The following is a 495,026-nucleotide window of genomic DNA, read 5'->3' as shown; positions in this document are numbered from 1 at the left end:
CACACACACACACACACACACACACACACACACACACACACACACACACACACACACACACACACACACAGATGGCAGGGTCATGAAAACAAAATTTGGAATAATATTTACCCACGCTAACTGCACTGGAAGGCAGACTTTGCATTTGAGGCAACTTCTTAGGTCCAATTCAGTGGACTCTGCAGTGTTTGGATCCGTGGAATCAACTGTGATGAGCCATTACAATCCAGCTCAGGCCTGGAAACCATGAACCAACGCAGCTTTCATCAAGGTCATTGCCCTACCCCAAAGTCTAGTCAAGGTGAACTTGTAGACCCAACAGCACCATCCAAGTGATAGAAAACAACGCCAAAGCCACCAGAGGTCACTGGGGGATCTACTGAAGGCCTTGTTAAACCCAACTGCTGGGTCACCCAAACCTTCCTTCCCACTCCTTCTTTTTTTTTTTTTTTTTTTTGGGTCCGGTCGTGGGGCCTTGAACTCTGGGCCTGGGCGCTGTCCCTGAGCTCTTCAGCTCAAGGCTAGCGCTCTACCACTTGAGCCACAGCGCCACTTCCGGCTTTTTCTTTTTGCTTACGTGGTGCTGAGGAATCGAACCCAGGGCCTTGAGCATGCAAGGCAAGCGCTCTACCACTGAGCCACCTTCCCAGCCCCCCCACTCCTTCTTCACATGCTTATCCTGAGAACACACCCAGACACCTGCGTGCTCCTCCCAACCTATTCTGCTCCCCAGACAACCCAACCTGCAGCAGATACATCTGATAGAGAAATCTCACACTTCACTTCCCTGACCTGTCTGGGTTTAGGAGGAAGAGGGCTTCAATTTAAAAATAAATTCAATCTCCAATATGAGTATGTACTTAATACTATTTAAAATGCTTTCTCAGGGGGTGCCGGTGGCTTCTGTGTATGTAGATTTCCAGAACAGGTTGGAATGTGGGTGAACAAGAACAAAATAACTATTGTTAACCACATACTTCATTTGGGCTACTCAAAAAACTACCTACAGAATGTCCTAACAGAGAAAGGTCAGATTTTTATGAAACAGAAGGCAAGCATTTGAATTAATACAAAGCACAAACAAGCTCAAATGACACATTTATTGTACAGTTTAGTTACAAAGGAACAGAGTATAAACATAGTAATGATCACAGGAAACAAAGGTCAGGAATATATATTTACATAGCAAATATGGGCAAAACAAAATTCTACTTCCATTTTGTAGCACTTAATGGTCAGAATGTACTTCTAAGAATTATGTCAGGAAGAAGTTCAAACCTATATGATTAAAATGAATGCTATCTTAATGAAAAATATTACAACTGCATTTTCTTTGACAATCTCCAGGTTACTGGAAACCAAGTAAACCAGATTGCTGACAATTTTTAAAAGATTCAAAGGCACTTAAATTAGGAAATCACAGTTGGTTTAAAATACTGAGGTATATATTCTACTATCAATTATATTAGTACACAGAAAAAAAAAATTCATAGATCTAACTCTCTTCAGTAGCCAGTTAACTCTGGATCTTCCTTCTGAACTCCAGAAGCACATAATTTGCAGCCTTCCACAGGCCTCACCAACAGAGGATGTGCGCCTTGGAAAGGCAGAGGAAGACATGTGGCACATTCCTCCACCTCTCTTCCCAGGAATCATACCTATTTTTTTCCCCTTAGATCACTGTCCAAACTGAAAGAAAGCAAACATAGAACGTACTCAGATGTCAAGGAAGATGGCAAGACAAGCAGCAGATAAACCTTTAAGATTTCATTCACTCAACAGCATGTAGTGATCTGAGAGTGGGCCGTGGGCACAGTCAATACTGTACTCCAAACTGAGGACACAGAAGTGAACAGAAAATTAAACTATGTATTAGTCAACTTTGTGGTACTGTAATTAAATACCGAAGGCAATTAGCTTATATTGAGAAAAGGCTTATTTTGGCTCATGGTTCTGGAGATTCCAGTGCAACCTTAACAGCTTCATGGATATGGGCCTCAGGCCACTCAGATCTTGTCAAGGTCAAGCTACTATATATAAATGGGCACTTGTATTTTTCATATCCAGTGCTTTATGTTATAAGCTAACTGTGAAAACAAACATGTGAAAGTAACAAGAATGGGAATATTAACAGCCAAAAAGCTTACATGCAAAGGTTCTAGCATAAAGAGCACAACTTGAGAAAAACTTAAAAGATAATGTTAGATTGTTATAGCTCACCCTTGAAGTTTCTGGACTAGAAAATGGAGAAGCTTCCCAAGATCTATCTCCTGTGTCAAAGGAATCATCTTGTTGAAATGCAAACTTCTGCTTCAGTGCATGTGATATTAGAGATACTGGATCCCACTGGGAACTTCGTCTTTGCTTCTTATGAATGGGCCTACCACCTGGTGACCTGGTTTTTAAAAACATTGACTAATTTAAATTTTTTTAGCTTCTTGTTGACAATCACATTAGGAAAATAAGCATTGTAATTATAACCTAATTAGTCTTCAAGAACGTGGTGTCATAAAATAAGAACTCTGAAGGAAAGTATGAATTGAGAATCAGAAAAACTAAGAATCCACGTGGGTTAAGACTGTACCACAACCTTGCTACAGCCTGGCATTCTTTACTATCACTGTCCTGAAAAGCTTAACTTTAATTTTCTAATTTTCCAGTGGGAGGAAAAGTTTAAATATTTAAGAACTTTTTCAATTTTTTTCATGAAAATGTTTTGGCTAACCACTCATAACCATTCAGTCCTCACTGAATACTTACTATTGCAGGATGCTACTCAAAAGAGCATACAGTTTAAAACTGATGAATTATTTATTTCTGGAATTTCCCATTTAATAGTTTCAGACCATAATTGACCATGGGTGACTGAAACAATGGAAAGGAAAACAGTAGATAAGGGGCCCTACTATATTCCTGATACTCTACATAGTAAGGTATCAAAAAAAAAAAAAAAAAACAGAATTATAAGGCCATAGAAGAAATAGTCAAAAAGGAGTATTTCAGTGAGGAGCAATCAGAAGTGATAAGGCGTAAGAAATGAGAAAAACATCGACATGATTTCCTTAAAGCATTGTTGACAGCATTTCAGCACCTTTCCCTGATTATAACTTACCGTTCAACAGCACGAAGCTTCACCTTATCCATGTCCTTTAGAACATCCAACATGTTTGGAACATCAGCATTTCTTTGGTCTGGGGAATGGTTATAAATGTTCTTCCTCATACTTGAGTGCTGCCTTTTCACTTCAGTTACTGGAATATCTGAGTCACCAACATGGGTAGATCCAGATTGTATGGGGGGGCTCCATGGAGGCTGGAGAGAAGGACAGTGAGGAGGAAGTGGCAGTGGAGGAGGAGGAACCGCTGATTTTGGAAATGGATCTGGTTCTGCTCTCAGTTGAGCTGATGATGGGGTCCCTCCTACGCCACTGTCTTCATTCAAGTCACAGGAACCTAAAACCAAGGCAGTGTGTTCAAGAACTCATGCAACATTCTCTGTCACACAAAATACATAAGTAACACGAGAATCAGAACAGGAACCCTTTGTAAGAGTCCAGCCAAACTGTACATTCATTTTTAATCCAATTAGGGATTATCAGCATGTATTTTAAAGAGAAAGCAAAGTGGTTTCACAAGTGTTCCTACAGAATCTGAGCTCCATTCTCCATTTAAAAAGCTAAAACATGATCAACAACTTGTGGTTAGGAACACTAAGCTGACACATACACTCTATCAACATAGTGAGAAACTAGCACCTTCTTCTCTAGGCATGAGCCTGAAAGGAATACACAGAGCATTTAACTAGTTTCACCAACACAATTACTCCTAACAAGACAGTGAGTAAGCTGATAATTGTGTATTTATATATCATTATAATCCTTTTTTGTATCTAAACTATCATAAATTATGACTTATTTCTATAATAAATCATGTTATAAATATATGCTATATACATATACTATACAAATGATATGTGTATATATTATGTATGCATGCACATACCTTTCAATGCTGTCTTTTTTGGGGTTTTTTTTTTGGGAGGTCCGGTCGTGGGGCCTGAACTCTGGGATTGGGCACTGTCCCTCAGCTCTTCAGCTCAAGGCTAGCACTCTACCACTTAAGCCACAGTGCCACTTCCGGATTTTTTCGTTTTGCTTATGTGGTGCTGAGGAATCGAACCCATGGCCTCATGCATGCAAGGCAAGCGCTCTACCACTGAGCCACCTTCCCAACCCTGCTGTCTTGTTCTTTAAACTCCAATTCTTTTCCTTACTCTCCATTTCTTTTCTAAAGAACTAGAAAGGCTTACTTAGAAGATGTGTTACACCAAAGCCTTCCCCTCATTACACATGTCTCAATGTATTCTAAATAAACTTCAGATATGATGTTATATACCCAACCTCCTGCCACATATTTGATACTGGCTACAGTTCCTATTCTAAACTAAACTAACTTAAATCCCAAAGAAGAATCGTGTAGCTGAGACACAAGTCCAGTGTTAATTACCAGAATTTCTACCACCACTCAGTTGCTTCATCGCCACAATCGCAGCAATCTGAGAGCGAAGAAAAGTTAGCTCATCTTCAAGGGCAGCCAGCTTTTCAATCGCAGCTTTGCTTACAGGTACATCATTTTCCATGCACATGTTCTGCCCAGGTGACAGGTGAAGCCGAGCTGGTTGCAAAGGAGGAAAAAATTCAAATTCTTCGTCTTCCTTTTCCCATGTGCTTTTTCTGTAAGTATAAAGAAAGAACAGAAGGAGATTTTCAAGGAAAATTTTCATCAAAAAAAGAAAAAGAAAAAGAAACTCTCATAAAAATCAAAAGACAACAAAGCAGGGACAGGGATTGTAATTCAGTGTTACACTACTTGCATAGAATGTACAAAAGTTTGTCTCCAGTACCCCCCCCCACACACACACACAAAACTGGGTGTGGTGGTACACACCAGTATCCTAGCTACTTGAAAGGCATAAGAGGATCACAAATTCAAGGCCAGCCTGGGAGGAGGTAAGGAGACTTTGTCTCAAAATTACACACACACACACACACACACTCTCTCTCTCTCTCTCTCTCTCTCTCTCTCTCTCTCTCTGCTGGATTCTATAAATCACATTTATAATCCCAAGTACACAGAAGGCTGAGATCAGGATTGAAGTTCAAGGCCAACCTAGTCAGAACATTAACAAGATTCCACCTCAGAAAATAAGCCTGTAATCCTAGCTACTCAGAAGGCTGAAATCTGAGGATCATGGTTTGAAGCCAGCCCAGAAAGGAAAGTCTGTGAGACTCTTATCTCCACAAACTAACCAACAAAACCAGAAGCAGAGCTGTGGCTCAAGTAGTAGATAGCAACCAAATCCTAAATTCAAACTGCACCCCCCCAAAAAAAAACAAAAACAAAAGCAGAATATCTTGGTTTATACCTGTCATCCCAACCACAGTAGAAGCATATTTTGGAGAATCAGAGTCTAAGTCCAGCCCAAGAAAAAAATGTGGGATACTATCTGAAAAAATAAATTAAGAAGCAAAAGGTAGGGGAGTAGAAAAATCCCAAGTTCAAAGTAAGCCCCTAGGGAGGTAGAAAAATCCCAAGTTCAAAGTAAGCCCAGGCAAACGTAGCAAGATCCTATCTCAAACTTAAAAAAAAAAAAAAAAAAAAAAGACTGTGGACACACCTGAAGTAGAACACTAGCAAACAAAAGGCCTTATCTGAATGTACTAATATGTAAGTTAGTACTCTCTAGGAGTAATACATCCTAATTTTGTAATAATCTGTAATATCATGGGAGATTCATTCCAGGATCCCTTGCAGACACCAAAATCTATAGATGCGCAGGTCCTTGTATTAAATGGTATCATAATCTGTAAGTAAGCAATGAACATTTCCTTCATACTTGAAATCAGTTCTACTTATTAATCGTATACAATGCTGATCGATCACTTCATTCTCATGGATTAATGCAGTAACAGGAGCACAGAAAATTCAGTTTTTCTTTGGAGAATTTTCAAGAATTTTTCTTCAAGTAGTTTTAATCCAGGGTTGTCTGAATCCACATATATGGAGCGCAAATACAGAATCCATATGGAACCCTTGTATACAGAGGGTAGAATGCTTTCTTAACACCACTGTCTAGTACACAATAGTGAGTCCCATATAAATTTTGGTTCAGCATATAAAAATAAATCTAGCATTTATTTTATAGAAATAAAAATGTTTTGTTTCTACTATACAAAACAATGAACATCCATCATGATTCTAATACTTTGTAATAATCATACTTTTCTAGATTTGATGTCAGATTGAGTATACTAAAAGAAATTGGTTAGGGTACCAATAGCTCAGGCCTATAATCCTACTTACAGTTCCTGACCAGGCCATGCAAAAGAAAAAAACAAAAACAAAAACAAAACAAACAGAAAAAAGGAACTTACTAGGTCATTTTTCATCACAAAAAAGCTGGGCATGATAGCATATACCTATCATCCTAGCTACCACAGGAAGCATAAATGGGAGAGAATTAAGAGCCCAGGATGGCCCAGGCAAAAAGCAAGACCCTATCTCAAACAAAATCAGAGAAAAAGGACTAGAGGTATGGTTCAAGCCTAGCAGACACAAAGTCCTGAGTTCAAATCCCTCTCCCTCCCCCCCCCCCCCAAAAAAAACCTCTAAAAAATGGAAGATATTAGTAGGATTCAGCAGAGACAGAGAAGGAGAAAAAAGATGATCATTGCAAATTTCAGCACATGCAAGAATTCAGATCATAGCTATATTCCACTTCCCAAGAGAAGCATATGAAATTACCGATATCTGAGGTGACCAGCTTCTTCATCATTTGCCACACACAAAATATCAGCAAAAGATGGAACCACAGATCCACAATTATTAGATTCCACAGAGTTCAAGTGTGGGATCAACTAAAATAAAAAAATGAAAAAAGTCAGAGCTCTCTGAAAGGCATTAATACATTAACAATCCAAAGGAAACAAAAAAGGGGAAAGGATATACAAAAGAAAAGCATGTGATCTGTGAACAAGAGAAAATATTGCAAGGAATCTTATACTATAGCCTCAGTGTGTAGCAATATTGTCTTCCTTGGTTAATAAAATAGTACATATATATGTATCTATAGTATATATAGATATATAGTCCATAAAAATAAGTAAAATAAGATCTCAGGTGTTCTTTGCCCCTATTCGTGTTTGAATGTAATGGTAAAGAAACAAAAATATTCAGGGTGGGTGCAGGAAACTGGTGGCTGGCTGTAGTCCTCGCAACTCAGGAAGCTGAAATCTGAGGATAGCAGTTCAAAGCTAGCCTGGGCAGACAAATCTACAACACTCTTATCTCCAAATAACCACCAAAAAAAAAAAAAACCCACACAGAAGTGGATATGTGGCTCAGATGATTGAGCAAAAAAGTTAAGAAAGAGTTAGAAGCCCTGAATGAAAGCCCAAAGATGTGCACCAAAAAAAATTTTAATCAGGAAATGACTTGTTTCCAGAGACAGACTGTTAGCTTCTTGCTAACAGTATCTAGGATTTGTCCATAGGAGCCCATCAACACCTTACTTACCTCAAAATTAGGTCTTTGACAAGGTTCTAAAGGAAGTATTTTCCCAATAATACGAACAATACTCCGAGCTGATCCATATTTATTTTTATTTTTCCAAGTTAGCAAAACCTATTTAAAAATAAAGCTTAGTTTAAAACACACTAATTACACTTGTTTAAACATCCAAGAAATAAAGGAAATGCACAAGATGTAATAACATTTATTTTCTAAAAAGAAAATATAGTATGGCATGCTCTTAAAATATCTTCAAAGAACGATTACATATATTTTTAAATAATCTGGTTTTTAAAATATTAAAGTGAAGAAAACTCTTTTTAAATAGGAAAAAAAGAGAGGAAAGGGGAAGCAAATAGCAAGGGAGAGATAGAAGAGGGGAAGATACATCAGATTTGTTCTCTCTTTTCAATACTGTCCTAATACCTTGGAGAAGGATTTTCTTCAGAAAAATTTATCCCCTCTCCCAGCAACTAAAAATCTCACCTTTTGGTCTAAGCAAACTAATAATTGTTGGGAATGGTAATACACATCTATAATGCCAGGATTCAGGAGGCTATGGAAGTAGGACTCCAAGCTTTTTCACTCAAAGCTGGCACTCTACCACTTGAGCCACACCTCTACTTCTTGCTTTTTGCTGATTAGTTGGAGATTAGAGTCTCACAGACTTTTCTGCCCAGGCTAGCTTTGAACTATTAGATCTCAGCTTCCTGAGTAGCTAGGATTACAGGATTACCTGTAATTACCAGAGAGAGAGGATACTCTCTCTCAAATTCATTCTAGATTTGGTGAGGTTTTAAGTTGCCATCTTATATACGCCCAAACATCAAACTTGCTCATAAGCTACCTGAATTAGAAGTTTTATTTATCTATAACCAATCTAACTCTGTGAAGGTCATGTCATATATTTTATTCCTTTTGTATTTTCTATTGACATTTAACTTAAGAGGGAAATAGGTCCTGAAAAATATTAGCACCCTTCTTTTCCATTTCAACTATTGCTATTGCAAACTCATCTTTATTCCACCTAAGTGGAAAAAAAATTTTGCCTAAAAATATTTACATATAGCCCATTTTCAAAACAAGACACAAAAACAAAGACAGTAGATTCATTCTAAACCATTAAAGGACATTTACCTGGTCTATGGGAACACCAAAATATGCCAGAATCTCTCTTAAGATATTCAAGATCAGAGACATTGATGAAAAAATTCAAGGTAACATCATCAATTTCTCGGTACCTTCAGGGGGAAAAAATTAAGCAAATATTACTTTTGACAAGTACACTAAGCTGTATGAAGTCGTCTAGAAGAAATCTTTCATTATACCAATTCTGGCCATCATTATTTTGACGAAAATCAGAAAGTCGAGGAGAGGGGGATTTTAACTAAAATTTCAACTCATCTGCTAATACATTAAAACTCTATGGGATGTTTGAGTCTTTCTAAACCGGCTACGAGCTGGTTTGAGACTGTGGCTGGATCTGTCCCGACAGCTCTCAGCCCTCAGGACCCGACAGCCCTGGGCACTTGGGACAGCTGACAGCACTGGGCACTCGTTGGGACCCATCACAGCGGGCAGGGCCTGACTCAGAATGAAAACCACCTCTTCACACAAACGTAGTGGATACCACTCATCCCCCGCGCTCATTTTAAAGATAAGAGAAGTGATGGCGGCAGGCGACTCGACTCAACCACCTAACCAGCACCTGGCGACCATCCGAGTCCAGCCTCGCGGCTGGCTCTCGGCGACCCTCCCCACACCCGGCCGGGTGGCCTCGCTCACCTATCCCGAGACTGAGCCTCAGCAGCCTGCGCACGGGACGTGGGGCGTTATGGAAGCTCCTCTGAACCATCCACAGAGCGTTGATGCGAGTCCAAGGCGCTCAGGTTACAGGACCCAGCAGTGCGAGCACACGTGGAGGCCGGGCGGTGGAGAGTGGCAGGCAGGGAGAGAGGGCCAGGCGGGAGAGAGCCCGCACTCGGACAGTAGAGCTCCGCCTGGACAGCAACTAAGCAGCGGCTTCCTCCCCACTTCCGCGTCCCGGAACCTTAAAGTCAAACTCCGCGGGCCTGGGCCGCAGCACGATCTCATTGGACCAAGATGAAGACCGCGGCTTCTGATTGGCCCGCGGATGTGACCTTTTTAGAAGGGCTTAAAACCAAACCGGGCGCTGGTGGCTCACGCCTGTAATCCTAGCTACTCAGGAGGCTGAGGTCTGAGGATCACGGTTCAAAGCCAGCCCGGGCAGGAAAGTCCATGAGACTCCTATCTCCAATAAACCACCAGAAAACCGGAAGTGGCGCTGTAGTTCAAGTGGTGGAGCGCTCGCCTTGAGCTGAAAAGCTGAGGGACAGCGCCCAGGCCCAGAGTTCAAGCCCCATGACCGACAAAAAAAAAAAAAAAAAAAGCGGGGGGGCTTAAAACCGTGGATCCTTTCCTTCTTCTTTAAGGGGGCGGGCCTTCCCGCAAGGCAGCCAATAGCAGCGGACAGGAAGTTGATAGGCGGGACAAGTTTCCCGGGAAAGTGACACACACGGGACCAAAGGTAGTTTCAACACCGCTTAGAGCTGTTTTTAGAGAAGCCGTGTGACCCAAAGGGACGTGCCCTCCCACGTTCGAGGACCACCGAGTCGGTGTCGGGGCCTGAAGGCCTGGGCACTGACCTTGGGACCTTTTTTCCCCAGGGGTAGCACTCTACCACTTGCGCCACAGCACCACTTCCGGCTTTTTCTGTTGACTGGTATTGAAGAATAGACCCCAGCGCCTCCCGCTCGCTAGCACCCCTCCACGAAGCCACACTCGCAGCCCGAGTCAAATAACTTTTTGAACATCTGTTGAATCCCTCCCGGATTAATGTAAGCTAAGCATTACTCTTAAACTTTTGCAATATTTAAATTAATTCGTTCGTGCACTAAAGGCTTCTGGTTATCCAGGATACCAATAGGGGGCTGGCCATTCCCTTAGCCTAACCAAGGATCCGCAGTGATGACATACGTTTTTAGTCAACTGGAGCCGACTAGCTTCATGAGGGACAACACAAATTCCTCTCCTTGGGAAAGCAGGAGTGGCATTGGAGTGGGCTAATCTGTGCCTACATCCTGACCTACATCTGAGGGAAATTTTGTAATTTTTAACTTCTCTGAAGATTATTTATTCACTCAACTAATGCTGGGTGTCTTACTATGTGTCAGGCACCATTCTAAGCTGACCAGGTCCCTGCCCTCCTACAGCTTATATTATAGTGAAAGGATCAGTATATAGTACTAATACACTCTGTCAACTGGTGTCTAGTAGGCACCCAATCCACTTGTTGAATAACTGGACAGGAAAAGATTTGGAAGTAAATAAATGCAGAGCAGTGATTGATCACTTTCCCAGGTATTTGAAGGAGGGAAGGGCTAAAGTAGCCAGAGAGCGCTGATTGACAATGTAAAAAGCAACTGGATTCCTACATGGAATTAAGCCAGACAAAATTTCCCCCAATTCTGTCATCCTTGGTTCTCCTAAGTGAATAAATCACGACTTTATAATCCCAACTTCAAAAAAGCTAATAATCTGTGTAGAGTACCCTTCAAATAGTATTCACAAATAGGGTACATTTGTTTTTTGAGACTTTCGTGTACACTTCTCTTAACTTGATACAAGCCCCGTGGACCTGATTGCACTTCTATCCTTTCCTCACTGTAAAGATCTGGTCCCAGACCTAGTAGGTCAGCTGAGTTTGGTAGAGAAAACTGTCCTAGCCATTCCAGCCTATACTGTGGGTACTTCAAATTATCAAAGGTATCAGACTCACGACTATCAGCTACTGCCCAGTGAATAAATAGCTGGTGGCTGACGGTCGAGAGACAATTCTTTACTCTCACATCTTCAATTCATATTTAGAGAATCATGGAAATATTTATCATCCAGTTTTATAACAAATGTTATTAGCATTTGGTTTTGCTACCTAGCTGCCAACATTTTCCAGAATCACTAATAATTTTCTTACAGCTAACTTTATGGTTTATTCTGGTTTCCCAATGCCAGATGTGTATTATTCATACTAGTACATTCAAGGCCAGGAAGTTTCTCAATGAATGGAACTAGGCCAAACAATAGTTTAAGCAAAAAAAAAAAAAAAGCTAAATGTTTATTTTCCCAACTTCCCAGAAGAGAAGCTCTGTGACCCCGTACTGATAGTAAAGCAAACTCAAATTACTACACTGTGATAGGTTAAACTATTCTATCAAAAACCAAGTAATTGCCTGTCCAATCTTCCCAAGTGTCATAAAAGGGTAATACAAATTGGGATGAACATGACCAGAAAACTCAAACTTTTAATTCCTATATGTGTGTGTGCCTTTTTCTTTCTGCATTGCCAAAATCCATATATTATGCTCATAAATAAGAATACTTTTGTTCACTATGTAGTAAGGGTTGGCTAAAACCTCATCAGAAAGTTTTGTTTTCCCAGTTGGATCTTCAGACCGTCCAGCTATGTATCAATCCTCCACTGTTTCTGTATAATCCTCCACCCTTTAGTGATAATAAACCCAAATAATTTTCAGTATTGTTGTGGTCTAAACAACCCAAATTTAAAATCCTCCTTCATAAAAATTCAATAGCTCGTTTTGATTGCCTTATAACTAATTAATGGCAAATTGTCACCCACATAAACAAATAAACATGGCATAAAACCTTGAAAATCTTAAAAATACATTTTTCTATCTTGTGTTGAAATGTTTCCTTAAGTAATCACTAAAAAATTCAGTTGTTGGATGAGTATGTAGGCACACACCCTAGCACTCAAGAGGATTGCCATTTTGAGGCCAGCATGGGCTACACAGTAAGTTCTAAACCCAGGTAGACACATTTTCTTCCTGTCTCAAAAAGGGTTCAGGAAAAACGTTTTAGTTTTTCACTCCCACTTAGGAGTGAGAACAATGTTTAATCTTGATTTACATCATCCAACCTTTTTTTTTGGGGGGGGGGTTCAGCATTAAGTAACAAAGGCATTCCTGACAAGCTATCCACTGAGATAATTTCTGCAGAAAACTTGCTATCGCAGATTAACTGGGGGGTTTTGTTTTTGTCAGTCATAGGGCTTGAACCAAGGGCCTGGGTGCTATCCCTGAGCCTTTGTGCACAGGCTAGTGCATCACATTGAGCCACAGGAGCCTCTTCCTGTTTTCTGGTGGTTAACCGGAGGTAAGAGTTTCACAGACTTTCCTGCCCAAACTGGCTTTGAATTGGATCCTTACATCTGAGCCTCCTGAGTCAACAGGATTACAGGAGTGAGCTCCCAGATTGTTTTGTTTTGTTGGTCCTGGGGCTTGAACTCAGCCTGGACACTGCCCCTGAGCTCTTCAGCTCAAACCTAACACTCTACCACTTGAGCCACAGCGCTACTTCCAGTTTTCAGATGGTTAATTGGAGATAAAGAGTCTCAGACTTTCCTGCTTGGCAAATATTCATGTACCTGTTTTTCAAGCGGCTTCCAGTTCTGCATATTAAAATGAAGGTGATATGGAATGTTTTTCCTGGTTTGCACATGATTTGAATTTGTTTACTTCTACTCTGGAAAACTCCTTTTTAAGTACTAGAAACTTGAAGTACTGGACACATAACCTATTCCAACTATTCACATGACCCTATTTTAGGCCTCAAACTTCTAGTTTGAATATACCAAACATTAGACAACTTACTACAACCCAACTTTCCTGGTTCACAGAAATCTGTACTTGCTCAGAATATTTTTACTATGGAAATAGGAAATGAGACGTAAGTAAAATTAAGTGACAACCTGGAAACAATGTGCTAAAATTCAATCACACTCAGACAAGAATTTGTTGGGCTGGGAAGATGGCTCAGTGGTAGAGCACTTGCCTGGCATGCCTGAGGCCCTGGGTTCGATTCCTCAGCACCACATAAGCAAAATGAAAAGAGCCGGAAGTGGCGCTATGGCTAAAGTGGTAGAGTGCTAGCCTTGAGCTGAAGAGCTGAGGGACAGCGCCCAATCCCAGAGTTCAGGCCCCACAACCGGACCCCCCCCAAAAAAAAAAATTAAAAAAAAAAAAGAATTTGTAATTTTTTGCTAGGGGTAAGGCATAGGACAAGGCAAGAATGCAAGCTGTTCCAACAACCGGAAGCCATTGAAGCATTTTTAGCTTTTAAAATGACATTGTGCACTTAAAAAACCTTCCAGAAGTGGAAATATAAAAGATAAAATAGATGAGTCAAAAACAACCATTGAAACTAAAAAATGCTGGAAAAAGGCATCATAATATACTTACTGCTGGTGGGAATGGTAAACTAGTATAGCCACATGTAACCACTATGGAAAAAAAAGTACCAATTTCTCAAAAAACTAAACATGGTTACCTTATATCCATGAAACTACTTTTGAGCATTTATATGAGACTGCTTATCAAGATACAAGTAAGTCAAACATCAGTGGCTCACACAGGTCCAAGGACCTCACAATTTGAAGCCAGCCTTGGCAAGAAAGTCTGAGACTCTTATCTCCAATTAACTTCAAAAAAGGCCAGAAGTGGTTCAAGAGAGCACTAGTTTGAGCACAAAAGATCAGGGGTAGCACCCAGGCCATGAGTTCAAGCTCCAAAACCAGCACCAAAGATAAAGATACATGGAAAACACCTGCAAATCCATGTTCATCACAGCACAGTTTACAATAGTCAAGTGTCCCACAATGGATCAAAAAATGAGTATTATATATACAATAGAATTTTATACAGCCATCTAACAATGAAATGATTTTATTTGGAAGTAAATGAAGCAGAAAAATACACTGAGCCAGCTAAGCACTAACGGCTCACTAAAGGCCTATAATCCAAGCTACTCAGGAAGCTGAGACTGGAGGATAACAGTTTAAATCAAGCCCAGGTAGAAAAGTCCAGGAGTCTCATCTCCAACCAGCAAAAAGCCAGAACTGGAGGCATGGCTCACATGGTTGAAATCTAGCCTTAAACAAAAAAGTTTAGCAAGGAATACAAGGACTGGCAACAGGAGAAAGCAAAACCAAAAATTAATGTATGACTAACTTTACACGGACTAACCAGAAATCTGTAGAAGTATAGTACAGTATGTCAGTCAGGAGCTACAGGAGGAGAAATAAGAAACAGCTGCTTAATAAAAACAGGTTTCTTTGAGGTCCTGAAAGTATTTCAGAACTGTAAGTGGCACATTATGAATGTACTAAATTGCTAATGCATTGTTTTCAAATGGGTAAATTTATTTTATGTAAATTTCATCTCAATTAAAAACTTTTAAAACTTCACAAATGTTTATATAGATGCAACATTTGCAATGATCACAAAACTGGAAAACAAGGTATTCTTCAGAAGTGAATGACAGAGCAGACCACTGTGGGTCATGTTCAACACTATTTAGCAGTAAAATGGAGTGGACTCTTGAAACACACACCAAGCAGATGAATCCCCAGAGAATCATGTTGACTGAGAAAAGCCAATCCCAGCTTACATGTCTGTTTCTCTGTATGTATCGAACTTTCTTGAACCAACACTAGAGAAGCAGAGAGTAGATCAATGGCACTGAAGGTAAAGGAGGTGGTTAGAATGTGATACTTACAGTACTGGAAGTGTACTTCACTTTACCAAGTATCAATTCACCACTGGGTGGAATACAATCTGCAGTAACTTTCAATTGCATAAGAACTTGTGATCTCAAAATAAAAAGGTTAAGTTAAAAGTTTAAAATTGTCAATCTGTCCTAGCACACAAAGTTCTGTGAAAATGTTTCCAGTTGAAAAGGAGGCACATTTTATGTTTCAAAATAATCTGTCAGTGTGGTAAGAACTGCACAAGATCTTACTAAAGGAAACAATCCTTTAGTTATTAACTAGAGGAGAATTTAAAGGAAGGCCCTGTATTTAACACAGGAATAAACTACAAAGCTAGAATGCCTGTTTTTTAGTAATGATTCACTTATGAGTTACAATTTCTCATTTTCCCAGGGAAAGATAATAATAGTTGAGGAATTTTATCAACATATACCAAGTTACTTATATAACTCATATAAATGAGTTAATATTCTGGGTTCTAGAAATAAGCAATAGAAATCCATAAGGAAGAATACATAATGATTTCAAAATTAGGTAAACAAACAGCAGCTGTTACCACTTATGACATTTTATTGGCATATGACAATTTACAAGAGTCCCTGTTTATACATCACATTGAGTAAAAATCGTTTAGCCATCTACATTCATCCTTATTGGGTAATATTTTTTTCTCAAATTATAATTCCCAACAATGATTTCAACGGTGACAAAAAAAGGGAACAACAGCAATTCCTTGAAGTAGAATGCAATTGGGGGAAACATATTTTGCTTTTTGTTATTAAAATTCCTAGGATGGTGAAAAGCATACACACCCAAGAATTGAGTCATGGCCTTCTTAAACATCTTATTTTTTCTGGAAAAATCCTTTGGTTCATTTTTATTTCTTTGCTCTAGGCAAAAGAAAGTATGTTAATGCAGCTATCCAAGTTATTTTCTGGCACTTGTAATCTAGTAACTTACCAAAGGAACTAACTCAGCTTTAAAACATGTCACAGTGTAGAATTAAAATTGTGGCTTAAAAAAATAACACATACTACTTGTTTATATGCTTAGCTCTAAAAAGGTAACAATCATAATGGTATTATACTGTGGAATTCTCATAATTACCCTACTCTACAATGTCTGGTAGGATATTCTTTTCTCAACTTAAAGATAATAAAAGTAACTAAAAGTTATAGCACTGTATTTATATAACTTGCCAACTTCCTATAAATAATTTCTCAGCAAATTCCATTCTGTCTTAAATACAAAAGCAAAACCTGCACATTTATAAACACGCATAGATTCGGTGTCTAACCAATTAGTAACTTTTAAAATAAGTTTATCTGTATACTTGTAAATAGAATGGTCATGAGAATTGTGTGAGGGGTCAAATCCATGTTGTTTTAATATTAGTATCACTCCAAATGCAGTATTATGTCCAGAATAATGCAACACATACTTGGCTTTGGTGGATATTCATTCTGATTTACTAATTTCAGAAACAATTGTAAAAAATAATACAACACTAAGAATCTTAAGCCAAAGAAAGTGTATGCTAACTTTGGTGTAGTTTTGTTTCTAATACCTCCTAGCTAAAATCCCCGGCTATAATCAAGATGAAAGACACACTGCAAAATCATCAAAACTGAAAATTAAAGAGCCTTAAAAGCTTACATTAATAGTGAGCATTTTTAAATGCAAAAATATACAAGTCATCCAGCTGAATCCAATGAATCTGACTTCCTTTACATATTAAAACAAAACACAAACACTGAAGTTTACTATTTTTACTCCTTTACATTTAAAAAAAAACTGACATTTAAGATTAGCTACCTGAACAATAGAAAACAAAAAGGCCATTTTACAAATTACAACTGAAATGAGGGGGAGTGGAGAATCAAGTTAAATCAATACTACAATTTTCCTGACAAAATCTTTTATTGGTGACATTAGAACATGTTACTTAAAATATTATACTAGTGAACAGTTATGTTGTCTGCCACTTCTTGTGATTACACTACAAACTAATCTTCAGCTGTTCAGAAGCTCAAATAAGTAAGCTATCAAATCATATATTGCATCAAATTACTCTGCAGGATAAACCTCATCCACACCAATACCAGAAGTACAGGTTTTGTTCTTTGAATACTAACATGGTTCTGTGGAACAAGGATTTTTGTTTTCAATGTCACTACAAACCAGTTTCCCTGTCTCAAACAGCTGATACTAAAGACCATGACTCAAGCTATCAAAAGAATGTAAAGAGAATACTCAATTTTGAACTCAAATAGTGATGAAAGACTCCTAAAAAGGATTGTTTTGTAGGCCACGGCTTGCTTTCATTAAAAATAATATTTTCTCAACTTAATAATTTTTACTTTTATAGCTGTTGGCAAAGCTTGTTTTTCCTTAATATTTGCAGAAATGTTAAGCTGGTTTGACCAAAGTAACAACTTCATGGTATGTTTCAAACACCAGTCACCCTACAATGTAGTGTTCAAATTAAGGATATGGAGTTAAAATTATTAGTGTGGTCACTACAATTTCTCTTCAAGGATTTGTGTAGAGCTAACGTTTACTTCAGAATAAAACAGTAACAAACAGGGAGGAGAGAATCAGAACTTTCACAGAGCTGTACTTGACCATATCATATAGACAAAGCAGAATTACAATGCATGTAACAAAAACAGTAAAAGTTCTTTTTTAAAAGTTGATAGTTACAAATATGGTACGTAACAATTTTCTACTTTTTATCAGTACGATTTTCAACATACAGTCTACTGTTTCTTCAAGGTATTTGAAGACTTTAAAACAAATTTCTAGACTACTTGCAAACAGTAAATTTTAAGTAAAATGCTTACATTCTTATATGAAAACAAAAATCAGGTTAAAAAAAATGGTGGGTGCAAGTTCTGCTCTCTGTTGCAATCTTACTTCAGAATCACTATTCCTAAGAGAAAAACATAAATAAAGATTAATAAGGATGTGAAAAATGGAAGCAATCCATAACAATATGTTTACCATGAACCCATGCTAAATTAGAATGTCAGAATAACAAGGAATACAATTTTTACCTTTTCTTCTTTGCGTCTGTCCTTCTTTTCTTCATTATTTTCCATGGTCTCTTCTTCATCTTCAACAATCCCATCCCCTTGGTATTTGTCATGAGTCCATTTTGGACTACTACCTGATTTTTTGAAATTAAAGCGCCCTCTGCCACGTTGAAAAGTACCACGACCTCTTCCTCTTTTGGCCCAATAATCCACACCATCATCTCTATCATCATGCTACAGAAAGGTTAAAAAAAGAAAAATCAATGAATCTTTCTTGTAAAGATGATTGCTTCTTCAATCATAAATCATGTAATTATTCGTCTGGAGATTAGTAATGTTCTAAAGCATAGTAAAACAAACAATATAACTGATTTGTCTTTCAAGAAAAAAATTTTTTTTCAACAAAAAAGTTCCATTCTCAAAGAACGATTACAGCCTACTACTTAATAACCCAAACACCAAGGGTGGCCCAGAGAACTATTTGGGGACTCTCAACTGCTAAATTATTACTTTCAGTATTTTATTTTAGTTTCCATATTAGCCTGTCTAGTCATACTCCACCAGTATAATAACTCTACTAGTTATTCATCATTACAGTAAAATAAAACCACCAATGTGTCCACAAAAATACCAGTCATAAGGTTGTGGCAAAGGATGTAGCAAAAAGCCACACAAGTGCCACTGCAATGCTGTAACATTCATTAAATATGTGGCAAGAAAATTACATCTTACATATAAAAACATTTTAAAATCTCATCAAGAAGTATACATACATTCTTCTGGGCTAGACTGTCAATATCAAATCACAATGGCATAGTTTCTAGTGTAATATATTTCAGCTACTTCTATACTGTAGTTCCTAATGTAATATGCCTCAGTTATCTTCTTTTGTTCTATAGCTATTTCATTTGAACCTTTTGTCACAATTAGCTTTATAAATACATATTCTCTAACTTGCAAATTATTCACAAAACCATCTACAAAACTGAAAAGTACTGGACTTTGTAGATGAGTAAAAAATTATCACATTCCAAACATGCCTTTCTGTGTATCCAATTAATGCAGCTTACACTCTTACAAGACAAATACTGAGATAGTACAAGACAGTAAAAGACTACAAGGAAGAAAGGACTTCCTATTAATCTTTTCCAAGTTAATGAAAGGGAATATGGATGACTCTCTGAATAATTTCTGGAATTAAAAAGGTACAAATTTAAGGATATCAGGAAAACCTTCATTTCAAAATACACTATTTTAAAAGTCTGTCACTTAAAAAAACTGCCTACTCAATTATGTTGTATCATGCTCCCTATGGCGTTAATATCCAACTTTACTGCCTTCAGTATTCCTATTATTCATTAAGTCTGGAAGTAACAGTATGGTTTTAAATATTACAGAAACCACAACTATATATGTAACTTCTGAGAATTTATCTACTCACATAAACACTTGGAAATCAAAAGAAAACAAAAAAGGAATCAGAAAAGGTACCTGGCTAAGCTCTGAATGGAAGATGATAATTATTTCTAAAGTTCTTTCTATGGGTATGCCGTTATTCTACATCATTTACATGTATTTACTTACCTAATCCTCTAAACACTTATGTAAAATACTGTTAGTATCCCTCATTTACAGATTTTAAAAAATTAAGGCACATTAAGCACAGAATCAATTTCCCAGATATGCTATTATTAGGTATCTTAGAGTTAGCAGAAAAAGGAAAAGCAATGGCAAAACTAGATGCCAGAGTTAAACTAGCAATTATTTTTAGATACTTTTTTTTAACCTAAGTTTCAGATGATAATGTAATAGCTAAATATACACTAAGCTGGGGATCTAAGGGAATCCTAATAGCTATTTAAATTTTTTGATGCTCTTAATACTCAAATTCTTACATCCAAAATTTCTACCTCAATATTAAGATTTCATAGATGGCAAACAATCAGAAGTTAGATAGTTACACACAGGTAAAAAATAATTTATAAAAAAAAGTCCATGTTAGAATGAAACTTTCTGGATCCTCTTCTTTCCTTTACATAAAAGAATCAACTTTCAAGGGACTTATTCATCCTCTGAAGAAACCTATCAACTCAAAACTGGGAACTTGTCCACTTCAGTGCTGTCCTGCTTATTTCATTCAATTCTTCATACTCACCCCATCAAGACTGTTCTACCTAATACTAGTTAGCATCTCCCCTGGAATTCCAATTATTGAAAACATTACCATGCTCTTTCATAAACTCAGTTTTGACATGGGAAGTTTCAAAAGACAATACAACCAAATGCTACTGTAGTTTTACAGTACTTTCACAAATCTAGCTCAGGAGGTTCGATGCATGTGCTCAAATTCTAACTCCAATCTTACAAGCCATATAATGGTCACGCTATTCAATGCCTGTTTCTTTTTTCTGTAAAAACACTTCACTTTAGGAACATTGTGAGTCAGTACATGTGAAACATTTAAACTCCTATTACACTATGTAATACTAATATTTCATTGAAGGGAACAACATTTTTATGTCACCCAGTTATGCGGAAAGAACCTAAGGGAGGATATAGGTATAAATATCAATTTTTTCTGACTTGCAAACCGTTTTAGTTTAGTTTCATCAACACTAACTTTCTTTTTTTTTTTGTGGATCATGGGGCTTGAACTCTGGGCTTGGGCGCTGTCCCTCAGCTCTTCAGCTCAAGGCAAGCGCTCTACCACTTGAGCTACAGCGCCACTTCCGGTTTTCTAGTGGTTTACTGGAGATAGGAGTCTCACGGTCTTTCCTGCCCGGGCTGGCTTTGAATGGAGATTCTCAGATCTCAGCCTCCTGAGTAGCTAGGATTACAGGCGTGAGCCACCGGCGCCCGGCCAACACTAACTTTCTAAACAAGTCACAATATCTTTACCTAGGATGCAAATTATTTAAATTCAATATCTATATAAAACCGAAAGTTATCATTTCATTATATATTAAGAATAAAAATAACTATGGGAATTATTTATGAAGAAAATTAAGGTCTTCTACTTGATATTTTACTCAATATCAACATGATACATAAATACACTTTATACACAGACCAAAATTTCGAAGTATAGTTCAAAATAGCAATGTATAAAGTATTAATTTTACAGGTAAGTTGCTGAATTCTTTAACACCCTGGTATTATCAATAAAACTACCACCAACCTAAAATGATTATATTTCCATTTAGATAAAAATCTATTATAGCAGAATCTGAATGATTAACAGCAGGTAGATTTTCATAATTACAATCTACTGGCTCACTATTCACTTTCTCTTATTCCATTTTTCATACTTGGTCCACTTGTCTGGCTTTTATTATCATTACTCCAGTCCCACATTTGAGACAATGATCTTTCAATCCTCTTCTAAATACAAGATCTTATCATACCTGTAATGGTGAACTCTAAAATGATGCTTCTGATCTACATTACTGGATATATTTGCACTTGACTACCTTCAGTCACTTCAAATTAAGAACAGAGTAAGTTTCTCCTTAATGTAGTTACCTGTTCTCTAGAATTTCCTCTTCCTACCAACATCCAATTAAGGTTGTCACACAGTTCCCACAAATGTTTTCTCATATTTTCTAAAATATAGTACCCTACTACTTCACTCAATAACTCTCAAATCTTGTAACTATCCTAATCATTATCCCTTTTCTAAATCTTACTTAGAACGTAAATTTACAGCCAGGGAATCACAGTATCAGAGTACAATGGCATATGCCTGTCAGTTGGGCAACAAGAAAACACAAATTAAGGATCACAGTCCAGGCCTGCCTGGGAATAAAGTGAGACCCTATCTTGGAAATAACCAATGAGGAATAATAGAAGAGGTAACTCTGATGAAGATTCATTCATAATATATGTAAATTGATATGTTAAACTGAAAGCCCTTTACAACTCTTTATAAAGATATTTAGAAAAGGGAAAGGGGCAGCAGAGTAGCTCTAGTGGTAGAGCACCTGCCTTACAAGCACAAGACCCTGAGTTCAAACTGTACTAAATAACATTTTTAAAAAATGTTTTAGGGTTCTGGTGTCTGACACTTGTAATCCTAGCTACTCAAGAGGCTGAGATCTGAGGATGCATGTCCAAATCCAATTTTGTCTGAAAACTCTGAGACTCTATTTTCAATTTTTTCATAAAAATCCAGAAGTGAATGGAGGGGCAAAAATCTAAGGGAGAACACCCTGGCATTAAGTTCAACTCCCTGTTAAAAAAAAAAAACACACAAAAACATAATGTTTATATGTAAATTCTGAATACAAAAAATAGATGAACCTTTTGAAGTTATCTTTTTCATTTTTGAATATCAACTCAAAAACAACATACCCTGAGTTTCTCGGCAGTAAAAGCAAGTATTATACATCATACACAAAAAAAAGGTGGGGCTGGGAAGGTGGCTCAGTGGTAGAGTGCTTGCCTTGCATGCATGAGGCCCTGGTTCGATTCCTCAAGCACCACATAAGCAGAAAAAAGCTGGAAGTGGTGCTGTGGCTCAAATGGTAGAGCACTAGCCTTGAGCTGAAGAGCTGAGGGACAGCGCACAGGCCCAGAGTTCAGGCCCCACGACTGGCAAAAACAAAAAACAAAAAAGGTAACTCTTTCAATTTCCAAAAGAGGCAAATGAAAGTTAACTTTTAAGTATTGTCAATTTTCTACAAATTCACTTCAGAATATCATTTACACTCAACAAAGAAAGTGTGTCATAATTGTTTTAATCATAAAAAGTCAAATTAAGAAAGCATGCTCTAAAACCCTTACCATTTTTTCTTTGCTTCCTCCAAACAACTTACATTTCACAACTAGCCTTAGAAATATAACTTCACTGATACTTTAAACATTTCTCTTCCTTTTAATGCAAGACAGTTTTTCCCCTTGACAAACTGCAAAAAATTGTAATCTAGAGATACCAAAGAAGCCACAACCTCAAGCTCTATCCTTCGAAATCTACTTCAGAGGCAAAAGCATTCCACCAAAAGATCAAAATCAGTGTATCCAGTGATTGCATTTTCTAGAATGTGATTTTTTTAATTTTCCTTCTTTTTTTTTTTGGTCAGTCATGGAGCTTGAACTCTGGGCCTGGGCACTGTCCCTGAGCTCTTCAGCTCAAGGCAAGCACTCTACCACTTGAGGCGCAGGTGATTGAAGAGTCTCACAGACTTTCCTGCCCCGGCTGGCTTTGAACTCAGATCCTCAGATCTCGGCCTCCTGAGTAGCCTGGATTACAGGTGTGAGCCACTAGCACCAGGAATATTTTCCTTTTATTCCAATAAATTTGACAACATTCCTAAGACCCTAAATCTTTTCCTGACTTTCATTTAAAGAAATAGCTGTGATGAAAGAGGATATAAGAAGTCTCAAATATCTCCATCTTATAGACAAATATGAAAAGTATGTTAAGCTCAACTACAAATTATGTTCTCTGAATATTGCTTATGTTTAGTTTATCCTGATCAGCCAGGATATGTGTTTTTCAATGTTATGTTTTTCAAGGAAAACATAAACGGAAGTAAGGGACCCACATTTTCAGCTTTTAATAGTGATATTTTTAATGGTTTCCCAAGTTATGGTGAATTCTCCTCGTGAATATCTGTACTCAAATGTATTCGTCTATTATGTTCTGAAAATTAATGCAAACCAAATAAATATAGATTTCTAACACCCACCAAGAAGTACTTCTTGCTCTTTGGGGTATATTCTGGATCCCATTCCTCTTCCTTCGGTCTCTTTTGAAAAGTAGTATTTGAGTTGTTTGGACCAGTATTTGTCCCAGCAAAAACTCCTCTGGCTCTTCCTCTGCCTCTAATTCGAAACTGATTAACATTAACAAAATTGTTTAGTAATGCAATCGAAGGTATTTAGTTACATGCAAACTCTAACTTTATTGCAGTAACAATAAAAAACATATCCTAATTTCCTACCTAAATATCTCTCTCAGCTCCACTGAGGATTGAAAAGTAGCTGATGTATAACATAGGCTAAAAAAAAAAATTTAAATAGAAAACTAAAACCCTTTGGTACTCAAAATTAAGTAGGTTAAGAAAAACAAGCTGTGTTAGAAGGCTGCCCAAACTAGTATTTTAAAATACAGAATATTTCCCCTTTTCTAGTCAAACATTATCTAATTCTTCTGAATTACCCAAAAGTAGGAGTCCAAAGTGCTCAACCACTTCCTTAACAATGTGAAAGCTCTTCTCTTTCCCAATAATCTAATTAATGAACAATTACTAATACCCAACTCAACAGAGCTCAAAGTAGAAAACAATCTAGAAATTAAAAAGTTAAGAAGATATGCTACTTTTGAGGACATTTATTATAGCAAGTTTACATGGAGATAATTTCTGCTACGTAGAATAAAAGGGAAAGTTACATGATTTTCTATAATACACAAATAAGCAAGGATTTGAAGAAAAAAGGCAAAAATGAAATAATTCCAAAAAAAGGCAAAAATGAAGTAATTTCAATATAGCGATGAACACAGTAGTGTTTTTAGCTTTTTTAAACAGCCTTTTGACCTGTAAGCAACTGTGGAATTGAAGCTAAAACATAACTCTCCTGAATCTTGAGTCTTTAAGGACTGTTTATACTTACAAAATATCTATACTTACAAAGCACAGAGACTTCAAGTTCTCAAAGTGGCATTTCATCTTAAAGAGGATACTTAAAATGCCACTGCATTTTCTAAGACTAAGTCTAAGATTAAAAATAATGCCTCATAAAACAATCCCTAGATCATCTACTTGATTTTCCCTGTGTATACTATTCTAAAGTTAAAACAAATGATCAAAGGTAACTTTCATTACTTACAAAGGTTCCTCGTGGTCTGCTTACTCCTGCAAAGCCTGAGTATTCTTTCAGTTCATGGTGAGTTTTAAAGTCTTCTTCTCTTTCCTTCTTACTCTCCTTTTCTTCTCTAGAACTGGGAGATGAAGGTGATGCTGAAGATGATGATGATCGAGAATGATCTTGCTCTCTACTTTTATGTTTACTATAAAACAAAGGGAAAAATGGGACTATTTTTAAAAACAATCAAGAACCCTGTTGGTATTATAATAAGAGGAATATTTTAAGTCAAACTATCCCCTATTAAAAATATTACATAAGTAAAATAATTGGGTGTTAAATTTTGACACAGTCTACTTCCATTCTCCTTCAGTGTTTGTTTTCTGTCACTAATAACAAGCATAGTATAGCCTGCCAGTTAGAAACTAGTAAATAGTTGTAAAATTCAAGAATAAAGTTCAGTTCAATATTTTAAGTTAATTTATAAAATCTTTTTAAGGAAAGGAAAAAGAAGAGTGGGAAAAACAATGTTCTAAAGGCCAAGTTTCAAAATAACTGCAGTTTATATACCCTGAATGAGAACAGTTTGTATGGTTTGGGCCATAACATCAATATAGAAATAAAATGCATATGATATTACAAATACCAGTCATAAATTTAAAAACACGAGTAAAATTCACGATGTACCTAATGAACAGCAAGAAAAACAATTATCTATAATACTTTGTATTCCTATAATTCAACTCTATGATGATCAAATTTACATGAGTCTAATAATGCAACACCCGAAAAGGTCATACCTGGGTAACTCTTACCACTGCTAACAGTATCCATGGAAATATTATTTTGAAAAACTAATACACATCACTATTTCTAGTCCTTCCTCCCCCCCAATTTTTCCCATGTTAAAACCACTAGAAATCAGTTTAAAATTCTTGTACTCTGGGTGTTATGAGTTGAAAAAGTGCGGAATCAAGCATAACGAACCAAAGTTCTTACACAAACTGTTTCTAGAAATGCACTGCATTGAAGTCCAACCTCCTGATGTAGCCTGGATAATAGGACACATTAATTTGTCATTTTTTTTTTCAGTGTTAGCTTGCTATTCCAAAGTTTTTGTCCTCATCCACCATAAGCCGTGTAAAAGACAAATACATTTTTGCTGTAAAACAAATAATTTTAATTGTTTAAATTTAAACATTCGATTACACAATCAAAATTGAAAGCAATTAAGCTGACAATTATTAAAGGCTAATTAGAAGCTAAAACCTAACTCAGACAATTTTAACAATTACCTGTCGTCTTTGTAAGATTTGTATTCCTTGTAATCTTTTGAAGTTTTTTCCTGCTTTCTTGATCCACTGGATTCCCTGGAGCCCTTGGAATCCCCCCGTTCTTTACTTCTTTCTTTTCTACGACGATCAATGTCATGCCGAAGATCAGCAGAATCACACCTTAATTTTTTATCTCCCTACAAAAGACAGACATAAAATATAGATTTCAGGAAGAAATGGAAATATATGTGTATATATAGATATAGATGCACATATGTAGCTAAGATTATGTCAGGTTCTAAATTGGCATTTTTAATGTAAAAAAATAATGGATCATATATATACTAACATCATCCTCAGCTTTTCTTAAAATGTACCTATTGTTTTTACTAAACATTTGTTTAAAAAGCAGTGGGTTTAGAAAAATAACTAAAAACTGTATTACACTTTATAGGATTTATTCAACAAAGCAATTTATAATAAACTTTGGTAAATGCGAAGTAAACATTTTTCCACTCAGTATACATCCTCATCCTTCCAAATGGCTTCTTAAAAGTAGTTTAACAATAATATAGTTTGTTATGATGAAGCCTTCTGCTTATAAAGGTCAAAGTATCCTAAAATAATGGTTTTCATTAACTACACCAATTATCATCAAGCTTTTCCCAGATCAATTGACAAACCCAATTAAAAAACACTTCAAAAATAAGATTTCTAATTTCCATAACATGCAAGAATATAATTAATGAAACTAATTGAGGTTGAACAAAGTTCAAAACAAATCAAAAAGATATTATTCGCAATCCTGTACTTAGTATCTTGGGCCATATACTGCCCTTTTTCAATTCAGGTATTGCAACGGACATTAGTTTAACTGGGTCACAGTTCACCTCCTTCTTGTTCCATTGCTTTTTCAAATACTATATAATTTAGGAAGATGAAAAGAAGCATCTAGGAATGAAGAGAAATTATACATCAGTAAGATGCTAAGCAATGTGGATATCCTTGCTAGTATTCAACAATTAAAAGTATTTACCAAGGGAAGTTTAGCTTTAATATTTGTAAGCATTCATAATACTCAAAGTGTATATACAGATACACATATATACACGACTTGGAAGATATATCAAGTTGTAAGAACTACTCACCTATTTGCTCCTAGGATAACAAGGGAAAAAAATCTAAGCACAAGCAAACCCATTTCCTATTCACCTAGATGTGACCAAGTCCACAGAACAGCAAGATAAGCAAACTACTTTGCAAACTGCAAAGTATATAATACATGTTAATTATTTATTTAAAAAGATGAGCCAGGCACCAGTGGCTCATGCCTGTAATCCTAACTACTCAGGAGGCTGAGATTTGAGGATCATGGTTCAAAGCCAGCCCAGGCAGGAAAGTCCGTGAGACTTTTATCTCCAATTAACCACCAAAAAAACAGAAGTAGAGCTATGGCTCAAATGGTAGAGTGCTAGCCTTGAACTGAAGAGCTCAGGGACGGCGCCCAGGTCCAGAGTTCAAAGCCCCATGATCGACAAAAAAAAAAAGTAAAAAATGTCATTTCCACTTGTCCATCTATCAGTTAGCACTGCTCTCTCTCTTCTACATAGAAATCAGGTCTGAGTAATGAAAAGAGAAAATATTGTCAGAGCATGAGGACAGAAAAGATTGTTGGAAAAATGTAATTAAGGAATACTGAACCCAAGGTATTGAAGTTAAAAGGAAAAAAGTATTCACGTTTTAAAGTCTGTTTTTCCAAAATCAATGTCCTGTACACAAAGAAATTACTTTCTTTGTAAGCTCTAGATTCCACATTCAGTAAATTAATGACACACACCACTGAAAGACCTGTACACTGTTACTGTAAAGAACAGCTTCTATAAAAATGCCAGTATTTCAAAACAGCTAAATTATTCCAACTCTGCAGCAGATACTTTTTTTAACTCTTTTTTAACTTTTTTTAACCTCAAGAATCATTGTTCATAAAGTAATTATTTTCAAAATATAAATACTGATGACCATAACTAGAAGTAAGCAGTACTCCAAAAGATCACTCATCTTCTCAAAACAGGTATGGGATCCCTTCGCAACTTTTCTGTAAATTTTTACTACTAGACGTTTTATGACCTCTTCCATTAGCTAGTCTCCTTAGTAAATGTCAAACAAATTATTAGAGTACCCATAACCATTGAATTCCATTCTCACCAAGGCTCTTAAGCATCCCACCCAGCCTATCCCAGTGCTTAATCTTTCAGAAGCTCCTTTCTCAAGTGTAAAGCTATTCCTCAAATAGACAAAGTACTCACATAGTGAGTTTTTGTTCCAAACGTTCACTTGTCAACAAGTTCCTGTATACTTAACCCACATTAAAAATCCTAAAAACAAGATGATAACTTCTTGATATCCATATTATTTTATGAATAAGTTTTGGATACTCTTACCTTAAAACATTACAGAAACCATAATTTATAACATATAAATTGCTTTTATACCCTACCTATTCTTTTTTAGTATATGTGCTGCCGAAGCGAGCACCCTACCTATTCTTTACCGTTTCTCAGGCCTAATATTTTTCTTCAATTAGCATTTTTTAAATTATTCTTGATTTAAGATACTCTAATGTCAGTTTAATTTCCCCAACAAACACAACCATAAATATGATGCATTTAAGTTAAAAGTCAACATTCTAAAGTCCTAAAAAAATATTTAATATATTAATTCCAACTTCATAAAAAGGGAGGGAAAAGAATTAAAAGGCATACCTTCTGATTTTCTTCTTTAAAAACTCTCTCTTCCCCTGCTAAACGCGTATGCTTCCTCAGGGCACTTGGAGAGATGTCAATTCTCCTTAATGTAAAATAAAGTGTATTTGTAACAATTTTCTGCTTCAAAAAAATACACAGCACTTCCCACTGTCATGAGAAAATAATGATTTCTCTAATTTATTATAGTAAGTCTATTAATTTCTTCACTTCTGTGCCAGTCCTAGGGTTTGAACTTAGGGCCTCAGTCCTTGTTCCTCAAATTTTTTGTCCATGGTTACTACTGTTCTACCACCTAAGCCATCCTCCACTTCCAGCTTTTTGGTGTTTAACTAGAGATAGGAATCGCATGCCTTGGTTAGCTTTGAACTGCGATCCTCAGATTTCAGCCTCCACAGTAGCTAGGATTACAGGCCACCAGTGCCTGGCTAGTCTATTAATTTCTAAAACAAGAAATAAAAATGAGGTAGAGGCATGGCTCAAGTAGTACAGCATATACCTATCAAGCCAAGGCAAAGTTCAAATTCTAATTTCACACACAAAAAAAGGAAAAAGAAAAATATCAATTAAAACGCTTCAGCTAGATTTTTATATATAAATGTAGGTTATTCTTAAAAACATCTAATTTTGTTTTTTTATTTATTTTTTTGGGGGGGGGGTCCGGTTGTGGGGCCTGAACTCTAGGCCTGGGCGCTGTCCCTCAGTTCTTCAGCTCAAGGCTAGCTCTCTACCACTTGAGCCACAGCGCCACTTCCGGCTTTTTTTCTTTCTGCTTATGTGGTGCTGAGGAATCGAACCCAGGGCCTCATGCATGCAAAGCAAGCGCTTCTACCACTGAGCCACCTTCCCAGCCCCTAATTTTGTTTTTTTAGTAGCGCATAAATTAAGTTGTACAAGAGAGGGGAGTTGTCACATTCCTAAACATATAAACAATGTATCCATATCAATCCTGACCCTCCTCCTCCATCACTCTTCCTTATCTCACACCCCTACTTAAAACAATTTCAACAGACTTCACTGTTCTATTCCTACTTTCGCACATGGACCATGGTCATCATCTATCACCATCTCAATTAGCACCCTCCCATTGATACCTCCCAAAATAGTCTATTACTTTCAAAACAAACATTTCTAACACAAAATTGAAATATACTTTTTCTAATAAACATTACCATTTAAGTATTAATTTTCCTGAAATTTTACCCCAATAATCCCAGTGAACACACATGATTGGTGGCTTCTAAGAGCCCCTATATTTTTACACACAGTTGATCTTTAGTCTCATTCTGTGCCTTTTTTTTGGGTCGGTTGTGGGGTCTACAGTCTGGGCCTAGGCACTGTCCCTCAGCTCTTCAGCTCAAGGGTAGTACTCTACCACCTGAGCCACAGCACCACTTCCAGCTTTATCTGCTTTTGTGGTGCTGAGGAATCAAACCCAGGGTATCATGCATACAAGGCAAGCACTCTACCACTGAGACACCTTCTTAGCCCTGTGACTTTCATTTTTAAGCTAGGTCAACTGAAATTTCCAGTGCTTCTTTAGCAGTTACCACCAAAACCTCATCAAGTAGTACAGTGTGTTACTTCAAACCCAGCATCACTAATTATGACAACCAACCAAATGGAAATTCTTATTCTGCAGATGAACACTCAGATTAAATAACTTGATCTCACTACAGAGCACAATCATCTGACTTAAAATTTTATGAAAATATCTTCTACCTCTCACCAGGTAGTTTAATAAGCTTACTAGGAATAAATTCAAGCATTACTTTTTAAGCATCCACTCCCCAAAACACCGCAGTCCTCCCTCTTCCCAAAAAACTGATAACTAAATTCTATACTGCATGATTGTTAGTATTTTAAGTTCTAAAAACTTTTAACCAAGAAAAATGAAAATGTCATGACTTTGAAATACATTTAACATAAAAATTTATTCAATACATACATTCCAACAAAAGCTGGAATGTATCATAGTAGTATACTTCCTTCCTATATGATCTTATTTAAAAGTGCCTTCCTTGCAAATCATTCTTAAATGCAAATTCAATACCACATGTACCTGTGTATCTCAGGGCTCTTTTGCCGGGCACTATGCTCTTCAGTGGCTTTCTGATATGAAGTGAAACGCTCGTTCAGGGTCATTGCAGGTGATTTGAAGTATTGCTCTGTTGATTTAGGAGAAATACTGGAGGATTAGGCATCTTTCAAAATAATATTTCATTTGTGACAGAAGGACATGTAGCAGGTGAAAAGAAAAATATTCTCAAGAAACCTAGCAGAAGAGAATCCAATGTTCCAAAAACCTCTTACTTTCCTTTTTAACTTCCTTAGTAAAGATCTTCACAATTCCCTTTCAATACTATTCATAATCCAACAGTAATTGGTAAATTAAGTCAAGAATAGAGCTCCACTTTTAACACACTACTTCTTCAAACAAAAAAGTTACAGTAATGTGATATCCTCACACCTTGCTAACTCATGAATCAATGAACCTATTTCAAGTAACCATTTACAGAGAATACAAAAAAAGCACAAAGATAGTTTGAGTAAATCAATGAAATTATTTTAAGCACTATGCTAAGATCAACATAAATGATTTTACAAAAACCAAAACCTGAACACTGCCATTCAATTGGATTTTAATCAATTCACGTTCACTAATTACTCCAAAAATCTGGCGTCTTGGCAACCTGACATCTCATGATATCCTATCTTTCTTTAAACAATTTTTAAATTAGTAATATATCAGTGATGATTAGTTTTTAACCAGTTCAAAATATGCTGTAAATGTAAAATAGTCAGACGTATACATGAAATGTTATATTATGAAGTAAGCTATCTGCTTTACAGGTCAATGTACATCTGTGTCAACTTACCGCCCAATATCCAGCACATGTCTCATAACCAATCATTAAAACTTGAAATGGCCACTACAAGGGTAGTGCCTCAATAATTCCATGAAACCCAGGAATTTGAGCTAGCAACTCAGTTTTTATGCCATTTTTGCCAGGAAGACAGAAGATTCAACTTTGCCTGTATCTTTCAACAGCTATTTTACTTTGAAACATGGATTTTTGCCATTTCAAAACATATTCCAGGACCTAGTTACAATGAAAAAGAAAACATCACTGGGCATTTTCAGCTCTATATAAATAAAGAGCTGTTCAGATCGGTTGCACAACACCAATTATGAAATGTAACTACAGTTCTTTTTTTTAAAAGTTAAAAAAAAGAAAGGAAAAAGGAAAAAATTATCAAAATCTGATCTCAAAATTCAGTAAATTGTAAAGTCAGGGCAAAAAAAGGCAAAAAAAGGCAAAATGTTAATGTTTCATATTTAAGGTACCACAGTAATATGGTCATAAGCTGGTTCACAAATTATAAATAGCAAAATAGCAAAGTCTTTTGATACCATGTTTTAAGTAATTACAGCCAAAAAAGAAACTCAGTAACTATTTAAATACTGTTTGAAACATCAAGGACATAAGTAATTCCTAGTGACAAGTTTCAACTATGTGTTACTGTCATGACACACTTTTTTAAAAACACTTTTAAATACCAACAGTCCATAGAGTATGTCCTGAGAACCTACTAAGCATAAAAAACAAACCTTAACCTAATTGTCCAAAAAAGTGATATTCAAAAAACTTTAAAACTAGAGCATATTGATGAATATATAAAATCATTACTTTAGTTGACGTGCACACACTTAAGACTTTATGTAACATGCTCACAGATTCCTTGAAATTACACCCCTTAAAAAGCCCTAGTAAACTTTCTCTGGTTTATCATTCTTAAAAAACTAAGAGTTATAAAAACAAATTAAGTAGCACAGAAGAGAGGAAGTAATACTATGTTTCCTGTATTTTCAGATTTCTTCAGTTAAACAGAAAATGTTTATGAAATTGCTATAAATCTATGCCAACAGTACATTATTACCACAAGTCACAGGCATATAATAAAGATGATCTTTATAAATATATATAAAGATGATCCTCAGTTCATTTTAAAAAGATTTTCAGCAGTACAAATATTTTCTAGTACTTTGGTCAGTTTCTCTTAAATATCTTCAGGAGTTTCAATACCTGTGCCACATAATTTTCCCCCAAAATTTAATAGTACTGATGGATACCCACTAGCTTTGAAACACATTAGTAAACCTGCTTATTTTTTTATTTGCATGCAGGTGATGTTTAATTTATGACACTAAACATACTATGCATACCTTTAACATGATGAACCAAGGACACAATGTGCTGTATAAAAGACTCTGAAGTGCTTTTGCTGGCCTGAGGCAACTTAATGTGGTCAAAGATGGATCGGAATTCTTGCTCCTTCTTGACAGAATGGACAAGCGTACTAGCAAGTAGCCTGTCTTTAGTCAAGGAGGCAGGCCTGGAACATATCAATAACAAACACACACACAAACAAAATACACCATTGGTTTTAATGCAAAAACTAGCTGTTCAGAAAATAAGGTAACTGTAATACCAATTACCCATAGATTACTTACAGGGCACCAATGTGGAATTACCTGTTAGAATCATCAAGAGGAACAGGTGCCATTTTGAGTTTGACTTCAGGACGATGAGAATCACTGGCTATCATTTTGATCCTAAGTGGACTCTCCTCCCTGAAGGTAGATTTTTCTCTTGCATCCAGATTCTTATGGAGAGGGGGACTGTAATCAAAGAGGTCTTTGAGCTTTTCAGACTTTACCTGCTCAGGTGACTGAGTTTCTTTTTTTACTGTTATTCTTTCAGAACTTTTGTCTTCTTCCTTGTGTTTATCTTTTGCAGTGCTAGGCCTTTCCACTACATATCCAGTCTCTTTAAGTTTGTAGCTTTTTTCTTCTCTAAATCCATCACTTTCTCTATTGCCTTTCAGTGAAACTTTGGACTTGTACTTGGGTCCTTCCTCCTCAGTATTCCGGTGAGATGCAGTAGCAAAACTTTTACCCTGATCTGCAAGGACTGATTTCCTAAACTGTCTATAATCCTCTGTTTCCTCTGTGTCATCCCCTTCTGAATCATTAAACTTTTGTTTTCCAGACTCTTTATCACTGAAGTAATCTAGGACTTCCTGATCTTCCCACTCTCCCTCTGTCCTCCCTTTCTCTGATCCTTTCTCCTTTGGAGCTTCTTTATCCCTAGTATTACCCCTATCAAGCAGGAATACTCTAGATTCTTCATCTGTGAACCTGTGAATAAACAAAGAAGAGGATAGTAACTCTGGACTGCATTTTTTGTAGATCACTTACATATACTTTAATGTGTTGTCCTAGTATCAAAGGATCAGCAATCAGAGAAAATAGATAATCTTAACTTCTGAGGCATAGAGTAGACCATACATGTTATCTATAACATTTCTACTTGTAATTATACTGATTTCACTTATCTGTCACTATAAATAAGAGCTCATAAGGATAATGTTATAACTCCGAATGAATCACAAAATGGTTCATACAAATTGATACAGAAAATGATTTCTGGCAATATTTAATAAAAGCCGAAATAAATCCAATAAAAAAATTGAGGTTCCAGACTTCACAGTGCCAATTTTTCTAAGTTCCTTACTTTTAGCAACCAATTTTCATTATGCCTTGTTAGCAACTCTGTCTACAATACTTGAGAGAATCTGCATAAACTATAAATTTCATTAGAGTAAGAATTAGCATCATCTTTTCTAAAGCCAAGTAAAATTTATTAAACACTGACAGGTAGGCAATGTATATAGTACTACAAAAGAACATGTAAATGTAACACATACTCTTCCCCTCCCCCCCCCAGTAGGTTGTGGGGCTTGAACTCTCTGGGCTTGGGCGCTGTCCCTGCGCTCCTCAGCTCAAGGCAAGCGCTCTACCACTTGAGCCACAGCACCACTTCTGGTTTTCGAGCGGTTTATTGAAGATAAGAGTCTCACAGACTGTCCTGCCCAGGCTGGCTTTGAACTATGGTCCTCAGATCTCAGCCTAAGTAGCTAGGATTTCAGGGGTGAGCCACCAGCGCACATACTCTTTATGTAGGTCATATGCTAGTGAAGGAAAAGCTTTCAATAATCTAGCACAAAAAAAATTCTGGAACTGATTGTGCTCTATACTACTCAATTTCTTCTTGTTTCTGTTAATTCTGGACTAAAAATGGTTAAGATTAAAATGGATGTTATTAAAACACTTAACCTCTCAAAATTTTCTGATTAAAAATAGTTGTGGAATCCTGCCATAAAGTAGGAAAACAGCTAAATACTATGATTAAATTTTACTATTATAATCTCAACTCCTCCTTTAGTTATTACCTTTTTAAGAACTTTCCAGTCTTTGCAGTTTCCTGATCTCCATCAGGATAAAATGAAGAACGTCCTCTAGACTCATCTCTTGGAGCATTCTGTGGTGTGATTGTCTTTGCAGGGCTTCTTCGTGAAGGGATATGATGAATTGGACTATTCTGGGAAGGACTGTATCGACTAGATCCATTTCCAACAGAACCAGACCCAGATCTTTCAGGACTATGCTGAATGGAATGTGAATGCTGAGAGGGGGTATTTTTTGCAGAGTGGACTGTACTAAGCATGGGGGCATCTGAGCAAGATGAACTTTGACTAGGTGGTGTAGGAATAGGTGAAGGACTATGAGGTGACCTGGGACTATTATCATAAGCTGAAAGGCCGGGCCAAATATCACCAGATGTGGCCGATTTGTTAAACTCATCAATAGATTCAGATGGATCATGTTCAAATGTATCCTTCGGTTCCTCCTGTGATTTACTTTTCATTGGACTCTCTTCTTGAGGTTCCCCTTCAGCTTTTTTGGTTTGTTTTTCCTGAGACCCTCGTCTTTTAGAGACTGGAGATTTGCTATATGGGGATGAAGAACGAGATGATGATGATCTTGGAGACCTAGAGGATCTATATGACCGACGAGATCTGCTTCGAGATCTTTGAGAAGATACAGATCTTCTTTTTGGACTCCTGGACCGTGAACGACCTCGTCGAGGACTCCTTGAGTGCCTTCTATTCCAAACAGGTCTATAACCACCACGATGATATCTACCTCCTCCTCCTTGATAATACCCTCTACCCCTTCCTCTGTACCCATAAGGTCGTCTCATTCCTCTATTGTTTCTGTAATCTCGACGATAATCTCTAGAATATATACGATCTCTACTACGAGATCTTGAATATGTCCTGGAACGAGACCTAGAACTAAAAATGAAATAAATATCAATGTGAGAAAAATGAAGCATTTTCTAAAGCCTCATTTATTTACTGCTTCTAGTTTCTAATTTTTTTAAGTAATACACTTCTGAGAACTAAGGTCTAAGAAATGAACATACAAAAAACTGGGCAAAAACCAAGTAACATGTATCAGCAAATTACATCTAGGTTGGCCCTTAAAGAGATAATGTAAAAAAAAAAAAAAAACTATAATGATATGACATGTATTATAAAAGGAGAAAAGGATTACACACTATTATATATAGTGAAACACCACTGGTATTCAGCAAAATTAGGCCTAGAAAATGAATATGAAAACAATATTTTTTAATGGCTGGCCACTCTTTATTTTCAACATGTGGCTTCTACTTGCTGTGCTATGTATGCAATACTATTTGAAGAAAACCAGTTATATTTTTTAGTAAAATAAAAATCAAGAATAGAATATAAAACAATACAGTACCAAGTAATTCTTACATTTTGCTATCTTTTAATTGTATGGAACATACAAAGAAATCCATTCTATACTAACATAGTACAAAATAAGGATTTGGGATCTGGATTCAAACCCAAACACGGCTACTTACTAAATTGTAATTGGGGAAATTATCAATCTTTTAAATTGAGTACAACAGATTTATGTCACAGAATGAAGTAATTTTTAATTGGCTTACTGGCCTTCTAGATGAATAAAGCACTGAAGTTATTATCATCAATTAAAAAATTCAAGGCACATCAAATTCACGATCAAATTCACCTGTATCTCTTCTTTCTAGAGTGTGATCTTGATCTTGACCGAGAACTAGACTGTGATCTAGATTTTGATCTTGAAGAATGTGATCTAGAATTGGAGCGACCCATTTCGTTTCTCCTAATCAAACAAAAGAGTAAAAAAGATTTTTAAAAAAATCACAATATGCACCAAGAAGTTTCACTTTAGCATTTACTTTATGTACAGATAACAAGTAGATTTAGTCCAATTTGATCCACTGTCCCTGAGTAAATTTTTTACACCTCATGACAAGTATTGTATATTGATGATTTAACAGAAGATTTCTATGGACTGAACACCTATAATATATCGCAACCTATTAGGGTAGTCATAGAAGCCAGAAAAAGCAGTATGACTGCAGCAGCACAATCCATGCTCAAAACAACTACTTCCTATATAATCAGGGGAAATTATATGACAGTATCACAGACAGGAAACTGAAATAAAATTCAAAAATATAGTCATCAGTCATCACAGTGCTTTACTGCTTTGAAATGGGACTGACATATATATAAAATATTATACATATATATGCATATATTATATACTATTACATATTACATTATATATACTGTATTCAGTATATGTACTAAAACAAAATACAAAAATAAACATAAGTCATTATAGTGCTTGACTGCTTTGAAATGGGACTAACCACTCATTTTATACTTATATTAATATATTGTTATACAATTATTATATATATAAAATATTGCCTTAAACGGTACTCATTAGAATAGTCCCCTAAATAAAACAATAGTCTCTGAACAGCTGGAACTTACATGACAATGTCTATCCCTATAACTTGCAAGAAATTCAAAAGGTATTAAACAAAAACATACTAGAGCTACCAAAAGAGAAAGAGAGAGACAGAGAGAGACAGAGAGAGACAGAGAGAGACAGAGAGAGAGAGAGAGAGAGAGAGAGAGAGAGAGAGAGAGAGAGAGAGAGAGGAGACTCTTGTGTCCATTAAACTAGCAAAAAAGCCAAAAGTGGAGCTCTGACCAAGTGCTCATCTTAAGGAAAAACTCAAGTACAGTTCCTAGTCCCTCAATTCAAATCCTTGTACTGGTGCAAAGAAAAAGAGAGAAGGGGAAGGGAGAGAGAGGGAGGAAAGGAAGGGAGGGGAGAAAAAAAGAAAACTAGCAAGCAAAGAGTTGAAGGTCAAGAGATAGTGTCTTCCTAGCAAATTCACATTTGCTAGTTCAAACAGTACCAGTACCAAAGAATACAGGTAAAACTCACATATATACCAAATGCTGTATTTAACTATATTTTTTAAGTTTTTCAATGAACTAGACGAGAACAAGGGAAGGGGTGACATTGTCCAAAAAGAAATATAGTCTTTACTTGATTTATGTAACTGTAACCCCTCTGTAACTTCACCTTTATAATAATAAAATTTTTAATGCCTCTTTTTAAGTCTATACATTCTTTTTTAAATTAATTTATTTTTTGCCAGTCCTGGGGTTTGAACTCTGGTCTCTGTCCCTGAGCTGCTTCTGTGCAAGGCTAGTGCCACTTCTGGCTTTTTCTGAGTAGCTTATTATTGGAGATAAGAGTTTCACAGACTTTCCTGCCTGGACTGGCTTATAACAACCATCCTTAGATCTCAGTCTCCTGAGTGGCTAGGATTACGGTCATGAGCTACCAGCTCCCAGCTTGTACATTCTTTCTTAGCCTCTTAAACTTAATTCATGCCATATACTATTGACCCTTCAAACTATTCAGGGGAATTGAGGTGAGATTCAAGTCGTAGAGCACCAGAGATGAAAAAAAAGCCAAGTGAAAACACCCTGAGTTCAAATCCCAAATTAGAAGTTCAAATCTCAAATTAGAAGTACTGACACTCATGGAATCAAAAATCCAGATATTAACCTAAAACTTCACCAATAAACTGTTGTTGACAAAAGCCTTACCAATAAAGAAAATTAACACATTCTATAATTTAGAGTGTTATATACTATAAAAAAAATAAAGCAACACAAAATTTACTGGAGAAACAAAATATTCAGAGATGACCAGCAATCACAGGGCCAACAATTTTAAGTGGATACAATACTTAGTATTACCACTATAATATGAACAGGTGATTATGAAATTATTACAGCATAAGTGAACTTTTTCTACTTATGAATGCTACATCTTTACATTTGTTTACATTTCTCAACTGCAGATGTAGCCATATAACACCTGTATATGTATGTGGATAAATTTTAACATTTTGTAAGAAATATATTTTTATATTAGCAAAGGCCAATTTCATAAATATATTTTATGTATTCCTTAAAATATCGCTTCCCATAACCCTTCTATTTCTTCTAGACTACATGATTCATCTCCAAGTTTTTCAAATTCACAAATCTCTAAAACCATCCATGTTAAATAAAGTAGACCCACCAAAATTCAAACTTGCATTATTCACAAGTCAATTATGTATTTCCAATCTTCTACTAATTTACTATTTAAAATAAGTCATCATTTCCTTAAAAATCAACTTACTGAACTAACTGCCTGTATTCTCATATACTTAAGTCACAGTTAAGGCCTCACACTTGCTAAGCCAGTGCTTCCAAGGCCTGAGCCAGGCTCCCAGCCCAAAACCAAACATTTCTATAGGCATTTATTTTACAAGCCTAGTTTTTTGCTCAGTATTATAAAAACATTTAGAGATAAAATTTGTGTGTATTTACTCAAAGAACAAATGAAAATTTCATAATTTAAGAGAAATATTTCAAAATGGGTATAAATGTTCTTTTAATAACAAGACAGACAAAATATATAGCTTCAAGGCTCAAAAAGGCAGAATAAAAATTCTTCTAAACATGAAGTAAATTCAACATTACCAGGGAATCTTCTACCAGTAGAGTACCAGGCAAATTTGGTTTGACAAATTATGTGGGGCTTTTTTTGTTTGTTTTTGTCGGTCATAGGACTTGAACTCTGGGCCTGGTCGCTGTCCCTGAGCTCTTTAGCTTGGCTAATGCTTTACCATTTGAGCCACAGTACCACTTCTGGTTTTCTGGTGGTTAATTAAAGAGTCTCAAAGACAATCCTGCTCTGGCTGGCACTGAACTGTGATCCTCAGATCTCAGCCTCCTGAGTAGTTAGGATTACAGGCGTGAGCCACTGGCACCCAGCAAATTATCTGATTTTTTAACAACACATTAAAATGGGTTTAAAAAAAACACATTTAAGCCAGATGTGGTAGTAACCACTTTTATCCTAGCAATTAGGAAACAGGAAGGTCACAAGTTCAGTGCTAGACCATAGTAAGATCCTGGTCTTAAAAGGGAAAGAGGAGACCACATTCACAGTTTCTAAAATAGGGATTCTACACAGTCCTATGTTGTGACACTATTGCTACTTGATTTCAAAATATTACACTTCTCAAACTTTAAAGAATATACCTGTGTAATTTATGTCACTGTAATTAGGGGTCAAGAAATGGCTAGGTTCCTGTATCTCACACCTGTAAATCCTAGCAATTTTGCAAACTGAGATAGGAAGGCTCAAGGTTCTAGGACAGCCCAGGCTGAAAAACCCATGAGATTTTTCTGCTCCCAGTGTATTTTTAAGGTTTGGCTTTTTATCATGTCAGTTTTGGTCATTTGTTTTTTTATGTGGTACTGAGCTCATCAAACGAGCTTTGAACATATGACGCAAATGCTCTACCACCAATTTTTATTTCCAATTTTTGCTCCTTTTAAATATATACCTAAAATTCAAAATAAGTAGAAAACAAACTTACCAAGCAGTTACCAGTCCAAAAGAAATTTGGATTAACATTTCTTTCTGTCCTCTACAAAAATATTCATGGCTAAAGCAAGCTAAGCTCTCACTTAAGACTGCCTGCATTCAAATCCACACTAAGACATGTTCTGAGGCAACCTTTGGCAAATTCCTGATTTCTAAACCTGTGTCCTCAATTTATAAAATTAAGAAAATTATACCAACCAATTTCATAGTTATAGTCAACTAAATGAGCTAAACATTTTTGTTAAGATAATGTTTTGCACATAAACAATTTTAATGAGCTTAACACCAAAATAAAGATGCTATTAGAAAATATTTCATTTGCTTGAAGAAGTTGGGTTAAGTAGCAAGATCCTGAACCAGGAATGATGGCAACAGATGTAATTCTAGCACTGTGAAGACTGAAGCAAAGGGGGGAAGAGAGGATGTAGTTGTGGAGGTGGAAGAGAAAGGATGGTAGGAGAAAAACAAAGGAGGCAACAATGTTTGATAAGAAATGTACTCATTACCTTGCTCATGTTAACTGTAACCCCTCTGTACAGTATTTTCACATTAAAAAACATTTTAAAAAACTGAAGCAAGAAAATGGTCAGTAAATAGTACAAAGACAACTTAGGCTGTCAAACTAAAAGTCATCAAGCAGCAGGGCCCTTTTGTCTTCTTTTGTTATAATTTGTATGCTCTCAGTTATTTAGATGTGTGACACATGAAAAAAGTATATATATACCACTTACAGGCAAGATAAAAAACTTCTCCTAAATCTTAATTAAAATTTGACTTCATATTGTTACACATACATAAACCTTTCCCTAATCTTTTTTAGGGGACAATACTGGGTTTGAACTCAGGGCCTTACGCTTGCTAGACAGGTGCTCTACCACCTGAGCCACTCTCCCAGCCCTATTTGCTTTATTTGTGAAGTGGAGGATCTGAATTTTGCCAGCCTCAGACTTTGATCTTCTGATGTTTGTCTACCCAGACCACACCATCTCAATCATCTGTTCACCATCAATTTTTCTCCAATAAATCAAAACTACAAACTAGGAAAATAAATAGTACTTACCTTGAACTTTATGCAGGATCCAAATGTAAGTGCAGTCTTCAATACTGTAAAATTCTGGTATAAATGTTCTTGGAAATTAACTGTAAGTTCAAACTCCTGGCAAAGACAAAAAATAAATTTGGTTTATGATAAATTGAAAATAAACTAGTTAGGATTTGAAGAGAAGAAAAATGAATTTTGTAAATTTTAGTAAACAGTGAGTTTTTAACCATAAAAACTTTTAAGTAAGCTTGGTATGCTGGCACATTACTACAACCCCAGCACTTTCAAGGCTGAAGCAAGAGGAACAAGAATTCAACATCAGTCTGAACACTAGGTAAAACACTACCAAAACCAATTTTTAAAATAAACTTTCAAATCTCTTAATCACACTGTAGCAGTGCATCATGTAATAACAGCAACTTAACCTTATTTAAAAACCTGAATTCCAATTATAACTATTTGGCCTTTGGAAAACACAAGACATGCTGTCTTTCAATCAAAAAATTCCCAAAGTATTTAACAATGCCATCATGGCATAGGAAAACATACCATGTAGGCTGCATTTAATATTTTATGTCCCAGACTTTGTAACATCTGACAGCTGAATTTCCACTGAGAGCCATCACAGTAACAATATTCTTGCATTTCAAGCTGGGTGCTGTTGGCTCATACTTGTAATCCTAGCTTCTCAGAAGACTGATATCTGAGGATCATGGTTTGCAGCCAGCCAGAGCAGGAAAGTCCATGAGATTTTTGTGCACATGCATGCACACACACCTGCATACCAAATTGGGGCTTAAACTCAACCTTACTCAGGGGCTTAGGGCACTGCCCCTGAGCTTTTTTCCTCAAGGCTAGTGTTCTACCACTTGAGCCACAGCTCCATTTCCAGCTTTCTTCTAGCGATTGAAAATGAGAGTCTCAACAACGTTCTTGTACGGGCTAGCTTCAAACTGTGATTACATGTTTGTAATGCCCAGCTCTGAAACTCTTATCTCCAATGAACCACGAGAGTCTCAACAACGTTCTTGTACGGGCTAGCTTCAAACTGTGATTACATGTTTGTAATGCCCAGCTCTGAAACTCTTATCTCCAATGAACCACCAAAAAGCAGGAAATGGACCTGTGGCTCAAGTGGCAGAGTGCTAGCCTTGAACAATAAAACTCAGGGAGCTAGGCACTCACTGGTGGCTCACACCTGTAATAGTCCCTCCTGGAGTTTCCTGTCAGGGCTGGCTTCAAACTGTGATCTTCAGAGCTCTCAGCCTTGAGAGTTAATCATGTGAGCCCAGACCACAGATTAGTTGTTCTTAAAAAAAAAAAAAAAAAAGCAAAACTCCAAGTGAGACAAGAAAAAAAAAAAAAAACTAATCTTCTAAATTAGTGTACTGTAAACATTTTTTTTTTTGCCAGTCCTAGGGCTTGAACTCAGGGCTGGGCACTGTCACTGAGCTTCTTTTGCTCCAGGCTAGCATTCTACCACTTGAGTCACAGCACCACATCTGGCCTTTTCTGTTTATGTGGTACTGAGGACTCAAACCCAGGGCTTCATAAATGCTTTAGACAAGCACTCTACCACTAGGCTACATTCCCAGCCTGTCAACAGAATTTTATTCTCATCTACAAGTCATAATCATCTATTTCAGGAATATAACAAAATCATTTTAGCTAACACATCCCCTAACCTTTTTCAAAAAAGCTACTTTAATTTCTACTAGTCAAAGACAAATCAACTGCCAAATCTGTCTCCTATTTCCAGTCACGGGTTTTTGATGTTTCAAAAAAAGTACACTAGAAATAGAAATAGAAAAGTACACTAGAAATAGAGGTCAGAAGAATTGTAGGACTCTAATGACCAGTGGCTACATACTCTAATTCACAATCTATAAATATATCCAAGTATCTATACAAACAATTCAAAGATGTTATACAACCATCAGCAAAGACTATCAGCAACTTAATTTTTCTTCAGTGACTATGCTAGCTAGATATAATTATGAGACATAACTATGTAAATGGTTCCTACCTTCCAAAAACCAAGAAGGACCAGATTATCAGCAAAAAAATCACAGTACTGAGTCAAGCATAAAGGTCAGATAAGTTGATGTTAGGGAAATGAACCCTAAGATATGTTTTCAAATGTTTTTTTCTTACAGGTGATTGTTTCTAACACATTTATAAGATTATTTCTTTGTTGCTTTGTATGGCCCTCCCCCATGGTATAACCCCTGCTTTCACTGTATTTGATGTTGTTATAATTTGTGGAGGGGAAGGGAAAAAACAAATGGTTTAAATAGGGATACAGGTGGATCCATTGCAACAATGAGATATACAAGTTGTCATGTCGAAAAACGAAGTTTACAACTTTGGTGGGGGGGGGAGGATTGGGGGGGGGGCAGGGGGAAGATGGGAAGGGATGGGAAGGGGAAACAAAGGAGGAGGCTACAATGCTTGATAAGAAATGTACTCATTATCTTGCCCATGTAACTGTTACCCCTCTGTACAGTATTTTCACAATAAAAAGAAAAAAAGTCAAAAAAAATCATAATAAACATCTAAATATCACATACCAAAAACTGTGCTAGATCACCTCAAATTAAAGCACTTTATTTAACCCTGGCAATCTTATGCTCCATCCCCTCTTTTAAGAGACTAGAATTCTCAACTTTCAGAAGACTTTGAACCTACTGCATGCCTATTATATACCAGGCACTATTATCTCATTGTTGGGAATACAGCATTTTGAATGAGACTTAAATTTTCTACTGTTTTTGGACCTTTAGAGAGGGTAAGGAGGGAAAACACCAGACAGCAGCAAGTAACACACTGGCAAAATAAAAACACAGTGTTAGGAGGAATGACAAGGACAACGCAGTCCATGGGTCTTCTTTAAGGGATAAGGAAGAACATTGCAAAGATCCAGAGCATTGTCAAGCATTTATTAAGAAATGCTCTTAAGGCCAAGTGCTGATGCTCATGCTTGTAATCCTAGCTACTTAGGAGGCTTAGATCTGAGGACTGAGTTTGGAAGCCAGCCTGGGCAGGAAAGTCAAGGAGACTTTCATCTCCAATGAACTTCCAAAAACTCAGAAGAGCTGTGGCTCAAAGTGGTAGTGCCCCTGAGTTCAAGCCCCATGACTGACCCCCTCCCCCGCAAAAAAAAAAAAAAAAACCACTGGAATTTTAAATACTCCATGGAAATGGTAAGCAAATATTAAGCAAGATGATAAGTTCTGGTGATGATTAAATCTATCTGATGCTCTATTTTACTTTTAAACTTGAAACTTTAAAAGAGTAAGCACACAACTGAGACTACCAGCACTCTAAACCAGGTCTTGCCAACCTCTGGCCTATGTGATCTTAAGTTTGACCTTTTTGATCTCCATGTAGAATATGGAGAAATACTAAATTCAGTAAAACTAATGTATCTGAAATCTCCAAAACATTACACAAATACTGGTTAGTTCTGTTATTACCGACATGGCATTAGTTTGCTTGTTGTTCATTCTAAATGCTTTTAATGGTGATATTGACAACCACTTTAAGCTTGATCTGTAGAATGAACAAAATTCACATACAACTACAGTAACAAACTACTGAAAATTACACAGCAGAATTTAGCTAAATGTTCCAAGTGGTGGTTTCTGAGAACTCTCAAGTGGAAAACCCTATGTAGAGCTAAAAAGTCTCCATTTCTACAAATCTCATCAGCTATCTAGTATAGCTTGCTGTCCACAAAGTTGTTCAATAAATTCAAAAGTGAGCAGTTCCTTTGATGTCTGTCACAAAGTCCTAAAAAACTGGAGTTCCTTAAGTCTAGAAATCAAGTTTAAGCAGTCTGAGTCACCTGTTTGGTTATCTGAAATTAGGGTAGCTCCAGTGTTGTCCACAATGTAATGATTAGAATATGAATATAAAATCCTTAAAACAAGATACTGCCAAATCACTTTGGTCAGTCACCATGAGCTACTTTAGATAAACAATCCTTCCCACCAATGTATTTATCCTGAATTGGTTAGGATCACACAAAAATACAAATAAGCTGATGGCAATTTTTCCTAGGATCACAAAAAAATACAAATAAGCTGGTGGCAATTTTTCCTATGTAATACTGGTTGCCTAAACAGTCTAACAATTACAGTTAGAGTGCAACTAGAATGAGAGAATTTACACTAAAGGAATTTTGCTCTTGGTTTTTAATACCGAAATATACACGTGTACTTTAAATGTATTTAAAAAGATGCCAATAAATACAAATCTGAAGTAGCTAATCATTTTTCATTACTTTTAGCTACTTTTGCTCTCAACTTTTGTGCTTTTACACCAGGAAATAAAAATTAGGTGGAAAAAAGTATTCGCCCGTACTGCTTCTTGACTTTTGCTGAGAAAAACCTTAAAAGGTGAATGAGGCCAACTTGTGGATTTAAAATAAGGGCAAAAACCCTGGACCTGGTGTGGCACGCCTGAAATCCAAGGCAGTAGGATCGCAGGCAGTGCAAGGTCAGCTATATGGGTAGGTTCTGTCCCAAAATAAAACACAGAGATGAAGAAAAACAGAAAAAGCAATCTTGGCTTCAACTTCTCTGAAAAGAGGAGATGGGCAATTCTGCCCGGGAGTGACGGGACGCCTCTTCGATCCATCCTAATACCCACGCAAGTTAACGTAACTAAGCACCGACTACCAGTCAAGACGGCGTGACCGTCTCAAAACGGAGGGGGTTGCCAGGGAAACCAAGAATAACGCCTGAGAAAACCTCCCGGTGGCACCAACGGTCCGTGGGTGGGCCAGGGTCACTTGCAAAGAGGATAGGAGAACAAGAGCCCCAAACCTGAGTTAGAACAATGAGGCCTAAACAGACAGGTAGCCGACAGCCGGGGAAAGTGGCTTAAAGACGACGTGGAGCCGGGCCGACCCACCTACTGCACTTCGCTGCACTTCTCAGGCTGAAAAGAACGGTCGCGTTTCCAGCCCACCGGAAAGAGATCGACGCCAGAAGTCACCTCACGCCGCCGCGCCGCCTTACGCGGGCGGAGAGAGAAAGGAAGGTGCGCGCGTGCGCAGAGCGCTCAGCCGGGCGCGCGCCGGGGTCCAGGCCAAGGAAATGGGGGAAGGGTTGAAGAGGGGAGTTTGCGCACGCGCAGAGACAGGCCGCGCGGTCGCACGAAAGCGAGCCAAGGTTCGCCACCGCGCGCGCGCGCGCCGTCCACACGGCACCCGCCCCTCCCCCACCCGCGGCCCGCCCGTACTACCTCAAAACCCCGAGAAAACTGAGGGAAAAACGGGCCGCTAACGGCGCAACGTCTCCCGGGTCCTCTCACCACCGGCGGCCCGTCACCACCCACACAAAAAGAGTTCACGATATCCATCCGTCCTCGGCACTCAGCGCCGTCTGAGCAGCCTGAACGCAGAGCAAGACCTACCTGACACGTCAGAGAACGGTTCCCGGGACTTCTCTCCGTTGTAACTACACAGCGGCCATTTCCCGACTCAAGAACGAGAGGGAAAAACCATAGCGGTAGCTTCGACGCGCTAGCCCGTCGCCGTCACTTCCGACTTGGGGCGTGGCCTCGGGCGCCGCTAAATAGCAGGGTGAGGCCCCGCCCACTCTCCCGCCCAAAACCGGCTCTCCGGCCGCTAGCTACACATTGGCCCGAGGCTTTCTGGGAAATCTCGTGGTTGGTCTCGCGTGAGGACGTGGTGGCTCCGCCCTCCGGGCCAGAGCGGCAGCCGCCGCCTTGTTGGCGGAAGGCTGGGAGGGGGGCGGGGGGGAGCGCTGGCTGTCGGGAGGCGCCCCCGCGCTGCGCCGTGGGGCTTGCACGCTCCTCGGCCCGGTGTTTAGGAGGCGCGGCCGGTCTCCCGGCCCTGCAGTTGGGTCGTCCGGGCTGTTCTTTCAGTGAGAGCCGGCTCTGAGTAGGCCCGAGCGTCCCGCGGCCGGCAGACGCCGCATTTCTTCCCGGGCTCGTGAGCCGCCGCCGCTCTGGTGACTTTGCCACTACGGCCAAGCGCACTTAGGTGGTCGGCGATGGCCACGGGTTCGGCTGCCCTCTCCTTGAATGACCGGCGACCTCGGAAGTCACGCGGCCGAGGTGGGAAGCTGGCCGGGGCGTCTGGGCGGCGGCGGCCCCGACGCCGGCGGCCCCGGCCGGGACCGAGGCCTCCCCGCTCGGCGCTGGGGAGGGGGGCGCCGCCGGAAAGCGCGGCCCCGCGCTGCGGGATCGCCCGCGCCCCGTGCTCACTGGATGCTGATCAGCAGGCGATCCACGTTTGACTCGAGTTTCAGAAAAACAAACCAAGAAAAGCCCTGGCACACTTCACTAATAGCACTTCTCACCTGTGCGTCTCCGGAGACTCAGACCGTTAGTTCTTGGGTGTTTTAGGACATGGACTGCCTTGAAGGTTTTCAGAGTTGTAATTAGCTCTGTCTTCTGTCATTTAAATCCATTCTGGGTCGTGACTGTAACCCTGCGCCTCAGGCAGTCTTTCCACACAATCCAATTTAATCCAATCCAGCTCTGCTCTAAGTACCTCGTTTTCATGGAATGAATTCGGGGTTTAGTTGGGTGATAGTTGTAAATTTACCTCTTACTACCACCCGAAGAGATGAAAGTTGGAATGTTTGACACCTTGTTGTATACACAGTTACCAAAAGTTTAGTAAATGCTCAATATGTATTTGTTGAGTAGGTGAACCATATTAAAAGGAAAAGAAATAACCACTGGACTTACTATAACTACTGTTCTGTATGTATGAGGCCAAAGAAACCCCCACATCTGACAACTCTTAATCCATTTATTCAAAGCATATCACAACCCGAATAGAGTGTTTACACGATAAGATTGCCTTGAACTTCCTGTGTAATTCCATTGTAAATATGCTGAAAATGAAATCATCTTTCTATTTGATGTTAGGGAAACTGCTACTGAAGTAGTAGTTTCCAGCCCCGATTCAGTTTTAAATAAACTGAGGCACAAAAGAGGAGACAAACATTAGAACAAACTCTTTAATAAATAGCTTTCCAGACTTCTTTTGAAATGGGTCCAACAGAGCAAACGGTACTAAGACAGATTCCCTAACTCCAGTGTTAGTGAGAAGGGACTTGGGCTGTAGCTCCTAATAGCTGGCCTCCATTTGTTCCTACCTTACCTAGACTTTGCATCAATCCCTTTGATAGATTGGTAATGTCTGAAACTGCACTGAAACACCCAAGCTATAGCCCTCTGAAACTGTGGTAAAATATGCAATGTTTGTTGAGCTGATAACCTTCCAGCAAAATTCTTTTCTGGGTAAATTAGTCAAGCTTGCTCTCTGTTGTTTAAAAACAAGATCCCTAGATTCCGTCCATGTCAGAGTCTTTGAGTGGAAGATCTTATTTATAAGAACCATTTTAGCTTTATACCATGAAGTAAAGTATTCCTCTTGCCTAATCTATTTCACATCCTGCTGCTGAACACATAACAAGTATTTTCCCCCTTTTCTAATTTTAATTTTACTATCAAAGTGATGTACATAGGGGTTACAGTTACATAAGTGAGGAAGAGAGTACATTTCTTGTGGAACTTGTTCCTGCCTCCCTCATTTTTCTCCCACTTACCCTCCCCTTCACCACCCCCACCACCCCCACAAAGTTCCCCCTTACTTTCAATTCCAGTTTATCTGCTAAGAATGTAGAGACTGGTTTCTGTTTGGTTTTTCTTTGGGGAAAGAGTGGAAGGGGCGGTGGGAGAAATGAGGGCTTGAACCCAGAGCTTTAAAGTTGTTAAACTGAGCTACATCGTCAGCCCTGAAAACAGAATTTTTTATCTTATTTACCAAGATTTAAAATTACCACAATTATTTATTCATAAATTATATATTATAGTGCTATTTCTCAATATTCTTTTTTGCAGGAGAGCAGGGATGGGTGGATGCTGTCCCTAAACTTTTTTGCTCAAGGCTAGCACTCTACCAACTGAGCCACACCTCTACCTCTGGCTTTTGTGGTAGTTAACTTTCTTGGCCTGGCTAGCTTCAAATCACAATACTCAGATCTCAGTCTACTGAGTAGCTAGGACTGCAGGCCTTTTTGTTGTTGTTGGTCATGGGTCTTAAACTCTGGGCCTGGGCTCTGTCCCTGAGCTCTTCAGCTCAAGCTAGCACTCTACCACTTGAACCACAGCACCATTTCCAGTTTTCTAGTGGTTAATTGGAGATAAGTCTCACAGACATTCCTGCCTGGGCTGGCTTTGAACCACAGTCCTCAGATGTCAGCCTCCTGAGTAGCCAGGATTACAGTTGTGAGCCACCAGTGCCTGACTTGATTTTTTTTTTTTTTTTTAAGGATCAGAAGGTAACAGTTGGGGCTGGGGGTGTAGATCAGTGATAGAACACCTTAATAAGCATGCAGGAGGCCAACAACAACAACAAACAAACAAAAAAAAAGAGCAAATGTGACTTAGACATTTTCCCAAATCCCACCACAATTAGTGTTAACTTTCTCAGATTACAACAAATGAGACATTCTGATAACATGTCATTCTTTGAAGGTTTTCATAAATCTTTTTTTTAAATAAAAAAATTGTATTTACTTAGAAGCATTCAGAATGTCAACAAAACAGCTGCAACTTTTTTTTTGCAATTAGAGTGGTATTCAGTTAACAGAACAATTATTTCGTATAAGCTGCGTCAGACAACTGAAGATGAAAAAACTACCGTTCCCATATATAACTAATTTGTGCTGTGCACCAACAAGAACCTGCTTTAAATTTCCATGCCAATTTACAAAGCCCATACTGTACCAGGCAAGGTTAGTGGCTATTGAAAATACCACCAGGACAGGGCTATCTAAAGACACATTCAGTAGTGTGTTAACTGTACAAAAAAAGACACTGTACAGTTTAAAAACAAATCTTACACAGCCTTACATTTCAATGTTTTTCTTTAAAAGGGGTGAGTTGTGTTCAGGGGGGTTAAATGCTTTATAGACAAGAAGAAAACTGCGCTAGAACCAACTTATTCATCATCATCCTCTTCATCTTCATCCTCATCCTCTTCATCTTCCTCCTCTTCATCTTCCTCATCTTCCTCATCTTCCTCCTCTTCCTCCTTCTTGCTCTTTTCAGCCTTCACAACTCCTTTTTTTTGCTGCATCAGGCTTTACTTTAGCTCGGTAGGCAGCAATATCCTTTTCGTATTTTTCCTTCAGCTTCGCAGCCTTCTTTTCGTGAGGCTGCTTGTCATCTGCAGCAGTGTTGTTCCACTTTTCTCCCAGTTTTTTTGCAACATCACCAATAGACAGGCCAGGATGTTCCCCTTTGATTTTAGGGCGATACTCAGAACAGAAGAAGAAGGCCAAAGGAGGCCTCTTGGGTGCATTGGGATCCTTGAACCTCTTTTTTGTTTCCCCTTTAGGAGGGATGCAAGTTTTCATTTCTCTTTCATAATGGGCCTTGTCTGCCTTGGCCATATCTTCAAATTTCCCTTTCTCTTTAGCAGACATAGTCTTCCACCTCTCTAAACACTTCTTAGAAAACTCTTGAGAAGTTGACGGAAGCATCCAGGTGCTGCTTCTTGTGCTCCTCCCGGCAAGTTTGCACAAAGAATGCATATGATGACATTTTGCCTCTCGGCTTCTTAGGATCTCCTTTGCCCATGTTTAGTGTTTCCTCCGCGAGGCACAGAGCCGCTCGGTGCCCGTCCGGCTCTCACTTGCCCCTGCACTGTCTCTATGGAGCTCAATGTACTCTTCATAAGAAATCTTAATGATTATGCCCACTTGCTGTTCACTGTAACTACTTTAAAAAATTAGGAAAATGTCCTAAAATGAGATAATGGAATTATAACTAAATTCATCACCAAAAATCTCTTATTTCCTGTAAGATTATAAGAGGAACCAAACACCTTCCTCTTTTAAAGCAATTACCTAGTTGCTGATTGATTTGTCTTCTCCCTAAAAAATCCAAATTCTCAGTTCTACTCAGACAAAGAAAAAAAAATTATCTAAACACAGAAAGTTAACAATATACAGAAAGGATTGGAACCAACGGTGATAATGCAGTTACATCACCAATGGTAATACTGGAACTATTCAAGCTTTCCTGGTATGATAATATTCCTATGACACTGGTCATGGGGAAGGCTGAAGAGTTCCCAGTCACAGTGATGCACAAGAGTTTGCAAAAGGATATGGGTGGAGTGAAAAGTATGGTGGTACACACCTGTAATCCTAGCCACTGAAAGTCTTAGGCAAAAGAATCACAAGTTCAAACCCAGCTTGGGCTAAATCGTAAGACCCTGACTCAAAGCAAGCAAATTAAAGTTTTTTTTTTTTTTTTTGGTCAGTTGTCGGGGTTGAACTCAGGGCCTGGGCACTCTCCCTGAGCACTTTTGCTCAAGGCTAGTGCTCTACCACTTTGAGCTGCAGGTCCACTTCTAGTTTTCTAGTGGTTAACTGGAGATAACAGTCTCACAGACGTTCCTGTCCAGGTTGGCTTTGAACCGCAATCCTTAGATCTCAACCTCCTGAGTAGCCAGGATTACAGATGTGAGCCACCAGTGCCTGACTTGATTTTGTTTGTGTTTTTATTTGTCCTGGGGCCTGAACTCTGGGCCTGGGCACTGTCCCTCACCTCTTCAGCTAAGGCTAACACACTACCACTTGAGACACCGCAGCACTTCTGGCTTTTTCTGCTTATGTGGTACTGAGGAATCAAACCCAGGGCCTCATGCATGCAAGGCAAGTCTACCACTGAGCCACCTTCCCAGCCCAAATTATTTTTTTTAGTCGGTTGTGGGGCTTGAACTCTTGGCCTGTGCACTATCTCTGAGCATTTCAGCTCAAGGCGAGCGGTCTACCACCTGAGCCACAGCGCCACTTCTTTTTGTGTGTGTATATTTTTTTATTGCAAAAATACTGTACAGAGGGGTAACAGTCACATGAGCAAGGCAATGAGTATACTTCCTATTGAGCACCATTACCTCCCCTCCTCCTTTGTTTTTCCCCCACCATCCGAAGAAACAATAAAAGGAATTACATTTAAATATTTGGAAAATATAAATGATTAGGCTTTTGCTCTCTCCTCTAGAAAAGGAAATTAGTCAATTCAAGTGGAAAACAGAATCATTCTTTGCTTGAAAGATTGGGAGGGTTGATGAAAATGAAGATTAAATGAAAATTATATCTATTAAATAATTGTTAGTCTATAAAAGCAATTTCACAACATATTTTATTCAATATTCACTTCCAATCTCCCATGAAATGTAATGTAAATTTATATCAGGACAAAAGTATCATTAAACAGTAACTAAAGGATAAATCTAGAGCTTTAGCTCAAGCTTAAATTTTCACTGAAAGTTTGTCGTCATTTTGAGTTAGTGTCTTACTTTGTGGCCCAGACTGTCTGGTCTTGAACTCCTGATCCTCATGCCCCAGCTATTAAGTTAAATTTAACTGAAGCTTAATTCCAGCACTACAGTCTTTGCTATCTACTTTTAATTGAGAATATAAAACATTGGAGGTGATCTTAAATTCTGTTCTGTGTTTTCTTGCTTCTATGGTTCTTGTTTCTGTTTGGAAAACAGAATGGTTGCCTTCAAATGACTAGTTTACTTTAACCTCTGCTGCATCACTGATTCACTTTTTACTTATCTTTTAGAAAAAAACTGGAAAATCACAGACTTCACTTTGTTTTACAAGTGTTTGTGTCATTTTTTATCAATATAAAAAGTTTGACTTTGTACTATATCTAGAGTGGTTTTTGCCACTACAACTCCATCTAGTAGCTTTGCTGAAACATAGAGATTCCCCATCACACATCCAGCAATCTCTCTCAATAGATGGGAGGCATCCTTGCCCTGGTGATGAGATTCCCGCTGTTTGAAAACAAATCCACACACATATCTAAAAATTGTTTACAAGCAGGAGCTATACAAATATTTTTCATTGTTGTTCATTTATAATTTATTCACAAGGATCAAGCTGGCTACTATCTGTGCATAAAACTGAAAATTGGAAGAAAAAGAATAAAAGTCATTGGAAAACATGATTTATTTTCTGTATATTCTTGGTACATATTAAACCCAGTTCATTACTTGAGATGTTCTTTGATACCAAATATATGGACGTTAACACACAGGAAGTTGAAATCTTCCTCCAAAGTGTATGTTGGGGCTAAGGAGGTAGCTCAGTGATACAGTGCTTGCTTAAAATGTACAACACCCTGAGTGTGATCACTAATACCACAAACAAAATATGGTATGCTAAAGCCAGGTATGAGTGTCACACCTTTAATCGCAGCACTTAGCAGGCTGAGGTGAGAGAAGCAAGAGTTTTGAGGTCAACTAGGAGTACATATGAAGACCTTGTCTCAAATATAGGTACACACACAATACATTATAGATTATATGTATATTGTATAGATAGAAAAAAATGATCAAGATAATACCATAGCAATTAATTTGCAAACAACTACAATATTAGCCAAGGTAGTATAAGCTAGGCTAAGGTACCAGACCAGGTACAGGATGGCCTATAGTGCAAAGCACCTCTATTAGATTGGTAAATATTTTCTCCATGCAGTGTTCAATGCCATCTTGTGCCTTCTCCATATCATAGGGTCCATGGATGGAATTCAAGTGTCCACCAACTCCCAAAGAGTCTCTGGATAGAATTCAGTGCTGTCATCATGTGGAATTTATCACATACCCCTGTGAACTGGAATTTATCATATACCCTAAGTGGGATTGTAGGCAAAACCCACAGAATATTAACAATACTTATGATTTGCATCAACTGTAAGTCACAGATACCTTTTTCAAATAAGTTATTACTAATTTTAAAGATCTCTCAATGATCTTAATAGTTAAAGTCCTTTCTAGATCTGCTTTTGATCCTGTATTTTAATGTATGTGTCAAAGGATTCTGTTGTAACAAGTCCTTAGCCTAGATTCTTGCCATCTCAACTTCCTGACATTTATGCCCTTGTGTAATCCCCTCACAATGAATCAAATATGGAGGAAATGATGAGATGTCATTTCTGCACTTGGTTGATTCGATGCCATCTTTGAGCACATGTTCTGGCAGAAGTCCCTTGCCAGGTCTTGAGGAAAGATAGGTCAATATGGCAAAGACCTGAAACATATTATTCAAGTGAGTTTGAAAATAGAACTTTTTTTGCCAGTCTTGTGGCTTGAACTCAGGGCCTGGGCACTGTCCCTGAGCTTTCTTTTTTGCTCAAGACTAGCACTCTACCATTTGAGCCAGCACCACTTCCAGCCTTTTGTATGTATGTGGTACTGAGGAACCCAGGGCTTCATGCATGCTAGGCAAGCAATCTGCCACTAAGCCACATTCCCAGCCCTGAAGTAGAACTTTTAAACCTGAAGATGACTGCAAATATAATCAGTTCCCTTGAGTATAGCCTTTCTACACACCCTGAATCAGACAAACCACAGGGATAAGCTCTTCCCAGACTCCTGACCCACAGTAAACAATCATGACATTTTGGGAGTAATTTGTCATATGGAAAAGTAATATATATCACTAACTTTCTAAATACTCAAATGGCAGAGTACCTGCTTACTATGCACTAGGCCCTGAGTTAAAAACCCCAGAACCACAAAAAAGGGAAGCAGATGGTGATAACAAAAAGCTTGTGAAGTTGTCTTCATTCCAAGTAATAAGATATCTGAAAAGTTGGTGCTATAGAGAATTAATTGTGCACAAAATCTAGATTTAGAAAAACAGAAATCAATTTCTTTCCAAGTCTTTAAAATGAACTTTGTGAGGTTACTGATATAGAAATGGAATTTTCCTTGGGTTATTGAACAAGGAGAGGAGTTTGATCATTGTTATATATTCATTCCTTCAACAAACCTTTGGTAAGGTTTTATTATATAGCTGGAACTATAAGAAGTGGAGAAATCTGAGACTGTCAACGCAAGAAGCCTGCAATGGAATGAAGGTTTGTGTCCCTCCAAAATTCATTATGTGGAAACCATAATTTCAAAGTGATTATATTTAGAAATACAGCCTCTGGGTGGTAAATAGGTTGTAAGAGTGTGACACCACTCCCGAACAGGATTTGTGTCCTTACAAGAAAAACACAGGGAGCCAATACTCTCCATCCTGTGAAGATCAAATGAAAAGCTAGTAGTCTACAACCCAGAAGAGGACCCTTACGTGGTCTTAGATGGCCAATCTCCACAAGTAGGAGAAATATAGTTTTGTTATTTATAACCTACATAGTCTATAGTAATTTGTTCTACCAGTCCAAACTGATAAAGTAGAACCCTAGACTCAGAGGGCTTAAACTAAGGGCAGTGGCTCAGTCAATTCATACAGTGTCTGTTCATGCATACCTTACAGCAGGGTTCTAAACGCATACCAACAGCAAAAAAAAAGCACAATTTTTAAATTTCAGCATGTCATAGGCTACAAGAGACGAAATTAGAATGTCAAGCTTGAATTGGTAAGGGGGGTAGGTTTCCTATAGAGACCATTTCTTAGGACTTTGCCAGAGTCCACAAATGAAAGCGGTCCCTCAGTGTTCACAGAAATTTCTCAGAAGAGATCTTCATCCTCAGTTGGTAGGAGAATAGTATAACAAAGAATTGCTGAAAGTCCACCATGGAGTCCCAATGATGTGCTCCCTTCCCAGGCTTCCAGGCTAAGGACAAAAATCAAGACACAGCTACATGATGGCTCAGGTATTTTGAGAAGTTTGGCAAATATTCCTTTTTCTTCAACTGTGGCAGCCCCGTGTTCAGGCATATAAATATGGCTTGCTGACTGTGTGACCAGGGTATCTTCCCCATTTGAGCCCATGGATATTCATTCCATGGCTCTGAAACAATGCAAGGTGTTTCCTGGAGAAATGTCACTTCTCTTAACTGCACCTCTCCTTCTGAACACCTGTCATTTTCTTATGCTTCCCTCAGAAACCAGAAATCTCCAACATCATGCTATTCTCCCTTCTGAGCTGGAAAAGTACTGTAAAGATTACATTCAATTTTGTAATGTTGAATATTCATTCATCACTCAACAAACATGGAAAAACTGTTCCCTTTGGTGCCTTTGAAAAAATGAAGTTACATATTGATGACAGAAAAATGATAGGAAACGATCTCACTGAAACACAGGGTCTTATCATGTAATCTGTATACTCTCTATTCCATTAAAATGTCACTCTGCCATTGTTTATCTCTGGGAAGCAAAGGGGTGAATAAATAAATCTCTGTACTCTTTAAAGACACATCTGATTTTTCAAAAGCTGGTTTTCAAAAGAATCTGATTGGCTTTTAGGAAAGATAAAACACTACTGTCCACTTGGTTGACAGTAGCTTTTCCTTTGACAGGTAATCTATATCTTCACAGACAAATAGGGACATCATTGGTGACTCTACATTTTTTAAGGTAAACAGACTAAGGTTATTTGAAGGTGCAAGGAAAGTCATGAAATCAAGAATTAGAAGATTCCCCAAGTCGGGAGGGGATGTCCCTGTTGCCCCATGAGAGAAATATTTTTTCAGGTGCTTGAATTCTTCCCAGCTGGAAAAGATCGAAAGCTCTGAAACCCTGGCCTATTCTAAAAATAACCCAATATATGTGTTCATTTTCTTCTATTACAAATACATAATTCAGCAGCACACGTAAGTAGGCTTTACATTAGTTTTGATGTTCAAGTGATAATAAAAATAGTATCAGTTAAAAAAATAATACTAATACTGGTAACATAAAAGGGGCTCACTCAGTGTCAACAATAAGCTGAGTTTCCCTAGTTTGCACATTGGTGAGTCAAGAGTGATACCTGTATGAAAAAGGTGAGCCGAGCCGGATGCTGGTGGCTCATGCCTGTCATCCTAGTTACTCAGGAGGCTGACATCTGAGGATCACGGTTCAAAGCCAGCTCGGGCAAGAATGTCCCTGAGACTCTTATCTCCAATAAACTACCAGAAAACCGGAAGTGGCGCTGTGGCTCAAGTGGTAGAGCACTGGCCTGGAGCTGAAGAGCTCAGGGACAGTGCCCAGGTCCAGAGTTCAAGCCCCACAATTGACAGGAAAAGAAGAAGGAGAAGGAGAAGGAGAAGGAGAAGAAGGAGGAGGAGAAGGAGAAGGAGAAGGAGAAGCAGAAGCAGAAGCAGAAGGAGAAGAAGAAGAAAATAAAAGGTGAGACAAAGGCCCAGGTCCCTCAGGGCAGCCATCACCACTGTCAGATGGACAGATTCCTGCCATGTGAAGACACAGTTAGAAGGTGGTCCTCTGAAAGAAGGATGGCCAATAGACACATGAAGAAATGCTCAACCTCCCTAGCCATAAAAGAAATGCAAATCAAAACAACATTGAGATACCACCTCACCCCAGTTAGAATGGCTATAATCAAGAACTCTAATAACAACAGATGCTGGAGGGGATGTGGACAGAAGGGAACCTTACTGCATTGTTGGTGGGAGTGTAAACTTGTTCAACCAATTTGGAAAGTAGTTATGGAGGTTCCTCAAAAGACTCCACATAGAGCTCCCCTATGACCCAGTAATCCCACTTTTGGGCATTTAGCCAAATGATCACAAACAAGACCACACTAAAGCTACCAGCACAACTATGTTTATTGCAGCATTATTTACCATGGCTGAGATATGGAACCAACCCAGATGGCCCTCAGGAGATGAATGGATCAAGAAAATGTGGTATATATACACAATGGAATTCTATGCCTCCATCAGAAAGAATGACATTGCCCCTTTTGTTAGGAAATAGAAAGACTAGGAAAAAATTATGTTAAGTGAAGTAAGCCAGGCCCAAAGAAACATACGTCCTATGGTTTCCCTTATTTGCAATAACTAGTAGTATATCTGAGTCAAGCAGAAAAGGTCAGATAAGTTGATGTTAGGGAAATGAACCCTAAGATATGTATTCAAATGTTTTTTTCTTTCAGGTGATTGTTTCTAACACATTTATAAGATTATTTCTTTGTTGCTTTGTATGTCCCTCCCCCACGGTATAACCCCTGCTTTCACTGTATTTGATGTTGTTATAATTTGTGGAGGGGAAGGGAAAAAACAAATCGTTCAAATAGGGATACAGGTGGACCCACTGCAACAGTGAGATGTACAAGTCGCTATGTCGAAAAACAAACTTTACAACTTTGGTGGGGGGGGGTCTGGGTAGGGGGCTGGGGGGAAGATGGGAGGGATGGGAAGGGGAAACAAAGGAGGAGGCTACAATGCTTGATAAGAAATATACTCATTATCTTGCGGGGCGTTGGTGGCTCACACCTGTAATCCTAGCTACTCAGGAGGCTGAGATCTGAGGATTGAGGTTCAAAGCCAGCCGGAGCAGGAGAGACCGCGAGACTCTTATCTCCAATAAACCACCAGAAAACCAGAAGTGGCGCTGTAGCTCAAGGGGTAGAGCGCTTGCCTTGAGCTGAAGAGCTGAGGGACAGCGCTCAGGCCCAGAGTTCAAGCCCCACGACCAACCAAAAAAAAAAAAAAAGAAATATACTCATTATCTTGCCCATGTAATTGTAACCCCTCTGTACAGTATTTTCACAATAAAAAAAAAAAAAGAAGGTGGCCTTCTGGAAACCGGGAAGAGCATCCTCATGAGGAAGCAAATCAGCTGGCATCTTAGTCTTGGTATCCCAATCTCCTACTTTTGAGAAAATAAATTTCAGTTATTGATGCCACCCAGTCTGTGGCATTGGGTGAGCATGGCTAGAAATATGGAGACAGCAATAAGAGAAATGCTTGTGTCTGCAGCCATCCCAAGTCTAGCCATTTTCCATGAGTTCTGCTGTCATCAGTTTAAAACTGGTGTGTCCCTGCAGGTATTTTTACATTTATGTATGTTGAGTAGATCCTGAGAATTGCAGCCCAGTGATACTAAAAAAACAAAACAAAAACAAAAAAACAGGAAGGCAGCACAGACCCTATGTAAAGCTGTTCTAGCAAGGATTATTTCTGCTCAGGAGTGCTATAGGTGGAGGAGGGGGATCAGGAAAAAAATGGTCAAGCTGGCCAGCTTCTCTCCACAACTCACACTGACAAGGGGCCTTAGGCAGAAAACTGGCTTGCAGAAATCTTCTTAGTGGCTCATTGTCTCCACCTTCTGGATATTTACAGGCATAGCAATGCTGTCGGTTAGGGTTGTTTTAGTTTGTTCTTTTTGTTGTTTTTAAATTTTTCGTTTTGTTTTGTAAATTTTTGACACGATTATAGAAATTAGTATTGAGATAGATAAATTAAAAATTAAAAACTTAAAACAACCAAAATCCTACCAAGGTCAAAATAAGGTAGATTTGAAGCCTAAAAGCCCACAGCTAGGCACTAGTGGCTCACACTTGTGATTCTAGTTACTCAGGAAGTTGAGATCCGAGTATCATGGTTTGAAGTCAGCCCAAGGATCTCCAACAAACTTCCCTAAAAAGTCACAATGAGCTGTGACGCAAGTGGCTCTAACCTTGAACACAAAAGTTCAGGTACAACACACAAGCCCTGAGTTCAAGGGGCTAGGACACACACACACACACTCACACACAGACACACACACAGACACACACACACACAGACACACACAGACACAGACACAGACACACACAGACACACACACACACACACACTACATTTTTTTTTTTTGCCAGTTCTGGGGCTTGAACTTGACCTGGGCACTGTCCCAGAGCTTCTTTTGCTCAAGACTAGTGCTTACCCCTTGAGCCGCAGTGCAACTCTAAGACTTTTTTCTGAATAGTTTATTGAAGAGTCTCACAACTTTCCTGCCCAAACTGGCTTTGAACCACAATCCTCAGATCTTAGAATCCTGAGTAGCTATTTACAGGTGTGACCAGCACCTAGCTGACCACATTATTTTTCATATCATTTTCCTATCTAGGAAAACAGATGACTAATTATCTACAGTCTCTCTTTTTTTTTTTTTTTGTCAGTCGTGGGGCTTGAACTCTGGGCCTGAACGCTGTCCCTCAGCTCCTCAGCTCAAGGCTAGTGCTCTACCACTTGAGCTACAGTGCCACTTCCGGTTTTCTGGTAGTTTATTAGAGATTAGAGTCTCACAGACTTTCCTGCCCGGGCTGGCTTTGAACCACGATCCTCAGATCTCAGCCTCCTGAGTAGCTAGGATGACAGGCGTGAGCCACCAGCGCCAGGCTCTACAGTCTCTTTCTATCCCCTCAGCATGTCTATTTTAGCAAGATTGTTGATACAAGACATATTTTTAAATAATTTTATTTCTATTTAGGAGAAACTAATTATTAAAAACACAATCTTGGGGTTGAGGATTTAGCTCAGTGGAAGAGCATTTGCCTGGCAAGCCTAGAGTTTGGTCCTCAGCACTAAAAAGAAAAAAACTCTTCAGGGCCAGGCATAGTGAGTGGCCTGTGCCAATAATCCCGGTTACTCAGAGGCAGAGATCAGGAGGACCTCAGTTCAAATTTAGCCTTGGACAAAAAGATTAGAAGATCCCATTTCAACAAACAAGCTGCACGTGGGGGCACTTGTCTGTAATCTGGACTATGTTAGGAGGGCAGGGAGGGAGATCATGATCCAACACTAGTTGGGACAAACCCACAAGATCCTATTTGAAAAATAGTTAACCCTCAAATGAATGAGAGTGTGGCTCAAATGACAGAGTGCTTGCCTAGTAAGAGGAAGCTCTGAGCTCAGCCTCTTGTACTATACAACAAAAGAAAAAAACAAATGCCAAGAAGTTATTGTATTTTGACCACTCAATAATGAGGCTTTCTTTTTTGGATTTCTAGTTATTATTTGAAACAGAGTCACACTAGGTAGCACAAGCTGTTTTCTAATTCAAGAATCCTCTGTCTCAGCCTCCTGAGTGCTGGGGTTACAGGCCTGTGCCACCACACTTGCTACCTCTAGTGTTCTTTTTGGAAGTTTAAAAATTGCTTGCGGGGCGCCGGTGGCTTACACCTGTAATCCTAGCTGCTCAGGAGGCTGAGATCTGAGGCTCGTGGTTCAAAGCCAGCGCAGGCAGAAAAGTCCATGAGACTCTGATCTCCAATCAACCACTAGAAAACCAGAAGTGGCGCTGTGGCTCCAGAGGTAGAGCACTTGCCTTGAGCTGAAGAGTGCAGGGACAGCACCCAGGTCCAGAGTTCAAGCCCCATGAGCGACCAAAAAAAAAAAAAAATTCCTGACTGGACACTATGTTGAAAATGAAGTATACAACTTGTGAGTGAGATGGGAGAGAAAAACTGGAAGAGAGCAAGAACAAAGGGAAGGGTGACATTGTCCACAAGGAAATGTACACTTTGCCTGACTATAACCGCCCCCCCCCTCACTTTTTTTTAGCACTTTCAAATAAAAATATTTTTTTTGGTCGGTTGTGGGGCTTGACCTCTAGGTCTGGATGCTGTTCCTGAGCTCTTCAGCTCAAGGAGAGCGCTCTATCACTTGATCCACAGTGCCAATTCCAGCCTTTTCTGTTTATGTGCTGCTGAGGAATCGAACCCAGGGCTTCATGCATGGGAAACAAGCATTCTACCACTGAGCTACTATCCCAGCCCCAGTCTTTTTATTTTTTCCCAGTCCGGGGGCTTGAATTCAGGGCCTGGGCACTGTCTCTGAGCTTCTTTTGCTCAAGACTAGCACTCTACCACTTGATCCACAGTGCCACTCTCAGCTTTTTCTGATTATGTGGTGCTGAGGAATCCAACCCAGGGCTTCATGCATGCTAAGCAAGCACTCTACCACTAAGCCACATTCCCAGTCCATCTTCAGTCATTAATCAAGAGGTTTCTTATATTTTGGACCATAAGTAGGACAACTGAGTAACAACCTGGAGTCAGGGGAAAGAATATTTAGAATGTAACCCATCCATGTTCCAGTCTTGGCTTGTGAGACTGGCTTGTGTAGATACACATTTAATATGCACAATTTATTATTTGTATTTTCCTAGTTAATGAGATGTTGATTAATGAGATGAGGACTAACTTTTCATTTTGGATTTTTTTCCAATGTTATGATAGTTTGTTCAATTTGCAAGGCATATAAAATGGGTAGGACCCTGTATCAAAAATTTAGATTCATTTTGGGGCTGGGAAGGTGGCTCAATGGTATGCATGAGGCCTTGGGTTCGATTCCTCAGCACCACATAAGCAAAAAGAAAAAAAAGCCGAAGTGGCACTGTGGCTCAAGTGGTAGAGCGCCAGCCTTGAGCTGAAGAGCTGAGGGACAGCGCCCAGGCCCAGAGTTCAGGCCCCATGACCAGACCCCCCCCCCCCAAAAAAAAATTAGATTCCTTTAAAGTCTTCTTTGTTTGGTGATGGTGCATGTTTGTAATTCTAGCACTTACAAGGCTGAAGCAGGACAATTTCAGGTCTGAGTCTAGCCTGAGATACCCGGCAAGACCCTGTCTAAAAAGAAGGAGGAGGAGGAGGAGGAGGAGGAGGAGGAGGAGGAGGAGGAGGAGGAGGAGGAGGAGGAGGAGGAGGAGGAGGAGGAGGAGGAAAAGGAGAAGAGGAAATCACAATGAAACCTATTATTTGGTATCAATATATACTAACAAAAAAATCAAAGCCAGTTATGGTGGTGCATGCCTATAAGCCCAGCACTCAGATTAAGGGAGCAGAGTTGTGAGTTCAAGGCCAGTTTGGGCTACATAGCAAGACTCTGATTCAAAAAAAAAAAACTGAAGGCAAACTGAAGGCAAACCAAACCAAAATTAAAACAACAAAAAAGGTCTTCTTTGCAGACTTAAAAAGACAATATGGGGGGAAAAATGAAAAATGAAGATAGGAATGAGTCTTTTGTTGTGTTCTTGTGTTATTTCTTTTTGCTCTCAAGACAATTCAGTTGTCCTGCTTATCATTATCAGTATGTTGTATCTTTAGATATTATTAATATCCTTAACACTTAATTTTCTTCATTTTTTTGTTAAAATTTTTTTTTTTGCCTGCTCTGGGGCTTGAACTCAGGGCCTGGGCACTGTCACTGAACTTCTTTTGGTTAAGGCTAGCATTCTACCACTTGAGCCATAGCTCCACTTCCCACATTTTTAGCAATTAATTGGAGATAAGAGTCTCATGGACTTTTCTACCTGGGCTTGCTTTGAACTACAGTCCTTAGATCTTAGCTTTTTTTGTTGTTGTTGGTTGTGGGGCTTGAACTCTGGACTTGGGCGCTGTCTCTGAGCTCTTCAGCTGAAGGCTAGAGCTCAACCGCTTTGAGCCATAGTACTACTCCCAGTTTTCTAGTGGTTAATTGGAGATAAGAGTCTCACGGACTTTCCTACCTGGGCTGGCTTTGAACCGTGATCCTCAGCTGTCAGCCTCCTGAGTAGCTAGGATTACAGACATGAGCCACTAGCACCCAGCAGCCATTCAATTTTTTTCTATAAAGAGGTTTATGTGGATTTCTTTTTGGTTTTGGCTTTACTAGAGCTGGAACCTAGGGATTCACACTTTCTAGGGAAATGCTCTAGCACTTGAGTCATGTCTCCATTCTTGAGAGCTTAGTTTTCAACTTAAGGTGAATTTGTGTATGTGTGTGTGTGTGTGTGTGTGTGTGTGTGTGTGTGTGTGTGTGTGTGCGCGCGCGCGCATGCGCGCATGTGTTGTTGTTTTTGTTTGCTTGTTTTTCAATATTGCTCTTCCAGATGCTGGTGGCTCATATCAGTTATCCTAGCTACTCAGGAGGCTGAGATCTGAGGATCACATTTCAAAGCCAGCCCAGGCAGAAAAGTCCTCATGAAATTATGATATCCAAGTTACCACTCAAACATTGGAAGTGAAGCTGTGGCTCAAAGTGATAGCATACTAGCTTTGAGCAAAAGGGCTCAGTGCCCAGTCCCAGAGTTCCAGCCCAACAACTGACAGAAAGAAAGAAAGAAAGAAAGAAAGAAAGAAAGAAAGAAAGAAAGAAAGAAAGAAAGAAAGAAAGAAAGAAAGAAAGCCAGCCAGACTGGCTAAATTAGAAAATCCTGCTTGAGATAAAACAGGAGGCACATTAGATCATGTTTTATCCAAAGATGATGTCTGTTTTCAAGCTTCCTTGGTGCTTATAGGAAATAGAATATGTCTCAATGTCAACTCTCAGCTGGGAGTGGGTGTGACACACTTAATTAATTCCCGTGGGGATCCTGAAGTCTGCTGGGTCTCAGGATGACTCCCACCCCTCAGAGAAAAGCAACAGCTGCTACTGGACATCTTCAAATGCCAGTCACCATGGAGGTTTCTTTTCTCCTTAGCATGTTTGCATATGGAGAAGCATCTCATTAAGTCTGTATCTCATTATAAAATCCACCTTGTTGTCAGTTCCTAAAGGAAAATGGAAAAGGAGAGCGAGAGAGAGGGGGGAGGAGAAGAATGAGGCAGAGGAGAGCTGAGGCCTTTGCTCTGCTCCTCTCTACTGGGCCTGACTCCAAGATGTCACAGCCATATCCCCTGGGCAGTTTGAATTCCAGAGAAATTGAGGAGCTACGTCTCCATGGGAACAGCAGAAGAGAACAAAATGGAGACTCAAGTTAATATTTATAGCCTACGACTTGATTTTACGTGCTGGCTTTATTTGTCACATTATCTCAGGGCTGAGGTGAGCACAGGCATGAGGTCTCGTGGGCACCTTAGTTCTCAAATAAATAAAATAAACATTATTTTCATGTTCTTTCCAATCCATCCCTCAAATGTCAAGCACAAAAAGTGAACATTAGTTATAGAGTCGATTAGTTTAGAAGAGTTTATATGGGTTCAAATCTCAGGGCCATCCCTAATCTTGTTTGGTTCCCTCAAATTCTCCATTTCCGTATCTCTAAAAGAGAAATGATGTAATTATCTCTATCAGCTGTTAGAGTTCAGAAGAAGGATATTCATGAAATCGTGAGTCTCACACACAGCAGGTCCTTAATAAGTGACTGGTATTATTCATATGATTGTAGATATTGTAATAGCTTAAATGGCTCTTGTCACGTTTTGATTTAACAGAAAAATAAAATGGGGATAAGGACCAGAAGGAAAAATCACATTCTTCATCAGAGTCCAAAGTTATCAGTAGAGCTTGTGTCCAAAATTGAAAAATATGTATGTAATCAAACATTTGCATTTTTAGGCCTTAAGAAGCATATTAGTTAATGTCAGGTGCCAGTGGCTTACAGCTATCATCTTAACTACTGAGCAGACTGAAATCTGAAGGTCCTGGCCCAAAGTCAGCATAGGCAGAGTCTCTTATCTCTCATTAACTAGCAAAAAGCTGGAAGTGGATGTGTGGCTCAAGTGGTAGGACACCAGCTTTGAGCAGAAAACGCTAAAGAAGGGCAAGAGGCCCTTAGTTCAAAGCCCCAGTACCAATACCAAACAACAACAAAGAGTCATAGTAAGATTTTGGTGGCCTGTTTTTGTGGCCTTATTGTATTGATGTATGGTTTTCATCATCTTGTCATGTTGTCTGGACTTCTCTATTTTATTGTTATTTCCAGGCTGTCAGACAGTCTGATGGTCTCATCCCTGAAAAACAAACACTCCGAGAACATATTCACTTGCATAGAAAACCTCAGGCTTGCAAAGCTTGTTTGCTTTGCCATGGCAACCCCTGTCGCTTCCATCTGGAGAGTAAATGATGATGTCATTGTTAAGAGCAGACCAGGGAGCAGACTGAGAACCCAGTCTGAGCACAGGATTACAGAGAATTGTATTTCAGAGTCTAGTGATCATAAGAGGGAGGGAGAGGAGCTCTCAGCATAACTGTGGTCTTTCAGTCACATACACACACACACACACACACACACACACACACACACACACACACACACTGACAAGGAAAGTGGTGGGTTTGAGATTATGCTATCAAGAATAGTCTCTGTCTCTCTGTCTGTCACACACAAATATATATATACCAAGAATACATGGAACTACCTCAGTGTACAGAGGCAGCCTTCTGCTGGTATTTAATGAGACTACAAATGGCTCTCACGGTCTGGTGGTTCTTTTAAGTCTTGGGGACAAAGTGCGCATGGTCTGGCCAGAGATCTGCTGACTAGAGATGGGGACAAATCTCAGAGTGCATAGGAGACAGGCTGCCTATGGGAACCGGGAAAGGGCTCCAGCAGCCTGAAGATACAATCTGTAAGCCAACAGAGGCCCTTTGAGAAGTAAAAGGGGGTACTGTTAATGCTTGTCCCAAGAGGACTGGCCTAACAGAGGACATCTCAGGCAGGGGCAGAGGTGCCTGGTCCTTGCTGCTAAGCCATAGAAATGACCACTTCCTGCTTCCTTCATAAGACACCAGCTCTGATGTTTCAACTCCAGGAGTGTTGTTACAGGCCAACACATAGCTGGCACACCAGTTAAAATACCAGGTGAGAGATCAATATGGCACTCTAACATTAACCCTGGTGAAGGCTTCATATATACACATGGTCACAGCAACTAAGGATTCTAAGATGCAATCAGGACAACTGTTAAAATATAAAATAGGTCCATCTTCACCTCCACATCAAATGAGTCAGGCTCTAGAAAAGCAGCTCGGCAATGATCCTATAGAACCTCAGTGAGAGCTGGAGTTAGGGCATCCATCCAGAGCAGTTAGGCCTTTCTATAAACTAGCATAGCACAGTGGCAGAGTCCTAGCCAAGCCTGAGGTGAGCCTGACTTCACAGCCTGTACTTTCCCTTAATAGCTGTGTGGCCCTGAGTGAGGTGCTTAGTTGCTGGTCTGTTAGTTAATGCATATAAGTGATCTATCTGGACATGTTCTACATAAGGACTTGAACAGGTAGGCAACTTTCTTTTTTTTGGGGGGGGGTCCGGTCGGGGGGCCTGAACTCTGGGCCTGGGCGCTGTCCCTCAGCTCTTCAGCTCAAGGCTAGCGCTCTACCACTTGAGCCACAGCACCACTTCTGGCTTTTTTCCTTTTTGCATATGTGGTGCTGAGGAATAGAACCCAGGGCTTCATGCATGCAAGGCAAGCGCTCTACCACTGAGCCACCTTCCCAGCCTGCTTTCTTACTGTTGAACTTATTGATGGTTGTATCATAGCTGTGAATAGAATCCTTCAACTATGTTTAGATATACATATATACATACTTATATATATAGTATACTGTGCGTGAATGTATCCCTGGGCGCTGTCCCTGACTTTGTTTGGCCAATCTGTACTACTTGAGCCATAGCTCCATTTCTGGCTTTTTGGTGGTTAATTGGAGATAAGGGTTTCATGGATTTTCTTCTGCCCAACCTGGTTTTGAACCATGAAACTCAGATCTCAGACTCCTGAGTAACTATACCACGAACCACCAGTGTCCAACTGTCATTATATTCTTAATCAATGGCAAACAGAAGGACCAGAGATCATCTCAAATGTGCACATTTGGGTTTTTGTTGTCATTTTGGCTTTTTTTTTTTTTTTTTTTTTGGAAACAGGGTCTCACTGTGTGATCCAGGCTTGCCTCGAATACAAGAGTCTATTGCTCAGCCTTCTGAGTGTTGTAACTACTTGGAGAGTCATTTTGAAAATGATAATAAAACTTTCCATTTAGAAGCCTACATAAACAATGGCAGTCCACAGTGGCAGAGATATTGGCTTCAAACTGTTGATTTAGTTTTCTAGGGCTGTTGTAATATCTTTCCAGGACTACACACCGGCTGGCTTCAAACAACAGGAACTTACTGTTTCAGGGTTCTAGAGGAGGCAAGAAGTCCAAAACCATGGTGTTGGCAGAGCCCTGCTACCTCCGCGTCTCTAGATAGATTCTTTGTCTCTTCCAAGCTTTAGAGGGTGGTGTCAATGCTTGGCGTTAGCTGGCTTGCAACCGCACTACTCCAATCTGTTTGCCTTCACTTGGCCTTCCTGAAGTCTGCCCAGTTTTCCCTCTTCTCCTAAAGATAACAATCATCACTTCATCCTGCTTTAGTTCCAACTGCAGAGACCTTAATATTTTTAATTGTAATTATAAATGTGATGTACAGAGGGGTTTTAGTTACATAAGACAGGTAATGAATACTTTTTTTTGGACAGTGTCCCCTCGCTCACTTCTCGTTTTTCCCTCCTATCCCCAACCAAATTGTATAGTTCATTTCTCACATAGTGTCTAGTGAATACCACTGCTGCATTTGTTCAACCTTTCCCCCTCCATTTTTGACCCCCCTTACCCTCCCAAAGACAGATAAATGAACAAACAAGACAAAAAGGAAGAAAAAAACAACAAAGAAAAAAAACTTCTTGTTTCCATTTCCTGGAGTTTGTTTCGATAAATATTCTTTTATGATCAGAGACTCATAGGCATTGCAGAGACCTTATTCCTAGTGAGGTCACAGTCATAGGCATCATGAATAAGATCGTCAAGAAATACAGTTCAACCCATAATAAAACATGTCAAAGATGAAGAGAGCAGAATGAAAGCAATGACGAGAGACTGAGAAGAGTAAAAAGATTTGGGGGAATGTTTAAAAAACAAAAACCAACAAAGGCATGATTTGAGACTGAATGGGAGAGGGTCAGCACACAGGCATCTCTGGCAGTTTCTAGGGATTAAACCCTCATTCTAATGTCATACTTTCTTCATTCCTATGTCCTATGTCAAAAAGAATTGCTGGACACCTGCGGCTCATGTCTTAATCCTTGCTACTCAGGAGGCTGAGATAGTAGGATCAAGTTTCGAAGCCAGTTTGGGTAGGAAAAAGCATGATATTCTGATCTCCAATTAACCTCAAAAAGCTGGAAGTGTAGGTGTGGCTCAAGTGATAGAGGACCAGCCATGTGTGAAAAGCTATGCACTAGTGGCAGGGTCTGAGTTTAAGCCCAGTACTAGGACAAGGAAAAGAAGGAAGGAAGGAAGGAAGGGAGGGAGGGAGGGAGGGAGGGAGGGAGGGAGGGAGGGAGGGAAGGAGGGAGGGAAGGAGGGAGGGAGGGAGGGAGGGAGAACTCCAATTTTTTTTCCAAATTCTTTTGTAAGGGTTTAATCGTTTATAAATAGACATAGTACCAGATGGTAGGACACAGGGCTGCATAGACGTTCAGAGCATTTAAATTTGGCATACATTAACTATGTATGAGACAATTGGTTAGTCATCTGTGCCTATAATGCCCCCAACTGGTATTTTTTAGATAGAAATATTTTCTTATGTAGTTGAAATTATAAGGTTGTGCTACCATGCCAGGCCAACCATACATTCTGACACCACTATGCCTCAACGCTGTGACTGTGTTCACTATGCTAATATTCTATAGGACTGGCTTCTATCACTTAACATGACAATCTCCATTTCCATCCATCTCCCCACTTTTCTTGTCTACTTGGGGATGCCTGGACTGCTTCCTCACTCAGCTATGGGGAGTAGTGCTATACTACAACTGGGGGTGCACTCCTTAATCACTTGCAGTGACTGTTTGCATCTGTATAAGCTCTCTGCTCTGGACCTCAAGCAAGGCTTTTCTGTCCAATGAATAGCTGGAAAGATTTTCTCCCATTCTGTAGGCTGTCTCTTGGAGTAAGAACGGAGTAGACACTTATTGCCCCAGTCCTGACTCTGTAGAGTTAAGTACTTTCAGATTTCTCAAATAGTACAATGTTAACTATAAGTTGGTCATATACAGCCTTTCCTATGTTTAGGTAGGTTCCTTCTATAGTCTTTTTTCAGGTTTTTTTTTTTGTCATGAAAGTACGTTAAATTTTGTCAAAATTTTCTGCATCCATTGAAATCACCATGATTTCTGTGCATTGTGCCTCAAGTAACCACTGATTTTCCTACGTTGAATCAAACTTGCATCTCTTGAATGAAACTGATTTGATCATTGTATTTCTTTTAAACATGTTCTTTAATTTACTTCATAAATATTTTACTGAGAATTTTTGCATCTATGTGCAATCAAGAAAGTTGGTCTGGTGCTCGCTTAGCAGCACATATACTAAAATTGGAATGATACAGAGATTAGCATGGCCCTGCGCAAGGATGACACACAAACTCATGAAGTGTTCCTATTTTTTCAGGTTGACTCATTGTAAAACAATGAGCTGTACGAGACACTAAGTTGAAAATGAACTTTACGACTGGGGGGTGGGGGAGGAGTTGGGAGGGAAGGGATGGTAGGGGAAAATCAAAGGAAGAGAGGTAACAATGTACTCATTAGGAAACGTACTCATTACCTTACTCATGTAACTGTAACCCCTCTGTACAGTATTTTTACAATAAAAACATTAAAAAAAACTGCTTTCAGTGAAAAAAAAGGGAAATTGGTCTTTAATTTCCTTTGGCTGTCTCATTCAGTTTTGGTATCAAGGGCTAATATGGGTTTTGACTGACTTTTGTAGTATTATTTCCCTTCTTATTTAATGGAAGTTTGAAGAGCAGTGGTTAGTTCTTTGAAGTTCGGGTAGAATTCAGCACTGAGTCTATCCAGACCTAAGCTTTTCTATGTTGGGAGACACTATTCCTACAATTAAATTGCCCATTATAGATGAGTTCAAGATATCGTCTTGGTGTTAATTCAAAATTGGAAGTGTCAGATATGTCGAGAAACTTACCCATTTCTTCTAGATTTTCCCATTTGTTGGGAGTTTCCCATTGTTGTGGGTTTTCAAAATATTGTCAATGATCTTGTGAATTTTAGTGGTTTCTGTTGTATAGTCTTTTCATCTTCAATTTTATTAATTTGGATCTTCTTATTCAGTGATGAACAAGATAGAAAAATTAGATAGTCCAATAAGGGAAAAACTGCTTTCAATGGCTCTTGGATGTTCCCAAATTTTTCATTTCTGATGACAATGAGTTTTTCCTTCCCAATAGTCCTTTCCCCAGGTGTACTATTATTCTTCTTTGTGTACAAAGGTGAATTTAAACTTCTTTGAACAGATTTTGAACTTTGACCCTTGATATTTAAAAACAATTCATATGTGATTGACCTTTTAATGAGACTACCTCATGGCTGAATATATTTCTCAATGCTGTAAGAGGTGAGTGTAAAGGAGCTCAAAGAAGCCAAACCCAAATCTGCTTAGAGAACAGCCAGTCTCTAGATAAGGGCTCACAGGGCTGAGGTTCTGGCTCATTCACAAAAGCCTTTTTTATTTTGCCCAGAGCAAACAGATCGGAGGACTCTTAGCATGGCAGTTCTTCACTGTTTCAGACAGAAGAGTAGCACAGAAAAAAAAAAAAGAAAGTAGTTGCTTATTATCATTTTGTGCTCATACTGGGGTTTGAACTCAAGGACATCCCCTCTGCTTTTTTGATCAAGTGGTTGTTGCTCTACCATTTGAGCCATGCCTCCCAACTCTGGCTTTTTTTCTGATGAAATGGATGTAGGAGTTTATTTGCCTGGGCAGCTACAAATTTTGATTCTCAGATCTTAAGCCTCCTGATTTGGATATATGTGTGAGCCGCTGAAACCTGCTGTCCACATGTATTATTTTTTAATGTTGTCCTGGGGATAGATTAGATAGCATTTGAAATAAACCAACCGAGTGGCCAGACAGATGCTTTAACACCATCATCTAAGTTGACCAATGTTAAGCAGCATGAAGAACCTTAGGAATTCTTCATTGGTGAAGGCAGCTTGGAAGGTAAATGGTTGTCTGAATTTTTTGAGGCAAAGGCATGAAATGAGGCAGCCTGCAAGCTAATGAGGTGTGTTTAGAAGCTCAGGTCTGAAGTTGTCTTTGCTCTAGTCTCTCCCATCTCCATGCATGGTTAAGATTCTTGTTACCTGATCCAACCTGACATCTCATTCTGCTTTCAGAATGTCACTGCTTCTGCTTCACTGCAAATCTTTTCGTCAAGGTATTGAGTGGATTACCTCACTTCCTGAGCTTCCAGACATTTGGTGGCCAAAAAATGTGTTCATGAGAGAGACTGTTAAGTGTACTTTCATTTGGGGTAGTGAGTTTATGCAAGAGCAGACATATGGACATGCCTTCCTATAACAACTAGAGGCTACCTTAGAGAGGAACCTGTGATTGAAGAATGACTGAACTGGCCTAGTGTACAAGGGTGTAGAAGGTGCTGAAAGTTATTCAGCCTATTCCATGGTGAGGGTCACACTTGGTCCTTGAGCATTCCCCTTAATGTAGTGTCCAAATAAAGATTTCCTTAAGGCAAGCAAGTGGACACAGGTCTTCAAGTTCCAGACAAAAAGCAATCTAGCCATTGTACGGGTTAAAGACATCTTTTGACAATATTGTCATTAGCAAAATAGTCAAAATTTTTCATATTGCCTGTAACTAAAATCTGATTACTTAGAAGGCTTTCAGTTTGCTAATATTCATATAAGCTTAAAAAAGGCAGAAATGGAAAATGGAAAATTTAGCCAAAAATTAAATTCTTTATGTCTACTTATTAGGAAGCTGGGAAAATGTCATAGAGGCTAAATGAAAGGCAAGTTAAAAGCTCAGGAATCATCCATGTTGCTGGGAGCACTTACAAGGTCCTGGATCCAACCTAGCTCTTAAAAAAAAAAGGCTAGCTATTCAGGAGACTAAGATCTGAGAATCACAGTTCAAAGCCAGCTTGGGCAGATAAATCTGAGAGATTCTTATCTCTGATTAACCAGAGACAGTAGCTGGCAGTGGAGGTGTAGCTCAAATGGTAAGAGCACCAGCACTGAGTGGAAAAAACTAAGCATGAGCATGAGGTCTTTAGTTCAGGTCCCAGTCGATGCACCAAAAAGAAAAAGAAGAAAAGAAAAAAGAGAGAGAATCAATTTGAGTGAAGTCACAACATACAAGAATCCTAAAATTATGTCAAACATTTTATTGGTGTTTTATAGTAGGTCGGTTTAAACAAAAAAATGTTGTAAAACAATTTTTTAATGACTATGCATACACGGACAGCCAAAAATAGGGAAAAATAATCCACAAAGTACAAGCTACCGCTAAAGATCATATGTTTGGATTTAAGAGAAATAATCCAGTAGATGAATAGTCTCTCATTCAATCTGGTAAGTTAACCAACTGCTCTTTGTATAAAACTAACACATTATAAGTGGTATAAATTTATGTTAAAGAGTTCACAAAAAAATGTGTTCCCTCAGCATTCTCTCTGTTGCAATGTTTAGTCATTAGTTGTCTCTTGGTAGGAAAATAATATAGAATTTGTATTAGCAAATGAAAGTGCAAGGTAGTAAGTACAGCGAGGCTCAACAGCAAAAGGGAAGAAAAACAATAGAGAGCGAAAAACACTGACCGATGCACACAGAGCAAGAGAAGCCAGGAAGGTCCTCGGCCTGTGTGCCACACAGTCACCACTTCATTGTATTTTTTATTGCTCTGAAACGAGCAAAACCATTGTTTTTAAAGAAATATGAAATCTTTATTCCCCCCAACCCCACATAATTTTTGATCCAGTAAGGCAAAGATAAGTCTCCCCCCGCCCCCAACCAGAAACATCAGGGACAGCAGCAATATACAAACATCAGAAATAGACCTGAATCTTCAGCAACATTCTCTCATGGGAACATCAGCAGGAGTGCATCTAAGAAAGCAAAATTTTAATGTTGTTGCATTGTTCTAATTTATTGGATTTCTTTGGAAAAAATGTTATAAATACATTAGTTAAGACAGTTAATTATTTTCTTGCCCTGAAAAAAATAAGGTATTTCGATTTCTCACATCTTCAAACTTGGTAGTACATTTTTGTAAAGGGAGTTGCAAGAAGAAGATGACAGCTGGGTTGAAGAATGTCCATGTACAAGTGCCTGCATTACAAGAAACTGCTGATCGGCCTATAGCTTGCCTCTACAAATAGAGCTCTTTGAAATAATATTTAAACAAGTTTAATTTAAACACCTCCCATATTTACTCTACTTGTAGAGCAAAGAGGTACTTACTTTTCAAGTAATATATCGTAAAAGGTCAATTTTTTTTTTTTTTTGCCAATTTTATTTGTTAAGGTTTTAAGACCAAAATACCTGTGTGAAAAAACCCACACCTAGTGAGCACATTTCTTTGATAGCTAAATGTTCTTGTCTTGTAAAGAATGCAGAAAAATATTGATTTGCTAAGAAGGAGCACACTGGAAAAAGTATTGAAGAATAAAGGACCATTTCTTTCTGTTGGTGGAAATTATTAGAAAAGCTATCCAGTCTGTTGTCTTTAGCTGGTTTTAATCAGTCTTTTCAAAATGATGGTCAAGAAATCTTTAGAAAAACTGGAGATGGGGGATGCTCCTTTGTAGCATGAAAGGAATTCCATTAATCATAGAAACTCTTATTAAATTTCTGCTTTGGTTCTTCAGAAGAAATGCTCATACAACTTCTATATGTGGAGACAAAAAAGAACACATTAATGGGACATTCATCTAAAATCTTTTTTAAACAGTACCATGGCTGTAAGTTACAATTTTACTGGGATTCAGTTGCAATACCAATAGGAAAACACTTCAATGTATGCAATATCAGTTACTTTTATAAACTACATACATCTATAACTCCCCTTACCTCCAAGAAAAGTACATTCGTTTGTCTTATATCCTCAGTACCAGATGTTTAGGGCTCCAAAGTTAAGTTAGCAATTAAATAAATGTTCACTTACTGTCCTGAACTCACAAAGAATCTTTATACCATTGAAGGTTACAGGCCCTGGACTACATTTCCTAGGCCAGGTGTGGAAGGGTGGGAACAGTGAGAATGAAATGACAGATAATATAAAAGCTGATTTTAGACCTGGAAAGTGAAGCAAAAAAAAAAAAATGTGGAAGTTCTTTGAATCTGAAACAAGACAGAAACAGGAAATTGCACTGTGCTTCTTTCTACCAATATAATCAGATTGTTCTTGAAGGCATAGTTACTAGAAAGCCAGACCAGGGAGGAACTTTCTGACCTCCTTTCCCAGCCTTGAAGGTGGAGTTCACTAAAGGGAAATCCTACTCTCAGTCACTGCACCAGATGAGAAAAGATCAGCTACATTTGGAGGGTGGTTCAACATTGGCTCTTCCACTTCATTCAAGGTATATTTACTATAGGCTCACAGATGGAATCCAAAAGGCAAAACAACTGTTCATAAATAATTGTGTGCCAACTCCATTTCCAGACCCTGCCATGGGCTGGTTCTCTTTATAATGGTGTAAAGACATACTGATCAATATGAACATGATCTGTTGGAGAGAATTCCACAATTCCAACTGGAATTACCTCACTTATTCCCGACACTGGCAGGACTGCAATGCTGAGCTTCAGCGAAACCTAAAAGTTGGTAATATTTGATGTTCCTCTTTATTTTTTGGATGGTTCTATAAAGCTTCTGTTCTTTCAGCACAAACACTTCAGGCCACAGGTGAGCCCTAGGCAGTTTCAACAGCTACAGCCATTTGACAAGGATCATGGATAGTTTTCATTTGTAGTATTTTTCTTCTTGCCTAATCATAACTTTCCATCACCTTACATTTTTAAAAGATAATGGCAGCACAATTGCAATGGCTTACAAGTTAAGGGGAGGCGTCTGGTCTGATCATGAAACATTCTGACAGCGCTTGATGCTGGGTACTGAGTTCTGCCCTTCAACACCTGCTGGTTGTTACAAACTAAATTTCTGCTCTGAGCAAAGAACAGGAGGGGCCCTAGTGTGAGTTGCCCAATGTAACTCTGAAGTCAACTTCTAAGATCCATGTGTCATTTTTCCACTTGTTCTTTTGAGGGACAAAGTAACCATGCATTTCCTCTTATGAGTCACATATTTTTGAGGATTCCAGAAGAGAATTCCAGGCAAGCTTACCTGCGGTCTGTTGTGTTTGCACACCATCTACCTGAGGTAGGGTCCCAAGTGTCCCTTCATCATCAAAGGCCAAAATTGGATTAAGAGGAATTTCTGGGCTCTCACTGCTGGTGACATCTAATCTGGATGGTTTGGATCCAATGGGCAAATTTATAATTTCTTCAAAAGATTCATTCTGAACAGATACTCCATTTTCATTGGGTTGTTTTTCCAAATTGGGAGTACTGTGAAATTCAAAAAAGAAAAAATAATTTACAAGTCAACATTAAAACTGGGAAGCACATTTTCAGAAAAACCAAAAACTGATATAAAATAGTTTCCCAAATTTATAATAGTCTGACTTTACTAGCAAAATGGTGAACTGTGATATATTTGTATTTTAAATGATTATAAACTGCTCATTTGGTTATAAAACCAAACACTGTTTCACCCTAGCATATGAGATAGGAGGAGAGCAAGCCAGGGCCTATCTACATGGCAAGACTGTCTCAAAAATATCAAAGCAAACCATGTCCCTGGATTAGAGCACTTGCCTAGAAATTTTGGGTGTGATCCAAAATAGAGTAGTAGCACTTACCAGGGACTTCAAAGGTGAGACTGTCCTAATTAAAAGTGGAAAATTAAACAATTTGTACCAAATCACATAGCTATTACAGAGAGATGGTCAAGGATAAAGTAATTTTTTTTGAGAGAGATCATTTTGTTACGTTGTCCAGGCTGGCTTCAAATGATTCTTTTGCCTCAGTTTTCCAAGTAGCTGTGACTACAGGCACACACAGCAACACCTTAATCTAAACGTATGATTTCTTGTTTCTGATCATAGTTATTCTAATTGTAGATCTGCCCAAAGGTCTCAGTCCCTTAAAATAAGGTCTCTCTCTCTCTCTCTGCATAGTTCATAATACATTATTCAAGACCAAAATTTTTAAACTTTTATTATTATTATTATTAAGTAGTTGTACAAGAAGTTCCCATTCTACAAAACAGTATATGAATACAAGGTGTCTGACAACATTGTCACCCGTCCCTCCTAACCCATTCCTTCTCCCACTTGAAGACCAAATTTACTTTCTGCCTTTGACCCCATTTGTGTGTGTGTGTGTGTGTGTGTGTGTGTGTGTGTGTGTGTGTGTGTGTGTGTGTGTGTGTGTGTGTGTGTGTGTGTGTGTGTGTGTGTGTGTGTGTGTGTGTGTGTGTGTGTGTGTGTGCGCATGCGCGCATGTGCTAGGGTAGGTCTTGAACTCAGAGCCCAGGCACTCTCCCTTAGTTTTTTTGCTCAAGGCTAATCCTCTACAACTTGAGCCATAGCTCCACTTCTGGCTTTTTGTAGTTAACTAGAAATAAGGATCTCATGGGCTTTCCTGCCCAGCCAGCCTGGCTTTGAACTCTGATTTTCAGAGTTTAGCCTTCCCAGTAACTAGGATTAAAGGTATAAGCAAGCAATCTTTTGGCTCTATCTTAATCCTTAGTGATTATGTCTGACTTAATTTTTGGAGTACTTCTAACTGGTCATTAAAACTTTAATTTCCTAACTAGAGTTTCTCTTGGATTGTTCCTCTTTCCAGACTTACTGACAGTGTTTTGTGCTGCATGTATATCACTAAGCTTTACATCACAACAAAACAGTGGCTATCCATTGAACGAGTGCTAGACTGATCTGACCGTTCAAGTTACCAGACTACAGCAACACACATTTGTTCAGGCTTCACAATTCGTTCGATTCTCAGAAGTTATCTGTAGTCTCCATAATTCCAACTGGTTGTACTTAAGCAAATCAGTCATATCCTTTTTTTTTTTCTTTTTGGTGAGTTGTGGGGCTTGAATTTAGGGTCTAGGCGGTGCCTCTGAGCCCATTTGCTCAAGGCTAATACTCTACCACTTGAGCCACAGCTCCACTTCCAGTTTTCAGGTGGCTGATTAGAGATAAGTCTCATAGCCTTTCCTGCCCAGGCAGGCTTTGAACCATGATCTTCAGATTTTAGCCTCCTGAGTAGCTAGGATTACAGGTGTGAGTCACCAGTACCCATACAGTCGTATCTTTTCTCCATGCCTTTCCAAATGATAAAATAGAGCTAATAAACATCCCAATTTTCTTTTCTTTTTTTTGGTGCCGATCCTGGGGTTTGAACTTAGAGCTTGGGTGCTGTCTCTGAGAATTTTTGCACAAGGCTAGTAGTGCTCTACCACTTGAGTCAGTGTCTTGGTTTTTTAGTGGTTAACTGGAGATGTCTCATGAACTTTCCTGCCCAGGCCAGCTTTGAACCATGATCCTCAGATCTCAGCTTCCTCAGTAGCTAGGATTACAGGTGTGAGCCACTGGTACTAGGCTATATCCTGAATTTCTATTGCCTCCCCCCCCCCCCCCCCCCCGTTGAAGAAATAGCTTTCCCTATTCAATGAGAATTAGAGAACTTTTGGATTATGTTTGAAAGCATTTTGTATCTGTATACTTTCAAACTATCAAACCTTTTTGAAAAAGGGTCTGACAATATAGTCCAGATTGACCAAAGACTAGCATCCTCCTTAGCTTTCTTAGTACTGGGATTACAAGTGTACCTGACAAGACCTACCCCAAATCTTTTTAGGCTGAGAGTGTGACAATGCTGCCTGCTCTTTCCTGGCATCATCCTAGCCTATGTGATGTGCACACATGTGTCTAACACTCACCAGTAAGGATGCCTGGATGACCACACTCATCCTCTTGTTCTTTCCCAACACTCATCCATGGGCTTTACGTAGCCAGAGAGTTTGGTTCTCAATTGAAAGGGAATTGAATTAGAAGGTCCATGAAAAGACTGGGTCTCCAAAGAGACCAAAAGCTCTTTGGGTGATCTTAAGTTTCTGTTACCTTGTAAGTCCAGATGTGTTAGGTCAGAATAGCAGTGACCTACCCTGGCCCCCCGACTTGAGTCACGAGATGACTTCATCTCCCCCTCCAGGCTCACCCATTCTTTCTTGTTAGTAATTAGAGGAATAATTGTGTCGAAAGCCTTGGATGATCTATCATTAAATGTTCTGGGGACACTGTGACCTCTGAAACTGAGGTTATTTTAGGTCTGCCAGTCTTCCTAGCTAACAGTGTCAGATAGTGTATTCCTATTCTTTGGCTATACAGTGGATGTTGAAGATAGATATAAGATTGTTGACAGTGTATTTTACTTGAAGTGAAAAAGAGGGGTTGGGACCACAGTGGGAATTAGACAGTGCCACATAGCTTATTAGAACCAGGACAATGATTAGTCATTGAGTTGGGGATACAGTTAAATGTTAAAGTAATTGCCTAGTGTGTTCTATCCATAGTACCCCAGGAAAACCCAAAAATGTATCTGACATTTATTAACTATATTATGACAAGAAACTTAAAGGGATACATCTCTTCTATGTGACTAATGGACTTTACCCACAGGTAAAACTAAGAGCAAGGATGACTTCGTATTGGGGGGTGGGGGGTGGAAGACTAGGTCAAACTTTAACTGTACTAAAATCCCTTTATTTAAGAGAAGAGAGATTATGTATTGAAGAAAAAGTCCCCCGGGGCTAAGCTAAAAGTAAGCACACAATGTTTTCTGGACTGCCAAGAGGGAAGGACAGAAACCTCTATCCCCATCAGAGCTTCTAGAACAGAACTTTTCAGCTGGGGGTGCAAGGTCATTCAGAAAGATCTGAGAAACACAATTTCCTCTGTTCCCATTTTGATATTTGCCTCTGTCTCCTTCCCTGGTACCCACATGTCTTCCTCTCTCTCTCTCTCTCTTCCTCCCTCTCTCTCTCTCCCCCCTCCCTCCCTCCCCCTCTCTGTATCCTTTGTTCCCTGTTCTGTAGCAAGTTTCCTGTCCATGAGGAAATCCTCCCCTCAGTCCCATGGGAGCTTCCTTCCACAAATACCCTCTCAAAACCCAAACATAGCCGGAGAGAAAGAAGTTATGTATTCATATAGTTCATCAGTATCCTTACGTCAAATATAATTTTCACAGTTTACAAACGAAAATGTATTCGTTTCATGAAATGTTGTCTTTACTGTAGATTGAAAATGTATTCATAATTATATTAATACATTCCATAGATAGGTATCGGAGCTACTTTACATGTTAACAATCTGACAACTCACACCCTCTTCAATTCTGTTAGTGGGTGAGGGGGATGGGCAAGGAGAGTGGACTCAGGGCTGGAAAAACTGCACTGCTAAGGCTGAGAGGCAGAGAAGCCCTGGGGCCCAGAGCTTTCCCTCGAGGAGGGTAAGGAGTAAGTAAGGATGTTTTTTGGTGCAGGGTCTCCCTGTAACAAGGAGTCTTACTTAGTTCCAGCTGACTCCTGTGGCACAATGTCAAGCAAGTCTCCCTCCTTTGGGTCACATGGACTGCAGAGCACTGCTGGTGAGACGCCACACAATGAACAGCTTTTCTAGGAATTTCAGAGGGATGTCTGGCAAGAGGCTCCAACAACTTCTCCTCTCTCCAGCAGGGTCTGGACTCAGCTTAGGGGTTATGACTGTCCCTTATACCTGCTATCCGTATTCTTTACAGAGTCTTTTTTACTGCTTACTAGTCAATCCCTTATTACTCTACCAAATCATAGTTATTCTCTAAATGTTCCAAGGTCAAATCCATTTTTTCCTCTTCCTGATTGGACCTGGTAACATAGTTAGTACAATAGGAATATGCAGTTTGTAAGTAGAAAGTGACTAGAAGTAACTCCACAGAACTATGAAGGGACCCATGGGTGTGAAACACCTAGTAATAAGTAACTGGGACCTCACTCTGAAAGCTCAGAGGAGCTGTAAGAACATGAAAGGACTTCTCTGTGCTCTTCCTTCCCTGGACTCATTACTACTGGGGTGATGCAAATTGGAAATAGATTTCTTTAAGACAGACCTGGATAAAATCGAGGACAGTTGTAAAATAAGGGTAGTAGGAGCTCTTAGGCTTCCCATTGCCAGCCATGTGTGATACATCACACATTCCCAACAGGTATCTGTCCTGTAGATTAGAATGTTCCTCAAACTCGAGTCTAAGTCCCTATATGAGTTTAAGAAATTATGTTTTCCTGCAGATAAAAAATTTATTAATCATATGTAGAGATGTAACATTGAAATCCCTCTCCCGATATAATTTAAGCTAATCACATATGCTATGCAGACATATATATACATATACATATGTATACATATATATACATATACATATGTATACATACATATGTATATATATATATTATATATATTATATATATATATATATATATATATATATATATATATATATATAAATCAAGAGTAGTCTCTCTTTTTTTTGACAGTCCTAGAGCTTGAACTCAGGGCCTGAGCACTGTCCTTGAGCTTCTTTTGCTCAAGGCTAGCTAGCATTCTACTACTTGAGCCACAGTACCACTTCTGGCTTTTCCTGTTTATGTGGTATCAAGGAATCGAACCCAGGGCTTCATGCATGCTAGACAAGCACTCTACCACTAAGCCACAGTCTTGTAGTCTGATTATTACCAAGCAAGGATTAGTCAGATGATTTCAGTGCTTCATATTGAATTTGCATCTCAGAGCTTACTGCTATCAGGTACTATTAACTTCTTTTTGATAAGAACAAATGACAATATGAACTAACCCACCTGGGCAAACAGTGCACTGGTGCAGGGAAAAGCCAGGGATATCATGACACACGTATGAATGAGGTTTTACAGTAGGTCCAACACAGACACAAAGGAGTGAGGAACTCCTATTGGGAAGGTTACACAGACATGCCAACTGTAAAAGGACTCAGCCAGTGCTGTGTGTATACTGTTCTTTTAATTTCAGAGAAATATCATTGTCTAAAGTAACTTGAGTGTTGCTGGTTTGTTAGTTTTATTTTTTACTTATATCTGTGATTTATTGTTTTGGCTTTATTGAAGAGTAAGACCTATACAAAAATTTAAGCTTAAATTTATATTTGTAAAAAATAATACAAGTGACTCAGAAAATCTGCTAAAATTTTCTTTTTGTGGCACTGGGGTTTTAACTATTGGGGGTTGGCCTCATGCTTGCTAGGCTGGTGCTCTACCATTTGAGTCACACCTTCAACTCAGCTTTTTCTGGATATTTGTCTTTCAGGCTTTTCTTGCTGAGCTGGTTCTGTACTTCGGTTCTCCAGGTAACCTCCAACCTCTTCAGTAACTAAGATTACAGGTGTGACCTTTACCACTTTATTCTTTAATCAGAAACTCTGCTATAGCAATGTATCATAAGTGTCTAAATTATTTTTATTGTGGAACAAATCTGTGATTCACTTTACCAATATACACATCTAAAATACAAATGTTATGCGCCATTAAAGAGTGAAGATGTGGTCAACACCAGGTGATATACAAAAAACTAAAATAAAAAAGAACAAAATTACTTCCTATCATTTGTATAGTCACTGAAAACCTCCCCATCAAGATTCAAGGGAAAAGGTATTTCTTTCTCTTTTCCAAGGGTCCAGAAATAGTTCTACCAAAAGTGAATGAGCCTAAATAAAAATAAATCAATGTTAAAAACTTGAAATTCTGCTGGCAGAGGAACTTCTGGTAATCCTATAACACAGAACAATGCAAAAGGCCCCTTCTTCCAACTCACCCCTCCAGGGCCACTTTTGATTGACGTGATATGCCTACATGTGGGCTGCCTGCTGAGTCTCTACTTCCTGGAGAGTTCATCGGACACGGAAGTGCAGATACCTCTGTACATAGCAAAGAAGAGAAAGCAAACTGTTACTAATGCTACATCAAACCCACACCCCTGGGAGCCAGAATCCTCTGTAACTCATCAGTCTGGGACTTTGGACAAGTCACTGAAAATTCTCTGTGCCTCAATTTCCTCATAATAAAGGTACCTAGCTCTTAGACCATGGTGAGAATTAAATGTACTGTTATGTGTAGGGTCTTAGTCTGAGCACATTTGTACGGGATAGAATAAATGTGAATAAAATTTTCACTTGCATTGACTCCAAACACAAAGTACATATTGAAATTAATGCCATGGAGGCAGGTAGCAGTAAGCTGACTGGCCCAGCTGAGAATGAACACCCTTACTGAGAGATTCAGAACAAGCCATCACAGGGACAAAAAGTGTCTTTACAAACTCTGCTCTGTTCTATGATGGGGATTTTATAAATGGAGGCTCACAGGGTGTTGTGCCCCAAAGTGCTACTCTGTTATTCAATCTTCAATGCTAGAGTCTAGCGTAAGCCAACACTATTGATTAAAATCTGGATGGGATCTGAATTAAGAGAGATCTGTGGCAACTTATGGTTTCAGCTTGATGAGTGACCAAAATAACTTCAAGAGAGTGACTTTACAACCTGGCATGATTTTGGTAAAAATGCCAGCTGTATAAGTAGTCTGACAACTTGGGTAGTTTTCAAACTCTCAAAATTTGCAAAGTGGATACCATGTGATATCTTAGAGGACTAACTTCCAGTGGCCTGTGACCTTGCCCACCTGCCTCGAGATTCTCTTTGGAAAGCGAGTGGCACAATTCAGCACTGAAGCAGATGTGGGACACGGGAGAAAGGAATAGTTAATCCTTAGGCCTCTTCTCAGTAATTTATTTATTTATTTTTGGCTAGCATTCTTATTTGCCTCCAATCCTGTATTTTGAAGGTTATTTTGGAGATAAGAGTCTAGTGAACTTTGCTGCCTGGCTGGCCTTGAATCACCATCTTCTAAATCTCAGCTTCCTGCCTAGCTAGGAATACAGGCATAGACCATCAAGCGCCTGGCTTCTTAGCACTTTTAACCCAAGTCAAATTTAGATGAATGTTGATAAACGTGAGTTCTCTCTCCTGACAAGTTTACCCTCCCACATTTGGCTCTGCTGCACTGAGTACAATAGTAACTCAAAGAATAGCTGGGGACTAGAAGGAAGGGGAGAAATAAGAACAGCATGAGGGAGCCTGGCCAGGGAAATGCTGTAGCACTGGTTCCTGCAAAACTCCAGAGCTGTCACAGCTCTGTGATGACTCACGGGTGGCGGTGGCTGCTCTTAGTGTGTGTCTAAAACATCCTTAGAGAGAGCATGTTAACCCTGCAAGGTGGAGTGAATACACAGCCACTAGGACTGTTCTCCTAACAAACAAAATTAGGGCATCCAGCAAAGAGCATGAAAATCCTACCATAAAGGAATCAGGATACTCAAAAACTAGAATAGCTTCAGTAGAAATAAAACCAAATATCAATCATATGTAATGCTTGAAAAATAAAGAATTTACAAGGAATGTTCTTTCACATAAATCAATTATTCGTCCTTATGATACTTGACACTTTTGTTGTGTTTTATTTTGGATGGTACCAGGACTTGAACTCAGGGTTTTTGCACTCTTGCTCAGCAGACTGCTTGCTCACGCCTGATGCTAAACCATGCCTCCAGAATTTTGTTGGTTATTTTGAAGATGAGAGTCTCACAGACTTTTCTGCTCAGGTTTGTATCAAACTGTGATCCTCTAGATCTCAGCCTCTAGAGTAGCTAGGATTACAGGAATGAGACATGAATGTCTGGTTTGTGTTTCTCAATAAAGAGATGGAGGTATCCCTGGAGCTTTCTTTTTCATACTGATATTGTAGATAAGGAAAAGAGGAGATTAAAGGAGGAGTTATTTAGGATCCACTTCTGGTTCCAACCATCAAGACCTTGTGGGGTCATGAAAGAGGATTAGGAGCGAATGACCTAGGCTGTCACTAACCCTGAGCAGCCCTGGAGGGGGACCCCATTGGTATTGTTCACATAGAATCATCTGTGCCCAGAAGAACTCCCAAAATGCTTGCTGACTCTTAGAGAAAGCAACCTCTGTCCCAAAAGGCTGCAATAGAAACCAGACAAGAAAATGTATGAGGGATGTACTCACACAAAAGGGGCATTTAATCATTAATGATTGCGCTGGAAGCCTAAAACTAAGGTCAATTTCATTTTCATTTAAACCACATTTGACTAAAAATTCATCGAACTACCAATGGACTGACCACCAATGTCAGTCCATAATGCTGTTCATATACTGAAAACTGCATGTATTCAGTATATACTCTATCTACTGTAAACTCTGTTTAGAGTAGATGATCAACTTCCAGTGAAATGTCAATAAATTTACATTTTTTACCTCTATTCTGAAGTTAGAAGGAATGTTTACATCTTTTTTTTTTCCTTAGCAATGCCATAAATGCAAGCAGTCAAAATGTATAAACTTAGCCAGGCACAGAAGATCCTAGATACCAAGATTGTGGCTCAAGGCTGGGGGGTGCGGGGGAGGGCACCAGAATCATGAGACTTCATCTCTGCTGGATGCAGCGGTGCATGCCTGTCATTCCAGCAACATAGGGAAGTAGTAGTAGTAGTAGTAGTAGCAGTACTACAAGCTTTTTGTGGTACTATAGTAGACTACAGGCTGTAGTCCAGGTTGGCCAGCATTAACTCAGGACCTAACCACAAAGGGCAATTGAGGAGTACACTCAAGTTGTAGAGTATCTGCCCAGCAAGTATAAGGCTCTGAGTTCAATCCCCAATATTGTCCCTGAAGTGTCAATTTAAAGTCCTCATACCAGGTGATGGTTACCCACTGAAATCCTAGTTGCTCAGGAGGCTGAGATCTGAAGGTCATGAGCAGGAAGCCATCTGGACAGGAAAGTCCAGGAGACTCTTATTTCCAATTAACCACTAGAAAATTAGAAGTAGATCTGTACTTCAAAGTAGCAGACTACAGTATCCAGGTCCTTAGTTTAAGGCCCATGATGGACAACAATAACAACAAAAAGCCCTCAAAAGGAAATGAGAATTTCATGTAAGAGGATATGTGGGGACCAGATGACAGACACCTAGGCTCCAGCGAGCCTGTGAGTGCATCCCTCCCTATTGGCCCAAGAATATCTTATTCCAGGGTCAAAACTCAAAAATGCTACATTGCACTGACTTGAATTCAAAGACAGATACCTGTTCTTCCAGTGAGTACTCCCTTGGCTATGTCACCATTTTGCTGATCGATGGTTTTCTATCAAAAAGAAAAAAAAAAAGGTTTACAGTACAAAGTTACCAGTGGCAGAAGGAAAAGCCTAAGAGCCATTAAAACTAGTTAGGAAACTGGTGAGGTCAATACCTTGTCTGTAGCTTCTGTCTTCCTGGTTCTTTTCATAATCTCTTCAAGCCGCTGCAAGGAAAAAAATGAATAAAAGATCAGCGAGAGAAAGAAATTCAGATTGTACATTTCAGCAACAAGTGACAGATTATAAAAACATACATCTATTTCTTGGGGGAAAACTGTCTTGATGAGAGTTATTCAATAAGGATGAGACTAGCTTGAGCCAACTGCAGTGGAAGTAACTCCTTTGGGGTAGCAGAAAGTTTGAGAGTGACTTCTTGGGAGCAAATTATTAATACCAAAATCTATTGATCTAGTAAGAGTATAACTCAGGCCTGGTAAAGTGGCTCATGCCTATAATACCAGGGTAGCCTAAGGAAAATTTTTAGGAGATACTGTCTCAAAGAACAAGTCTAGCATGGTTGCTAAGTGGGAGGGAGAGGTAGAAGGTTCATAATCCAAGATTGACTAGGCAAAAATGTCAATTCCTATCTGAAAAATAATTGCTCTGAATGACTTAACTGGTAGAGTTCCCCATCTAGCAAGTGCAAAGCCTTGAGTTCAAAACCTGGTACCACCCAAAAAATCGAAATAAAACAAACAAAAACCCCAAACAGAACAAAACTGTTCATGCCAGCAAGATGTTAGTCCCATGATAGGTGCCTATAATCCTTGCTGCTCAGAAGGCTGAGATCTGAGGATCATAGTTTGAAACCCAGCCCAGCAGGAAAGTCCATGAGATTGTTATCTTCAATTAACTACCAAAAAGCTAGAATTGAAGCTGTAGCTCACTAATCTTGAGCAAAAGCAGCTCAGAGATGGTACCCAGACCCTCAGTTCAAGCCTTAGGATGGACACACACACACACACACCACATACTATGGTAGTCCCAAAGTGTTTCTGCAGAAGACAGCTACACACACACACACACACACACACACACACACACACACACACACACACACACACACACACACACACACACACACACACACACACACACACACACACACACACACACACACACACACACACACACACACACACACACACACACACACACACACACACACACAATGGTAGTCCCGAAGTGCCTGCAGAAGACAGCTACCTTCTTTCTCTCCAGGCGTTCCTGCTCTTCTTTCTGGAAATGCTTCTCTCGTTCCTGCCGCACTCTCTCTGCTTCTTCTCGCAGGCGAGCTTCTTCTTCTTTCTGCAACCAAGAAGTCATATCTGGGTCTGTTTCTTATCCATGGGCTGGTTCCACCTCTCTGGGGACACTTGGAAGTGAGGGAAGACCGCCAGCCAAGGACACAAGGAAACCAGGGTGCACACAGGGTGCTTCTAAGTGTAACATCATCCCTGTCCTTCAAGACATTGGGGGGGGGGGGGGTCCTCTGCCCGCACCTGTTTCTGGACGCGCTCTCGCTCCTCCTCTGCCTGCCTTCTCGCCTGCTCTTCCCGCTCCCTCGCCTGCTCAGCCTCCAGCCTGCGGGACTCCTCCTCGCGGCGACTTCTCTCTTCTGCCACCCTTTGGGCCAGTTCCTCTTTCTTTTGTCTGGGAAGACAGAGACAAGGAAGGAAAATCTAGGCCTGAGTGTGTGGATAGGTTGTGCAGAGGTCTGGAAGAAGTCTCCCCACATCCTCTGTCCAGAGCTGAGGAATAAGACGTGAATTCACAAGATGTGAATTCTTCCTCCTCCTTTTCCAACCTCATTGGCACCCATGCTAAACAGAAGCTAGGTGGTAAACACTAATTTTTTTTTGGAACACATGCTTTCCCAAAGGATATGCAATTGAACTATCTATAAAGGCTGGGCCTGGTAGGCAGGTCTCTACCACCTGGGATGTATCTATGCTTTCAGCTTTTTGCTGGTTAATTCAAGATAAAAGTCTGCCTGGCCTGGCTCCAAATCAATATCCTGCTATCTCAGCCTCCTGAGTAGCTAGGAGTATAGATGCACTTCACCTGCCATGAATTAAGACTCAGGCGCATATAACTGAAATTATGTCATTTCTTACTACAGGTGTTGAGCCACCAGAGTCCAGCTGATGTGACATTTTGATGCCTCTGCATCAAAAAAGGAAATCCTTATCAATAAATAATAAAAAGGCCATCGGCAGGTGGAGTGGTATATGCATGTAGTCTCAGTTACTCAGGAGGCAGAGACAGGAAGAGTTCAGTTCTGGGCCAAATGGGGACAAAGTTAGTTTGAGGTCTTATCTAAAAAACAAGCAGAAACAAACAAAACAAACAACAACAACAAGCACGAATCCTAATGTTCTGTCCCATAATAGGAAAAGGATCGGCCATGGACGCTCCCTGATGGGACCATGGACAGGGCACATCCAAGAGAGTGGCCCAGAACAGGCCCAGGCTCCTTCCCCACAAGGCAGTCTTGATTGTTTCCAGAGCAGTTATATTGACATTAGTCTTATTAACCCCAGAAAGTAACCAACTAAGCAAACTGTCCCTGTCATATCATCTGGCAGGCGAACTTGATCACTGAAGCTCACATAGCCACCCCCAGAGGAGTGGGCCTGGGCACTGTCCTTGAGGTTTTTTTGCACAAGGTTAGCACTCTTATCCCTTTGAACCATAGTGACACTTTTGGTTTTCTGGTGATTAACTGGAGATAAAAGTCTCACCGACTTGCTTGCCTGGGCCAGCTTTGAACTGTGATCCTCAGCTCTCAGCCCCTGAGTAGCTAGGATTACAGGCATGAGCCATTGGCATTCGGCTAAACAAACAAAAAAAGAGCTTTTTTTTTTTTTACACGGCTTTAAAACGATAATGACAAAGTCAGTGAGGAAGACTGGAGATTAGAGATATATTGGGAAAATCACACAAGTGTGCCTCTATTTGTGATTATAATTTTACAACTATGAATAGATTTTTAAGTTTGTGTGCAACTTCCAGCTTTCATAGGTTAGAAAGAACCAGCCAAAATGTGCATCATTCCTGAAAACTACTAAGATAAAGGATCTACTTTTCCTCTTCAAACCCTTCTCCATCCATATTGTATTGCTAATAAGAAAACTCTTAAAAGATCATGTTTCTGGGTCAGTGGAACACCAGATCATTCTGAAGTATCTGCCTGTGTCACCACCAACCACCTCCTCCCTCACACACGGAAGACTGCGTCTAACACATCCCCGTGGTGCCTCTGACAGGTCACTGCCAGTTCTTTACCTTTCCAGTTCTTCCTTCTCCCTCTTCTCCCTTTCCTCCTTGTCTCTCTGCTCTCGGGCCAGCCGCCTCTTCTCTGCCAGCAGTCTCGTGGCCTCTTCTGGGTCCGTGGTGCCTGCGGAGGTTTTAGGAGCGGCAGTGGCAGTCACGGTGGATGATGGTGCTGGGGCTGCGGCTGGGGCTGCAGCTGGAGCAGGGATTGGAGCTGGCACCGGAGTTGGGGCTGGCTCTGGGGCTGGAGCTGGGGCCATGGATGCAGCCACTACAAGCAGGTATAAGGAGAAAACCAATTGGACACAAAACCAAAGAATAAAACAAAAATCTATCATTCCTCACGTCCCAGGCCTGGAATCCATGATTTTTGAAAGAAAAGAGGATGTGTATCACTATGTGTTCTCACGGTTTTATTGTATTCTATCTGTAACCAAGCAACAGATAACCAAAAAACCCCCAAAGAACAACAAGAACAACAACAACAAAACTGACAAGTGAGACATCCAACAAAGCTCACACTGTCATTAAGCCTGGGTTTCATAATGGCTGAAATCAGTTAATAATGTCTGTCAAATGTGTAAGATTCTGTGAGAAGTTATACCCTGAGCAAAATGAAGATGAGATCATCCACATGTCTTAAAAACTGCTGGACGTCGGTGGCTCATGCCCGTAATAATACTTACTCCGGAGGCTGAGATCTGAAGATCGTAATTTGACAACAGTCTGGCTGGAGTGTCCATGAGACTCCTATCTCCAATTAACTACCCAAAGCCAGAAGTGGAGCTGTGCCTTACACAGTAAAACATCAGCCTTGAGTGATAAAGCTAAGGCGTGGTACCCAGGCCCTAAGTTCAAGCCCCAGGACTGAAAAAAAAAATTCTTGTGCTTTAGTGACTATAGGTTACTAGAGCAAGCAAGCTTTTCCATGACACTAAGCCACAATCATCTGGTTAGACAGCTCCCAATCCCAATCTAAGAATTGGTGTGACACAGTCAATATTTTATATGTTTTACAAGCTGCTTCATGTTGGGCTGTCACAAAACAGGTAACTAAGGTCTCAAAGGATTTGGTTGCAATGTGCTATGAACACCACATTTTGTGAACACTGGACCCAACCAATCAAATGACTCAGAACTGTGTCTCTTACAACAACAGGTGTTAAATTTTGGATATATAGTTCTCTTGTCTTTCTTTTCTTTCTTCTTCCTTTATCTCTTTTTCTCTTCCCTTTCCTTTTTCCCTCTCTCCCTCCCTCCCTTCCTCCCTCCCTCCCTTTCTTCCTTCTTTCCTTTATTTATCCTTCCTTTCCTCCTTCCCTTCTTTCTCTTTCTGTGCTGGTACTATGGCCTTGACTCAGGAGCTTGAGTTCTCACTTTTCTCTCAAGGTTGGTGTTCTACTACTTGAGCCACACCTCCACGTCCAGCTTTCTACTGGTTAACTGGAGATAAGAGTCTTAGGGAATTTCCTGCTAGGCTGGCTTCAAACTTTGGTCCTCAGATCTCAGCCTCCTGAGTAGCTAGGATTATAGGCATGAGCCACCTGTATCAAGTAGCTCTCTCATTTTATATAAAATAAGCCTCAGTCAAATCTCCAAGTTCTCTATTTTTTTTTTTTAAAGCAAAGCTAACTAAAGCAGCATATGAGGGAAAGAAAAGCAGAGAGCGCATCAGCCAATGTCCCAGCGTACATCGGTCCACTCTTACCAGGGCCAGCTTCTGCTTCCACAGGTGTCCCCTCTTCAATGGGGGCCTCCTCTACCTTCACCAAAGGTGTCCTGCCCTTTAGTGAGGGCTCATTGGCAACTTTCTGTGGCTCCTTCTCTGGGTCTTTCTTCTCAGGTTCTGCTCTGGCTTCTCTCTTGACAGGGCGGATGTTTCCAGGGGATGGGGGCCGGGCCTGAGCAGCAGCTTTCACTGAGCCAGGAGGCAAGGAGGACACAGGTCGGGGTGTACCAGGCAAGTGAGGCAAGGACTTGGATGGCAGCCTGGGCAGCAAAGGAATGACAGGGAGACTGGGTGTGTGAGAATGGATTTCTTGGGCCCTCAGATACTGATTTCTAGAAAAGCAGTGCAGACAATCAACTAGGAACACTTTTAGTTAGCAAATGGATCCCCTGTAGGAACCCATCCCAATGTTTTCTTTTTCTTTGCATTAAATAAGGCTTTTCTTCCTGAGTCAACGGCTTTGATGACAAGCTGTGCTGTAGCCCAGTGAGCATGCGTATCTCCTTACCAGAGGCGTGAGGGCGCTGTTGGCCTCCCTTTGGGATTAGATGGGGAAAGAGTTCTTCGGGTGCCAGAGGTCAGGTGGAAGGGCACGTTCTCTCTCTCTCTTTTGTGGCCCTAAATTTACAGAAACTCAGCAGTTAAGATTTCTCTGTGCATGACACAACCACAATTAGAATATTCAACAGTAGAGACATAAACCAGGTAACAGATTTTTACATGCCTGCTGTTTCAGACAACACTGCTCTCTCTTTACCCCTTATAATGATAGAGAAACTGGTCTTTCCTCATGTAACTTCCTCTTGCTTTCCAAGGAAAGTCAGGTTGAAGGTGAAGAATTTTAGGTTTCTTCACAGTTCTTTACCAGGTATGAAACTGAAATGTGAGGACAGACTAAAGCATCACCCCTCTCCTGATGGCCAACCAGGAATTTAGCCAGAGATGTGGCTCCTGGGTGTAAATATACAGAGAGAAACAAGATCTGGTGGATTGATGAGTCTTTTAAAGACCACAGAACAAGGTCTGTATCCTTCAGCCAGACCAACTTCATATTTCAGGACAAAGGTGCAAAGAGGCTTCTAGAGACATACAAATTACCTCATGTAGCTTAGCTATCTTGCCAGTAATAATAAGCACACATTATATCCTCACTTGTAAAGCTTCAGTTTACAGTAGGGTCTGATGCCCTTTCAAGAGTTGGTTTCTTAGCAAACAACTAGTGTTTTCAAAATTCCATTTCCAACATATCTTAAGATCTAGGCTGTACAAAGATTAGTTAGCAAGACAGAAATCTCTTATTCTGATTTCTAGTGAGGAACACTAGATATTGCGGTCTCTGATATGGCTGGGAGAAAGAGTCAGGGCAGGCGTCCAGGCCATTTCCCCTGCAAAGGCTATTTGGTTTCTTACTTGCAAAAATGAAAGTACGCTGGAATTGCACTTATTTGTCTAGCATTTCCAACAGGCCAGTTCAGGCCACTTCACTGAAGAAAAGCAAAGAACAGTTTTCATTTTCAAGTTCATATCTGTAGCCAAAGCACAAACCCTTCAAGTGGAGAGGAAGTGGGGGGACAGGACCACCTAGCCAGCCAACCAGCCAGATTTGTGATGGGTATTGTGGCAAGAGAGATAGAGGAGACAGGGAAGTTATATTATTTTTAATAAATATACAAGGGCCAGAGTCAAGGTGAAAACAATAAGTAACAAAGCAGTTACACTTTCCTCCATTTAAATGCTAAATCACAATGTCTGGGAGATCAAAAAGAGTCTAGCTATCTAAAACTAACCTCTCCTTTGAAAGAGTAAAAATCTGGCAACTCTCTGCACAAGATAGAAGGCAGATGAGAAGCTTATCTGAGAAAACAAAGCCTTGAAGCTCACCTATTGTTCCTATGTTTTTGGTAGGTCCAGAGTATCTTGGAACACTAAGCAACATACATCCTGGCTACCCAAAACCATTGCTTCAAAGTTGTAGGTTGCTAGACCTGACCACATGTATTCATCCAGCTGAGAAAGAATAAAGACAAAAGGGATCCACTCTATTTTGAGTTTTTAACTCTCATGTTCTGCATGGAGAGCTGGAAAGTTTACTCTAATTTGGCTCTTGAGCCATCTAGCTAGAGCCTGCTCTTCCCTTTAAGGGTTTACTTTCACTCCTTTTAAACTCCTTGCTTTGCCACTTTTGTGTGTGAATATTCACCAATGCTTTGTTGGAGATGCCAAGAATGTAGGATCTTGACCTCCACGACCACCATCCACAGGTAACAGCTGAGTGGGTGTGTCATGGCCATCCTGTCTAATGCCCACAGCAGACTTTGTGTTACTGTCTGTGCATAGAAACAAATGGAACAGAGACTGGTGGCTGTCCTGCTACTCACCACAGTGCTGTGGATGGTCTTCCTGCGCGCAGATCCCTCAGGTGGAGTTACAAGGAGTTTCGGTCGTTCCGCTGGGTTTCTAGAGTGTGCAGCTTTGTAGGGCATGATGATGGGGCTGGAAGATGCTGAACGAGGACAAATGGGGATAACTAGGATGCAGGTGATTGGTTTTACACACAGAATGCCAGAGGAGTAGGTGAAGAAAGCCAGAAGCAGGTTCAGGAGAAGGAGCAAAGCAGAGATAGAGAGAAAAGTAGGGAAAAGATGTTATTATCTAAAGGTGTCCAGAACCATCAAAATAAACTCTCCTCACATCCTGTGAATTTAGGATGTGTCAAAAATTAGGATGCACTGCTTTATATTACAGAAGTAATTAAAAAAAAAACAATGAAAAAACTATAGGAGCCAGTGGGCAGCTTACTCCTGAAAACTGATGGTTCTGCTAAAACGCCAGAGAAGAGCGATGATTTTTATATGAGGAAAAAAAAAAACCCAAAATTTTTCTTGGTTTTAAGACAGACTAAAAAAAGTAGAAAGACAGGGAGCATGCAGGCAATGTACCACAACTCTTCCAAGAGCCAAGTTCAACAGCAAGTAAGGCACAAGGAAAGCAAGTGAGGTTTAAAAATGATCGAGTCTTACTAGATTTAAGACTTGCTATGTGGATAAGCAATAGTTTCCAGAAAAGAATCCTATAAATGTTTTATCTATTTAGAGGCACAACCAATGTATCAGTTTTCCAAGAGCTAAGGCATTCGATAATAAGAAGCAGCAGTAGAACGTATAGGGAGATGGGATGGCATTTTATAAAATGGTGAAAAGAACAGAAACAATGTTAGAATTGCTAAAAACAAAACAAAAAACCCATCAGGTTGAATAATTAATAGCTTTCACAGTTTTACTCACAACTGAATTTTTTTTGGAAAAGCTACATAGTTCCTGACCATTAATCACATCAATCATTCTAAGTAACAATGAATTCAAGACTATTCATGTAATACTTCAAAAAGTGAGGGTGGTAAGGCTCCAACGTCCATTTTCAGACCCTATATAGAAATCTTTTCCAGTAAGAGAAGAGATGAGTCAACATGACTACTGAGGATAAGACTATATATTCAGACCAGGTTATGAAATGATTTTTACCACACCGTACCCATTGTAGCAACCCTTTAAAGAGACATAATATGTCAGGTAAATATAATTTTATTAATAAATTAAAAACTCAGCCAGGCACTGGTGGCTCATACTTGAATCCTAGCTACTCAGAATATTGAGATTTGGAAGATTGTGGTTCCAAGTTAACTAGGCAAAAAAAGTTTGTAAGATTATATCTCCAAAATAACTATTGAATGAAACAAAATAAAACAAAAATGGGGCTGGAGACTTGGCTCAAGTGCAGAGAGCCAATTGAACAAGCAAGCTGAACAAGCATGAAGCCCTGAGTTCAAATCCCAGAATTGGCAAAATATTTTAAACTGTATTAAAACCTCAAAATTCTTTGAGAATAACCTGAGAGACATTTAGAAAATAATACTTGTTATATTTGTTTAATCAACAAAGAATGGATCAGACTGTTGTTTAATTTTTGCTGTGCTGGGGACGGAACTTGGAGCTTCTTTCATAGTAGGCAAGTACCCTACCAGAGTTACAACCCAGCTCTAGATTGAATCTTTATTAAATGTTTCCAAATACTTCTTAGTGTCTTCTGGTTATCCCTTGAATGGTTAAGGCAGTATATATATATTTTTTTAGGATAAATGAAAAGTACAGTTTTTTTTCTCATTCTTGCTAAAAAGAACATGTGTGCTTTACTTGTGAGCTGATATAAAGCTTTTCTTCTGACCTTAATGGGAAGAATGGCTTGTATTGTCTAAAGAAGAAGAATCTTTTGTATTATGCTTCTTCTGATCATGGGAGAAACTATCTGAAAATGACCTTTAAGTGCCAAAACAAGGCACTTGGATTTCCCAGACAAGGGAAGAGCATATTCGTGCAAAACTCTTCTGTGTCAAACAAATGCATTCTAGAAATAATGTCCTGTTAAGATGTTTCTGCAGATTCATGAGCAGGTAGGGAGACATACAATGCCCCAGGCTCAGCCAGAAGCCATTAACCTTGCTAAAGGATCAAGAAAGCCTAGAAAATAGTTCTGTCTGAGAGCTGACAATGAAAAAGTAATGAAGCCTGGAATTATGATAAAATGTTTTTTTCTTCTTCCCTTTTTTTTTTTCTTTCTTTCCTCCTTGGTAATCATTTTCACCTCCCTTCTGTTTGCCATTTCCTTTTATTTCCTCTGGACTTTTTGACACAGAATCTTGCTATATAGCCCTGGATGGTCTGACATCAGAGTCCTCTTGCCCCATCCTTCCATGTTTTGAGATTATACATATGCACTATGGCACTCAATAGAAAATAGCAATTTTATGATGTGTCTGTGGAACATTTGCTGAGACCATGAGATACGTGACATAATTTCATGATGCCTTTCGGTTTATTCATCACTGTAGTGTTGAGGAGACAGAAATACAAGTTCAAGATATTCTAAACTACCTACTGTACTCTATACAAAAACACTTAAATTTAATTGTTCAAGGAATACCTACTTGCTAAAAAAACACTATGAATTCCATAGAATTCATTATAGTCCTGAGCAGCGGCTATCGCAAAACCAGAGGTCTTCAAATGAATTATTTGCATAATCTTTCCCTTCTGAAGAAACAAGTGAGGGCAATAAATATACTTATCTTTTTATCCAAAGTATCCTTTATAACCTAAGTAGTTTAATTTTGCATAAACATTATCCCATACAAATGTCTTTGGGAAAATATTCTACTATTTTTTATTGTCAGTGTATATTAATTTATCTCATCCAAGAATGAGCTCAAGTTTAAGTGGTCAGAGCATAGCATATGGAACAGAAAAACTGCCCAATAGATCACAAATATGTACTAAGAGACTACCATTACTATACTTAGTATTTTACATGTACTAAGTTACTTACTCCCTAGCTCTAAGAATCAGATGTACTTTGAAAAATACGTACTGAAAAAAGTGGGCATGAAAAAGTAACCCACAGCAATGGATGTGAGAGGTATGGGGCTGGGATTTCTAATTCTCAGGGACTTTACCGTTGGCTCATGGGAGCTGTAACCGCTGAAGAGTATAGGCCTTAGGGCAGTGGCCTTAATCTGTTACAGTGACCACGGCTAGGGATACGGGCCCTCACTTTGCCAATGGTAATTTGGAATCAGATGAAGTCAAGAGACAAAAAGAAAACTGAAAGAAAAGAACGATCAAAGAGAGTACATAAAAAAAATCCAAGTGACAGAAAAAGTGTCCTTGAAAAGACAACTGGGAGATACATTTTACATATACAATCCTAAACTGAAATTATGGAAAACCACAAGTTTTGTTTTATTAAATAGAAGCAATGTTAATGCAACAGGTAACAATGACCTTGGGAACGGATTAACACTAAAGGCAACTCAATCAAGTAAAGGCTCTGTCCTGTTTAGCACTGAAATAAATCACAGAAATGTACCATTTGTGAAAAGGAGAATGGAAAAATTGCAAAGAAAAGAAGAACCAAATTGCAAATAAGAAGCACCTTGACTAAGCACAAGCACCAAGAAGGCGGGGGGAGATAGACAAGTAAAATGGGTGGGAAATGGGGAAATGAGGAAATGGCGTTGGGAAACTAGAGAAGAATGAAAGAATTGACAAAGTTAGTGATGACAGAAATAGCAAAGAAACAGTGTTTTAGCTCTGAGGTCATATTTCAGCACAACACAACATCCAATGTGGAACTTTATAGACACATGGTAACTGACAACTGTGGAAAGCCTATGAAATGGCAGTCTGCAAGGTTCTTCAACAATGATGAAAATCTTTGGTGCCTTGCATCTAAGTATGAAATCCATAGGCATAAATAATAAATTCTTTTGAAATGCGATGCTTTTTCCTCCGGAAAAAAAAAAAATCTCAGCTGAGTGTTAATGCCAAGAGGTCGGGAGGACCATGATTAAGACCCAGTTCACTAACTTTCTAAGAGGCTCTGCTGAGTCACTTACTGCCCTTTCATCTGTTTTCCAGAAGATGGTGAGAGTAGCCATACTTGTCGTCCCCACTGACTCACAGAGGTCTCTAAGAAGTACAGTGGATGCTCGCTGGCTCACTGGGCACGAGAAATGAAAGACACTTTATAAACCACCAAGGATTACTCTTTAAGCAGGCTAGTCAACATGAAGAGACTTGCAGAGGCAAAGCCTTTTTTAAAGGGAACTCTTTAAAGAGGCTATGCAACTCTGACTCTGCCAAAGAGATTTGGGAAAATAAGTCACTTTACCAGGAGAGTTATGTTATTAAAAAACAAAACAAAATCTGTATCAGCTCACTTTACCAACTAGATATAAATGCTACACTAACTTTTCATTAAACTAATTCAGTCATGCAGGCATGTTTTGCATTTTTAAGAGGTTTTAGTAATAATATAATAGGCAGGACTAGGTAGGGTCTCTATTTTTCTTAAAAATTTTTTGGTGGTAGAGTTTTGTGATTGGTAAGCAAACTTTCTATTACTTGAGTATTGTTACCCCCAAGGCCTTCCATTTTCAGTTTTTTGGGGTTTTGGGGTTTTTTTTGATAGACTCTTGTGTTTTTGCCTAGACTAGCCTTAGACCAAGATCCTCTGACTTCTGGCTCCCCAATAGTTGGGATTCCAGGGCATGTAATATGCCACCACATCCAGCCTACATATTTTTTTTGTTTTGTTTTGTTTTGGGTCCGGTCATGGGGCCTGAACTCTGGGCCTGGGCGCTGTCCCTCAGCTCTTCAGCTCAAAGCTAGCACTCTACCACTTGAGCCACAGCGCCACTTCCGGCTTTTTTCTTTTTTCTTGTGGTGCTGAGGACTTGAACCCAGGGCCTCAGGCATGCAAGGCAAGCGCTCTACCACTGAGCTACCTTCCTAGCCCCAGCCTACATATTTTCAATGATTACAGCAAATAAGTAAGGCCTTTAGTTTAATTAGTTTTTCCACAACTCCTAAGTTGCACATGAAAGGCTGGGGCTGTTAACCCCAGCCACGTTAAGAAATTCTATGCTTGTGTTGATCTTATTCTCTTAGCTCACATATATGTATTAAATCATATCTTGATTATCTGAGATATAGGAGTAGAAAGAAAAGTAGGTAAAGGAATACTTTTTTTTTCTGGTAAGTTCATGAACAGATAGTGGCACCTGAAACCATCTGATCACAGGGAGGGGCTTCATCTATCTGCCTGGCATCTGGTGTCCAGATAAGATGCATAGCGGATGTAAAGAGCAAACAATGCCAGGGACATGAAACCCACACCAACAGACATTTCTACCCGAACAGAGGGAACACACATCAGGAAAGTCTGATGAACATGGGCAGCACAGATAGGCTTCAGAAGGAGAACTTTCCCTCACCAGGAAAGTGGCACCTGGATGGCTTTACCTGCATCTCCAGACAAGGCAGCTGTGCTTTTACTTCTGGCCAGGTATGAATGTGTAGGCGTCAGGAGTCTGTTAACAACGCTGCTCTCCCAGGGGCTGAGCTGCAGGCGGCGAGCTAAATGTCACCACATAAGCAATATGTTAGGAGTGTTCTTTCCAGGGTCCAGAGAGCGCAGGACATCCTAGCTATTGCCTCCATACGCTGGGCCTTGGAGAGAGATCAGCCTTTCCAAGGAGAGCAGCTGGCTGAGAGTAAGGGGAACAGGATCCCTGCCCAGGGGAAGCAGCTACCCTCAGACATTGCCTTTTCTTAAGATGTCAAGTTTTTAGTCACAGATTTTGCCAATCGCTTTTCTTTCATAGTCAACAGGTCTTGAAGCAGAACTGTCATTTCATCTACAGACTTGTCATGTATGGAAAACCTGAAGGAGTACCTACTGGATGGGCATTAGGATAGGTAATGGATTCATGGCATATATGGCAGCCAAAAGGGCTTTCTAAGTCTCCTTGGTTAAACTAAATATTAACTGGCATTAAGACATAATAAAAGAGATCTCTTGTGAAAACTACTAAAATATGTAAAGCCAGTAGAAAGTAACATGGCAGGTATGATTATATACTATTAGGGCAGTAGGAGTGTAAGCAACAACAGAATATAGCAACAACCTAAATTTACAGAATGAAATCCATTGACAAATGTGATTAGGAAATGGAAATCTTCCACAGAACTGCTCAATAGGTGAGACAGGAAAGAAAGACGGATGCTTCCTTTTCTGTAGGATGATTGTGGCTTAGGACCACAGAGATGACAGAGCGTCAAAAAGATTAGTTTTTTTCTTTTCTCCAGTAAGAATTTCAATTACTTTATTTCTAAGTCCTTAAACACCAACCACAGAATTCTGTTTCAAATAAAGATAATTACAAACTCATTTTAACTTGCACATAAGGCAAACCATAGGACTATGAATGAAATATTGCTAAGAGAAACATGTCTCCACTTTGCGACATTCATAACAAATGCTCTATCTTTCATTAGAAGACTTTTTAGTACAGGTTAGTAGAGAGTTAGCTCATTTTTTTTTAACCTAGAGGGTCTTGACTCGAAGCGTTATAAAGCTTAAGCAGGAGGTATTAATTACAGTGGGACTATGTGGAATTGGTTCCATCTAATCACTTTAAAATGAGATGGTTACAATTTCCATGAAAGACAGACCACCCAGGTCAGAAGAGACCAATCAAAGACCTCAGGCCATGAAGGTAAACATACATAAGTAACCCTGACTAAGGAAACAAGTATCTTCATTACCACATTCTTACAGAAGAATAAAATCACTATTCAGTTTCATGTAATGAGTGCCAAGTAGAAATTAGGCAAATGTTGCCAGATCCTTATTTGTTTTGTTAGAAGAAGGAAACCTAAGCAGTATATGAAATTTTCCATAGGTTTTAAGTTGGCAACTAATTCAAATAAGATTATAAGGCATTACACAGGTTAAATAGAGAATTTAGCTCAAGGTCTATCACTGTCTTCTGATATCAGAGATTTTAGGGGAAATATGTAAATTAAGTAAAGAGAGCTTCACTTTAAAATGAAGACTCTTAAAAACAACCTCCCTATTGTCCTGTGTTGGGAAAAACCTGATTAAGTAGGTAGCTTAAAGATAATAATATAGAGAAAAGTCTCTGTGAGACTCTCATCTCCAATTAGTCACTCAAAAAACCAGCAATGGCACTGTGGCTCAAGTGGTATAGCACTAGCCTTGAATACAAAGTGGCTCAGGGACAGTACTCAGGCCCTGAGTTCAAGCCCCATAATCAACAACAACAAAACATAATGATATAGCTGGGCTTGGTGGCACATGCCTATAAATTCGAGCACTTGGGAGCTGAGGCAAGAAGATCTCAAGTTTGAGACATAAAATTTTTAAAAGTTATATATTTTTAATATAAAAACTTCCAAAGGCAATCATAGTTGTAGCAAGTGATCAGGTAATTTTATCAGGTCATGTAACACTCTATTCAAGTGAAATCATCAAAATATTAAACACCAGAAGGGCATAGGCACAGACCTACAACTGGCTTCCACCAGCTCTGAAAGGCTCAGACCAGCACATGAGATCTCGGGAGGTGGCCATTTGCCAAGTTCTACAGCAGAATGTTAGCATTTGATAACTGCAGAGCTGTTCAGACGCACTATTGCTGCCCATCAGCCTTGATGGCTTCCCAGCCTCAATTTACTATCAGTTAAAATGTAAGACCTCTGTCACAGGACTGAGAAAACTCAATCTAGTGCACATACCCTTTTCTCTACAAAGGTTTTGAACTCAAGAGCTTAGTAAAAACAAATGCTTTCTAATGAAACAATAAGGCACAATTAGCTTTTATAAAAAATCAGCAGAAATAATTATATTTCTAAATTGCAGAAATTCAAATTCAGAAGAATTTCTACTGTTACCAAAGGCCTGAAGCCTCTCACTACACCTTGAGGGTTTTGTCTAAGTTACAAAAAGACAAACAAGCCGGGTAACATTGATGAGGATGCAATTGTACTCATAAACTGACATGTTGAATCCAAACACCTCTGTACAACTACTGAAAGATAATTTAAAAAAAATCTATGAATAAAATAACCAACTAAACCAACAAAAATCTTTCCACAGAATGTGCCTGATGGGAGCCCCTTCCAGTGTGATGTTCCTGGAAGAACAGGAACACTCACATATTTTTTGGAAAAGGGCAACGAAACAGCGCTTCTCATGTGTCCTCTTTCTTGTTCTATCAGTCTAGCTGGATATTCAGCTTCCAGGTGTAATTCATCATGGCCCAGATTGTTTATCAGATATCCACTAACTAGCTAAGCTACCTCTGCTTCTGACTTCTCTAATGGTCAGTGCATTCTTCCAGAGTCAGACTAAGGTGCAGAACTTCAGGTGCAGCATAGCAACCAAGTGCTGAGGAGCAGTTGAGCTTAGTTTTGATTCCTCTTCTGAATACTCAGAGGGTCCCTGTTACTTTAGCTGGAATAGATGCTCCATCCAACGGATCTTTCTTAGTTTTAAGATCACATAACCTCAAGATAGCCACTTAGATGTTATCATGCAGTGTCCCCAACATACCATACATAGACAATTAAGCATGGTCAATCTACGGGGGCAGGGACAGGACATTGTCAATTTATTACCTATCTCCTTACTCTCATCCTAATTTCAGCAATGGAACTGTAAGAGGCTATGGTAAGCAAGGTTTAATTTCAATTTAAAAGTTTAAAAGAATCTGCTGGATAATGGTGACTCATGCCTGTAATCCTAGTTACTCAGGAGGTTGAGATCTGAGGATCATGGTTCAAATTTAGTTGGGTAGAAAAGTCCATGAGACCTTTTTTTTTTTGTCGGTCATGGGGCATGAACTCTGGGCACTGTCCCTCAGGCAAGTACTCTACCACTTGAGCCACAGTGCCACTTCTAGTTTTCTTATGGTTAATTGGAGATAAGAACCTCACAGACTTTTCTGCCCAGGCTGGCTTTGAACTGCGATCCTCAGATCTCAGCCTCCAGAGTAGCCTGGCCTCCGTGAGACTCTTATCTCCAATGAACCAACAAAAAGCTGGAAGTAGAGGTGTGGCTCAAGTAGTCAAGTGCCAGACTTGAACAAAAAAGCTAGGCAAGAGTGTGAGATCCCAGTACACAGTTACAATATAACACACATACCAAAAAAAGATTTATAAAATCCTGTGGTTGCTTCAGATCACAAAAGCATAAAATTAAAATACTGTGACAAACCCCATAGAAAATATAACATTTATATCAAAGGAATAAGTTAGAAAATAAAAGGTTTTGTGAGTTTTTTTTTTTTTTTTTTTTGTCAGTTGTGAGGCTTGAACTCAGGGTCTGGCATTGTCCCTGAGCTCTTTTGCTCAAGGTTATTAGCACACTACTACTTTGAGTCAGAGCTCCACTTCCAGTTTTCTGGTGCTTAATTGGAGATAAGAGTCTTATAGCCTTTCTTGACCAGGCTGGCTTTGAACTGCGATCCTCAAATCTCAGCCTCCTGAGTTACTAGAATTACAGGCATAAAATACCAGCACCCAGCTTGAAACAAAATTTAAGAATACTTTTTTTTCCTTTGGCCAGGACTTGAACTCTGGACCAGGGTACTCTCCCTGACCTTTTTCACTCAAGGCTAGCACTCTACCACTTGATCCACAGCTCTACTTCCAGTTTTCTGGTGGTTAACTGGAGATAAGAATCTCAGAGACTTTCCTGCCTGGGCTGGCTTTGAATTATGATCCTCAGATCTCAGCTTCCTAATTTTCTGGGATAACATGTGTGAGCCATCAGCACCCAATTCTAAGAATATAAAAAGAATACAGAAAAGTTTCTAATTTGACTTGCTATCTCATATCAATGATTAATACAAGCTAAATTTTAAAAGGAACAGTTTTGGCTAAAAAGGAAGAATAGGAAATCGTTCAAACATTTACTACTTTATGAGAAAGTATCAAATAACACCAACACTCATATAATTACATATATTACATACATACATTACAATGACACCATGATAACTTTTATACAATACCAAATTTATAAAGACATACACACAGAACATGCACACATTATGCTCCTTATAAAATTATAAACACAGAAACTGTCTACTTTTAAGATAAAGCCCTTCAATAAGCACAATCTGTTATTCTGAAAGAGTATGTGCTTTTTCATTACACAATAATTCTTTGGTTTTACTTACACTCACCTTAATTAACATAAAACAAGTAGCTTATCTTATAAGCTTGATTGTTCCTTCTATGGTATATGTAAAATAAAACTTTTACTTTATAAATACCTCAACATTCATGTATTGTAAATCCATAGGATGCATAAAACTTAAAACTCAGAAAAGAGGTTAATTGTGGGACTGTGATTATAAAACTTTTCAGGAGGCTAAAATGATAATGGTATTCTTGAAGGTTGGTCAAATCCTTCATGAGTGAATGAATGGATACTGAAAACCCAATCACACACAGGAGAAAATCAGAGCCTGGAATTTCCAAGGTACAGATGAAAAGCCAGAGGCAATATGATTGGAGGCAACAATGTTCATTTTGTGGAGAGTGGGTAGTTTCGGGAGCTGTACACTGTTACTAAAGAGTCCACAGAAGCACCACTTCATCACTGCTAAATACAACATTCAGCCATGGTCTAAAATGGGGAACAGTCTTGTCACAAGGCAAATGCTGCGCAGACGTTTATTGCTTTTTTACTCGCAAGTTTTTTCTTCCTATTTAAGAAACGCAGGGAAAGCAACTTCAGATGCATATTTTCATCTGTAAACATCTGAAAAGTTTTTTAAAAAGCATTAAAAATAACAAAACTTTTTTTTATTTCCTTTTTGACTGTACCTCTATCTGGAGAATTTAGCAAAGTCGCAGAGGAGGATGAGAGCCGCTTGCTAATGACCGGATCGACGTGTTTCGAAAGATTCATGGTGGAAACTGACCGCCTGTCTGGATCTACGATAAAGGGAGATAGTGCTAATTGACAGCATGCAGTATCGCAATTTCCTGGGTCAGTAATGGAGGGAGACTAGGATTGAATGATAACAGTTCTATGTCTAGATCTTTCATAACAGCAGTTTTCTAAGGAGACACATTAAAGGGAACACAGGTGAGAAATGAAATTCATTTTTCTTATAGAATAAATAAGTATTCAGATCCACAGCTTGAAATTCAACAATATTATTACAATTGAAGTGGACAAAGAGAAAAGGAAGGCCAAGGAAGGGCTCCAGAGATGACAGAGACCAACTACAAGCAGAGAGAGGAGCTTGGAATGGTGAATGCCTTCTCAACTTCTTCAGGCAAGAACAGTGGATGGTAACAGTGTGGGTAAAATATACCAAAAATTCTGGAGTTGAAAGCACATTTGGTTCTGTGTGCTTGCCTGTACTTTTGCTCGTAAATTATTTTATCCAGCTTAGCACAGAAGTTTTAAAAAATAAGAAGACAGGACATGGTAGTACACAACTGTAATCTCAGTTCCTTGGGAGGGAGAGGCAGAAGGATCGAAAGTTTGAGGCTAGTTTGGGCATTTTAGCAAGACCCTGTCTCGAAGTAGAAAAACAGTAAGAGTACAAAGGATGTAAGCTCAGAAGTAGAGCGCTTGTGCCTGTTATGGGTGAGGTACTGGATTCAACTCACAGTACTGCAAAAACAAAAACAAAAAAACAAGAAAGACAAGTGTTCTAGGTCTGTAAAGGCAGAACAGTTCACAAACTTGCCCAGCAGATCTGATGGTGACATAAATTAGAAAACTTTGAGTTCTTATTAGTGTTCATTCTGCAGCCAAATAATAATATTTAAAGTTGAAGTCAGAAGGAAAATAGCCATGTAAAATGTCAAAAAAAAAAAAAAAGCTAGGTGTGGTGGTGCATCCTGTAATGCCAGCACTGGGGACACTGAGGTAGTGAGATTGAGGTCATTTGTGCTACATAATTAGTTTGAAGCCAGCGTGTGCTATTCAAGAACCTATCTGAAAAAGCAGATAAAAAGGTAAAAATTATCTTAGTTAATTTATTGTTGGTACAGTGGGACCAAATTCTTATCATGCTCACTATAAAAACTGTTTCCAAATTAAAGAAAATATGGTAAAGGTCTACAAACCTCAATATATACTTGTCTAGTAGACAAATAGATATTTTGATCCACAATGGCTAAAGATGAAGTTTTATTTTTTTGATAACTTTTTAAATTGTTTTTTTATTGTGAAAATACTGTACAAAGAGGTTACAGTTACATGAGCAAGGTAATGAGTACATTTCTTTCTTTTATGCATTGAACTCAGGAAGGCTTCTACTTAAGTGCTCTACCACTTGAGCCATGGCCCCGACCCTTATGCTTTGATTTCAGACACAGTCTCATATTTTTGCCCTGGTATTCCTCAAATTGTTACCCTCCTACCCCCACATCCCTGGGATTACAGGTATGTGCCACCATACCTAGCCTGCATCATTTTATTTTCTGTTGTTGCCTGTTTATATACAACTAAAACACAAACATTCTTTGTCGTTGATACCCTCAATTCTAGTTCCCATTGGTCTAACCTTGGCAGTAAACATTCTGGAATGAACTTCCTCACAGAATAGCTCTTTTAAACATTTCTAACTTCAACTGAGTTTTAAAAATTATAGTTTCAACATCTCAATATTAAAAAAATAAAAACAAAACAAACCACCAAACACCTGTCTATGACTTTTATACTTAACTGGTGGGTTTGGGCAGAGGGGATTCCTAATAAAATGATCTAGACAGAAAGGAATACAATGATGAGATGTGACGCACAGGGCTCAAGGAAGGCCAACAAAAGCCATTCACATTTTCTTTTCTTTTTTGCCCTCCCCCCCCTTTCTGTGTGTGTGTGCGTGTTTGAATAGTTAATTAATGATAAGAGTCTCACAGCCTTTCCTGCCTGGGCTGGCTTCAAACTTTGATTCTCAGATCTCAGCTTTCTGAGCAGCTAGGATTATAGGTGTGAGCCACCAGTGCCTGGCTCATTCTCACATTTTTCTTTTTTGTCAGTCGTGGGGCTTGAACTCTGGGCTTGGGCGCTGTCCCTGCACTCTTCAACTCAAGGCGAGCGCTCTACTGCTTCAGTCACAGCACCACTTTCAGTTTTCAAGTGGTTTACTGGAGATAAGAGTCTCACAGACTTTCCTGCCCAGGCTGGCTTTGAACCACGATCCTCAGATCTCAGCCTCCTGAGTAGCTAGGATTACAGGCGTGAGCCACCGGTGCCCGGCTTTCATTCTTACATTTTTCTAATGTTGCTTTTTATTTTTTTTTCATTTTTTTTTATTGTGTAATGTTGCTTTTTAGATGTTAAGTTTTAGTTGGAGGAAAGCTGCCTGTATAAAGCCTGTCTTCAACAAGTAATTAAAAATACTTAATTTTGGGGGTTGGAAGCATGGCTCAAGTGGTACAATGCTAGCCAAGGAGCAAAAGCAAGAGTCACATACAGAGTCCTGGTCTGGGACCCAACAAAACCAAACCAAACCATTTAGTTATGTTTCAGAATTAGCAGAAAAACAAGCTAGACTGTATATATATTTATATAGTTTGCTGCTTATTTTGGAGATGAAGTCTCACAAATTCTTTTGCCTGGACTGGCTTTGAATTGCAATCCTCCAGATCTCAGTCTCCTGAGAAGCTAGGATCACAGGTATGAGCCACAGGGAGTTTGGCCTAAAAGATACTTTTTGAAGGTTTTATTAAAAGTTATCATTTAAAGGGGAAGCAAATATGCCACAGGTAATTATTTCAACACCTTTAAGTCACCCATGTCACATTATCAGACTTAGGAAACACTGTGTGAATCCCAGATCTAGGTCTATACAGTAGGAAGATAGTAATCATGCATTATGGCTAAGGTATGATGGTTCAGCTAGGGATGAACTGGCCCGTGGTCTGAGGTGCTAACTATGGGACAGGCGGTCAGCAATCATAGGAATGTTTGTACCATATTTTCTAGTACCACCCAAAGTTGTGAAGTGGTGGTCCAAGCCTGCTAAATCGACAAAGGTGAATGATGACTCAACAAAACCACCTGAGGACAGAATGTAACACATGATTTTTTTCAAAGTAAATACTAAAAATAAATACATACAAAAATAAATTGTTAAGACTCACACAAATGAAAAGAACCTGCATGCTATGTAAAATTCAGGGTGTATTGAATTTACAAATGTAAAACATTTCCAATTTCAATATGATTTTAAGTCCATCCAAGAAAGAAGAGCAAGCTTTCACACATGACTACTTTTAGCCTAAGCTGCCTGCCTGCTCATTTTTATAAAAGCATTAGTCTTTAGGGACAGAATACACATGCTCATAGTATTGATTTTGGTCCCATTCATATTACTATGATTCTCCCAGGGAGAAAAAAATAAACATTGGTTAACTTATTCCACAGCCCTGAAACCCTTATGCAAATGAATTCCTAAAATCTAGTCTAGAAATGCTGCATAGGTTTCTCTAAGGATTTCGCAACACAAAATGTGCTAAGGGAATGGAGAGGACCTATCTTACCCCTACCCCTCTTCCAGTGGGAACATCAGTTAACTGGAGTTCCAAGAGTTCAGTAGGATATTCATTTTGCAACCACAGATTTGAGGGAAAAATAAAAAAGCAAATGTACCCTTACAAAAAAGACATCTGGAAGTGGTGCTGGATGGTTACCTGCGCTGCGGATACTGGGGCTCCCATGCAGAGGGCCCCCCCATGACCACCGGTTATACTTCTGCTTTGGTTTCTGGCTTCTTTCCATTGTACGTCGTACCACAGCTTCATGGCGCTCCTGAAATGGAACCATGGAGTCAGTGGTTACATTCTGCTGTTTGAAACTCCTACAACTTAAGGCAGAACCTACCCTACTATATAGCACTGTTCTGCTACTTCCTAACTGGTATGCTTTATTTTTTTTTGCGGGGGGGGGGGGCGGCGGTGAGGAAAGAAGAGGAGCAGTACTGGGGCTTGAACTCAGGGCCTGGATACTGTCCTTTAGCTTTTATGCTCAAGGCTGGTGCTCTACCACTTGAGCCATACCTCCACTTCTGGCTTTTTGGTGGTTAATTGGAGATAAGAATCCATGGATTTTTCAGCCTGGGCTGGCTTCCAACTGTTCCCCAGATCTCAGCTTCCTGAGTTCCTAGGATTATAGGTGTGAGCCACTGGCAATCGGCTACGCTAGTATGATTATCTTAAGGTAAGAATAATATCCATCTTGAAAGTTACTGAAACCATAACTCTCTGCTCATAAAGCCCTTGGTGTAGTCCAGACATTCAAATAAATGACCTCAGTCCAAGGTGCCATGATTTAGTCAGCATTGACAAGCATGGTAGTGCAGGTCTTTGCTGAATCTGATGCTCAGTGCATGCGCTACACCTAATTTAATTCTATTTATTTCTTTATTTTTGAGACAGAGTCTCATGAGGTAGCCCAGGCAGGACTAATGATCTTCCTGCTTCCATCTCCCAAATGGTAGTATGAAAGGAATGTGTATACCACATTTAGCTCATTTTTACTTTTCTTGATGTATCAAGGATTGAATTTATGCATACTAGGCAAGGAGTCCACCACTGAACTATATCTGCAGCTCCTTGTGGTACTGAGCTTTAAAAATGGAATTCACGATTTGAGGATATGTAGTTCTTGATCCCTGCTTTAAAGATTTATATGTCTTTGTATGACTTTGGTCTAAATTTCCATATGCAAAAATTGATACTTCCTTAAGGAAGTTTTTGTTCTTTTGTTGGTGGTAGGGCTTGAACTCAGGGCCTGGGGGTTGTCCTTGAGCTTTTCTGTTCAAGGCTAGTGCTCTACTACTCTGAGCCACAGCTCCACTTCTGGTGGTAATTGGAGATAACAGTCACACAGACTTTCCTGTTCCAGATGGCTTCAAACCTCGATCTTCAGCTCTCATCCTATTGAGTAGCTAGGATTACAGGTGTGAGCCACCAGTGCCTGGCTACCTTAAGGAAGTATTTAACACTTCTTGAGGAAGTACTAATACTAATTTGTTTTATTTATTGGCCTAGAAAAATGAGAATGAAGTGTTAATCACTAATAGAGTGTACAAGAACAGTACAATAGAACTTCAAGATAAGGAGAACTGTAAAAAGAAAATGCTTACTACTTTCTGAGGAAGTGTTAAATAAGGCATATTTGTGAAAATGTTTATGAATGGAAGGACCTATAGTTGGCCTTAGGGGGCTTAATGCTCAGCACAGGTGAACTGAACACTAATCAGTTATAGGTTTAGAGCAGAGAAACGTGTATGTGAAGCTCTGCGGCAGTACTGGGCAGCCCATCCTCCACCCACCTCACATCCAGCTTCCCTAGTATCTGGGGGTAGCTGAGACCATGGCCTCCTGGAATCCATCACAACATCCCGTAGAAGTGCTCCATGATGGGGAACAGAGGAGCTTCCTTCTTACCTTGTCCTCTTCTAGCCTCTGCCTTCGCTTTTCCTCTACCGCCGCCCTCCGCCGCTCCTCCTTCAGCCTCTGTTCCTCCAGCCTCCTCTTCCGCTCCTCCAGGTGTTTTTCATAGTACTGCCTGGCCCGCTCCTCCTTCTCTAGCCAGAGGATTTCTCGTGCGGCTTTATGGGAAGGTAGAAAAGAATGCAATACACTGGAGTTTAAAACTTGAATAGTCAGGGCTGGGTCGTATATAGTAAATATGAATTTTAAGGTTTTGTACTGACCAAGCCCAGGAGGAAAGCAATAGAGTGCTATTAATTTTTAGGATAATTTCATATGCTAATAATGAGGTGGAAGAAGATGCATTGAATCCTCCCCTTTGGGAACTCATAGGATTTTCTGGTTTGGCATACATGTTCTGCTCTCAAATCTAATATTGTTAGGATGTGTCCTCATAATCAATGATACCATCTGTCTATCTGTAAAAAGTACAATATACTGCAGTGCTGACTACACTTCTTTCAACACAGCACTGGCTCTTTGAAAGAAGTAGGGGAAAATAGTGGATGAACGACTTGCCAAGTGCCTCATGGCCTAACCCATTCAACTTAGCCTGTGAGGGCCAAGAGGAGCACACAGTACCAAACCTTATCAAAAGCCAAGGAAAGCTGGGTTCTGGTGGCACACATCTATAATCTTAGCTACTCAGGAGGCTAAGATCTGAGAATTGTAGTTCAAAGCCAGCTAAAGCTAGAGATATAACTCAGAGGTAGAGTGCTCTGAAGTATATCTAAGGTCCTGGGACAGATTCCAAACACTGTAAAGGAGAGAGGGGTATAAGGAAGGAGGGAGAGAGGGAAGGAAGAAGGAAGAGACGGGGAGAAGGAAAAGAGGAGGAGAAGGAGAAAGGAGGGGGTGGGGAAGAATGACAAAAAAGAAAGAAAATTTAACCTTTATGCTTTACCTCAACACATAATGATATTATTTATATTCAAATAAATGCCACTTTTCAGGTTACATGAAATACACTAACTAAGTGCTAATGATAATTCTTAAAACAAATAAACTATTATTCAATTTAGGTCATTATTTCTAGGAAGGGAAAAATGAAAACACAGAGAAGTACAATATTTTACAGGACTTATCTTAAGAGAATTCATATAGGAAATACTGATACAAGAAAAAAGAATGAAGTGGTAATCGCTAATAGAATGTATAAGCACAGTACAATTTCAAGATTAGTAAGGAGAACTGTGGAAAGAACAGTATTTATTTGCACCAGACTAGCCTCTATTTCCACACTACCAATACTGCCTGTTCCCTTAAAAGGAGGAAAAAGGGGGCTAGGAAGTTAAAATAAATTGGAAGGAAAAAACTCAAGTTTATTAAGACAGATTTAGCCAGGCATGACGGAGCATGTCTATAAGCCCAACCTGGATGTGGAAGCGAGAGGATCAAGAGACAGCCTGAGCTGTATATAGCTTTTCCTATAGTAAGATCCCACCTCAAAACCAAACCTAAAATAATACAAAAATACCATACATATTTTGACTGGGCAAAACCCAAAACACCTACCTATGCTGTTTACAAAAAACAAAAACCTGAAAAACAATAGCAACAATAAAACAAAAACAGAAACCTGTTCAATGATAGAGTATTTGCTTAGCATGTAAGGACCCTGGGGTTGATCCTCAGCAACACGTGCACATACATACGTGTATGTGCACAAGCTCGCGTGCACACACGTGCACACACACACATGAAGCAAACAGCCATAGGCAAATGAAAACAAAAAGGTCAGAACTAAAAATATTAATATCAGACAAAACGGACTTGAAATTCAAATAAGAAATAAAAGATCCAAAAAAGTTAAATAATATCCCCACGACCAAAGTCTAAATGAAGTAGTTGGGATTTTACCTCAGCTCTGACTACAAAGCTTATACTGCCAGAGAGGACACAATATTGCGCCCATGTACACTTGTGCCTGTCTCCCATTTCTACCTGAATACTCACTGAGAACTCTCACAGATCCCGACTTGCTGTGTGTGAGGTTATCAGGGAACCCTCTGTCTTTGGTCTTCTGATACTAGCTCCAGGAGAGTAAACTGTGTGCAGTTGGATATGTCAGGTCTTCCTTCCTTTCTCCTCATACATGCTCTAACTGACTTAACATATCCAAGTGGTAGGTCTTTTCGGGATCTCTCAGACCCCGTAGGAGCCTCTCTGACGTTGTTGCTATTACTTTAAGGGTTCATTTTTTCTTCCTGCTTCTGATGCCCAGCCTTTTCAAATCCATCCCACTTACTGTTCTCAGACATAGCTTCCTCATACAACAGACCTGGAGACTTACTTCCCCCATGTTCCCTGTTCAACTCCTCACATAGGCCTTGTGATCCTGAATATTATACTTGCTACCTATGTCCAAAACACCTCTTCTCATCTGTTGAACTTGGTTGTTGTTGTTGGTTGTGGGGCTTTGACTCTGGGCTTGGGCGCTGTCCCTCAGCTCTTCAGCTCAAGGCTAGCACTCTACCACTTGAGCCACAGTGCCACTTCCAACCTTTCTGTTTATGTGGTGCTGAGGAATTGAACCCAGGGCTTCATACATGTGAGGCAAGCACTCTACTGCTGAGCCACTTTCCCAGCCCCCTGGTGAACTTTTGTCCTATAAGTCATTATCAAATGCACCTCCTCTGAGCAGCATGACCTGAGGCACTGGGTCTACTCTGCAGATGGCAACTGCTCTGAGTTCATGTCTACTTTGGTAGATGGCTAATACAAGTGTGAATAAATGAACTGGAATGCTTATTGAAGGAGGCTAGGGATATAGCTCAGCAGTACAGCACTTGTCTTGTGCACATCGGGCCCTGGGTTCGATTCTAGCACCATACACAAAATAATCTAGAGCTGAGTGATTTTCAAGCAAGGTGACTTACATTGGACACGGGTGATAATCCAAAGCCTTGTCAGCTTGTGGTGATGGTTCTTTCATTGGATTATACAATGCAAAACTGTCTGACAAGGGTGGCACTGCAGGATAGCCAGGGCTCTGTCTCCTTAGGGGAGGAGCCCCCCCCGACTTTGCCTGCTCCCCTGTACAGAAAGGATGGAGCTGAGCCAGCAGCTGATACACTGGGAAAACCAAAGACTTCCCTCCTTTGGGCCGGGAAGACCAAGAGCCTCCTTTGTGTGGAATGACTTTTGAGATAAAGAAGCAAATCAGATCAAAGATTCCCTGGAATTCTTACTTGTGTTTACCTCCTGCTCAAGAAATGCAGCTTTCCTAGACAGACCAATGGCCACCCTTGGACTCATTTGGTGGCTACCTCAACCCTAATCCCCTACACTTCTCAGAGAATTTGCCTTTCTCCTCATCTGGCTGTCTCTCTGAGCCCCACCCAGGAAACACACACACACACACACACACACACACACACACACACACACACACACACACACACACACACACACACACACACACACACACACACACACACACACACACACACACACACACACACACACACACACACACACACACACACACACACACACACACACACACACACACACACACACACACACACACACACCTTCTGCCTGCCACTCCATTGTCAGACCTCTCCAGTTCCAGTCACATGACTGGCCACCCTCATCTTTATCGTCATCACCCTGGCTCTTACTTTATATTGTATTGCTGACACTGGGTGATTTACAGGCTTTACTTCTACAGCCATGCTGCAGGGCAGACACTGCCATTAAACTTATTATGAGGAGTCTGAGACACAGAAGTGAAGCAACTTGCCTTGACATCTCGCAAGTGGATGAGCTAGACTTCAGACTTGGCTGTCTCATTCTGGAGGTGAACAATGAGCCATTCTGCTAAAAGGCCGAGTCTGGAGTCCTTCCCCAGGGTGAGGGAGAAGGTAGAGGTCCCTAGCTCCCAATGTCACTCTTAGATGTATTACTATTTGTTCAAAAGTTCCTTTACTTTGCAGATCTCTTCATTTTCACCCTTAAAGGCAAAGACAATTTGGTGGGGGAGGGAAGAATGGCTCTTTGGTCTTTTGATCTATCTGATATTCTCTTTACCTAACCCATTGGGCAACAAGCACCTATCCTTTCCAGCAGCAAGCCTGACTTATGATACAGTGCTATGGTATTTGCTAATGTCATGTTCCTCCCACAAGGGCCATTTGGATCCTGGAGTTTTCTATTTACCAGTGTTGGAAGCTTTCGTATATGTCTTCATCAAGTACCAATTTCAGCAGAACTGGATGCCAATCAAGACTGATGGCAGAGCTGTCAAAGTTTACTTACTTGACATTTGGATGAGAAGGTCTATATCCAGTGGGTGTTCATATGGGTGCGCAACATCTCTCCCTCCTCTTCTTTTCCTCCCTCCCTCCCTCCCTCTCTCCCTTCTTATGGGTGGAGAAATCCTTTGTCCAAACAAATGTCTCTTAAACAATGTGAAGTATGAGATCAGGAATCAAGTCTAACCAGTGCTCTATCACTATTGTTTGCTCACTAATACTAACTTGTCTGTAAATACTTTTGAGACAGAATGATGATTTATCTCTTGACCATACATCTTAATAAAATACTGTTGGTCCCTGAGTCAACAACATATTGAGGTCAGGGAGAGAGGGGGGAAAATGTAGAGTAAGAAAACAAGCAGGGTGTGGTGACACATGCTTGTGATTCCAGACATTTGGGAGATGGAGGCAGGAGGATTGTGAGTTTGAGGCTAGCATGACCAAAAGGACCAAAAGGTAGCAAGACCTTATCTCAAAAGAAAAAAATGAAAACAAATGGGCTGACAGAAAAGCTTGAGTGGTAGAGTGAGTGATTGCCTAGCAAACACAAGGCTGTGGGTTTGATTCCTATGATGAAAGAACGTGGGAAGGAAGGAAGGAAGGAAGGAAGGAAGGAAGGAAGGAAGGAAGGAAGGAAGGAAGGAAGGAAGGAAGGAAGAAAGGAAGGAAGGAAGGAAGGAGGGAGGGAGGGAGGGAGGGAGGGAGGGAGGGAGGCAGGGAGAGAGGGAGGGAGGGAGGCAGGAAGGGAGGGAGGGATTGAATCAAAGAAAAACAGGTTCTTTTCCTCCCTAGCTGTCTGAAGGTCTGCCGCCATCATGAATGACATAGTAAGTATCCAGACCAGGAAATTCATGACTAATCGACTACTTCAGAGGAAGCAGATGGTCATGGATGTTCTTTACCCTGGAAAGGCAACAGTACCTAAGACAGAAATTCAGAAAAAACTTGTCAAAATGTACAAGACCACACCCAATGTCATCTTTGTATGTGGATTCAGAACCCATTTTGGTAGTGGCAAGACAACTGGCTTTGGCATGATTTATGATTCCTTGGATTATGCAAAAAAAAAAAAAAAACCCTCAAACACAGACTTGCAAGACATGGCCTGTATGAAAAGAAAAGACCTCGAGGAAACAGAGAAAGGAATGCAAAAGCAGAATGAAGACGTCAGAGGGACTGAGAAGCCAGTGCTGGAGCTGGCAAGAAGCCAAAGGAGTAAAGATCCTGCAGTGGCAGGGCCTGCGGTGATGACGAGTTTTTCACAAAGGGATTAATAAACTGTAAAAAAGAAAAAAAAGAAAAACAACAAATAACAAACAAAAGAGAAAAGCTATGACTGAAAGCAAAGAAATCTGGCAAAAATAAAAAGCACCCCCCCCCAAGCCCTTCAATTACAATTTAACTGAAGTTTGTTCAAAGGTTAAAATCCTTTTTTTTAAAAAAAATATCCTATTCTTTTTTTTTTTCTTCCAGTTGGTTGTGGGGCTTGAACTCAGGGCCTGGGTGCTGGCCCTGAGCTTCTCTGCTCAAGGCTAGCATTCTATCAATTGAACCACAGCTCTACTTCCTGTTTTCTGGTGGTTAATTGGAGATAAAGTCTCACAGACTTTCTGTCTAGTCTGGCTTTGAACTATAATTTCAGATCTCAGCCTCCTCAGTAGCTAGGATTATAGGGTGAACCACCAACACCCGGCAATATGTTAACTTACTCATTCAAAAACACTACACTATGATAGATCTCTTGTACAACTTTGAACTTAGCTATAAAAGCCAATACGAATGCATTAAAGTTTCATAGGTTTGAATTTTTGTTTGAGAACTCTATCAATCCTATATTCTGTGACAATCTTTAATGACTGATGACTCCAGAAAAGCCCAGAAAGTCCAAGTTAGAAATGCAAATTTTGTCAAATAAGATTTTAGAGCGCTTGCCTAGCAAGTTTGAGGCCCTGGGTTCTATCCACAGGTGGGGCAGGGAAGATACTGGTCTCAGAAAGAGACTAAATAATTTAATTCAATGTTTCCTCAGTGTCAGCAGTGTGTCAATACACTTAAAAATTAGACACAAAAATTTCAACTTACTCCATGTCATTTTCAAGAAGGGATATCCTTGATCTCCCTAAACTGTCTTACTAAACATTTCTTAAAAATTCTTTTGATCTTGTCAAAATATTTCAAGAGTTATTAGCTTTATGAAACATGAACAGTAAGAAGATTTAAGGTACAACTCCTCTATAAATATCTCTGTCTTGCTCACGTGAGAAGATGGTAAGAATAAGAATTTAAGGGCAGGGTGACAGAATGAATGCTTGTAATCTTAGCACTTGGGATACTGAAGCAGAACTGCAACTTCAAAGTCAGTCTGGGTTAGTAAGAACATTTTCTTCTTAGAAATACCTGTGCAACCCAACTATTGCTAATGTCACTAATTTGTAATTTCCCCAATACTCCTCTGCACTGCTCATGTAACATTCAACAAAGTTTGGGTACTGGCTATGTGCCAAGCTGCTGTAGATACAAGAGAAGCAAAACCCCTTCTCCTCAGGAGCACATTCCAGCAGAATCTGACACAAGAAGAAAGTAAAATATTGATACGTTTAGATGTTTATGATGCTAGGGAGAAAAAGGGAATTCTACTTGAGAGAGCTGCAAATTTACAGAAGGCCACACTGAGAAGGTAGCATTTGAAGCAAAACTAAAGAAGGGAAAGGGACAAGGTGGCTCACGCCTGTAACCCCAGCTACTCAGATCCTGAGATCTGAGGATGGAGTTTCAAAACCAGCCCAGGCAGCAAAGTGTCTGCAAAGTGTCTCTTCTCTCCAATTAACCACACAAAAGTCAAAAGTGGAGCTATGGTTCAAATGGTAGAGCACCAGCCTTGAATGAAAAAGTTAAGGCACTACCCAGGCCTTGAGTGCAAGCTCTAGTACGAACACAAAACAAAACAAAACAAAACAAAAACCCAAACCACCACTACCACCAGCAACAAAAACAAAGAAAGGAGAGAGAAGAGGCTATAGATTTACAATGTGGAATACTCAAGTGTTCACAGCTCTGACTCAGGACTGTGTTAGAGTGTTTAAGAAACAAAAAGGTGTAAGATGGAGAGGCATGACACAGCAGGCCCCCTTCTAACTGGGCTGCACTGGCTGCGTGACTGAGAACGGAGCGGTGGAGATGGGAGAAAGAAAGGAGAGCTGGGAGGCGGTGCAATCTGCAGGGGAGAGGTTTAGTGGCTTGAGCACGAGTCTAACAGAGTGTGAAGTGGTTACATTTTGGGTATATCTGGAGGTTATTTCCTGATGGATTGGTTATGAGACACATGAAAAATGAATTGTAGCTAGAAGTGATATAACTTTGGATCTTGTATTAGGTTACTTCCTGGCTTGGAATACAAGTTCCAAGAGATGAGAAATGTGTCTTCACTTCAGTATCTCCAGCATCTCTGACTAAACACCATCCCAACTACTAACTTACTAGTTAGCAAATTAATTTCAATAACATAAAGTAGGTGGAGACCAGTGGCTCATTCCTATACTGTAATCCTATCTACTAGGAGGCTGAGATCTGAGGATTACATTTTTGAGCCAGCCTGAGCAAACCAATCTAAGACTTTTATCTCCAATTAAGCAGTAAACAAACAACAAAAAACTGTAAGAGGAGCTTTGCCTCAAGTGGTAGAGTGGCAGCCTTGAGTGAAAAAGCTGAATGATAGCTCCAGGCCCTGAGTTCAAGTCCCAATACCTGGGCCCGTATGTACTTGTATGGAAAGGGGAGAAGATGGAGAGAGAGAGGAAGAGGGAGAAGGAGAGGGAAAGGGAAGGGTAGATATGCTGAAGTCCAGAGAGAGGAGTTTGGAGAAATGGCCTGAATAGAATCAGATGGAATAGAGTGGGTGAAGAACCACTTATAAAGCTTTTAAGGCAGAAAGATAAAGCTTCCAAGAACATCTGTCCAGCCAACCATCAGAGCAAAGCAGTCTCACAAGCAAAGATTTATTATGACTCATTTTATGTGAAAAACTGGAGAGTAACATAGAAAGGCACGCCACAGGCATAATCCCACCATCAAAGCATTAGAGCACAATGCGGAGACTTAGCCCACAGAAAATTATTAATAGATTCTGTCCAAATGCAACATAGTACTGATACACCATGTTCAAAACAAGACAGTCAGACCTTTACCCTGTCTCCTCCAGTTTGCTTTTTAAAATTTAAGAAAGGACCAAAAAACAACCTACTCCAAACCTTAATGATTTCTATGTCAATTTCAACCCATATCTAACAGTAAATAATCAGTGTCAATGACCATTCATTTTAAACTGGCCTTCCAAGAATTTGAGGACTAATTTCCAGTGTTTTATTTAGAAAGCTTTAAAGTAACTGTTGACATAATCTCTTCCTTTGTTTTCCAACTATGTAAATTCCAAATATTTTCTATTCAGTAAGGGCTCTTGTTTATTTGTTTGTAACAGTGTGGAGTTGTAACAGCTTTTATTCAGTGCCAGACTGGGGCTTCCACTTTTTCACTCTACTAGTTGAGCTTCAGCTCCACTTCCCCAGCTTTTTGGTGGTTAATTAAAGATAGAGTCTCTAGGATTTTTCTACTGGGACTGGCTTTGAACTTTGATCCTCAAATCTCAGCCTTCTAAGTAGCTCAGATTATAGTGTGAACCACCAACCCCTGGCTAATCACAGCTTGTAAAGAAAGCAGTCTATGTGCAGTTATCATCTGGTTACTGTGATGTACTTGTACTGGGTACTTGTACTCAAGAAGCCTTAGAAACCACCCTCATGTATTCCGAGGCCTAATGTATGTACGTGTAGGCATTCTGCATGCATGTTTATGTAGGCAGCCTCACATAAGACTTAGCTTCTATTATGATGGTTTCAGTACATAAAAGTAGTACAAAAATACAGTTTTAAAATTTAAAAAGAAAATGAAACTCTAAAGAAAAAAAAGGAGGAATATATTCCATTACAATTATGATTTGAGACCGGGCATAGTGGTAAATGCCTAAGATCCCAGCACTCAGGAGGCTGGAGTAAGAGGATGACAAGTCCAAAGCCAGTCCAAAGTATGAGGCTAACATGAGACATAGTAAGACCCTAGTTCAAACAAGCAAGCAGCAAAACTTAGGATTCAAATATAAAAAAAAGATGTAAGATCAGAACTAAGACACTTAATATAGCAAGGTAAGAATAAGAGAAGTATTGTATCCATTATATACTAGCTCACCATTAAAAAAAAAGTTGTGATAATAATCTGAAGAGTAAGTGTTGTTTCCTCCTGTCCTTTCCTCATTCCTCCAGGCCCTAGCCTTGTCCGTCTGTCCTGTAGATGATTCTACTTGGTGGTCAAAGGCACCAGCAATAGGGCAGGCTGGCTTTGGTCCTTCCTCAGGCTCTCCTGCTGGAGGCACACAGCATGTATGGTAACTAAGGTTTGCTTCTGCCTTTCCTGGACTGAAGCTAGCTGAGGAGGGCAGGGCCTCCACTTTACTCTCTCTCTCTTTTTTAAATCAGTCTCTGGCAAATCAAGTTTCTGAATATATAAATTAATGAGTTCATGTTAAATATCATCAACAGGAATCAAAATACACTATACCATCTTAAGAAAAAAGCTGCACACTGGTAGCTCATGCCTGTAATTCTACTCAGGAAGCTGAGATCTGAGCATCATGGTTCAAAGCCAGCCTGGGCAGAAAAGACTGTTGAGACTCTTGAAAACGAGAAGTGGAGCTGTGGGTCAAGAGAGTCATCCTGGAGCAAAAAAAGCCAAGGGACAGTGCCCAGGCAATGGGTTCAAGACCCAGTATAGGCATGTACCGCGAGCACGCACACACACACACACACACACACACCACCACCACTACCACCACCATCACCACCACCACCAACATGCTCATAAAACTTTTAGGGAGAATTAGCTACAAGTCTTAGACCTTTAAAGCATAAGAAGTATAGTTATTTTTGTAGATTTCCACTATCAATTAAAAAAAATCCTATTGATGCCTGATTTGAAGAACATGAAGAAATTCATATGGAAAGGCAGGAGTTAAATATAAATATGCAAGAGCTTAGAGAGATTTAGATCAAATATGCAAGAGCTCAGAGAGATTTAGATCGTGTTGTTGATATTACTGAAGCTCTTCTTTTTAAGCAATTGTGAATATACAAACCTGTAATTCACAACACAGCTCTAGAGAGGTGCCTATTAGGGTGACACTCCCAATGAAGATGGCAGGGGAGGTGGTGGGAGGGGACAAAGTGCTAACTTGGATGGAACTGGAGACAGACTGCAAGTAACAGTCACCCCAGAACAGAACCGCTTTCTTATTTTTTGCTTTACTTTAGTCTCTTCTGGCTTCTACAGCTCTGCTTTCTCATTTCAGTTCTGCTCAGCCTGGTCTTCCTCCTCCCATTCCTTATTAGGCACTGGGACAGGTCATGGGAGGAGGAAGGTGCCCAGATGGCAGAGCCAGCCTGATCTCCAGAGACCTGCCAACCCGCAGAGACAGGGAATATTAGGCCCCTATGGACGCACAGATACACAAGCTTAGGAAAACAGAGAAGGCTGTGAATTTCCAGTAAGTTACTGAAATATGTGTCTGGTAGCAAAACAAATGCCATCATGTGACTGTTGTGACAGGGAAAAGGATGCCAACGAGGTCTGGACAGGATAAAGGGCTGGTACCTCCCATGGAAACATTCACTCTTGCAGCTCAGAACTTCAGAAAACTATTAACCATTCGCTATAGTGCATTTGGCAGCCTAAGTTAGGGTAAATTAAAAAATATCCATAATCTCTGGTCACACTGGCCAAGCACTTTCTTTTCTGGGTACATAAAGAGAAGATCAGGTTTCAGCAACTTTGCAGAAGCAGACATTAAGCAAGGTACTGGTGGCTCATGCCTGTAATCCTAGCTTCTCAACAGGCTAAGAGCTGAAGACTGTGGTTCACGACCAGCCTGGGCAGACAAATCCAAAAGATTCTGATCTCCAACTAACCAGAAAAAAATCCAGAAGTGAAAGTGTGGCTCAAGTGGGAGAGTGTCAGCCTTGAACAAAAAAAGCCAAGTAAGATTGTGAGGACCTGAGTTAAAGGCCCAGTACCAGCACAAAAACAAACAACAACAAAATCCCAAAAGGCATCAAGACAAAGGAAGAGCTGGCATGAATTCTTTGCTGTGTTCTAGAAGACAATGAGTGCTTTACCTCCGCGTCATGAATTCTTTGCTGTGTTCTAGAAGATAGTGAGTACTTTACCTCAGCGTCTGGTCTCTGCTTACCAGTAAGCCAGGGCTGTGGCCCAGCTTTCCAGCAGTCCATAGGTTAATAAATGTCCGAGCTAGTGACCTTTCACAAGGATGTCCACAAACAAGACAGAAGTCAGATACCTCAGCAGTGGGTCTCTGCATTTCCTGACAGCACATGCAGAGCACCTGCCTAGAAATTCAACCACAGCATCCTTCCAACATGGGAGCCATTAGGTAGCTGGGTGTTATATAGGCTCAGAAATTCTCATATTCATTTTCTCTGCCAGTCTAAGCAGAAAAAAGTCTACAAAACTCCACCTCCAATTAGCCAGTAAAATGCTGGACTGAAGGTATAGCTGAAGTGGTAGAGCACCAGCTGAGCAAGTGGCCCTGAACTTGGGAAAACACACACATACACACACACTCTCTCTCTCTCTCTCTGTCTCTCTCTCCTGCAAATTCCAGCATCATTCCACTGAAATACACATTCTCTCCTGTGCCATGTGAAACTGTAATACCATGAACTAACACATAAAAATAATCATCTAATCCTGGGGCTGTGCTTACTGCTGTGTATGTGAATCACTTCCTCAACTCTCCTTCACAGTGCTCCTAAAGTCTACCAGGTCCTTGAGAGAGAACAGCTGTGACAGTAACATCTATCAATGGCAGGTGGCCCTCATTCTAGAGCAGAAAAAAATAACAATTCAGCAAGAGAGCTCCTCCAAGATCAAACAAGGCCTGCAGGGCAGGATCTGGGTACCTAGCTGTTTTTCCCGTTCCTCACGCCGCTCTCGGGCCAGCCGCTGGCGGTCATCGACACGTAGCACAGGTGGAGGTTCTGAAATAAGGTGAAAATATGAGAGGAAGTGATTTTTAAAAATACCTGGGTAAATGTCTTTTGATCTAATAAACTGATGAATATTACTACACCTCAACACAATTAGTACATGTGTCTATAGTTACAGTGATATACTTGATTATATAACAATTCACAAGGTTGTTTTCCCTCCATATAGATACATTATATAGCCAGGTATAGTGCTTCGTGCCTATAATCCTAACTACCTGGGAGGCAGAGGTTGGGATGATGGTGATACGAAGTCAGCCCAGGCAAAAAAGTTCACAAGACCCCATCTCAACCTATAAAAAGTTAGATGTGGTAAGAGTTTTTCCCCCCATCTTTAACCACCAACAATCCTACCTAGGTGAATTCCTTAAATAACAAATTCTACTTCTAAAAACCTCAGTCATAAAAATTGAAAATCAGTTGTACTAATAAAAACCATATAAGTACATTATGTAAAGTTTGTAAGAGCCGGGTGCTGGTGGCTGGTGCTTGTAATCTTTGCTATTCAAGAGGCTGAGATCTGAGGATCATAGTTCTAAACCAGCTTGGGTAGGAAAGGTCATGAGACTCTTATCTCCAACTAACTATCTACAAACCAGAAGTGGAGCTGTGGCTCAAAGTGGCAGAGCACGACTAGCCTTGAGCAAAAAAGCTCAGACAGCATCCAGGATTGAGTTCAACTGAGTCCTGTAATTGACCAAAAAAAAAGAAAAAAGAAAAAAAAAAGCTTGTAAGAGAGTTCACCACTTTATAAATTGAAGTAGGAGCCACTTGTAGCTTACTTTCAGGTACATGCCAAATTTCATACAAATTCTAAACACAGAATGGGACATACCCCCTCACCTGCCCACGCCAGCACGGACAGCCCCAGTCACAAGAACTGGGGCTCCTGAATTAAGGAGTCTTTTCAATTATGCAATGGAATGTGACCTTTTTAAGAGCCTTTGAAATGCAGGGCAAGAGGTGGGATAGCTTTCCCCTGGCCTCTTACTACTTGGCTCTTTTTGCAGTGTCCTTCAAGTCACCCTTATTATTGTCCCTTTCTTTGAAATGACAAGTCAGATTTATTTACTCAATAGACTTATATGTTCAAGGTGTTATCCAAGTGGAAAACAAAGGATAAAACTAAGTAAAAAGAGAATGTTTTCTGTGAGAAAATGCTTTCGGGGCGGGGAAGGTGGCTCAGTGGTAGAGCGCTTGCCTTGCATGCATGAGGCCCTGGGTTCGATTCCTCAGCACCACATAAGCAAAAAGAAAAAAGCCGGAAGTGGTGCTGTGGCTCAAGTGGTAGAGTGCTAGCCTTGAGCTGAAGAGCTGAGGGATAGCGCACAGGCCCAGAGTTCAGGCCCACGACTGGACCCTCCCCCCCAAAAAAGAAAATGCTTTCTATGGTTTGTTTTAGTAACAGGCATTACTTTGTAGCCCAAACTGGCTTCTCAGTCCTCCTGCCTCAGCCACCCCAGTGCTAGAATGTAGCAGGTGTGGCCACCACACTGTTCTTGAGGGACACTGGCCTCAAATACAGCATGCAGAACTTATAGTCTTTCCTTCTAGTCCTTTTCCCTTTTTTTTTCTAGTTTGCTTTTCCTTCTTTTGATGGTTCCCTATCATGACATTTTATGCTAATCCCACTCATGAACCATACATAAGAAACTGCACTGTCTATTTAACTGTATTATGTTTACAGACTGCTTCTTTTTATCACAATTGGAACCGATGATGAATCATAAGCTATTAAATGAAATTACTGTGGAAAAAGGGGTACAATCATTGCAAAGAACATAGAGTAAAAAACATGCTATGTGAGCTTTGCCATGTGTAAAGACTTAAGTCTTTAAGTTTCTTTTTTCTTTTTTGTTAGTCTTGGGGCTTGAACTCTGGGCCTGCGCACTGTCCCTGAGCTCTTCAGCTTAAGGCGAGCACTCTACTATTTGACCCACAGAGCCACTTCCCGTTTTCTGGCAGTTTAATTGGAGATAAGAGTCTCATGGACTTTCCTGCCCAGGCTGGCATTGAACCGTGATCTTCAGATCTCAGCCTTCTTAGTAGCTAGGATTACAGGCGTGAGCCACTGGCACCTGACAAATTTTTTTTTTCCTTTTCTTTTTTCTTAAGTTACAAAAGCCATATACAATAATGCTGGTCATACAGGTACAAAATTTGTGTTATGTGAATTTTAACACAGAAGAGTAAAATGATTACTTTATATGCTGCTTGCCATAAGCAAATGTATCCACAAACTTTCTGTCACTCACCATCAGTACAACTCTGAGAAAAGCAGACCAAATATCTGTTCTCTACTTGAAAGGGAGAAAACCAAGGCTCTGATCTGTGGTTGTGACATAAAAATCATACCAGTGAATGTGTATTTGGGTGGTAAGATTGGAACCAAATTCCCCTAAAATCTACTTTACAGTTCACCAGCATGCCTCTAAGGCTTTTGAAATAGTCTTCTTATCCCCAAAGCCCATGCAATGCATCATACCTTGTTTATTTCCAGAGTTGTTACTTGGTCCTGAAACTGTAGAGGAAGGGCGGTTGAGGGATGATTTCTTATCTTGCACTTTATAGCTGTCAGCCGCTATGAAAAAAGAGAAAAGACATTTAGTTTCTTCAAATTTGTTCAGAAACATTCACCCATTCAATATTTACTGTGAACCTCTGTATCCGGTGTATCCTTGTATTCATAAGGCCAGATTTAGGAAATGAAAAGGTGAAGCACTTACAACCCTGTCCTAGAGATAGGGTGAGCAGGACTCTCCAGCCATCAATCCTGTAGTCACAGAGTGTTTAAGGGTCTTATCTCAGTTCACACACAATGTTCTTAGTTCTCACAAGCTCGTGCAATAAAAACTGAAAGTTTCAAAGGACATAAATAACTAAGTAGGGAACCAGGAGATATGCACTAGGATTTTGAGAAAGGCCTATGGCCAAAGTTGAATAGAGTATTTCCATTTATTTTTGTGATGCTTGGAGTTGGACACAGGGCCTTGTACATGCTGGGTCCATGGGTTCTATGACCTGGCCATACCCCAGCACCTCTGAGATCATTAGAGACAAAGGGATATGTCTTTTAGGAAAGCAATGCAAGGCAGATATAACAGGTACTTCTTTGGCTAGATGAAAGATCAAAGTCATCCATGTCCAAAAAATTTTTTTACATATGTGATATGATTTAGCATATTTTTCAAAACTTCAGCCCTGGATGCTTTTCCTGTCTTCCTACCTACTCCATCTTTAGTGTCCCTTTAGTTTGGCTCCTCAGTTCTTTCAGCCAATCAGGTCTAAAATGGGAGACAACCTTGCTTTCTCTCTCTTCTATACTCAGTTTCACTAATATCTTTGTTCAGCTCCACCATCTGACTGCCTGCTTTCTAACCATCTCATTTATGTGTATCTGTACATCATCTCAATTAGTCTACCTGGTCCTGCCATGGGCCACTGGGCCCTTATATCAATACTGGTCCTATGATGACATGTCATGCCCTCCCTCCCTCTGCTCAAAACGTCCCAGGATCCTACCTAGGCCACAGGAGAATCCAAAGTCTTTACCATGGACGAGAAAGGTGCAGTGGTCTGGTCTGTACTACTTGCCCTGTCGATGACTGCTCTAGTAATACTGACTGTGAGATCCATCTCAGAGCTTCAGTATGTACCTGAAAGGCTCTTGTTCATGTCTTTTCTACTTCTGTTCAACTGTGATGGCAAAGTCACCTCTTTAACACTGGTTCCCATCACTACCCCCTCCTCCTCACCCACCGAAATCATACAGGTTAATGACTTCCTCCTCCACCCCTCACAAACAGGGATGCGTATGTTCAAGGTTCTTAACTTGAAACAGTACCACAATAATTATGTTTCAGACATACTCTTTAAAAAATAAAAATAAAAATGGTTCTTATGATGTACCTTACAATTGAATGTGTAAGTGGGCACAGTGGCTCAAAGCTGCAATCCTAGCTATTTTGAAGACAGAGATGGGGACTGTGGCTTGAGGCTGGACAAGATGAGGGAAAAAAAGTTTGTGAGACTGTCTTGACCAAGATAGCTGCACACAGCTACAGGTGAAGAAGCACAATGGTCAGACGCAGTAGCAGGTGCCTGTCATCTCAGTGACACAGGAAGCCCAGCTAGGAAGCCTGCAGTCCAGACTAGCCCAGAAATAGAGTGAGACCCTACTTTGAAAATAACCAATACAAAAAGGCTAATGGAGTAGCTCCAGCGGAAAACACCTATCTAACAAGTATGAGGCCTCAAGTATAACTCCTGGTACTACCAAAAATAAAAATAAATTTTTATGTAGAGACCCAGCAGAGAAGGCTGGGGCTATAGGGCTTAGTGGTAGAGTGCTGGCCTAGCAAGTATGAAGCCTAAATATAGTCAGGGAATGACAACAAAGGCACCAATCAGTGGTTTCTAGGAGGACTTAACCAGTGAAGAAAACTTTATGCAGCAATTTCCCATGGAACAGGGTCACACTGTGTGTACACACTTGTGCTGAAGGGACAGATCAAGAAGAATAGGAGTGGATCCAGCCCTGAACTGACCCAGAAGGGAAAGTGAAAGATGTGGCAGCTCCATCCCACACTTACCAAACTCTATAGCACACCTCACCCCACACAAAGAGCTCAGTGGGGCTGGAGATATAGCCCAAGGGTATAATGCGTACCTACTATGTGTGAGATCCTGGATTCAATACTCAGCGCGTGTGCGTACACACACACACACACACACACACACACACACACACACACACACACACACACACACACACACACACACACACACACACACACACACACACACACACACACACACACACACACACACACACACACACAGTAATTAAACAACCCCAAATCTTCAACAACAAAGAAACCATGAAAACATGTATTTATTAATCCTTAGGTTTCTAAAATTTAAAATCCTAGGTAGGCAGCAGACAGAACTGCATATGCCATTTAAAAATTTATCACTAAGCTACTATTTTAAATGATTCAGTAACTTTCTGATATTATTTATCTAAACCTCTTTTTCATTTTTTGTAAAAAAGAAAACTGAGTGCCACATGTCTGGCCATGATGTTCAATAAGTCTTGCTAACCTTATGAAATCTTTATTGATCTTCCTGCTGGCTTAAAAGCTTGATTCCATTAGTGTCACATGAGAGCGAGTAAAGAGGAGAGGAAGGAAGAGCCAAGCTGGTTTGTGGGCTGGGACTGTCTCTCTTAGATGCACTTGGAAACACTAGAGAGAGACTGTGGGCCATGGGAGCCTTCAAAAAAAATTGCATAGCTCCAGTAATGGCAACAATGTGCCTTTGCAATCACATGCTCTACTGTCCGCTGTGCTCTGTGCAAGGTTCCCACGAAGGGACTTTTCCTTTCTACTTTGGAACACAGGGGTCTATGGAAGAGATTTTTTTTCACCTGATCACAATAATAAGTCCAACAGATGACCTGGTCAAGATGCTTGCTCTCTGGCAATTTTTCTATGACTTAGGGCTATTTCTATTTAAGTCCCACTGACAGATACAGAACTCGACATGGAGAAGATAATTTCAGTTACAGGTTTTGGCAAGACACAGAAATGGGCTGGGAAGCAGCAAACATTTCAAACTCAGTTTCCTGCTCTGTGCAAGCAGCACCTCTCTGATAATTGTTCAGTTGGACACACACACACACACACACACACACACACACACACACACACACACACACACACACACACACACACACACACACACACACACACACACACACACACACACACACACACACACAGCTTTGGGAGAGTCAACTCAAACACAGAACTAGAGGTTGAATCAGATTCAATCACCTTTTCATAGTAAAAGATAGTTGAATGTTAGTAAATTTATGTTTCATCTTACAGTTGCAATTTATCTAAGACAATTTACACAGCAGGCCAGATACTGCTGTCCTTTGTATTTCTTTTATATATATTCACATATATTTCTTATATTTGTTTATTCAAATATACCTGATGGGAGTATTATAACTTAGATTATAAGCACTGTTCTTTATTAATAAAATTTGCATTCAAATAATAAAATAAAATACTTTCATAATTCCTAGTGCCTTTTCTGATTTATTCCACATAATATAAAATTTCTCCTTTAATTTCTTCATAACTACAAACTTGTGTAGTAAAAATCAAAGATTATCAAGTTATTTAGCATCTGATAAGCCTGGATTTAATTTCCCACATTACCTCAGTCTGTCTCCTATTTGCACTTAAGACAGCACCCTGCTCAGCAAATCTCCTTATGCTTTGAACTGGAAATAACCACAGATCAAGGATCTCTTATTCATAATGCTCTGGACCACAGGTGTTTCAGTTTTAGATGGTTTCATATTCTGGAATATTTGTATATGCATAATTAAGTTTCTTGGGATGAAACTTAAGTCTAAAGAAGAAATGCATTCATGTTTCATATATATATATATATATGTATATATACACACACATCCTAAAGGTAATTTTATATGTTATTTTTAGTGTGCATGCTATCATAGGAGGTCAGGTGTAGAGTTCCCTACCTGTGACATTATGTGCATGTTCAAAAAATTCAGGAATGCGAGCATTAAGGAATTTTGGATGAGGGATGCACCACTTATATCAAGTAAGAAATGTGTCTCCTCTTACCTTTTTTTCCTTCGCCAGCTAATTCTAGGTTATATTGTTTATGAGTTTGTGATTCCCTAACTTATTGCTTGTTTTTGAAAGGTTACCCTACTCTTATGGCCTGAAGTACTACCTCTGAGGTGTCAGACATCATCAAAATGCATTCAAGCCCACAGCTGCATGGAAGCAGGAGCGAGCAGTGTTCCGGTCTTCCAGCTCACTGCACACTGGTGGATCTTTGCAATCGCTGGAACTCTGTCAACATCTGAATTCAATGTCCTCAGAATATCAACCAACCCCTGATGTCGCTCTCAATGGAACCACCATATTCCCAGGCTCAGAAATGTTAAGTCATTTTTCCAACAAATATTTCCAGACACTCTCACCCCAGGCCAGAACTGAGACTACAAAGACACAGAATCCACATTCGAGATACTTAGAAGACAATGTGCAAACACCAGAAACAGCAACATCACATCCACCACACTTTTGAAAAACCAACTACCAAAATGAACTATCCAGATAGTGTGAAAGGGTCTCTGAAAGTAAGTGAAGGCTGATGTGAAGAACACTCCTTGCTGGGGCCATATGTGAGCAAAACTACCAAGGCAAAAACTAGGAAGGATGAGCAGAGGCCTGGCTGGGCAGAACAGGGTTAGAAAGAAAAGCAGATGAAGTAAGTGCTACCCAGAACTCCAAGTCTGGATTTTACTGTAGAAGCACTAGAAAGCCACTGACAGGTAGAAGCTCCTGGCTGTGAACTCTTCAGTAGGTTCTGCACCTGTGAACAGTGAACAGGGAAGCTAACAGCCCTGCTAGAAAGGGACTTGAAAAGGTAATCCCTGGAGAGAAAATGACAAAAGGGAATAAGACCCCCAGCATGCATCCAAGGAATTCTGCTCGCTGAGAAATGATCAGATTGGTTAACTTACTTGAGTCACCTACAAAACTGTGATGATTAAGGGGGGGAAGAAACACAGAGGAATGTGAATGTGGTGAAACTGTGCCTGCAGTTGAGGAAAGGGGAGAGTCACGTGATCACCCCTGGAGGAGCTCAAGGCCCTGGCACAGCATGGCAGGAACTCTGTTGGGCCCCAGGGTCTCCTCTAATGCAGATCCTGTAAGACAGTCTAAGGAAATCAAACTCCACCACAAATGGCAGGGAGGAGGAGCAGTAGTTCAGAGAAGGAAATGTGCCCAGGCAGGACGTGGTTTGGGTCATTCTTCAGGAAGGCTAAAAGAGGAAACATAGATAGAAGTTGATTGGTGTAACTGATCTTCTATGGACTATCACAGTACAGGGAAACAGCCTGTCCACTTGGCAAACTTACAGATAGTGTGCTGTGACTCTCACTTGCCCTTCACACCAGAAAAAAAGCGACTGTGTGGTCTGGTGGAACATCTAGCTACATTTTACATTTCATTTCTCTCTCTCTCTCTCTCTCTCTCTCTCTCTCTCTCTCTCTCTCTCTCGTGTGTGTGTGTGTGTGTGTGTGTGTGTGTGTGTGTGTGTGCATGTGTGTGTGTGTGTGTATACACACCACTAGAAGGGCATAAACTCAGGGCTGGGTGTTATCCCTTAGGTTTTTCATTCATGGCTGGTGTTCTACCACTTGGGCCATACCTTCATGCCCAGCGTTTTAGTAGTTAATTGGAGATAGAAATCACACAGATTTTCCTGCCCAGGCTGGCTTCAAACCTTGATCCTCAGATCACAGCCTCTTGGAGTAACCAGGATTATAGGTGTGACAACAATTCTCTATCATTCATTTCTTGTTACAAAGTCACAAGTGATTCAACAGAAGCATTTGGTAATCATGCACAACTAAGTGATATACAGCTTTTCCAATATTGCTGAAACAATTAAGATTTATTTCTTTGCACTTCATGTACTCTGTAGAGAAAAAGAAGTCTTGACTTGGTGATTATGGTAGATGCTATAGAAGATCAGTTCGGGGTTCTAGAACTTGGGAAGAGTAGTTCCTAAACTCCAGTCAGTTCATAGTAGAAAAGGTAAAAATTCATACCAGTGATTGAGAATGATACAGCCTAGAACATGTGCATACCAGACAAGTGCCTTCCCACTGGGCTGGACCCCAGGCTGCAAATTTTATTGATATGTGCTAAGGCTGGAGAGAAAAAGTGATCACAGATTCTCAGGCGGGCCAAGGTCATGTCCACTCTGTATGAGAAAAGGTCAGAGAAGACATAAAATCTACATCCTCATAAAGAAAGGCATATATATAAATGGCATCATATAGAAAGGTCTGTAAGATGTCACTTCAGTAAGGATCTCAGAAGCATGGTGGCATCATTCAAACACAAGACAGTGGCCTACATTGTGCATAGAAAGCACGTGGACAGGACAGCACAGTGACAGCACCAGAAAGGTCTTGTGAAAAGCCTTTCAGCTGGACAAATTCATAATGCCCCATCTTCACTGAGGCAACTTATCAAATCTCAGGAATCATCTACCTTAGCTGAGCATGAGAAGATGCAGATTTCAGAAAAGCATGTGTTCTTTATATTTCATAGAGCCATGGGCAATCACCTATCAGGCCATTGTTTACTATTAATACATTTCTTTAAGTCATGTTAACAAAATCCTTTGGACACATTTAGTCAACATGAATAAGCAGTACATTCAACCAAGGCTTTTATCAAATAAAATAAAAGCTTTCTTTCAGCCAGATGCCAATCCAATAAATGAAATAGAAAATGCAATTATCTCCCACCTGTATTAACAAAAACCAGATCAAAAAGCAAGCCTTTTCAGCTACACTAATGGCTTTCTCTCAGCAACTTACATCTCTCACAATGCTTAACTGTAATATGAATATTCCTGTCTCATAACAGGAACCATGTTTATGACCAAGCAAATTACAGGACAAAGTACAAACAAGAGGAGGAAAGTCTAACCATGTTAAAGTTTCCCAGTTATCCTGAGAAATAGTATGTCAGGCCCTAGTTTCCACCCATCTGTGTTTCAATGGCTCGATGGAGTTTATAAATTAGAACCTATTCAGCTCAATGTGTAATTAGGAGAAACTAAGTAATTTAGAAGAGAAAAAAAATTAGACCTCAGTTCTATTACAGGTTGTTTAATTAAAAGTTGACCAACTAATAGAGGTGGTTTTTATTTCAATGGAATATAAATTTACTTGAAGAAAAACTGGAATGGCTAATGCCAGGATTTCATAAAACAATTATTGCAGGCCACACAATAGAAAAGAATTTATACTTAAATGTAAAATAAAGTGACCAAAGTGGAAAATAAACAGGTCTTAGAAATAATTCCAAAAAACAGTGGGCTCTTTTAAATATCAGTTTTTAAAAAATATGTGCATGAATCCCTATGAATATTAGTTGACTGAGCTTAATCAACAAAACTTGCTGCAAAATATCAGTAATTGTCATTCCTCTTGTGTAAAGAAACAGTAAAACAGGCTTAAATTTCTTACACAAGAATGAGTGGTAAGTATTGAAAGGCAAAATTTATTCCAATATTCACTCCAAGGAACCTCTAAACTTTAACCTTGAAGTTCTAAAATGATAAGCTACCTATTCTTGCTATTCTGTAGTCACTTCTACATCTGCAGCCATCTTTCCACCACTGAAACACCAGCCCTCAACATCTCCAATTATGCACCTATAATCTTGTTTCATTTCTGCCTTAAAGCAGCACACCTGGCCAGGAAGTACAGAAAGCTCCATTCACTCTGATACTCCCATAACCCAGTCTTTCTACCATCAATATCCCAGCCTGAGTGGTCTATTCCTTTGAAATTGATGCACCTGCACTGACACATCATTAACCCTGGAAGCCCATAACTCATGCCGTTCATGGTCGGTGAGTACTTCTCATTTTTCACAAATGTGTAACGATAAATATTCACTATTATAGTAACATACAAAATCCCTCCCACTTATCATAGTTCAGCTCAAAGCTCTTCCTCATGAATTACTTTCTAGCTATTTTTACCCACATCACATTGCTTTGACTTTACTACACTCCAGTCTGCCCGTTACTGCTCAGCATTGGGTTTCATTCCATTATATATAATATTTAGACTCTGTTTCCAAAAGTTCTTTCTTTATTTTATTTTTTTTTGTCCGGTCGTGGGGCCTGAACTCTGGGCCTGGGCGCTGTTCCTCAGCTCTTCAGCTCAAGGCTAGCGGTCTATCACTTGAGCCACAGTGCCACTTCCGGCTTTTTTCCTGTTTGCTTATGTGGTGCTAGGGAATCGAGCCCAGGGCCTCAGGCATGCAAGGCAAGCGCTCTACCACTGAGTCACCTTCCCAGCCCATCTGTTTCCAAAGTTCTAAATTCTGATAGTCCTCTTGAGAGGCCAGACAAAAAATGTGAACTATAGGGGGGAAAAAACCCAAACCAATAATGTAACATTTCTCTTCTAGAAATTCATGGAATTCATTCCTTTGCCTACATCATAGGAAGGCTGTGTTACTGCAGTTACCCAGTAAGTCCCCATTCTCTGCTACTGCTGCTTCTGATGCACTGACCTACAGCCCTGGCCCTTTATATGTATTGAGCTTACTTGTGAAGGCCTTGAATAAAGGACGTTATCTAAGACACATTTCTCCTGCAATTTGCTTTCTAGCTTACACATTCTCCTCTGTAGCCTGTCACTAGCTCTTCAATCTTTTCTAAATGAATGGTCACACTATTAGGACTTTACCCAAGAACCTGCTCTTAGATGCTGTAAAGCTGAGTGTGTTCTCTGGGAATTCACTTACTATTCCTTCCCAGCTCAGTTTTGTAGGCCAAAATGGGAAAGCACCTGGGTGCTTGGAACTGGATTGCTTCCCTGGCCCCTTCTCTGCCTAGAAAACAGAATGGGGAAGTGTAATTGTGGAAGAATACATGTGGACCACCTTCATTTCAAACCAGAATCATGAGGTTGCTCTGCCAGGAGGTACCCATCAGTGTGGAGTAAGGAGGCTGCTCCTTTCTCTCATATTGGGATTGGTGGTCCATGGTGAAGGTGGCCGATGACACCTACAGTAACATAGTGCTGTCTCCCATCTGGTAGGCGCTGTACAGGTGACTTCTTGCAACTCTAACTGGTGACTTTCAAAGGGGTATGATTTGTGTTCTGAAAAAATATCTGAGTCTATTAAGTTATCGAGCTTCCCATTCTGGAGTACAAAGAGCTATGACAAAGCAGAAACTTTGGTACATGCCTGTCATTCCAGGTATGACAAGAAGTATAAACCAGGCAGACTGTGGTTCCAAAGGTAGGCTAAGGCAAAATCTGAGACCCTGTTTCAAAATAACTAATGCAAGAAAGGCAGAAGGCATGACTCAGCAGCAGAGTGCCTAATTAGCAAGTGTGAAGCCCATACCACCACCAGCAGCTGAAAAAAAAAAAAAAGCAGCATAGGCTAGGATGTAGGATGTAGTCAGCAGGATAGGGCTTGCAGCATGTGAAGCCCTTGGTTTGATCACCAGGTCCCCTAAAACACCCACAAACAATGAGCATTACTGCAGTCTAGTGACTGTAAGAGCCATGAGTAATCATACTTCAGAGAAAGTTATATTTAGCCATTAGATTTAAAAATATTTGTCTTAGAAAGAAAGATATCTATGTTCCTCAATTAGTAACTGGATCTTCTTTAGCAAGGTTTTTTAGCAGGCTAAATATATTTTAAACAAATACCTGCTAGCCAAAATATGGCAACTATTGATGTCGACAAAAAGTCTAGTCCTCATGTGTCCAAAGCTGACTTAAAAATCACCCGAAAATACAAAGCTTTCTCTGAAGATCATGAGCATCAAGGAACAGCCAATGCCAGGCTTGTTATGTTTCACCACGGAAAATTTACCTTCTCTTTCTGTAATTCACTAGATGATCTTGAAAAATCTTAATCAAGAAAAAAAATTACATTAAGTAATGCATGCCTATTGGCCTTCAGAATGGTCAAATTAAGTTGACCATATGGAAAGGGATTATTTGGGACTTTAAACTGGAGATTAGGGCCTACTCTCTAAAATAATAGAGGGACATCAGCTATTGAGCATCAGTGACACAAAGACCAAATCATGGCACGGGGGAGTTAGGAACAAACACAATGCATCACCTCCATCATTGAGGCAGATTTCTTAGTCAACCACCTATATCTGTGCATGTATTGTACCCAGGTAAACTTCCAGCGTTTTCTTGGATACCTGGAATTTTGCTTGTATACCTGGTAGAATAATTGCTCGATTACAAAGAACAATGTCTCACAATGATCTGTTCAATTTTAAGAAGCATTACTAAGGCAGAGATAATGCAGAAGACATATTTACTCATTTTCAGTCTCTTCCCTCCACTGACCCATGCTGTGTGGTCAGTGATGAAGGGGTTCCTGCTTCCCACCGGAGTGACACTCCTCAGGAGGTGAGCCACATTGCTACTTTTGGCCTCTTTGGCCATTGGACAGGTTACGGACTGGAATCCAGTCAGGTGAGGCCTGCATCAGAAAGACTATCTCAGCACTCAGAGAGCAAGGTTCCCTGTCTCTGTCTCGGAGCCCTTATATCAGTCCACAGAGATACCCAGAAGCCAACAGTTTTGCCCCTATGAATTTAGCCAGCTGGAAAATCACTGTGCTGCATAATTCCTTCTCTGGAGCAGAGCCAACATCATCAGCAGGTCCCCCAACCCACTGCCATTTAACAGAGTCAATACAGACACTATCGATGGCAAGGTTATAAAAATGCAACACTGATCTCAACTTAACAGCAATTTGGGGCCACCCAGCTAGTAGTATACATAAAAGAATGATATTTCATCTAAAATTTAGGGATACAGACAGAATTCATAGTCAGTTCACAGGTGCTTACAATTAAAATCAGCTGGCCATACACTGCACTTTCTATTGATTTGGAAATTATTATAAACCAACTTTAAATGTCTACCACTTCTCACTTCATTATGGGGAAAAAAAAGAAGCTCAACTTATTTTGTAAAACTTGACTTTACTAAAATGTTCAGGTTGATTATAAGAGCTAGGCCCTAGAACAGCTATTCTAACATTATCCAAAGTTCAAAATGTTGATCATAATTTTGGTTGGTTGTGGGGCTTGAACTCTGGGCCTGGGCGTGGTCCCTCAGCTCTCCAGCTCAAGGTGAGCGCTCTACCACTTAAGCCACAGTGCCACTTCTGGTTTTCTGGTGGTTTATTGGAGCTAAGAGTCTCACAGACTTTCCTGCCCAGGCTGGCTTTGAACAGAGATTCTCAGATGTCAGCCTCCTAAGTAGCTAGGATTACAGGTGTGAGCCAGCAGCGCCTGGCTGATCATAAATTTTTGTACTTTCATATATATATATATATTTTAAAGGCTCTAAATTCAAATAAGGATGTCCAGTTTAGCATCTGCTGTTTCTAAATGCTCATCCAGCCCTTGACTAACAAGATCTAATAGAGACAAATGATTCTAATATATGGCAGCAGAGCTTAATAAGAAAGATTTGCCCAAAAAGAAAACTTTGACCAAGACAAAGTTAACAAAAGAACCCCACAACTCCGAAATACCACTGAAAGCATTTACAAGTGACACCATAAAGCAAGGAAACATATACATTAAAACTCATTATAACATCTAAGCTTTAAAAGTGTACTGAGCTGGGTGCAGTGGCTCATGCCTGTAATCCTAACTACTTGGAAGCTGTCTATCAGGAGGTTAGCCTAGGCAAAACATTAACAAAATGTCTCAACCAATAAAAAGCCACAGAGCTAGGCTGTGATGGCTCATGCTTGTAATCCTAGCTACTCATGAAGCTGTAAGCTGCAGATTCTAGCTCAAATCAGCTCCAGAAGAAACTCTTATCTCTAATCAACTACCCCAAAAAGCTGGATGTAGAGCTGTGGTTCAAGTGATAGAGTACCAGCTTTGAGCAGAAAAAGATAAGAGACAGAGCTTAGGCCCTGAGTTCAAGCCCCAGTACTGCAAAATCTACTATGTGGACCTCCTACAGTTAAGAGGTGAGGTATGAAGACCTGTTCAAACCTATACCTCTGTTATGTCTCTCAGGTGGTCAGTTGGTCAATGCTGTGGTTCCACTATTCATGGACAGTACATACTTCGGAAATTTGCCAAGGTGTCCATGAGTTTGAATTCACTGCTACTCATAGCTAGAAAATGCTCAGTTTCCAGAAGATGCATTCATAGAGGATAGACAGAAGCCAGTTCTTTAATTTACTTTATAATCTATGCCCCTACTAAAGACCTGGACAATGAAATAGAATGTCAACCGTTTTCAGCATATTTGACACCCAGTCTAGAAAGTTAGTTGTGGATTACGTATTTGAATGTACAATCCACCCACCTCCCTCCTTCTTTCCTTCCCCCCCTCTCCATCTTCCTCTTAGCCCCCCTCCCCCACCAAGGTCTTACTATACTGTTCTGGCTAGTTTTGAACTTGGGTTCAAGCCAACCTCCCACAAGGCATGTACCACTATTTCCACTCTCAATTTGCAATGGTTTCTAACTGGTGCTACTGACAATTGAACTAAAGGCCTTGTGTTTGCTAGGCAGGTGCTCTCTCACTTGAGTCATACCTCAAGCCCTACTATCTGTGCGTTATTTTCAGGATGGTCTCACTTTCCCACATGAGCTTCCCCATGTTATTGGGATGACAAGACACACACCATTGCACCCAGCCATTGTGCCCTCAACAGCTGGGATAACAAGGTGTAACACCAGGCCTAGCTATTGGTTGAGACAGAGTCTGGAAAACTTTTTTTTGCCTGGACTGACCTCAAGCTGTGATCTCTACCTCCAAAGAAGCTAAGATTACAGATTGGAGCTACTAAAGCCTGGCTACAATGTTTTAATATTCATTTCTACACTGCATATATAATCATCAGGATATAAGACAAATGCATATGTAAGCCTTTATACTATAACCGGAGAAACATACAACGAATCTTTCTAGGCAACCAGAAGAAACATACAACGAATCTTTCTAGGCATAAAACATCTCTCCCCTTACACGAAGCCATCTGTTAAGTTGAATGTTGGACATTCATGCACAGCCATAAACTGAATTATGCTTGAAATGAGGGGCTAGCCTGATCAACCTGTGTTTTGGGGTAACACCAAGAACATCTACTGGCATTTGCATTACCAAGTTACGAACAAGGTAGACAAGAAATGTAACTCATTATCTTATTTACCTAACTGAAATTCCTCTGTACATCACCTTGACAATTAAAAAAAAATGTTTATCAGACAAGGAAAAAAAATCTGCCAGGTGCTGGTGGTTCACACTTGTATCCTACCAGTCAGGAGGCTGAGATCTGAGGATCACAGCTTGAAACCAGCCTGGACAGGAAAGGCCGTGAGACTCATTTCTAAATAACCACCTAAAAACTGGAAGTGGAGACGTGGCTCAAAGTGGTAGAGCACCCACCTTGAGTGAAAAAGCTCGGGGACTGTGCCCAGACCCTCAATTCAAGGCCCACAATCAACAACGGCAAAAGTATGAATCTTGTTCCCACAAAGTGGGCTGCTGTGTCTCTTGTCTGGGTGTTGCAGAGGTCATCGTTTGAACATTACACAGAATCGCTTTTCGTGTTAGTACTGGGAGTAATTGTATTTCTTCCGAGAACTGCCTCTTTTCTTTTCAGAGAAGCCAGTGGGGCATCTGGCACCACTTCCCACTGGTGACCACAGTGTGAACAGCTTGGAGACACTGGTTCCCTCACAGAATGTGCCTCATCCCCTGCACTATGTTATCTTCCCACTTGGATTTATCTTTTTTCTTCCTCAACTGCTTCTCATGTACATTAACACTTTGAGAACGAGGCACAATATCATACATAATTTTAAAAACTTAACACTAAAGATTTCCCATTCTTTGTTCAGAGTGCTTCCTTTTATTCAGTGGAATAAAAATGGGAATGAAAGATGTCGTGATATTTAAATTACGATTTGCAATTTATGATTATGTATCTTAAACTGTAATACTGGGTTTTGTTTCATTCTTTTGGGCCAGTCCTGGGGTTTGAACTCATGGCCTTGAACTTGCTAGGAGGAATTCTATGACATGAGTAACCCCACCTTCCTCCTCATTTTGCTTTCCTAATTTTGTTTTTATGCTTTTCCTTGGGAGCGGTACTCCCACTTCTTCCTCCCAAGTAGCTGGGATGATAGGGGGGCACTACCACATCCTGGCTTTTGGTTTTTTATTTGGTTGTTGTTATTGCTTTTTGTTTTCTGGGAAGAGGAATCACTGAGTAGTACAATAATGTCCTGCTTTTTTTTTTTTTTTGAAGGTTACTGATGATAAAGTTTAGAACATGTTACCTAAAATATGACCATGGGAAACAACAATATACCATATCTATATTTCCCTCTTTGGCATAAAGATTTCATTGCACTGATTATTTTAAGAAACAGGAGGCACTGGAGAAGCTCTAGAAATATAGAAAGTTCACCTTAAGTGAGAGAAATTTAAAACTGTCAAGGAAATCTCTCTCTTATAAGGGTGACTCCTCTTGTCAGGAAGAAAGAACAGCATGGCTAAAATCTCTGTAAATTTTTATCAATGGAGGAAGACCTTAAATCCTGACCTCACATCTATTTATTTATTAATCTTTCTTGACTATTTCTCCATCCCTTTTCCTTTAACAAGGTATTTAAGCTACCCTTTGGATTTGACTCTTGAGATTCACTCAGTTTTTCTGGGAAACTCCTCTATATATACATGTATCAATAAAGCCATTTATTTTCACCAGTAATATGTCTCTTGCTATAGTAGTAGTGGTCCATACAACAAAAACCCAGGAAGGACAGAAAGTTTTGTTTTGTTTTGTCTTATTCACTATACTATAAAACTAATAAGCAACTAGAAATGCAGAGGTTAAAAAAAAAACCCTTTGTATTTTCTCAAGGGCATAATTTCAAAGCATTCTGATGACAGCTATTGGCTATGAACCTGTGTAAAACATTCAGCATATTTCAACAAAGCTTAATAATTAATGAACATCCTATGTCATTAATTTATAATAAATCCAAGCTATCAGTTTTCAAATGTACTGCTCAAGATTCTAAGTGGTAATTAGCCAAAGGAGAAAACCTTTAAATTCTTTGAATTAAATTTAAAATTTAAAATTTTTAAATTAAGTTGAATTAATTTTCCCTATGCCTTCTGAAATCCAGGGAACATTCAGTGAATATGTTTAAGGATTCTAGATGTTAGGCTACTTAACTACCTTCCCCAATTGGTGAAGAGCCTTTCTTGTTATTAGAATATGTGTTGGAATAATGAAACTACCTCCTATCAGCCACCATAAAGAGAAAAGATCGTAATTACAATTAATTTAGATATCAGAATTTATCAGGATCAATTCTTTCAACAATGTTTATTAAAAGAAACCAGTCTTTCTTTGCTGAGGTGTGTTGTTGTGTTGTTATTTTTGTGTAGAGTTATGTCTTCTTTCAAATTGTTTGTTCAGCAAAACTGTTGTTCTTCAATGTCTCACCTCCACATTTAAGTGTCAGCCTCTGCACTTTATTATGCTAGTATATTTGACACTTAAATCCTGGTCACCCCCTTGTCTTACGTCACACAAAAAACTGAGATTCTTCCCAAATCACCAGTCTGAAGAAGTCCCACGAGAGTCTACCCACCTCCAACTCTAAATGACAACCCTCCCAAGCAGATTTAACTATTGTTTGATCTGTAAGCCCAGCCAGTAAATATTAATTATTTTTTGGTCTGGTCATGGGGCCTGAATTCTGGGCCTGGGCACTGTCCCTCAGCTCTTCAGCTCAAGGCTAGGGCTCTACCACTTGAGCCACAGCATCACTTCCAGCTTTTTTTTTTTTTTTCTGCTCATGTGGTGCTGAGGAATCGAACCCAGGGCCTCATGCATGCAAAGCAAGAGCTCTACCACTGAGCCACCTTCCCAGCCCTTAAATATTAATTTTGATTTAAATGATCACGAAAATGTGATACCACCCACATAATCTATTTACAACTCAAAAGGCCTTTCTTTAGTTACTTTTCATCCAAAGGACTGCATTTAACTACCTGAGATATTAAATTTGCCCCTAGGAAAGATATCGGGAGCCAGGTGCTATGGTTAGGACACAGTCTGTCCTTCAAGCATTGGAGGCTTGGTCCTCAGTTTAGGAGGGGGGAATGTGAGATGTGGCATTAAAGGCAGAACCTAGAGGGAGGGTACTGGCTGTGGAGATCAGGCTGTGCCTAAAACAGGAACTATAAAGAAATCTGTTTTCACCAATGGGCATTAAGCACAAAATAAAATTGTAATGGTTGAGGGTAATACTGTTTGTTGAAAAGCACCAATTCCTTACTTGGGCCCATAAGTTTACTAAAAGCAAGAGAAAAACTTGGCATACCAGCCATCATTTTATATTTATCTTTTCTCCAAGCCATTCACTTGCAGTCCAGGACTTATGGATAACATGTCTATGAGGAGGAATATGGATTCAGTTTGGTCCAGTCCTATCCCATGTCCTTTTTCATGGTAGCAGACTTGGGGAGGGATGTCTGTGAAGCTGGCTAGGCAGAAATCTTGCTTGAAACAATAGTCAGAATAGTGGTAGTAAGAGGAACAGCCAGGCCATTCTAATGTGGTCTCAAAGAGAAATGAAGAACAAGTATTGGGGCCTGCAGTTCTAGGCCATCCTTGTTAAGCAACCTCAAAGGACTAGGCAGACTTTTTTCATGCTCTGGGGCTTTATAGAAGGCAGAACCTAAGTAAGGAATTGGGACATCTGTCAGACAGGAGAAATATCTAAGCAGAAAAGCATTCAGGCTGTTGTGTGGCTAATCTGTCTCTGTCTCTGTCTCTGTCTCTGTCTCTCTGTCTCTGTCTCTCTGGTGGTACTGGGGTTTGATGTCCAGTCCTTGTACTTGCAATGACTATTTAAGCCACATCTCCAGCCTTTCTTTGATTTGTTTTTCACTTAGGGTCTTTTGTCTGAGCTGGCCTTGACTGGCAGTCTTCCTACCTCCTCCTCCTTCCTGTGTAGCTGAGATAAAGGTATTATGGCAACACGCCCAGACCATTTGATCTATTTCCTTGCAGTATGAGTTTCCTTGGAGTACGAGGAGTCTGAACTCAGGGACTTGAGCTGGCTAGGGTAGTTTAATACCACTGGGCCATGCCTCTAACCCTTTGTTGAGCCATGCTTCTAGCTATTTGTTAGTTTTTTTTGTCTGTTTTCCAACCATAATTCTCCCATCTCTGCCTTCTGAATGGCTGGAATTACAAGCTGCATTACCAAGCCCAGCCTGTGTGGCTATTATTTTGTTTTTGTTTTTGTTTTTTTTTAGTGCCGGTCCTAGGACTTCAAACTCAGGACCTAGAAGCCGTCCGAGCTATTCTACTCAAGGTTAGTGCTCTTCCACTTGAGCCACAGCTTCACTTCTGGCATTTTCTGGTGAGTAATTATAGAGATGAGTCTCTCAGGCATTCCTACCAGAGCTGGTCTGGAATTGTGATCCTCAGATCTCAGCCTTGTGTGGCTATTTTTAACTAATATAGGGGATGCAAGAACAAACCTTTAAGGAGGGAACTTACAATTAAAGGAGAAGCAGTGGAAAATGATTTTGAAACCTCTCATTCTAACCACATAAAAGGTAGAAAAGCCAGTTGGGGAGAATACTAAGAATATGGCTGAGCTAGAGACACTTCAGCGCTGAAAGGTAGCAAGTGCTATTCATCAGGAAAATGGAAGAAAATGGAAAGGCTTGCAGATAAGACATTCCAGTTATACCTTCAGGCTATAAAGAAGGCCCAGAAGGTAAAGAACATATTTGATGCCCAGAGCTGCCTTGGGCCACGTTCCTGGGATTTCACCTTCCCCATGTAGCCCAGTCTGACTACAAACGTCATCCCCCCTGAGGATGAAAGCTATACATCTTGGTGTGTCCACAGGATATATCCTGCAGGCATATAGAACCCAAGACCTATGGGGACATGGCTTCTTCCACATGGGTTTCAAAGGATATTGCAGAAGGCCTGGGACCCAGGTAGAAACTTGTCACAGGGACTGAACCACTGCAGAAAGCCCTCACTATAGCATAAAAATACAACCTTCATTTGACAATGACATATAATAGACATGGTAGGCTCTCAGTATTTATAGGGAATTGGTTCTAGAACCCTATAGAATGCCTAAATCTGGGGATGCTGAAGTCCCTGGTAAACTACACAATCCATACTTTACATCATCGCTAGATGACTTAAATCATCTTTTGATGAACTACAATATTTAAAACAATACAATGCCATGTAAATAGTAATACTGTACTCTTTAGGGGAAAATGACAATGTCTATACACATTGAATAAAGATATAACATAAAGAGAATATTAAATGTGGAACCCACAATTAAAAAGGTCCTATTGCATATGAAATGATGCTCAGTATCACTAGTTATCAGAGAAATACAAATTATCAGAGAAATACAAATTAAAACTATAGTGAGGCATCACCTATTGGAATGCCTGTTTTAACAACAACAAAATAAGATAACAAATCTTGACAAAGACAAGGAAAAACTGGAGCCCTGACATTGAGAAACTGGAGTCCTATATACTGTAGGTGAGAATATAAATGCCATTGTAAATGCCAGTGGTGCAGTGATTATCAAAAATAGTAAGAGGTTTCCTCAAAAAATTAAAAAAAAACCCAACCCAAGTACTAGAAAAGAGTTATGGAGGTGTTTGTCCAAAAGAAATGAAATCATTCAGGCACTGGTGGCTCACACCTGTAATCCTAGTTATTCAGGAGGCTGAGATTGGAGGATCAAGGTTCAAAGTCAGCATGGGCAGGAAAGTCTGAGACTCTTTTCTTTTTTTATTTCTTTCTTTTTTCCTTTTTCTTTTTGTGGGTCGTGGGGCTTGAACTCTGGAGCTGGCACTGTCCGTCAGCTCTTCAGCTCAAAGCTAGCACTCTACCACTTGAGGCGCAGTACCACTTCTGGTTTTCTGGTGGTTTTATTGGATATGAATCTCACAGACTTTCCAGATAGGACTACAGGTGTGAGCCTGTAGTTTATCTCTAACAAACTACCAAAAAGCCTGAAATGGGACTGTACTAGCCTTTAGCAAAAGAAGCTCAAGGATAGCACCTAGACCCTGAGTTCAAGTCCTAGAATTAGCTCAGTAAAACACAAAGCAAAATAAAAAAAAATCAAAAGAACCGAAATCAAGCCAACATAGAGAATATCTGCACTCCTATATTTACTGTAGTATTACTTCTAACAGTCAGGATGTCAGAGTTAGTGAGTAGTTGAAGAAAAGGAATTCTGTCAGGTAGCAATGTGGCTTACTGTGGGTTACAGTATACTATGAGAAAGATATGAGTCACAGAAGTACCAACACCTGATTCCATTTCCATAAGATATATCAACTGACAATTTCATAAAAAGCAGAGTAGAATGGTGATTGCCAAGGCTGAGGGGGAGGGTGAAGAGCTGCTATTCACAGGTACCAAACTTCAATTGCACAACATGAACAGGTTCTACACATCTCGGCTGTACTGTGCCTGAAGTTAGCAATGTTGCATTATACACTTTAAACCTAAGAGGGCTGGCCAGATGGTAAACGTTCTTAACACAATTTTTTAAAAAGTAAAACAGGCTGAGAATATAGCTTAGTGGTAGAGAGTGTGCCTTGAATGTATGAGGCCTAAGTTTGATCTCCAGAATTGGGTGGAATTATAACGTATTGTTTTTGCTTGGTTTTTTACCTGTTGTGGGGATTGAACTCTAGGCCTGGGTGCTGTCCCTGTGCTCTTCGGCTCAAAGCTAGTGCTCTACCACTTGAGCCACAGTACCACTTCCAGTTTCTGAGATAAAAGTCTCACAGACGTTCGTGCCCTGATTGGCTTTGAACTACGATCTTCAGATCTCAGCCTCCTGAGTAGCTAGGATTACAGGCATGAGCCACAGGCGCCCGGCTTATAACGTATTGTTATGTTGGCATAACTCTAAGGATTTAGCAGTATTTATCCACCGCCATTAAAAAATTCAAAATTGGGTTGGGAAGGTGGCTCAGTGGTAGAGTGCTTGCCTTGCATGCCTGAGGCCCTGGGTTCGATTCCTCAGCACCACATAAGCAAAAAGAAAAAAGCCGTTAGTGGCGCTGTGGCTCAAGTGGTAGAGCGCTAGCCTAGAGCTGAAGAGCTGAGGGACAGTGCCCAGGCCCAGAGTTCAGACCCCACGACCGGACCCAAAAATAAATAAATAAATAAATAAATAAAAAGTTCAAAATTATTGACCCTTCAACTCTACTTGCGATTTTTGGCACATGTGCTGCTGAATCAAGCACAGGATCCCATTTCTGAGATGCTATGTTGAGAAAATAACTAAACAATAGAAAAAGGGCTATACACTAAATACAAATAACTGCAAAAACTCAAAAGCAATAATGGCCAGTGGGATCATTACCTACCAGGAAAAAAAATGAAAGTACTTAAAGACAGCATCATGCACAACTGCTCATAATATAATCCTTAATAAAAACAAGTAGAATATAATTATATACACTGATAGTGAAAGAAGATACAGGAGAAGACCACTAAGGCTGCCTCAGAATGGAGAAATAATGGGTGAAGTTTTTACCTGCCACTGAAGCAGGAAGGTAGTACAGATTCATGGTGGTCAGGGCTACCCTCAAGAACTGCCCACACATCTACCTTTGCCTAAGGGATGCCCCAAGATCCTTCCAAAAGACTACCAAAAGGTGCCGATAAAAGTTGCTGATAAAATTCTTTCAGCCAGCTGAACTGGTGCCACATCCTGATAACCTGATAACCGGATAATTCTCAGCAAAGCAGAACTTCACCTACTGCACATTCATGGGGCCAGGGATGATGAACTTACAATGACATTTTGGCCCCATGATACCAGGATCTCAGGTCACAACTGCCCAGTTTCTGTGAAGGACATGCAAATCCTGAAATAATGTGGGCATGTGTGAACACCCATCTGTTACATAAGCCTCATCTGCTAATCAATACATCCATCGGGATTACTGTAAATCAAAGGATTGCCCTAACTTTATGCAATCACCTACCCATTTTTCCTGATCTCCCCCACCCCCATACACAAAGCCCCAGTAAAGGCAGGAAGAAATGTTACCCTTGGAACAGTAGGACTTTTGCTCAGACTGTTCTTGCACTTTTGCTCTCAATAAATCCATGAGTCTCTGATGTCTGTGCCCTGGCTCAATTCTTTGTTCAGGATGTAAAGGATCTGAAACCAAGATTCAACTGAGGGAACTCCATCCCTGAGACCTTCACCAAGGAAAACACACACACAAACACACACACACACACACACACACACACTCCCAACATTATCCTTGTCTTTTAAAATTGGCTAATCTACCCAATTCCCCAACTAAAACTAGTTTACATATCATAAAAAGCAAAAAGAAGCAAGCCTGATCTGTTAGGGCTCTGTGTTTTGTTAGTGGTTTGAGACAGAATCTTCTAGTATGGTCCAGAACTTTGTAGACCAGACTGGCCTTGAACTAACAATATTCCTACCTCTAGCTCCTCAGTGCTGGGATTACAGTTATAAATAATGACACCCAGATATTCTGCTGGCTTTTTCACTTAAAAAGACTGTCTTATTTCTCCTAGGAAAGAAAGGTCTTATGTAGTGTTCCAATCTTTCAACATAAGTCAATTTACAATTTGCTGGGTTGTGACCTATGGAACCTGGGTGCCCAAGGCACCCAGTGTCAGAGGTCATTTTAGCTCATCCATTACAATGAGGTAGCAGTGAAACTCCTGAGTAATGTCATGTCATGACAAACACCATAGTAAAACTAAATCCAAGATCCACTTCAGGATTAAAAACATGGAAATTCTTGAAAGACTGCCCACAATTAATTTAATAGTGCTCGAAGAACACAGACCTTCTTAGGTCTGATGAGAACATACCATTTCCATTACGCACTCATTAGGATGCAAACAATGTTTAGATTGTATTCTGGATCTTAATCAACTTAGGTATTATTAGTTACATATAAGGAAATTTATATGGAATACCAGAAACACTGTATAGAATTGATATCATTGAGAGCTACTTTTAACACAAGGGCCTAGCTTAATGTTAATACCCTTTGTCTACTTTTAAATACTTAATATATGAAACACCATACTTCAATGCTCACATATTTGTCTACTTTGATAATCAGAAAAATACACTACAAAATGCAAATGCTCCAAATCAGAAGTCTTTTCTTTTTGGTACTGGTTATCTAACTCAGAACTTCCAACATGCTAAGCATATGCCCACAGCCCTAGGAAGTCTTCAAATGTTACATAAAAATGTTAATCTTTGACTTTGTAAGTGTTGTTACAGAAAAACATGAAACCTTTGCATTGTTGATATTAGATCCAGTTAAGTAGAAAGCTTAAATATTAACTTTTAATTTCTTGGCCGTTTATCACATATTACTTGCTCTTTAGGTCATATCATTTTATTCTGTCTGCGATAAGATATTAAGAACATTTTATGAAGCTGGGTGGGGTGGTTTATGCCAGCACTTGGGAGGCTGAGGTTGGAAGAGAATCGAAAATTGAGTGTAGAATAGGCCATAGACATAACAAGACCTTGTAACAAACAACAAAAATAAATACCCTGATTTATGTAATGCAGAAAAGGTTTCTGGAATTATTTTTTTTAACAGACTATGCCTTGAAGGAAAGTGATTTCTAACTAAGAATGACCATGTCTTTAAGAATTGCAATGGGCATTTTGAAGCATGCTACAAATCAAGTCATTTAACTTGAAACATGGACTTCATTTAAACAGTTTTAGATTATCCTCTTTCATTACTATTAGAGGAGTTTTGGACATTAGTGAACAAGTTAAAATATTTTGAACAAATTCCCTACCTTGGTCTTGAAAAGTATATATATGCTATATATGCTAAGTAGCCGTAAACTTGTTGCTCATGCATGTATTCATTCTTTGGAATTTGTGTGTGTGTGCACGTGTGTGTGTGCCACTACTAGGGCTTGAATTCAGGGCCTCATACGGTTCTTCAGCTTTTTCCACTCAGATGTGGCACTCTACCAATGGAGTCACACTGCCCCTTTTGGCTTTTTGCCAGTTAATGGAGATAAAAATCTATTTGTCTATCCAGGCTGGCTTCTAACCATGAACCTCAGAGCCCAGCCTCCTGAATAGCTAGGATTGCAGTAAAGAGTTAAGAGTGCCTGGCCTATGCCTGTATTCTTATGTACTAACATCTCCCCCAGTACTAGGGCTTAAACTCAAGTCTTCACGTTCTTGCTCAGTTTTACTCAGTTTTTTTGGTCGCAGCTGGTGTTCTACCATTCTAGCCTAGCTTTTTGCTCCGTAAGTGGAAATGGGAGTTGGCCAGACTTTTCTGCCTTGGTTGGCTATGAGAACCTCAATCCTCCAAATCTCAGCCTTCTGAGTAGCTGGGATTACAGGCATAAACCACTGGTGCCCAGTTTAAGAGAAAAATCTTAACCAAAGTTTTGAAAGCCCAATTAAAAATTTATTTACTCATGTTGAAGTTCTGGTAAGAAAATAAATCACAGTGTCAAAATGCTGTACAAATGCTTGCAATTCAGGAGTAAAGTTTCAGAGAATTCAGAGAATATTCAGAGAACAATGACTCAACAAAACACTCCAAGAAACAACTGATGGCTTTTACTACCTTAGAAAGTGTTAAGTCTCAGAACTTAGGCACCTTTAAGTGTGACCTGTGGTTACCTTTGACTCCAGTCTCTTCCACTCCTTTTATTTTTTATTTTTTTGTTGGTTGTGGGGCTTGAACTGTGGGCTTGGGCGCTGTCCCTGTGCTCTTCAGCTCAAGGCAAGTGCTCTACCACTTGAGCCACAGCGCCACTTCCGGTTTTCTAGTGATTTATTGGAGATAAGAGTCATGGACTTTCCTGCCTGAGCTGGCTTTGAACTGTGATTCTCAGATCTCAGCCTCCTGAGTAGCTAGTATTATAGGCATGAGCCACCGACACCTGGCTCTTCTACTTTTTTTAAACTCTATCTTATTTCTACGACATGTATGCAGATTTTTATATTTAAGCTTCCACAGCTCTGGCTAGAATACAAGATTTCTGGGCAACATGTATTTCCTAGAAAGCAAAACTTAACTTCTGTCCTTGACTCACCCTTGCGGGTTCCTGCTCCCCATGGGTTACTGCCTGTTTTGCTATAGAACAGTTAAATTACACAATCCAGTATTACATCATGACATTGTCTTTTTGGTTTTCTCTTCTCTTTGGAACATTGTTCATCATTTATCATCACAAGATATGACGATTTCTGAGATATGCTGAGTTTTTATTCTTCTAAAACTTGAAATTAAGCAGCAGTGGTTTGCCAGCTACGGGACAAAAAAAAAAAAAAGCTAGTCTCATTGCAGTGAGATTTTGGGGGTGAGAAGAAGTGCTAAGGATGGAACTAAGGACCACATAAATGTTCTACACGTAAGTGAGCTACATTCCCAGTCCAAAACCACAGATTTCATATAAGACAGAATCTATTTTTTAAAAGATAATTTTTGGGGTTTTATTTTTTTTTAAAGTTTTAATGTTGCCTGCTCTACTTGCCCATCCTTTTGAAGACTAGAGATGGATGAGTTCATCTGATGCCCACTGACAGTAATGTACTATTCTAGGTACCCAGAGACAGCAGTGAAGGAAACTAGCAGCATCCCTTACCCTTCTAGTGCTTCCATTCCAGTGTGGAGCAGACTCATAAGCATTAAAGCAGTGGGAAAAGGCAAGTGCCAGCAGCCGCACTGATGGGCCACCGGCCCTTACTGGCCAGATACAGAGAAACTCTTGGTGAATACCAGCTCAGCCCCATGCCTGTCTGTCACATTGGTGGATGAGCAGCAGGGCTGCTCTGTGGACAGAGAGCACACATAGCCACTGGGTGGACAGAGGACAGCTGCCTTCCAGAAAGGAAAAAATGATATCTCTATAAAATAGACTCCTTAGGGTAGAAAGAATCTGGAAGTCAGCTGACCAAACATTTTAGGAGAGACTTTATTACAACCCTAAAAATTTGAGAGTATCTCATTGTATAACAATACTGACAGAGAATATAATTTTTCTGCCATCACAAGACTAGTAAATGTTAGATCTAATAGACAAACTCAGAGTTTTGGAGTCTAAATTTCAACCCCCTGATCTCAGCTTCCTGAGTCTAGGATTACAGATATGAGCTACTGGTACTTAGCTCCCAAAGGTGTTACTAATATGCTGCTCTGACTCTATTATTTCATAGCCACAAAACTTTTTTGAATCACTTAATTGCACCAGTTATTTGTCTCTTACTAGTTACTGTACCATGGCTACAGAAAATTCTTATTTCTTCCCTAAAGCAGATGTTTTGTAATAAAAAAGCAACCTATAAAATAAAGACGTGTAATTTAAAAGGCAAGTAATTTAGTGAACACTACATCTATATCCTGATAACTTAAGCTTTATGAAAAATTGTATTTAAATAAACTTGTAGAGAAGAAAATACAATGATAAAACAACTCTCCAGAATGCAGTGACAAGATTCCAGTGCTTGCAGTTTTCTCGGTAAAACTTGTCTGTGATTCACTGGCTACATGGCAGGGAAATGAAGGCATTTTTGATGAGGAAAGACAAGTGGGAAATGTACTCAGTGTTTCTCATAAAAAGCTAAAATAAAGTCAAGCAACGAAATGTGGAGTACTTCTTAATATGCACAAATTTATATGGGTAAATAGAAGAACAACCATTTTCCAAAAATCATCTTGCTGTAATCTAGACAGAAATATTAAGAAGTTATCAATAAATGATGCTCGTTTTCTTTAGACAGCAGCCCTATGTAGATCTAGCAGTTTCTTAAGGAGACCTTAGGAATTTAAGTTTCCTTTTTGATTCTGCCACCAAAAAACCCAGAAACATGGAAAATGGAGATTGATCATCTTTGCCTTTAGCTTTCACAAAAGCTATTGCATGGCTTCTGATCACCATGACAGATATATAAACCCTAACTTGAAAGGATCCTTTAAGGGAGTGGCACTGTGGCTCAAGAGGTAGAGCATTTGCCTTGAGCTGAAGAGTGCAGGGACAGCACCCAGGCCCAGAGTTCAAGCCCCACAACCGACAAAAAGAAAAGAAAAGAAAAGATCCTTTAAAATTTCTACTCTTTTTTTTGGAAGAATATTAAAAGCCATAAAGTTTATTTTTAAAATAGTTTTTAAAAAAGATTAAAAGATTTCCTACTCTGTACTTAACACCTGTTGTGTTAATTGTCAGAACAGGCTTAAAGATCATGTGGTTCCTAGAGATCCTTACTACAGTTTTCAAAGGACATGTTGGGCCAAAGAACTTACAGTCCATCTTAGCGTCTCCAATCCATAAACCCTTCTTTCTTGAATACGCTGCCACATATCTGCATGTCTCTCTCTTCTTGCTTTGAGTCCATCAGCCAGGAAAGACCAAAGGATCTGAGAAGCCCAGTTAATCAGACTACAATTATCTCACAGCTGAGGTACACTTGGGAGGAAAGCAAAAGGGCAATGAGACCTACAACTTTGCAGTCACCGAGTTTAAACAGTAACCCTGCTCACTGAACCAAAGTAAAAGCTGAGAATGGCTCTGTTCAATAGAGCCAGTGAAGCTCAAAGGGGTCTGGGCAGCAGCAGGGGAGGCCTTGCCTGGTGAAGAAATGCATGTTAAATGCCCTAATCTCAGGGACTCACTCAGGCCCAGCCCCCAAAACTACGAGCATGAAACACACTAAAAATAAATTTGGTTTCCCAAAAGCAACCAAGTAGCATGTCTCCAGACTCTTCTGCCTTTTGGTTTTCTGATTCATTAACAATGACGCGTAAAGCCCTCGAGGTTGTAGCTGATTCTGTTCCCTTACCAGAGGAAAAATCTGCAAAAGGGAAAGGCAGCCATTGAGAATCAGTCAGGCAGAGACCTCTGTTCTTTCCCTTTGCAGCTGAAGACAGACACAGGGTCACTGAGGCCACATGAAGTGAAGTTGACGTGCTTTGTTCAGAAACCTAGGACAGACTTGCTTTAGCTACTTTGGAAATTTCTATAGGTCTTCTAACAGGGGAGAAAGAACCAAAGAATACAAATGCTGAAGCTTTAGAAATTACTTCTGCATTCATTACATCCAAAGTCTCAGAAACTACCTGCTTTTTTCAGTCAATGATAAACTTCACTGTGACCTTTGAATTCAATATCTGCCACAATTTTGCCCTAGGTTTATCGTTAAAAGGGCTTACCTGGCCCTTCTTGCATAGGAGCCAGAATGTAGATTAAAGCCAATTAAACTAATGAGTTTGGATAAGCTATGGGCCTAACTTGAAAAATAAAATATATAATTGTTTTTGGAGAAAAAAAAGATAAAAATCTTTCAAGTCTCTATGATTAGCTTGAATAGCCCCGTAGAGATTAAATGGGCAATCAGGATTTCTAAGATAGATAAGGCTCAAACAATTACTAGATTCCTCAACAAATCTTATTTATTTTATTTTAGTTTGTGATAGAACTAAAGATTAAATTCAGAACCTTAGACCTGCCAGACAAGTGTGCTTAAGCCATGGATCTACTCCTTTTGTTTTTAGTTTGTTTTCCAAATAGTTGTGCTATGAGATCTACCTACCTCCACCTCTCAGGCAGCTGAGAGTACAAGCTTGAGTCACAATCATAGGTTTGTTTTTGTGAGTCTCACTAATGTTTTGTCCAGGCTGACATGAACTGTGATCCACCAATCTCTACCTCCCATGAAGGTAGTAAGATCACAAGTGTGCACCAATGCACCCTGCTGCAAGCACCTCTGTAAAGCTTTTCAAAGTCCAGACAGTGGAGTGCTAGTTTCAGTCTAGAAAATCCTGTCTCTGCCAGGGACCTGACATCCCAGTTGCTACTGTCACCATCCTCCTTGCTCAATCACATCGACAAAAGTAGCCTGCCATTGCTCTAGTGTGGGGCTTTCTCAAACTTGGTCCTGTTGACCTTTTAGACTGGATATAATTCTTTGTTGTGGATGGTTGCTCACATTTACTGATCTTTTTTGGTGTCACGTATTATTCTAAGGACCTTTGCATATGTGACTGATCTAATCTCATGATAACCCTGTTCTTATGCCAATTCTACAGAAGAGATGATTCAGAGACGCAAGTGTAAAAACTAGTTGAAGCTAGTCTTAGCGACCTATGTATCGGCAGGTTCCACATCACAGATTTAGCCAACTCCCTGATCAGAAATATTTGGGGAAAAAAATTGTGTCTGGATTGAGCATGTACAGACTTTTTCCCTAGCCAATACAGACGGATTATTAATATAATATTTACATTGTATTAGGTACTATGAGAATTCTAGACATGCTGTAGAAGGTCAAGGAGTCTGTGAGTAGCTTACTGCAAAAGGACAATTTTTATAGGGATTTGAGTATCTGTGGGCTTAGGTGTCCCTGGGGGGTACAGGATGACTGTAAGTGGCGGACCCTTAATCCTCATTCTGTTCTCTTGTAGCATGTGCCCTCTAAGGAAGGAGATGACTTCTCACTTCCGAGTACCCTGGAAGCTTTCAGGCCAGGGTAGCCTGCTGATGGGAAAGGACTGGTACCATGAGGAGAGAAGAAAGGGGAAATAGGCAAGGACATTGTGTGGAGACAGAGCACCACTCTTCCCGGGAAACAAGAGATTCATAACTAAATGGTAGTGCATTCATCAAGGGAAAAAAAACAAAAACAAAAAACCCAACAGCTGAATGCTAACAAGAGAAGAAGGAGAATGAAGGGTTTTATATATGACAAGTGGCTCCAAAAGATGGCTGTGCCCCAAGCAAGAAGCAGTGGCTGTGAGCAACTTGAGTCATCTTAAACTGTACATTGCTTAGAAACTACCTTGGGAGGAAGTACAATCTTGACTATACACATCATTCTTATATTCCAAGTCCTTGGCTTATCACTCCATTACTTGTTTCATATTTTAAGATACAGCAAAACCTTATCAATGCTAGATATTGACAGACAGATAAAGGTCACACTGATAGCTTACAATTTAAGAGAATGGCAAACATCTTTTTTTAAATTTTTATTATTTTGTGTGTGTGTGTGTGTGCGTGCGCGCATGCGCGTGCACACTCACAACTCTTGGGGCTTGAACTCAGGGCCATGGGTGCTGTCCCTGAGCTTTTGTGCTCAGGCTAGCACTTTACTGCTTGAGCCACAGCTCCACTTCTGGCTTTTTGGTGGCTAATAGGATATCAGAGTCTCATTCATGGTCTTTCCTACTTGGACTGGCTTCAAACTATAATCTTTAGATCTCAGCCTCCAGTGCCAGGCTAGCAAACATCTTCTAAATAGAGATTTAAAAAATACATAAACCTAGATAGTATATTGAAAATGAACTTTGTATACAACTTGTGGGTTGGGACAGGAGGGAAAAACTAGGAAAGAGCAAAGGAAGGGGTGACATTATACAAAAAGAAATGTACTCATAACCTGACTTATATGACAGTAACCCCTATGCATATCACCTTTATATATATATATATATTTGTTTGTTTGTCGTGGGGCTTGAACTCTGGGCCTGGGCGTTGTCCCTCAGCTCTTTAGCTCAAGGCAAGCACTCTACCACTTGAGCCACAGTACCAGTTTCAGTTTTCTGGTAGTTAACTGGAGATAAGAGTCTCATGGACATTCCTGCCTGGGCTGACTTTGAACTGCGATCCTCAGATCTCAGCCTCCTGAGTAGCTAGGATTACAGGTATAAGCCACTGGCTCCCGGCTGAGATTTGCCTTACAAACTAAAAGCAAATAAAAAATAGGTTGACATCATAAGGTAATTGCTAAAAATCATAAATGTGATAAACATTTAATAATAGGAGTTGTGACTTGGGAACCTGACTACAGTGCAGCTTGAGAACTGGGGAATATACACTTTTCTTTCCCATGTCCATTTACTTCTTGCCCACCACCTATCTCCTGTCCCCAGAGTTGGCCTTCAACTGCTCTGCAGTCAAGGTATGACCTACCATGCTGGAGACATGGGTCTCAAAGAAAACATGGTAAAATGTGGAAGAAGCTCACATCCTTTAAGTACTCGGTCACCAAATCTGCAATGTCTCATCCTGCAATTTCTTTTCCTTTTCTGGATTTTCCTGCCATTCATTTTTCTACAACAGCAGAAGTTCTTTAGGGTTATGATATAGGTAGTCGTATTTATTTTCACTCCCAGCTTTATAACTGACAAATAAAATTGTATATATTTAAGATGTACAACATAATAATTTGCTCTATGTATATACTGTGAAATGCTCACCACAATCAAGTTAATTACTAGTTCCATACCCTCACTTTATTATTCTCTGTGTGTAAAGTACACTTAAAGTCTACTCTCTCAGCAAATTTCAATTATTAAATATACAATATAGTATTGTCTTTTTTTTTGTTGTTGTTGTTGTTTGGAAATTTCTTTTTATTTATTTATTTTTTTTATGTTTTTATTTTATTTTATTTTATTTGAGAACAGAGGGGTTACAATTACATGGGCAGGATAATGCATACATTTCTTACGAAGCATTGCAGCCTCCTCCTTTGTCTTTTGACACCTTCAACACCTACATTAGGTTCCCCAAACTTTTTTTTTTTTTAACAGTAACTAGGATTTAGCCTTTTGGTTCTTTTTTTGTCTTTAATTTTTTTTTTTATTGTCAAGGTGATGCACAGCGGGGTTACAGTGACATAGGTAAGGTAATAAGTACATTTCTTGTCAAGCTTGTTACCCCTCCCCTCACTTTTCTCCTACTTTACCTCCCCTCCACGCCTCCCCAAATTGTACAGATGATGTCCAACATATTGTCTTGTATATGTCGCTGTGGCATTGGTTCTCCCCTTGTCCTTTGTCTCATCATTCTGTTGTCCCCCTTCCCTTCCTAAGTCAAATAAACCTCTGGTTTTTGAGACAGGACCTCACCAATACCTTTGACCATACTAGCCTCTTGTCTCCACCTCCAGAGCATCTAGGATTACAAGCAGGTAGCACCATGCTCTACGCATTTTTCTTCTAACTCAAATTTTGTACCCTTTGAGAAATACCTCCACCCCTCCTACTCTACCCCCTCTTGTCTGCAACAAAGCTTTATTCCACAGAGAGTTATATAATCCTGCATTATTTTGTATTCCTTAGAAAAGATTTAAAAAAAAGTGGAAGCAATGTGTTTAATAACAAACAAAGGATGAAGATCTAGTTGTTCTATTTGACAATCTAATGCACATAGACTGCCCAAGCCCTAAATTTGAAAAAGATAATACTTATAGTATACTATCCTTATTATAAATTTAATTTTTTCTTGCAAACTTTCAAACATTTCACATAAAAATCTTTTTTTTTGGGGGGGGGTCCGGTCGTGGGGCCTGAACTCTGTCCCTCAGCTCTTCAGCTCAAGGCTAGTGCTCTACCACTTGAGCCATAGTGCCACTTCCAGCTTTTTTCTTTTTGCTTATGTGGTGCTGAGGAATCGAACCCAGGGCTTCATGCATGCAAGGCAAGCGCTCTACCACTGAGCCACCTTCCCAGCCCCCACATAAAACTCTTATAAGCCAGATTTGACAACTATTACCAAAATGATGCAGATTAAATTCTTGGTGTTTGATAGAATTTAATGCTTATCTAATAAACCAACAGTGTGGCCATTGCTATCTTTTTTTGGGGGGGAGGTCCAGTTGTGGGGCCTGAACTCTGGGCCTGGGCACTGTCCCTCAGCTCTTCAGCTCAAGGCTAGCACTCTACCACTTGAGCCACAGCACCACTTCCGGCTTTTTTCTTTTTGCTTATGTGGTGCTAGGGAATCGAACCCAGGGCCTCATGCATGCAAGGCAAGCACTCTACCACTGAGCCACCTTCCCAGCCCGCCATTGCTATCTTAAGAGGTAAATGCTAAGAAACAGATTTTACTTATGATTTATAGTTATACAAAGGTAAAAATAGATTCATATTATAAGAAATCCTATGCAGTTCATTATTGGCTGAAAAATGTAAAAGCTGAAAATACACAGATCTAGTATACACAATTAAAACACCCTGTTCATTTGCTAGTAACTGCTACTAATTGTTTTTCATGTTAGTATTACTTAATAGTTATCTTACTTGCTTTTTATTTCCTTTAGACAGTCCCCATAGGAAATGATCTTTGAGATTCTGGGTAAGGATTTTGTTGCCTGTTAATCTTATAGTACCTTGGACAGTGGTGACAGCTATAAGTGCTGTGTATTTAAGAGAAACATCAGTTAAAGGGGGGCTCTGTGCAGCTATAAGTAAAAGCAAGCTGTGTATACTATTGTTTTTTGTTTTTATTTTGAGGCACTATCACTAGATAGTCCAGGCTGATCTTTAACTCTTCATCTTCCTGTCTCCTAAGTGGGAAACACCATACCCAGCTAGCTCCATGTTTGTTTTCTTCAAGGAAGGAGGAACAATATATTAGTGGAAGGCCTCTTAGAGACCACATGTGCAATAAACTAGAATCTTTTTTTTTTAAATAAACTAGAATCTTTAAGTTGCAGAAATAAACTCCTATCACATTTGAACTTTATTCACCATAGTGGTCAAAATTATAGTTTTGTAAAATCAATAAAATGTACATTCGTTTTCTAAATGGATACTTTTACCTTGAACCTATGATCAAGGGTTCCCAATCTTTCCTCTTGTTATTACATAGATGAGCGATCAGCTCACATCGGCTTTCCTGTGGCACTTGTGAGACTCATGCTGGCTAAGGAATAATTGTACTGACATTATTAATTTAAGCTGGAAGCAGAAGTTCTGACTAAACATTTCAGCAAAATATTTGGATTTTTGGATTACTGAGGCTGAAACTGCTGGAAGAGTTAATTGCTTATTAAGGCTGGAGATGAAGTCAGTGATAGAGCACAGGCCCAGCAAGCACAAGGTCCTGGGTTCCATGTCTGCTTCCTCAAGAAATAAATAAAAATAAAAAGTCAAAAAAAAAAGTCAATTGCTTCTTTAAATGCAAAGACTCTGCCAAAATACTGTATCTCCACCCACTTTGTTATGAATTCTAAAAGGCATTCTAGAAGGCAAACCAAATAACATGGACACTCACTGCCTTTGCTGTCCAATGCTTGCAGGTTAATTACAGTGTATTTCAGATGGGATTTCACTGGTAGGGAGGATTAATGGGAAAGCCGGACAGCTGGAGTCCAGTGTTAGATCAGAAATTAAGATGAGAAACTTGACCTAGTTTCAAAAGGGGTATTTGTTAAGTTCCTCAAATCAAACTGGTAATTGTTTTGGTATTCTCCTCAGAATTGGAGAGTAAAATTTCTAGGTTACTGCAAGGAACTAAAATATAGTCTATATGCAGAAGAAACTCTTGAACATCTTACATCTCTGACTTAAAAAAATTCATAATTTGATTTTTCCTATTTTGCATGATTCAGGCTACATTCACTGTTATTGCTTCTTTAATGTATAGACTTCTGAAGCAAACACCCCTTAGTGCTGGAAACGGGCTCTCACACTAGAAGATAAGCCCCTGTTGAACTATTATCACAGTATCTTTAATGCTATGGCATATCCTTTACCAGGTGTTCTCTGAGAAGGATGTTGTGATATCAAATGCATTTTGAAAATTGCATGAATTGTGTTTCTTTCTTTAGGGAATGACAATACATACAACCCTATGCAATATTTTGAGAAATCCTTAAAACAAACAATTTAATGAATTCTTCCAAATTTACATGATTCACCTCATTTTCTTTAGTATTTAACAACCTGGGAGAGCAGTCTGAGGGTACACTTTGCAAATGTCATTACTGTATATTCACAAGTTATATACGTGATATACTTTCAACATGACATCTTCTATAATATAAACAAAATGTAGTTGTAAATTCTCTTTATGAGATAAATGTACTGACATAAACATCCTGATGGAGAATTTAGGGGAAATCAAATTTAGAAGGTCACCAGATTGCCTTAGGAGAAGGTAACTAAATTTGAAGGCTTAATAATCAATTTCACTTAAGTTTTTTTATGCTTTGAATATAAATCCATAATGCATCTTCAAACATGGCAAAAATAGATAGCAAACACCATTAGTAAGGCTCCACATGTCTGATGCAGATGGATATTTTCCCCCCTTATCCTAAACCTCAAGAAACATCAAATACAGCTAATGGTATTATTAGGGTTTGACAGACCATCACAGTCTATCCTACTGTATCCAAATGAACTGTTGGAATGTCCACACTAAAATCTTGGATGTTCTGCAAAACTGGAGCAACTATCTGCTCAATTTACTAATCTTAACAGAAAAAAAAATCAACACAAGAAAGCAAGAATGCAGAAATCAAATGCTAATTAGAATAAAATGGTGTGTGAAGGGGGAAAAAGAGGGGAAAGCCTCCAGATGAGGCTGTGTATGTGAGAAAGATGGCTCCTGTCTTGGCAAGCCCCACAGCAGGACAGAAGGCTGAAGGCTACCTGGAGACAGAGGAGACTGTTGCCCTGATGGCTGGAAGTTTCCTGCACAGCCCTTTATATCCCTAAATAATGTGAGTGAATTTACTTAGTTTTGTTTTTTTGGATGAAATCTTCTGTACATAATTTTACTAATAGGCACCATATGGGAAGCATCTGTAGCTTTTCTCAATTTAATTTTCATAGACAAAAAAAACAAAACATTGATGAAAATAGCCCCACAGCCTGCAAGAGCCACTGTAGCCTGACCTAGTTAGGTTCGTGAATGTGAGCTGCCTTAATCCTGCCCCGGCCTGCAGGCGGTGAAGGTGCCGGAGCTCAGGCTTTAGGGTTCACCTAAAGGTCTCTGGAGTTTATAGGTGGGTCAGCTAGGTGTTTAGAACCACTGTACTGTGGATCTGACCTAAACTCAAGGAAAAAAATAACCAAAGTTCAAACACACAAACAACAAAACCCCATAACCACATAAAATGACTAATGCTAGTATCTTCTACATGTGGTCAGGAAAAGAAAGCTAAGTATTCCTCATCAAGAAAATGGGAGAAGAAGGACTTGAGGGTGTAGCAATTGACTACCATGCTCATATCCTTGAACTGGATTCCCAGCCCTGGAAAAAAAAAAGAAAATACACCAGAAAATGTCAGAAAAAAATGTGATTTATGCAAAACAAGAAAATGCTAGTAAGTATATAAAAATGTTTACCCGTAATCAAATAAATGCAAGTTGGAACAATAAACTGCCATTTCTTTGCCCATGAAACACAGAAATTTCAAATAAGAGAATGTAGCATTCTATTTCAGAAGAATGTCTCAAAAATGTTTCTGACACTATCAGCTACAAATAAGCCACATATGTAATGACATGCTGATTTTGTAAACACACAGTTTATAAAAGCCAAAGTAATATATAAAAACATTAATGTAGCTATATATGTAGATGGTAGGATGATAGCTGACTTAAATTTTTAAATTGTTTTCTGTATTTTCTAAATAAACTGATAACTTTTCTCACTAGAAAAATGCACGCAGCCAGGAGCCAGTGGCTCACACTTGTGATCCTAGCTACTCAGAAGGTTGAGATCAGAGGAGTGCAGTCTGAAGCCATCCTGGTAGCAAAGTCCACAAGACTCCATCTCTGACTAACCAGCAAAATTGGACTAGAGACATGCCTCAAATAGTAGAATACCAGCTATGAGCATGAAAGCTGAACAAACAAGAGCATTAAGGGCCGGAGTCCAAGCCCCAGAATTGGCGCACACATACATACACACACACACAGAGAAATGAATGAATGAAGCATTTAAAAATATTTAGGAAGTAGTGAGGGAGAGACGCCTGGAGTATTTTATTTCTGTTCATAGTATTTTGTGCTCTAGTTGTTAGTGATGACAGAAAGAAGGCCAGGAGTTGGATCAGGGAGGTGGTCTTGATGCATATGCTAATGGACACAGCTTAGAATCCATTAAGAGACAGATGTGTTCTGGGAAAAAGCCATCCTCCACCACCACCCCCACAAAAAAAAGCCTTTGCACATAAAGGGCACTATCGCTTTACTTTGACACTAGTTCACATTCAGCTAATTACAGCACTTCACAAAAACAGAAAATTTCTACACTTTCATCTTCAATAATATAACTTGTAAAATTGTAAGTAGCTTCTGGATAATATTCCTGTATAAGCTTTCTCAGTTTTTTTTCTTTGTATCTAGTGAGGGGACCATATGCTAAGTATTAACTTCTCTCACATTTCTGTTCACTTTTTAAAGTTTGAAGATAGTGTTGACACTCTTTTGGCAGTCTACTGAGAAAGATTTCTCTTTTTTTTTTTAATCATCAAACAGCAGAAGAAATAATGTATTTCTACATGTGAATTATTTTATGAACAGAAAAATCATCACTGATACAAAATTTTCCTTTTTTAAAATTAAAAATATAGGGACTGGGAAGGTGGCTCAGTGGTAGAGTGCTTGCCTTGCATGTATGAGGCCCTGGGTTCGATTCCTCAGCACCACATAAGCAGAAAAAGCCAGAAGTGGCACTGTGGCTTAAGTGGTAGGGCACTAGCCTTGAGCTGAAGAGCTGAGGGACAGTGCCCAGACCCAGAGCTCAGGCCCCACACCTGACCAAAAAAAAAAAAAAAAATTAAAATATAATTATCTCTTCCAGGCAAGCAACAAATTTTTGGCTTGTACTATTTTCCATTGTAAGTACTTCTTTTTACCGGAGTTTGAACTAGGGACCTTGCGCTTGCTAGACAGATGTTCTACCACTTGAGCCACACCCCCAGCCCATGCTAGGTAATTCTTAATTAAATCTGTATATGCTAAAGAAATAATAATGCATCATAGAAAATAGAGGACAATGCAATTGTTTCTAACACATTTATAAGATGATTTCTTTGTTGCTTTGTATGTCCCTCCCCCACGGTATAACCCATGATTTCACAGTATTTGATGTTGGTATAATTTGTGGAGAGGAAGGGAAAAAACAAATTGTTTAACTAGGGATACAGGTGGACCCATTGCAACAATGAGATGTACAAGTTGTTATGTCGAAAAACGAACTTTACAACTTTGGTGGGGGGTTTGGGGAGGATCAGGTGGGGAGAGGGGGGGAGTATGGGAAGGGATGGGAAGGGGAAAGAAAGAGGAGGCAGCAATGCTTGATAAGAAATGTACTCGTTATCTTGCCCATGTAATTGTAACTCCTCTGTATGGTATTCTCACAATAAAAAAAAAGAAAAGGAAATAGAGGACATGAGTAGGAATTTGAGCTTTTCGCTCAAGGCTCTACCACTTAAGCCACAGATCCACTTCCAGCTTTTTGGTGGTTAATTGGGGCTAAGAGTCTCATGCACTTTCCTGCCTAGGCTAGCTTTGAACCTTGGTCCTCAGATCTCAGAACACCATCACTGGGGGGAGAAGGGATCAGTGCATGCTGTCATGACAGGTAAGAAATTTCATAGACCACTTACAGACGAAAAGCAACTCATGAATCCTCAAGTAGAAAAAACAAAACAAAACACTTATTCTTCCTAAATTGCTATTAACCAGCAAATACCTGACTATCCTGTACTTTACCCTCCACACTAATGATAACTTATTTTTCTTCTCCATTCTTACCTAGCATTACAACTCAGTTTAAACAATTTGGCAACTGAATAGCCTGGAGAATTCTTTTGTCGTCCTATGTTCCTGAACACTATTAAGAAATTTATTACATTTAGGACCCTAATGGTCCTTCAGACAGACCCCCACGCAGTCCTGGCTTCTTCCTGATGTCAGTTAAAATGCTTTAGCTGCCAGCACTATGGAAATGCAAAGACTGATAGGTGTGGTGATGACATCTCAGCAGACCTTGAGTATCTAGTGCTTTGAAGACTATAAGAATCTCATGGTGCCTGTGGCCCATGCCTGTAATCCTAACTACTCAGGAAGCTCAGATCAGATCTCAGGACTAAGGTACAAAGCCAGCCCAGCCAGAAAAGTCAGTGAGACACTTATCTCCAATTAACCATCAAGAAGGTGGAAGTGGAAGCTCAAGTGGTAGAATTCCAGCCTCAAGTAAAAATACTAAGGGACACCACCCAGGTCCTTAGTTCAAGCCCCAGCACCAACCTATATGCACATGCGAGTGCACATGTATGCACACACACAGAATTCACATCTGGAGGGTATGAAAAACTCAAATCATGAAATAGAAGACCACAGATAATTTTAAAGACTTACAAGAGAGCTATAGATAACACGAGAAACTGATTAAAGAAATGGTAATATTTGCTCAAAACTACGAGTTCCATATTTGTTTCAGAATAATTTCAGAATGATTTACAACTCAATAAATGATACCTTTGGGGAAAATGTTACCTTTTAAATGAAAAAGAAATAGCGGATACCCTTTGCTTTGTGTTCTAATTGGAAGACTTCACATCTATTTCTCATAAAATAGTTGTGAAAATCCAGTGACAGTTGCCAAGGTAACAAGCAAGCCCTTTATTAAGAACAGCAAGATCAAGGCACCAAACTTGTCGAATTATCAATTACACTCAGAGATTCACAAGACATTTCTGACTTGGACACAGCCAGCGCAGAGAAGACATCCAATTCCACTTCCAGCTACATGTTTCCTCATCATCTGACACAAGATATTTCAAGTGGTAGTAGCAAGTAGAAACCTTTCTATGTCTACATGGAAAGTCACACAGAAAAATGCAAAAGTCTAAGCGTTCAACAATCACATGCCGTGATTATTAATCCTGTGCTTATTAAGTTTTGCTTTCACAATACAACTGGCATCTGAGGAGCCAAGAACAGAAAAAGAAAATCACTGTTAACACCTACAACATCCCACTTAGTAGGCATCAGAAGATTTTCTTTAGTAGCTAAAATTCTAATAATTCCAAAAACTAATCATTTAATTATGTGAAGTAGGAGATACACAGAAAAGCTATTCTTATTTAAATAATATCTAACTAGCCTCATCTCTACTCCCAGCTTTTTGGTGGTTAACTGGAGATAAGAGTCTCACAGACTTTCCTGTCCAGGCTAGTTTTGAACCACAACTCTCAGATCTCTGCCTCCTAGGTAGCTAGGATTACAGGCATGAGTCGCCAGCCCCTATGTCATTTTTGCCATTAATAACACAATATCTGAAAGTCAAAGGTACTAACTATACAAATCCTCAGACTACTGGGCTTGCTTTTAACAGACAATATATTTTTTTTTAAATAAAAGAGCTTACAAATTAGATCGTAAGATTCTAAAAACTAAACAGGTTCTTTTATTGTACTTGGTGTTTAGCAGAGCAAGAAGATATTGTCGTGTTAGGTCAAAAGAAGTTATTCAGGGCAATTTCATATATTTTAATCAAACACCTGACCCAATTTATGCCAATGATTTCTAGTGCCAGGATGGGTTGTTTATGCAAAGACAGATGACAACAAGCAGCAAGCCTCTTGTTCCAGGGATAAAGCTGTTTATGACTGGTGACCTAGATTTCTCACTCTGTGCTGCCTGAACCCCATCTATTAAATAGCATCACCCAGTTATCATGACAACAACGTCAGACAGTGGGCAGCCATTACTCACACAACACACAGGAAGGAAAATGATCTGGAGAGCAAATTATTTCTGTGTATAAGGTCAGCATCATAAGAAAGCAGGGCACAGAGCAGAAGACTGAACCAGATAGCACAGGGAGTGCTTTAGCCTCTCTCTGTCCTCTCTGTCTCTTTCTCTTTCTCTCTCTCTTTTCCTAGTTTCTTTCCAGAATCATTTTATTCTATGTGAGTGTTACACTTGTTTACTGGACTATATTGCCTGAATGAGAAGTCCTAGATTTGAATGTGGAAAGAACCCACAGCAATCATATTAAGTTGATGCTCCCGTAATGTTTCCCCCACGTGATTGGCCGGGTATGTTTGCCTTCAGATTCTGATCTGAAAGATGGAAGTTAACAGGAAAATAGCAGAATAATTATGTTATAAATGAATGATCGCCCAGTGCTTGTACATAATTAGTAACATGTACTCTCAATATCTGACTAAGTTGCTAGGGCATTTGGAAGTGGATGAGGGTGTCCATGTCTTCTCTGGCTTGATCCACTACCCATGGAGATTACATTCCAACAGGAAATGGCTAGGAAAAGAAAACAAATAGCTCAAGTGTGAGACACTGTGGAATATGTACAACATAGAAAGTAAATATAACATATGTAACCACTTCTTCTTTATCGTCATGCAGCAATAAAAAAAACACAATAGCTCTATGTTAATGTCCTTATAGAGACTATTAAACATTCTTGAACATGAAGCTTATAATCTTATTTTGTTATTGTGCTATGCATTGAATACAGGATGGAAACATGCTAGTCCCTCTCATTTGTAGTTTTTATCCCATTTGTCTAAGAATGGAAGTAGATTGTATCATCCTAAAACATTCTCCAGCAAGTCAATGTAAGTTGAAACTCATCTGTCACTGTGAGGCTATTACTTAACCTTTGTGCTTTAGATTACACGTTTATAGAACGGGAATGACAGGATGTGATGGCATAGGACTATGATCCCAGCACCAGAGAAGGAGGCTGAGGCAGGGGGATTGAAAGTTTGAAGCCAGCCTAAGCTATATAGCAAGACCCTGTCATAGACAGGACTTTTGACTCAAGACAAAAATGTCTTAAGAGAAGGAGCAAAGTTTACTGATAGAGTACTTGTCTAGCATGTGCAAGGACCTGGGTTCAATCTTGGCACCTCACTCCCTCCAAAGGCAGAATGAGGATGGTAGGACCCACTTAACACTAAGGTTATAAGTACTTTCAAACTTTAGTGTTCTTACTGTTTTTATTCGTAAGATATAAAATCACTTCTCTTTTTTAGAGGTAGAAATCTGTAACATGGAGGGTAACTCAAGCTGGCCTATTACAGGAAATCAGTATTTGTTGGGCTGAGTTAGTAAAAGCAAATGTGCAGAGGCAGGAGCCTTAAGCGTCACAGTGTCTTCAACGGATGTGACTCCAGAAAGCAAAAAGGGAAACAGGAGGACCTGCCACCACAAAGGCAGCATGCTTAGAATTCAAATGTGGGAACCAAATTAGAATCAGATTTGGAGGCAGTTGTAATACAAAGTCTTATATTTAATGATCTTTTACATATTAAAAAGTGAGTTGATATGTTCACTGATATGTTCAACAAGTACATTTTACTCATGCTGACTTTAGGGTAAGATAGATGGTTTTCTATTTGGACAGAAAAACCCACCATTGAACAATCCTCTAATTGTATAATATTGTAAAAATATTTCATTCCACTGAATCATACACTTGAAAATGTTCTAGATGGTGAGTCTTAGGTTATATATATTTTGCCTAAACTGGAAAAAAAAATCTTACATACTTGTGTTCTCTCTAGTAGTTTCCCTGGACACTGAGGTTACAATGAGTCCACAACATCCTTCATTTGTGAGCCATGACTACATGAAAAAGGTACTAACAGGAGACAGTCAGCTAAGAAAAACACAGGTGAGAAGACAGTGCCCTTCTGAGAATCAACTTAGGAAACAAGAACTTGCCATGACAACTTCACACAGCTGTGTATCAGTCCTGTGCATCAGATCAGTGGACAGAAAATCTCCTTGGGAACACATGCAGCTGCCAACCACAGATGGAAAGGCCATCATCACACAGAGGCCAGAGTGGAGACCCACACTTCTGTCCATTCCCTTGGACATGAAACATCAGCTTGGCAGTACTGCCAGTACAGTTAGCCCAGGCAGCTGTGACTAGCCACCACTAGGGAGGTAGGAGACTCCCAAGTGTAGGAAGCACTTTCTGGCCTAGCTCAACCATCAGACCTCCTGGATGCTCAGGCCTGTAATCCTAGCTACTCAGGAGGCTGAGATCAAGAGGACTGTAGTTTGAAGTGAGAGACTCTTATCTCCAATTAATCACCAGAAAACTGGAAGTTGTGCTGTGGCTTAAAGTGCAGAGCACAAGCCTTGAGCAATAAAGGCAGGAACAGCAACTAGGCCCTGAGTTCAAACCCCATGACTGACAAATAATAATAATAATAATAATAATAATAATAATAATAATAATAATAATAATAATAATAATAATAATAATAATTTTAAAAGTGAAGAGTTTAACAAGAAAAAAATTGAGCCTTCAACATATATTGCTAATTCGGCAGGGGACTTACAATACAGGTAATGTTCCAAATTTAGCTCTTACGAATAGCTCCTCCATCCAGGTAATAATAGCAACCAGCAAGCTAAGAGACAGAGCACATACCTGGTATGAAGATGTATGACAGGGTTTTATTAGTAGACACAGGGCTGAGTGTCCTTCCCTATCAGAAGGACCCGGGTCCTCTAGAGGGTTCTGATGGGTCTAAATAAATTCCTTGAAGGATTTTTTAATGCACATAGAATACAAATCAGCCTGTTATCATATAGGCGGAATTGTGTGCCTTACGTTCCCCAGTTGAAGTTCTACCTCTTAGTATCTCAGAAGTTGCTTCTATCTGGAAATAGGGCTCCAATGAGGCAACTACGGTAAGCTGAGGTGATATGGGCCCAGTGTCCTTATGGAAAGAGGAGATTGTGACTGGGACATGAAGAGTGAAGACTGCATGAAGACAAGGAGAGCCATGGATAAGCCAAGGCCAGAGGCTCCAGGAGAAGCCAATCCTGCCAGGACTGTGGCTGCAAGGTGGAGAGGAAACTGTGATTAAACCCTGCGGACCAGCGCTATGTTACAAGCAGCCAGGAGAAGCAAATATTCAACACCTGCTGTTCCCAATACCAACACACCCCACTAAGCTGATTTTGTTAACAGGAGATTTACAGGTATTCATAATTGGCAGCTCTGAAGTTGAAAAGGCCCCTATTGGATGGAAAAGTACACTAAGTCGTCAGTCAGGATAGTGGCTCCATTTCTTTGAGATTTTCTTAGCTCAGCCTCCACTTCCGGCATGGCTCCAAGGAGAACGAGGTGCCACCAACCTCCCCTGCCTGTGTCATTTACAGGAGCCAATAAAATCTCAGTCATAGTTTACGTGTCCTAATTAACACATGGCTTTGCATATGTCCTCTGGTTCAATCATGTGCTGAGACAAGTAATATTATTATCATGATCTTACAGAGTTTGAGGGATGCAAGCTCAGGAGTTACATAACTTGCCTTAGGTTACACAGCTGATAACAGCCATAGAGCCAGACACAGCCCTCACTCACTACAATCAACTATGTATAAACCCAGAGAAAAAGACCCACCTCCAAGGGCAACACGCCTTGGCTATAAGGGCCAGGAAGTAAGGGTCTTACATTTTGGGCCACTTGAATATGCCATGCATTTTTCTTTTCCTTTTACAAACCCATTTAAAATGTAAAAGCAGTGAGTGTACCAAATGAAGCTGAATTGTACATTCTTAGCTCTAGACACAAGAAGAGAGTAGTCCTATGTGGCTAACAGGTCACAGCTCATCAACCTCTAATGCATCACTGATACTTCCTTGTTTGAAGATGTCAGAAGAGCCATATGTTGCCTTGACTTAGAAATGGAGTATCCAAGAATGGAGTATCAAAGAAATGAAGTGTCAAAGAGCTGCCAGTCACAGCAGTGGCCCACCTTGGCCTCGGCTCTCAGGCCTAGGGGAAGAATCTGCTCTCCTTCCTTGGGGATTTTTGCCTTCAAGGACTTGTGTTGTCACTCGGATAATTTTGGTTACACATGGAAGATAAGGGGTCTACCCTCTGGGCTTTGGTTTTCTTTGACATGGAGAGAGATGTCAGCAGCAGCAAAGAGTGTTGTACTCAAGCTAAATTTAGTTCTCATAGATCTAGCAAGTATAAAAATGGGCTGGGGTTAAAAAATGCAATAAAAAATGAAAAAATGCTCCAAAGAGTGTGCTATTTTTTTATATTGTAGCCTAAAGCCAAATTGCCTATCTGGAGGCAGAGCATGTGCGATAGTCTGTTTTGTGTTGCTTTAACAAAATACCTGAGGCTGGGTCCTTCCTAAAGCAAAAGGGTTATTTGGCTCATTTTCCAGATAGCTGGCTGATCTAAACAGCACAGGGCTGGCATTCTGGTTAGCACCTCCCAGGTATATTTGCAAAATGATAGAAAAATGGAAAGGGTCTTAGTGAATGCAGAAGAAGCAAATATATAAGCAAGAAGACAAGTGACCGGGAAGCTACCTGGTCAAGCTCCTCTGTAACAAGCTGCTTTCAATGAAGTGAATTGACTCAAGACTAGCACTTATAGCTCATAAACCTCTGGGGGACAAACAGTGTCCAAACCATAGCAGGCTCTCTTTGTAAAAGAGCATCGTTTCCAAAACAGGATATTGTCAGAGTTTAACAGAAGTGCAAGAGATGCAACTGCAACACAAATATCCGAAACAAAGAAAACCAACACATCAACGAAAAAACCTACAACACAGGACAACACTGCAATATGTCAACAGTAAATTTAAGAGTACTGGCTCCAAGCCAGAAGCTGGTGGCTCACACCTGTAATTCTAGCTACTCAGGAGACTGAGATCTGAGAGTCATGGTTCAAAGCCAGCCTGGACAGGAAATCTGTGAGACTCTTATCTCCAATTAACCACCAGAAAACCAGAAGTGGTGCTGTGGCTCAAATGGTAGAGCACTAGCTTTGACCTGCAGAGCTGAGGGACAGCTCCCAGGCCCTGAGTTCAAGCCCCGACCAACTCCCTTCTCTCCCCCGCAAAAAAGAGTACTGGCTCCAAAATGATAGACTTGGGTTCTCTTTCAGATTCCAGCACTTCCTGGCTGTGTGAAACTAAGCAAGTTACTCAATCTCTGTGAGTCTCAATTAAGTTATACTTCATAGAAATGTTAATAGGGTTTTCCCCTACTATCATGTCAGTATTATAACGATTTGGCATATAGCAAGTGCTCAATCGACATAGGCAATTCTTAATAAACAAGGATTCTGATAAAATTCCAAATGCCACAGGTTACACTGGCATCTCAGGCAGGAAAACTGTGGCTCACTCTGTACTGATTGCTCAAATGGACTTTTTCTGAGCACTTCCTTCTTTAAGGACTCTGCTGATAGGACATTTTTCAATCTCTAAGATTTAAGTGTATTTGTACACTTAAGAAAGATTTGTCTGGGGCTGGGAAGATGGCTCTGTGGTAGAGCGTTTGCCTTGCATGCCTGAGGCCCTGGGTTCGATTCCTCAGCATCACATAAGCAAAAAGAAAAAAGCCGGAAGTGGTGCTGTGGCTCAAGTGGTACAGTGCTAGCCTTGAGCTGAAGAGCTGAGGGACAGTGCCCAGGCCCAGAGTTCGGACCCAAAAATAAAGAAAGAAAGAAAGAAAGATTTGTCTGACTGCTGCCTAGAGTCATCTTGAGTTTAGTAAATACTTTTCACTGATGTTGAAACTAAATAAATCAACTCACCTTAAATCTTCAGTAATATTAGGGGTAATACCTTCTTTCAAAATAGGAATGTTAAACCTAGTATGATGGCATACATCTGTAATCTCAGAAGTCAGGAGGCTAAGGCAGAAGGATCCTGCCTAGGCTGCATAGGGAAACTCATCTCAACACACATACACACATACACACACAACACATACACACACACACACACACACACACACACGCACGCACGCACGCATGCACACGGGCGTGAACACACGAATGCTATGGGAGCCTGGCATTGCTCTTGTGGTTACTAAGTGCAATCACTAGCTAGCTCCTAAGTAATTTGAAGGTGGAGAAGAAAATATGTGATTCATAGGTTTAGGAAAAGCAGGCACTTTCAAATCTGCTTTAAGAATCAATCACACATTCTAGTCTATAAATTTTCCTTCAAGAGAGTGAGCTCATCTACTACATAGCATAATCAAAATATTTCCTGGCACTGTTAGGTAATAGGAAATGAAGAATCTTTGGGGAGGACCGGGGATATAGCTCAGTGGAAGGGTTAATGCTGGGCATATGTGAGGCTCTGCGTTTAAATCCCAGCACCACCACTGCCACCACAGCAAAAGATGATGATGATTTGGAAAAACATGTAGGTAGATTTCAAAGTAAAGCATCGACTTTCCAACTTATTGGGAAATGGAAAATATGGGCTGAACTGAACATCTTTTATCCAACTATCAAACATGCTTCAGACCAGAAGTATTTCAGATTTATTTGGATTTTGGAATGTTTGCAGAAATATTATGTTGTACGATGTCTTGAGGATAAGAAACATAAACACAAAATTTACCTATCCCATACATACCTTCTAAACATGCCTGAAGGAACAGTATCCAGTATGTTCAGTGTACTTGTGGTCAGGAGAGCCGTCAGTGTTAAGGAAGTGTTGGATTTTATAGCACCTCAGATGTTGAATGAGAGATATTAGCTGTAGTTTTCTTGGAATGACATAATTATTGTGGATTTTTAAAAAATACTTTTTGTTTTGTGCTGGTCCTGGGGTTTACACTCAGGACCTGGGAACTATCCTTGACTTTCTTTGCTCAAGGCAAGTGCTCTACCACTTAAGCCACAGCTCCATTTCTAGTTTTTTGGTAGTTAACAGGTGATAAGAGACTCATGAGCTTTCCTGCCTGGGCTGGCTTCCGATCGGGATGCTTAGATCCAGCCTCCTGAGTAACTAGGATTATAGGCATGAGCCACCAGCACTTGGCCATATTTTATATTTTATAACCCTCCCCCCAAAAGAATCAGCTGCTGTCTACATTGGTGAAAAAAATAAGGAAAGAATATAATTTCTAAAGTGGAGGCAAAATACTGAATTATTTATTTATTTTTGCAGGCTTCAATTTGCGGTCTGAGCACTGTCCCTAAGCTATTTGGCTCAAGGTTAACACTGTACTGTCCTCAATTTGAGCCACAGAGCCACTTCTGGTTTTTCTGGTGGTTAACTGGAAGAGTCTCATGGACTTTCCTTCCTGAACTGGCTTTGAACCAGGATCTTTGGATCTCATCTTCTAAGTAGCGAGGACTACAAGCACGAGCCACTGGTACCTGGCTAGAAATTATTTTTTTTTAAACCTAATACATCCATTTGCAACAAACTAGCTCACAGCTTCAATATCATGCAAGCTCAGATGAAGGATTCCTGAAGAACTGCACATACAGACCCAACAGAATTTCCTACACATAGACACCCCACACAAAAGATTCTCTGGTTATATAAATACAATGAATTCCATTCATGGTGATTCACAATCACATGCCTGCCCTTACAAATCCTGTAGTAAAGAAATGAGCTGATCCAGAAAAGCTGTTTTATTGGTAGACTCATAACATCCTACAGAAGGAGTGACTTGTGGAACCCCATTTGGGAAACACAACTTCATGGCATATTGAAAAGTAGTGTGTGCAGAGTACCATGGGAAGATGATTTATGGGACAGAACTAGCCCTGTGCACAGGACCAGCAAGCTCATCAGATGCTCCTAAGAATGATCCAAAATGAAGAGGAGGAGAGAAACTGCAGATCTAAACAACTGCATAGATCAACTAGATTTAACAGACATCTACCGAATATTTCACCCAACAGCATCAGAATACACGTTTTTCTCAGCAGCACATGGAAAAATTTTCCAAAATAGACCACATTTTAGGCCACAAAGCAAACTTGTCCAAATTAAAAAACATTGAACTTATACCTTGTATTCTCTCAGATCACAAGGGAATAAAATTAGAACTCAACACCAAAAGCCACCAAAGAAAGTCCGGTAACACATGGAGGCTAACTAAACAACACACAGCTGAATCACGAGTGAGTCATGGAAGAGATTAGAAAGGAAATTTAAATGTTCATGATATTCAACAAAAAAAGAACATACAAACTACCAGCTCCTCTGGGACACAGCAAAGGCAGTACTCAGGGGCAAGTTTATAGCTCTGAGTTCCTACATCAACAAATTGGAGAGATCTGAAACCAACAATTTGATGAGGCATCTGAGCCTCCTTGAAAAAGAGCAGCAAGATAAACCGCAATCCAGTAGACGGAAAGAAATAATTAAAATTAAATCAGAATTAAATGAATTAGAATCCAAAAAAATAGAAAGAATCAATAAAACAAAGAGTTGGTTCTTCAAAAAAATTAACAAAATTGACAGACCCTTAGCAAATCTTATCAGAAAAAGAAGAGAACACACCCAAATAAATAAACTCAGAGATGAGAATGGAAACATCACCACAAAAACAACCAAGATTCAGAACATTATAAGGGAATACTTCTCAAAATTTTATGCTAATAAGTTTGAGAACTTGGCAGAAATGGACCTTTTCCTAGCAAATATTGACATGCCGAAATTAGACCAAGATGAATTAAACCATCTTAACAGGCCCATATCAAGCATTGAAATAGAAATAGCAATAAGAGACCCCCCATATATGAAAAGCCCAGGACCAGATGGTTTTACAGCGGAATTCTGCAAGGCATTCAAAGCAGAGCTCACACCAATACTCCTCCAACTCTTCAATGAAATTGAAAGAGAAAGTTCACTACTGAACTCATTCTATGAAGCCATCATAACCCTCATCCCAAAACCAGGCAGGGACTCATCAAAGAGAACTATAGACCCGTTTCTTTGATGAACACTGATGCAAAACTTCTCCACGAAATTCTGGCCAATAGACTTCAACAATTCATCCAAAGAATCATACACCACGATCAAACAGGATTCATTTCAGGGATGCAAAGCTGGTTCAATATACACAAATCAATTAATATAATTCATCACATCAACAGGAGCAAGGATAAGAACCACATGGTTATCTCAATAGATGCAGAAAAAACATTTGACAAGATCCAACACCCCTTTATGATGAAGGTTCTGGAAAAATTAGGAATCCATGGAACATTCCTCAATACAATAAAGGCTGTATATGACAAACCTACAGCCAGCATTGTACTTAATGGTGAAAAACTAAAGCCATTTCCTCTTAACTCAGGAATGAGACAAGGATGTCCACTCTCTCCACTGGTCTTCAATCTAGTATTAGAATGCCTAGCTATAGCAACAAGACAAGATGCAAACATAAAGGGGGTCCAAATAGGGAAAGAAGAAATAAAACTCTCCCTCTTTGCAGATGACATGATCTTGTATTTAAAGAATCCACAGACTCCACTCCCAAATTAGTCAAGCTGATTCAAAACTTTGGCAAAGTAGCAGGGTATAAAATTAACCCTCAAAAATCAATGGCTTTTCTGTATGCCAACAATGAGAAAAGTATGGCTGAAATTAGGAAAGCAACTCCATTCATAATAGCCACACAAAAAATAAAATACCTAGGAATTAACTTAACCAAAGAAGTGAAGGACCTCTATGATGAAAACTTTAAAATTTAAAAAAGGAAATCAAAACAGAACTTAGAAAGTAGCAAAAACTCCCATGCTCCTGGATTGGAAAGATCAACATCGTAAAAATGGCAATACTTCCCAAGGCTATCTACAAATTCAAAGCGATACCTACCAATATTCCATCCTCATTCTTCAAGGAAATAGAAGAGGCAATCCAAAAATTCATATGGATCAATAAAAGACCCTGAATAGCTAAAACAATCCTCAATAGAAAGAACAGTGCTGAAGGAATATCAATACCAAATTTCAAACTCTACTACAAAGCCATAGTAATCAAAACAGTTTGGTACTGGCACAAGAACAGACCTCAGGACCAATGGAATAGAATTGAAAACCCAGAAATGAACCTACAGACCTATAGCCATCTAATTTTTGATAAGGGAGCTCAAAAAATAGAATGGAAGAAAGACAGCCTCTTTAGTAAATGGTGCTGAAAAAATTGGTTAACTACTTGCAGAAAACTAAAGCTAGATCCTTATAAATCACCCTGCACCAGAATCAACTCCAAATGGATCAAAGGCCTCGGAGTCAAAGCAGACACTCTGAAAACATTACAGGATGGAATAGGAGAAACCCTAAGACTCCTTGGCACAGGCCAAAATTTTCTTAATAGAGACCCAGAAACACAACAAATCAAAGAAAGGCTGGACAAATGGGATTGCATGAAACTGCAGAGCTTCTGCATGGCAAAGGACTTAACTAGCAAGATTAATAGAAAGCCCACGGATTGGGAGAAGATTTTCACCAGCCTTACAACAGACAAGGGTTTCATATCTAAAATATACCTTGAACTCAAAAAATTAAATCCCCCAACAACAAATCTTCAAAGAAACAACTGCCCAATAAGTGGGCTAAAGACTTAAAGAGAAACTTCTCTAAGAGGAAAGAAGCATGGCCAATAGACACATGAAGAAATGCTCAACCTCCCTCACCATAAAAGAAATCAAAACAACCTTGAGATACCACCTCATCCCAGTTAGAATGGCTATAATCAAGAACTCTAATAACAACAGATGCTGGAGGGGCTGTGGACAGAAGGGAATCTTACTGCATTGTTGGTGGGAGTATAAACTTGTTCAACCACTTTGGAAAGCGGTATGGAGGTTCCTCAAAAGACTCCACATAGAGCTCCCCTATGACCCAGTAATCCCACTTTTGGGCATTTACCCAAATGATCACAAACAAGACCACACTAAAGCTACCAGCACAACTATGTTTATTGCAGCCTTATTTACCATAGCTAAAATATGGAACCAACCCAGATGCCCCTCAGGAGATGAATGGATCAAGAAAATGTGGTACATATACACAATGGAATTCTATGCCTCCATCAGAAAGAATGACATTGTCCCATTTGTTAGGAAATGGAAAGACTTGGAAAAAATTATATTAAGTGAAGTAAGCCAGGCACAAAGAAACTTAGGTTCCATGGTTTCCCTTATTTGCAATAACTAGTATATGTCTGAGTCAAGCAGAAAAGGTCAGATAAGTTGATATTGGGGAAATGAACCCTAAGATATGTATTCAAATTTTTTTTCTTTCAGGTGATTGTTTCTAACACATTTATAAGATTATTTCTTTGTTGCTTTGTATGTCCCTCCCCCATGGTATAACCCCTGCTTTCATTGTATTTGAGGTTGTTATAATTTGTGGAGGGGAAGGGAAAAAACAAATCGTTTAAATAGGGATACAGGTGGACCCATTGCAACAATGAGATGTACAAGTAGTTATGTGGAAAAACGAACTTTACAACTTTGATGGTGGGGGGGGGAGGAGGATTGGGTGGGGGGGCAGGGGGAGGATGGGAAGGGATGGGAAGGGGAAACAAAGGATGAGGCTACAATGCTTGATAAGAAATGTACTCATTATCTTGCCCATGTAATTGTAACCCCTCTGTACAGTATTTTCACAATAAAAAATTAATTAAAAAAATGAGGAGGAGCTAGAGCGGTCCTCAATCAAGGAAATTCTAAATTGTAAGCAACATACTATTATTCTTAGTTTTGATTATGGTATATAGAACTTTCCCCTCAGGAATTCATGTTGTACCTTTATGATTGGTGCAGAGAGCATACTCCCCTCCCCCCACCCCCCTCTGCCCCCTTCCCCCCCCCCCCCCCCCCAGCAAAGCAGCTTTTTCCAAGAAAAGCAGAGCATCATCCGTCCCACACATGTGGCGTGTGACTGTGCTAAAAGGGATGCAGACTAGCGGTCTCCACATCCCCATTCCCACTTCTTCTGGCTAACTAGAATAGCCTTCACTATAAGACAAAGCTCAGCCCAGCTGGACCTTGCAATTCTTCATGATAATGTCTTGCATTTGTAGAGTTTATACTTCACAAATGCTAATCAGGCCCAAGGATTACATGAATAATGTAAATCTACAAAATGATTACCTAATCTGAGTTTAAGCACTGTTTTCAACACATGTTCTCCTCAGAAATCTACAAATGTTGTTTGGCTCCACCCGTCTTTTATCCTAACAAAACAAATCAAAACAAAAACCCACCAGTGATCAAGAAGGCTGCCTTAAGTTTCTATATACTTTGTTGCTTCTTGGCTCACCTGGTGGTCATGATGCTGAGTGAACACAAGGAGAAAGCACCAGGAAAGGAAAGAAAATCAAAAGGTCCAGGCTCATGCACCAGAGGCACTGTTCAGGATGGGAAATTGGAGTCCTGCCTTTGACCAAAGCCACATTGGTGGCTATGGGATGAAAACGGCCCTCACCACACGTTTACACGGTGGTGGTACCTTGTTTCTCCCCCCACCCCCTTTTATGTATTTAACAAATACAACTAATTTAAACCTGGAATACTGATGCCTTCCTCTAAGGGGAAAACAGTATCTCCTTAATGTTTTCATTTCTGTTATTAAAGAGGGTACATTAGCCCATGTCTGATTTTGTCCATTTAAACCACATTCCAAAGGGCTGAGGATTTAGCTCAGTGGAAGGGCCCTAGTCTGGCAAGTTCTGCCTCAGCTCTGCAAGACAACAAGACAAAAAACAAAACAAAAGAAAAACAACCAAATACTATTTTATAAAACCAAATTCCACCCAACTACAAAACTCAAAGTACCTTACTAAACCAAGTCTAAAGGAGGACATAGGAAATGAATTCTTTCATCTGAGATGTGCACTGATAGAACCATTCCTGAAAGCAATTTGGTACCTGAACCATGGACACATACACTTACTCTCAGGAAAATATATTGCCAAATTTACACATATGCCCACTGTCAAGTCTATGGGAGATCACGTCACTGAGACTTATAGTAACAATAAAGCAAAAGCCAAACAAACTGGAGTCAGTTTCTCCCTTCATCAGCAGGGGAGCAACAAGTGAGCTATAGGAAGTCACATTATAGAATCCTAGGCAGCAGTTAAGACAACAATAGGTACTGAGCATGTGGATGAAGTACAAGTTATAAACTGAAATGTTAATATGACATAATTTGTATCCATTTAACCACAAATAATGTAACATTTATAGTTATACACATATATTTAAGGTAAAGAAATTATCTATCTGGGACAAGTAGTAGGGAAAGGGATAGACAGAAAGAAAAGACCGTGGACAAACACTTGGGAAATGGTGACATTAGCAATCAGATGTCATTTACATTTTCCATCACCATAATGTTTTCCAATATAAAATATTTATAATGTTTAAATTGTTTAGATCACGAACATATATAGGTATTTATCATGTTAGCAATCTATTATTTAGGGTTTTTTTAAGCACATTATGAACTATAACTATCTGGGAAAATGAGTAACAAGATATAAGCTGAACAGTCCTTACCCAGAAAGCTGAAATGCATAGCATTCAAAAGGTTTTAGAGTATTTCTGGTTTTAGATTTTCAAATATAGGATGCTAAATTGGTGGTCTATATAAAGATTCCCCAATCTGAAAAACTCCAAAACCAAAAACACTTCTGACTCCTAAGCATTTCAAAGAAGAGACCACAGTAAACTTAGAAAGTTATATAATATTAAATCAATGTGTATGGTAAAAAATGAGTTGGGTCATCAAAGTCATAAAGCAGTGCATTCCATAGTCATAAGAACTCAGTTTTACCTTACAGTTTCTAACATATTGTAGTGTCCTTGTTTTTGTGTGTCTGACATAAAACAGAATGTTTGGCTCACAGTGCTGTTATAAAAATAACTGTCAAGGAGACTGAGTTCCAATGAAAATATAGTCATACAATCACTGGGCATTATTTCAAGTCATCAGAAGTATTAAGAAAAAATAACTTTAAAAAATAAACTAATAATTTTTGTACACTACTTATAATTGATAAGCCAGAAAAAAAATAAGCTATTTAAAATGTGGTCCATGAAAACATAGTATCTTTTCCACTGTGAAAAAACTATCTTTAGAATATTGCCTATGAAGTGTATATTTAGCATCTTTTCCCCTCAGAAAACTTTGTATAAATATGCAGATAAAACAAAACCAAAGTAATTGTTTAATAAAAATTAATAAATCCAGGCATTAGTGGCTCACACGCATCATCTTACCTATCACGGTGGCTGAGATTATTGGAATCATAGTTCAAGTCTAGCCTGAGTAGAAAAAAGTCTGAGAAACATCTCCAAAAAGAGCTAGACACTGGTATATACCTAGGCAGGAAGAGAGATCTTATCTCAAAACAACAAGCAAAAAATCAGGGCTGTAGGCATGGCTCAACAGTAGGAATTTCTGCTTAGCAAGCCCAAAAATCAGAGTTCAAACCCCAGTATTGACTCACAAGAAAAAAAAAGCACTGATACATTTTTTAAATGAAATCAATACAAATATATTTTTCTTACTATTTAATAGCATGATAAAGAAAATTCTTGTTGCCAGTTTTATGTTTTCTCACAAAATATTTTTCAACAGAACAACCTCAATTCAATACATCTTGCTACTAATCTGGGTGCAGATAACTGAATATCAAATCCAGGGAAAATACAAAAGATAAGTGTGATAAAGAAAGATTGTAACAAAATACAAAATCTGGGTGCAGATTACTGAACATCAAATCCAGATAAAATACAAAAGATGAGTGTGATAAAGAAAGATTGTAACAAGTTAAATTCTATTTAAGGATCTCAATCCACGATTCACACTGTGCATGGTGAGAAAGAAGAACTCACTTGGAGACTAGCATTAACAATACTCTACATAATCCACATTTGCGGGGTCACCTATAGGGAGTGAAAAGGGCACAGATATGAGTTTTCAGGGGACTAAATTCACCAATTAAGGGGAGGGGGCCTCCAAATAATGTTTGTAATCTGAGAAATTTCTCGAATCAGAAAAAGGACCTTTAGTAGGAAATGCCTGCCCTTCCTGGCTCCAATACTGGGGAGAGGCCCGTCTAGATACTGCAACTAACTGGTTGGAGTTAATCTAGGCAGGTCAACAGATTCCCTGCATTAGAGGATCCCCCTTCACTAAGACACAATAATAACGGAATAAAATCTCAGTCTCAGAATAGAAGAGGACTTGGGGAGGACTGAAAGTAGCCCCTTGTCCCTCAACAAAACAACAAAAATGGATGACAGAGAAAACAGAGCTTTGGTTATATGTTAATTTGGGATCAACCTGAGGAAAGAAGTCATAGACTGAGCACAGAATTCTTTTCATGTGTTTCAAGTCTCTCCAAATCCAGAAGTCCTCACAGAGATGCAAAATCCATCCAAGTCATATATATATATATATATATATATATATATATATATAAAATATATTATTGTAAAGATACTGTACAGAGGGGTTAGTTACATGAGCAAGGTAATGAGTACATTTCCTATAGAGCATTGTTACCCCTTTCTTTTGTTTTTCCCCTACCAGCCCTTTCCTCCCCACCTCCCCAACTTCTCCCCACCACAAAGTTGTAAAGTTCATTTTCAACATAGTGTCTTGTACATCTTGTTGTTACAATGGGTCATCGTGTATCCTTATTTCAGCATTTTATTATTTATTATTAAAAAATGTATATACAAGATGCAGGACACCAGAATCAAATACCGTGACAACAGGGGTTATACCAGGGGGGAAGAACATACAAAAAAACAAACAAACAAAATCCAAGTCTTAATGCCCTTGAACTAAGAAAACCCTTCCAAATGGACCTGGCTACCACTGATGGTGGTTTATAAAAGCACAGATAAAAGTGGGGGGAGGAGGGGGAGGAGGGGGAGGCGAGGAGAGGGGGACAGAAGGAGGGGGGAGGGAAGGGGTGGTCTTCCATTCCACTGAATCCTTTACAACCCCATGGCACAGGTGTCACCATTATCCCTGATTTAGGACTGAAGCAAGCAAGACACAGAAATACTAAAGGACATACCCTAATATATGCCATTGGGTGGCAAAACTGCCTCAGGAGTCCAAGCTTTAGTTCCTATATTGTGCCTCCTCTCAGAGACAATGACACAGTGCTCAGATGCATGTAGCCCCAAAGCACAATGACACACATCCCCAATTTTAAATTCCAGAGATACCTGTAGGGCACTAAAACATGACCTGTACATTTTACCAGTCTGAAAATTTGGTTCTCATGTGTGACAATGACTGCTGTCATATCAGAGAAGTTCTGAAGCATCATTGTTTTAGGGAGAGTTAATTATATCTATCTGCTCACTTAAGAGATCAAGTGCCTTCAATTTGACACTGACTGGTCTGCCATCCTAATTGTCCTAAGTGTTGTACTGAATACCTGCCAAGGCTTCACACAAGGACACCAGCTCTTTTTCAGTCAATTTCTTGAGTCTGGTGGATTTAACCTCTCAGGGCCCTGAGGGCAAAAATGGATGGTATTATTCAGAAGGCTGAGATCTGAGGATCAAGGTTCAAAAGCCAGCCTAGGCAGGAAAGTCTGTGAGACTCTTATCTCCAATTAACCACCAGAAAACCAGAAGTGGCGCTGTGGCTTAAGTGGCAGAGTGCTAGCCATGAACTGAAGAGCTCAGAGATAGCACCCAGGCCAAGTTAAAAAAAAAAAAAAGGGGGGGTGGTGGCCAATACCATTGACCCATCCAGGATGAACCAGCAATACTAATGCAGGACAGTTCTCTTATTTTTTTCTTTATCATTTACACTGAAAAAAAAATCACAGTAAAATTTGAAGATAAAACAGCCCCCCCCTTCCCACTCCCTTAGAAATGGCCATAGCAATCAGCCAAGAAATTTCCCATTACATAGAATTATGAAAATATGCCTACTAGGCAGAAATAAAATCTAGACTTCTGGGAATTATTTCATGGACCTTCTCTGCCATATTATTTATGACATGCTGGTATAAGAAAGGAATTCTAGAAACCCTAACTTCCCTAGCTAAAGCTCTGCTCTCTGAATGTATCACCTGAAATAGTAGGGCCTTTAATATTGTACCCTGAAGGAAACAGATGAAGACTAGTAATTGCATGAACTTGTATTTATAGCTGTAGGAATCCACAGGAAATCTTCAGATCATGAGTGGAGCACATGCAGAACATGTGTGTGTGCACGCACACACACACACACACACACACACACACACACACACATACACACAAATCATGTTGCTGGCCATACAACTAACTGTAAGTAACCTTTAGTGCTCAGAATTTAGTTGAATCCAATGTCAATGGCCAAAAGTTCTTTCAAATACTGCCTTCTTTCAAATACTGCCTTCTTCCTTCCTCAAAAGGCTATCAGATGAAAACAGAAGATCTTCATCATTTTCTTCCCCCTTTTCTCAGTAATAGAGTTTTAATTAGAATAGCAATGCTTGAAAAGAAATGTACTCATTACCTTGCCCATGTAATTGTAACCCCTCTGTACGGTATTTTCACAAAACCAAACAAACAAAAGAATAAAGCTATATACCTACTTATTCTCTCCTACTCAAGAGAGGAATTATGAACAGTGGCTAATTGAATACATCTTCACAGCAGCATGAAAGATAATGTAGGATATGAGAGGAAGGCAATGTACATGAAATAGGGTGGGTGCACCTGCCATGGGATTTCACTAAAACAACTGGCCAACAGCAGCAAGGACCAAGCTGATAAAAAGAGACATAAAATGGAACAAACTCAGTACTCTAAAAAGCTGCAAGGCATTAGGTGGGTATCCTCAGAGCTGGCATGGAAGGTCCAGCCATCCTGGACACAGCTACTGGTAAGATCCAGGCTGAGAAAAGACCAGTGAGCGACAAGAACATATTTGACCCTGAGACCTCAGGGACTGGGAGCCTGCAGGTTGTGGAGAAGATGGAAGGTTCTGATGGCATGAGGCTTGAGTGGTGGTAGGAACAGGAGCGCCCCAATATCTAGCTCATGCCTCGCAGGGGAGGCAGCAGGCAGCACGTCCAAACTTGCTGAAGGTACAGGGGGGTGTCTTAGGGAATTGCTGAATTCGCCTTGTTATAGGTGGAGTGGAAACACGTCCCAACATGGACCTGCAGTGCTGGCGGGCTAAAGGAAGTTGACGTGAAAGCCACATAGCTTCAAAGGAGATGTGCATGTCACTGAAACTTATGGAAGTGAAGATGATTTTGCAATTACTTGGCTTTTGAGAAAAATGTATAACAATGATGGCTGATTGGAAGTGTTAAGTGTCCCAGTTTGGATTTCTAATCATAATTCATACTAACGTTAATGAAATAACATCTGAACTACTATGTAACTAAGAGGAAGCTATAGGATCATGAACATCACTATATACAAACCTGAAAAAGACTACTGTTGCAGAGTCATGGAAGAATCATGAATAGTAAAGCAAGCCATAAAAAGAACATAAAACTGCTGAAACAAGTGCTGAGGTTTTGAATCCAAGGTCTCATTTGCCACTTTACATGTTTACAATGTTGACCGAAAGGTCTACCCACAAAGAACCTGTTTTTCTGGGTCTTAAAAAAAAAAAAAAAAAGCCTGATGCAGGGATGGTTATTATAAAAGAGAAGCATAAAAAGAAACTTCTGAGGGTGGCTTAATGAGATGCACTGCCCTGGGTGTGGAAGCAGAGGGAATATGACTCCAAACATTGCACTTACTAACTTAGCAGCAGCTCCAGGTTTCTTCCAAGATGATTCCCAATTCACAGAGGGATATGCGGGATTGGGAGAGATGCTACTAGTCACAGAGTTCAGGGGAGTTTAAATCACTGGGGATCTCTTACATAATTTCCACCTGGCTTGAAACTTACGTTTTTTACAATCAAGAAAAGCTAGGGTATGTTGTGGGTCAATCGGTAGAGAGTTTACTTATCAAGTGAGAGGTCCACAGTTCAAATCCCAGTGTGGCCAACAACCACAATAAACCCTTCCAAAAAAAAAACAAGAAAATAAGATCTGAATACAATCAGAATTTCAATTGTTAAAAAGAAAAAAAAAAAAACAGGGGTGGGATGTAACTTAGTGGTAGAGTGCTTACCTAGAATGCATGAAGCCCTGGGTTCGATTCCTCAGTACCACATACACAGAAAAAGCCAGCAGTGGTGTTGTGGCTCAAGTGGTTGAATGCTAGCCTTGAGCAAAACTCAGGGACCATGCCCAGGTCCCGAGTTCATGCTCCAGGACTGGCAAAACAACAACAAACTAACAACAGAACCAGGTGCCAATGGCTTACTCCTATAACCCCAGCCACTCAAGAGGCTGGGATCTGAGGATCACAGTTCAAAGCCAGCATGGGTAGGAAAGTCCATGAGACTTCTATCTCCAATTAACCACCTCAAAACCAGAAGTGGTGCTACAGTTCAAAGTGATAGATCACTAGCCTTGAGCAGAAGAGCTCAGGGACAGCACTCAGGCCCTGAGTTCAAACCCCATGACCTACAAACAACAAAGAAAAACCTCAACAACAAAAACATGCTCACAATACTTCAAACCTGGCAGTACTGAACACACATCACAAACTCCAAATCAAATTTCATACTGAACTCCAGAAGTTTGAGGAAAGATGAGAAGAGAAGGTGCTTCTGGAATGATCTAGCGCTGGAATTTGATCCAAATAAGTTATTGTAGATTTTCCAGGTCATAATGCAGTAGCTAAAAACTAATAAGTCATCCCTGCATTAAGGCTAATGGGAAAAATCTTCTATACAGAAGTCATCATCCTATCACTGGGCAGACAATGGTCAGTCTCATATCTCTAGGCCTTTGTCAGATTCATAATAAAGTCCTGAGTCCTAGAATGTCCAGACTTTGCTGGCTGTGCTACCACATGCTGTCTAGTCAGTGAGGCTAGTATGTTATTTCTCATCCCAAAGAGAAAGCAGACTTGTGTTTCTGAAGCTGAGGATCACCTGTTGACCAAAAGCCTAGCAACAGCTCCTAGAGAGCTTTACCTTCCAAGTAGTTCGACTCTAAATTCAGCAAACAGAATCTCTGATGTACAAAGAAAACTGCCCTGCTGGACACCAGTAGCTCACATCTGTAATCTTAGCTACTGAGGAGGCTGAGATCTGAGGATCCAAGTTCAAAGTCAGCACAGGCAGGAAAAGCCGGAGACTCATATCAAAAAGCTGGAAGTGGAGGTGTGGCTAAAGTGGTAGAGCACTAACCTTGATCAGAAAAGCTAAGAGGCAGCCTCCAGGCCCTGAATTCTAGCCTGAATACCAGCACAAAAAACAGTTGAGTGTGTTCCGGTCAACTTTCCTTCTAAGTTGTTATACTTCTGTTTGCAGCCAACATTTAGGGACCAACAACTATACACCAGCCTCTGTTTTAGGTGCATGGGGCCCACTGTGAATCTAACGGATATACTCACTGCCCTCTCCAAGTGTGGTCTCACTGAGGATCCGACATTTAAACACTCAGCATACAAGGACATTATAACTTACAATTCAGCCGGAGCAAGTGAGGACAAGTTCACAACCCGCTGAGAGCCTAGAACCTGATACCTGGCCTGGGAACACCCTGAAGGAAAGGATGTTTAAACAGAAGGACAAGCAGGAATAGACCAGAAACGGCAAGTGGAAGGAGGGAAAGCAGCAATCAAAGAGTTGAATCTGAGAGCCAAACAGTATCTACTACAGTCAGACACAAAGGAGGGGCACAGGGCTGCTGACAGAAGTGTATGTCATCAAATTTGGTACATTCACCACCCTTTGTTCACAGCACTTATCAACAACTAACCAGTAAAAGAAAAAGACTATTACAGAGAAATTGGTTTTGAGATAAAAGAAAGATACTAACCATACTAAGCCTGAGCACCCATAACTGAACTCACTGGGAGAACACTGTCATGAACCTAGAACATTCTCATGAAGCAATGTGGGATGGACACACAGACACAGACACACACAGACACACACACACACACACACACACATACACACCCCTTCATCAGCAGGGTCCGGGGCTGCAAATCAAGAAAAAAAAATCTTCTTAAATTGTATTCCAAGGTGGCAAAGGATCATTACTATTGTTCCCTGATCAAGGCAGACTAGAAATTTTCCATTAATCCCAAGGAAATAAAAGGTACACTCCCTTAATCGTATTTGAAATAACAAATGAGGCGATGTGACATAATGGTACTTCATTTCCTTCATTAAACCCAACAAAATTACAGGCTATTGCATGAGTAACCTGCCTGACATCTAGTACTTTTGATCCATGTGAATAAATGCAGAACAAGGACCCAGTCACACAAGGTCTCTCCTAGAGAAATGCCTACAAAGGCTTTAGAAAAGAGACAACCCTTCTAGAATTTTCCATTCACAAGCAAGTGAAGGCCAAGAAAGCAAACTGTGCTCATGGAAGCATCTCTCAAATGAGGAGACTGACGACAATGCTGGGACAAACAAGCATGACATGGTGTCCCTGCCAGGCCATTCCCCACGGAACATGTCAGAAGTGCATAGAAAATATGGGCCTTGTGACTACAAAGGACTGTTATTACAACTATCATTCATTGAGTGCCAGTTGTTTCCAGAGTGTGCTAAGCACTAGTCCTCACCCATACTTGTGAGCTTGCTCTTATTAGTTTCACCGGGTAACAAAGGGGCTTGGAAGAGCACTAGATCCGTTTGTTCACCCTTACCTTCCACCTGAGACAGAAGTTAGTATGCAGTTGAGCAATCTAAACATGGCTATATGGAACAGGCACCCTAACTCAGAGGAAAAGTTGACAGGAACACACCCAACAACTTTTATTATTATTATTATTATGTCTATTTCCCACCTTGCACAAGCTTTTTTTGAGACAAAGAGTCTTGCCAACTTTTTTTTTGCTAAGGTTAGCCTTTAACCTTGATCTTCCTATGTCTACCCATCAAGTAGTATATGGACTTACAGGTGTGCATGATCACACCTGGTATAACAGGGGTCCTTGACATTATTGGGTTTTTTTTAGAATAAACTTTTGCCTCATTAGCCGTTAGATTTTCCTGTTAACACCTTCTGCCTAGTCCTGAAGTAACACACATAAGGACACTGAGAACAGACAATGGAGCAGGTCCAGAAGACAAAGGAGGAAAGAGGCAGGGTGATGTGTGAGAATGACTCTACCATGATACTCACACTTCTGATCATATTGAAAACAAAGACTCAAGACTTATAAAGCCATGTCACAGTGGCTAGATCATCACCTCTCCAACAGGATACACATGGTAGAGTGCATTTTAATTGGAAATCTTAACTGGCAGAGAACTATGGCTTTATAGTAGATAGGCCAAAAGAATAGTCACTACAGCCTCCATAAATACATTTTGACAGCACGGAGTGGGAGAGAGTCTGCTCTGATTCCAGTGAGAATCTGTATTGCATTACAATTTCATTTATGATTAGCTACAAGGGACAGAAAGCAATACTAACTTTGATAGATGTAAAGTAACTCAACGGTTATAAATATGCCCTTTCATTTTTCTACCAAAGCAAAATGATGAGTAGTATAACAGAAATCAACACAATGGAGTAAAATCCTGGAGATACTATGCTATAAATAAAGTACAGTGGATAAAGAGTAATATGATTAACATACCAGATACTTCCCCATCCTTACTCCCAGCTACACTTCCAAACAGTTACCTTGGAAGGAAAAGCCTAATACAAACAACATTTCTTAGACTGTCTATACTAGACAAAATGAATACCAGGAAGGTGAAGCATGTTTTGTTGGGGGAAAGGGAGAGTAAAGGATCATAAAGAGAGATGGAGAGACAAAGGGTGGGTGAACACAGTTATAATTTTCAATGTACATATGTGAAAATGGAACCAGATGTACTTCAGGGTACAGGTATGGTTGAGAGTAAAGGGGGAGAAGAATGGAAGGGGTGACGTTGATTATTATAAACTGACATGTTGAATTAAAAGCCTTTTTTACAATTAAAGATTTATTAAATTTTAAAACCAATCTGAAATCCTAAGATGTTAGTCTCCTGAGTGACCAGGATTATTGATGTGGGCTACCAGCTCCCATCTCAGCTTTTTGTACTTTTCCTTAGTGGTTCAAGAAGTATTTAAGCATTTAAACTGCAAGTCTGAGTCCATGGTAAATAAAAATAGTAATGTTAGAGTGCTAGGTTGGGCAAAACAGCTCTGGGACAGGGCCTAAACCTTGAGTTCAAGACCCAAGACCAACACAAAGGAAAGAAAGGAGAGGGAAGAATGGGAGAAGGGACAGAAGGGGAGGGGAGGGGAGGAGAGGAGAGGAAGATAGATTGTGGGGGAGAGAGGGGAGAGAAAGGGGGAGAGAGAGAGAGAGAGAGAAATTGATTATAGATTGATCAATCAATCCGGTGTCCTTTTAAGGAACAGAGGGAAAGACTTTTGGAATTCTAGTCTAGAGAAGGGCTAGCTGTGTGCAGACAAGGTTAAGTTTGAGGCTGGAATTGTACAGGATTCAGGGTTCTAAGGAGTTACACAAGGGACTGGCAGGAAAGGAAGGCTAGGAGTAGAAATAAGTTTCCTAGAGATGACACCCTGGGAATACGGAGAATACCTAAGATGACTTTAAACAATGAGTCAGTTATCCAGGCAAGGAAGAGGATAGTAGGCCAAGGAAGAATGTAAGGGAGAGTGGTGTCAGGGAAAAATAAACATTTTGGTGCTAGTGTTACACAGAAGTCAAAGAATAACAGAAAAAGAATGAAGAGAGAGGAGACCAGATCATGGAGCAGTCCCAAGGAGCCAGGACTTACTTTCTGAGTCAGAGGTTACAGCAGCAAATGACCACAGTAATGGTGCTCAACTGATGAAGGCCAGTGTCTGTATGACAACCCTCCCCCCCGCCCCCCAAGTAGTGACAGCTGCTACTCAGCTCCAGCTAACTGCAGCTGTGAAGAAGCAAAGGACAGGGTTGGGCACGTCTTCCTATTTTGCAAGTGCAGCTAAAATCTAGATGTGACAAACAATTTTTCCATTTCTAAATGTTGGCTTAGGGGCTGGGAAGGTAGCATAGTGGTAGAATGCTTGCCTAGCAAGCATGAAGCCCTGGGTTCGATTCCACAGTACCACATAAACAGAAAAGGCCGGAAATGGTGCTGTGGCTCAAGTGGTAGAGTACTAGCTTTGAGCAAAAGAAGCTCAGGGCTTCTGAACTCAGAGCCCAGGCCCTGAGTTCAAGCCCCAGGACTGGTAGGAAAAAATAAAGTTGGCTTATTTAAAAAAAAAAAAAACTGCAAAGGGAAAATAAACATATCTCTAGACCAAATATGGCTTGAGGATGGCCAGTGGAAACCTTGTTCCAAGTAAGGCAATCTTCAGAACTGTCCAAAGACAAGTGAGCTGGCAGATCGTCCTATGACAAAGAGGTCTAGTAGCATACCGTCAAGATGATGGAAAGAGGAAGACTAAAGGCAGAAAGGCCATGGTTTGTCCAGTATGGGGTCACCTATCATCTTCTGAGGGCAGTAATGTTTATAAAATCAAGTCATTTATAGTTAAGTCCCATAAGCAAATTTAGTCGTGGATATCAGCCAGCTTTTATACATATATACACACTATAATATATATGAATACACATATGTTTATACATGCATACTTACGCATACAAATATACATGCATAAATACAGATGCATTCATACAAAACAGGAGAGTAAACTCAATGAAGACAGTTGCTCTGGCTGGTTCACTAATGGGTCCAGAGGCCATTACAAAGGAGAAGTTATAAAATATACTCTGTGATGATCATATTCTCATGAACATGGAGCCTCCAGAAGTGAGAATTTGTACAAAAGCAATGTAGATGTCTAGCTTCTAGATCTGTTTAAAGCAACTTCCCCATCCGTCAACCTAGGCTTCTGCCTTAGGTCTTGTGTGAGCTTCTAACATAGCCAGATGTTTGATGGGGTGGGATGGGAGTCTATATTCCTTAATCCTACTCCAGTAAATAGAGGCTAACATCTAACTCACTGGCACATATTTGGCATGTCTGCCACCCCAGCCTCTCCTCCTCTTGCCCCTCACTTCAGTGTATATTCCTGCATTATTTGTACATGCTTGTCTTTCTCCACTAGGCGGTTAACACTTCTGAAAACAAAACCCTATCACTTATCTTTGCATCTCGCACAATGCCCCAACAAAGTAATGTCACTGAAGGAACAGCTAATAAATCTTAGTTTAAGGAGAAAATGGTTTACTATTTTTTTTTTGGGGGGGAGGGGGTCTGGTCATGGGGCCTGAACTCTGGGCCTGGGTGCTGTCCCTCAGCTCTTCAGCTCAAGGCTAGTGCTCTACCACGTGAGCCACAGCGCCACTTCTGGCTTTTTTTCCCCCCTGCTTATGTGGTGCTGAGGAATTGAACCCAGGGCCTCATGCATGCAAGGCAAGCGCTCTACCACTGAGCCACCTTCCCAGCCCTGGTTTACTATTTTAATAACCACACTGTGCTCCACAAAATCCTAAACCAGGTTTGTCTTGAAATCTATGTTAGGGCAGTTAGTTACTACAGTACTTTAACAGTGTCATCCAGGCAGGCCCCAGGTCAGCATTATAAAGATGCTCAAGACTCAATGTCAGGGACATAGCAGAAGTCTAGATCACTCCTTGTTATTATTTAAATACTACATGTTAATAACTGTAAGGCACGTAAAACACTCACTGAATTGATTACTTTGGGGAAGGGGATAGGTAAGCACTCCTTCAAGAATGTATCTGGTTTACTAGCTAGCCAAATTCCTGTCTCACATAACTCTGAGGGCTATGTGAAGTCCATTCCTATTGAGTATGGTGACAGACACTCGGCAGTTATTAGTACCTGGAAAGATGGTACTCACCATTTACTCTGGGGAATCCTCCTTAGCTGAAACACTCAGCTTATTCATTTTGGACAGTAACAATAGAATTTAGAGGGTAATGACAGAAAAAGATACTAAACATGCAAACACATGGACACCAAGCTTTGACATGGTTAGTTGATCAGGCCATAGAATGGGTAGAAAAGAAAACAAACCTAATAGTCACATGAAAAAGATAAGCCACATGTCATCAAGCTAGGATGCTTTGGAAATAGGAGCCCATTAAATGTTGCAAAAGACCATACAGGCAAACAGTGACTGGTAAGGAATAACACTCAGAACAATGCAATAATACTTAAGTGGAAAAGGAAAAATGAAAAATGTCCACAAAGGCAGGCTATGTGCTTCAGGATGCTTCTCGTAGTAACCACACTCACCAGGCAGCAGTGAAGACACAAATTCACATCAGTCCTACAAACTAGAACTATGTTCCAGGAAGGTAGCCACATGTGACAATTTAAGTGGAAATCAGCTAAAAATTAAAAAAAAAAAATCACACCTTCAGTTATACTTGCTCCATCTCAAGGGCTGTGTAGCCCTTGTGGCTAATGGGTATTATAATGGACATTGCAGATTTATGACATTACTATCTTTTCTCTAGGAAACCGAGCTGGGTTAGAAAGTGAGTAGTTCCATTGTTCAAACAGTCTTGTAGAATTCAGAATTAAAGCCCAAGTAGCTTTATCATCAAGCTTAATTATAGATACTCAGGATTGTCTACCTGCAGACTTTGTTGAATGTGTCATAAATTAGAGACTACAAAAACTGTGTAGATCCTAAGTAGCACAGATTCCCTCTCCCCCATCTTCGTTTCTTAAGTTTTTTGTCTTGTTTGGGGATTGTTATGATGTGGGCTGGGAAAATGGTAGGGAGTCAGAAACTCCTCAATTTAAGACTCTTGGTGGAATAGCCAAAACACAGATTTTTTAGGAGCACCTTGATTCCCTTTTCTTTCGAATACTAAACAGGTATAAGGAAACAAAACCAAATTAAAAAATGAGAAACAGGAATTCAACAAACTCTATAAACAAATTGGATGGCTATCCAAAATTATCATTCAGAACACCCAGGAAAAAGAACCACAAATCAAGAAGGTTTCTAAAAATACCCTGTGGGGCCACCTCAACAAATCTGCACTGATTTTTAAAAGTTACCAACTCCTCGGAGGCTAAATGATTTGCTACTAACAATTTAATGCACTGAGTTTTCATCAGGAACAACAGACTCTGGTAGAATTATCTAATTCATGGGTAAATACATAAGAAGTCACCTTCCTTTGGTAGAATCAATGGCCCTCAGAAGCCATCTCTGACAGTAAATAAATGTCAGCTACAGCAGGAAGAGGAAGAGTCTCACTTGCAAGAAGCTCCTTGCATTTTTTTTTTTTTTTTTTTTTGTCGGCCGTGGGGCTTGAACTCTGGGCCTGGGCGCTGTCCCTCAGCTCTTCAGCTCAAGGCGAGCGCTCTACCACTTGAGCTACAGCGCCACTTCCGGTTTTCTGGTGGTTTATTGGAGATAGGAGTCTCACGGTCTCTCCTGCCCGGGCTGGCTTTGAACCGTGATCCTCAGATCTCAGCCTCCTGAGTAGCTAGGATTACAGGCGTGAGCCACCAGCGCCCGGCATCTCCTTGCATTTTAAAAATGAAGTTAAAAATGTATTTTTAGATTTAAAGTAAACCATTTCAATTACATATAATCAAAGCAAACCAAGATGCAGTCAAGATCCAGGATGAAGCAATGCTGTATTTAAAAATATACACTCATTCTATCATTAAGTTACTACTTCCTCATGCTAAGGCCCTGTGCCATGTTCAGGAAAATTTGATATGTCCCTATCAAATAATTGATCGTTGAAACACAAGCTAAAATTTAATCAGCACATTAAAAACTGACAAAACCATCTGCTCATGTATTTTGGGGGGAGAGGGCTGCAAGAACAAGGATGCTGGAAAACTTAGCATGGAAGCCTGAAAGCCCTTCTTCAAAAATGCATGAGGTTGCCATTGCTGACTGATAATAACAGCCCTAGGAGAATGAGTCCGAGACGATGGTAGGGAGAAAGCAGTGCCTGGCCAGCTGCTGCTACATTTCACTGTTAGGAGAGAACAACACAAGACTGAGACTTCTGTTTTCAGAACACGGCGCATTTCAACAGCTTAGGCAAGTGTTTAGCAGTGGAGTTATTGTCAGAGTAAAAAAAACCAAACCAAACCAAAACAACAACAACAACAAAAACCTTCCCTGCTCCCGGCTCTGCCCTCGGTGTTGCCTTCAAGGTTTCCCTTACTCTCAGCATTTTAGTATAGGAGTCCAGCAGCATCCTCTCCCTCTGCCCGTTGAGACTGCCCTCCTGCCTTCTTATCTAACCCACCCCGTTCAGAAGAAACTCAACTCATTAAAGTGAACTCAAATCATCTGACACAGCTAAGGCTGAGAAGGTGGACAGGTGATATTCCTGTAAAACCTTACAACTCAAATTTCCTCCACTTGATGAAGACAGCCACTGGAACTGGATCCAGTGAATGTGTAAAAATTGTAAGACCTCTAAGGGCAAGAAAACAATCTGGCTCAAAAAGTAGCTGACCTGAAATCTAGCAGATCTGCAAAAACCGATTCCCATTCATGCATTCCTCAGCCCCAGAGGGTGTGAAATCACCAGCAGCAGGCTGTGATAGGAGGTCACTCTTTCCAGAGGGCAGGCACTACTACTACACAGTTTGGTGCTATTAGCGGTGCGGGGAAAGAGGGTTAGAGCCAGCTCCGATCAAAGGGTAGGGCTAAATGCATACCTTTCGGTCTTCTGGAATTTCCATTCTTTTGCTGTTCATCTTCCTCATTAATGGTGAATAACCCAAGGGGAACCGGCCTTGCATTGGTCTTCTTCAGTCTCTCTTGTCGGAGAGCTGTAGCTGATCCAGGCATACCGCTGCTACTTGTTTTTGTAATTATTATATTAAAAATATATGCTTATGTAATTGCAGCTCCCAGGAAGCTGCTAGTTCTTAAGCTGCTGGCTCATTGGAGCACTTGTAATAGATCCCCTATGGGTAAACAATGTGCAAACAGCTGACAGATACTACCAGCCACTTGGCAACTGAGGTCCAGTCCTGCAGCTCCCCCTCACCTAGCAGCAGCCCCCTCCCACTTACCCCCGCCCCAGGCACACGAGCTGGTGAGTGCCAGCACACACACATACACACACACACACACACACATACACACTCCAGAAGAGCCTCCGGTGCCTCCAGCCACTGTCTAACCTGTTCAATCAGATCCCAGCTTCTCCTTCCTACAGCAGCACACTTTTCCCAATCTTCTGCTACTGCACAGTAAAATATTCAGGACACAGAAGAGAAGGGGGAAAGTCGACCCAGTGCTTCCTGCCGTGAACAGTTGCCCTGACAACCCTCACGTACCCTAATCAAGGAGGGCTGGGAGCGGCTCCATCGCCCGCTGCCTGCTGCCCACGGGATGCTATGTCCTAGGAACTCACCAGCAGAGGGTTGGTTACAGCGAAGGCCACTGGGCAGCTCCCTCTTCCTCTCAGCGGTGGAGAGGCAGGATGGGAGGAGGAGAAAGAGTTTGGCTATCACAAGCAGCAGAGACTCCTTAGCAAGGGCAGAGGGGCACAAGGCAAGGCCGGGTTAACAAGGTTTGCAAGCTCCTGGATGAATGGAGACTAGGCTGATACTCCCCTCTTCCCCCTCCCCCAGCTCACTCTCCAGACATGCTTACCACCCTAAAACCTGTATATGCACAGCTCTGACAGCACCTCTCCTGAGGACTACCAAGTCCTGGCAGTGAATGAACAGAGACAGGCAAGGACACACAGCTGCTCCCACTGGAGACAGCTATACAGAACACTCGCTCTGCAAATCCAGTCGAAGGTCAGAAGTGAGAGATGAAAAGCCCGTAAGGGAGGAAAAGTCTCCTTGATTATATCCGGGACACTCCCCCAAATCCACAGTGCCTCGCCCCCAGTGGTAGAGAGCAATTCTCAACACTTGACCCAATTTCAGTTCTTTATTGGACTGGTTTCTCCAAAAGATACATCACACAATCACTCTTTTCTTCTGAAATAGTCTTTCTCCCTTTAAAATGCTCAATTTTTAGGCTGCTTGTGATTCATGTATACAAAAAAGAAGTGCTTACTACAAATACCAAGTGTCAAACTAAGGGAAAGGATAGATTTTTTTTGTCTTTCAATCAAAATCAGGTCTCCTCCAAAAGTCAAAGGCAATGGTCCCATCATAGATTACACTCTGTGTTACAGATGCCCAGAGGAATCAAGGTACAAGGACAGGGGGAGCAAGAGCAGAGGACCTCACAGAAGACCAGAGCTAAGTCCTTCTGCACCAGGAATGGTTTCCATCAATTATTAATAGTCTTCCTTTTCTATTCACTTCTCCAACAAGGATGGCTGTTCTCTCCACCCTGAAGGGTCCTGATTTGTATTAACGCATAAAAATCACCTAAAAGGAGTTGTTTGTTCGTATTCATTTTCAGACAAGTTATTGTTTACTGGAAGAAATGAGGACCTGACCAAAGGAGACCAAAAGTTACTTCCAGTAACTTCCAATGTGAGACTGAGTCCCAGGACAGAATAATTACTCATTGCTGGGGAACACCCTGCCCTTTTTCAGACCCAGGCCAGTCTCACCGCAAATCTTACCATTGTTAGTCACTCACTGCAGCTCAGAAGAGCTGACATCAACCTGACAACAGGAAGCAGGTGCAGAGGTTAAGGTCAAACGGCCAGCTAGGAGGTCACGGAGTCAAGATTCAACTTAGCCACTTGCTCTGAAATCAAGATGCTTTTGTTGACTTCTGAATCCTGACTCTGACATCAGCTCACTATGTCACAGGCACAGCTGTGGCCAGTCACAGCGAAGCAAACAACTCAACATCGAATAGTGTCAATAATGGCTTCTTTCCCTAGTAGCAAAGTGTACATTTTTCTCTTAAGTACATTAGAGATTTGTTTTTTAAATGCTGAATCTTTCGTGGATATAGGAGTTTGCTCTGACACAATTCCAAAAGCATTGTGGCTTGATCTCTGGTGGGACTTAGAGCAACTACCATCTTCCTCCTGCTCTTTACTTTTAAAACTCTGATTCAACACAAAGACAAATACGGGAATGGGGAATAGACCTTGAATCCTAATATTCCCAAATTCCTAAACTCTCCCCAGCACTAACAGCCATCTTCAGATGTGGTATGTCACATTTTGCATGTCCCCTGAAGCCAGAGAATCTTAACTCAGTCCCCATGGTAAATGGGCATGTATCTCCAACAGGCAGTAAGGTTTTACAATTGTTTCAAGTTGTTAAACTAATAAATGATATATAAACCTGGAGTGAACACTAGTGTAAAAGGGCTGATTCTGTAACTAGACTGGTTTTAAGTTGAAGAAAAAGAGTTTGTAACATAATAGTAAAATGTGTTCAGGGTCAAATGTAAAAATGGTACCAGTTAGCTAGTGTGAATAATAGTTTAATAGGCCTTGAGCCAAGTGCTGTCCTCAGCTCCTTAGTCCACAAAGAATTTATGTCTCTTTGTCCTCCTACACTGGCTGGCTGGCCCCTCTGTCTAGCTCCAACCTTGAGGAAGGCAACACAAAATAGACGTGCTGATATTCAGAAGCAAGCTGATGACTTGGACCTGGCTGTCACAATGTCATACATAAAACACATATAGGTACATGCCTATGCCCAGTTAGACTTCTGTTTACATTTACTCTCTTTTATTTTGTGACCATGAAATTAGAAAATTGCAAAGCCCATGAGTGAATCCAAGAAATCTGCCTAGCCAGTGAGATACACACCTACAATTTTCCTCTCTAATAGCCTGTGAGCTTCACAAAAGCACATTGAAAAGGAAGAAAGCTTGATTTGCACTATTCAAGGACTGTAGATAAAAACAGAAATTATTGCTGCAGGACTGAGTGACCCTCACTGGTAAATTACAAGTTCTATACATGTGTAAGTTACTTTTTTCCCCCAGAAGTATCCAGAAATGTCAAAATTCATTTCCACATTAGAGAAGGTGATTAATTCTTCAAAGCTACTGGATTTCAATAATCTTTTAAATACTTGATTTGTCTCCTTTACATAGGCTGCAATTTGCCAGAAGCTTTAGAATAAAATCACATTTGAAGCCAGGCATGGCGGTGCATGCTTAAAAACGTAGCATTTTGGAGGCTGAGGCAGGCTCTGAGTTTGGGTGCGGATGGGGTTGTACTGCAAGACCCTGTTTCAAGAAAACAACAAAACAACAAAAAAAGGAAATTCACATGCTGTTACAACTTAAAAACCTCCAATGATGTGAAAAATGACAAAGCCAGTGCAGGCTGATGTGGAATCTTGCCACTCCCAAGGAACAAAGGGTCCCAGCTGGTTCTTAGCCATTTCCATTCTTGAAGTTAAAGGGCTCCCTCAGTTTCCGAGGATGATGCCACTTACTGATGGCTTCTGTGGCAATCAGCACACAACTGACTGCCATCTTACAGCATTAAGCACAGCATCCAAGAGGCACAAAGAAACTACACTGACCCTTTGAAAGGGAAATGAAAAGGCAGGTTTGCTTTCATCTTCTTTATTTGGCCACCTTTTATTAACAGGCTTATAAGCAAAACATGAGTAGCGGCCAAGCCCAACAGCCAAGAAGTACCAGGTCCCTGCAGTGCCTTTTATAACTTTCCTATAAATCTGCGCCACATATCAAGCATTTCACAAGACCAATGAGTACATTTTCCCATGTCTGCTCTGTCATAAACAAATGATTAACTCCAGGGGTTTGTTTATATGCCTGTCAGGTATGGACACAAACTTTTATAAAATCTTTTCCTAAATGTTAAGCTTCATGAGGTAAGTTGTGGACGTTATGAAATGCCACATTCAAGCTGGGAGCCAGCACGTGTGCTACGATCCTGTAATGCCTGTAATCCTATTCAGGAGGCTGAGATCGGAGAATTGTGGTTCAAAGCCAATGTGAGGAGAAAAGTATGTGTGATTCTTACCTCCAATAAACCATCAAAAAGCTGAAAGTAGAGCTGTGACTCAAGTGGTAGAATGCCAGCTTTGTGAAGAATAAAAAAGGGGATAGTGCCCAAGACCTGAGTTTAACCCCCTATTACCAGTTCAAGAAAGAGAGAGAGAGAAAGAGAGAGAGAGAAAGAGAGAGAGAGAGAGAGAGAGAGAGAGAGAGAGAGAGAGAGAGAGAGAGAGAGAGAGTCACAATGCATTTTAACCTGGTAGCACATGTTAGAATCTTCTCAGCCCTCTTGTTGATAATTCTCATTGACAATACCTTATTAATGTATATAACATGGACTTTTTTTTTTGGAGTTTTGGGGCTTGAACTAAGCTGCTTTTGCTCAAGGCTGACACTCTACCACTTTAGCCACAGAGTCACTTCTGGCTTTTTTTGTTTATGTGGTACTAAGCAATGGAACTCAGGGCTTCTTCATGCATGCTAGGCAAGCACTCTAGCACTAAGCCATGTTCCCAGCCCCCTGACATGGACTTCTGTATTCTTTGACAACGTTAAGATGTGTCTAAAAGATCCTCTCCTCTTAGAGTGATGCCTTTTTTTTTGGCTAGAAATTCAATTTTACAGACTCCAAACAAGACAAAGAAATCAGTTGTTGGGCTCAAGCGTCCCACAAAAGCCTGACCTGTGCTTCTAAAAGTTATGTAACTCAACAATAGTTTGTGAGCATTTAGTTTTACTGTTGAGATACACCACAATAAAGATAAATTAAGAAGCAACAGTTTCTTGTTTTGCTTTAGAAGTGGTGAAATCCTATTAAAAGATGCCAGATAAGATAAGGGCTTGGGAAGGTAATGTTAGAGAGGAAGCAGGGAAACTGATGTTCTTCTATCAAACCAAGGCAATGGGAGCCACTGAAGGGCGAGATCCAGACTGGCCAGAACAGCCTGGAAAGGAGGAGGAGATACTTGAGACAGAGAAGCCAGTTACTTAACAACTTAGTCCTAGACAGGAAAAGGGATCTCAGATGGTGACCATGGGGACAGATGGAAGAAATTGAAATATGAGAATCAGTCATGTTTGTTTTCTAACAAACAATGTGTAGATGTATTTCAGAAGGTTGGGCATGGATACTAAGCTCCTGCTGGCTGAAAGGTGAAACGGGCAGTGAAAATGGAAGGTGGTTAGTGTTCTTAGAGATTTATACAAGGTTTTTACATCTGTAATAAAACAAAGTGGATCCCGGTGCAGGTGGTTCATGTCTGTAATCCTTGCTGTTCAGGAGGCTGAGATTTGAGGATTACAATTTGAAGCCATCCCTTGCAGGAAAGTCTATGAGACTCCATTGCCAATTAACCATCAAAAAGCCAGAAGTAACCAGGCCTGGTGGCTCAAGCCTGTAATCTTAGCTACTCAGGAGGCTGAGATCTGAGGATCAAGGTTCAAAGCCAGACCAGGCAGGAAAGTCCATGAGACTCTTATCTCCAATAAAACACTCAGAAAACCAGAAGTGGCACTGTTGCTCAAGTGGTAGAGTGCTAGCCTTGAGCCGAAGAGCTCAGTGCCCAGGCCCAGAGTTCAAACCCCATGACCTACAAAAAAAAAAAGCCAGAAGTGGAGTGGTGGCTCACCATGCCCATGCGTATGTAACGTACACACACACCCTAAAGCAGAGAGATGAACAGAGCGCACACACACACTCACACACACACGCATGCACACACACACACACACACACACACACACACACACACACACACACACACACACACACACACACACACACACACACACACACACACACACACACACACACACAGAGCCCTAAAGCAGAGAGATGAACAGAGTAGTACCAGGTTCAAAATGATCCAGGGTACTGATCTCAGATTAGTGCCCTGTACAGAGGCTAGATTTTAAGATCTCCTCAGCCTCTTCAGATCCTGTGATTCCATGATTTGATGGAATGGTAATTCAGTTCTATCTGCGAAGGAAAACACTCAGGAAGAGGAAGAAAAAAAAGAGGGGGGAAATAAATCCAAAACACAGATAAACCTTTCCCCTTGAACCTCAGTTGTATTGTTTTAATCACTCTACTAAAGGTTCCAGAGACTTTGGCAATTTAATAGTAACGATGGAACTTTCCAGTGTCTTCTGGTTAGAAGGAAGTCACAGTGTTCTTGATTTCTGCCGCTGTAGCTTGGGAGATTTCCCCCCCTCAACTACCAACCTTTTTTATGAAACCTACTGAGAAAACACAAGATTTACACTTTCTCTCAATGGGACAACTTATGGGTATATGACTGTGGCTCTGTGATTTAAGAGATGAGCTGAAAAAAGTTTACCCATAAAAAAGCAATTAACATCAAAGCAGTTTAGTTAATTACTTTGTGAACATCCTAAGGACCACGATCATCCTGTTAGACAGAGCCAACAATCAGATGAGCTGAGAGACATGTACTTAACAATTCATTTCAGAAAGAACTGAGATCCACTTTCATGCTGTTCTAAATTGATTTTTCCTACCAAAACTCCCTAAAACTAAACCAACAACTATGAAGAGATTTTTGTTTAATATGTTCTTTCCTTATCATAAAATTCAGTTAAAATTTAAATTAAAAATTCTATCTTGGGAAATCATTTTAAGTGATGTGCATGAACCCCGGAAAGCTTCATTTTTCTGAGGGCCAGTGTGTCAATCATGGCTCAGACAACAAGGAGGGAGGAGTACAGAGAGAAACACAGAGAGAGACACACACAAACACACATACTAACACAGACTTTTTGTTGTTGTTGCCAGTTGGGCTTGAACTCAGGATATAGGCACTGTCCCTGAGCTTTATCTGCTCAAGGCTGGTGTTCTACCACTTGAGCCATAGCTCTACATCTGGCTATTTTGAGGGGGAGAGGGGTGTGGGGAGGGGGAGGGTTGCTAACTAGAAGTAAAGAGTGTCATGGACTTTCTTGCCTTGGCTGGCTTTGAACCTTCAGATCTCAACCTCCTGAGTAGCTAGGATTACAGGCGTGAGTCACTAGCACCCAGCAAGAGATTTGTTTTACGTAATAAATGAAATTTGTAGGTCAAGTCAACAGGCTGGAAATTTTTGTAGTTTTTTTTTTTTCTTTTATTCCTTCTTTTTGCTTTTTTTCTTTTACCATACCTAGCTTCTAGGCAGGATTTCACTGTTACAGTCTTGAGGCAGAGTTTCTTTGCCTGGACACTTCACTTTTTACTCCTAAAGCCTTTGACTATTAAAGGTCATCCTACCCCACAGTCCTGTCAAGATGCTAAGATTTGAAAGCATGTTATTCAAAGCCAAAAGTTCACATGTCAACGATCATAATCTTTACTGAGTAGGATGGATACTATCTACTAAGATGATTTTCCAATCCTGTAATGCTCTTAAAATAATGTTCATATAATTGAGGTTAGGACATATACTAGATCTATTAAATCCCCCTTCATTTTTACTAATGATTTCTCACTAAGAGTCCAATACTGGTAAGTATAAAAGCAGTATCAAACAAATCCTTTTCATCATTATGAGAGCTAAGCAGTCTGCTAATCTCAACAATAAATGGTACAGGGAGTACTGATGGGAAATTAAATTTAAAAATCCTTCCATGTTGTCATGAAGCAACCCCACTGTCTCAATCAGAAGAAACTAAGATAAACAATTTCGTGGATGGGTACAGGGAAGGCTAGAGATAATATGATTTTCCCAAGAAAATAAAGAGTATATGAAGGTTTGAGGCAGTAAACTATATGCATTTAATGGTTTATTTGCTATCTAGAACCAACCCTAACAAAAGAAGAAATACTTGTGATTTTCCAACTTCTGAAATCTAGCTATCTATGCAGACACGCCTCCTAGAGAGGCCAAATTATATAATCACAACTAGTGAGTTTGAGAGTTGGTCCATTTTCACATAGTGAAAGACACTATGTAACTATAATTGTCAACCACTAAACAGAACATCAAAAACCTTGAGCTAAATTATATAGATAAGGTACAAGTATATTTAAGACTGAATAGTAAGCCTAGAATTTTTGCAACTGTAAAGCAAAAAAAGATCCCTAATACATCAATAATTTCTTCTTCTTATAAAAAGAAAAATATAAAGCATTGATTTTTAAGATGCAGACAGGACTAGTAACCCAGGAAGGTTTTCTGGATTTTGTTTTTCTTTTTTCTTTCCATAAATAAATACATCTTTTCTTAGGCTTCACTGAACTACAACCATAGGGGTTTTTAGAGGATTCTATATAGAAAGAAATCTCGGATGAAGAAACTGGTTAGTAGGCACTTAGTAAGTACCCTCTTCACCTCTAAACCCTTTCATTTTCTTACCCATGATCCAAAACTTTAGGCAATCTAACTAAAACATCCTAAATGGACCATTACAGCCTTTAATCATGAAACAACATGGCTATGCTCTGCTTGCTAAATGTAATAAATTCTTTGTCCTCTGTGTGTGTTGTAATATTCTAAACACACTCTGTGTCACTATGTGAGTCAAATTTTTCGACTGACAAGTTTTATTTTTTTTGCTGGCAATAGCTACCTAGTTTCTGTTTCCACACTGGTCTGGAAGACACTTGCTCCAAGAGCCCTAAAATAGGTGCTTCCAAATTCCTCTAGCCCTCAGAGATAGACTTCATCTAGCTGACTGGAAAATGGCCTTATTTCCAAACAAAAAGACAAAGGTTTATATAATCAAACACTGTTTGCTTTCAAAATAATTACAACACTAAAGCCTGTTCCATGAGCATGCTTCCTGACAGGATGTCTGGAACAGAAAATATGAAAGTACTCTAGAAAGCAAAAACCCCTCATTGCCTACTTTACAATGGGCTTGAAATGCTTGGTGTGCAGGTGTCTGAACTCCACAGACCCTCCTGTTTCTGAACTATTTGCAGGATTTACAATAAGTTTTTTGCCCCTTTTGATATTTCAGACATCTTCTTTCTCTTTTTTAGAACATTTTTTTGAAGAATTACTTTCTATTGTTACTGCCATTAATGAATCCTGGGAGACCTTTACAAACACACAGGGCTCTGATTACATAAAAGGTTTATCTTCTTTGCTGCTCAAGTTGGATGGCTGGGACCACATTCTCTATCTTTAAGCTCTTTGCAGTGAGCAACAGATAAATGACAGACCCGGTCAATTTGTAAATAAACTGAAATGACACCTCAAACCTGCTTTTAAGTCTACCAAAGACTGACTCTGAAATGCCAAACCAGTGTTTGTTTTACTCTTGGGAGGCCTCAGTGGATTATAAGATTATGTGGTTTTGCTGTCCAAAGTCAGGTGAATCTCCTAGATCTAACTGGACTAAAAATAGCTCCATCACCTACTTCTTCCTTTAACACTTTCTTTCAATGGTCCCAACTATCTCTTCTACTCTTATTTTGGTCCCTTATAGTGTCTGGCTTATACACAGTCATTATATAGCATATGAATAATGGGTGTGTGTGTGTGTGTATGCACACACATACATAAACACATATACACATATACACACATACCAGTATATATATGCATATACACGTGTGCATATATGTATATGCACATATGCATACATGCATATATATCATACATCTGTATGTTTGGATATATATATGGATAGATATATGCATATATATATATATATATATATATGCACACACAAAGAGTATCTTCACAAGGAGTGTGGGAAGTAGCAAGCCACTGTTAGAAATTTCGGAATTTATTCTTAACATTAAGTAAGTATATCAGTACATATCAATATCTTGTTTATATTGTATCAATAGCTTGGTTATATTTTATAGACAAATGATATATATTTGAATATTTTAAAGGTAGCACATATTTAGTCAATTGCCACAGTAATTAATAAATGCCAGTGACTCACACCTGTGATCCTAGCTAGTAACTCACACCTGTGATCTTAGCTACTGAGGAAGCTATCTAAAGAACTCAGTCAAGGCCAGCCTAAGCAGACAAATCTAAGAGACTCATATCTTCAACTAACCAGCAAAAAGCCAGAAGTGGAGGTGTGGCCTAGGTGGTAGAGCACTAGCCTTGAGCAGAAAAAGCCAGGCAAAAGCATAAGGCCCTGAGTTCAAGCACCAGTACCAACACACACACGCACACGCACACACACGCACGCGCAACAACCTGAGGGCTTCATTCAGGGAATTAAATCCATTTCAGGAAAGGACATCTTTTCAGATTTGCTAAGCTATTAACTTTTTTTAAGTTTTTTTTTTTAAGTTTAAGATCTGAATTTGTTGAAGATGCTATTTTCTTAGGGAGAAATGTATCATTTGCACAAAGGCCTACATATCACACCCAGGATAGGCTTTTGCAATTTAGGGTTTTTTTTTTTTTTTTAAGCTGGGCTGTTGTCACTCAGGCCTGTAATCGTAGCTACTCAGGAGGTGGAATCTGAGGATCACAGTTTGAAGCAGCCCATCAGAGATCAGAATCTCAGGAAAGTCTTTGAGACCTTGATCTCCAATTAATCACTACAAAACCAGAAATAGAGCTGTGGCTCAAGTGGCAGAGTGTTAGCCTTGTTCAAAGAGAGTTCAGGGACAGTGTTCAGGCCCTGAGTTCAAGCCCCACGACCAACACGCGCGCAAACACACACACACACACACACACACACACACACACACACACACACACACAGTTTCTTCACACCTGACAATTTTAATAAGACAGCCTACTGATAATTTAACATCTTAAGTATGCATTATGCTGCAGAAACCCTACCTGCCTCTTGCTTCTCAGGAGAACTGAGTGGAAGACAAACTGCGTGTTTGCTCTGTTCTCATAGACAATCATACCCACTGTGGTTGGCTGACAATCAAAATAGTCCAGTGAGCTCATCATTAAAGACAATGGAGATCCATCTTCATGGTATGAAGCAATGTTATGCAATAGTAGTAATATTTTAAGAAAGAATTTAGAATTAAGAGCTATGATACAATAATAAAAAGTTTGCATATCATAATGAGCCAAGAAAGGTTGGAAAGGGTGCTACTGCAATGACAACATCATCTAGGCATCTCATAGGCCAGCATGGAGCAATCTTCTACTGGAACATTTTGTGCAACAGATGGTGAGAAGCCCATCAGTGCTTTGATGATACCTTTCATACCTGGCCTGGCGTAGGACAGTGAGATCACACAGCTACAATTAGGTCTGAATCAGCAGTACATTCTGACGCTCTCCTTACAGGTGTCTCACCATCATGAATAAAACTGTGTTCAAAGGAAGAAACTCAGCCTGCTAGCATTTTTCACACTGATGCAGTACCAATCCTTGGTCATTAGAACAAACATTCTACGTATGTTGTCCCAGGGAATGTTCTAAGTCCTATCTACCCTGTGAGGACAGAGCCATATTGTCTTTATTAAGGTAAAGAATGGCACAGGTAGGAAGTACTGAAGGTGCAACAGGAACTCAAGCGGCCAGGAATGGCACAGGTAGGAAGTACTGAAGGTGCAACAGGAACTCAAGCGGCCAGGTGCCAGTGTTCCTGTACAAAAGAGTAAAATAAGTATTATCCCTCATTGAGTAGTCTTAGTTTTGAAGCACGACCTTATGGCTTAACACATGTTCTAGTTCAGTATAAATGTGTGTGTGTGTGTGCGCCTATCTTTTGGCTTGAACTCATTGGCCCTGAGCTTTTGTGCTCAAAGCTAGAGTTCTACCACTTGAACCACAGGTTTATTTCCAGTTGTTTTATGCTTAGTTGATGAGTCATGGACTTTCCTGCATGGGCTGACTTCAAACTGAAATCCTTAGATCTTAGCCATCTGACTTAAGATTACAGGCATGAGACACTGGCGCCAGTGCACTGTCTCTTTTTTCAACATTTTTTTATTAGCACACATTAGTGACATTTCCATACATCAACCTTACCCCCTCGAGCAATCTCCCTTATCTCCTTTCCTCTCTTCTCAAAACAATTTCCGGCAGACTCTTATCTCCTATGTTTAACCAGTAAGAAGTAAAAGTGGTAGTTATCAAGCATGAACAACAACACAAAAAAAATCTAAGCAAGAGCATGAGTCCAAGTTTAAGCACAGATACTAGCACAAAAGCCAAAAAATGTCAGCTGGCTCCCTTGTTCTATTTTCACACATGTAGGACAATCATATTCATGTTCATTTACCCTCACTTCCACTGATACTCACCCTGCAACACAGCCAGAGAGGGGATGGAATGGGAGGGGAGAGGAAAGAGGGGAAGGAAAGGGCGATCAGTTTACCTAGTATTAGCATCCAGCCAGTCCCAGGACTGAGGGACCCAGCAGCCAGGAGGCCAGACTGTCAACTATTTATAGGTACTGAAGAAATAAGGAGTGATGATTAGAGCTCATGGGTCAGCAAAAGTTCTCTGGAAGGACTATGTAATTTTCTACAAAATACTTTTATTAACTCCTTCAGATTAGAATATGATCTATCTCAGATTTGGGGGCAGGGAGGAAGAAGAGGAAAACAATGTGACTGTGAAGCAAAATAGAAAAATTATACACTGATGATCTTCCATTTACATATAAATGTCAAGCCAGACAGAAGTGCACAAACATATCTTTTGAGGGCGCCTATATTTGGTAATGCAAATGCACTCCTATCTGTTTCATACCAGTATTTTCTTCAAAAAAGTCTTAGGGCAAAGAAAGATAAATCAAACTTTCCCATCTAAGACTAGAGCAGTTTCAATGCTCCATATAGTTTCTATAAACAAGATACACTTGATAGTTCCAAATTGAACCTACCAAAATGGTCAAATGGAAGAGCACAATACAAGAAATGGATGGAAACTTGTTCGCAACACTCAGTGCACACAGATGCTACCTGGGGAGCTCTTTTTTTGGGGGGGGGGGGGCGGTCATGGGGTTTGAACTCTGGGCCAAGGCGCTGTCCCTGTGCTCTTCAGCTCAAGGCAAGTGCTCTACCACTTGAATCATGGTGCCACTTCCAGTTTTCTGGTGGTTAATGGGAGATGAGTCTCACAGACTTTCCTGCCAGTGCTGGCTTTGAACTGTGATCCTCAGATCTCAGCCTCCTGAGTAGCTAGGATTACAGGTGTGAGCCACCAGCGTAGCTGGGGAGTTCTAAATCCATCTATCTGGTGCTCATCCTTAAGATTCTCTGATAATTATCTAGGGCACACCTAGGCATTGCAAGATTTGAAGAGAGTCTCAAATGATTTTTAACTTTCTGCCAAGATTAAGAACCAATGACCTGAACTAATGACACTCTAGCATATGAGCTCAACAATGATTTCCAACACATAACCTTTTGCCTGAGGAGTGAACTATAAATAAACCCACAAGGACTGTGGTTATGGATGGTACTGTGCTCATTTACAGCACCTACCATAAACAGAGGTCAACCCATCTGGAAGGTAGAAAGCAGGCAATGGGATCTTGGATGTTGCCTTTCACACGAAAGACCCAGGTGAGGCGCTTCTGAGAACCAAAGGCTTCGATTAAAATCTTGAGAAGCAGCCAAGCTTCCTGCCACTGAAATCCATCTTATACCCAACTATTATGCATTTTATTATCACCTGCAGGCCTTGGGTTGCGGGGGTGGGGGGATACTAAAGGAAAGAGTTCTTTCTAGAATTTCATCTTAAAATTTGAATTTACTAAAGACAATGGTTTCTTTTCTACTTTCAAGACCACAGTTTGTATTATCAGAAAGCTATCACATAGTACAATGGTTCTATTTATCTGAAAACCAACTCCAAAAGTGTTTGTTGGATTAAAAAAAAAACAGTCACAGAAGAAAGTTTAAGATACCTCACATCTCAATACTCTAAACTTATATGGATTTTACTAGCTTCTTGCTTACAAAATACAGTTGGCATATGGTAAATACACTTCTAAAATCCTCTCTGCTGTGTTTTGGATGCCTACGCCCGCCCACTGTGCTATCTGGTCAGGTATTACAATCCTCCCTAGTATTTCTCTGCGTTCTTCTCTCATACCTAGTTCTGTAGGAACATTAACAAGGAAGAAGTATTGTAAAATGTAGTTAATGTTTTCCATTTCTAATGTAGTTAATTCTTTTTGTCAAGAATATATTACTCTTCAAATCAAAATTCAAAGCATTGAGTGAAGGCTATAACTCACTGGTAGAGTATTTGCTAGCATGGAAGAGTCTCTGGGTTCAATCCTATATCTGCAGAAAAAGTGAAAAAAAAGCCTAAGAAAATCTGATTCATTCTTTTTCAACCGGCTATTACTCAAATTTGAAAGATACTAAGAATAATAGTCAGTGAGCTGAAAAATGACAAATGCCATTTAAATGTGTAAACAAGCATAACTCAGAGCATTTCAAGAGCCGAATACAGAAGCAGCAGCCACCATGGATGGAGAAGGAAACAGAATCCGAAAGCGGAGAAGACTGAGGCTCAGCCCCACATTGAGTGGTCCGGTCAGGGATGAAGTGTCCAGTGGAATTTTTCAAGACTTTACAAGTATGAGGGCCCAGTTCCTAAAAACTTATCCTTAATATTCAGTTTAATAACATACTCCGTGCCATTAAAAAATTAAGAATCAGAATCATAAACCAAGTTACATCACCACTCTGTCTAGCTTTCTAACAAAACAAGTTATTTCCAAGTTCTGAAAAGCCACATTTCAAGGGATGTGAGACACATTAAGGAGGAAAAGAAAAAATAAACTGGGAAAAAAATGTGTGTACGATGGCATTGCGTTCATAGTCCAATTCAGAAAGCAGTCTCTACAGGAAATAAGAGAGGCCATGAAGGGGGGGGGAAGGGGGGGAAGGGGAAGGATTGGGATTGGGGGGGAGGGGGGAGGCTGGGAAGGGATGTGAAGGGTAAACCAAAGGAGGAGGGTGCAATGCTTGGTAAGAAATGTACGCATTATCCTGCCCATGCAATTGTAACCCCTCTGTACAGTATGTTCACAAATAAAATAAAATTAAAAAAAAAAAAGAGAGGCCATGAAGATAAAAGACGAAGGCTAGGAGTCATGGTTTACACATTTAATCCCAGCTACTCAGGAGGCAGAGATCAGGAGGATAGATCAAAGCCAGTCCAGACAAAAAGTAAGGTCTCATCTCAACAAGCAAGCCAGGTGTGGTGGCAGCGTAGATAGCAAGACTGCAGTCTGATGCCATTTCCCAGGGGAAAATGTGAACCCTTATCCCCAAAATTAAAGCAAAAAGGGCTGGAGGCATGTCGCAATGGTAGAGCACCTGTTTAGCAAATGCAAGGCCCTGAGTTCAAAGCCCAGTAATGCCAAAAGAGAAAGAAAAAGTGACTTTGGGCTGCCACACTGGAGGCCACCTTCAATTTACTGAGACACTAGGAAAACCAAGCCGTAGGAAGGCTCTAGCTCCACAGCTGAACTCTGGATCCTCTGCACAGGTTATGGAAATCACCTGAGGATGTGTTCAGACCCCTGCTCTTGTTATGGAGCCTCCGCTCACAGGGCCCCTCTCATGCCCATAAAGCCCCTGCCCCTCACCCCCTCCATCAGTACTCCCCACAGGAGTATGCTCTCCGAACATCACCACAGCCAATTCTTACAGCAACACAAAGAGACTGGAGTTCTTAAGATAACTCCTTTGAATAGTTTTCAAAGATCTCAGCTCTTTTAGACACCATGCCCATGTAAATTAGTGTTTCACACACAGACTTAACTAATAATAACACAGAAACACAGGCTTCTGAGCAAGGCTGCCCAGTCTAATTAATATCCATGCTTCCCCCTGCTGAGCTGGATGTAAAGTCAGACACAGTAAGACCGCAGGAAAGCCATCCAGCCATTGGAATGAAGCATCTCCAACTTTCTCCAGAATCTCTGACCTGCATTTTTCAAAAGGGGTAAGTTTAACACAAACTGGAGACTGAGCTCTGCTTACAGGTTTGCAGAGAGTGCTTAACTATGTATGGTATCATGAATTAATCAAAAGCAGCTTTACATTTTCTGGTGATGGTTTTCTTAAGAGGTTATTAACTTGAGAAATTAATGCTGTAGAGTCACTTTCCACAGCTCTTGAATATAAATGTAACATTAAATAACTTTATTAAAGTTTGGCCCATGATGATTTTGTGATCATTCATCTATTTGAATATTCAAAAAACCCTGCAAAAGAACTTGACATCCTCTAGTGGTCAAGTAAAAAATTTGCTTCCAAAGCACTAATGTTTTGTTGTTGATTTGTTTTGTTGGGTTTTTTAGTTTAGTTTAGTTTCTTTTTCTTTTTTTTTTTGCTTACCATTTGGCTATTGACAAAAAGAAAAAACTGTTCATCCTCAATCACAATGGATAAGAAGATAAAAATAAATCCTCAGAAAACATGCTTTTCAAATGGACATTGAGGCAGTATGTCACCAAAGTTCAATCCATCTTTAACATACATACACACAGCATGTAGTTTCTGGACACTTTATAGGTACTAATTTTATAATAGCCTGAGGTTCCAAAGTGTCTTAAAATTAGTTGTTCAACATGGATACAAAAACTTAAAGTCATTTACTAGACAACAACAGCCAGGCACTGGTGGCTCATGCCTGTAATTCTAGCTACTCAAGGAGCCTGAGATCTAAGGAAGGTGGTTCAAAGCCAGCCTGAGCAGGAAAAGTCTGAGATTCTTATTTCTAATTAACAAGCAAAAAGCCAGAACTGGAGGTTTGGCTCAATTAGTTTGAACAAAACTGTCAAGTAAGGGTGCAAGGACCTGAGTTCAAGCCCCAGTACTGATACAAACAGAGTGGGGGCAACAACACTTCATAACAATGAAATTGTAAAGAAGTAAGATAAAATGCCATTTAAGATGGCAACTCCCTTCTTGACAGTAATAAATGATTGAGATCTCTGAGCCAGTCCCCTGAAAAACAAATTGGACGAGTAATCATTAAAAAGCATAATGATCTGCATATTTAGATGTACACAACTGGAATTATACCAGAACAAACTGGAACTTATGTATACCAATATAGTTCATGTTTTAAATAGACAGGCAAACTGAAGTCATTAAAATTCAAGCAAATCCCACCTGTCCTCTCAACATACCACTGCCTACATTAAAAAAAAAAGAACTTTTACATTTTCTTTCTTGGGCAATCACTGACACTGCTGCTTCTCAGTACTGAAAGCACTAGTAGTAACCCAGGACTAAAAACAGGAAAAAAAATGTAGAACCAGAATTATGTTCTTAAATTATCAAATGAAAGCATTCAGAAGACCATATATGTCTCAGACCACATACAAAAATATGTCCTTTGGTACTTGAAGTTTCTAGTCAGAAGTATGAAAGAACTGTTCTATAAAAGATGACAGCTAGCCAGATGCCTGTGGCTCATGCCTGTAATCCTAGCTATTCAGATCTGAGGATTGTGGTTCAAAACCAGCCCAAGCAGGAAAGTCCTTGAGACTATCTCCAATTACCACAAGTGGGGCTGTGGCTCCAGTGGTAGAGCACTAGCCTTGAGCAAAAGAAGCCCAGGGATAGCACCTGGACCCTGAGTTCAAGCTCCAGGACTGGCAAAAAAAAAAAAAAAAAGTTCATGGACACATGGTTGATGTATATTTGAAGCAAGGCCAGATCATTCCCTAACAGGCTCATACTACAGTATCTTCTACAGTCTAGTGAGGCATTGAATAGACTAGGTACTGTTGTATTCAGGCACTACTACAGCATCCACTGCAGTACCACAGAACCTGGCTTGCATCTAAACAAGTTGTTCCAACGCAGACTCTAAAAGTTTACTTTTTATGAAGCTCGAACTGCTGCTGATTAAGTCACTACCACAATTCTGTTCACTGCCCTGACCTCTTTTGTAGCACTGCGCATGCGGCCTTCCTGCTGCCCTCTCTTGGGGAGCCGGGTTCCAGCACCTAGCCCATCAAGTTCCCCAAGGCTATTACTCAGGCATCACCTATTCTCCACCCAAACCAAAACAATGATGCACCAAACTTCCAGCACCTTAAGACAAAACCAACCAGCCACCTTCCAGGAAGTCGCCCGACCTGAAAGCACCGGGTCTGTCTTTACCTCGGGTGTTCTGGCTGAAGGTGTAAAATCATTAAGACTTCAGGCGCCGCCTCGCGTCTCGCAAGCAAGTGCAAACGCAAACGTGGCCAACACCACGCGGCGAAGCTCTCCGGACCCGACCCAGGAAAGATAAACACTCCAAGGAGATCAGGACCTCGGAGGGCGGGGCGGGGAGGACACAACTGCTTCCAGCGGCGAGCCCGGAGAAGCGGGCACAGCTGGCACCCGGGGCACCCACTTCAATTTGCTTTATAATAAGGGACGGAACCTGCTCCCCAGCCAGGGGTAAATAAATCCGTAACACACACACACAGAAGCGGGCGGGGAAGCTGCGGAGGGAGAGACCACCGGCTGGTACCGCGGAGCTCTGGGTGCGGGTGGGGAACGCGCTAACCCCGGCCCCGGCGAGCGCCCCAGACCGGTGCGGGCGGGGGAGGAGGGGCGCCCAACGCCCGGGCCGTGAACCGAGGCCCCCGCCGAGCTTCGGGGCGCGCCGGTCTACGGGCGGGGATCGGAGCCTCCTCTCCCCAGTGCCGGCCGGGGAGCTCGCGCCCCGGGGCCGCTCCTCCGCGCAGGGCCCGGCCGGCGCTCACCCGGGCGCGGGGCCGCCGAGGGCCGCGGCACCTGGGGCGCCCCGAAGCGGCGCCCCGGGCCCGCCGGCCGCACGGGACCGAGCGCTTCCCCGCGGCGGTTTCTGCTCCGGGAGGCTGGGGGACGGAGGACGGGGACTCGAGGTCCGCACGCAGTGAAGTTGAAGTTGGAAGCCCGGCGGGCGGCGCGACCCCGTCCGCCCCGCGCGCGCCTCCACCTGTTGCGGGAAGTCGGGTGACGGGGCGCCGGGAGCCCGGGCCGCGAGGGCGGGGACCGCGCGCGCGGAGAGCCGGCCGTTCCCGGCGGGCCGCGGCCCGGGCGGGGGTCGCCGGCGCCGCCTCCACCCACCCCGGTAAGCCCCCCGGACCCCCTTCCCGCGCCCCGGGATCCCCCCGACGCGGTCCGGCCGCGCAGTCACCTGTTTCGCTCTGCGCAGCGCCATCGCCGCCCCAGTGGCCGTCGCCGCCAGCTCCCAGCTCCGCCATGGTGCTCCGATGACGCGCCCGGCGAAGCCGCTCCGCCCTCTTCCCCGGCTGCGCTCCCGCCGGGCCCCCGCCTCCCGGGCCCGCGGCCACACAGGTGAGCGCCGTCGGAGGCGGGCGGAGGGCGGGGGCAGTGAGCGTCGGCCCGCGGCGGCGGCGGCGGCGGCGGCGGCAGCGGCGGAGGCGGCTCGGGCCCGCGGCGCCCTCTGGCGGGCAGGTGCGGCGTCGCAGCCGCTCGAATCGACGCGGCCGAGTGTGGGCTGCAGAAATGGCCCGCCGAGCCCGGCCGCCCCGGCCCGCAGGCTGCCGGCCGCCGCTGCCCACCCGCGGCGGAAGGTCTTCCGACGGCGTCCGCGAGGCGCTGCCCGACCGGCGGGGAAGACGGAGGAGCAGCCCAGGTGCTGAGCCCCGAGGCGCGCTCCTTGAACCCGCTCAGTGTGGGCTTCGCGGGAACTGGAGTTGGCGGTGGCCCGGAGCCCGAGTACGCGGCGCGGTTCCACGCCGGGGCCTCCGCCCGCGCCCGCCGCCGGTCCGCAAGCGAGAGGAGCCGGGCGGGCTGCGGTGGACGTCCGGATCCTGGGTTTCCCCTCGGTGAACTACCTTGGGATCGCTGGCTCGCGCGGTGAGACCAGAAGAAGAACAGAGTGTGTGTGTGTTTTAAAGACACACTGGCGGAGGAGCAACGAATACTGTGTCCTCACAGGCCTGCGAATGATAAGCAACGAGATGCCGAAGAAGAAAAGTAACCCTACATGAAATGGAAACATCGGGAACCTGAACTCCTGCAGCGTCCAGTTCGGGCTGATTGCACAGAAATGCACCCCCCCCATGCACCCCCCCCCCCGGATGAACACAGCCCGCGCTCGCCGCTCGGAACGCTTGCAGCACCGCAGGGGAAAGGGGGGGACAGCCACGAGGGTTAGAGCCCCGCGCGACGTCTCCCCAGTTCCTAATAAGCTAATCAGTCTTACTAGACCTGCAGCCAAAAACAATAAAACACCTAGTAGGCAAAGGGACTTGTAAAACCCAACACACACACACACACACACACACACACACACACACATTTAACCTACTATATTAAACTTCAGGCACTTATGTGTGCACATGTGTGCACCAGTACTGGGCTTGAACTCAGGGACTGAGCTTTTTTTTTTTTTTTTGGCTCAAGGCTAGTCTTCCACCACTTGAGCCACAGCCCCATTTCTGACTTTTTCTTAGTGGATTGGAGCTAAGATGTCTTCAACGTTTATCTGCCTAGACTGGCTTTTAAGATCTTCAGATCTCAGTTTTCGGCTGTAACTAGGATGAGGCTCTTTGAATATCACATTCTCTGAGCTGAATTTGGAGTTGAACTATGTGGCAGACCCACTGGAAAAGGAAAGTGATTTGTTTTCAACTTTCTGCTTAATTACCTATGAAATGAATAGTGAGGGTCTCCCTTTTTGACCAAGAAAATAAAGGTCAAATAAAATAAAGGTTGACATTTATGGGTTTTTTTTGTTTCACTTGTTTTGGTGGATGCTTATCTATAGTCCTATATGTCTCAGTCTGTCCCAAATTAAACAAAACTAAATACAATAGGGAGCACACCAAGATCCCACACTTAGGCCCTGGACAGATTATTTGTGTTAAGCCTAATGCACTGTCTGCAGTGGGGTGGGCTGTTAGTGACTATGCAGAAATGGATGACATCTGGTAAATGTCAAACACCATCACTGTGTACTTCAACTTGTATGTGGAACACAAGCCATCTGCCCCAAGCTGCTACATCCATCTCAAAAAGTTGTCAGATGTCCCCTTTCCAGTGGAGAAGCTGAGCCTCTCCCTTCCTGACCCTCTTTAAAACCTCCTAAATGTCTCTGCACCCAGAGGACTCTAATTCAGACCAATTCTTCCCTTGACATCGTATCATATCAAATTGATCGTCATATGTCTTGTTCACCAAAAGTCATAAAAGTTTGGGCTCTTGTCACATTTCTTTTTTAAAAAAAGCTATAAATGATCATGAACTTGGGGGACAAAAACTGTGTCTTGTTCATATATCCAGTAAGTATGTACTATTCAATATGTATGTAATGCATGCTTTTTTTCCCCTAGAACTTTGAACTCGAATCCATTATTGATTGCTTGAATTTGTGTATTTTTTCATATTAACAGTATCAGCTACAGGCCCATTTTAGGCATACTAGACTTCAGATGGGAGAATAGACTTAAACCTCTTAAGGAATAGGTTGCAGTTTCCTCTCAGGTTCTTGGATTTGGACAGACCAAAGGAAAACCCGGGACTTATTCTTTCCACCACACTCTAACAGCCAGTGACTGTAACAATCTCTTTATTCCCCATGTAGAAGGGGAGTTGCATAGGACATGGGATTGGATTAGGAGGTGGGCTTGGATTGTGTTAGGTCCTATTCTAGACCAATAAAAGCATTTTTTTCTGAGGTGGTGCTAGAGATTGAAAGCAAGGCCTCATAAGTGCTTTTAGGCATTTGCTCTGCCCCTTGAGTGTCATCCTCAGCCCAGGTGGCACCAACTACATTGACAAGCACCTGGGTCATTTTAACAGGAAGCCAGGTTAAAAACGCTTGACCTCAGTTGATGGTAAAGGCCTTCCCAGTACAAACCTTTCATGAACCTCAGTCCACATGGAACTACTTCTGTGTCCTCAAGACACAATGTGTTGACAAAAGCCTAATGATGCTGCATGGGAACAGAGTATGAATCATGGGGGCATAGAGAATATCCACCCACTGAGAAGACGCCAAAACCAGATAGCTAGTTAAAAATGGGTAGCTTAGCCCTGTATACATATAGTCTAAAAGAAGTCCTTAAACATTAGGACTGGTCAGATGAACTGTGTCTTGGTAACAAGGGAACCTGGAGTCAGATGACACTGTCACTTCCTTTAAAATGTCCAGAGGTGTGCAAGGCACCACTATGCTTCAAGGTCGATATTTATTTAAAAAATAGAAATACTTATGTTGCTTTTCTGTGTCAAATGAAAGCATTCATGACAATATATGGGATACTCCAAATGCAATAGAAATTATATTGTTCCTTGATTTTTCACAAAGAAACAAAGCTGACTCCTCTTTTATCAAAGATGGTTTTGTCTGAATCAAGTCATGATACACAAGCAGTTGTAAGCTATGTCTGTCCTCTGAAGGTAAATGTGTTTATTTCATCCATCCATCTAGAACTTCTGATGTCAACCCGTTAACATGGGCAGACTCATAAAAATATAACCCTCAGCTCAAAAATCAAAGAATATCCCCCAAGTATGAGAACCCCATGAAGGAGGCAGAAAGAAAATACAGTTCTCTCTATCAAGATGTTCTCTGTGGACTTCTTAAACTACATAATAGTCCAAGATAAGTTGGAGCCTTGAGAAAAGCACACCAACTTTCCTTTATCCTCATTTTTTTCCCATGCTTTTTTTTTTTTATCCACTCTGATACTCGAGAAACAATCTGGACATCAGTTATCCTTCTGAAGAAATGACTAGAAATTTTAACCATCTATGTAGATCATCATGACAAAATAAAAATTCTTTGAAATTTATGAAAATGGTACATTGACATCTTTTTATTATTATTTTGTTGTTTTCTTTATTATAGAGTAAATATGGTACAATGGATAGCTTTAGAACAAGCTAACATTTTTATGATCCAGGCAGATGCAACTGGTGCAGGTCAGTAGTACACAAATGACTCAAACAAATGCACTGAAGGCCAGAAACTTAGGTTACAAAATCTAGTCACTATTACAATTAGTACAGATAGTACAGATAGTACATTGCTCTCAGGTTCTGCCCGCTTTTAAAAAAAATCAACTTTATACAGTGATTGAATTATACACTTCTACTCAAGTTCTTACAAACACATATTATCCTAAGGTGTGGTCACATTTTGGTTTCGCTCCAGTGGTCGTACACAATCACATGAAATGTTCCATCCATTTCGTGTGAGATAAACTTCTGGCTGAAATAGAATAGCTGCTGGCTTAAAAAAATCTCCATAAAAGGGTTTAAGTTGAAAAATAATCCTCCACATTAGAATTCTCATTAAGATTATGATTTGAAAGTCTTTATGAAGAATCCTTAAGAAGCTAGGTGCTGGTGGCTCATGCCTGTAATCCTGGCTACTCAGGTGGCTGAGATATGAGGATTGTGGTTCAAAGCCAGTCTATGCAGGAAAGTCTGTGAGACTCTGATCTCCAATGAACCATCAGAAAACCTGAAGTGCAGCTGTGGCTCAAAGTGGTAGAGTGCTAGCTTTGAGGGGAAGAGCTCAGGGACAGCACCCAGGCCAAGTTCAAGCCCCACAACCCACCAAAAAAAAAAAAATTCTTAAGAATTGTAGAAGCAGAAGCAGAAAATTTCAGGATGTTTCTCTGGTTGTTGTTGTTGTTTAACATGTGTAAACAAATACTGATTTTAAAGTGCAGCTTCTTTCTCCTCTCACTTCGATTCTTCCTACCCCAAGATCAGTCCTGTATTCACTTTCAGAATCTCCAACGAAGATTAAATTGAGTGAGAGTCAAATGTGTTTGTTTCGAAAGCAAATGATGGCCTTCCATAAGGTACACAGCATTCCTCCCCTGTATAAAGATACAAGAACAAGGTGAAGAAAACTCATTCTCCCTAGAGACACTGCCCTTGACATATAAAAGAGACTTCTTAGCTTTCAGCTGCTTTGGTTAAAACAAGAAGATCCCAAAAGCCTATGAGTCATTATGTATCAGTTTTGTATATATTTTCTCCTCATCCCTTGATCATTCCTACAAGTTTCTAGGCCCCCAAATTACATTTTAGATTGTCTCATTTCTGAAATATGTCTTTAGAGAGGTGGGTGTGAATTATGGAGACACCTGGCCTTGTAGAGAAGAATGTAAAAAAAGAATTCACATCTGATTATACCAAGTTTTTTGGAGGGTGACTCAACACCTCATCCAATATTTCTAGAGGTATGAGATAATCGTGAACTAAATTAGAGCATGTGCTTACAACAGCTTTAGAATAATACCTGTGTGGTTTTAGTCTATGTAGTAGTTAAGTTAGCAAAATCTTTTAGTTGATTTTTACCTAGTAGTATAAATGTACTAGTTGCTAGATTATCCCCAAATAGCCAGGCCCAACTAATTCCACACAGCTAAAAACAAGAGAGCTGGCAGAGCTCATTAGAAGCCCAGGCCCTGAGCACTCAGCTCAGGACTCTTCCCATCAGGGCAACTTAAGACAAAAATGGCACCTTAGTCTCAGGCATTTTAAGTCATCACGTGTCACGTAGTAGAGAACATCCTCTAGTGTATAATCCTCGGCCAAAAACTGTAGAGAAAGTAAAATGAAGTTCAGATGTTTTCAGTAATAAACTCCATCCAAAACTCAGACACTGGTAATAAATACAAGCGAATCTAAAAGGAAATCCACTAATACATACTCTACTGGAATTGTCTGAGGAAAACTTCCCTATTATTTGACTTAACAAAATAATTAAAATGAACCCATGGGACTTCTCAATGCATAAAGATTACACATGACTTAGAACTGCTGAAGAGGCTTCTAATGAACAGTTACAACTCACTAGTAATTATATCTGCTGCTCATAATTTGGTTCTTGAAAGCTTTTATTTTTCCCCAAGTGGACCAAAAAATGTCTCTGGAAAGTTATTGTTTTTTTCACAGCTAATAAAAGAGACTTGTCTATTATTCACTGCAATATCAGAGTCCTGAATATGAAAAGCTTTTAATTTGTTTTTTTGTTTGTTTGTTTTGGTGCCAGTCCTGGGGCTTGAACTCAAGACCTGGGTATTGTCATTGAGCATTTTTGCTCAAGGCTTGTGCTCTACCTCTTTAGCCACAGCCTTGCTTCCAACCTTTTGGTGGTTAATTGGAGATAAAGAGTTTCACAGACTTTCTTTTCTAGGCCTGGCTTTACATTGTGATCCTCATATCTCAGCCTCCTGAGTAGCTAGAATTACAGGCGTGAGCCACACTTGTGACCAAGAGAACTTTTTAGTTTTTTTTAAAATTAAAAATTACTTTTTGGTTTCAATATAGTCTATGGTCACTGGTTGATACATATTGTTGCCTAGTTGTCTTGAACTATCTAAATTGAGCCATAGCCTTAAGATTTTCTAAGCTGGACATATATGTGCTATTGTATATACTGAAGATAAGATTTACTACTACCTTGTAGTTTGCTTTCTAAGAAAGATATTTGATATTTCATATGTTTGAAGGTTTCACAGGCAAGATGGACTCTGCCTCTTCCAATAATACCTTTCCAGTGTTTACTACCTCCCATTTCCATTCACATAATTAGTACAGATGATCCTCCTCCACACCCTTTGCAGTGGGTGCATTTTTATACCCCTTTGACAAATGAGGGCTCTAAGGATAAAGTGGTAAAAATCATTTAGACAAATTATATAACCAGTACAGATGGAGTGAGTAGCTGAAGATGTAATTTAGCAAAGATGTAAGTAAGATGCAATTAAGCAAAGCTGTTTACAAGGCACATAGACTGAAATATAATAAGCACTCAGAGTGTAGATTACTTTGACAGATAGATGATTTATAATGGTCTTATGCCATTCTAGATAATTTTCTGTGGTTTTGTGTCATTCTGAAGTGAATATCATTCTACCTCAGAGCTTGTCCACAAACGAGGCTGTTTGTTAGGCCAGGTATGGTGGGTCATGCCTGTAATCCCAGCATATAAGATACTGAGGCAGGAGGATTCTGAGTTAGAGCCTAGCCTTATTTTCAGTTCAAAAACATTACCATCCTTAAAGGGTGTGGACAACAATGCTTTTTGCTGCTTCCTTGCCTTTTTTTTTTTTTTTTTTGGTCCGGTTGTGGGGCCTGAACTCTGGGCCTGAGCACTGTCCCTCAGCTCTTCAGCTCAAGGCCAGTGCTCTACCACTTGAGCCACAGCGCCACTTCCGGCTTTTTTCTTTTTGCTTATGTGGTGCTGAGGAATCGAACCCAGGGCCTCAGGCATGCAAGGCAAGCGCTCTACCACTGAGCCAACTTCCCAGCCCCTTCCTTGCCTTTCATATTCTGCACCTGCAGGTCCAAATGATGTTCCCTTCCTTACCCCTCCCAGAAAAACCTGATACATACATCTGCCCTCCTTTATTCCTATACATTCTCTTAGACTCAGCCACCCTCTTCCTGAAAGACTTCCCAACCTGCTCCCCCTCCCCAAGAACTCCCACACCCTTTCCTGCATAGAATTTTCCAATGTATACTGATATCTGTTTCATGGTATTGGGATTGAATTTGAGGCCTTGTGTTTGCTACACACGGGCTCTATGAATTAAACCATCCTCCCAAGCCCTTTGCTTTTTTATGTTTTTATTTTTCTTTTCTTTTTCCTTGTTTTCCTCAGGTAAGGTCTTACACTTTTGCCCAGGCTGGCCTTGAACTGTGATCCCTGTACCTCCACCTCCACAATAGCTGGGATTACAGGTGTGCGTCATCACACTCAGCCCCACATTTTTTAATCTGTGGAACTATCTGAATTATCATCTGCCTGCCCTACAAGCCACAGCCAGGACAGGCTGCCTCTGACTGTTCACCAATGTGCCCTCTGTGCTTGAAGGGTGTTTGTTTGGCTTGGAAAAGGCACGTGATACTATGAAGGAAAGCCGAAGAACACAGAATCACGGTTTTCTTTACCCGACTAATAGTATCTTCATCAGCTCCATTTTCTCTGAGCCAAGCAGTAAGTTCAGAATCTTCAGTGGTGGTGCCAGGAGAATTTAGGTGACATGCAGGCAATCCAGGAATATCTAGAACCAAATTAGGGAGAGATAGGTATTCTTTGCTTCATCTGAGAGAGGCTATCAGAGATTCTCACAGCCCACAGAGATTTATGCACAGTTTGATTTTGCACTGTCAGAGAATAGTTAATAGAAACAATGGAGATTAGCAGAACTAATGATAATTTTATAAATTAAACTCAGACTAGTTAATCTGGTAGTAAAGTGGGAGTCAGAAGCACTAATGTAACAGTACTCCAAATTTATGCTTTCATATAAATTCTATAGTTTCTTAGAATAAACTCTATATCAAAGTTTGTCAGTACTATTCATTTCATGCAACAAAGGTGATCTACACAATTATCAGAGAACTGTAACATTATAATCTCTTTTATCACTATGTATATTAACATAGAAGAACCATCATCTGAACAAATAACCATGAATTATATTTTCTTCTAAATTGGCTAATTAAAATCCTCTAAAGAGTACTTTTTAGTTAGGAGAGATGGGGGAAAAAGATGAAGGGGTGGCACTGATCAAGAAGCATGGTACTCATAAATTGTTACATTGAATCGAAACCCCCTTTGTAAACTACTAAGAGATAATACAACATAAAACATTAATTTATACCTCCAATTTCTTATATAATTTTCTTCAGAGTTTGAACCTATCACTTCTTATTACTATATCTTTATGCTATTTAAGCTTCTTCAACATATAAAGAAAAAAGCTGGACGGAATTTTACAAGGCCTTCAAAGCAGAGCTCACACCAATACTCCTCCAACTCTTCAATGAAATTGAAAGAGAAAGCTCACTACCGAACACATTCTATGAAGCCATCATAACTCTCATCCCAAAACCAGGCAGGGACTCATCAAAGAAAGAGAACTATAGACCCATTTCTTTGATGAACATTGATGCAAAACTTCTCCACAAAATTTTGGCCAATCGACTTCAACAATTCATCCAAAAAATCATACACCATGATCAAACAGGATTCATTTCAGGGATGCAAAGCTGGTTCAATATACGCAAATCAATTAATATTATTCATCACATCAACAGGAGCAAGAATAAGAACCACATGGTTATCTCAATAGATGCAGAAAAAGCATTTGACAAGATCCAACACCCCTTTATGATGAAGGTTCTGGAAAAATTAGGAATCTATGGATCATTCCTCAATACAATAAAGGCTGTATATGACAAACCTACAGCCAGCATTATACTCAATGGTGAAAAACTAAAGCCATTTCCTCTTAACTCAGGAACAAGACAAGGATGCCCACTCTCTCCACTTCTCTTCAATCTAGTATTAGAATGCCTAGCTACAGCAATAAGACAAGATGCAGACATAAAGGGGATCCAAATAGGGAAAGAAGAAATAAAACTCTCCCTCTTTGCAGATGACATGATCTTGTATTTAAAGAATCCCATAGACTCCACTCCCAAATTAGTCAAGCTGATTCAAAACTTTGGCAAAGTAGCAGGGTATAAAATTAACCCTCAAAAATCAATGGCTTTTCTATATGCCAACAATGAGAAAAGTGTGGCTGAAATTAGGAAAGCAACTCCATTTGTAATAGCCCCACAAAAAATAAAATACCTAGGAATTAACTTAACCAAAGAAGTGAAGGACCTCTATGATGAAAACTTTAAAATCTTGAAAAAGGAAATCAACACAGAACTTAAAAAATGGCAAAACCTCCCATGCTCCTGGATTGGCAAGATTAACATCGTGAAAATGGCAATACTTCCCAAGGCTATCTACAAATTCATCGCAATACCTATCAAAATTCCACCCTCATTCTTCAAGGAAATAGAAGAGGCAATCCAAAAATTCATATGGAACAATAAAAGACCCCGAATAGCAAAAACGCTCCTCAACGGAAAGAACACTGCTGGAGGAATATCAATACCAAATTTCAAACTCTACTATAAAGCCATAGTAATCAAAACAGCTTGGTATTGGCATAAGAACAGACCTCAGGACCAATGGAATAGAATTGAAAACCCAGAAATGAACCTACAGACCTATAGCCATCTAATCTTCGATAAGGAAGCTAAAACAATAGAATGGAAGAAAGACAGCCTCTTCAGTAAATGGTGCTGGCAAAATTGGTTAACTACATGTAGAAAACTAAAGCTAGATCCTTATATATCACCCTGCACCAGAATCAACTCCAAATGGATCAAAGACCTTGAACTCAAAGCAGACACTCTGAAAACATTACAGGATGGAATAGGAGAAACCCTAGGTCTCCTTGGCTCAGGTCGAAATTTTCTGAATAGAGACCCGGAAGCACAACAAATCAAAGAAAGGTTGGACAAATGGGATTGCATAAGGTTGCAGAGCTTCTGCAGGGCAAATGACATAGCTAACAAGATCAATAGAAAGCCCACCGATTGGGAGAACATCTTTACTAGCCATACAACGGACAAGGGTCTCATATCTAAAATATACTTGGAACTCAAAAAATTAAACCACCCAACAACAGATCCTCAAAGAAACAACTGCCCAATAAATAAGTGGGCAAAAGACTTAAAGAGAAGCTTCTCTGAAGAAGAAAGAAGGATGGCCAATAGACACATGAAGAAATGTTCAACATCCCTAGCCATAAAAGAAATGCAAATCAAAACAACATTGAGATATCACCTCACTCCAGTTAGAACAGCAAAAATCAAGAACTCTAACAACAACAGATGCTGGAGGGGATGTGGACAGAAAGGAACCTTACTTCATTGTTGGTGGGAATGTAAACTTGTTCAACCACTTTGGAAAGCAGTATGGAGGTTCCTCAAAAGACTTCACATAGATCTCCCCTATGATCCAGCAATCCCACTTTTGGGCATTTACCCAAATGTATACAAACAAGACCACACTAAAGCTACCAGCACAACTATGTTTATTGCAGCATTATTTACCATAGCTAAGATATGGTAAATATCTTAGATGCCCCTCAGTAGATGAATGGATCAAGAAAATGTGGTATATATACACAATGGAATTCTATGCCTCCATCAGAAAGAATGACATTTCCCCATTTGTTAGGAAATGGAAAGGTTTGGAAAAAATTATATTAAGTGAAGTAAGCCAGGCCCAAAGAAGCATAGGTCCCATGGTTTCCCTTATTTGCAATATCTAGTATAGGTATGAGTCAAGCGGAAAAGGTCAGATAATGTGATGTTAGGAAAATGAACCCTTAAATATGTATTTTAATGTTTTCGTTTCTTTCATGCATGTGTTTCTAACACATTTATAAGATTATTTCTTTGTTGCTTTGTATGTCCCTCCCCCACAGTGTAACCCCCGCTTTCACTATATTTGATGTCAGTATAACATGTGGAGGAGATGGGGACAAACAAGTCGTTTAAGGATTCAGGTGGACCTGTTGCAACAATGAGAAGTACAAAATGACATGTCAAAACCAACTTTACAATGTCGGTGTGTGGGGGGGTGGAGGGGTGTATAATTGGGTGGGGGGAGGGGGGAGGCTGGGAAGGGAGGTGAAGTGTAAACAAAGGAGGAGGCTGCAATGCTTGGTAAGAAATGTATGCATTATCCTGCCCATGTAATTGTAGCCCCTCTGTACAGTATGTTCTCAAATAAAATAAAATAAAATTAAAAAAAAAAAAAGAAGCTGGATTTCACTGAATACAAATGCAAAATAACAAAAATAGTATTGTCTCACTGACAACTCTGAAGAGAAATAAACACCGATCATATCAGTGGGAGGTGACTATGGGGTGACTATGTGCTTTATATGCATGCACAAAACTAGAACAATGAAACCCGTTGAAATTAATATTTATTTGTCAGTTGTGGGGCCTAAACTCAGGGCTTAGGTGTTGTCCTTGAACCTCTTTGTGCTCAAGACTGCTGCTCTACCAGTTGAGCCACAGTGCTACTTTCAGTTTTTGAGTGTTTAATTGGCGGTAAGAGGCTCACAGAGACTTTTCTGCCTGTGCTGGCTTTGAACTGTGATCCACCGATCTCAGCCTTCTGAGTAGCGAGGATTACAGGCATGAGCCGCATGTACCAAGCTGGAATTGTTGTAAGAAGAGGGAAGGAAATAGGGGAAAGAACTGAAGGGATGAGTTTGATCAGGGCACACTGTATGCACTTCTAGGAAAGTCACAACAAAACACCCTTTGTACAACTAATATATGCTAATACACAATCTTTAACAAATCACTGAATCAGTGGAAAGCTCTCTTTACAATATATAGCCTCAGGGAAGGTGATCTTAGGAGTCATACTTTTTTTTTCCTTTTGGCAGGACAGAGGTTTGAACTCAGGACTTTGTGCTTGGTAAGCAGGTACTCTACCATTTGAGCACTCTGCCATCCCTAACATACTGTTTATTTTCATGATAAGTCACAATTTTTCCTCAGGTGGGCCTGGACTGTAATCTACCTATCTGTGGTTCCCTTGTCTCTGGGATGACAGGTGCGGGCCACTGCTCCCAACTGTTGGTTCAGTTCAGTCTCAAACTTTTAAGCCAGGGAAAGCCTTGAACCAGAATCCTCTGCTCTTTGCCTCCCAGTTAGGATTTCAGGCTTGAGCCCCTGTGCCCAGCTGAACCATACATTTTCACTGTGCTTAGAAGAAATGATAGTTTGCGCTTCTCATTGTGACACAAAGGAGAGATGCTAGTTAAACGTCATAACATAAAACTGCCTGTTGCCGCTTCTCAGCTTCCCATGGCAACCTTGGTCAACCAAGTTTATTTTGAAATTCCCACCTACTTACCTATTGGTTGAGATTTAAGTTTCAAGTGTCTAATTTCTTGGTTTTTTTCTTCAATAGCTTGATGAAGGAGTGCTTGTAATTCTTTCTCTTTCCGAACTAATTCTTCCAGTAATCTGCAGAAGAAAATTGTATTGGTTGATGTGATAATAAAGCTGAAGGCATCAATGATCTAGCATGAGCTTCCCAAGCTACAAGCATGGACACCGTGGATTCTTACAGAAATTCAGAGCTCTGGAGTGAGGTAGGAGATGGTGCCTAATGAGCCCCCAGGAGACAGTGATGCTCTGGACTTGCTCTAATTCCATCCAGGAGCAAGATCTGTCAGATTGTGCTTCTAGGCACGAATTCAAAATCTCCCTTTCACATGCCCTCCCCAAATCTTCAGAGATACTTGTCTACTGTTTGCCTTTTCATTGTTCATAAATGTCAAAATGACAAATAGGGGGTATTAACAGGTGAGTATTTTACATGCAGGGCCCCTCATCAGAAAAAAATGGCAAATATAGATAATCTAATAATCAACTCCACGCAAAAAGGTAGCCACTCTTGTGAAGCTATGACAGCTTGGAGGAATGGGTCCCTAGAAGACCACCTGGCAGGTGACAAGTCTTCACCAAATGTTAATGGCTATTGCTACAACTGTGGCTGTGATTAACATTGTTCTTCCCATTTCTGGGACAGGGGTAGGATTAATGAAGTGGGTGTTACTGTGTTTACTGTACAGTCCATTCTAAACTGCCATCAATACCAAAGAAGCAAGAAGAAACTATGATATTCATATCATAGCTCTTACCCCTGGAAGATTTGCCTTGGGCTAAGAACAAATCTATTTACTATGTCTGACACTATCTCTTGGAGAAAGCCCTCCAAATGAAGAAAAGAGATGCTCTATGTTTTTAAGAACAAAATCCCTTGAGTAAGTTGTATTCAGAACATTAATATTTTTTTTTGAGGTGGGGGGGTCTGGTCGTGAGGCCTGAACTCTGGGCCTGGGTGCTGTCCCTCAGCTCTTCATCTCAAGGCTAGCGCTCTACCACTTGAGCCACAACGCCACTTCCAGCTTTTTTCTTTTTGCTTATGTGGTGCTGAGGAATTGAACCCAGGGCCTCAGGCATGCAAGACAAGCACTCTCCCACTGAGCCACCTTCCAAGCCCTAGAACGTTAATATTTAAATCACATAATGATTAGTCAGCTCACTAAGATTAATAATTGCATCCCCTAAAGTTCTCTTTTTTTTTTTTTTTTTTTTTTTGGTCTTGGAGCTTGAACTCTGGGCCTGGGCGCTGTCCCTCAGCTCTTCAGCTCAAGGTGAGTGCTCTACCACTTAAGCCACAGTACCACTTCCAGTTTTCTAGTAGTTTATTGGAGATAAGAGTCTCATGGAGTTTGCTGTCCAGGCTGGCTTTGAACCGCAATCCTCAGATCTCAGCCTCCTGAGTAGCTAGGATTACAGGTGCCCGGCTCCCTAAAGTTCTTAAAAACTGATTTTGTTTCATCTCCTGGCTATTGGTAGACTTAACTCCAGACTACGTTCCATCCAAAAGTCGGTTTCTGCTTTGGATGATAGACTTTGAAGATAGCATGATGCAAATGAGATAGGCCTGGGCCTGTGTCCTGGCTCTGCCAGGCATTTCCCATCTTAGCCTTACACAACTTAACCAAGCCTCTGGAATTGCAAAAGGAAAATGTCCAAAAGAGCGGCTGTGAGCATTAAATGAGGGAAAGTTCCTAGCACTAGCCTGGCCTTTAGTAGCGGCTACTTTGTGCCCTGCTAGAGCATCAGTCCTTCCAGGCCTCATCCAGCTGTGGTCCTGCGCTTCAAGCTCTACCTCATTCCCATAAAGCTGAGGCTCTCAGGAAAGAAGAGGAATCATAGTAGAGTGGGTGGCTGAGGTAAAAAACAATGAGAGGCAGACAGAGACAGTGGGTTGCAGAAGACAGGTAAGTAACAACACCTACAGAGTAAACTCAGCGCACAATTAAGTGGATTAAGCGTCAGGAACTGAAAGCAAGAGGGAGAAGTAGAGAGTGGGAGGGAGATTCCTCCAACAATAACAGTAATCTATCAATGGATAGAAAGCTCTGTTTGAATTGTTTAGCATATATATATATATATATATATATATATATATATATATGCTGGTTAATATACATGCAGAAAAGAGTGATAGCATATTGCTATTATTTTCTCAAAGAACACAAAATTATTTCCTAGAATTTAAAATGTTTATCTAGACTAGGCAGTTTTTTTTATCTTTAAGAGCCAGAATTTAATGATAGAAGTAGAGTACTGAAGGGCCTCCTCGTTTGCCATTCAAACCCCCTAAGTGTATATTTATTTAGTCCAGTAGTTTTAGTTTTACCATGGGTTATTTGGGAAATACTGAGCAATGAAGGCAATTGTCTGCCTCTCTGTTCCAGAAAAGTATGGTAAGAAACCACCATAAGGTTTTCACTCAGGTGAGTAAAGCTAGGTTGATGGGTTTTTCTGGAATTCCAGGATTTAGAAATTAGATAACAAATGGATACTTCTAAGTTTTAATAATGTTCTCACATCTCCTTGTGTGAAGTGAATTTTACACAAGCATATATTTAAACAGAAGGAAGACGTATATTCTAAAGCCATTTCGTTTCTTCCGGCCATTTAGAATTATTGATGACCTAATCATCAAGAGCTGTGTAAACCTGATTTACCTTTATCAGTGATCATTCGCAACATTCTGAGCTTAAGTTTTGTGTGTATGTTTGTGTCAGGACTGCAGCTTGAACTTAGTGCCTCACTCTCTCTCTTTTTATTTTTTGCAGGTCCTAAGGCTTGAACTCAGGGCCTGAGGGCTGTCTCTGAGCCCCTTTGTGCTCACGGCTAGTGCTCTACCACTTGATCCATAGCACCACTTCAGCTTTTTCTGAGTAGTTTATTATGGACCTTCCCCACTCTGGCTGGCTTCGAACCTTGATCTTTAGATCTTAGCCTGCTGAGTACCTAGGATGACAAGAGTAAGTTGTGTTAGGCTAAGCTTAAGACTGTTAATATGATATCTATAAGCTTTCCTAAACACATTTCCTCTCAATTCATTTTGCAGTGTAGACTTTGTGTGTGTAGAGGTGGTAGGATGGCTGACAAGTGAACCCAGTGCCTTACACATGCTAGGTAAGTACTCTAGCACTTAAATTACAACCCCAGAATGCTGCATATAATTTTATATTGCAAATGATATTCAACAGAAAATTTCAAGGACCAATATAGATAAGGCTGGTCTAAATTCAGCTGTTCAGTGCTTGTACTAAACCAGTTATATTATACTCATCTCACTTTTCTGGATGTGTCGGAGGAGCTGTGATAGTTGATACTGCAAAAAAGACAAAGAAGGCTAATAATCCTGTAGCTTTTATAGATCTAATTGTAAGCATGTAAACACACACAAATATAGCTGTAATAAAGTAATAAAGCCATATAATGTAAGAAAGGTGATAAAGAAAAATCTTAGTCTTTTCAACCAAGATGGGAAGATTTTCATGAAAGCAAAATCTCAGCAGGCCCCAAGAGAGGCTCCGAAGATAAACGATGAGACGAGAAGAAAGGAGTTGGAGACAGCAACTTGCAAGTCAATGATACCAGAAACCTGGGGGACAGAAGCAGCAACAGGTGCAAGCACAAGGTGAAGCCAATGAGCAAAGGAGAGAAGGGAGAGAAACACACACAGGAGGCTGTATTTAGACTATGCAGGTTCTGTTGACATAGCCATGAGGTGCAGACATAGGGTTTCAGGGCCAGCAGAGCAGACAGACCAGCTCTTTAGTAAACAAACTAGCTTTCCTGTCTGTCAGTTCTGACCAGAAGCCATGGGTGGGGAGTGCTGGATCAAAATAACAAGTTACGGAGGGAAATTTCCTCCTTCAGTGACCAGAGCAGGGGTCCAGTAAGGATAAGGCAAGAATAAAAACTGAAGTGATGAGCTAGTACCTACCACAGGGGATGGGGTGTTAAAATATGAGAAGCCTTAAGAGTTAGATAAAGATTCAGAAAAGATCTAGATTCTTTTCCATTAAGTAGTAGAGATGATGGGTAAAGAGTTGGCCATTGGAGGATAAGACAAGGATATGGAAGCCAGAGAGCCAGTTTTCTCTTTATTGTAAGAGTTTGCTCTATGCAAATCATACAATGTAAGTACGTGTGCACTTAAAAAAATCATGCAACCTAAATTGATGTATTTAAACAGAAGGAATAAAAGAGGAGCTTTGTACTAAGTTTCATAGTCAAGCTGTCTTCAAAGAGCTTACACTCTGATAAACAACTAGGATCTTCACCTATTTGAACAGTTTTATGGAGTCACTAGAAAAAATGTTTTTACCACAAGTGCAGAGCCATAAAGTCTGTTTTCCACATGTCAACGGTAGCCAGCTCAGGAAGCTATAAATCATAAAGACTCAGACCTTGAACTGTGCCAACGTTTGTGGAGAACAGGAAGCATTTACTGTTCACTTAGTAACCTGGTCATGGGTTCCTATGCTAACCAATGCTCAGAGACAAATTATCATCTGGAGTTTATAGCAGATTAAAAATAGAAGAGTCATCCATGTGGTCCATTCTCATTTTCTCAAGCCTCTAGAATACAGGCTTAGCTTTCTCCTTGTGAGTATTAAGATGCTCCTCTCCAGAAAGGATCTGACATTTTAAATCACAGGCTTTCAAGAACACAGGCTTTCTGTTCTGTTTCTTAGCTATCTATCAGAAGGAACAGGCTGCTCTGAGTCCGTGTTTCCACGACAGTTTAGGAGGTTACAACACAGTTATTCTGCGGATCTCAGTGTACCTAATGATAAGCCAGCAAAGAAATGGTCCAAAGTAGCCTTGAATTAGTAAAAGCAGAAAGTGGCAAAAAGACAAAGCAAGGGCTCTTGCTAATGAGAAAACCACTAAATTAGGTATACATGTCCAAGATAAGGAATTTTTGCAAACACATTAAAATATGCATGTTCTGTAGATAAGACATATAAAGTAGACCCCAAACACATTTCTACGGAAGTAAGAGAAAAGAAGCTGCTGTTACTTGGGAGGCTGAGGACTGAGGATCATGGGTTGATGCTAGCCACAGCAGAAAATTATAGGAGACTCTTCAATTACCAGCAAAAAAAGCCAGAAGTGAAGGTGTGGCTCAAGGGATAGAGCACTAGTCTTGCTCAAAGAAACAAGACACACAAAAAACATAAGCAAGAACATGAAGCACTGAGTTCACACTCCAGTACTGGTACAAAGAAAAGAAAAGAAAAAAGAAAATTATGTCAGCTTTGAACCTACCTATTGGTTTCAATTTTCATCCTTCCGAGCTGCACATTGAGTGATCGGTGAGCACTCTGGGAATCGTGGGATACAGTGGAGCTGAGCGTGCTCACTCCCGAGGTGGCCACGGCATCCTCAATGATGGCCTGAGGTCTTCGGACCGTTTGATTGGCAGGTGGCTCCTCATGGTCATCTTCTACATCCAAGTCTTCCGGATCAGCGGTGTCACTCTCAGATGCCAGGCTAAAATGTGGCCTCAGTTCTGTTGGGCATAGTGTCAGTGTTAACAAAACACAATGATTGTTTCCATGATCTAGAGGTTAGAGTCAGTCCTTCTTGCTACCCGAACTGCTCTTCCACATGAAGCCTGGGTTTCTGCTACTCACTCAAAATTGTTCTGCCAGTGAATGTACAGAATGTATAAGATGGAGAAATTCAGTCAGAATGATTTGATAGAGCCAATTTATCAAGGTCACCAAAGGCCTGTTTCCAAGCCCTCGAAGCGATCATTGTGTGAACACCTTTCCCCCTTTGGGCTCCTGCTTCTCCTTCTCAGAGTTTTTATCTCCTACAATCCCCTAGAAGCTGGAAGCTTTTTTATTTTTACTTGTTCTCCATGGGTGAGCTCATTCAAGGTCAAGTACCTCTAGTGTGTGCCAGCCATCTACCCCTCTGGCCCCAATCTGGTTACAACCTGAATCTGCTGGATATCCCTTTGGACAGGTACTTCAAAATCGACATCTTTTGTTCTGAACAAGAAGCACAGCATCCTTTAAGGCCAGGTTGATACTGGCTTCTTCATCTTCTTTTCGAAGTTTAAATTTTCTTATTGTGGTTAGAAAAGTTCATGACATAAAATATACTACTTTATTCATGTCTAAGTGTACAATTCAGTAGTGTTCATTATATTCACATTGCTATGCAACCTATCTTCAGAAATCTTTGCATTTTTGCAAACTGAAACTCAGTTCAAAAGAAACAATACCTCCCTATTTTCCATTCCTCACAGCCTGTGGAAACCACCACTCTACTTTCTGTGTCTCTGGGTTTGACTACTCTACAAGTGAAAAATATAATATTGATCCTATGACTAGCTTATATTAGTTCAAATAATGTCCTCAGCATTTGTCCATGTTGTAGTATATGTCAGAATTTCCTTCTGTTTAAGTCCCAATAATATTCCATTACATTTATGTACTACCTTTTGTTTAACTGTTCATCTGTTGATAGACATTTGGATTGCCTCTATCTCTTAGCTATTGGGAATACAGTTGCTATGAACATGGTGGGCAGATACCTCTTTGAGATCATGTTTTTAATTCTTTTGGATATATTCCCAGAAGAGGAATTTCTGGATCACATGGTAATTCTATTTTTTCTTTTTTTTTTTTTCTTTTGCAGTCATGGGCTTGAACTCAGAGCCTGGACACTATCCCTGAACTCTTTTTGCTCAAGGTTAGCACTCCACTTTGAGCCATAGCTCCACTTCCAGTGTTTGAGTGGTTAATTAAGAGATAATAGTCTTGGGGCTGTGAAGGTGGCTCAGTGGTAGAGTGCTTACCTTGCATGCATGAGGCCTTGAGTTCGATTCCTTAACACCACATAAGCAGAAAAAGCAGAAGTGGTGCTATGGCTCAAGTGGTAGAGTGCTAGCCTTGAGCTGAAGAGCTGAGGGACAGTGCCAAAGCCCAGAGTTTAGGCCCCACAACCAACAAAAAATAAAAAATAAATATTTTTTTAAAAAAGAGTCTCACGGGGACTCTTCTGCCCTGGCTGGCTTCGAACTGCAACCCTCAGATCTCAGCCTCCTGAGTAGCTAGGATTATAAGTGTGAGCCACCAGTGCCTGGCTAATTTTCAACTTTTAAAGGATTCTACCATACTGTTTTCCATAGTGGTTGCACTGACAGGTCACATGATTTCTAGTTTCTCCACCTCCTCTCTGTGTATCTTATGGCTTACAAAACTTCCTTGCTGTTCTCTTTCCCAAATCCCATTTCCTCAATTTCCTAATTTATCTACAGTATGACTGACACAAAATCAGACATATTAACTTTGTAAATTCTAAGACAGGAGCTAAATGCATTAGGCTTGCAAAACAACGACAGTAACAACATAGAAAAATGAAAGAATGATCTTGCCAGGATTATTTGGGTTTTGAAGAAAATAATATAATAATATAGAATAAAATAGAATAATATAAAATAATATTTTATTTTACGGGCAACTTAAGATACTATAACACTAGATCTAAAGGGTAGAAAAGATTAGGATTTACAAATTTTTCTAAAATAAAACTAGGAGAAAAAAATTGGAAGAGGTGATACTGTTAAAAGAAATGTACTCATCTGATTTATGTAACTGTAACCCTCCTGTTACCTTTACAATAATAATAAAAATATACCTACTTTATGGAAGGCAATTTTTTATATTATGTTTAAAGATCCCTTAATTTGATATCCTTTCAACTCTCATTTATATGTGTAAGCATGACCAAAAATGCTTTCCATTCTTTGAAAAGTAGAAAACTGCAAGCTAATGCAATGTTTTGTTATTTCTTTGAGCACAGAGCATTAGATTAAACACTGGAAAATACACCAATGATATTGGTAACGATCTAAAGGAGGTTGAGAGATCCACAGAAAGGCCCAAGACAGATGCCCAAAGACAGCATGAAATTACAAGTAAAATAGAATACAGCTGAAATGCATCTCAGTTGTAGACCTTGTTGCATAGGTAATTCATCAAGCATTGTGATCATTAATTTTTTACATGCCAACTTGGCTCAGCTAAGGGATGCCACATAGCTGAGGAAACAGTATTCCTGGGTGTGTCTATGTAGGTGTTTCCCAAAGAGATTAACCTTTCAGTGACCTGAGTAGAGAAGGTCCACTCTCACCAATGGGGGTGACATCACCCAGGCCTGAACAGCACAGAAAAGGTAGACAAGAAAGAATTCTCCTTCTCTCTTTTCACCTTGGGAGCATGTCTCATCTCTTGCTCCAGTTTCTCAGACTTTCAGTCTTGGACTGATACGTTCAACATCAACTTCCTTCAGATTAGAGTGAATCACACATTACTTTCCCAGCTCTACAGTATACCGGCAGCAAATGTTGGGGCTTACTTGGCATCCATAACCACTCCAGCCAATTCTTATAAGAAATCTCTTATCTATCTCTCCATAGCCTATTGGTGCCTCTTTGCAGACCCTTGACTAATAAATGCATGTTCTAAGAGTGCTGACAGGTAAGTAAAACACATTTATTTGCATGACTGAATGGAATTGGCTTATTCACTGACAGATTCAGGGAGACAAGGGCCTAATGTGGGCTCTGGAGGAGGAAAGGGATTTGGTCTAGGGGGAAAAAGAGAGGTGCTTGAAAGAAGACTGCATGGTGGACCAAAGCCTTGTAGGAAGAATGTTAAGCAGCATGAAGTGTCAGGAGAGAGCCACATGTCAGGAGAAAAATCTGAGACTCGTGTCCTGCAATGCATGGATGGCATTTAAGCCCATGTGGGAAAGAGGAGTGGGCACACATTTCTAATATAATTTGATGGTGTGAAACAATATAATACCCCTCTACTCTAAATGGTTAATTCCCCAAATGAAATAAATAGACCAAGTTTCTTTAACATGGGTATTTCTGATGCCACATAGGATCAGAGGGCTATGAGCAAAGCATATAATGCCTGCATCAATTTCCTCATGGAGAGGTAAATAAAACTCGTTTCACATGAATGTGAACACTGGCACATGCTTGATTCAGTCAAATGACTGACAGTAATATCAACCACTCCAAGCATCTTTTAAAGAGCATTGCCAGAAGGATATTTATACTATGGATTCTCACTAGCTTTGCACCGTCATCCTGCTCTCAGCATTTCTCAGTCTAGTCACCCACAGCCACTCTGTGCTTAAGTAGCAACAATAGACACTTAATGTTGCCAATAAGCTTAAGGCTGATGAAAGAATGCCTAAGAGACATACTGTATTCTCTGTTCTGTGTGTTCTTTTTTGAAGCAGGGAAACTGAGCACTGCTTTCAAAACTTACTATTTTGAAGTAACTTTAGAATCACAGAAAAGTTACAAAACAGTACAGAGTTCTCTGTACTCTTCAGCAATTTGTCACCACCTTAGTATCTTATATGCCTGTGAAACAATAATCAAAAGCAGAAAATCAACAGATACTATTGATAAGTTTATAGATCAGTGTTTGAATGTCATGTCTTCCTACTAATGTCTGAGTCTCTTTCTCTCTCCTTCCTTTCTTTCTTCTTTCTCTTTCTTTCTTTCCTTCTCTTTCTCTCTCTTTCTTTCCTTCTCTTTCTCTCTCTCTTTCTCTCTTTCTCTCTCTCTTTCTCTCTTTCTCTCTTTCTTTCTTTCTTTCTTCTCCTCTCCTCTTCTTTTCTTTTCTTTTCTTTCTTTTCTTTTGCCAATTCTGGGGCTTGAACTCAGGACCTGAGAGTTGTCCCTGAGCTTTTTTGCTCAAAACATTATATCAATCTGGGCTCATGGATATTATTTTGTTCTTTGAGCTTGTTACAGTTTGAGTCGTAAGTGTCCTCAAAGGTCCACATGGTCCCTAGAGTCCTAGTGTGGTATTGTAGGAGGTGGTGGAATCTTTAAGGGGTGGGCCTAAGTGAGAAGTCCATAGGTCATGAGGGGCTGCCCTCAAAAGGGGATGTGAGAGCCATCATTTTCCTTTCCTTTGCTTCCACTATGAGGTGAGCAATTTGTGGTGCTATGTGGGCCCACCACGATGCTCTGCCTCAATACAGGCCCAAAGCAATGCTGTCAACCAATCATGAACTGAAAGCTCTGAAACTGTATGAGCCAAGTAGACTGTTTTATCTTTATTAGTTAGCTATCTCAGGTATTTGTTACAAGTGATCATAAGCTGACTGATACAGCCTAATACTATTTTTATTTCATTTCACTTCATTGCTCAAATTATTCCAAGCTGGGAGATTAGGAAATCCTTCGAGTTGGCTCTAGGGTCTTTTCAATAAGCTCTTCTTTCTAAACATTCCCTTAGAGTTGGGAACCATAAGATATCTCAGGCTCATTTGATCTATTTCTCCTGCCCTAGACTCATGATCACCCACTTCTACAAGAGTCCTGTATATATTTATTGGAGGATGGTGTTTATTATCTAAAACTCAATGTATTCGGCAATATCTAACCACCATCCCACTAGATATACATATGTGAAAGAGCTCTGTTTAACCTTTTTTTTTTTTTTTAAATGTGTGTGAAGATACTGGAGATTGAATCCAGTCTCACACTCTCACTCACATTTATTCACTCATGGATGGTGCTCTACCACTCCATGTCCAGCTTTTGCTGGTTACTGGAGATAAGAGTCTCAGATTTGTCTGCCAGGCTGGCTTTGAGCTATGATCCGTATAGCTCAGCCTCCTGAGTAGCTAGGATTATATGCATGGGCCACCGGCATCCAGCTTGCTTAAACTTGTTATTACTGGGTTGACCGTCAAAACACTCAGGAGGTTTGCCTTGGAGTATGAGCACATTCCTCTCCCCATCAACCTTGTTTCAGCAACACTAGCCCTTTTGTGTCTCACTGCCAATACAGCCAAGGCTGTCTAGACCAAAGATTTCCAAATCAGGCTGTGTGCCAAAATTACCAGGGAGTTGCACTAAAATCAAATGGCTATAGGTGGAACATAGGATTCTTAGGGCTGCAAGCATATTCTGCATGATACTGTGATGACTGATATATGTCCTTACATTGTCCAGAAGAACAGAATATATAATAGCATCTACATGGAGGAACCGCAGTGATAATGTGTTAACCTGTGCCTGTCCATTGTAGCAAGTGCACCACTCTGGTGGGGGGCAGGTATTGATACTGGGAGAGGCTGTGTACATACAGGGCAGAGACAATATGGGGAATTCTATACATCCCTCTCAATTTTGAGGTGAATCCAAAACTGCTCTAAAAGAGTAAAAAACTTTTTGGTTTTAAATCCCATTTTAGATTTTCTGTTTAATGCTTGGCCTTTACTCCAGAATTTGGTTGAAAATGGGCTTAAAACCTGTGCGCACGCGTACACACACACACACACACACACACACACACACACACACACACACACACACACACACACACACACACACACACACACACACACACACACACACACACACACACACACACACACACACACACACACACACACACACACACACACTGGTTCTAGGGTTTGAACTAAGGGCCTAGATGCTATCCCTGAGCTTTTGTGCTCAAGGCTGGTGCTCTACCACTTGAGCCACATCTTCTACTTCTACTTCTGGATTTTTGGTGGTTAATTGGAGATAAGAGTCCCACAGACTTTCCTGCTTAGACTGGCTTCGAACCATGATCCTCAAATCTCAGGCTCCTGAGTAGCTAGGTTTACAGGTATGAGACACCAACACCCAGCTCAATGCTGTAATTTTTTGAATTTTGTCTGCTCTCGTAATTTCTTTGCTTTTTTTGAGTGCTGTAATTTTAAGGGACTCTTCCCATCATTCAATGCCCTGAAGGCTTGGGAAGCACTAGTACAAGATGGAACAGGAGTATGTTTATTTGGGGCCATTTATTAGTTTTTGGCTTTCCTCATGTCCAAGAAAAAAAGGAAATCTTCCTTGCAGTCAACATTTTCTTGGTGAACTGAGGCTCAGATTGTATGTACTAGATAAATGTTATTTGGTGGCTTTGAAATGACTTTTTTTTAAAAAAAAGGCAACCACAGGGAAATTAATCTAAATTACATGAAAACACACAGGGCCATGGGCACATATACATGAACTAATTGACTAATGTATGGTGTAGCTGCATGGATGGCTTCCAATGGTTCAACTCCTTTAACAACTAACTTAGAATTTAACAAAATACATACCAGAAAGCTGAAATGTGTTGGACGGCTGTGGGGCATAAGGGGGGAGGGAGGCAGATGAATGGAGAGAGGAATGGTGGGTAAATAGTCATAATATTCAATGTGCATATATGAACGTGGAACCTAGAATGTTGAGAGGAAGGGTGGTGTTGGGGCAGATGAGAGAGAATGAGGAGGGGGTGACATTACTCAAGATGCATTATACTCATAAACTGACACCCCGAATTGAATTGAAACCCCTTTGTATAACTATTTACAGATAATAAAAGAATCAATAAAAGACAAGTATGGTCTTAAAAATCTAAGGAGATGGTCTTTAAAATCTGGTAACTCCATGATGAAAAGAAATTTATAAGTGTTCTGACTCTAGTTAAGTATTCATTTGATTTTTAAAAAAAGCCTAAGGAGACATCAGAAGTGAAATGATGGAGGAACAATGATCAGAGTAATAAAACATTTATCACCTGGAACCAGAATGGTAATAGCTGTCTGCACAGCCTTTCGGATGATGCTGTCCAAGGCGAACATCCAGTGCGGCTTGATGTTATGATTCCGAAGCACTTTATTGACCTGGAAAAGGAAGTGACATTTAATCTTCTTGGGACTCAGAGTACAGCTGCAGAATGGCTGGTGAAGGAAGAAAGAGAATCCCCAGGCCTTACATAAAATAGCCTCTGCCTATAAATGTTATGACTGCCAAGTAACACAGTTGAGCATTTCAGCATACTCTGGTGATTTGGAAAAAGCAAGTGAATGGGCTGAGAGATGAGCATGAATGTGTGACCTCAGTTTTGCCATAATCTTGGCCTGTTTCCTTTCCACCATGCCATTGTAAATAAGAGGATACTCAGTTTGAATACCCAGAAGGCTAGTGCACATGCAACATCCTTGTCAGAACAATGGCTAGCACTATTTCATCTATTTAAATAGGCACCAAATTAGATATGCTCCTGACTTTTCTGCTCTTTGTTTTTCAGAATACCTGTAATATAAAGCTTAAGATGTCAATCATCAGTGACCGTAAATGCATTTACACTACAGTGCTACCATGATCACGATCCATTAGAACTCTGTCTTACAAGAGCTTGATACCCTTTTTCCTGAATCCGAATTTGTTCTTTTTATATTTAGTAACTTAAAATATTTCTCTAAAAACCCACATACACTAGATAGAAGTGGAACCCTTTGAACCATGCCTCACTCTGCATACTTCCTTCATTTTACCTATGTTAACTATGGCCATGGTTTGAGTTCATTTTGAACAGAAAGTACGCTACAACACAGGTGAATGGTGTGTGTGCGTGCGGTGTGTGTGTGGTGAGAGAGAGAGAGAGAGAGAAAAGAGAGAGAGAGACAGTGTGTGTGTGTGTGTGTGTGTGGTGTGTGTGTGTGTGTGTGTGAGTGTGTGTGTGTGTGTGTGTGTGTGTGTGGTGTGTGTGTGTATGTGTGCCTGGGCCAGAGGCCCAAAATTATAACTAACTCTTATTCTGAATTCTATAGACAATTTGCTTTTCAGCTTCTAAGATGAAGGCCAAATGTGTGGGCAAGTGAAAATTAGGTAAATTGCTTCCCTCTATTTGCAGATGGCTGGGTTTCCCTGGTTGTTAGGGTAAGCAGCCCTTTAGCCTTTAATATTAGCAATCGACCCTGCCAGTTGCATTTGCTCTATCAGGACTCTTGTCCATGCTCACCACATCATACAAGGACCAAGTGGCTTACTCAGTATCTCAGAGAATATTAGAGGCAGTTGAAGGATTATAAATCGGTTTTAAATCGGGGATATTTCATGTTTCAAATGCAATATTCAAGGCACCTTGTACATAGGTCCATTAGAGAAAATTTTTTGAAATTTAAATAGTCCTACAACATGATTTAATATGCATATCACAACATCATCAAGAACTCAGGGCCTGGGCGCTGTCCCTGAACTTTCGTGCTAGCACTCTACCACTTTGAGTCACAGCTCCACTTCTGATTTTTCTGGTGGTTGAAGTTGCATAGACTATCCAGATTGGCTGGCTTTAAACTGAAATCCTCAGATCTCATCACCCTGAGTAGTTACTATAGGTGTGACCTGCCAGTGCCTAGTTCAACATTTTTATTTTTAATATATATTTATTGTAAAGATACTGTACAGAGGGGCTACAGTTACATGAGCAAAGTATGAGTCCATTTTCTATTGAGAATTGTAACATTCTTATTTTTGTCTAAGGGCTTCTGGGAGGAAGCATCTTTGGCATGTATGCAGAGGTGTCTTCTCCAAGAATAAAACAGGAGTTTTAATCAGACTTTCAGAAGACTGGCTTCTAGTTTGTGTTGCTTAGTAACTCAGTTTTAAAGCAAATTCTCTGCAATCTCCCATTAGATCATGAAGAAAAACTTCCCCTCAGTCATGATGTGTACTCTGAATTATATTTCAGGTTATGACACAGTGCACACTTATGAAATAAATGTATTAAAATATTTCCATGTAGGAACAGAGAAAACCTAGCTGGAAAAAAATGTTTGTTTTTAGCTGTGACTATCTCAATGCTGTGTCCTGTTAAATTATCTCAGTGGCCACCAGATGGCGTTTGTTGCCTGGTACTACAAAGCGCATGACTAAAGCCGGCTATGTTGTGAAAAGTCACCAAAATAGTGACCCACTACACAATTTCACCAAGAAGAGAGTTCAGCTCCGGGAGATGTTTGTAAGGTTTGCTATTTCCCATGGTGATTCAGTTTTATGTGTATCTATTTTAGGAGCAGGGGAGATTAAACACTAACAATTCTGAAAAAGATACATATCGATAGGGAAGTGCACTTACAGCATCTTGGAAGCCAAAGAGGACCACCTGTACTTGGCTGATGCCATGGCTGTCGAAGTCCAGCTCTAACTTCAGCTTCGACAGTGTAGTGGCTATGATTTTTCGGTCAGTGGACCTCACAAACTCTCTGAGGCTGGCGATGAGGGTTGTGATGTGCTCCCATTTTAGTTTAGGTTCTTCAGCTCCCTGGGAATAAAACCGTACAAACCCATCAGTCACTTACTTCATGCTACAGACACGGGCCATGGCCGTACCATTCTCACAGCTCTTTCTGAGAAGACCTAGACTCCAGGTGCCTCCTTGCTCCAGGAAATTGAGACCACATTTTGAACTCTATGGCTTCTCTTAGCAACAGTCCTCACCACCAACCCAGAGCTAGACTTTAGGAGACAGTGCACTTACTCTGCATATTGGCCAATAGCCAGAGACAGGCTGAGGTAATGAGATTCCTCAGACAAAGTAGATTTACTCAAGTAAAATCTTACTCAAGTAAGATTCAGGCAATAAGCCATAGTGTCTTAATTCCAAAGTCTGTCCAGAAAGAGGTCATAAAACAGGGCCATAAATGTATCCAATTATAAGGAAGGAAGTGAAAGCCCTGAAGCTGAGAATGACCATAGAAAAAGAGAAATGGACAGACATGGAAATGCACACCAAGAGGACAAACAGCAGAAGAGAAAAGGAGTACAAACTCCGGGGGGAGTTTGAAGTCACTGGGAATCACATGCTTTGGTCTTCGAGAGTCTCAGCCAGGAACTATGGCTGAGTATCCATTTCCCTCATTGCGAAGTATGTTTCCCACAGCACTCTCAACCCGTGTATCCCGATCACAGGGTCTCGGTACTTCCATCGCCCTTAAATTCCTAGCAAATCAAGGGGGGTGATCTCAAGTTCCATCCTTAAAACTATTCTTTGCCCACCAATGAGGCAATATCCTATGGACAATTTGACATATTGAAACATAATATTTAAACTCTTAGAATGGTTTTACTTTGAGTAAGGTACAGTGATCTTAGAAAGGATATACAATATATGGCTTTTTTGCTCAAGGCTGGCACTCTACCACTTGAGTTAGAGCTCCATTTCTGGCTTTTTGGTGATTAATTGGAGATAAGAGTCTTACGGACTTTCCTACCTGGGCTGGCTTTGAACTGAAATGAGTAGCTAGGATTATACAGAATTTTTTTTTTTTTTGGTCGGTCGTGGGGCTTGAACTCTGGGCTTGGGCGCTGTCCCTGCACTCTTCAGCTCAAGACGATCACTCTACCACTTGAGCTACAGCGCTGCTTCCTAGCTAGGATTATAGATAAGTGCCACTGTCACCCAGCCATAACAGAATTTTTATTTCTATCTCATATTGCACACTTTTTAAACTGCAGCACATTAAAGTTAATTTTCTCAACTGGGCTATAAACATTACAGTTTCTAGGACTATATTAAAATAAAGAAAGAAACCATCCAGTTTGTTCTCTGCAGATATTTTCATCTGGGAGGTCTGCCCCATTTTTTATATTTTTATGAAGGAATATTATATTGAAAAGTTTAAGAGCTACCATTATGAAATTTTCAAAATCACACTGGAAATAATTATTAGCCTTGAGTATTTTTGTTTTTCTTACTGTAAATTATACCCAAAGTCAAGATTTACAGGCAAAACCATAACACTATGAAAACATGTGAGTTATTGAGAAATTGAAAACTTATCTTACTAAAGGATCGTTTATACATTTGCCAACAAGTTCAACAGCAAACATAAGTATTCACATTAGCTTTGTTTTTCACAACAGAAAAACATGTTGCTTCTAGTTTTTGGATGTTCCGTGTGTCACACATTCTCTGCTCTGGGAAAGGTTTCCTGTCCAGGCTACTTCATTCCCTTGCGTAATCGCTATTTCTGTGTTAATTGCTGTCCCACCTCCCATCCCTCTATGTTAACTCATCATGTGCCGTCATTAATTGGGCATTTTCGGAGGGGGCGGGGGAAGGACAGTGGCTGACTCAGCATTTGACAGCGTGCCTTTCTGCAGCACTCACAGGACAGCTCCCCACATCTTCTGCAGCACCCTTCTCTACTCTCTCTTTTTTAAGCTTCCTTACAAAGCATGAGAGGAGCCAGGCATCCATGGCTCACACCTGTAAATTCTAGATACTCAGGAGGCTGAGATTTAAGAGCCATGGGACCAAGCCAACCAGGCAGGAAAGTCAGTGAGACTCTTATGTCCAACTTAACACTAAAAACTGTGAAGTAGAGCTGGGACTGAACTGGTAGAGCACTAATCAGTATTGGCATACACAAACATACACAGACACACAGACACACACACACAAATCACAAGAGGATTTCTGAAGATGGCACAGATTAAAAGAGCTTTTCATGGTTTTGCATATTGAGAACCTAGCCACCATCTTGCCCTTATTATAAAGGGTAGATTGAAATGTAAAGATGTATCTAGCATTTTTTTTTAAGAAACATTAAAAAGAGTTCTTTTTTGTTGTAGAAAACATTAAAAAGAACTATTTCTTTCTGGTTGTAGAAAACAGCTGAAGAGGTATATTATTCTCCTTCTTTATAATAACCACTGCAATTAACATTTGTGTAACCATATCTGTGATGATCTAAGTTGCCCATGACTTCAATGCTTTCCAGTAGTAACTTTATAAGGTAGATTCCCCTATCACACAGAAACGGTTCAGGCACTGAGAAGGTCAATAACTTGCCCAAGTCACACAGCCTTTGAAAGGCGGCACCAGGCCTTCAACAGTGATAAAGTCCAACCTCACCCTAAGCTCCTGCCACTTCCATTTACTGGAAAAGTCAGCTGGAATCCAAGATCAAACCTGCTCTTGCCACAAAACCACCATGTGACATCCCAGGAAAAATATTTCCAGTGTCCTGAATGGTACACAGCCCACACTATGGCTTGACCATTCCAGCTTGAACATGTGCTTCTGGTCAACCATTTCTGCTACTCCCTGGTGGGCAGCCTATCATTTGCAGGCTGCATTGATGGCTGTCTTTCATTTTTCTTCTTATAGGAAATATTCAGATGAGCTTTAAAAACTAGGAGCTAACAAATGTTTGAATATGCTTAATCACCTTCAAAATTTAGGGCTGGGGTATAGCCCAGTGGTAGAGCTTACACTAAGTATGTACTAAGGTCCTGGGTTCAATCCACAGCACTAGGAAAAACAGAAAAAAATCAGAATTTCAGCACAGTCACAGAAGTGATGTCTCTGGCCAGGCTCTGTGCAAAGGCTGAGGTTAGAGCAATGGTCCAGGCCACACCTGTCCTGAGGGAGCTATAGGAGATGAAGAAATTCCCCACACAAGTGGACATTTGCTATACTGGAAAACTTTACCTCTAGGATATGCTTTCAGGATTTGGGCAATTCTGGGATTCTACACGTTTCTAAACTAGTGGCAAAGGAAAAGTCTTCCCTCCATGGTGGCTAAGAGTCATTCTGTCCTTTGACATTCCTGCTGTTTTCTCCCAGAATCTGTCTCCATAGGCCACAGGAGAGAGCAGAATACACTGCTGGTTAAGAGCACATCACACAAAGTCAGGTTGCCTGCTTCCAAACCCTGACTTCACTTAGGACTGCAGAACCTCAGCAAGCTATTTAAGTTCTATGCGCCTTATAGATGAGAACACTAATGTAACCGTCATGAGGATTCAACAATCAAATACGTACTAACAGGACTATGAACAAGACTTGACCCAGGCATCTCTTGTTTGTTATAATTACTACACATTTAATATATAATTAGCTAATTTTAGTTTTTCTTCTACTAGGATGACAACTTTTGTGGGGCACAGATTTTGTTTTGTCCATGGTATCCTGAAGCACCTAGCATTTGAAGGTGACTAGTAAAGAGTTTGGTGAAGGAAGGAATGCACTCCAAGTGCTGGCCAGTTGTTCTCCATTTACATCGAGCTTCTCTTATCAGAACCATCCTATTCTTAGTCCTTTGGACCACAGTGGGACTGTCTAGTATACTCAACCCACACCCTACTCCACACTCCTACCTAGCTACCTCTCACCTTCTTGCTAGCCTAACTGCTAGTGATAGGTTTCCATTAGGACCAAGTCAAAGCTTGTCCAGAAAGCAGAAGAGGCATAAAGCAACACTCTATCTTGCGAATAACCAATGTGAAGTGGGGCTGGAGGCACAATTTGAGTGGTAGAACATTTGCCTAACAACTGTGAGGCTCTGAGTTCAATCTCCAGTAGCACAGGAAAAAAAAATTAGGAGAAAAGGGCTGGAGGCAGCAGACCTCAACAGTAGAGTGTCAGCCCAGCAAGCTCAAGGCCCTGAATACACACATGTATACACACATGCATGTGTGTGCACATGCACACACACGCGCGCACACACACACACACACACACACACACACACACACACACACAGATTTTGGGCTGGGTATGATGGCTTAGGCTTATAGTTCAAGCTACCTGACAGGTTGAACTAGAGGATCATTTGAATTCAGGAGTTCAAGGTCAGCCTGGGCAATAAAAGAATATAAACTTTGGGAAATGAGATGGACACGAGATGCTGTACCTGGACTAAAGATTCCATTAGGTTTCGCACAACTTTGTCTTGGTCTTCGGTCAGGATCCTGTGCAGGGTGGCTCGTCGTTCACTGTCCTTCCTCAGCAAAAAGAATCCGGAGTCTTTCTCCTCAGGGGAAGGTGGGGCACTGTGATCTTCAAAATTTTCATCAGGAATGCTTTAAAAATGCATGCAACATCAATCAGTTTCCTTTATAAAACGATGTGCTTTGCAGTGTTTTGTATGTGTGTGTGTGTGTGTGTGTGTGTGTGTGTGTGTGTGTGTGTGTGTGTGTGTGTGTGTGTGTACGCATGCGTGCACGCCAGTCTTAAGATTTCAACTCAAGATCTTGCACTCTTGCTTAGCTGACACTCTATCACTTCAAGCACACACTTCTACTTCTGAGTTTTGGAGAGGAGAGTCTGGTGAATTTACCTGTGATGGCTTCAAGCTGCAATCCTTAGATCTCAACCTCCTGAGGAGCTAGGATATTATAAGCACAATGTATTTTCACCCGAAAGAAGTTGAATCCTTACCCCAAAAAAAGCGTCCGTATTCCTTTCACATCTTTTTCTCCACAGGACTTGGCTCTGGTTTTGAAAGAGAAGGGGTCCACCTTCAACTCCGTGTCGGGTGACACTGAGCCGTACTCACTGCTGCTGCTGGTGTCCTCCACCAGGACAGGGACCGGCAAGGAGATGCTCCTAAGATACTCTGCGGGGATGGGAGGAGGAAATAGGGTAATTAAGGATCTCAAAAACTTGACACATTGGTTAAAACACTGGTTGAAAGAGACGAGTATCCTTTGTCAAATACTTCATGAGCAGCACAATGGTACTACATGAGGCAATTATAATTCCTCCCTTGCTCAGTATAGCCCAGGCGAGGGTCCGCTAGGAAAGGGCCTCTGCAGTCCTGCTGGGAATAGCTCAAGGGTGACAAACATAAGAAAAGATCAGGCCTGGAGAGTCCAGGGTGTTGATCTGCCTTGTTTTAAATAATGACTTAATTATTTGTACTCACAGTTTTCATAAAAGATGAGATACATTATTTACTTTCAGTGGTATTGGGGTTTTAACTCAGGGCCTTGTACTTGGTAGGCTGGTGCTTTACCACTTGAATCATATTTCCAATCATTTTTGTTAGTTTTTTTTTTTAAATAGAGTCTTCCATTTTTGCCTAAATGGCCCTGGACAGAAATACTCCTATTTATACTCCCAACATATCTGGGAAGATAGGTGCATGCCACTATGCACAGCTTTTTAAAAACTGGGTGAGATGGCAGAACACAGAATTTCTTCTTTCCCATCTTCATTTCTATACAGTTAAGATTAGAGGGGCAAGCTACCACATCCAGCTGAGAAGAGTAATTTTTAAGCCATAATCTTCAGAGATTTAACACTCTGCCTTAGCATCTTGGGGCTGTCTTAGAAGGGGTGATTAAAGCTGGGTGCTGGTGGCTGTAATCCTAGCTACTAGGAGGCTGAGATCTGAGGATCACAGTTCAAAGCTAGTCCAGGCAGGAAAGTCCATGAGACTCTCATCTCCAATTAACCACCAGAACACTGGAAGTGGCACTGTGGCTCAAGTGGTAGAGCGCTAGCCTTGAGAAGAAGAGCTGAGGGACAGCACCCAAGCCCAGAGTTCAAGCCCCACAACCGTCCAAGAAGAAAAAGAAAAAGAAGGGGTGACTAAGTGGGGTGCTGTGGTCTAAACCACAGGGTCTAGTCCTGTTTTACTAAAAACAAATATGCTCTGACAACTTATGTCATGGTTCAGCTTACAGATACATTGAAAAAGCACTCTTTGTGCACAAACTTTTGGAAACTAAGGGACTTTAGCCCTTCCTGGTTCTCAGATACTATGAGTACTAGGATTTTATAGCAAACAGGGGCATCTATTTTACTGAGTCATGTAACACAATAGCAATTGCCTACATTTCATCAAACATTGACTATAAAAAGAATAACTTTTGCCAAAAACTTCTTTAATATCTCAGTGCTGCAAACATCTTTTGCTAAAGAAGGCAGGTGTAAAGTTCTAAGAAGAGAAATCCACTGTTGCCTAGAAACCTCTTATTTAATTTTTCTTGAGCAGGAACAAGTCAACAACTGCCCACATCTCAGAGATCAGAGGAAAGACAGACATGTTCCAGGAGGCTCATAGCTTCTTTACCAGTCCAGACATGGGTGATACTCTTTACAGTATGTACAGCCGTCAGAGATGGAGGTGAGCTGTGGCTCACTACTGTAATTCTAGCTACATGGGAAGCTGAGATCCACAGGATTGAGGTTCAAAGCCAGCTTGGGCAGAAAACTCCTTGAAATTTCATCCCCAACCATATTAACAAAAAGAAGGGCGGGAGGCATGCCTCAAGTGGTAGAGTGCCAGCCAAGCAAGCAAGCCAACAAGCGTGAGGCCCTAACTTCAAACCCTCGTACACAAATCTAAAGATAAAAGAAAAAAGAAAAAGGAGTGGAGGGACTGTATTTAGAAAACAGAATCAATATTTCTTGGGGCCAAGCAGGTTTGTTCTATCTAGACTACTACCACATGAGAGTTCTTTACACCTTGCATGTATCTTCATCTAAACACAAGAAAGAAGGAGGCCTTAATTATACTGCTTTTTACTCTTTGGGTCTTATTATGTAGTTTGCTTTCCAGTAATGAGAGAGCCTAGGTTCTATCTGTGAATTTTAAGGTTGCTATAGATACTGATTGCCTATAAGGAGACTGGTTGAAGTAAGACTGAATACACTTAAGAATGGAACCCAGTGTGTGTCATTATGGCTCATCTCAGAAATAGATTTGCAGATGTTTTGCAGTCTCTGAATGTACAGTCTTGGTCCTTTCTCTGACTGATTTTAAATTAGTAAACCTGATTTTCCTTCTCTGTTAGGCCATACATCCATTCATCCAATATACAGTGACTGAACATAGACCATTTGTTGGATGGCCTTCTTGATTCTTCAGGTCTCACCCCACAGAAAGTCTTCACGGAACTCACGCACTAAGACTGACTTCAGTGAGGCTCTCCCCCTCTGAAGTTTTCTTCGTACAGAGTAACTTATACTATGGTATGGTTGACATTTGTCCCCTGTGTCTCCTCTACATCAGCAATAGCTCCGTAAGCCAGGACCACAACCTTTATCATCATTAAACATCCAGGCCTGGCATATTTCCTGTGCACACAGCAAGTATGCAATAAATGCTTAAGTTAAAGTGGATGACTTAAATCTCTGGGTCTGCACGCGGTTACTGGGGGAGCTGTTGGGTTTAGACAAATCATTCATGTGCTATAGTTCAAATATCCCACCAAAACTCATGGCCAAACTTCACTTCTGTTATGAGGTATTCACAAGTGACATCACGTGGAACTGTTAGGTGACTGGGTCGTGATGGTAGATGCTGCATGGAGTTCCACCAAAGAATTAGTGGATTAGAGGATTAATGGGTTAGGTAGGAATGGCTTTGTCATAAAAATGCCCTCTCTGCCTTTTTGGCTCTGTTTTCCCATGTGATGCTGGGTGGCATCTTGGGACTTTGAGAGAGAGCCCCTGCCGGCAAGCAGGCACTCAACAGCTCTGAAGCAGACACTGGTACCATGCTTCTGAACCTCCAGAACTGGGAGCTAAATCAGCCTCTTTGTCTTATAAATGATCTAATGTGTGCTATCTGGTCATAGCAACAGAAAAGGACTAAGATATATTTCTCATCATAGGAAAAAGAGGACCTCATCATCATCACCTTTCCACAACTTTCCCTAGCAGAAGCCACATGCAGTTATAGAAGGCAGAGACCCTCAGGCAGGGCAGTGGGTATACTCTAGAAAGAAACAGGCATATGGCCTATAAAGGACAATGGGGAAAGGAAAAGGCCTGTTGCACATACAGATCTAGAAGAAGAAGACCAGGATGTTCTCATGGTTATAGTTTGCAAGGAGTTCTGAAGGCCTCAGGAATACCAGAAAACAATTGTATGGGCTTCCTTCCTAGTTAGTTTGGTACATGTTTTGCTTTCCTTGGGAGGATAGAGAAGCACTCATGAGCCATCTCGTTCATGCAAAGAAATTCCTTCAGCTGAGAATCTGTATGTGTAGATTGTGGGAGTGTCCATTCTTTGTAGGCCCAAGTCTTTATCTTAACTAGGAAAGGAGAGAAGGCAGAGCAAGGAGAGATATATAATAGCAGGTAAAAGGTCCAGTGCATCAGGAGGCCTAGGGCAGTTTTGACTTTGGAAAATCAGGAGGCCCTTAGGAGAAGGGCAGGGAACCTTCAGGCTATTGCCTACAACTTCTAACAAGCCTCTTGGTACCAACAAGGTACTAAGAAATTAGTACCTTGATCAGGGGTCAAGAGCAAGTAGTATAGAGCTGCAGGGAGAATAAGTGTCTCATTTTCTCCTCACACTCCCATGAGCAGGTGGTGCAGTTGAACCCACTGGACAGATGTGGTGACAGAGTGAGTCATGTTCAAGGCCCACCAGTCAACAAGGGAACCCAGATGTGTGCTTAATACTCACCCTCCCTGACTATAAATCCTCAAGATTTCATAATATCTTAAGTGGAGTTACACTGTAAAGACAGAGCAGATTCCAAACTCTTATTGAATCAGCCTGAGCACAAAGATGAGAATGTACATGAAGGCACAACTGACCAGTTCAGTGGATGGAACCTCCCATCACACCCTCACTCTGGCAATGCTCACTGGGAACTGCCAACTCAATAGTGTGCATAACTGAGTCCACAGAAGTTAAATGCTTGTGTGACAGGAACTTGTTTCCTGTGAGCAAAACCCAGGCCACATGGAAGGGATCAGAGTGACACTAGAGTGACAGCTAAAACAAGTAAGCTATCACATATGATATATCTAGAAAGTGGCTGCAAAAAAAGAAAACCAACTTCCATGTATGCCAACAGGATGCTCGCTCAGAAGGCTGAGAAACACTGGAGGTTATACCTGGGTAAAAAAAGAATGTAGTGACTCACTGATTTCCACAGCCCAGAATATGAGGGGAGGAAGAAGACAATGGCAGAGGGAGGTATCTTGCCTTTCTCAGAAACTCTTCGTCAAAAATTCATAATGGCAGGAGGAGAAATAGAGAGATAGTTCCCAGGAACCCCCAAGTAATGGGCCTCAACAGTGCATTGACTGGCTTAGCATATCTGAAAAACTGAAAAGCATGCAAAGACCTGCGTCTCCTCCCTTTGGTCCATAGTAAGCATACATAAGTATTAGACTCCCCCCATTCCTTCTGTTAGGCCTATACATTCATTCCTCCAATATACACCACTTCCATCAACTACTCATCTAATCTAATAGAATCCCAAACTTTGAATGCTTCTTTACTATTCTTTAAAATATTTTGGCTGAACTTCCTAGAGCAAATCTGTCTGGTTAAAAGCCAGTTAGGGAAACAAATACAGCTTTCCTGATCCACTTCAGAAAGAAGGTACTATCCCACAGACGACTGAGGAAGGTGCCTGATGCTGACCTTTTACAATGGCCACCATTAGGTGGTCAGCTTGTCAGTTGGCTCCTAAATAAGAAGGCATGGACTTCATTCAAATTGAAGACTTAAAAAACAATGGCACTCTCTTGCATGCAGGGGACAATAATTGAGGCCTCCTTCATAGAAGAGATAGATGAGCAGTTTCTGAAACACTGAAGCCAGCCAGATTCATAGCTGCACACATTCTTAGTACTCAGAGGCTTCCCACACAGACAATGGGTGAGGATGAGGCTGTGCAGCGGAGTTTATCACACCACATGCCAATCCTCAACTCAATGGACATAAGGTAAAAAACAAACTCACCATTGGATCCAGTAGAAAGAACTGTGGGAAGAAAAGCAAACAGCAGGATGAGGCACATGTTGGCTTTGTTATTAATCAGAAATCAACAAACAGTGAATGCCTGAAGTGGGATCCATGAGCTTTCCAAATATTCAATCTGCCCATCCTCATCCAATAGAAACACCCCAAATGCTAAGAATAAACTGAGCCTTTACTCATTTGTTTCTTTCTGGAATGAGTTATGTAAATTATTTGTTACACAAAGATAATTTACTTACATTTTTATCATAGGTAACAATCTCTTTTTTGCGTCTGGGGATTATTCAGAAAGATACTGTCTGAGGGAAAGCAGGTGTTTCCTTCTACAGACAACTATAAGGATCCAGTCCTGAGATGGCGTGGAAGTTGAACAGTTCTGAACAGCCCTGTAGCCCATTCATGGGAATTTGAGGTTTCAGCTTGGAGGGGCTACATTTCCCCTTTTCACACGTTAACCTTTGTATTCACAATGCTAGAATGTTCCAGATGTTGCTGTATTAATTACAAACTGTGTGATGGAACACGACTATTAATGAGGAACTAGCATTTGTGAATAGTGTCCAAGAACACTGTGCCAGTGATGTTCAGAAATAGATTAGTCTACTTCTAGAAAATTCTCTCATGTTAAAATTCAGAATTTAGAGACTCTGACCCATATCCTTAAAAAAAATTATAAACATGATGTACAGAAGGGTTATAGTTTCATAAGTCAGATAAAGAGGAGTACATTTCTTTTTGGATAATATCAACCCTTCCCTCATTCTCTCCCAGTTTTTCCCTCCCATCCCCACTTACAAGTTGTGTAGTTCATTTTCAACATAGTGTCCACTGAGTACCACTGCTACGTTTTTCCCCCTTTGTCTCTCCATTTCTGTGCCCCCCCCCCACTTTCCCAAATAACTGATAACTGAACAAACAAGACAAAAAGAAAATAAAATAAAAGCCACAACAAAAAAACCACAAACTCTTGTTTCCATTTCCTGGAGTTCATTTCAATAAATACAAACATAATCCGAGGCACATAGGCATTGTACCTTTGTGTCCCGCCCCTAAGAGTATCCTCCTTTTGACCCATATCCTTTTCATGCAGCCACATACCTGAGAGCTTGGGTTGTATCTTTTTCTTTTTGCTGGAAACTTTTAAGAACTCATCAACAAGCAAGTCATTAGCACAGGCTCTCTTGTCAGGGTCTGGTTCAAAACACTTCAGTATGAATGCCTTGGCCTCTGCAGACATGGACTCAGGGATTTCAGGGTGAACTTTAAACATCCCCACCTAAGGCACAGACAGAGAGAACACAATGTGTCTTCCAAGTGGCCATTTCATCACGTGAGCTCCAGGACCCATGACCTGCCTGCCCCCTCTCCCTCATCATGTACCCTGCAGGTACATCTCCACGTGAGGCGGACGTGCTGCCTCTGTAGCTACGCAGCACCTCCTGAGCACAGAAACTTCTCCAGTGCTACTGTAACTCTACCACAGATACACAAGGAACAATTAGCGTAAGACAGAAGACAGCATTATGAAGTACTATACATTGCTGTGTTAATATGAAGGCTCTCTAAACTTAGAATATGTTTGAAGGTGGTTACTCCACAAAGATGTTTGTAGGTGAGAACGTTGGGTTGCTTAGAATAGCAATGTGAAGATACAGTGTTGGGATTTTTCCCAACAACCCAGTAGTGTAAATATTATTCTCCTTACACCAATGAGGAAACTAAGGCTCAGGAGAAATGAGGTTTCATGGTTATGGAAAGGTAGATCTGGGATTTAAACCTTGATTGGATTGGATTAAAGCCTATGTTGATTCCCCTATTATGTAATTTGTGAATTTTTTCCCTATTTTAATTCATCTACATTGAGAGATTTTTAGCTAGGCAGTGGATCATATCTCTAATCCTAGCTACTTGGGAGAAAGAGATGGAGAGAATGGGAAGTTAGGGGAAGTTCAAAAGACTCCATCTTAACCATCAAGTGAGCATGGTGGTGAGCACCAGTCAACCCAGCTATGGCAGAAAGCATAAATAGGAAGATGGAGGTCTACTTTGTCCTGGGCAAAAAAGTGAGATCATATCTCAAAAATAACTAGAGCAAAAAGGGCTAATGGCATAGCTCATGCAGTGGAATCCCTATCTAGCAAGCATGAAGTCATAAGTTCAAATGCCAGTACCATAAAAAAAAGTACTTTAAGATTAAATAAATAGCTGGGCACTATGGCTTACACCTGTAATACTAGCTACCCAGGAGACTGAGATCTGAGGATCACGGTTCAAAGCCAGCCTGGGCAGGAAAGTCTGTGAGACTCTTATCTCCAATAAAACCATTAGAAAAACCAGAGTGGCGCTGTGGCTCAAGTGGTAGAGTGCTCAGCTTGCGCTGAAGAGCGAGGGACAGCGCCCGCCCAAGCCCAGAGTTCAAGCCCCATACTGACAAAAAAGAAAAGATTAAATAAATAGTATTTTCTATCACATTTAGAATTTACTTCCCATTGTTATCATTCTAAAAAAAGTCTAATGATGTTTTCACATATTTAACGAAGAGAAAATGTTCTAAGAAATATTTCTGTTGTTCTATATCTTATATATATTCTTATATAAACAATTTTTAATAATTATGGAGCTTTACTATGTGTTAAGACACTATTCTAAGTGCTCAAAATCTAAAAAATCTGTTTAGATAAGTAGTATTTTGTGTGTGTGAGAGAGAGAAAGAGAGAAGAGAGAGAGAGAGAGAGAAAGAGAGAGAGAGAGATTTGGCTTTGAACATAGGGCCTTACACTTGCTAGGCAAGTCCTTAGGTATTATTTTTATCTCCCTCTATAGACATGGAAGCTGAGGTGGTAATTTGCTCAAAGTCTCAACTATCTTGATCATGTTAAAGCCAGGATTCAGAAGTGTTTCAATTCAGCCTAGATTTAAACATTGTCAGAATCTATGTAATATCATCTTAGAAACAGTGTCACTTCTGTGCACAGCTCAGCCTGGCCTATGGCATACAGAGGTATAACAATAATAATCACTGCACTATTAGTAGTAGAACAGCATTTCCAAGTGAAACCTGAGAATGGTGAAAACTGGAAGGACTTGCCAAGAACAGAAGGTAACATGTAGGAGGGCTTTGCTTCCTAGGAAACAGTTACCATGGAAAACTTCCTGCTGGCCTAGTACAGTCAGGTCACTGCCTCACTCGCTGTTCAGGTGTCCAAATCGTGGCACCTGGACTCACTCATGTTTATTTCCAGGTCAGTGCCTCTAATCATGGCTGGAGGGGCGGGGGAGCATGCTTCCCCTCCCTAAAGAATTGCTTATTAGCAAGTTAACAAGCTAGAATAAACTTGAAAATGCTTGACCTTTTCAAAACGGCAATTATGCGCTTTAAAAAAATGGACTTTTGAAATTTATATGGTCAAGAAATAAAGGAAAATATCAATTTGATTGAATTTCTGGATGTTAAGAGTATAAATAGGACTGGGAAGGTGGCTCAGAGGGAGAGTGCTTGCCTTGCATGCATGAAATCCTGGGTTCAATTCCTCAGTACCACATACACAGAAAAAGCCCGAAGTGGTGCTGTGGCCAAATGGTAGAGTGCTAGCCTTAAGCAAAAGGAGCTCAAGGACAGTGCCCAGGCCCTGAGTTAAAACCCAGGACTGGCAAAAAAAAAAAAAAGCACAAATATATCTTACATTGCCCTATGTGGAAAAATATTCATATGGTTTCCCAAAAGAGCTTAACTCATCTTTCCTATAATGATGTCTTATTCTGGGATATTGAGTAGTTGAAGAATATTATCCTGAATCTCACTTCAGAATTGAGAAAACTAAAGCAGAGGCAGGTCCACCATGTGAGATGAGGGCAATGAGTGTGTGTGTGTGTGTGTGTGTGTGTGTGTGTGTGTGTGTGTGTGTGTGTGTGTGTGTGTGTGTGTGTGTGTGTGTGTGTGTGTGTGTGTGTGTGTGTGTGTGTGTGTGTGTGTGTGTGTGTGTCTGTCTGTCTGTCTGTCTGTCTTCCTGAACTTGAATGTGCTTTCAACTTCTGGTAACTTGAGATATTTTCCTTAAAAAGCATGTATATATAGAACATGGCTATGGAAACCCTTATCTCCTCGTTTTTAAAACAGAAGAAAATTATAGGCTCATGCCTGTAATCCTAGCCACTACGGAGGCTGAGATCTGAGTGTCACAGTTTAAAGCCAGCACAGGCTGAAAAGTCTGTGAGATTCTTATCTCCAATTAAGCACCCAAAAAACCCAGAAGTAGTAGAGCTCTAGCCTTGAGCAAAAAGAGCCCAGGCCCCAAGTTCATGCCCCAGTACCAGCGTATGTGTGCGTGAGGAGCACACACAAAGAAAAGAAAAGAAAAGAAAAAAAAGAAGAAAATGCGACCTTGAACATGGCTGCTTGCGGCTCTCCTAGTTCATAGAATGGTGGTTTTCCTGTGGCCATTTCGATGATTGTGCAGCCCAAAGACCAAATGTCTGCTGCCTTCCCATAGCCTCTCGGGCCTTTATCAATGATCTCTGGTGCCATGTACTGAAGGGTACCTGGAAATGATTTAAACACAATTCCACTTGAAAACTGGGGACAGATAGATAACTTTTTTTCTGCATAAGTAAGACATGATTTGTATCCTAGTACCTCATTTTCTTTGAAGTTCAGTTTTTTCCTCTGCTGTTATTGAAATGAAAAGGGCCACTTTTATCATGAATCCTATCAGTGACACAACTATCATCAATATTATCTACTTATGAAGGGGTATATTCATTTTTTTTTTTTTTTTTTTGGTCGGTCATGGGGCTTGAATTCTGGGCTTGGATGCTGTCCCTCAGCTCTTCAACTCAAGGCTAGCGCTCTACCACTTGAGCTACAGCGCCACTTCTGGTGGTGGTTTTTATTGGAGATAAGAGTTTCATGGACTTTCCTGCCTGGGCTGGCTTTGAACTGTGATCCTCAGATCTCAGTCTCCTGAGTAGCTAGGATTACAGGTGTGAGTCACTGGCGCCTGGCTTGAAGAGGTATATTCTTAGCCTCTAAAATAGTGGAGTATACAGGTGCATACTACTCCACCCTCAGTCTTCTGAAAACAACAGAGAATATATCAACATATCTGCTGCATTCAGTTCTGAAAATATATAAATATGGTTGCTACATATACTTCTAATCTTTTCCAGGAAAAAAATCTATTTCATTCATTCAATCCTTTAGATCTATGCTTCTCAGATAATGAATTGAGTACATATCTCTTCGGTCTTCATTTTAGAGGACACTGTGGTCAGTGAAATAAGCCAGGCATAAAGATGATTTCCACAGATCTTACCCATGTGGAGTCCAAAAAGGCTGACCTCAGAGAAGCCAAGAAGAGAATAATGGCTACCAGAAACAAGGTAGGGGAGGAGGCAAGGGAGGTAGGGAGGGGAGAAGCAAGGGAGCAGGAGGGGAAGGTGGTTAATGACTTAATAAGTTATGGTGAAATAGGAGGAGCTCTGCTCTACAGTAAGTGGGAAAAGCTGATGATCATGTGTTGTATGTTTCAAAAAAAAAATCCAGACACAGGGATTTAAATGTTTTTATCACCAAGAAATAATAATACCATCCTGATTTGGACTTTACATAATGCACACATGTATTGAAAATCACATGGTATCTCATTAATTGTACAATTTTTGTGTCTTTTTGTGATATTGAACTGAGGATCTCAAGTTTGCTAGGCAAACCTCTGCCACTTAAGCTATGCTCTGATTTCCCTAGATCCTTGTATAATTTTTTTTTTGTCGGTCGTGGGGCTTGAACTCTGGGCTTGGTTGCTATCCTTCAGCTCTTCAGCTCAAAGCGAGTGCTCTACCGCGTGAGCCATAGTACCACTTCCGGTTTTCTAGTGGTTTATTGGAGATAGAGTCTCACAGACTTTCCTGCCCAGGCTGGCTTTGATCCTCAGATCTCAGCCTCCTGAGTAGCTAGGACTACAGGCATGAGCTGTCAGCGTCTGGCCAATTTTTGTTTTTTTAAGAGAAGGTCTTAGTAACTTTGCCTGGGCTGGCCTCAAACTGTGATCCTTACACCTACCTTGCTAGTAGCTAGGATTGGGATAAGCTTTTTATTTTCTCTTTTAAGTACTGGAGTTTTGAACTCAGGGACTCATACTTGAGGCAGGCAAATGGTCTACAACTGAGCCATGCCTCTAGTTCTTTTTTTGTGCCAGTAATTTCTGAGAGAGAATCTCATTTCTTGTCTTAGGATGTACTTAGACAAAGATCCATCTATTTTAAGATGTCCATTATAACTGGGATATGTATATGCCACTATGCCCTATTTCTTCTGTTAAGCTGGAGTCTTGTGGAGTTTTCTTCCCTGGGAGCTGGTCTAGAACCAAGATCCTACTAATCTCAGCTTCCTAAATAGTTAGAATTACCAGCACAAGCCGGGCACCAGTGGCTCACACCTGTAATCCTAGCTACACAGGAGGCTGAGATCTGAGGATCCTGGTTCAAAGCCAGCCCGGGCAGAAAAGTCCGTGAAACTCTTATCTCCAATAAACCACAAGAAAATTGGAAGTGGTGCTATAGCTCAAGTGGTAGAGCACTAGCCTTGAGCTGAAGAGCTGAGGGACAGCACTCAGGCCCAGAGTTCAAGCCCCATGACCAACAACAAAAAAAAGAATTACTGGCACAAACCACCAGTGTTCAGCTAACCCAGCTTTATTTATTAAAGTCTTGATAATTTTTATTTTATTTATTTTATTCAAGTATGCCTTGAACTCTGATTCTCCTATCTTTATCATCTAAGTAGCTAGGATTATAGATGTTAGCTATCACAAGAGTTTAAACTGAAGTGAGTTCAAGGCCAACTTGTGCTACATACTGACACCACTATTACCACCACCACCACCACCACTATCAACAACAACAACAACAACAAACAAACAAAAATTCCAATATAAATTTGAGAATTTCTTGCCACTGCAGCTGTGAACACTGGAGTGTCCACAGGTCTATATGAAGTCTACTATCAATCGAATATTCTTTGAGGTATATAGAATAAAGGAGTGGTATAAGTAGAAATCCTGGGCATATGGTGCTTACATTTTTCAGTGGAAGACAAATAACAAAGTATTATCATATGGGTAAGTAAACTATATATAGTATGGTAGAAAGTCACATGTTATTACAAATGGAAAAAAATAGAGCAGGGTAAAGGGAACCAGAAGCCCCAGGAAGGCTCCCATGGTCAAGAAGAAATTCACGGGAGGTCTTACTGGCGAGGTGACCTTGGGATTAAGGCATCAAGGAGCTGAAGCTATGCTAGTAGCTGTGAGAAGAACATTCTGTGTCTGCACAGAAGAATGTGCAAAGGACCTGAAACATTACCTTGAGTGGTGTCATGAGGAAATGCAGGAAGGTGCAGAATATGCAAGCAGGGAACAGTAGGAAGGGACATGTGAGCCTTGTCCGGCACCTTGTAAGGACTTCTGCATTTGTTTTCTAAAAGAAATAGAAAGTCATGGATAGCTCTGGGTGATAGGGCTTGACGTGTGTGTGTGTGTGTGTGTGTGTGTGTGTGTGTGTGTGTGTGTGTGTGTGTGTGTCTGTGTGTGTGTGTGTCTGTGTGTGTGTGTGTCTGTGTGTGCGTGTGTCTGTGTGTGTGTGTACCAGTACTGGAGCTTCAATTCCGGGCTTCCTCAAGGCAAGCATTCTACCACAAATCCACCTCTAGCTTTCTGTTGGTTAACTGGAGGTAAGAATCTCATAGACTTTTCTTCCTGTGCTGGCTTTGAACCATAATTCTCAGATCTCCCTTTATAGTAGCTAGGATTACAGGTGTGAGCCACCAGTACCTGTGCCTGGCTTGACTGATGTGTTTTAAAAGTCCTCACTGGGCTGCTGTGTTGAGAACAGACAGTAGGGGGCAAGAGTGGAGAAAGGAGAACAGTTGGGAGATGGATTGAGTATCATAGTGAGAGGAGGTGGTAGAGGGAAGAAGAGTGAGAACAGAGCCAATTTTGAACCGTTTTGTGGGTGGAGCCAATGGGCCTCCTTGATGATTGGCTTGGCGAGTAAGAGAAGCTGCCAGTGATAACTCTGAGACAAGGAAGAGAGTGGGTGGAACAGGTTTGGGGAGAAGATAATGAGTTCTCTGTGGCATGTCAAGTCTAGTTTAAACCTCAGCTCTGTTGCTAATTAGCTTTGTGGCCTTGGGCAAATTATTTTAAACTCTTTGAATCTCAATTTTCTCATCGTAAAATGAGCTAATGATACCTAATGTTAGGGTAGTTGAAGGAATGCCAGTGTGAATAAGGTGCTTAGGAATCAGGGATGCAGTAAGCATCCTATCAATGACTGTCACTGTTGCCTTTCCTCTCACCAAATCACCAAGAGGTGAAACAGATCACAGTCTTCCAGCTACAGTTCATCAAGGTATGGAAGTATAGGACTGGCAGGGCACTGAATTAGTGCTAGGAGGCGTAGGGTGTTGGAAGATCAAGAATTGTAAGCCATGACCCTCAGATGGGTGCTGGCCAGTGAGCTAAGGTCATAAGTTAAGGTCATTTTTACCTGTGACCAATAGGAGAGGGACAAGTAAGGGCCCTGTGGACTGGTTTCCTACAACTATTTTAGGGTTGATAGGCTAGTCTTAATGTTAGCAAAAAAACATTAAATTAACATTCTTTCCCCCACCTCCCAAAAGTGTGTGAATGAAAGTAGGGCTTTTCCTCTCAGAAGTTTCTGAGTGTTGGCAGGAACTAAATGTTTCTTGCCAAATTGAGAGACTATAAGGCACGCAAAGACATCGAAAGCTCCCAGTAGGCTGAAAATTATTTTATTCAAAAAAAGTGTTCTAAATATATGTAATTCTGTGCCTGAAATACCCACTGCTGCTGATTAAATGTTCCTGAGGAGCAAACTTGGGGAATTTCTTTTTTCTTTTTCCCAGGCCACCAGGACAAGTAGTAGGCAAGGCAGAAAAAGAAGGTGAATTGGAGCCCAAAGGTGAACACAAAGAGCAAAGGGTAAGTTAAAACCCTGAGCTCTGGCCTATGAAAACTCTCCTGACTTCTGATTTCTGTCTGCACAACAGGGGCACTTCCAACTGCTGTTTGGGATTCAGGAATGCAGAATCTGGCCCTATGGCTTTATATTAAGCCAAAGATTAGTCATTGCCTTCGTTAGGTTTTTCTCACATTAATCATAACAACAACAACAACAACAACAACAACAATAATTAGAAGGAGGGGAAGAGGGAAATTTTTGCTTCATGAGCCTCATTGTATTGAAATGGTAAGAATGGAAAGTTGAGGGCTGTTTTGCAGTGCCTCCTACCATCCTGTAACTACTGACAGTCATTCATCTCTCTTTTTAATCTCTTTTTTTCCTGGTGCATAATTGATTTATTTTCTCCTTCCTATGATAATCTTCAAATAGCTGTACCGGGGAGTTTCAGTTTAGCACATCCATTTCTGTGTGAAATGCATCTTTAACAGTGTCATCCTTTTCAACCTTCTCTCCTCCTCCCATCTGTCCCAACCCCACTGTCCTTATTCCTTGATTCCATGTTCACCTATATACAATGACTATTACGATTGTGTTTCCCAATCTCCATCCTCCTTCTCTTAATTGCTACCATCTTTAGGAAAGACAGCTTCCTGGTATTCATTTTGTTGAACTGTGTGTTAATTTTTCAAAGTGTTTTACCTCTTTAAGAAATTATTATCTTCAAAGGGCTTTCACTTTCACACATCCATTTATGTGTGCAATGAATCTTAATCAGAGCCACCCCTTCTACCATCCTCTCTCATCTCTTAAACTTTAGTTTCCTCTAGGCCACCTGCACCTTTTTGGAAATCACTTTGTCTGTACCCTCCCAGCACTTTGTACAAGAGGCAGTTCAGACGCTGTGTTGCTTAATTCCTCAGGAAAACTCTCTCCCCACCCCTCTTCTGAGTGGCTGAGTCACTTCCTCTTTCTGAATTGAAATCCTATGGTTATTTATACTCTGAAGCAGGGGAATGGATCCTAGTGTAGAAAAATAGACTAGGAAAGAGGTAATTCAGAGTCCAGATGGGAAGTGATTTGGGCATGAGTAAGAAACAGAGTGGTTGGGCTGGGAACAGTAATCTTAAGAAAGTAATCAAGCCAGTGTTAAGAGTGGCTGTAGGCCAACCAGAGATGAAAGGACAGGAAATGGAAAAACAACAAATTGAGATTTAAAACTAATCTTCACTAGTATTAATCAGGAGATTGAGTAAATCCTATAAACACAAGAAGAGAAGAGCACAGATTACATTCTGTACTTTTTTTTTTCAGTGAGTATCTAACAGCATCCATATTAATGTGCCTAAGAACAAAGATTCAGTTTATCTTTTAGGCTTAAACTCAGCTATTAGCTCTTTCATTATGTAAGATCAGTATCATTATTGGAAAACACAAAAAACATACCAGTAAAAGTTTCAGTACATGGGTTTATGCCAGCAAGTCTCTTTGATGTCCCGAAGTCAGAGATTTTGAGAACACCACTATAGGTATTAATCAATACATTATCACCCTAGGGAAAAAAGGACTTCAATCAAAAAATGTTTTTCTTTTCTATTTCTTGCCAATTCTGTTTGATACCTACTTAATTTTTTTTAAAAAAGAGCCAAATAAGGATGTCATTCTATGCTCTTCATTAACAATTTATCACTAGAGAATTCTTGATAACAATTTTGAGTATAGATTATTAGTTGTTCACAATCTGTTACTCAGCATGAAAGGTCAAACATTGTCCCACAAGATAGTTCACTGTATTTTACAAGCATCATGGGCTGTATATACTATGTGTCCATAAAATATGAATTCCCTAACTTCCCAATCATTATCTTTCTTTTCCTATGTTTTTTTCTTCCCTTGGGATATTTAGGGACATCACAGATAACAGGCCTTTAAACTGATTTGAACATGGTAATAATATGAGTTATTGAACAAGACAGAACTTTTAGGGACAAGCATCTCCATTAATGGGTGAGAAAGCTGCTATTCTTTTAGAGGACTATTAATGCTCCTTCAAAGTGTTATGCCTTTCTGTTTCAGTTAAAGCTCTTTGAAGAAACTTATGAGGGACTAGCCAAGGTCACCCAGCAACTCTGGCTTATTCTTCTAGGTGACCTGGAGTAAACTTTGCTCATTATACTGTTTTCTATCCTGTAGTATTTTTTAAATATATTCTTATTGTAAAGATACTGTACAGAGTTCATGAGTACATTTCCTATTGAGCATTTTTATCCAACATCTTTGTTTTTTGAATGTGTACTCTATGACCTCAAACTGAGCATGCCCAGAAATATGTCATCTTTCTTTTGAACAGTGATTTCTGCATGAACCAAACATTTGAGCATGCTCAAAAATGTACATATAAAATTGATCACATCTGGGAATGTGCCCACCACTATGAACATTCCAATATGATTTTTCATATGTTCTTTTTTATTTTTATTTTTTGTCAATTGTAGGGCTTGAACTCTGGGCTTGGGCACTATCTCTCAGCTCTTCAGCTCAAGGCGAGCACTCTACCTCTTGAGCAACAGTGTCACTTCCGGTTTTCTAGTACTTTATTGAAAATAAGAGTCTCATGGACTTTCCTGCCTGGGCTGGCTTTGAACTGTGATCCTCAGATCTCAGCCTCCTGAGTAGCTAGGATTGTAGGCGTGAGCCACTGGTGCCCAGCTTGCAGAGGTTCTTTAATAAAATCCCCATGCTTTATTCAGGGCTAGCATTCCTTTCTTGATTGCAAATGACGTCAGTACTCTCTTCCCCTGCTACAAGTCATACTACTCTTCTCTTTAATCTGCTAGTTGTGCCTTTTGGTTTTGTACTCACCAAGATGTGAACCCATTGTGTTTTAGTTACAAAACTAACATATCTGCCATAGTAAGGCCTTTGCCAAGCTCTATTTTGCTTAGGTTTTTTTGTTTGTTTGTTTTTGTTTTTTATTTTGTACTGAGAACTGAACCTAGGATGTTGCATTTGCTAGGCAAGCACGTTAACCCTGAGCTACACTGCAGTCCCCGATCTCTCTCTTTCCTCCAACTCTCCCTCGTTTCTCCTCTTTCTTTCTTTCTTTCTTTCTTTCTTTCTTTCTTTCTTTCTTTCTTTCTTTTTTCTTTCTTTCTTTTCTTTCTTTCTCTCTCTTCTTTCTTTTTTCTTTTTCTTTCGTTCTTTTTTCTTTTCTTTCTTTCTTTTTCTTTCTTTCTCCTTTCCTTTCCTTCCTCCTTCCTTTCCTTTTCCCTTTCCTTTCCTTTCCTTTTCTTCCTTTCCTTTCCTTTCCTGTCCTGTCCTGTCCTTTCTTCTTTCCTTTCTCCTCTCCTCTCCTCTCAGGATGGCCTGGGGTACCTGCCATATAACGCAGGCTGGCCTCATACCAGAAATTTTCCTGCATCAATCTTCTAAGTATTAAGATCATAGGACTAGTTCACTATGCCAAACTAAATGTTTTTGGTCCTTTTCCCCCACTAATACTGAAGTTTGAACTCAGGGCTTCATGCTTGCTGGTCAGGTGCTCTACCACTGAGTCATCGCCTCAGCTTGCATTCTCTTGTTAAAAGGATACAATGCTTTTATTTTAGAGAATCTATAACTAATACTCTTAGTTCAATGCATAAAAGTAGTAGGTACTTGTGAGGAAGGGGAATTTTATTTATTTACTTCTTTTAACCATTCATCCATTGATTTAATATATACATTTATAAGAAGTCATTATAGACAAGGATACAAAGACTAACCAGCCTGTGAGCAGTTAACTACTCAGGAACAGAGAGCATGCCCTGCATCCACTGTATTGCTACACTCATCCCACAGAGCTCAAAGAAAATACCATATACTGTGATCATACTCAATTGGTTAATATGGATAAGGAAGTTAGTTCTGGCTCAGATGAGATGAACAAAAACTACTATGTAACTGGCTGAGAGTATAATGATACTTATATTTCTACTGTTTCTAACATCTAATTTAGATTCTTGCAGGAATTTAGGAAGATGAATCATGGTATGGCCTACCTTTATGTCCCGGTGCACTATTTGATTATCATGGAGGTATTTCAATCCTTCCAGGATTTGCTTTGTATAAAAGCCAATTGTTTGCTCATTGTCTTTTAATGGGCCCCATTTGGAACGAAGGAGAGCAGAAAGACTTCCTGTAAAAGAAATAAAAGGTGGATAAAATCTCTTCCAAATGAATATTTTAAAGCATACTAAAATGTGACACTAATTTAAGTGAACATTTATAACAATTGTACCAGTTCTTGGGCTTAAATACAAAAATATGACTCCTTCCTCTAAAGACAACACAGGCTAAGTAAAAGGCTAATGGCTCACCTTAATCCAAGGCATGATGGCTGATACTAAATTGGTCCCAACATTTATTTCTTTTATCCGAACAAACTTTCAGCTAATGCCCCAGATCTAATTTCTCTTTCAGCATAGACAAATTAAGACTTTTACTCCAGTAAATCTCACTCATTTTAATCCTCTTCCAGGACTAGGAAATTTATAGTTTTGAAAGAAAGAGAAGCATCTCTTACCTCCTGGGACCTGTTCCATGAAGATCTTAATGAAGCCATTCTCACTCAAAGAGCCCAGATACTGGACAATATTTTTGTGTTTCAGATGCTTATGCAAGGCTATTTCTTCATGTAGGGGCTGAGAGTATCTGGAACACACGCAAATGTCAATGAGATAATTTTGCAGTCTGACCTTAGTGTATAAACCTAAGTGATACAAACTAAAATGTACCCATAAATAACATCAAATGACCACCCAAGGACTTCATGTCTCATTAGGCCAATTCTGTGAATTTGTAGCTGTTGTAGGAAAAGAAAGGTCTCAGGGACTGTTCTAAGTTCCCTTATATATTTTAACTCATTTCTGACATGTAAATAAGAAGGTACTACTAAAATGCTAATTTTATAGATCAGAAAAAATTAATTTACAGAGGGGATGACTAACCTGCTCAAGATCACAAAACCAGTGATAGACTTAAGATGTGAAACCAGGCGATTAGAAGTTACTACACAGCTTGCTGTTCTGCTAACATGACACTTATTCTAGGAGGCTCTTGCCCAGGAAGACAGACATTCCCAGTAATTTTAATGTTCATTCAAGAACTTCCTGAAAGAGCAATTAACTCTTCAAGAGAAAACATTGATTCAAAATCCTCACCGACACTATGCATCAAGCCTATTGTCTCATGATTTTTTTTTCTAATTCCCTACTAGTCTCTTTACTGAAAGACTAGGTGTAAAGCAGAGTTTAAAATCATGGGGTTGGCAGAAAAGGTCAGATAAGGTGATGTTAGGGAAATGAACCCTAAGATATATATTCAAATTTTTTTTCTTTCATGCAATTGTTTCTTTGTTGCTTTGTATGTCCCTCCCCCACATTATAACCCCTGCTTTCACTGTATTTGATGTTGGTATAATTTGTGGAGGGGAAGGGGAAAAGCAAATCGTTTAAACAGGGATACAGGTGGACCCATTGCAACAATGAGATGTACAAGTCGTTATGTGGAAAACGAACTTTACAACTTTGGTGGGAGGGTGGGATGGGGAGGATTGGGTGGGGGGGCGGAGGGAGGATGGGAAGGGATGGGAAGGGGAAACAAAGGAGGATGCTACAATGCTTGATAAGAAATGTACTCATATTATCTTGCCCATGTAATTGTAACCCCTCTGTACAGTATTTTCACAATAAAAATAAATAAAAAAATCATGTGCTTGGAATATGTTGCTGCATCAAATGATGAAAGTACTTTGTACTTTTGAAACAGAATAAGACTCCACATGATTGTATGAAGGAATGTAAAGTTTATAGACTTAACATCTCCAAATCAATGTAGCTATTCTGTGATTTTGTACAGAACAAAGATCAAAGATCAAAATTTCAACAGATTGAAGTAAAGATTTAATTGGTGATCCATGAACTAGACATCTAGTCCAAACTGACAGGAGCTTTGCTTTGTATGGCAGAATAGTCAGTTATTCTAAGGTAGCTTGGGCAAAATAAGGAAACATCATGGTGCAAAAAGCAACTGGTCATCATCAGGTAACTGTCCTTGTAAGGCTAAAGCAAAGGGTACTTCCTTATTATACTAAATAGGCTACTTTCCTGTTTGGAAATATGGCTGCCATCTCTCTACTATCTCTTTACTGATTCAGGTATAGGTCAGGTCTGGTTTGGTGACATAAAACTTAAGAATAAGTGATTCCATTTTAAATTAATCTATTGTGACCAAGACTAGGAGCGTAGTCCAAATTAGTAGCCTTTCATAAATTTTATTTAATAAGCTAAATATGGACAGTTTAGTGGTTTATACCTGAAATCCTAGTTAGAGAGATGGAAATCTAGAGGATTCCAGGTCAGCCTGGCAAAATGTTATCGAGATTCTTTCTCTCCAAAGTAAGCATGGTATGTTGGCATCTACCTGTTATCTCAGCTACCTGGGGGGCAGTAGGGCAGGAGGATTACAGTTGAAGGATCACCACTGGAGGATGACCTGGTAAAATGTGTGACCATTTTTGAAAACATAACCTAAAGCAAAAAGGGCTGGAGATGTGGCTCAAATGGTAGAGCACTTGCCTAACAATTACAAGACTGTGAGTTCAGATCCCAGTGCAGAGAAAACAAAAAAACAAAACTAAATATGGTGGGGTGTCAGTGATAAACACACTCAATGCTATTCTCTAATGCATGTACGTGCATATATGTACATATATACAGTATATAAGTATCTATCTGTATATAACTGTATATATATGTATATAAGTGCACAGTAGAGGCTACAGAAAGGAAAAGCTCTAAGTCATATTAAATATAAACTGATATCTCAAACTTGCTCAGTCATAAATATGGGAGATGTTCAGATTTTCCAATGGCCAATCCGAATAAACACAGTGCATCTCTTTTGGGTGTCAACAATAAACACTAGAATTTCTAGCATTCAATAATACTATTTTTATGAAGCTTGGCTAAAGCTAAAGCAATTAGAAATTTATTTAAAAAAATATGGCTTGACTTAATCCAAATGAGCTTTTATAATCTGTGTATTACTATTCAGAAACCTGACAATAATAACAACAGAAAACCTTGGACTTCAGCCATAGTTCTCATTTTTCTTCTTTAGAACTGTTCTAAAAGAACTGTTCTTTTAGAACAGTTCTTAAGACCAGATATTACAATGGCTGCTTTAATAGTGTACAAGTTAGAGACAGCAACATTTTGATGGAAATGAACAAGAATTATAAATATGGAATATTGCCAATAAGATACGTTGGTAATGACTCTTCACTATGAGGACATTTATAAGTTACTTCTTCTGTAGCAATAAAATCATTTGACACTAGTTCTTGATTACTTATATATGCATTAGTTACAAAGATGTGCTTGATCTATAGATTTAGGAAATTAAGATAATCTGAAATAAGCAACTAACTCAATTTATTATGGATGAAAGGACTCTCAATTCTTGGTCCTTAATTGAAAAATCAAACCATGAACTCTTACATTTAAAATGATGGAAAGTCAAATTATCTACATTATGTAGTTAAATCAAGGATGGTTGAGAATTTAAATACTAGTCTGAGACCAACTAAACTAAGGATCTGCACTTTTCTCTAATATGGAAAATATTACAGATATCCAACAGTTTTTACAAAGTTCAAGTACTAAGCATGAAACAAGGATGAAGTGATAATTTTCTCAGTGATAAATTATGCTTGCCTATGGGAATTACAAAAATCCTATCTTTTCAATCAGCAATAGCAATGGTAAGAAGAAATGGTACGGTCAGAGATAGTTACAGGTATTTAGCTTGGTGTGTGTGTGTGTGTGTGTGTGTGTGTATGTGTGTGTGTGTGTGTGTGTGTGCGTGTGTGTGTGTGTGTGCTTGTGCGTGTGTGTGTGTGTGTGTGTTACTTCTGGGGCTTGAACTCAGGGCCATACATTCTTGCTCATGGCTAGCACTCTACCACTTGAGCCATTCTCTGATACTTTTTGTTGGTTAATTAGAGATGGAGTTTTGAAGAGTTTTCTTCTTTGACTTTGAACTCTGATCTTCAGATCTCATCCTGAGTAGTTAGAATTACAGTTATGAGCCACTAGCACCCACCATATTTAGATTTGAAAAAATAACTATTCATCTATAAATTTTTCTCGATTTCCTCTAAGTCAAATCTCCATTGACAACCATCTAGAAAGGTGGTTTCCAACCTTTCTTTCATTTGAGACAATCTCAAATGCTGCCTAGTCTTAAACTCAGTATCATCCTGTCTGTGCTTCCTGAGTGCTGCGATTGCAGGTGTGAACCGTTGTGCTGGGTTGGTTTCCAACCTTTAGCAGGCAGGCATTCACCTCTCCTGTACAGCTGTTGAAGAATGTCCAGAACAACCTTAGAATTTTTGGAAGTGGAGTCTGAGCATTTTTAAAGGTTTCCTTAGTTAGCTCTAATTTACAGCTGGATGGAGATACTGATAAAATTAAACAATTTAGGGTTGTGTCGAATGTTACAAGGAGAAAACCAAGATTAACCCTAGCTTGTGACAGCTTACTGAGAGTGTACTCTAATGTACAACCTCTCTCTTACAGCTACTCTGATGCGTGAGCGAAGTATTTTTAGAATGGGAAGGAAACACAGAAGGAACTGAGTATGTTTTTGGTACTGGAAACTGGATCCAGAGCCTTATGTATGCTGAGCACAGACAAGCTTTGCTACAGAGCTACCCCCCAAGCAACCACAAGAAACTGCTGTTGCTTCTATGATTCTCCTTCGCAGATGGTAATTCAAAGTCCCACCTCATGCAGTGTTCATATCCATTATACCACGTTAGCAATTATCCTTTGTGACTGCTACCACTTCAAAGGGAACATCCTGATCTCTCCAGGGCACAGGGACAGACATATCTGTGTGCTCTATCTTCACAATAACAATGTTATAATATTATCTATAATCCCTTTAACCATTCAATGTCATGAACCACCTGTTCAGGGTAACAACCCATATAAATAAATTCCAAGTCTTTGAACTCCAACATGCCTGCCATATCTGGCTCTGGTTTTGATGCTTGCTAAATGTTTTTTCACCTTTTAGTATGCCTTGTAATTTTGATGAAAGACAGACATGATGTGTGTAAGCCTGTGTCCCTGAGCTGTGAACCTTACAGCCACTTTGTAGTTTTTGGACACTTTAAGTGGGACAGGATAACAGGAGTGGATTAGAGTTGGCCATTTCCTTTCCCAGTAAAATTTTCTCCTGAGGACAAGTATTTTACGAATAAGATGTTCTGATGGGACGTAAATGGTCTCCTTTTCTCTCTTCTATCAGAAGCACAAGGGCACTTTTCTCTGATATTCATTATGAAGATTTGGTATTGTTTCCCAGGGGTGAAGTTCATAAAAGTGTAGGGATTCTCCACACTCATTTGTCCACACTAGGTCTCTATCAGTTTGTTAGCTGTTGGATTTTCTATGCCAGCACTAGTGCCCATGGTGGTTTCCATGGGGTTCTGCTCTAGTAAGTATGACTATCTGTACTCGTTTCCATCTTTCCAGTTAGGGGGCTGCTTTCTGCCCTTCACCAATGGATCCTACAAGAGTGGCTGGTTTCTTAGTTGCTCCCCTTTCCACTTGTTTAGATGGAATGACAATCTGTAAGTACCTTGCATGCTGGACTGGAAACTTATTTATGACAGCATTTACTGTCCATCTATCCACAGAATAAACCACCTTACCTATGACCAGCATACAACACACCCATTTGTAGTTTTTAAAAGTCCTTACCTGAGTCTTTTTGCCCATACATCCAAGATTTCTACTTAAATTACAAAACAATACAACAGATAAACCTGAGATGGATTCAAATCATACAATGGGGTTTCCAGAGAGTCTCATTTAATTGAATTACCACCAAGTATCTCCTAAACTTTTACTAACAATCCCAAGAGCACTCAAAGCAGATTTTATTAGCCCTTTAGTGAAATTACTGTACCTGCTGTCTCTCTCTGGGATTTCCTTAATAGCAATCCTGACCTGGTTGCTCAAGTCTCGACCTGCATAGACGATCCCATATGTGCCTTTTCCTAACACAACCCGGTCAGCGTTCTCATCATATTCATAGTCATACTGCAGAAGGAAAAGGGACACAGAGTAGTTAAACATTAGTTGCACTTGGTATTTCAAACACCATTTTGTTCTCTTAAGAGTATTCTTAGGCTGGGAATTTGGCTTAGTAGTAGAGTGCCTAATCTGCATGAAGTCCCGGGTTTGACTCCTCCTTACCATATAAACAGAAAAAGCCAGAAGTGGTGCTGTGGCTCAAGCGGTAGAATGCTAGCCCTGAGTCCCAGCTCTGAGTCCAAGCCCCACAACCAACAACAACAAAAAAAGAGTATGAGAAGTAAAAAGATGGAAGTGGCAGCTTCAAGAACCAAAACTCTCCACATAAAGCAGGTAGAGTGTTCACATTTAGATTATACATATGTTATGATACACTGGGAACTGCCTTCCTGAATCTGTACAAGTGCTTCTGGAAAAGGCACTCAGATTCTTTTATGCATTTAGTTTGGGTTTGCATTGATCCTGGAGATGCAAACAACTGAAGTCAACATCCCTCAGTACTGATCACATTGAGTTAATTTTCTTCTTGCTACTCAGCTTTGGTACCATTTCAGCATTTCTTACTCTGCAAGATGTGCAAATACTGAAAGGGCTAGGGTAAAAAGTTTGAAGTTTTCCTAGTCAATGATTTAAAAAAAAAAAAAGCAAGGATTTGCTGGGCACTGGTGGCTCATGCCTGTAATCCAAGCTACTCAGGAGACTGAGAACTGAGGATCATGGTTCCAAGTCAAACTAGGCAGAAAAGTCCAGGAAGCTCTTATTTCCAATAAACTACTCAGAATAAGCTGGAAGTGGTGCTGTGGCTCAAGTGGTAGACTGCTAGCCTTGAGCAAAAGAAGCTCAGAGACAGTGCCCATGCCCTGAGTTCAAGCCCAGGACTGGCAAAAAAAAGAGAGCAAAGATTGTTTTCATTTTACCATCAGTTCCCCCAAATCCAAAAATATAAAGACACAAAAAATTTAATTTCTTTCTGATGTTGTCTAGGCAAGGCTTGAACTTGTACTTCTGCAGCTTCATACTCCTAATAGCTAGGATTACCATATATGTGATGCCACCCTTCATCTGAAAATTTTGATCTTTGATGTACAAAGGGACTATTTATAATCCTGAACCCCAGTGTCAAACATAGCAGCAAAATAAAATAAAGTAGATATAAGTGAAAAGAAGATAGAAAACATTTCAGAAAGGCACCTCCTTTGTCTCAGACTGCAACTATAATATTTTTTATAATATTTTAGACCATCAAATGATCAAGCCATATCCCCCCAAACTCAGCAAAATCTATAGGAGAAGTCATAAGAACAAGATCCTCCCACTGGATAGAATATAAAATTGGCAAAGAACAGTTACATCCACTTCATCAAAAGGTCTGAGTTAGCCAAATATTTTTATTTCTTACATTTTATCAGCCAGAAAATTTGACATTAGGTATTGCTGAATAATTCATGAAGAAAACAATGGTCATAGATTTCTTTTGTTGTTGTTGTCTGTAGTGCTAGGGATAGAACCCATGGCTATGAGCATATTAGGCAAGTGTTTTTTTTTTAATCACTAAACAATATGCCTATCTAGTAATGGATTTTTTTTTTGTTTTTGTTTTTTTTTTTTCAGTGTGGGGCTTGAACTCAGGGTCTGGGCCCTGTCCTTGAGCCTCTTTGTGCTCAAGGCTACCCTCTACCACTTGAGCCACAGCCTCACTTCCAGTTTTGGAGTGGTTAACTGGAGATAAGATTCTTTGTGGGACTTTTCTGCCTGGACTGGCTTCTGTGATCTTCAGATCTCAGCCTCCTGAGTAGCTAGGATTACAGGCGTGAGCCACCAGTGTCTGGCCCTAGTCATGGAATCTTATGCTCATCAAAAACATTGGCCTTGAAGCCAAGCATGGTGGCTCAAGCCTGTAATCCTAACTGCTTGGGAGGTAGAATTTGTTTTGAGGCTGACACAGGCAAGAAAAACTTCAAGAGACTCCATCTTAACCAACATCCAAGCACAGTGGTATGCACTTGTCATCCTAGCTACAGGGAAAGCACAATAGCTGGGCACAATGGTATTTGCTTGTCACAAATAGGAGGAACATAGCCCAGGCTGGCTTGAGCATAACACCTATGTAACAGAAAGATGAAGGAGACAGGAGCCTGGTCTGGCTTATTCAGAGAGAAAATTGTCTAAGCGATGGCCAGAGAAACCAGAACAGAACTGCGGCTAAGCACCTAGGAAGACAGGGGCTGTGAACTGATGAATATGGAAACAAAAAAGGAGGAAAAAAACCCCAGATTTTAAAAAAATAAAGAGTATGATTACACAACTTATATATTTTATATTCTATTTCTATGGTAATAGTTAGGAAATCAAGCTGTTGCTAAGGGAGACAAGAGTTGCAACTCAAAGCACTGATGGGAATACATCTAGTATCATCCCTTTATTACTGCCTGCCCAGAACCACCTCAATTGATGCTGGGAAGAGAACTGGCAGGGGAAGACATTATTGACAAGGCCAAACAACAGAGTGATGATTCACTCAGTCCTTGCATTTCCGAGGGACCTACAGTGAAAGAATCACTGTATCAAAGCCAAGTTACTTTCCTCTGGAACTCCAGTGCAAGATGAGTTGTTACCTCAAGTGACTTCATTATTTTTCAGACTGTCATGCCTCCTTTTTGGCAAATGCCAAAAACACTGATAACAGTAATAGAATGTCAAATCCATTTTATCCAGTGTACCAGATCTATCTTAAATCTTTACTCAAATACTACTTTTTAAAATTTTTATTTATTTATTTGCTTATTTTTGTCAGTCATGGGACTTGAACTCAAGAGCCTGGGTACTGCTCCTGATCTTTATGGCTCAAGGCTAGTGCTCTAACTTTTGGACCACAATTCTATGTCCAGTGTTTTGGTGATTAAATGGAGATATGACTCTCACAGAGACTTTTTTTTGTCCCAGGCTGGCTTTGCTCTGTGATCCTGAGATCTTAGCCCCCTGAGTAGCTAGGATTCTAGGGGTGAGCCACTGGTGCTAGCAACTTTTTTTATTTTTGACAGTACAGGGGGTGTTTATGGATGCTAAGCAAGTGCTCTTCTAGTTGAGCCACCTCCTGAACCTCAATTATTATCTCCTTAAATAGTCTTCCTCTCCTCCCTATCTAAAATCCCATACCCTTGCTGTCCTGTAACTTCCTAAATGCTTATTGCTTTGATTTGTTATTCTTTTAACTTTCATAGTTTCAGGTTCTGGGTGTAACATACTAATGAGGGCCACAAAAGATTCTATCATCCAGAAACTTGGCTGATATTTATGTGCTTGGATTGTACACAGCTCAGAAGAGAATAGAAAAAGTCTAACCAATGTTATTCAGGCTGTGAAGGTAATTGATACTTTCATGGATAAAACATAGTTGTTCACTTTCTGGTAAGGAAAATACTAAAACTAAGTACTCCTGAGTTTTCTGAGTTCACTAGTGTTTGTGCACTTTTAACCACAAGAATTCTAGAACCTACTTTTTTTTTTTAACTGGGTTTTTATTAGCATATATTAATTGTACAAGGAAAGGTTCATTGTGACATTTCCATATATACATACAATGTACTTGATCATATTCATCCCCTTCATTTCTCTACCTATCTCCTTCTTAAAAATTTAGTAGAGTTTATTCTACTTCTGAGCATGTATACCAAGCACTCCAACCATATTCACTATCATTCACTCTAGAAGCTACTTTGAGCATTACCTCCAGGGAGTCACCTTCACAGTCTCCTTCCTCTGTGCTTCTCCCCTTCTCTTCTGTAATGGTGTTCACCATTTCAAAAAACCTACAATAAAAGTTGGAATCCATAACACAATGGAATATGAAACATTCATGCTCTTTGACTTGTGATATAATCAAGATGTACTTGATTATACTTAAAGCCTGCTGAACATTCTAGCTCAACCTAACCTACCTTCAATGTTACATGAGCCAAGAATTGGGAGAAATTATCTGACACGGAACCTATTTTATCATCAAGTGTTGAATATCTCATGCAACTTGTTGAATACACTATCAACCCAGTGCATTATAGTTTGGTTTTTCAGTCTTGTGGTCGAGGGGCTGAGTGACAGCTGGTAGCTGTGGCTTACTGTCATGGCTCAGTATAGTGAGAGTATTGTACTGTATCTCACTAGCTCATGAAAGGGTCAACATTTGAAGTATGGTTTCTACTAATATGTATCAAGTTCAGGCCTTCATAAAAGATGAAAAAAATCTTTGAAAACCACACATCATTATGAATTAGGGACTACATAAGTAAACATGTCCCAAAGTGACGAGAGCAAATGTGGATTAGGTAACAACTATCAAGACCATGAAAAACTATGGTTTTATCTTCAAAGAGAAAATGTAAGTTGGTAGGGTTTACTAGAAATTTCTGACTTAATGCCTCACTTCAAATTTTAGTAACACAATTTAAACAGGGTCATAGAACTGTTAAGAATGTGCACTAGGGTATTAGGGCAAGATTATTGGTATCTATGCAAACTTAGACAGTCCCATTTGCATCTCAAAGTGCTTAATTATCAAGCAGGAAATACGAAGTACCTATTTCATGAGTTGCTGTGAAGATGATTTAGGGTAATTGCTTAGTACAATGCATTCATAACTATTGGCTACTATTATTTCACTGTTGTCAATATTACTATTTAAAAATATAACAAAAATTGAGCTGGAAAGGTGGCTCAGTGGTAAAGTGCTTGCCTTGCACGCATGAGGCCTTGGGTTCGATTCCTCAGTACCACATAAGCAAAAAGAAAAAAGCCGGAAGTGGCGCTGTGGCTCAAGTGGTAGAGCACTAGCCTTGAGCTGAAGAGCTGAGGGATAGCGCCTAGGCCCAGAGTTCAGGCCCCACGACTGGATCCCCCCCCAAAAATAACAAAAATTGCCCATACTCTAGATATTTCATTATATTATGTTATCTTTAACTTGATAGGTGACTGTTAGGCTACTACAACATTCAATCTCAAACACTAAATCTTCTCCCTGAGCACTTCAACACTATACATGTAGGTTCCATACATACGGCCTATGAAATACTGATGTGAATTTGGACTGGCTTACACACACATTGATGACACAGCCACTTTCATCAACATCTTTCTTTAGCAACCCTCATGAAGTTTTATTTCTGGAGATCATTTCATAGGAACCCAATGTAATTAAGTGAAAAAAATAGATTTTCCATGTTCTCCCTGAGTCTTGTCTATTAAAAGGGGATGCCAATGGTCCATACACGTAAAGTAAGGCAGGTACTAAGACTAGGGCTGATGATTTTGTATGAAAGGACAGCTACAGGAGAGAGCAGGTTATGGTGTGGCACAAAGCCCAGTCAACACAACTCAGAATCTTTCTATTCCTGTACCTCATTTTATCTGTCCATCCATTCATTTATCCAAATTCTCACTGAATAGCTACGTGTCAAGAACTGTTCCAGACATTGAAAATACAACCATGAACCAAGTCTATTGTGGAGTCTGAAGCCTGTTTAGAGAGTTCACATTCAGTACTTCTTTCCCTCTATACATTTCTTGGAGGTCAATGACAAAAACAATTGCCTAGCTTGAGTGGCCTAACAATATACTCTGGTGAAGATTGAATGATGAGTTAGAGACAAAATCAAAATCAACAAATAAGGAGAAAAACAAAAGAACTCTTCAAAAGAAAACTTTGCTTGAAAAAAACATCTGGCTTTAAGAGCAAGCTTCAAGACCTAATACTTCAATCACTAATACAAAAGTCATCAGCATGAACACCTATCTCTGAGCAGAATATAACACAGTGTGGCAGGAATCCAGTGTAATTTTGGAAGCATGGACTTTATAATCACTTGTGCCTACTTCGAATCCCTGATTTCACACTTAATGGCTATGTTATAAGGTCTGTTAATACTTCAAAAAGATTTTAATTTTATTCTTTTAAGCAAAAGAATAAATAGCTATTAATAGCTATCAATATCTTTGATATTTAAATATAGATAGAAAATTAGAACATACATGGGATGAGCAGTCTTTCTTATTTCCAAGTCTTTTTACTGTACATTTTGTGATAATGAAAATACATCTCTAGCCATAATCTGTGAATTCAACAAGCATTATTTTTACATCAAGATAAAATTAGTTATTGGCTATTGTACCTAGAATATCAAATAGTGTTTGTGTGTATCAAAACAACCTCCAGTAAAATTTTTCAGCTTTCAGCTACACTTGTTTCTAAGTGGTCATTTAGTTCTCTGTTCCATCATAGACAGTCACTGTGTTCTATAAAGTATTTAATCCACTCAAGAGAAACATGCCCAAGGAGGGTAACACAAACAAACAATACAGTCCCTGAATTTTTGGATCTTCTTTTTTATTGGTGTAGATCAGACCACTGGCTCTTATCCTAAACTGTGCCTCCATAGTCTGGTGTGTGGCCAAAGCACATTTTTAATGTTCATTAGATGATTCTAATAGGAGCAAGAATGAAGGCCGCTGTTGTAGACAACAATAAGGTTATTCAGAAGAACTGTGAGAACAAAAATTTTGGTAATCATATTTGGTAAATATTTAAAAAACAGGCAGAGTATTTAACAATGAACCCATAAGTCTTGGTTAGTATTTTATTTGTGGGGAAATGAATTATGACTAAGAAAAACATTGATTTATTCTAAAGAGTCCAAAAATTCTGACTGCCTAATATACCACGAAGTTATAGTTATAAAAATATTGTCCTCAATGATGTATTTGCTTATTTACCCATTAAACTCTTTAAAGAGGCTACATATGAATACATTACTTGCATATCATTATCAAGTTTGAACAGTCTTTTTATACAGAATAACAAATACATACTTTTTACAGTGAAGTTCTGTACAGAAGTAGATTTGGAAATCATCAGAATTGTGAAGCACATAAAGAAAACAGCATCGTTCTTCAAATTTAGAAATACTGAAACAAAAAGAAGCATTAGTCAGGGAAATACAAGAACATCCATGTATCTGTAATAAAAAAAAAAAAACAAATGCTTTGTATATCCAATCTTGATTATATCAATGGTTTCTACAACACACAGTCAGAAATTGCACTGAACACGGTTCAAAGCCAGCCCGGGCAGGAAAGTCCTTGAGACTCTTATCTCCAATAAACCACTAGAAAACTGGAAGTGGTGCACATGGCTCAAATGGGAGAGCACTCACCTTAAGCTGAAGAGCACAGGGGCAGTGCCCAAGCCCAGAGTTCAAGCCCCATGACCAACAAAAAAAAAAAAAAATGGAAATCTCCATCTGGCACCAGTGGCTTACACCTATAATTCTAGCTACTCAGAAACAGAGATATGAGGATTGTGATTCAAAAATCCGTGAGACTCTTAATCCTAATAAACTACTCAGAAAAAGCCAGAAGTGGCACTGTGGCTCAAGTGGTATAAGGTTAGCCTTGAGAAAAAAAAGCTCAGGGACAGCTCCAAGGCCCTGAGTCCAAGCCCCAGGACTGGGGAGGAGGGAGGAAGTAAAGAAATTTCCCTACCTCCTAATACTAAACTTATTTAGTATTCTGAGAAATTGTCCTCCTACTCATCTCTGAAGCATAGCACTGCTCTGGGATGCTACAAACATATTGAACTGTCCTGCTGGCTAATGCAGTCGTCTGTGTTGGGAGGAAAAGTACAAATCCTAACTTGCTGGCTGAGCTTGAATTTGGGCTCATTGGGCTCATTGGATCTGTGGTACAATGACATGTTTCCAAAGGGAGGAAGACAATCTGTAGAGGTAGTAAAAGTACCTCACTGGTTGTACAGATTATAGGAGAGTGAAGAAATAGGAAATAGCCCTTGGTTTGGATTCAGAAAGGGTTTTATTGTAGAGCAACATGAAACAACAAGTTTAGCCATGCTGTTTTACGTCAGAAGGAGCAAGCCAACATATTCTGTAATGGGCCAGATAGTAAAATACTTTAGGATCTGCAGGCCAAACCACTCAATTCTGTTGTTGGAAGATGGAAGGAGCCTTAGATAACAAATGAGTATATGTGACTATGTAATAAAACTTTATTTACAAAACAGGAGGCAGGCAAGATTTGTAACATGGAGTGTGTGTGTGTGTGTGTGTGTGTGTGTGTGTGTGTGTGTGTGTGTGTGTGTGTGTGTGTGTGTGTGTGTGTGTGTGTGTGTGTGTGTGTGTGTGTGTTCATCCCACCAACACTCAGCCCATGGACTGTATTTTGTGCTTTACACAATGCAGAACGTCTTTTTAAATTTACGGGGAAATTCTAAGTCAGGAGTCGGTGGATCATGCCTGTAATCTGAGCTCAGGAGGCTGAGATCTGACAATTGCAGTTTGAAGCCAACCTGGGCAGAAAAGTCCCTGTGAGACCTTTTTCTCCAACTAACTACTCAAAAACTGGAAGTGGAGCTGTGGTTCCAAGTGGTAAAGCACTAGCCTTGAACAAAATAGATCAGGGACAGCACTAAGCTCTGAATTCAACTGACAAAAAAAGAAAAAAAAAGAAATTCTAGTAATTGTTTATGGCTCATCTAAGACATTACCCACTCTCCAAGCCCTGCTTGTAGCCTAAACAGAAAGTCTCACTGCGTATCTCACATGTATTGCCATTAGTTGGTAAATGTGTGCTCCTCTTTTCACCTAGATGCTCTTCAAGAGGAGTTTGATATTTTTGTATCTTTAGTAGAACTCAACATTTAGCACACATCTAATGCTCAGCAAATGCCACTGAGTTGAGCTGAGCATGTTCTGAGTGATGCAAGATCAATTGCTGACCTAGTTGGATTTTGTTCCATGGTTTGTCATCTTTTCATTATAGAGGAGGAAGCCAGGCAAAGTTCACTCACTTGAAGTCTCAGGCTAGTACTTGAATTTCCTCAACATATAAGCCAGCAAGAATCATGCAGAGGCATCATATGTATATGCTATAAATTATAACAACTGTTTGTAGAGCTGCCATAGTTAATTAAAGTAAATGAATCTACTAGAAAACAAATCGGATTAAGTGAAATTTATATTTATTATAATAAATGAATTGTTTGGAAAATTCAGTCATAAATAATAAATGCCTTGCTAATGAGTGCTTTTAAAAGTTAAATATTAAGAGAGTAAAGCTTTATTTGAGAAGGTATCAATTAGAAAGTATATAATGATTCAGTTCATAATCTTGCTTGTTCGATCACCCATGAGGTTACAGGAAGCTCTGTCTGCCAAGTCAAAATGATTGGTGACTCAGATTGCTCTACCAGTTCATGTTCTAGCCAAAACAAATCCTATAATTACAAAAGCAACAGGATATTGCATAACTGGCTTTCAGAAGTCTGTTGTCTCCCATTTCTATTATGTGAGGCTATTAGTAAACACAACGAATTGGGCTTGAAATTTCCAAGAATTGGCTTAGCATGGGTGCCTATAGGCAAACATTTAAACACTTCACCAGTGACATTTGATTCTTAAAAAAAAATCTTATTTTTAGTTCCCCTCCCGCCCTCCTCCTCGCCCCCCCGCCCCCGCAATAACATTTTCTGAACTGCTGGCCTTATAAGAGCAATGTTAGGAATTGGAGGTCTGGTTCCAATGGTGGGGCACTAGCCTTGAGCCTAAATGCCAAGCTAGAACAAAAGACCCAAGTTCAATCCTCAGTTCATTTTTTTTTTTTTTGGTCGGTCATGGGGCTTGAGTCAGTTCATTTTTTTTTAAGTGACCTGTTGAATTGTTACCCCTTTGTAGAGTGAAAGATAAATAACTAAAGATAAAGATAAATAAAAATATAACTGAAAAGAAGAGTGAATGTCAATGTTAGAACTGAATTGAAGTTTGTGGCTATGATCTCAAGAATGCTACAATAACAATGACCTAGAGAGAATGAAAAAAGAATGGATTCCCCATAATCTCATGCCACTAACACTAGCTACAGGACATGGCTAGGCTCATGGCATATGTGCTTTGGATCTATTCAGGAGAAATTAGCTCCTGGTCACCAGAAGGACAGGAAACCATCCTACAACATAAACCACAAGTGAGGCTACCTGGAGCAGAGCTCCCTGTGCTCCCGTCATCTGCATCTTGATTCTGCTCCACAGTTCACATTTAGCCCACAGTCACCACGTTACAAGTAGGTGACAAGCAAGTCAGTTCAACGAACAGTGCAGCTCATAGTGTAGGATCACCACGGAGAGAGTGAGACTAAAGAGGTTGGGTATTTTCCTTCAGCAGAAGGATTCTTGAAATGATTTGTATTATTACATCATGATTAAAAGTCCGAGCCATGTTCTGAAGGTGTTTGAGAAAGGCTTTCTAAATAAACAAAACATAGGAAGTTGCTTACCTCACTCCCCTCACAGAGGAAGCATTAAAATCCCACTCGTGTATACCTTTCTAGAACACAGAAAAATGACAAAAACGACTGAGTCATCCAAAAGGCAAATAACATCATTTTGATTTATTGTGTAAATTATTTTTAATAATACAGAATCATTTTTGTAGCGTATAATCTTCATGAGCAAATTCACTCAGAAGCTACAATTTAGTCTTAAGTCCCAAGGATGATATGCACTTAATAATTCCTGTACACTGATGACACAGCTTCCAAAAAAGCCTAGGAGAATCAGTGTCAGAATCAGTGTCTTAATGTTTCATTTTTTAGTAATAGCTACTGTGCATTATTTGACATTAAAAAAGGTGATGAAAACAATTTAATGTGTACATTAAGTAAACTTTTCTAAGAAAGAAGAGCACTGATTGAAATAAGGACTCTGCAAGGTTTTAAAGATAATGATTTCTAAATTATTTTCTGATTTTTCTTCTTTCCTTGTGTGTGAGACAAGAATCTCATCATGTGGTCTAGATTGGTCTTAAATTCAGGATCTTCCTGCTTTAGGTCTTTAGTGCTGAGCTAGAGGCTCAGAGTTCTCTTTAGATAAAATTTCCAGTTTCTCTTTGAGTAAAATTCCTATCTCTTGAGAAATTAATAGAGCAAATATTTTTGTTTTTGTACTTACATGTCCTTCATGGTTACGAAGTATTACTACCTAATTTATGCAAGTCCAATATGCTAATAAAGTTTGACCATAAATAGGATAATTATATGATACACATGGATTGTCCATAGGACCCAAATGAAAAAAATGGAATTTATTTTTGAGTTTATTACTGAAGCTAACTTATAATTATTATCAAATGTGTATGTCTCTAATTAAATAAATGACAGGAGGGATTATATGTGCTGCTAAAATGCCTGGTAATAATATAAGATCAATAGCATAAATATTTTATAGAAACAAAGTAGCTGATACATATGCTTAAACCTAGCAAATTCTATGCAATAATAAAGTTACACTGACATTCAACTTTGTAAATGTAAAATAAACTCTTCCCCGCCCACTGCCAGGGGGCTGGCCCTAGTGAAATGAGTAGAGATACTCTAAGGTGGTCCAGAACCCTTCTCTTGGCGAAAGCCACTCAAAAAGCCACAAATGATATCCATAGCCCAGTTGTTAGGGCTATGCAGTTAAAAGTACAGATAGATTGCCAGGAGCTTGATGCAGATGACTGAAAACCTAGTTTCTATGAATACCAATCAGATGACAGGGTTCAAACTGAAGGAGCATGGAGCAAATTTTCCTGTGCATGAAGGCCAGAGAGCAAAGAAGACACCATTCAAAGAAAGGTGTTCATGGAATTTGGCTCTGGGGTGTTTACTGGGGCTTGAACTCAGAGCCTGGTCACTAACTCTTAGCTTTTTTGCTCAAGGATGGTGCTCTAAACCTGAGCCACAGCTCCATCCATTTGCAGATTTTTTGGATGATTCATTGGAGATTAGAGTATTACAGACTATCCTGCCCATGTTGCCTTTGAAACTTCATCCTCAGTTCTCTGCCTCCTGAGTAGCCAGGATGAAGGCAGAATCCGGCTCTCTTAGGCAGGTACAGAGGAAGGTAAATTAAAATAACAGCCTGTAGCTTTGATGGGAATTTTGTAAAGTTGTTTCCAACTAACTCCTACTATCAACAATTCCTGGTGGCCTCCGAGAAACTTCAAGGTACCTATGTGATCCAGACACTGCAGCGGCTGGCTGCCTGCATACTACTTGCAGAGTAGTATCCCCAGAGTGTGCTACCTGCTTCCAAAGACCAGGTCCCCAATCAAGAGGTGGGGCGTGGGGGTGAGGGCAGAGCCGGAGGGACGGTGCACACTAGCCCCAGAACACAGCAGGCAGCCAGCAAGCACCAAGACAGCTGGGAGCAGCCATGGAGAGAGTTCCAAGACTGATTGGGTTGATTCTATAGGAAAGGGTGAGGGCACTTCCAGAATTCTAGGTTCCTGAAAGGATGTCAAGGCTGCCAGAGAACTTTCCAGTTCAGTGCTGTCCAGCCCAAGGACTGAGGAGTGATTTTTTCATCTAAGACTTCAATCCCCACTTACCCTGCTCATGTCACCCACCACACAGAGGCGCTGGTGAGCTACAAAGTTACCTGGTGAGTTTCCAGGTACCAGGAGCCCTATCTGGGAATCAGGATTTTAAAAGGTAGGGCCAGAAGCCAACATGGAGGCTCAACAAACTGCATAAGTCAGCATATGTACCTCAAACTCAATAGCCATGAAGAACTGGGAGCTGATATTGAAGTCTCTGTTGCAGAAATTACACTGTGGCAAGTGCAGAGTTCCCTGGGCAATAGCCTTTCTTTTGCTAACAAAAACGATATTTTGTTCAGGCTCAGATGGGACAGTAAAATTGATTTAGTCCAACTGGGCCACATTAAGTCCATTTCCTGCTGCAGACTGATTCAGGCATGGCTACCTGATAGAGCATTTTGTAGGAGGGAGCGAGGGAGGAGATCCCTACGTGGCAATGCTTAAAACAGCTATGGAAGATCAGGAGAAAACAACCAAGGCTATGTAGACACACCATCTCTGAATACTGATGCTGAAATCTCCTTCAGTTAGCTCCATTTCAGAGTTTCTTGTGACATGAAATACCATTTCCTGTTCTTTGAACTGTTTCACTCGGGAGTTTTGTAGCTGAATGGAGGATAGTACTGATCACAATAGACATTCTCCTATCACTTGTTCCCTGGTTGTTCTCTGGGTGACCACAGGCTGGAGCTAGGGTAAGGGAGGAGGGGTGGCCTTTGTACTTCTCAGGGCCAATGCCACCTGCTTGCTTGTGCTTGAGAAGCTACCAGATAGTCCAAGCATGCTTAAACTTTAACCGTAAAAGGAGACAATTCGAACTCACAACTATTTAAAATGCTTTGTAACTTCTCTCTCTCTCTCAATCTAGTTTTGTTTTCATTGCACCCTTGCAATGTTCTCAAGTACTAACCGATTTTAAGCAGAAGATTGTGGATGAGATTGGGATTCAATTAATTTTGCCTCTGAATATAAAGTAGGTTTAGATTCGAAGAGTCCCTGGGGAATTGGTACATAATGTGCTTAACGTTGTGAAAAACTGAAATATAAAGTATATTCTCACTAGCATTGTACAGTACAAAATGCTGAGGAAGGGTAAAAAGATCACTGTAAGAAATGAAAGGCAACATTCTCTGTGTTTTAGAAAAAAAATATGACATTGTGTGTCAAAAGCAATCCATTTCCTGTTTAATGCAAGACTTATTAAACTAGTTGCTTATCTTACTTAATACAGTTTTACAGTCATCTTAAACTAACATGGTGCTAATAAAACTCTTACTTTTATTGCTAGTCTTCCTTTCAATTTTACTTCAATTTTAAAAAAAGTATGTAAAGTGACAGAATAAATCCACTATGGATAAACTTGAGAGTTTACATGTAAATCAACAAAAAAATCAAACTGAAACTGATTTATGAAAACTTTAATTTTTGAAGGAGAATTCATTTTAGTCCTGAAGATTACTGCCAATGGGAAGAAATCAAATGTTTTTCTTCTTGATCAAAAGTTGGTGAAAATAGGCACTAGATAACTCATAGCTCAAATTTGTAGCTTTTCCTAATGTACTGGATTACATCCCAATGTATTTATTCCTTAGTATAAAAAATTATCCCTAAATGTCACAAAGCATAAAGAAATGAATAGAGGCTTACTTCACCAATGGAGAACTTCAGTTATGACAGACAGTAACAGCTCACTGGAAATAGTACTTATTTTCCAGCATTTTCTGGCCTACTCTCTGCTCTTTTTGTGTCTTCCAAATTCTTCTGGCTCTGCACTCATCCTCTGAGCCTTGCTAATCGCTAATTCCTTAGCTCCTTCTGTTTCCAAGTGTCCTGGGATAACCCCGCTCTTTCCAATCAAGCCCTTGAAAATCACTCCTAGTATTGCTCTTGCTCCATTATATCCCATCGCCTAATTCATCTCCGATTCTGTAGCTTCATTTGGATGATTACTAAACTTGTGAGAACAGGTCTGCATATACTTGTAAAGCAATGTACATGTAGCACAGCACATTAAAACACTATTAATAACATAATTACATTGATTATTCTCGATTTGTCTGTGCATGATTAGATGTAGAGTCAAGCCATTTTAATTAAAGAAGCTGGGCAGATGGGCACTGGTAGCTCACACCAATAATCCTAGCTATTCAGGAGGCTGAGATCTGAGGATTGTGTTTTGAAGCCAGCTTGGGTAGGAAAGTCTGTGAAACTCTTATCTCCAATAAACTACTCAGAAAAACCTGGAAGTGACATTGTGGCTCAAGTGGTAGAGCACTAGCCTTGAGAAAAAGAATTTTAGGGACAGCATCCAGGCCCTGAGTTCAAGCCCCAGGACTAGCATAAAAACAAACAAACAAACAAATAGAAGAAGCTGGGCATGAAAGTGTACACCTGACATCCCTGCTATGACGGGAAGCCTAAAAAAAGTAGATCATAGTCCAGTCATGTGACCAGGTAAGAGACAAGACCTCATTTCAAGGTGACCAATGCAGAACATGACTGGAGGCATGTCACAGAAGTACGGTACCTGCCTGGTAAGGCTGAGGTCCTGAATTCAAACACCAGTAGCGAGAAACTAACAAAAAACAAACAATAAAAACAACAACAAAAACCACTGATGAAATACAGAAGCAGAAAGGTTTAGGTCTTTTCCAATCCCATTTGTGGAACAAGCCTGCTGTGAACAGGAATGAGAGTACTGAAAATCCATCTGAAAGCTGGGATCCCACAGCCCAGTTCATGTTGTGCACAGCACACTGAGTTACAGCCAATGTGAGCTTAGGTAGCTATTTAGAATTGCTCAATGCAATAGTATCTATGATGGCATCAACTGAGGACTAGAAGTGACATTATTCTGACAGTCATCTGAACATTAGGTATGCATCATTTACTACATGTATTTTAAGTTCATTCATTGATACAGCGTTAATTTATAAAACAGAAATATTCCAATCTTGAGAATACTTTCAATGGCTTTGCTATCTATAATAAACACCCAAATAGTTCAATTTGTTTTACTGAGTGAAGTTCATAACCCAAATTCAGTAAATTTGACATTAAGGAATATATTTGTCCTAAGATAAATACAGTCAAGTTCTTCACTAACATAGACATTTAATAGCATAGGTGAATACTAGAAAGGGCATAAAGTCATTACGAGCACTCATGTTATAATTGCACAATTTACCTTGTCATCCGGAAGCACATGCCAAATGGATATTGTTTTTTCTTCCACTTCATTGTTGATGGACAAGTAAGAAGGCTGATAAATTTTGGTTGGTTCTAATATTAATACCTTAAAAAGACAAAGAAACTCATTTTATTGATTTAAGACCTTAATCACTTAAGAGCTGCTACTACAACACCCAAGCATTAAAGTGGAAGATTGTCAAATGAGGCTGTGGATCCATTTCTGGAGTAGCCCATTTAGCTAAGGATGAGACCCAAGATCATTTTATATTATACAAGTATCAAAAATGACTTGGCCTTAGCCTATATATTAGTTCCATGATTTCAAGTGTGTGTGTGTGTGTGTGTGTGTGTGTGTGTGTGTGTGTGTGTGTGTGTGTGTGTGTGTGTGTGTGTGTGTGTGTGTGTGTGTGTGTGTGTGTGTGTGTGTGTGTGTGTGTGTGTGTGTGTGTGTGTGTGTGTGTTAAGGCTTGAAGTCAAGAGTCTCATGTGCTTGATCACTTCCCACTGGTATTCTTCCACTTCAGCTATGTCTCCAGCTCATTATTTTGATGGTTAATTAGAAATGGAGTATCATGGAGTTTTCTGCCCAGGCTGGCTTCAAACAAAGGTCCTCCAGGTTTTAAATTCCTCAGTAGCTAAGAATACAGGCATGAGCCACCAGCACCCATTTTTTAAAGCTAGATACATTTTTTAAAGCTTATATTATATATGCATACATAATCTTTTTCTATAAAAAAAAGCAGTGTTAAAGAGAGGCAGAAACATCTTAAAACAATTCTGTGCACCAAATGCAGAATGTCCCATCCTTACTTCAGGTTTCCTGCTGGCACACTTTATCATAAAGATGTAGTAATACAGTCTTCACATCCATGAAAACAGATTAGGAATGATTTTGGTTATCAATGAAAGAGAGTTAGCTCTATGAAATAATATTTCCATATTCTCAAGACAATATAATAATGATATTTAGCCTTGCTCAGGAAAAGAGATTCAAATTTTGCTCCTGTATTGGAGTAGTACACAGGATGTATGATATATGTGAGTTGAGAGTCTGCATCAAAGGGTCACATAAACCTTTATAGTGTGAATGTCTCACATCAGGCAGAAATGACATTAGAACACTAGACATGTCCTGATTTCAATTGCTATTATTACCCTTTTTGTAGAGATGCTTAAGGACCCATTGTTTTTAATGAAGACTTCAGTAAGAATGATTTTTCTTTTAAAGAAAAAGAAAAGCCACTAGAGAAATGATATTAAGTTTTTGAACCCCACTGCTTGCTTTTAACACTCAAAACAACATTACTTTTAGTAGCAATTTTGACTCAAGCAAGTTTACCAAAGAAAAGAGGATTGCAGGGAGGTGAAAGAAACTTTCCTAAGGCTCTGTCAACAAGAAATTACAGATTCACAATACATTAAAATATACAAGACAGCATGAGCAAGAAGGCACAAGAATCTGGGTCAGAAAATTGGTTTCTGGCCACATACCGTGAACTCAATGCATTCCTTTTACTTTAAATTTACTTTTATGTAAGCTATTGTACAGAGACATAGAAAAGGGCTGCTAGAAAAACAAAATTTTTCTTTCCTCTTTGAATATAAAAAGCTTTGAGAATTCAAAGAAATTTTGGCCAAGATCTCTCTCTTCTACTGGGAAAAAAGATAGGCCATCCCACAAATAAATGCATGGCAAGAGGCCCGGGAACATATTCAAACTCAGAACGCATTCACTTACTAGGTAAATTAAGGCCCAGATTCCACCCAATAGAATTAAGTGGTATTGATTAACACTGAAAATTGATTTTCAATCTCAATCTTGTAAATAGAAATGGTGTTTTGTATCTGAGTAACCCAGCGTTGAGGAAATTAAAAAAGAACAATAGGAGCTAGGTGCTGGTGGTTCATGCCTATATTAGCTACTCAGGAGGCTGAGATCTAAGGATCACAGTCTGAAGCCAGCCTCGGTAAGAAAATCCGAGACTCATCTCCAATCAACCACCTAAAAAACCGGAAGTGGCACTGTGATTTTGAGCACTAGCCTTGAGCCCCAACAAAATGATAATGGTGATGATGATAATAATAATAAGGAAGACATAAAATTACCCACATGTCTTCCATTACAAATTGAGGTTATTATACTTCATTCCCTAATTCTGTGGGTTCATTATGCCACCAAAGGAGCACAGCCCTAGGTGAACTCCATTTTTGTTAAATTATTTCTTTATTGTTAGTTCAAATGCTTTTAATAGATAATCTGCCCTCTGTATTCCTAACTTGAGATAGGGAATAAACACAAGGTTAATTATGGCTGCCTAACATTTCTTGGGCCATTTAGTCTGTCCTTGAAATGGCAAAATGTGAGGGATTTGCAGCATACACTACAGAGGTGACAAAAGGAAATTGTAGGGAAACACAACAGACATCAGTGGCTCATGCCTGTAATACTAGCTGCTTAGGAAGCTGAGATTTAAGGTTTGTGATTCAAAGCCAGCCCAAGTAGGAAAATCTGTGTGACTTTATTTCTAACTAACAACCCAAAAGCTAGAAGTACAACTGTGGCTCAAGTGATGGAGTGCTAGCATTGAGTAAAAAAGCTAAGGGATAGTGCTCTGGCCTTGAGTTCAAGCCCTAGTACAGGTTCTAAAATAAATAAGTAAATAAAAACTAAATAAGGAAATAAATAAATAAATAATAAGTTAAGAAAGCAATTTGACAGGACTATTGAAATCATTTACCAAATGAAACTTTTAACTTTCCTTTACCCAGGGCTGGGTTACTTTTGGGAAAAACAAGAATGGATATGGACATAATCATAGTAAATATTTTCTCCTATAGGTCATCCTGGTGTTTCATCAGATCAGCTTTAGCAGAAGGATACTGTGATGGTCCTAATCCAGACCACCCGCCCTCCTCCCACAACCTGCGTAAGTGTGAGCCATAGAAGTTTTATAAGATAAATCAGGGACTGATCATCATGTCTACAAAGGAAATTCCAGAAGTGATAATAATTTTTATTCACATATTGGTCTTATATTCTGTTACACTCCCTTTTTAACATTTTTGTTATTCTAAAGGTGATATACAGAGCAATTACTACGTCATGTCAGTACATTTCTTTTTGGACAATATCACTCCTTCCCTTGTTCCCTCCATTTCAACATGCATATAGTATACGGTTCATTTTCAATATTGTTTCTATTAAGGACCACTGCTGCTTGTGTTCACCCTATGACTCTCCATTTTTGTGCCCTCCCATACCACCCCCTCAAAGACAGAAAAATGAACAAACAAGACAAGAAGGTAAAAAGTAAAAAAAAAAAATCCTCATTTCCATTTCCTGGAGTTCATTTTGATAAATATCATTTTATATGTTCATAGGCACAGAGGCAATGTACTTTTGTGTTCCTCCCCTTAGAATATCCTCCTTTGATCTCACTGTGTGTGAATGCCTAGAGTCCTATATAATTTATCATGTCCTGCCATATTTTATATCTAACTTCTGCATATAAGAGAAAATGTGCACTGTTTGTCTCTTTGAGCTTGGTTTACCTCACTTAACATTATTTGTTCTAGGTACAGAACACAACCTGAAAATCACATAATATTATTCTTTCTAATAGCTATGTAAACTTCCATTGTGTATATGTAGCACATTTTTTTTGGGATCCACTCATCAATTGTAGGGTATCTGGGCTGGTTCCATACTTTGGCCATAGTATATACTCTTGTCTATATTGAATTTTTTAAACTCCGTATGTTTTCTCTTTTTTTTGTCCTGGTCCTGGGATTTGAACTCAGGGCCCTGAGCTTTTGTGTTCAGGGCTAGTGCTCTACCATGTGAGCCACAGCTCCACTTCTGGCTTTTTAGTGGTTAATTAGAGATAGTCTCTTGGACTTTCCTTCCAGATCTGCCTTCAAACTGTGATCCTCAGATCTCAGCCTCCTGAGTAGCTAGGATTATAGGCATAAACCACTGGCCATTTTTACTAATTTTAAACAATATCTTTGTAGTTTCTGAAGGGCTTAATCATACATGTAAATATGAGAAAAGATTCAAGAGGTTAATCATAAGATAATTTCTATTGAACTGGACCATTTGATAGACTTAACATTTTCTTGTTAAGAATTCATACAAGATGAAGTAATTATAAGGAAGTTCGGCTACACATGCATTTTTATAAGCTCAGCTACTTGTGAGGCTGAGGTAAGATGATCTCAAGTTTGAGACCAGTCTAGGCCATATATTGATACTACCTCTAAACAAAATTTACATGTTGTGGGTTTTGTGAGTATAGTGCAGTGGTAGATTAGTTGCCAGGCATGTTTAAGACAAGGTGAATTCCCAGCATCCCAAAAAAATTTTTTTAAAAGGCTACATCATAGAAGAGCTAAAAAAAACTATATTCTTAGCATAATGTTGTACGCCATACAAGCATCAACAGGGGGAAAGTGATTTTTGAATGCTCAAGTCATAAATTCTGATGGAGAAATAGTAGAAATCCAAAATCCTGTGTCTTAGACTCTCTTCACCAAGAGAGTGCCAAACAAACCACTTGGTTCTAAGTGCAGATGGAGATAGACTGCAGCAAAAAGAATTCAACAGTATGCTATGAGTAAGTTTTCAAGGTAACATAACAATCACCTTGTGATTTCAAACTACAGATAGCAAAAACATTCATCTCCTGTTCTGAATAAAGCAAAAGTCTCCATGTCCCTCCCACTGTCCTACTGTTTCCTTCCCTCCATGGCTTCCCAATTCTGATTCCCACCAGCATTTAAAAAAAAAGTCCCTATATTCATACCTTTGTCAACGGTTGTAAATCTTTTATTTATTTGAGGCCAATAGGCAAAAAAAATGGTGTAACATTTTAATTTATATTTTCTTGACTACATGGTAAAGTTAATTATTTTTATATGATATACTCCTTTTTTGCTTATCAATTTGTAGAAGGATTTTCTTTTTGCATTTTACGCAAACTAACCATTTTTACAACATTTACATTAAATGCTCCAGATTCAACACAAACTACTTTGCATTAACCCATGAATGCCATGCTTATGGTGTTTTATTGAAAAAAATTTTCTTTCCTTTTTTGGGAGGAGGAGTACTTGGAATTGAAGTCAGGGCTTTATGCATGATAGGCAAGTCACTACCACTGAGCTACACCCCCTAGATCCTTCATTTTTTAATGCAATCAACTGATGATATTTTCTTTTAGACCTTATAAACCTGTCTAAACTGGAATTTACACCTGACTTTAAAACTTCTCATTTAATATTTTCTATTTTTTAATATCATTATTTACATTATAACACTAATTCGTATTGAATGAATTTAAATTAGTTCAAAGTGGCAAATATATATTTTTTTCCTTTCATGGTCAATTTTCTAGTCATCAAGTCAACAGTCAATGAAGTCCTCCTGCTGTGTGCTCTCTTCATTCACCACAGAATTTATTGCTACTCACAGCACAAACTGAAGGCAAGCTGCCAGCTCACTCCAAGATAAGGACTTTCCTAGGCTACACATTATCCAGGCTAGAAAATAAAGTGAAGTGTTTTAGTTTAAAAGGCTTTTCAATTAAGGATCCTGCTGAGTTCAAGGCTTTTTCTGGAAGCTGCTAATGCCAGCGATGGATTTAATTAAATGAAGAAAACAATCTCATCCACAGCAGCTAGAATTGTCACCACTTCTGAGTACAGAGGACTTAGATGATAGAGCTCAAAACAAGAGTTTTATAGCATCGTTTGGACATGAGAAGAGCTGTGCTCACAGTGAGGTGCCAGTAATGTCTCAATTGGATGCCAACTCCATATTCCTTACTGTGATGTTCTGAGTGTAATCAGGATGGGGATGGCACCAGCTGAGAAGAATTCATTTTTAAAAAGTATGTATGTGTGTGTTTACATCTGTGAACACACACACATATATATACAACACAGAGTCTGCTAGAGACTAGACAAAATGAATTTCACACCTCAAACAATGGTCAAAGCATTGCAAACATAGACTAGAAAGATATAAGTATTTCTGATCTACCTGAGTAATCTGGACCCCTGAGGAATGAGGACTAGAGATGAAATAACAATGCTAAGCCTGATAATTTTCACCACAAATATGACAATAATCCTAGAGACCATGTCAACAAAAGTGCAGAATTTAAGAGTATCCATCGGTGCATGTGTGCACACGCGCCAATTCTAGGACTTGAACTAATAGCCTTGAGCTCTTGTACTCAAGGCTAGTGCTCTTCCACCTGAGCCACACCTCCATTTTCAGCTTTTGCTGGTTAATAGGAGGTAAGAGCCTCTCAGATTTATCTGCCCAAGATGGCTTTGAAACAGGATCCATAGACCCCAGCCTCCTGAGTGGTAGGATTATAGAGTGAGCCACAGGCACATGGCTTCACAAGATGTTGTTTAAAGACAAGAAATGACAGAAACAAACTATTCCAATCAAAGGTACTCACTGGAAATCTAACTACAGTCACATCTGTTTTTGTGGCCTCCACCAGGAAATCCATCCAGAAGTCCACGAGTTCCTGTTTGGCCACGGGCTGTTCTGTAGTCAGTTTTGCAAAATGCTTATATATCAAAATTGTCTCCACAATAGATTTGAGGTACCTGAGAATTAAAAGAATTAAAAGAATCACAACATATATCAGAACATATAACAGATAAATTTGGGACCACCTGTCCCTATAAGTCCATCTCCACTTATAGTTTATAAATGAAATCAATAATTACATATTCATATTCATCAAATTATTCATTGTTATATCATGTATCTGTATATACTATCCCATTTAGAGCTCATAAAATTTAACAAAATAGGCTTTATCTTCATTTCAGTGATGAGGAATCTGAGATTTATAGGGTTTAAGTCAACTGGATTAGGCCAATTATCTTCTTACGTGACTATAATATATCTACAGTCTATCAAGTAAAGAATGGGGGGAATGCATTTGCTTTAAAATATGTGCCTTTAAGGAAGTTTTCTGTTTTGTTTTGTTTTGTTTTGTTTTTTTGGGTCCAGTCGTGGGGCCTGAACTCTGGGCCTGGGCGCTGTCTCTCAGCTCTTCAGCTCAAGGCTAGCGCTCTACCACTTGAGCCACAGCACCACTTCCGGCTTTTTTCTTTTTGCTTATGTGGTACTGAGGAATTGAATCCAGGGCCTCATGCATGCAAGGCAAGTGCTCTACCACTGAGCCACCTTCCCAGCCCAAGGAAGCTTTCTGAAACATTCCCCACCTAAGAGATTGGTTTGCTCTGAAACAACAGGTATTCTATAGTATACAAAGATAAGGAAAAGCTTAGGAAATATGCAAGATAATGACACATGATAATGGCTAAGTAAGTACTTTGTAGACCATAAACATGTAAGTTAACTGGCCACAAATATTGTTAATGGAACAAAGGCATTGCCTTCTGGCAGTTTTTACTATTTCATAAGATGGTATCTGTTTTCTTGCTAACAGAAGTCAAAATACCTAAATCCAAAGCTTTCTGCTGTGTCTTAGTTTCCTTCTCTGTTATTAGAACACTCATGGGAACGAAATAGAGCATTTGAATAAAGATATTCAGCCACTTCTTTTCAATTGGCTATACTGGTAGCCAACCTATTGACTTATCTACTCTATATCATTTTCTGACATCATGCTGTTAGTACAGTCTCTGTATTAACAGGTTGTGCACAGTGCCATGGAGGCAAATGCATACAAATATAAATAAATATCAGTGGCAATATGACTAAATAGACACCGCTAAACAAGTCAGTCAACATCAAAAGGCCTAATTAATTTTTTATAGCATTAATCAAGGCATATTGTATTCATAAATTGCTTTGATTTAAATGGCAACTCCTTTGTAACACTATTTAAAGATAATAATAAAATATCTAAATATCTAAAATAAAATTAAAGGACATCAGAAATAAGAAAGAAGGGACTTGGGCATGAAGTCATTTTTAAGTCAAGGTCTGCTCTATCTGCAGATGTGATTGCTATAGGAATGTTTCCCAGTTGGATAAAAGGGCTGGAGAGGTGCCCTAGGGAGGTGCTAAGACACTGTACGTGGCTGTGTGGACTCTGAGGAGAGAACACTGCAGCCCCTGAGCGTGACAAGAGCTGACACTGGATGGCTGAGGGAAAAATCTTGTTTGCTGAGTTAAGAAGGTGGACTTTAGCCCTCAGGCTGTGAGGAGCCATTAAACTGTATTGATTGAAGGATTTCAGTGGAGGAGAAAGGTCAGACTTGCACTCCTAGTGTTACAGGGAAAACTGAAGGAGGCCTGACTGTGAGGAAGTCCTGCAGGAAGTCATGAGGGCCATACTGTGGTGGCCATCTCTTCAAAGGCTTCCAGGATGAGGCAGTCAGAGCCTCTGCGTGGAGCTTCTCTGAAAATATCCCTTTTCTGCATCTTTGTTCATCTTTTCAAGACTTCATAGGTGATGTTCAGTCATTTTATGGGATACACAAAAGTGTTAATATTGTTTTTCCCAATGGCCTTAAATGCACCTGGAAGTTTGTTTTCATCTCTCCACTACCACGCAGATAATAAGAGCTGGGCTCATTGCAAGAACAATGTGACATCATAAAATAATCACACAGACATGGGAAACACTTCTGTATCTCTGGCATACTCCAAGTAAAAGGGAATGAAAACTATGAATGAGGCTTTTAAAACTAAGAAAACATGGATTTCCTGAAGGAACAATGGGCGTATGTGTGGAACACAGCCCAGTAACTCTGAGATGGACTTGTGATCTCAGGTTCTAGATATGATCAGACTTGGAGGTACAGAATATGTGGCCTTGGCCTGCTTCACATGAGTGACATTGGCCTAGCTGGCCCTGTACACTGAACAATGTGTAGGAAAGGCTACATAAGTGACTGGTTGATCACCTTCTAAAATCATCAGACCTTATATTCTGCACAATTTCTTTATGGACCTGACATTTTTCTTTAAGATTCTGGATTTTATTCTAAAAAGAAAATTATCTAATTATAGTTCAATACATAAAATATGGGAACACCATGAGACTATTTATTTAGAAGAACTATATAAACACATAAGAGTTTATTGTTACCATGCTGGTGTTTTCAGTTTGAAAAGCTTTTCTGATGCTTGAATGACTCTTAGGTGGTCATTGGCTAGGACACTGGCTCCCAGAAAAAATCCAACTTCCCAGTAGCTCTGCAGATTTTCCAAGTTTCCTTTTTTACCTAGAAGGCTACTTAGCTTCACCCCTAGAAAATGAACCAGGAGTAGAATGTTACAAGCACATGACACTAACAGGTACAGCTAAGTTTTCATTAAAAAGCCAAATTTAACTGGGTACCGATGGCTCACATCTGTAATCCTAGCTACTCAGGAGGCTGAGATCTGAGGATCATAGTTTGAAGCCAGTCTGGGCATTAAAATCCATGAGACTCTTTTTTTTTTTTTTTTACTTTTTTTTATTGTGAAAATACTGTACAGAGGGGTTACAATTACATGGGCAAGATAATGAGTACATTTCTTATCAAGCATCGTAGCCTCCTCCTTTGTTTCCCCTTCCCATCCCTTCCCATCCTCCCTGCCCCACCTGGCACCAAAGTTGTAATTGTAAAGATCATTTTCGACATAACGACTTGTACATCTCATTGTTGCAATGGGTCCACCTGTATCCCTATTTAAACGATTTGTTTTTCCCCTTCCCCTCCACAAATTATACTGACATCAAATACAGTGAAAGCAGGGGTTATACTGTGGTCCATGGTTTCCCTTATTTGCAATATCTAGTATAAGTCTGAGTCAAGCAGAAAAGGTCAGATAAGGTGATGTTAGGGAAATGAACCCTAAGATATGTATTCAAATTTTTTTTTCCTTTCATGTGATTGTTTCTAACAAATTTGTAAGATTATTTCTTTGTTGCTTTGTATGTCCATGAGACTCTTATCTCCCATTAACCACAAAAAGTCGGAAGTGGAATTGTGGCTCAAGTGGTTTGGAGCTATCCTTGAACACAAAAGCTCAGAGACAGCATCCAATATCAGAGTCCAAGCCCCAGGACCAATAAACAAACAAATAAATAAAGTAAAAAACTAAGCTTGCAACTTCCTTTAAGATTAAAGTGTTTTTTAAGTTTCTGATTATTTAAATGTAAAAAACATTAATCTAACTAAAGACAAAGGTACACAGAGAAAGGGAAAATTATCCTTTAATTTGAAAACTCAAAGTAATGGTTATAATCAACTTATGGGTACATAATTTTTATGCACATCCATAATACTGAACACATTGGTGTACAACCTCTATGACCTGAAAGGGAAACTTCCTTGTTTGATAGGCTGAAATTCTAGCAGATTTTAAGCAAAACGTGTTAATATTGGAAAGATGGGGAGAAAGATGGAAAGGGTGATATTAATCAAGATGCATTGCACTAATAACCTGACTCCTGGAATTGACTCCTAGGTAAACAAGTTATAAATTAATAAAAAAAAATTAAAAGGTAATAAAAATGAGGAGAAAAAGGAGGAGAGAAAGGAAGGGAGAACAAATTCTGATCCCCTTATTTAAGCTCTTACTTAAAGCCAAACAGGAAAGGACAGTTCTATCCATAGTTGACCTTATCTGAAGAAGTCTCAAATTTGCTGCACTAAAGATTTCTAATACATTTTATTGTTTCTGTTGTTACCAAAAAAGAATGGAGTCAAGAAAAAGAACATGATTCTACTTTCTTAAATTTAGGAGTTCTCTCTCTTTCTCTCTCTCTCTCTCTCTCTCTCTCTCTCTCTCTCTCTCTCTCTCTCTCTCTCTCTCTCTCTCTTTCTCTCTCATACACACACAGAATATATTCAGCTCTTAGTACATTAAAATCTGGTCTGTGTTTAGTATTATTCACAGAAAATATAGTTTCAGAAGTGTTAAACGTAGTTTCAGGCTATACTATTTTTTAAGACTCTTGATCTACACAGCTAACTGAATAAAGCTCTATTCTGATGTACAATTATACCTTTTCCCCAAGTCCTTGCCAGCTTGGTATTTTTTCTCTTTGTAAAAGAATTTTGCTAAATTTATAAGCAATTACTGGTATGTCCTTGTCAGTTAAACAGAATCACACTATTTTTTTGATTGAATTGTCTATTAGCTCAATTTAAATTATGACACAGGTTTCCTTAGAAATGGTTGACTTCTAAATACCAAGGATTTTTCAATAGTTTAGTTTTTATTATAGTTTCATCACCTTGTAGCTAATATAAGATTCAGGGTTGTTTTTATGGAAAAAGGCAGAAAACAGAGTTTTTATTGAACACTCATTTTATACCTCACACTGACCATGTTGAAAGTGTTGACCTATGCAGCACAAGGAATGAGAAGAAAACCAAGTCCAGAGAAGTAGCAACTTATTGTAAGTGTGGTGACACAAACCTTTCATTTTAGCATTCTATTATGAAGAATTTCAAACACATGAAAAGAGAAAATATACAACAATGAGGGGCTAGGACATGCAGTTCACTGATAGAGTACTTGCCTGGAATGAAGAAGGTACTGGATTATACCTTCAGCACTGTCTGTCTGACTGTCAGTCTGTCTATCTTTCCAAGAATTGTTGATATTATATGATTGCTTTATCTCCCTGAATGTTACTGGTCAACCAGTAAATCAAATTACAGACATTATGATGTTTCACTATTAAATATTACAAGAATCCTTAAAAATCTCCTTTATGTCTTATATCACACCTAAAGAAAATAATATCCTAATATTGCCTAGTATCTAACCCTAACTCAAATTCCCTAATTGCTCCCCAAATGTCTGTATAGATATTTTTTCCAAACCATGAGTCATTTCATTACATTTGGTTTCTACTTCTCTAAATCTCTTTCAATCTAACTTATCTATCCATGGTTTTGTTTCTACGATGCAGATTCCTTTTGAAAAGACTAGGAGTGATGTCTTTTATTCATATTTTGGATGTTTGATAGCACTTTATGGTGTTGCATAACTTATTTTTCATCTTCTGATTCATACTGAGTGAATATTAAATCTTAACATTCTAGTTCAACATTTTTGGCGAGAATATTTCACAAAGGATGCCTAAAACATCATCAAACTAGTAATCCTAGTAATAATAATAATTCCTTAAAATAATAATGTTAGTCTGGCCTAATGTTAGTTGGCTAAATCCTTCCACTACACAGATACTTTTGTTCCTTTGTGACTACTGAGAAGTCTACCAGTTTGCTTTGATATAGGTAAGTATGGTAAGATTTACTTTTTTTTTTTTTAGTTTTTCACTAAATGGTATTAGTTCTAACTGGTGACACCAATTGCCAGACAGACAATTACTGTAAAATCACTATTATTATCAGCTTTATCATTCATTTGATTTTAGTAATCAGTATTCTTTAGAAGAATTTTGTCTTTATTAATTTTTATGTAGCATTTAATATGTAGCATAACAGAAGAGCCATACTTCATCAATGGACAAGCTATAGAATCTTCTAAACATGAAAGAGATGTACTTAATTTACCAATTTTCTGAGAAATCAACCATCTCTATACCTGCCAAGAGTTCTCTGTGGTTGGTGATGAATTTTGGTTCTGTATTGATTTTTTTTTTCAGGACTGGGATTTAAACACAGAGCCTCACTCTTACCTAAACTTTCTTTGCTTGGATGGTACACTATCATTTGAACCACATCTCCTGTCTCGCTTTTTGCTAGTCTCAGACTTTTCTCCCAGGCTGACTTTGAAACAATCTCTTAAGTAGCTAGGATTATAGGTGTTAATCACTACAGCCTGACTGTACTAAATTTTTCTTGATTATAAACTCATAAATTTTTATACTCAGCAATATAAATTTTATATTTAGTAATTCTTAGTACCACTGAAAATCAGATTCAAATGGTGATTTGTATCAATTCCAAACACACAGTTCTTGACCTAAATCATCATTGCTACTGGGGACCCAAACCTATAATTTTGACTCTCTCATAAAATGTCCTGTGGCTAAAAAAAAAAAAATGCAGAGTAGATAGAAAATCTTTTTCATTTAGCTGACATCTGAATATTAATAAGACTTGTGAAACTAAAAAAAAGCTATATAAAGTGTTATTCTCAATTTTAAATCCTACTTCTACAAAGTCTAAACACCAATGATTCTTCACAACTTGGGAAGCAATTTAGTAATGCACACAACTAACATTAAGAATTAGTGATGGTTTTGGATTTGCTTCACTGTATCTCTCAAAGGCCCATGTATTAGAAGCTTGGCCTCCAATGGGAAAATATTTGAACCTTTAAGAGGTAGAGTTCAGTGGGAGGCAGTTAGGTCACTGGATATGCTGTCCTCACTATCAGAAGAGATCAGCATGGCTCTCTTAGGATCTTGCTGGGCTCCCCTGAGAATGATTTTTTTTTAAAATAAAAGCAAACTGACCCATGAATCACTATCTGGCTTTCTGCTTCACTGGTGGTCTCTCACTCATGCAGGTACTTTCTCCAGGATGACACAGATTGTAGTGTGATGTAGCTACAGGGGCCCTTACTAGAAGCCAAGTCCATGAGGCCACCAAAACTGTTCAGTCTCCAAAACCATTAGCTAAATAAACATGTGTTACAGCAACATAAAATGAAGAAATAGAATCTTTGGCAACAGATCATGACGGGAAATAATGGGGTTTTTCTTATACTAGAGATTTAAACTTAAGAGAATATGTTTAGAAAACCTCAAGCTTATTGTCCATCTCATGACAAAAAACAGCTAAAGAAGGGATTTCATAAAAAATGCCTAATTAGTCAGACATGGTAGCATAGGCCCATCATGGTTTCATAATGAGTTACAGACCAGTCTAGCTAGATAGTAAGGTTCTGTGCCAAAAAAGTCTAAATAATGTAATTACTTAGTAATTCAAACTAAGAGGCCAACAAGGGGCACAGGAGGAGGCATAAAATTGTGGAAAACTTGGTTATAACACTTAAAGAATGAATGTAATTGTATATGTTTATAATAAGTCAAATATATTAATAGTTTCATTTTTGTATAAACTATGCCATTGTATTAGCCTATTAATTTCCTTAGCCAACCTGTCTTTTCCTGAAAATCAATTGAATACTATCTTACCATATAAAAATTAACTTTAGCTGGGCATGGTAGTGAATCCAAGCTTCTGGGAGGCAGAAGTAGAAAGACTGAAGTCCAAGACCAGCCTGGGCAAAAGCATAAGACCACATCAAAAAGTAATAATAATAATAAATAAATAAAAGGACTAAGAAAGTGGTTCAAGTGCAGACATGCTTGTATAGCAAGTGTGAGGGCCTATGTTCAATCCTTAGTATCATTAAAAAAAATTAACTTTAGGTCAACCTATTATGATTACTATCATTTGCGATTAAACAGATTGTAAACTAGGGAGCTATTTTTTCCCATACTTAAAGGGTATACAATTTAGTGTGTATAACAGTGTTTTAGAAGACAAACTTAATTATTTCAGTAGTTAAAATTTATTAAGTCATATTTTAAGTGTGTGTGTGTGTAGTGCAGTGCCCAAATTTTAAATTCAATTTCGTATGTGACAAATGCTTATTTAACATGTTAGATGAAGTTTTCTTGGGAAAATTCAAGTATGTTTACTTCCTCAGGTTATAGTTGATTTCTTCAAACCTTCGAGTGCTAAGAAAGTGAGACTTAGAAAAGTGCATTTTCAATCCACTGCTGTTATTTCTACCTACGTCTGTAAAACTATATTGAGTCTTGTTGAGTACTTAGAGCTCAAGAACAGAGTAGCAAAAAGGATGTTTAGACCTTGTCATAGAAGGAGTATTACTATATAAATACTACTGGAGAGTTTTTACATGAATCTAAGATATAACATGGAAGTAGGATTCCTAAAAAGCACAAATTACAGTGAATTTTTTTTCATTCATTCAGTTCGCCAAATGAAAAATTATTGCAGCTGGGCACTGGTGGCTCATGCTATTAATCCTAGCTACTCAGGAGGCTGAGATCTGAGGATCAAGGTTCATAGCTAGCCTTGGCAGGAAAGACCATGATTCTTATCTGCAGTTAACTACCAGAAAACTGAAATGGTGCTGTGGTTCAAAGTGGTAGAGTGCTAGCCAAGAGTGGAAAGCTCAGAGACAGTACCCTGAGTGCAAGCCCCACAATAAAAAAATTATTCCAAATCAAGCTTTCTGCCTTCTACCTTCACTAGTACTGCAATCCAGCCATAGTTACCACTATACCTTAGCATTTGTTTGGCCTGGGACTTTTAGAATAGTTAATACTATACTCTGACTTTATTTACTCTCAAAACTTTCCCAAAATATTACATTTGGATGTTTTCTAAGTCCGTCTCAAAAAATATTCAAAAAACAAAACAACCAACCAACAACAACAAAAGAGGCCCAGGGTTCATTTAACTTCGGGAAAATCAAAGAAAACGGTCTCCAGCTCAAAATACTAAAGGAAACACTTCTTTTTTACAATAAATAGTTTCATTAAGATTAAAGTTTTTGACCTTCTGAGAAGTAAGGCCAAACACTATGCATCTGTAGTAAGAATGACTTAGAATGGTTCTCTGAAAGGGACACTCAAGAGAACAAAATATGTTTTCTAGGATCTTAGGGGTGGTGGTGGTGGTGATGGTGGTTATCAGTAGCCAGGCATGGTAGCACATCCATATAATAGCAGCTACTGTGAGGCCAGACAGGCAAAAAGCTAGCACAGTTGTGGATGTTTGTATGTAATCCTAGCTACTTTGGGAGGTGGATACAGGGAGATTATAGTATAACACACGCCCATGGCAAAAGGGCATTACCTGACAGGAAACCTCTAGGACCACCATGTAAAAAGAAGTCATTAAAGTCAAAACCAGGAAACCACACTAAATATGCCTCAAAAATGGTCTAATTTTTTATATTCCAAAGAAGGGTCAGCAGACGAGACAATGTCAACAGATCAAAAAGACCAAGCTGTATTCTATCAATGGGTACACTTCAGAGATGGCTGTCTGCTGTTCTGGAACACGTGTGCTTGAGACACAGAAAAAGGAAATAAGAAAGATTTGTGTGTTTGTTTCCATTTTAAAGCACCAGGAAAACACCAGCTTAAATAGACAGCATTCCCAATGTTCCACAAAATCCTAACCTGATTTGGAAGTTGGAGGCTGAATGTAATAAAGCCCACATGGTAGATATTATTTGACCTGGAATAATAAATACTAACCAAGGACTTTTAGAAACAGGTAAAAACAAATGAAAACTGAACTGCATCCCAATATCAGAATTCCTCACAATAGTTTAAAATACCAAGCAAGGAGAATACACCTATTTTTCCAGAAGTCAGGTGAGATAGAAAGCAAGAGAGTCTATTAATGGTTCTTTTTCATGGTACCAAGTTTGAGTCTAACTTCTTGATTTCCACGTAAAATCTCAAGCTACAATTACCAACTTTCCGAAGCTCAAAAGAAGATTCAAACTGGTGCCCGGCTGCCAGGAGGAGAACAGCATAGTTAATTCCGGACTGTAGTGTTGGCTCAGATTCAAATGCCTTTTTGAACCTACAAAAAAAAAACAAACAAAAAACAAAAAACAAACCACCAATGTACAAGTTTACTTTCTCAGTCATGAAACCCTGTTTGCATAACTCCAGTGCCAAAGCAAAAAATATTCTCTTGGCCTTCACCCCAGAATCTAGTGTGCTATTTGGATTTAATGCTTAAGTAACTGCACATTCTTGACCCCAGCTCAATCAATTTCCTACTTAACTCACCTTCACCCTAGTGACTCCAGATTTTAAAAAGAATGGCCCCTCAACCAGACATGGTGGTGCATGCCTATCATTCCACCTCTCAGTAGTAAGGCCAGAATGGGCTATGCAGTCAGATCTTGACTCAAGGAAATGAAGCAAAACAAAAATATAAACCTCTTCAATGCTCTGGAATGTGTGTGTGTGTGTGTGTGTGTGTGTGTGTGTGTGTGTGTGTGTGTGTGTGTGTGTGTGTGTGTGTGTGTGTGTGTGTGTGTGTGTGTGTGTGTGTGTGTGTGTGTGTGTGTGTGTGTGTGTGTGTGTGTGTGTGTGTGTGTGTGTGTGTGTGTAAGCAGTAGAAATTTAAAACAAGAAAGCCAGGCACCAGTGGCTCACACCTGTAATCCTAGCTACTCAGGGTGCTGAGATCTGAGGATCTCAGTTCAGCTGGGGCAAGAAAGTCAGTGAAACTCTTATCTCCAATAAACACTCAGAAAACTGGAAGTGGTGCTGTAGCTCAAGTGGTAGAGTGCTAGCCTTGAGCTGAAGAGCTGAGGGACAGCTCTCAGGCCCAGAGTTCAAACCCCATAACTGACGAAAGAAAGAAAGGAAGGAAGGAAGGAAGAAAGAAAGGAAGAAAGAAGAAAGAAAGAAGGAAAGAAAGAAAGAGAAAGCCCTGCATGTATTTGTTAAATGGATTTTTAACTACCTGGAAATATACAAAGCATATATTTGAGGAGGACCATCTGGGTTACTTACTACAGAAGGGATCAGCTCCCTAAGAGAGACCAGAAACTACAACACAAATGTCAATTACAGGAAGAAATTAAGAAAATTGGAGATTGTGCCTCTGCATACTAATTTTGGCTCAAATACTAAAAGAACCCTTTTCTGAATATGCATGAGACTCAGTATTGGCTTTTGAAAACATTGAAACATTTCAAAGGATTGGTGTTTGAATAGCAACTACATTTTCAAGGTAACACTTTCTAACATCCATTTATGACTTCCACATACCTATCATTAACCAGGCAATGAAATTCAATATTATTTCATATGAGTGCATGGGGATCAAATGAAAATAAGCACCCCAGTGACTACTAGATTCAGTTTGAGATAAGCACAAGAAAATGAAACCTTAATCGAAAACAAAATCAAAATGGAGAATAAACAGACCTGATTTCTAATAAATGGTCATTTGAAGAAATAGGCAAAATACATTAGAATTCTAAGATAAAGTCTCTTCCTATAACAGTCAGTGAAACATTGGACTGTGAAAATAGCAAGAAACAAGGATAAGCACAATACTGAATTTTTATTGTTGCCTTCTATATATACTTTAAATTTCCCATAGTATTTTTTGTGTGCCAGTCCTGGGGCGTAAACTGAGGGCCTGGCCACTGTTCTTGAGCTTTTTTGGGCCATAGCTCCACTTCCAGTCTTTTGCTGATTAACTGAAGGTAAGAGTTTTATGGACTACCCTGTTCAGGCTGGCTTTAAACTGTAATTCTCAGATCTCAGCCTCTTGTATAGCAAGGATTACAAGTGTGAGCCATCAGTACCTGGTCCAGGAATTTCCCATAATTTAAAACAAGTTAAACATCAAACAAAAAGTCTATTTATCTGAATACTGAGACTGCTATACACTTTGAAGAGTGTTATTTCTTCTATGTAGGACAAATGTCTCTGAATAGATGCACAAGTTAAACAAGCATTAATCTTAAGTAGAATATAAAACCCCCTACATCTAATTGCATCATTGTAGGTGACTGAAAAGTATTTTTATGCCTTTAGAATCACAGATATTTCCATTCTAAAATGGAAAATGTATGTCCCCAAACTTCAGACATTCAAAACTCTTATCCAGGCTTCAATTCATTTATATCTTGATGGTGTTGATCTTTGTACAATAGCAAGTAGAAAACTCCAATTAAAAAACAGAGAGAATAGGAGAAGAAAGAAATGATAAGCTTCCCTTTCTCCAATTCAAATCAAGTTATACAACATTTTTCAGCAAGTTTTTCTTTCCCCTGAAACCAAAGAAGGTTAAATGATCTATCTTAAGGTTACAGAAAGGAAAATGATTTGCACATGGCAACCAAAAAGCTGGCACTTAGTATTTCCTAGGTGTTTACATCAACCAAGATGAATATTTGAATTAAAATTTGCTTTTCTGCTACCATATCAATGCATATTTAAGCATTATTAAATATTTAAATATAAATAGTACTACATATGTAATATTTATATAATTAAATATTGATCAAACCTTTAATTATAATGATTAAATATTATTAAATATCAATTAACCATCATAATAATTACTCATTAAATTACACAATCAAATTTACACAATCAAATATTATTACATATTTAAAATTTTTCATATTTTAAGGTAAAATCTAAATTAGAATGTTTTAACATTTTCTAGATTTCTTCTGAAATTATAATAATGTATATGTGTCTCAAAAAAATAAAATACCATCACCTATCATACATATACCACTACAAAGAGTGGGGAATCTGTTTTAGTACATAAGTAAAATGTTTCCTGAAAGTATTTGCCAATATAAAAACTTAAAGTTAAAAATAAACATCTATGAATACCTACTGACAGAACAATTACACATTTGCAAATATATACCAAGTGAAGGATTAAAGATGTAATCAAAACTTCGTATTTTTAGCCAAATACTACAAAGTATTTGTTATAAGATGAAAAATTATTCTACATTTCCAATAATATCATATACCACATAATATGACATGAAAGCATATCCTCAATGTTGGAAAGCTATGTAGCCTTGTCTTTCTGAGTAAGACATGGTAGTCAGCTTGAAAATCCTTCTATAAACTAGGAAGCTGAGAGATACACTCTAGAACCAGACTTTAAAAATCTCTGGAAGAAACAATAAAATACTAAATTAAAACTCCACAGAGGAAAGGCATAGAGCCTCTGCCTATTTGAAACTCTTATCAGAGAAAAAAGACACTAGTGGATTTCTTGGTAATCACATGGGTTGGATCCTAAAGGAGTTTCAAACTGTAGTTCCTGTTTCTTCCACAGGATGAATGGGTCAAGTCTGGGAGGTTAGGATGGTGCAGGGAGCTGGGATGGCTGAATGAAACCACCTGATCTCTGGCAATACTCAAGAGTAAAGACCCACTAGGTAAAAGCCCCAGTAGGTAAAGGAGCCTGAAATAAGTATAATACATACATATATATATATATATATATATATATATATAATCTATTCCTAAAGAAACATCAAAATTTAGAGCTAAGTAATATATAAGAATGAAGAATTAAACCAAATTCCAAAGGACAGACATTAAATCTCTCACACTATTCAAAGCTCTCAGGACAGAACAGAGACAGTCTAGGTCAGCTAAAAATGAAATCCATTTTAACAAGACACACTTTAAATATAGGATATTAGGTAGGTTGAACAAATGAAACAATGCACAATTATTAATAGCAGATGAATTATTATTAGAAAGGAAAAAAGGAGCATCTCATAAGGATAAAAGTGTAACAAATTTAATGATCCTAAATGTATCTGTTAACATTGTTTCAGCATATATAAAGCAAAAACAGAAGTAAAAAATAGATGAAGATATGCACGATTTGACCAACATGATTAACCAAGTTAGTATAAATGAGTTATCTGGAATATTATATCCAAAACTATGGACTCTTTTCTGTCAACAAACCTTCAACAGACTGATATACTATACCAGCATGTTTGTTTACGAACAGAATCAACGTAGAGAACAACAAAAACAGATACAGGGGCCGGGAAGGTGGCTCAGTGGTAGAGCGCTTGCCATGCATGCCTGAGGCCCTGGGTTCGATTCCTCAGCACCACATAAGCAAAAAGAAAAAAGCCGGAAGTGGCGCTGTGACTCAAGTGGTAGAGCTCTAGCCTTGAGCTGAAGAGCTGAGGGACAGCGCCCAGGCCCAGAGTTCAGGTCCCACGACTGGACCCCCCCACAAAAACAAAAACAAAAACAAACAGATACAGTTTAAAATGAGCAACCCAGTTCTGAGGATCACAGAAGAAATCACACTGAAATTACAAGGTATTTGAGTAGAGCAATACTGAAAGTTCAATGTATCAAAATTTTTGGGACACAGAACAACTTATGCCTTTAAACGCATATATTGAAAAAGAATCAAGGCTGAAAAATCAATGCTACAAGAAAAATGAATTATACCTCAAGTAGAAGGGTAAGAAATCAATGAAGTACAAAATGTATAGGCAATTTAAAAAATCAGTAGTGCTGAAAGCTTGTTCTTTACAAAGCTTAATAAAACTGATAGACTCTTAAATAGATATTTCATGTGTGTGTGTGTGTGTTTGTGAGAGAGAGAGAGAAAGGGAAAGAGAAGAATAAAAATTACTATTTCTCTTAGAAATGAGAAAAGGAAGACATCAGTATAGATTCTACAAACATTGAAAAGGAAGTAAGTCTACTCAGAACAACAGATATGACAACATGAGTAAAATGAAAGAATCTTTAAAATCACATATTAGAATGACACAAATAATAAATGGAAACTCTGAAGAGTTCTTTATCTGTTCTAGGATTTATAACAGTTTGAAATTACTGTCTATCTCGCACCCCAATAGAACATAAACACCACGACAACAGAGACTTTGCCAGTCTTCTGACCAGTGACTCTCCAGTACCCGGGTTCAGGTATGTCTGGGTTAAGGATGTCTAGCACAATGCGCAAGAATAAAAAATAATCACTTGTGGGATGAAGAAGGAAGATATCAACCTCCTCCACAAACCAGATCATATTAAATAATAAACACAGCTGTTCCATGTAAATGATGTCCTGTAACAGTCTAAATCCTGGCCTTGATAAAAGCATATTATTACAAACAACATCCTTGGACAGCCTGGTAAGGATGTACATATCATCTTCACTCTGCCATGTGTTAATGTTCATAGAATTCATTACTTTTAAAACACTGTATTATTTATATAGCATTAATTTTGTCTATATAAGATCTTTGTTGCAGCCGGGCACCTGTGGCTCACGCCTGTAATCCTAGCTACTCGGGAGGCTGAGATCTGAGGATCATGGTTCAAAGCTAGCCCAGGCAGGAAAGTCTGTGAGACTCTTACCTCCAATAAACCACTAGAAAACCGGAAGTGACGCTGTGGCTTTAGCGGTAGAGCGCTCACCTTGAGCTGAAGAGCACAGGGACAGCGCCCAAGCCCAGAGTTCAAGCCCCACAACCAACCCCTCCCCCCCCCCAAAAAAAGATCTTTGTTGGAGGTACTACGATTTGAACTCTGAGTATTGAACTTGTTAAACTGATGCTCTTAGCCTAAATAAAGTCTTGTATGATAAATTATTGCTAGGGAGATTTCGTTTCCTCTGGAGAAGTGGCATATGGTTATTTGTTGTATTTCTCATATGGTTATTAGTTTGAATGCTTGCTCATGTGACATCATTTTTGTATTCTCTAGTTCTTGGTGCTAATTTTCCATATATATATATATATTTTTTTTTTATCATTTTGTCATTTTTTAAAGATTTAAACATAAAAATACAGGTTGATGCTAAATAATGAAACTAATAAGTGTGTGTGGGGGGGTGTGTGTGTGGGGGTGTGATACTGGGGCTTGAACTCAGAGCCCGGGTGCTGTACCTTAGCTTTTTGTTCAAGGCTAGTGCTCCACTTTAAAGAATTCCAAATAGCTGACAATTTCTCTAGCCATACTGATGCCCAAGCAGACGTGGAAGCAATCACTTTAGTTCACTAAGTGGAATTCCTCTGATTCTTCATTTTCCTTCCTTTTTAGTAGAATGCCTGGAAAAATGGCCATTTTCTCATTTGTCTCTCTGATCATGAAAGTATATAAAGCAGGTGTCAATTACTCTCCTTAGGTGCTCACGATTCTTTATCCACAATTAGGAAACCTCCATAGGAACATATCAATGTCATTATTCTTGTACTTGGTTACATCAAATAGATTTTCAGGATATCTATCATCTACTGAGAGTGGTATTAAGCTGCGACCAGGGTATTGATGTGCCATAGTATGTTTATAAAGCAAATGTAGGCAGTGTGATCTTTATAAGTTCTTGGGGCATCCTGGAACTGCTGGTTGCTTAGGAACCATCAATGGTGGACACCAGCAAGCTGGGTGTCATGCTAAGTTACTACAGACTCCTCGGGGTTTATGCTCTAAAAGGTATAATCATCCAAAACCAAGAAAGTCATCTGATAGTCACAATAAAGGACAGAAATGATGTTAATGGAGGATAAGGAGATGAAGCTCTGGGATGTGAGGAAGGGGGAAGGAAGGCTGTGGAAATGGAGATAACACAGAGAAAGATCTCTTGATGCCAAGGCAAAGAGGGCTCATCTTGTAAATGGAAAATAGATATTCATCTTTATTTGTATGTAGATTGGTTTGTTAGGTACTATTCTAAAGTAAAGCCAACCTCCTTACAAATGTAACAAGCAGGCCCTCTTTCTGTTTAACTAGCACTGACATAAGAGAAAATCAGTGCATAAGGAAAGATTTGCTCAAAACAGATTTCTGCTTTTAATTGCCCAGCTATTCATCATTTTTGGCATTGTAACAGGAGAGATATGAGTGTAGTCCCTTAATTTCCTTTTGAAGTTCAGAAAATGACTTCCTATCTCCTGTTAAGAATGAAAACAACAAGCCAAAAGCTAGTGGCTCTTGCCTGTAATCTTAGCTACTCAGGAAGCTGAAATCTGAGGATTATAGTTGGAAGCCATCCAGGGAAGAAAAGTCCTGGAGACGTAGACTCTTATTTCCATTGAATCACCAAAAAGCTAGAAGTAGATCTGTGGCTCAAGTGGTAAAGTGCTAGCCCTGAGCAAAAGAGCTAAGGGACAGCACCCAAGCGTTGAATTCAAGCCCCATACTAGCACCAGAAAAAGAGAGAGAGAGAAAGAGAGAGAGAGAAAGAGAGAGAGAGAGAGAGAGAGAGAGAGAGAGAGAGAGAGAGAGAGAGAGAGAGAGAGAGAGAGAAACACCATCTTCTCTTGAATCAAATGTGATGTCAAGCAAATGCCACACAACCCACACAACCCTGACAGATGCAACTGACACAAAGCCCATGTAAAAATCAAGCCCACTGGACATTCCCCATTGGTTGAAAAATGTTTAGCTATATTCTGAAAGAAGAAAAAGAGAATTCTTTGTGATATCTTAGGAAGAGGAAGATGTAATCAATCTCTAGTTTGAGCTTAGATAAGTGTATAGACATGTGAAGAAGCATAAACTATATAAAATATTTTTTACTCTTATACAGCAAGGATATAACACCTCATCCCAGCTTCCAGGATTTCTTCAGGTACTCACCCCTCCCAAAGGCATCAGTTTGCCTTCGTTGCTGGTGACCTGTGTAGTCCAGAGCTGATGATGAAGTGCTAGGAGCAGAATGATGTAACGAAAGTCTGAAGCAGCTTTCTGAGTGGCTTGTCCAGTAATAAGATACAGATATAGGAAAAGAGGCCCTCCTTTCCCTTCAACACAGGTGTAGCTAATTTGAACCAATCTGAGAATGGCTGTAGCCAACCAGCAACCCCAAGACAATCCTGTTCATTTTAGGAGGGCAGTACAGGGGATCAAACTTGGGGCCTTGCACTTGCTGGGCAGGTGGTCTTTGACTTGAGCATGCTGCCTGTCCTTTTTTGCATTAGTTATTTTTGAGGTAGAATTTCAACGGATGCCCAGAAAGCCTGTGTTTCCCCATGTTGCTAGGGATGACAGGCACATGCTACTGCACTTAGTCATTGGTTCAGATGGAATCTTAATAACTGAATTTTTATGTCCAAGTTGACCTCGAGCCTCCATCTCCTGGTCCCCATCTCTAAAGTAAGTAGAAATACAGGCTTGAGTCAGGGCACTCAGCTTACACTGATCTTTTTAAACTGCTGACTCAATGTACACCTGAATCAGTCTACTTCTAGATGTCATGTTTTAGGACATTTTTATTGACTATACTTTTATTGATTATTATATTTTATTGATTATACTCATTGATGATATAGTCAATGTTCTATTACCTGCAGGGTGTCAAAAGCAGTGTACATTCATTCACTTATTCATTTTTGTGCTGGTATTGGGGTTTGAACTGAGGGCCTTGTTCTTCCTTAGTTTGCTTACTCAGAGCTGGAGCTCAACTACTTGAGTCATGACTCTAGCCATGCTTTTTGCTTGTTAACTGGAGGTAGAATCTCACAGAGCTTTTTGCCTGGGCTAGTTTTGAACCATGACATTCTTGCCTCCTGAGTAGCAAGCATTACAGGGATGAGCCACTGTCACCAGGCTTACCCTTATTTTACAAACAAGAAAGCTGAATTCCTTAAAGGTGAAGCCATTTGCCTAACATTACTGTTTCCAAGTATTGAGTCAACACTTCTCTGACAACAATCTCCCTATGGTCCATACATCTTCAACCAAATTGTACAGACATTTCTGGAAATAGTTGTTCCTGGAAATTCAGGGAAGTGAGCTTACAATGCAAAAAACAAACAAAAAACCCTAAAAACTAAAAAGTTAGATTTGGAAATTTAGTAAGTACAGAGCATCAAGAACTCATTTCAGTTCTTATATTTCAATTTCCTTAGTTATAAAATGGGAAGAAAAATGCTAGCCCCCACCTACTTTACCTCCATACTTTCCCTACCATACCCAGACACCTGTGCTGGAAGAGCTGCCTGGCTATGTCAACCTATGTGAACATACACTGCATAGAGTAAACGTTCTAAGCCACCTGTGCTGTGTGTGAATTCAGCATACCCATTTCCTAGCTCTTTAAACAAACATTAGGTAAAAAACAAAGTATGGTGACAAGGAATGTTGGCAGTGGGAATGACTTTGGCTTGCTAGGCAGGGTGATCTGTCCACATCACTTCCTCTGACCATCACCCTTCAGAATGTCTGTAGTCATTTTCTTCTCTTGAGGATGTAAGGCTAGGTTCGTGGGCCACAGCATCATGTTCCCTACAAGGTAGCTGTTCTCCAAACCTCCCCTCCCCTTCTCTCAAAGCAGTTTCTGCTATTCCACTTGCAATGTCCTCTAACCAGCCTGGGAGACAGGCACTATGGCTGTCTTCATTGACTTATTTAAAACATTATAAGGAACAGTTATGACTCTTTTTTTTTTTTGGTCCGGTTGTGGGGCCTGAACTCTGGGCCTGGGCGCTGTCCCTCAGCTCTTCAGCTCAAGGCTAGCGCTCTACCACTTGAGCCACAGCGCCACTTCCGGCTTTTTTCTTTTTGCTTATGTGGTGCTGAGGACTCGAACCCAGGGCCTCAGGCATGCAAGGCAAGCACTCTACCACTGAGCCACCTTCCCAGCCCATGACTTTTTTTTTAAAGCACCTTTTCAGAAACTGAAAGTGACCTATTACTTAAGTCCCTAAAGATGAAACAGGCATCATTTTTATAGCCTTAACCTCATTTACAGAACTTTAAACACAGAAATGTAACTGCCTCTCTAAATATCTGAATGCTGTACCTGATGACCACAGTTGAAAATATATGGGAAAAATTAATTCTGTAGGGCTGGGCGCTGGTAGCTCATGCCCGTAATACTAGCTATTCTAGAGGTTGAGATCTGAGGATCACAGTTTGAAGCCAGCCCAGGCAAGTCTGTGAGACTCCTATATCCAATTAACCACTAGAAAAATGGTAATGGAGTTATGGCTCAAAGTAGCAGAGCACTAGCCTTGAGCTGAAAAAGCTCAGGGACAGTGCCTAGGCCCTACGTTCAAGCCCCATGATGGATCCCCCTCCCACACACACAAATATTTCTTAAACAACACAACAGAACAATTACCACAGCATTTATGTTGTATGAGGTATGATAAATACTTCAGAGAAAACACATGTGGAAGGAGGGTCTGCATGGGTTATAGGCAGATATTACAGCATTTCCTATAAGGGCCTTGAGCATGTGGTGACTGTAACAGATTACTCTGGCCAACATCAAGAGCTTCAATGCACAAAAATAAATAAGGAAGTAATCATGAGAAACATCATGTGAGAGAAAATGTGAAAGAACTACTTCTTTTTTTAAAGCTACAATCAGCAGGATCTATCATCTACTCCGACCACCCACACAGTGTCAGATCAGATTCAAACACCAAAGTCTGTTCTATCAATATGTCATAACGTGGTAAACTTTAAAAACTCTAAACCACAAAACTTTTTTTTTTTCTCTATTTTCACATTCAGAGTTCTCAACTAAAGCTCTCAGCAAATGGCTCTTCACAGGATGGTCTCCCTGACAACAAAAGGGTACCATGTCTAGGATTTACATTAGGTAGTATGCGCAGAGGAGAGTAGCACTCTGCCTCTCTTATCAAAAGGCAGGGAAATTGGATTTATTAATGATATTTAAAGGGAATTGTGGCTGGGCATAGTAGTATATCTCTGTAATCCCAGTTACTTGGGAGGTAGATATAAAGGATTTCAGTATGAGATAAGCTTGGGGAAAGTTAGCTGGAATCTATATCTCAACAAACAAGCTGAGCATAATGGTGCGTGTCTATGATCTTAGTTACCAGTAGGCAAGAGGATCAAGGTCTAAGTGAGGCCTGAACAAAATATTCAAGACCCTATCTGAATAAGGACTAATACCAAAAGAGATGGGTGGGGCTCAAGTGGTAGAATCTCTGCCTAGCAAGCATAAAACCCTGAGCTTAAACTCTAATCCCGCTAAAAAATAAAATATAATAAAATAGACATTACAAGAAGGAACCCAATGAGCCTTTGTCATTACAAGAGCTTGTATCCCCTAACTTTCCATGGTCTATAGACCACTGCTTATTCAAACAAGCAGAAAACCACTTTCTATGGAAAGAAGTCCAGGATGGGAGGGAGTAAGCTATGAGGATCCACTTGTTATCCCAGCACCCGCCTTTGACAAGGGGAAACCCAGAGGCTTGTGACTCAAACAAGAAGGTGGGTGGAAACATCCCACTGGGACCCAGGACTTGAGGGTAGATGCAAACCTGTAACCTCTGTGGTGCCCTCCCCCCGCCATGCCTTCCTCCACCAGCACTGGGCCAGAATGTGTGCCTTCACTGCCGTGGCTAGTGGGTCAAAGTCGTAGGAAACACTGAAATCATTTTATGAGTGTGAGGGAATCAAAAGCATTTTAAAATGGCTTTTCAGTGTCCTTTACACCAATAATGACAAGTTATAGGTAAGCAATCAAGATCAAAAGCAACATTCCTGTAGTATGAGATAAATCAGCAACACACACAAGATCATGTCCTAACACCTGGATCATTAAAGTCTGTGAACTCTCTCACAGGGTTCCCTGTTCTTGCTAGAAAACTAATCAGTAGCTTAAAATAAGATCATAACATCTGCACATCTTCTGCTTGACCACAAAGCTCTTGTGAAAGACAGCTCATATTCGTAGGCTAACTAGGAAGCATAAAACAGAACCAGAAAAGTTCAGACAAAATAAAGCCAGAATGAAAGCAGACAAATCTCTGCTCCTTACGTGAACTGGCAAGACCTTGAACATGAGGAAGCACATGGATTTTGTTCTTGTGCACAAATTCTTATGATGGGTTTCCACTTGAGTTCACAGAGCAGGAACTAGGGCTCTCTTTATCCCTACCATGTCAAAGCATTTCTATCAGAGGTAACATTCCTCAAATGTCATGTGTAAATCTCTACATAATGAAAAGGCTTCACAGTTACATTCCTCTACTGTAGCTCTAGAGTAGCAGGTTCTTCCTACAAAGAACCTAGGAAGTCATGATACTGGTTTTTCTCTGTGGTTATAACCCATTATTCGGCTGACACTCCTACTAAGATGGCGTGTGTGTGTGTGTGTGTGTGTGTGTGTGTGTGTGTGTGTGTGTGTGTGTGTGTGTGTGTGTGTGTGTGTGTGTGTTGGACTGGAGCTTGAACTCAGGGCTACATATTCTCACTCGGCTTTTTTGCTCAACAGCTGGTGCTCTACCACTTAAGCCACTTCTCTACCTCTGGCTTTTTGCTGGCTAATTGTGAGATAAGCATCTTACTTACTTTCTAGTTTGGAGCTAGCTTTGAACTGAGACCATCAGAGCTCAGCCTTCTGAATAGCTAGGACTACAGGCATGAGCCACCAGCACCCAGATAATGACAGGAGATTTTAATGTTACATTTCAGTTTTACAACTTGAAAGTGTTTTATGGTTGCCAAGGAGAAACTCCTGAATTGTGGAAATCCTTTGTATGTATAGATACAGATGTTTTAATTTGGGAATATTTTAGAAGTAGTAACATGTTCTGTTGAACAATACAATATTGACATAGCCTCCTTTCAGCTTAGGAAATAGAATAACATACTTATGTTACATTTTTCTCAGAATGACTACATCTAAAATAGGCAAATTGTTAGCTTTCCTTGATAATGTCAAAATATTTATGTGGCTATAAAAACGAGACTAAATTCTATATTGGTTACATACATTGTTCCTTGTTTCTGGTTTGTTCAAAATGTTTTATACATTCCTCATTTCCAGTGTTATACATTCCTCCCTATATATTCAAGAATCTATTTGTTGTCACTTCCCTTCAACTTTTTCCTTTTTGTGGTACAGATAATCTACCTTTTAAGTCATGTCCCAAACCTTTCTGTTTTGGTTTGACTTCATTAGCCTGAACCACATCCTCCTATTTATGCTTCCCATGTAGCTGAGATGACAGATAAACACAACACCCAACATTTTAGTAGTTGAGATAAGAACCTTATAAACTGTTTTCCCAAGCTGGCTTCAAACTTTGATCCTCCCAATCTCAGCCTCCCAAGTAGCTAGCATTACAGGAATGAGCCACTGCACCAAGTTCCTTTGTCATTTTTCTAGTGAAGGCATGTTAGCAACAGGTAATTTCAGTTGTTTTTTTCTGAGAATTGTCTTGGCTTCCCCTTTGTTTTAGAAGGATACTTTCACTGGGTACATGTAGAGTTCTTGATTGGCCATTATTTTCTTTCAGTATTTTAAGAGAGTTATTCAATTGTCTTCTGGTCTCTTTTGGATAAAAAGTAAGGCTTACGTTCTCCCTTATAAAATATGTTTGTTTTTTTCCCATGTTGCACTTGTGAAATTTTTATGCAATTCTCTTCTTCAGCAATTATCTAGGGGACAGTTTTCTTTATTTATCTTGTTTTTTTTCTGAGCTTCCTAAATATGTGTGTGTGTGTGTGTGTGTGTGTGTGTGTGTGTGTCTGATTAGTTTTATCAGATTAGGATAATATTTGTCCATTAATTCTTCAAATACTTTTCCTGCCATATCATACCTCTTCCTTCCTTGTGGGTTCAAACTCCAAACTCTAACTCCCTTGCACTGGGTAGTGACTGAAACCTTTGTTCAGTTCTGTAGACTCACATGGGATTGCCTGTGGTTTTACCCCACACAGTCCTTACCTTTGAACCTCAGGGGTTAGCCATGAACAGAAGGAGATATGGGACATGAAGATCCTCCCTTTGTGGCACCTTTATTTAGAGGTGATCCTGCCTAATTCCTAGGCACTCAGGCAGCCTCACACTGACTCCTTAGTCTGAGACTGTGATTTTTCTGCCTGAGTTCTGCCTGAGTCATGCTGCTTAAATGTCCTGTGTTGGGCTGGGATGTAGCTCAGTGGCAAAGCGCTTGCCTAGCAAGTGCAACGTCCTGGGTTCGATCCCCAGTACCAAAAAAGAAGAGACCAAAAAAAAAAAAAAAACAGTTAAATGTCCTGTGTTATCTGCAATTCATTCATCGATCAAAATCTCTCCTAGTCCTAAATCTCCTGAGTTACTTTGGTACTTCTTTGGTACTTCCCAACATTGTCTTTCTTTTGAAAGAGTCTCAAGTTGGTTGTGAATTCACTATAGAAGCCAGGCTGGCTTTGAGGTTACAATTCCCTGCCTCTACTTCCCAGGTGCTTAGAATGTAAGCATATGCCGCCTGACCGAATTGCTTTTTAAATTTTTATTCCAAGTTACAATTGCCATTGATCATTACAAGAACCTACTGTGCCCATTCCAAAAGCCATGGCCCTGGGGAGCAGAAGTACTTTTTAACTCACTCCATTCCCCCAATCTTTTCTTTTATGGTTTATGGTACTTGTAAGCCCTGATTAAAAAATTCATTCCTATCCCAAAGTCATAAATATAGTTGGTATATTTCATTCTAAAAGTAGTTTTTCTAAGGTATTTTTTATATCTTGGCTTTTAATTCACTTAAATTTTATTTTTACACAGAGTTTAAGATAGGGATCTAGGGTTGGGAATGTAGCACAGGAGTAGAATGTTTGCCTAGCAAACATGAGGCCCTTGGTTCAACTTCTAGAACCACAAAGGAAAGATGAAAAGAAGGAAGGAAGGAAGATAGGGAGGGAGATGGGAAAGTTAGCAAGAAAGTAAGGAAAGAAGGCAGGAGAAAAAGGAGAGAAGCATGGAGATAGGATAGGAGGAAAGGAGGGAGGGAAAGAAAAAAGGAAAGAAGGAGGTCCAACTTTATTATTCCAAGCAAACAAACACATTTCCCCAGTGCTATCTTCACATCTGAAGAATCTATCCCTTCACCCTGGCTCATGAATCTTGGGCTTCTCTGTCATAAATCTGTTTGTTCTGGGGTTTAATTTGTCTCTGTCTTTGACCATATTGCCATACCCTAATTGTTGCAGCTTTATAGTGAGTCTCACTATCTAGTAGAGCAAATCTCTCCACCTTTTTCTTCTCTATAATTGCTTTGGTTACTCTTGATACTTTATTTTTTCAAATAAAAAAAATGAAAAGTCCTATTGGGGAGAATAACATCCTTAAAAATATAAAAATAGCTGGGCACCGGTGGCTCACACCTGTAATCCTAGCTACTCAGGAGGCTGAGATATGAGGATCGCGGTTCAAAGCCAGCCTGGGCAGGAAAGTCCATGAGACTCTTATCTCCAATAAAAACCACTAGAAAACCGGAAGTAGTGCTGTGGCTCAAGCGGTAGAGTGCTTGCCTTGAGCTGAAGAGCATAGGGACAGCGCCCAAGCCCAGAGTTCAAGCCCCCATGAACAACAAAAATAAATTATAAAAATAAATAAATAAAAACAAAGCCTACTTATTCACAAACTTGATATACTTTTGTACTTGTTCAGGTCTCTTTTAATGTCGTCCTATTAGTTTTTCCACACATATAGTTTTTTACTCTAAAGTATTTATTTAATAAACTATAATGATGGCCTAGGAGTTTCTTTCTGGACTGCTTAAAAATATTCAATATTATATTGGGTTGATTTTCTCTATTTCAAATGTCTTTTCTCAAATCATATCTTTGTTTTTTCATCTAATTCATCCCAACTTATTCTGTCATGTTAAATAAATGTAAAGTCTATAAAATCTAAGATTTCTTTCCCAATAGCCATCTAAGAGATTTTACTTTAGCATTCTCATTGACAGGCAATTGTGGATGTCATGAGCTTATTAAATAAGTTATTCTTATATCCTCTATACTTACCAAGAAGCTCCATGGTCTCTACTTTCAGTGTCGGTGAAATTAGAGTCCAAAAACATGTCTTTATAGATTCGACCAAGGAGGCAATACATATCTGAAGCAACTTGATCCTTATTTTGCACCATGGGGATCATAATATCAAGAGCTTTTGCTCTATCTCCAGGGAGATTTCTCCTAAGGTAGAGAATATTGTTTTGAAATAGATCACAAAAGCAAGTAGAGGCCCATTATTTTTTCAAAACTCTAAATAATGTATTGATTCACATCAATTAAGTTTGGCAAGAAAACAACAACAATGAGATTTTGAGAGTCCTTTACAGACCTTTTCGTAATCCTTCTCTGTCCTATTGCAAGTGTATAGTGTCTAAAAAGGATCTCCTGAATTGCTCTATGGCTCCTGGCAATGAGTTGAACTTACTCCCTACAGTTGTTCTGACTTCATGCAGTTCATATGCAGGTTCAAATTGGTGGAATGAAAAATAGAACCACAGTCTGTGGCCTTGAAAGAGTCAGTTTTTCCAAAGAGAGACAAACTTTTAACCTAAGGGTTCAATAGCCTTTGTTTTAAAACTGTAAGAAAACTCACAGATAATCCCAGAAAATAAATCCAACCCAAGAAGTACATAATTTTGGTGTGTGGCCTATTGGTTACCTAAGGAAGTTCTTTATGTGGCTTATTTTAAAATAACATGTGCAGATAGTTGTCAATACCAGACAAAAGTTCTCCAGAGTTTGCTTTTCTTGGACTGTGAAAATAAGCTAAGTAGAAGAAGTCAATCACAAAACACATATTATGTAATTCCATTTACAAAGGTCTAGAATGGGACAAGTTAACAGAGGCAAAATGTGAATTAGTGATTGCCATGTTAGAATGTTTGGATGATGGTGTGGGATGAGAGGGTAAATTCTAATGGGTAAGGGAGTTTTTTTAGGATTGATAAAAATGTTCAATAATGTGTTAGGTTGATGGTTATACAATATATTAACAATTTAGAAGCACTGAGTTTTATGTTTTAACTACGAAATTGCATAGTATATGGATTATATTTCAACAGTTATTATTTAAAAAGTTGTCATATCCTTAACTACTATCTCAAATCTTCTTACATGAATTTCCTTTTTACCCTCTCTACTAAACATTTTGGGTTAAGAATATTGCTTCAAACATGCTTTTCACTTCATTAAATGCTGTTTTACAAAAAATACATAAAGCAAAACTGTAAAAGATTCTTATGGACTTTCACATTCCATTTTAAAATATAAAATAATCCATTCTGCTTCAAAAAAGGATGTCTTTGAGAACCAGTTAGAGCAGGTAAACTCTGGAGTTTCATCCAAAAGGTAAGGTAAGTCTAAATGGAAGATAAAATAGACTCCAGTGTTCATTTGTTGATAGCATGTTCTACAGCTCAGTGGAAAACAAGGAAAGACACAGATTCTAGCTGAGTGTCCTGGTGTCTTTTTCATCTAGAACAAGGCAGCAGCAAGAGCTAGCAGTGAGAAGCACAGACCACCAGACCAGAAGGAAGAAAGACTGAGTCCTGGTTTAATAGCTTACTCACTGAAGGTTATGCAACCTTTCCCATTTCCAGTGGTCTTGTCCAAAGAATAAAAATAATCTCAGTTTATATGATATGTGGCAAGTGCTCCACAAATGTAACATCTCCCCATTTTCATCACTTCTTTTAGTTGTGCTCTCTCTCTCTCTCTCTCTCTCTCTCTCTCTCTCTCTCTCTCTCTCTCTCTCTCTCTCTCTCTCTCTCTCTTTCTCTATCTATCTATTGGCAACTCTCTTATCAGAAAAGAAATGAGCAATTCAGTAAGTTTCGGAGGACTGATGCTCTAGCTTTACTCACAGCTACAGCATGAAAGACCCTTCCTGGTAACTGCACATCGAAGTGGGGCTGAGGTCTGCCATGATACAGACAAAAGCAAAGGCAGGAAGGGGAGCATCAATACCATTCCTAGTAGGAGCAGATTTATGGATACATCATCTAAACCATGACCAACAGAATTCTGATCAGAACTAGGTGATTTCATAGAAGTCCTGATAAAACCATCCTATGTGTTGGAATATGTTCACTTATATATTCTGTCCTTACTCTCCATTAGTTCATCTTCATGTGAGTGTACATTTGATGTTGAGTGTAAAGTCAGTCCTATGTATTTGTTGGTTGTACATCCTTGGATTCAATCAATGCTGGACTAGAAACAATCAGAAAAAATTGTATGTAGAACATGCATAGAATTTTTTTCTTGTTATTCCCTAAACAATGCAGTGTAGTGACTACATCATGTTGCTGTTTATTCTTTCTCGTACTTAGTAATCTAAGTCATCAAGGGATGATTTAAAGTCTATAAAACTTTATGAAAGGGATTTGAACATTGTTTGATTTTGGTACCTTTAAGGGGACCTGAACCAGTCTCTTACAAATACTAATGGACAACAGTATTTGCCAAAAGAAAATGCCATGCTTGTATAACTTTAAAAGTCAATAAAATATAAATAGCAAATACAAACTTGGTCAGAGAAGAAAAAAGAACTATTGTTGGCAAAATATAAAAAGAATCAGAAAGAAACCAGAACACGTGCTCTCCATGTTTCACGTAGCGGAGACTGCTATGTGAATATTACATTCTAATAAGAAGTCATTGCAACATGACAAGAACTCTGTAAACAATCTGTGCATAACACAATAATGCATTCGTGTGGGTGGAGGGAGGAGCCTGCTTCTTACCTGTTCAGAGCAAATGCATAATGAAACTTCACATGATGGTGGGAGGCCAAATCGAAGGTTGGCAGCTTTTCTAAAGTCTCTACCAACTTCACAATGGAATCATAGTCCTTTCAAGGAAAAGGAAAATGACAGAGTGAAGACATCAGGAGAAAGAGCTGACAATGAAATGTCTCGACCCCTAAACACACGAATCTGAGGAGAGCATGAAATGGGAAAGAGTCCACTAAATATTTTAGAGAATTTAGAAGAAATTGCTGTTGTGGGTTTTTTTTTCTGTTTCAATTAACTGGGTAAAAACCATTAAGCATGCAGTTGTTATGTTTGACAAAAGCCAAAGAAATAAACAAACAAAAAAAACTACCCAGCAAGATGATACTCTATTATTTAAAAATGAATAGTTCATTCTCCACAGAGCCAGACTCAATCAGTTCCAGGGAAATAAAATATTTCAAGGACACAGAGCAGTTGCTTGCATTTCTCTTATAAGTAGCAAAGGGTTCACATTGGTAAGCTACTGTCTCCATGAGCTCTTAGGTTTCATCATGCTCCACATATATATGTCTCTTGTCTTTATGAAGGTTTACATAGCCCCAGGGGCCTAGGACTGAAAATAAGAAACCCAAAGTCACTTAAATTTTATTACAAAACCTAACAGCAAATCCCAATCTGAGAAGAGAGAGCATTCTACTTACCAAAATAAATTCCCAAGACATGTCCATGAGAGTGATTGTTGATATGTTTGATTTTATAATTAATTAACTGCATATTTCTTGTTTCTGGCACTATCAGTTTCAAACACAACATAACTTCAGGAAGTAAAAGATATTCCCTGAAAGCTCTCAGAATATTTGCCAGTTGCCAAAACAAAACTTTTATTTATTGACTGCCAGGTATGCCTGACTGAGGCTAGCAGACTAGAAAGGGTTAGCTCTGTGAGCAGATTTTCTTTTGTCTTCTTTCAAGGACAAGTCAAATATTTATAATACAAGTATTTCACAATCATTGTTGGCTAACGGGTCATTTTCATTCATCAGAAAATCATGAGATGAAAAGTATAGAAGGGTCAATAAAAAGTTACGTGAGCCAGGTGCCAGGGGCTTGGGCCATGATCCTAGCTACTCAGGAAGAGGCTGAGTTCTGAGGATGATGGCTCAAAACAAGTCTGGGCAAGAAAAAGTCCATGAGATTCTTCTTCTTTTTGTTTTTTTGGTTGGTTGTGGGGCTTGAACTCTGGGCCCGGGCGCTGTCCCTCAGCTCTTCAGCTCAAGGCTAGCGCTCTACCACTTGAGCCACAGCACCACTTCCGGCTTTTTCTATTTATGTGGTGCTGAAGAATCGAACCCAGGGCCTCATGCATGCAAGGCAAGCACTCTACCACTGAGCCACCTTCCCAACCCCACCATGAGATTCTTATCTCCAATTAACCACTAAAAAGCCAGAAGTGGATCTGTGGCTCAAGAACATCAGCCTGGAGAGAAAAAGCTAAGGGATAACACCCAGGCCCTAAGTTCAAGCTCCAACATAATTGCACGCACGTGTGCGCACATACACATTATGTCAAGCAGCATAAATAATTTATTAGCCAGCTGATTACTCTCAAATGCTACATAACAAAGCTTTTACCTTCAGCATCTTCTCACCTGGATGTCTCTGTAGGAAAGTAACAGGTTGATGACAATATCTGCTGTTAAGACTTCGATGTTATCAACTCGCTGCCGGATCCTGGCCAATTCAGCTGCCAATTCTTTACCAGTGTACAGATTCCGGGCTTTCCTGATATCATTGAGTATAGATTCCCGGAAATATTGGCTGGGGAAAAAAACACATTTCTAATAGGTAACATTGGAAAAGAGTTAAGTGAAAATTTTTATAGGGAAAAGAATGACATTTCTGCACAAGTAGATTCCAAGGTATTAAGATGCATAGAAGGAATACCTCATGTGTTTGGCATGTGAAGCTTCTAGTGGCTCACAGCTGTAATCCTAGATACTAAGGAGGCTGAGATATGAGAATTCTAGCTCAGAGCCAACCAGGGCAAACAAAATTCCATAAGACTCTAATCTGCCAAAAGTTGAAGTGGGAGACCTGAAGTGGCTCAAGTGGTAGAGTACCATGCTAGAGTGAAAAAGGCAAACAATAGTACTAGGCCCTGAGTGGGTTCAAGCTCCATACTAGCACAAAAATAAAGATGAGAGTCCATGTATTTCTATTAATTCTCATCTTGTTTCAGGAAAGGCTCAAACTCTACTAGAATTTATTATTTTGAGTGGAAACTATTCTAAATAAGTGAATTCTGCCTATGATCTTAACATGGTGTAACCTTTACTTTCCAACTCAGTATCACCATTCATTAGCAAAAAATGGTTAAACAAATACATAATTGAAATACATACACAAATTTTTTCAGAGTTTTGACTCTTTACACTAAAAGTCTCTGACATTTATTCTGATGTTTCTATACTTGTTTTGCATGTATCTTTTGCTCTGCCATTATTATAAAGTAGTTAACTGTCTTTTTTGGGTGATAGATTTCAAGTTCTATGAAGGAGATAAAATGCAATAGGTAAATTATAATAACATCTGTTCTATCAATTTAGAAGACACTGCACATTGTTTTTTGGTTCTATTTTTTAATTGAGATTAGGTGATTACATACATTTCAGTTATTTCACAGTATTGTAGAATAGTGATACTTAGTTGAAGTCACAAACAAAAGTCACAAGGCAAACTGTCATTATCATGGTCTATAAAGTTTGTGAATTCTATGAGCTTTGACACTACAAATGATTTCTTCCATATCAGGTGATATTTACATTTCTTTCCTTTTGCTTAGTGCAAGCTGTTCCCTCTTTCCCTCCTGGTTCTTAATCATCTAACAATCTGAAAGATATAGGATAAGCTGCAGGAATAAATGAAGTAAAACCATAACGCATTACTAGCATGCAAATGTCAGCCCTAAGAATTACCTGGAACTTGCTTGGGCCACCTTCAAAAGCTGAATGAAACGGTCCGTGAGAGGTAAGCAGATGGGCCCCAGCAGCAGGTCAAAGTTGGGGTGCATAAGTTCCGTCAGGCCTTTCATGAAGCTGCTGTCACAGCAGTAGACTTTGTTATGTGGAGTCACCATGTAAGGGACAAAGGTGTAGTTCCCGGTGCACATCTGGGGAGAGAGAAGATACCTGGCCAGGGGGTGCCACAATAACACAATCCCAGGTTTCACACACACAAAACCCCCCTCATTTCTTATTTATGACCCATGCAAATGGAAATTTCCCCATCTGTTTAATTGCTTACTTCCATATGATTACAGAGGATACCAAAAAAAATGTATGCAACCATTTCTATCAACCATGAAATATTTATTCACCATCTTGTATAGCTTAAAGCACTATGATTCATGCTGTAGGGAAAATACGAGTATTTGAAAAGCACAACTTTCAGCACTCAGGGAATTTAAATTTTAGTCAGAAACACAATAGAAATACAGGAAAATACTGTGAGCTAACAGCTGAAGTGTTTTGCTATAACCAGCAGTGCCGGGATTGAAGCCAGGAAACAGCTGCTCCCCTCAAGCTGCTTTCCAAGGTTATACCTACTCATCTCACCCTCACTAAAACTAGACTCACAAGTTAGCTTTGATGATCATGTTTTCCCTCCTACACACTGTCCTACCTAGTCTGCCTTCACCATGTCTCTGAGATTTGGCTCTCTGCCTCCATCCTCTCTCTCAGCATTCAAGCCCCTGCACCAGGGCACCTGGCTGAGCTTGTGCAGGTGGTTTCCATTGGTCTTTCTGCTTCTACTTTTTATTTGGACTTGGGGCCTGAGCTTTTCTGCTCAAAGCTAGCGCTCTACCAGGCACTGGCCCTACTTCTACTTTTACCCCCTCTCCATCCCCATCTCCTTTTTACTCTACATCAGACAGTTGCACAAAGTCCTAACTAGTATGGTTAAGATGAAGATGAGACCCTGTACTGGAATCCTGGAAGGCCCGAACCCTGAAGATCCCTGCCTCTCACTAGCTTTGCCTGGTTCCTCTTCCCTAATTCATTATGACCTGAACTCACTGAGTCTATCATTTCCCAGATCATGCTTAACTGAAGTGTATTCATGCCAAAAAACACTGCCAGGAAGAAGACAAAAGGAAGAGGACTGGACATCCCAAGTCAACAAATCTGACAAGCACTTGAGGCTCAGGGAAGGAAACTGAAGGCAAGCAAAGGTTCAAAATTATATATTCTGGGAAGCTGAGTATAGTGGCGTATACTTGTAATCCCAGCACTTCAGAGGCTGAGGCAGGAGGAACAAGAGTTCTAGGTCAGCCTGAGCCATGTTGCAATATTCTGTCTCAAAAGGAGCAACAACAAAATCTGTATGTTCTGGGCAATGGAAAAAATCAAAAAGAATCTAGAGCAGGGAAGAAAACATAACCACAGCTACATATCTTGGCTGTAGAGACAGATAATAAGCTACACTAAAAGAAAGAAATATGGTTTAAAACATTGGGTAGGAATCTGCATACTATGACCAAATGGACAGCAATAACAAAGGAGAAAGATACACAAGCTCAGTACTCTTGGACTGGTAACCAATTGCCCATGTGCAGAACTAGTCAAAGATCAGTCCAAATGGGACTACCAAAAAAGAGTGCTAATGTGAGCTGAAAGCAAGAATTTAGAAAGCAGGATCATGCTCATTTATTGATGAACACATCACACTTTGAGAAACCTGCTGTCCATGTGGTAGTAACTCCAAACAAAATCTAACTTCCAGGTAAATATTAAAAAACTCACCAAAAAAACCCAAAAAAACTTCAGCAGATTAAGGTTTGATTAGAGTGAGATAGGTGAGAGGAGAGATGGGTGGGATTAACAGATTGGAGTTTTTTTTAAATGAAAATGTCTAGAAGATAGTTGTAAGTATGAGATGATAATGAAAAGAAGCTTCAAGTCCAAATGCTGGCCTGGGAATTTTTGTTGCCTTAACGAAAATGGAAGGGGTCTCTCAGAGAAAAACTACACAGGCAGACAAAAGGAAAGGGGTAAGCACTTGAATGAGACATCCAACAAACCCTACTGTCACCACTGTAGGGACACTCAAATATTGGCTACCAGCCACACAGGCACAGAGGAAGCAAGAGAGTAACTCTCTTCTTAGCACTAGTAAATCTTTATTCAGTCCTTGCATAGGCCAAGGTCTAGTCTAGCATGGGGCAATCACGCATTCAACTTTAACTACGGCACATGCATGAACAAAACTCACTGAAGAAGGTGCTGTTACCTCTTATTTACAGGTAGGAAGAAAGGGAGATTAGCTCACGCAGCTGATCTGCGATGTGTTTGTGACTAGATCAAAGAATCGCCAATTAACTACAACAATAAAAAGCCAGAAGTGGCTCAAGTGGTAGAGGGGTAGCTTTGAGCAAAGAAGCTCAGGAACAGCACTTGGTTAGGCCCTTGCGTTCAAGCCCCAGAACCAGCACCAAAGCAAAAACAAAAAAAAACACCCCAAAACAAAAGACCCTTTCTCTATAAGGACATATGTGACCACCCATGTGACTGACCCCTGCTTTCCAACCTTCTTTCACCTTCTACAGAAATCTTCCTTGAGCCACGTGGCTTAAGTACAGGAAACAGATAAGAAATGTCAAACTTAATTATTTATGATATTTATTTATATTACCCTTTGAGGCACTTACATGTCAGTAATAAAGCAGTAACAGCTAAAGTCTGTAATTCGGAACTGTAAGAGGTTGACTACATTCAACTGTTCCTTTCCCAAGTTCTTCACGCAATGGCTGGAAGACTGATCAGGAAGGGGGGGGGGGGAATCAAAGTCCTGCCTCTACAAGGTTTCCAAGATCTTATAGCATGCCCACCCAATTGAGTCCTTTGACTCAAGCCACTGCCTAAACAGCAAAGAAGGAAAGGACATCAGATAGGGGCATTCCCAAAGTTTCTAGAGCTTAAGCTATGCATGAATTATCGCAGAAGAATATTTTAGAAACCCATCATAACCCAAAATGACAAAAGTGGGTTTTTTTTTGTTTTGTTTTATTTTTTGTCAGTCATGAGGCTTGAACTCAGGGCCTGGGGGTGCTGTCCCTGAGCTCTTCTGCTTTAGACACAGTACCATTTCTGTTTTTCTGGTAGTTAATTTGAGATGAGTCTCATGAAATTTCCTGCCTGGGGTGGCTTTGAACCACATCCTTAAATCTCAGTCTCCTGAGTAGCTAGGATTGTAGGTGTGCACCACCAGGGCCTGGCAAAAAAAAAGTTTATTCATTTGCTTATTTATTTATTTATTGTGGTACTGGGGCTTGAACTCTGGGTCTCATTCCCTCACTTTGGCTTATTGCTCAAGGTTGATGCTCTATCACTTGAGCCCCAGCTCCACTTCTGGCATTTTGCTGGTTATCTGGAGTTAAGAGTCTCTCAGACTTTTCTGCCTGGGCTGGCTTTGAATTTGCAATTTGCTTCTTCAGATTTCAGCCTCCTGAGTAGTTAGGATTATAAGTGTGAGCCACCAACAATCTGGCATAAAAGCAAAGTTTCAAATCTGCTCAGATGCAAAACAAGAATGGATTTAAAAGCCAATAAACCCCTAAAAGTGCTGTCCAAACTTTCCAATACTCAAATGCTTAATAAAATTCTGTATCTTCAGAAACCTTAGTAACATAAGTACTTGTGTATAAAGCATGAGCCATATACATCATTAGTGAAATACTGGGCACAGCTATAATGAACTATACATCATTACTGAAGTAGTAGGCATTAAGAATCATGGGTTTGGTAAAACTAATTCTGGAAGAGGATGACTACCAGATGTCTGGTGTTGAGGTTTGGCAATGGAGTGGTAAAATGAGAATTATACAATCAGCAGGAAAAGCACTCCCTAAATAAATCCCATGGTATAGGCCATCAGAATCTTTGTTGAAAACACCCAAGCATGCTAAAGCTTTTCCCAAGTTTCCAGCCTCACGACATGCAAGGGAGTTCCTCCTCCATGCTGTAAAGGCAATAATTTTATTTTCAATGTGCCATTATCAATGTGGGAAGACAGGGGAAGAGGGACCAGCTGCAGGAGGCGCCAGGATGCACAAAGCGGGCCAGGGGTAAGAGGCAGCCAGAGAGCATGCACAGAGCATTCACTGGGGTTGTTCCCATGACATTGTGCTTTCCAGAAAGATAACAACTGCTGAGAAAATCCACTCTAGTGAAATAATGAAAATTAATGAGATGGGAACATCTGTTTCCCAAGTTAGTTCCCATATAACTTAGCAATGTGATTATAGTAATTTCTACTTGTAGATTGCCACTGAATTTATAGTATGAAGTAGATAATAATCCAAAATAAATAACATACTACTGTATGAGCAAGAGCAAAACACCTCAAATGTAGCAGCTGCCTTTTAGTAATAAGGTACTACTACTACTACAATAATTAAACCTGATTTTTGAAAGAGAAAGACACACATCTCCAACTCTGAAGGTGTGGCCATGAAACAGACAATGATCTCTCTGGTCCATGTTTACTCTCATGGCTATAAAATCCCCAAACTCAAAATAAAATCTTATTCTAATTATCTTCACTGTTTACACAAAGAAGTCTGATTCTGTTTTTCAATGTCACGTACTACATGAGGTGGATATAAATGTGGGAGGAAAATCAGTGAAGCTTCTGGAAAGAAATACATTGAATCAGATGTGCACAACATTCAACTGTTCAAGGACACCCAACACCTGGACCACAGCAGCTTTCTCAAGTCAATGAGCACCTTGCTTCTGATGCACAGGTGCCATCTAAACCTCTCATCACCCAGCTTCTCCATGTATCCAAACTGGGCTGGCAGTGACTGGTTCTCTCCTGCTTCCCATATAAGGGAAGGCCACCTATGTTATCAAGGACCTTGATACCTTGATAACATAGCTATTCCATCCCTACCAGGTCATCTTAACTTTCATTTTCTAGTGGTGTGCTTACATATGGATCACTGAGCTCTTCCAATTGTACTTCTCTTTTGTTGCCTTGTGGGACTGTTGTGAAGATTGTTGTCCCCACTCTCAACCTGTATCATGAGTCCCCTCCAGGACCAAGCCCAGCACCTGACATATAGATCATGTTCAGTTAGTACTTGTGATATAAAATGCGTTATACTGCATTGAAAGTGTGGAGCAAGGAAGTGCTCATTTCCTGTAGAGATGAAAAGGATAAGGCTTTATAATGGCAACTTTAGCCATACAGCAATGAGGAGGGCTCTGACCTGGGGAAATCCTAGTTTTAGAATTTCCCATCTAAAGAAAAACTATCAATTGCATTTTTAATCTTGTTATCTAACTTTTAATCACTTGCAGTCTTTATGTTATATATTCTTTTCACTCTAAATTGCAGGCATATACATCCTTTAAGATCTTTTTTAAATACAAGCTTAGTTTCTAAAATTAAATCTACACAGCATTGGCCTAACAGGGCTATTTTCACTAGAAGATTAAAATGTTTCCTCATGCAGCATTTTTTTTAATTTAAATTTTATTTTCTCACTTTTTTGTGTTTAATTCTTCTTGGAATTCTGTAGTTTGATCTCAAAAGACAGATTTAAACATTTTGGAACTTAACTCATTCTTGTTAAATAATGAGATAGATGATAGGTAGTTACATAGATACATATATTTTATGTATACACATATATATGTGTATGTATATGATATATATGAGTATATGATATATACTACATAAATATATACATACACCAACATATGCATATCTTTATGAATGAATCTATATTTGTGTTTATTTCTATATATGATGTTTTATCCTCATTCAGTGCTTTATAACCCCACAACACTGAAATACTGTGGAAATTGTGTTTTTTTGCTTTTTGTCAGTTGTGGGGCCTGAATTCTGGGCCTAGGCACCATCCCTCAGCTCTTCAGCTCAAGGTGAGCTCTCCACCACATGAGCCACAGAGCCACTTCAGACTTTTTCTGCTTATGTGATGCTGAGGAATCGAACCCAGGGCCCCATGCATGCTAGGCAAGCACTCTACCACTGAAAATTCTCAGCCCACTGGAAATTGTTTTTCTAAAATGTAAATACATATAGAAAACTCATGTATCAGTGCCATGTCCATCATTATAAATAAACTATCATTGCAAAGAATTGTTTAGATGAAGCAATTCTAGAAGGAGTAACAAAAATTAGTAATTTGTAAAGATTAAGAATATATCAGAGATTAGTTGATGTAATAAAAAAATACTTAAGCCTTTGTGGAAGGCTAAGTAAAATACTCACAGTATTCTTGTGGCAAATGATTTCCTGAAAAACAAGAGGGAAGAGCAGAGACAATATTAATACAAAAGACAACTCAGTGGAACTACTTTAAGTGGAAAAAGTTGTATTAACATTTATATTAGCAATTAGAAATTTTGTAGAGATCATGAATCTATGCATCTCGGAAATTTATAATATTACAATTGTGTAAAATCCCTAGACTGAATAATCTAAAATTATTTCCACAGAAAATGTATGTGTAGAATTTCCTGATCAGCTACAGTCTCTTTGGAAAAAAATTCAAACAAGTTTCCTTTCCTTAAGCACATTGGGTAGCTGCAAATGAAAGTTACTGACCCACCTGGCAAACCCATAAATAGTTAGTAAGGACACCAGACAATAATAGTTGTGTAAGTATAACGAGTATTTTGAGTACTAGAAGGGCAATGGAGTTGGATGCCAGTGGCTCATGCCTGTTATCCTAGTTGTTTGGGTGGCTCTGATTGGAAGGATTTCAATTCAAGGCCAACTCTGCCAGAAAATCTGCAAGAAAAGTCTATAAGACTCCAACTCAATGGAAGAAACCTCACTCCAAAGAGAACCCTAAAATAGGCAGATCATGGTCCATGTAAACACCCAGGCAGGAAGTGAGAGCTTATTTCAAAAACAACCAGCACAAACATGGGCTGGAGGCATGGCTCAGCAGCAGAGCTCCACTTTAAACCCCAGTAACACTAAGAAAAATCAAGGCGGGGTGCCTGTGCTCATGCCAGTGATCTTAGCTACTCAGGAAGCTGAAATCTGAGGATTGAGGCTCAAAGACAGCTCAGATAGAAAAAAACACTGAAATCTCTTCTCCAATTAACCAGAAAATAAAAGAAGCCACAAGTAGAGGGATATCTCTTGTGGTAGAATGCTAGACATGAGTGAAAAAAACAAAGAGAAAGCTCACGGCCTTGAGTTTAAGCTCTAGGACCATGATGTGTGTGTGTGTGTGTGTGTGTGTGTGTGTGTGTGTGTGTGTGTGTGTGCGCGCGCGCATGCATGTGCGCACACACCCACACAGACACAGAGAATGTATAATAGAATTGATAACCCATGTACGCAGTGTCCCTAACTTTTAGGTGGTAAGGAATGTGTTAATATCATGCAAATAATGTGGCCAAGCAGTGTCTGTGCAAAACAAACTCTCACTAAAAGCAAACTGCCATTATTATTCTAGGCATTCAAATAACTAGACACTGGGGAGACAATCTTGAAAAATACACAGAATACAGGCTTTGCTGAGATTGTTATTTAGAAGAGAAAATGAGGTAGTGCACTGGAAAAGATGGCAGGCATGCTGTCATGGAAACCAGAAATGGAAAGCATTTGTGTAGCCCCAAAGGTGAATCCATCTGGCTCAGTACAAGAGCCAGACATCAGAGTCCAGCTGACCAGCCATTGTCTTTGGTCCTTCTGTTGCAATGCTAAAGCAACACAGAGGGCCAAAGGCTTTGACTTAGAGCAATATGCAAGACTGTTGAATATTCAAGAGTACCAGATGTGAATGTAAAAGTGAAAGAGGAAGAGACTGCACTGGCGGGTCCTGCGAGCCGTATAGATACGAGTGAAATAGTAAAATATACTTTCAAAGCCTTACAACCTTGCTGAGTCATGAAAGGACACAGGCACATTTGAAATGAAATATTGCAAGCCTAGATGGACTTGCATGTGCACACACACATGCTAAAAGCACAAGCTAACAGCAAGCTTTACAGCTTCTCAGAGAAAGATGAACTGCAGAATGAAGAGGTCTGGGAAGATCAGCAGAGGAGATAGAGTTGGGAGCTGAGATCTATCCAAAGACAAAGCCAGGAGGCTGAGTTCCCAGCTAGAGATCTAGGGAAAGCAGAAGACACCTTTAAGAAACAATAAGTATTATCGATATGAGCCAAGGAAGGAAGTTCATTTTGGGATCTATAGAAGAAAGAATTACAGAGACGTTAGAAACAGATCCTGAATAACACCATTGAGCTAAAATAGAAAGTTCATTTTGACACATACAGTTATGAGTTATTTGGAGCTTTTTTTTGAGACAGGATCTTGCTGTATAGTCTAGGTTTACAGGCCTCATGCCTCAGACTTCTGAGTGCTGGGATTACAGGCATGTACTACACACCAACTTCACAAAGTGTTGTTTAAGGGGAGGGTATGAATGAAAACATATCAGCATTTATTGGAACACTGTTAGCAAATGTTTGGAACCACACAAATGTGCATCACTAGAAACTGGTTGAGTAAACTATATCCCTCTCCAATCAACAGAACAGAATGGAGCCAAAGAATAAGGGCATGCTTTCTGCACAGCTACAGAAACATTGACCAAGATATACTGGTAAGTTAGAGAAAAAATTGAATAGCTTTTAGACTCTGCTCCTATTTCAGTATAAAAAGCATCAAGATGCAGTGTACTCCTAAACTGACATGTTGAATTGAAACCTTTTTGTACTACTACTTAAAGATAGCATTTAAAAAAGAGAGAGAGAGCAAGGACATTCTAATTTGCACGTTCATAATAAAATCTCTCCAGTGGGTACAAAAGGAACAGAACAGTAGTTGTCAATGGAATCAGCCAGTTGACTAGGGGATCAAAGCAAGAGAATAGCCCTTTTGCACATCTAAATTGTGGCATCAGGTAAATGAATGTCCTAAGAAAGACAAATAAAGCCTTTTGAGCTTTTAGAAGTCCTAATTCAGTGGTGTTATGGTTTGAATATGGGTTCATGATTTGAATGCTTGGTCCCCAGCCAGTTGGCATTGTTTTAGTGAAGCCTCGCTAGAGGAAATAGGTCTCTGAGAGACTCTGAAAATTACATGACACTCCTGTTCCCTTTCTCCCTCTTGGCTTCTTTCCTCCCACGAAGAGAACACCACCTCCCCACATGGTCCCAAGGCCGTGGGATCTGCCCAAGTGCATGGGGTCCAGCAACAGAGGACCGACCACTCCCAAACCATGAACCCAGGATAAATCTTTCCCCTACTAATTTGTTCTCTCAGGTTTTTTGATATAGCTCTGCAAAAGGAAGTAGTATGGATAGCAGTACTTAATAATTGAGGGGGAAAGCTTGTCACTAGCTTTTCTTATGCATATGAGAGACTTTTTTTTTTTAACAGTTCACATCTGAGGTTAAAATTGTTCGGTCTCAAGCAGAGCACAATGGCTTACACCTGTAATCCAAACCACTAAGTAGGCTGAGATCTGATGATTGAGGTTTAAAGCCAACCCAGACAGAAAAATCTCTGAGACTCTTATCTCCAATTAACCAGCAAAAATTTAAAAAGCCAGAAGTAGAGCTGTGGCTTAAATGGTAGAGTGCTAGCCTTGAGAGAAAAAGCTCTGGGAAAGTGCCCAAGACTTGAGTTCAAGGCCTAGCACGAGAGCGCACGCACACATACACAAATCGCTCAGTCTCAGTGATGTGCTCACTTGATATTTTTAGACATTACCAAATTGCTTTCCGAAGCGACTATCAATTACACACTCTCTCCCAGCAGTACATCTGTACATCTGTACATTTCCCATTGTGTGTGCAGGGTGGGAGGGAGCCCCGCAGGGGAGCCCGTGGTGGGTGTGCCCCAAGCTCATGCATGCTAGGTAGTGAGTGCTCTACCACCAAGTTACACTCTAGCCCTTACCAGAGCTTTTAAGTATTGACTATACTACGATGTGCAGTACTGTTTCATTGTTTGGTTTTGCTTTGTTTTATAAGCAACATTGCTTAATGTGGGCAGGAGGGAAGAGCTAGAGAAGGAAGCAGGAGAAAATGGTCACAAAAAAGGAGTGCTGGTTAAAGAAGAAATGGTTGTTAGGGCTCAAAAAAATGAGACCCCCAGATATGGCACTCTGACAAGCTGAGCACTTTGAACTAAAATGCAGTCTCAGAGCCAAGATCTCTCTGACCTTCTCCTGTCCCTTGTGTCTCTCTGTAGCTCCTGTCTCTAGCTGAAGGCCAAATCCTCCAGATTATCTAACAGACAGACTAGAATCTACAATCAACACTACATGCCACATTCTCAGCCCAGGTGAACTGTCTCAGGCTACTGTCTGTTCTTTGGACCCACGTATTTCTCTTGAGATTGACTTACTGAGAATATAGTCATAATATTCAACGTATATCCAATGAAATTAGGAAAATTGAAGGGAGGGGCTGAGTTGGGAGGGATGGGGGAATGAAAGGGGTAACAGTGATCAAGATACATGGAACTTAGAAGCTGATGTGTTGAATGATATAACCCCTTTGAACAACTACTTAAAGGCAAAATGAATATAATTTTGTGTGTGTGTGTGTGTCCGGTCGTGGGGCCTGAACTCTGGGCCTGGGCGCTGTCCCTCAGCTCTTCAGCTCAAGGCTAGCGCTCTATCACTTGAGCCACAGTGCCACTTCCGGCTTTTTTTTTCTTATGGTGCTGAGGAATCGAACCCAGGGCCTCAGGCATGCAAGGCAAGCGCTCTACCACTGAGCCACCTTCCCAGCCCAAAATGAATATAATTTTTTTTAAAAATAGAACACTCACCAGGAGCCGGTGGCTCACACCTGTAATCTTAGCTACTCAGGAGGCTAAGATCTGAGGATCATGGTTCAAAGCCAGCCCAGGCAGGAAACTCCATGAGACTATTATCTCCAATAAACCACTAGAAAACCAGAAGTGGTGCTGTGGCTCAAGTGGTAGAGCGCTGGCCTTGAGCTGAAGAGCTGAGGGATAGCGCCCAAGCCCAGAGTTCAAGGCCCACGACCGACAAAAATAAAAATAAATAAATAAATAATAGAACACTCAAAAATCATTTTCTCTTCAGGCTGGAGGACAGGAAATCAATGATACAGCATTTACTTACTATGGTCCTCTATTCAGTTTCTATCAACACAAAACAAACAATGTGAATATTTATTCTTCCTCTAACATTGCATCTATTCTCCACTTCCCTCTTTCCTCTGAGGACAGTATTTAAGCATCAACACTCAGGCCCATCTTTGAGTTAACATACTTTGTGTGCCTCCTATATCCTTGTATAGTAATAAATTTGTTCACCTCTTCTCCTTAGCTCTGCTTATTTTTTGTTTTAGCAGATTCAGTTCTCCAATTCTCAGGGGATGGAGGGAGAGCAATTTTCTGATATCAGATATGTTTCATGCATCTGTACCACAGCTCACTAGGCAGCAGAGTCCAGATTGACTCTCCCATTTACTGAGAGACTCCTTTTAAATGTGCAAATATGTCAAAAAATCCAAACCCAACATCCGTTATTAGCATTTCTTATTTTAAAGCAAATGTAAATCTCAGCATCTGTCTTCAGTGAGCATTAATAGGTTCATGACAACTTCTCATGAGATTGGTTTATAGAAAATTGTTACAATACTAAATAAAAAAAGAACCAACTTCCCTCTCAGAAAGTAAAATGATCTATTTTGGAAAGAAGATAAATAACACCATATCTTCTAGAATGGAATAGTGTTTGTGAATTAAAAAAGATAAGAATTTTATTGCAAGTACCTAATGAGTACATGTGAAATCTCCTTCCAAATTACAATTTAGACATAGTTTTTAAGTACTTTTATAGTTCCCATCAATAATTTTTCAAGAAGTGTAAAGACATTTTTTTCTATTTCTAAGAATTCACTGCCAAAGAGAAACTGCTGTCTTCAACACAGAGCAGTAGATGAAAATAAAACCAGTGCAGCTGTACCTTCTCTGATGCCCAAAGAATCCACGTATGCAAACTGCATATATAACAAGAATAGCACTCTAATTCTGTCTCTACCCCTGTGAAAATAGGGAGTTGCTTTACTTTGTTTTAGCAGCCTATCCTTCCATGAGATGCAATCTGACTATCTCTTGTCCTTATTCCAATGTAATCTTCCTTTCTGTTGTAGATGGTAAGAGATAAGAAGGTTACCCCTATTACCGACTGCAAAATTAAATACAAGTATGCACAGTTCCACCTACACCTACCCATCAATGTTTTGCAGTAAAGAGGACCTTTTAGGACAGGAAATTGTTTAGACTATAAAAAATACTTCCTGTGCCACATATTTCTGTCCTGTACAACAAGGCACCACAGACTGACTGGTTAGAAATGGTGTAAGAAAATGAAGACTCATGTTAATGGAAAGGGAAAGAAAAAAAAGCTACATGTTACACAGGAAAACATGAGAGGCCTAGCTAATGTTTGTTTGTTTGTTTTAATGAAAAATCCTGTATCCTCTGCAGATATGGAGAGAAATGCAATAGACAATGAATAAGCTGGTGGTTAGGTAGAATTGGCTGTGGAGTGGGGCAGATCTGGTTGAAAGTGTCCTTTGCTCTATCACCTTGGAAACATGCAATTCAGTTTGCAATTCTGTAAAATTATGATAGAAAATATACCTATCAAAAGTGCTTTAAAAATTAAAATACAGGGCTGGGAAAGTAGTTCAGTGGTAGAGTGCTTGCCTTACATGCATGAGGTCCTGGGTTCAATTCCTCAGTACCACATAAGCAGAAAAAGCTGGAAGTGGCTCTGTGGCTCAAGTGGTAGAGTGCTAGCCTTGAGCTGAGGAGCTCAGGGACAGGGTCCAGGTCTAGAGTTCAGGCCCCACATCCAACAACAACAACAAAAAAATTAAAATACATTTCCTCTACATTAAAATTCTCATTAGGATTACTGCTTGAAAGTCTTTATGAAGAGTCCTTAAGAAGCCAGGTGCTGGTGGCTCATGCCTGCAGTCCTGGCTACCCAGAAGACTGAGATGTGAAGATCATCACTAAAAACTAGCCCAGGCAGGAAAGTCTGTGAAACCCTTATCTTCAATTAACCACCAGAAAACCGGAAGTGGAGCTGTGCCTCAAAGTGGAGAGCACTAGTCTTGAGTAAAAAGAACCCAGGGACAGCACCCAGGTGCTAAGTAAAAGCCCCTTGACTGACAAAAAAGAAAAACATTAACTATGGGCTGGGGAATGTAGCTCAGCAGTAGAGCAGTGGCTCAAGGGCATGTCCCCAAACCCTGGGTTCAGTTCTTAACACCATGCACACACACAAAAATGCAGTGTAAAAAATGTATACACAGGGGGCTGGGAAGGTGGCTCAGTGGTAGAGCGCTTGCCTTGCATGCATGAGGCCCTGGGTTCGATTCCTCAGCACCACATAAGCAAAAAGAAAAAAGCGGGAAGTGGCGCTGTGGCTCAAGTCGTAGAGCACTAGCCTTGAGCTGAAGAGCGCAGGGACAGTGCCCAGGCCCAGAATTCAGGCCCCACAACCAGACCCCCCCCCCAAAAAATGTATATACATAAAGCACTAAATACCTAGCATATGGTAGAGATGCTCAAGAAGCAAGATAATAAGCACATACAAGATTAATAAGCATAGTTTATAGATATCCTTAGTCTTTTTAAAGAACTACTTTACTCAAAGAAAACAATTAAGCCAGATTCTTTGGCTCATACAAGTTCCAGGTAAGATTAGCTTTATTTCTTTCTCTCAAATGTAATTGGAATTCATGAAAAAAGCTTCCCTAAGAAAGAACTGTCATAACGTTTGATAGTCAGATGTTAGCTGGGGAAGAACAAAACAGAGTAGAAAGAAAAAGTTTCTGATACAGCCTCACCTATTTAACTTAATCTAAAGAAAAATGAAGAGGATCAAGAATAAATAAAATCATCTCATTCTTTCATCAACTGCTAATCAAAATGTTTATCTTAACAGTCAGTTCCAAATTTTATTATGTAGTAATGAAAGGGGTAAAACTATAGGAAAATTAAATAGCGATCTTAAAGATCACTCTAAGCAAAAAGCAGATTAAGACTAAAAATCACTCTGAAAAGAAATGCATGTCAACCCAGTGCCTGGCATGCAGGAAATATATTTGCTCAGTGCAACATCCACATTTTTCTGAGAGAGCCATACATGCTTTACATACCCAAAAGAGAGCAAGACAGTACTTAAAAAAATTAGCAAGGATTTGAGGGTTGAGGAACTTCAGTTACCAACAGTTAAGCTGTTAGAATTATGTTCTGAACTCATTCTAGAGCCCTGTATCCCAAGGCCATTTCTGATTTGGGAATTGGAGGACAGAGATGAGAAAAGGCCACTTGAAATGAGCTGGAAACTGCACAAAGGAAATGGGCCATTCTAGGCCCAGCATGAAGTTCACTGAATGGTGAGATGCTGTTCAAAGAATCCCACAGTGTAAAGTCATCTTGTAAAATTAGTTAGGAAACTTTGCTGGTAAAGGAAATGATTTTAATATCAGGGATATTCTTATTCATGGATAGAGTGATATCCTAATAGGTAATCTTAAGCAGTAAGCTTTAATTCCCACCTTGATTGAAATGTTATTTCAGTGTACAAGCATAGCAATTTTCTCAGGATACTCAGAATTTCTACTCTGAGCACTTTCACTTTTTAGTTGGAACAATTTGGGTATAATGAAGAGCCCAATGATCAGGTACCAGGCCTGACATACCTTCTACAATCTCTTTTTCTTTATCCTAAGTGTGTACCTGTGCCTTCTTTTAACACAGTCTCCCCAGAAGCAACTCAACTAAAATTCAGAACCCAACAATAAGTTTTTTCTACCTAGGTATCACTTACATTTCTTCATGGTGAGGTCCAGATAGACCTCATAAATTCATAAGTAATTGGGGACTAATTACCGAAAACATACTTGCACAAGCATAGGTGACTTAAAGTATTTTGGATGAAAAAGAGGTCTCCTTGAACACCGGTGCTGAAATTAAACACTGGAATAAAACAAGAGAGCTACCTTCAAGGACTGCAGAGAGTCTGAGTTAGTGTCACAGTAGAGGATGATGTTGTTGGCCATGCTGAAGCTTTCTCTCACCCCAAGATGGTAAAACAAGGACGGCTGACGGAAGGCATCACTCATCTCTACCACCGCAATATCTGCAAGGAGAAAACAAAGACTTCAAAAGATGACTCCTAAATCATGCCTAATAAGCACATTTCAGCTTCAATAACTTAGTACTCAAAAGAGGAAATGAGGAAAGAAAAGGGATGTTTCTCTCTTCATGTCAAACTGAATTTTAAAATTGCAGTTCCACTGAAAGTAGTTTTATAAAATTCTACAAACCTGCATCTTTTTTAACAAGACAGTCATATAATAATTGTAGATTACTGTGGTGGAAAGCAGGAGCTAGTGCTCTCTGCTAAATTTCAGCAATGAAACAAACAAGTTTATGAACAAAGCCACTGTAGAAAATAAGAGTAAGTAACAAAGGCCAGGTGCCAGTGGCTCATGCCTGTAATCCCAGCTACTAAGGAGGCTGAGATCCCAGGACTGCAGTTCAAAGCCAGCTCAGGCAGGAAAGTCCATAACTCTTAACTCCAATAAACCATCAGAAAACTGGAAGTGGCGCTGTGACTCAAGAGGTAGAGCACTAGCCTTGAGCTGAAGAGCTGAAGGACAGTAACCAGAGTTCAAGCCCCACAACTGACCCCTCCCCCCCGCAAAAAAAGAGTATGTAACAAGTAAAAAAAAATTGTCTTTTACAAAGCAGATAAATTTGTTAATCCAGAGTTAGGTTTCAGAATTAATATAAACTAAATTTTGGCAATTATAATCAGGAAAAGAAGTGAAAGTATAGTATAGTAAATTGAGACTAAAAATGGCAATAGAGCTATACATACCAATTCCTTCAATATGTAAAGATAATTAATATGAAGATACCAGAAACCTAATGGCAGAATTTGACAATTTTATTTTGCCAGAAATAAAATTCAGATTACTCTGAATTTCATTTATGGATATTGACAAATATGTAAGAAAAACTAACAAAATGTATTACGTGTTATACTATGAGAACCATAGATACTATGTTTAAATTTTATTTGGAGAATGCAAGAATGGCTCAATGAAAGAAATCATGAAAATTTCCACTGATGCTCCAGATACATTAATTACAGTACAAAATCCATTTTCCATGAAGAAGAGCTGCATGGTGAGTGGGGAAGGCAGATTTGTGTTAAAGAACATTCTGTAATATGCATGAGACCCTACATTTAATCCTTAGCACCATTCACATACATGGATGTTACAAACTAAAAATACTAAAGAATTCCCTAATGTGAAAATGTACATTTTATAAAATTTTGTACTTATAAGTATGCCCATGGAAATAAGGGAAAAAAGTTTGTCAACAATCCCCCAAACAATACAATAGCTTTCTGAAAATCCCAATCAATCTGGTAAAATCTTTTGAAAGTAAAGAATTCTATAAAATAAAGTCATAATAATTTTTACTTGGATATATGATGCTTGACAGCCAACAAAAAAAAACAAAGCAAAAGGAAAAAAAAACATACCCCAATAGAATTAACTGGATTACTCTTGACGTACTAAATATAATTTAGTGAGGTATATCAAGTAATATCAAGATACAAATTATTAGCATAAAAACCAAGAACATCCTTTACCATTGCCATAAACATTTGGAAAATAAATCGTAAAAGAGAAAAGTCTTATAAGTGATATAGGTGAAGTTACCTGTATGTCCATTAGTCCCCTAAGATTAATAATAATAATAGTGTTTTTGATGCTAGGGCCAAGCATACTAGATAAGTTCTCTATCATCGAGCCTACCTCCAGCCCCAAAATAATACTCTGAAAAAGCTAGTTGATACAGAATCTGACTTACTTATTAACAAATATGGAATTAGAACTCACATTCATTAAAATAAGTCCAACACTGTGGAGGAGAAAGAAGATTTATTGATGTCATTAAAAGGAGACAGGTCAAAGGTGCTTAATATAAAAAGATTTTCTTTTGGGGTCCTTAACATTTCTACATTAAAAAAAAATCAAACACATGAAACAAATGAGTCATTGCACCCTGCCCACACAGCCATCTGCCTCCTGCCCCCATGCTGCCTCGGCCTCCTCAGGTAACAACACTCAAGAGTCAATCGCCCAGCTTTAGAATCCAGACAGCCAAATAAACCATGACTGATGAAAACTAAGAGATATGCAGAGCAAAATGGCAGCTATGTTCAGGTAACAAATGAGGAAGACGCTCACCAGAGAGCTGACTCTCAGAATTCATTGATCTAAACATTAAAACAAATAGAGATTGATTTTTACATGCTGTACAGAACATTAAAAAGTACTTACTGGCTGGGCTCTGGTGGCTCACGCCTGTAATCCTACCTACTCAGGAGGCTAAGATCTGAGGATCGTGGCTCAAAGCCAGCCCAGGCAGAAAAGTCCCTTTGAGATTCTTATCTCCAAGTAACTACTCAAAAACCAGAAGTAGCACTGTGGCTCAAGTGTAGAGTGCTAGCTTTGAGTACTTTCAAGCCCAGAAACCAACAACAAAAAACTATTTACTGATCCAATTTTAAAATACAGTAATAAAGTATAGTAACTCAGGAAAAGGTGGTTATATTTCAGATATTAAATTCAGATGAGTGATTATTCTAACACATTATTTCATACACACACACACACACACACACACACACACACACGGGTTTGAATTCAGGGCCTAACACTTGCTAGGAAGGTACTCTACCACTGAGTCATGCTCTTCTTTTTATGCCAATTCTGGGGCTTGAACTCAGGGCATGGGCACTGATCCTTTGTGCTCAAGCACTCTACCACTTGAGCCACAGCCCCACTTCTGACTTGTTTTGGAAGTTACTTGGAGATAAGAGTCTCATGGACTTTCCTGCTCAGGCTGGCTTTGAACTGATCCTCAGACCTCAGCTTCTTGACTAGGTAGGATTACAAGCATGAGTCACCAGTGTGTGGCTGACCATGTACTTTTTAGTACTAGTTATTTTGGCATACTCTCACTTACTGGCTACACACACTCCTGGACTTTGATGTACCTATTTTAGACTCCCTTAGTAGATGATAGACATACATCACTGTACACAGCTATTGATTGAAAAGAAGTCTCATATATATGCTTGCGGTCTCTAACCTCAGCCTCCAAGTAGCTACTACTATCGGCATGAACCATTAGCACTTGATTTAAATTTAATTTTTAATTGCTTTAGAGAAAAATTTACTTTTTTGTCTCTGGTAATCAAGTTCAATGTACTTGAGAAATATCAAGTTTTTGCTCCCAAAATACAGTTCCTTCCCTTGAAAAAACTTTCATGTTTTTCTTTTGCTATCAATACAACTCCATCTCAATGATAACAACCTACCAACCTGTTCACTACCTTTGTAGTGTTTTGCCTTTTCCAGAGTACTAAAGTGATAGAATAGTATGTAGGCTTTTGGGTTTGACTTTGTACTAAAATGTCTTTGAAACAATCTATAACAGTAGGATTAAAGGACATTGTGGGAAAATTTTGATTAAAGCTGCTATTCATATACAAGTCTTTGTACCAACATTGCCCATTTTTTAAGTTATTAAGTTATTGTTGAGGCTTACATGTTCTTTATATTCTGTGGATATTATTCCTCTTAGGTGTGTGATGTGTAAATACTTTCTCCTAGTCTGTGAGTTGTGCTTCTCTTAAATGTCTTTAGAAGAACAAGTTTCTAAGTTTATATCCAGTTATCAACTTTTTTTCTTATCAATGATGCTTTGAATGTGATATTTATAAGTCCTACTTAACCCAAAGTCTCAGAGGTTTTCTCTTTTGATTTTTTTACTAGAAGTTTTAAGTATTACACTATACATGTAGGTCTATACTCCATGCGTTGAGATTCACATTGGTTATGAAGATTCTCCTATCTCCACTGAATTGCATCTACATGTTTGTCAAAAGCTCATGACCTACATTTTTGAGTCTATTTCTAGATTCTGTCCCACATGTTCATGTGTCTACATTTTACCAATGCTAAAACAATGTTTTCATAGCTGGAGCTTTATGGTAGACATTGGAACCAGGCCAGTCAAGTCCTTCCATCTCCATTCTGCTTTCCAAGTTGTTTTGTCTGTTTAGGTTGGTTTATTATTAGTCAGCTTTCTCCCACTGTGACAAATAAGTCTGCACTGTGATAAATTAGTTTACAGTAAGGACATGTTTATTTTGACTTATGGCTGTCTTTCACACGTAGTAACTGGCCCCATTGTCCTTGGGCCTGTAGCAAGGCAGCATGAAGGAGCAGCAGGTTCCCTGAAGGAACAAAGCTAACCACCACATTGCAACCAGAAAGCAATGAGATAGAGAGAGAAGGGGCCAGGATCTTAATATCTCCTTCTTGGGCAACTTCTTACCTAGCCTACCTAGCCTTCCTTCCACTGAGATATGCCTTTTAAAGGATCTACCACCTCCCAAAAACATCACAGCTGGCAACCAAGCATTTTACACACGGGCCATGGGAAACATTCAAGATCTATCTACAGGAGTTGTGTGTTACAATTATTTGATATTTGACAACTGCTCCTAGGATTCTGATTGGGATTGTTCTGAATCTGTAAATCACTCTGGGTAGATCTACAATACTGAGTCTTTTGATGAACCCACGAATATGACATGTCTTTAAGTTTTCTTTAAGGGCTGGGAAGGTGCTCAATGGTAGAAGGCTTGACTCACATGCATGAGGCCCTGGGTTCGATTCCTCAGCACCACATCAACAAAAAGCTAGAAGTGTCAGTGTGGCTCAAGTGGTAGAGCGCTGTTAGCCTTGAGCTGAAAAGTGCAGGGAGAGCACCCAGGCCCAGAGTTCAAGCCCCATGACCAAAAAAAAAAAAGTTTTCTTTACATTTCAGTATTTTTTCAAAATATAGACTGTATGCATACTTAAATTGCATCTAATGTTTCAGTTTTTGGTTCTATTATGTATCATATTTTTGAAATCTAATCTTAATTGTTCATTGCTAGTATACAAAAATAATTTTTTGTATATTCAAGATCTTCTACATAGAGAATCATGTTACGAAGCAACAAAAAGTGGCTTTGTCTCTACCTTTCCAATACATGTGCCTTTTTTTGTTTTCTTTTGTCTAGTTATACCAGCTAGGACTTCCAGCAACATGTTACTATTTTTTGTGTGGCTGAACCAAGGCTTGAACTCAGCGCCTTTCACTTTTGCTGGGCTTTTACACTTACAGCTCATGCTCTACCACCTGAGCCAAGCCACTACTTTTAGCTTTTTGCTTGATTAATTGGAGATAAGAGTCTCATGGATTTGTCTGTCCAGGCTGACTTCAAACGCAGATTCTCATATCTCAGACTTCTGAGTAGTTAGGATTAAAGGCATGAGCCACAAGTGCTATATATTACTTTCTTAACAGCTATAGTTCATCATCTAACTAATGAAACTATTATCGTATAGCTACCTCCTAACTTGGATGTTTATCTTCTCAGAAGTCAATAAACATTTCTTATAAAATGATCCTGACATGCCAGAAATCTAAAATAGTATGAAATTGTAATAAATTGAACAAATACTTGATACTCTAATTTTAAATGCATTGACAGAAGGTCAATTCTCTATTTTATCAATTTACCTATTTTATTTCACAGACACATATTCAATATTTCTATTGGTCAGACACTTGATGCATTGCAGATATAAACTCAATCTTCCCAGTTTTCTTTTGTGATAGATAAAAATATATAACAGCACAGAAACAGAACTATCTGCTAAAGACCAGCTAGCAAGTGATATAATCAAGATCAAACTCAGAAATCTAGTTTCAGACTTCATTCTCTTAGCTCTCCATTAACCCCACCCTACACTTTCAAGAAATGGAAGTTCATAAGCTCAGAACACAAATCAAAGGCTAAAGTAGGTCTGAGGAGCAAAGCATAGTACTTGTGTCATGTATTTCATGAGCAAGTGCTGTTAGTCATTGTCCAATCAAGTTTCTGTGGTAAGCCTGTGAGTAAAACTGCCATGAATAAAAGTCTAAAGCAAAACCAGTCATTCAAAGTACAAAGACACAAAATTCTCTGACATTTTACCGCCATGCTTTGTTTCATTGTTCCAATGGCTTCAAGTTAAATGGAGCATAAAATAAGGCTTACCTGGAGTTTATTAAAGCATAATAAAGTTTAGGGCAATCACATAAATCTGTTAAACCTAATGTCATTTTGACCATTGAATAACATAGTTTATGATCTGTGATGGTTTTTCAAATTTTTTCCTCCATAATGTAATATGCATTGTTATATATCTTACATGAGAGGAACTGGGTTAAAGGAAAACATTTATCTTTTACTTTTCACCTACTCAGTGATTTTTCTTAGGAACTATATTGCCTGTGACCAGACAAGAGCTTACCTACATATAGCCGACAAGTTGCTTACTCCAGAATGCTACAATTAAGGAAAACTTCCCAAATTATCCTAGTGGACTACCCTTTTTTTTTGGTCAGTCGTGGGGCCTGAACTCAGCTTGGGCACCATCCCTCAGCTCTTCAGCTCAAGGCTAGCACTCTACCACTTGAGCCACAGTGCCACTTTCAGCCTTTTTTTTTTAAATAATATTTTTTTAAAATTTTTTTGGGGGGTCCGGTCGTGGGGCCTGAACTCTGGGCCTGAGCACTGTCCCTCAGCTCTTTAGCTCAAGGCTAGCACTCTACCACTTGAGCCACAGCGCCACTTCCGGCTTTTTTCTTTTTGCTTATGTGGTGCTGAGGAATCGAACCCAGGGCCTCAGGCATGCAAGGCAAGCGCTCTACCACTGAGCCACCTTCCCAGCCTACTTCCAGCTTTTTCTGCTTATATGGTGCTAAGGAATGGAACCCAGGGCCTCATGCATGCAAGGCAAGCACTCTACCACTGAGCCACCTTCCCCCCCATCAATGTTTTTTTTTTTTTGGAGGGGGGGGTGTCCAGTCGTGGGCCTGAACTCCGGGCTTGGGCACTGTCCCTCGGCTCTTCAGCTCAAGGCTAGGGCTCTACCACTTAAGCTACAGTGCCACTTCCGGCTTTTTTTTTTTCTGCTTATGTGGTGCTGAGGAATCAAACCCAGGGCCTCAAGCATGCAAGGCAAGCACTCTACCACTGAGCCACCTTCCCAGCCCCATCAATACTCTTTTGATGGATGAAGCATACCTATCTGGACAGGACATTCCATGGATATGGAGACAGAGAAATGGATGAAACCTGACAAGTTCAGGTCACCAAAATAATTGCAGGAAAACCCACAGAATGAAAAGGGGCCTAGAATAAGGTCCCAGAGAAAGGCAGAAAACCATAGTAGGAAGTGAAAGCAACCATTCCTCTGGGTGAATCAAGAGAGGTCTCCCAAAGAACAGACATACACCAAATGCTCATCTCTTATTTGACTCCAAAGGAAAATGTAGCATGCATTCTATTGTTTTTTTATGTTTTATGAATGATTACATGCTGATGATCCAAGAGAGGTCTCCCAAAGAGCAAAAAAAAACCCAAATACTCATCCCTTGTTTGTCTCCTAAGGAAAATGCAACATCTATCCCATTGGTTTTTCTATTTTATGAATGATTAAATGCAATTTGCAACTAAATGACTATATAAAAATTACAGAAATGTTTCTTGTGACTTAAAAGCAGTATCTTAGTAGTGTTCTGAGCACTTGATAGATGGGTTTTCTAGTCTGACAGCATAAAAAACTGGGAAATGGAAAAACTTCTATTGCACAGCTAGGGTAGCTGACTTTTTCAGGAAGGACCAAAAAATGATCTATTATCTTTGCCCTAAATCGATTTGATAATTCCCACCATAAATTACTACTTACGTGGTTTCATCAGTTTACCTTTGCTGGGTATTATTTCTTAGATATTATTTTGTTAATCTGCCAGGCATAAAGATGTATATTTCTCTCATAGTATATTTAGCTCATGATTGACTATCACTAAGCACCTAACTCTAATAAACATATGCATAGTCATTCAAACATGATTTTGAGGGGGGATGGATAAGAATTGAACCCAGGGCCTCAAACATGCTAGGCATGGACTGTATCGATGAACTACATATAACTTACCTACAAATATTTTTATGTTGCTAAAGTAAATACATATATATACAAAATCTAACCTAGTCCTAATTTGCATAATTAGTGATATTTTATTAGTAGACTAAAGTTTTTGGTTGGTGGTTGTTGTTATTGTTGGATTTTACTTGAAAAATGAATACCATTAGGGCAATGATGTAAAAAATATTTGGACTTCATGAATGTTCTTTTCTAAGGAGTGTTACTACAGCTACAAAAGGAGAAAGAAGATAAGGAAAGAAGATGCGGAGAGAGGGGGAGAGTGAGACAAAAGCCAAAAGGAAGAACAGCTGGGTGCTGGTGGCATAAGCCACTCAGAGGCTGAGCTCTGAGTGTTGCATTCAAAGCCAGCCCAGGAAATAAAGTCCTTGATACTCTTATCTTCACTTCACCACCAAAAAGCTAGAAGTAGAATTGTGGCTCACGTGGGAGAGTGCTAGCCTTGGGCACAAAAAACTCAAGGACAACATCCAGGCCCTTAGTTCATGATCCAGAACTGGCATACAAAAAAGGAAGGACAGAGTAAAGAAACAGACAGAAGGAAAAGCTAAGATTTCCTAGCTAGATTTCCTAGTTGTAAAAGCTCCGCTCATGATCCTCCAGCTCAGAGGACAGGAGTTTGGGGAATGGTACTCATTGTGGACAATGCCCAGCCCAGAACATCAAGATCATAGTTTAAGAGATGCGCCAACATAAAAGCACAGCATAGACCTGAAAACTGGAAAGGAAACGTCCCATCACTGGAGAGAAACTAAAATATAAATAACACACTAGCTGCTTCTAGATTTCTAGGGTCTGAATGCTAATTAAGGTTCTGGATAAATGGCCTCAGACATACCTTAAACAAATTTTCTGAGCTTCGACTGCTTTAACTGTAACACTAATAAATTGGTTATTAATAATACTGATGGCACAAAACTGTTAGAAGGATTGAAAACAGGTGTGCTATGCACAGCAAATTCTCAATGAACATAATCATACAGCACCATCATATGAGCACAATCACATACAGCATAACCATATAAGAAAGGGCTTATAAGAGGCCCTTTGAGGAATTTAGCATAAAAATGTTAATGAAGACAATGTTAATATATAATTAATTTCTGATAAAGACCATTGAGTACTTTCTCATAGCCATGATGTTAATATTCAATCTATGGACGCATCAATAGGAAGGCAACATAATGAATTTTGTCTTGAGTTTATCAGAGATGGATCCATCCATGCCTATGAGTTTTTAAAGAGAGTGTGGTAGGATCACGCTTTACTTTGGAAGGATGAGTCTGGAAGGAGGACAGATGAAGCAGATTGGAGGTTGGACATCATGTACATCCAGAAGAAAGTTTGCCCCTAAAACAAGGCACAGAAAACATGGGAGGGAAACCAACAGACTTTGGGGACTTGGGAAAATGCAGAAAAAGAATGAATGACGACTCTGCTTTGAGCCTGAACACTTGAGAATCGTTTGCCATGAACGTAGTTAGGGACACAGCGGGTGGGGGGAGGAGGGGACGGCAGGAGGAAGAACTGTTTTTCTTCTTCAACATTGTATGTGCATATGTTTCTATGTATGTGTGAATATGCAACTGTGTAGCTGTCATTTTGAATCCCAGAGAAAAAATCAGAATCAGACAAAAAGATTTAAGTCACAATGATGGGAAATAATTGAAGCAGTGGGTGTAACTGAGATTGTCAAGTCAGAACACAGAAAGAAATGAGAAGGCTTCTAAGACTTAGGAATTCCTCTCCTCAGAACGTGCTCAGTGGGAATCTAGACAGATGTGTTCACCAAAAGGCAGGTATTGAGTGTTTAAGCATCACTAGCTGCAAATGATCAATAGTAGAAGACTTTTTAAGTGTCCTATAATAGATGGGATCAATAGGATTGAGCAACATGTATTTTGAAAAAAATCCCTACAATCTCATGTGCCAACATGAATGAATCTATCACATTGCAGACAAGAAAAATCCAAAGGCCAAGAACAGCCTGTATGATTCTGTGATGTTAAATGCCTTAAGGGCAAGGTGCTGGTGGTGTATGCCTATGATCCTAGCTATTCAGGAGGTTAAGATCTGAAGATCAAAGTTCAAAGCTAGCCTAGGCAGGAAAGTCCAACTAACCACCAAAAAACAAGAAGTGGAGATGTGGATCAAGTGTTAGAGTGTTAGCCTTGAGCAAAAATGTTCAGGGACACTGCCTAGACCCTGAGTTACAGGGGAAAGAAAATGCCTTACTAGTAAATACTATAAAGAGAAGAGTAGAGGCTTAAAAAGATTCTAAGAAGCAATTTAAAAGATGCTTTGCTTGGACCCTGTGAGTTAACTAAAAGTTCCCCAACTCTCTATCTGTGCCTTTGAACTGAGTTATTCTCTGCTAAAGTCACTTTACAACCACTTTGAGCTCCAGAAAAGACAGGATAATCATCTTTATGAGGAAAAGCAAACTGTCCTTCAAACAAGCAATGCCATGTTATCATTTTAATGAAAATATCCAAAAGCTCATGAGTCCACCTCGGTCCTGTCCTGTTCCAGTAATAAAGTTATCACTTCTCCAGAACTCTTTCAAGGAAAAAGACTGAGATAAATAATGGCCAAACAGACCACACATGTGTGACATGAGACTGCTTTAATTATGCACAGCTTTCTCATTGCCTGCCCCCAATTCTCCCTGAACCTGAGGCCAATGTCTGTGCCTCTGAAGATGACTGAAAGTGTACTGACATGGATGCCATTTAATAAATTTTTCTCCATCCTTCACTATGTGTCTTTATTTTGTATACTGGGATGTGTGGCTAAGCCTACCATGGAACTCCTGGAGTTTATGCCTAAAAACCTTCAGGCATGGTGGATCACACCTGTAATCATAGATACTCAGGAGAGATCTGAGGATTAAAGTTTGAAGCCAGTTTGGACAGGAAAGTTCAGGAGACTCTAATCTCCAATTTAACTACCAAAACAAACAAAAAAATGCCAGAAGTGGAGCTGTAGCTCAAGTATAGAGCACTAACCTTGAACAAAGAAGCTTAGGGACAGTGCTCAGGTCCCTATATCAAAGAAAAAAGATACACACACACACACACAAAGAAATAAAGGAGAGAGACTGGTCTGATGTAAAAATAATTTCTGCATCACCATTGCAACTTTCTACTTAAAATTACTGTATTTCCAATATGCTGGGTTTGAGTCAATAATCAGAAATTTAGATCTTCATAAACTCATGTAGCATAATAACTTTCAGCTCTTAAATGAGCAATGAATTTTCATTAGCTACTAAAAGAGCTATTCATAAACATTTGAATACTTTTTTAAGCTTATTAGGGGCTTGTTTGCTTTTATTTTTGTGGTACTAGGGTTTTAAATTCAAAGCCTAATGCTTGCTAGGCAAGTGCTCTGCTACTTGAGCCACACCCCCAACCCTTTGTGCCTTCCTATTTTTGAGATAGGGTCTTCTACGTTTGCCTGGGCTGGCCTCCAACCTCTAGTCTCTAGCTTACAAGTAGCTAGAATTCGAAGTATACACCATAGTTTATAGTTTGGCTGCCCTTACAGCTTTTATTGTAAATGAAGTGAATGCTTTTTATATTGGGCTCTCATGTTTAGTTTTAATTAAATCATCAAAGCTTTGGTTTTTGTTTTTGCCTCTATGAAGTTGGAAAGAGCACTGAGTAGCCCCTTTTCAACTGCAAGAATCTTAGGCCAGAATCTTCTTTCCCTCTCAGACCAAAAATTAGTCTCCTTTAATTGCTACTTGCTTCTGTTGCATATAAGATTTCAAGAAGTGATTGATTGTTCCTCATTGGTGTAGATGTTGCATAACACTTTCTTTCCAAAAGTGGTCAGGGAGAACTTTCACGTTGACTGATAGTATCCTCTACCAACCATGGCTTTGGCGATTTTTCTTATGTTTGTGGTTGTTCGTGTGTGTGTGTGTGTGTGTGTGTGTGTGTGCGCGCGCGCGCGTGCGCGTGCGCATAATTGGAGATGAAAGTCTCATGGACTTTCCTGCCCAAGCTGGCTTCAAACCATAATCCTCAGATCCCAGTTCCTAGATAGATCCCAGTTCCTAGATAGTTGGGATTATAGGCATGAGCCACTGGCACCTGGCCTGAGGTTGTTCTTACTAAAAGATTTTTCTCACTCTGATTTACATGTGTTATATCTATATACACACTCATAGTTACTGACTGCAGTGTAAACAATCAACAAAATTGGGGCTCCCAAAAATCCTACAGGAAAATAACCTGGCTTCCTTAATGAAAACATCATGGTAGAATGGAGAGGGGAAGAGATGGAAGAAGATTTGGAACTAAAAAGAGATTAAAGAGACAGTGCCAACTGCAGTACAGACCTTATCTAGATTCTATTAAAAACCAATTAATTGCATGGATTTTGTGACACAGTTAAAACTTTAAAAATGATTGAGATAATTCTTTTAAATAGACAGTATATATTATGGTATTAAGAAATGAATTATTTTAAGTGAGACATGCTATGGTAAGAAAAGCTAAATGTAATAGCATAAACCTGTGCTCCCAGCATTGATCAGAAGCTTAAACATAGTGTCATGGCTCAGAGACATGATCAAGCTGGAAGTGAGACCCTATCCAAAAAATAACCAATAGAAACCAGACTATAGTCATGGCTCTGCAATATCACACCAGCTTGAGATCATGAGTTCAAACCCCAGTACTATCCACACGCCCCTCCCCCCCCCCCAGCAAAAAAAGGTGTAATTTCTTAGACTGGGAGGAGAACAATTACTTGCATGTATGAAACTCTGAGTTCAATCCCTAGTACCACACACCAAAAACTGTTCGGCAAAAATTGTTCCCTCTGGAAAGCAAGCCAGGTTGGAGGGCTTTCCCTCTTGTGTACATGGCAGTCATTCCTGTTTACATCACCCAGCTGGATCTCAGAGGTGTGACTGGTCTCTGGCTGCAAGGGAGCTCTGCTCTGCTCCAGATTCTTAATGTGTCAACGTATTTCTCTCGGCTGGGCTGTACCAACTGCTCAAAGAGATACTAAGCCTGTCCGTTCTGTCCCTTCCCTTTCAACACCTGGTCAATAAATGACGCCTAGTCAAAAAACATAAATTATTCTGTTCAAATTTACACATCTTTGAACAGTTCTGTAACTGTGTTGACACAATAGATGTGTAAATATGACTCTGCCTATACTGATTCTCTTCCTTGCTTGTGTGTTGACACTGCATTGAACTTCAACAGTTCATTTGGGGGAGTATATGAAATGTTCTTTCTTAAGGATGCTGTATTAGAGAGAACAGATGGGATTATGATTCTTCACTGTTCAATAACCTTTCTATCATTGACAGGCTCCAGTGACTGACCTTCCCTAACTGTAATGAGATAGTCCACTACTCACTGTCTCTTATTTCTTTCAAATACAATTAAATCCTTCTTTAGGAAGGAGTTCACTTACTCTCTAGGAAACATAATGCTGCTGTGATTTTTTTTCATTTGACAGATGAGCACAATTCCTAAAAATGGCACTTTAAAAAAATGAGCATGGAGTCATCTAAAAGATCAGTAACACAGAGATAAAGGCAGACTTTCTTCCAAACCCCCTGGCTGGGAAAATAGAATGTATAGGAAGGAAGTCAAGACAACCCCAGCATTACACACAAACTTAGACCCCTCCTTATCACACTTTGGGGGAAGTGAAGGCTTCTTAACTTCTCTGCCAGCCCCATTGATCATAGAGGAAGATACTCCATTCTGCTCTCATACTTGCATCTTTAATGAGCTTTTATTGTCTATTCTGTGCACAATACTGTTGAGCAGGCCAAAGAGCTAAATACCAGCTGTTCAGTGAGTTGCTAATCTTCAAGTGAAACAGCTGGACAAGTGAGCTGCAAGATGGAGGTCAAAGGAAATCTATGTAAGTACTACATGGGAGCACAGAGCCAAGAGTGGTAAATGAGGGGAAGGTACTGTAGGAGCATCGAGTTCCAAGTGAACTCTGAGACCTGATACTATTTCAGTGCAGAGACTGAGAAGGAGGGGCATTTCCAGCTGTTGAGGGATTGCAGAATATGGGAGGGACATGGATCCACCACCCACTAGATGAGGAAAGGCTGATCACCATGTCCAACTGTTCTTCTCCAGGAAGTTTACGGAGAGAAAGCAAATTGCACAATTGCTGTTAGAGACCTTTCCAGTAAAAGCCTTGCTTATTAGAACAGATGTGGCCCTTTGCTTTCTTTATACATTCTAACTTTCACTACTAAATACATCCTAGTTTTGTTTTATCCTAGTGGTACTCGGCTTTGAACTCAGAGCCTTACATTTCCTAGGGAAGCCCTTTACCATGTGAGCCCTACCACAGCCCTTTTTGCTTATTTTTCAGATAGGGTCTCACAGGTTTTGTCTAGCCTTGAACAACATCCTCCCAATCTCTGCCTCATCATCTCTGTCTCCGGAGTAGATGGGATTGATAGGCATAAGCCACAGAGCCCAACCCCTAAATACATCATCTTTCATTCTATGTCACTCGGATGTACACACTTTCTATCTCTCCTACTCCTCTGGTCCAAGAGGAGTTTGTATCCCTTTCCCTTGTAAAGTTCCCTTCCTTCTTATGCTGAAACTCTGGCCTGCTTGTCTGTTGTCTATTCTCCAGGGCATTTGAGAATTTACTAGAGAAATTGTAAACAGGTGAGGTTTGATGGCAGAGAGACAACTTAATTTGCTTGCTGAAGAGACAAACAACAACCTAGGAGAAAGGTTTCTGAACAAAAGAGATTCTCTCAGGCAGCCCTCAATGGAAAAGGAAAGTCCACAATCATCACCACAGCAACAGAGAAAATTTAGAACACCTGGGGAGCAAAACATAGTCTTGCCAAAGGCATTAACAAAATGAATTCATTTCAAAGAGAATTACATAGCTCCTGAATTTGCAGCATTTGTTTCCATCTGTCTAAGAACTGTGCAAAACAGAGCTAATGAAGTAAAATGACTGATGGTTGCTAAGGTACAGAGCACACCTGAACTGAGAGCAATCTGCTGACAGCCTGAGAGGCAAGGCAGGCTCATCAACTCTGACATACTGGAGAGCAATTTCATCACCAGTTCAACCCATGAACATCCTAGCTATATGCCCAGTCCCAGGGATACACAAATACACAATAGCAACACACACACACACACACACACACACACACACACACACACACACACACACACATACACACACACACACACTTATGCACAGTTTTTTGTTTCTTTGAAAGCTGAGGGTGCCAGTGGGAGAACAATCAAATCATCATTCAAGACCAAGTCAGTGTGATGCTGACAAAACATGAGTATTATGGACTGTCAAACAAAGAAAAGTGATTGGCTGGTGGGACTCTGCTGACTATGAGACCAGAGCTTAAGAAGCTACAGAAATAATGGAAATTTAACGTGCTGAGCAGTAGGCAGTATTCACCCATCATTACGAATAACCCCAGTGTACCTTCAGCAGGGAGGGGTGGAGCTGTGGACTCAGCTGCCCAAGTCCTCACCCACACTGGACAGTGAGCATTCCTGGAATCCTGCCCTTGGAACCTCTTGAGCCCATTTCGACATCTGGCAAATGATCATACTAATGAACTCTTGGTGATGATTAGTCCATACCTCCCAGGGAATCTTACTGGGATATCTCACCCAAGGAACTCTCGGTGACAGGTTATAAATAGGTGTCTGCACTTTTCCTATCTGATTGACAGGAGATATGAAGTCAATACTAGTCTATTTTTTTCTCCATAGACTTTTTGGTATCTTGATCCATTGTTAAAGAGCATGTTCAGTCAGAGTCACAGCTACAGAGCTAGCCCTATTTTGAGGTTTGAAGGATAACTAATTCCAAGTCCCAGAGAAGGTGCAGAGAAAATCATTATGTTTACCTACTCATTGTCATTTCTAGTAGATTCCTTTCACTTTCCCTTGTCCCCAACTATCCTGAACAGTGGGATAATGCTCCAGCACCAGCTTCTCCTTCCATGGGTAGAGGCAAAAGGGGTGTAAAGCAGTCAAAGCACTCAGGAAGGCCCTCTCCCCCAAGTGGAACCCCATTATATTCTGTCCTGGTGTTTTTCTAAGATGAAAAGCTCAGCCTTGTATTTTCTTAAATTATTTGCACACATGAACTGCTTTTTCCAGATCTCCCAAGCTGAGTAACAAGGAGGGTTTCATAACTGATACAGAGTAGACCCAAGCAGCTTTGGAACTCTAGCCCTTATTCCTCCAGGTCAAATGCAGTTCATTCTTGGGATTTTTGCCTTAGCTTTGGTCATTTCAGGAAGGCATTGGTGGGTTTATTTTGTTCCTCTCCAATATTTAATCTTGGTTCTCCTTATTTTTAGTCTGTATCTTCCTCCAAAGGTTTATCATTGTTCTCCTGAGTTTCTGCCATTTACTTAACCATTTCTTACTGGAAATATCCATAGTAGGGTCAAAGGTTTTTTTTAGACATCCAGAAGCTACAGTTGGTTTTTATAATTCAGCCCATGTGTCCCGGTGAATCCTCATCTGAAAGTGCAAAATGCTCTTTGGGAATTAGCTTAAACCAGATGGCCATAAACCAGGTGGCAATTCTCTAAGGCTACATTCTCCCTAGCTCTTTCTACCCTGTGTGATTTATTTATAAAGCAAGACAGACAATAAAAAAGAAAAATTCTATCATCTTCAATTCTATTATTAACTAGATGACATTTTTCTTGGAATTTTCATGCTACATTTATTCACTATAACAAGAAGTATTACACAAAAGGTTTTCTTAAAACTTCATACCTGTCATCATAAACAAACTAGACTTCTGAAAAGGACCTTTAACGCTAAATAGCAAAGAAATTTTCTGCCAGTTATTTGTATTCTGTGGCTCTGTATAACAGCTACCTATTTTACTTCTCTTGTAAATGAAAATTAAATTAATACAGTGGATGTTTTCTACCCCTGAAGCCACTACTTGCCTCATCCTGCTGAATCCCCAGTAACTCCTACCACAACCCCCTATAATGTATGCACTGGTCTTTCTACCAGTAAGACTACCTTGGTTATTGATAGACTCAGAAGATGACCCTAGAAATAGGACCCTCTACTGAACTTATAAAACAATAAAACTATATCCAGGAAAGTAACAACAGCTTAATGGTTAGCAGCCCTAAAAAATGGTATATATAGTCCTCATTAGCACAAAAATAATACATGTTAACAATGAGCTATTAATTATCAAATGGAGATACCAAAATCAACTCCTTAGCTGGGGCGCTGGCCCTAAACATTTTTGTTCAAGGCTAATGCTTCACAACTCTATTTCTGGCTTTTTGGTAATTTATTGGAGAAGAGAATATAATTCACGGACTTTCCTGCCAAGTTTGGCTTTGAACTGCCTTGCTCAGATCTCAGCCTCCTGAGTAGCTAGGATTACAGATGTGAGCCATCCAGTGCACAAGCCAAGCTTAATTCTAAGATTTTTCCTATACAATTATCATACATATACACATGAATACATATAAGAGCAAAACTGCAATCATTCTATTAATAACCTATCAATTATAATCACCGCTAATTGCTATCTTACTGCTGGAGAAGTACAAATAAGATGTTCTTAATTTGCTACTGAATCAAAAGGATAAAGTCTGTATTCAAATATCTACAAAAAAAAAAACTTAAAACTAAGGGCTGAGAGTGGTGATACCTGCATATAATCCCAGCTACTCAGGAGGTGGAGCTAGGAGGGCTACAAGATTCAAAGCTAAACGCATTATCCTGCCCATGTAATTGTAACTCCTCTGTACAGTATGTTCACAAATAAAATTAAATTAAATTTTAAAAAAAGCTAATTGGGGGCAAACATTACAGCGACTCTATTTCAAAAGCAAGTCAGGGCAAGTCTTCTGTTTTGAGAACAGACGGGGAAGAAGCAATATTCTGAAGAAAGAGAGGAAGAGTATCAGAGACAAGGAAAGAGTGACAGGACAGCTGAAAACTCCAGAGAAACAGAAAGGCAAACAAGAAAAAGGAAACCATCCAAGCCCCATCTCTGCCTTGCTAGGAGGGAGAGATGAAGAGGATGACACAATCAAGAGGTAAGATAGCTGGGCGCTGGTTGCTCAAACCCGTAATTTTAGCTACTCAGAAGGCTGAGATCTGAGGATCACAGTTCAAAGCCAGCCAACGCAGGAATTTCCATGTGACTCTTATCTCTAATTAACCACCAGAAAATGAGAAGTGCCACCATGGCTCAAGTAATAAAGTACTTGCCTTGATCTGAAGAGCTGAGGGACAGTGCCCAGGCCTGGAGTTCAAATCCCAAGACCGACAAAAAAAAAAGGTAAGCCAGATGGACCTTAGAAACAGACCAGAACCTCTAGCTGCGGCACATCCCCATACTTACCACAAAGCTACACCCTTGTGGGAATTGGTATGGCTGTGATGACTCCAGTGCAAATGGCTAACCTTGGTGAAAAAAAAGAAATTTGTCTTTCCCCTTATTCCAGACAATTACAACAAAGTACCATCTTAAGAGCAGCCTTATTGAGACAGATGCTCTGGGGCACTGAAAACAAGAAATGAACAAGGCTCATGGAGAAAGTCTTGGGACAACTTGCCACGGAGCGTGTGTGTGGAAGACCACCACAAGATGAAGCCAGAGAGAGGATCTGTCACAGTCTTACAATAAGCTTATACAGTGGGGAGCTGAGGATGTGAAGGCACAGTGGTCAGACCATTTCCCACCCCACCATTTTCCCACAGCCCTCTCCAGCTCCCACAAGCTAGGAGTCAGCATCAGATGAAGTATAACTGTAAAGGACTAGAGATTGATTCATACATGATCCTGGCTGTACATCATTCTTGTTTCTAAGAAGCTTTGAAAACCATTGAGCCTGAGTCCTCATCCAAGAGAGCCTGATTTATTTGGTCTAGGGTATGTGGCAGACATCAGGCATTATAGGTGATCAGGTGATTCAAATTTTCACAAAGACTGAGAACCACTGATTTGGAAATGGACTTAAAGATGTGCACTCAGCCCACAGCCACACAACAGAACCAGAAAGAAAGCTTGCACTGCTTACCTCAGCATTTGGATCCATTATTGTGTGCCTTAGAAATTCCATCAACAAACACTCATTTCACATTAATGGCACTAAATTGCTCTTCTCACAAAGACTGGTGTCAGCAGTATCTGTTTCGTGGGCAGAATGCTGACAGGAAAGGAGCTGGCACCTACTTGGCAGTTATTAAGTATCTTTTTATTTTGGGGACAAGTTAATGGGAGCATTTGTATCTATTATGTAACCTGTTTCTAAAAGTTTCTTGAAATTGATTAGGTAGAATATTGCTTTTCCTTTTCCTTTATCAGATTATTAAAAAGAGATAAGGATTATCACAAATTTTTAGCAATACATAAATTTGGGGGAAGAAAATTAGTTTCCTATGTCATTAGTGTACCATTTTCAACACATAAAAACTTTGTGAATAATTAAATAACATGATATGAGGGAGAAAGGTTTGGCTGGGAGGCAAAGATTTAAAAATAATAACTAGCTAGCTTTCTGCCACTGGAGCTGGGCAGGGGTGCAGGATGGGTTATTGATGGCCCTGGGAAGTCTCACCTGGATGGCTTTCTCTCCCCTGTTGGAATGAACAATAAAGCCCTGATCCCCAGCATGCTTACAATCCTACCCATGAAAATAGCAAAATTTGCCAGCCACCGGTAGCTCACGCCTGTAATTCTAGCTACTCAGGAGGCTGAGATCTGAGGATCACGGTTCAAAGCCAGCCCAGGCAGGAAAGTCTATGAGACTCTTATCTCCAACAAACCATCAGAGAATTGGAAGTGGTGCTGTGGCTCAAGTGGTAGAGTACTAGTCTTGAACGGAAGAACTGAGGGATAGCGTCCAGACCCAGAGTGCAAGCCAAATGACCAACAAAAAAAAGGAAAGAAAGAAAGAAAGAAAGAAAGAAAGAAAGAAAGAAAGAAAGAAAGAAAGAAAGAAAGAAAGAAAGAAAGAAAGAAAGAAAGAGGGAGGGAGGAGGGGGGAGGGGGGGAGGGGGGGAGGGGGGAGAGAGGGAGGGAGGGAGGGAGGGAGGGAGGGAGGGAGGGAGGGAGGGAGGGAGGGAGGAAGGAAGGAAATAGCAAAATTTTGTTAGTAGGTTGCACTCTAAAAATATAATTCCTAGGCCAGGTGCCTGTGGCTTACACTTGTAATCCTAGCTACTCAGGTGGCTAAGGTATGAAGATCAAGTTTGGAGGCCAGCACTAGCAGGAAGGTCTTACACTCATATCTCCAATTAACCACCAGAAAAAACCCCAAACAGGCTACAGCTGTGGCTCAAGTGGTAAAGTGCCAAGTTTGAATGAAAAAGCTAAGGGACAAACCCCAGGTCCTAAGTACTGGCACACATGTGCCACACAAACCCCCTCCCCCGCATACACACATACTCATACACACACACACTTAAAATAAAGTTCCATTATTCATGGGCCAGCCTCTTGCTGTGTCCTGTTTCTCAATTTTTCTGCAGTCTGCATGCCTGTTGTTCTTGCTTGTTCACCCAGGTGTTTTAAACTATAGACATAGAAAGAAATAACATACGTCCTCAATAAAAGTTCAAATCTACATATGCTATTTGACAATATCTCCAATAAGGGCATATATTGTCTCTTCTTTGTGTAGAAGATTATTTTAGCTAGATACTCAATGGGGGTCAGCATCATGCCATGATTTCTAAGTCACATTCCCACTTCGTGACTTAAAATCAATGTGATCTCTTAAATCGCTTTTCTCACAAACCCGAATCAATGCTTTGAGAAGGGCTCATGGGACTTACTGGTAGTGGATTCTACTGGCTGCTGTGTGGGGCAAAGGTTATAAAGTGGGCCAAGGGATGAAGCAGGAAAGCAAGTTAGGAGGCAACCATGTGTGGGTCCAATTGTGAGATGCTGATGTCTGAACAAGGATGGCAACAGGGATGGTGGAAATATATGAATCATGCTAGAAAGATATTAGTAATTATCCAAAGAGATAAATGATGATGGAGAGATATAAACAAGGATGGAAAGATAAAAATCAACTCAAGACTCATTTTGCAGGATTGCCAGAGATTTCAAGAGATTTAGAATCTTAATTCTTGGTGTCCCCAATAGAACAGATAGCAATGAGGGTATGCATCTTGTTTACTACTTAGCATTCAACTTAATAAGTTTCCTCTAGGCCTCTGGAATTAAAAATGAAACAAAGCAAAACAAAACTTGGCATAAGGAAATTTATGCAAGAAATCAAATACAATTCTGAGTTTTTAAGTGCTACTCCATGGAGACATCTCCTTATATTAAAATGACCCGGAGGCAGTGAGCATCATAGAATGAGTACTGGATCTACAATGCAAGGTACATTCTAACAATTATCCAAGGACAGAGCTATGGCTCACACACTCAGAGAAAACCATTCAGGGTCCTAATGCCCAGGAAAGGAAGAGAAAAATCTATACATAACCGAGGTTTTAAAAAAACTCTATTCATGCACAGTAAGGAAGCAATAAGTATTGGGAGAATTGGAAGACATCCCCAAATCACTTTTCTCAGCACTAGTCTTCAGTACCTCTCATGAGTACTTAGGACTAGTACTTACTCATGTCCTGAACATCATCTATGCTTGAAGATGCTCAGTTTGCTATACCCATTTGGAAGCACTTCACTCTGTTGTTGGAATATTCCAGTTGTATTTAAAAACATTATTTTTAAGATAATTACAAAGTCTATTTCTAGCTACTTATTCATTGCTTCTATTTCTGTTTCCCTAAAACCAATTCTATTTTTCTTCTCCTAAGAATCATCAGACATTGAATAACCACTATCTTGGCCCCCTGACATGTTTTCTGGGTCACATCACAAATCCCTTCACATGGAAGCAGAGTGTCTAGTGCTGTAAATATAGTTGCTGTCTAGACACATCTTGACCCAGGAGGGTATAGGCAACCATTGACCAACAAAAGGGTTTGCTGAGGAAAAAAAGGAAGAACACCATGTCAGTGGGTAACTCCTAATGGAATGTACAGACTGACTAACCATCAAGATGGTACATGCTGGAAATGTGTGATGGGCTAAGATGCAGCCTTGTGCATGCTTTGCTATTAATAGGTCCTAACTGCCTTTCTTATGGTTGACAGATTAAAAACAACAGATCAAAGAACAAGTGGGAGGTTATGAAGCAAAAAACAGTGAGTTGAGACCAGTGCTCTCAAATGTGCCATGTGCATGAATCACTGTGGTATCTTGTTAAAAAAAAAATTCTGATTCAGTTGTGGGATGCAGGAATGGGAGACTGTGTCTCATAAACATTCAGGTGAATGAGGTCCTGCATGTAGATTCAAGGGCCCCACTCCAAGCAGCAAAGTAGTAGATTATTATCAAGTGACATTTGAACAAAAGCCACATTGTAAAATTTAAAAGAGAGAGGATCAATGGAAGGGCTGGGGTGTGGCTCAGCGGTAGAATGTTTGTCTACTCATATGTGAAGCTTTGGATTCAATTCCCAGCATAGAAAAAAAGAAAAAGAAACTAGCTGGGTGTGGGGATCCATACCTGTTATCCCAGCTCTTTGGGGGGCTGAAACAAGAGGCTAGAAAGTGTGTGGCCAGCATGGGCAAAATTAGTGAGCCCCTATATAAAAAAAGCCAAAGTACAGACACAAAAGGGCTCAAGGGGTAGAACACTCATTGAACATGTCTGAGGCCTTGGGTCCCATTCCTAGTGCCACAACAAACAAACAAACAAAACTAGACACTAACATAAATTAGATATCATTATGCCATGAATCCACAGACTGGACAAAAGGAATGTTTTGAGCATGCAATGAGTCAAACTTTAGCCAACTTAGCAAATTGCTTTCTAAAACTTAAAAAAAAAAACAAGGTCTTCTCAGCCCTACAGTGGCTTCTTTGCAGGTCATATATTTATAACCATCTGAGAAATAGATTTCCCAGTCCCAAGTCTCTGAAAGCAGCACACAAAATCAGCTGAGAATATGTGCATCTAGCTGTAGAGTGCTCAGTGTTTCCAGGTCACATCTTTGCTGGCGTCTTGTCCCAACAAAACATCTGCTGTGAATGTCTGAGCTGACGAACGTCTCCAAGGTATCCAATGAAGGAGGCACTTGGGAAAACATTCATATTTACTCTTCTATCCCCACAATTGGACCTTGCAGCTATCCATAATGAAACTCTCCCAAGTCTATCATGTGTTCATACAAACATGTATTTACCCAGAAAAATAATGGAGAATTTTTTTTCTTTGAAAGAAATGGGAAGACTTAAATAAATAGTCAAAGAAAAGCTATAGGGAAAAAATAATACAAAGACTACATAATATCAATTCTAAGAGTTTTTAGAAGAATGAAGACTACATTAAGTTACACACGTTAACTTAACATTTGACATGTACAATGAAAAATATGTTGGACAAGCCAATGTGTAGTTCAAGTGATAGAGTGCTTGCTTAGTAAATTCAAGTTCTTGAGTTCAAATGCCAATATTGAAAAAAAAAAAAGAAATATTCTCCAGAGTAGAATTAAAACTTGAAGGCAAATTTATAAAGAGGCAAAAAAAAAAAAAAAAAAAAAACCCTGACAGAAGTATTTTGTACAGAAGGTGTGGTCAGAGATCAAAGGTGAGAAAACCACTGCTAAGAAATGAGTACAGAATACTTTTTAGTTGTAATTATAGCAATTTAGATTCTTGGACACCAGCATATATATAAATTTTATAATTAGAGAAAAGCTCAGCCAAAAAAAGTGATTTTACTTAGTGTCTTTCAGATACAGTTAGGAGAAAATTATTGATCTTAGTTGAGAAGTAAAAATTGGGGCTAGGTGTGGTGGTTGAAGTCTATAATTTAAGAAAAGGAGTGAAAAAGAAAGAGAATGGTGGAGGAAAGTCAGGAGAATGAAGAGGAGAGAAAAGGAAGGAAGAAAAGAGGAAAGGGAGAAAGGAAACTGGAAAATAAAATTATATAACATGGTGAAAAAATTTAAATGCACAAATTGCCTTAATAATTACTGGGGCTAAAGGTCAGATAATGTGATGTCAGGAAAATGAACCCTTAGATATGTATTTTAATGTTTTTTCTTTCATGCATGTGTTTCTAATGCATTTATAAGATTATCTCTTTGTTGCTTTGTATGTCCCTCCCCCACAGTATAACCCCTGCTTTCACTATATTTGATGTCAGTATAACTTGTGGAGGAGAGGGGGAAAAACCAGTTGTTTAAGGATACAGGTGGACCTGATGCAACAACGAGAAGTACAAATTGTCATGTCCAAAACGAGCTTTACAAAGACGGTTGGGGGGGGAAGGGGGGGGGAAGGAGAAGGATTGGGATTGGGGGGGAGGGGGGAGGCTGGGAAGGGATGTGAAGGGTAAACCAAAGGAGGAGGCTGCAATGCTTGGTAAGAAATGTACGCATTATCCTGCCCATGTAATTGTAACCCCTCTGTACAGTATGTTCACAAATAAAATAATAAAAAAAATTTACTGGGGCTCTGTAGGTATATGTTAAGGTCTTTAACGAAAATAGCTTCACTCCATAATACTTCATAGGCAGGTATTTGTCTGATATAACTTCAACATCTCTGGATCAAGGTCATAGCCATAGCTGGATGGCTCAATTCATGCAATGCTGCTCTTCAGAAACTGTTTGTTGCAGCTGCTAAAAGGCTGGGCTTACCCAGATCTCTGTGATTTTGGTGCCACCAACAACACCAAGTTTACTTTGTAATTACCATGAACTTGGAGCCTGTCATTGATAAGATGCACTCAGTGAGCTTTCCAGAGGTCTATGCATTTAGTAACATAGGAACCTACGTCGATGCCTACTGAGTACCAGAGTAACAGGGTGACAGGAAGCCACACATCAAGGATGATGGAGACTGAAGGAGGAACCTGGGATAGGCTAAGCATTTGACACTCCAGTATTTTTAAAACGCTCACACAGGTGAGCAGCTGAACTGGTAAACTACCTGCCAACATCCCTGCCCAATACAATCACGAAAGCAGAATCAAGGCCCAGATACCTTATCTCCATACTTCATTAACTTTAGGAAAATTGTAGCCTGCTTCCCGTGTTTCACTGCCAAAACTTGTTAAAACAACAACAACAAAAACTGTTACAGTAAGCAACTGAGAGATAATAAATACCTCTTCTTAGGCAATTTAGGTGTTTCGAATGATTAAAAGGCCTATCAGTTTTCAGTGATAAAGGTATCAATCTTTAGAGTTGCCAAGCTTCACTTGAGTATTTTTGCTGTTAAAAATAATTTCTTGCCTGGCACCAGTGGCTCATGTCTGTAATCCTGGCTACTCAGGAAGCTAAGATCTGAGGATTAAGGTTCAAAGTCAGCCCGGGCAGGAAAAACTGTGAGACTCTTCAATAAACCACTCAGAAAACCGGAATTGGTGCTGTGGCTCAAGTGGTAGAGCGTTTGCTTTGAGCTGAAGAGCTGAGGGACAGCGCCCAGGCCCAGAGTTCAAGCCCCACAATTGACAAAAAAAATTTTTTTTTAATTAAATTTAAAAAAATAAAAATAAAAATTTCTCAGTAGGGCACTGGTTATTTCTGCCTGAAATCCTAACTACTCAGAAGGCTGAGACCTGAGGATTGAAATTCAAAGTCAACCCTGGGAAGAAAAGTCCTGAGACTTGACTATAATTATCCAGTGAGAAGCCAGCAGTGGAGGTGTGGTACAAAGGGTAGAGTGTTAGGCTTGAAGAGAAAAAGCTAAGGGAGAGTACTCTGGCCCAGATTTGAAGCACGAGGACTAGCACATATGTGCATGCATGAACGCACACACACCCGTGCGCGCACACACACAAACACACATAAATTTGTTAAACTTGGTATTACTGGTGTCTGTGGCTCATGTCTGTAATCCGAGCTACTCAGAGGCAGATATTGGAGGGATCATGGTTCCAGACCAGCTGGGCAAAAGATTCTCAGGACACTATTCTCAATAAACAAAGCTGGGCATGGTGACATTGCCTGTCATCCCAATTACAGTAGGAAGCATAAATACGAGGATCAAGTTCCAGGCCAATTGGAACAAAAAGCAAGATCCAATCTTAAAAATAACCAGAGCAGAAAAGTCTAGGGGTATGGCTCAAGTGGCAGAGAATCTGCCTACCAAGCATAAAGTCCTAAACAGCCTAGAAGAACCAAAAAAAAAAAAAAAAAGTCAAGTCACTTCTCTGGCAAGATCATGTAGCATCTTTAGAAGGATTCACAATACATTATTTTTAAGTTATTTTTTAATCTAGACCAAATGTTAGGCTTTAAATAGTGTTCAACTGATGGGAAAAGGTCTTAAACTTGTCCAAGAAAAATTTCAGATATTTCATCTTCTTAAGAAAGTCATTCTAAGTCCTAAAGTCCTAGTCCTGCATCTGTGTACCCAACTCTCTCCTGCTTCTAAGGATCTGCTATCACAGAGACAGAATTCTCCAATAATGTTCTTATTTAATGTGTCAGGATTGTTAAAAGTTCTAAATTTTTCTGATCCAACTTTCCAACTCTGCTTGTCAGAATGACTACCCGAAGCATTTGTTGTGTTTTCTCATAACTAATGAGTGAGTTTCAGCCTTTTTCTCATCCCCACCCCCTGCACTTTTTGGCCTCTGGGTCTCAGAGGAACATTCTTTGGCCTGAATGCAAAACTTTGCTTCTCCTTACTCACTAGCTGCTCTTTTGACAGATGATTCCAGCAACTTCATTTTTTATTGCATCATGAACATACATTAAGTGTTCAGAAAGCAATAGCTTTCTAAAGCTGAAAGCACATGTTAGTAACAGGATCTATATTCCAGATTTCACTGTTGTACCTCTGGAGAATTTTTGAGAGTTCAATTTCACGAGCATTGAATAAACACTCAAGAAAACACTAGACCAGTGTTTTAGATAGAATCAGGAGGACTTTGGTCAAAGCCAGTAATACATTTTTTTTTACAAGGGAACATACCCCAGATAAAGACTTACTTATTTTTTCCTTCTGTCCAGTTAACACAAAAAAAATACCCACATGCCTCCAAATGTGGAAATCTAGTGGCAGTTACACCCCACAAGTGAAGAATTCAACAATCCCTTAGCAGCCATTAAGCAATTGGGTAGTAATGTTTTATGACACTGAAAGGGGAACTCAGGCCTTGAAAACTGGTGAATGTTGCTTAGGAAGAAAACAGCAAATTGTTATATTGCTTGTTCTTTTGTTTGTTTGTTTTTGTTTTATCAGCTTAGGGCATTATTTCCCAGTCAAGCTGCTAAGAAGGAATGTGGTTATTAGTACAGAAAGTAGATTTTAGTTTGCATTCTTGTAATCTAACCCATCAAATATGCAAAACTCCAAAAACACAGACTTAAAAGACCAAAGACAAGTCACTCCTACTTTCAAGTAACTGCCACCTAGGAATATAGGTGAACTTTTAGTTTGAGCAAGGCTCCAGAGCATTGCCCTGGCCACAGTAATCACTTGGAGTCTAGCTGCATTTATGGAAATATTGCTGGGTTGTGTTAAAGTCACCTTGGCTTTCCCTTACTTTCAGTGTCTTCCTGTCTTCTTTTTTTGCATTCATTTTCTATCTCCATTCTTCTTTCCCTTCCTTTCTCACTCCTGCCCTCTCTCTCATTCACTCAAGCATTTAACTATTACTTAGCACATCCCAGAGTACTGGTACTAAGGTGAGCAAGCTCTAGTCTCTCTGCTGAAACACAGTAGAATGAGAGGAGAATTTTAATTTTAAATCAATAATGGGCCACACCACAAAAGGGGATGGCTCAGAGAACAAGACTAGCTCCTTCTGCAGCAACAGGACAGGAAAAAAGGGTGGGGCAGTAGGTGGGCAGGAGCCTATGTCCCACATTTCAGCTGGATTCACGCAGTGGAGAAGAGGAAGGAACTTTAATCAGAGGAAATCACACAAGGGCAGAAGTTCAGAATGGCTGGAACCCTGGTCAGATGAGTGAAGGGACAGTCAGGCTGCAAAGTGCAAACACTGGGTTTTGGAATGCAGACTGGGCCTCCTCTGCTGGGAAATACCCCTCCAGATCATTGTGTGGGCTCCTTCTGTGGTTAGGTCCCTCTCCAATACCATCACATCTTGTTCTTGACATCCTATCTGCAATCTCTTTCCATCTGCCTCGGACCCCATGTCCGTGATGCTTTATTTCTTCTTTGCGGCACTTATCCCAATTGGGGGGGGGGGCAGAAGTGGGGTGTCACTAGTAGCTATCTCTGTTACTTCTTGCCTGGTACTTTTCTTAAGACACATTGCAGGACCAAAAAACAAAAAAAAAATCAAACAATCTAATATATAAAAACCAAGGTTACATGCTACATTTTTCTCTTCCTGTGGGAATCTGTATTTAATACATCCAAGTTGTCACTCCATCAAAACGGTAACAGGTGCTTTATTGTTTTCCCCTGTTACTACTGGAATTCTCTACTTTGTCTTACTGTGAAATTCTATGAATTTAGTATTAGGCAGTGACATGTGGTATTGATAAAACCATCTCAGAAAGGGGCTAGAGGGAATGAAGGCATGGCTCAGTTGGTAGAGCCAATGAGCAAAAGCACTAGATAATCGGTTTGAGTCCCAGTCTTAGACAGACAGAAAGAAAGAAAGAAAGAAAGAAAGAAAGAAAGAAAGAAAGAAAGAAAGAAAGAAAGAAAGAAAGAAAGAAAGAAAGAAAGAAAGAAAGAAAGAAAGAGAGAGAGAGAGAGAGCAAGCAAGGAAGGAAGGAAGGAAGGAAGGAAGGAAGGAAGGAAGGAAGGAAGGAAAAGAAATGTAATGGGGGACTGGGAAGGTGACTCAGTGGTAGAGTGCTTGCCTTACATGCCTGAGGCCCTGGGTTCGATTCCTCAGCACCACATAAGCAAAAAGAAAAAAGCCGGAAGTGGCGCTGTGACTCAAGTGGTAGAGCGCTACCCTTGAGCTGAAGAGCTGAGGGACAGTGCCCAGGCCCAGAGTTCAGGCCCACGACCGGACCCAAAAAAAAACACACAAGAAATGCAATGGGCTAGAGACATATCTCAGTGATCACCACTTGCCCAGTAGATATGAGGCCCCAGGGTTTGACTCTCAGCAGTCATAAAACTCCAAAACATCTACAACAGTAAGGACAGGAATAGATCTTTCCAAATAACAGAAAAGGAAAACTTGTAGCATCAAGAAAGTCTGCACAGATAGGAATATTTGTCCCTGAATCTAAAATGATTACAAACACATTATTAAACAATGATGTTTAATAATAATTATGGAAATGTACTAAAGCACTCATTCTCATGGAGGTTGGGACAGACAGTATGGCTAAATTAGAATGCCCTGATTTTCTTTGAATATCTATCTTCCCCAACAGACTATAATCTTCTTTAGTTGCTAAAACTACTTTAGAAGGTGGCTAGAGGGGTTGGAGGCATGGCTTAATTGGTACCCATATTGTACCTTTTTTTATCCTAAGAAGAAAAATGAGTCTTGATAATCTCCTGTTGTTATGATGTTGTTTTGTCAGTTGTGGGGCCTGAACTCTTGGGCCTGAGCGCTGTCCCTCAGCTCTCTACCACTTGAGCCAGAGTGCCACTTGCAGCTTTTTCTACTTATGTGGTGCTGAGGAATTGAACTCATGGCCTCATGCATGCGATGCAAGAACTCTACCACTGGGGGGGGGGGATTGGGTGGGGGGGCCGGGGGGAGGCTGGGAAGGGATGTGAAGGGTAAACAAAGGAGGAGGCTGCAATGCTTGATAAGAAATATACTCATTATCTTGCCCATGTAATTGTAACCCCTCTGTACAGTATGTTCACAAAAAATAAAAATTTAAATTAAAAAAAAAAAGGAACTCTACCACTGAGCAACCTTCCCAGGCCCTGATAGTCTCCTGTTTAAGAATAGGAACCAAAGGCTACATTGTTGGTTGTTTTGAGTATCCACTAATGCATTAGAGGATACTTTCTATTAGGTGATGATGTACTCTATTTTGGGTCCTGAATGCCCCTCCTATGTGTAAAAAACCTGGTCGTCACTATTAGGAGACAGTGGAACCCTCAAGAGGTAGAGCTTACTGAGAGATCACTAGGTAATAGCAGTGTATCCTTAAAGGACATTGCAGGACTCTGGTCTTCTCTTTTGCTTTATATTTTCCTTCCTGATCATGAGGTGAGTGGTTTTGCTTTACTACATGCTCCTACCATGATACACCTTCATCACTGGCTCCAAATAAGCAGGACCAATCATAGACTGGAAATTCCAAAACTGTGAGCCACAATAAGCCTTTTTCCTTAATAAATTGATTACCCAAGGCATTTTATTATTGTGCCTATGAGCTAACATATAGGACAAAAGAGCACCCCAAGAGTATGGTAAGAGAAAGCAAGAGCATGAGAGGGAGTCGAAAAAAAAAGAATGACAAGAATTAGGTGAGTAACAGGAGTCAAAAATGGAAATTACATTTCTAACAAGTTTAGCACCATCCCAAAGAGACTGATAGGCCACTGCATGTGGATAAAGTCTCTTTTTCCTTTAGCTGATTGTTGGGAAGTTTTACTCCAGGAATCTTTCAAGTGATTAAAACTAATGTGCATGAAAGCTTTGTCTTCAGGACCTTTCCAGACATTGACTTCCAAGGTCTCTAGGGTCTTCCATTGCATCCATGTTAGGATCTGAGAAAAACCTATGTCTCCAGGCTACAGCTGACATTGGTAGGAAGGCTTCTGGCTTGCTTTGTTCTCAAATATTCAAGCCATGCATTGCAGGGAATGAGATTCTGGATGGGTTGGGCCTGGCTCACCAGTTTTTTGCTGAGACCTGGAGGCAGAATGCTGTTGAATAACTCACAGATGGTTTGCCTTGCCTGATTTTCTGACTACATACCTACCACTGAGACTTCTTAAGAAAGCATGTTCCAGAGCAAAGCCATGGTATTCCTTAGCAACAGCCAAATAGAACTGCAACAACGTCTCAATTTCAACACAACTTACAGGAAGAAAGAAGAGACAGGGGTGGGTCTTTAGAGAAATAAGGTCAAAGGAGCTGTTTCAGTCTTAGAAAGCAAGATTTGATATGAAAATCATCTGTCTAGTCAGCACTACATAGCTGTGATACTATTTATATATTAACTTTTCTCAAGATACTCTTATGCGACTAGGTATATAGTCATTAATATTTTCTACTAGAAATATTAGAAGTTCAGTGGATATGTTTATCAGATAACTCATTTTATAGATCTTAGAGATTCATTTTAGTACTTTTTAACATCTAAATTTATTATTTTATTATTTTATTTTAATGCTGTTACTGGGGCTTGAACTCAGGGCCTTGTGTTCTCACTTAGTTTTTTGGTGCTCTACCATTTCAGCCACATCTCCACTTCTGGCTTTTTGCTAATAGGAGATAAGAGTCTCATGGACTTTTCTAGTCTGGTTTTGAACTACAATTCTCAGATCACAGCCTCCTAAGTAGCTAGAATTACAGGCATGAGGGCCTGAATGCATTTTAGATAAGAAACGGGGAACATAAAAAAAGTGAAACCAAAGGAAGGATTGGTGACTCTTGTGTAATCCTAGCTACTCAGAAGGAAGAGATCAGCCTGGCGGTGGCTCACGCCTGTAATCCTAGCTACTCAGGAGCTGAGATCTGAGGATTGAGGTTCAAAGCCAGCCCAGGCAGGAAAGTCCGTGAGACTCTTATCTCCAATAAACCACTAGAAAACCAGAAGTGGCGCTGTGGCTCAAGGAGTAGAATGTTCGCCTTGAGCTGAAGAGCCGAGGGACAGTGCCCAAGCCCAGAGTTCAAGCCCCACGACCGACCAAAAAAAAAAAGGAAGAGATCTGAGGATCACAGTTTGAAGCTAACCCTGGCAGGAAAGCCCATGAGACTCTTTTTTTTTTTTTTTGAGATTCTTTTTTTTTTGCCGGTCGTCGGGCCTGAACTCTGGGCCTGGGCACTGTCCCTGAGCTCTTCAGCTCAAGGATAGTGCTCTACCACTTGAGCCACAGTGCCACTTCCAGCTTTTTCTGCTTATGTGGTGCTGAGGAATCAAACCCAGGGCCTCATGCATGCAAGGCAAGCACTCTACCACTGAACCACTTCCCCAGCCCCCCACCCCCACCCCATGAGACTCTTATCTCCAATTAGCTACCCCCAAATATCCAAATATGGAGCTGTGGCTCAAGTAGTAGAATACTACCTTTGATCAAAAAATCTCAGGGACAGTACCCAGGTCCTGAGTTCAACCCCAAGGGCTCGCACACACGCACACACACACACACACACACACACACACACAATTTAATGTGATAAGGTAGAAATGGGAGTGTTATATAAAAGTATTAGAACTAAAGAAACAGAGTTTCTCTGTGATTGAAGACTATTTTAATAGCAACGCCCAATGTAAGACTTTTGTTAAAATAGCTTGAGTACATTAGGTTCCTTAATAATTTAGGAACAAATACTATTTTGATTTTATTTTCACTGAAATATACTGCATTTTAGTGTCATTATATCATACTAAAATATCAAATTAAATAATTTTCATATGTTCCAAAGAAAGCATCTTTGCTCCTGCATAGTTTTCCCTTATATAATATTTTAGAGCACTACAAAAGAAGTCATTACATAACAAAATCCTGCAATTTTCAGTCATTTTTATTTTTGACTAATTTTTATTCTTTATACTATCCTCATCTTTTTGTAAAGTCCCAAAACTTTGTATATGATGGAAACTTAACCAAAATAAAAAGTCTCTGGGCTTACATTGCATTAATAACTCCCAACTAATATTGATATTTTTCTGTTTCCCATTTTTTAAAAACCATAGGCTTTACCCCACCCTCTCAACAACTTTTAGCTGACATGCCAAGTCATTTTTACACATTGGGTAGTCAACAGAGCCTTCGGTAAAAACATCCTTACCTCCTCCCTTATCTGTGCAATAGAAAATGAATAAAACAAAGAGGAGCAGGAAACAATTGGTAAAGTCTAAAGTTAAGGTTTGGTTTAACAATCAATTACTAGATTCAAGTGTATTTTGCCTTGATTAAAACTGGTAACTCCTCCAAAGAAACAGAAATGCGTTTTCAGTTTCTGTACATCATACATTTGCAGTAGGAGTCATGTTTCTGTCTATGTTTCTTTGTGCCAAAACTTTATTAAATATGGACTTTTAAAGTAAATTGTTAACCAAACATGTTGGTGCATGCCTGTAATCCCAGCACTTAAGAGATGGGGCCAAGAGTTTGAGGCCAGCCTGGGTTTCATAATAAGATCTTGTCTGTAAACGAAACAAAAACAACAAAAAGCAAAACAGGAATGGAAATTGTTGTTCTGTGTGTAATCCTACATACCCAACTCACTCAATAAATATTTATTGAATAAACGTACCAGGCATTAGGCTGAACAATAGGGTCAAAGGTGAGTGAGAATTGATTTATGAGCATGCCACATTTCCCCAGTGAATAACAAGTAGGGATTAATAATAAAAACTCACAGTATAACTTAAGAATAACATCATCCTCAGAAAATATTTAAGGAAAAAGGTTTCCTAAAATTACCTCTATTTAAAAAGATGAATGAATGGTGAGAGGAATGATGGGGGAATGCAATCATAATATTCAGTATACATATGTGAAAATGGAACCATTAATTGAGGGAATGGGAGAGATGGGGAAAATGGAGAAGAATGATGAAGGAGGTGCCATTGACCAAGATATATTGTCCTCACACACTGACATGTTGAATAGAAATCCCTTTGTACAACCTTTTAAAGGTAACAAATAAAATAAAATAATGGTATAAAAATAAATTAGAATATTGGAGAGTAAAAAACTATCTAAGCATAAATGATCTCCTATTTCCAAAGAAAAGGTTCTATTTCAAAATACTATTATCATGGGAGGGAACTCTAAGAGAGAAATAAAAATAAGCTAAAATAACACTTTTTACATGTAAAAGTTACTGAGGCAAGAAATGAAATTTTAAAGTCATTTCATTTGTCAGTAATAGTTCTAGAAATATCAAGCAAATACAATAGGCCTGGAGAGGGGGCTGTGATCATTGTTTAAATTTAAATTTTCTTCCTATAGACACAGGATAGCAGACAAAGGCATATAGGAGTATCCAGTTAGCCCACCATTCTCTGTCTTTCTATGAAGGGGGAATATAATATTGTTTTACTTATCTAAGTAGGCGTTCCATTCCAAAAAAGAGCTATGAACGAATATACACTATCACACTCAAGCAATAATGCAGAATTGTCATTGGCCTACAGTTTTGTTTCTTCCCCAAGCAATAATGGACTTTAACATGGCTAAGACTAGTAAATCCTATGCTAAATTTCAAAGTACTGTCATTTTGAATATTTAATAATTTCCCTTTTTAGACAACTAGAACAAAAGGCAATAGATTTCCTGACTTAAACTCTTTCCTGAGGTGGTTGTTTCTTTTACAAAAGGACTAAATCATTATCTCATATCTGTTCAATGAATTTAATTAATGGCACTATTTAATATATTTATTCAATATATTACATAAGCCCTCATAAATGAGAGTAGTTAATGTCCTCATGAAGGAGACGCCAGTCCCTGACTCTGTAATTCCAGGCTGTGAGGAACTGGTCCTCATCAGACCCCCAATTTGCTAGCATCTTGATCTTGGGTTTCCTAGCTTGGTGACAGATGGCGAGAAAATGCTTTTCTGCTGGTTATAAGCCATCCAGTGTATGGTAGTTTTATTACACTAGCTTGAGCAGACGAGGAGGAATACTAGTATCACATACTGAATGGGAACATAGATGTCACAATAAAGAAAATAGAGCCTAACCTAAAAACAAAAATTTCAGGATGAGAAGACAGTTTTACAACTCTGTGGACTTATGCTAGGGACATGGTGGCCAGTTGGGCAGCTGTGCCAGGAAAAAGAAGTACATTGTCCTGCCCAGACAAGGAAAGGCCAGGATATGACAGAAGTGGAGGCCAGACAGGAAGGCACAAGATGTTCAAAAGAATCCTCCCTTCTTACTCACATCCCAGATCATTGGTTCCAGCAACTACCAGCACAGCACAACTATAGAACTTGAAAGAGGGTAATGAGAAAATAAAATTGTAAACAGTCAGTGATGGGCAGGAATTGAGAGAGCCCAGAAACTGAGAGTGTTTGGGGGAGAGGCAGGCATCTCCAAGGTGAGTGCCCATCCAGAAGAGGCTGATGTCAAAACTCTATGTGCTGTGCCAACAACTGTTGCTCCGTGCTGAGCTGGTCAAGAGTCTGGTAAGCTCAAGACAGGTAACTGTGCCTCTTACAAAATCCTTTGGAAGCAACAACTAGGACAGCACAGATGACAAACTCTAAGAGGGAAGGGAAGAAGGGCAGCCACCAAATGGCCTCCAGGAAAGCAAGAAAGGCCTAAGATCTGAGCTATGCTAGAAAGACTAGGAAATCTCTCAGTCAAAAATTAAAAATTGGGCCGGGCGCTGGTGGCTCACGCCTGTAATCCTAGCTACTCAGGAGGCTGAGATCTGAGGATCGAGGTTCAAAGCCAGCCCGGGCAGGAGAGACCGTGAGACTCCTATCTCCAATAAACCACCAGAAAACCGGAAGTGGCGCTATAGCTCAAGTGGTAGAGCGCTCGCCTTGAGCTGAAGAGCTGAGGGACAGCGTCCAAGCCCAGAGTTCAAGCCCCACGACCGACAAAAAAAAAAAAAAAAAAAAAAAAATTAAAAATTGGGGCTGGGAAGGTGGCTCAGTGGTAGAGTGCTTGCCTCATATGCATGAAGCCCTGGGTTCGATTCCTCAGTACCATATAAACAGAAAAAGCCAGAAGTGGCACTGTGGTAGAGTATTAGCCTTGAGCCAAAGAAGCTCAGGGACAGTGCCTAGGCTCTGAGTTCAAGCCCCAACACTGACAAAAAATTAATTTAAAATTACTAGTCTTTGCTTACCAACAAAACATCAGGAAAAGGAAATAAAATAATAAATTTGAAATAAACTCTTCAGCCGTTTTAAAGCTTAAATGTCAATGACCACATATGCTTCCTGCATATATATGTGTATGTAAATGTGTGTATATACATATACACACACACACATATATATATATATATATATATATGTTATTTTTGTTCATTGGTGCAGAAAATCTGATTGTCACCTTGAAGCAAGTGATAAAAAAAAAATCAGAAAAGAAAATCTGTACTGACAGCGAGTCAGAGATATGGTGAAAAAAAGAAACAGGGTTGGGATTGGAGGTAGCACCTACAGAGCTCTACTTCTGTGCAGTTCAACTGGAAACATTTTGTTCACCGACCAGAAGCTATGCTTTCTCCCTATGTAAACAGTCCATCTGACAGGATCCCCGGCCAGGCCCATCTTCTCTGTGGTTGCACATGACTCTCTAGTGTTCCATGGGCAAAGATTAGCGAGAAGCTAGCTCCAGCTGTTCACTGGTTCAGCCTAAGAAATGAAGCAGGGAGTGTGTGAGGGGGAAGGGAAGAGGGCTCATATCAAGAAACCCTACAAGAAGAAAACTAAACTGGTTGAGTAGCTAACACCAAATGGAATTAAACAGGGGAAAGTACCAAGGAAAGAACCTCCTGTACTCTATCTTTATCTGGAAACTAAGGTTGGTTGCAAAACCCTCCAGGGATAGGCAGGTTGCCTGCAGTTTAAACCAGTCCATGAACCTCATGCTCATGTCTGTACTTGACCTTCAGGGAAGGCCTTTCTATCTCCCTCTTCCCAGGCTTCTGAGATTTCTACTGCCACTGCTACCCCACCACAGGACCTCTGGGAACTTACCCCTTACCCTTTTCACAGAGAGCAGAGAAAGATGACAAATTAAGGGGATGAGGGAGGAGCTTAGAAGTAGAACTACTTGTCTAGTGTGCAGAAGGCTTTGGATTCAATTCCCAGTATGTGAAAGAAAAACAAAGGCAAAGAGCTCATTCCTCTGGCTGGGATAAACAGAATATCCTCCAGGCAGGCCAGTTTTGAGTGCCTTTAAGGAGGCAGCGATTCCCTCCTAAGTTACAAAAGTAGTCAGCTAAGATGAAGTCTGCAGTGCTTTTCACTGTCTGTTACTAAGATTTTCACAAAATGGTTCATCGAATTCTCCACTTCAAGTATCCAGCGGCATACATTCTTGCTGCCGTGTCTCTGTTCAGCTATCTCATTACAATATGCCCAAATATGTGGGAAAACAGGTCAACTCATGAACAAGATGAACTCTCTTTATGAGCGCTTCTGGCTCAGGATTATGACAATAAGTTTTCTACCAGCCTTGTATAATGACACTAAAAATTTTCAGGAAAAAAAAAAGGAAGTGTTCCCCATACAGCTTCTTCTACTCAGGTACCTTGCATTTTGAATTACTGATTGTTCAGTATCAAACGCTCATCATTGATTCCCTTTGTGAGCACACCCCAGGCTCCTACTGAGGCAGCTCCTCTCCTAGGAGTCTGAGTTGGCACTATGATTGCTTTGACAAGAGAATATAACATAAGTAATGTTCTAGAAATGCTGAGACCAATATAGGATAACGGACAGTTTCTACTGAGGTCTGCAGATGGCCAACACCCAGTAATGGAAATGAGCCTTCTGGGACATTGTAGTCCAGTTAAGTCCTCAGGTGACTACCATCCCAACAAAATTCGGGACATAAAACTACAAACACATGCCTGCACCTTTCCAGCTCACTATGTTGTGAGAGATCATCACAGTTTTGTGATTAAAGGCATTACAACTCGTGTGATCATGTGGCAACAAAGATGGAACCCAAACGTTTCAGAATAAGAAACTAACACTGTGAACAGAAACTGCTGGCGAGGTCTACCGTGGAAACCAACCTTGCCTGCTTTTCATGTTTTCTCAGTTACTTGTGCAGTGTTGAAATACAGCCCTTTGCATTGCAGAGAATTTTCTCTGCACAGGAAGCAGAAGTGAAACTCTGAGCAAGTGGCCTGTTCCTAAACGGTATGACCTTCCCACCACATCTGATGGTTGGATGAGTGATACTGTGGAGTTCATCTCAGCTCCTCTGCAAATCTATCTGCTTTGGGATCACTATAATCATGTCTGCTTCCAGGATGGAGTCCCATGCAGCTACTAATGCCTCATGCTACGGTTTGATCTTGACTGGACTTCAAAGGCCATGTGCTAATGGCTTGTTCCCTACCTGTGGTACTAGTGGTAGGCACTGGAAGCTTTAGAAGTAGGGCTTAGTAGAAAGGAGGGCCCCCTGAAAGGGACACTAGGACCCTTATTAATTACAAGTCACCACAAGGTGACAGGGCTAACACACTTCAGGTATGGAGAAAAAAAAACAAGAAGTCATCATATCCTCACTAATTTTTCTTAAATTCATAGTACTAAAAATGTATCAAAAAGCTGGGCACCAGTGATTCATTAATCTTAGCTACTCAGGGGGCTGAGATCTGAGGATAATGCTTCAACGTCAGCCCTGGCAGAAAATCCATGAATCTTTCATCTCTAATCAACCAGCAAAAAAGCCAGAAGTGTGAACTGTGGCTCAAGTGTTAGAGTGTCAGCCTTGAGTAAAAGAGTTCAGGGACAGTGTCGAGGAATAGCGCGCGTGCATGAGCACGCACACACACACACACACACACACACTTGAGAGATCCATGTATTATATGAGACACCAGATTACACAACAATCTATGACCTATCAAGTACTTCTTATAACTCCTTACACACATAACTTCATTTAATCTTCTCAATAAGTCTATAAGTCAATTAACTGCTTTTATCTCCATCTTATAGATGAGAAAACTAAAACTTAGAGGGCCACGTGCATTCAGTGATCAAACACTTGCCTAGCATGTGAAAGGACTTGGGCTTAATCCCTACCCCTGAAAAACAAAAATGACAAAAACAACAAAAATAAACAAAGATTTAGATAAGCAAGAACACAGAACTACTAACTGGAAGAACCAACATTAAAAATAGAAGTTGGGTGCCAGTAGCTCATGCTTATAATCCTAGCTACTCATGAGACTGAGATCTGAGAATCAAGGTTCAAAGCCAGCCCTTGTAGGGGTTCTCTTATCTCCAAGGAACAACCAAAAAGCCAGAGGAGTTGTGGCTCAAGTGGTAGAGTGCTACAGTTGAGCAAAAGAGCTCAGGGAAAACTCCCCAACCTTGAGTTCAAACCTCAGGATAGGTGCACACACATATACACAAGCAAACAAACCCACACAATTCCACTATAAATTTCTACCATTACAATAGAGAGCTACTATTCTTTACTAGGAAGACCCTCTGCTCACTGAAAGTATAAAAATCCTCCATGTAGACATGTTTAGACTATACATTTGTCAAGAAATGCTCTCTAACCTAAAAGAGCCAAGCTAGCTGCATCAGAGGTCATGAGGTGAGCAAGAATCTATCTGGTACAGAAGCTACAGGTGAATCTAGGATCTGAGCCAACAGGGAAACAGTCAAAGACTGACTTTCTAAACGTCTCTCCTGCAAATCTTGACCAACTGTTCCCCAGAAGAGTTTCTGAGTTGAAGCTTGTTTCCCATTTAGAACAAGGCCAAGCGAGAACTCAGCAAAGACGGAGATTGAAAGTGACTCCACAGAAAATTTTAAGACTAATATTATATTAACTGCATGTTTTTCTAACTATGAAAAATTCCACAAAATAGTTGTAGTCATCAAAATTCAAGCAACACAAAAGAGATATTAAAAAAAAAAAAACCTCAGCAAAGAGATGTGCCCTAGGGTGACCTCTGGGAACACTTTGTAATTTAGAAATAAAAATAGCAGGGCATCACTGGTTTTCCTGCCAAGTTGGTCAAGGTAGTACCCCTAAAGTTTCCTACTTCCCACCTGCTTTACCTCAGTTCACCCTCAGATAGTGGGGGAGGGGAGATTTTCTTTCTTTCTCCCTCCATAATCACACACACTAGCCCACAACTGGGTTTTAGGATGCCCGGTATTAGGATATCAGGCTCAATAAAAATGGACAGGTCAGAATTTTGTATTTGGGAACAGAGGTCATTAAAAGATTGACAGAACAAAGAGCACGTCACAGTGTTCTCCCAAGTTAAGGTGATATTTTCAGAAAAAGTTTCATGAGAGTCACTCTAAGACCAACTGAAATCTATAATAAATTCCAGGTCATTTTATATTTTAATGTTAAAAATGTAGTGCGCAATCCAGAGTGCTAACCCACTCACACTTGGAAATATTTACAGATAGGATTTCTTTTAGAAGGAGTAAGAAACTATATACTCAAGAGGCTGAAGCAGGATGCTTATAGCTCACACCTGTATTCCTAGCTACTCAGGAGGCTGAGATTTGAAGATCATAGTTCAAAGCCAGTCCGAGCAGACTCCAAGAGACTCTGATCTCCAATTAACCATTTTAACCACTCAAAAACCAGAAGTGACACCATGGCTCAAAATGGTAGAGCACTAACCTTGAGCAAAAGAACTCAGGGACAGCACCCAGGACCTGAGTTCAAACCCTATAACCAACAAAAACAAAACAAACAACAACAACAAAAAAAACCCAAGAGGCTGAAATAAAGATGATTGTAGGTCAAAGCTACTCCAAAGAGAAACGTCTATAAGAATCCAAAATTGCAGATTTGACAAGAGTACCAATTGAACAAGAAATCCTAGTAAGAACAAGGCCTTGATTTTAAAAAGACCTAGCAATATCCCCTTTAAAAAATGAAAGTATAAGCCAGGCGCTGGTGGCTCACGCCTGTAATCCTAGCTACTCAGGAGGCTGAGATCTGAGGATCGAGGTTCAAAGCCAGCCCAGGCAGGAGAGACCGTGAGACTCCTATCTCCAATAAACCACCAGAAAACCGGAAGTGGCGCTGTAGCTCAAGTGGTAGAGCGCTCGCTTTGAGCTAAAGAGCTGAGGGACAGCGCCCAGGCCCAGAGTTCAAGCCCCACGACCGACCAAAAAAAAAAAAAAAAAAAAAATTAAAGTATAAGAACAAACAAATTTACCATCAGTTAATTTTCACAACAGGCCAAGAGAATTCAATGAAAGAATGGTCTTTTCAATAAATGCTATTAGGACAATAAAGCATCATATGCAAAAGAATGAAACTGAAGCTCCACCTCACATGATATCTAAAAATTAACCCTAAGGGCCTAGTGTGTTGATGAATAGCTGTAATCCCAGCATTCAGTAAGCTGAAATAGGAAGATTACAAGTTCAAGATCAATCTTCTCTACAAATTGAGATACCAAGTTTAAAAAAAAAAAAGAAAAGTCAGGTGCCAGAGGATCACACCTGTAATCCTAGTTACTCTGGAGGCCAAGATCTGAGGATCAAGGTTCAAAGCCAGCCCGGGCAAGAAAGTCTGTGAGATGCTTTTTTTTTTTGGTCAGTCATGGGTCTTGCACTCTGGGAGTGGGCGCTGTCCCTCAGCTCTTCAGCTCAAGACTAGTGCTCTACCCTTGAACCACAGTACCACTTCTGGTTTTCTGAGTGGTTTATTGGAGATAAGAGTCTCATGGTCTTTCCTGCCCGGCTGGCTTTGAACCGTGATCCTCAGATCTCAGCCTACTGAGTAGCTAGGATTACAGGCATGAGCCCCAGCGCCAGCCTATGAGACTCTTATCTCCAAAAAACCACTAGAAAGCCAGAAGTGGCACTGTGGCTGAAGTGCTCGCCTTGAGCTAAAGAGCCCAGTGACAATGCTCAGGCCCAGAGTTCAAGCCCCACGACCAAGGGGGGAAAAAAAGATAGGAAAAAAATAATTCAATTATCTTCTAAATTTAGAGCAAAATTCCCATAAATCCTCAGAAAAATTCAGGTATAAATTTTTTATGACATTGGATTGACAATGAAGTCTTACATGGGACATAAAAGCATATGCTAAAAAAATGGACTTCATAAAAATTAGAGCCTTTGGACTGTGGATGCAGCTCAGTGGTAGTATTCTTGTATAGCATGCATAAAGACTTGCGTTTTATCACCAGCACATCTAAACCAATCAATAAAACAAAATAAAAGTTGGCTACAGTGGTACACACCTATAATCCCAATTACTCAGGAAATAGAGATAGGAGGACCGAAGTTCAATGCCAGCCCAAACAAAAGCATGAAATACTATCTGAAGAAAGTGCCAGGCTCTGAGTGCTAAACCAAATATTGCCAAAAAATAAAAGTAAATAAAGCTCTTTGTGCTCAAAAGATGCTATCCAAAAATGAAGAACAACCCACAAAAGAGTAGAAACACTTTGGTAAAGGACTTATATCCAGAATATTTATTGTAACTCACCAATAAAAAGACAAGTAAACACTAGGCAAAAAAAAAAGTGTAGCTACTTCTCTAAAGAAAACATACAAACGGCCAATTAGAACATGAACAGATGTGCAGTATCACAAGTCACTGGGGAACTACAAATCCAAACCACAATAAAAGATGATGACAACAAAGCATATGGATAATAACAAGCACTGATGAGGACATGGATATATCCAGTCCTTCCTAACATTGTTAGTAGTTCTAGAAGATGGTGTAGTACTTTGAAACATGATTTGGTAGTTCCTCAAAACATTAAGCATAGAATTACAATATGGCCCCCCAATTTCACTGGTAGGTATATACCCAAGCTAACTGAAATTGAATGTTCACTGAAAGACTTAGGGGTATTCACGGTTGTTTTATTTAGAAAAAGTGGAAATTGGCCAAAAAGGTCAATCAACTGATAATAGATAAATAAAATGTGTTAGAAGTTGACATCATGAGATGGAATCCAGATAGGAAAAGGAAGGGAGCGCTGATTGCTGGGGCGGCATGGATCAGGCATGATGCTAAATGAAAGAAGCTAGTCCCCGATGCCATCCAGTGTATTCCACTGACATGAAATGCTCAGAACAGGAAAATTCACAGACACAGACTCACATCAGTGGAAGCCAGGGTCAGGGAAAGAGACCTGGAAAGCCACTGCTAGTCTACAGAGGTTCTGTTTGAGATGCTAAAAACATTCAGGTTCTATTGGTGATGGTTGTATGTGCTTTGTGAATCCCCTATCAACCACTAAAATGCATAGCTTTAAAAGGTGAATTCCTGCTGGGCACTGGTGGCTCACAGGTATAATTCTAGCTACTCCAAGGCTGAGATCTAAGGATTGAGGTGGAAAGTCAGCCCAGGAAGTGAAGTCTGGAAGACTCTTATCTCAGTTACACCCAGAAAACCTGAAGTGTAGCTATGGCTCAAAGTACTGGTCTTGAGCACTAGCCTTGGGTAAAAAAGCTCAGGGACAACACCCAGGTCCTGAGTTCAAGCCCCATGACTGAAAAAAAAAAAAAAAAAAAAAACAATGGTGAATTCATGCTGTACAATCATACCGTAATTTAAAAAAATATATTTTTTAAGATAAAACAGAACAAGAAAGATATAGAGTTGTGATGAGGTAGCAGTAAACAGAAAAACAAATGGCATAAAGAAAAAGTAAAGAGCACTACTGGAGTGTTCTGTGGGCAAGGCCAAGGCCAAGGCCCTTGTAGAATTGTAAATGAAACCAATGTTTACAGTAGGAAGGGAAAGAGGGAAAGAAGAGGGAGGAGGGGAAGAGAAGAAAAGAAGTAAGGAAAGAGGGGAAGGGAATTCATAGGAGTATTTATAGGGAATTTCAGAAGTAGAGTAACTCCTAAACTAATACATATACATATATATATATGTATGTGCATGCATTTATATATACATATATATATTTATACATATATGCATAGATAGGTGGAGAGAGAGATAGATAGATAGATATAGATAGATAGATAGATAGATAGATAGATAGATAGATAGATAGATAGATAGATAGATGATAGATAGATAGATCAGTAATTTCTTAACATATTACTCTACTATCTTAAGTAGCTATTTGGAAACAGAATTTATCTCTTTTTCTACAGGAAGGCAAGACCAGGTGGGGACATCTTTCCACCCAATGGTGGAAAGACTGTAAGCATTTAATAGAAGGAGAAGCTCTGTGTCTAGATTTTACTATATATGATATGTTTATAAGCATCTCAGTACACGCGTTATTTCCTTTTTACCAAATCGAAGGTATTTATTTGAATATCAATATATTACTTTTCCTACATCATATAACAAAATAAATGTATTATAAAGGAATCAAGCCCCCAAAATGAAAATTGACTAAATCTTACAGAACAAAATACAAATGGATACTTCTCAGAACTATGGACAAAACAAGAACTTATACTTAAACACAATGATACAATGCATAAAAGAGAAATTTTGACTAATTAAAACCTCCATTTTAAGAACCCACATAAAATTATAATAGACATTTACCTACCTAAAAAATAATGAAATAATTTTGAAAAGTAGAGGCTTGATATCCTTAATATGTATACAACTCATTATTTTAAAGAAATCAAGACTTACCCTACCTTATATAATGTTTAAAGTATAAGGCAGAAGACGTCCAAAGATCAATAGCCTAAACAGAAGAGCAAAAAAACATAAAACGTTGAGAAGAAAATTAGTTTCAAAAACTGGTATCAAGGTGGGTGTGGTACCTATAATCCCAGCTACTAGGGAAGCAGAGGCAAAAGATCACATTTAAAGTCAACCTGGACAAAGGTAGCAAAAACTGTATCAAAAAAAAAAAAAAGGCCTTAGGATATGTGGCCTAAGTAGAAGAGATGGGGGGGGGGAGGTTAAAATCTTTTTTTTTTTTTTTAAGATGCCTAAGGAGATAGGAGGATTTAGAAGAGGGAATCAGTTTCTAGTATGGAAATGACTGAGTTGTCTATGGACTGGCCAAGTTTGGAACACATAGAAGGAGATTAAACTGATAGCTAAGGGGTCTAGACTGTAAAGTCATTCAAAAAAGGAGTTTGGTTCATTTCACATGAACAAAAGAAATGACATCTAGTGAATCCCCCATACTGCAGCCAGAAAACAATACAATTTACTATTCTAAACTTGTATTGCTATCATGATCATTATTAATAATAATATCCCAGGCTATTCCAAATCGTCTCCACAAATCAACACATAAAATATGCTAGTGTTCTGTATCTGAAGATTTCTGCACCCATATATTCAACCAACCTTAGGATATAAATAATTGGAAAAAACTGTACTGCTATTATTCCTAAATGATACAGTACAGCAATGGTTTATCTAGCATTTACATCGTAGTAGGTATTATAAGTCATCTAGAAATAACTTGAGATATACAGCAAATGCTTCATTTTATGTAAGCAATTTCCTCAGATTTTGATATCCATTGATATAGAAGGTTGAATATAATCAGAGAGGACTGAGACTATGAGGATTAGGAAGATGAACTGTTTTTATGCCTTCCCCCAACTTCCTGAAGTGAGGAGGGTAGAGATAGGAAGGGCCTATTAGACATACTGGTCAATACTGTGCACCCCCTCCCATGCAGTAGGTGTGAAAGATAAGGCTGCAGGAAGCTGATTGCAAGACGGCAATAAAACAATAGCAGCTATTCAGATAAGGATTTTTATGATTGGGCAGCTTCCTTTTGGAACAGACAGACAATGAATACAAATGAATGAGCACCCATGGTAAACAGAGTATCTTAAATGAATCCAGAGTACATTTCAGATTTCTCTTCAGAGCAGTCTCCACTCCCCAATGGTTAGAAAGCTAGGCTGAGAAGGCCTAAAATGGTAAGCAGTTTTGGAAAAAAGAAAAAGAATGTTTTGATTGCAAGTTAACAAAGTAATGTGCTGGGTGACTCATGCCTGTAATCCTAGTTAATAGCTACTTAGAAGGCTGAGATCTGAAAATCACAGTTTGAAATCACCCGAGGTAAATCAGAGGCTCTTATTTCCAATTAACCAGCAAAAAAAAAAAATCCACTGGCTTATTTTGTGGCTCAAATGAGAGCACAACTAGTTTTGAGTGAAAAGGGTAAAGGACAGTGCCAAGGCACTGAGCTCAAACACCAGTACACACACCCACACCCCCCAACACCCACACCCCCATCCCTACACACATACAAACCCCATCACCATTTTCACAGTTAATTCATGGCCACTGCTGTGAGCAGTGAACTAAGTCATTAGCTGAGAAAACAATAAAAGCATTGCGGTTTCCAGTTCCCATTCTTTAACTTTGAAAAGCCTGTAAAATCCAACCACTAGGGAGGAATGAATAAAAAACCTTTCTGGCCTAAGATATCCATTTCCTTCACTTCCTGAACAAGTCCCACACTTCTGTAAACTGAGTCCAACCAGTAAAGAATCCTCAACTTAAGCTGTATCACTGTGGATTCCAATTTACTTACATTGAAGCAACTTTATTTTAGGCCAACTGAATTGGCAAGAACATAACCCGCCCCCCTCAACATCCTGGGCTTGAACTCAGGGCCTGGGTGCTGTCCCTGAGCTTTTTTGCTCACAGATAGGGCTCTACTGCTTGAGGCACAGCTCGATTTCCACCTTTTTTGGTGGTTAATTGGAGATAAGTCTCGAAGACTTTCCTATCTGGGTTGGCTTGGAACCTCAATCCTCAGATCTCAGCCTCCTTAGTAGCTAGGATTATGGGCATTAGCCATTAGCACTCAGCTTCTTGCCTCTTTTATTTTGGACATACGCCAAAGGTCCTTCTAATAATAAACTAGTAGGGAATTTGTATTTTGCATTTTCACAAAAATGATGATCCCATAATGACCTCATTCCATCTCTGAGGCATAAATATTGGCTTCCAGCAACTGCCTTCTGTTTTTGCTGCTATCATGAACATGTGTCTGTAAATAGCATTCCCCATTTTGTGCCTCTTGTTCAACAGTAATCAGTCACAACACTGGCTGTAAGACTTACATCACTTACTTTCCCAAAACTGCTCTAGTTAATTATTAGGAACTGTCTAATCTCCAGGTCCAGCTAGCTCTCTTAAATATTCAGTTTTGCTACATTTCACACAAGTGATCCATATAGTTTGGACCTTAAGTCTCACAAAGGCTACGTGTTAAAGACTTAATTAACTCAGAGTGGTATTACTGGAAGTTTGTGGACCCTTTAAGACTTTAAGCGGGAGGACTTTAGGCTAATGGTGGGGGCAGTGTTCTTAAAGGAGAGATGGAAACTAAGTCCTCTTCCCCGCTCTTGCTCCCTGGCTCATGATGAGGTCAGCAGTTTTGCTGAACCCCTATAATGATGTGTTGCCTTCCTATGGGCCCAAAAGCAAAGGGGTACTGGACATGGACCTTTACTCTTGAAAAGGTAAGTATTTTAGGTACCTTATTATAGTGAAAGAGAACTGACTAACATATACTCTTTGTGTGTGTGTGTGTGTGTGTGTGTGTGTGTGTGTGTGTGTGTGTGTGCAAGCCTCTTTCTCTTCCTTCAAATTTTCCCCCATCTGTTGTCCTATCTCACTGAGCTTCTCTTTGTCAATAGTTGATGCTTTTCTCCATCTGCCTTTGCATGCTGGTGTTTTCTACATTCAATCATAAGCCCTCTTTTTAGTCTACTCTTTTCTTCTGGAGAGACTTAGTCCCATGCTTTACAAAAGGCCTGGTGGCTGGGAGAAGGTGGCTTACACCATAATCCAAGCCACTCAAAAGCTTAGATCTGAACATCACAATTCAAAGCCAGCCTGGGTAGGAAAGTCCATGAGACTCTATCTCCCCTCAGTACATGGTCTTTACAATAAAAAAGTAACCAATTAACCAGCAAAAAGCTGGAGGTAAAGCTGTGGCTCAAGTGCAAGGGTACCAGTCTTGGGCAAAAAGCTAGACAGCACTCAGAATCTGAGTTCAAGCCCTAGTACTAACACACACACACACACACACACACACACACACACACACACACACACACATCTGGTATATAATAACTGTACAACAGTTAGTGTTCACTATTAGTCTTCAAATCCCTATTAGTCTTCACTATTAGTCTTCAAATTTCATCTTTTATCCAAAGTCTCAGCCAGGTTCTTCCACCACCACCCCTCAATTTTCCATCATTTGTGTTCTCAAAATATTTTATATAATCATAGAATAGCAATTACCACAATAAAGTATACGTTTATAGACTGATCTCTCATACCAGATGGTGAGTCCCTTGAGGGGAATGGTAAAACCATTATTAAGTGTCATCTGCAGATCATACACAGCTACAGAAGAATTGAGGGATGTTGAGATCCATAAAATGTGATCTTGGCCATGAACTCATACTTAAGCAGGAAACCCAGACCTCAAAACCAACAAACACTCCAGTGGGAGAAAGGCAAATATATTCAATAAATCTGTATTTACCAAGTACCTATTGTGCATCAAGCACTCCATTGGCTACTGCAAGTACTCAAGATAGCACAAGGGAAAAATAAACATGTGGAATTGTATAATTATATTTTAACAATTGTGTAAAGTACCTGAACCTGTTCTTTCTGTATCAGACCTTTCAAAAGAGTGATTGCTTATTACCCTTTACATTGGACTTGACTTTTTTCAGTCTTTACTTTTTAGTTATGTCACATGGTTCAAGACTTACAAAGGGTGTACCAAATCAGCAGTGATACTTACTAGACACACTGTTGGAAAGGAACTATACAACTTGGGTGGGAGGAAGGGTAGGAGGGGAAAACTAGGAGAAAATGAGAGAGGGGGTGACACCATTCAAAAAGAAATGTACTCATTACCTGATTTATGTAACTGTAACCCCTCTGTACATCATCTTTACAATTTAAAAATTTAAGAAAATAATGAATTCAACAATTAAATGAAAGGATCACTGTGGGAAAAAAAAGACTTAGTATAGGCTATTCTTTTCATCTCAGAAAGAATCAACTATGCTTTGAATACTCAGTCCTAAAAACAAACCAAGACTTATTTAACACCTCTAAAAAAGGTTATTTTTAGAGAGAAGAAATAAAAGCTACTAACCTAAACATGCAATTAAAAATTACACAGGTCTTAAAGAATATAAACAAAATGATAGGGGCTGGGAAGGTGGCTCAGTGGTAGAGTGCTTGCCTTGCATGCCTGAGGCCCTGGGTTCGATTCCTCAGCACTACATAAGCAAAAAAGAAAAAAGACAGAAGTGGCGCTGTGGCTCAAGTGGTAGAGTGCTGGGGGACAGCGCCCAGGCCCCAGAGTTCAGGCCCCACGACTGGACCAAAAAAAAAAAAAGATAAATCATTCCATGATTATTCTTAGCTTATATGACAATGAATGCTAAGGCCATACTTTCAAATAAGCATGTGATATTCTGGATTATGAAAAAAATTTCCTAGTGGCCACATATCAGACATGTGTTATTGCTCAAACACTTGGTAAGACTTTCTTCTGTTTCTGAATGGGACAATTATAAATGTTTTTTAAAAGGTCTCATAATCTAAATATAAAGGCATCAGAAACTTATATTCTAGTCTAAATCTCAAATTAAGTGCTCAGAGTTTAGTGCAGGTAAATGAAAATTGAAAGCAGGTTAGGAACTTGGATTTCCAATGATAGCCTTAGTTTTCTCATTTGTGGCCTCAGAAATCTTCTCAAAATAAATATGGCTTGTCCTTTGACATAGAACTTTCTTCAGGTAACATGCTCTTTACCTTCCTGACAAACAGACCAAACAACATGTCTAGAAACAGGAAATTCATGGCTCTGTCCCTTGCAAACTTTTTCTAAGACATCCAATAATAGTTTTAGAAGAAAGCAAAAACTATCAAATGGCTATAGTCTGGTAAAATTAAGTCATGGCAATACACAAATATCACAGTGGAACTTTGCTTCAAAATTCCCAAGCAATATTATAAGACCACAGCATCAGCTTCTGTGTCAACAACTTATTCCTTTCGGAGACCACGCAAAGATTCTCCCGCTGGGTATGGTGGTAGAGGCCTAGAAGGCCATCACTAGAGAGACAGAAGCAAGTCAGCCTGGGCTACATAGAGAGACTGTCACAGACAAACCAAGGTTCTTGAGATCTGGACTACTTAAAATTGTAAATGAGCACATAGTCTAAAAACAGGTAATATAATAAAGCTACCCAATCCTGGATAATCAAGGGAGTAGCCATCCATTATAAAGCATGTTCATTGTTTCTTTGATTTTTTTTTAGCTTTTTGTCTTTTCTTTTTTAGTAGTAGGGATCAAACCCAGGACACTGCACTATTTGATAGGTAAACATTTTGCCACTGAGCTATATTCCAGCCTCAAGCTCACTGTTTAACAAGCTTGCTTCTTTAATAAAATCTGCCCTACATGGAAAACCATATGCTCCATGAAGCTTGGAAACTGTGCGGCTACATTTTCCTGTTATTTTACCAAACAGTGAGAATATGTTATTTAATGTTGTCGGCAAAGCAGACAGATACAGAAAAAAATCTTAATTTTAAATTCCAAGTGTATACAAGATTTGGCCTAAGTACTTAGATATTACTCTTATGATACCAAGGTTTAACTCTGATAAATGTGTCAGGGCTATGAAATAAGCCCATCAAGTAATGATAGTTTAGAAACTTTATAAAGGTGACTTGAGCTCAGACATCTACCAATTCTTCAGCTTGGAAGTGTCTGTTCTGTGCTTTAAATAGGTAAGGACTGAAGGATTCCAGCAGATGCAGGTAGGCCAGTCTCTAATCCTGTCATTAAGGAGCTCTGATGAATGTTTACATGATAGCAGCTTTTAAATGCTCCTGCAATTTGCCTTTCTTAATTAAAAGATGGTCTGTCAGGCACCAGTGGCTCACACCTATCATTCTAGCTACTCAGGAGGCTGAGATCTGAGGATCACAGTTCAAAGCCAGCCCAGGTAGGAAAGTCCATAAGACTCATCTCCAATTAACTATCAGAGAGCCAGGTGAGGAGCTATGTGGCTCAAGTGGTAGAGTTCCAGCCCTGAGGGAAAAGGTAAGGGACAGAGTCCAGGCGCGCGCGCGCGCGCGCGCGCGCGCACACACACACACACACACACACACACACACACACACACACACACACACACACACACACACACACACACACACACACACACACACACACACACACACACACACACACACACACACACACACACACCACCCATACACATACAAATCTAACTAGAATGAACACTGATAATCCAAATGTGCCACTCATTTGAATACATGCTAAAAACCAGTAAATACTAACAAAATAGTCCTATAAATTAAATAGCAATAAGGTCAAAAGCACAAGATTTCATAATGATCATAACCCTTAATATCAGACTTTGGAAACAAAATGTAGACCTCAAGAAGTTCATTTTAACACACCTAGCAGGTCCAGTCATTGGGTAGCCAACAAATGTTATATTTGATGGTTAAAATTTTTCTAATACGGGCTGGGAAGGTGGCTCAGTGGTAGAGCGCTTGCCTTGCATGCTTGAGGCCCTGGGTTCAATTCCTCAGCACCACATAAGCAAAAAAGAAAAAAGCCGGAAGTGGCGCTGTGACTCAAGTGGTAGAGCGCTAGCCTTGAGCTGAAGAGCTGAGGGACAGCGCCCAGGCCCAGAGTTCAGGCCCCACGAACGGACCAAAAAAAAAAAAAAAATTTCTAATACTCATTTGATTAGCAAAAGAACAGTCTAAAGCTGTACTAAGAATCTAGATTAAAACTTCCTTTCTGATTTTATTTCAGATTTACCAACAGCTAAATGTTCTTGAAGAACAGCAAATACTAAAAGCCCTTAGGGGCTTGGCAGGAAAGTTCAAGCCAACTGCTCTGGTCATAACTCACGTGCAAGCTACAACGGAGTTCTAGCATTTCATCTGGTGATGCCAAGCAAGTTGCACCCCAACCCTGCTTCACCATTAATGATACACCCCCACACTAAGAAATGTATTGTTTTAAAGCCTGATCCTTTAGAAAGTACATAAACATTTTTTGGTTCTATTATATGTATAAACATTAAACCAATATATCCAGAAAATTGACTAGGAGTTATTCAGGAACATGATTACTATTTAGATCTTAAAATCTAAAAATTTCATGGATCAACCAAAGCTAGATTCCCAAGACTAATTACCCAAAATCATAGAAAGGTTTACATATATCCAGTTTATGTATGTGATCATTAATAATTCCCAATGTTAGCCAGGCACTGATGGCTCATACCTGTAATTCTAGCTACTCAGGAGACTGAGATCTCTTCAGATCTCACAGTTGGAAGCCAGACTGGGCAGAAAAGTCTCCAATAAACAAACAAACAACAACAACAAAAAGCTCTTACCAAAAGAAGCTCAGGGACGGTGACTAGGGGCCCTTAGTTCAAGCCCCAAGACTGGCACAAAATAATAATAATAATTCCTACTGTTGCATAAAATATACAACCATAAATGTTGCTTAAAACCTCCAGAGGTAGCCCAAACTTCATTCTCAGTCATATTTTATACATGGATTATAATTTGGCTACATCAATGTGTCAAATCCATGCTTGCCTTTATTACCTAAATGAAATTTTATTTATTTATTTGGCTTTCAACTGATGTTCTCTGCCTCATAAGACTGTTTGAAGGACTGGATAAGATCACGCAGACATGTAGAGCTCATTGGCATGACAGCTAGCACACAGTAATTGTATTTTTTATTTGGGTTTAACCTGACTTACATTAGGAGACCCAAGTCTTTGGCCTGTAGAATTTTACATTAGTTTACCAGCATCTAAAATTGAAGGATTCTTTTTACTCAGGAAAAAATAATTTTAATGAAAAAAATCATTTTAATAAAAGAAGCATTCTAAAGCTATATTTTAGTATTAGCAATGGAACAACATTTCCTAGCCTAAGAAAGAAGCTAGCTTTCCAGATACGGGCATCACTTGGGCATATTACAGCCTTGTTCTTGGCCACATGGCTTGTTCTTATATCCACGATCCTAGTGACAACATCCTACTATCTAACTTGTACATCATTCCAGACCCAAAACAATTGTGATTAGGTACCCTGGTTAAAGTCAGGTATTGTAAGATCCTCTCCACACAAGTATAGTTCTAGGATAGCAGAGTTGCAGCAGAGAAAAGAATACAACAGGTTCTACTGATACTGTTGGTACAGAACCCCTGGGGATACAGAAGAGTCTGCTGATACTGACTAGCTTTCTGTCCATAAAATTCAGACACACACACAGCAAAAGAGAGACTGGGTGTCATTACCATGGAGGGCTGTGGTTTGCTGCATGAGCTCTGGGAATTATTTGATTTTTAAAGCAGGGTACATCTTAAATTGTCTTTCTAGTAATAAGGCCATTCTATAATGCCAATTAAATAAACCTTAATATGTGCAAAGCTGACAGAAATGCAAATATTTCTTGTCCACGGCAATATATATATATATATGAATATCATTTGATAGAGATGAAATTGGTTTCTACCTTGTAGAAAAGATGACTCCAACATTTATGCCTACTGAATTGCCTTATGAAATGCTAGCCCATTTTGCATCTATTAGCAAATTCAGTTTAGCTTTCTTTTTTGTGCTTATTTATTTATACACAACAACACAATGCATGAATGCAAAACTTTTTGTAACTATAATATAGCAAGCCAGACACTGAAGGCTTCACCTGTAATCCTGGCTATTCAGGTGGCTGAAATCAAAGGATGGTGCTTCAAAGCCATATCAGACAAGCAAGTCCATGAGACTCTTATCTTCAATTAACTTCAAAAAGCTGAAAGTTGTGGCTCAAGTTAAAGAGCACCAGCTTTGAGTGAAAAAGACAACCAACAAAACAAGGTCCTGAGTTCCAAGTCCCAGTACTTACACCTTACAAATGTAAGCTGTTTGCTGTTTTTAAGTAACTGATAGCCTTTACTGCATCCATTAACTAATTTTTGTGTTCCCACTGCAAAGTCTCAACTTGTCCTTTCAGAGTATAAGCGAGTGATCTCTGCATTGTAAAGTTAATAATCTTATCCAGTTATTAAGTAAGCTCTCTTTTCAAAGAATTGGATGCATGTCTAGATTATATGTCTATATCTGCTTGTCAGAGCCTTCTTCGAGTCAGTTTTAATATCTTACCACCTTTCTCATTAAATGAGTTAGCCAAATATTTGGTATGTTTACATTTTCAGTCATGATATTAGGTTTTTGAAACCATAGTTTGTAAAGTCATAGAGTAACACCTCTCCTGAAGCAAGGACTTTCTAAGACAAGAAAATAGAGACAGAAAGGGTTTTAAGTTTTGTCTACAATAATTTATTTCTCTGAAAGATAAAAAAAGAAAAGTGGCATGATGTCAAAGTATTTACTATTACTTTTAAGTAGTGCATATGTGAATGTTTGTTATACTATTCTATATATTTCTTAATAAATGAGATACTTCATGTCTTAAAATTATAGAGCTTGCCAGGCACCAGTGGCTATACTCCTAGCTACTCAGGAAGCTGAGATCTGAGGATGGAAACCAGCCGCAGCAGAAAAGTCCGTGAGACTCTTATCTCCGATAAACTACTCAGAAAAAGCCAGAAGTAATGCTGTGGCTCAAGCAGTAGAGCACTAATCTTGAGTATAGAAGGGCTCAGGGAAACGGACAGTGTACAGGCCCTGAGTTCAAGCCTCAGGATTGGCAAAAAAAAAAAAAAAAAAGAAATTAAGGTTTTCTAATTCTATATTTTTGGTAATACTGGCAATCAAACCCAGAACCAGGCACATGCTAGTCAAGAACCCCACAACCAAACTAAACTCCCAGTGAGTGCCAAGGGCTTTCTTAAAATCTTAGTTGGGAAGGGAGAATTGGTGACTACAGTTTAATTCTCCTTTTTCCTTAGCATCAATTGTTCCCAAAGAAACAGAGGGATATTCTAAACATTTATACTCAAGATTTATGCCTTCTTCTCTTTTCACTTTAATATATCTGCTGCAGTAAGAGGTGCATCATATGCAATTAATAAATTCTAACAGATCTAAATTCCTGGGAATATCACTTTAGGGGAAAGCAGATCAGATTGAGGAACCAGAGTCTCTCAGGAAACCAAGAAAAGGTTATGTTGCAAGTCCAGCTCTCTACATCATCCTATAATGAAACTTCCTTCTGACTCTCACACCCAGAAAATAGCCCAAGAATTGGTTGGATAAAACCCAATTTATAAGCCATGGCCAAGTAACTGGCAACCAGCATTCAATCTAGGCTCCAGGCTCTTTTCTTCACTTGAGAGAAAATGTCATAATCAGCCTGCATGCAACTGTTAACAGCAAGTTACCAAGGACGAAAGGTAAGTGTCACCTCCATGAGTCTTCCACATAATCATGCTACCATCATGGACCATAAAATTAGACCTGATGCTTTTAAACAGGATATCTGCTGTGGATGTTTATTACTGCAGGGGGGAACTTCGTAATGAACCCCACAGCATTCTTCACTATACTATGTAGTGTCGCAGGAAAATCACATGGATTATTTAGAAGTTAGGAAGAGCTTACCAGCCAAGTCCCAAATCCTTTGCCATTGTAAACAAAGATAATTATACTACCCTATCTATTTCTTTTAGGGAGTCAACAAGATGGACAAAAGAAGGAGATAGCATGGCACTGAACATCTAGATCACTCTGACCTAGCCTCTGGGTACCATTAGGACCTAGTGACAAATTGGAAAAAATGTATCTAGAGGGAAAAGTAGTGGATGCTGGAAACAGGGACCACATTCCTGGCTCTGGCTTTCTGGGCTGTAAGCGATATTTGTCACAATATAGTAGACTACTTAACATTACTGTTCCATTAACAGGCATTTGACAGGTAATAGGCTTTTTAAATAAGAAATAGATAGATCATGATTTTTTAAGGGGGAAAAATTTTATCTTATGCAAATACTTACTTTGGGGATTTTATGGGGAAGGTTGTTGAGTTTTTGTTTTTGTGCCAGTACTGAAGCTTGAACTCAGGGTCTAGCTCACAGTTTCTTCACCCGAGGCGGGTGCTCTAACACTTGAGCCACAACTCCACTTCTGGTTGGTTAATTGGATATAAGAATCTCTTAAACTTTGCTGCCTGGGCTGGCTAAGAACCTCCATCCTCATATCCCAATCTTCTTGAGTAGCCAGGATCACAGGCGTGGGCCACCAATGCCTGGCTAATTAGTTGGTTTTACATGGTTTTGGGGTCAAAGGGCCCAATGTTCTTGCATATTCACCAGGATAGCTCTATTCTATGTTTCAGTTAAGTTAAAAGTTCACAGGTAATGAAGAGGCCAAAAGTGTTAGAAAGCAGTGATGTAACCCGCCATGGCCATTTTTAGAGACTCGCTGTACAAAGAAATATTCCTTCTGAATGAATCATAGACAAGGTCAACTGCTTTCCTTGTTGTTGATTAACCACTGTGAGAGAAAAGATTTGCTTTCATTGGAATGTTTAATGCTACTATGTGGCAATGAAGTTATCCAGGTCTTCTCTGGGAAATGTCACTTGGTAAGAGATACTATTAATATTTCAGTTCTCTCCCCTTCTGGCTTCCCTAAGAAAATTACATGCAATGTGACTTAGGTATTATATATTAGTTTTTTGTTTTTGTTTTGGAAAATATCAAGCCTACCATCAGAGCTCACGTAAAATGTTAAGTTTGCATTTATTTAAACTTTTGGAACCACTGGACAAGACTTTGAAAAATCAACTTTATCTCATTTTCTTGCTCTTCCACTTTTGACCTGTTTCTCTACTCAATAACTCCAGACATAAAGAAAGCTAATACATAAAGCATCTAAAGAAAGCAAATGGACTTTTAACTCATTTATCATTCTGCTTTCATTTTTTCTTTTTATTCTACTAACAAAGTTCTGCAAATTTAATCTTACTCTCTGCAAATAGAGTATCTTCCTTAAATACAACCAGTTTCTCCACCCTCCTGTATCTAAATTACGGGAAGGCAAGAGTATCTTTAAGCTATACTTTCCCAAACTAGGGGTGTAGCTCAGACGTAGGATTTGTGCTTAGCATGTACTAGGCCCTGGATTCAATTCACAGCACTAAAGAGGAAAAGAAAAACAACCATATCTTTCCCAAATCTGTGACTCTCATTGTCTCCCTGATGTGGCTGTGGATTCAGGCAAAAATATCCACCCCTTTTATATTTCCAACTCTCCTCAGCCTTGCTGAGACCCCCACAGGTGATGGAAAGGAGACATATGAAGAATGCCCTATTGCATTCTGGGAGGAACCATCACTTCTGTCAGCCTTGGAGTCACTGACCCACAATGTTCTTTGTGGGCTGTCTCCTTTCCTGATTTGGCCTGGTTTTTGGAGAGAGCACTTGGAGGAACTGCTAGGAAAGTTGGTGCCTTGCTATGGATAGCACACAGTCACTGGGCTTTTTGCTTGTCAATCTCCCACTGCTCCACAAAGCAGCCAAGAATCAAACCAGAAACAGGAACTGAACAGGCTTCAAAACCAGACCTCTGAAACAGGAAGGGACATTCCTCGTTGTCACCACAGAGGAACTGGCCTGTAGCAGCAAACTTCCAAAACACTAATAAAATCAGAGCAGAGGAGACAAGACCCTGCTATGCACCAATACAAGCCTTCACCTACAGGTGGAACCAGCTCTAATGACCAGCTAGTGTCTCAAGCAAACCAAGATGACCAAGCTGAACAAAGGAACCCACATCCCAGGAGCCTGGGAAGCAGGGCCAGTCATGACCACCTGCAGCTGACTATATAAGGGAAGAAATGGGAGCTCTAAAAGTAAATCTATTTTTGTGCTTTGGACTTTCCTTTTTAGATTTGGTTCTTTCCTGATTGCTAGTGAAGCTCTTTTAGGAAACCCATACTTTTGCCTCAATTGACCAGAAAGTCAAGAAATCAAGAGGAAGTACAACCCTCTGGGTTGTTAATGGGGTCACCACAGCTGCTCTTGTGATATGCCAGAAAAGTGAAAAGCTCAGAGAAAAAAATGTGTGGGAGTACTGGGTATTTTTTTTTCTTTTTAATCCCTTCCTGACCACAGAGATTTTGTTTTCTTTTAATCTACTACATTTCTTTTCATAATTTTATCCTGTTTCTCTCCACAAGTAGAGTAGCCAAGAGATGGAAAGAGGCTAGGAGGCAGTTTAAGGCAGAGGGGACAAATACTACTCTATGACTAGCAGAATGAAGTTTTTATACTCACCCCCACTGAAATGGGAAAAGTGAGTAATAGATGTAGAATTTCTTCATATTTTTACTGTACATAAATGACTATCCTTTGTGGCAAGGATTGTGTGTGTGTGTATGTTGGTATTGGGGTTTGAAATGAGGGCCTAGGCACTGTCCCTGAGCTTTTTTGCTCAAGACTCTACCACTTGAGCCATACCTCCACTTATTATAGCTTCTTAGTGCTTAAAGAGTTTCAAAGACTTCCCTGCTTGTGTTGGCTTCAAACTGCATTCCTCAGATCTCAGCCTCCTGAGTAGCTAGGATTACAGGCCTGAGCTACCTCATGCAGCCCATCTAATTTTTTTAACACAAACATGTCTTTCCTTGTATGCAATCACAAAAGGTAACTGATTAATGACTTTTTTGTTTCTCTATAATTTCCTTACTTGGAAAAAATAAAACGTTGGCAAGCACACATCAGTCCTCTTGATTTTTTAAGTAAGCTGGTTCGTGGAAACTGCTATTTAGAAAACACAAACTTTGTTCTCTCCTTCAAGGCTTGTGACTATACACACACACACACACACACACACACACACATATCTGTATATGTACACACAAATATATATATAAAAGCTTCACTGGATTTGAAAACAGAAATGCAGAAGTAGTCTAGAAGACAATATTGAGGTATGTTTTATTTTACCAAACAAAATTGGAAGTCCTAAAGAGCTGTGCTGGAAGGAAAAGGAACCAGACCCCAGAAAGGTCAAATGCCACTCTGACAAAACACATAAATGAGCCATCACAAGCTCAAGTAAAGTGAAAACACAATATGGATGAAAATAGAAAAGTTAAGTTCTTAAAATTCAACTAACATGTGTTTCCTTCCGGTTCACCACGATTGCTGCAGGGTGAAAGGCTGAGCAAGACATTGCAATCTGCAGTGAGCCAGGCTAAAAGGAAGCCCCAACGGATGTGATGGCTAGGGGCAGGGAAAAGGGAAGTGGGCAGCGGATCTCATCCAGTCCCTTCGAGAGGCAGGCAGGTGGCTTAAACCCAAACAAGGTCCCTGGGTCTGACATCAGCAGAAAGTCAAGGGCCATAAATAGGTTTGGAGGAAAAGAAAGAAGAGATGAAAATATTCATGAGTCCTGTTGATATCTCTTTTCTGAAGCTTCTTCCCAGCCTTCCCACCCCAACCCACCACCACTAATGTAAGTTAATGTTTCCCTTATATCTGACCAAAATGCTACCTATCAAAAATTACTTCAAAGCAAAAGTCATTGGTCTAGCACAGTGTTAGGTGTATTCAAAGTCACAACTTGAGGTTTTAGAAACAGAATACTCCTGAATGGGTTCCATATACTGAGTTGTTAAGAAAGTGTCTTGTAGGCTCGGCCCAGAATCTATCACTTGTAATACTGTTTGTAAGGGGAAAAAAATGACTTCTAATTTTAACCAGCAATCTTAAATCATTTAACTTGAATGAATGCATATAACTATGGTTCCATATTTCCCATAAGTAAAATGAGAGAATAGTAAGGCCTATTCCAGCTATTTTTCAGAGACTGGGTATTTAGTCAACCTCTTTTTTTTTATTTTTTCTTCTTTGAAATCTGGCCAGTTGATGTCTGAGCAGTGTGTGGTACTGGCAACTCTCATCTCTTGATGTTTGCAGAATCTCACTGCTGCCATGCAGGGGGTGGAGAGTAGTACTGTTGGTTGCTGGCATGGTACATCTGAGTGATAGTATCTTGTGTGTAAAGATGGATCTCCAAAAAAGTGTTAACAGGGCATTCATTTTACCTCTTACAATGAGATTGACAAGTATAGTCAATGAACAAATCAAAATACACTTATATAATAACTGTGTCAGTGAAAAACCTTTCACCACAATGTATATTTTCTTGAGGGGGGTGGTGGTAGTACTAGTTTCTGAACGTGAGCTTTGTGCTTGCTAGGAGGATACTCTACCACTTTTTTTGCACTGGTCACTTTCAAGGTAGGGTCTTGCTTTATGCTAGGGCTGGCCTGGGCTGTGACCCTCGTTCTTGTGTACCTTTGTGAATATGTTCCCTGGGATGGCAGGCCAGAAACACTGACTTTCCCTGTAACTGGGTTAATCGTCATTGACTGAGATGGGAGTCTTGCAAACTTCTTAGTTTTTAATTCCCACACTGGCCTCAAATAGTGATCCTCTGATTTCTACCTCTTCAAGTAGCTAGGATTACAGGTTTGAGCCACTGTGCCCAGCTGCAATCTATTCTCTAGAAAGATAAAATAGCTGAGCTGTTTTAAAAGTAAACAGTTGGGTGTGGTTGTCCATGTTCTACTTAGGAGGTAGAAGTAGAAAGAGCTTGGTCCAAGGCATGAGTCCCTACCTGAAAAATAAAGCAAAACTAGCTAGGGGTATGACTGAAGAAGTAGAGTACTTGCCTAGCAAGTGCAAGGCCCTGAGTTCAGGCCTAGAAAAATAAAGACACCAATACATACAGGTAGCAAAAGGCTATAAAAATATGTAGTACTATTAAACTATGCATTCCATAACATTGAGCTACTTGGGCATTGTTGTCTTCCTTTGAAATGCTAGGCCCAGTTGCTTCTTCTTTGCTTACTGGTTTTAGGGGTTACCCCCTTTGCAATGTGACCACCTTGAATCTGCCCACCCACACTCTGATTCTGGAGCTGTATCCTGGGAAGCCAAGGCTTCTGTGGGACTCTCACATAGGCACTGTGACAGACAAGCACAGAGTCCACCTCTCTACCAACCCTGAATTCCTCAGAGACAGGGATAAGATTTATACCAGCAGTTCATGAACCACTATGAAGTGAGACAATTCATTTGTAATAATAATAATAATAATAGCAAAATTATAAAGCATAGAACTTAAGAGCTAGAAGGAATTGCCAACTAGTCCAACGTTCTACTGTTCTGAGATTTTAAATAACTCCTTCCAAATCAGAGAAGAGCCGGGCACCGGTGGCTCACGCCTATAATCCTAGCTACTCAGGAGGCTGAGATCTGAGGATCACAGTTCAAAGGCAGGAAAGTCCATGAGATTCTTATCCCCAATTAACCACCAGAAAACCGGAAGTGGCCCAGTGGCTCAAGCGGTAGAGCGCTCACCTTGAGCTGAAGAGCTCAATGGCAGCGCCCAAGCCCAGAGTTTAAGCCCCACAACCAAAAAAAAAAAAAATCAGAGAAGAGCTAAGACGTTGAATCTCCTGTTCTGATGCTTCAGCCTGGCTTGCCAAGTTGCTATGCTTTTGCAAATTCACAGGATACCCAGCACTCTTAGGAATTTAGTTCAGTTCTCCTCTATTTCCACCTGTGGTTAACTCTCCAGGCAGATTCTCCACTGGAGGAGCCTTTCTAACAACCCATGATTCACAGCAGAATTGGGATGAAGATTCATCTACACCAGGAGGGACAGTGTTCTGCCCACTACACTGGAGTGACACAATGTTCAAGGGCAGATAGTCGGTGTGGGGGAAAGCCCAGCAATGGTGCAGTGACCAGCAATTCCTGATTCGGCACAGCTTGCGAGCTAAACACTTTTTTTTTTTTTTTTTGCATTTTTAAATGGATGAAGGAAAATCAAAAGAATAATATCCTGTCAATTCTATGACATTCAAATTACAGTGTCCATTAATAAAGCTTTTTTGAGACATGGCCACAATAATTTGTTTAGGTATTGTTGCCGGTGGCTCTCACAGAAGAACTCTGTTCAAGGACTATAAAATATCCAGTGTTTACTATCTGGGCCAGGCTCTGGTAGCTTACACCTAAAATGATAGCTACTCAGGAGACTGAGATCTGAGCTTTCTGGTTCCAAGCCAGCCTGGCAGTTAACCAGCAACAAGCCAGAAGTGGAGCTGTGGCTCAAACATAGAGCACCAGCCTTGAGTGAAAAAGCGAAAGGTCAATGCCTACACTTGAGTTCAAGCCCTAGTACCAGCATGCACACATGTGCATACACACACACACACACACACACACACACACACACACACACACACACACACACACATACCACACACACTTCTCTAGTCCTTGATAGAAAAAAGTTTGCCACCCCTGCTGTAAGAATAACAGACCTTCTCTTCAATATTAAGAGAACACAGTTATACTACTGGGAGACCTCAGTAGCCTCAGTTATGGAAAACAAAGGCTTTGAGCAAAACTGATACCATCCTCATTCTATCACACCTTCATGCTGCATGAGAGGTTTCAGGATCCATATTGTCCAGATGGGCAAGGGTTAATTGCAGGCCTGCTCATGTTGAAAGAATCAGGGGGGTGGGAGGGTGCTGGCCCCCAACAAGGGACTCCCCAAGGTATTCCCTCTCTACTATTTCTCACTGTACCTATGTACCCCTGAAGATCTTAATGAAACCCCTTTTATACAATTTATATATATGCTAATTTTTTTAAAAGAGAAAAGAGATCTTTCCTAATTTTCCAATCCATGATCCCCAAATGGGAGGCATCCCTTGATTCTAAGACTAAATCAGCCACCTAACTGGAGGTAGCCAGGGCCACACTGGAATCCTGTATTGTCCGGTTACCACCTAGGAACCCCAGGACCAGTGATGGATCCCTTGTTTTTCTCACATAGAAAGTTAAGTAGTACTCTTTTCCCAGGCCTGCTTGGAGAATAAATTAGATACAATTCAAATATCAGCTCTTGGTAACCTTTTGCCCTCCCTTTCTTTCCCACAGGCAGGAAGTATTTGGAGAACAACAGAAGAAAGTCTTGTTAGGAAAGTTTATTTCAAACAAGCTTAGAGTTTAAGATGTTTTTCTATAGCTCTAGAATTAAAAAAAAAAACTCCCCATCTATTAGGGCAATAAAAATAGTTTTAAAGACTTAGCTGAGGGTGGGAGGTTGGGGAGGGAGGATGGGAAGGGATAGGAAGGGGAAACAAAGGAGGAGGCTACAATGCTTGATAAGAATTGTACTATTATCTTGCCCATGTAATTGTAACCCCTCTGTACAATATTTTCACAATAAAAATTAAAATTAAAAAAAGACTTAGCTGAATATTTTTCTCTCTCATATCTTTCAATTCTTTGAAGCTTCTTCCAAATTATAATCCAAAATAAGAATGCTATAATTTTTAGAAAAGTTATGGTTATGTTTATGTAATTTTTACAGCAAGCCACCAAAGAACCAAGCTGTAATATACTCATGTTCAGTTATGAAAAACCAAGACTGTTAAAAAAAAAATACGAAAACCAGAAAGTCCTCGTTTATTTAGTCTGGCTTCCTTACATGAAGTTCTTGTTCTTAAAATATTCAGCTTTGGCTGAATTCCAAAACCTACATAAGCCTACTTCAGGTGTTTTGAACAGGCTGTAGAGAACTGGAACTGAAAATAAGATTGAAATATAAAACCTTGCATGCAATCATAAACGCCGAAGCTTATTGCCTTGAAATTCTCAAGCCAGGTTTCCCACCCACAATTATAAAAATAAATGTCTGTCTTCTCCACACTGGATTACAGGGTGCTAACAGTTAATTTCAGTAACATGTTATCAGTTAACATTTGCTAACAGACAGCTAATTGCTTCGGTCACTAGAACAACCAAACACTTTATGAATCTGAAATAGGTTGAGAAAGATACTTTTTTTTAATGGATTATGCTAACAATCACCTTCATTAAGCTCACCTTAGTCACTTAGTCATTAAGATAGCATATCAACAGTTTAAACGATTATAAACCTTTCAGACCACCTTCTATGTGGCAGTAATAAGAAGATGACTACTGGAGAACTAGATCCTAACACAGATAGTCAAGCTCATTTAGTCACAATATTATTAGTTGGGAAAGCAATACTTGAGAGTTCAAGTGGGTAGGAGGTGGGAAATTCAAACCACTAAGACTTGAAGGTAAAAAATGAGAAAGAATAGAATAGGTCATGCAAATTCATCTACATTCTGGCTGCAGCTGGCTGGCTGGCACAAGTCGTTGCTTCAGCACCCCCAGAACTACACAGAGGAAAGGGTCACAGGTGTTTGGCACCAAGTGAAGGACTATCTGGGGGAGAAGGAGGGGGCAAGAAATCTCACTCAGCTGAACAGCTCTTCAAACCAACGACCCCCTAAAGCTCCAGCACCAGGCCGTGGGTAGGTCAGCGAGGCCGGCTCCTGCACGAATACCCGTTTGCCTGTGGCATAAGCACACACTCTCCAGGGAGCGCTGGGCGCCAGGAGTCGACACGCAGCTCGGTCCCCGCTGCGTGAGAGGCAAGAAAGTTGAAAGCATGTTTCACGGGCCAGGAAGAGACTCCCCCCCCCCCCCCCCGCCCCAAGACAAACTTCCCTCAAGACGGCCAGGTTTCGACACACTCACCTGCATTGTAAAAACGATCCAGCACCGCGGTCTCCCCGAAGTCCAGTTTACCAAAATGCAGGGGCTCCAGGGTGGCGCCCACCGCGTCGCACGCCTCTCGCAGGCTCTGCAGGGCCTCGCTCTCCGCCCCTACCAGCTGCCCCTGGCTGGCCTCGTTGATCACGTACGCCACCGTGGTCCTGCGGCTCCCCCCGTTGCTGGAGTTGCCCCGGCCCCGAGTGGCGCTGCTCCCGGGGGTGGCAGCCGGACAGCCGGTGGCGCCCGGAGCGGCGGCGGCGCTCTCCACATTCCAGAAGCTGCCCGGTGGCGGCGGCGGCGGCAGCGGGCTCGGCTCACCCAGGGCCGTCGTGGTCGCCGTCGCCGCTCCTCCCCTCCGGCAGCTGCCGCCTTCGAGGAAGGCGCAAAAGCGCGAGGAGGCGAAGGGCGGCAAGGAGATAGTGATGTCCTCGCCAGCCTCGGTGCCCATCTCTGCTAGCCGGGCTGCAGCGACGCCCGTGTCCCCGGCCCAGCCGCCCCGTCTGACGAGCCACAGCTCGGGGCTGCTCCGCGCCCGCCGGGCTAGGCGGCTGCCATCGCGCGCCGCGCCCTCGCCCGCGCCGCGCCGCCGTCTCCTCTCGGGCGCTCTGTCCGCCGGGCCCGCGCCGCAGCCCGGCGGCGGCTCGCCCCTCCTCGGCGCCTCCGTGGCCGCGGCAGGGTGTAGAGTACACGGGGCGGGGAGGCCGGGCTGAGCGGGAAGGGACAGCGCTTCCTTTTCTTGGCGGCCGGACAACTCGGCTGGCAAACCTGCACCTCGGTGCGGCTCAAGGGCGCCGCGCTGGGGGTGCCGTGCGCCCTGGCACCCGACGCGCGCGCGCGGGGCTCCTTCCGTCCCGGGCGCCGGGAGTGGCGGCAGAGGGCGCTCTCGGAGTGGGGAGCCACCTGGCGAGCACCTTACGGGGCGGCGGGAGGGCTCCGCGGACGGCGTCCTGGAACCTCGGCGGCGGCTCCAGCCCACACCGAGGTTCCGCCTCCCGCTTCGGCGGCGGCTCTCCGTTCCTCGGCTCTGGTTCCTCCGCCACCCCCGCCTGGCCTGGCTTCCTTTCCGATCACGGTGGCCGCTTAGGCTGCACGCTCGTAGCAGCCGATCGTCCTCTCTTCCACCCGCCCCTGGCCGCCCACTCGTGGCGGTACGGAGAGCCAGGGCCCGCCCCCGGGGAGGGCGCTGCTGGGAAGCCCAAACGCAGATGGAACCCACCACACTGGGATCCTGGACCTCAGATCCCCCCCACACCGCCCCCAGGGCGCCGCGCCCAGAGCCAAGCGCCCCACCTAGGGACACCCGGAGTCCCCAAGAAGCCTCGCGTGTGCGTGCGACTGCAAGACAGTGCAAAAAGTCTCTCGAGCCAAGACTCGAACGTGGCCCCGACTCAGCCCCCGAGACTTGTGAAGAGCTCCCCGTGATCACGGCGCCCCCAACCGGACCCTCCCGGCCCAGGATCGCCCCGCTGACACCTCCTGCGAGACTGGAAGCGCCAGGGTGGCCCACGTGGAACGAGGCTGGAGTAACAACAGGCCTAACCTGGAGGGTGGCTTATAAGTAACAGTGACGCTAAATTTAGAACTAGCAAGCTAAATTTATCAGGACAGATGATGGTGCTTTTCATTTTAAAATTTCCAATAGCTGGCACTGTTATCACGAAGAAGTAATTGATTAACTCCAACTACCGTGTTTCTCATTGTTAATCTTACAATCCTACACACACACACACACACACACACACACACACACACACACACACACACCTGTATCATAAGCCAAAGACAGAAGATGAGTGGAAAATTATTGTCCACAGATGAAAAAGGTTAATTAAGTGACATTCTGTTTTTTTAAAGGGAGCCACACAGAGAGAGAATAAGAGACAGAGAGGTGTGCCTGGATTGTTGAACAACAATCAAAAAAAAAAAAGTACCCACTTTAGAATGAGAGCGGATGTATACATTTCCAGAGACCTCTGGAATGCTATATACATCAATATGAGGAAGGCCAGTTCACACTGTAAAGTAAATAACAGTAATAGGATTTGGATTTTCCAGATAATGATTAATGAGACCTGTGGAAAAGGCCAAAGAAACATGCAGATTACATTTCAAGATGTTGTACTAGGTAGTAAGAATAGTTTCCTTTTTGTGACTTTATTGTACTTTCCAAACAGGTAAGGCCTGAAAGATTAATCTGCCTCTCAAGCTGCTTACTAAGACTGTCAGTAATGCTAAGTTCAGTTCCTAGTAAATGCCATGGGCAAGTGTGTCTTAGGGGCATTACCAACTGAGAAATAGTAACCTGAGTGCCCATTGGTATACTGTTTCACTGGGTATCTCAAGTCTGCCATCTTTACAGATGAGTTCAGAGGAAAGGGGCAACTCAAAGTCAACACAGGGGATAAAATTGGATCCATTCCCCACACCATGTACCAGGAAAAATTCCAAATGGTTAAGAGGCTTAACTGTAAAAAATGAGAGTATTGAGTACTTAATAAATACACAGGCATATTTTTCAACCTTGGGATGAAAATAATTTTCAGAACTAGGAATAAATTTTTTAAGATAAACTTTTTTAACCTATTTTTTTAAGTACTAGAGTTTGAACTCAAGGACTTTTATTTGATAGGAACATGCTTTCCACTTGAACCAATTCTTTAAACTTGATAATACAAAAAAAAAAGGATTTCCATGGCAAATGTACCACAAGGAAACTAGACCGAAAGCATAAGATGTCATTTTAGGCAATTCATAAATATGTTATACAGGGAGCTCTTTCCTGTATGAAGAGAAACTCAACCCTATTCATAGTAAGTGCAAATTAAAATTATACTAGTATGACACTTTTTTCCTTACATGTTGACAAATATCTTGATGTTTGAGAACACTTTATTTGTGAAATTGGGGCTAAATAAAACACTTTCATCTCTTGCAGAATGAATGTGATTAAAAAAAAAACAAACGCTTGTAGCTCGGTCACTGGTGGCTCACACCTGTAGTCCCAGATACTTAGGAGGCTGAGATCTCCTCAGATCTCAAAGTGGTTCAAAGCCAGCCTGGGCAGAAAAAGTCAATGAGACCCTTATTCCAATAAATTACTCAGAAAAGGCCAGAAGTGGTACTGTGGCTAAAGTGGTAGAGCACTAGTTTTGAGCACAAAGAGGCCTAGGAAGAGCACTTAAGCACTGAGTTCAAGCCCTAGGACTGTCAAAACAACAACAACAACTTGTAGAGGGAACTATGTTAGTATCTACCAAAATTTTATCTACTTGAAAATTTTTATCTCATATATACTGGTAAACCTATAAACGCATTTTTCTCAAGTTATTAATTTCAGTGCTAGTTACAGTAGCAAAAAATTTAAAAATCACTCAAGTGTTCAATCAGGGACTAGTTTAATAAAGAGTAATGTACCCAGTAAATGGAATATTACCTGGCTATAAGGAATGGTGTTAATTACTTATGAATTATCCCCTCCACCCAATTTTCTAGTTGTTTACACTGGGACAAGAATTCCAGATTCCATATCTATTTCATGACTCGAATCAGAAATCCAAGTAATTATTTTTTAAAGTAATACATTATACTTTATACAGTATACATTATACATTATACAGTATATTACAGTATATTACAGTATATTAATATACTTTTTTTGGTCTTTAAGATAGGAATTCCCTATGTGGTGAATCAAGCTGCCTGCCTCAGCCTACCAAATTGCCTGAATTACAGGCATGTGCCACTACTCCTGACTTTTCTATTCCTTGTATTTTCAAATACCTAGCAGCAGTCAGTGCAGGACAGATTCTATCAAGGGGGAAAAGGAATGATATGATTCTTTTGTTGGGAAGCATTTTCTGGATAATGATTTGGAGAATGAAAACCCAAACAGAGAGCAGCAATCTTTGGGTGAGGATAAAATGCCTGGAATTTGTGAAGGCTGAGGCAGTCTGAATGAGAAAGACAGAAGGACAGGTAGAAGGAGAAGCAGAATAATTCCAAAATACTGCATAGGAGACCCTTTGAATCTTCAGCTGAATATTGCTCTCTTCACATGTGTAGGAGAAAACCTCCAAAGTTCAGATCAGAACAACTTCTAGGCACAGAATAAGCTCAGGGAATTATCAAATGAGCAATTCCTGGGGTTAAGAGAGCTACCAGCCCCTCCATCCATTTCCCGTAGACTCAGTAGCGATCGCGTTGACCACACAGAGCATTTGAAAGATACCCAGAAAAACCATGTTTCAAAGCCAAGCTATATAAATTCTTCCTAAAGATGCGGCAGCCTAGATGAACCTAAAAACAAAGTTCACCTATATTAGCTGCTTGCTAGAAAAGTCAAATTCCTTTAAGGAATGGAACAAAATAGAGTAAAGGAAAACACATGTCCAGCATCCTATCAAAAGCCTGACAAATAATTTTTTAAATGACACTTAACAAGGAGAAAAATTAGCCAAAGATATATCCTCAGAAGTGACGGAGGGGCTGGGAAGGTGGCTCAGTGGTAGAGCGCTTGCCTTGCATGCATGGGATCCTGGGTTTGATTCCTCAGCACCACATAAGCAAAAAGAAAAAAGCCGGAAGTGGTGCTGTGGCTCAAGTGGTAGAGCGCTAGCCTTGAGCTGAAGAGCTGAGGGACAGCGCCCAGGCCCAGAGTTCAGGCCACACGACCGGACCCCCCCCCCCAAAAAAAAAGAAAAAAAGAATTAGCAAAGACATTAAAACAGCTATTAGCGATGAGAAATATGCATACATACTTCAGAATGCAAAAGAACATATGAGCATATAGAGGAGAAAAACAGAGGCCATTACAGAAACAAAATGGAGTGTTGTAAAATATTAGTCTAAAGTTAGAATTTAATTGGATAGGCTTGACAGCCGATTAGACACCCCAGAAGACATGAACAGTGACCTTGAAGTAATACAAATGGCACCTACATATATCTATATCTTTATCTCTGGGGGGGTCCCTAAGTCCAATGATTCACTATAAGTATTCACAGGACCCAGCTTGTGGTCATAGGTATGACTGTGATTTATTTCAAAACAAGGAAACAAAACAGAACCATCCAAAGAAAAGGCACATAGAGGAAAGTCCAGCAGAAGCCAAGCAGAAGATTCTAGGAAGCCTCCCCAGAGGAGTCACTCAGGATATACTTAGTTCTCCCAGCCATGAGGTGAGACAACACATGTGACATGCTGTCTACCAGGAAAGCCCATTGGGGACTTAGGACCTAGAGATTTTATAGAAATCCCAGACTTCCAGAAGGAGTCTGGTGTTAGCGTAATCCACGCTGTTTATATAGTTTATACTCTTATCAAGAGAAGATGGAGACTCTCTCCAAATCCATCCTTGAAATCTGACCTTTCTAAGCATAGCAGCTTCAGGCCTGCTATTTAACTCTTCCTTCAGTATTACCACATCACACATTGTAAATGCATGCAGTTTATTACATGTCATTTTTGACCTTACAAAAGTCACTTTAATTTAAAAATGGAATGAATCAATAATAAATGTAACAATGTGGATAATTAAAGTTATACTGTACAAAATAAGCCAGAAACAGAGTGTACATATAAATGACTCCAAGAGTATGAAATGTAGGAAAGACAAATTCAATCCACATTGACAGAAAGCTGTTCAGTAATAATCTGTGTACTGAGGGAAGCACAATGGATTTGTAACACAATGGAAATGTTGTATAAGTATTGTACAGTAGCTATACAAGTATAACACACAATGAAGCTTTGTATATCATTTTTCTAAAACTCATCAAAATATACCATTAAAGTTTCTATTTTGTAGTATATAAATAATATTGCAATACAATGGACTTAAAACAGAATGGTTACTCACAAGGAAAGTAGGAAATTGAGTAGAGAAGACATGAATAAAATGTACTTTGTTTTGTATTTCATGACTTTGTAACCATAAAATAAATTTACATAGTTAAAATGACAAATTAAAGATTAGAAAAGCAAATCCCCAAATAAAAATAAAATGTATTGAAACATCTATTATGTATCCAGTTTGTCTAGGTGATAAGGGCACCTACACCTAATTAAAACATATTGAACATATTTAAACTCAAGTATTAAAAAAATCTAGGATTGCTTGATATCAGTCAACTGGTAAGATAAGAGGAAAGAATTGAACATTTAAATTACTTTCCATACTTCAGTTCTTAATCTGGAATAGTCACAAGGGCCAAAGAAAAGGAGATGAGAATAGTGACATGGAATTCATGCAAAAGCTGGTTAGGGTAGGGAACCCCCTGGAGACTATACTTCATAACCGTTCATTTCAGTGGTGATCATCGGTTCCCTCTGCTTAGCACCCTGACTCCTCATGCAAATGTACTAGAAGTCCATTGAACTAGAAGAACCACTCAGATCTCCAAGGTCATCAATGATTATCTGAGACTTCCATGTTCTAAACATGGGTTAATGCTAATCAGGAAGCTTGGATTGTGAAAACATGAGAAACAAAGTAGAAGTTGAACATTTTTTTGGTCACTGTTCTAGTCCAGTAAGGGTGAATAAAAATGAAATCTAGACATCTACAGAAGAGAGGCTTCAAAGGGACTTCAAAGATAGCAAACAAGACAAGAACTTCAAAGAACAAAGAAAATGGTAGATTTAAACCTTGTCTAATAGCAAAGGCTCTGATTTTACAAAATAAGGGATAGAACAATGACCAACATTTTCTTAAGTAGAAGAATGATCTCTGAATATGTTCTTTTCATAACTCCAAATTTGGGGATTTTTCTACTAAACACAATTCTTAAAAGTTTTTAAAAAGATAAAATATTCTGTAATGAATCAAAGAGATCTATTTTTTCCTATTTTATTTCAGAGACAGAGTCTTATTATGTTACCTAGGTTAGCTTAGAACTCCAAAACTCAAGTTATCCTTTCGTCTCAGACTCATGGGTAGCTGGGATTCTAGACTGTGCCACTACACCTGGTTTAATTTCTTACCTTAATCTTGAAGAATTTGGACTTGTTAATTATTTTCAGGTGATAAGCACAGTTCCTAATGAATACAACAATGGAAATCGATACATGGCATGTTTGACTTCTAAGAGAATTTGAAACTCTGCACTAAAATTACATTTATGTAATGTGGACAAAATGTAAGGTACTAAACCTATATAAATGTGTATGTTGTGAATTGTCTGGACAATTGAAAATTTCCCTGACTTCACAGAGAAGTTTCTACATTGACAAATTTTTAATGTTTTGCCTTTCACAGATTAAAAAAAAACTATGAGTGATTGTGTCAGTGGGGAAAAGGGGAGACCTGTCTGACCCATATCACTCCTAATTAGTTGAGAGGCAAGATGGGGAGGATTACTGTTGGAGGCCAGCCTAGACTTACATATGAGGCCCTCTTCAAAACCAATAGTGAGCATAGTGGTGTGCCTGCTATCCTCACTGAGATGGGGGAGGGTCTGAGTTACAGGCCAGCCCAGGGACGAAATGTTCATGCAATTCCATCTCAACAGAGGAGGCATGGAGGCTCATACTTGTTCTCTCAGCTACAACAGGAAACCTAAAATAGACATGGTGATCCAGGCTTGGCAGTTGTAAATATCAAGCCAGCAATACTTGGTAAGTGCCTAACTATTAAAGTTACATGAGAGAGATTGTGTTTTGTCATTATTCATGCATGGAGGGGAGTAGATAAGAAACAGCTGAGGTCAATAATTGAACAATAAAAGCACCCCTTGTTTATTGTACCAATGAATTCCAACAACTTTACAGATCGTTCACAGTCATTTATAGCCATGTGCAGAAATGATAGTTTTGTCATGCACATGTGAACAGGCTGCACACTGCATCACTTCCAGGTTTATATTCTTGGCCCAATGGAGTTCTTTCCTTGAGCCAATGAATGCAGTTCCTCAAATAATGTACTTTCTATTGTGATGCTTATTTCCATTCACTGTGGTAATAACAAGTTGGCGAAAACAGAAAAACTCCAGGAGTTATTTTCCTCTATTGCCATTTTTAAAATTTGTACTCTTTATAAACACATATTTCTATGCTGCTAGGATGGAGAGGTTTTTTTTAAGGAGGTAAGTTTGTGTTTTAGACTTGCATAGAAAATATTTTGATTATTTTTTTTCCCCCAGAGGTTTGTTACATGCCCTAAATCCATACTGATTTTAATCTGGACTTTCTACCATACATCAACTATTTCTCTGTTCATTTATTATTACTCCCAAGTACTGCTTATGTTTGGATTGGTTTAATGGGAATATTATGTGATTCTCCTGAAAATAAGGCACTTAACCATTTTCATAAATATTTTATTTTCTCTCCATTGACTCATGGATCTGATTCATTTCAAGTAATACTCAAGAAAGAAAAAAATGAAGTAAGTGGAGAAAGAACAAAATCGCCAGGTGTTGGTAGCTCACACTGGCAATCCTAGAGACTCAGGAGACTAAGATCTGAGGATTGAGGTTCAAAGTCAGCCTGGGCAGGAAAGTCCATGGGACTCCTACTCACCAATTAAATACCAAAAAGCCAGAAGGAGAGTTGTGGCTCAAGTGGTTGAGTGCTTATTTTGAACACAAAAGCTCAGGGACAGTGCCCAGGCCCTGAGTTCAAGCTGCCAGGAACAGCACAAACAAACAAACAAACAAATAGAATAAATACCTCCTTTACATTAAACAAATTATTCTGTGACATTTTACTTTCTTGTATTTGATCATTATCAAATTTCATTGAAAGTTTTTGTAGTTTTGATCAGTACTGATATCTATTCATTAAAACTACTACTACCTACTAAGGTTAGTAATAAATAAATGATAATTCAGTCTAAAAAAATAAAACCATATGATAGGAAATTTTTAAATAAAAATTTAAGTTTGCACACCTTATTTTTTTATGCTGGCATAGAACAAGGAGATCAATAAAACAATTCCAGGTATAAAGATGTGTTATATTTGAATGAATGTCAGTGAACAGAGGAATGGAAATATGAGTTTAAAGAGAAATAAATGATCAGATCTTCCAACAGATACAACTTTGTTCAGGAAAGTTATTTTTAAATTATCTGTTATTAGCTCCAGACTTGAACTCTGCCTCAAGTTCTTGTTTGTCTTGCTTGTTCACAGCCGTGTCTCCATTCCAGGTTTTTGCTAGTTAATTAGATAACTCTTAAGGAGTTTTCTGAGTAACTAGGATTATAGACATGAACCACTGGTAGGTAACTAGTGGGTTACTTGAGAAATTATACTGTTTGGTTCCATAGTAGTAGGTAGTTTTTATAAGATGCTCCCCAGTCTATGAATCCTGTCCTTACATAACCCCATCCTCATAAAGGCAGGCTTGACTTCATGAAGAGAATACTTGCTTCTAATGACGAGAGTACACAGAAAAACACTGCGATTTCATAAAGCATATCCTCTTCTGGTGCTCTTTCTTGCTTCCGCCAAGGGAAACCAGTTGCCCTATCATGAACTGCCATCTGGAGAGCTATGTGTGGCATCAATCCTACTCAAGCACCAAAAGTAGATACATAGATGCCAGACCGTCCCTGTCACACAAGAAAGTTTAAAAACACAGGGTGTGGGTTTAGTGCTACCCTGTGCTCTTATAACTGCTGTCTTTCCAGAAAGCAAAGGGAAAAAATGTACTTTCTGCTATGTTGATACTCTATTTTTTTTCCTTTACCTTCTACTTGGAAGCTCAGTAAATATATTGCTTAGGCTACTATCTAGTTAAGATTCTGTGGTAAAATGTACATTCGTTAAAATTTACCCTTTCAACTGTTTCATTTGTATAGTTCAGTGATATTGAGTACATTCATATTATACAGGTGCTGATGCTTATCAGTACCTATTACCAGAACATTGTCATTTTACTAAACTGAAACTCCATAGCCAATAAAACAGTGCAACTCCCTAATTTCTCTTCCAAGCCTGGAAATAGCCATCATAGCTAGTCTAGATACCTTATATAAGTAGAATCATATTGTATCCATCCTTTTGTATCTGTCTTGTTTCACTTGGCATAATGTGTTCAAAGCTATCCAGGTAAGGAAAATCCTTCTCTTTAAAGCCAAGTAATCTTCCACTATATATATTTACCACATTTTAGGTATCTAGTCATCTTTTGTTTTAATCTACTCAAGCTAGCATAACAAAATACTATAGACTAGATGAATTCTAACTATCAGAAATTTATTCCTCACAGTTGTGAAGGCTGGGAAGTTCAGGATTAATGCAACAGCAGATCTGAGGTCTGGTTCACAGGTCACACCTTCCTGCTCACTTCCCAAGTCACATTTGACCACATAAGACCTCTAATCCCACTAATAATCTCCCAAAGGCCCACCCTCTATCATTACAGTGGGGAGTAGATTTCCACATTCAAATTGGAGGGGGCACAACCAGGCAACAGGATCTTCCATCAACACTTGGGTTTCTTCCAGGTACTAAAGGCATCAAGCATACTCTGCTGCAAGTGGGAATGTGCAAATACCTGTTTGCATTCCTGCTTTGAATTTTGGATGTATACTCAAGGCTGAAATGGCTGGATGGATTGTATGGTAATGATGTCTTGAATTTTTTGAGGAGTTGCTGTAGTGATTTCCACATTGACTGGACCATCTTATGTTCCATTTACACTTTAAAATTTGTAATAAGAAAGAATAAAATAAGTGCTGAATTTGATAAAAATGAGCAGTATCGATAATTATCTCTTCCTTAGAGACTCTTAGAACTTGAAGAAACTCGGGAGTGCATGTGTCTAGAAATTCATCATAGATCTGAAGATAATATTTGATGTTTGGGGGTGATGATTAGATTGTCCTCTGTAAACATCCACTAAAGGTTTTTAATGTATAAAGCACAATGCAGTGCAGGTCCCAAAGGAAGAAGGAAATGATCTTTCTTTTTCTGGGCTTCTTTCCCTTAGCCACTATAAGAAGCATTAGACTTGGCAATCTGTCCATTTACCTAGGATAATGACTCACCTGTATGGAAAGATCATATATTTCAATTGTTTTACTTCCTGTCAATCCCCACAGGAAAGATAAACTAGTTTTCTATTTAAGGACCACGTGGGTTGGTAAATATTTGCAGTTAGTGTCTTATGAGGTCACTGTAGCAGTTATAAAAATAAAACAATTTAAATATAATCACAAATTTTTATAGGAAACTGACATGTAGCTATGCCAGCCTACATTAGTTTAGTTAATTACCTTCCACAGTGTTGGCTCCATTCTGAAGTTCAACAACTCAGAGGTGATCACACAAAAATAGTTTGCATCTCGATTAAGAAATGCCAAGTTCCTTAAAATGATGAGGACAGACAGGAGGCAAGCACATTGTAACCACAAACAAAGCCCTTTCTAGGTGTGGCTGAGGCTTGGAGTCTCAGAGGAGCACTCTGGGTTACAGCAGTGGAGCCTAAGGCCTCTCTGCTGGGTGTTAAAATGTCCTGGCACCTTCCATCTTTTCAAGACTTCTGCTAAGAGTCACAGAGGTGTGCAGGATAGACAGCGGCTCTACACCTTCATCTCCTTGTCTCTGTAGAACCCTAGAGAGCAACCTAATAGCTAGGAATCTATTCAAAATGAGTTTTTCTTGATGAGTCCCAGAAATGTGATTTGAAAATGATGCTTGAAGTTCTTAGATAATGATTCCCTTACCTCAGTAAACTTGATTAAAGGTTAACTGTGAGCTGGGCACCAGGCTCTCATGCGTGTCATCCTAGCTACTCAGGAGGCTGAGATCTCAGGACTGAGGTTCAAAGCCAGCCCAGGCAAGAAAGACTGTGAGACTCTTCTTTCCAATTAGCCAACAGAAAACCGGAAGTAGCACTGTGGCTCAAAGTGGTAGAGTACTAGCCTAGAGTGAAAAACATTGCAGGGACAGCACCCCAGGCCCTGAGTTCAAGCCCCATGACTGACCCCCCCAAAAAAGGCTTATTATGTTATCCTGTATGGATCTTTCTGTCAGAGGTTAACATCAAGACCTGAGAACCATATGACCATGCTACATTCATGTATGTTCAGCCTTAAAGACAATTAAGTTTTAGCTCAGCCTACACAGCGGCATGAGAAATGCATGATTCCTGTTGGGTGTTTTTTTTTTTAATATTTAGAATTATTTCTCTAATGCTACTTTAATCTTATGGCCTCCTAACTAAAAATTATTGATCTAGTCCAAACCTTCCATTTTACAAAGGACAGAACAAAAGTCAAGATAGAATTAAGAAGCAAAGAGCGCAACTGGACTGGGGATATAGCTCAAATGGTAGAGTTTGCCTAGCAGGCCCTGAGTTTAATCCCCAGTAACAGAAAAACCAACAAAAAGCCCCCTCAATATTCTTTTTTTTGTCAGTTGTGGGGCCTAAACTCTGGCCCTCAGCTCTTCAGCCCAAGGCTAGCGCTCTACCACTTGAGCTACAGCGCTACTTCCGGCTTTTTCTGCTTATGTGGTGCTGAGGAATCAAACCCAGGGCCTCATGCATGCAAGGCAAGCACTCTACCACTGAGCCACCTTCCCATCTTTATCCTATAACCTATTGTGGCACAGGCCACAGTCTGTAACTGTGACCTTGATCTTTAACTTGATAAATAGGCACGTGGAAATACAGATAGATGATAGACAGATGCACTGGGGAGATTTAAGGCACTCATAGAGCAATCATTATGTATTTTTGGAGCTATTCTAAGAGGCAAAAGAAGATCTTCAAGGAATGACTTTATAAACCATGGAGAATATATTTCTAGTGATGAAATTACATGTGATTTTTCATTCAACTTTCAAGGATACCATAGCCAAATGGGGTTCCCTTTGGAAAATTCAGGTGAGGAAAGGGTGGGGAGGAAAGAAAGGGGGGGAAACAGGAGATAAGTAATAGTTCATTTAATTTTCCAGTTTCGTGTAAGCTTTCAAACATCTATGGAGTTTTTTTTTAATTATATATTGGGCCTTTCAGGTGCTGGACTTAGAAACAAATTAGGCCCGACCTTTACACCCCTAATCCAGTGTGAATGTGGTTTGCTCATTTAGGTGCTTAAGTTGTTTATACTTTGAAAAGTGTCACAGGTGGGATGAACTATTTTCCAGTGCTCGGTTCATGTATTCTGCAGTTAGGAACAACAAATACCTAATAGTGCCCCTTATAGTTTTTGTGTGGCCAAGATTACCATAAATAGGTTACCCCAGCTGGAATAACCTCTTTCCTTCCCAGCCAGACCACACTATTTTTAGCTAAGTTTGGATAAATCTTCTGCACCACTCTTTGCCAAGTTCCCAGCTGCCTCATGTTTACTGACTTCATATGTTGTTAACCTCTATTCAGGAGGCTCAAAAAGCTCCAGAATTTTCCCAGTTTATTCTTTGCCGTATTACAAATAAACAAAAAAAACCCAATAAAGCAATTTATGGTGAAATCTGGGACATTGTGCTTGGCTGGCCTCATTTAGCAGCAGCAGCAGCAGCAGCGTTAGCAGCAGCGTTAGCAGCAGCAGCAGCAGCAGCAACATTTCCTGAGTCCATCAAAGCTAGATCCTCAAAATATGCTGAGGAGATAACACACCAAGGGAGCTGCCTTCCTGGACTGTGTATTTCAGTGCCAAGAGGTAACAGAAATCCAAAAATCACTGAGGGCCAAAATTTATGTTTGGACATTATGTTTCTCATGTAAAATAATTCAAGATTTGGTCAAGCCAGAACTTCACTGATAGTTCCCTTATCACGAAGGATCTTGACTCATTAGTCCTTCTTTTGTCCATTGTATCTCATAATTCCTATCCTCAGTCAACTCATGGTCTGAAAACCACTGCTGTAGTCCAGCAAACATATCCTGTCCAGGCGGCAGAAAGGAGGGATGTGTAGACAAAAGGTCAGCTCTTTTGTAACTGTTTTCCCCAGAAGCCTGGTCCACTATATCGGCTAACAAAAGGGATGTCAAAAAAACAGCATACATAGGCACTCAATGATTTAGGAGATTTGTTAGCAGAGGAGACACAGACAAAAATCTCACTACAGCAATCTTTTATGAGTATGCAGGACTGGTGTTTGAACTTATTGCCTTGTGCTCTCTCTAAGCTTTTTCACTCATGGCTGATGATCTACCACTTGAACAAAGTTTCCACTAAGGCTTTTGGCTAGTGAATTGGAGATAAGAATCTCACTGATTTTTCTGCCTCAGCTTGCTTTGAACCTCGATCCTCAGATCAGCCTCCTGGGTGGCTAAGATTATAGGCATGAGCTACCAGCATCTGGTTTTACAGGCATCTTAGTGTTTATCTGTATGTACAGGAATGTGAATATCTCCATAGACAGAAGTACTGTATCAGGAGATATGTCAAGCAATCTATGGGCTAATCATTATAAATATGTACTGTTTTTTGTGATGGTGTGCCTTTTGAAAAGTTACATCTTGGGGGGTAGTGATGGGAAGGGATAGGAAGGGGAAACAAAGGAGGAGGCAACAATGCTTGATAAGAAATGTACTCATTATCTTGTCCATGTAATTGTAACTCCTCTGTACGGTAGTTTCACAATAAAAAAAAAACCTGCTCTAAAAGAAAATTTACATCTACAAATCCTAATTTGGTGTTCAATTCCATCTCATTTAAAGATTTTAGAGTACTGATTAACCTATATAAAGTTATTGTTTTAAAAATCATGAACTATAGACTGTCCCTTAGTCCCTTCAGTGAAACCCACTAAAACAAGAAGGAAGTAGGATTTCTTTAGGAGGTCAAGTTTTAGTTGAGGGAAGGGAGTGTTCCTGAGGCCTTGGTTTCTTCCTGGAGCTTTCAGGGAGCTGACAGCACAGTCACTGCTCTACTGCTTTGAGCCACAGCACCACTCTGGGGGTTCTGGTAGTTAAGTGGAGATAAGAATCTCACAGACTTTCCTATTTGGGCTGTCTCTGAACTGTGACCCTCAGATCTCAGTCTCCTAGGTATTTAAGATTATAGGCATGATGGGCTGGGAAGGTGGCTCAGTGGTAGAGCACTTGCCTTGCATGCATGAGGTCCTGGGTTCCATTCCCCAGCACCACATAAGCAAAAAGAAAAAAAAGCCAGAAGTGGCACTGTGGCTCAGGTGGTAGAGCACTAGCCTTGAGCTGAAGAGCTGAGGGACAGCGCCGAGGCCCAGAGTTCAGGCCCCATGACTGGACCCCCCCCAAAAAAAAAGCAAACAACAAGATTATAGGCATGAGCCACCAGCGCCCAGCACTCTTTAACTTTTCATTTTCCTCCTGTCTTTTCATCTTCCTGTTCTTAGTGTTTGGGTTGTTAGGTTTAAACTTCCTGGAAAATAGTCTTGCTAAGCCTGTGTGGTAGCTCAAGCCTAAAATCCTACCTACTTGGGAAGTGAGATCCAGGGACCACAGTTTTAGGCCAGTTCAGGCAAAAAACCTTTTTTATCTCAACCATCTCAACTAATGGTTGTATGCAGTAGTACAAATCTGTTGTCCCAGCTTTGGGCAAAGCACAATGGCTGGGAACAGTAGCATGCATCTGTCATCCCCAGAGATGCAGGGAAATGCAAGTAGGAGCATGATAGCCCAGGAAGTCTGAATATAAAGTGAGCTCCTCCTTTAAAAATAGCTGATGGATAAGAGCTAGAAGTATGGTTTGTGGGTGAGCATGCACCCCGCCCCCGCCCCCCGTGGCCACTTTCTTCTTTTGTTTTTTTTCTTTATTTGGTAATACTGAAGATTGAACTCATGACCTAGCCCTTGCTAGCCAGGCTAAACCACATACCTAAACCACACTCCCCTCTCTCTTTTGCTTTAATTATTTTTTTTAGATAGGGTCTTATATTTTTGCCCATGGTGGTCTGTACTGTGTTCTTACTACCCATGCCTCCCTTGTAGCTGAGATTATAAGCATACACCACCACGCTTGATGCATTACTTTCTTTAAAATGTACATGCAACAAAACTGTGTATATTCTTAATATTTGGATGAATAGCTCCAAAACAAATACTAAGAGCTCAAGGAAATAAATTCAAGGTCAAGGTATTTTTTAAATTTTGTCATACCATTGGGTGAAGCTATTTAAAGTCAACTAATCACTATTTTGTTGCCCATGAAATGAAGAATTCAAGTTTTGAGGTAAAGCTTGGCTACCATCTGGTGGTCTTAGACTACATAAGAATAACCCATGATTATTTATATTTATTATTATTATTTATAACAAGTTTTAGAACCATAATATTAAGAGATTAAAAAAGGTGAAACCCCCCATCATACCTATTTTACAAATGAGAAAATAGAAAAACAAAATAGTAAACAGCTTTTTCTCAAGACATTTGATCATTACAAAACTGTCTTAACAATAGTTATCTTATAGACACTTTATGCCTAGATTTCTACAAAAGGGGGTGACCCATATGATTACTCAAGATAAAGAGGGGATAGGAAAGAGGAAAAACAATTACAATTGCTATAAATTCTCATAGATGCAGGTGCCTGTACTGGGGCTTGAACTCAGCCTCAGTGAGTTCTATCCCTTAGCTTTTCTACTCAAGATTTGCACTCTACCACTTAAGTTACAGCTCCACCTCTGGCTTTTTGGTGGTTAATTGGAGATTAAGAGTCTCATGAACTTTCCACCTGAGCTGCCTTTGAATCTTGACCCTCAGATTTCAACCTCCTGAATCCGTGGGGGTTACAGGCAGGAGTCACTGGTGCCTAGCTTACATGCTTTAGTCAAGTTGGAAAGTGCAGTGCTAGAGATGGAGACTTTGAGGATGTATCCAGGCTTGGCGGAGAATATGAAAGAGGACAGAGAGTTCACATGTAGGTTGGGAAGGCAAGGCTTTCCCTGCGTAGGGGCTGCATTAAAAAACAGAAAAGGCTGTGGGTGTACGGAACAAAAGAAGCTTTCAGAGAGAATCTGAGAGCAAATGCTTCTTAGTGAGATGAGGGAGAGGAGATTTTACTTTCATTTTTTTTAGCTTTTTGAAACTTTTAGCCAATCTCAGTAATAGTGAATTTTGGTCAAGAGAATATTTGCCTAATTCTAAAGCTTTTCAGTTAATTTAAGGCCACTAATTGTCACTAGGATTTGTTTTCAATGTACTAGACTTTTTAAAAAATGTACTTTTTAAGGAATTGGAAGAGTTGCCTGCCACGCCGACCCCAGTAGAGTCTGCTTAGCATGGGAAACCATCTATCAGACCATGATAGGGGCTTCGAGACCTATCTCTGAGTTTTGGGACTTCACCGAAGTCTACCTCAGAGAATGGGGCTTTACAGAAACCTATCTCCAAGTTTTGGGACTTTACCGAAGTCTACCTCGGAGAATAGGGCTTCTAAGAGGCCTACTCCTGGGAAAAGGCTGGAAAAACCCCTGGAAAAGATGTGTTTCTGCCTATCTTTTCCTCATAAGAGTGCCTATTAATCTTTTACTGTTTCTACTGCTCTTTGTACTTGCTCATTGTCAACGTTTCCCTTATTCAAAGCTCTTTCTTAAGAGTGTTGATGACTCCAATATCTGATGTCTTAAAAATATGACTAACTCACCAGAGTTAAGTGCTACCCTGAAACCCCTCTTATGAAGGCTAGTAGACAAATATAAGTAAATATAAAAGTATTGGAGGTTTCACAAAGTCACTCCAGCAGAAGGAATTGTAAGAAATTTACAAGAAGCTGTAGGCACGGCTAGAACAGAAGGAATGTGTGGCAGTTGCTGAGATAACTACTTAGGAGAAAGAACTTCCTGGTACTCTCATTTACTAAGAGACTTGCTAGATCTAGGCCTCCGTAACCTTATAATTAAGGCCTCTATAGAAATAAGGTAATGGTGAGATGGTGACAAACGTCGAAACCCATTATATTTCTTAGAGATAAGCCAGAAACAAGTGCCTTTCAGGCAACCAGCTGGTGACCACCTAAGAATGAAGCCCTGCAGCAAGATTGTGTAAACTTTTGCCCTTTCAGGCGACCAGCTGGTGACCATCCAAGAACGAAGCCTTGCAGCAAGATTGTGTAACCTTTTGCCCCTTTTCTTATGAAGACTTCTGTTATAAAAGTTTGTTATCCTCTGCATTAAATCGCACTCAGCACTCAGCACTCAGCATCCACTCCTAATGTGTGTGAGTTGTCTGTTTGCCATCTCCCCATCCTATTCCAGGTTCCTCCCCTAGGTATCCTCCGTCGTCCCGACAGAACCCGGTCCGCGGCAGTTGCCAGACATATTTAAAGTAGTATGATACACCTTTCAAATGTTAAAATTTCAATATACATGCTCTTTTTCTATCTAGCCAATTATCTATAATTTCTAACCATGTGTTAAAATTTTAGTTATTATAGAAATTCCATCTACATTTTCTATCTTTAGCCTCCAGGTTGAGGTTGGCAGATCTTAAATAAAAACTTAATCATTTAACATCTCACATCTGAAAATTCCCACAGTGCCTGCCTCAGTATTTACGCTACAGTAGAAATCCAATTTCTTGGTGTGATATGGAAATTTTTCCATGATCTAGCTCCAGTCCAACACTCTAGTCCTTCCACAATATATGCTCTTCACCATATCTTGTATCTGGAAGCCACCATCCTCTGTGGATTATGGAGGCTTATGTGTCTTGGGTCACTCAATGATTCCAACTTTTTGTTTATTTAAAGAAAACCTATTCATCTCTATGCACTCATATACATACATACATACATACATACATACATACACACACACATATATATTCTGAAGCTTTTCTTGACATTTCTCTTTCTCCACCACTAATAATTTCCTTCTACAAACACCCAGACAGGACCTTCTTATACTATTAACTTCTCTTTACAAAACTCAAAGCTCTTGAGGCCATGAGCCACCTGTTATTGCTATGAATCCCAAGGGCTTCACTCTGGGCTTCACAGACAGCTAAGGTGATAATGTGACTTGGTTTGTGCCTGTTGACCAGTTTAATTATTAATTACAATCTCTGAGAATTGCTTGATTTGGGGTAAATTACAATCATCCCCTACACAGCACACATTTGGCAAATGCTTGAAAGTATGAACATAGTTTTCCTTAATTAGTTCAGTGTTGAGCACTTAGTACTACACTATATATAATACATGATATACATACATATACATATATGTACATAATTTCACTCTGCACACGGTTTCTCTTTTCTTTTGGCTGTATAGGGGTTTGAACTTGAGCCTCCCTCGAGGGCTCTACCATTTGAATCATGCTCTCAGTCTTTTTGTTTTAGTTTCCAGATGAGGCCACAGACAACAATCCTCTTTACCTACTCTCTCACGCAGCTGGTATTACCACCATGTTCAGCTTGTTGTTTGGAATGAGGGTCGGTTAGCATTTTGTCTTGACTGTACTCATACATCACCTTCTAAGTAGCTGAGATTACAAGAGGTGGTCCACAGAACTCCGTCATAGGGGGTTTTTAAAATAAAAAATTGGTTTTTTTTTATGATAATCTTTCCCTCTTAGCTTCAATGCTGCCTGACACCTGCTCTTGTTACCTTGGCTAAATGACCACTCATTGGCTGTCTTTTGCACTAGCTGCATGATTTCAGAGTTGGCTGGAGCTGCTCATCTTTCATAACCACCAAGAAATACCAGTCTTTCAAACGTCCAAATTAGCTTAAAAAATATCCCACAGTAGAACCTGAGATGTAACAACGAAAACGGTCAGAATCTCCAGAAACTCAAACTCCCCACCCAGTTGGAGCTTGGGGGCAGGTGCAAACGAGTTTTGCTTTGCCCAAAACAAAAATGGTCTCCTTCGGGCTCCACGCCCTCTCCCTGGCGGACCAATCAAAATGCAGGCTTCCAAGACCGTCGTTCTCACTTCCGCTTGCTTTTCCCGGACCACAAACTTCAACCAGCGAGTTGCCACCGTGCGCCTCGGACTCGGGACGGCTTCCGCAGCCGGGACAGCGAGGCCGAGGGGCGGCGGCGGCGGCGGCGGCGGGAGGGCGGGCGGGCGCCATGAACGCCGCGCGGACCCTGAGGGTGCCGGGCCGCCACGGCTACGCCGCGGAGTTCTCTCCGTATCTGCCGGGGCGCTTGGCCTGCGCGGCGGCGCAGAACTACGGCATCGCGGGTGAGCGCGCGCCGGGGCGGGGCACGGGGGAAGCGCTTCCGCGGGCGCGCGGTGCCGCCAGCCGCCGCCAGGTGGCAGTAGAGGAGCGGGCCGCGCCGAGCTTTCGCACCAAGCCAGCAAAGCCGGTCGTACGTCGGCTTCTGCTGTGGTTACCAGCGCCCTCGCCCCGCCGACGTTCCAGCTCAGTGCCAGGCCCCCTGTCCCTCCTGGCCCACGTGGTTGGTGGCCTGGATCTGTGCGGGGGGCGCGGTGCCTTACCCCAAGGCACTAGGCCGATTGGAGGGTGTCTGTGGGATCACCCCAGAGCCTACCTTCTGCTTCTCATTTGTAGTCCCAGCTGCCCTGCAGGCTGAGTTCCGGAAGATCAGGGTTTGAGGCTAGCCTGGGCTGAAAAGGCCGTGCCGTCTCCAGATAATCAGCCAAAAAGTCCGGCTGGAGGAGGAGCTCAAGGGGTAGAGGCTAGCAGTCTGGATTCCCTGAGTTCAGACTCCAGTACTAACATGAGCAGAAAGGAAGGAAGAAAAAGAAAGAAGAGAACATTGTTCTTAACTTTTGTGCCTCATGTATATAACTGCAAGTGGCTGTCAAGAGACTCAAGCTGCGAGTGACCCGTGTATTGGATGGAATGGCAAAGGCCTGGGCCCATGGTCAATTTTTTTTAACTTACTGTTATTATGTATCATTAATGATTGCAATATTGGGAATTGAACCCACAGCTTCATGCAAGCTAATGCAAGCACTCTACTACTTGAGACAGGCCTCCCAGCCCATTTATTTGTATTTATTTTTATTGCTGTTATTTATTTATTTTTTGAAGTAGGGCCTTACTCACTTTGCTTGGACTGACTCTGAAGTCTCTATCCTCCTGCCTCTGCAGTCCAAATGACTGGGGTTACAAGTGAACACTACCATACCTGGCTAAATTTTAGTATTTGTAAACCTTTATCTAGGGAGTGATTATCTGGATTTTTTTTAAGCTTTCCATCTGGCTTTATTTTTACTTTTTTTAAGTTTATGTTCTGGCTTTTGTTGTACTCTGAAGCAAGGTGGATGCTGTCAGTAATCCATAGTGTTTTTATTTAGTTCTACAGTAGGAAAAAAATATGCTGTGTAAAACTTGGAGGCAAATACTTCCTTTTATTTTATTTTATTTTTTAATCTGTCATGGGGCTTGAACTCTGGGCCTGAACACTGTCCCTCAGCTCTTCAGCTTAAGGCAAGAACTCTACCACTTGAGCTACAGCACCTCTTCTGGTTTTCTGGTGGTTTATTGGAGATAAGAGTTTCACGGACTTTCCTGCCCAGGCTGGCTTGGAACTGTGATCCTCAGACCTCAGCCTCCTGAGTAGCTAGGATTACTGGCATGAGCCACTGATGCTTGGCTTTCCTTATATTTTCATCAGTGGCTCTTAGTGCTTAATCACAGTTAAGCCTGAAGTACTACTTTTAATCATTTGCAAAACCTCTTGAGTGGAATTGGTGTTTTTTTTTTTTTAAGTCAGTCATGTTTAAACAGGAGAGTTCCCCATCCCCCCTTTTAAAGATAAATGTAAACTTTCAAATACATTAGTCTTTCAACAAAACAATGCATTGCTGGTAGGTAACTGATATAATATTTTTTCCCCACCAAGTGCGTGGTATTTCCGCACTCATATTTTAAGTTCATTGTTAAATCTTTTTTATCTTTGGCAAGGCAGCATGATTTAGTAGAAGAATCACAATCTGAGGGGACTCCTGAGCCTGAGGTTTCTCATTGTCAGAAGGAAAGGTAACAGGAAAGTTTGTGTGCCTACCACCTTGCCTGGTACCTTGAGTGAGTACTCAAAGTGTCTTTTCCCATCAGCAGTTCAGTGTCTGGATTCCATTTAGGTAAGATGGTAAAGTTGAATATGAAATAACTGAAGCATAATATGAAAAATTTAAAGCTTATGCCTATTATTCTAACTATACAGGAAGGTAGGATCTGAAGTTTGTGTTGTAAAGTTAGTCTGGTCACCAAAAAGTCCCTGAAACTCTTATCTCCAACTAACCAGCAAAAAACTGGAAGTGGAGGTGTGTTTCAAGTGGTAGGGCACCAGCCTTAAATGGGCAAAAAAAGAAGAGGCCTGGAGTTGAGCCCCCAGTAGAGTAAAACAAATATGAAAATTTTAATCCTTTTGTATACATAGTCCCAATACTTGAGAGGAAATCTGTAGTTGTAAAAAATCAGGCACTCACTTAAGATGACTTCCTTGATCTTAAATGTTTCCTCTGACAACTTCAACAGCATGACTTTGAGTTTGCTTTTTTTCTCATCAGGTTGTGGAACACTACTAATACTTGATCAAAATGAATCTGGGCTTTGTATTTTTAGAAGGTAAGGTGGTTCTAATTATTAAACTTATATTCTCTTGCTAGTAACATCTTTGTAGAATTAGGTTTTGGGCCTTTCGCATAAGTAGGTCTTAGAATTTGCATTATAAAATATACTTTAGGGGCTGGGAAGGTGGCTCAGTGGTAGAGCGCTTGCCTTGCATGCATGAGGCCCTGGGTTCGATTACTCAGCACCACATAAGCAAAAAGAAAAAAAAAAAGATACTTTAGCATTTGAATAGAATAGAAATAATTTTTGCCATTAGGTTAGGAATATGCCATGTTTCTTCTCACTTTTTGTTTTTTTGCAAACTGAATCACGTTTACTTTTTGAGTGTCCATTTATAATTTATCAAGTTTAAACAGAGTAAACTAGTTAGTGTAGAATAGAACATTGCCTGTCTTTGCTGTCTTAATGTAATTGGGCAAGACCTAATTACTCATATTGTATAACAGTGGGACCTCCCTTTCTTTCATGCCTTTTTCCCTGTGGGACTGCTAGAAGCATTAATACTTCCCTCAACATTGGACAGAAGTAGAGAAAAGAAACCAGGTTCTGTCAGAAGCTAACTACATTCCTAACTCAGGAGAAAGATTGATGGGAAAGTTTAAAATTATTGGTCTAAATTAGTATGGCAACAGGACTTTATACAAATTGTTTTGTATTAGTAATTTGTGTGTGTGTTTCTGTGTTTTTGTTGTTGGAGTTTGAATTCTGGGCCTCTCTTGCTGGACCTTTTTGCTTTAGTTTAGGTAGGGAGGGTCTTGCACAACTTTGCTGAGTGGGCCACTGACTAAAATCTTCCTATCTCTGCTTCCAAAGTAGCTGAGGTTTTCAGTATGACCCACCACACCTGGCCTGAAACCTGGTCTGTTCTTTTAGCCTGTCTGAACTTGTTTTGTTTTTTGTCAAGTACCTGTTTTACTTCTCTCCCGTCGTTGTGAAGATAATATGAGATCATGTGTGTCAAAATACATGAAAGATTGTGCCCATGATAGTGTGGCTCTTGTTCATTCATCCAGCGGTCTGTGTAATTTCTACTTAGGTTTTTTCGCTTGTTCTCTTGTAGCTTCGACTGGAATGATGGTTTATTTGACGTGACGTGGAGTGAGAACAATGAGCACGTCCTCGTCACCTGTAGTGGCGACGGCTCACTGCAGCTGTGGGACACTGTCAATACTGCGGGGCCACTGCAGGTGTATAAGGAACATACCCAGGAGGTAGGAAGGGAATCTGGGTGTCTCTCTGGGCTGATGGTTCTTCCTTCTTAGACTCTGACTGAAATCTCTTTGGGGCTGTCCATAAGAAGTGTTTTCAGGGGACTAGTTTAAACTTTAATATTTCTTGTACATAGTAGATGTCATTTATTACTTAATTATTCAAGCAGAAAGTACATCTTGGCCTAAGGATGTGGAATGAAACGAAAGGTCAGGCTTCTCATTAGGCAATCAGAATGCCCCTGGTAGCATCCTGTAGCATCACCCACTCCACCAAGGCCTGTGGCTTTCCTTATGCCAAAAGAACTTGCCTGCCCTGCGGTGCCTTATAGGGGTAGCAGACCTTTCCCCAAGGTACCATGAGATTGTCCTTAGGCTTTAGGAAGATACGTGAGGGTTTCTGAAATATATTTCAACAGTAGCAGCATTAAATACTGAATATGAGGTGAATCAACTAAAGAAAATTTATATCTAGATCTGGCTTGTGTGGCTAGGTGTGTGTGTGTGTGTGACCCAGGGAATAGTTTGGATTGCAAGTCTGGCTTGTATGGCTGTGTGTGTGTGTGTGTGTGTGTGTGTGTGTGTGTGTGTGTGTGTGTGTGTGTGTGTGTGTGTGTGTGTGTGTGTGTGTGTGTGTGTGTGTGTGTGTGTGTGTGTGTGTGTGTGTGTGTGTCCCAGGGAATAGTTTGGATTGCAGGTCTGGCTTGTATGGCTAGGTGTGTGTGTGTGTGTGTGTGTGTGTGTGTGTGTGTGTGTGTGTGTGTCCCAGGGAATAGTGTGGATTGCAGGTCTGGCTTGTATGGCTAGAGGTGTGTGTGTGTGTGTGTGTGTGTGTGTGTGTGTCCCAGGGAATAGTGTGATAGTGTGGATTGCAGGTCTGGCTTGTATGGCTAGGTGTGTGTGTGTGTGTGTGTGTGAGACCCAGGGAATAGTTTGGATTGCAGGTCTGGCTTGTATGGCTAGGTGTGTGTGTGTGTGTGTGTGTGTGACCCAGGGAATAGTTTGGATTGCAGGTCTGGCTTGTATGGCTAGGTGTGTGTGTGTGTGTGTGTGTGTGTGTGTGTGTGTGTGTGTGTGTGTGTGTGTGTGTGTGTGTGTGTGTGTGTGTGTGTGTGTGTGTGTGTGTGTGTGTGTGTGTGTGTGTGTCCCAGGGAATAGTTTGGATTGCAGGTCTGGCTTGTATGGCTAGGTGTGTTTTTGTGTGTGTGTGTGTGTGTGTGTGTGTGTGTGTGTGTGTGTGTGTGTGTGTGTGTGTGTGTGTGTGTGTGTGTGTGACCCAGGGAATAGTTTGGATTGCAGGTCTGGCTTGTATGGCCAGGGGTGTGTGTGTGTGTGTGTGTGTGTGTGCATGTGTGCGTGTGTGTGTGTGTGTGTGTCTGTCTGTCTGTCCCAGAGAATAGTTTGGATTGCAGGTCATACCCAAATATGTATGTATTATTAAGGAACATTTACTCGTTTTGTTCACCTGTCTCTCTCCTGCTAATGCCGCTTCTCCCCCAAATAGCCTGTTTTACGTTCCTGTTGTCAATTTTTTAGTGTATATTAATTGCATCTAGGAGTTTTACTGTGGTCTTTCAGATATACATATACTACATTTTAATCAGAAAACCCTGTCTATTGCTTTCTCTTTGTCAGATCCCCTAGTACCCTTTTGCTCATCAGATTTCATTAAGATAACTTGTGCCTTTTTTCATACATAGATGCAATGTATTGAAATTATTCACCCACCATCATTTCCCCCTCATTTGAATCCTCCAATTGTGTTCTACGGGTATATATAAAAATATACTTATGTATCTATGTATGTTTACATATGCACATACTGTTCATGAATATATATGTCCTTCCATAAATAAGCAAAAACATGCAGTATTTGGCTTTTTGAGGTTGGCTTATCTCACACAAGATGATGGTCTCCAGTTCCATCAATGTTCTCTTTATACTTGCATAGTATCCCATAGTATACGTGTTGAGATCTTCAGCTGACTGGACCATTGGGTTCTTGGAAATAGAGATGAAATAAACATGGGTATATTGGCATATTGCTTGTATATTGCTTCACTCTCCTTAACATATATGCCAACTAATGATACAAGTGGGGTCATAAGGAAAGTCTCTTTTTAGTTTTTTGGGTAACCTCCATACTGATTTCCACAGTGGTTACACTGGTTTTATTCCTGCCAATAATATAGCGAGTTCCTTTTCTCTGCATTCTGGCCAGCATTTGTTTTTTGTTTTCTTGAAGATTGCCATTCTGATTAGAGTGAGATGAAATCTTAGTGTAGTTTTTGCTTTTTTTTTTTTTTTTTTTGGTCGGTTGTGGGGCTTGAACTCTGGGCCTGGGTGCTGTCCCTCTGCGCTCTTCGGCTAAGGCTAGCACTCTGCCACTTGAGCCACAGCACCACTTCTGGTTTTCTAGTAGTTAACTGGAGATAAGAGTCTCAGGGACTTTCCTGCCTGGGCTGGCTTTGAACTGTGATCCTCAGATCTCAGCACCCTGAGTAGCTAGGATTACAGGCGTGAGCCACTGGTGCCCGGCCTTAGTGTAATTTTGATTTGCATTTCCTTATGGCTCACAATGTTGAACATTCCTTCATGTGTCTATTACCTATTTGTATTTCATCTGAGAACTGCTTTGTCAGTGTGCTTGGCCATATATTAATTGGATTATTTGTTCTTTTGCTGTTCAACTTTTTGAGCTCTTTGTATAATCTGAATATAAGTCCTTTATGTGTTGAATAACTGACAAGAATTTCATTTTGTGGTTTGTATCTTGGTTCCAGTATTTGTTTCTTTTGCTGTGCAGAAACTTTTAAATTTGATGTAGTCTCATTTGTCAATTTTTGTTTTTGTTTTCTGGGCAATCAGGGTAACTACCTGTGCCTGTAACTTTGCCACTTTTTCCTGTGTTTTCTGGCAGTAGGTTTAAAGTTTCAAGTGTTACTTTGAGATCTTCAATCCATTGAGAGTTGATTTTGAGATTTAGGTCTAGTTTCAGTCTCACGGAAGTCTATAACCAGCTTTGCCAGCACCATTTATCGAAGAAGCCATCTCTTCTCCAGTGAATGCTACTGGCTACCTTGTTGAAAAGGTCAGTTTGAGAGAACCATCTTTCAGATATGGCTGACCAGGCTGGCTCTGAACTGCAGTTCTTAGATGTCAGCCTCCTAAAAAGCTAGGATTATAGGTGTAAACCACTGGCACTTGGTTGGATTGATTTTTCTGTTTCTGTGAAGAATGACCTTTAGAAATGTGATGGATAGCTGGGAAGGTGGCTTAGTGGTAGAGCACTTGCCTTGCATGCCTGAGGCCCTGAGATCGATTCCTCAGCACCACATAAGCAAAAAGAAGAAAGCCGGAAGTGGCGCTGTGGCTCAAGTGGTAGAGCGCTAGCCTTGAGCTGAAGAGCTGAGGGACAGCGCCCAGGCCCAGAGTTCAGGCCCACGACCGGACCCAAAAAAACAAAGAAATGTGATGGATAGTTCATTGATTGCTTTTTTGGCCATTTAAGGATATTAATTCTGCTAGTCCATGACTGTGAGAAGTCTTTCCATCTTCTGGGGTCTTTAATTTCTGTCTAAAAGGTTTTATAGAGAGCTCTTTGACTTCCTTAGCTAACCTTGGTGTTTTATTGTTTTGTGACTAAAATTGTTTTTCTGACTTCTTTCAAAGAATATTCATTTATTCTGTTGAGATAGCGACTAACGTTTTTAGTGTTGAGTTTATATCCTGTTAGGTTTCTGAAGGTGTTTCCCCAGATATAGAAGTTTTTATCTACAAATAGTGACAATTTGAATCTTTTTAATTTCTTTCTTTCATCCTGTTGCTCTGGCTAGGAATTCTAGTGCTGCGTTGAGCAAAAGTGGTGGGAGTAGACACCTTTGTCTTGTTTCTGACTTTAGTGGAAATGATTTCAATTCCCACTCATTTAATATGATGTTAGCTATAGGTTTTCATCTGTATCCTTTAGAATGTTGAGGTAGGTTCCTTTTATTTCTTGTTTCTTTAGACTGTTTATCACAAAGGATGTTCTATTTTGTCAAAGGCTTTTTCTGTGTCATTGAGATGATCATGTGATTTATGTTCTTGATTCTGTTCCTGCTATTTATTATTACATTTATTGATTTGTATATGTTGGACTATCCTTGCATCCTTGGGATGAAACCAAAAATTGATCATTGGTTTTGATCTTTCTAATGTGTTGAGTTTGGGCTGCTAGAGTTTTGTTGAGAACTTTAGCATCAGTGTTCATCAAAGAGATTGGTCTTTAATTTTCCTTTTTTGTTATGCTTTTGTCCAGTTTTAGAATGAGTATAATACTGGCTTTGTAGAATGAATCCTTTTATTTTTCTATTTTATGAAAGAATTTAACTAGCATTGTTGTTAGTTCTTCTTTTAAGGTCTGATAGAACTCATCAGTGAATCCATCCAGTTCTGGGCTTTTCTTTTTTGGGAAAATTGTGATTTCTTGTCCTTTGCCTGAAGAATTAACACACATATTTTTAGGTCTTTTTACTATGGAGACAAAAGTTACTCACTAGCAGTGAATATTCTTTGTCTAGATTTTGGCTTCTAAATACTAATTTTTTTCAAAAAGGATCAGTGTTCTTTGAAAAATCATTTATTCAGGTCAGGGCAAATACTATACAAGATGAATCAAAGCTATCTTCTTGTGTTAGAAAACAAGAAAAGTTGGGTGCCAGTGACAAATACCTGACATCCCAGCAATAGAGGAGACTGAGATTGAACAAGTAAGTCTCTGTTATATTCAAGAGGGTAAAGAAGTTTGAGAAAGTCTGCTCAGTGGAAAGAAACTGGGCATGGTGAGACATGTCTGTCAGCTGAGGTACTATGGGAAGGCTAAAATAGGAGGCAAAACTTGAGATCCTATCTCAAAGTAGCCAATACCAAAAAGGCTAGAGGAGTATCTGCTTAGGAGGTACAAGGTACAGAGTTGAAAATCTATCTCCAAGAAAGAGAGAAAAAGGGAAAGAGAAGGAGAAAAAGGAAGGAAGGAAGGAAGGCAGAAAGGAAGGAAGGAAGAAAGGAAGGAAGGAAGGAAGGAAGGAAGGAAAGAAGGAAGGAAGGAAGGAAGGAAGGAAGGAAGGAAGAGGAAGGAAGAGAGGAAGGAAGAGAGGAAGGCAGGCAGACTATAAGAGGCCATTGTAGGCATGTCCAAAATATAGAAGAGACAACTTGAACACACTTTCATTGTCCAAAGATGGGACAATACAAACATCATAAAGAATGACAATAATGAATTGCAGCATCACACATACACAGACCACATACATACATTCATATATATATATTTCTACTACTTACATGGGATTGTAATTACTAGAAAAAACCTTACCAACATTGAAGAGTACTAGGGCAATTGACTCATTTTTCTGAAAATTAATAAATAAAGGTAAGGAAATGAAGCCTTTTCCATTTGAAATTTTATTGTGAGTAAACAAAAAGCTGATTTAAAATTGTTTGTAACAGAATCCCACGTAATGTATACAGAAGGAATAACAGAAAGTCACCATTCAGTAGCCCTAATGAAATAATGACTCTGGATGAGGTACATGGTCGGATGCTAAAACCATTAATAGAAGATTGAAGCTTTCTCTGAACAGTCTAGGATCACTAAAAGTGGATCAATCAGAAATTATAAGCCTCCTAATATAATAGGAAGCTAAAAAAAATTAAGCTAAATCTGATTAAGCCATCAGATCTAACTTAAATTTAAAGGAAATAGGAAGTCTAGAGGAAGAAGTTAAACACCACCATGAGGAAATAATTAGCCAAATTCAGAATAGAGGGCATTGGGCAGGATGAATAACTGTGTTTCTTCAACAAATAAATGGCCTAGAAAGGAGAACAGAAAAAGCAAAATCTTAGGTAAAGGACTTAAGAAACATAAAACTACATGTAAAAGATAAATCTTGTTTGGATATTGATTTTTAGAAAGCAACTATTAAAAAGTCATTCTTTTAATAATCGGTACAAACATGAAGATACTAAGTATCAGGTGATATTAGAGGGCTATAGTTAGTCTTGTCAGGGGTGAAAAGGACCTTGTGCTGAAAAACGACCTTGTGCTGATGTAGAAGAATACCTGCTAAAGTACTTACACGTAAAGTGGTGGGTGTTGAGATACTCTAGCAGTGATTCAGTCAGCCAGCAATGGGTTAGATGAAACAGATGAGCAAAGTAGATCATTATGGAAAGTGTGGCTGGGCACTGGTGGCTCATGCCTGTAAATCCTAGCTACTTAGGAGGCTGAGATCTCAGGATTGTGGTTCAAAGCCAGCCTGGACAGGAAAGTCATTGAGACTCTTATCTCTGGTCAACCACCAGAAAATCAGAAGTGATGTTGTGGCTGAAAGTGGTAGAATGCTAGCCTTGAGTGAAAAAGCTCATGGACAGTGCCCAGGCCCTGAGTTCAAGCCCCCTGACTGACAACATCAACAAAAAGTGTATAATAGGAGGTTATACTATTCTCTATAATTTTATACATGATTTTAAATCCTTAATGAAAAAAATATTAAGCTTTGTATTGAAATTGAAAACTTTTTCTGATCTCTTAATAATTAAAAGTCACTGTCTTTTTCTTTTATATTCATACAGATAAGTACAAAAATTTGGGGCATAATTTTTATTTGACATTTTTTAAATAGAGCAACTTGGAAAGGGAGCAGTTCTGTAAAAAAATAGATTAAAAAAGTTCTTTGGGGATGGTTTCACTAGTAAAATATGTGCTCTCAAAATGGTTTTGATGAAATTCAGATTTCATAAAGTAGCACAAAATACTATTCAGTAGTCTCCACCCCCATCTTTTCCATTGTCCCAATTAATTTTCTTCACCACTGCCGAGAGAAACTTCATAAAATAGACTTTTAGAAAAACCCTGCTTTTAAAGATTAGAATCAGATCTCTCTATTTAATTTGACCATACACTATGTCTACTCTTTGAGTGGGAGTGGTAAGGGAAGTTAAGAATAGGAAAGAGATGGAAGAATACACTAAGAGGAGATAGGGTTTCCACTCAGACTTTTTTCTCTGTGCATTCATTGATTTCAAAAAAGTTTGACTCTACAAGTTTCCTCACTTGGTACAGATGGGAAGATGATCTCTTTGAGATAGAGAGACTGAGGCTCTGTTCATCTCATGTTTAGTGCTTATCATGAGCTGAGGGGCTACAGTGTTGGGAAGGCAAGGAATGTATCCTTGAGTCTGAGGGAAAAGTAGGAATGAGCTATTCAGGTGGTGAGGCCAGAGGAGTAGTATGGGAAGCCAAGCAAAGAGTGCCCTGGAAGAGGAAGGCACTGAAAACTCTGGGCATAATTTTTATTGGACAATTTTTAATTAAATATACTCTAAAATAAATTAAAAATAAGCTCCTTGGGAATTGGTTTCAGTGATATTATATAGCCTTTCAGAATGGTTTTGATGAGGTTCAGATTTTATAAAGTACATGTAGCCTGTGGGCTGGAACTCAGGGCGTGAGAATGGGCAGCACCAGAGCTAGGACCAGGGTCTGACATGGGAGGTGCTTACTTGGCTAGTTTAATTTAATTTGGTCATTAAGATCATCTGATAGTGTAATGTTTTAGAACATAAAATGAATGCAAAAATCTTTAATGTACAAGATAGAAAATTTTCATCTCTATTTTCTAGAACCTTAATAGTTTCATTGTAATTTTTTCCCAGCGTTTTTGTTGGTTGCTGTTGTTTTTATGTAGTCTAGGGTCATCTTGAACTTAAAGTTCTCCTGACTCAGCTTTCTGAGTGGTGCCTTCACACCTGGCTAAATATTCCAGCTTTATTGAAATATTGACAAATAAAAATTATATATATTTAAGATGTTTTGATGTCGGTATATCTTATTTCCAGTCAAACTAATTAACATTGATCTCCTGATATTAGTGTGTGTGTGTGTGTGTTTATCTATAGATCTACTGTCTTAGCAAATTTCAAGTGTACATGCATTATTACTAACTATATGTACAGTTGAAGTCATTGGATATTTAGATTTCCCTTAAATTTTATACCTTTGACCAACATCTCCTCATTGCTCATGATCCATTTTTTCTGTCCCTCTCACAGGTCCTGGCAACCACCATCTATGCTTCTCTAAGTTGGACTTTTTGGGGTTAAGACATCAAAACTTTATTTATTTATTTATTTGTTGGTTGGTTGTGGGGCACTGTCCCTCGGTTCTTCAGCTCAAGGCTAGCGCTCTACCACTTGAGCCACAGTGCCAGGTTTTTCTGCTTATGTGGTGCTGAGGAATCAAACCCAGGGCCTTATGCATGCAAGGCAAGCACTCTACCATTGAGCCACCTTCCCAGCTCCAAAACATCTAAATTTTAAATAAGTACAAGATCAGTACTATGGATTCTACCCTCCCCCGCCCTCAGGCTCTCACATGTCTGAGCATAGCATTGGGGAATAGAGAACAATAACCTGCTTAAGCCACAAAAAGCCTACACAGTCATACACCTACATATATGTGGGCAGTTTAAGACTGAAAGTAACCCTCTGGCTAATCCTATTTAATGGTATGCACTTAGATCTGTGTCATTACTACTTTAGTAAATATGCAGTATTTTGTTGAATTTACTTACAGTAGTGATCTGTGTATCATTTGTTGTGTAAGCAACAGAATGAACAAAACCATATCCATACATTTTTAGACATGTCACCTAAAATGGTGCACTGAGAGCAGGGAAGCTGAAGTTAAGAGTGGCAGTACTGGGCTGGGAAGGTGGCTCAGTGGCTCAGTGGTATAGTGCTTGCCTTGCGTGGATGAGGCTCTGAGTTCAATTTCTCAGCACCACATAAAGCAGAAAAGGCTGGAAGTGGCACTGTGGCTCAAGTGGTAGAGTGCTAGCCTTGAGCTGAAGAGCTGAGGGACAATGCCCAAGACCCAAAAAACAAACAAACAACAAAACAAAAGAGTATCAGTACCAGGTCACTAAAGCTGTTTGCCAGGAGATATGGAAAGATCACTTGGTCCCTAGAAGCTTTTTCTAAGAAAGACCCAATAGGGATATTAATTGAATTTTAATGCTTTCTGATAAACACTGACTGCACAAGGACTTTTTAGATGAATACTTTGTAATCTGCTCTGACCTTTCCTTGAGGTGTTACAACAGTGATTTGTTGGTAGGTTCAAAAGTACACATAGCTTATTTTGGTGAGGAAGGTTTGGAATGAGTCCATAGAGTGTAATAAGGCAGAATGTGTCCTGCCTATGCATGAATGGGCAAGGTGACTTTTCCATTTCTTTTTTTTTTTAATTGTGAAAATACTGTACAGAGGGGTTACAATTACATGAGCAAGGTAATGAGTACATTTCTTGACAAGCATTGTTGCCTCCTCCCCTTACCATCCCTTCCTGTCCTCCCTATCCCCCCAACTTCCATTTCTCAGGCACCATGTTGAATAAGACTTCAGTTGATGTTTATTTGTTTTTGCCAGTAGTGGGGCTTGAACTCAGGGCCTGGGTTATGTCCCTGAGTTTTCACTCAAGGCTAGCATTCTACCACAAGAGCCACAGCTCCACTTCTGACTTTCTGATGGTTAATTGGATATAAGAGTATCAACAGACTTTCCTACCCAAGCTGGCTATGAACTGAGGTCCTCAGATCTCAGCCTTCTGAGTATAGGATTACAGGCATGAACCACTGATACCCAGCTAGTTGATGTTTTGATGAGGTAAATCAGTTGTTGTAGCTAGCTACTACTGTTATAAAGAGATACAATGCAACATTAAACTTGATGCTGTTTGCTTTCTAAACACTAAAATGTTTTTAGGTGTATAGTGTTGATTGGAGCCAAACCAGAGGTGAGCAGCTCGTGGTGTCTGGCTCATGGGACCAAACTGTCAAAGTGGTATGTCAAAGTCTGTATGTAGAAACAAAGTCCTTTTGTCCAGTGCTTTCACTTAGTTGTCTTTTTTTTTCTCCAAAATATCCTTCTGTAGCTTTACTATTATTCAATATTTTTTTCAAAAATATGTTAAAACACTAGAACTTAACATTTTCTACTCTTTTTAGCTATGAACTAATAATTATCTTATCATTGATTATGTTGGCCTCTGAAAGACTATTTTAGTTTATATAAAGTAGATGATAAAAATTCTTGAGGTAGTATGTATATGTAAACATAGTATATTGTACATACAGTAGACATAAGAGCATATGTTTTTCTATTAAATTATCTATTCATTTATTTGTAGTGGGATCCAACTGTTGGAAAGTGTCTGTGCACCTTTCGAGGCCATGAAAGTGTCATTTATAGCACAATCTGGTCTCCTCACATCCCTGGTTGTTTTGCTTCAGCCTCAGGTAAATACTTGTGAATTTAACAAAAATTGGAGTAGCCTAATTTTCCCCGCTAGATGGCACTGTGTGCCCTCGATTCAAAGAAAATTGTATTCCTATTCTTTAAGTTCTTGGGATCTATCCTTCTTTACCAACTTATTGGCAAGCACAGCTGTGGCCCAGAGTACCTTTAAAGGAATCTAACCTTTAAAGACTGGAAAAATTTGAAGATGATAGATAATGTCATAGCTAAGACATACATTTAAAAGAGAAGATCTTTTTCTTTTAGAACAATATTGAACTTGTGAAACACACAAAGTTTGTCACTGAACAGGTCAGGTTTGAAACTGAAGGTCCTAATGCACAGACCTGGTGCTTTACAATTGTGTCCTTAGCTCATAATTGGTAACTAAAAGCCAAAGCCTTAGAATCGAATATACTAGGCAGATTACTGTCTTCATATCATAATAACTTGTTCGTAGCTTTTGTAAATAAAGTTTAATTGGAACATGGCCATGTCTGTTTATTTGCATATTGTTTATGGCTGCTCTCACACTAGTGTCAAAGTTGTTAGAGGCTTAATAGTGCTCAAATCCAAAAATATTTACCACCTGGTCCTTTATGGAAAATGTATTCTGATACCTTGTATAGAACTTTGAAGGGAGATAAAGCACTAGAAGCTCTTTTGTATAGTTAATTGCTTATGGGAGGAGAAAAGGTGATAGCTAGTGGAGAAAGTAGTGTGCTTCTAGTAGCTTTCATTGACTCATCTGAAGTCTAAAGGTAGGCCTTTCTTCAAGTTCACTTTCTTGTAATTCTAAAATTTAAAGTTATTCAAATTTCTGTGAATTCTGCAAGTATTAGATTGAAGACACTCAAATGGCAACTTTCAAATAAATTATATACATATATATCCATTTAGATTATGCAATATTTTGAGATCCTAATAGTAAATAATGGTAATATTTATATATGCAAGCATAGCTAAGAAACATCTTTTTCTCGGATTAAAAATTAATTGCATTATTTTTTAAAATAAAGAACTGTATACCTTGTAAACATATAAAACTAATACTATTATTTTTAAAAATTTCTATGTTGTCTGGGCCTTGGCTTTCTCATCTATAATCTGAATTACATTTTTTCCATAGTGTCAGCTCATTTTAAGGAGAGCAGTAGTAGATTTGTCCTAGTCCCTTTTTTTTTTTTTTTTTTTTTTTTTTTTGTCATTCATGGGGCTTGAACTCTGGGCCTGAACACTGTCCCTCAGCTCTTCAGCTTAAGGCAAGAACTCTACCACTTGAGCTACAGCGCCACTTCTGGTTTTCTGGTGGTTTATTGGAGATAAGAGTTTCACGGATTTTCCTGCCTGGCCTGGCTTTGAACCGTGATCCTCAGATCTCATCCTCCTGAGTAGCTAGGATTATAGGCGTGAGCCACTGGCGCCTGGCCCTCATCCCATTTTTTATCTGAAGTTGAATTTCCTCTTAGATCTTTTAAATTTCTGTGGCACAGTTAGCCATTAAGTTGGTGTATATTAAGTTAATGGAAGCACTATTAATACTCAATATGAAATTATCTCTTTGATCTATGTGTATAACTTGTATTGGTCAGATTTTATGCTTTTAATTCCATGCAAAATAGCTTCAAATTTAATGCAAATGAGTTTCATACTTGTAGTGAAGCAGATTCTAAGATAACCACAGTTCACTTTAGTAATCATACTTTTCTATTTTTACCTTTGATGAAAAGCCCTAATTCAGAGAGTCTTGGTACAAGTTAAATTAAAATTCTCACAAGCATATATATTAGATTGACATTAGTATGTATTTTCATACAAAAGAGAGATGTTCTTTGGTGTTATATCTTATGGTTTCAGAGGGCCCATTTCAAACCCTGAATGGAATTAGCAGTATCCATCATAAAAATGAATGGAACACATTTCCCTTTCAGTGAAGGCATGTCTGCTGGGAGCTCTAACTGGCAACAGTCACTAAATTGTATCATGAGTATAACTTTACTAAGACAGATTATAGATAGTTTAAGTTCTTTTACCTTACTGTTACATGTGGTTTTCTTTATAATATTATTTAAAGTTCTAAAATTGCATTTATTTAGTCCCTTCTTTCTTCCCTCCTTCCCTCCCTCCTTCCCTCCCTCTCTTTCCCTTCCTTCCTTCCTTCTTTCCTTTTTGTGTGTGTGAGCTGAATTTGCCACATGCATGCCAAGCACACGTTCTATGACTGAGCTACACCCCTAACCCACTTTTGTTATTTTTTTAATAATTGTTCTCTCTTTTTATTCTGGTGACCAAACATAAAATCCAGTGATAAAAATTATGAACTAATAACAGGTGCATTTATTTACATATCAGCCAGAATTATGTGTATTAGTCCTTTATTTGGGTTGAGTCACACATAACTCCTTTCACATTGAACTTTATGTAATATTGTATACACATATATATTTGTATATGTAATATTTACCGTGGATAGTGTATATAGAATATTCAGAGACCATCTTTTCAATTATATTACCTTAATGTGTTATATTAGAAATACAAATACTTGTCATATTAATTGGGAATTCTTTTGTAAAAAATGCACAAAATTTGGCCCATACTATGTTAAGGAAGAAGGTAGATTTGTTTGCTGACAGAGTTGCCAACTCTTGAACTAGATCTAGCTTTAGAGGCAAAGCTGGATAGATAGGGCTCTGTCTTTTGTCTTTTATAAGTTACCAGATGATGGCAGTAGCTCCCACCCTTCCATTCTTATGATTTCTGACTAACAGGAAAAGTGGAAGGTCCTCTCTCAGACATTCAGGAGAATTTTACTTTGTCTGGTTCAGTGGGTCCTTGTGGTTGTTTTATGTTGTTTTAATTGACTTAGATCCAGCTTAGCTCCTGCAGTGGCCGGCAGAAAATGGGAATGATACCCAAATTTCAAGTGCTGAGGATATGAGGAATAAATCTTGATTAAGTAGAAGTAGGTGATTAGATTCCAGGGGGCCAATGTGCATTATAATGGTTGTACATTTAAGGCTTCAACTAAATCACAGGGGATTTGAGGAATCAAACCAAACACTAAACCTACAAGCTATGAAATGTGTTCCTTAAAACAAAGCAAAACAATCAACAAAAATAAACTTTTTAAAACTTGCCCCTTGAATCAGATCCAATAATGCTGTTTAGACGTTTTTGAAAACTCATTAAAATGTTGATTTATCATGTGTGTCATTTTCCTAAAATATTTCTTCATGATAATTTTCAAATATTAGCTATTTCATTAAGTTTGAAATAATTGGACATTTCTTCCACTCTGCAAAAATACCAGAAGGAGTTGTGGTATAGTAAAAACTTAAAGCAAGCTCTAAAATACTTAATGTGCCTTGGTCACTTCAAGGGAGGCCCCCCAAAAAAGTTGCCTGCCATATCATATGCAAGGCATTAATAGGCAGGTGAGCTCCTTAGCAGATTTTCTTTGCACATCTTGTCTGTATTTCCTATAGCTTTCCATATTCTCTTATTCAGTCAAAAGCCTTCCACTGATGAATACTAAAGTGTTTTTGTCTGTTATTTCATATGATCTAGAAGTACCCACTTATCTGAGTTTCGAAAACACATCCCATCCATGGTTCATTTTGATGTTTGAAAAGAACACTCATCTAGCCCACCAGATATTAAATACATGTCATTTGCTGGGCATTGGAGATTCAGTGAGGATGAAGGCAAAGTTCCTGTCCGTCAAGAACATATCATCTAGTGAAAAAGGGAGGTACAAACAAGCTAGCGGTGTTGATACACAGTGGTTACCACATGGACTTATGGCTTCCTAGCACCATGTTCTTCTTGTTTTGTGGTGGTGTGACATTGGTCATGCTACTTAGCCTTTCTGTTATTTCTACAAGAAGGGCAATAATAAGACCTATACTATGCAGTTTTGAGGATGCTTGAGTTCATGTACAGGAAGGACTTCAAATGGCTGCCACACAGAGAGAATAAGAACCCTAGAACTGTTACCTATTTTTATGATAACATGAATTCTATGGAAATGTATAAATGAACTTGTCAGGGCTAGTGGTCTTCAGGGATGCTTTCCTCAGGAAAGAATGTCCAAGCTACTGCCTTAGGAAGGTTAGGAGATTCTTAGGATGGAGGTAAAGATGTGGGTTGTGCAGAGAACAGTATATTTGAGGAGCATCAGAATGGCCTTTGTAGTGCGCATGTGCAGCTAGAATGACTATGAGAACAGATGCTTAAAGTAGCTTGCTCTGTACAGGCTCTGAATACACAGGAATTTAAAAAAGTTACCAATCTGCTAGATTCATTAGGGAACCTAGATAACAACTGAATTCTGGGCTTCACCCAAGTTCTGCTGAATCAGAATGCCTTTGGGAGGTGTATATTTCATCCCAGTTGAATCAAGTGATCAGCTGTATTTGAAAAGCACTGTATTAGTTTCAGATAGCTCTGTCTGATATGTTAAATAAATAGTTTTTTTCCACTGATGTGGTGGGAGTTGCCATGTTTGTTTTCATAGGAACATAATCATCTAATTTTTAAAAACCCGCAGAGTGGTTGGCTTCAGTGCTGAACTCAGAGATAAGATGGTTTCTTAAGTTTGAGAAGTTTTGTTTTTTTTTCCATCCTCAGTTTTGTAATAATCTTCAACAATCATTTTTTTTGCATTTTTTAATTGTAAAGGTGGTGTACAGAGGGCTTACAGTTACAGTAAGTAAGGTAATAAGTAAATTTTGGGGGGGGGGTCCGGTTGTGGGTCTGAACTCTGGGCCTGGGCGCTGTCCCTCAGCTCTTCAACTCAAGGCTAGCGCTCTACCACTTGAGCCACAGCGCTACTTCTGGCTTTTTTCCCCCTGCTTATGTGGTGCTGAGGAATCGAACCCAGGGCCTCATGCATGCAAGGCAAGCACTCTACGACTGAGCCACCTTCCCAGCCCCATAAGTAAATTTCTTGTCAAACTTGTCACCCCTTCCCTCATTTTTCTCCTAATTTCCCTCCCCCTCCCCCACACCCCCAAGTTGTGCAGATCATTTCCAACATATTGTCTTGTGTATATTTCTGTTGCATTGGTTCCCCCCATGTCCTTTGTTTCACCATTGCTTGCTATAAAATATACCATAGTCTTTGCATAAAAACAATCTCAATTGCAAAGCTCATAGTTATGGAACTCAACTTATTTTTAATGATAGGATAAAAGCTTATATGATAAGCTTCTATGTGTGGCACACATATTGTTAGCTATTTTATTCAATCTTACATTTTAAGATAATATATGGAAATCAGTTAGGCTACTCCAAGAGTTTAGTCTCCTTAAAGGTTATGTAGGACTTGAATTAATTATCATTCGTGAAGTTAAAACCAAAAAGGAAGAGATAAATCTAGGTATATCTTCATAGCAGAGTTCTCAAAGGGTATTTTGTTTTGTCTAGTTCATGAGACAGAAAGGAAGGATATATGAGCTATTTAAATAAAGGGAATTAATATGGAGTAAACTTTCTTTTGAATCATGAAAACTAAATTACTCCTATTACAGACGGCATAATTGCATAAGTCTTAGCTGTGCCTCAATGTGTGGGGTCTAGCAGTAGTTAAAATAAACCTCATTGTATTGTAAGGAAAAATCATATTTCATATGAGAGACATCTGGCATTTCAATTAGATTAATTTATTTGGGCCCAAAAGTACTCTGTCAGGACTCTGTTCACTTGACAGTTTTAGACTCTGTGTATACTCATTGTTCTTCCTCTTACTTGCTGCATTTTGAAATTAGGCAGAGTCATAGTACTCCCTGCCAATTGGTTTTGCTGCCAGTGGCAGGTCTGCAGCTGATAAGAGAAGCTGGTGATTCAGGTAGGACTATGCCATCATCAAGGGCCCTGATGAGAGTCTGGCTGGCAGTGCAAGGCCAGGTGTCTGGAGATGGGATTAATATAAATGCAGACGCCCTGGCAGCTGGAAGAGTGGAATGTCACACACTGCTAGAAGGCCTCTTTCTTACCTGGGCAACAGAGATGAAGACAGGATGTCAACAGTGTACAATAAAAATGACTTTCAGAGACGTGGGGTTCTTAACTCCTGTACAGCAGTCTTCTTTTTCTGTCCCTCAAGTTAATGCCAGGAGGACAACCTAAGCCATGACTTAAATCTATATATTGCTTGAGTATGATGGTGCAGAGCCAGAATATTGTATGAGAGATACTGATTCACCATCAACCCAACCTTTGTTGTTGAATCTCTTACACACATACCTAACAGGTGTGTACCCTTAAATGAACAACTTGACTTATTTTTCACAGTGAGCCCATCTGTATAACCTTTACTTGGATCAATAAACAGAATTACACCAGAGGACTTCATCTAGTTCTTTATGTCCCTGCTCCTCCCCACTACCCCACCCTCCAGGGCATCCAGCTCTGCCTTCTAATAGCAGAGATTAATACTTTGCTACCTGTTGTATGCTTTTGTGTCTGATATCTTTTGCTCATCTTTCTGTCAGGTGAGACTCACTCATCATAGTGCTACAGTAGATTATTTTTAATCTCCTAGTCTTCACTTTAAATCAATTCACATTCTCAGAGAAGGTAATAGTCAGGTAACACAGCTCATTAGACTTTAGACAATTCTTTAATCATGGCTATAGAAGATCTCCAAGTTCTTAACTTACTATTAAATTGTATCTGGTTTGGAGAGCCATTGGTATGTTAAAGAGGAAGCCTCATGTTAAATCAAATGTTGGGATTTTTTAGAGACAGAAACTTGGGGAGCATACCGTCTACTCCCTCTATGATAAGAAACATCCTTCCTACCCGCAAGTGATAGAACTAGAGCTGTTGTAGGTCCTTGGCACATTTGTTGAAAAGCGTAACGACAAAGGGAAGGGTTGTTTGAACTGCTCCAGGACAGTGTCTCTCATCTGAATTTGTCACTGCTTGGTAACTTGACTGTAGGCTTGCTTTCTCCATACAGTAAGACTCTTGGCCACCAGAGCCTCCATGGCTACTTTGACCTTCCAGCTGCAGAGTGATCCTGTGTGGAGAATTACTTGGAGAAGGGAGTGTGCTGTTCCTAGAAGAAAGTTGTTGCTAGCCATCCACATCACTTTGAGATAGACACGAAAGGCTAGGGCAAGAAAGGAAAAGTCATTTCATGAAAGCTGTTTGGAGTTCTGAAACACGTTCTCCTGACTGGTGGCTAAACTGGAGACTGATTATTTTTAGGGTGCCTACAGGTGTTTGAAGCTCTAACCTGAACCAGTTCAGAACTGATTCCCTTTGTATGTCCACACTCATCGATCCCTTTCATCCCTATTGTCCTTAGATCCAAAAAATGCCAGTTACTTTCATCTATCAAAGTGTTCTTCAACCTTTTATAAAGTACCTGGATGGTGTTTTCAAATGAAAGTGGAAAAAGATCTCATATGTATGCAAGGAATAGTATGTATTTATGAATCCATAAAAGTACGCCCAAAACATATGAAAGAGATGCCTATCCAATTCCTGATTGCTGAACTCTCAGGGTATGGAGGGAGGTAGAATGGGATTGGGAGCACAATGGAGATTTTAACTTTATCTGTGGTGTGTTAGGAATTTTATTTTAACATAATTCAGGAGAAAATAACAAATGTCCCAATGGCAGAGAGAAAAAACACCTCTCTCCCCCGATTTATAGAAAAAGTAACATGGATGGAGGAATACTTCCTCAAGCAACCATCAGGCAGCATGGACTGTATGGCATTTGTCTAGGACAGCATGAGGAGGTGGCACAGAGCAGTGGTTCTGGTTCAGGTACAGGTTCCATTGCCTAGTGTCCCAGGCTCCATTTTCCTCATTTGTAAAGACTAGAGCAATTGCTTTGATAGTATCATAATTCCTGCTTCATGTCATTACTGTAGTATTTTATAAAAAGTTAATATGCATGTTTAGAACAGCATCCAATGCATAAGCATTCAATAAATATTACCCGTTATTATTAATGGGGACAGGAATGACTTCCGAACATGGGCATGTGTCTCATTTTGTTTTTCTTGAACAGTAAGGTTATGTGGCATATGTGGCATATACTAAGCCCCACTGCCTTACCTTGTTTCAACCTTATAGGTAGTTCTTCATAGGTATGGAAACCAAGGGTCAGTAAAGTAACTTGATTAGAAATCATCAGCCAGCAGATGATCCAGTGGGATTAGAACCAGGCTCTGGAACTTCAAAGCCCCTGTTTTTCCTCTTGCCCTGTTTTCTTGCAGTGCTGAACCCTGGGTCTTGTATATGCTAGGAAATTGCTCTGCCACGGAACTCAGAGCTCTTGTTCTTGACCTCAACATTCATTAATGGCACACATGCTTATCTTTCTTATACAGCTTCCAGAGAAGTCAAAAACATTGTCTAAATTTAGCTATTTGATGTGATGATGTGATTTAGAATTGGGTATATGAAATAAGTAAAGGTCAATTTTAATAATTAGCATCTTTGGTTACCATATGTTATAGTGTCTACTGTGTACTAGAGACCATGGCTAGTGCTTTACAGAAACTGCATTCTAGTAAATTCATATTTCTAGCTTTTATTTATCCTGTCATTTTTTTATTTTATGTCTTTCATAGTTTAGAAAAATTGAAAGCAAACCACATGCTTAAATCATTTAGTCAGGGTGACTTTGTACAGTTAGGCAAAGCAAATCATTCTTGTAATATCCTTAAGATTTTTGAGCGCGCGCGCACGCACGCACGCACGCACGCACACACACACGCACACACACACACACACACATACACACCCTATCCAAGTAAACAAACAAAACCACTTACAAGTCAAAATTCTTTGTCTCTGTGAGATTCAAATTTTCTTTGAGTAGGGGTTAAAGCATTATTGTTCTGTATTGCTTTCTATTGCCTTTCACTTTCAGTAGTTCTTATTTAAAAATCATACAGAGATGGCAGTATCCTAACAGGGGGAGTATCTTAGCTTAATTACCTTTATGAGCAGCACATTGTGTCCTGAGCACCTGCTGCGGGGGTGGAACGTGAGTGATCAAGTCTTACTTACTTCCCAGGTGATCAGACTCTGAGAGTTTGGGACATGAAGACCACAGGAGTCCGAATTGTGATCCCAGCACATCAGGCTGAAATCTTGAGTTGTGACTGGTGTAAATATAATGAGGTACATGTGTGGCTCCATTTTGTGTGGCTGCTCTTCCCAATGTTGAAACGATCAGTTTTGTTTGTCTTTGTTTATGTGGACTTGGGTGGACCATTAAGTAAATGTAGTCCCTTTTGTTTCTAATTAGTGATTGTGACTGACATGCATTAGCATTAATTGAATCTAAGTGCTCATAAAGCAGGAAAAGTAAAAAACACAAATTCTCGAAAGTTCAGCAGTGCAACCCTTCTAGTTTGTTTTGGGAAAGTACTTTATAATTTTTTAATTTTCTCCTTCCTTCCTCCCTCCCTCCCTTCCTTCCTTCCCTCTTTTTCTTTTTCTTTCTTTCTGTGTGTGATTGCTCTTCACCCTGCCACTTTGTATCATCTTTTGCTTTACTTTCTTTTTCATTTCACTAATCTAGACTGATGAACTTTTTGTAATTTGATTTTTAATGACAGTCTTGATGTTTTTAAATTTTTCTTTCATCTTCTCTTACATGCCTGATTTCTAAATTTCTCTATGATAACCATGTCCATGTGTAACTGTTTTCAAAGCTTCAGCCACATGAGCAAAGAATTGAAAATAGAAAGAGATTTAATATATGCAAATGTAATTACTGTTTTTTTTTTCTTTCTTTTTCTTTTTTCTTTATTTTTGCCAGTTTTGGGGCTTGAACTCAGGTCCTGGGCACTGTCCCTGAGCTTTTTTTGCTCAAGTCTAGCACTCTATCACTTGAGCCACAGCACCACTTCTGGCTTTTTTTCATGTGGTACCGAGAAATTGGGCATGCTAGGCAAGTATTCTACCACTAAGCCACATTCCCAGCCCTACTTACTGTTTCTGTACCAGTGTTTTGTTTTGTTTTGTTTTTGTTTTTTTGGGGGGGAGGTCCAGTCGTGGGGCCTGAACTCTGGGCCTGGGCACTGTCCCTCAGCTCTTCAGCACAAGGCTAGCACTCTACCACGTAAGCCACAGCACCACTTCTGGCTTTTTTCTTTTTGCTTATGTGGTGCTGAGGAATTGAACCCAGGGCCTCATGCATGCAAGGCAAGCGCTCTACCACTGAGCCACCTTCCCAGCCCTACCAGTGGTTTTTGACTGCAAAAAAATTGTCAAAACATATATACCCTATTTTCTAATTTTAAATTAACAAAAACATTATACTGGCAGACTCATTTACATAAAAAGAAAGAAAAACTAGTACATATTTAGTAGTAATACTTGATTTATGTGAGAATGTCAGTGCTGATGGCTGCAGTTTCAATTTGGACCATCACAAGTGAATTTTCCTTATAAGAAAATTAAATTGTAGCATATGTGATAATTCAGTAATGTGAAAAAGATAATGTTATATACTTTATTGTGATCAAAACTTTTTATAATCATTGTAACTTTCATGCAAATGATCTTATATTAAAGCCTCATGTATTTACACAATGAATTTCTGTTCGGGTAGATGTAGAGTAGGCTGAGCACTGTCTCTTCAGCCAGGAGCTTTGGACTCACCACAAGTTCTAGGTAGCAGAACATGTAAAGACTTAATATAGATCAACTGCAATGTTGTCATGGTTGACCCTTCTCTGGATTGTTTCCAGAATTTGCTGGTGACAGGAGCCGTGGATTGCAGTCTGAGAGGCTGGGATTTAAGGAATGTACGACAACCAGTGTTTGAACTTCTTGGTCACACCTATGCTATTAGAAGGGTGAAAGTAAGATTTTATATTTGCTTTTAATATATAGATGAAAATATAAATATAATCAATAAAGCATACATAAAAGAGTATTTTGGTGTTTATGGATTGTTTTGTTGAATTTATTTTTTATTTAGCAATTCTGGGTCCAGCCCAGGGCTTGTTGACTCTAGCAACTGCTCTCCCACTGAGCTACATTCCCTGCTGCTGGTTTTTTTAGATAGTATTGTTATGTAGTCTAGGCTGGCTTAGAACTCTCAATCCTCCTATGTACTCAGTACTCTGGGATTTGATTCCTTTTTCTCCTGGTCATCAATATTAAGAACAAAAATTCACTCAGATATTTGAATGCTTATTGAATGATTAGGATAATGTGAATATTCAGTATATTAAGTTAGATAAAAATGTTTTTCTTATCCTATTACCCCCTAATATATTTTAAGATTATTTCCTAACAGTATCAGTTTACCTTTAGTATTACAATTCTTTATACTTTTCTATTCAGTAGGAAATTCTCTACTTTTTTGAGATTGATATAGAGATGATTAATTTTGTCTTTGACATAGTGATAACTGAATATTTACAAATAAATAGGATATAGGAAAATTTCTACTCTATTACAATAGCAGCGAATGAAGTAACTTTTTTAAAAAAGTAATAAGTTAATTTCTCAGTACTTATTTAAGTGCATTCTTCTATGTTACTGTGGAAAACACCTTAATTATTTTGGGGGGGGTTATTCATTAATGGCTAAAAATATATCTTATTAATATTTTCTATAGGGTAGTCAGACCTGATCCTATAGTTAAAATTCTAAATCTCTTTGAAATTAATATTTAAGTTTTATTGACTATTATGCAGGCATATAAGATATAGTACTATATTTTGCTTTGTTTAGATTTTAGTGGTAGTCTTATGTAGAAAAGTTTTATTAGTAGAAACATAGTTTCTGTGTATATTTTAGAGTAGTTATGAGAATGAAGTAGGATAGTGTAGTGAAAATGCCTTATGACTGTAAAATGCTATTCAAATGCAGTTATATATGTACGTATTAACTTACTGAAATGATGGTGAGTCTGATATGTACCTAGTGCTAGAGCTCCTGCTTTACCATGCATGGGGCCTGAGTTAGAGTCCCAGCACCACCTCCCCCCCTAGATTAAATAAACAAATTAACTAAACAAATAAACAAATTAACTAAAATGCTGGTAAGATAAACACTAAATAAATATAAATGCAAAGGGTACCCTCTGTGGTATGTTTATTGTATTGGTAATGTTACTTGACAGTAAATTTGTCATTTTTCTCCTTGCAGTGATTTTTCATTATTCTCAGTATGTAAATCACATAAAAAGTATTTATTTATTTTTTATTTTTTTATTTTTTTTGTCGGTCGTGGGGCTTGAACTCTGGGCCTGGGCACTGTCCCTCAGCTCTTCAGCTCAAGGCGAGCACTCTACCACTTGAGCTACAGCGCCACTTCCGGTTTTCTGGTGGTTTTTTGGAGATAGGAGTCTCACGGTCTCTCCTGCCCGGGCTGGCTTTGAACCGCGATCCTCAGATCTCAGCCTCCTGAGTAGCTAGGATTACAGGCGTGAGCCACCAGTGCCCGGCTTATAAAAAGTATTTATTATGGGCACTGGTTGCTCACATTTATAATCCTAGATATTTAGGAACCTGAGATCCAGAAGATTATGGTTTTAAGGCAGCCTGAATAGAAAAGTCTCCATCCCTAAAATAACCAGAAAAAAAGCCCAGGAGGCATGGCTCAAGCAAGCAAGTCAAGCAAGCATGAGACCCTGAGTTTAAATCCCAGTACTGGGGAAAAAATATTTTAAGAGTATCTTAATATTTAAATGTTTATTTTGATACTTATTTGTAGAATGAATAATAAAGTTAGTAAATTCTATAATTAAATATTATGTCTTATCACATACTTAAATTTCTTAATTTTGCAGAAACATGTTTGGGCAGCCAATAAGAGTGTTTATTTAATTTTTTTTCAGACTATCAATGTTTTGGGAATACTTATTACAAATAAACTTTTAAAAGCTTGAGGGATGATTTTCTCTGGAGAATGTAAGAATAAATATTTTTCCCATAAATGGATTTTTTTTTTCGGTCCTGGGACTTTAACTCACAGCCTAGGTGCTGTCCCTGAGCTCTTCAGCTCAAGGCAAGTGCTCTACCACTTGAGCCACAGCGCCACTTTCAGTTTTCTGGTGGTTTATTGGAGACAAGAGTCTCATGGACTTTCCTGCCCAGGCTTTGAACTGTGATCCTCAGATCTCAGCCTCCTGAGTAGCTAGGATTACAGGCGTGAGCCACTGGTGCCCAGCTTATAAATGGATTCTTAAAAGGCCAAAACACTTTAACTCAAAGTATGTAAGGTTCAGAAAGACATACTTTTTTTTTTTTTTTTTTTTTTTTTGGGTCCGGTCGTGGGGCCTGAACTCTGGGCCTGGCCGCTGTCCTTCAGCTCTTCAGCTCAAGGCTAGCACTCTACCACTTGAGCCACAGCGCCACTTCTGGCTTTTTTCTTTTTGCTTATGTGGGGCTGAGGAATCGAACCCAGGGCCTCGAGCATGCAAGGCAAGCGCTCTACCACTGAGCCACCTTCCCAGCCCCAGAAAGACATACTTTTTAAGTGGCAGATCTGATAACTTGTTTATTATAATAATTCATGGAATGACTACAAGAAATAATATATTATAATTATAGCTAACTTTTTCTTTAATTTTCTTTTTTAGTTTTCACCATTTCATGCTTCAGTGCTGGCCTCATGTTCCTATGATTTTACTGTAAGGTATAGTATTTTTTAAAATAAATTTTATTATGAAGTACCAAGTAAATTTGTATCTTTGCAATTTTTCTGAAAGATAATGTATTTATTTTATTAATAATAAGCATCTTTCCTGCTGTTCAATCTTACTTTCTTTTAAAATATTAACTTTTTAAGCCCACATTGTGTGTCTGATACTTTTTTTGTAAGGACACTTTGGATTCACTTTGGCTGTATTATATTAGTCACTCACATCTCTCTCTTTATTTCTCATTTATTTGATGTGCTAGAATCTATATAGCTTGGTGTAAAATGCGTTTCTATTAGAATAAATTATAACAGTGTCTTGAGAGAAACTTGGTTTTCTGGATTGATCCAATACGAGCCATTAGACAAACTTGGAAATACAGGAATGGAAGCATGGCTTAAATGGTAGAGCATCTGCCTACTAGCAAGCCCAAGGCACAGAATTCAAACCCCAGTATGGCCAAAAAGAAAAATGGAGGAGGAAGGAAAGAAAGGAAGGAAGGAAGGAAGGAAGGAAGGAAGGAAGGAAGAAAGAAAGATATAAAATCCAAATTAGGAAATATAATCACACTCAGATTGCTCACCATATACTCCAAACTCCAGACTTGAACTGTGGAAGTAGATTACTAGCTGGAGGTTAGAGTTGTATAGTGGGTTTGAATACATTAACTTAGTGATAATTCAGTCCATAAGAATGAGTATGCTAAAAAATGAGTATGTAAAGAAAAGCAGAACAGGAGGAAGTTGATGTTGGAGGGAGGAAGGAAGCAGCCCACTAGAGACAGGAGTAGAACCCAGAGCAGTGTGTCACAGAAACTGCAGAACAGGAGATGAGCAAAGATGTTGAATTCTCCAGATTGGAAAAGCAAGATGGATAGGGAGCTCAGAACCTTCTGCTACACATTGTCATATGGTGTCACCCATGGGAACAAACAAATCCTTGGATTTCCAAAACTTTTCTGGTGTCTGAAACTAGTTGCCAGAAGCCCTACTCAACCCATACTATATATTTGATCTTTTGGTGATTGCATTTTTATAATCTTTAATGACTTTAATTGGGTCTTCCTAATTTGTAGGTTCTATTTGTCTAGGTACATCTTTAATTTTTTTTGGTGTTTTATTTGTTACTAAAGGGTGATGATGGCCTCCCATATGCTCTTTTCAGAATTGTAACTATGGCCTTAACCCTACTGACTATTCCGTATTTTATTTATGTCCTTAAGTACCACTTTTCCCTCCTAAACACTAAGTTGGGAAATGCCTTGGTTTGAAGATACAAATTTGTCTCAGGAATATTTGGTACAACTGCATGTGAGCTGTATTGTTCTAAAATCTTGTAGGTACCAAACCATACTCAGAAAGCATTAGGCTTTATATCTTCCCTGACTGCTGAGGAATAGTAGAGATTGGGAGAGGGGTTTAGTGTTCTTGGGGGACAAATGGCCAGGGTCATGCTTTCATTTCATGCTTTATGCTTTTATTCACAGGCATGTGGAAAAATTAAGACTATAATTAAATAAGAAGGGATCTTTAATATTTAATTAAAAAGATCTTTAAATAAGCAATTACCCTACATAGAGACCAGGTTTCTTTAGATATAATGGGGGAAATTCGTAATATCCGTCCTCATAAGCTCACAAGGTGATTGTAAGAATTATATGAGGTCATCCTTAAAAATACTATGATAATCCTTAATTATTTTTCCAGCTCTTGCTATGAAGCCATCTCAACTTTTATTTGGTTTGGGGGCTCAAGCATAAACCTCAATTGCTACATAAGTCTGAAAAATTATATTAAGTTGTCTTCTCCATTATTAAGGAATGAATTTATTTGCTAGGAAAGTATTCTATCACTTGAGCTAGGCTGACTTCAAATTGAGATCCTCCAGATCTCAGCCTCTTGAGTAACTTCATTACTACTTCAAGATTTTTTCTTGTTATAGACCTTATTATGTGGTTTATTTCTTGTTCGTTCAGTTTTGGTAAGTAGTGCATCTAGAATTAATCCATTTCTTCCACATGCTTGAATTTATTAGTATATGTTTTAAAAGTATTCCTTTGGTATTTGTTGTGATATCTCTATTTTTATCTCTGATTTTTTTTCTACTTCTTTAGGTCAGTTTAGCTAAGGGTTTATCCATCTCATTTATTTTTTCAAAGATACAACTTTTCATTTCATTGATTCTTTGTATAGCTACTTGAGAGGCTGAGATAGGATAATTGCAAGTTTGAGGTCAGCTCAGGCAGAGGTAGCAGTGATACCCAGTGATATCCTGTCTTAAATAACAGATTTAAATTTGTAATGCCATTGAAGTCTAAGACCAGTATGGGTACAAAGTTAGTGAGACCTTGTCTCAAAAATAAGTGAGATGTAGTTGTTCAGACGTGTAATCCCAGCTATATGGGAGGATGTTTATGAGGGTTACTGACCAAATATTCAAGATCCTGTCCAAAAAAGTAACTAAAGTCAAAAGGACTAGGAATACGGGTCACATGGTAGAATACTTGTCTAGCTAGTACAAAGCCCTCAGTAACCTCCGCCCCCCCCCCCCCCCCCACATACGTTTCCTGACTTGTGTTGGTTCTACATAAGAACCAAGCAAAAACTGCTTTGAACTTTGTTCTTTTCTGGGTTAGTGATGCAGCTTCGGTGAGTCAGTTCCAGCCTGCCCAGGGAAGCAGCCAACACTGCAGTGTGCTGTGTTTCTGAACTAGAATGTTGAGAAGGCTATGTGTGGTGTAGTAATTGAGATTGTGTCTTATCATTTCTGTTTGCAATGGGTTTACTATTGTAAGTTGAGGAGCATCTGTAAACATTGTTAATTGAAGTGGATCACTTTCTGCCTGGGCTGACCCTGAACTGTGATCCTTCCTATCTCTGCCCCCCAAGTGGCTAGGATCACAGATACAAACAGGTATGAATTATTCCTGGCATGATTGCTTTTTTTTTTCTTTTTTGCATCCGATTAAATAGGTCATTTCACAAAGAGAAATTAGCAAACTAGATATGTATGACAATAAAAGTAAAAACTGCTGACGTATTATGTTTCATAATATTACCTCTTCTACATTCTCAAATAGATAAAGATAAGACTTTGCTAAGATGAGAAAGCTACAATGATGAGTTTCGACTCCATTTATTTATTTATTTATTTTTAGTGGCAGTCCTGGGGCTTGAACTCAGGGTGTGGGCGCCGTCCCTGAGATTTTCTGCTTCAGGCTCTACCACTTGAGCCATTACTCAATTACTGGCTTTATTGGAGATAAAAGTCTTGCAGACTTTTCTGCCCAGGCTGGCTTTGAACCATGATCCTCAGGTCTCAGCCTTCCAAGTAGCTAGGATTACACTGGTGTGTAGTGGTTTCACAATAGTATTCCAACCTGTAAAGTATCTTATAAATGGCATTTGATAGTAATAAACCAAACCAGTTTTTTTTTGTATCTTTTGTTGTCAAGAAAAAATATGAAGAGAATTTTAATTTCCATGATAACAAACTGCCCTCACCCCTGGTAGGCATGATGCGAGCCTCTCTCAGCAGTGTTAACACCGCCAGTACTAATGGTTCAGCTCTTAAACTTGAATGCAACTTCTCAGGATTGCACAGCTTACGCTATTTTTATACTCAGGTATATTTGCAGAATGTCTCTTATCTGTAGCCAGGTTGGAATAGCTTGCGGAGAGAGTCTAAAATGGAAGGCTTCTAGGGAAGTAGAGGCAAGGCTGAGGGAACGCCAAGTCTGTCAGCCTTTTTGCTGTAATGGGAGATGTGTGGCCACAAACAGGAGTGAGCAATGGAAGACAACTGAGAGGAGTGATTTGGGGTCAGCGTATTATTGGGTATCACAAATTGCAGAGCCAGACTGCGTTCCACTAGCTGTATAAGCTTGGCCATGTTATTGTAAAACAACATGACTCCATTTTGTCCCCTGTGAACTAGACACCAGAGAGCATTCACTGAAGAATTACTGTGATGATTCAGTGACTTCACATATACGAGTATGGTACCTGGGAAGTGCTAGAGATATGGGAGCATTTTCCTCATCTTACATTTGCTGCTGTTATCAGCATTAATTGGCAGAATGGGTGGTGACAGAAGACTATCTCTTAGGGCTTCAAAGGTGAAAGAATCATTTCTGTCTTGTAGTAGTAAAATCAGCCTCAATTTGGCCTTTGATTGTCCTTGGCAGTTCAAGAACAAAGTGGTGGGAGGTTGTCTGGACTCAGCCTTGTCCCTCCACATCCTTTGTTCTTTAGAGAACTTTGGGAACATTCCCTGAGCTAGACATCTCATGCTGTGGGGTGAGTGTCTGAATCCTTGAGCCACGAAGACACAGGGAGAAGGGAGCCTCCTCCCTTTCTATGCTATGAAATAAAGGAAGCGCTGCCTGCCTTGTGAGCATGTCCAGAGGTTTCATGAGGTAGACTCTGTAAATGTTCTTGGCACATAATTGGTCCTTAAAAAATAATAGATGTTTTAAGTGAGAAGACTAATAGTAATAATAAGTTTCTTATTTTAAACTGTAAGTAGCTCAGGGAAAGTTGAGAGATTAATTATTTATGCCTTATCTAGCATTATATTAATAAGATAATTATGTTACTTCAAGCCCCCAAGGAGCTTTGTGAATAGAAATTTTTATTGTACTGTGCAGCTGAGGTAGGGAAAGGAAACCTTGTGAACTTGGAGCAGCAAGAACCAGAAACAGTGCTCATACCACACAAAGAAGATATGGGGCCATTTCACTCAAAGCCACAGCCAAGCGACCTCATCTGCTTCACTCTAGGTTGCTGAAATAGGTCCTCTGAAGCACTCTATGTTATAGATAAATATTTGCTAGAAAATTGTTCCTATGGAGGCAGCATGATGTAATAGAAAAAGATAAAGAGTTTACAGTTTTACGTTTTTCCATTACCAACTGCACTATTCATAATGTATAACCTTAATTACATTATTTAATCTCTCATACAACCTTCTGAGCCTTTGTTCCTTCTATCTTATGATGACATTTGAGAGTCACATATGGAAGCTGTTCACAAGGTACCTGACCTCCATCAGGCACCCAGCAAATTGCACTTGGCTTGCCTTTTTCATTCTCAAATGTATGTATTCTTTAACCTTAGTACCATCCATATAAATACGTATGGTAAAATTTAAACAACTGGCAAACTAAATGAAGGGGATACGGCAGTCCTTTTCTTTTTCTATGACTTCTGTGAATTGGAAGTTTTCAAAATAAAAACACCTGAGGAAAAAGAAACTATTTGCTCATGCAAAATAAGACACTGAAAATGTTTCTTACCAATGCCTTTTAATAGTGTGATAGTCAATATTTAATTTAGAGTAAGATAAATAGTGTTATGATAGTGCATAAAGCAGGAAAGCAATCTTTGGATTGTAGCTAACTTAGACTGCTAATACAAACAGCAGGTAAGAGCACACATCTAATCTTTGTCACCCTTACTACTTAGGACCCCACTTTGTACCCTCAGTGTCTTTCCTGTGGTTGATAGGATATTTGATCCTTGTGTTTATTAGCAGGGATTTCCACAGGCAGATACTGCTCTTCCTAGTAACAAAGGTCAGCCAAAGTAAACAGATAGTATAGCTGAATATGTACTCTGTCTCACAAACCTTTCATTTCAACTTTCTCCAGTCCCCCTAACCCACAGGAAAGGTCAGTCAGAGTAAACAGAGAAGGAACGCGGCTGAGCATGCGCTCCTGTGCAGCCTCCGGTGATTGTCTTTTAAGATAGTTGTTTTTAACTCCTCTCCATTTTCCCCATCATACAAGAAATCCTATGGCTAAATGTTGTAATTCTAATTACCAACATTTTCCTGAAGCTGGTTGAGTCGTTCTAACAGTAGAAAGTATGTTTAATGCTGTAAACCTTTCACATACCTTAAATAAAAATGTTTTTGTAACTAGCACATTTTTTACTTTGCAGCTCAGGTTTGCCAGACTTGCTCCTGGTGTTGGAAACTTTCAGTGTTGTTGTCTTTGTTTCCTTTTTAAGGAGAGTATTTTTGTATTCCCTTATTTGTTTAATTCTTGTAAGGATATCTTGTGTTAATAAAGCACATTGCATGATTACAGCCTAGAGCTTGTTTCTTTGCTTTGTCCCTGGCACCTGGGGCATGGCTATGCTAAATAAATATTTGCAAATGTAAGTGACATTTAAGTTCGATGAAACATTATGATACTTTGTGGTCACTCTGATTATAAAAATTTGCAACAATTATGTTTTAATATGTTTTTCACTTCAGTTATATTTGAAGTAGCTACTAATAAGGCTGAATGTAATGCAGCAGACTTGTTTAGATAAAATATTTTTTGAGGAGAATGCTTGCTGCTCCATTGTGGCTAAGTCAGCACTGCCTAGATGAAAATTACATGTATCTTGATGGTTAACTAAAGTTAAAGATAGATAGTTTTGTTCTTATAGTACTGTAGTTTGAAATATACTGGTAAATCTCGTTGAGCTCTGTATACTGGCAGGTCAGGATCTATGCATGTATGAACTGATAACTCCCAACTTTGTTTGATATGCTAAGTTTTAATATGTCCCAAGAGACTTTTTTCTGTGTGTTTAAGCTAGTAAATCCTTGTATCAGTTATTATATTGGAAATACCTTTTCGTGAATAAGTATAATTTTGTCAGTTAAATGTCAAGAGAAAAAAATGAAAATAATTATCCATAAAATGAAACAATATATGTTAATTAGAAGAAAGTTGTAAGATTTTAGGCTTTAAATGCCTGACTTATAACTGCAGAGCATTTTCAGTATTATTGAGTACTAACATTTTTCTTTAAGAATCAAGCCAAATCCATGTCTAATTCATAACCTCATGCAAACACATGAATAAATAGATAAATGTAAAAGGAAAGAGGAATGTTGAACCTTAGCTTAATGCAGTATAAGTCACTGCTTTGAACTTTGAATTGTGCTGATTAGTTTCCACAGAAAATTTATGGATTTTTGTCTGTTAATTTGCATTATAATTTTTTTTAAATAATTGTGCTGTATGGGTTCAATAAGGCCACAGAGTAGCTTTTGTTGTATGTGTTTGTATTTTCTTAAGTAGATGCTGCTGCTGCTTCATTCCCATAGTAGGAAATCAAAAGATAATATCTGAAAATGAAAATCAATAAATCTAGTGAGCATACTATTTAGAGCAAAATGGCAGAAGAAACAACGGGAAGAATTTAAAGTGATTGCGTCTATGTGAAGGATTGCGGGTTACTGCAGGAAGATGCTGGTCTGTCACGGGCTAAATCTGTGCAATTAGAGTTTTTTAAGAAAAAGGTAATTGGGCAGAAATCTCAGTCTTTCCTCATAGTAGTTATTTGCACACATACAGTGAGTCTGTTTACTTAGATCAACCGAGTGCTACTACCAGTCAACTGGTCAGAGTTTACTCTGTTCACTGAGAAATCAGGAATAAATAATTTGCCCTTGAGATCTGTCCTGAAACCCCACTCTAGTACATGGACTCAACTCCATGGAATGAACTATACAGAGAACAAACTATGGTAATTTTTCATGTTTTCATCTTAAATAGTTTCAGCAGAGTCCCTTATCTTTCTTCACATTTTATATCTGGGGCATGTGTGTAAAACAGACATCTTTTTAGCTAGTTTAAATAGAAAAAGGAAACTGTTTCTCAGAACCACTGGTCTCTCCGTGCCCCAGAGCTGGAGTGCAGCAGCCTAAGGAAGTACTGAAGCTGGTCTACTTTCTGTAACTGCTTTATCCTGCCTTCTCTTTCTGCAGATCTACTGATTTCTTTCCTTTCCTCAAGCTTTCATGGCCAGTTACCAGAAAAGGAACTGAATTATTTAGTCTATTTGTCTGTTTTTCTCTCTCTGTCTTCCTCCCACCCGTTTGGCTGTGAGCTGTGCTGATGTTCCACAACCTGAGGACCCCAATGGGTTTATGCCAAACTGCTTAGCTACAGAGATCAAGTACTAAGCATTCATGTGGCAAGGCTAATGGATGACCAGAGCCCTTACCAGAGCCCCAGAACTCCGATGTGGGTGTAATGATTTTCACTGTTTAGGTGTGACATGTTGTTGAAGCTTTACCTGCCATTATTTATCTGCACTTCTGTGACATGCTCTTCAGCTATGCAGCCTCTTTTTTGGTACCAGTTTTAGTCCAAATCACACAGGCTGTCCTTATTAATGTGATTGATCAGGTCCTGAGATTGATATTGATACTACTTCATGTGGAGAATTCTTTCAGTTTTGGGTGTTTTAATCAAATATTCAAAATTGAACTGCAAAGACGATCTTATGATTCTTCAATTTGTACCAGTAAACTTAATAAGCAAACCCTATAGGAGTTTTTCCTTCATCTTCCATCTCTTGTTGAGATGTAGCATTCTTCAAAAAAAATCATTCTGTATCCCTGTATATTGCAGCCATAAATATTCCCACAGCAAGCCTTCCATCTGCCTAATGGTTTTCTTTAATTTGTCAAAGTACTCTAAGTTATATGCTTTATGGTTCCTGGGCTTAATGTTTATTGTAATGAAAGGAGCCTGCCCCTCTAAAATACTGGTCTGACTAAAGTTTTAATTGAAGTACTATAATTAATTCACTTTGATATTGAAGCTAATTCTAGAATTATACTATATTTAACCATGAAAGTTAGTAACTATGAACTATGGTGTGGTTTCTAGGTATTTGTAATTAATTGTTCTAAATGTTGTCTTTGAAAATTATTCAGTGAGCTTTCAAAAATAATCATATATCTATTCTTCACTACTAGTTAGTGCTTTTTTGTTTTAAATTTCATTTTTAAGTTCCAAAACCAAAAAACCCTAACATCTCTCCAATCCTATCTTGCAAATAATAGCCTGAATATTAGCAGTCAATAAATACTTTAGAGTAAATAAATGAAAACAGGTTTAGCTCTTCACAAAATTATTTTGCTAGTCTGCACTTTGTGCTTAAATCCCTTCCATAATGCACAATAAATCTATGATTTCATCTGTTTGAGTTCATGAATTTATGTATCACTCAACTGATGAGCCCCTTTGATAACCATACAGACTATGTGGTACACAAGTTAGCAAGAGACTGCACAGTAGATGAAAGAATACAGTAAGTGCATATAAAAGTACCAGAAGAGGAAAGGAATTCCTAAACTCATTGCCATGGCAGTTCACCTTTATTCTGGCTCATAATTTTCTTAGGGTACTATTTTAGAATATTGATTATCTAACTAATGGAATCCTGGCATGGGCTTTGTCTTAGGAATTTTCTATATTGTTTGAAGAGCTGGGGAAAGACTTTCAGCCTGTTAATCAAAATTGCCCTAAGAATCTCAGATCCTGCCTATCTCTGTTTTGAATTGCCTGACATGGTCCAGGTCTAGAGGATACATACCAGGATGTTTTGGAAGAAAAAGGACTGGACAGGATGTCAGTGGAGTATGGGTTTGGGAGCTGCTGCTTGTTAGCTATGGAACAGTAGGCTGAATAATTTCTTTGAGACTATTCACTTAATCTTTGAAATGAGACTGCCCACTGTATATACTTTAAAAGATTTTATGATGATCAAAAGCACTTTTATAATGTCATGTGAAAGTGGCAAACTGTGAAGTGCTAAATATGTAATTCTTGCTGAAGGTGGATTGAGTAAAGTGGGAAACAGTGCTAGATCATTCTATTACTGGGAAGTAGGACTTAACTGATAAGGTTTTTGTCATTTATTATACTATAGGAGAGAAGCCTTTCAGGTCATTTGCTGAAATAAATTATATTAAATAATAATGTTACCTTTCTTGTGAATGGATTTGCCTAGCTTTTGTCACCAAATTATTTGTCTCCCCCCTAAAGTCTTTGCTACAGTATGTTAATGGTTAATAGTAATGTCTAAGACAGTGGTACCCAGAGTGCTGTCCTGGGACCAGCAGCATCAGCATCCTCTGGGAACTGGTTTCTTTTTTTTTTGGTCGGTCATGGGGCTTGAACTCTGGGCCTGAGCGCTGTCCCTCTTGAGCGCTCTACCACTTGAGCTACAGCACCACTTCCTGTTTTGTGGTGGTTTATTGGAGATAAGAGTTTCACAAACTTTCTTGCCCAGGCTGGCTTTGAACTGAGATCCTCAGATCTCAGCCTCCTGAGTAGCTAGGATTACAGGAGTGAGCCACCGGCACCCGGCTTTGGGAACTGGTTTCTTACACAAATTCTTATGCAAGTCTAGACCTGAGTTTTTTTAATTAGGTTTTTTTCTTACCATACATTATTTGTACAACAAAGATTTCACTGTGCCATTTCCATACATGCATTCAACACATCCTAATAAAGCTCACCCCTCTGTGAGTCTCCCTTATGCCTTTCCCCTCTCTTAAAACAATTTCAACAGGTTTCCTATTCTATTTTAATAAATGCAAATAAACTACTGTCACCATATTTAACCCTCATTCACTGTCTCCATTACCTTCTTCCTTCCTGCTGGTAACTCACCTCCCTCAGCAGCAGGATTTACCTTCCCCTCACTCATTTTTAGGTGTGTATTCATTGAATAGGTTATCTCTTTGGCTTATATATCTTCTCCCTCTATACTCATGATTCATAGGTTTGGTCTTTTGATAGTAATGTGGGTTTTTTTGTTTTTTAATTTAAATTTTATTGTAAAGGTGATGTACAGAGTGATTACAATTACATAAGACAAGTAATGAGTACATTTTTTTTTGAACAGCGTCCCCTCTTCCCCCATTTTCTCCCAGTTTTTCCCCTCCCCGGACCCCTCCCCCAAAGTTGAATATTTTATTGACAACATAGTGTCTAGTGAGTATCACTGTTGAATTAGTTCACTCTATGTCCCTTCATTTCTGTGCTTCCCTTCCCCTCCCCAAATCAGATCATCTTATATACAAGACAAAGGATACAGAAATCAAAGACAGTGACAAAATAGGATAAGCTGAAGAAAAATAAACAAAAATAGAACTGTAAACAGTACAATAAAAAACCTCTTGTTTCCATTTCTTGGAGTTCATTTCAATAAATATCATTTTATACGGTCATATGCACATAGCTATTGAGCCATTGTGATCCTCTCCTAAGAATATTCTCCTTTGGTTTCATTGTGTGAATGTTTAGAGTGCTATTTATTTAATCAGGTCCAAGTGTAATTATTTGTTTTTTACTATTATGTTTTGGTAGTTTCATTTACCTTAGTGTTTTTTTCAATGTTATTGACTAATTCCTGTGCTTTGTCTTCAAAACCTGATACCCTATTTTCAATTTGTTTTATGAGTTGGGATTTTGACTGAGTTTTTTATTTGGGCTATTGAGCTCCACAAGACTTTGTGACCACCTCTTCTTTTTAATCCTCCATCATCTTTGTTTCAGTCAACTATTCATTGAGTCTTCTGAGCTCATTTGTTTTTTTTTTTTTGGGGGGGGGGTCCAGTTGTGGGGCCTGAACTCAGGGCCTGGGCGCTGTCCCTCAGCTCTTCAGCTCAAGGCTAGCGCTCAACCACTTGAGCCACAGCACCACTTCCGGCTTTTTTCTTTTTGCTTATGTGGTGCTGAGGAATTGAACCTAGGGCCTCAGGCATGCAAGGCAAGTGCTCTACCACTGAGCCACCTTCCCAGCCCCTGAGCTCATTTGTTTATATCTTACTTAAATTCATTCAGCTGTTTATACAGCAGGTCATTTCATTGATCTTGTCATTTAAGTCTCTTATTGTGGAGTTGATAGTTTTTGAATAAGACATGTTGGCTTGTTTAGTCATGAATTTAGTGGGTTTTTTTGTTGATCTTGTTGTTGTTTGTTTGCTGAGACTTACACATCTGGTGCCTAGATTTTGGTGATTTCAACCTTTTGTGTTCTTTTAGTTGGTGATTTCTCACAGATTATTAAAATTGGCTGCATTGTAGGTATTTTCCTGTTGATTCTGGAGGTCAGTCTCAGTTGTCAAATAATCAGGCCTCTAGGCACTGGGTATAGACCTTTCAGAGTAAGGAAACTAACCTACAAAACATTATAGTTGATCAACCACACTCTTGTGTTCGTGACAATCCCCAATGAAGATTGGGCACCAGTGCACAAATACCTTTGGATGCATACAGAAGCAAAGCTCTATCTTCCTGATCTAGGAAGACCTTCAGAAACAAAGGTATCATAGAGGAATATAGTTGAGATAACACTAATAAATAATACTATAATTTGGTGATGTAGGAAGGAAGAGCTTGGAGGTAAGCATGATAGCAGAGGTTAATGAGAAAGTAAAGTGAGGAAAGCAGAATGACCTCATTAAGATTGTGTTGGGGTGAGAGGGGAAGGAGAAGTTAAGAAAATTGAATAGCTAAATAACACAACAACAAAGCAACTAACACACACACACACACACACACACACACACACACACACACACACACACACACACACACACACACACACACACACACACACACACACACACACACACACACACACACACACACACACACACACACACACAGTGGTTTGCAGATGATCTAGGTACCAGGTAAGAGTGTAGGTAATGGCCAAAGATTAGGAATGGAGGTCAGCATAGAAGAACACATGAGAAGAGAGCAGTTCTACTTACATAGAAGAAAAACTTAAATGAGGAATGGTGATGGAAACAGGAAGAAAATATGATTTAAATTTGAATATTGAAAGGGAGTTGGGAGGGTCAGATATAATTATTTCAGAGAAAGGGGGAAGAAAAACAGAATTAAAAAGTAAATGGGAGGCTGGGAATGTGGCTTAGTGGTAGAGTGCTTACCTAGCAAGCATGAAGCCCTGGGTTCAATTTGTCAGTACCACATAAATAGAAAAGGCCAGAAGTGGTGCAGTGCTGTGGCTCAAGTGGTAGAGTGCTAGCCTTAAGAAAAAAAAGCTCAGGTACAGTGCCTAGGCCCTGAGTCCCAGGACCGCCCCCCCCCCCACACCAAAAAAAAGTAAATGGGAGAGGGGGTACAAATTTTCTGTATCAGATATAAAAAAAATAAAAAATAATAATACAAGTAATTTTTTAAAGAGCAATGAAGATAAGACAAAACAAAATGTGTTTTCTTATTTTTTTATATATCTGTATATATGCATATACATGCCCATTTATATATATGTATATACATATATTTATTTATGTATTGTGAATGTATATACAGATGCGCACACACACAAACACATACACACACATATGGATATTTGCCTCACTGTGTCAATCATGTGATTGAGGTCAGGATGGGAGGGCCTGTTCATCATGTGGAGCCATGGGCCAAACCCTACACAGAGAGTACTTTGCAAGCTTCCTTGCTATTCTGGCCTCAGGCAAAGGGATTTTTTTTCCCTCCTGGCCAGCAAATGTAAGCCATGGACAACTAACTGCCAAATACATCTTCCAAGTCCTAGCTGTCTCTAACCTGACTCAGGTAGTCCCAAACTTCAGTTTACTGCCAGGCATCTGGCGCAGCTGCCTTTTGGCCTCTCGCTGCCTTTAATGGCGCCTCTGGCTGGTGTTTCAAACCATAGCTGCTTTGTGAGGGGCTACAGTGCCCACCCCTCCACCCCATGCACCAGTCAGTGCCTTTGGTGTGGGACTCAGGAGGTCAACTCCAGCCTTTGGGAAGTCTCAAGCCACTGACCCTGGCATCTAAGCTGGCAGCATAGCTTCCTGCAGTTTAAATTTCTCTATGGGGCCCTATTGGACACTCTTCCCTTTCCTAAACCCTGTCTTTTAGTTCTTTTTTTTTTTTTTAAATACATTAGTTATACGAGTAGGGGGATGAGTTCGTTGTTGCATTTTCACACATTTATGTCGAATTTCAACTGATCTTACTCTGTTTCTCCTTTCTCCCCTTCCCAATGTAATTTCAATAGCCTAAATCCCTTTCTTATGACTAACACTCAGATTATAAAATAGGATTTCTTATGATCCTTGGGCCACGATTGTCCATTATTCCCAAGTCCCCTCTTTTATTTCTAAAGTCAGTCTATTCCATTGGGGATTAGATTGTGGGATAGCTGTAGCCAAGTCTCTTTTATTTATTGTATTTAATGTAGTACCTGACACATAGTGGTATTTATACATTGTTAATAAATGGGTAAAGATTTTTTTTTGCTAATTGTCTAGAGTTTGGACCCAAGAAATGCAAATGGAAGGAATTATGATGAGAAAATTCACTTACACACAGCCTAAAATAGTGCATGTAGAGGGCATTGAAAAATGGCTAAAACATTTCCATTTTTTCTTTGTAGTTAGCAAAAAGTCACAAAGAATTAATGTCTAACTTGTAAGTTGAGAAAAGGAAAGAAAAAGGAAGAGCTTTTAGAAATATTTAAAACTTTTCACTGAACTCACCCATTGGCTTAATATCAAAAGTAAAATTTCAAATTACATCTTACTGTAGTAGGATAATTTCAGCTTAATTTTTGAAATAATTTTTCAAATTCTTCAGACCTATATTTAAAATCATTTTGATATTAATACAGTCCTGAATCATTGTTTTGTTTAAGAATTGTGGTATCAGAAAGCAAAAGTTTCTCAATTAAGACTTTGTATTATATTCTCCAATTTAAATGAAAAATGTGCTTATAGTTCTGTCATACTTTGTAATCTCAGTACATTACTTCCTATCAGACAGCTTAAATAGTCAGTGATTTCATCAGCAGAGACAGAAAGGCACCAAGAAGTATATATGCTGGACCCAAACAGACATTTCACTTTAAAATAATGTCTTCTTTGCTCACTTAACGACATTTGTAGACTGACTTCTCCCAATAAAAAAGAGAGCATTTTAGGGGGCTGGGTAGATGGCTCAGTGGTAGAGTGCTTGCCTTGCATGCATGAGGCCCTGGGTTCAATTCCTCAGCACCACATAAGCAAAAGAAGCCAGAAGTGGCACTGTGGCTCAAGTGGCACTGTGGCTCAAGTGGTAGAGCACTAGCCTTGAGTTGAAGAGCTGAGGGACAGCGCCCAGGCCCAGAGTTCAGGCCCCAAAACCAACCAAAAAAAAAAAAGCGCATATAGATACTTATATCTATACTTATCTATATAGATCGATATGGGTTATGTATCTATAATATATCCAATATGATTGAATACATTGAATAATATGTTCAATATAACTACATATATATTCCCCTAATTATATATATATATATATATATCATTATATATACCCAAATTATAAGGCAGGATTTCTTGTGATCCTTGAGCCACAATTGTTCATTATTCCCAAGTCCCCTCTTTTATTTCTCAGGTCAGTCTCTTCTACTGGGGTTAGAATGTGGGATGGCTGTAGCTATGTCTCTTTTGCTTATTGTGTTTAATGATATATACATATATATCCCCTATTTTATATATGTAAATTAAATTACATTATATTGAATATATTAATATGTATTATATTGGATAGTTATTCAACATATTCGATTATATAATATTGGGTATATTATCCAATATATTCAGTTAAAGAACTCGAGTTCAGGAGAAGGTTGCAAGGAGACACCTTGTCCACTACCTTCCCTGCCAAGAGAGAGAACCCAGAGAAACACCCATCCAATATGTCTCCTTCCAACACTTTCTTTCCTGGTGGAACTTGAGTGGAGACATGAGGAAACGTTCCCAGAAGTGTACTCATCAAACTGTGAACTGTGGTTGCTGTTGGAGTGACAGTAAGGAGAAAAGTACATCTGTTTCTTTTGTGCTTAAAATACCATTGGTAATTAAGAGTAAATTATTGACTAGGTGCCAGTGGCTCACATGGTATTCTTAGTTCCTTGGGAAGCAGAAGTGAGGAGGATTGTGATTTGAGACCAGCTTGGGCAAAAAGTTCATAAGATCCTATCTCAACCAATAGTTGGCACATGCTTGTCATGTGTGGGAAACTGAGATCAGAAGGATCGTGGTTCTAGGCCAGCCTGTAAAAAAAAAATCTGCAAGACCCTGTCTTAACAGAAAAAGCATGATTGCATGTACCTGTCATGCCAGCGACAGCAGGAACCAGAAGGAGCATTATGGTTCAAGCTGGCCTGGGCAAAAAGTGAGACCTTATTTTAGAAATAACCAGAGCAAAAATGGACTGGAGGCATGGCTTAAACTCTAGATTTCCTGCCTGGCATGCTGAGTTTAAACCCTAGTATTATCAACAAATAATACTATAGTGACAATACTGCTTTGCTTTTAATTTTCTCAACTTATTTAGCTTGTGTAATTTACAGTAGTTAAAATATTTTTATAAGATACTTTAGTATACTAAAAATATTTTAAAATCCTACATGTTAATATGGATTTTTTTTCCTGACTTTCCTGGTCCTGATCTTTCAATTTAAGAATATGAAAGCTTCCATTCTCCATGTTTAGCAAATGTGGCCAAGAAAAGGCTTGACCTGTTTATTGCTTTGGGTTCTAGTCTTCACTTCCTTTTTTTTTTTGGTTCCGGTCGTGAGGCCTGAATTCTGGGCCTGGGAGCTATCCCTCAGCTCTTCAGCTCAAGGCTAGCACTCTACCACTTGAGCCACAGCGCCACTTCTGGATTTTTTTTTTCTTCTGCTTATGTGGTACTGAGGAATCGAACCCAGGGTCAAGCATGCAAGGCAAGCGCTCTACCACTGAGCCACCTTCCCAGCCCCTTCACTTCCTTTTTACCAGAATGTTTCTCATGGATACTTGTGTGAATGATTTTGTGGTTGTTGGTGTTTTATCTGGGATTTGTAGTTGTTTTAAAAGGTTGATCTAAGTCTGTATGTTGTGGGCCCTTCCATTGGAAATGAACCTCTTGTACTTTTTGCACTATGTATTTTGTGTATTATATAATTTGTATCAGAATTGTTATAATGTCCAGAAAAGCTTTTATGACATTTGCTAGACTAACTCTCCATCCACCATAAAGGGTCCTTGGAGTTTTAACATGCATATTCTTTATTAGTTTTTTTTTGTAAAATGCACACTAACACTTGATATTTTTTCCAAGGTTAAAGTTGTGATGGCCACAACTTAACTCTGAGGTTTAGAACTCTCCGTGGCCTGTTTAGCTATGTATAGAATAAGACCAAATGGACTTAGTGAAAATGAGCCCAGCCTCCTGTGAACAGTGGCTTCCCTTTTCACACCTTCATGCTGAACTTGGCTGGCCTCACATGTGTGTACTTGTTAGGCATCTTCATTTCCACGAGAACTGCTTTTCTTGTTCTCAGAGCAGCTTTTCCTTAACTGAATCAACACAACTGTAACAGAAACTGCATTCCAGGAACTTGCTGCTATTTATTATCCTTAAAAAGTTCTAGTGAAGCTGGGCGCCAGTGGCTCATCCTGTAATCCTAGCTACTCAGGAGGCTGAGATCTGAGGATCATGGTTCAAAGCCAGCCTGGGTAGGAAAGTGTGTGACTCTTATCTCCAGTAAACCACCAGAAAACCGGAAGTGGTGCTGTGGCTCAAGTGGTAGAGTGCTTGCCTTGAGCTGAAGAGCTGAGGGACAGTGCCCAGGCCTCTGGAGGTCAAGCTGCATGACCAACGGAAAAAAAAAATTCCAGTGAAAAGTCAGTGATTATGGTTTACCTAAAGAGGATTTAGCCCACCTATTCTACTGAAATAAAACTGCACCCGAGATACTCAGAGAACTGGACACTGTATTATGTCAAACTGACTGTCTCATAGAATGGTTCTACTAACCTGTCCTTTTGGGAAATGCCATTGACTGGCAGGTGGCACTGGTGACACATTTTTACGTGTACCTGTGTGATATTGAGGTTTTTCATTACACATGAAGAGGGTTTCCTGTCTATAACCTCTCAGGGATCATGTTCTCATAGTGTTGTAGGAGGATGTGCCTATGGATTTTGAGTCTGGGCTTGTTCTATTTCCCTTTATTCTTTGGCTGCAGAAAAGCTTAGCATCACGATCTTATGGCATGTGTTTTAACAATATCACTGAAGGTTCCAACTTATTTTCTTCCCCTTAATGTTCTTTTAACTCATTTTTGCCATATTAAATTGCTTATTTTTAAAACCATTATGAGTTTTTGGGATGTAGTGGATCTATGCAAAATCACTTATTATTTTGAATAATGCAAATCAGTGCCTAACCAGATCTTACACATTAGATTATACAATTACATGTTTACTTTTGTTTACATAGTGTAATCAGAAACCAGAAAATTAGATCTTGGCAGCATTCACTGTCTAGAAACAAATGGACAAAAGCAATGGAGACCAACCACCATTAAGATTTCCTAGAAGGCCTGTGGCTTGTTACTTCCTTTGTTTGTGAAGGTTCACTTTCAGAAGTAAAACATTCCCCCTAAATATTCCCTATGTCTCAGTATTCTGATAAAGGAGCTATTTATCCAGTGTTTCTATGGCATCCACACAGTGTATTACCCATAGCAACAGTCCTTTTCAAATCTTAATAGGGCTAACTCTGTGTTTATTAGGGAAATAATACCTCCAGGTTAAACAAACTATGGCTGTTGGCTCTATGTGTTTACTCTTTTTCAAAAGGATCTGCCCAACCTTCTGTGTGTTCCTTGTTGTACATCTTTCAAAAAGCTGAATCAGGGTATGACTCTAGGATTCTGAATATGTCATTTTAAAGTGTGTTTAGAGTCAAATAAAAAGGATGATGAGCAGATAAAGCTTTAGAAAGCTAAAATACTATTTTGTCTATTGACAATAGAGACAAATTCTCTGAACAGTAGAAATCAGAGCTATATTATGGTAAATATTAGCACTCAAAGTCTGTAAAGGAAAAGTAGAATATATAATATTACCCATGAAAACATGTTTCTGTTTTCCTTGACTTTGGGAATTACTTGGCTGTGCAGTCTACGAGAAAAGCTGTTCATCAAAAAATAAATACGGTCTCAGAATTACAGACATTTTCACAGAACAGGTATATTTTAAAGAACTTGAATTGCTGTTGATATGTAAATTGTACCTAAGATCTTTTCATGTTACCTTTTGAGGAATGAAGTAGAATTTGAAGCCACAAAGTATTAAGAGTTCATCAAATCCAATATTCGTGTTTTATCAGCATGAATGCCTTCAGAACTGCCAGGAAGGTAGGCATATAGTGAGTGTCTCATGTCCAGTCCATGGCCTGGCAGACTGTAGATCTTAGAAGGTGTTCTAATAGGAATACTATTATCTTTTACAAAGGTATATTAACAGTAATTATGTTGATTTGAGATCCAGTAGGATGGAGTATATGTTTTTCCCTATAAGATACTTTCCCTTTAAGAAGAGTAAAAAGGCTCTTTATTAATTGATTGAGCCTATTTTGGTAAAATCTTTAATGTTTCAAATATCTATTGTTTCTTATTATAAATTTGTAGGAATAGTTTTAGCCATTAAGTTTGTCTTATTATTATTATTTTTTTATCTTCACAGATTCTGGAATGTTTCAAAGCCTGACCCTCTTCTTGAAACTGTGGAGCATCACACGGAGTTTACTTGTGGGTTGGATTTGAGTCTTCAGAGTCCTACTCAGGTAATAGAATCGTCATACGTGCTGGTACAGCCCACAACTATTCTGCATATGGGATGGATTAGCATTATAGTGCAGATGAGGGCATTTAGTAAAGCCTGGTCTCCTAAGCTTGAGCATTTGAACATTGAAATAATGAGGAAACTTGCCATCTCTCTCTTCCCTCAAAAGATTGATTTCTCTGAGAGGATGAGGTCCCTTCTGAAAGGTTCTATGTCTAACATATTGAAGGCTTTGGGTCAGTAAATAGAGTGTAAAAGAAAGATGGAATGGGATGATGTGTCCTGAGGGGGGCTGTGGCCCTACGCTTGGCACAAAGGACCCCCAACAGAACCCATCCCTCTCTGGTCTCCACATGTTTTGTCCAGGGTTTCTGTTTTAATGAATAAACTTTTTATTTTCCCTTTGGATCTCTTAATAATTTGAGAATAATTCTTTTATAATCTATATATTCTTGCGTTTGTGGCTCAGTGGTAGAGTGCTTGCCTTGCATGCCTGAGGCCCTGGGTTCGATTCCTCAGCACCACATAAACAAAAAGAAAAAAAGCCGGAAGTGGCGCTGTGGCTCAAGTGGTAGAGTGCTAGCCTTGAGCTGAAGAGCTGAGGGACAGCACCCAGGCCGAGTTCAGGCCCCATGACCAGACCCAAAAAACAAAAACAAAAACAATTTCTATTTCAGAAGTTATAAATTCATGTCAGAAATAATGTAATATATTGAGCAGTAAGATACTTTGTAACACAAATGGTGTAATAAAACCAACATATTCCTCGAAATACAAAATAATACGTGGATATTCTAGAGTGTGATTAAGGTAATAAGCTTATATGATCTATTTTGGAAATTAAACAAAAAGTCAGTTCCATTTTACATTACAAATACTTAAATACATAGGTTTTCTTTCATTTTCAGAATTTATGACAAATTTAAATATAATAAGTTTAAAATAGTCTCACTAGACATTAGAACAGTCTCATTAACATTAAAATAATTGAAAATGACCTCATAGCATATACAAAGAAGAAAGTGAAATGGAATCATCTTCCATATAAATATAATGTACTTTAAATGAACTAGCTCCTTTTTCTGAGAAGTACATCTATTATTAATGTTTTAATTAGACGAGTGAACCTGTTTTCTACCCTAGTTTTAAAAAAGCTGTAATGTACTCTTTGAAACATGACAGTACCAAACAAAAGATCCTATGGAAATAAACATTAAGTATTCATTACCTGTGCACTGTAAGACCCAGACTGGAATGAAGTGGCACCTGCAACTTCTCCATGCCCATTATGGGGGCTCCTCACTGAGCTGGTTTCTAGACCCTCCATAGACACACCTTATTAAAAGGAACCTTGTGAGCAGAGGGTTTATTAATCAATGATACTCATCCTTCAGTAGAGATTATATTGCAAGGCAATATTTTTTTGTCTGTAGCCTGGTGATTGCCATCTGTCTTTTCCCGTTGGATAACAGATTCTGTGTGCACTACAGTAGTGGTGGTTGTTGAGTGTAACTAGGAAATAGAATCGGGGTCTTGGAGATATACATAAGCAGGCGGCTCTACAGCATAATGCACATTCAAATGGGCCAAAAATCTCTGAGCTCATTCAGAATGAATCTAATTTTGAAGTTGTGAGATCCTAGAAATAATTTATGCATTTATTCTTTCAATAAATGTTTTCATAGACCAGACCTTGTAGATACTGGGAATTCCTGGTGGGATAAAAATATATGTGGCCTTGCTTTCATGAAGCATTTAATCCAGTATTAAATCAGATCATCTCACAAATGGATATGAATAGGTGATAGTGACAAGTCTGAGAAGGAGAAGTGCATTGTGACTTACAAGCTCATAATCAGGGTAGGTATTTCACCTGTGTAAGAAATCCTCAGGATGTGTGGCTCACTGGACATCTGTGTATGAGGAGGTATGAATGATAGGAAGAGAACAATGACCGTCAGGCAAAGGAAATGGTATGTGCAGAGCCTGTGCTGGCAGAGCAGAGCTAGTATATGCAAGGGCAAACATGTCTACCTTCCTGACGTATTATGGTATTCCACAGTAGAATTTTTAAAATATACATTGATTTACTTGTCATTAGAAAAAATTGAATGTTGATGTTACTGGCTGAATTGGATATTTCTCTGTACTGATCTGCTTAGGCTATCAGAACAAAACAGCACAGAATGTCTGGCTTAAACAACAACGTCTTATTTCACAGTTCTGAAAGCTGGACATTCCAGATCAAGGTCTAGAAGGTTTACTTCCTGGTGAAGGCTCTTCCTGCCTTCTAGATTACTACCTTGTCACTATGTCTTTATCCAGAGAGAAAGCAAGAGGGAACAGCATATGGCAGGTCATGGGAGAAAAAAATGGTTTGGTATGATTAGGGGACAGCAAGAAGGGCTTTGTGGCTGAACTCTAGAATGATAGAGGGAGGGTGATAGGAAATAGATAGGGGCCAAATTATGTGGGGCTTTGTAAACCATACTGTGTTTTGAGTCTAGCAGTCATTGTATTATAAACCTATTGGAGTCTTAGAATCACAAAAATGATGGAATATGATTTGTGTTTAAGAGTTCCTTCCAGTAGTTATGGGATAATAGCCTTTAGATAGGGGTAAAGTCTCGGAGGTTAGTTTGGAGTCTCTTAAAGTAATCCAGGCAAGAGACAATGGTGAATTTGAGTCCTGGGGATGAAGAGATGGAAAGATTCAGGATATGTTAGGTTGCACTATATTAAACTGCTAGAACTTTCATATAATTCAACCTAACATTTCAAAGATAGCAGAAGAAATACCTGATGGATTGGAAATGCGCTAAGAAAGAAGCAGCAGATGATGTTTTACTCCTGGGATTTGGAGACAAGTTGGGCACTGGTTTGATTTAGTGAGGAGGAAGTTGGGACAGGAACAATTGAGCTGTGTTTGAGTTATCTCCTGTTAGACATTCAAGCAGATTGTCTAAGTAGATACGGCTTGTTCATCTCAAGGGAGAGTTTGTATGCAAAACTAAAAATGTGTGGCAATAATGGAACAAGGGAAGTGAGGGATTGGCAGTATATCGAGATAAAATTCTCACTGGTACATTTAAAGTGAGATAATATTATTTGAGGGTAGATTGTGATAAATTCAGCATGTACATTATAAGTCCTGTGATAACCTTTACGAAGTTTTAGTAAAAGACACATAACTATTAAGGCAGTCATGGTGATAAAATGGAATGACAAAAATAATTTCTTCAGCATAATAAACACCATACATAAAAATCCCTCAGCCAAATCATGTTAAGGGAGGTAAGCCAAGCTCAGAGAGACAGTCAGCGCATATTTTCTCTCCTTTGTGGAAGCTAGATCTAAATACAGCCAGACATGATAAATTATATAGGACTCTAGGCATTCACAGTGAGACCGAAGGAGGATATTCTAAGGGGAAACACAAAATCACAGCACCTCTGTGCCTCTGATTATATAAAATAGTATTTGTCAAAATGAACTCCAAGAAATGGAATGAAGAGGGTTTTTCTTGGTCGTTTTGTTTTCCTTTCTTTCATCTTGTTTGTTTATCTGTCTTTGTGAAAGGTAAAGGGAACACAGAAATGGAAGGACAAAGGGTGAGCAGTTTCAGCAGTGGTCCTCACCAGACACTATCTTGAAACTAGACTATACAACTTGTGGGAGGGGATGGGAGGGAAAAACTGGGAGAGAGCAAAGGCAAGGGTGACATTGTCCAAAAAGAAATATACCTCATGACCGGATGTGCGTAACTGTAACCCTTCTGTACATCACCTTTATAACGACAGTAAGAATATCCCACAGCCATCCTTGACATCACAGTCAATAAACAGACAAAACGGCTCTTCTCTAAGTCAGGAACAAGACAAGGATGCCTGCTTCCACCATTGTATCCATTAGAGTTAGTACTAGCCAGATGAACTATCCAAGAAAAAGAAATCAAAATAATTTAAATTAGAAAGAAAAAAAGTAAGATGTTTCTCTCTTTTCAGGTGATATATGAAGCAAACCTTTAAAGCTAACCATATTGCCCAGCTGTAATTCAGGTACTCAGGAGGGCAGACTTCAGAAGGATGGCAGTTTGAAGACAGCCTGAGCAAAAAGTTAGCAAGACCCTTCTCAACCACGTGTGGTGCTTGCCTTGTCACCCTGTCTTCATGGAAGATTGTGGTCCAAGTTAGCCTGGGCAAAAATGTGAGACCCTACCCGAAAAGTAATTAAAGCAATAAGGAACATGGCTCAAGTGGTAGAGCACCTGCATACCAAGCACAAGGCCCTGAGTTGGAACCTTGGTGCCAGGGGAGAAAAATTGTAACAAGTCTAAATGCCCTTATTAAAAGACAGATAAAAAGCTAGATACATAAGGAACTTTGAGAGGCCTTTTATGTTCAGACTGTGTGACCTAATGGGTTTTGAATTTGTTCTTCGTTTCAAGACAGGGTTTTCTTATGCAATCCAGGAGAACCTTGAACTCATAGTTTTCCTGCCTGAGCCTTCCGGAGGCTGAGATTACATGTATGCCTCCACACCTGTCTGGATTTTGGATAAAAGAAGAGGTATTCTAAGTCCAGTTATGACCTAGTACAGTTTCCTATTACTATATGACTATTCCATGGCTTAGTGCCTTAGCCAGACCATATGTTTTATTTGCTCACAATTCTCTAAGTCAGAAATTTGGTCCTGGCAGTTCTTCTATTGGTCTCACCTGGACAACTCCTCCCCTCACATGGTTCCTATTATTTGGTGGCTTACCCTGGGTGTAGTGGTCTCAGTGGCCCTCATTCATACCTCGGCCTTCTAAACAATGAGTCTCTTGTGTGAGCCTGGGCCTCACTTGACCATTCTGCACATGTAAGCAGGCCAGGGCAAAGGCATCTCGCGGCTAGATCTGGAAGCCACATACTGTTCTTGATGTGGCAAAGCCAGTTAGGAGGCCAAACTGGAGCCAGAGACCCCGGCATGGATGCCTGCTCTTGAGTAGCTGTAAAGAATTCTGTCCTCAAGTCTGCCATTATAACTTGAGTTGATGTAATTGATGGCTTCAGTTAATTTTGACCTATCTTATTTATTCTTGTATAACATTGGGCAAGTTTACTGATTGCAGGTTACTTTTACCCTCTTTATATTTATTCTCTGAGAACATCTCTTTCTCTCACTTCCTAGTACCTTCCTGTCTGCTTTCAAAATCCTGTCATTCCTCATGACGTCACCTTAGGGCTGTCATAATATATTCTGTCTTAGAAAAGATTTATCTGAGTCAATGTTTTTATTAATCCTATTCTTTTTAGCTTCTTCTTTCTTAGAAGTCTGAAAAAAAGGCATATCCAAAGGCATTCTTATACCTCCTTTCTTCTTGACAGAATGTAAGATCTTATCTTTAAAGGTCTAAGACTTGACAAACAAGCCCTCTGGGGCCATTCTTTAAGGGCAATGGCAAAGAAATACTCCACGCCCTCTCTTGTTAACTGAGATGAAGTTATCTTTCATTTAAAATTTTTCTTTTGAGTTTTTTTCCTATGAGATCATGACTCATAGAGCCCTAACATTTTCTCTTTTTTCTGTTATCCTTGATTCTAAATTAGATAGCCCTTTTCTGTTATTAGACTTGTGATACCAGGCTTGTTCTATACCTGCTTATATAATTAGACTCTTTTTCTGTATGAATTTGTCTTGAGAATTCTTGACTTTGTACTCTTCAGTGCCTGTCCTGTTCTCTGTGCTCATTTAGTTTAGTATATATAAGCTGAGGACAGGTTCGCATATCTTTTTTACTTTTTTTTTTTGGTCAGTCGTGGGTCTTGAACTCTGGGCTTGGGCGCTGTCCCTGCGCTCTTCAGCTCAAGGGGAGCGCTCTACTGCTTGAGCCACAGTGCCACTTCTGGTTTTCTAGTGTTTTATTGGAGATAAGAGTCTCATGGACTTTCCTGCCCAGGCTGGCTTTGAACCATGATCCTCAGATCTCAGCCTCCTAAATAGCTAGGATTACAGGCGTGAGCCACCGGCGCCCGGCTAAAGGTCACATATCTTTATACATTCCTTTTGGGTATCATTAATTCTCTCTTTAATGGTTTGTTGTTTTGGTGGTACTGGGGATTGAACTTGGGATCTTAGAAGATGCTCTACTACTTAAGCCATACCTCTAGCCTTTTGTGTCGGTTATTAGAGAGAAGGTCTCACTTTTCCCCTTGGCAAGCCTGTACTGAAATACTCCTGTTTGGTGCTCACGCACATCATTAGGTGACAGGCATATGCTACCATGTCCAGCCATTATGCTTCTCCTGGAACTGGTATGGACAGGTGTGTACCACCAAACCCAGCCATTGGTCAAGATGGAGGGAGTTTCATGAACTTGAACCTCCCTCCCCATTCTCCACCTTCCATGTAGCTAGGATTACATGCTTGAATCACTGTACTTAGTCTCTGAAGTAGACATTATCAGTTCATGTCAAGATATTACCTCTAGGGCTGGGAACATGGCTCAGTGGTAGAGTACTTGCCTTGCATGCATGAGGCCCTGAGTTCAATCCCTCAGCACCACATAAGCAAAAAGAAAAAAGCCGGAAGTGGTGTTGTGGCTCAAGTGGTAGAGCACTAGCCTTGAGCTGAAGAGCTGAGGGACAGCGTCCAGGCCCAGAGTTCAGGTCCCACAACCGGACCCCCCCCCCAAAAAAAAAAGATATTACCTCTATGTGTATTTAATAAAACTTAACTATTTTTCATGCTGGAGTTTGGAAATTACACTTAGAAGATTACCTCTTGATCTAAAAATGGTTTTTTTCCTCATTAATAAAAAGACAAAAAAATTAAAATATATTTATGACATCTGGATTGAAAAATGCATCTATTTTAAATGTACAGATTAATAAAATATGCATCTAGGCAACCTCTATCCAGTTTAAGACACAGACTACTTCCAGCTTTCCATGTATTGCCTATAAAATCTTACTCTCTCCTTTCCAGCAGTAACTGCTCGTCCACTTTTTTCTTTATGTATTCATGAAAGGGGTACTACTAGGGTTTGAACTCAAGGTTTTGCACTAGCTAAGGATGTGTTCTACAATCTTAGTTCAGGCTGGCCTAGGTGATAATCCTCCCATTTGCATTTCCTGTAGCTGTAGCTGGGATGACAGGTATGTATCACCTGTATGGTGATACTCAGGCTTGAAATTAGGATGTTGTGCTTGTAAGGCAAGTGCTCTACCACTTGAATAACACCCCAGCCCTTCTTATTTAGCTTATTTTTCAGACTGAGTCTGGCTCACACTTTCTGCCCATGCAGGCCTCTTATGGCACTCTTCCCACTTCTGCCTCCTGCCTAGCTAAGATTTCAGGTATATACCACCACAACCAATTTGCTTTTTGTTTTTTTTTAAATTGAGGCTTGCCACATTTTTGCATAGGTGAGACTTGAACTGCAATCAGCCATCTTTGCCTTTCATATATCTGGGATTACAGGTTTGCACTACCATGCTCAACCCTTGTGAATGCATATTTTATAAAGTTGTGATTATATTACATGTATGAATTTCCATATTGGGCCTCCCCAAATGCTTATTGAGTCCCTGAGTTCAAACCCCGTGGCTCACGCCTATAATCCTAGCTACTGAGGAGGCTGAGATCTGAGGATCACTGTTCAAAGCCAGCCCAGGCAGAAAAGTCCGTGAGACTCTTACCTCCAATTAACCACTAGAAAACCGGAAGTGGTGCTGTGGCTCAAGTGGTAGAGTGCTTGCCTTGAACTGAAGAGTGCAGGGACAGCGCCCAGGCCCAGAGTTCAAAATCCTACGACTGACCAAAAATAATAATATTAATAATAAGAAGAAGAAGAAGAAGAAGAAGAAGAGGAAGAGGAGGAAGAGGAAGAGGAGGAAGAGGAAGAGGAAGAGGAAGAAGAAGAAGGAAGAAGAAGAAGAAGAAGGAAGAAGAAGGAAGAAGAAGGAGGAGGAGGAGGAGGAGGAGGAGGAGGAGGAGGAGGAGGAGGAGGAGGAGGAGGAGGAGGAGGAGGAGGAGGAGGAGGAGGAGGAGGAGGAAGAGGAAGAGGAAGAGGAAGAAGAAGAAGAAGAAGAAGAAGAAGAAGAAGAAGAAGTATTCTAGGGTCATGCATCCTAGGATTTAAATCTAAATCCATTTCCTCTTAGATATTATGTCTTAAGATTGTTAGAGGATAAAAATATTCAAAAATGTCCAATATGCATCCACAAAATTGGACTTTAGGAGGGGGCTAGCATTATTGTGTGTCCTGTTTACCTTTTATAAAACTCAGGTGATACTCTCTGCATCTGTGACTGACTAGCCCTGGAATTGCAGAGAGCATATCCTGGAGGCATCCAGTATCTCAGCTCTTTCCTCCTTGATGCTCTTGTAATTATGTGAGTTTTTAGTTTAATGGCACATAACAAGTACTTGATGCTCTCCCTGAACCTTGGAACATCGCAGGCAGAGCAGTGGAATCTCAGACCCTATGTCCCATGGTGGATGAGGTTGGCCTGCGTCTGCTGGCCTTGCACAACATAGGCCACCCTTGTAAGATAGTTCCTTACTGGTGACATTCCAGCCACTACCACCTGGGGCTCCTGCTCTGGAATCTTCTTACGCCTTTTCCTTCTCTAGGCTATGGAAGCATTGCCTCTAAAAACCAAGCAACTCACTTGATCAGTCATAATGAATGGGCTGGTTTTTCAAATTTTAGATTTAGCTGTGAGTGATGATTTTAAAAATCCTTCTCCCTAATCTCTGTGCCTGCTTATCTTGTTCATTCTTGCAAAGGAGGCCATATGTCACACAGATAATTACAGTACATTTGAGCACCTTTCCCAAGGGCAAGAGCAATTGTCCCCATAATTGCAAGAAAAGAATATAATTCTGAATAAGAAATGGAAAACTCACCAATAAAGCAAATCTCACAATGGAGCAGTTGGAATGCACTGTTAAATTAACAGCTCAAATCATTTGAGGTGAATTACCTTATCAGCAGGTTGTATAAATGTTTTAATAAAGTGGAGGGAATCGATAAAACTAAAGAACATAAATGAATCTCAATTTCCCATGTATCTGAAGTCTGGCATTTTCATTATGATGTTTTGGTTTCAAAAAGCTACAGTTCTAGGAATATTAGTAGTGAAGTGTCTTCTAACATATTTTATCTGCTCCATGAGTGGTGAGCTTTCCAGCAGGACCTCCTTACTGGGAACATTGGTTTCATTAGTAGCTTGGGTCTGTGGCGTGGCTTGCTCAGTACTGAACCCAAGGGAAGCGCTGGAATTCTCATGTTCTGCATAGCATCTGAAAGCATTGCCACACTGCATCTGTACTGATGTGGGCTGTGGCCGCGACATACTCAGAAATAATAGGCCAAGCCAGGTGCTGGTGGCTCACACCTATAATCCTAGCTACTCAGGAGGCTGAGATCTGAGGATCAGGGTTCGAAGCCAGCTTGGGCAGGAAAAAGTAAAAATGACATAAAAATGGAACTTACATAGAAATATACTGTATGAATATATTTAATTTTCATAACATGGAATAGTGGCCTGGAAATAATGATGAAAATCAAGTCTCTCTTCAAAGTTTACATTAAGCACAGAAACGTGGCATTTAGACAGACAATGTTCTGAGGGTGAAGACCTCAGAGCACTTGGGCTTGAGCTAAAGGAGATCCAGCAGAGCTGATGGCTGATGGATTAAAGAATGAATTTTCCACTTGAATATCCTTGGGCAGACCTGCAAGCTCCCACCCTCGGGTGGCCAAGAATACCCACTCCATACTCTGTGAGGGAAGAAAGTGAGCTAGGCCATGGGGCTCAGCCATCAGCAAACTCCAGGGCACCTGCAGAATACCCTCTTCTCAAAATAGTAACCTTCTCAGCAACTGTTTAGTTGCTTTGCTAAAAGCTGGAACTTCGGGTTCTTCATTCACTTTGATTGGTCCCACTGCTCCAAACATGTTCCTTTCCTCATCTTGCCCTTTGCACAAAGGCCAGTAGTTGTCTCAGTCTAAACTCACTCCTGCTCTAAGCCACAGTTCAGTACTTCCTCCTGAAAGCACCCTCAGTCTTCAATGTGGCCCCTCCTACTTTACTAGGCTCTGTAATTGCTGTCATTGTCCACATTACCCTGCAGTAGAGTGCGCCTTTCTGTCTGTCTTCACAGGACTGGAGCAGAGTCTTGTTATACTTCTGACACAGTGGAGGCTCTCAATAAATCTTTATTGAATAGATGGAGGGAAGCATGTGTGTCATAGATACTTTTGTAATGCAGAGGAATAGTTAACTTGCCAGCTCCTAGGACCTCAAAGAAAACTTTCAGTGAAACTTCTCTAAATAATATTCATGATCTCAAAAACCCCATATTTAGGGCTGGGAAGGTGGCTCAGTGGTAGAGCACTTGCCTTGCATGCATGAGGCCCTGGGTTCGATTCCTCAGCACCACATAAGCAAAAAAGAAAAAAGCCAGAAGTGGCGCTGTGGCTCAAGTGGTAGAGCGCTAGCCTTGAGCTGAAGAGCTGAGGGACAGCACCCAGGCCAAGTTCAGGCCCCATGACCAGACCCCCTCCCCCCCAAAAAAAACCCATATTTACCCCAAATCCATAAAACTTGCTGCTTTTACTTTTACTCAAAACTCTGACCTCAAATCCCCAATTCTCTATGTGAGATACTTGCTATTTAACAAGATCTTGGCAGGAGGAAAGCAGACTTATACAAGGATTTATTCACATTTCTTCTCTCTCTTTTTTTCTCTCTCTGTCTCATCTTATTCTCTTGCTCTGTTTCAGATAGGGTCTTGGCTTTTGCCTCAAACTGTGAGTCCCCTCCTTAAGGTTTGTGCATTTGTAAGCACTTTTTACCTTTACTCTTGGTAGATATCGTGTGAGCTTCCTGTGTACTTCCATGACTCTGTCAGCAAATTAGACAATGATGCAGCTGTCATTTGACAGATTCTACACAGGCCTTCATTTACTTTTTTATTTGTTTATTTATTCATGGAATTGGTTTTAACTCAGAGCCTTGTACTTGTTAGGCAGGTGCTCTGTCACTTGAGTCACATCCTCAGCTTTGTTCCAGGTAAAGTCTCACACTTTTTGCTTGGAGCTGGCCTTAGACTATGACATCAGCATCATATCTGGGTTCACAGGCATGCACCACCATGCTCAGCTCCCCTGATTTTTACCTCCTCCGTAGCTAGGATTTCAAATGAGTGCTGTCACATATCCATTGTTGCTTTGGGTGTTTTGTTTTGATTTGTTGAGATTTGGGTCTCACAGTGTTGCTTGACCTCAAATGTTCCCATTTCAGCCTTTTGAGTTGTTACAGATAGGTACCACTGCAGCTGGCTTCCTCTGTCTGAGTCCACCCTGTTCTCTTTTCCCACTCCATATCAACCTATTAGATCTGAAACTTCGATTTTTAAAGTGAAATGGCAGAATATGGCATATGGTGCTTTCTATTGCTTAGTGGCTTATTAATACCTTTTCTCTACAGAGGAAGAGAAGTCTTCCTTAAGAATATTTTAATCCTGAGCTTGAATTCATTTTAATCATCAACAACAAAAACCCTGAGCACGTCTACTTCATGGCTGAGTAGGATGTGTGGGTTATTCAGGTTTGAGATTAAGAACAACTACAGAAACAGTGAAAGAGGACATTATGTATTTTTTTCATAGAATCACTCATTGTTTTAAATGAAGGCATGTATCTCAACCAGAAAATTGAACATGATATCTGTATATCTCATTTGCCTTTAATTTCATGCACAATTTTAACAATTATTCTACCCTCTTTTTTAGTATAATTATGTACCCTCTCTCCCCATTTCACAATGTTTGTTCTTATAATTGAATATCTCTTGTTTCTTACTGTGTTATTATCCTATTAAAAAGTAAGAGTTATTATGTTCCATGGAAGCGATGGCTCTCCTGTTAAGACAAATTAACATATATTCCTGTACATGACTGCATTAACCTATATCCCCATGCATGATCGTGTTAACCTGTATATCCCGTGTGTGTCTGTGTTAAGATCTTCAAAATAGGGATATACCTGCCATGAAAAAGGGTGTGAACATGTGTCATCAATGATTTGTGTTTCATTCATTATATAACTCATAAGATTTTAGGGCTTAGACCCAAAGAAAAATAGGTCCAATAGTTTCCCTTATTTGCAATAATTAGTATATGTCTAGGGTAATCTTATCAAATGAGCAGAAGAGCTCAAAAGCTATGTATGTGTGACCATATAAGATGATGCCAAACGAAATGAACCCCAAGATATGGACACAAGAGGTTTTTCTTTGTCGTTGTCATTTTTAATGTACTATGTGATTTTTTTTTTTGCTTCTTTTGTATGTTCTTCCCCCTATGGTTTAGCCACTGTTACCACCATATTTGATTTTGGTACCCTGCATCTTGTATATACATTTATCTAATTTGGATAGGGGAAGGGGAATAACAAAATGCCGAAACAAGGTCACAGGATGACCCATTGCAACAATGATACTTACAAGACACTGTTGGCAATGAACTTTATAGCTATTGGGGGAGGGAAGGAAGATTAGGAGAAAAAGGAGGGGGTAAAAAATGTAACTGTAAACCCTCCCCCCCCCCCCCCCCGTACAGCATCTTTACAATCAAATAAAATTGTAAAAAGAGATTTTAGGGCTAGCTCAAAGGAATCAGAGATCAGACACATATAGGTAATCACTAAATGCTGACATGAATTTTCTGATAGATGCAAAATTGGTCTAGCCTCACGGCACTGAACTGAAAGGTCTGGTGTCAGTTCTTAGAGGAGGCAGGATCCGTTTTCACCGCAACCTTTATGAATGCCATCATTTGCATTGCGAGGAGTTTGCTATGATACACAGAACTGTAAACATAATCTAGTCAAAGACAATCCAAGGCAAAGCCCAGAGTGTCCTCAGACAACACCGACATCCCACTGAAGATACATAGTGATGTTTTTGCTGTTTTGACATCCCACTGAAGATACATAGTGATGTTTTTGCTGTTTTCATTGTTCTGCAGTTGTCTAGCAGTAGGGTAATAGGCAAAGATGTAAGGATGAAGCTGGGAAAGAACAAAGGTGGGTGGCAAAGGAGGTCTACCCTGGGTACTGTCTTGAAGGTAGCCAGGAGAGCTGGGTGGTCCAGGAAGCTGGGTGAGTACTGGGCAGGATTCCTCCTTGACAAGCTAAAGACCCTCAGCCTGTAAAGCAGATTATTTATTTTTTATTATTTATTTTCCTAAAATTGCTTTTATCTTTTTCTGAACAAACTTTGTTTTACAAGGTCTTTGTTTAAATGTTTGCTTTTTGATGGTTATTTTGGAGATGGAGTCTAGTAAATTGGTCTGCCTGGGCTGGTCTCGAAACTGCAGTCCTTCTGATCTCAGCCTCCTGATTAGCTAGGGTTACAGGCATGAGCCACATGTGCCCGGCAGCACTTTTTTAACCTTAGTGTAAGCCTCTTTAAATGGCTAGAACTAGATGGGATTTAATTCACTAATGGAGCTGAGTTATTGTTTGCATTGATTTGAATCAGTATATTTATAAGTCTGTATCGTTACAGTTTTAGATCTGCCTGTGATTGATTAGTAAGTCAAGCATAGATTTCTGAACATTTGCTGATTCAGTGGCCTTGACATGTTATTTGAAGTCCTGAATGAGTAAGAAGCCAGACTGAAGAACACTGAATAAGAATTCAGAACCATAATTTCTAAGTATCTTGCATTAGAAGCCTGTCTTGTTTCTGATTGTCTTGTATGTAATAGCTGACACTTGATTCACTGAAAGTCCAGTCCCAGCTCTTGAAAAAAAAATACATAAACTTTATGTGTTAGGAGTAAATTAACACAACATGGTGTAAAAACGTACACCTCAGGACTAAGTAAATAATGACTGATGGTGCCTTCTATGATGGACTTTTTGTGGGGGGGTAGGGGGGTGGTTGTGGGGCTTGAACTCAGCCTGGTTGCTGTCCCTGAATTTTTTTGCTCAAGCCTATTGCTCTATATCTTTGATCCACTTTGAATTTCTATATACTTAAGTGTTTCTTTGTTCTTCGTTCTTGTTTGTAGGTAGCTGACTGTTCCTGGGATGAAACAATAAAAATATATGATCCTGCATGTCTTGCTGTTCCCGCCTGAGGTGATCAGCCCTGCTCAGAAACAGGCTGTTGCTGAAGAGCTGCTTAACAGCAAATAAATTAACTATTGAAAGCAGACATTACACATTGATGTGCTATTCAGATTCCTTATTTTTCAAACTTTAGACTCAGTTTGAGGCAGCTGATAAGAATTTGGGGTTCACTCTGTAATCCTGGCACATAAGCCATATTTCTTAAAATCCTAAGGTATAATTGATGTTATGGTATAGCATAGTATCCATTAAAATGTTATATCGGTACTATAAAATGAATTAAAACATGGGAAATCAATGGATTATATGAATAGTAATATATTTCATTTTTAATTTGTCACTTTTGATGTAAAATAGAATCACTGCTACTGAGAAAAATCAAAATAAACAGCATCTCTTGGTTACTTGTGATATTATCACATTCTTTTAAAGTGTATATATGAACACAATACTATATATTATATTGATATAGATATGGGCTGTAACTTTAATTGCTCACTATTTCTTGAACATCTACTATGTGCCTGAACAGTTGGATACAGGAACAGTGCCATGCTCTAAGAATATGGAATAAGCCAAGGTTTGTGTAACTCTAGCACTTAGGAGGCTGACGCAAGGCAAGTTCAAGACCTGTGAATTAAGCTTGCTTTTTAAAAACAAGGACTAGATGTGTATCCCAAGTGGTAGAGCACCAGCCTTGCACATAAATGCCAAGTGAGCATGAAGCCCTGTGTTTAAAAACCATGGCTGGCCCTTAAGTTTTTGAGAATTTTTAACAAGCAAAATATACTTGTAATAACTAGAGAAAAATAAGTTCAAGCATATAGACTGTTATATTTGTGCATGTCTTTCTAAGACAACAACCTAAGATTCAAAAAGAAGACAGCATACCTTGAAAAGTAGACCAAAAGACATAGTGTGGAGCCAGGAGAGGGACTTGAATATGCACAGTGTGCCTGAAGGATCTAGAAGGTTGTCGCTACCAACTGGAGCCACAAGTACCCACAAGGTCTCTAGCTTCATAAATGGGAAGATTTCTACACTTCAGTGCCATCAGCTCGAGGCCTCCAACAATGTCCTCCCAACAACGACCACCAGGCCTGGAGCACAGATGTCGATGGTAGATAAACATTTGTTAAATGAATGAAAGATCTCAAGGAAGGCACAGCTCTTTTTCTTACATCAACAATACTAATTGTTTTTAAAAGTGACACTGCTTAATATAAATGGATGGTAACTAACAAGGTGCTCGACCTTATCACTCGAGTGGCACATGATACACTTCCTGGGGTTCTTCTGTCCTTCTTCCCCTCATGAAGAGGGTCCACAGTGGGTGTTCTCTGTACAGGCAGAATTTAATAGCCCCTTAAAAATGCCTAACCCACATTATATTTACAGTGAAGTGGAATTCTTTATTTTTCCTTTTGAAGGCAAGAGATGACATTAGCAAAATGATTTATCATGTGCCTTTTGAAACATAACCTATGATTTAAAAATTAGTATCTCACAGAGCACGGTTGTTACCTATAATCCCAGAACTCTGGAGGAGAAGGAAGCAGGAAGTTTGTGAGCTCCAGACAAGCTTGGGTTCAAAATAAAACAAAAATAACTCCCCCATCTCTTTTGAGTCATTTCCCACTATAATCCTGACTTCATGATACATAGTTCAGGCTCTTAGAGTCTTGATATGATAAATTATTGCTGTCCGATTATCCAATGTGTCCTGGAGTGTGTATGGAAAAAGAAGCATGAACACAGCAGGATTCTCCCCTAAGAGACAATGTACAAGATGCTTGAATTCTTGGAGGCTCATAGCTCAGCGCCTGGACATGCCTTCCAGCTTTGAAAAATCAGCCTTCGTCTCCTGATGACTGATTCTTTTCCTTTTTTTTTGGGGGGGGGGTCCGGTTGTGGGGCCTGAACTCTGGGCCTGGGCACTGTCCCTCAGCTCTTCAGCTCAAGGCTAGCGCTCTACCACTTGAACCACAGCGCCACTTCCAGCTTTTTTCTTTTTGCTTATGTGGTGCTGGGGAATCGAACCCAGGGCCTTCACGCATTGCAAGGCAAGCGCTCTACCACTGAGCCACCTTCCCAGCCCCTGATGACTGATTCTTTAGCTCTCATCCTTTCCACCTTCTAAGCTCCCCCTGTACCTGCAGTAACAGAATATGAACCAAGGGAAAGGCAGCTCACTGCCATCCATCCCCCATGGGGGTGGGGACAAGTGCCAGATGCCTCACGTGCTGTCCCTTTTCATCTCTAACCTCTCTACAAGGCTGCCCTGCTTGTTTTCCAGACAAGGAAGCCAAAGTTCTCAGTAAAAAAAAAGTCACAGTAGCCAGGAAGTAATGAAACTAGATATGAAGCCTGAATGTCTGAATCCAAACCTGTAGTCCTACCTCGGGCCTCCTTTAAGAATTACAAAAATTGGCTCACAGAGAAAGTTAAGAAGTAAAACTGCTGACTGGTCATTCCTGAGGGAACTGACAACATCGAGTTTCCAAGTCTAAAGAGCTGAGACGCTGAGCCTGAGTCTGGGTGCCCTACTGAGGTCCATCACTGCCAGGAGCTACAGGCTGACAGCCAGCTGGCCTTTTCATGTTTGGCTCTTCTTAACCTATAACTTAGCAATAATCTCACTTTTTCAAAAATGAACTCTTAGCAATTCCTTACTAATACTGAATAATTCCTGCCTTCTCCACCTAGGTCCCCCTCAAGCCACACACTCATTTTGTTGCAGCCAAACTTATCTCCCTCATAGACCACCCCTACACACGCTTTCTCATTTGTTGCTAGTTTAGGTCAAGCTATTGTCTAAACATCATCTTGCTCTAACCCCAGCTCCCACTGTGATCTGAGGATTACAGTTCAAAGCCAGCCTGGGTAGGAAAAACCATGAGACTTTTATCTCCAATTAACCACCAAAATTTTTTTAAAAGCCGCAAGTGGAGCTGTGGCACAAGTGATAGCCTTCAGCACAAAAGCTTGGGGACAGTGCGCAGGCCCTGAGTTCAAGCCCTGAGTGGCATCCACACATGCGCGCGCGCACACACACACACACACACACACACACACACACACACACACACACACACACACACACACACACACACACACACACACACACACACACACACACACACACACACACTACTGACATGGAAAAACATGTTGCTATTGATAGATGTATTAGTGTGTAACAAATTGCCCCAAATCTTAGCAGTTAAGGCATGCACATTGGAATAGGTTGGGAATCCAGAAGCAGCCCAGCTGGTTTGTTCTGCTTGGATTCTCATGGCATTCAGATAAGCTGTCTTGGTGGCAGCCCAGGATCAGGTGTCTGTTCATTCCTGTGATTGTTAGCAGGCCTCAGTCACTCAGCATGCAGGATTCCTGTAGGCTGCCCAAGGTGACTCTCCAGCATGGCATTTGTCTTCTCCAGAGTAACTGCTAAAGAGAAAAAGCCTCAGCCTTCTATAGCCACAGCTTAGGAGTGCCATGCCCTTACTGCTGCCATATTCCATTCCTAAACCAACTCTGACATGGTATGGGAGAAGCTTAGTTAGTGTGTGAATGTGAAGAAGCAGAAGGTTATTAGGCACTATCTTGAAGGCTGATTACTACAAAATGTTTTTAAAAACAGCACATTACAAGCAGGGAGTCCATTGCCTGTAATCTTAGCTATTCAGGAGGCTGAGATCCACAGGATCAAGTTTTGAAATCAGCCCGGGCAAGAAAGTCCATGAGACAGTCTCCAACATAACCAGCAAAAATAGGGCCAGAAGCATGTCTTATGTGGTAGAGTGCCTGGCTAGCAAACAGAAGATCCTGAGTTCAAATCCTAGTAAAATAGTAAATTACAGAAGCATGTACATTATGATATTCTAGCTTTCTTCTTTTGAAGGGAGATGTTGTGTACACATATCTATAGTGAAAGGGCTGAAAGCTAGCCAGCTATGTGCAGTGGATGGAGAATGAGAACATTATTATGATACAGCATATTTACTTGTTATTTCCAGAGTCTGTTTTCCCTTTACAAACTACAATGAATGAGCATGTGTTATTTTTCCAACTTAAAATAATGAAGGAATAAGTTTGACAAGAAGTGTACTGATTACTTACTGTAACTGTAACTCCTCTGTACATCACCTTGACAATAAAAAAATTAAAATAAAAATAAGTAGGGAAGAGGGTTTAGAAAAAGTATTAGGGTAAATATGAACTATGTTAAATGCATGTATTACTACATACAACTTAATATACACTGATTAAAAAATAAATAGGTCTGGGCATGGTGAAGCACATCGTAACCTCACTCAACTATTCCATAGATGGAGTTAGAAAGATTGTGGTCCAAGGATTGAATGGCAATAGCACAAGACTATCTAAAAATAAGTCATGGGGCTGGGAAGGTAGCTCAGTGGTAGAGTGCTACTTGTCTTGCATGCATGAGGCCTTGGGTTTGATTCCTCAGTACCACATAAATAGAAAAAGCCAGAAGTGGCGCTGTGGCTCAAGTGGTAGAGTGCTAGTCTTGAGCTGAAAAGCTGAGGGACAGCACCCAAGCCCAGATTTCAGGCCCCACAACTGACAAAAAAAAAAGTCAAGAGGACTAGGGGCATGACTCAAGTAGTAGAGCAAAAGCTTAACCTACCAAAAAAAAAATGAGCACAAAGGTTAAAAAAAAATGTCCCCAAACCCAGTTATCTCTTCCCAGGAAGCCTCTCCTACCTGTCAAGCAGATTTAACTGCGGTGGGGGCTCACCTGTTTCCTACATCAAGATGTCACAGCTGCGTGAACTGCATGAGCCACCTTAACCTCTATCTGTGAGGCTCAAGGACAGAATGCTCCTCCTTGAATCCTCCCTGGCTAATAGACTTCCTAGCAAAATACTTGCTCTATAGGTTTGCTGGATGAATGAACTGCAAGATTGATTGGATGCCACTAATAGTTATTGAGTAGCTTCTAAAGATAAAGAGCTTGTGTCTTTGTTGGTGCTTGATACCAGTTGTTCAAATAGCTATCTGGCCTTTGGTCTGCATTCCTGTTCAATTAACCTTGCCAAAGATAGTATTATTCCCCCCCTACCGCCCCTTAGTTTTCTCCAGGAACTTATCTAGTTACAGGTTTATAGATGAGATGATTAAAAAAATTTAAACCCTAATAACTATATGCAATAAAGTAGAGAACATTGGCTGCGTCTCGTGCCACTGAACGTTTCCAGTATTAAGCTGAATAGTCTTTGCCGAAATGAGAAAGGTAAGGTAGCTGACTCAGCCCCCAAGCTCCCTCCTCACGTTAGGATGGCAAATGGAAGCAATTATAATTGCTGGCAGAAATGAATCATTCCAAAACTAGGTCTGTACAGCTACTTCTTCATGATACTCACTTAAGAGGGCCGCTATTGTAAGTGAATGGCTTTAATTGGAATGGTCCCTAGAAACAGAAATCTATGATTTCTTGAGGTCGTACAGAGAGTGACTTTTCCCATTTTATCTCTGTGTAAATTCTGAATAAACACACACATTTGAGCTGCTGCTCCTGGCTGCATTATGTCCTAAAGAAATAACATAAACTTGAAACCCTTACATAGCCAGTAGGGTGTTACAACACAAGTTAAGCAATAAAACCCAAGAGCTCCCAGAGCATCCTCCCCCCCCCCCCCCCCGCCATGCTACCCAGTGTTATTCCTGGAGAGCTAGCGCAGCGCATGTTCCTGAGTGCCCACCTATTGGGGACAGCCCGGTGGTTAGTCCATGCTCCCAGGGGCCGGAGCTCTCGGAGCAAGTGAGCGCCCACACTCAAAGCTGGCCCAGAAGCAGGACTGCAGTGAGAATGCAATTCCTGATGGGCTCTTTTGTTTTGGGTTTTAATTGGGTTTGTTTTTCTTCCTGCCGTGACGCTAACAATCGCAGCTCCAACACCCGAGCTGGCGTGCAGGGTGCAGTACGGAGGTGAAATCGAAGGGAGAAAGAAGTAGACCCTGCGTGTGAAGGCAAGGCGGTGTGGCGTGGAACCGCGACGAGGTGGCAACCCCGGTGAGCCCAGAGGAAGAAGCGCAGAGGCGGGAAGGGGCGGCGCGCGCGGCCGTCCCCGCTGGGGGCCGCGCCTCACCGGCCTGGGCCGCACGTGTCGAGGAATCAGGCTGTGTCTGCAATTAGGGCCGCGGTTGAGTTCCTGGCGGGGCGCGGGGCGTAACTTCCCAAGGAAGGGAGTTCCGATCAGACTCACCTTAGTGGGCGCAAGCACCCGAAAAACAAAAACAAAAATATATGGCTCACAAAAATAAATGGCTCACAGCCATTTTCCAGGCACAGACTTCACAAAGTCCTGAGGAGCCAGGAGAGATGGAACCCGCACCTCTCCTCGTCCGACTGCCAAAGACGGCCCATGGCTGTCTCGCAGACCTCCACTGACTCCCCAGAACCCCAGGAAGCCGCCCAGATCCCCGCAGGATGCCGAGCCCGTTTCGCGTCCCGCCGCGCCTTCTCACCCCGCCCCATCCCGCCCATTGCCCGCACCCCTCGGTGCATCCAGACCCGAGTGACTGTTACCCCGCACTCTCTGTTGCTGCTCTCTTGCTTATATTATATCCCCCCCCTCATTCAACGTGTGTACCACCCCCAGGACCCGAGGTCTGCGGGGGGCCGCCTGCCCGCCCCCCCCCGCCCCGCCCCAGCAAGCACCGTGGAGCGGATCGCCGGACAGAGCCGGACCTGGGCGCGCCACGCCTGGCACCGGAAAGGGCCAGCTCCGGGTGGAAGCCCGCCCCGATGGGGTGGGGGGGAGGGATGGGGTCCCTTTAGATGTCGGGGCGTAGGCGCTCGCATCTTGAATGCCAGGGGCTCCGCCACGCGTCACCACCGACGGCTTCTGCCGGGAGAGACCGTGGGCGGAAAACCCGCGGCGGCACCCGAGCAGCAGGGCTGGGGGCGCCGTCCCTCGTGGCCGCCAAAGCCCCTGTTGCTTGTGATCACGGTTTCGTAGTGCCCGGGATCCCCTCCAAACCGTGACCACTGTCGGAGACACGAGGCGGCACGCGTGGGTGCTGGATGCCCGAGGGGCGCAGGCTCGCTCAGCCCTGCCTGCGGCGGCCGCCCGCCTTCCTGGACGGGGAATCCACGGGGGGACACAGCCCGCCAGCGACTTCCCAGTCGCGGTCGCGGGCGTTCCCGCCGCTGCTCTCCGGCCGTGCCCCCACCCCGCCACTTTTCGGAGCCACCCACCCCCGCCTCCGCGGAGCCGCGGGGCAGTCGGGCGCGGAGGCGCGGAGCCGCGAGGACGCCGGGCTGGAGCTGCCCTCCGCGGCCGAGCCCGCGCGCCCGGGGTGGGCGCCCTCACCGCGCTCCCCTCCGCGCCGCTCCCGCAGGGCCCGGAGCTCCGCCGCCGCCGCCATGCGGCAACTGTGCCGGGGCCGCGTGCTGGGCATCTCGGTGGCCATCGCGCACGGGGTGTTCTCGGGCTCCCTCAACATCCTGCTCAAGTTCCTCATCAGCCGTTACCAGTTCTCCTTCCTGACGCTGGTGCAGTGCCTGACCAGCTCCACCGCGGCGCTGAGCCTGGAGCTGCTGCGGCGCCTGGGGCTCATCGCCGTGCCCCCCTTCGGCCTGCGCCTGGCGCGCGCCTTCGCGGGGGTCGCCGTGCTGTCCACGCTGCAGTCCAGCCTCACGCTCTGGTCCCTGCGCGGCCTCAGCCTGCCCATGTACGTGGTCTTCAAGCGCTGCCTGCCCCTGGTCACCATGCTCATCGGCGTCCTGGTGCTCAAGAACGGCGCGCCCTCGCCCGGGGTGCTGGCGGCCGTGCTCATCACCACCTGCGGCGCCGCCCTGGCAGGTGAGCGCGCCCCGCGCCCCGCCCGCGCTGCCACGGGGGGACACTGAGGCAGACAGGTGGACGGCTTGGAGGGGAGGGGTCGTTAGGCTGGCGAAGGTGCGTTCTCCGGAGAGACCCCGCGCAGCCTTGCTCCTCCCTCGGAGAGACCCCCGCCTTGTTGGGGTGCGCGGTACCCCCCTCTCCATTCTCCCCCCCCCCGCCACCCTTTCCTTCCGGAGGGACGGGGGCGCGGGGTCTGAGTCCCAGCCTCGGACTGAGCCGGAAGGAGGGGGGGGGCCGTGAACTTCCTCGGGTCACCCGGGGCGGGAATGGAGGGGGGAGGGCTGGGAGTGACGCCCCGGAGTTCCCGGGGCCCCTTGGGGGTCGCGCGGGGCGGGGGCTGCATTCGCGAGGAAGGGGCGTCTGTCTGCGGCGGGGGCTGAGCCTCGGAAGCCATGGGGAGCGGGAAGCCCCCATTCCGGGGTGGGGTCGGCCACCTCCGCCCTCGGCTGGGGGCAGCGGGGAGAGAGGGGGTGGCGAGAGGACCCAGGAATCTGGTTGACCTGGGTGCCAGCTCCGGGAGGCCACCAAGCTTAGCCCAGAGCAACTTTGATCTGCACGGCCTTTGCCGTGCGTGGACGGTGGAAAAAGGGGCCCGGGAGGCAAGTGGAGTCCGGAGAGGCACCTGTCGTGAGCGCACTGCGCACGGGACTGCGCTTGGCGGTCCCGTTTTTGCAGCCGAGGCGCGGGGCGCGTCGGTGGGGCGCTCGGGAGCGCTCCCCATCCCATCCATGCCCGTTCCCGGGGTGCCCTCCCCGCCCCCCGCCCGTGAGTACTGCCCTTCCCCCTCGCGCCAACTTGCTGTCTTCTCTTTTCTTCCCGCCCGTGCTCGTGCAGGCGCTGGCGACCTGACCGGCGACCCCGTCGGGTACGTGACGGGCGTGCTGGCGGTGCTGGTGCACGCCGCCTACCTGGTGCTCATCCAGAAGGCGAGCGCCGACACCGAGCACGGGCCGCTCACCGCGCAGTACGTCATCGCCGTCTCCGCCACCCCGCTGCTGGTCGTCTTCTCCTTCGCCAGCACCGACTCCATCCACGCCTGGGCTTTCCCCGGCTGGAAGGACCCGACCATGGTCTGCATCTTCGTGGCCTGCATCCTGATCGGCTGCGCCATGAACTTCACCACGCTGCACTGTACCTACATCAACTCCGCGGTGACCACCAGCTTCGTGGGCGTGGTGAAGAGCATCGCCACCATCACGGTGGGGATGGTGGCCTTCAACGACGTGGAGCCCACCTCTCTGTTTATTGCTGGCGTCGTGGTGAATACCTTGGGCTCCATTATTTACTGTGTGGCTAAATTCCTGGAGACCAGGAGGCAAAGCCACTATGAGGACCTGGAGTCGCAGCAGCCGGAGGGAGAGGAAACGCAGCCAAGTGGAGACCAGCTGCCATTCGAGATGGAGGAGCTGCCCGGGGAGGGTGGAGATGGAAGGTCAGCGAGTGGGGCGGGAGCAGGTGGCTTGGCTCTTCGGAGTGGGCCGGAGGCCAGGGGCAGCCCCCCAGGGGCTCCGCTCGTCTCTGGGGGCTCCCTGACCCCAGCGAACTCCGAAGAAGGTAGTAGGAGGTCTCTAAGGGATGCTTACTTGGAAGTATGGAGATTAGTTCGGGGTACCAAGTACATGAAGAAGGATTATTTAATAGAAAATGAGGAGTTAGCCAGTCCTTGAAAGGGACAGGCACATATGTACATATGTACACACTATTATTTTATATGGTAGAAATACTATTTTAATGCCAGGCCTCCCAGATATATTCCTTGAAAGGTGGAGAAGGGAGGCTAAAAAGGAGCCCACAAAATTAGCACTTATGCTGAGGTGTGTGTGTGTGTGTGTGTGTGTGTGTGTGTGTGAGAGAGAGAGAGAGAGAGAGAGAGAGAGAGAGAGAGAGAGAGAGAGAGAGAGAGAGAGAGAGAGAGAGAGAGAGAGAGAGAGACACCAGGAAAGCACTTAACACAGTCAAACTGAAGTTGGACTCAGCTTCTGCCTTCTGGCTCGTTTATTTATTTATTTATTTTTGGCTTTATAACCATAACCAAATATCTGCATGCACCAAAAGTCCCTGGCTCACTCCTAACAAGAAATGAGTGTACAAATGAGAACTGCACTTAATTTCATATTATATCCAGGGGCACATTTTTTGATGCTAATTAGACCTACAGTTGTTTATATTATTATTGTTATTATTATTGCCTTTAAGTAGTTATACAAAGGGGTTTCAATTCAACATGTCAGTTTGTGAGTACAGTGCCTCTTGATCGATGTCTTTCATCCCCCACCCCTCCCAACCCTACCCATTCCCTCAAATTACCTGGTTCCATTTTCACATATGCACATTATATATTGTGACTGTGTTCACTCATCCTCCCTCCATTCATCTGCCCTTGACCTCTTCCTCTCCAACACTCGGTTCAGCTTCCTGGTATTCATTTGGTTAAAGTGTAAGTTGTTCAAAGGATTTATATCAATGGAACATGGAATTTCTCTGGCCCAACTGGCCAGAGCATAAGGTTGAAGTGACATCTATAAATACACCAAATTGTTTACTGTTTAGAGTCATCTTCAATATCATGTTTACTCAAGTTTTTCACTTGTTTCTTTAAAATAAGTGTTCTATTGTTCTATCTTCTGCTGATAAGAAATGTTGAAGTTATTTTGAAAACAAGAATTTG

At 40.0% G+C, this 495,026-nt stretch overlaps 6 protein-coding genes, 1 long non-coding RNA gene, 1 other non-coding gene and 2 pseudogenes across 20 annotated transcripts; 5 read left to right on the top strand and 5 right to left on the bottom strand.

Annotated features, from left to right (window-relative positions):
* Positions 1-1,077: 1,077 nt before the first annotated feature.
* Mtfr2 (mitochondrial fission regulator 2) lies at positions 1,078-10,154 on the bottom strand. Of its 2 annotated transcripts, none has more exons than XM_070010905.1 (8): positions 9,354-10,154; positions 8,706-8,809; positions 7,575-7,682; positions 6,804-6,916; positions 4,506-4,732; positions 3,113-3,452; positions 2,221-2,395; positions 1,078-1,689 (listed from the first exon to the last, which is right to left on the bottom strand). In XM_070010905.1, exons 2-8 carry the CDS (start codon positions 8,766-8,768, stop codon positions 1,678-1,680), a joined length of 1,038 nt encoding a protein of 345 aa, XP_069867006.1. In that variant the 5' UTR covers positions 8,769-8,809; positions 9,354-10,154; the 3' UTR covers positions 1,078-1,677. The 2 variants fall into 2 exon arrangements, with proteins under 2 accessions (XP_069867006.1, XP_069867007.1); XM_070010906.1 differs by lacking the exon at positions 9,354-10,154 and adding an exon at positions 9,174-9,279.
* Positions 10,155-15,705: 5,551 nt separating this feature from the next.
* Positions 15,706-47,388, bottom strand: Bclaf1 (BCL2 associated transcription factor 1). 4 transcript variants are annotated; one of them, XR_011369350.1, is made up of 14 exons: positions 47,238-47,385; positions 41,835-41,930; positions 37,001-37,114; positions 35,326-36,231; positions 33,566-34,231; positions 33,257-33,426; positions 31,091-31,196; positions 29,029-29,113; positions 26,288-26,463; positions 25,017-25,197; positions 23,876-24,022; positions 18,210-18,422; positions 17,997-18,085; positions 15,706-16,043 (listed from the first exon to the last, which is right to left on the bottom strand). XR_011369350.1 is itself a non-coding variant. In XM_070010522.1 (13 exons), exons 3-13 carry the CDS (start codon positions 37,102-37,104, stop codon positions 18,080-18,082), a joined length of 2,760 nt encoding a protein of 919 aa, XP_069866623.1. In that variant the 5' UTR covers positions 37,105-37,114; positions 41,835-41,930; positions 47,238-47,385; the 3' UTR covers positions 15,706-18,079. The 4 variants fall into 4 exon arrangements, 2 of the variants coding, with proteins under 2 accessions (XP_069866623.1, XP_069866624.1); XM_070010522.1 differs by having other exon boundaries at positions 15,706-18,085; XM_070010523.1 differs by having other exon boundaries at positions 15,706-18,085; positions 35,326-36,225.
* Positions 47,389-50,762: 3,374 nt separating this feature from the next.
* LOC138819539 (high mobility group protein B1-like) lies at positions 50,763-51,447 on the bottom strand (annotated as a pseudogene).
* A 19,191-nt stretch (positions 51,448-70,638) lies between these two features.
* Positions 70,639-70,740, top strand: LOC138819573 (U6 spliceosomal RNA). The gene has a single exon (XR_011369496.1). It is a non-coding gene; the product is annotated as a U6 spliceosomal RNA (small nuclear RNA).
* Positions 70,741-73,483: 2,743 nt separating this feature from the next.
* Map7 (microtubule associated protein 7) lies at positions 73,484-213,074 on the bottom strand. Of its 5 annotated transcripts, none has more exons than XM_070010633.1 (18): positions 212,969-213,074; positions 125,196-125,291; positions 122,624-122,701; positions 110,296-110,459; positions 108,538-108,655; positions 104,707-104,817; positions 99,310-99,423; positions 93,832-93,980; positions 91,962-92,071; positions 91,433-91,713; positions 89,737-89,995; positions 87,951-88,101; positions 87,655-87,756; positions 86,562-86,612; positions 86,399-86,456; positions 83,057-83,159; positions 76,456-76,679; positions 73,484-75,000 (listed from the first exon to the last, which is right to left on the bottom strand). In XM_070010633.1, exons 1-18 carry the CDS (start codon positions 213,033-213,035, stop codon positions 74,990-74,992), a joined length of 2,247 nt encoding a protein of 748 aa, XP_069866734.1. In that variant the 5' UTR covers positions 213,036-213,074; the 3' UTR covers positions 73,484-74,989. The 5 variants fall into 5 exon arrangements, with proteins under 5 accessions (XP_069866734.1, XP_069866732.1, XP_069866733.1 ...); XM_070010631.1 differs by lacking the exon at positions 212,969-213,074 and adding an exon at positions 193,724-194,031; XM_070010632.1 differs by lacking the exon at positions 212,969-213,074 and adding an exon at positions 193,724-194,031 and having other exon boundaries at positions 93,832-93,956.
* LOC138818969 (small ribosomal subunit protein eS24-like) lies at positions 115,418-115,821 on the top strand (annotated as a pseudogene).
* Positions 212,827-248,378, top strand: LOC138819253 (uncharacterized). Of its 4 annotated transcripts, XR_011369380.1 has the most exons (8): positions 212,926-213,129; positions 225,669-225,800; positions 228,366-228,557; positions 228,644-228,711; positions 234,026-234,086; positions 245,685-245,843; positions 247,201-247,332; positions 248,003-248,378. It is a non-coding gene; the product is annotated as an uncharacterized lncRNA (long non-coding RNA). The 4 variants fall into 4 exon arrangements; XR_011369379.1 differs by lacking the exons at positions 212,926-213,129; positions 228,366-228,557 and adding an exon at positions 212,827-212,902 and having other exon boundaries at positions 248,003-248,372; XR_011369381.1 differs by lacking the exon at positions 228,366-228,557 and having other exon boundaries at positions 247,201-247,307; positions 248,003-248,373.
* On the bottom strand, positions 216,588-404,308 carry Map3k5 (mitogen-activated protein kinase kinase kinase 5). Of its 2 annotated transcripts, XM_070010628.1 has the most exons (31): positions 403,247-404,308; positions 338,699-338,838; positions 329,940-329,963; positions 323,615-323,808; positions 322,289-322,457; positions 320,649-320,755; positions 317,914-318,084; positions 302,112-302,224; positions 294,766-294,925; positions 292,147-292,300; positions 285,669-285,776; positions 280,395-280,444; positions 276,921-277,016; positions 273,790-273,871; positions 269,935-270,068; positions 264,479-264,606; positions 263,955-264,091; positions 261,361-261,466; positions 258,295-258,408; positions 255,317-255,474; positions 252,034-252,211; positions 250,918-250,938; positions 245,640-245,817; positions 245,113-245,281; positions 240,549-240,734; positions 238,206-238,311; positions 230,860-231,103; positions 225,560-225,672; positions 220,720-220,832; positions 218,285-218,361; positions 216,588-217,634 (listed from the first exon to the last, which is right to left on the bottom strand). In XM_070010628.1, exons 1-31 carry the CDS (start codon positions 403,710-403,712, stop codon positions 217,574-217,576), a joined length of 4,257 nt encoding a protein of 1,418 aa, XP_069866729.1. In that variant the 5' UTR covers positions 403,713-404,308; the 3' UTR covers positions 216,588-217,573. The 2 variants fall into 2 exon arrangements, with proteins under 2 accessions (XP_069866729.1, XP_069866730.1); XM_070010629.1 differs by lacking the exon at positions 258,295-258,408 and having other exon boundaries at positions 403,247-404,307.
* Positions 404,309-423,193: 18,885 nt separating this feature from the next.
* Pex7 (peroxisomal biogenesis factor 7) lies at positions 423,194-484,891 on the top strand. Its single transcript, XM_070010166.1, has 10 exons — positions 423,194-423,331; positions 425,630-425,687; positions 426,754-426,904; positions 436,712-436,789; positions 437,136-437,244; positions 446,289-446,395; positions 447,973-448,086; positions 450,819-450,874; positions 470,247-470,346; positions 484,422-484,891. Exons 1-10 carry the CDS (start codon positions 423,217-423,219, stop codon positions 484,488-484,490), a joined length of 957 nt encoding a protein of 318 aa, XP_069866267.1. The 5' UTR covers positions 423,194-423,216; the 3' UTR covers positions 484,491-484,891.
* Positions 484,892-491,803: 6,912 nt separating this feature from the next.
* Slc35d3 (solute carrier family 35 member D3) lies at positions 491,804-494,053 on the top strand. The gene is made up of 2 exons (XM_070010525.1): positions 491,804-492,316; positions 493,193-494,053. Exons 1-2 carry the CDS (start codon positions 491,878-491,880, stop codon positions 494,023-494,025), a joined length of 1,272 nt encoding a protein of 423 aa, XP_069866626.1. The 5' UTR covers positions 491,804-491,877; the 3' UTR covers positions 494,026-494,053.
* The last annotated feature ends 973 nt before the right edge of the window (positions 494,054-495,026 follow it).

Source organism: Dipodomys merriami, unplaced genomic scaffold (assembly GCF_024711535.1).
Source record: "Dipodomys merriami isolate MVZ:Mamm:240054 unplaced genomic scaffold, mDipMer1.0.p SCAF_8, whole genome shotgun sequence".
NCBI classification, from domain to species: domain Eukaryota; kingdom Metazoa; phylum Chordata; class Mammalia; order Rodentia; family Heteromyidae; genus Dipodomys; species Dipodomys merriami.
The sequence above is the reverse complement of the archived record's forward strand: the minus strand, read 5'-3'. Positions and strand labels throughout refer to the sequence as shown.

What these genes read in the sequence shown, in the direction of transcription:
- Pex7 (XM_070010166.1), top strand. Translation starts at nt 423,217, where the DNA reads ATGAACGCCGCGCGGACCCTGAGGGTGCCGGGCCGCCACGGCTACGCC. An exon ending in GGGCTTTGTATTTTTAGAAG is followed by an intron (nt 425,688 to 426,753) that starts GTAAGGTGGTTC and finishes GTTCTCTTGTAG; the next exon opens with CTTCGACTGGAATGATGGTT. An exon ending in GTCTTCAGAGTCCTACTCAG is followed by an intron (nt 470,347 to 484,421) that starts GTAATAGAATCG and finishes TCTTGTTTGTAG; the next exon opens with GTAGCTGACTGTTCCTGGGA.
- Map7 (XM_070010631.1), bottom strand. Translation starts at nt 193,856, where the DNA reads ATGCCTGGATCAGCTACAGCTCTCCGACAAGAGAGACTGAAGAAGACC. An exon ending in GGAACGGGAAAAACAGCTAG is followed by an intron (nt 110,460 to 122,623) that starts GTACCCAGATCC and finishes CTTCCCATAAAG; the next exon opens with CCGCACGAGAAATCCTCTGG. An exon ending in TCAAAAGTGGCCCTGGAGGG is followed by an intron (nt 76,680 to 83,056) that starts GTGAGTTGGAAG and finishes TGAATTTCACAG; the next exon opens with TACTCCCAATTTGGAAAAAC.
- Map3k5 (XM_070010628.1), bottom strand. Translation starts at nt 403,712, where the DNA reads ATGGGCACCGAGGCTGGCGAGGACATCACTATCTCCTTGCCGCCCTTC. An exon ending in AAACTGAAAACACCAGCATG is followed by an intron (nt 292,301 to 294,765) that starts GTAACAATAAAC and finishes TTTAATTCTCAG; the next exon opens with GTACCTCAAATCTATTGTGG. An exon ending in GATACAACCCAAGCTCTCAG is followed by an intron (nt 250,939 to 252,033) that starts GTATGTGGCTGC and finishes TTCTTCCCACAG; the next exon opens with TTCTTTCTACTGGATCCAAT.
- Mtfr2 (XM_070010905.1), bottom strand. Translation starts at nt 8,768, where the DNA reads ATGTCTCTGATCTTGAATATCTTAAGAGAGATTCTGGCATATTTTGGT. An exon ending in TTGGTGTTCCCATAGACCAG is followed by an intron (nt 7,683 to 8,705) that starts GTAAATGTCCTT and finishes ATTTTTAAATAG; the next exon opens with GTTTTGCTAACTTGGAAAAA. An exon ending in GCTGGTCACCTCAGATATCG is followed by an intron (nt 4,733 to 6,803) that starts GTAATTTCATAT and finishes TTATACTTACAG; the next exon opens with AAAAAGCACATGGGAAAAGG.
- Slc35d3 (XM_070010525.1), top strand. Translation starts at nt 491,878, where the DNA reads ATGCGGCAACTGTGCCGGGGCCGCGTGCTGGGCATCTCGGTGGCCATC. An exon ending in CTGCGGCGCCGCCCTGGCAG is followed by an intron (nt 492,317 to 493,192) that starts GTGAGCGCGCCC and finishes GTGCTCGTGCAG; the next exon opens with GCGCTGGCGACCTGACCGGC.
- Bclaf1 (XM_070010522.1), bottom strand. Translation starts at nt 37,104, where the DNA reads ATGGGTCGCTCCAATTCTAGATCACATTCTTCAAGATCAAAATCTAGA. An exon ending in TCTAGAAAGAAGAGATACAG is followed by an intron (nt 36,232 to 37,000) that starts GTGAATTTGATC and finishes TTTCATTTTTAG; the next exon opens with TTCTAGGTCTCGTTCCAGGA. An exon ending in GCAGACCACGAGGAACCTTT is followed by an intron (nt 24,023 to 25,016) that starts GTAAGTAATGAA and finishes AATGTTAATCAG; the next exon opens with TTTCGAATTAGAGGCAGAGG.